A 558,214-nucleotide genomic window follows, 5' to 3' on the forward strand; every position below is an offset into this window, starting at 1 on the left:
ACAAGAACAGGGCTGGGCAGAGCGGGACCCTTCTCTCCTTGATGGACGCAGGTCTGTACTGTTGCAATGTGAATCCGAGGCTGTATCTCACACCCCGCGGTAGCGCTTGGTGTGTGAGGGGCTGCTAGAGAAAGGGAGCCAGTAGCACGCACACTCACACGCTCAAATTCAGACACACACTCACACCTGCACACACTCACTCTCGCACACACACTAACACCCAAACACACACACACACTCACACACACACGTCCACACACTCACACCCACCCACTCACACACACACACACATGCCCACCCACTCACACACACACACACACATGCCCACCCACTCACACACACACTCACCTCTGGGTTGGGATCTGACACTTGCCCGTCCGCTCAGGTGTGGATGGCTGGTCCCTAACGCAGCAGTGTTGGGAGGGAGGCCTTCGGGAGGTGACTGGGTCCCCATGGATTCGTCACCTAGTGGCCGCTGGGAGCCCTGCAGACTGTAGGGAGGGCCTGGGGAGGAGGCAGGCTGCTGGGCAGGGCTTGGAAGCCCAGGGCTCGTCCCGCCCTTCCTTTGCTCTGCTTCCTGGCCACCTGAGCTGGCCACTCTGCTCCGCCACCTGCTCCCTGCCATGGTGTGTTGCCCTCCAGACACTAAAAGCAACTGAGCCACAGCATGGCCTGAGCCTCCAGAGCCCAGCCAATTCGCCTCTGTCACGGCTGGGCCACGGGACCACACGATTCTGGGCATTCTCCACGGGCAGGCCAGAGGCCCAGGAGGGCAGCACCCAGGGAGCTGACCGGAAGCTTCGGGCTGAGAACAGAGACTGGTGTCACGGCCCAGCCTTTGGCAAGCATCCCTCCAGCTTGGCCCCCTCTTCTCTTGAGGACCCTGTCACCTGCGGATGCCACCCTCACTGGGAGGCCGCTGCTTTACGTGGCCCACTGACCCAGGCCTGCCTCACAGACACACCCAGGATGATGTCTCTCCAGCGTCCAGGCACCCGATGGCCAGTCCACTGCACAGGGAATCGTCACTGAAAGCTCAGTCCTTGTCCCCATGCCAATCCAATATGAGGGCATGGTTTTGAGGAAAAGGAAAAAGAAGATTTATTGCTTTGCTAGCAAAGGAGAAGCACAGGGGACCCCTGTCCCAGAGGCTGTGATTCTACCCATCAGCAGGAACAGGGGGCTTTTAAAGAGGGGACTCAAAGGCCACATTCCCCATGTCCTCTGGGGTCCAGTTACAATTCACTTGTTAATTTGGGAGATGGTCATTTCTGAGATCTGGTGCCATCCCCAAAGTCTGGATGACTTGATTCCTGTGGTGGGTGTGTGCCCCAGGCCCCGTCACCCTGCCTAGGATGGTCACAAAGGTGACCCTGTGTCCCCTGAGATCAGGGAGGGGGGAGTTTGGGGAGGAGCAAGGGGAGAGGAGAGAAAGAAATGTGTCCTTATTAAAATAAGTCACATGGGGCTGGGGATGTGGCTCAAGCGGTAGCGTGCTCGCCTGGCATGCGTGCGGCCCGGGTTCGATCCTCAGCACCACATACAAACAAAGATGTTGTGTCCGCCGAGAACTAAAATAAATAAATAAATATTTTTTAAAAAATAAAATAAAATAAAAATAAGTCACAGTGGCAGAGCAGCAAGGGCTGTGTTCAAAATCATAAAGTCACCCGTCACCAAGTCTCCATTTCAGAGATGGCAGGGAACAAGCTGAACACCCCAGGCGACCAGAGACGGATTCAGGGGCCACCTTCCCTGGACACCTGGCCAGCCTCTTCAGCGGCTGGCTGTCACTCACAACACCTCAAGGGCCTGGCCACCAGACAGACACACGGCTGGCCTGGGGACCAGCATCCACAGCCCAGCTGGCTTCCTGGGAGTCTTCACGAAGCCCCGTTTTATTGCTTGTTGCAGGTCACCAGCTCCGGCTGCATCCAGCTTTGCTTTAGATCCAGTGGACATCTTCACAACGGAAAATGTTAAGCCACTGACTAAGTAGTTTATAAAACAGCACCTCCTGTCACCAAAATGATGTCACCTTCCATGGTGTAATCAGCATCTCCCGAGATACGCGCCCATGAGGCCGCTGCACCCCACCCTCCAGCGACCCCCTAAGAAGGGAAAACTGAGCCACAGCAAACCCGAGGAGCGTGGGCTCGGGTGCCCGGCTGGAAATGATGGCCGTGGAGGACGCAATGTTTTTGTTCATTTTTGCTTGCTGGTTTCTATTTCCTAATTCTCTTCACCTACATGTCCTATTTCTGAAATTAAATTAATTTTATTTGTTTATTTATTTATTTATTTTTGGTACTGGGGATTGAACCCAGGGCCCTCTACCATGGAGCCACACCCCCAGCCCTTTTTATTTTTTGAGACAAGGTCTTGCTAAATTGCTGAGGCTGGCCTCCAACTTGTGATCCTCCTGCCTCAGCCTCCTGAGTTGCTGGGATTACGGGCGTGTGCCACCACACCTGGTCTGTTTCTGTGATTTTAAATATGTATTTTAAGGGCTGGGAGGTGACTCAGAGGGAGAACCTTGTGTAGCACAGGGGAAGCTCTGGGTTCAATGCCCACTAAGGCACAACTAATAGTAATCCTGATAACAAGGGTAAGTCCCCAGAGGGTGCTTCCTCTCACCCCTAGCTCTGAGTCAGGCGTGGTCCGTGGTGGCCCCAGGCGCTCTCCCCTGTCACCCTCCTTCCCTCAGCGCCTTCCAAGACATCCATGAGGTTGGAAGTGGGGCCAGGAAGGTGGCTGGGATCGCTGGATGGCATAGGGCGCCAGGGCAGGTGGCCCAGGTGGGGCACTGGGGGGCGGGGGGGTGTTTGCCGGGCCCCGGAGCCTGCCCTTGTCCCCCTCCTGACCTCTGGGTCAGCTCCCTGCCCTGCCTGAGTCGGCCCCAGGCAGGATCTGGGGTTGATGACCACCCGGGCCCCAGCATGTGGGTGTGCAGGTGGCTCAGGGGAAAGGGGGCGTTTAACAAGGGACAAGGGAACGACTTGGAGAATGTCGGGCCACAGCATAGGCCTGGAAAGAAAGCTGGGGACATGGGGTCACAAGACAGGGGCCTCGGCACCCCACGCTCACCCCACGCTCACCCCAGAGGACTGGGGTTCAGGTCCCATTCTGCCACCCTCATGGGGCTTGTGGCCAGTGGCCGGTGGCGGGCAGGGCAGGGCCTCTCAGGCTGCCACTCCTCGCTCTGCTCAGCCACAAAACAGTGAGCTGGTGGCTGAGCTCCCTGACGAGGACCCTCTGTCCTGGATGACGCGGGGACAGGAGCTGGGGGACAGTTCTGAGGACCGAGGGAGAGTCTAGGCTTCCCCCAGGCACTGGCCTCTGCAGTTCCCAAGTGGGCAAGAAGTTTCCAGCCATTTGTTTCAATTCTGTCTGACCCACATGGCACCAGAATCCAAGGCTCAATTCTTGATCAGATCTTTGATTTAATCAGCAATAATCTCACCTCGGATAAACCTCATTGGCTACGATACTGTCACTGCACAAAGTTGAGATCTTTGATTAAAAAAAATTAAGGACATTATTGGGGTAACTGGAGAAATTTGAATATGGACTGCAGAGTCGATGATATTACTGCATTCAAATTAAAGAGGGCTCACACCTGTAATCCCAGCAACTGGGGAGGCTGAGGCCAGAGGATCACAAGTTGGAGGACAGCCTCAGCAATATAGCAAGACCTTGTCTTAAAATAAAAGATAAAAATGGCTGGGGGTGTGGCTCAGTAGTTAAGCATCCCTGGGTTCAATCCCAGATACCAAAACAAAACAAAAGAACTTCATGTTTGAAGAACTAGCCCCACAGCCGGCAGGCACACGGGACCCCAGGATTCCACTGGCAGAATCTGACCCCTGCGCTCATCTTGGTCCTGGAGTCCTTGCAACACTTGTCCAGTGAGTGGAGAAAACAAAGCCCTGTGCCCCCCTCCCTCTAGCAGTTCATTTTACAGGGTCTCAAACACCTAAGCACTTTTTTTTTTAAGTATAGATATTTTTAGTTGTCAATGGACCTTTATTTATTATTCACCTGTACGTGGTGCTGAGGACGGACTCTGCCACTGAGCCGCAACCCCGGCCCTTCAGCACTTTTCTTGCCCCTGGATATCTGGGTAAAGGTTAACCCCTTGTGGCTTGAAGCTTTGTTCACTGTGCTGCTAGTTTGGAATCTTATCCTTGCTCCCTGGAGTTGCTTACATTGGGCATTAGGGGGCTGTTTCCATAATTTAACAAAGGCCTACCATGTGCCGGGGGCTTCCTGAAGGGAATCTCGTCTAGTCCTTGCAATAGGCACTGGAATAGGCACTGCAATTATCCCTAGTTTGCAGATCAAAAAACAGGTCCAGAGAGGTTAAGACAGTTGCCCAGGGTCAAACAGCTGGCCAGGAACAGAGCCAGGGTGTGAACTTGGGGTTTTCATGCTGCAGGCCAGGTATTTCAGACAAACCATGGGTCACTCCAGCCTCCTGAAGTTGCACACACCCTGGGTTATCCATAGACAGGGGTGGAATAGCATCAGGAGTCAGGATAGGAACTGGAGTCCCCCGATCTCCTCATTGACCTCAGTCTTTCTTTTTCTTTTCTTTTTTTCCGGTCCCGGGCATGGGACCCAGCACCTGTGCACACTAGGCGAGCACCCTCCCACTGAGCTGTCAGTGGTAAAGCCCCAGCATTATTTATTGGTTTTTATTTATTTATGACAGGGTCTTGCTAAATTGCCCAGATTGTCCTCAAACTTGTACTTGGGATCCTCCTACCTCAGCCTCTGGAGTAGCTGGGGTTACAGCCGCGCCCCACTGACATCAATTTGAATGTCTAACAATTGCATCTTGGGGAAACAGATTAATGGTAGTTTATTAACACCTGTGCATGGCATTCCCACTTCAACCGCGGTCCTTCGGTTACCTGACTGCTTTTTTCTACCTCCATCTTCCAAGCACGTTCTGAAATTCTCTGCCTGAGCTTCTCTCTTGCAAAAATTGATTCTTCCCTGTGTCAGGTTGCTGGAGAGACCCGCAGACGCCCTGGAGTCGCCCCACTTCCAACCCTGCCTGCTGGCTCCATCTGGTGGTCAGAGTTGGGAAGCACACGTGCCTCCTTCTGACAAGCTCCAGAGACCCAGGGTTGGAGGGAGATGGATATTTTCTAGTCCTTCTCTCATCGACAAAAATAGCAACACAAGGTACCAGGGGCCAGATTCTCCAAATGTCTTTAAGTTACTCTTCTGGATGCTGTCTTGACCTTTTCATTTAATTATACACTCTTAAAAGTTTAATTATAAACTATTTCATCAAAGATAGGAAATGCTGGGCATGGTGCTCAATACCTGTCATCCCAATCTCCTTGGGAGGCTGAGCAAGGAGGATTGCAAAACTGAGACCAGCCTCAGGAACTTAGACTCTGTTTCAAAATAAAAATAACTGGTGATGGGATGGGTGTAGCTTACTGGCAAAGGACCCCAGGGTTCACCCCAAAATCTCCCCTCCAAAAAGAAAGGAATGACATAACGCCCATTTATTCACCACTCAGATTTAACATTTATGTAAAATGTTACATTTTGTTCTTTGCTTCAGATCTCTGTATCTTTAATTAAACTTTTGTTTTGTTTTGTTTTTTGGTACTAGGATTGAACCCAGGCTGCTTAACCACTGAGCCACATCCCAGCCCTTTCATTTTATTTTTATTTTTTATTTTGAAACAGGGTCTTGCTAAGTTGTTGAGGCTGGCTTTGAACTTGCTATCCTCCTGCCTCAGCCTCCTGAACCACTGGGATTACAGGCGTGTGTTATCAGGCCTGGCTTTTAATGAAACTATATAAAGCCTCAAGACTCATTTGGTCTTGCTCCCCAAAAGCCACCCCCTGCCTAAGGGATCGACACACCAATTCCTTCTCATGTTGTACTTTACAAATGTTATGTATCCGTGGAAATGTGTAGCATAATGTGGTTTTGGTTTGTGAACTCAGAGGCGCTCTACCACTAAGCTATGCCCCCAGACCTTTGTATTTTTGGCACAGGGTCTTGCCAAGTTGAAGAGGCTGGCCTCAAATTTAGGATCCTCCTCAGCCTCCCCAGCCTCCCCAGTAGTATAGATCGCAGGCCTGCGCCCCTGGCCCGCGTGTTCTCAGTATGTGAGTGGAGGGTGTGCTCCTCCGTAACCGCTCTTGCTTTTGCCTTATTCTCATTCCTGAGGGTCACAGACGTGATTCACACAGCTCAAGTGCACCCGATTTTCACTGCCATGTAATATTCTATCACAGGACTGAACAATGGTTTGTTATCCCTAGTGATGGACAGTAACGTTTGATTCCAGTTTTTCATATCATGGACAGTGCTGCGGTGAAGATGTTTGAACATGTTTCCTGGTGCGCGTGAGTGGGTTCTATGGGAGAGGGCCCGCACCCTCCTTGCCGTGTGTGGGTGAGGAAGGGGCTGGGCGGCCAGACTTGTGGGCCCTGCCTCCTCCACAGCCTGCTCCACCGCCCCGTGGGCTCTACTAAGCCTCCACGGTCTACCTGAGCCCTACTGTGTCAAGGCTCTGAGGGGACCTTCGGGGTTTTGCAGGACACGTGCGCCCCCCGCTTCACCAGAGGCCACCATAGTCTCCTATCTCCCCCAGCTCTTCAGACTGCCCCAGGGCCTTTGCTTCTGCGGAAACCTGGGTGACTGCCGTTTCCTGGGTCTCTAGTCAGGACGGGAGAGCCCCTAGCCATTGACCCATTTCACAGATATTTTTGACACTGCTTTTCTGGGGGTTGTAAAGTCCTGTGTCTTTGACCAGGAGGGTGGTCCCTTGCCGGCCTCTGAGGCTGGCTGCAGAACCAACGCGCAGGCCCTTCCCACTCGGGACAAAACATCTCCCTTTCCCAGCTGTCCTTCAAGACCCAGAGGATGCAAAAGAAAAGCCACCTTGGGGCTGGGCTTCGAGGCCCTGGGCTCCATCCTCAGCACCGCATAGAAATGAAGAAATAAGATAAAGGTGTGTGTCCCTCTGCAACCGGAAAACACGTTAAAGGAACGGAGCCTCTCCCTTGGCTCTGGGGAGGCCGGGGCCGGGAGGCGATGGCCGCACGCTGGCCTCTTCACTGCCGGCATCGCCATCTGCAGGGTCCACGGGCGGTTTGCTCTTTGGTTCAATGTGTATCTGCCACTGCCCTTGAGAGGGGGCCCCGAGTGCCGTCGACCCCTTCACGGCGCCGGCCCACGGAGGTGCTGGGAGGACCCGGTCAGGTGAGCGGTGGTGAACAGCTGGGTGCAGAGGCGGGCTGGGGTGTCCAGTGGGTGGCCGTCACCCGCAGGCCTGGGGACCAGGCCGGGAGAGCGGGAGGGAAGATGGTGACTGCACACTGGGCCTTGGCAGGAGGGTCCTCGCACAGGAGGGCACCTGGCCGCAGAAGCCAGTGGCCGAGGTGGGTACCCACGAGGGTCCCCTGGTGGGAACTGCCCTCTAGGCCTTCACAGAGTGACAGTCCGATGGCTGCAGGCATTCCCTGTGTTGCTGCCCCAGCCCAGGCACAGATGACTGGGTCACTGGAGCACCTGACCCAAGCTGGCCAATCAGATCCCTTCCCTGGGACTGTGGCATGGGGGAGGGGGAGGGGCCGAGGGCAGGCCAGTGGTCTTCCCTGGTGTCTGGCTTTGGCTCAAATTTCCAGGCAGAAGCCAATGCCGCTAAGATGGAGAGAAAAATAAGAAAGGGGAGGGACAAAGGTGAGCACCCTGGTCCTGGTTCAAGGTTTCCTTCTCCACACCCCACCACACCCTGTGAGACTCCCCTGGGCGCAGGGCACACACTTATAATCCAGAGACGCAGGACACTGAGACAGGAGGATCACGATTTTGAGGCCAGCCTCAGCATTGTAGACCCTGTCTCAAATTTAAAAATAAAAAGGTCCAGGCGCAGTGGCACGTGCCTGTAATCCCAGCAGTTCAGGAGGCTGAGGCAGGAGGATGGAGGGTTTAAAGCCAGCCTCAGCAACTCAGCAAGACCCTATCTCTAAATAAAATTTTAAAAAGGTCTAAGAAAAGGCGGGGGTGTGGCTCAGTAGTTAAGGTCCCTGGGATCAAAACCCAGTACTCAAATCAAAAGAAAGAAAAAGGACTGGGGATATAGCTCAATGGTAAAGCACCCCCGGAATCAATCCCCAGTTCCACAGCACACCCGCAAAAAAAAAAAAAAAATCCCCTGGATGCAATCCATTAACTGCCTTCTCCAGGCCCAGACTTGGACTTTGGCAGTGAGGGGGACATCAGTTTTGAGCAGCAAATTTCCCTTTCTTGGTTTATGCCACTTAGTAAGGGGGTGGCAAGCCCTGAGCCACTCTCCCTGGGAGGCTAGAGAAAGTGGGTGAGCGCCAGGAGAAGAAACCCGCCTTGGGTGAACCTGTTCTTCAGGGAATTCACAAGTGACAGCTGAGCCTCGACCAAAATATATGCTGCCAAGGTCACACAGCTGGAGTGTGTGGCTGAGCTTCAGCTCAGTCATTCCCCAGCCGGCTCTTGGCCATCCAGCTGTGACCAGCTGGGGCTGGAGGAAGATCGCAGTCAGAGAGCAAAGTGGCATGGGTTAGCCGCAGGGCAGGACGCTCTGTGGAGCCTTCTACAGATGCCATCCTTGAGCTGTGCAGGTGCTCCCTGGGTTACAATGGGCTGCATCCAATGAACCCATGGTAAGCCAAAAACTGTGTAAGTCAAAAACCAGTTACCACCCCTGACCCACCCGACAGCCAGACAGCACCCAGCGGTGGGTTCCTCGTATGACAGAGAGGCTGCCTGGGAGCTGCCATGACAAAGAGTAGTGTGCTTCCCATCGCTGTCCCAGATCAAGACTCAAATTTTGAAGTATGGTTTCTAATGAATGCGTGTTGCTTTTGCACCATTATAAAGTCAAAAAAAAATGTAAGGTGAACTATCATATGTCAGGAACCAAATGTATTTCAACAAAAGGGGCTTCATTAAGAATTCTCGGGCTGGGGATGTGGCTCAAGCGGTAGCGTGCTCGCCTGGCATGCGTGCGGCCCGGGTTCGATCCTCAGCACCACATACAAACAAAGATGTTGTGTCCGCTGAAAACTAAAAAATAAATATTACAATTATTAAAAAAAAAAAACCAACTTTAAAAAAAAAAAAAAAAAAAAAAAGAATTCTCCACAGGGTGGGGTGGTGTGACTTACTTGGGAGGCTGAGAAAGGAGGATCACAAGTTTGAGGTCAGCCTGGGCAACTAAGAGAGATCCTGTGTCAAAACAAAAAAATAAAAAGAGCTGGTGTAGCTCAGTGGTAGAGCACCCCTGAGTTCAATCCCCAGTCCAAAAGAAAAATTCTCCAGGGTGGCAGATCAGTCTCAGGTGGCATGGAGGTCAGTGGAACATGGAGAAAAGGAATTTGGAGGAACTGTGAACGTGACATGGAAACAGAGGTACTATTATCTCCCCACCACAACGCCCACCACACTGGACCCTCCACCCAGACAGGAGCCCCGCTGGGGGCACCACGTCCTTCTTGCTCATGTAGAATCCGGTGCCTGGCACAGGCGGTGGTGGACCACAGGTGGAGAGGTGGATGCTTTTCCAACACCATTAGAACAGATCGCACTGGTTCAAGGAGGAATGTTCTGGAAAACTTGCTTCTGGCCCCAGCTCCTATGACCTCCCAAGACCCCCTGCCTGCACGTGCACACTGCTGCACTCATTCCCCACAGGTCACCTGCTTACTGCCTGTCCTGTGCTCAAGGGACCCTGAGGGCAGCGGGGCAGAGCAGGGAGGCTGAGCGGCCTGGGCAGGCCGAAGTCCAGGCTCTGCAGTTTGCCTCCCGCCCTGCTGGAGGCGCCACAGAGCCAGGGCGGGCCTCACTCAGGCCCAGGGGTCCCTCGGCCCCACCCCTTTCTCCCCTGGACTCCCCTAGCCTGGCTGCACTCACCTTCTCCACCTAGACAGCGGGGGTTGGCGCTGCCCCTGGCAGTGCTGCTTGGACCCCGGAGAGACACGGACTGCCGCCCCGGAACCGGCGCTCAGCTCACTTGTCCAACAACACGATGTGCAACGTTTAAGAACAGTATTTCTTATGTATGGGTGCAATTATCTTTTGGTACCAGGGGTTGAACCCAGGGATGCTTCACCACCGAGCCTCATCCCCAGCCTTTCTTGTTTTTCATTTTGAGACAGAGTCTCACTGACTTGTGTAGGGCCTCCCTAAGTTGCTGAGGCTGGCCTCTAACTCGCAATCCTCTTGCCTCAGCCTTCTGAGCCACTGGGATTACAGACGTGTGCATAGCACCTGGCAAAATCTGGGCTTTTGAGCTTTTCCTAAATCATCGTTTTTTGCGGTCTTTGAAGGTTATACGGTGGTAAGTGCAGGGTGGGATTTGGACTCAGTGAGTCCTCAGCCCTGCAGCTTACCTAAGTCCTTTGGTGTGAACCCTTGAAGTCTCCCAGTCTGGGCCATTTCCATCTGAAGTGGCTAATTTTTAAAAATATTTATTTATTTTTAGGTGTAAATGAACACAACACAATGCCTTTGTTTTTATGTGGTGCTGAGGATCGAACCCGGGCCCCACCGGTGCTAGGCAAGAGCTCTACCGCTGAGCCACAATCCCAGCCCCTGAAGTGGCTAATATGAATTGTCAACTTGATTGAATTAAGAGATGCCCAGGATTAAGAGGCTTATGGGTGGCCAATGAGGGTGTGTCTACAAATGATTGGCATGTGGGATGGCCAACTGAAATTGAGACCCTCCCTAAATGTGTGCAGCACTGTCCAATAGGATGATGGCTTGGATGGAATAAAAGTTGGAAGGACAAAGGGGCAGCAGATGCAAGCTCCATTCTTATTGAGTGGGTTCTTGATTGCTGCTGCCATCGTCTGAGGATATAGGACTCTTGCCTCTTCACTCTTCCAAAGTGGACTCTTGAAGGGAGCTGCCAGGAGTGAGCCCAGGGTGTGTGGGAGTGGCTTCTGCTCTCAGCAGAGAGCAGGTGGACCCCCCCTCTGCTGGGCAGAGGAACAATGCTCTGTGATTGGGGGTCACCCAATGAGACTGGGCTACACCCTGAAACCCAATCCCTTGCCTCATTTGGGTTACACTTTCTCGAATGTCTTTCTCCCCAATAAATAGAGGATTTCCAGGTGGCTCGCTCTCTCTTTCCAACAGACCCTTAAGGTCAAGAGCCGTCCCTGATTCCTGAAGGCAAAGGCATTTCCGGGTGTTGCGTGCTTCTTTTGCTGTTTTCTTAGTTGTTGAGGTAGCCAGATTTGGTGAGCCCAGCACAGGTGGCCAGCTCAGCTAGTTGGCCATAGACTCTGCCAGTGATCCTCCAGAAGCCTGTGGTCTCCACTAGGGTAGCACCGTTGATCCTCTTGTTCTGGGGCTTCAGCCTCTTGGACGGCGCAGCTACTGGTTCTCCCAGCTCTCAGCCTGCGGAGGGCCACTGGGGACTCTCCAGCTTCTGGTCTCGAGAGCCAACCTGATAAATCCCTTTTCATAATTATACTTTCTGCTGATCCAGTTCCTCTAGAGAACCCTGACTGATATACCGTCTATCAGCTAGGGACACCTTTCCCTAAAGTCCCCAAGTCCAAAGCTCTGAGAGATACAGGTGAGGACCAGGGGGCGCTGTCTGTGGTCCTGAAAACTTCAGCCAAACTCAAAACCAAAGTGCAGAGCCCTCCCCTCTGCAGGGGGGGGTGTGTCCGCTTCCGATGGGCGCTGGGCTGGCAGTCCAGCGGGACACTTTTGGATTAACAGTGTGAACGCGGTGGGCAGTGCTGCCGTGACAGGATGAGTAGAGGAAGGATGTGCAGGGGCGAAGCGGGGGAAGCCACCACCCCTCCAGGGACGCCGCCACCAGCCCAGACAGTCTATGGAAACCAAACATACAGCCTCAAAATAGCCGGTGGGGGGCTGGGCTGCGGTCAGTGGTGGAGCGCTTGCCGAGCAAGTGCACAGCCCAGGGTTCCATCTTCAGCTCCACATAAAAAATTAATTAATTAATTAATTAAAGGTTTAAAAAAATAGACAGGGGACCTGTGTTGCTAGGCAAGGGCTCAGCCCTGGGCCTGGCTCTCTGATCTGCCATTTGTCACCTTGCAGAGTTTTGTAAAAATCCCTTGGGGGAGAGACAGTAACTCTGGAAGTTGAACCCTCAGATACAATAGAAAATGTCAAGGCCAAGGTCCAGGGTCAGCGAGGGAGTCCTCCTGGTCAGCAAAGATGGATCTGTGCTGGACAGGACGATGACTCTCCTCAGCTCCCGGGACTTCATGGTGGTGTCAAGAGAAGGAAGAAGTCGTATGCCATGCTCCCAAGGAAGCCCAGGACAACAGAGGTCAGGTTGGCTGTCCCTAAATACTACAAGGCAGATGAGGACTGCGAGGTCAGCCACCTTCATCAGCAGTGCCCTCATGGACGTGGGCTGGAGTTGAGCGGCAGTCCCTTCGGCAGACGTCCCTGTGGCCACCATTGCTGACTTATTGCTCCAAAAGCCAGACGACAGGAAATTGTGTTGACAAAAGACAGGAGATAAAAACAGGGTGACGACGAAAAATAGAACCTGGACCTGAGCACCGTACTGTAAGTTGTCCTGTAAGAGCTTTGGCACCAACGATTTAAGGAAAAGGTAAGATCCCTCAGCCACCTGAGGAACGGCGTCACAGCATTCGATGAAGAAGAAAGACTGCAGGCCTCTCTTCAATTTAGGCACTGCACTGTCCACAGCGGAGAATGTTCTGGGTAAGTCCTGCAGACCTCAAAGTGCTGGACGGCAAGTTCTCATTTGAAGGCAACTTGTGATACTATAGACAGTGCTGATTTTTGTTTGTTTCAACTATGTGTTGTTTTATTGTAAAACGTTTTAAAATTTCTTTTAAAAATGTTTTTAGTTGTAGACGAGCAGAGTCCCCTTGTCTTATGTGTGCCTCACACGTGCTGGGCAAGTGCTCTACTGCTGAGCTACAGCCACAGCCCCCAACTTTAAAAAGAAGAAATGGGGCACAAAATGTGTGAGAGGATTCTGTAGTGGGAGGAGGGGCGGTTGCTGGGGCTCAGGTGTGTCCGGGGGTCACCCGAGAGCTCCTCACAGGGGTTCGAGGCCCCTCCCCCTTGTGGCTTCCCCCCCCCCACTGCAGTGGCAGCCTCAGGTGGGGGAGCAAATGGCAAACCAGGAAACGCCCTGGAGGGAGCCAAACGCCCTGTGTTGTCAGTGAACAGCACAAACCAGGGAGTGGGTAGGCCACCCAGTCACATCAGCCCCTGCCCAGGGCCCGCTGTCCAGGGTCAACCTGACTCAGGTCGGCCATCCAGATCCCCCTCCCCATGAGTGGACCCCAACATATGGTACAGGAAGCTGCCTAACCTGATCCAGCCGTGGGCAGAGCTCTCTCCAAGGCCCCTGAGCTCCTGCCATGGAATCCTGCACACCCCAACCCAGCCCTGCCCCTCTCTGTGTGGTCATGCAGCACATCCACGTGTTTGTGAGTCACCCTGTGTTCTCTAACAAGCCCTGCAGAAGCCCAAGCCAGTCAGGGTCAGCTTCTGTTGCTCGGAAGCAAAAGACCTGGGCAGATGGGGCAACCAGAGCCCGGAGAGTGGAGATGGTGTCCTCCTGCCGCCTTCTCAGACTCAGGGATTTGGAATGAATGACTTTCCCCAGGCTCCATCTTCCAGGAGAGCAGGGTGTCAGGTCCCCCTGTGACCAAACCCATTAGCAAATACCACCCAGACTCCCCTGGGTACCCTGTGGTTACCAAGATGAGCTCCAGGGCCCTGGGGGCGGCGGCCTCTGGCCAGTGCACAGCGGGGAGAGAGGCCCAGACCCTGCTCTACTCTCACCCCATCAGTTCTGGCAGAGGCTCCTGAGGAAATGGGAAAGTTGAAAGCTCTTGAGAGATGCCTGCAGGTCTCGTATCCTCCCCAGAGACTCCTCAAACCTTCTGTGAGGAACTGCCTGGAAAAACCTAGCGTATCCCAAAGGCTCAGGTGACTGGAAGACCAGGCCAGAGGCCGGCTCCTCTTGTGCTGGCTCCATCTTGGTTTATCCACCTCCCAGACACTTGGCAGAGAAAGAGCGGGGTGCAGACAACTGGATGGGGGCATCTGGGGACCTCGAGGACTTGGCACATTCGGAGACCCAGACCTCATGGCTAGACTGGGATTCTGGGCTTCAAGGAGGAGGCCCACAGAGGCTGAGGGTGTCTTTGCATCAGATCCTGTAAGGTGCGTGCTGTCCATGCCGTAGATGTGGACCTTGACCCCGGGCTGCAGCATGCGCCCAGGTTTCTCCCCGTAAAGTTACTCCCTTCTTGCTGCTTGCCACACTGTCCTTCCCTGCAGAAGGCGGGCACTAGGAGCAGCTTGTATTTTGCGGGTAGGATGTCTGGTCAACATCCTGGAGGGCACGGTGTCTGTGTAAATGACTTGGAATTCTTCCGAGAGATAAGGACAGTTCCTCCTAACCATAAAATCTGTAAGAATATATGGCTAAGAACACACTTAGAACCAGTCAGCAAGGGCCACGGTGACCTGGAGTTGCCATGACAGTGGGGACTTGAAAGTCTGATGTCACCCTACTGTCAGCCAAAGAGGTAGACCTAGGAGGGACTCTGGAAATTTCTCTGGGATCACCAATAACACTGGAGTGCAGGAGAGGCACACTGTCACTCTCCTAAGAGGATCCACTTTCTCTCTTGAGAGATCCCTATCGTGAGGTGGCCAACGCTTCCCCAGGGTAATTTTTCCTGCGCAGGAGGGGATAAGCTACCTGAGAAATCAGAGCCTGAAATAATTGAGAGGAAATAAGACAAAATCAGAATTATAGTTTTAAAAGCATAGGGCAGCCGATAGATTCTTCCAGTCCTGGCAGGAGCTGGAGCAGAACAAATAGAAAACGGCTTTGGTGGCTTAATTTAAGGGGGTACATCAAAGGCAGGAATACGGGTTCAGGGGTAGAGTCTTGCTTCACGATGTCTTGCAGTCAACAGGTTGATTGGCATCTTGGCAATCACACCCGTCTCTGAGAGGTGGTATAGCTACAGCAGTCACCCCATCTCCTGAGCCTGTGGGAACTTTTTGAGCAGAGCTGAGCAGGAGTTCACTTGCAGTGGGTGACCTTAATAGTAGGATGGCCACTGTAAGTTCCCAAATACCAGCTCTACTCTCCAATGGCTCCAGTGATGAAAAGGTCCTCACACATAGTCCACTGATGGCTCTCGACATATCTCCTTCCCATTTCCTATCTCTTCAATAAGCTCATTCCTATTACGCTGAGCCACAGGTCTGAAATCTTTCAACAGCCTTCGCACTGGCCTCTGCCATCTGTCTCTGGTGAACCCAGCAGCTAGAAGGATGTATGAGCTGATCATGTGCTCCCTCTGTAAAACCTTCTCTGGCTCCCTGTTACCCCCAAGAACAGAAGCCAAGTTCTTATAGCACTTCCAGTCTCTGTCTAGTTTATTTTTCTCTCTCTCCCCATCCTCCCTCTCTCCTCCCCACCCCCTCAGTGGTTCTTTTTAGTCATATTTGACAGTAGGATCCATTTTCTGCCCATTTCCCTATCTGTATCTCTCACTTGACCACAAGAATCAAGGGGGTCTTCGGGTTGCCTCCATTTCTGGGAGGACCCAGCTCAGTAACACCACCACGTGAAATACTATCAGATACCCTAACTAACCCTCTGCACAGTCTGTCTCTGTGTACAACTCCTCACTTTTTGCTTGGCTAACTCTAGTTTGGGCTTGACTACCTTCTTCAACGCCCCCCTACCACAGTTGGACAACAGTCTCCTCTGCCACAGGGTCCCCTTATTTTGACCTCACTATGGGTCCTTGCCCCTGGCCTGGAAGACCCCAGTCCACAGGTCGGAAGGGCACCACCCACTCTGTCTCCTCCCCTTCTAGTAGATATGGAAAAATGACAAACCCCAAAATAATGAGGCTCGGGAAAAGGGAATGAAATAGCCACACATTGATAGCACTAATCCTTTCCCAGTGACAAGACAGGCCCCAGGGAGGAAGCATCCATTAAGTCTGGAATGACAGTCTCTGGGAAGAGGCCACAGCAGAGATCCTTTCCTAAACAAACCCTTCCAGATACCAACCACTGGCCCCAGGCCCTCCATCCAGTCCAGTGAGATAAATATTTACTGATATTTATAAATATTTACCAGATATTTACTGATGACCCCGACCCCCTCCCATTTCACCCAGTAAAACAGACCTCAAATTCCTGAGTGCCCGAACTGACACATTAATTCACATTCTGACACATTCATTAAGTAAGTCATCTCGTCATAAGCTGTTCATGAGATGCATGTAGGTCATGTGCATGGAAGCCTTATGGATAGAGACATCTGGAGTCTGGGAATGGCCAGTGGACATTTCCTCTGGTTGATTGCCCAGGGACAATGTGAATCTCTTTCCTGCTCTGCCATGGCCCACACATCACCTGAGAGGGGTGACTTGCTGGGATGTCAATCAACCTGTTGATTGCAACACATCAGGAAGCAAGACTCCACCCCTCAAACCTTATCCCTGTCTTTGATGTACCCCCGTAACTAAAGACTGGAGCCATTTTCTCTTTGTCTAGTTCAAAAACCCATGTCGACTAGATCTATCAGGGGCTTCGCTGTCTGTAAATATATTTGAGTGTTTGTGTTTTTTTTCAATACTTATTTTTTTTTTAGTTGAAGTTGGACACCTTTGTTTTATTTATTTTTAAAAAATATTTTTTAGTATATGCTGAGAAACGAACCCAGTGCCTCACACATGCTAGGCAAGTGCTCTACCACTGAGGCACCACCCCAGCCCAAGTGTTTGTTTTATTACTTGTTAATTATTTGAGATATTAAGATTTAGGGTGGCTTGGACTCTTCTGGGCAGAAAAACCTCTCTATGACACACTGGCCTTCTTCCCCCTGGAAAATCTTTCATGACTTAATTAAGCCCAGTCCCCTCCTTTGTTCAGTGGCTCATTTTCTACCAGGAAAGTGGGTCCAGCAGCATCACCCCATTCCTGCCCACCCTGTTCCTGCATGAAACTTCTTTCCTGGATAAAAGGCTGAGATGATCCGTGAAGTTTTGAGTCTGGCCAGGTCCTTTTGTGCTAACAACTTCTGTAACTGGAAGCTGGAGTCCTGGGCCTCCATGGCAATCCAATAACCAAGACAAGATCTTGAGAAAAAGGAAAAAGGTTTATTGCTTTGCTAGCAAAGGTGAAACACAGGGGACTCCAGTCCCAAAGGCTGTGATTCTGCCCATCCCCAGGGGCTTTTATAGAGGTGGCTCAGAGAAAATAAGGGGAGTGGAGATCAGCAAGGAGAAGGCCAGGGAAAAGAAAATCAGGCAGCGGGCTGGGTGGCACTCGCCTGTAATCTCAGAGGCTTTGGAGTTCAAAGCCAGCCTCAGCAAAGGGAGGTGCTCAGCAACTCAGAGAGACCCTGTCTCTAAATAAAACACAAGATAGGGCTGGGGATGGGGCTCCGTGGTCCTGTGACCCTGATACTCAAGCCCTTGTACCCCCCACCAAAAAAAAAAAAAAAGCTGATCAGGGAGGAGATGGGAAAGAAGTTGTTTAGGGAATGGATGATCAGGGAGAAGTTTAGGGAAAAGATGATCAGGGAGGAGAAGTTTAGGGAAAAGATGATCAGGGAGGAGAAGTTTAGGGAAAAGATGATCAGGGAGGAGAAGTTTAGGGAAAAGATCATCAGGTAGAAGTTCAAGGAAAAGATGATCAGGGAGGAGAAGTTTAGGGAAAAGATGGTCAGGGAGGAGAAGTTTAGGGAAAAGATGATCAGGGAGGAGAAGTCTAGGGAAAAGATGATCAGGGAGGAGAAGTTTAGGGAAAAGATGATCAGGGAGGAGAAGTTTAGGGAAGGGGAAAAAGAAAAAAAATAACATGTAAGTTTCAAAGCCACAAGGGACACAGTCAAACCATCAAGGGAACCTGCTGGCATCCCACTGAAGCCAGATTTAAAGATACGTAGATAGTGTAGTTAGGTAAATCGGGTCTAATATCGAGTAAAATCGAAAATGAAGGCCATAATGAAAATGGAGCCCTGGGAAAGCAAAGAAGCACTTGGGAAATTGAAATGTTAATGTTCCCAAGGCCCAGAGCCCATTCTAAAGAAATATTAATGAAACAGCTCCCAGTAAACAGGGAGATGCTAATCAAAAGCAGCCCCAGGCCCTTCCTGACCAGATTACTCCTCAGGCCCATCTGCCCCTCACCTTTTGGGTCTCCCCACCTACATTCTATAACTGCAAGATAACAGGACAAAGGACAGAAATCCGACAGAAAGCTAAATGAAGACCTTAGTATAAAAGAGAGAAGAACTCCCCCTTCCATGGATTCCACCTCTTGGGTCCCCTTCTTCCTCCGGGGCAAGTCTTTTCTGCTGTCCTTAATAAAGCTTCCACTTTCCACTCTAAACCTGCCTCGGGTGCTTCTCTGCTGTTATACTTCAGCACCGGGGAAGCAAGGCCTCGTCACCGGTAAAGAGCGGTAACAGCATAAGGAGGTGCCAGGTGGCACGGCCTGAGTGGGTGCTGCAGGAAGAAGGCCTGCGGTCTGGCCCATCTGGGAAGCGCTCATCCGCGCTCTGGGTGGAGGGGCGACAAGGGGTCGGCGAAGTGGCAGGTGGTAGGACACCGGCCTAGCATGCGCAAGGCCCGGGGCTCCATCCCCAGCACCGGAAAAGGGAAGGGAAAAGAAGAGAAAATGAAAAAGAAAGGAAAACGCGTAAAGGTCGTAAGTAGGGCTCCAGGAAGTCACGCCCCCCGGAACGCACTCCTGCCGCGGACACGGCCGGCGTCGCACCCACCTCCCCGCCCCTCACCAACGTGGCGCCGGAGCGCGGGGCTGCGGGCGGAAGTGACGCGCACGCCGGAAGTGTGCCTGCGGGTGGGCCGGCCGAGCCCAGTGCGGCGGCTGAGGCTCGAGGCTGGTGATGCCACTGGCGGGGCGGCTTGGGGGCGCCGCGGCGCTGTGGTTGCTGCTCTCCGCCCACGTGGTGTCGGCGTTCGAGCCCCTCAGCGTGGGTCTGGCCATCGGGGCCGTGTCGGCCCTCACGGGCTACCTCTCCTACAAGGACCTGTACTGCCGCTTCGCCGAGTGCTGCCGCGACGAGCAGCCGCTCAACGCCTCGGGTACGTGCCGCGGAGGGGCGGGCGATGGCCCTGCTGGAAGCGGCCTGCGACAGCGCGCCGCAGCCCCCGGACCTGCCGCGTCCCCTCACCTGCCGCGGCCCACGGGCCCGCCGCGGCCCCTCACCTGCCGCGGCCCACGGGCCCGGCTCCGAGCGGCGCGCGAGGCGCGGCCGCCCCGGCGCCCCCGCAGCCCTGCAAGCCGCGCCTGCCGCGCCGCGCCGCCTGGAAGCCCGCGGGGATGGCGGAAGAGTAGCCTGCAGCTCGGCCGGGAGGTGGTCCGACCTTGGATGAAAGAGGCCATCTAGCTTCCTGGTCAGACGCGTAGGGTTAAGCAGAACCGCCACCTAATGCACTTCCTCGGAGGTGGCATCACTTGGCTCCAGCCCCTGCGGGTCAGCCTCAGCCTTGGCTCCGGGGTGGGCAGAGTCGCTGCCGGATCGCTCGCTGAGCCTGCCTCTCGCTTTGGTCAGCTGGGAAAGTGCCGCTTCTCTGATGCATTCTTAACGTGTGTTTCTCTCTCTGTCCGGGGCCTGGCTCCCGCAGCCCTCAAGTTGGATTTGGAGCAGAAGCTGTTTGGACAGCATCTGGCCACGGAAGTGATTCTCAAGGCGCTGACTGGCTTCAAGAACAACAAAAACCCCAAGAAACCACTGACCCTGTCCTTGCACGGCTGGGCTGGCACAGGCAAGAATTTTGTCAGTCAAATTGTGGCTGAAAATCTTCACCCAAAAGGCCTGAAGAGCAACTTTGTCCACCTGTTTGTATCAACTCTGCACTTCCCTCATGAGCAGAAGATTAAACTGTACCAGGTAAGAGAACCCACCCTTACCTCCTCGCAGGATGCTCAGAGTGGCCTGGGTGACCTGCCTGGGAACTCTGGCCTCTTCTTGTCTTTGCATCACAACAGCCCCAGAGTTAAGGCTCCTTGTAGTCCAGGGGGTTAGGAAGATCTCCTGTAAATCTTTCCTTAGAAGTCTAGCAGAGTAGATGATGTAATTCCCATTAAAAGATGGAGCCAAGAGAGGCAAGGTGACTTGCTCCTCAAAATATTTGTGGCCTTTGGGCCCCAAAAAGCTTAAACTCAAACCTCTCAGCTCCCATTTTACCTGCTAGCTACCCTCTACAGTGAGTGCACAGTCTCAATGGCTAGCATGGTCCTGGCCTCCTTTAATGCTCCCTGTCCCCCCAGGTGGCCTCAGCTGTACCCCTGCATTTTGCAAGGTAAACTAGAGGATTTTTTTTCCCCCTCTTAAATGGTTTTTATACCTTGTTTCCCCCAACCTTCAAGTCCTTGTCTTGGCTCAAAGAAAGCCTCATGAGTGTTTCTCTGAGAGATTCTTTCCATATTTAAGGTGTTAAATGTTTTCTAAATGAATGTGTCATTATTAAGGTTAGTATTCCTGCTGTTAGGTGCCAACTAAAATGGGAAATAGAAACTTAACTGAACTAGGAAGTGAAAGTATTTTCCACTCAAGCTCTAAGACGGAAGATTGCCAAAAGGAAGAAATAATTTTCTTGTTTTCAAATTGTGTTGTAAATCTCTTGAAACGTGGCAAAATAGATGAAGGGGTATCTGGGGGGCGTTCATGGTCAAGTTCTTTCACGTTTTGGGTTTGAGAACTTGTTGCTGGGGTGTTTTTGTTTCAAGAAAAGCCTCGAGGCTGGGGGTGAGGAGCAGTGGTAGGGCACTTGCCTAGTGTGCCAGGAGCCTTGGGCTTTATCCTTAGCACCACAAGAAAAAAAAAGCCAGCAGCATAGGGACAGACTTTTCATGAAATGTCATCTAGGTCAGTTCTTTGCTTTAGTCTGGGGTCTTGGTCTTAATCTAAGATTAAACAGCCTTAATATAGTACCTTATTCCTCAGTGTATGTGGCAATATTGACTGGAGATTTTGTTCAAATGTGAGGTGAAAACTATGGGGTGGTCAGCAGGAAGGATAAATATTCCTGTCTTCTACCTCTTAGACCCTTAAAAAGTCAAAGCATGACATTTGAGGTAGGAAAAATGTCTTTGCAATTCAGCATTTATCTTTGTGCCCGTTTACACTTTTTTTTTAACATAAATAATTTATTTTTTATTTAAATATTTTTTTAGTTGTAAATGAACATAGTATCTTTTATTTATTTTTTTGTATGTGGTGCCGAGGATCGAACTCAGTGCCTCACACGTGGGAGGCAAGTGCTCAACCGCTGAGCCACAGCCCTGGCCCAATAGTTTGTTTTTTTTAAAAAATATTTATTTTTTAGTTGTAGTTGGACACAGTACCTTTGTGCTGAGATCGATCCCAAGGCCTCACACGTGCTAGGCGAGCGCTCTACTGAGTCACAACCCCAGGCGCCCCCCCTACCTTTTACACTTCTGATGGTTTGAAAAAGGTGACAGAGCCCCAGGAACCCCTTCCTTAGTCCTTTAGAGCAGAGGAACAGGGTGGTGCTTGGGCTCCTTGGGTGTGGCCGTTGAGCCTCTGCCACTCTTTCATGGTCTGTCTAGGAGCAGCTACAGAAGTGGATCCGTGGAAACGTGAGTGCCTGCGCCAGCTCGGTTTTCATATTTGACGAGATGGATAAGTTGCACCCCGGGATCATCGATGCCATCAAGCCTTTCCTTGACTACTACGAGCAGGTGGACGGGGTGTCCTACTGCAAAGCCATCTTCATCTTTCTCAGGTCAGCCAGCAGTGGTTTCTCAGGGACAGTGCTAGAATGAGGTCCTTGTGACCACCTGCATTTTGTTTATCAGGGACAGAAGTGCCAGCCTGGTAAAAGTTACTTTTACTTTTTGGTTACCAATAATCAGCATGGCATAGAATGGGCAGGGATGAATGAGCTGAGGAAATAGTTGCTGATAACAGACAATTTGGAACTGTGTGTTGTCTCGAGGGTTATAAAACCACAGCATGATCCCAGAAAGCTATGAAGACATAGATGGTGTTGGGCAGTGGTGCGTGCCTTTGGTCCTGGCATCTCAGGTGGCTGAGACAGGTGGGTCACAAGTTAAAGGCCAGCTGCAGTAAATCAGCAAGGCTCTAAGCAACTTAGCAAAACTGTCTCAAAATAAAAAAGAAGACTGCATATAATCCCAGGGCTTCCGCTGCTCCCGTCCCTGTCCTTGCTGCCCTCCTGGGAGGCGGAGTCGCCATCCTCTCCATGGTGCCCAGGTTATACTTGGCCCTGCCATAGTGGCCACTGGGCTTCCACAGCTCTTCTGGTGGCCTTCATGGACTGTTTTCCCCTGGTGCCCCAGCCTGGAGCAGTGAGGAGGTCCGCAGGTGGGGAAGCCAGTGTGCAGGGGTGGCCTGTAGGTGGGTGCCCTGGCTGGAGAGGCGATAGGGGACCACTGGGTGGGGCAGTGCATGGGGGAGCGGGGGAGGAGGTGTAGGTGAGCCCATGGATGTGGGTGGGGAGTCTTGTGGGGCCCTTGGCCCAAATAGGGGAGGGGTGTAGTGAGAAGAGCAAGGCACCAGGATCCTAGAGGAGCTTCCTAAATGTGTGGAGGTATTTATTATTAGAATTATGTCCTGAAAATAATTAACCATAAAAATAAAAAATAAGTAAAAGGGCTGGGGATGGCCTGGCTTGGGAGGATAAGCAGGAGGATTATGGATTCAAAGCCAGTGTCAGCAACTTAGTGAGGCTCTGAGCAACTCAGCGAGACCCTGTCTTTAAGTAAAATATTTAAAAAACAGAGCTGGGGATGTGGCTAGGTGCTTAAGTGCCCCTGGGTTAAATCCCCAGTACCAAGAAAAGCGGGGGGGCGGGATGCTGGGGATGTAGGTCAGTGACAAAATGCTTCTAGGTTCAATCCCCATACCAAAATAAATAAATTAATTACTAATAATAGTAATAAAAAGGAAACAAATGGTGCATGCCTATAATCCCAGTGACTCTGCAGGCTGAAGCATGAGGATTGAAAGTTTGAGGTGAGCCTCAGCAACTTTGCAAGACCCCATCTCAAAATAAAATTTAAAAAGGGCTGGGAGTGTAGCTCAGAACATCCCTGGGTTTAATCTTCAATATGCAAAACAAAACAGAAACAAATTTTAAGTTCCTTGAGGGCAGTTTCTTTTGTGTATAGTAGCATTTAGTAAATTTGGTCTAAGAGGAAAGCTTCAGGGATTAGATGTGTAGGTTGGTGGTAGAGTGCTTGCCAAGCATGCATGAGACCCTGAGTTCAACTGCCAGCACCCCAAGAAAGGCTGAAGCTTAGGGCTGGGCAGAGTTCAGTGGCATAGCACGCTTAGCATGCTTGAGGCCTGTATTCCATTCCTAGCACCAGAAAAATAAATAAACCCTGGAGCAGGTTCATTTCCTGATGAAACATAGAAGTCTTGATATGTGATTTGATCTATTCCCTGGCCAACCCAGCAATGCAGGTGGGGACCTCATAACTAAGACAGCTCTGGACTTCTGGAGGGCAGGAAGAAAGAGGGAAGATATCCAGCTGAAGGACCTGGAACCTGTGCTGTCTGTCGGAGTCTTCAACAATAAACACAGTGAGTCCCCAGGGCGAGGAGCCAGCAGGTGCTGTCTGTTCTGCTGAGTCTTTACAGAGCCCCAGAGCCTACTTGCTAGGGGCTCTGCTGCCGTGGGGTTCCCTAGGGCCTTAGCAGGGGTTGCACACCTGACAGACTCTTGCCAGGAGTGAAGACGTGAAGAACATGCTGCAGGCTGAGATCAGGTGTGGAGTTCCACCAGGTGGCAGTGACAGGCAGGAGACAGCTCTGTGTTGTTCTGCAGGTGGCCTGTGGCGCAGTGGACTGATAGACAGAAACCTTATCGACTACTTCGTCCCCTTCCTGCCCTTGGAGTACAGACATGTGAAGATGTGTGTGAGGGCAGAGATGCGGGCCCGTGGTGCTGCTGTGGATGAAGACATCGTCACCAGGGTGGCAGAGGAAATGACGTTTTTCCCCAAAGATGAGAAAATCTATTCAGACAAGGGCTGCAAGACTGTTCAGTCCCGACTAGATTTCCACTGAGTGCTTACCCACACCCGGACCTTGCCCTTCAGAAGCACTTTGAAGACCTCTTCAGGGTTCTGCATATTTGCACCTGTGAACTTGGGATCTAGAAGTTTCTAAGAGTTAACTATTGAAAAGATACTAATCTGTCCTGCGTGCGACATGATGGCAGTTCAGCTGTTCCTTGCAATTGAATGTGAGCTTTTAGAATCCTTCATATGCACAGTTATTAACCTTCACGGAAGTGCCTGCAAACAGCTGTGCGTGAGGTGGAGGGTCATTGGTGACCCACGGCCCGGCCTCTCAAGCCAGTGCTTTGACCAAGGGCCCCAGGGACCCTGCTACAGTTGGGAGCATCAGGTTTTCACATGCCAAAGTCATCTTGCTCTGCTTTTTCTTTGCACAGAGCACATTCACTGGCTGGTAGTATTTTTAGTTAACATCAGTGGCCCTGCAGGTGCAGATGGTGTTGGCGAGGAGGATGTGGCCCTACACACCGGCTACTCTTGTCCTGGGCTGGACTGTCATCCTAAGGGTGAAGGTGCACCCAGGCCCTGTAAGCAGACCAGGATCCAGAGTCCCTCGGGTCTGGCCCTGGCCTTGGAATTCCCACTGTCTGCTTGGTGAGCCTGCCAGCTCCTTATACCATGTCCTCCAGACACGCCACTACCAGGTTTCCCCAGCCCCTTCATGCTACATTTGCCTGTTACACTTCCCCTGTGAGTCTGTGCAGCTCAGCAGGACCGGCGGGTGCTCTGAGCTGTGCTGGCCTGCAGAGCCTGATTGCGGAGGGAGCAAAATGCTTAAGCGCCTCCTTAAACATAAGTGTATTTTGCCGGGCTCCGTGGTGCACGCCTATAATCCCAGCGGTTTGGGAGGCTGAGGCTGGAGGATCACGAGTTCAAAACCAGTCTTGGCAATGGTGAGGCGCTAAGCAATTCAGTGAGACCCTGTCTCTAAATAAAACACAAAATAGGGCTGGGTATGTGGCTCAGTGGTTGAATGCCCCTGAGTTCAATCACTGTACCCACCCCAGAAAAAGATAGGTGTATTTTTAAAACCTGGGAATGACTTAAAATGGAATAATTGCTTATTCTCAGGTACTTTTAAGTAGTATGGGTTTTTTTATTTTTATTTTTTGTGCTAGGGAAGTAGTATGAGTTTTTATTGTTAAGTACAAGGTACGGTATGGTCACAATTGAAGATCAAAGAAGGTCATCTGAGTGGTGGCTGGTCTGGGTGTCATCTGATGCTGACCCCTGCATGGCAGTGCCAGGCTGGATGGCCCTGATCACTGGGAAATAAAGAGTCAGATTCCAGCCAGCAGGATCCTTCTGCCTGACCCACAGCTGTGATATAACTAGACCCGTGATTGAAACACTGGGTAACATTTTTATATGTATGAAATGTGCAAGAATGAAGAGTCTGCAACATGGAAATGCCTTCTGGGGTATCACATTTAGTCTTTAAAAACCACCACAGTGGGAGCTGGGGTCGTGGCTCAGCAGTAGAGTACCCTCTCCTAGCACGTGGGAGGTGCTGGTTTCAATCCTCAGCACCACATAAGAGATAAAATGACAACTAGAAAAATATCTAAAAACACCCCTGTGGGCTGGGGACGTGGCTTGGGTAGAGTGCTGGCCTCGCATGCATGAGGCCCTGAGTTCCCCAGCACCACCCAATAAATGAAGATGCCAAGGTGAGGCTCCTGAGTTTCAGGATGTGTTCTCACATTGGAGCTAAGTTACCTTTCTTTTATAACCTTTTGGGCCTGTGGTCTGGAGGAGACAAGGTTTCCTGTTTACAGTGATGCAATAAATTCCACACATGTGGGCCACCTTTGGACTGTGGTTGCTGATTTGGAAAAGCCCAGCCTCTCATGAGATATGGACAAGAACTTGAATTGACTAGTGAATAGAAAATAATAAAACCTAAATACTATGTTGTGAGATGTCACTTTTTCTTCTTACCTCTAGTTTATGTGGAGGCAAAGTCAGTGCAGAATAAAGGTTTTCAACATCTCAGGTTAGACACACCTTACCCCAGGTGTGGGGGTTGGCAGCCTGCATCTCACAGCCAAGATTTGTCTCAAAGGTGGCTATCCCCTCAGAGTTAGCTCCCTGGGACCCAGGTGGGCTTCACTCTAGAAAATACATCCTCGCGAGGCTGATGCAGGAAGGAAAAGTTGAAGCCCCAGGACCCTAACTCAGGTGAGGAAACTCCTCTGCTGGCTCTTCCCACCCAGAACTAGGACGCAAGGAGAACCTGGTTGTCACTCAGATCTTAACCTTAACCTGGCAGTGATCTGGGGATGTGGCTCAAGCGTGTGGCCCGGGTTCGATCCTCAACACCACCTACAAAGATGTTGGGTCTGCTGAGAACTAAAAAATAAATATTTAAAAAAAAAATTCTCTCAAAAAAAATTGTTAAAAAAAAGTGAGAATTTTTAAATATATATATATATATATTTTAGTTTTTGGCATGCCAGGTGAGCGCGCTACCACTTGAGCCACATCCCCAGCCCTCACACCCCTCTTCATCGCCCTGCCCCCTCCCTCCATTTCTCAGTTGAAGGAGCTCAACTGGCAGGAGACTTATTTCCTTGGTCTGGCCTAAGGCAGTCTGTTCCACCCCAAACTGCTTCATCTACTGAGACTGAACTTTGCAAAATGATGTCAGAGGACCTCTTTTTCCTATTTACAGCCTTACAGGTGCCAGGGCTGCCATCTTCAGAGGGATGATCAGAGCTCATCTGTGACTGCTAGGGACACTTGAACCATGGTAGGGACACCGGGCCACCCTAGAAACAGGCGAGGTGTTGAGCACCTCGGCCCCTCCAGCCATCTTCTAAGCCATCTGGACCCTTCCTGGGGAGCCCTGCCCCTCTGTAGGCATGCGAGCTGCGCGGCACAATATGGCTTGTCTCCTGGAGCCCTGCGCTCCTGCCCGACACCTCAGCTGGACCAGAGCACCACGGCTGGGTGCCAGGAGCTCCGTGAGTCCTGCCCTTGAAGTGTACTGCCCTGGCAGCTTGGTGAGGGTCAGACTGCACTTCCTTTCCACCAGAACCGCCTTGCTACGTCTTTACTCAGCCTACACGCGGGCCTCTGGTGAAGGGTTTTCCTTTATAAACCATACTCAAAAGGCTGTGGGTGTGGCTCAGTGGTGAGCATGTGTGAGCTCCAGTCTCCAGCACACTCGCATGTATCCGCAAACTATGCGAGGCTGGGACATGGCACAGTCAGAGAACCCTCACCTCGGACATGTGAGGCACTACGCTCCGTCCCCAGCACCACCCAGAGAAAAAGAAACCAAAAGTTCAAAATTCTGTTGTAAAATGGTAGCATTTATAGATAACACTATTCTTGGCCTTCTCAGAGGGGCAGCTAAGTTCTCCTAGATGTGGGGAGTTCTCATTCAACATAACTAGTGACCATGAGGGAGTTCTTAAAAAGAATATGGCAAAATCCATCACAACTGAAGAACCAGCAGAGGAAGCGCGGCTCCTTTGGAGACGTAGCGGGGCTGGCAAGTGGGGAGCTGGAGGGTCCTTTTCTTCCCTTTTTTGGGGTGGGGTGGTACTGGGGATCACACCAGCACGATTGTCATGGGTGCTTTGCCACACTGAGCTGCATCCCAGCTCTCCTCCCGTGGCGGGTCTCACTACTGTCCTCACTAAGTCTCCTCTGGCCTCACTCTCCTGCTGAGGCTGGCCTCAGACTTCTGATCCTCCGTCTTCAACCTGGGATGGTGGGTGGGTGTGCCAGGCTCTGGATGTTTCTTTCAAAAGATTCAAGTTCTGACGAGTGCACACAGTATGACCAAGCTCGTCCCCATAGCGCCCACTGTCCCCACCGCTCCCAGCTGAAAGCCCCAGGAGGACATCGGGCTTACCGCGGGCCGGCCTGGGTCCTCTGATGTATTTCTCCTTCTGTCTGCACACTTCCTGGCCCTGACGGGGCTGGTTCTGGTCATCCCGGGATAGCGCTGGTGTCCCCTGTACTGCCATCCCACAGAACAGATGCCAAGGACCATGCTCAGCCTGTTTTCTTAATGTGGTAGACATGACAGTATGTAATGATGAGGATTTGAAAAAAATCACACAAAGCCAAAAACTTAGAATCTGAAAAAAGTTTCTCATAATGTTAAAAACCATCTTAAATAAAGTTATCACATTTTCAGTAAAACTTATTTATCGTTCCTTGAAACAGAAATAAGTGAAATTAAAACATAATTTTTAAAAAATCACAAGCCCTGGAGTGGGTGGGCTGGGAGCTGCAGTTTTCTCCTCTGAAGGCTCCAACACCTCCTGTCCATATCTGGGTTCTGTAAGGTAGGGCACTGTGGCCTTCCACGGAGGGAACAGGCCCAGAATTCCTGCTGCACCCCTGGAAATATCCATTTGATTCCTCTTCCCTGGAAAGGAGCAGGGGCAGACTGAGCGTTGAGTTCCTCTCAAAGCCTGGTGTGGGCCATCAGTCATCGAGGTAATAGTCCAGCTTGGTGTGCACCGTCTTGCAGCCCTTGTCAGAGAAAACGCGCTCCTCCTTGGGGAAAAAGGTCATCTCTTCAGCCACTCTGCTGATGACGTCCTCGTCAACCTCATAGCCGCGGGCCTGCATCTCGACCCTGATGCACATCTTCAGGTGTTTGTATTCCAGGGGCAGGAAGGGGACAAAATAATCAATGAGGTTTCGGTCAATCAGACTGCTGTGCCAGAAACCACCTGGGAAACAGGAAAAGATGCTGTTTGCCACCAGGCACCTGACAGTCCGTCCACCCAGCACACACCCACTGGGGGGTCGCCCGAACACCCACAAGCTGTGACTCTTCTACGACAGCAGGGGCAGGGTGACGATGCAGAGCACCTCCGCCTGGCAATACAAAGTCAGTGTCCCAGGGACCCTGGGACCAGCAGAGGTGGTGCAGGAGCGGGTGAGTCCTGGAAACCTGGACTCTGCTGGAACTTTGGCATCTGGACTAGCAGAGGGCAGAAACTCACTGCCGCTGTAGTGCAGCCCAAGTGTGCAGAGCATCCAGGAGCCCAAAGCCGGACCCCCTCAAGCACCCAAGTGCGAATGTGACACTGCACACCCAGGGGCCCGGCTCTGCCAGGCATTCTCCCAGAGGGTCTCCCTGCCCCTGCCTAGCCCTCCCGGGTCCTGGGACCTTTTTTTTTGAGCCACATCCCAGTCCTTTTTATTTTAAGACAGGGTCTTTCTAAGTTGCTTAGGGTCTAAATTGTTGAGGCTGGCCTCTGACTTGCAATCCTCCTGCCTCAACCTCCTGAGTCCCTGGGATTACAGGTGCACACCACCACACCTGGCTTCGTGGGACTCTTGATCCAGGGGTTACTCCCTCCCACACGACACAGCACCCACTGCTCACCACTGCCCACGATCCTCCACACCCTGCTGCTTGGCTGGTTATTCCTTGTGACTCTGCCCCTAATGCTAGCTCCGCCAAGACTGGAGTATAAATTTTCCATTCCCAACAGTGCCTCGCGCACCACTGGTTCTCAGTAGATCTGCCCGGCTGGCTGGGGAGGAGAATGTGGCCACAGAAAGTAACCACACTAACAAGTGGAATGGCTCACCCAGCAGGTGTGTGCTGGGTCCTGGGGACAGCAGAGCCAGCCAGCCAGCCAGAGACGCTGCTGGCACAGGGGTGAGGAGACACCCGATCAACCAGGAGAGACACACTTTCCCACAGGGCCAAGCCCTAGGCACCATGAAGTGAACCAGGCAGCTGGGGTGGTTGGGCAGGGCCCAGAGAAAAAGGGGACCTCTGAGCATAGCAATGATGACAAGGACCTGGCCACACAGGCCCAGAGGTGTCCAGCAGAACCAGTGATTTAAAAACCACCTACTGGGCCAGGTGCAGTGGTGCACACCTGTAACCCTAGCCCTTCAGGAGGCTGAGGCAGGAGGATTGCAAGTTTGAGGTCAGTTTGGGCAATTTAGAGAGACCTGTCACAAAAAATAAAAAGGGCTGGGGTTGCAGCAAGTGGAGCCCTTGCCTAGCACGAGTGAGCCCTGGGTTCCGGCCCCAGCAGCAACACCCGACAATAATAAAACGTCTACGGGCCGGGCTGGTTCATCCCCCAGCTCCAGAGGAACAAAGGACACGTACTGCTGACTCCCAAAGCTATCTTCCCAACCACATAGCTCCCTGGAGTGTCCCTAGGACGGGCCACGTCTGTTCCACATACCTGCTGGGACACCAACAAGTCATGTGGTCCCCACAAGCCTGCTCCGCCTGCTCCACCCAGTGGCAGGACCCACCCTCCTTCCGCTCAAGCCTCAGACTTCTCTCATGCCCCCAAGCAATCCTTCGGGAAATCTGGCTTTTACCTTCAAACTGTACCCAGAATCTGACTGGGCCTTAGCACCTCCATGGCTACCACACCAGAGAATCTGTTGTCCACAGCAGTCAGGATCCCTTGAGAACCAGGGGCATGTCATCACCTGCCAAAACCCTCCAGGTCCTCTCCTCACTTGGGGTAAGTAGCCAGGCCTCACTACTGTCCTTCCTGCCATGACCCCAGCCCCTGCCTACCTCAGAGACCTGTACCTGCAGACCCAAGGGAATATTGTCCCTTAGCTGTCCACATGGCTCAGTCCTACGGGTCAGCTCAAATACTGCCTGAAACCTCTGGGCTCTCTAAGTATGGCTTGAACTTATCCCAGCAACACAAACCATTTCTTATTTTTTTCCCCCAAGCGGCGGAGGATGTGGGTGTCTGTGTGTGCGTGTTTACTGAGTGAGCACACACGCATGCACACATCCCGCCATCTTTATCATCATCACAGCACAAGGTCTGAGGGCAAGAATGCCTGTCCACTTGCTGCGCAGTGAGCATTCAGCTCTCGCCAAGGCCCGTCCACAGCGGCCGAGCCAGGTCTGCCCAGTGGCCACGCTTGTCCTGCAGCCACTGTGTGGCCTGCCAGTGTGGTCTCAGCACTGCCTTGTCATGACCACCAGAGGCCACAGTTCCCGTGGTGCCCGTTCTCGTCTTCTGGCATGAAAGAGACTTAACATTCTACACAATATTTGTCTTTCCTCAGTAATATTACATTTATATAAGTTCACATAAAATGTCCCATGCTATTCCTGAAATCCCAGTATGAATTTCTTAGCAACCATGTTTCAAACAAGGCTTTCTGGGCCAGGCGTGGTGGCGCATGCCTGTAATCCCAGCAACTTGGGAGGCCAAGGCAGGAGGATGGCGAATTCAAAAGCCAGCCAGGCCCCAAGAAACTCAGTGAGACCCTGTCTCTAATAAAATACCCAAAAGGGTTTGGAGATGTGGCTCAGTGGTTAGGTGCCCCTGGGTTCGATTCCTGGTACCAAAAACAACAAAAAAACTCAAGGCCAAGGCCCTCTGTTTTGTCTCTTCAAGAACCCGAGTAAAGATGTGACCAGGCAAAGGGTACTGCGAAAGTCTTCAGCTAGTGAGTCAGCCCCGGCATGGCCTGAACCCCCTAGGGTTCAAGGTCAAAGGTCTGTGTGACACTGGCAGGACAGGTAGCTGAGCCAGGAGTCAAAAGCTCAGGTTCTAGAAGCAAAGATACATAATGGGCTGTGTTTCACGGTCCTCATCTGCAAATAGGGAAAACAGCCACCTCCTCACCAAGGGGATTGTGAGACTACAGGCGATGTGCAGGTGGGAGCGGGGCCTATGGCTGGACAGGGCGAGGGCCTGCCCTGGCGCCACGTTCTCAGACATAGGACCTGAGTTCTACGCGAGGCTGAGAAAGGAAGGGGCCTCCTGGAGCCCGTCCCCACCAGTCCCCACCAGCCACCAACAGTGGTCTCCTCTTCTTTTCCACTATAGAGAAAATACTTAGCTGAAGAAAACTAATTTTCAAAATTTCAACAATTTCCCTTTGTTGAAAATGGTACTGCTCAAACTTTAGTGTTCATAAAAGTCACCTGGAGTTTGTCACCAGATTCCCCTTAAGAATTCTGACTTGGAAGGGGACTGAGAAGTGTATTTCTACCCAGCTCCTGGGGATGGAGGCACTCATGCTTCCTAACTTAAGGGTGCAGGATTCTGAAGGAGACGGTTGGCGCGGACAGCCCACTTACTGTTCCTGTTGTTGAAGACAGACACAGACAAGGCGTGCTCCATGTCCTTGAGCTTGATTTCCTCCCTCTGCTTCCCTCTTCTCCAGAAATCCAAAGCCACATCTGTGATCCTCTCTGCTCCAGCATTGCTGTAAGACAGCTGCAGTGAGGGGGGACTGGGCTTCCCGAGGCCCACGGGTGCGCGCCCAGCCCTTCAGCCATGTCCCAGCCGGGACCTCACCTGAGGAATATGAAGATGGCCTTCTGGTAGGAGACCTCATCCACCACATCGTAATAGTCCAGGAAAGGCTTGATGGCATCTATGAGGCCAGCGTGCATTTTGTCCATCTCATCAAAGATGAAGATGGACCTTGCACAGGCACTCACGTTGCCTCGGATCCACAGCTGTAACTGGTCCTGGATTGCAAGGGGAAGAGCCAATTCAGAGCCCTCAGCAAGCGCAACGGAAACAACCATTTCTATGCAGTGCTACAAAAGGAACCCAGGGCCTGGGCCTCGTGCATGTTAGGCCTGTGATCAACCACTGAGCCACGCCCTAGCCCTGTGGGACAACTTCCACCACTGAGAACAATGGGTGCATTTTGGGAGGTCTGCACCAAGAACCTGACATGCACTTTCTTCCTCACGATCACCCCAGGGAGGGGGCACCATCATACCTGACTTACAGATGAGGACGTGGAAGCAGGGGGAGCTTAACCCACATGCCCAAGATTATACAGTATGTAGCAGAGCAGGATCTGAACCCAGCCCTGCCTGACTCCAAGCCCCTCACCCCAGTGATGACTCCTGCTGGGAGACCAGGACAACACAATGAGGTACTGGTTCTTGGTCCCCAAACGGCAGTGAGCTACACACACCGTGTAGTGTACTCCAATCTTTCTGGAAGAGAGAACCTAAGTGACCTCTACCCTTACTTGGCAGCATGGCCAGTGCCAGTGCTCCAACTTATAGATGGAAATGTAGTGATCCGGCTCCCTCAGGAGAGGCAGCTGAACCCCAAGGTGCAGCACTTAGAGGACAGCCTGGTGAGGCAGCACATCAGTTTCTGGAACAGTTCCTGAAATAAATCTGCCTCACCATATACCCTGTGAACACATTTGGGTACTTATTTTTGTGTGTGCTGGGAATGGAACCCAGGCTCTAGAGCACGCTAGGCAAGGGCTCTACCACAGAGCCACACCCCAGTCCAGGGTATTCCAGGTAAGGAATAAGATCCCTTGAAGCTTTTTTATCAGAAAGTTAGGCTATGATTCTATAAAATCCACAGATATTTTTTCCCCTCCAGGTGAGGTAGGAAATTGAGCTATTTATTTTCTAAGGAAGACTCTGGAAGTTACACTGTAGGTCTTATTATTATTCCGGGGTTATCCTTGGCTACTGTGACTGTGGTTACAATGTTCCCTGTGTGTATCTAATCTAAGCAGCAATCCTGCCCTGTAAGTCTGAACTAGCTTCCACTTACACAGGAACCTCTGGAGACCTGAAGTGGCTTGAGCTCACTGTGTCACTATTTACACAGGACTCCCTGCTCTGTTGGCCCCATCAGCCAAGGTGTTCTCACTATGCTACGCCAATGTAGACAGTTGATCACAGGCCTAACATGCACGGGGCCCTGGGTTCCTTTTGTAGTACTGCAAAAAAACAGTGTCTGGCAAGACACTATTCAAAGCACCATTTACACAACATGTTACCGTTCCACCCAAAGCCATCAGGACAACACTACTGCATTCTCTTTCAGACAGATAAGAAAATGCAGGCACGGAGAGGTCAACCTGCCCAAAGTCATTTGTTAAGATGGAGGTGCCTCAATCCTAACTATGACAACCAACTCATTCCAACTGGCCTAGAACTTGTCCAGTTTCAATGCTGGAAGTCCAGAATCTCAGGAGCCCTAGGCAGTTGTGTTCAGGTGGTGAGGGCTAAGTATCTGACTGTTCTGCCTACTTTGCAGGTCTGTCACATGGATCCTAAAAGGTAACAGCACTTATTTAAAGCTCAAGTGCCAGGCACCATGCTACATAACTGACAGCTCACTGAATTCTCCCAAGCACCATTATGTAATGAAGACCCTGTTTCTCAGAGAGGTCTGGTGACTTTCCCAAGGCTACACAGCTGGTAGGAGGAAGTGTCAAGATTTGAGTCTAGGGTCACTGCCAGAGCCTGGGTGGTTGGTTATTCAGTGAATTAAACTGTAAAAGCATTTAGCAGCAGGGAAGTTCAAGCAAACTTAGGCATCTCTAGACATGCTTCCCTTTGCACAAAACGAATGACATGTGACAACCTTCAAACTGGATTTAATCATTTCCATTTCTAAAAACCTATGTCCATGCTTACTATCACTGGGCCTAGTTTCAGAAACCACCACAAAGCTTTGATGTGTAATGACCAGGAATTTCAACTCTCTCTAACTTCCACACCTTTCAAAGGGGAACTGACACGTGGTGCCGTGTTCAGGCTCACTTATTACAACAGGGAACCCCCAAAAGATCACAGTAGAGACCCCACACCCAGCTTCATCCAGGAAGGATTCCAAATTTCTGCCCTTGCCTTATACAGGGTGATGTTCGAGGCGTGGGGGAAATGCAGCGTGGCCACAAACAGGTGGACATAGTCACTGTTCAGACCGCCCTCGTAAATATTCTCGGCGATGATCTTGCTGACAAAATTTTTCCCCGTGCCGGTCCACCCGTGCAAGGAGAGCGTGAGAGGTTTCTTGGGCCTCGGGTTGCTCAGGAAACCAGACACAGCGTTTAAAATCACTTTCTTTGCAAGATGCTGTCCAAAGAGTTTCTTATCCAGATCCTTCTGCAGTGCTGGGAAAAAGAAAGCCAGTCGGGGGAGGGCGGAGAGGGCAGGCCCGCGGGCTCCGCCGAGCACCGACCCCGCCGGCTCCTCCCACCCGAGGCCGCGGCCAGGGGCGCCCGGGCAGCGCTCCAGCCTCCCGGCGGGCTCCCCCGGGTCCGGTCCCTAGCCCGCGAGCAGAGTGCGGCCGGCCGCCTCGGCGGTGTCACCTGCAGCCCCCCGCAGCCCCGGCCCCCGCCCGGCGCGCCTACCCTCCCGGCTCAGGCTCCGCTTCTGGCCGCAGCACTCGGCGAAGAGGCAGTAGAGGCGCGGGTAGGAGATGTAGCCGGTCAGCACGCCGGCCAGGGCCAGCCCCAGGCTGATGGGCTCCACCGCCCGCACCACCCACGGCGCCAGGAGCAGCAGGGCCAGCACGGCCCGGCCCAGCTTCATGCCCGGACCCGCGCCGCCCTGCGCGAGCCTGCGCCGACCCTGCACCCGCGCGACCGCCAGCAGCACGCTTCCGCTTCCGCCCCGCGGTGGCCGCCCTCTTTGTTTGGGGCAGTCCCGCCCCTGGAGCGTGAGGCCGCCATCTTTGTTAGGGGCAGCCCCCGACATCGCACCTCCTCTTCTGAAATGTTTTTTGTAGATATCCGCTGATAGTTACGTGGTTTTTGTTTGTTTTTAAGAACAGTTTTAGGTTTACAGAAAAATTGAGAAGGTCAGAGGGTTCCCACATACCATCTCCCCTAGTTTCCATTATTATTTTTTTAAAAAGTTGTGGTAAGAATCGAACCCAGGGCCTCACACATGCTAGGCAAGCGCTCTTCCATTAAGCTACGACCCCAGCCCATCCATTATTAAAATCTTTTTTTTTTTTTGAGAGAGAGAGGTTTTTTTTTTTTAATATTTATTTTTAGTTTTCGGTGGACACATCATCTTTATTTTATTTGTATGTGGTGCTGAGGATTGAACCCGGGCCCGCGCATGCCAGGCGAGCGCGCTACCGCTTGAGCCACATCCCCAGCCCAAAATCTTATATTATTAGAATCTTATATGCTACATTTGTTACAATTAATGAACCACTCGATAGATTAACTAAAGTCTGTAGTTATTCACATTCCCTTACTTTTATTTAATTCTTTCTTGCACACCACATTTAGTTGTAATGTCTCTTCTTAATTGTGACTTCTGCAGAATTAACTTTTTTTTTTTTTTAAGATCTTGCCTTGATAGTTTTGAGAAGTACTGGTCTGGCCTGAATTTTTTTGATTGTTGTTTTGTTGTGGTGGTGATAAGGATGAAACCCAGGTCCTCATGTATTCAAACAAAAAAAAATGAGGCACATGTGGTTCCTGCCTCTGTGACCTTGCATGCTACTAGAGCTGGGTATTCTCCACTTTATAGATGAGAAAACAGATTTAGAGGGAAAGGGATTTGTCCAAGGACACAATTAACCAGGAGCAGGGCTCAGATGTGACCTCGGAGCCAAATTCCTGTAGACTCAGCACCCACCCTACATCAGCTCAGGAGTCAACAGACTGCTCCTTCCCTGTTGTGGTGCCTGTGTCAATGCCTCAGGGAAAATAGCAGCAAGTTTGGGAAGGTACTTGACAGGCTGGGGCATGTCCATGTCTTTTGAATTAAAGGAGAAAAATCTATTTTAGTAATTCAGTTTTACATTTGAGTTACTCCACCCCAGGCTTTGAAAACATTATCTGATGTTAATGTAAAGAAATATAATACAAACAATAAGGTGGGTTTCATTTTCAATTCCATCACTGTTTTAAAAGTGATAAAAAATGCAGTTTTTCTTTTTTAGTGATACAACCTAGGAGCACACCACTGAACTATATCTCTACCCCATTTTATTTTTTTTTTATTTATTTTTTTTTTACTCCAACAATTCTTTTTTATTTTTTTTTTTTACTTTTTGGCGGACACAACATCTTTGTTTGTATGTGGTGCTGAGGATCGAACCCGGGCCGCACGCATGCCAGGCGAGCGCGCTACCGCTTGAGCCACATCCCCAGCCCCCCATTTTATTTTTTTGAAACAGGGTCTATGTGGGAGACCAACCTTACACATGACTGAGTCACACTCCCCGGCTGGATGCTGAGGTGCTCAGTCACAGAAATGTGACAGAGTTTTCCCCACCCTTCTTGGGTTTGAGGGCCAGTGTCTCCTGCATGGGTGTGTCTTGCTACAGCCCCATGGGTGAAGCTATGCTCACTGTTCCTTTGTAATATAACCCCTTGCCCTGTTTAGGATAGAATCTTCCATGGAAGTGCCTTGTGTGTGTCCCCTTCTCTTACTGTGCCCTTGGGTGTGGCCTACCCAGGTGTCAGTCAACCTGCTGACAGTGGACATCATGAAGATACTCAGCCCCCTGAAGGTCTAAGTTGCCCAGGCTGGTCTCAAATCTGCAATCCTCCTGCCTCAGCCTCCATAGTAGCTGGAATTATAGATGTGCACCACTGTCTCAGCTTAATTTTTTTTTTTTTTCATTTAGAGAGAGGGTCTCACTAAGTTGGTTAGTGCCGTGCTAAGCTGCTGAGGCTGGCTTTGAAATTGTAATGGATCCTGCCTCAGTCTCCCAAGTCACTGGAATTACAGGTGTGCGCTACGGCACCCGAATCAATTTTCTTTTTTTTTTTAATATTTTTTTATTTTTTATTTTTAGGTGGACACAATATCTTTATTTTATTTTTACGTGGTGCTGAGAATCGAACCCAGTGTCTCACCATGTTAGGCAAGTACGCTACCACTTGAGCCACATCCCCAGCCCCTCAGTTTTTCTTTTTTAATGAAGAGAAACAGGTAACTTTGTATAAGTCAGAAATACTAATATCTCTGATCCCATCCCATGTTTTCTGCTGTCTGCTGGACCTACTCTAAGCAAAAAAGGATGCAGACTCAAACCCTATTCCAAATGCACAAAAGCAAAAGACCTGATCATGTGTGCTCTTGGAAGCACAGTATGAAGGATGTCATCCTACCAGGAGCAACATAGGGCTGTGCCCTCCGACTCAGAACAGCACTAAGAGAAGTCAGGGGGCTGGGGCGGGGGCTCAGCAGTAGCACACTTGCCTAGATGTGTGAGGCACTGGGTTCGATTCTCAGCACTGCATATAAATAAATGAAATAAAGGTCTGTCAACAACTAAAAAATATATTTAAAGAAAAAAAGAGAAAGTCAACATATTTACAAACAAGATTTAATGATGCTCATAGGAACAGTTTGCCCCCAAATAGGAAAACTACCCAGTTTTGTTTCAAAAAGTCACAAATTCAGTGCTTGAAAGCCAGCAGGAAGCAGCGGCACCAAGCCTGCCCAGCAGGGACAGCCCAGGCCTTCTCAGTACCGCCTGTTCATCTTCTTGAACTTCTCATAGTGGTAGTCATCAGTGGCCTTCTCATTAGCAGGACGTTTGCGGTTAGGAGGGGACCCTGAGGAGAAGAGGAGACAGTCTGCCACACTGGAACCCACCACGAGACCCTGCTGCTCACAGGCCAGGGCCACACCATCTGGTTCCCTGTGGCTAGGCCAGTGCATACAGCACGGGAGGGCCTGGGGTGAGTATGTTTTATTTTTGCTGTCTGAACTTTCCCAGCTTGTCTCTCCTGTACTTGGTCATAGAGTGAATCCTTAGAACAGCCCCAAGTGGTGAGTTCTGTTACCATCCCCATCGTATAAATGAAGACGCTGAGGCTTGGAAAGGGATGGGCCAGAGCATGGATGAGAACCAGGATGCCCTGGCCCAAAGCCAGAGCTCCGCCCTCCCCCGCCCGCCCTGGCCTGCACAGTCCTCCTGGGAACCGGGGCCTCAGCTGTACTCACGCTCAGGCTCTGGCTTCTCCGTGTCACCCACTCGCAATGGCCGGGCTTTGGGCTCCTCTTTGTTTCTCCGGATGGGAGCATTGAGCTCCTCATGATAAACTGGACCACAAGAGAGCAGAGCACACATCAGACAGACTGCGGGGCTCCTGGGCACCTAGCCCAACGTGGGGGACGGCAGGGCTGCTTGCCAGAGCGCTTACATCGGTTGTGTTGCACGTAATTCACAGCCATGTTCGTGGGCACGAAGGATGTCTCACTGTCTTTCTTCTTGTTCTGCTGCTCTGCCAGCAGGCGAGCCTTGGCATCCTCCGTGGAAATTATATTTTTTATTTTTGCACTATGGGGAGAGAGGAATCAGAGCCCACGTTAGATCACAGCCCCTCTGGTATGCAGGTGGAATTCACTGGTGAGGCTGGCAGCCCACCCCTGTGTGGGGAAATGGTCTGTCCTAGGCAGGGCTCTCTACAGTTCACCAAGCGCCTTTACAGTCATGTTTTTGTGGACCATTTGTAGTCATGGGAGATCAGGAGCTGTTCCTCTCTTCTGATCAACAGGAAATCAAGCCTATAGTTCAAAGCCAGCAAGGCCAGGAAAGAGGTGAGAACCCAAGGTCTCCTGTCCACTCTCCCCAGTGGGGGTGTGGGTCATTGTATTTCTTTTGTGATACTCCCCCTCTAAGCAGGTATTTTGTAGTTAAAGTGAAAGGAGGATCATCGGGGAGCCTGGGGGAGCCTTTAACAGCTCCTGCTGGAGAACCCAGCGTAAAAGCCCAAGCTGGGAGCAGGAGGCGAGCAAGCACTTGTGCTCTCAGCGGTCAGGCCCTCAGGTCTCTCCGACCACTCTGACCAAGCCTCCAGAAAACTCCTGCAACAGCCTTCCAGAGAGAATGGAATTTATGCTTGTGGGTTTCCAAGGTCACAAGGAAGAAATGGTCCCCACGACTTTTAACTGGCAAACAGCTCTCCCGAGTGCCCAGGGCAGGGAGAGACAAGATGGGTCTAACACGCACTCGATGCCCAGGTCCACCTCGGGGATGCCACTCAGCATCTGGTTGGAAAGCATCTCCTCGGTCTTCTTTGCAGAGGAGACACGGATGTTTTCAGGAAGTTCATATAGACAGTCCTCTGCGTTCTTTGGCTTGATTTTCTGTTCCTCATGTTCCACAATCCCTTTCCTCTTCTTTAGCTCTGTCTCAATGTACTTCATCCTGAAAAGAGAAACCCACAGGCATCAGAGAGGGCAAGAGCTCATGTTGGACATCTTCTAAATTAGGAGTTCCCAACACTGGCCCACAGATCCATGATGGTCCACGAGGAAATACTCTTCAGTTCCTGGAGAACTGAGAAAAAAATAACTCGTGATTTTTCAAGTTAGAAAATTTCAATTTAAGCTGGGCACAGTGGTGCACACCTGTAATCCCAGTGGCTTGGGAGGCTAAGGCAGGAGGATCGAGAGTTCAAAGCCAGCCTCAGCAACAGTGAGGTGCTTAACAACTCAGTGAGAGCCTGTCTCTAATAAAACACAAAATAGGACTGGGATGGGGCTCAGTGGCCAAGTGCCCCTGAGTTCAATTCCTGGTACCCTCCCCCCAAAAAAGAAAATTTCAACTTAAAGTACCAACCTATATCGTGTCTTACCAATCTAGTGATGTTAAGCTTCTTTGAAGACAAAAAGCACAATATTCTGTGTATGGTTAGGCAAAAAAACATGACATGGTATGTATGATATACAAACTAAAATTAATGCCAACTCTCTGTTGATCCTGAAAGAAAGAGCAGTGAGGCAGAGACTCGAAGTCACCATTCAGTATGGCCAGCTTGTATGATATAAGAATGAAACAAGGACACAACAGAAAGCACAATATGTAGTTATTTTTGTTTTTTACTAACTGGGGAGTGAATCCAGGGGAATTCTACCATTGAGCTACAGCCTCAATCCCACCTTAAATTTTTTTTAAATTTTGAGACAGAATCCCACTAAGTTGCCCAGTCTGGTCTTGAACTGGACATCCTCCAGCCTCAGCCTATTGCTGGGATTAGAGGTGGTATTTGTTTTTTAAAGGATTTAGCAAAAGAATATGGGTAAGTTCATGCTTATTCCTGTAATATTTTGGGGAAATATCACTAGTCAAGGAATCTAAAATCCCAAGAACCACCCTTTAAAGAACTTTTAAAACGTTTTCTTCCTTCCTTCTTTTTAATTTTTTTTAAATATATTTAGTTGTAGATGGACATAATACCTTTATTTTTATGCGGTGCTGAGGATGGAACCCAGTACCTTCCACGTGTAAGGCAAGTGTTCTACCACTGAGCTACAACCCCAGCCCCCTTCCTTTCTTTTTTTCTACCAGGATTGAACCCAGAGGCACTTAATCACTGAGCCACGTTCCCAGCCCTTTTTGCTTTTTTTTTTTTTGAGATAAGGTGAGGCTGGCCACAAACTTAGGATCCTCCCTCCTCAGTCTCCCAAGTCTCTAGGATCACAGGTGCATGCCACCATGCCCAGCTTTTTAAGAGGTTTTCAAAGTTCTCAAGCCTGAGAGGCAGGGGGAGAGAGGTCAACTTTGGTGTCTTCTAGAGAACTCTAGAAATGTCAAATGTGACTAAGTATCATCTTAGACTTGTCTGACTTCAGCCCAGCCCCAGGTGCTCACAGCCAAACAGACTGGCACCTACATGTCTGCATCTTCATCCCTCCGGTTGGTTTCTGCAGAAAATGATGTCCCCAGATGAAGGTCCTCCTCTTCACTGATCCTGAAAGAAAGAGCAGTGAGGCAAAGACTCCAAGTCACCATTCAGTGTGGCCAGCTTGTATGATATAAGAATGAAACAAGGACACAACAGAAAGCACAATATTCTGTTTATGGTTGGGCAAAAAACATGACATGGTATGTATGATATACAAACTAAAATTAATGCCAACTATCTTGTTGGCTTCTGGTGATACCTCTGGGAAATTTATTTTTTAAGCTTTGTTATATTTGAATGTATTATTTTTAGAATGGTTTCGTGTTTGAAAGGTAATGAACAAAGCACTTTTACAAAGGGAGTCTACCTACTTGGCTCTGAGCTAAGTTTTAAAGTTTTGTTTCTTTTGAGTTGGGGGCAGGGGTTGGTGGGGACCAAACCTAGGGCCTGAGCATGCTAGGCAAGTGCCCTTCTTTTGTTTTTAAATAACATGCCCTTTGCAAAGCACAAAGGATACTTCTAGATGTTTCATGAAAAATACCACTGCAGGCCACCCTCCAACCCGTCTCTGAAGGTGCTTGGCCTGAGGCAGAGGCTGGCATGAATCTGCATCTGTCTACCCTCCACTTACTTATCTTTCCCCCTTTCCTTCAGTTTCTTCATGTCCACCATACCACCTGTCTTCATCTGAAAGGGATCATCCTGCAGAGAGCAAGCACAGTTAGAGGGAGCACAACACCAGCATGGCGATCACCACCATCATTATTATTTTTTCTAAAACATCAGGGATTGAACCCAGGGGTGCTTAATCACAGAGCTACATCCCCAAGCCTTTTTATTTTTTGAATAAAGGTCTTGCTAAGTTGCTTAGAGCCTCACTAAGTTGCTGAGGCTGACCCCAAACTTGTGATCCTCCTGCCTCATCCTCCAAGTGGCTGGGATTACAGGCATGCATCACCATGTCCAGCAGTCATCACTGATTTTAAGAACAGTCCCCTACAAAAGAGAAGCCACTGAGAGGACCCCATAACTTACCACTAGTGTGGTCTCTTCTTGTACCTTCTCTCCCACCAGCAGGGCAGCAGCACTGTGCAAAACAAAAGAAGAAATCACAATTCAGCAATAAGGAGGAACAGTCAGAAGTTTGTAGGATGCAACATAAATATAAAGGGCAAGATCTGAGGGATAGACAAGAAAGCCAGGTGCAAAGTCCCACAATTAAATTAAAATGAAATGGCTTACTGTGGATGCTGAGGGCGAGGGGGAAGTAGTACACTTTCCTATAAAACCATTCATCATGTCTTGGCCTGAAAATCTCATTTCTAAGATTTTGTCATCAAGGAAAGTGCAGTAAAAAAAGACAAATGCAAGAGAATATCTGCTTAAGCCATCTTCAATGGTGAAAATTTATAAATGACCTACATAGATTTGTTAATAAATTGCAGCACATAGTTCTGTTGGAATATTATACAGCCATTTTCTGAAAAGTATTCCACAATATGAGTGAATGCCCACAATGTTGTAATGAGTTGAAAAAAGCAAGAGAAAAAGTATGTATATCACATTGCTGAAAATCTTCACAAAAGAGAAAGAGGAAACAGACTGGAAAGAACCTTAAATGTTAACCTTAGTTACTTCTGGATCAGCAACTTATGAGTGCAGAGAGCAAGCATAAACATTATTTATCTATCTTTTGGTGCTGGGGATTGAAGCCAAGGGTTTTTAATCTATAAGCAACATCCCCAATTCTTTATATTTTTTGAGATAGAGCCTCCCTAAGCTGCTGAAGGTTTAACCAAGTTGCTGAGACTGACTTTGAGCTTGTGATCCTCCTGCCTCAACCTCCCCAGTCACTGGAAGGTACTCTTTATTTGGACTATATTTTTTCCAAATTTCCTAACCTCTTAATAATCAATGTGTATTTCACAAAATTAATCGGGTGAATTAAAGTGCAAGTTCATGACCTGTTTCTGTACCTCTGGAGCGTTCCCAGAGACCACTGTTTTCTGGACATGTGGTTAAACGTCTACAAGCAACATTGGTCCCCTCTCCAAGCAGCAGAAGGTGTGTTAATAAGAGCCATTTCTGAAATGTTTGTATGACAACCCAGGCAGGGGCGTGTCTGTCTTTACCACCAGCCAAGCACCCGGCTGTCCCCGTGGTACCCACCTCACCCCATTAGGCCTCTTTCTCAAGTTCTGCACCTCTCGGGTCTCTTCCAGTTTTAGCCTGGAAAAAAAAAAAAGCAATGCCCAAGCTGAGAGATCCTCCGTAGAACCCAGAGCCAACAGGCTGCTTGGAGGGCACCCTGACCCCAAGCAGAGCCGCCGGCACAGTGGTCAAGAGGCGGACCCTGCGCCTTGGACCCCTGGGAGTCAGATCCAGGCATATCCCGGGGCACCACCCCCATCTGTGCGGCCTGGGGCGACGGCCTCATACCCAGGAGCCTCAATTTCTTTGTCCAGAAGGATCAACAGCCCCAGCTCACAGTTAACTCAGTCTAGGAAGCGCCCGGTCAGTGGTCAGTCTCCCGCGCCAGTTTCTCTTTTCTAGGTCGGTGGAAGCCCCGCCCCAAACGCACCGAACCTCCTCCGAATCCTGCTCATCTTCCTCCGACTCAGAGTCGGCCCGGCGCCGGCGAAACATCTTCCCGGTGACCGGCATGGTGGAACCGGCCCCGGGTCCGGCAGCCGCGCCGCCGCGCCGCCTCGCCAAGTTCCGGGCCACTTCCGGCGCGCGGCGTTGCTGTCAGAGCGCCGATCACGCCCCCTGGACGCCCCGCCCCCAACGTGGCGTCGTCCTCTTCCGATTGGGCGGCCGAGGTGGGGGAGGCGGGGCGAGTTCTGCCTGGCCCCACGGCCCGGAGCGGCGCTGCTGAGGGCGTGCTTGACTGACAGGCGGCGGCGCGGTGGCGACGGCAGGTGAGTTCCGGGCCGCCGCCGGCTGCTTCGGAGGCTGGGCCTCTCCGAGCAGGGAAGACCCCCAGTCCCTCTCTGGGCCGTGGGGCCTGGCGCTGCTAGATGCGCGGAACGCCCAGCCAGGTGAGCGGAGCCCGGGATGCCCTGCTCGCCGCCGCCCCTCTCCCCGCCTCCGGCCGGCGCCTGGGGGGCCTCCCGGGCGCCCCGCATCGAGCCCCTGAGGGCCCGTGGCTTCGTCCGGACGGGGCCCGCCCTTGTCTCTTTTTTCTGCCGAGGCCTGACCCAGCGCTGAAAGCTTGCGCGTGGCGTCCTGAGGCGCTGACTTTTATTTTCTCCGCTTTGGGCCCTGACGTGCATTTTTTCCCCTTTAGGGACAAAAGATGACCACTCTCCCACGGTGGTGAATTTCAGTCGCAGCGCCAACTGCCTGGGTAGCAATGGCCTGAGGCCGCCTCTCCCCGAGACGCCTCGCCTCCGCTGACAGCCACTTGGAGGGTTGGAGACCAGGGCGCTCCTCCTCGGGCGCTTGCTGGCCTCCTTCCTACCTGACACAGGCCTTGTCTTCCTCCTACCAGGAGGACAGTAGCTCTGCCCTCCACACCTTCCACCCCGCAGATGCTGTGAGGATAAAGTTTATATGAAAACGGGTGTCAGCAAATGCTTAGGAAATAGAAAAATGCACAAAATGCAAAAAAATGCTCATGGGACTTTAGGAACCCCTTAGTAATAGTTTTTCTCCTCTCCTCTCTATTCTCCTTTGAAAGAAGACCCGATTGTTAGTGCTTACCCCTGGGGCAGGCACTGGCGAAGCCTTACCTCCTTGATTTCTCCCAGCAGCCCTGGGAAGCAGGTTCAGTTGTTTTCCACTTCATGAACGAGGGTGCACAGCCTGAAGGTGGAGCAGGGGTCAGTGCAGGTGTCGGTCTGCTCCAGGGGTTGTGCAGTACCTGGCACAGTTGGCTTCTGTGGGTGTCTGCGGCTGCAGCTGCTGCGGCTCCCATTGGCTGTGGGAGGGGCTGATGGAGCCTCTTTTTTTCTGGAAGATCATTCTAAAGCAGGGCAACATTTCTGGAATTCCTTACTTTTCTCTGGATCAGTCTTCTCTGAGATTGTTGTTCTCTTTCTTGGACTGGGACAAATAAGATTCAGGGCTTCTTGAAACAGCCTTTTGGCTTTAGTCAAAAGCCATACATCAAAACTCTTAAGTCTTGCCCTCTGCATTCTGGTTCAGCCAAACCCAGATGTACATGGCACTCACTGGACACCGTGTCCTTGTCAACAGAAGGAGAGGCTCCTTGGGAATTGCTGCAGGAAGCCAGGAACTCAGGGTCTTCAGCTCTCACACTTTCAGAGGTGGCTCTGTTTGCCTGCTTAGCCGCCCTCCCATCTGGGGTACTGGATACCATTTAGAAGCTGGGGTGTGGCTCAGTAGAAGAGCACTTGCCTAGTATGCATGAGGCCCTGGGTTCCAACCCCAGCACCACAAAAGAGTAATGCCCCAAAGTGGCAGTTGTCCATCTGACAGTGGGTGGCAGGACTGAGGGACTGCAGTCCCTCTGTCTTGTCAGGCAGTTTGAGGAATGAGACTGCTTCTCAGAAGGGGCCTCCAGGAAATTTAGGTTCTCTTATGTTTTAATTTTATTTGGGAGTTTGGTTGTTCAAAAAGCCTGGGTTTTGATTGGTTCACTAGCTTTTTGTAGCAATAGATGAAATCGTGACATGGTTCAGGGAACATGATGTCTGGATGGATTGGGATCCAGTAGAGTGATACAGTTCACAGCTCAGCCATAGTAGGTATTTAACAAATGCTTGTTGGACCAATTTATTTATTCAGGAGATATTTACTGTGGAGCATGCCTGTGAACTCCAGCTACTTGGGAGGCTGAGGCAAAAGAATTTCAAATTCAAGGCCAGTTCAGCAACTTAGCTCCTGTCTTTAAAAAAAAAAAAAATTAAAAAGGACAGGGCCATAGCTCAGTGGTAGAGCACCCATGGGTTCAATTTCCAGTTTGAAGGGAAAAAAAAGTAAAGAAAAAGGGATATTTACTGAGCATTTACTATGTGAGTAGACATTGCTTAAAATACATCAGTGAGCAAAAGAGACAAAGATCCCAATTGTAGTGGAATTTTTTATTCTGATAACTTAGTAAATGAAGTATGTAAGTGTGTTAGGTAATAAATACTTTGGAAAAGAGAAAAAAATGGAATACTGCAAAGAAATGAGCCATGGAGGGGACCAAGTGGCAGATTTAAATTATTGTAATCTGGTTCATGCTCTCGTTGGCAATGTGCCAGGATGCAGTGAACTGAGCTACAGGCCCCAGGTTCAAGTCCCACTTCAGCCGGCTTGTGAGTCTGGAGGAGCCTTCCCTGCTGGGAGTCTGCTTCCTCCTTGGAGAACCTGCTTTGCCATATACTAGCTCTGTGACCTCTGGCATGAGCCTCTGACCTTCAGCTGTTTTGTGGCTTTAGGGTTTTTTTTTTTTTAATTTTATTTTTCAGTTGTAGATGGACACAATACCTTTGTTTTTTATTTCTTTATTTTTATGTGGTGCTGAGAATTGAACCCAGTGCCTCACACATGCTAGGCAAGCTCTCTACCACTGAGCCACATCCCCAGCACCGGCTTAAGGCTTACATTCTAATCTCAGGTTGTATAATGGGCGGTGGAAGAATCAAGCCTTTCTTAGTTTTTCAAGTTGGCAGGATAATACACTAAACCAAACACAGCTGGTTCACATTAGCATGAAAAGAGGGCACTTGGAGAAAATATGCAAGTTGACAACAGATGCTTAAAGACAGAAATATGACAGTTCTCTTTGCTGTGAACAGAAATTAATTTGTATGTAGAAATTTCAGGGAAGCCAATTTTCATTTATTGTTAGGACTGAAACAACCAGAGTCATCTTCTGGGAAGAGGGTGATTTTATTGTCAATGACTGGGCTCCAAACGAGTTTGGACAGCCAGCCAACAGGGATTTTTATGGAGTACAGTCCCATCCTAAGAGGAGGATGCAGGCCAGGCTTGGTGGTCCATGCCTGTCATTCAAGCTACTCTGGAGGCTGAGGCAGGAGGATCACAAATTCAAGGTCAATCTGGGCAATTTAGTGAGACCCTGTCTCAATTTTTTTAAAAAATATAAATAAAATAAAAAAAGAGTTGAGTTTGTAGCTTAGAGGTGGAGTGCCCCTTGGCCAATCTCCAGTGGGGGGTGGGGGCGGGAGAGATGTAGCGGGGCAGCACACCCGGCGGTAGAACGCCTGCCTTGCCTAAGCCCAAAGGATGATGAATGCTTCCTCAGTCCCTTTAAATCTCTAGATGGCTTGGCAGAAGCAGGGTGCAGATCTCACCACCTGAATAAAGAGGATCTCATTTCAAATCCTAGAAGTCAAGATCTTCCTGGCTCTTCGTTTCCATTGCCCATAATTGGGAGTGTAGCTTAGTGACCTCTAGGGTTTGTAGGTCTGAATTTCTGAGTTTCTGCTTACACTAGTGCCCCTACCCCAGTGCTGGAGGCTTCCTGTGAGCTGGGCCCGTAGTTTCCCCTAGCCAGACAACCCCCAGGGACTACCAGCCTGGGATAGCCCCAAACCTGGGTCAATTAGTGACTCTCCTGGAACCCAGAGCAGGGGGCAATGTCGGGCTTTGAGCTGTGCAAAGATACAGTCCTAGACTTGTGGACAATGAGCTGAGCAAAGACGCACTTTGTGACCATGACTCTGGAGAGGTCCTGGGAGACTGTGCTTGGAGCGTAAGTGTTTGGACCTGGGAGGTGGAGACCCCCTTGCCAGGGTGGCCAGGCCTTCAGGACACGGTGGAGTGGTGGTTCAGAGCATGGGCTTCAGGTCACTTTGCCCTGAGTTTGGACCCTGGCTCTGCGGCTCAGTGGCTGAGTGACCTCAGCGGGTTTCCTCGGCCTCTCTCAGCCTGGTGCCTCACTTTGAGTGATGGAGATGGATTCAGCTTGCCTCGCTGCTGCCCCCAGCACGGTGGTGAGGGTCCGCTGAGGTCACTGTGGGACAACTCTGGACCTGGAGCTGTTGGAGTCAGAGCTGGTACTGGGGCCCTCAGGGCAGGGGCAAGGAGGGTCAGGCTGGGCAGAGCAGGAGGCCTGAAGATGTGGGGAGTGGGGTTGGTCGGTGCAGGAGGAGCCGGGGGTTCTGCCTCAGAGTCAGGGTGGTAGACCCTTCAGAAGGAAAGACAGTGTTTGGGGCTAGGAAGGAGAGGCGGGCAGGAGGGAGGGAAAGGGCGCAGGTCCTGAGGGGCCAAGGCTGTCATGGAGAGCTGCGTGGAGAGTGCAGGTGCTGGGACAGGGCTGTGACTGGCCAATGTGGGGACCAGCCTAGGAGGACTGCAGGGGCATCTCCACAGGGCCATCTTCCCCGCTCTGAGGGACTAGCTCCTCTCTGGTAGGCGCAGGTGTAGCCAGAACCTCAGGGAAAATGATGGGCCCTCCCTAGGTGGCCGCTGAGGCCCCGCCCAGCCCTGCCCTGGTGGGAGGGGAAGTGCCTCCCTTTCATCTTGATAGTCTCAGCCAGAGCCCAGAGTGGTGGGCTCTTTGCCAGAGGAACCAGCCCTGCTCGTCCCCCTCACTCTCCTGCCCCAAGAGACGGGGACTAGTGGGTACCAGGGCAAGGTGCAGCCCTACCAGCTGCCCATGGGCCCAGCGGCTCTGAAGGGGGCCTGTACACAAACCCGGTTCTTTCAGCAGCGTGGCTGGCCTCCCCTTTAGCCTTTCTTAAGTGCCTGCTATGTGCACCCATTTATTGGCACTGAGGCACAGGAGGGAGGGCAGTGAAGGTGGCAGCTGCTGGCTCCCAGCCATCACTTCCTTGCTGTGTGATCTGGGCAAGTGAATTGTTCTTCTTCTCTGAGCTGTGCCTCAGCCCCTCCTGAGAGGGCGGTGTTGGGGGAGGCATGATCATCAGTGAGTTGCTGCCCCCCTCCCATGAGACTTGGCCCTGCTCCCACCTCAGTGAGAGGAAGGGAATCTTTTAGACTTTCTTTCTTCCTCTCATTACAGTGCTGGGAATTGAACCCAGGAAGCTCTGCCACATCCCCAGCCCTTTCCATTTTTTATTCTGAGGCAGGGCCTCACTAGGTTGCTGAGTCTGGCCTGAAACTTCCGATCCTCCTGCCTCAGCCTCCTGAATTCCTGCGATTACAGGGCAGTGCTGGCATGCTGGGCTTTTACAAATCTTTACATTTTGAAAAAACAGCAAGCTTACAGAAAGGTTGCAGAAATAATATGTTGAACCCCCATCTTCCCTTTACCTAGATTCACCGACTATTAAATGTTTTAGCCTTATTTAGTATAACCATGTATTTACAGACTTACTGTCATAATTATTATTGCTGATTCACATAAGAATAAGCTGCAGACATCAGGATGCTTCACCCTTCAATTCTTCAGGGAATCATCTGAGCATAAAGTATTCTCTATAACCAGAGAATGATTTTCATCCTCAGCCACTTTTATTATTTTAATTTTATTTTATTTTTGGTACCAGGGATTGAACCCAGAGTCACTTAACCACTGAGCCACATCCCTTAGCCCTTATTTTTTGAGGGGGCCGAGTATTGGGGCTTGAACTCAGGGGCATTTGACCACCGAGACACATTCCCAGCCCTATTTTATTTAGCAACAGGGTCTCACTGTGTTGCCTAGCACCTTGCTGTTGCTGAGGCTGGCTTTGACCTCAGGATCCTCCTGCCTCAGTCTCCTGAGCTGCTGGGATTTCAGGTGTGTGACACCACTCCTGGCCTTTTTTTTTTTAATCAGAGACCTTTGGTTTATTTATGCACCGTGCTGGGGATGGAACCCAGGGCCTTGCGTATGCGAGGCAAGCACTCTCAGACCCATCCTCAGAAACTTAATGTTGATCAGGATTGTAAGCACTTCCCAGAGCTGCCATGACCAAGTACCAGAGCCTGGGTGGCCTAAATAGAGGTTTATTTTCTCACAGTTCTGGAGGCTGGAAGCCCAAGATTAAAGTGTTGATGGGTTTGGTTTCCTCTAAGGCCTCTCTCTGTGGCCTGAAGATGGCCACCATCACACTGTGCTCACCTTGTCTTCCTCTGTGTGCATGCACCCCGGTGCCTCTTTGTAGAAGTTTATCCTTCCTCCATAAAGATACCAGTCTGATTAGATTAGGGCCTACAGTAAAGATCTCATGAGCTGTACCCCCAGCCCTTATTTATTTATTTATTTATTTATATTTTTTGTTTTAATTAGTTACACATGATAGTACAATGATCTTGACATATCATACATTTGAATCAGATGGGATATAATTTCTCATTTTTCTGAATGTACAGGTTGCAGAATCACATTGGTCATGCAGTCACGTATATACATTCAGCAATAATAAAGTCTGTTTTATTCTGCTGTCTTTCCTTTCCCCACTTCCCCTCCTCTCCTCTCCCCTCCCATCACTTCTCTCTACCCAATCCTTTTTTAATTTTAGGCCCTAGGAATTGAACCCAGAGGTACTTTATCACTGAGCTCCATCCTCAGTTATTTTTATTTTTATTTTGGACAGGGTCTTATTAAGTTGCTGAGAGTGGCCTCAAACTTGTGATCCTCCTGCCTCAGCCTCCCAAGTCACTGGGATTAGAAGCAAGTGCCACCATGTGCACATAAAGATCTTATTTTAACTTAATGACCTCTTTAAAGACCTGATCTCCAAATGCTATTGCATTCTGGGGTACTGATGGTTAGAACTTCAGCATATGAGTTTGGATTGGGGGGGGTACCTTTCAGTCTGTAATAAATGCTGTCATCTAATATGTAGTCCATATTCACATTTTCCAATTGTCCCAATACTGTTCTGTTGTTTTGGGTTTTTTTCCAGTTATACGTGACAGTAGAACTTATTTTGGCAGAATATACATACATAAGGTAAAACTTATTCTAGTGGGTCCCACTCCCGTGGTCATGTATGATGTGGAGCTATCCTGTCGTGTACACAGACACAAAGTGAGGAGAGTTATGACCAATTACCTCTAACCCACGAGTGAGGAGAGTTATGACCAATTACCTCTAACCCACATTTGCCCCTTGACCCAGGTCCAGTTTGTCCTGTCTCTGTAGTGTCTTCTGTCTGGAACTGTTTCTCAGCCTTTGAGGAGAACGTGAACTATCCAGGCGCAGGGTGCACAGAGGACTTGGGGTATTTTTGTCAGTTTTGTTTTGCTGTGACCAAAAAACTGACAAGAGCAATTAGAAGAAGAGAAGTTTATTTGGGGCTCCTGGTTTCAGAGATTCCATCTATGGTCAGCTGACTCCATAGCTGTGGGCCCAAGATAAGGCTGAGCATCATGTGGAAAGTTCTGGCAAAGGAAAGCAGCTTAGGACATGACAGGAAGCAGAAAGAGAGCTCTGTTCACCAAGGACAAAATATGCACCCCAAAGGCAGTGTGCCCCAGTGACCTGCTTCCTCCAGCGACTCTACTGCCTATGGTTACTGCTCAGTTGATCCAGAGCCGAGGATTAATCCACTGATCAGGTCACATCTCATAATCTAAGCACTTCACCTCTGAAAATTCCTGCATTGTTTCACATGAGCTTGGGGTGGGGGAACACTCACATCTAACCCATAATGTAGGGATGGAGGTGATGGCCCCTCAGGGCAAGAAAGCTGTCCAAAGGTTGATTCCAGTCCCTGGGGTCACCCTTCCTGGCTTTTTCTTTGATGTCAAAGTGTTGTGGTGAGATTGCAATAGATCACAGAGTCGATCTTGAAGCAGGAGATGGTGGCCCAGGGCAGACTGCAGGTCTGCACTCCTGGACCCCCTCCAGGGTTAGAGCACACCTTGTGTAGTTCAAAAGCACAGGTAAAATATGTCAGTACATTCACCATAAGTGGATGTTGCTAGGATCCAAAACCACCAACAAAAACCGGGAGATCTAAAATCACGAGATGTAAAATCCTCAGCAGAGGGGAAGTGGGTCAAAACGACCCTAGTTGAGTACAATTTAAAGAGTGGTTACTAACATCTAAACAAACATTCTCTGACATTCTGTGCATTCAGGGTACATTGTACAAGTACAGCGTATGAGAATTGCCATTTTGTGTTGCCCAAGATATACTAAGGCAGGCAGCTGTTGGTGGGTCCAGAGGCAGGGCTTTCCCATGGGAGAAGCATTTCTTACTCGACATGGAGAGTCAGGGTAAAATGGAGTCTGTTTGGTCATTGCCCGAATAGCTTGGCCCATAACATAAACATCAGGAGGTGAGCTTGGATCTTAAAAAGTAGCTCCAAGAATCAGAGCTACCACATTGTCAGCCACTGCTCATATCCAACTTGATCAACGTGCAAGTTTTCTTTGCTGGGCTGGTAGGCTTGCGGAGCCCTGAGTGAAGTCTGCTGGAGAGGGCCCATGATTCCATTCCTGCAGTCTCAGAGTCCTGATCTCACACAACCAGCAACACAATCTATAATGGTAAACATCTTCTGAGCATTCCTGCCATGCCGATCAATAGGAAATCTGAGCCACTCTGAGAGTCTGTGTGGTCAGAAGTCATTATGCTAAATGCTTCCTGTGCATTAGCGTACTTCATCTTCTCAGCGATCTAGTTGCTGTCATTGTCCCCATTTTATGGATGAAGAAACTGAGGACTGAGTGATTTCTCTAAAGTCATAAACTTGCATGTGACTGTGGGGTGGTGGATCAGGGCTCACTCTCTGTGTCATCGCCTTCTGGAACACCTGTGATCATGCCTAGGATACTGTGTGAAGCAGCTGATGGTGGCAGGGGGTCAGTAGAAGGTGGCTGCCTAGTGTGTGCCTGTTGGCAGCCTAGGGTGGAATCCAGGGGTCTGTGTCCCTTGAGAGCAGGGCCTGTGTCTGGCCTGTTTGCTCACTGGCCCTGAGGAAGTGCTTGGTCAGTGTTGGCTGGGTACTAAGGCAGAGCAAATGGTAACCTTCAGAGACTGAGACCATAGCCCCTGCAGACATGTGCTACTGGGGTTTCAGACCCACCCGTGGGACATTAAGCACTCAAAGTTTAGTAGACTTTTCTCTTCACATAATATTTTTTTAGTTGTGGATGAACACATCTTTATTTTATTCATCCATTCCCTTACGTGGTGCCGAGGATCAAACCCAGTGCCTCACGCGTGCAAGGCAAGTGCTCAACTACTGAGCTACAGCCCCAGCCCATTCACATAAATTTTTAACCATTAATTTTTTGAAATGTTAGTAAGCTTTAAACTTTTTATTTGGGTGGGGGGACTTTCCATGTTGAGCCCTCATGCACAGCTGGCAGGCACACTTATGGGGTCTCTCTGGAGGGAAGCTTGATGGTCCATCTCCAGTGCTTCAGAACATTTATTTTGACTCTGCAGTTTGTGACCTTTGCCTCAGAGTCTGTGCTTTCTGATCACAAAGCCCAACTTTCTGGACATAAAACTAAAAGAAAATTTTATTCAGCTTTTTACTTGGGGACCCACAGCTGAGTTTGTCTATCCAGATGCCAGAGAACCATCAACGGACCAGGCTGTGAGGCCAGCACGAGGGACAGGCCTGTAGTGTCTGCACTGTGTTCTAGTCCTCCTCTTTATGACCCATGTCACTAAAGACAAAGGAGAACAAGACCATCTCTTGGAGGCTCAATATCGGTAACCAACAGGTGCCCGGCCGTGTCTGTACAAGTCGGGAATTCTGAGAATGAATATTTACAGATGCTTTCTCCTGCCAATCTGAGTTTGGAAAGGAAGGAATGAGGGGGAAAAACTCTTCCTCTTTCTCTCTCTCAGGCACTAGGTAGAGACACAGGAGAGCGACTCATGAGGAATTCTCGCCTTTTCCTGCCAGCTTCTGCCAGTTCCCAGGGTCCTATCCACAGGCTCCAGAACAAGTGGGTTGTGCCGGAAATCCTGGCTGGCTTGGCAAACACTTGTCAGGGAGGAAATATAAGTTCCTTTTTTCGTTTTCTTTGCCGTCCTGGAAATTGAACCCAGGGTGCTCCACCACTGAGCTACACCCCTGTCCTTATTTTATTCTTACACAGGATCTTGCTAAATTAAGCTGCCCAGGTGGGCCTGGAACTTATAATCCTCCTGCCTCAGCCTCCCGAGATGTGGGATTACAGGTGTGCACTACCACACCTGGCAGGATTTATAATTTTTTTCTCAACACTCCCGAATTCATAATAAACAGGTAACGAAAGATTGTCAAGAGAAAAGCAAGCTCATTTATTAACACGGGCAGTGCACATCATGTTGGAGAAAAGCCCTGTGAAAGGCCACTCAGAGCAGGGGCTGAACTCGGCTTATGTAACAGCCTCAACAAGGAACATTCACTTTGAGAGAAGTGACAGGAGAAAGGACAGCAGCCCTGTGCTTTCAGAGGTGGGGACCTGGGCCGGGACCGGCATGGAAGGGACTCAGGCCTGAGGTTGGTTTGCAGACTCCCCCTGTTGCTTGTTGGTCTGAAGAGCTGTGCCCAGTGGTTAGCTTCTGTCCTTCCTGGGCCACGTGGGAGGGGACTGCTTTCCAAACTTATGTCCTGGTTTTAGGCAAGTGGGGAGAGCAGGGAGGCACATGCTGGGGGGCACATCCTGGTTTCCTTCAGCCCTGTGTGAGGAGCTGGCAGGAACCCATACAGGCCTTCTCGGAGATGAGTGTTTCATTTCTCCTAAGAGTGGGATTGCAAGGTCATGAAAGGTGTGTGCTTGACTTTGTAGGAAACTGCCAAACCTTTCCAAAGCTCTTTGTACCATTTTACTTTTCCATCAGAATATATGTGACTTCCATCCCATCTTTAGCAACACTGGATATCGTGTTTCAGAATTCTTAGTTTCATATCTTCTAGGGGATGAGATGTTATCCTCTGGTTTTAACTTGAATTTCTCTGAAACTGGGCTTTTTTTTTTTTTTTTTTAATCTTTTTTAAACAGGGTCTTGCTCATGGCCTAGGCTGACCTCAAACTCCTGGACTCAAGGGATCTTCCTGCCTCAGCCTCCCAAGTAGCTGGGATGACAGGCATGCCCTGTTGCACCTGGCTTACTGGCCATTCTTAACCAAGAACTGTTAATCATTTTCCCATTGTAAAATTGGGCTGTTTAGCTGGGTGTGGTGGCACACACTAGTAATCCCAGCGGCTCAGGAGGCTGAGGCAGGAGGATCAAAAGTTCAAAGCCAGCCTCAGCAAGTTAGGGAGGCCCTAAGGAACTCAGTGAGACCCTGTCTCTAAATAAAATATAAACTGGGGATATGGCTTGGAGGTTAAGCGCCCCTGGGTTCAATCCCTGGTACCAAAAAAAAAAAAAAAAAAATGGAAAATTGGGCTGTTTCATATATGTACAGATTTTTCTTGATGCACAACTGTACACATCTGTGGAGTACAGTGTGATATTTTAACACATGCATAGAGTGTGTGGTAATCAGATCAGAGTCACTGGCATGTCCATTATCTCAAAACTTTCTCATTTCTTTGGGTTATGAACCTTTGGAATCCTCTCTGGTGGCCAGTGTCAGGTAGCATACTGTAGAAGAGCAGAAACGATTCCTCCTGTCCACCTGCACCTCGCACCTTGCCACCCTCCTGCCTCCAGCCCATCCTTCCCAGCCTCTGGTAACCCTGTTCCACTTTCTACTTTTATAGCCTCCACATGTAAGTGAGGACACCTAGTGCTTATATTGGTTTTATTGTTGTTGTTTGGTTTTGGTTTGTGTGGGGGCAGGGGTGGGACCCAGGGCCCGCGCATGCCACGTCCTCAGCCCCAGGGCTTGTGTTTTTATGCCGACTCATTTCACTTAACATAACTGTCTTCTGCTTACATCCGCATTGCCATAAATGACAGGATCTCATTTTCTTTCTTGTGGCTGAGTTACTCCAGTGTGTGTAGTGCACACTTTCTTTATCCGTTCATGTACAGTGGGCACCCAGGCCGGTCCGTGTCTTCGCTACTGTGAACAGCGCTGCAGTAGACACGGGTGCAGGTGTCTCTTTGACATGCTGATTTCTTTGGATATATACCCTGTGGTGGAGTTACTGGATCTTTTGGGGGGTTGATAGCCAGTCATGGTTCTAGACTCTGCTCTGCTCATAGCACTCATGTCTGTGTTTGAGCCAGTGCCATATGGTCCTGATACACAGTCTTGTCAGGCAGTGTGAGTCCCCAACTTTGTTCTTTTGCAGAATTGTTTTGGCTGTTCTAGGACTCTTGTTTCCACGTCCATCTTAACAGTATTGAGCCTGCTAGTCCATGAACGTGGTATCTCTCCGTTTATTCAGATCTGATTTCTTGGTTTGGAGGATTCGATACCACGTGTCTGTAAGGGCTGTGTAGCACAGCAGCGTGTCGTTGTGTTGTGCATACTCAGCTGCCTCTTGCTGTTCATGTAGGTCACATCTGTTGCCCTGTCAATCATTAGCAGTGCCACAAAGTGTGTGTGTTGTCTTCCTGTGCACCTGAGTTTTACCTTAGAATAACCCTGGAGCTAAGTTACCTTCTTGTCGTCTTTGCTGTTTGCCTTGTTTAACTGTTGAGTTGGGTGCAGTTGGATGTGGAGGGCCTGTGCTTCCTGCTTGTTCTCAGGAGGCCCAGCAGCATGGATCCTGGGACTGGTGTCGCAGACAGTAGCAGTGGGCCAGGCTTGTGCTGTAGGGTTTTAAACAGAGAATTTTTTCAAAAGGATTAGAAAAAAAAAAAAAGGAGATTAATGTGAGAGAAGTTGATGTGGCCTGTCAAACCTCAGCTATTCACTGTCTGGTCCTTTGAAAGTTTGCTGAGCCCTGCTTTAGAGCACGCTCTGGCTGGACAGATCTGATCACCAAGTGCTTATTACCTGGGCAATTGACTTGGGATGAGCTGGTTAGTACTTAATTAAGCTCCAGCTCTGTTTTCTCATCTGTGAAAGTATACTGGGGGTTGTTAGAGGGCTTTTTTTTTCCCCCTCTGAACTTGCAGGAACCTAAATCTGATTGCTCCTGTAGGTCCTATCCCCCTCTTCCTGGTTCGGGCATCAGGGTAGTCACCTGGCTCCTGCCCTCCCTGGCCATCCAGCTGAAGAGATGGGGCATGTACCAAAGACACTTAAAAAAAAAAATCACACCCCGCTTGAAATAGCTGAGGACCAGTGACAACCCAGGGCTCCAGGCCTCAATAGAGACAATTAAAAACAAAACAAAACAAAAAACTTGGCTTCCAGTGAGGTTTGGAATTTAGAACCTTGAACCCTGTATTGTCATGTGACTGTTTGAAATGTTACCTTCTAACTGCCTCTCCCTCTTTAAACTGCCCACACCCAGAAAACTGTGATCACAGAGAAGAGGGCCGTGGTGACATGCGGGTGAACCCTGCTGTGCCATAGCCTGGCTTGCTGAAAGGTTGGGGATTGGTTTAAAGCGGCACAAGATCCCCCAAAGGCTCAAAGGATGACCTGAGGGACCCAGTGGCCCGTGTGGAAGTCGCCAGGCCTTCCCGTCCAGAGGGCAGACAGGCTGTGGCAGCCTAGTGGGCAGTGAAGGATCAGCCCTGCGAGGGTCTCCTCTCTGGGGGATCACAGAGGTAATGCGGTGACTAGTGACGGGCCGGCACCCACTCCGGCACTGCCCAGCTTAGTAGCTGTCCCGTGGGTGGGCTGGGGGTGTTCTAGCCTGTGGATGTCCCAGGCATGCCAGGGTGCACTTGCCCCTTCCTAGGATGGAGTCCACATAATCATTATTCTCTGGTTTGTGCTAAGAGTGATTTTAAAATAAGAGAAGTGTGAAATGCCTGGTTGACCCCCTAGGCTCCCTGCAGGAGGTCCCCCTTACTGGCTGTGAGCTGTGGGCAGAGAAGGTGGATACCCATGGCCTCCCCAGCACACCCCTCAGACAGGCACCCAGCGGGCACTGGGTCTCTGTTTTGGTGAAGGAACGGAACTGCGTTTTTGGGTCGTTTTTTCCAAGTCCTCATCTCTTAGAAAAGGTGCTGATAAAATGTGACTGTGTGTGCCTGGGGGGGTGCAGGGGGGTCGGTGAGCTGTTGCCCCCAACCCAGGCACCTGGGAGTGGTGTGTAGCCCCCTGTCTCTGTGGTCTGACTTCTTGGGAGTGAAGGGGAAGTGGAGAGTGGCGATGCCTCCCGGGCGCCTGTCTGCGCGTTTCCTCAGGAGGAGCATCGGGGGCCACCGCAGGGCCCGGGGCTGCAGGGGCTGGTGGCCTGTAGGTGCCTGTGGCGCTCGGCCTAGGGCTGGCTCCCACCATCTAGCTGGGAGTCTGGGCCAGTGGCCCTGGCTGGCCACTGGGAGTGGGCAGCAGCCCCGGGAGGGACCTAGTGTCCACCCTCTCTTCTCCACCCACGTGTTGGGTTACTTGGGCCCCTGTCAGCAGCCACGCAGAGCTGGGGTCAGCCGTAGCTTGCTGATGACTGTGGACCCCCTGGGTGGCTGGAGCACTTACTTATTTTGAAATGTTTTCTTTTGAAATAGACATAGGTTCCTATCAGTTGTGGAAATGCACCTAGAGGTCCCCCGTGGCACCCTGCCTTTGTCATGGCTGCAGGATGACTAGGTGACGCCCACGCAGTCCCGAGCTCACCCAGGTTTCTCCAGCTCTGCAGCCCCGTGGTGTGTGAGTGTGTGTGTGAGGTGTGTGTTCTGCGTGGTATGTTTTTTTTTTCTTTTTGGTATTTATTCTTAAGGTTTTTTTAGATGGACACAACATCTTTATTTTACATTTATGTGGTGCTGAGGATCGAACCCAGTGCCTCGTGTATGGTAGGTGAGCACTCTGCCACTGAGCCACAACCCCAGTCCCCCCGTGGTGTGGTTTTAAGACGCTGCAGGTCTGCCTGTCCACCACAGCCCTCTCCGCACACAGCTGCTTCTTCACTGCCAGGTGCTCCTCAAGCAAAGCATTGGTTTTTTTTTTCTTTTTAAAATTTGTTCTAATTAGTTATACCTGACAGTAGAATGTATTTTAACATATTGTACATATACGGAGTGTAACAATGTAACTTCTCACTCTCTGGTGGTACTTGGTGTAGAGTCACATTGGTCATGTAGTCATTCATGCTCTAGGTTAGTAATGTCCGAGTCACTCTACTGTCTCTCCTATTCCCACCCCCTCTCCCTTCCCTTCATTCCCCTTTGTCCAATCCAAAGTACTTCTATTCTTCCTTAAACACCCCTTCCCCACCCCCTTATTATGAATTAGCATCTGCGTATCAGAAAACATTCTCCTTTGTTTTTTTGAGATTGGCTTATTTTATTTAGCATGATATTCTCCAGTTCCCTCAATTTACCAGAAAATGCCATAACTTCATTCTTCTTTAAGGCTGAGTAATATTCCATTGTATGTATATACTATATTTTCTTTACCCATTCATCTGTTGAAGGGCACTTGGTTGGTTCCACAATTTAGCTATTGTGAATTGAGTTGCTATAAACATTGATGTGACTGCATCACTGTAGTATGAAACATTAATTTTCCAAACCAAAATCTTTTTCTTTTTCTGATTTTAGAGAGAAAGAAATGGTATGCAAAAGAATTGGCCAGGCACAGTGGTACACACTCGCAATCCCAGCTACTTGGGAGGCTGAAGCAGGGGGAGCACAAATTAAAGGCCAGCCTCAGAAACTTAGTGAGACTTTGTCACAAAATAAAGTAAAAAGGAGTATAGCTCAGTGGTAGAGCACCCCTGGGTTCAATCCCCAGACGACAAAAAAAAAAAGGGGGGGGGGATAAAAAAGAAGTTGATCTAAGAAGGAAAGCAGATGGCTGGGAGCTGTGGCACCCACTTGTAATCCCAGCAACCCAGGAGGCTGAGGCATGAGGATCTCAAGTTCAAGGCCAGCCTGGGCAAATTAGCAAAACCCTGTCTTAAAATAAAATAAAAGGACTGGGGTATAGCTCAGTGGAAGAGCACTTCCTGGTGTCTGTGAGGCCCTGGGTCGATCCCCAGTACCACTAAGTAAATAGATAGATCCATAAATTCATAAGCACATAAATGACAAGAGTGTTGGGAGGTACTGACCTCTGCCTTAGTGACTGATTTCACCTTGTCCTTGAGACTTTCACTTAAACAAAGCAGCACAGCTGTCCCCCACTGCTCGAAGCTGCCCTGACACCATCCCCAGCGGTTTGTGAGCACTCTTTACCTGGTTTCCTAGGTGGTGGCTGCCCTGCGCTCTGCTTGTCCTGCTGTTCTCAGGACATTGTCCTCCTGTTCTCTGGACGTTCTCCAGAGGTGGTGCCAGTCACCTGTCTCCCCGGTGTCCTGCTAATAATGCAGCTGTAGGTGAGCTTCTCCCTGGAAGTGAGGCAGGTGGCCTGCAGGCCCTAGGCCTCCCACGGGCTCTTGAGACTACCCAGGCCCAGGCCAGCGTCTCCTCCTTGCTCTTTGGAGATGCAGCCTTTCCCCCGCCGCCGGCCCTCTTGGTGCAGTGGCCTCCAGGACTTGGGTTTGGCTTCCTACTGAGGAAAGCCGCCACAGCTTCCGTCTTCCATGTGTAGCTCCTGAGCACAGGCAGGATGGTCGTGCCTCCTGCCAGGGATTCTGGGCCTCCCGCATGGCACTGGGCAGGCGCTCTGTGGGGGACCTGCATTAGACTCTGTGGTCTCCCTGAGTCCTCCTGGCAGCCGTCTGGGGCAGCTCCATCTTCTCAGACAAGAAGTAAGGCTCAGGCTGAGTGCTTCCCTGGGTCACCAGCTGGTGTGTGGCAGAGCCAGACTCAAAGCCTAAGTCGAGTGCTTCACCTCTAGGCTGCCATTGACCCAGGACTGCCTGTGTCTTCTTGCAGGTGAGCCCAGGAGAGAATGGGGGACCCCAGGGACTTCTGCCCTCACCTGGACTCCATAGGGGAGGTGACCAAAGAGGACTTGCTGCTCAAATCTAAGGTAAAGGGGCAGACCTTATGACCAGGGCCCACGCCCAGGGCTGCTGTGCCTGGTGCACCGTGTCTGAAACAGGCAGCACTGGCTGCCCTGGGCGCTTAGCCTCTGTGCAGATGGGGAGGCTGGCATCTGTAGGGAGTCCCCTTCCAGGGCTGGATCCTAAGGCCATTAATTACAGTCTAGATGGGCCATTAGCTGTTGGGGCTGAGCAAGTGCTGCTGACTCTGCCAGGGACCAGTTTTATTTCGATCCTGCCATGTGGGAGGAGCCCAGGGCCTGGGAGAGCCACACCCAGCCCTCCCTTCTCACTACCTGGGCTCAAGTGGAAGGCACGCCTCTTCTCTGAATGGGAGGATGCATTGTAATTGTCTTTTTATTGGTGAATTAATATATTTTGAAAAATCACGCTGTCACATGGCCAAGAATGAAACAGCAGGAGAAGGTAAATGTCAGAAGCCCCCTCCCTCCGACCCCCTAGGTAACCACCTGCCTTGGTGTTTATTGTACCTTTTCAGTTTTTCGTGCAAATACAAGCAGATGCTCTTCCTCTCCTTTCTGCCCTTTCTTGTATAAGAGAGGGCAGACTGCTCCCTGTTTTGTGTGTAAAGTGCTTCAGTCACAGAACAGCCTGCCCCGGAGCTCGTCAACCTCAGGTTGTAGAGAGGCCCTGTCCTTCTCTGTCTGGAAGCTTGGCCACGCTTCATTGTGGACACAGTGACTGACCCTCTGAGTGCCACTGTGCGTGGCAGAGCTGTGCAGGGTGGATTTCTGGGCACGTGCTGGGCTTTTTCCAGCCCTACCTCACCTCACCAGTGGCCTTTGTCTTGAGCAGGGTCGTGGGCCCTGGTGAGGAAAGTTCTCCAGCATCTGGAGCTGCTTTCAAAGTGAGTCTGCCACCCTCATGGCGTGGACAAGGGCAGAGTGAGGCTCCAGTGCACATTTCCGCGCCCTCTGATACCCGGTTTCTTCCCAAATCGCACCAAGGAAGGAGCAGGCCAACCAAGAAGGGGTTTCCCAGGAGGCAGGTGTCAGGGCAGAAGGCGAAGGGGGTGGGGCCTGGGACCGTCTGGGCTGGGCCTTCCAGAAGTGTGCTAGTGTCCTGGAGCCCCGAGCGGAAGACTGGGCTCGTCTTCGGCACCTCTCTGACCATCCCAAAAGTTATGGAGTAAACCCAGCACTGTTTTAAAATACTCAGGGGCGAGGCTCTGAGCAGGCACTGTGCAGGAGGTGCTGCCAAGAAGTGCTCAGGAGAAGACCTCAGCTGCCAGTGGCTGGGGGTGGAGAGGAGAGCAGCATGACACGGATTTCAGATGAGCACAGACAGATGGGCCCCTGGGAGTGGACAGAGTCAAGCACACCGTTCGCTGCGGGGAGGCCGAGCAGTTCCGGTTCTTGGGGCTCATCCAGTGGACGTGTATCTAAGGACACAGCAGCATTTATCGGACACTTTCATGGAGGAGGACACTGGCGGCCACCTGATGTTCATCAGCAAGAGAATGGGCAAGGAGGGCCTGATGTGTCCAGAGTCAAAACTGCAAAGAATGAGGTGTGGTCTCCACGTACAGACCACAGCAGGGGACAGGGTCATCTCCTGAGAGAGATGTTTTGTGTGATCTTAACTTTCACTAAAAATCACCCCCAAGGGCTGTGCTTACCTGTTTGTATAAGAAGAATGAACAGAGGATGGACTTCTAAAGGTGACAGCATGTGCGTATCATCTGCTATACTTCAGATCTTATGCAGCACATGTGTACGAAAGCGATTGTCACAGCAAGCAGACAAATGACCGAGATGAAAAAACAGACCTGGAGTGTAGGAGTGAATTGTGAAATCAGAACCTCAGGAGAGGTCACAGATTCGCAAAGGTGGGCCGCTGCTCTGGGTCTTCTGGGCAGACTGATCACGGGTTGCCACTGCAGCATCTTCAGTGAGAGGGAGCAGGCCTTGCAGGTCTAGCTTGTTTTCTTCACCTGAACCACTGAGGGTCCTGAATGCAGCCTCCTGTGGAGGCCTGGAGCCTACCTGGCCTTGTCAGGGGACCAGGCTTTCTTGGTAGTAGCTAGGATGACCTACCTCCTGCTCTGGGGCTCAAGCTCCTTGGCTTCACTGTCTAACCTTGCTCTTGCAGGAGCATGAGCCTCTCAGCCCCTATTTTTCGTCCATGAAGAGGGAGCTTGGTGGCATCTGCAGCACAGGCTCGTGGCGATGGTAGGGCAAACCTGGCTCCGCTCCCAGTGTGGCTCTCACTCCCTCTTCTCTCACCTCCACTCCCACAGGGAAGCTGCCAGTCCTGTGGTGTTGCTGGACCCAACCTGTGGGCCTGTCTCCAGGTAAGGGGTCCTTACGGCACTTGGGGCGTGGGTTCAGTCTAGATTTTGAGCTGACAGTGCTTGTCCCTGCTGGGCACTGTCAGAAGCTTGGGCTCCAGGGTCAGCAAGTCCCTGGGCAGGCTGCTCTAGGAGCCCTTAAGAGTGACAAGAGAAAAGAGCAGGTTGGGAAGATGCGGGGCTGAAGGTCCCACCTCCACCCCGGCAGAACTCTCCTGAAGAGTGCGCAGAGGTAGGTGCCTGGGCCGAGCCTGCACAGCCTACCCTTCCCCAGCTGGCAAGTAGGGACTTCTCACCCACAGCTGTGCCCAGAATGGGCTTAGGGTGGACTTGACAAGACAGCTGCCCATGACAGGCTTGGCATGGGCACAGCCCAGACAGCATGCAGGAAAGTCTGGCGGAATTGTATTGTAATCATCGCTTGCCACACAAAGTGGGTCCACCAAACAGAGCAGTTTGTGACGGGGTGGCCAGAACCCTGACAGAGCAGGCTCCTGCTCAGGAGGTGTGAGCCTTCTGGGAAAATAAAAAGTCTGGAATAATCAGTAAGAAATAAGACAAAGCCAAAGATAGATTTGAAAAGTGAATGCTGAGCACGGTGGTGCATGCCTGTAATCCCACTGTTAGGCTGAGGCAGGAGGGTGGTGTGTTCCAAGCCAGCCTCATCAACAGTGAGGCGCTAAGCAACTCAGTGAGACCCTGTCTCTAAATACAAAACAGGGCTGGGGATGTGGCTCAGTGATGGAGTGCCCCTGGTTCCAAAAAACAAAAACAGAGCGCCTGGTGGGAGAGTTTGGAACTGAACAACTGAAAAAGGCCCCTTCTTTATTGAAGGAAAGTCCCTCAAAGGCCTGGATGAGGTTTCAGCCAGAGGAGTCTTGTTTCTGTGCTTGTTTCTCCCTGTAGCAGGGGTCTTGCCTAAACAGGTAGATGGTGTTTGGAAGCCACACCCGTCTCTGGGAGGCCCTTTGGCTCTATCTCCCATCTCCCATATCCAGAGCTGAGCTTGAACTTGAGCAGTGAGCTGGGAGAGGGTGCCCATGAACTGTTGTTCTCAAACCAGTGGATTGTACCTGGGAGTTCCCAAGACCAGCCTTCCCTGCCAAATGGCCCGAATGTCGCTCAGGTCACACATGGCTCATGGCTGGGCCCCAGCAGCAGTTCCTCTGGGTGGTGGGATTGCAAGTGATTTTCATTTTTTTTCTTCATAGCTTTGTAGCATTTTGCAAACTTTCTCTAAGTATATATTATATTTTATAATCATAGATTTTCTAATCATAGTAAAAAAATTACCTACAACTTCTTAAATTCCATGAGTAGAAGCAAAGAGGACAGTGAGCTCTAGGGGTGAGGACACAGGCTTTGCCGACACTCAGGGTTCCAGGGCCGCTCTGGCCTCTTCTGTTGAGGCCTTTCACTTAGTATGACTAGGACTGCAGGACACCATCTGGACACCCAGGGGACAGCAAGAAGGCTGAGACATGGTCCTGCCTTAAGGGAGTCCAAGGTCCTCCAGACAGGCAGATGAGGGAACCTTATGCGGGAAATGGGGCCTTTTGGCCATGACTTTTTGTGCATGTGGTGCTGGGTGTTGAACCAGAGCCTTGTGCATGCGAGGCAAGTGCTCTACCAACTGAGCTCTATCCCCAGCCCTTGGCCATGACTTTATGGTCTCAGCTGAAAGGTCCTTTCCTGGAACATTTCTCTAGCCTGTACATTGCTGACCCCAGATGCCAGTGACACCAGGCCCTCCCAGGGAGGGGCAGGTACCTTGGCCACTGATTGCCAGCTCCGCAGTGGAGATGTCTAAGCTGGGCCTGGGAAATGGGCAGATCTTGGAGAGGCAAGTGCAGGGCTGAAGGCAGCTCCTCAAGGACACGAGGCCCCGCCTTGGGACATGGGATCATCATCAGCCCCCAGCCACCTCCTTGCCATATTTTGGGTTTTGCTACTGGGGATTAAGCCCAGGGGTGCTCCACCACTGAGCTACACCCCCAGCCCTGTTTATTTTTGAGACAGGGTCTCACTAAATTGCCCAGGTCAATCTTGAACTAGTGATGCTCCTGCCTCAGCCTCCCAAGTAGTTAAGATTACAGGTCTGTGCCACCGTGCCTGGCAGGAAGTGGGGTTCTGGTGGAAGGACAGGGTCTGGGCCCCAAGTAGCCCAGCTCCAGTTATGACCCTGCCTGAGCTTCTGCCCTTCACTAAGAGCATCCCCGCCCAGGTGAGCTGCAGCTGGACAGACTGGGCTCCTTCAGGCAGCAGCACCGCAGTTGCTCATGGGGCCTGTTGGGTAGAGGTGGGCCACCCTGCCTCTTAGGGTGCAGTGAGGGGCTTACTGCCTTGACCCCCTCCTCCTGGCTGGTCCCAGTCCACACTTGCCTCCTTCCTCCCAGGTTGCCTGCCCCTATGTTGGCTGCGGAGAGTCCTTTGCTGACCACAGCACCATTCACGCGCAGGTAGGTGTGGTGGCCAGAACGCAGGCTGCGCAGTCAGGCAGCCTGGGTGGAGCCAAGCCAGCCACCTGCCACTCTGCCTGCTCCTGGCCTCCGTGGCTGAGGCTCTGAAGTGGGGACCGTCATAGGGACCCACAAAGAAGCAGGAGAGAGGGAGTACGGGTGAAAGCGCTGGCACACGCCTGACTGGAGGCCGCAAAACCAGAGGGGCCTCTACTTTTTAAATTTTTTTTTTAGTTATAGATGGACACAATACCTTTATTTGTTTGTTTATTTATTTATTTATTTTTACATGGTGCTGAGGATTGAACCCGGGGTCTCACACCTGTGATGCGAGTGCTGCACCACTGAGCCCCAGCCCCAGCCCCAGGGGCCTCTTCTGAGGCCAGAGAGTGAGGCAGCCCTGACTCGGCTTGACACCTGTTAGGCCAGGTCTCCTGGGCCTTATTTTGGATCTCCTTCCAGGCTAAGAAGCACAACCTGACAGTGAACCTGACCACATTCCGGGTCTGGTGCTATGCCTGTGAGCGGGAGGTGTTTCTGGAGCAGCGGCTGGCGGCCCACCCACCTGGCTCCCCGCCCAAGTTCTCAGAGCAGGTGAGACACTGCTGGGGATGGGGGCCCTGTGGCCTGAGCATCCAGGGAGCGTGCTTCGTGGGTTCCAGTCGTTGAGTGCTCCTGGCCAGTGAGCTCTCAGGTGTCCGAGGAACTTGTGTCGACAAATGCTCTTTGAGCGCACTTGTGTGCCCAGGCCGCATGGAGCTTTGAGAATGCAGAGTGACCCTCAGGCGCTTAAAGGCCCTGGGGCAGCTGTGTGTGAGTGCAGGGTGTAGGGTGGGTCCAGGGACCCTCCCAGGCCTTATGGGGGTCACCCATGGCCCCTGGTGTCCCATATCTAAGCATGTCCTGAGGGATCACAAGTAGTCGCTGTAGCATGCTCATCCGTGGGAAACTAGGAGGCTGCCTGGATGATGAGGCAGCCAGAGAATAGTCCCTCCAAGCAGCAAGGCACTGTGCGGCCTCCAGAGTGGCCGGTCGAGCCGCTGTCAGAACAGCCAGTGAGCTGCAGTTGAGGCCCAGGGGAGCCAGGCCACGCCTCCCTGCATCTCCTCCTCGTGTAGACGGTTACATGATAGTGCTTGATGAGCATTTATTGAATACACTTTTTTTTTTTTAAAGAAAGAGTGGGAGAGAGAGAGAGAGAGAGAGAGAGAGAATTTTTTAATATTTATTTTTTAGTTCTCGGCAGACACAACATCTTTGTTTGTATGTGGTGCTGAGGATCGAACCCGGGCCGCACGCATGCCAGGCGAGCGCACTACCGCTTGAGCCACATCCCCAGCCCCTTGAATACACTTTTGAACACAGGAGGTGTTTATGGATCTAAAATAAAGGCTGTAAAACCACATACATACACAGCCAGGCAAAATGGTCCATACCTGGGATCCCAGCTACTTGGGAGGCTGAGGCAGGAGGATGGCAAGTTCAAGGCCAGCCTCAGCAACTTAATTAGACCCTGTCTCAAAATAAAAAGAGCCAGGGGTGCAGCTCAGTGATAGAGCACCCCCATGCTCAATCCCCAGTACCGCAAAACAAAGACAAAAACAAAAACTTCCAATATATGCAGCATCTAGCTTGCAGTGAGTGTTTTGAAGTGAGAAGTTTGAAGTCTGTGTATTATAGTTAATAAGATCCTCTCCTAGAAATGGAATCTCATAGGTTTTCTTTATGTTCTTGTTTTTTTTCCCAGATATATTAGAAATAAAATTATTCATTATTGCAAATAAAAAATACAAGTCAGTGACCCTGTGCTCACATTAGCTGCTGATGCCATCTCTTCCTAGGCTGTTCCTGCTCTGATGGACCAACATGGTCCGTGCTCTGTGCGTGGGGCCGGGGCTGTGGGCTGGTCCTGCCCTCTGGAGGCAGGTAGCCCCCTCCCCAGCCCTTCTCCCTCCCCAGCCCCCTTTTCCTTCTCTCTGGGTCTTGAACACAGGACTCTCCGCCACCCTCTCATCCTCTGAAAGCCGTTCCCATTGCTGTGGCTGACGAAGGAGAGTCTGAGTCAGAGGACGATGACCTGAAACCTCGAGGTAATGGCCCCAGAACAAGGGGAGGTGTGGGGCAGGCTGAGCCCTCGGCTGGGGGCTGGGAGCTCTAGGGTCAGGAGGAGGGACAGCCATACGGGGTGGTAAGTGGCTTCCTTTAGAGGGCCAGTGGGCCCAGCTGAGGTCCTAGAGGCCTGGCGTCCTCCCTCAGCTGTGTGGCCTTGGGCAGGTAGCCCCTCTGCAGTTGGCCTCCTGGTCAGTGTGGGCAGGGCAGCATGGCTTAGGACCCTGTTTACCTCCCGAGTTCAGGACCTTGGAGCCCCAGGAGCAGGAGCACACTGGCTCACTGAAGGCTTTCTGGGGAGCGCACCTTCCACCATCCTGGGGGGCTCTGGGTGGCGGCTCCACCAGGGGAGACCTGGGAGGCCGTTCTGGGCTGGGCACTAACCCACCCCTGGTGTCTGTCCCCAGGCCTCACAGGCATGAAGAACCTCGGGAACTCCTGCTACATGAACGCAGCCCTGCAGGCCTTGTCCAACTGGTAGGTGGTCCTCGTCCCCGTGATGTCCCAGCCATCTGGCAAAGCTGCCACGCTGCACGCGTGTGCCCCAGGACCCAGCGGTCCTTCCTGCGTGCGCACCCTGCAGAGCTGAGGGGTACACATGTGAGCAAGGGTGCTCATCAGGGTTTTCTGTCAGAGACCAGCTGCAGGCCCACCTGGGGCTGGGTCTCGGCTGAGAGGAGAGCACTGGCTTGGTGTGCGCCAGGGCCAGGGTTCCACCCTGGTGCTCTATGGAAAAAAAAAAGCCTCCTGGCACAGGGTATAAATTAGCGCAGTGTAGCCCAGTCTTACAGGAAATGCAGGAAGACAGCGTTCTTGAAGTAGGAGGGGTGCAGACCTGCAAGTGGGAAAGGGGGTTACCAGGCTTTGTGGTAACAGGTGCGGGCCTGTCTGGGGGAAATATTTCCTTTTAAGGATAGGCTTTCCATTCCATTAGGCTGGGGATATCCCTGTGCCTGACACAGTGTTTCCCACTGAGAAGGGATTGGGTGGGTGTCTATAGGCAAAGGAGGAAAGAGCGAACAGGTAAGTGTGTGTAGAAAAATCTGGAAAGAAAAACCCCCAAATATTCAGAGTAGCTGTCCTTGGGTGGCCAGATGGTCAATTTCTATAGTTTGCTTACTGCATTTTCTAATATTTTAAATAATAAGTGTATCCTTTTATGCATAAGGTTACTTTTGAAAGCATGAACCAAAGGACGGTGGGAGGCACCTTCAGGCCTGGGAGGTTCTGCAGGTGGGCAAGCTGGAGGGCTGGCCCACATATTCCATGCAGCTCTTGCTCCTGGCCTCAGGCTCTCCAGCAGAAGCTGCCTCTGACCCAGGAGACAGGGCTACGTCTGTTTCCCAGGGCAACAAGCGCCACGCCTCGTGGCTTCACCACCAGCCATCTGCTGCCCTCCATTTCAGAGGCCAGAAGTCCAGGACCAAGGGGCCTACAGGTCTGGTTTCTTCCAGGTCTCTCCTTGGTAGCAGCTGCAGCTGCTCCAGGTCCTCGAATGGTCTCCCTGTGTGCACACGGGCCTGGCACCTGGCTTTTAAAGTAATCTCAGAGACTTGGGAGGCTGAGGCAGGAGGATCGCAAGGTCAAGGCCAGCCAGGGAAACTTAGCAAGACCCCTGGGTTCAATCTTCAATACTGGGGGAGGGGAAAGGACCCTGTGTCTATTTGCAGTCATGTCTGAGGTTCTAGGAGTTAGGACTTTATATGAATTGGTGGGGGGCTACAGTCTAGCCCTAATGGGGTCCTTCTAATCATCAGCAGGCATTTCTGGGTGTGGGGGCCTCTGTTCCCACACGAGCACTTGGTGCTTCTGCTCTCTGCAGCTCCTCGTAAGTGATCCCTGTTCCCTCTTCCCCTCTGCCCTGGCTCACGCTCCCTTCCCTAGCCCTCCGCTGACCCAGTTCTTCCTGGAGTGTGGCGGCCTGGTGCGCACTGACAAGAAGCCAGCCCTGTGCAAGAGTTACCAGAAGCTGGTCTCTGAGGTCTGGCACAAAAAACGGTGAGAGACTGAGCCCCTGACCTTGGGCAGGTACACAGGGACTGGGTTTCTGTCAGTTGTCTTGATTGGACACATCCTGTGGATTTGGTCCTGAGCCAAGCACTTGCTTTTCAAGACCCCGTGAGATGCTCACAGCAGGTTGCATGCAGCCCTGTTTTACCAGTGGGGACTGAGACTTCTTGCTGTCAGTCACAGGGCTTGGGAAGGACAGAGCTGGGATTGGGGCTGGCGGTGAACCCAGATGGCAGCCACTTCACAGATGACTGTGCCAGCCCCAGGTCTCGGGTGGTGGGTGCTGGCCAGGCACAGGCTTGTGGCTCAGCATGAAATGAATTTAAAGACCAGAAACCTGAGTTGGATCTTTCACCAGGAAAAGTCAAAATTGGGAATGATTTATAATGAGCACTTAGAAATGTGTCAAGTGCAGAAGTGGATTAAGAGCCACCAATACTCCAGTTGTACTCAGGTGTGTGCCCCATGGGCTCTTGTATGTGTATTTTTGCAGAAAACTCAGGAAATCTGACTGTGCTTCTCTCCAGATGGTGCCAGTAGTGGTGCTTCTTTGTTGTACTTTTCTGAAATTCTAGATTTTTCAAGAAGGAATGGGTATTGCTCTTAAAAAAAAAAAATAGATGTTTCACAGTAATAAAGCAGGCTGGGCCCATCCTGGGCGCTTGGGAAATGACACTCTCCAGTTGAGAGCTCCTTGCCCAGTCGAGGCAGCAGCCAGGCCTCTCGGGTTCCTTCCTGACCACCCTGATCATGAGCTGCAGGAGCCCTTGGGTGTCCCTGCACCAGGCCAGGTGTCCCTGCACCAGGCCAGGTGCCCCTGCCCTGAGTCAACATAGATTCACTGGTCACCCGCATCTCAGTGCCAGTAGTGCAAGGCTGGCAACTTGGACTGATGGGTTTGGTCTCCCCACAGACCAAGCTATGTGGTCCCTACCAGCCTGTCCCATGGGATCAAGTTGGTCAACCCGATGTTCCGAGGCTATGCTCAGCAGGTAAGCCACTGAGCTGCCAGGGCACACCCAGTGCCTTGCTGTCAGCCAGAGGGGACCCAGCACAGTGCTGCAGGAGGTCTGAGTGGGTGGGCCCCCGACCAGGCACGTATTACGTAAGCCCTTCCTGCGGGGATGTGGGGCCCCCAGCCCCATTCTGGTGTTTAACCCCACACTACAGGTGGGGAAGCTGAGGCTCAGGGGCCTTGTCACTAGTCCTGGTGCATAGCCAATGCACGGTGGAGGGACTCTGAGCCCAGGTAGCTTGGCTGCAGTGTAGTTGTCCCCAGCCCTGCAGTCACAGTGGCACAAACCACAGTGCAGTGTCACTTTTATTAAAGTAAAGATTTTAATTATATATTTTTTTAATATAGAGAACTCTTTTGAAACTAGCTATCTTTATCTGTTTTATAAAATCATGAAGCCGGGCTGGGGAAGGCTCTGGGTTCAATCCCCAGCACCACAAAAAAAAAAAGAAGAAGAAAGAAAGAAATCACGCGGCCTAGTGCTGGGGAGGGATTATAGCTCATGAGTAGAGTGTGTGCACAAGGACACACACACACACACACCCACCCCACAAGAACAAGACAAAGCAGAGCACAGCCTTGGGTGGACCTCAGCCCCAAGCTGAGCCAATGAATACCAAGGTCCAGGTCCCCAGGGGGTTCCCAGACAGGCCTGTCTGTGTCACCTCTTGTGCCACCTGAGCGTGGGGCCCTGGGGTCCACAGCAGGCATTGGGGTTGCACCCGCTGTCCACCTCTCAGCCAGCCTGCCAGCCCCTTCTAGGCCTGCTGCTGCTCTTTCTCTGCTTACCCCTGGGTGGGCGCGTGCCTGGGGAGCACCGCACTGCCTGACAGCCCCCTTTCTGGGGAGGGATGCATCCACTGCTGTCACCTTGTGTCACAGATCACACAGGTGTGGTGGCAGGGGTGGGATTCAAGCCCAGCTGAGTGCTGGCCCTCAGCCCTGGGTGAGGACACTGTTAGGGGAAGCTTGATGCTGCGTAACCTCCACCTGGCCTCCGGAGAACCTCCCTCTCTGGTCTTGGACATGTGCAGGGACACTCCTGAGTCTGAAGTGCAGTGCAGCTGTGGGCCTCTCTCCATGGCCGAGGGACACTGTCATGCCTCTGCATGAGAATTTGTCAACATTTGTCTAACACAATGTTGTGTTAGAAGGAAGGACCAGAAGGAGACGCAGATGGTGATTAAGGGCTTGTTTTTTCTAAGGACCTTTCAATGAGCCTGACTTGGGGCCCCTGCATGCCCCATGATGCGCACAGACTGGTGGTGGACCCCCAATCCTGCCAGGGGAAAGCATACCCCGGCCTCCATTCCCCGTCAGTAGGGCCAAGAGAACAGGCTGTGTTCTCCAGGCTTGGGGCCGGGGCGTGGCTGGCAGCGTGGCTGGCTTGGTTGGCTCTGCTGTATGACCCTCCCTGCCTTGTGGGGCCAGCACTGGTCAGGGACTTTCAGAGTTGGACTCGGGACCCAGGGCCTCCTCCAGTGCCCTCAGCTCTCCAGGTGGGCCGGGCCCGCCCCTAGTGCCCTTCAGAGCATCCTTGGGAGTGCAGCTCCCTGCTGGCCCAGTGGGCTGCCTTCCAGAGTCCACCTCCCCGGCTCCCACTGCCTGGCGGCCGGGGCACCACTTCTGGGGAGAAGCCACCTGAGCACTGAGCCCATGTCATGCCCGGGTCTGCAAGGCCAAAGGACCCTGACCCCAGGGCCTGCCTTCCAGTGCTGCACTGGCAAGGGAAGGTGCAGGCCTGTGGCCAGATGGTACATCAGGGAGGACCAAAGGAAGGGTGATTGCGTGGCTGGCTGGCCTGCTGGGTGGCGCTGCACCTCCAGGACTCTGCCAAGTCCTCCCCTTCTGTCTCCTGTCCTACACGCCCCTGCTCCCCACCTGCCCACACTGGCCTCTCCTTTAGGGAACAGGTGACTTCAGTGGCGGACACTGTGCTGCAGATGTGGCATGTACGTAGCTGCACACCTGGCTCTGCCTGGCACTGAGTTGTGAGGCCAGGGAGGGTCCCCAGCCTCTGCCCTTCAGTGTCCTTCTCAGGAGAATGGGGATTAGGGCAGACCTGCCCTGGAGGCCACCATGAGGGGCTGAGCAGCCTGTCTGCCCAGGGCCCCCACCAGGACCTCTCAGCAGCGGCTGGCATCCTATGGGCAGGGTAATAGGCACATGCAGTGCCCTCCCACGTGGACGGCCCGTTGACGTGGCCCTGGTTACAGGACACCCAAGAGTTCCTGCGCTGCCTGATGGACCAGCTGCACGAGGAGCTCAAGGAGCCGGCTGTGGCGGCCACGGCGGGGCTCACAGAGGCCCGGGACTCAGACTCAAGTGACACAGATGAGAAACGAGAGGGCGACCGGAGCCCGTCGGAAGACGAGTTCCTGTCCTGCGACTCTAGCAGTGACCGGGGTGAAGGCGACGGGCAGGGGCGCGGCGGGGGTGGCTCGCAGGCCGAGGCGGAGCTGCTGATCCCCGATGAGGCGGGCCGCGCCATCTCCGAGAAGGAGCGCATGAAGGACCGCAAGTTCTCCTGGGGCCAGCAGCGTGCCAATTCGGAGCAGCTGGACGAGGACGCAGACGTGGACACGGCCATGGCTGCCCTTGATGACCAGCCTGCCGAGGCCCAGCCACCGTCACCGCCGTCCATCAGCCCCTGCCGGACCCCAGGTATCAGTGAACTGGGGGCACCCTGGCCACGGGGCCACAGCACCTTTGCCTACAAGCCCGTGTGTGCCAAGCCCAGCATGCAGCAGCCCACCCAGATCCTACTGTGGCTGGACTCAGGTGCGACGCAGCTTCAGCGTCCAGTCACCTGGCCAACAGCCAGAGCCCGTGCTGTCCTTGGTGGGAGACAGAAGGGCAGCTCCATCCCTGTGGCCCGGGGGTGGGGCAGGGTAGGCAGACAGTGGGTTGAGGTTTTCGTCCCATCAGGAGCTGCTGGAAGGTCCTCCTGGCCTGAGGGACCTTGTGTGGCTGCCCCGGCCTGGTATCGTCCCTCCTCTGCCCCCAGAGCCGGACAATGATGCCCACCTACGCAGCTCCTCTCGCCCCTGCAGCCCTGTCCACCACCGCGAGGGCCACGCCAAGCTGTCCGGCAGCCCTCCTCGTGCGAGCCCTGTGAGGATGGGGCCGTCCTACGTGCTCAAGAAAGGTTCGGGGGCAGTAGGGTAGTGAGCTTGGGCAGGGCGTGGGCAGGGTACAGTGGTGGCCGGTTGGCACACTGGCTGCTGGAGGCTGGGCCACGTGCCCCTCACTAGGCACACCCCTGGGATGTGAGCAGGGCAGCCCTGCTTCACAGATGACAAACTGGGTGCCAGAGGTGGGTCACACTCCCCGTCACACGATCCCGCATCCTGGCAAAGGAGGGCCCAGTGTCTGTGCCTTGCCCCATCCTGGCGGCTGGAGGCTGGGCCTAGTCCTGTGCTGTGCCCCCAGCCCAGGCCCTGAGCACGGGCAGCCGGAGGCGGAAGGAGCAGCACTACCGCAGTGTCATCTCCGACATCTTTGATGGCTCCATCCTCAGCCTCGTGCAGTGTCTCACCTGTGACCGGGTGGGTATCCTGAGTGGGGAAGGCTGGGCTGCCTGCAGTTTCCACTTGGTGGGTGGCATGGGGTGGGGTAGCTGGGATGGAGTGGGTGTGGTGGGGCAGGGTGGGGTATGGCGGGGTGTGGTGGGTGGGGTGGGGTGTGGCGTGGTAGGTGTGGCGTGGTGGGGTGTGGTGTGGGTGGGTGTGGTGTGGTGGGTGGGGTGTTGTGGGGTGTGACAGAGTGGGATGGGGTGGGGTGTACTCCCTCCTGGGCCCCCTGCCTTTCTCCTGGGGAGAACCCTGGTTGTGGGCTTTTGGGTCCAGGGCCTGGAGGGGCAGACTTGGTGTATAGGTGCTGCCAGAAGGTGGGTACCAGGCTGACCTTGGACCCCATAGGTGTCTACCACAGTGGAGACTTTCCAGGACCTGTCACTGCCCATTCCTGGCAAGGAGGACCTGGCCAAGCTCCACTCGGCCATCTACCAGAACGCACCCGCTAAACCAGGCGCCTGTGGGGACAGCTACACCACCCAGGGCTGGCTGGCCTTCATCATGGAGTACATCCGGAGGTCCGCCCCTACCTGCCACAGGGCCACCTTCCTGTCTGTCCTGGGTGGGACTCAGATATGCAGCAAAGTAGGAGCCCGCAGCCCCGGGGAGAACCGGGGGGGGGGGGGGGGGCTGGGAGGGTGCAGGAGCTTGCCAGAGAGGGGCAGGCAGGTGGGTTCCCTGGACACCCGGAGGCAGCCTGAGTCAGATGGTTCAATGAAGAAGGGTGGCAGGTGTGACCAAATGGCAACTGAAGGGGAGACAGCAGCCGGGAGCCAGCCTGCCCCAAGGGAAGAGCGACAGGTGGCTTCCCTGCACCCTGCCACACACCAAGTGACTTGCTGTGCAGCAGTGAGGTCCTCTGTGGCCGCCCAGGGGAGGGGCACCAAGACCCTGGCCCCTTCACAGGGAGAGGCGCCATCACTAGCTCGAGGACATGGTGGGGTCGCTCCAGATTTGTGCACCTCCTTGCCAAGCTGGCCCACTGGGCCTGTGGGGCCTCGGGCTTGAGCAGGCCATGCCAAAGCCCCCCGTCCTGTCTGGCCCCACTCTGGTAGCCCTCACCCGCTTTCTGTCTCTGTAGGTTTGTGGTGTCCTGTACTCCAAGCTGGTTTTGGGGGCCTGTGGTCACTCTGGAAGACTGTCTTGCGGCCTTTTTTGCAGCTGATGAGCTGAAGGGTGAGTGGCCTGGCCGGTGGGGGTGGGGGTGGAGGTTGCTGGAGAGGGACACGGTGGACCCCACACACACTGTGGGCCAGGGTGCAGCCCAGCTCATGGGACATGTGCCTGGTTCTGTTCCCAACACCGAGCACGTGAGAGTCCCTGTGGCCACCTCTTGGCTGGGCCTGGCCACGCACCCTAGCCCACCGCTTCGTGGCTCGTGATGTTCATCTGTTTATATTTTTTTACCAGTGTGGAGGCAGTAGTGATATTCTGCTTTAATTTTTCATTTCCTTGATTATTGATGAGTTTAGATCCTTTTTCATTAAATGTATTGACTACTACTTTGAAATTTCCCATTCCTATTCCTCACCTATTTTTCTGTTGGCTGCTTGGGATCTTATTAATCTTTGGTAAAACTCTTTTTCAGTTTTCAATTGTGGAAAAATATAAAAACGCAGAATTTACCACCATAACCTTTTTTTGAGGGGTGGGTACTGGAGATTGAACTCTGGGGCACTCCACCACTGAGCCACATCCCCAGCTCTATTTTATGTTTTATGTAGCGACAGGGTTTCACTGAGCTGCTTAGCACCTTGCTTTTGCTGAGGCTGGCTTTGAACTTGCGATCCTCCTGCCTCAGCCTCCTGCACTGCTAGGATTACAGGCGTGCACCACTGCGCTTGGCTCACCATAACCAATTTTAATGTTATTTTAAACAGGATGTCCACCTCCACAGTATTAAGTGCAGTCACATTACAGAGCAGCCATCCATTTCCATCTGTCTGTGTGTATGTGTGTCGTGCTGGGCTGGAACCCAGGCCTCCTGCTTTGCCATGGGCCCCGCTTGACTCAGAACATTTTCATCTTGCAAAACGGAAACTCTGTGTCCATTGAGCAGCTTGCTGTCCCCCACCCTGCTCCTGCTGGCCAGCATTCTGCCTTCTGATTGGTGAACCTGACTTCTCTAGGCACTTTGTGTAAGTGCAGTTATAGTGCTAGCTTTTCTGTGATTGGTTTGCTGAGCATAGTGTCCCCAGGTTTCCTCCATGGAGCATGCATCAGAATCTCCTTCCTTTTTGTTTTTTTTTTTTTTTTTTTTTGGAAGTGTTGGGGTTGAATCCAGGCCTTGTGTGCCAGGCAAGTGCTCTACCCCTGAGCCACATTCCCAGCCCTTCCTTTTCGGGGCCAAGTGATATTCCTCTCAGTGGCTCTTCCACACTTTATCTATCCATTGGCCCCTCAGTGGACGCTAGGGTTGCTTCTGGGTATAGCTATTGTGAATACTGCTCTGTGAGCAAGGGTGAACAAGTATCTCTTTGAACTCCTCTGCAGTATACCCAGAGGGGGACTGCCAGACCACGTGGCAGTCTTAGTTGCTGCCTTTTGAGGGGCCTCCATTCAGGTTCCTGCAGGGCTGGTGCTGTGCCCAGGGCCCCGCTTTTCTTTGCACCTCGCCAGTGCTGTCCTGGCATTTCCCATTACACTAACCTGTGGGCACGGTGGTGTGCCACTGAGGCTTGGATCTGCCTTCACTGACAGCAGTGAGGTGGGGCGTCCCTTCCTGGGCTCGTCCTCACTGGCGTGTCCTCTGGGGAGAAATGTCTGCTCCGGTCCTGTGTCCACTTCCTAACTAGGCTGCTCTATTGTTGGCTTTAGGGTCCCTCACGTGTTCTAGATGGTGACTGTGCTGCCAGGTGTTTTCCGTCCAGGGTTTGCTTCTCATTTCTGTCTTTGGTTCTTGGGGGTCTTTGATCCTGATGTGGCCCAGTTGTCTGCCGCTGCTCTTGGTGCGGTGCGTGCGCCTGGAGGCGGATCCCGGTACCGGCTGTCAGACTCCAGGTCTGAAGCTTTCCCCGGCCATGTCCTGATAATAAGTCAGTGCAGGAGCCGAAACCTAGCTCTGCGACCCACTCTGAGTCTGTGTGCCCAGGTGTGAGGTGCAGGAGGCCCTGGGAGCATGGAAGATTTGGACACTTTCTGGCTTTAATGTTGCAGTTCCTTCTCATTTTGCCCTTTGGCTTCTAATTTTGGTTTTAGAGATGTCTGTCCCGAGTTTCAGTGTTTCCAGGGAGATTCACTTTTCCCCTGAGCCTCCCTGGGGTGCGGCCTCTCCGCACTCTGGGTTAGGGCTTTCCTCCTCTCCGTTGCCCGCTGCCACCCTACCCTCTGCTCTTGTGTTGCAGGTGACAACATGTACAGCTGCGAGCGGTGTAAGAAGTAAGCCCGGGCCTGGGGCTTCCCCAACTCCCGTTCCCAGTCCTCCCGCCTCTACGCTTCCCTGCCCACCCCAAGGGAGCCCCGTCCTGGCTTCCAGAGTGACTGGGTGGGGGACTGCCTAACGGGGCCCTCTGCTCCCCATGAGACGCTGACTGTCACTCCCTCGTGCCTCCTCCCCAGGCTGCGGAACGGCGTGAAGTACTGTAAAGTCCTCCGGTTGCCCGAGGTGAGCAAGTGGCTGGGGCTTGGCCAGCTCCTCCTCCACACTATGGCGGCACCTGGCTGCTAGCAGTGTCCCACGAGGGCCAGCTCCCTTCTTGCTCAGGAGCTTCTGTGTCCACGCCTGCCCTCTGCCCTCAGATCCTGTGCATCCACCTGAAGCGCTTCCGGCATGAGGTGATGTACTCCTTCAAGATCAGCAGCCACGTCTCCTTCCCCCTGGAGGGCCTCGACCTGCGTCCCTTCCTGGCCAAGGAATGCACGTCCCAGATCACCACCTACGACCTCCTCTCGGTCATCTGCCACCACGGCACGGCAGGCAGTGAGTGGCAGCCCTGCGGCCGGCCCCTCCCCTTGCTGTGCCCGCCTCCTGCAGGCCCTGTGACCTGCTGCTCTCCCTCCAGGTGGACACTACATCGCCTACTGCCAGAATGTGATCAACGGGCAGTGGTACGAGTTTGATGACCAGTACGTCACCGAGGTGCATGAGACGGTGGTGCAGCATGCCGAGGCCTACGTGCTCTTCTACAGGTGGGCGGGACCCATGCCGGGCCTCTGAGCTGGGCCTGTGGTCAGGCGCCCTGGGCCACGGAGGGGACTTGAGTGCCTGCACAGCCCCACCAGGCCCAGGCCTGGCCCAGGCTGCTGCTTACCCTGCCCCTTCCCCCCGCGCCCCAGGAAGAGCAGCGAGGAGGCCGTGCGGGAGCGGCAGCAGGTGGTGTCCCTGGCGGCCATGCGGGAGCCCAGCCTGCTCCGGTTCTACGTGTCCCGAGAATGGCTCAACAAGTTCAACACTTTCGCCGAGCCAGGGCCCATCACCAACCAGACCTTCCTCTGCTCCCATGGAGGTGAGTTGCCCACCCGGGGGACGCCGGCACGGTGGGTGGGCCGAGCCCCAGCCCTACTTCCCTGTGCCTCCCTCCGCAGGCATCCCACCCAACAAGTACCACTACATCGATGACCTGGTGGTCATCCTGCCCCAGAACGTCTGGGAGCACCTCTACAACAGGTGAGGGGCAGGGGAGGGCTGCCGGGGCCCAGCTGGCCTGCAGGGGCAGCGTGCAGCAACCCTGTTCTGTGTTTCTTAGTGCAAAGGACGCCTGGTCTGGGGGTGCAGTCCCTCCCTGCCCTCAGAGGGGACAGGAGACTGGCCCACACAGAGGCAGGTGTGTTCTTCCACCCCACAGAAGCCTGCCTCTGTCTCAGGGGTGTAGGGACTGACAGCAGGGCCAGCTGCCCCAGCCAAGGAGCTCCCAGGGCCACCGCCATCAGGACCAAGAGCAGCAGCTCTCCCACTGCAGCCCAGCCCTGCCCAGGCCCCTCTGCAGCCGGTGGTGGTGTGGTCAGCTGTCCCTGCCCTGCCCCCCATTGGGTCAGCTTGGCCACATCTGTCCGAGGGTCAAAGCCACCTTCCCCCTGCCCAGCTGCCAGTAAGGGGGTCAGAAACTCACAAGGAGATGTGTCCCTTGATCCTGTGGGATCCCTTGGGCCAGGGACACATCTCCTGTGTCCTGCAGCCTCCCTACGATGGTGCCGCAGGGTCCAGTTGGGGCAGCTCCAGGCCCACAGCACCAGCCCAGAGGAAGCAGGGCCAGGCCACCCAGTCTGTGGGCTGCGCTCTGCCGGGCCAGGCCGTTGTCGCCATGCTGCACACAGCTGGCGAGGGGTGTGGCGCCCAGTCGGGTGTGAGGGGAGCCAGGGAGGGCGCGCCCTCTGCCTGTGCTGCCACCGCCCCCTCCTCAGGGCCGCATCTCTCCTTCCGGAGTGTAGGTTCGGGGGTGGCCCTGCCGTGAGCCACCTGTACGTGTGCTCCATCTGTCAGGTGGAGATCGAGGCCCTGGCCAAGCGCAGGCGGATGGAGATCGACACCTTCATCAAGGTGCCACGGGCACGGGTGGCCTGGGGAGCACTGTGGATGTGGCTCACTGTGTTCAGTCCCCAGCACCAAAAAGAGAAAAGCGATACTGTTAGGGGACTGGGCTGTGGCTCAGTGACAGAGCACCTGCTTGGCACACGTGAAGCCTAGATTCCGTCCCCAGCACTGCAAAACACAAGTGCTGTCATGTGACAGAACGGATATGAGCAAAGAGACGCACCTGCTGGGCAGGGAGAGCTGCCTGGACCGGTGCCTCCACGCTGCTGGGCTAGCACTCGGCCTCCAAGCTGCGTCCCAGCCCCAGGGAGCAGTTCTTGAAAAGCGAGGCGCTAAGCAACTCAGTGGGACCTGTCTCTAGATAAAATACAAAATAGGGCTGGGGCGTGGCTCAGCGGCCGATGCCCCTGAGGTCAGTCCTCGGTGCCCCAAAAGGAAAAAAAGCAGGTCTTGAGATTCACCAGTGTAACCAGCAGTCAGTGGCCTGGTGGGGGACGTTCCAGGACGTGCTCATTGAGCTTGTCCAGGAGTCATGGATTCCCACCTCCCGTGTCTGGTGGTGTCACGGACTGGGGTGGAGGTGGGGCAGGGCGTTGGGACACCATCCAGGGAGGGGCAGCTGACCAGCCTTGCCCTCCCCCCTGCAGCTGAACAAGGCCTTCCAGGCTGAGGAGTCTCCGGGCGTCATCTTGTGCATCAGCATGCAGTGGTTCCGGGAGTGGGAGGCCTTCGTCAAGGGGAAGGACAGCGGTGAGTAGAGCCACCTCCACACCTAGCACTGGCCACCTGCAGAGGCTGTGGGAGGCGAGGTGGCTGCCAGTCAGGGAAGGTGCCCAGGGTCTCTGTTGCCCCCTCCAGTGGGGAGCGGAGGACACAGGTGAACTGCCCTCCCCGTCACACTGCCCCCTCCTCTACCGACACCCAGGACTGTGGCCCTTCCTCCTGCAAGGCCAGTCCTGGAAGTCCCTTGGCCCTTGCCAATGCATTGTCTCAGACTCTCAGGAAAGGCTCTGCTGTTGTCTGACCCTTCAGATCTACAGAGGTAGAAACAGACCCTTGACCAGGGGGTTCCCAGGTTCCCACTGTCCCTAGCAAAGAGCAGGAAGGCCAGACCTTGGCCTGGATGTGGATGCCCTTGCCTCCCTCAACCCACCCTTGAACCCCAGACCAGCCATGGGGGCCTGGCAGGGTCAGCAGAATCAGTGGATCCTTGTACTGGGCGTTTGCCCCCTGGGAGAACCAGCACCCATCAGGGCTCAGGAGGGCGGTGTCTTGCTGCCTCACAGCCCGACCCCCCACTGGTGGGGAGAGGGTGCCAGGGACACCAGCAGCTTCTAAATAGCAGCTGATTGCTATTTGGCCCAAAGACTCAGGCGTGGCTGGAGTTAGAACAAGGACGAGGAGGCCCAGCCCTGGCCTGGACACAGACCCTGCTGCCTGCCAGCTTCCACCCTGCACGGTGCTGACCAGGCCTCAGCTTCTGTCTGAGTGAAGTCCCGTCTCATGATTGCTGAAGGTTAAATGCAGTGATGGGACACAGGGAAGGGGATTCGGTGCCAGCTGCCACCAGAGATTAGGACATTGCCCACCCGCCGCTGACTGTTGCCAATGTGCTGGGGTCTGAAACGATTGTGTGTATCCTTGAAGTGCCCTCTGCCAGGTCCCAGGATGTTGGGGGCCCCTGGCTCACACTGCAGTCGAGGATCCTTTTCTACCCCAGCACCTCCCCTGTTAAGTGCTCTAAGGTGGCTGGCTTGGTGGCGCATGCCTGTGATCCCAGCATTTAGGCGGCTGAGGATCGAGAGCAGCCAACTTAGTGGGCAACTTAGTGAGACTCTGGGTGTACTCGGCGGTGGAACCCCAATTCCCAGTACTGGGGGGAAAAACAGATTCCGAGCTGTCTGGAGGCTCAGGCTCGGGGCGGCCTCTGTAGGACACAGGTGTCAGAGCCTCACTGGAGAAGGCTATGTCATCCGCAGGGCCACCCCCACTCCCAGTGCTGAGTCCACACCCTCTCTCCTCCAGAGCCTCCTGGGCCCATTGACAATAGCAGGATCGCACAGGTCAAGGGCAGTGGTCACGTCCAGTTAAAGCAGGGTGAGTCTTCTGGCTCCAGGCCCAGCTAGGCCCCTGTCCCTCCTGACTTCCAGGTGGTTTCCTAGTCTGGGTCCCCCCAGGAGCTCCCTTGCCACCTGTCTCAGAGTTGGGCTGTTCTCCCACCCAAGTGGAGACCACGGGGAGGGTGTGGGTCCCCCAGGCCCCTCCCCCACTCTGCCTCTTCTGCTTCCTGCTGGCTTGTCCCACCCTGTTCTTTTATCAACCCCACTCTGGGACACAAGGGGCTGCAGGCAGAGGTGTGTCCTCTGGGGCCCTTGGTAAAACAGTGTCCTGTGGACAATCCTGCAATTTCAGCTTGATGGCTTTGGGAAACACTGAGGTCATCACCAGCAACGATGGTTTCCCTCAGGCCTTGGGCTTGAGCCCCAGCCCCTGCCCAGGTGTGCCCCTTTGTCCTGCAGGGGCTGACTATGGGCAGATTTCTGAGGAGACCTGGACGTACCTGCACCATCTGTATGGGGGTGGCCCTGAGATTGCCATCCGGCAGAGCGTGGTCCAGCTGCAGGACCCCGAGACCTTGCATGGGGAACAAAAGATCGAAGCCGAGACGCGGGCCGTGTGACTTGGTGGCCAGGCGGCCGGCCCCTCCCCTCTAAAACCCTCCCTGAGTCTCTTGGAGGGGTCCTGCCCTGCTGAGCTGGCTGTTCCCACAGGCCACAAGCCCTCCCCGCGGGGACATGTGCCCACAGAGGCCGCGTGGTGGCCACCAGCTGCGTGTGGTGGTGTCGGTGGCTCATAGCTCTAGTGCTGCCCCTAGGAATACACCCACTCCGCTGTCTCAGTGGCCGAGACTCTGGGTCTTTGTCCTGGCAGTGCCCACGCCAGTCACTGTCATCGTCGTCCCCAAACCTTCCCTCTTGCTAGCTCAGGTCCAGCTTTTCCTTGGAGCCCAGTGCTGCCCCTCAGCCAGAGGCTGGCGCCTGGACAGGGGCAGAGTGGCTGCCGCCTCCCAGCGCCCAAAAGCACAGAGGGAGGAGGCCACAGCGGAGAGTGGAGGAGCCAAGGCTCGGGACCGAGGGGCTTCTGCGTGCCTCCCTGCCGGCCACCTCGCCCTGCACCCGGTTGTCATCAGCGGCCCCTGGAGTCTGGGCCGCTCTGGTGCATCCTGCAGACTGCTTGCTGGCGCTTGGGACCGAGCGGGGAGCTCTCCGCTGGCAGTTGCTGGAGGCGGCCATCCCTCACTGACGTCCTGCCCACCATCGGTGTGGCTCGCCTCTGGTTCAGCCCTCAGCCTCACGAATGCCAAGCTGCCACCAGGGCCTGGATGGTGTCACCGGAATGCCTCACGCAGTGTGTCTGCTGCTGGCACAGCTCCAGGAGGCCTAGAGCGAGCGCCAGCCCTTCCCCAGCCCCGGCCCCAGGCCCCACCAGGGAGGGCGCGGGGCTGCTCACACAGGAAGGTCCCTCTGCGGGCCTGGCAAGGCTGTTCCTCCCTCTGGGGGCATGAAGTCCCCTGGCTGCAATAGCTGGACCAGGTGTACACCCTGTTGGGGTCGGAGCACAGGGAGGGCTCAAAGCAGGGGTCCTGGGACCAAGTCCCTCAACTGTGGCCTGCATGTGCCCAGGGAGCCCTGGCAGTGACCTGGTGGAGCCCAGACTTTACTGCTGGGGCCTGGGTTCACCCGCTCTGTCCCTTCACACCCAGACAGAGCAGCTGCTGCTGGGCCTGTGAAGTCACCAGGCTTTGAAAGCTGCTGCCGCCTGTCGCCACGGGCCCTGTGCCCGCACTGCACCCTCGAGATGTGGAGGCCACTGTGCAGGCCGTCACCTGGCCCATGTCTGTATGGCCAGTGTGTGTTCAGAATGTCATAATAAACAGATGTGCCCCACAGTCACCTCTGCCTTTGCCACAGTCATTTCTGTCCCTTGAGGGAAAGTGAAACTGGCTGCCATATGGAGGGTTGTGGGTCCTCGCAGGCCCCTGGAGCCCAGGTGACTAAAGTGGTGAGTGACCAGGCACAATAGGAGCAGTGCCCATGGCTGCCTGAGGCCTGAGGCTGCAGGAGGTGGCAAGGGGGCACACCACGGGTGAGTGGGTCCAGCGGTGGCCGGGGGCCAGCAGGCGGCTGTGGAGTAGCAGCCAGCGGAAGCTGCCTCTCCACCACCCCGGCCCCAGCTGCAGGCCCTTCCCGAAGCCTGAGGCTCCATCTCCACGACCTCTGGAGTCTGCCCTGGAGTTTGGGTGGGTTGTTTTTACTGTGGAGACTTCCCTGGGGAGAGAAGGGCTTGAGATTTCTATAAATTACTCAAAACATGTGCCCATGGGCTGGGGTGAAGCTTGGGCTAAAGCACGCGTGCGGCAAGCACAGGGCCCTAGGTTCAGTTCCCAGCACCCAACAAACAGAGCTCCCGTGCTCTGCCGGAGGCCTTCCCTGTTGAAGGTGGAGGACAGGAGTGGAAAGGCTGCGGAGGGCTGGTTTATTTCAGTGGGTGGAGACGCTCCTTCTCGTGTGGCAGCGAGGTGAGCCAGACGTGGATAGGTACCAATTTGCCTTAAAACGTTTCCTATATATTTTCCCTGAAATATCCAGCTTTTAAGGGGCTCGGTCAGAGCTGGACATGGAATCTGAACAAGAGCGGAGTCCGTGCTTGTTCACCTCAGCTGGGTGGAGACAGGAAGTGCTCAGTGCCTGGGGAGGCCGGTCCAGGCTTCTTTCCCATGCACTGTCCCCAGAGATGGCTCCTGGAGGCAGCCTGGGAATGACTGCTTTGGTGCCATTTATCTATCTATCTATTTATTTATTTATTTATTGGCACCAGGGACTGAACTCAGGGGCACTCGACCACTGAGCCACAACCCCAGCCCTGTTTTGTATTTTATTTTTTAAATATATTTTTTTTTAGTTTTAGGTGGACACAATATCTTTATTTTATTTTTATGTGGTGCTGAGGATCAAACCCAGGGCCTCATGCATGCCAGGCGAGTGCACTACCACTTGAGCCACATCCCCAGCCCCGTTTTGTATTTTAGCACCTCGCTGTTGCTGAGGCTGGCTTTGAACTCACGATCCTCCTGCCTCAGCCTCTGGAGCTGCTGGAATTACAGGCCTGCACCACCGCGCCTCGCCCTTTATTTTTTTATGTAGAGACAGGGTCTCGCCAAGCTTGAGGCTGAACTTGGAACTTCTTGCCTCAGCCTCCCGTCATCAGTGCCTTTTAAAGGAGCCAGAAGCCAGCCCTGCCAAAGGGCCCTGTGTGTGGGTGTGCAGCTTGTCCACCAGCCTGCGGCTCTGCTCCAAGCCTGCATCAGGGCTTCTGCCATGTGCAGCTTCCCTACTGCTCTTCCTACTGCTGATCTGTTTTATTTATTTATTTATGGTGCCCTGACTGAACTCAGGGACACTCAACCATTGACCACTATCCCCAGTCCTCACTGAGTTGCTCAGCACCTCTCCATTGCTGAGGCTGGCTTTGAACTCTCAACCCTCCTGCCTCAGCCTCCCAAGCTGCTGGGATTACAGGTGTGCACCACTGCGCCCAGCCTCTGTTCTGTTTTAAATTTGGTACAAACATGAATCACCTTGAGAACCTGTCCCACCTTATTTTAACCCTGGGCACCCCGGGATGTAAGTGGGTTTTGGCTCCCTCCTCCCTCCCTCCATTGTTCACAGTCCCAAGGGCCGAGGGTGGGGAAGGGATCAGTGCCTTCAGAGAAAGCTTGAAAAAGCAGAATGCATTTTGGGGGAAGGTACCAGCCCCAGGGACGCGTTAGGGCGCAGCCTCCAGTCTTCCCATTGGTTTGACACCAACATCCAGTCCTGATGAAGGGCGTCTGGAGACAGGGACTGGGACAGGGTTCTGAAGAGTCCGGCCAGGGCTCTGCCCGGGCCAGTCAGAGGGCACTGGTCCTTGAGCACCAGGGCACTGAGCTGTCCTGGGAAGGCCCTCCTAAGCTACTTCCAGAAGCCCAACAGAAAATGAATCCCCGCAGCTTTCATGACCCATTACTGCAGAGGACAAAGACCCGTGGGGCCTTTTAACTTCAGTGTCCTTTTGTGGCCCTGCGGTGTCCCTCACTGATTTCACTCACTATAACCACCTGGGAGGAGAAGTGCTTAAGTCGGGGCCTGAGTGAGCCCTCGATACCCTCTGGAGCCACACAGAGGGGCTGCTCAGTGCCGGTGGCCTTTGCAGGTCTTGTCAGAGGACAGACAGACAGACACCAGCGGTGGGAATGTGAGGTGAAGGGAATGATTCTGCAGGTGCGCCCACCGTGCGGACCCCCACATGCTTTCTTTTCCAAGAAGTAATTTATCCACGGCCCTGCCTGACCTCAGTGGACGGGCTCTGTCACCTTCCTCAGCAAACTATCCGTTATCTGCAGGAGGAATTTAGGTCTGAAATGTCAATAAGAAGAACACAAATTACCCTGAAGGGAGGACTTTTGTGACCCTGTCACAGACCAGATCCCAGATTTCTGGGAGATAAGGATAATTTCCCCTAAGTGTAAAATTGGTAACAGATTCCAGTTAGAACAGGTCCACATGGGCCAAAGTGACCTAGAGTGGTCATGGCAGTGGGGACTTGAAATCTGATGTCATCCTGCTGTCAGTCAAAAGTCAAGAGGTGGACTGGGTGGGACTCTCTGGAAGGGGGCATGCCGTCCCTCTCCTCTCTGAGAGGACCCACCCTCTCCTTGAGAGTGTCCCTTTCCCGTGCCTCCCTCACGCCTGTCACTCTATGTGCTGCGTCCAGACTTTCTAACTTGATGCCAAGAATCGGAGCCGCCTCAGTTTCCCAGAAGTTTCCAGCCCCGTAACAGCCTCAGAAGAAAGGACAGCAGAGGCCAGGGAGGACATGTTCCACCTGGACATTGGCCCCTCGAAGCCAAGCCCCTGCAGTTGTCGACATTAACTGGTTCTGCCCTGAGACCCACATGGTCCACCCTTGGCAGCCGACCTCCTTGTCCCTTGGTGGTCACCATTTCAGAACCAGTCTGTCTGTCTGCCTTCTGCCTCCTCCCTCTCTCCCTCCTCGGCCTGCCTCCCTGCCCACTGGTTCCATCCTGTCTCCTGGTCAGGGATACTCCGGCACTCTGCCTTCTGCTTCCACTAGAGGTCGTCACCGGCCCTGCTGACCTAGGGCTGGGTGTGGCCCAGGCAGGTGGGGGTGACTGAGGTGGCCTTGCGGCTGGTATTTCTAGACCTACCAGAGGAACCTGGTGCACAGGTTCCGGCCCCCCGCCCCAAGCCTCTGAGTCAGGAGTTTCTGGCTGTTGGGAACCACGGCTTCAAGAGGCCCGGATACTGCAGAATACAAATGACCCTGCTGTTTCCAACCCATGTGAGGCAGATCTCCCCACAGGGGCCAGAGGTGCGGCCAAAGCCCAGGCCACTGAAGCAGCTGCTAGCGGCAGAGAGAACAGAGCTGCCCCCGCCCCCGACCACAGCTGTCAGAGCCTCCGAGACACAGCCAGGCCCGAGAGCTGCCCGAAATGTCCTTCCTCAAGCCATCTTTTGCTGACAACCTAGATGGCAGGGTGGCTGCAGACTCCCTGGACCCCCCATCTGCTCGGTCTCACTGGGAAACCTGCATTCCCAATTGCTCGGAGGTTTGGGACCAGCCTTGGAGGCAGGTCCCACTCTGGAAGCTAGTTATGTGCACTGAGGGGAGGAGGCTGAGTGTGGCTCTTATGACCTCCCTCCTGCCCATCAGGGATCAAGTTACTTGGCATTGGCAGGTATGCTCTGGTCACACTTAGTGTAGCTCAGCAGGTGGACACTCTCCCCTGGTGGATAACTGTCTTTTTAAAACAGCCCTAAAAAGTCTCAGGAAACGGGGTGCAGTGGCAAATGCCTGTAATCCCAGTGATTCAGGAAGTGGGGGCAGGAGGATCAAAAGTTGGAGGCCAGCCTCACCAACTTAGTGAGGCCCTCAGCAATCTAGTAAGACTCTCTCTCACAATAAAAAATAAAATAAGGGCTGGGGTTGTAGCTCGGTTGGTAGAACGCTTGCCTAACACATGTGAGGCACTGGATTTGATCCTCAGACCCACATAAAGATAAAATAAATAAAAATATTATGTCATCTACCAGAAAAAAAATATTAAAAAAAATGAGTGTTCCTAGTTTCAATCCCCAGCACCAAAAATAAAGATAAAAAGGAAACAGCCTGTCGTGCTGGCGAACCCCTGTGATTCCAGCAACTAAGGTAGGAGGATTGCAGGTTTGAGGCCAGCCTCTACAACTTAGTGAGACTCTGTCTCAAAATAAAAATGGCTGGGAATGTAGCTCTTTGGGATTGCACCCGTGGGTTCAACTCCCAGATCCCTTCCCCTACAAAAAAAAAAAAAAAACCCAAACCCTTGGGAAACAAGCCTGGGATACAGCCCAGTGGTATAGTACTTGCCCAGCATGCAAGAAGCCTTAGGTTCCATCCCAGTACGGGGATGGGGTGGGGGACTTTAGGAAACAGGTGTGGGCATGAACCAGTCATCTCACCACCCCAACCCAAAGGTAGGGGTGAAACTCTCAAAGCTGTGCACCAGGGCCTCACGCCACAGCCCGCCCATGGGTGCAGGACACTAGGGTCCCCACCCTTCACAGTTTTCCCGAAACAGCTCAGCATGGCCTGCAGCTGTACAGAAACCTGCAATTCCGGCCAGGCCAACAGGAGGACCAGCTTGAGCACTTGTGACAGGGATCAGATCACTGACCCGTGAACTTGCTCTGACTGTCCCACCTCCCCCGCAGCAGGTTCCTGAGTGGCTAGTACAGCTGCCCGCTGAATCTGCCCACAGAACGAAATTCCTACTTCCAGATCCTTGAGTCACGGAGAGGCCCGACTGCCCTCCCGGTGGGGGGGAGGCACCTCCAGCTCAGGTCTCAAACCAGGCCTGAACTTAACTCTTGCCTCTCGGCCCAGGGGGCTGGTGACGGCACCAGAGCTTCTCTGACTGGGTCATCTCTCGGTGCAACAAAGGAGTCCAAGGATGCTACACCAGAAGCTACACTTTATTTAACATTTAGATTAACATAGTTACAAGGTCAATGTGGGCCTTCCAATGGAAGCACTTTATTTGGTTTAATTCCATTTCCAGGGAAAAACAGGCAATTTCAGACCTTAACAGTGGCAAGGGGCGTTTACAACACTGAAATGCCTCCAAGTGTAGAGTAAGTGCACGCATGTGCGTGCACACACACACGCACACGCACACATACACACACACATATACACACGCACACACAAGAAGGTGTAAAGGTGCTTGACATCGGGTTAAAACATAATTGTGGATTTTTTTTTTTTGTACTGAGATTGAACTCAGGGTGCTTTATCTGAGCTCTATCTCCATCCCTTTTTAATTTTAAGACAGGGTCTCACTAAGTTGCAAAGGCTGGCTTCAAACTTGCAATCCTCCTGCCTCAGCCTCCTGATTCAGGTGGCGTGCCCCACCCTGCCTGGCTAGGATCATTTTTTTCTTAATTTCTTTTTATTAGTTGTTCATTGACCTTTATTTTACTCATTTATTTATATGTGGTGCTGAGAATTGAACCCAGTGCCTCCCACATGCTAGAGAAGCGCTCTACCACTGAGCCACAACCCAGCCCCGGGCTTGGATCATTTTTAAAAATAACGTGTGGGGTGTTAAAGCACAGGAGGCGGAGCCAGTAAGAAACATGAAACCACAATTTCTGGAAAAATCCTTGCATTATCGTAACATTTTATGTTGTGTGAACTTTCTGATGACAGATGTTGCGGAAAAGCATCAGCGGCCCCTGTGCTGTGTGGGTCACGCGGTGGCTGAGCCCGAGGCTGAGCAGGACAGACCCAGAGGAAGATCCCTGCATGTTTTCCCACGCCTCCCCCCACCTCGCCCCCGTCCTGCAAAGGAAAAACCTGGGTAAATGACAAGTTCCTCTCTTTCCCTTTGTCTTTAGGTCATTTTCAGAGCAAGTTTGATAAAAACGATCCATTTTTACCTTACCACACTGTATTCTAGCAACGACGGGCAGCAGGTGCCAGGGAGGAGGGCGGAGCACCCACATCTCTCCTCCATGGGAGCTGCTCCAAGGTCTCAGGGATGCTTTCGCAGTGGGATTCCCAGAGTAGACGGTAGGACCTCAGCATCACAGAATCCCAAGCCCGTTGGCACCTACGGCAAGGAGGCAGCCCCGGGGGACGGCATTGGAAAGTGCTCATTCTCCAGTCTTTGGGGGCACGGGTGGTACAGACAGGCCACAGAGCGCACGAGCACATCCTGTACTGGGTCTCGACATTAAAGGAACAAAGAACCACGCTGACACTTCACCCCCTACGTTGCAAGAAACGAATCTACCTCGACCGCGATGTGAAACGGCACGACGCACATGCATTACGGAGGGTCTAAAATCAGATTAAAAAAAATTAGCATCCTTGTGGAATGGTCAGTGGTCAGCCAGACTCGGCAAAGTCCAGGAGTCCCAGAGGTGCCGCCCGCCATGCAACGGCGGGGGTGGGGCTGCTGGGCGAGGGCTGGTCTGCAGCCGGGGCTGGGCCCTGACAGCGCTCACCTGTGGTCAAGCCACCCTCCGGCGCCCCCAGGAGTGGGCCGATTGGGCTGCCCACCCTGAGAGTGGAGGCCATGCTCCAGGTCCCCGGCCCTGGGCTCAGCCTCAGTTTTGGGGAACAGCGAGCCAGGGCTCCTGCTCCCCCTCCACTTGACCCTGACGCTGCTTCCTGGGGCTGCTCTTGCGGGCCTCTCCTTGCTGCGGTCTCCAGTCGCCAGGGGGACGGAGCTGCTGAGGCTGGTCCGCGGTCACCCCTGGTCTGCCCAGGGAGTCATCTCCTGGTTTCCAAGGAACAAATCACCAGCAGACAGGCCTGACTCCGAGGACCTGTCCTTTCCATCCCTGTCCCTGTGGCTCTTGCTAGGCTCCCTTGTCACGAACACCAAGAACTGTGGTGCCCCAGGTGAGCCCCGTGTACCAACCACACAGGACACTAGAGCGCGGCCCTTGCCCTCGGCGGGAGACGCGGCAGGACTTGTTCCGCACCAAGGAAGAGGAGAAGCTGTGCTGCTAAGGCCTGAGTGGCCACAGGTTAGGTGACCACGGTTTCCCCCCTGAGATCCGAAAGGGGAGGGAGGAAACAGGTCCAAGGGCAAGTGCAGTGGCTGCCAATGGCCGGCAGAGCTCATGGACAAGGGCAGAAGCGGCGGCCACAGGGTCCCCAAAGGACCACGAGAGGCACCAGGTCTTTGGTGATGAATGCACTCAAGTCCTACAGTGCTACTTTTGGGATTCATGGGAAGAAGAGGAAGTTTCACTTTGCAATAATGAGCTACCAAAAGGAGAGTCACCCGGCCACCAAGTGCCACGCGTGGTCTGTAGTCATCATGGATAGGAAGATGACCAGGAGGGGTGAACCAGGATGCCCCTTATCTAAGGTGGACATGGGTAGGACGAGCTGGGGTGGGCTTTCAGTGTGGACCTTCCTAGCCTCTGCAGACAGGGCACCAAACTGAAGTGTGTGTGTGTGGCTGGAGTGGGGGACATCCAAGTCCGACCGGAGGGTCCAGGAATTGTGGGCAGGGTCCATGTGGAGCACGAGGTGCCAGCCCACAATCAGGAAGGCACCTCTGGGAGAGGAAGCATCTGCTAATGTAAGACACCAGGGGACGCGTGGGTGACACGTGGTGCTCAGCCCACCCTGCGACTGCCCTGTCCTCCTTGTTCAGATTCTGTTACTCGCCCCAGGAGACCAGTGGCGAAGTTTTCACAAAAAGGCACAGTGTGAAATGACGAGGAGGCCAGGGCACCATGGGTGGACTGGGGCCCTGGACAGAGGGGAGGGGCGAGGTGGGCAGCATGCTGCCACCTTCTGGCCTGGGCACGTGGGGACTGGGGGGATGAGGATGACCCCTGCTGTGCGGTTGGGGACACCTGTCCCCTCCAGGCCACCAGCGTGGGCCTCAGGGCTCGCTGAGCCACAGTAGCATGCTGTAGGAAGGACAGGAGAGGCAGGCAGGGTGGCGGGGACAGGGCAGCAGGTGGGCGGGAGGGCGGCCCCCAGCAGGCCGGGCAGCGGGCAGCAGCGCGGGAGGCCTGCGGAGACAAGCGCCCGGCCACGGGGGGCTCCTGGGAGGCTCGCCGCCGGTTGGTACTGGAACGCCACTTTAGGAATCTACAACACAAAAAGAGAAGAGAAAGCGCGTTAGAGAAGGTCGAGGCGAGAGGCGGGCACTTTGCAGCTCACTGCAAACTGCTCCGCCCTGGGCAGGGCGGGGCGGGGCTTTGGCAGCAATTGGTTATCAAGAGCGTCCTAGATAAGGAACTTTCACGGTTTTATCTCCAATCTTCAGCCAGTTTTACTTTGGGGTTAAGAGAAGCCCAAACCAGATCAAGGCCGCCCCCCCCCACACACCCGTCCTCCTCCAGCGGGCAGGGCCAGCCTTGGCTTCCAGGGGCCGCTCCCCAGCCCCCAGAAAGCATCCTTCCCTGGATGGTGCCAGGAAGTGAGTCTATCAGATGGAAACTCTAGGTTCCTCAGTGAAAAGGAAACCTCGTCAATTAACAGTGAAAGTTCTTCATCACGAGGAGGCAGAGGAGACACAGAATGGGCTCGGGAGCCCTGAGGGACACACAGGCAAGGAGCAGGGCAGATGGCACTGGAAGAGGAGGAGGAGGCAGAATTTTTAAAAAGCATTTGGCTGGAAAATTTCCCATTACTAACAATGAAAGAGTTAAATACTCATTACACAGAATAATTTTCTTGGAAAAAGAGAAAAATCACTTAAAATACACAACACTGAGAAAATATAACGTTTATTAGAGAGGCAGATATGAGGGGTACAACTAGAAGATGCCAGACAGATTCTTTTCTTTTAGGGTAAGAGAAAGAAACAATCATGTTGGCCGTATTCAATGCAACTTACTCAGAACCCAAGAGTCTATAAAAACTCAAGTGCGGAGCAGCCAGCTGGGGACCCAGCTGGGGCAAGAGTCCTGGGGCCTCCCCAGAAGTTATAAAAACAAAAGGTCATTAGGCAGCAGAATAAACGATAAAACAAACAGATAAAAGAGTAAGACATTAAAACAACTCATTCAAGGCATCCTTTTTAGTTTTTAAATTGCAGTATATACAAATAAATTCCTAGGTGGGGAGAATTATGGACATGTTTAACAGAAAGCAATTTTAAAAACACAAAATGCAACCACATAGGAAATCCCAATCCAGTTGACCAATTTACTCTAGTCTAAATATTTTGGCAATTATTAAATAAGCACATCGTAGACACCACACACACACACACACACACACACACACACAGAGAAAAGTGCACTGGTATTATTAAAAAGAAAACAACTGCTTTGAGGTTTGGTATCAGAAAGCAGGGCTGCCCCAAACCACGGGCTGGGGAAGGACATGCCATGGACAGGGGCTGGACGTGTTGACCAGCATTTTTAACCTCTAGGGGCCTCTTTCCAATAAAAGGAGAAGATCATAAACAGCTGAGATTTTGCTGCTTTTATTTAAATGGCACACTGATGGGAAGAAAACCAAGGGTACTTGGGGTGGAAATGAAAACTCTGACTCTTCGGCAATCGTTCCAATGTCTTCCAACATCACGCCCTGACAAAATGGAACCGAAACCACAATCTCCTTCTTGACTTCACCAGTGTGACCTAGGTTGATTTGCAATAAGTACTGAGGCGTAGATTTAGGCATTCAAACTGAACCCCCTCTCGGACCTGCGCTTTGCCTTGCAAGCCAACTGAGTTATTTCCAAATCAAATCTGCACAACTCCAGGGTGGGGGTGGGGGGCCGCGAGTTCACTGAGTGGGATTTCAAGAGGCTAACACTGTCTGGCCCTGCTTTATTCGTTTTCAGTGTTCCTTGCTTTTGCTAGGAGCTCCTGGTCTGGACACAAGCTCAGCATGGGATGGAGGGGCAGAGGTTTCATGCCTAGGGGTCTCCGGGCTACCTGGTCACCTGAATGGAGCTGCTCACCTCGCACTCACACCCACCCCTGGGTTTAAGGCTCTGCTGGTTTTCTCATGGCAGTACCTACAAAGCAGAACCGAAACCATTGCCCCAGAGAGGCCGCAGGGTGAGTGGCTTTATCAATGCTATGCCAGCTAAAGCTATTCGAAAGGAATTTGAACTACAAAGTCAATATATACATTGAAAAAGCCAGGTGAGCAGCCCGGCGTCCAGCCCGGGCCACCGACTGTCCCCGTGGCTACCGGGGCACACTGGGTGAAAGGCACAGGGATCTCTTTACACTGTCTTTGCAACTGCCTGGGACTCTGTCATTACTTCCAAAAAAAAAAAAAAGATGTCTTTAAAAAAAATCAGGTTGTCACTAAGTAAAGATCACTCAATTCCAATTTGGTGGCCATTGTGAAATATAAGTGAAGTTGCTGCTGGAATCTTGGAACACAGCAGCTCCTGCCGGGTCCTGGACCTGCAGCTGCAGGGCAGAGCTTCAGGGCTGGGGGTGCGGCTCAGAGGCAGAGCACCTGCTTAGCATGCAGGAGGCCCCGAGCTCCAGGTTAGAACAACAGCAAAAAAACAGCTCTAAATTGACTTCAGCTTATAAAGTGAGCCCACCCTGCAGAGGCAAGGATCCAACTCCCTCCTTCAAAGTAGAAAGATATAAATAAATAAATTTCAAAGTCAAATCCAAAGAGAACTTTACCCGGATGCTTTCATTCTGACCCATTTACAGCTGGTTCTCGGGGGCCTTTGGGGCGGATTCTCACAGCGGGCACAATTAATCACAGGACTTGGTATGCATGGAACCAACATCACTACCCGCCCTCCCGCCTCCGTGCCAACTTAAAAATGCAAATTCCCGCATGGCCCAGATTCCTTTAAAATGGTGGCAACAGTCAATCATATGAAATGAGCCAGAAATTCTAAAACCATTGCCCTTACATTGAAACTTTGGGTTCTTCCAGATGCCAATGACTTAAACACCCCCCTCCCCACAGTTTCCACTTTGAAAAGGACTGTCTTGAGGTCCCTGTGCAGCAGTGGCTCTATTTCTAGCCCCTCCTGGGCAACGTGAGCTGCTGCTGCAAACCCAGAAACAGAACCTGGCGGGAGCAGGCGAGGCACGGGCATCTCCCGCACTTGAGAAGCTCATCTGGCCAGGACAGCGCTGGCACCTCGGTCAGCTGTCACCGGGGCAGAGCCTGGAGGCCAGATTTCCTTTGTTTTTTGAGGACCATGTAGACATAAAAGCTCAGGAGGACCTGACAGCAATGTAACCACATTCAAGTGAAAATACATGCGCTCGGGCCAATATAAGAACCTCATGACCTCTGTATTAGGGGGGGAAGATTTTATTTATGACTTTCCCCCTGGACAGACTATGACTCAACAAACTAGCATAGTTGCATTTATCAAGTTACAGTGAGGCTCACATCCTCCTGCAACAAGCCAGCCGAGGCCCTCTGGTGCCTCGTGATGTGTGTGGACTTTTTAATTGAGAAATATTAATTAAAAGCTTGAAGGCGACTTTTTTTTTTTTTCTCATTATCTACAGATGCTGCCAAAAGGAGGAATGTATTATCAGGTTTCAAGTGACCCAGATATAAGTTGGCAGTTGGCAGCTTCACACAAAATCTCATCAGCAAGTGAAACTTGATTTTAGCCAAAGCTGAGACAGACAAGGAGACTCGGCGTGCGGGGCCCACGGTCCGCCGTGCCACCCCGCCATGCATCCGGTCCTCTGCGGGGCTGCCTGTAACAGTCACGGTTGTGGGGAGGAACAACTCCAAGTTTTAAAAAAGTTTTAAGTGGTATTAAATATAAGTCTTAGCACCTTTGGCATTTTTGTCCAAATAGACTTCGACGTATGAGGTGGGGACATAGCCCTCTTCGTCCTCGTTCCTCCGGATGCGGGTCCACCCATCGCCCTTGTCTTCCTCTATGACGTACAGGATTTCTCCTTCAATTACGGAAATGGTTCCTTCATTCTGACCTGCAGAGGCAACATAGCAACACTTTAGATTTCTTGTTGAATCCCAACAGAAAGCCAGTGGGACCTTGGCCGTGGAAGGCAGTAGGCGTCAGTTCGAAGGCCATCCCCTTAGACCTCCTGTACACAAGGTCCCTCAAAGCTGACCCCGAATGCTCTCCTCCCACCTAGAGACCTTCTGGGTCTTCCCCCCCCCCCCCCCCCCCCCGTCCATCTCTGCAGGGAGCCCCTTTCTGCTCCTCCCCCTCCTGGTCCTCCCCCTCCGGGCTTTCTCTTGGTGACCGTACCCTGACTCCGACTCCCTTGCCACAGTGTCCTCACGTCTCCTACGCAGGCTTTTTCCTGCGGCTACAGTTCCACCTGTCCTGCCCTCTGCAGCAAGCTCCCTCTGGCTGTGGCCCTGGCCCCCGGGAACCTGCAGCCACTCGGCTCCTGCTCCTCCCTCCCCATCCCGCTGGACACCCCGCGGTCCTGGCGGCAGGGCTGGGGAGTGCCTCTCATTTCCTCTCCTCTTGGTTCCTGAGTCTGAGCAGCCTGTCCACGGCAACCTCTCTGTGTCCACTTGCTAAGATCAATTACAAAAGGCCAGCCACCGAGGTCCAGGCGGTTTTCTGAAAGACCAATAGCTTAGGGACCTGTTGGTAGGGTGACAGGGTGGATTGGAGGCGGCATGGCAAGCAGCAGCGGAAATGGTGAATCTGGTGCTTCTTTCTCATTATGTAAACATGGACTTTTAGCCTGTTAAAGGCTCTGAAAAGTCCTGGCACACCTGCCTGTGCCAGGCATGGTGGCCCAGGCTGAGGCAGGAGGACCATGAGTTCAAAGCCAGCCTCAGCAACTTAGTGAGGCCCTAAGCAATTCAGCAAGATCCTGTCTAAATATAAAAAAATAAATAATAAAAAGGGGCTGGGATAATCCCCGGAGAAAGAGGAGCATTTAGATAGATTTAGATTTTAAAAAACCCACTGTAAAACTCATTTATCTGAGGGCTTCCCAAACATACCGAGCTCAGAGTTTCTTTTCCTAGTGACCCTGTAACATTCTTAGAAACATTACTTTGAAGCTGTACATTAGAAACCCCAGGTGGGTCTGTCAGTCCATTCTGTGCGCTGACTGCCTCCCCTGTTGCCCAGGGCCCGGCGCTGACCACGTCCACACCCTGCCCAAATCCTTCCAACAGGTCCTCAGTGTCTGACAAAATCTAATGCTCCTCTCTCCGGCCATGGCACGGCCACCTTCCCTCTAACACTCCACATCCCACTACCACCCCTCTACCCGGAGCCCCTCTTCCTCTCTCCAGCCCCACTCTGCTCCCCCTGGGAGGGGCTCTCACTCTCCAGGCACTGGGGCCGCCCAGGACCCTCCTTTGACAGGAAACCCCTCTGTTGTGGGGGTCTGCTCTGCTTCCCCAGGGAAGGGGCCACTCCAGCCACCTGCACCCACACCCTCCTGGCCGGACAGTCCAGGACTCTGCAACAGTCCTGATCCCACACCCTCTGCCTCAGCTGTTAGGTGCCAGGGACGACAGTTCGGGTGAGAGAGACCAGGTCTGGGAAGCTCTAGGGAAAGTTCTGGTCCCAGGAAGAGTGGAGCGGCCCTGCCCCAGGGAAGGCAGCAGAGGCCCGGCCGCCCGGTCTACCTTCAAAGGTGTAGAGGGCCTTGCAGGTGCCTATGGCGGGCAGGGGCTCCTCGTCGTCGAACTCGTCGTCGAAGTCGGTGGCCAGCACCTTCACCTCGTTCTCCTGGCTTCGCTCCTCCGTGTAACTGCCATCGGGGCTGCTCAAGAGAGGAAGACCCGCGGCAACTATAGCGACGGCGACCGCGATGGCAGGCAGGGAGGTGCTCCCTGCCCCCACAAAGGGTTCCCACCCTGTAACGCGCCTGCCACGCTGGCATGACAGGACCCTGTGGTGGCAGAGCTCAGCCCCACTGTGGGGGGTTCACAGGGCCCTGGTATCCACATTTCCAGATTCCAGATCCAGGCACACACCCAGCGCCCCGCTCCCGCCAGGCACCGCTCAGATACTGTACCTCTCGCGGTCCTGCGCGCAGCTGTTGGCCGTCGGGGCGCCCTGGCCGTCGTACATCCCGCTCTGCCGCCGCGCCTGCTCGCCTCGCGCGGGGAGCCGGCCTTCCACCTCTGCCAGCCAGGCCTGGGGACGACAGCCAAGACGACTAGGGCCTGAGCTCCCAAGGCGGGACAGCCACGAGGCCCCAGGCCACGGGGTCTGCACGGGCCTGTAGGTGACGGGGACCCCAGGGTGCTGCACCACTGAGCCGCATCCCCAGTCCTTTTTACGTTTTTACTTTGGAATTTGGGATCCTCCTGCCTCAGCCTCCTGAGGATTGCAGGAACAGGACCACAGAGGGGCTCCACCGCTGGCTTTTTATCCAAATTTCAGAGCCACAGAAGGAAGCTCCTCTTCACCCAATTTCCCCCCGTTGTGGCAAAAAGCACACTGGACTAGCTTTACCCTTGGGACCTAAGCAACTGTGTGGCCTTGGATGAGTGACTGACTTCTAATGACCAACATTCAGTTTCCTGGCCCCTGGCCACTGCTGCACCTGGGTTGTCTGCTTCCTACCACCCATTCCTGAAGCAGCCTGAGAAGGGACGTTGGAGTCCACCCAGGGACACAGGAGTGACATGGCCACTCCCTGTGTCTGCTCCAACACCTGCTTTTCCGTACCTCAAATTTCTGGGCCTCTAGTCTCAGCTTCTCTATGTTTTGGCTGACTTCTGTCAGTTTGTGATCCAGACTGGCCGGGTCTCCCATCTGCGGGTTCTTCAGGTAGACGTCTTTCATTTTGGTTATAGCGTCTCTGAAAAAATGAATGAGCAGAACATGGTCCCAGCCGCCCGGGTCCCAGGGGCCACTGTCCCCCAGGCACTTCCTCCCCACTCTTTGAAAACCAAGTGACTGGAGCTGGGGGCCCATGAGACCTGCATGGATTTGAAGGGGCTGCGGGGGCCGCTTTCCTTCTAAGACCTTTCCATGTGAATTCTACTCCCAAGGTCTGTATAATCCAGGTCTGACTTAAAATCCCAGTTGCTTTGGCTGAATAAATAAATCCCCTTTGTCTTCAGTGAAGGAGAAACACCATCCATCCTGCCCCTCCCTCGACCCTAAACAGCAACACAAACAAACAACATCCAAGTATTTCCATGTGGGCGCTCCCTGCGCTGACCACAGCTCGGGCTGGCCCCCTGGTTTCCGTGGGCTGCCCTATGCTGATCTCAGGGAGAAGCACAGCTCGTTGCTTTGCAAATTTGATGAGGAAACATTTCAGCTAGGAGACAGTGCTGCTGCTTGAATCCACAGCTGGTCATGCCAGGCAACAGAGCCTTAAAGTGCACATTCCAAAATTCCACTCCCTTCCCGAAATCCCATTTTGGAAATGGCCCCTAGGAGCCATAGTGAGGCTTCCCAAGAGCAGCCTGCAGGCCTGTTGGGGCTTCTCTAACTACTAACTAACCCTGACCTCAAGGGGCTTCCCCAGCTGCCAGCTTATCATTAAGACAGGAAAGAGAGGAAGAGGGTTGCAGCCACCTGCCTGCTCCCATCAGGCCTGGGCGGTCGGCCTCCCCCACATGGCCATTGTGAACTGTCAGCTCCTCCTGGGTTACTCTCCAGCAGAGCCTGAGGTCCACTTGGACCACCAGCCTCTTGACCTGGCTCTACTTTCTTTTTTCCCAATAGCATGCACCAATGGCCAGTGTAACAGAACTTGCTATGATGACTCCGGTGTTCTGTGTCTTTTCTCACTGGAATAGAAGCTCTCTGAAGAGCTCAATGTTATTCTAGCTTGATGTGTGTCCCCAGTGTCAGGCCCAAAGCAGATGTTCAGTAAAGACCTGTTAAATGAATAAACGTTCAATGTCATCCACCCTTATGAAGCTCTTTGCAAAACCCCTTTCTCAACCTCATGGCTCCCCTTTCACCCACTGCCCTGTTTCTCAGAGTCCTCTGAAGAGTTGTCACAATCCACGATCTTCAGTTCCCCTCCCAGTCCAGTCTCTGCTGATCAAACTCTCCAAAAGCTTATCAAGTTTATAGTTTGGTTTTTTTTTTTTGAGCTGGGATTAAACCCAGGCCCCGCACATGATATGAAATCTCCCTACTGCTGAACTACATGCCCAGTCCCAATTTTATTAACTTTTGTTGTTGCTTTTTGTACTGGGAATTGAACCTAGGGGCATTAAACCACCGAGTTACATCCCCAGAACTCCCCCCTTTTTTTTAATACCTTCATTTTATTTATTTATTTTTATGTGGTGCTGAGGATCGAGCCCAGCGCCTCGCATGTGCTAGGCGAGCACTCTACCGCTGAGCCACAATCCCAGCACCCACTTCCGAGGCCCTAAGGAACTTATTGATTGATACCCTGTCTCAAAATATTATATAAATGCATGGGAATATTGCATGATACCCAATAATATGTGTAATTTTTATGTATCAGTTGAAGAATACATTTTAAAGAGAGTACAGAACAAAAATTCCATTTTGTGTAAAACAGTTAATTATAGGTGTTCCTATTTTTTTATACTGTCACCATGTTTAAAAAGTGACCTGTGTTTAGGAGCTGCTCTACCAGAGATAAAGGAATTTTTTTTTTTTTTTTGGTACCAGAGTTTGAATTCAGGGGCACTTGACCCCTGAGCCACATCCCCAGCTCTATTTGTCTTTTATTTAGAGATAGGGTCTTGCTGGGTTGCTTAGTGTCTCACTGTTGCTGAGGCTGGCTTTGAACTTGTGATCTTCCTGCCTCCGCCTCTGGAGCTGCTGGGGTTTCAGGTGTGTGCCACCGTGCCTGGCAGGAATTATTCTTTAAAATGCACTTTTGTGTGCAATTAGGCTGTTATTCTCTAACCAGGTATGTTTGCATTGTTTGGTTGTATGATTAATTTTCTTCTTCTTTTGCAGTGCTGGGTTTGAACCCAGGAACTCATGAATGCCAGGCTAGTGCTAAACCACTGAGCTACAGCCCAGCCCTCGGCCCATCTCATAGAGCACTAAATCTCAAATCAACAGATGATTCACCTAACTCACTCAGAGGACAGGCAAGGTGGGAGAAGATTAATAAAGCGGTCTTTCAATCAGGATGATTAGCAAACTGCCCCGTGAGGTGTGGCGAGCTTGATTCTGAATGTGGGAAGGGCGAAGTCAGCAGGGCCACGGGTGTGCAAGGCCCGGGGCTCAAGGCCCTGCACGGATACACAGCAAAGAAGGAATGCGCAGGACAGATGGCAAAAACAGATTTTTTTGCGTATACATTAACTTATCATCCCCGAGATCAAACTCATAAAACAGCTCAGCACCCGGGCACCCGGCGGCAGCGGAGCCTCAGGCCAACTCTTTTTAGAACCCAAGAGCAGCTGGCAGCGTGCGGTGGGGCTTCCCGGGAGTTGTTTCCTAGAGACCAGCAAAGGCGACCTGGGAACGAGCAAGGCTGCTTGTCCTCGGATAGGAGGACAGTAGATCTGACCCAAAGCTGGGTGGGGAAGGGAGGGGGAGGGAACCGAGCCTCTTTCTGTTGGTGCCAAATATTCACTTGTGATAAAAGGAGGTGTGTATTTTGTTTCCAAAACCCAGAATAAAATCTGGGTTTTTATTCTTGGAAGAAAGGGAATCTCCGAGGTGAGAGTTAAGCAACAGCAGACTATGACAAAACACAGCCGAACCCGAGCTTCGTCATACATCACATCATCCACTCTACCTTTGATCCATCTCCTTTTGAATTTCTTTATTTAGTTCATCGACTTTCTGTTGGAGCTTTTTCCTTCTTTGTTCAGGGGGGAGGTTGCTGAAGTCCTCGGGGGTGGCGCCCTGCAGAGGCAAACGTGAGTGAGAGGCCAGGAAGCAGAGCGCGTCTGCGCCAGGCCACAGACACCTCGCGCAGGTGTCTGCAGATGGCTCCCCGAAGTAAGCAAAGCCTCCCCACCTCACCCGCTAGGATGCGAGGATCAGTGCATGCAGACTCTCACGACCACCCACGCTCCACGCCGTGGCGGAGGTTTGGGAAAGGGAAAGAGCAACGAGGAGGGAGGGAGGGGGGGGAGAAGGCTCGGACTCCAGCGAGACGGTGAAGAACAGCTGGAGTGGAGGTGGGTGTTCCTCTCTCCTCTGTTTTGGTACCGGGATCGAACCCAGGGGTGCTTAACCACAGAGCCACATCTCCAGCCCTATTTTTTAAAAACATTTTTTGTGTCAATTTTATTGAGGTACAATTAGCATACAGTAAGATTTGCCAGTGTGTGTGTGTGTGTGTGTGTGTGTGTGGTGCTGGGGATGGAACCCAGGGCCTTGTGCATGCGAGGCAAGCACTCTGCCACCTGAGCTCTAACCCCAGCCCTCACAGCCCTATTTTGTGTTTTATTTAGAGACAGGCTCTCACTGAGTTGCTTAGCACTTTGCTTTTGCTGAGGCTGGCTTGGAACTCATGATCCTCCTGCCTCAGCCTCCAGGCTGGGACGACAGGTGTGTCTGTGGCCCTTTTTATTGGTTATTTTGAGACAGGGTATTGCTGAGTTGCTTGCAGTCTCACTGAGTTCTAGGCTGGCTTTGGACTTGTGATCCCCCTACCTCAGCCCTGGATCACAGGTGCGGCCACCCTCCTGCTGGGGGCAGATCCTGGTGGGTCTTCCTGTGGCCCTGCCTGCAGCAGCCCTGCTGAAGTTTCTGTTTCCTTAATGTCACCCAGCGGGGCTCCCACCCACCCACCGCTTCCCAGGATCCTGCTGTTTTCCCCTGGTCCTGTGACACAGGGGGCCTCTGGTGCCTCAGAGAATGGGTGAAAAGGACAAAAGTCCACCCTCCCCTGCCTCCCCCCTGCTGTGCTGTCCTTCTGCTGTCTCTCAGGTCTGGTCACTTTGCTGCCTTAAGGGTGGCCTCAGGGCATTTGGAGGGAGCGCCCCTCGACCCAGCTCCCCGTGCCCTGCCCTTCTCCGCGCGGCCGGCGTGCCCAGCCCGAGCCTACTTGCTAGAAAGCTGCGGCCCGACTGTGGCATCCAGGGGTTTCCCTTAAGGGAGGCTGTTTCCACAAAGAAAGAGAAATGCAGACAGCCGAGGATAAGCCGGGAATCGAGGGAGAGATCGCACTTGAAAACCTCCATTCTTTTAAAATAAGGGGAAGGCTGGCTGGGGCTGGGTGGCAAGAGGGGGCGGATAATGTCATCCCACAATCAGGCTGGGCCGGCCAAGCAGCTTACTGGGGGCTTGTGACTGATTATGACAAAATGGCAGGGGGCCACGCTGCAAAGTGCGTGACTCAGCAAATAGCTGGCCACCAAGGCCCGTGAAGGCCTCGGCTACTGTTCTCAGACTGGCCCGTGACACACTGGGGCTCCCACTGGGGTCTGCGTGAGAAGGTTGGGGGAGGCCGGATTCGCATTCCCAGCACCAAGCCAAGAAGGTTCCAGTGGACGCCCAAAAGGAGGTGAAATGAGAATCATCTTCAACATAAGAATAAAGCTTCTTTCCAGACGCTGTAGCACCACCACTGGAACCCAACTGCTCTCTGCCTTTTCTAGTTCAAGCCCTGGACTAGAGGGAGACGCTGTGCTCAGCTGAACACCCACAGCAGGTCCGGTGTTCTCCAGAACTGAGACTTTCTTTTCTTTCTGTACGAGGGGCTGAACTCAGGGCGCACTACCTCTCAGGTACATCTTCAGACCTTATTATTTTTATTTTGAGACAGGGCCTTGCTAGGTTGCCCAGGCTGGCCTTGAACTTGTGGTCCTCCTGCCTCAGCCTCCTGAGTTGCTGAGATTACAGGCGAGGGCCACCAGGTTGGGTGGATTTTTTTTTTTTTTTAAAGTCAGAATTAACAACAACAACAAAAAATACGCAATGTAAGACACAGTGCTTCGGAAGTTGGGACATCAGGTAAGTGGTCACGTTTCTCCTGTTAACATTTGCTGGGCCGAGGGACGTGCCCCGAGTCCCACAGAACCCTCTGGGTGACGGGAATGTACTATAAGAGCACCAGCCACGCAGCTGGAAGGACCACGGGCCTGGACTGTAAAGTGTGCTTAGGACAGTTGTCGGAGGTACACAGTGTGTGCACAGCCAAAAAGGAATCGGGAGGCCACGCACACTGTACGGATGACTTACAAATAGATCTCCTGAGTGACAAGAAGCCCACAGATTCTTTAGCCAAAGCAGAACGATGAAGTGATACAGGAATGGATTCTTTTCAACTGATAAGACAGCTCATCAAATCGACCACTTAGGTCCCTTTCAATAAACAGTCTGTGCTTCTGTGTTGTTACTTGGGAACCAGTCTCGTAGCTGGGCATGGAGGTGCACACCTGTAATCCTAGTTACCGAGGAGGCTGAGGCAAGAGGATTGCAAGTTGGAGGCAGCCTCAATATCTTAGCAAGACCCTGTCTCAAAATAAAATAAAAATATGGGAGTGTGGTTCAGTGGTTAAGCACCTAACAAAAAACCAGTTCCAGTAACTGTGCCTCAAACAAATGTCAGTTGCCATTGGAGATTCAGCTTCTTCTAAATCCAAAGGAACTCAAGCTTTGTGGAAGTACCTTACAAGGCCACTTCATCCAATTAGCCCTTCAGAGCTTGGGTTCCTTTGAACAATACTCTGACCTACGATTCATTTTGCCATGCAGGAATTTTTATTTCTAACTCTGAGTCAGAAGAGATTTCTCTGCCATCTTTGGAGCAGCCCCGTTGACGGAAGCAGGCGGTACCAGGAAGGACCTGTCCTACCGGGCACACCTAGGGAGGTTGTAAGTGGCTAGAGTTCTGTGTGATGCTGATCTTGTTTCACACACTAGTTGAGCCCCACACTTGCCCCTGGGCCACTCCCTACAGGTGACACAGCCCCGGGTACAGCAGGCTCTGGGCAGTTTGGCAATGCTTACACTTCACAGGTTTCTAGGAAGGGGTGTGGAGCCACAGCTCAGTACCTAGTGAGTAAGAGGATTTCTATTTCAAACAGATTGCCCCCAAAGGACTGCCTTCCCCATCCACAGCAGCAAAGAAACAGAAGAGGGTAGAAGGGAACCCTGCCATCTGGGGAAGGCTCCAGGTCAGTCAACTCAATTTCACCCAAATTCAACCTTCAGACAAACGCGTTTCATTTTTCTTTTTAATAATTCCAATCAAAGGCTCTTGGGATTTTATTTCACAGTCTGAGATATGTTTTTATTTTATGTATTTTATTTTTTTAATTTATTTTTTAGTTATACGTGGACACAATGTCTTTATTTTACTTTATGTGGTGCTGAGGATTGAACCCAGTGCCCCACACATGCCAGGTGAGTGCTCTACCTCTGAGCCACAACCCCAGCCCTGAGACATGTTTCTAATAAATATTTTTTTTTTCTTTGTTTCTGCTAAGACGTTGAGGCTGGCCTCTAACTTGCAATCCTCCTGCCTCAACCTCCCAAGTCGCTGGGATTATAGGTGTGCACCTGCACATTGGGCAAAATATTACTATATTTTTTTTAGGGTTGGGCCAGTTGCCAAACACTGAGTCAGGCTGGAAACACACATGTGTCTACAGACACATACATGGATAAGTTACACATGAAGGTCAGCACCGTAGACTGCCCTGGGCCGGCAGCAGCAGTGCCCCCACTGTGCTGGTCTGATTCCTGGCTAACCGGCCAGTCCCCTGCTGTCCACGACTCGAGGATGTTCTCACCTGTGGCATTTGGCAAGATCGTGTAGCCTTTACCCATCACTGAAGCAGAGTTATGGGTTACGTTGGTTAAGCGTTTCTTTTAATAAATTTAATGATTAGTCTGCCCGTTTACCAGAGCAGAGGAGGAACAGCACAGGACAGGGCTTAGGAGGGTCTCGGCACTGTCCGGAAGGTCATCCCGTGGCCTTCAAGTCAGCTCTGCGCGAGACTCCAGCATGTCCACAGGGCGCCTTCCCTTCTCCAGGCGCCTGGAACCCGAGCAGGCGGGTCGCTGCTGCGAGTCTCTTCGGGTTCCAGTGTCTCTCAGCTGCTTCCTCAGCTTTAGGAGGGGAGCATCTTTCACTTAGTAAATTTGCTTTTGTTCCATAATGGTCCAATAAGTGCCCCCCTCCAATTTTGGACATTCCCATAGAGAGCTCACCACCATGTCACCCTCTTAGGGCCCCAATGACACAGAGAACCAAATCATGGGTTAGGTATTAATTTCCTTAGCAACTGGAAGAGATTAAGACCACCACTATTAGGCCCCGGACCTCATGCCCACAGGTCAAGAGCTCCCAGGAGGAACGGAAGGAGCAGTTAATCTGGGGGATCCGGAGCGAAGGCCCCGCCTCCGCCACGCACCCAACACCTGATTAGATCAGGACATGCACGGGGCGTTGTGCTTACCAGCTTGAGAGAAAGCTTCCCGTGAAAATTGAAGAGGTGACAGGGAAAAAGAGAGAGAGAACAACACATCAGAACAGGAGGCCCGGCCCGTGTCCACATCACACACCACAGATTCACCCGCGGGCCGCGAGGACGACCTGCAGCGGATCTGTGCAAAGGTTCACAAGAGGGTCTGACCCCAGCAAAGCTTCTCCTAGCTGCTGCAGCAACGGCAGAGGCAGAGGCTTAAAGGAGAGTTTCTGCTACAGTCGGCATTGTCCCTCGGCCTGGGTACGGACAGCAAGCTTGTACTTGGGGACATGTAGGATGATGGGGGAAAAAAAACAGCCACAGGGCCAACCCCGCCCCACGGCTCTGCACAGGTCTTATAAAGTCTATTCTTATCACAGGGGACTCGAATGGACGTGAACCTTGGCGTTCTGTAAAGGCGTGAAGGGGAGCTCTGAACTTAGTGAGAGGGAAACAAGGATTAGAAATTGTTCTTTGAAATGACCTGCAGGAGCCAGTCCTTGTGTTCTAGAGAGCACAGGGACAATACCAGAGCCCCAGTTACCACCTCCTGCCAGGGGAGGGGTCTTCTGGCCTCCCAGCGCTGTCCACGTGGACTACGAAGCCTCGGGAGAATTACTGGGAGTTGCCGAGGGGTGCTCCTGACTACGGATCCCTGACGATCATCAGGCCACGGCAATGCAATCCTGCTGTGCCTGGAGACTGGGGAGGGACAGGGATTACTGGGCCCAAAACAGATAAAAGGGTGTCACCAAATTGGAAAAAGAACGTGGTTCTGCATTCAAGGTGCATGGCTGAAAGTGGCCCTTGGAGAGTCCGGTGCATGATATTTCCTCCGTGGCTATCAATCCTCCAAGTTGAGGCAACTGGTAGTAGGACCCCAGAATAATTTGGAGACAAAGTACCAAAGAAGGTGCCCTTTGATTTTAAATGGGTGGTTACTCAGGTTTTTAAGATGCAATCCTTAAGATTGACTGAACGCTGACACTTCTTTGTAAATAGGCAATAACTTTGATGAGCAAGACAACTTTTGAAGGAAAGAATTAAAAGCCTCTCCAGGCACAGGTGACAGGTGACCTCTGTCTGACAGGGACTAGTGACGCTCACCGCCCAAGCCTCCTGGAGCCTTGGCCCAGATCCGCTCACGGTGACCTGAGCTGGTCACACGCAGACAACACTGAGGGTGCACACGGAGACTTTCCAAACAGCTCTCTCCGGAGCCCTAGGGCACACGCGGCTTCCCGACTCTGTCTGGCGGAGCTCACTCAAGGCACGGACACTAGGACTGGACGCGCTAGTCGCCCTCAACTCAGCTGCTCCTGTCACTTTCGTTCTTAAGGGTTCCCAAGACAGACTTCTAACCTCAAAACTGCATCGTCGGAAGATTACTACCTCCTAATAAAAAGAGACGGACAGGATCCAACATGGATCCCTGCAGAAACCGGAAATACCGAGTCCCCAGAGTCGACGGGGAGCGCTGTCGGGACAGGGACCTCCTTTGAAGGATGATCAACTGGTTTTCAGTCTTAATTTGTGAGTCAGCCAATTAGTTCCTCGAAATCAGAGACTGACCGTCAGCTAGGAGAAGGACTTTAAAGGCTTCACCCAGTGCATTGCCAGGCATCTGAACGACTCAGAAGCTGTCCCTTTCAGGCGACCAAGAGCCTCGGAGCCAGAAGCATCAATAACACATGAGGGAACACAGCGCCGGCAGAGCCCATGTGTTATTGGGCAGTCACAGGTACTAACCTCAAGAACAAGGAGGGGGGACGGTGAAAACCGCTCGTGAGCACGAGTATTTAAGGAAAGTCCTTCCGCTAGTGTGTGGCTCACGCTTCATGGGCTTTTTTCGTCCCAGCTTTAGGGCATAAACTCCCGAGGGATCTGTTTGTTAGAGACCCGGCCGTGGGTGATGGAGCCACGGGATGGGCCACCTGCCAGAGCACCGCGTCCACGACCACGCTCTGCGGCTGCGTTTTAATGGGTGAGATTCTGTGGCGAAATCATACCCGGTGACATCTCAGATGGCAGTCACCATCCCTTTAAAGATTTTGCCAGAACTAGAATAAAAAGGGGGGAACCCAACGAGAGGAGCCTGCTGCTTTTCCGAGGAAGCAGCCGTGGAATTCATACGATCAGGCTCTTCCCCGCCCGGCCAGGTCTCCTGACGGGGCATTGCATTTGGTGGTGTAGAAGCATTGCGGGTACCCTCGGGTCCCAGCCGTGGTCCTGTCCGTGGGGTTAGTGGCTGTGCCGTGACTGCGTGACCTGCCGCCACAGTTAAACTTACAACATAGTCCCTAGCCTCAAAGGCATACGTGGGTTTCCCTAGCGTCCTCTTCATGAGTTCTTTGTGTAAACAGAGAGACTGAGCCTGCCAATGACCAGCAAGAAAACAAGATAAAATAAACAAAATTAAAGTAACCACAAGATTGTTCAACCAACAAATGATTGGTATGGCTTTTCAAAATCTTTTGATCATCTTTGATGCTACATTTCCATACAACTAACTCTAAAATATGGGGGGGGGATGTCCATATTTTAGATATAAAAGTCCCTTGCACAGGCCAGGAGAAGAAATCTTCATTTAAGACCAAAAAATTACAATTTGTAGATTATAAACCAAGGATATAGGACTCTCTGGCTTCATTTTTCTTTGACTTACGTGAAGATGAGACAATAGTTAAATGTCTGTGGCATACCAATCTTTGAAGATGCTCAGAAAAACAAAATTTTCTTATATAAACGCCAATGGCTTACAACAACAAAAAAAATTCTATCCTGTTTCATTATTCAGAAACAGAATCGGTTATGCTAAGAAACGTCTGCCCAAGAGCCATTCTCTCTGACAACTGAATCAGCGATTGAGATCTGAACCCAAGGACTGCAAAACGGGAGAAATCAAAAGACATTGGAACCACAGATTTGTTATTCTCCTAGGATACTTTTTCTAATGAAATCATCTTTGGTAGGACAGTCTCAAGTTAAAAGAGGAGAATAAATAAAATGACAGAGACTTCGCCACCTCAGTCCTGAGGCTGTGGGTGTCCTTTGGGGACACTGGGCACCTTCTATGCTGAGATGGCTTTGAAGTCAAATCCATTTCCCAAACTTTAGGTTTACACGTTTTGTCTGAACGTCCTGGTATTTCCTTTTTCTTTTACTTTCTTTCCTTTTTCAGTTTCTTCCTAGAGGAATGAGGGGACAGCAAACATGACCCTAACTAAAAATAATCTGACCAAAATGAGGAAGGAAAACCATTTCTTTACCAGTGCTTCCAGTGTGTATGTGTGTGGTTTGCCCTCAGGAAAGAAAAAAAAAAACTAACAGACACTCGCTGAGCACAGATGTGAAGAATAAGAAATAAAATTCATTTTGCTGATTATGATAAAAAAAAAAGAAAAAGGATTTTCCTTTAAGTCATCAAATAAACCAGTTTCCCGTTCCACTGTTTGGTTGTTAAGTATGCCTTTTCTAGCTACCTTTTTCTTTTACTTAGGAAAAACTGACATCCTTGGGTCTTTCCCTCCACTTACTTAGGGATACCATGACACAGATTCAGAAGCCATCTGTAGAGAGACGCAGGAGGCAGGTACACACGCAGGGGACCATCGAGAGTCCCAAGCCAAGGGCAGATTCTCCAGCTGCAAAGGCAGTGCACTGCGTCTTGGTGAAGGCCTTGGAAGTGCAGCAATGGGTGAGGTGTCACGGACTCAGAGGTTCGTGGCCCAGCTCGCCTCACATGCTGGGAGTGCGGCCACGGGCGGAGAGAGGTCCCAACCAGCCTAAGCAGCCCAGGAGCTACCGATTCCTCAGCCAGCCCCAATAACAGAACTCGACTCTGTCTGTCCGCCATCCACTCCCAGAGCCACACTCACCTTCAACAGTGCCCCTGGACAGCTTCAGGATATCAGATTTCTAGCTCATCATTTGATATGCGGGGGAACCTTAAAGCAATCTAATTCCAAATTCTGTGCACAAAACCTTGAGATTCTCTCATTAAAAGAACTCTACCTATAAAGAATTGTTGTTTTTGTCCCTTATTATAATAGCTAATAGCCTAGTTATCAATCATATATCTGACCATATACACACACATATATACTTATGTATTTTAACTTTCTTTTTACATAGAGTACTTGTGTAGACTCAGAGGAATATGGACTGTGAGGTTAATGGTTAACTACTGTTATTCTCTGACAGGTATCCAGCAGATTGATTCAAAATCTGAGCAGGACACTTGTCATCCCGAAGCAGTTTTTCTCCAGAATCTCTTCCTGTGCCCATGTGACCCTCCAGAGGAAAGGCCAGAACGTTTGCAGGTTTAGTTCAGCACTCTGCTGGGCCTGCCTTTACCTGCAAGGCCTCCCACTTTGGCTCTGGGTGACCTCACTATCAGGCACAGTATGGAAAGAAGTGACCCAACTGTCCATCAACTGGAGGTCCCAGGGGAAGGGGAGAGTGAAATCACGTTTGTCCAATCAAGCCTTCCGTTCCAGCCGAGTTTCAGCTCCCCAGGGACCGGATCAGAAAACCCTAGTGCATTTGTCAGTGCACTAAATATGGATGTATGGATATTTCATTATAAGAGATTTCATTATAAGAGACATTTGGGGAAGCATCGGACTAGACCTACCCTTTGCTTTTATTTGGAGGCCTCCGATTACTTTGATCTTTTTTCATAAGCCAAACGGGAATGTAGGTTGGATTAGCACATCAGGTCCCGGGGCTCAGACACACGAAATCTCAGAATGGCAGACCTGAGCTTTAATAAGAGCCTCTGATGCCTCAACCACATTCTGACCGTGTGGCCGTGGACTCTGTAGGCAGATCCCTGGCTTCAAATCCTGGCTCCACATGTCCCTAATTTCACCTCTTTCTGCCTCGATTTCCTGGACAGCAAAGTAGGCAAATATCATGTCTAGAGGGGTTAAAGGTGAGCGTTCTCAGAGCACCCAGGAACGCCACTGGCAGCCAGGAGAAAAGCAGGTCGAGCGCCCTGACCTGAAATGCTCCCACCAGAGGTGGCTCAGGCTCCACATTTTCCCCCCAGGTTTTGAAATATTGCATATTCTAAGACATAATGAGACATCCTGCAGAGGGGACCCAAGTCTAAAACTGAAATTCATGTGTCTTACGCATACATCTTATACATGTAGCCTGAAGGGACAATATTTCTAGGGTGCTTATGGCTTTTTGGGGTGCTGGGGAAGAAACACAGAGCCTCGAGTGGGCCGGGCAAGTGCCCTCCCCCAGAGCCACCAGCCCCTGCACCTGGGTGGTCAGCTGGGAATCTTCACCCGCAGGGCCACGCGGCCACTCAGATAGCTCCAGAGTTGAAGCACTGGGTGACTGACTCTCGGGTCAGCGATGCCCGACCCGCGCTGTGCTGGCCTTACCCGACTCTCACAACTCACTGACACTGCTAACGAAACCACTGCCGTGACATTTCCCCTTTGACCCCGAGACACAGCTCGAGAGAAGTGGCTCTGTTCCACGTCAGTTCAGGAATTACTAAGCAAATATTTTCTGACTCTACGGCCACTTCCAATTCCTCATCTCACACGTGGTTAGTTTTAGAAACAGAACGGTTCCCTTTTTTGGTGAAATCAAGGTGAAAATGTAACAACTTAGAGACTTTCAAGGGGAAGTGAGGAAAATCCTTTTGAAATGCACTGGACACAGGAAGTGCTGGGGGGCTTTCTCTCTCCCTCTCTGTTCTGTCTCCTCCTTTCCTCCTCTTTCTGTGCTTCTCTCCTTGAACGAGCCCTGATTCTCTCACCTGTTTTCTTCTTTCTGTTTTTGTTGTTACGGGAAAACACAACGAATTCATTCACAAACAGATAAGTCAGGCAGGACACAATGAGCCGACAGTGCGCCAGAGAGACAGGACTCCGGAGCGGAACTTACCCCACGCTTTAGGCTCCTGAAGCAGTGGATTTTGGGTTTGGAGATCATGAACTCGTTGAAGCGATGGGAGAGGGGTTCCTTTTGCTGCTTGGGAGACTGGGGGCCGTTGGGAACAGCAGAGGGTGAGGCAGAGGCGGGGGGAGGAGGGGGAGGCTGATGGGGGGATGTTAAGAGGGACACAAGCTACGTGTGAGAGATGCAGCAGTGACAGAGTAAAACCAGAAAAAGAAGATAAGACACAAAACAAAAATAAACATCAAACAGCATTTGAAATCCAAAGCAAGTCAAACACAAACCATTAAATATTTAGGCCATGGTCCAACAGAAAGCAGGAAGGAATGTCAAATGAAGGACAGGATGGAAGGAAGAGGGTTAGTCCGCGGCGCACAGAGGCGAAGCAGAGGCACCGAGGGGAAGCCTGTGCGCGGCTCGCATGCAAACTACAAATGGTTACTCCAAAACCGGCTTAGGGCGGAAGGGGAGATGTGTCTACACCACCTAAACTAACACAGCTTGATGGGAGAAAATGAAAGGCCTTGATGCCAAGGTCTTTCTAGAATTAAACGTGGAGCCGCTTCCGTCTAAGCTTATGCGGAGGGAAACGCTGTCATGCACCTATGTTACCACACTACGGAAAGAAAATGGAGAATGTTCATGGAGACACATGTTAACGGGGATTCAAAACCCAGTTATTGCCCAGGGCCACAGGTTTAATCAGACGTGCTGCTAATGGTTATAGAGGTGGCGTCCTCACCCCCGCGCAGGTACCCAGCAGCCTCGGAGGGGGCTAGGAGTGAAAGGGCAAATGCACAGGGAGAGGGTCAGTAATCTGTTAGTGTGGGTGACACGGTACAAGTGAGAATGCGTCTGAAATAAGACAGCGGGCCATGGCAGCACTACCACCGACAGCAAGGCGGACCGGATCTAAAGTAGCACTCTAGATTTTTGTTTTTTCATTCTGAAACTACAGATTTAATATTTTAATTTTTTTTTAAACCTAAAGTCCAAATCTCCACACTTTAACAAATTCATTTTGCACTGGGTCCAAACCACCAGTACCTTATTTTTCTTGATGAACGGCCATAGCTTTCCTTTGGATTTGCCGCCAAATTTGAGCTCGGGCTTGCCATCTCCTCTGGAATTCGAGAGGCTGTTGTCGGACACGGTGCGTTTCATGGGCTGCGTGTAGTCCTCAAATTCAATGTCTCCGGGGGGCTCAAAACCCGACTTATAAGCTTCTATTACCAGCTGTGAATCCTGAAATCAAACCACAGACACATCAGCCACGCACAACAGTCCCACCCGGGAACCCCGGCGCCCTCATACGACGGGATCTACAGAAACTGCGCTCCATCTCAGACTTCCTGACACTTCTCCACCCTGGAGGAGCAAACCGGGTTAAAAACTACATTGTGAAAAGCAGGGGAAAAAAAAATAAAGGAAAGAAATAAATCCACGGGCCATGATTATGCAATTCCCTCGATAAACAGAGTAACAGAAAAACCTGGTTCCGGCAGACGCTCTGGAAGCGATTCAGCATGCGCTGGCCAAGGCTGGAAGAGACCGTCTCGTTTCTCAGGTCACTGGGTTCAAAGACACTGATCTAGAGCCTGGTGTTCCCTGGTGTAGATATTCGCCCACTAGAACACGAGCCCTCTTCTGTGACCTCTCTACTGCATTCCCAGCACCCGATGGTCCCAGGGGATCCCGGGGGGCAACAGGTGTTTGCTGAATAAATCAATGAACCGAACGTACACTCCACGGCGTGGAACTGTGGGTTCAGCAACTTCCCAGGGAGCCCAGAGCCAGACGGCGGAGACACAGTGTAAAGAAGTCACAGCCCAAGCGTCTTGAGCACCGTGCTATAGATGGATGGACTGGCAGATAATGACAGGTGGCAACCCAACTCCGTGACCTTCTGATTTTTTAAGGAAAGATAACAAGGGTGAGCTCGGGTTCTTAATGAGATGGGTTCAGCTGGCCATCGCTCTTCTAGCTTATCCTTAAAGTGCAGGTGAGTCGCGCTCCTGACAGACTTCCAACCAGTCACCTGCCTTCTCAGTCCTAAGAGCTGACTGGGCACACTGTCCCCGGACAACAGGCTTCACTGCTTGGCCTCCTGAACAGCAAGAGGTAGCTGTGTGACTAAGTTTGGCCTCTGAGACAGAGGCAGAAGTGCACTGTGTGATCTTAGGAATTCTTCTTAAGGCAGTGGCATGAGCCTGTCTCTGGATTCTGTTTTCTGAAATTTGGATGTGATGGCTGGAGCTCCAGGTGCCATACTGGACCATCAGGTAGAAGGTCACATCATTGTGAGCACAACAGCAAAACTGGGAGCTTTGCATCCTCTGATCCCATCTAAGTAATTATTAAAGTGTTTCCTCCAACTGCAACATCACTTCCTGATAAAGTACCTGTCCCCTAGTCCTGTGCCGGTGCTTCCTACCATTCTTTCCTACTTCATCTCTCCCAAAATGCTTGTCGTGTTTACAGTTCCACACATGTTCTCACTTACAGCAGTGCCTGGCACTTGTTAGAAATAAACAGAAGGCAGTGGCGGGCTTCAGAGCAAAGAGCACAGGCTGGGGGGGTCTAATGGACACATTTTGAAAGGGACCTGGGCAAGACTGTAACCACCTTGGGCTCAGGGTTCTTCTCAGTAGGTCAAGCTGGGGACGACAGGCATGGAATAAGGCAGGGGTTCAGTGACACTCAGTGAACCATGTTATAAAAGCACCACGGAGCCAGGCGCAGTGGTCCACACCCACTATCATCCCAGTGATCGAGGAGGCTGAGGAGGAAGGACCCCGAGTTCGAGGACAGCCTCAGCAACTCGGCAGGACCCGATCTCAATATAAAACATTGGCCTAGGGCTGGGGATGTGGCTCAGTGGCCGAGCACTTATTTAGCATGTGCAAGGCCCTGGGTCCGTCCCAGCATGCACTAAAAACATGTAGACAGGACCCTTGGATTTAGCAACAAGAACATGAGAAATGATTCTTAGTGACGCGGTGGAAAAAGAGGCTCCTATAATGGGGGAAAATTCTAGAATCCAGTGGTGGCTCATCATTTCCCAGATAAAACTAAGCAAGGAACACATCACTCAGACAGACTCTGGCAAAACCTTGGCTGAGGGAAGTCTCCCAGCTCCTAAGAGGAGACCTTAACATCAGGTTCCTTAGATCTTCACCGCTGCCAGATGCCTGTGAGGAGCCAGACCCACAGAGGGCGTCCATGGTGGAAGGCAGTGCTTCCCGGCTCCACTGCGCCCTCACCCTTTGAAAGACCCCCGGACGTTATTCCCTGATGATTACTGAGATGTTCACAGGGTGATCACAGGAAGCCTCATGAAGAGTATTTTTTTTTTAATAGATAAAACCATCAAAGAAAGGTTCAGCTTGGAGGGACAGTCGCATCACATCTGGGGAAACGCCTTGGCACGCGCAGTGGGGGCACCAGTTATTTAGGAGCACCGACAACTTTTCCCTAAGAATTCAGCTGCTGTCGTGGAAGGAGGAGCATCAGACTCACTGTATTAACAAAAGGGAGACGGAGAAACCCTGAATCACGACAAGACAGAGAAGAAACTCCACCCACCGCCGGGGAGCCCTCTCCCACCGACTGACGGGTCCCAGGTCAATGTTCCTAATGAGAGGATCTTGCCTCCCAGGGGAGGCCTAACTATGTCCCTTGTCACAGCTGGGGGACCACCACTGGCATCTGGTGCCAAGTACCCTGACAGCCCCCACAAATGCCACTTACAGATTTTCTCAGCCAAATGACAAGAAAATACTTCGACTTAATGCTGTAATGTCACCACCGTCAATTCACCATGACAATGTGTTTTCTGCAAAAAGGATCAGAGCCCGGTCCATGCCACGGAGGGGCCACCTCGACAGCTCCCCGGGAGGGCTGCTGTGGGAGAGGCCTGGCCACAGAGGAGGTGGCCCTGGCAGATGGAGGGGCCCTGTAGCGGAACCACAGCATGTCACTGTGAACAAGCCCAAAGCCCACTGCTTACGCTCTTCTGGTTGATGGCCTCGGCCGCCTTCACTATCCCGTCCAAGCACTTGCCGATGATGGGGATCACCTGCCGGTCCACCTCGGCGTACGTCTTCATGGACTCCCCGATCCTCACGATCCGCCTTTCCTCCATCTCTTGGATTTTCTGCAACGTCAGAGTGTGTTTTTTTTTAAAAAAAAAAAAAAAAACAAAACCTCGGTCCCTGAGATTCAGGGAAGTTGTTTGGGGCAACACTGTTACCTAAAATAAATCCTCTAGGGGAAAGGCCTGGAGGTCATATGTACTGTGCCTCTATACTAGCCGGCTGTATACACACCTGATAAACTGTTAGGCGGCCAAGTGTGTACTTCGCACAATTCCATTCCATTTCAGCAAGAGCCCGTCGTGGTAGTTAATTATTAACATCATTTGGTAACACACTTCAAACGCCTTCTCCATTTTTTTTTTTTTTTTAGTACTGGGGATTGAACCCAGGGGCACTTGATCACTGAGCCACATCCCCAGCCCTTTGTCATCTAGAGGCAGGGTGTCACTGAGCCGCTTCGGGCCTCACTGAGTTGCTGAGGCTGGCTTTCAACTCGTGATCCTCCTGCCTCAGCCTCCCGAGGCGCTAGGATTACAGGTGGGTGCCACCATGCCTGACACGTCTTCTGCATCTTTGATCCCCTATTTTACTCTAGACCAAGAAAAGCTCAGCCCGTGGCTGTCTCAGTGTAACACAGGCTGGAGTAGAACTAGTGTCCCTTCCTTCTGCCATCCGGGGTTCTCGTGTGCTGTGGGTGTAGATGCCAACAAGCAAGGCTTATGTTTTCCTACATCTAGGTTTGAAGTCATGAAAGATTCCCCAAATGGAAGAGCATGTACATATCTTTTCTGATATGTGTGTGTGTGTGTGTGTGTGTGTGAGAGAGAGAGAGAGAGAGAAAGAGAGAGAGAGAGAGAGAGAGAGAGAGAGAGAGAGAGACATTAGGGCTAAGTGCCTGCTCTGCCAACACCTTCCCACTGAACCACACCCTGCCTTCTCTCCTCACTTTTGATAACCTAAAGTAGCCAAAAGAAAACAATCAAAAGGAAAGAATTGTTACTGATTCAAATCCTACAAGTGTGTGGATGTACGCTGTTTTCTTAAGTTGGCATTTTTTGTAGGTAGAATGGTTCTTATAGTAAAGAACTAAAATGGTCCTTTTAGTTAAGACTGGCACACAAGCACGCGCACTCGCGTGTACACACACACACACACACACACACACCAACTGTAGGCACAAAGGGGGTTGGCCAAGGCAACTCGTTAGTCTTGAGAGTAATATGACATCTCCTTGCCAGGGCCAGTGGTGCATGCCTGTAACCCAAGTGGCTTTGGGGACGTGGAGGGCGAAGGCAGAAGAATCACAAGTTTGAGGTCAGCCTCAGCAACTTAGCAAGGCCTTGAGCAAGCTAGTGAGACCCTGTCTCAAAATAAAATACAAGAAGGGCTGGGAACATGGCTCGGTGGTTAAGCGCCCCTCAGTTCAATTCCTGGCACCAAAACAAATAATTAAAAATAAATTACATCTCGTTCTTATTGCTGGCCAATGCTTGACCTATGATTCTAAAATTGACTCACTGGACATCAAATTACAGAAACACTTAGACCACAAGCCCAGCGGTCCGATTCCAAGGCGACACGTTTGCACCCAGAGCACGCGAGACGCAGGAGGTCCTGAGGCCCCACCTGGAAGATGCTGGGGATGTGGGTGTGGTAGTACTCGTGCTGCTCCTGGTTGAACTTCTGAAGGCTCGACGAGTAGTCTGCCTTGCTGTCCTCTGCCATCTGGTGACGTATCTGAGCTTGCTGCCGCGCCTGAGGGCCAAAATGAGGACACACGTTTATGCATTAAAAAGAAGGAAAAAGACCTTGAACTGCACACCGCAGCCGAAGTCACCCCAAGTGGCTGGATTTCTCAAGTGCTGTTTTTTTTTTTTTTTTTTTTAAATCTTGAACATGAATCTACTTTAGGTGAATTGCATGCACCCCAGTGTCACAGACCCCACTCCGTGGCTCACCGTGGCTCGCAGGTGCAGGTTTGACCAGTGCTCCCTCCCTATGGTCTGCTTTTGGGCCAGTTCTCGTTTTCAGGTCACCCGGGTGACTCCTGTGGGAACCTCGGCTCACGTGTGTGTGTATAGACCTCAAATGTGCATTTGTTTTAAATTTTGGAGGAGGGGAGCAGGAACCCCTACATTAGAGTCTAATTCCCACAGGTTTCATGAACTAAGAAAGCATGGGAACCTCCGAGACTGCGGACCCGAAAATGCTTCACCTGTTTTCAGTGCCTACGTTCAAGAAGCAATAATAACGCACCTTGTTCTGCTTTCTACGGCTTTTCTTGGGTGGGGGTGTGCTAGTTTGTGTTTTATCATTTTAATTCTCCAAAAAAAATTAATAGGACACTTGATAAGTGTGAACCGGGTGCGGTGCCTCATGCCCCTGGTCCCGGCGACGCAGGGCTGAGCAGGTGGGTGGCTGAGCCCAGGAGTTGGAGGTGCCTGGGCAGCACAGGGAGACCCGGGCTCAAGAAACGAACACTCGTTGCTAAAAAGAACCAACAAAAACCAACATATACATCGTCACTCTCTTTCAATCCATATTTTGGTTGATTGCATACTTGTAAAGGAAGGGTAGCCGTTTACAAGTGGCAGAATGGATTCTGGTGTGTGTGATGGGAATGGGACCCGGGACCTCCGGGGCGCCCGGCACTGGCCACCACGGAGCGACACCCCCAGTCCCAGGAGGATTTTAAAGCTCAAACCAGACGGTGTGCCCACCCTAAGGCATCCCCGCACAGGAGCCGTGATACTCCTAACCCCCCTGCGACGCACGCAGCCTTTAGAGGTGATTTGCTAACACCATCCCGTGACACTGACCCAATCCGGGGTCCCCTGGCAGAAGCCCACCCCCTGCCTGAAGGAGCCCGGCTGGGCTGGGCCTGGCGGGGGGCCTGGCGAGCTCTCTCTGGGCCAAACGCAGCAGGAGAGGCTCTGCTCCAGCACGGCTGCTGTCTGCCTGTTTTAATTTTGTTTCACTGAACAAATACAACAGAGGATTCAGACCGAGAGTGAAAGAAAGCACACACAAAGGAGGTTCAGACGTGAACGCACAGAGGAAGCGCTCAAGCCGTCGGCCCCACTTTCTGTGTGACGCAGGCACCACCGGCTCAGGCGCCCTCCCCTGGGGGGACCTGGAGCCCACTTCCACCAGGCAGTCCCCGTCTGCAGACCGCAGAGAGCCAAGGTGGCGATTCACAGTTACTTCCTTTATCTTCTTCCCTCTTCAGACATCACACTTCTTGAATGAAGGTGACAGTGACAATGTTTCCCATCAGTTTCCTTATTATCTGGGGCATTTGGTTGGTGAGGCCAGAGGGCCTCTCACTTTTATCGACTTCTCATTCTTGGCTTGTTCCTACTCTTTGTTGGTGGCCTGTGACTCCCTTCCTGGCCATATGCTGTGGCTTCCGTTCCTACTCGTCTACCAGTAATGGAAGAATCGAGGCCCCAAATGCTCATCTCCACCTACCTCCAAACCCCCACCCGGGTGCGCGGTGGCTCCTCCGTTGAAACAACAGCTTCCCCTCTGTGAATGCCATCTGGCCCTTTACAAAAAGCACTTTTAACTCCTTCAACGACCTTTGGTTTCATCATTTATCATTTTGCTCCGAATATTAAAAAAACAAAACAAAAAAAACAAGGGAATTCCCACCCAGACCTCAAACTTCTAAAACCCTCTCCGGCTCCTTCCACACCTTCCTCAGAAAGCCCCAGAAACTCCACAGGGGAGTCTCCTCCCCTCTTCTGTAAGGAACAGGGCGACTGAGGAGAGAAGCGAGTCCCGCTTAGTTTGGAGAAGTGATTCTCCTTTGTGGAATTTTACAACAGCCCAAGTTCTGGAAGAGACTCAGGATATCATTGTATATGATAGGTATAAGTGTACACAAGCGCACACGCACACGCGCACACACACACACACACACACTTGAGCAGACTGTAGCTCCCTGGTGATAAACCCACTGTGGCTGCCTGGCATATTTTCCTGAGCGCCGACCAGAGGTCCTTGGCACCGTGTGGGTGGGGATGACTCTGCTCTCCTCCTCCTGGCCCCCCACTAGCGGTCAGCTTCCCTGTGTAATTGCTTTGTAAGCTCCTTAGCTCTCAGGAGTTTCTCAGTGCCCTTTACCCAGCCTGCACCCAGCAACCCTGAAACATGACTGGGGACCCCGAGGTGGGAACTGCAGAGGACTCTGGGTAAAGAACAGCAGGTCACACTCCAGCCTGGAGGGTCAGCACAGGAGAAAACACACCTTGGGCACAGCGTCGGCCCACCTTTTATGTGACAAACTCTCTCTGGGACTCTTTCTCCACTGCGAAGGCTGGGACATAAGATTACAAAAGCCCCCGTTTCTACAGACTTGCCTGCTCACTCTCCCTCCAAGCCCGGGGGACTGCTTCAGCAGAGCCCTGATCTGCGCAGAATTCCACAAAGCCACCGAGGAGGAGTGGCCGTCTTGCTCCGCCCCCGCCCCCCCCCCAGCTGCTTTGCATTAACATCCAGCTCTGAGCCTTGGGCCTAGGAATGTGCTTGCTATTTATTGTTCTCCCCAAGCTAAAGAAAATCTATTTTTGTTTAGTAAGCTTTTCTGTTTATTCTACAGTGGAATTTCAAAGTCTCCAAAACTAGTGTTGAGCCACTCAGTCATTATTACAAACATATTTTAGAAATTATTTTTGAGGGCTGGGGCTGTAGCTCAGTGGCAGAGAGTCTGCATGTGGAAGGCACAGGGTTCGATCCTCAGTACCACATAAAAGTAAAATAAAGATATTGTGTCCACCTACAACTAAAAAAGTTTTTTTTTTAAAAAAATCATCTTTGAAAGTACTTTCAAAAATGCATCTGGATTGGGCTGGGGTTGTGGCTCAGGGTTAGAGTCCTCACCTAGCAGGTCTGAGGCCCTGGATTTGATTCTCAGCACTACATAAAAATAAATAAAGGTATGTGTCCATCTACAATCAAAAAATAATTATTTAAAAAAAATTTTTAGATGCATCTGGAGTAACTGTGGAGTCACTTGATTTTACAGACTGCAGCTCCCAAAGTCTGAGGCTAAATGGAGATTACAAGCCTCTCTGTGGCTCACCTCTTTGTAAATTGGTCTAAAAATAGCAACTATTATCTCAAAGAGATACAGTATTTCCATTCTAAACCACAGCATAGGTTATTTCTTTAAGCAAAATTTCCCATTCTAAAAATAAGAAGTGCTGCCTCTTTGAAGACACCAGGACAGCCGTGTACTTGGGGTTGGTGAGTTGGTTCTGCAGTTTTTTTAAAAAAATCTTGGAATTTAGAGATAACATTCTAAAAAGTCCAGAAGGCCTGCAGTTGCCTGTGAGTGTAAGTCACAGACATCTCCGAGTGAGATTCTGACCCCTTCTGATGTCCATCAGGAAGACTGAATTTAAACTTTACACTCTCTTTGACAACCCCCAGGAATCTCCCCAGACACGTCCAGACAGACCTAAGTGTGCACTAGCGGTGCGACGCACTTCTTGGTGATTCTTAACACAGGTGGCATTAAAACTGACTGCCTGAAAGGCCACAGGAGTGACTGCTGAATAGAAACCCCACTGCAGCCCAAGACGCCCCGTCCCAATGAGTTGGTCGTGATCCACTTAGTTAGCTAATTTTAGATTTTTAGTGTGGCCAAAATGTGTAGTTATTTCCTGTTTAATTCAATATGACTCTTTCTTTAGTAATTCAAAATATTAAGGAGAAAAATAACTGCTGTCTCAGTCTCAGGGATCATGAACAGAGAATCGGGGTGCACAAAGAAACCTGCTCACGGGCTGGGGATGTGGCTCAAGCGGTAGCGCGCTTGCCTGGCATGCGTGCGGCCCGGGTTCGATCCTCAGCACCACATACAAACAAAGATGTTGTGTCCATCGAAAACTAAAAAATAAATATTAAAAAAAAAAAAGAAAGAAAAGAAATATTAAAAAAAAAAAAAAAGAAACCTGCTCACTTTCACGTGGGAAACACAGCAGGTCTGCTTACAAAGGTGTGCCCCTGGGCGCTGTTCACAACTGCCCACGGCTTTTGATCTTATAACAAAACGAGCACATATGGACTGGCTCCATTTATATATTGACTGAACGTGTAAATAGTGAGACTGAATACTGAGGGAGGTGGCGGACCCCTGAGATCCCCCAACTTGGGAGGCTGAGGTGGGAGCATCTCTGCACCCAGGAGTTTGAGACCAGCCTGGGCAACAGGCTGTGCCCCCAAACCCTCATGAATACACTAGATTCTCCAGGATTTGTCAATGATTAGGAGTCACACTGATTTTTTTTTTCAAAGAGAGAGAGAGAATTTTAATATTTATTTTTTCTTAGTTTTCACGCGGATACAACATCTTTGTTGGTATGTGGTGCTGAGGATCGAACCCGGGCCGCATGCATGCCAGGGAAGCGCGCTACCGCTTGAGCCACATCCCCAGCCCAGGAGTCACACTGATTTTACCCTAGTCTTTGACCCAGCAGTTCTACTTCTGGGAATTTATCTTACTGAAATGACTTTAAGTGGGCACCAAAGCTACCCACCATCACGAGGTTTATGAGAACTAATGATTTTAAATAATAATCAGAAACCAATGCCAGCAATTTGATTGGTTAAATAATACGATGGGCTAATGTGTAGCCTATTTAAAAATATAAAAGAGGGATGGGGCTGGGGCTTGGTGGTAGAGCGCTTGCCTAGCACATGGGAGGCACTGGGTTCGATCCTCAGCACCACGAAAAGATAAATAAATAACAATCATTCCTGAAAAGAGTGATTAAGGAAGATTTTACTTTGCCAAAAAGATGGGTAAAAGATACAAATTCTAAAGCTAAAGGCCAGAAACAGTCAAAGGACAAGGAAGCCTGGCCTGCCTTTGTGGTTCAGTTAAAAAAAAGAAAAGAAAGAAAGAAAAGAGAAGCTTTGAAAAGCTCATATAGTAGGAGGGATGCTAATAAAGAGAGGAAAGAAAAAGCTCTTTGTTCAGAGCAATGTTGTTGTGTGATAAATGGCATTGTTTAAATTTCCAGCAAACTGTTACATCTAGAATACATTTTCAAGTTCAAAACTAAGAATGCATTTAAAAATTCCTGTTCAGCTAGAGTGCTGGCAGTTTGTGTTGGAGACTTCCAGACCAGGAGCTTGCCAAAACAATGAGTCTGTCTTTGATAAATTATAAGGGCAGCTAAAATACAAAACAGAGAAAAACTTCAAAATAAGTTAACCAAAGAAATGTGCTTAAAATATTCCAGCAATTTCCTGGTTTTTTTTCTTTTTCTTTTTTTTTTTTTAAGTCTTCCAACTTTCTATCCCAGTATTGTAGGATACTTTGGAGCAATCACCGAAATAGGAGAAGAGAGAGAGATAGCAAGTGAGACCAGCATCTCAATCCCCCAGGGGCCATTCACTTGCTAAACAGGGCTAAGAAAAGGCCTCTGTCTCTCTGTACCCTGGTTGCCCAATTTGAAAAGCAGAACTTTCAAGATCTATGTGCTCAAGGTGAGTGGCAATTTTGCTTGCTGCAAAAGCTTAGGCTGACACTCGGTGAGGTTGGCATAGCCCCAAGGTGGGCTCCGGGACCTTGGTGGGGCAGAAATCACTCTCCAAGACCTCACCTGCGCCCCAGTTTCTCCTTCTGATAGGTTTGTAATTGATACCTTTTCCACCTCTCCTTCTCTCCTTAATAACCCCAGACCATAATACTCACAAGGGTTCATAAACACATAGCTCAAGATAACAGGCTGGATATTCTGGCTGAAGCCTCCCCGCCGCTGCCCCCCTGTGATGCTGGGCATTGAACTCGGGGCCTTGTGCCTGCAAGGCAAGCACTCTATCAACAGAGCTATGTCCCCAGCCCATTCTGGCTAAAACTTAATGTCCACATGATCACCATTCTCTGTTGCTGGGGTTAATAAAATTACATATGTAATTATATTAACAATTAAATCATACTTGTAATAATAAAATATGCAATTACATTACTACTTATATGTTACTATAATTATACAGATATAATTCCCAGACATCATGTAAAAGAACAGAAATACTCAAATCACTTTGTAAATGCAGTTCTAGACAAGATATGTTCCTTAGGACAACAAGAAGATTATTTGTGTTATATAACTCAGGGGAAAAATATGAAAATGCCATAATTCTCTTTCTGAAGGTATCTGGTGATAGGTTAGCAGCCATTCACCCTTAGTGTCCAAGTCACAAGTAGATGTTTAATCAAAAACATGTTTAGCCAGGCACAGTGGCGCGTGCCGGTAATCCCAGAGACTCTAGAGGCTGTCGCTGGAGGATCCCAAGTTTGAGGCCAGCCTCAGCCATTTAGTGAGACCCTACCTCAAAAATAAAAAAATAAAAAGCCGGACATGGTGGTGCACACCTATAATACCAATGGCTCAGGAGGCTGAGGCAGGAAGATCACAAGTTCAAAGCCAGCCTCAACAACTTGGTGAAGCCCTAAGCAACTCCGTAAGGCCCTGACTCTAAATAAAATATTTTAAAAAAGGGCTGGGGATGTGGCTCAAAAACATTCAATACTAAAAATCTCACTCGTTTTTTCAGTAATGTACTGTCAATGACACCAGGATGCAGGAGTGCGAGCCTTCTTCTATTTTATCCTCAGTGTATTTTATCTGATTCTCTAAGCTGGACGATGCCTAGCAAAGCTCCTAGTGACCATAAAAACGGCCAGGAAGCTTTTTTGGGTCTCAGGCTCTGGAGTGGAGCGGGGAAGTGTCCTCCTGTGCACAAGGCCTCATGCCTGTGCATGCTACACAGATGGCCCAGCATGTCCATGCCAAGAAATTAGCATATACATGAGTTCCAGGTGGTCTGGCAGAAACAAAATAAAACCTTGCTGAGGGGATACTTCCACAACCCTGAACCTGATGGGACTCCCAGGTAAAATATCATCTCCTGTTGAAGATAGGCTCATACAAAAAAAAAAGAAGAAGAAAAGAAAAGAAAAAGAAAATAATAATGCACAGGGAGTACTGACCCAACAGAGAGAACACGATCACCAGGAGAATCTGAACCAACAGGACAGTTTGAAAGGAATTATAAAACAAGAACATTTAAAAAAAAGAACAAAATAAAAGACCCAAGAGAAACAAGAAAATAAGATATTATAAAGATTGGGCATATCTGAAAACAGTGAAACTTCTAGAAACGAAAAACATAGTTGTTGGAAAAACAATTTGAGACAAGAGTCTCTGTGTTGCCCAGGTCAGCCTCCAACTCCTGGGCTCAAGCGACCCTCCTGCCTTGGCCTTCTTAATAGCTGGGGTTACAGGTGTATATTGCCGTGCCTGGCTCAGCAGTCGAAATGTAAAAACTCAATAGATAACCATCTAATACGGATCTCAGAACGAACAATTTGAGAAAATAAAATTGAGAGTAATTTTGGAGAGTTAAAATATTCTGAAATTTTCCTATACTTATGAGAGGAATACATATTCAAGGAATCCTAAGCAGAGTAAATTAAAAACAAAAAGTCTGTACTTTGAAATGCCACTGCGATGCCACAGAACATCAAAGGCAAATATAAGTGCTTCATAGTAAAAGAACAAAGTCCAATGTCCACAACGGAGTGCCATTAAGTGGACAGCCAACTTCCCAAGAGGGACAACTGACAATGGAAGATAATGAAATCATAATTTTCAAATTATAATTTTATTTAGAGAAAATAATTGTCAGCCTAGAATGTGATACCTAGCTAAACTATCTCATTAGCATAAAAACAAAATAAAGTGAGTTCCCACAAGTAAATACAATTTACCACTCACAATACTTCATGTAAAAAAAAAAAAAAATTAAGACTCTCACTCAAGAAGGAAACTTAACTCACAAAGGAGTAATAATGCCAGAAGTACCCTGGCCCTGCGTTATCACAAGGCTATCTGCCACTGTGTGGACAGATGGTGGACAGTTAACCCCTTGAGAGCCAACCTGGGCCTCCTCATCCAGCTCAGTACTCACTTCTCCTTACTGGACTCTGACCTGAGGCGTGTGCTGATTAATCCGCCAGTTTCCCTGTGTCTAGCTCACTAATGGCTGTCACCCGCCTGGTTCTGCAGGCAAGAGCAGGGCTGGTGGCAGCTCGTGGAGCAGAACCAGCAGTAAAGCCCTGTGGGAAGTGGAAGAGCAATGAACCTGAGGCACAGAAACATTTCTGCCACATGCAGAGGGGCCACGTTAGGGAACGTAATGGAACATTCCATAACCCCGCCCTTGGTATGGATAAAGGGATACGAGAACACGGGGGTGAGCTCACACCTTGGGAAACAGAGGGCCCGGTGCCAGTGTGCTTTCTGAGGGACAGGCGCTTCATCCAGGTCAATCATCCTCCCGTTGGGCTTCGGATACCCTTCACAAGGGCTCCATCTCACCTCTGCAGGTAGACCCACCAGGCCCCGCTGGACCTGCAGGAGGTCCCCGCCGTCCACCTCCCTCGGCCCTGGGAGGACCCCCCTCCGCCAGCTGCCCGCTCTCTGTTCGACCTTCTCCACTTTTACTTGTCCTTCACGTTCAAGGCCCAGTTCCCCCGGGCTTCTTCCACCGTCCTTCATCTACACAGACCGTGTCGGATGAGAATCCACGAGCCACTTTGTGCCACTGGGTGTTTCCTGGGCCTAGGACCAAGCAATTTCATCTATGATGCACTTCTTTTAAAAAAATGATATTTTTTTCCTGCGCTGGAGACTGAGCCCAGGGAAGTGCTCTCCCTCTGAGCTACATCCCAGCCCTTCGTGAAGCTGCTCCGTCAGATAGGGCCTTGCTAAGCTGCCCGGCTTGCCTGGGACTTGCCATCTGCGGGGATGACGGGTGTGTGCGACCGGCTTGGTGATCTTTTTAACTGCGATTGCTCAGATCACATTCACCACCTGATTTGCAGGGGACACGAGATTTTCCCCAGGTGACTCAGTGTTCCCCATCTCTCCATCGCGTCATTGCTTGCTGACTGGGGTCCTCACACAACGTACCTGCTATAATCCTGCTGAAGTTATGCACAGTGCAAACAAAGAAAATTCTTGCTGAAGGCCTAGAATGTCCCAAAATGTACTCAACTGATTACCAGTAGATCAAAGGGGAAAAACAAGGACAGAGAAGCCGGAAGTAGTCCAAGAAGGACCCAAAATACAGATGGTGAGTACATGGTCGACAAGGACCCGCAGCCCAAAAACAGTCCACCCCCTCACACACCTCACGTACCCCGAAACCTCAGGCCTTGGGGTGCGCGGCCATGTTCCTAGATGAGGGACTGGGAAACAGGCTCAGAGATGGGGTCAAGGACCTCAGGTGGCACCATTCATAGGGGGAGAAACCAGGCTCAATCCCACTGCTATGCGATAACTAGGATGGGAATAAGCTGGTGGCCAGCCCAGACCACTTGCTGTCAGAGAAAAGTGAAAGACTTTATCAAATGAGTCACCGTAGAAAGCCTTACACCAGCTGGGGACAGTACGTGAGGGCTCAGAGCTCAAGCCACACACACAGACACACACAGAGACCCACACAGAAACCTCACTCCCAGCCGCGGATGGAGGCTTGAGAATGACTTATGGTCTCCCTCTGCGGCCTTGGTATTTCTGCACACTGACAGACAAGCTTGTCAGCAAGCGAACTTTCGGCGGGGAACAGCCTCTCCACAGATGCGACTGTTCACGGGATAAACAAACAACAGTGTCTCTTCTAGAGGCTCTTGAATTCAACGTTGCTCCACTTACAAAAAAAAATACTGAGAGCAACGATACCCTTTTTTTTTTTTAATATATATATTCTCTTCTTAATTCTAACCACTTTTCACTTGTTGTAAATGAAAAGCACTTTTAACTTTTTAACTTTCAAAGATTAAGCTGCTGTGGTTGCAAAATTTATTTCCTGCGTTCATACGAACCACTTCCTCTTTTGTTTTCTAAATTGTTACAGTGAACAAATCCCTTCAGAGAATTAGTCAGACATTTTATATAAAACAGAAATTTGGGGGAAGCACTAAAGATATTCCCATGTTCAATAAAGACGTCAACCTAGCAGTTACAGCAAGCCAACAACACAAAATTGAAGAGTACAATTCCATATACGTACAAGAACTGAAGTAGACATCTTGCTGGAGACCGTTTCCCCAAATGGTAAAAAAATTTAACACTGTGCTGTTCAGCTGGCTCCCGCTTGAGAAGAACCCGTTCTTCCTGCCTGGGCTTCAGTCCCCGAAGCTGATCCCGAGGGAAGGTAACCTCCTAAGTACTGCACCCATCTGTCCTGAGATGATTATCTGACCGTCAGTAATCCCTCAAACCAGAGGCCATCTTTCTTGCCTCACACTGGCATAGATTCTGCATCCTTTATTTTTCTCTTTAAAAGTATTCGATTAAAAAAAAATGTATTCGATTAAATAATCCATCACACATAAAAAAGTACCTGTACATTTTATTCTGATTATGGGGCTTGGGTGTAACTCCGTGGCCCACTGTGTATCACCCTGTGAGAGACCCTCAGTTCCATCTCCAGCACCAAAACCAAACCCAAACAAAAAGGTCTGAGGTCTTCATTTTTTTATCTTAGAATTCTACCTTTATCCCCCAGGGACTGGGGACTATCATTCTACTTCCCAACAGGGAACCCTACAGAGAATCTAAAAATCTAACCATGGTCAGAACCAAGGACTTGAACAAGTCCTAATATCACACAAAAACAGGATGTCCACTCCCAGGGAAATTGATACACTCGTTTGTGCTCATGGTCAGGGTTTTAATGTAACTTTTAAAACATTTCCTCAAATTCGTTTATATAACAAAAAGTCAAGGTTAAGCCAGGAAAATAAAAAAGTCAACCTCTCACATCGGAGTCTCCTGGCTAGTTAACTCTCAGGATCACGTGAATCCCAGTCGAGAAGCCACATGAACTTTTCGTGGCCAAAACTGGCCATGAATTGCGATACCTGCCATAGAGGAACCACACACTTCAAGTAAAACCGAAGCTACCAGAAAAGGAAGAAATGGACTCGGGAGTTTCAGAAAACACAACTTGAAGTCAACTAACAATTTCTGCAGCTGCCGTCACCACGCACTGGCTGCACTTTCCGTTAGACAATATCCTATTTTGCGTTTAGAAATTATGTAAGAGCAGCAGTCACGAGGCAGGGCAAATCGGAGAAAGGGTCATTCATTGCCCGTCGTGGATGAACCCAGTTTAATGCATGCGTTTAGAAAACACTGTTCTCTCTGTTCGGAAATATTATTTCACATTCCATTCATTTTGATAACCTTTTCCTTTCTCATCCCAACTAGCCAGCTGCGGCACCGTCAGAACACACAGACGAGGGGCTGCCTCTCCTCCCGGCTTGACCGGCACCGCCTCAAGCAGAGTGAAGGACAAACTCTGACCTCAAAGTCCCTGTCACCAGATGCCACTCAGGAGTTGTGCAAGGGGCAAACAGGAAAGTTCCCGCACGGCAAACTAAGCATTAGGGAGGAAATAAGAGGCAAGTTCTTTAAAGGAAAGAATTGTGTGATCATCCCATAAAAATATTAGAAAGCAAAAAAATAAATAAAACATTTAAACACACCCACAGAATTGTGTGATCCTAAGTTGGCATGTCTGCCACCCCCATCCCTTGCCAGCAGACAGCATTACAAGTGAAGGGCTGACCATGACCCAACGCCTGACCACTTAGGAATTCCATCAAGTAAGAATTAGGGTCAGGGATGGAGCTCAGAGGTAGAACGCCTGCCCAGCACATGGGAGGTCCTGGATTCAATCCCAGCACCACACACAAAAGACAATTAGATCAATAAGTCATGATTCATAAGAATTTCATAAAAAAAAAAAAAAAAGAGCCAGGCAGGGTGGCACCTGCCTGTAATTCCAGTGACTCAGAAGGCCAAAACAGGAGGATTGCAAGTTTACAGCCAGCCTTGGCAACCGAGTGAGACCCTGCCTCAAAATAAAAATAAAAAGGGCTGGGGTCTCGGTTCAGTGGTTAAGTGCCCCTGGGTTTGACCCCTGGGGACGGAGGGAGAGTCAGAAGGTCACACTCCAAGGGGTGAGGGTATTTACCTCTAAAAGAGCCTGGCATGGCAAAGAATGCTTTAGCTTACAGTGTTTTAATTGTTTACGGGAGACATATTTGAGTAAGAACAGGCACGGTTTGTTTTTCCATGTTTCTGGTAATCAATCCTTTGACTTGTCAACATCACAAACTGGGTAGCGAGGACTTTCTTTCCCATCTGGTTATCAGGGGTGCGGTGGGGTGGGGGTGAAGAGTCTGTTTTTATCTTCAGGTTCAGCGCCTGGGTCTTGAGCCACAAGATGACCTGTTCCAACACGTATTGGTTCCTTCGCAAACCCAGATTAACTAACTCCAAATTCTCAAGTCCTTTGAAGTCTTCAGACTCAAAACTCTGTCAGCGGCATCGTGGCAAAGGAAAAGGGATTCACTGTTCCCTAAGTTTTTATTGACAATAAAACCCCTAATTTAGGCTTTTTCCCTCCCTTACTGTTCCTCTAAGGAACATGGTATCCTCAGGATACCCAGATATGGACTCGTGCCCAGAGATAAGATCTGGCAAGAGAACACTGCACATCTGGCCACACTGGCACCCAACCCAGAAGGAAAGCAGCCCATGCCATGGGGTGGATGCGGGCTCAGTGGGTGGTTTGGACATAGTGCTTATGACCTGCGGGTCCGCAAGAGGGATGCTCACCTCTTCAGAAAGAGAAGAAAAATCAGCACACACACCCGGATCTGAAATAGCACACACACAGGGCGTACTCTGCACATAAAATCACAGGAGGCAACAGTTCAGCAGTACTGACCACCGTCCCCCAGCGCTGGCCACCATCCTCAGCGCCGCGTGGCTGACTGCAGGAGGAGGAGGACGGCCATGCCCTGCACAATGACAATTCAGTCACTTGTGGAAACCCTAGGAGACATCTGTGTCTGATGCTAAGGCCATCAGAAATCACAGGAACAGGGGATAAGAACCGAAACGCCGCCTCTGTTTGGCCTGACACTGACATAAGCTTCCTAAGCAATGAAGGAAAACACAGATGCGACAGTCACACTGTTGCCCAATTTGGGAAATTACTGTGTTTCAAGACAGAAAGCAAAATCACTTTAAAACGTCAGTGTTTACAGACTGTTCCATCCGCTCCTGTGTGTGCGATGCGGAGACGAACTAAGCTGTGGCCTCCGTGGGGAGGAGGTAAGCGCTACTCGTAAAAATAGCAAAATGATGCTCTCCATGTAGAAAAAACCCACATCTTTGGAAATATTCAAGTAACTGAGGATAGCAACTCCATCTGTCAGTACGCATCAAAAATCCTAAAACTGGGGCTGGGACTGTGGCTCAGCGGTGGAGCACTCGCCTAGCACGTGCGAGGCCCTGGGTCTGATCCTCAGCACCACATAAAAATAAAAAAATAAAGATACTGTGTCCAACTACAACTAAAAAATAAATAAATGTTAAAGATAAAAACCCTAAAACTGCCTTTGGATCCAGCAACGGCACTTGGTTAACTGCCTTGGATCTGACCCGAAAGGCGGGTGGGGGTTGTGGGGAGGACCTGGAAAAAAAACTGTTGGTGCTGAGGATGGCACCCAGGACCTCAGGCTTGCTGAGCATGTGCTCCGCCACCGGGCTCCATCCCAGCCCTGTCCTGGAAATGGCGGGACCACAGAGGGCCAGAACTCCCAGTGTGTGTGGACCCTGCACATTAAGTTGAAACCTGATTGTCAATAAATTGAAATTTTATGTTGAGATGGATATAGTATTGTGAAAATACCAACCCACAGGGTTGGAACAAAAAGCAGAGAATAAAAAATCAAATCAGTAGTTAGGAACTTTCTCACAAAGAAGTATTATTAAACATTTAGGGAATAATTTCATCTTTCCTTTAGTATTTCAGGAAAAAAGAGGGCTGGGGTTGTGGCTCAGCGGTGGAGCACTCGCCTCACATGTGCGAGGCCCTGGGTTCGATCCTCAGCACCACATAAGAACAAATAAATAAAATAAAAGCTTGGTGTCCAACTACAACTAAAAAAAAAAAAATAATAAAAAAAATAAAGAAAGAGCAACCCTCTAAACTCCTAAGAAAAGCAGAGGAGAACAGACAAGAAATGAAAACCATAGACCAATTTCAAGGAAAACGTCTTAAGTGATGTATTTTTTAAAATTCCGCTTATGTATCAAAAATATACATCATAATCTCATTAAGTTGTCCCAGGAATGCTAATTTGGTTCAATGTAATATACCCGATTAATGTAATTTACTACATTAATGAATTAAAGGAAGAAGAAAAATATTTAATGATATTCAGTACCAAATCAAGCTTAAAAAACAAACCTCTTGGTAAAAGAGGGAAAATACTTTAACCCAACAAAGGATTTACCAAAATCATTCTTTATGGGAAAACCTTGGAGCACCCTCTTTCTAGCCAAGGAGACAAGGAAGTCCCCAGGGACTGCTTCCACCAGACCTGGAGGGGCTCCCCAGCAGCACAGGAAGACACACACCCCAAGGCAAGGGGTCAGGACGGGGGAGTAGGGCTGTCTCTGCAGAAAAACCAAAGCAGAATCACAAAGATCACCTCCCCAACTCCAGCTGGAACATTAACCAGGAGTCCTGCATTCTACTGCCCCGTGAACCAGACAGGGACGAAGGGGAGAGGAAGGGAGTTAAGGAAAGTCTGATTGTGTTTCTATAAAGGTGAAAAGGAGACGGAATTACAGACCTACTCACTGGTGGTCCATCTGCACATGGAGAAACTGTGAGGAAGAGCGAGGAAAGGACTTAGCCCAGATTCAGGACAGAGTTTAGCCCTGGGGTGGGGATCAGGAGGAGGGCAATATCCGGGAGGGGCCATCAAAGCAGCAGCAGCCCAGCTGCCTAAGACAGAGCCTGCGCCAGTAGGTGCGGCTTCTGTACTTCTTTTTTGGTATTGGGGATTGAAACCAGGGGCACTCAACCATTAAGCCACATCCTCAGACCTTTTCAAATAGTTTTATTTAGAGATAGGGTCTTGCTACATTACTTAAGGCTTCACTAAACTTTTGAGGCCAGCCTTGAATTTCCAATCCTCCTGCCTTAGCCTCCTGAGTTGTCAGGATTACAGTTGCACAGCCACTATGCCCAGCTTTTAATATTCTTTACATTGTACATATACAGTATTCATTGTGCTTTGTTTTGTGAAGCTGGGAATTGTATTCAGGGCCTTATGATTGACAGGCAAGTGCTTATCCTCACCCCTCTAGATTTTGGGGTTGGAGGCAGGTTTTTGTACCTGGGATTGAACCCAGAGGTGCTTTGCCACTGAGTCACATCCCCAGCCCTATTTTGTATTTTATTTGGAGACAGTAGTTGCTGAGGCTGGCTTTAAACTCATGATCCTCCTGTCTCAGCCTCCAAGCTGCTGGGATCACAGGCATGTGCCACCCACCTGGTTAAACACCATATCTTGAAGCGAGGAATTTGGCAGAATTGGGCAAATTCTAATTCATGCCATTTTTCAACTAAAGTCATTTCCAACTAATCTCGCAAAAGCAAAGGATGTCTACAAAACCACATGGCTTTCCCCACTGGGAAGTAGGGTCCTGCGGGAACGCAGCTGTTCAACAGGCGGATAGTGTCGAGGCTCTGGGAAACAGGGAAAGGGCTTCCAGGGAAGAAAGGCCTTGGGGCAGAGCAGACCGGTGGCGGCTCAGTGCGCAGGGACCTGAGGCGCAGCCTGGCCTCCAGGGAGGGGCAGCAGCCTGTGTGGTGCTTGGAGCAAGCCTGGAAGCAGCCAAGCTCCCCCAGCGGGGAGAAGCACTGTCCGGCCTCCAGAAACCGTCTTTGAAAAGCCATGAGACGGGCTGCTGCCATGGGCAGGGGTCCTGGACCCTGGACAAGCTGCTGGGCTCCTCACCTGGAGGCTCCTCGGGATGGAAAACGCCCGACTCTGAGCCCTTCTGTGGCTCATCAGAAAGGGGCTATGGGGCGGGCACCGGGGGGCGAGGGCAGGCGGGGCCTCACCTTCTCCACGTCGGCCTTGGTCACGTTGATGTCCGCATCCATCTTCTCGAAGTACTGCTGCGCCCGGTCCGCCTCCTTGCAGTCCCGCTCGAACCGCCGCTTGCTCTGCGCCCGGAACACGGAGCCCGTTACCCAGGGTGACACTCTTACCCCCCCCCCAGCCCTCGGCTCTCTGGACTGGTTTCTTGTAGGCCGACGTCTCCAGAAGCCATTTTAAAATCTGCGTTTATTTCCATTAAGTCTGTCTCATCTCTGCTCTTTCCACGACTTCTAGAAAAAAGAAATACTCGAGCACTCTGGCTCCACGTTTAATGGAGGTAATGGCTCCGGAAGCAAGTTAAATGGAATTCCAAGGAGAAATGTCTGTGAAGGCGTCTTTTCAGTGCTTTTGTTTACTTATCTGCTTTTACTCACTGAGCGATTCAAGCCTAAATCAAACTTGAATCAGAAAAAATCCATAAAGAGTTGCTTTCGGGCTGGGGATACAGCCCCCTTGGTGGAGGCCTGCCTCACAGGCACAAGGCCCTGGGTTCAGCCCCCAGCACAAGGGAGGGAGGGAGGAACCGCCTTTGCTGTTTGCTTTCACTTACGGATTCAAGCTGCTTCCAGCAGGTCTCCATGTGCTGCTGCGCTTTCCGGCCATCGTGAAAGTTCTGCAAAGGGGAACACATCGGCATCAGTGCCCCTGGCCTCACGTGGTCACAGAGAAGACACTTTCCTGCACTTAGGTAATACGGACATCTCCACATCTGGGATGGGGCTGGGTGTGACTCAGGGTAGAGCACTGGCCCAGCAACAGGGACGCCTGCAGTGCCACCCCAGCACCCAAAACCAGTCCATGTTGACCGCCTAGGACGGGCCTCCAGGTTGGAAAACCTGGAGAGGAAAAGGAAACAGCCACCGGGCTCCCTCCAACACTCTAGAACCGCCTGATGGAGGGGACAGACGCCACCGTGAGACAGGAGGTCCTCAAGACAGCAGCCACCTGGTCATTTCAGCTGTTCTGAGGTGTGATTCACGTGTCACGGGACGGACCCACTTAAATTGTTTGGGACCACCACAATTGATTTTAGAACATTTTTCATCACCCCAAAAAGTAAAACCGAACCTCTTAGCCGTCACCCTCTACCCCCACCCCCCCGTCGTCCCCAACCCCAGAAAGCCACCATGATAGCTCCTGTCTGTGAATCTGCCAGTTGTGGGTATTTCGTGTGAGCAGGTCACAGAGCCATGAGAACTGTGTGACTGGCTCAGTGTCTCCATCATCTCTAAAGGTTCGTCCATGTTGTCACAGTGTCAGGACCTCAGTCCTCTTTATTGTCAGATGATACCCCGCCGTGGGCCAATGCCACACTTCACTTGTACGTCGGTCAGGGGATGGACATTGGTTTGTTCCCATTTTGGCCACTGAGAAGGCTGCAGCAAACTCTTGTGTAAAAGCTCTATATGGATGAGTGCTTTCATCATCTACATTGACTGATTGATTGATTGACTGATTGATTGATGGATTGGATCTGCAGGGCTGGGGATGAACTCAGGATCTTGCAAATGCTGAGCAAGCCCCTGCCACTGAGCCACACCCCCAGGCCCTTCAGCCAACCCAGCAGAATTTCCTGGGGGTGGGACCAGACCTGTGATAACGAGATGTCCAGGTGACCCCAGGCTTGGGGTCTGGGCTTTAGGAGAGGAAGACCAAAGAAATCGGGTCAGAGGGGAGGGCCAGACGCACAGCACTAGTTTGGTCTAAGAGTGGAATTTCTGCGAGACTCCCCCGTGGACAGTCTAATGTTGTGGGTGAGCGGATCTGAGGGTAGGGAAGGGTTAGAACCAAGGATCCATGTAGAGTCACCAGTGTTGGGTGGCAGGTGCGCAGAGGAGAAGGTAGGTGAAGGAATGACAGGAGCCAAGAGGTCCCCTAAGCACATCCGCAGAGCTCTGAGCTTACCCACACCTACAACTGGGCGGAGCCCCGTGGACGGCTGACCTGGGGAAGGCCTGGGGAAGGCCGCAGGGGAGCCCAGCCGGGGTTGGGAAGAACAGTGCTCCTTTATAGGGACGAACCGGGCTCTCTGGGGAGGTCAGGTTTCCCTGCTCCGTCTCCTCCAGCCCAAGAGGAGCCGTTGGGACTTCATTATTCAGCTCTCACAATGGACCCAGGAATAAAACCGAAAAGCCGAGGAGTCTAAAGCTGGGGATCAAACCCAGCAAGGAAAAGGCTGTGGAAGGATCAAGAAGCAGAGCTCAGGGCAGGGGAGGGTCCTCTGGGCCCCGGAGGAAGCACCCAAAGTGGGGAGGAAAGAGGAAGAAGGTCCCGGGGACGAGCCAGTCGCCAGCAGGGATGAAAGGGTCCCTTGCAGAAGTCACCTGGGGTCAAAGTCAGCCCTTGCAGTGAGGCACCTTCCTGGCCCTGGTCTGGTGGCTTTGTCCCCCTATCGAGAGAACTTGTGGCCCTGGTCCACTTTATGCTCTGAACACAGCCCCTGTGCTCTGCTGCTGTGACTTACTTTTAATAAGGACATCTTTCTTTCTCTTCTTCTCCCCCTGCTCCCCCCCAACCTCCCCCCCTCCCTAATCTCAGGGGACAGAGGGTCACCGTTCTTCCCCATCCTAGACAGAGTTACGACGGGGCCTGGGGCACACACCCACCACAGGAACCAAGTCAGACTTTGGGGACGGCACCAGATCTCAGAAATGGCCATTTCCCAAATCAACCAGGGAATTACAACTCAACTCCACAGCGACCGGAAGGTAGCCTTGAATCACCTCTTCAAAGCCCCTGGTCCCTGCATGGGCGGAACCCCAGCCTCGGGGACAGCAGTCCCTATTTCTCTTTTGCTAGGAAAACAATGAACCTGCTTTTCCCCTTTCTCCAAACCCTGTCCTTGCTATTGGATTGGGGTTAGGACGAGGACTGAGCCTTTGGTAACAAGCTGTCCCCATTCCCAAGCAGGGCCACAGGGTCCTGAGGTTTGCTGACGGGGAACCATCTTTCCCAAAAGGTCTCACTGGAGATTCAAAGACAGGTGCACAAAGAGGAAGGAGCCCGGGGACGCTTCAGAGCTCTGCTTTGTCTCCACGGCAACTCTTATTTTTATTTTTATTTTTTTTTGGTACCAGGGATTGAGCCCAGGGGTGCTGAACCACAAAGCCACATCCCCAGCTGTTTTTTAGATTTTTTTAACTTGGAGACTAAAAATATTACAAAAAAATAAATAAAAATAAAACCCCCAAACAACAACAGAAAAGCCAAACCCCACGGGCCTTCCTGGGCAGCGTGGTCCCTGGACCACGACCCTCCAAGCAGAGCCCACCCTGCAGCGGCCTGCACCCCCAGTCCTCTGTGCCAGCCCCCTCTGCCTCCTCGGGGAAGAGCGATGTGGAGGGCTGCGCTGCAGATGCACTTGGTGTTCACCAACAAACAATGGCAGAGCTGCGCCTCTGGACAGTGGGCAAGTGTTGTCCAAAGGGCGCCTCCAGCTCCACAGAAAGGGGAATTGTCCTGGGGACAAGATAATAAGAGCTTTTGGAGCGGGAGGAATGAAGTCACCAGAGACCCCCTCCTACCAGGGACCAGGGCCCCGCTCCTGTGAGGAGATGGCTTTCATTTCTTCCAAAACATGATGGGACTAAAAAAAAATGCCTGATGATATCGCAGGTGACAGCTACAGTTACTTATTTCCATTTTGACTTTAGCCTCCACAGATAAAATCACCTTTGGAGATTTGTTTGAAAAACTTCCCAGGGGCCAGGGGAAGCCCAGAGAAGGCTCAGCAACAAAATGAAAAAGCACCACAGAGAATCCAAGACACACAGCGCCCAGGAGATGGAGGAGATGAACCACCGGAGGCGGGGCGAGCCGCGGAGTGTCCCCGCTGGGCAGAGAGGGTGACACTGGCTCATCCTGCCCCGTTTATGCAGATCAAGTCACTAGTGGTTGAAAAACCAAACCACAGCACTGAGAGCCTTTAAACAAATAAGTAGAAGAAATAAGAGAACCAGCACCCAAGTGAGCACAGTCAACCAGCACCCAAGTGAGCCCGGTCAACCAGCACCCTGGTGAGGACAGTCAACCAGCACCCAAGTGAGCACGGTCAACCAGCACCCAAGTGAGCACGGTCAACCAGCACCCTGGTGAGGACAGTCAACCAGCACCCAAGTGAGCACGGTCAACCAGCACCCAAGTGAGCACAGTCAACCAGCACCCAAGTGAGCACGGTCAACCAGCACCCTGGTGAGGACAGTCAACCAGCACCCTGGTGAGCACAGTCAACCAGCACCCAAGTGAGCACGGTCAACCAGCACCCTGGTGAGGACAGTCAACCAGCACCCAAGTGAGCACGGTCAACCAGCACCCAAGTGAGCACGGTCAACCAGCACCCAAGTGAGCACGGTCAACCAGCACCCTGGTGAGGACAGTCAACCAGCACCCAAGTGAGCACAGTCAACCAGCACCCAAGTGAGCACAGTCAACCAGCACCCAAGTGAGCCCGGTCAACCAGCACCCTGGTGAGGACAGTCAACCAGCACCCTGGTGAGCACGGTCAACCAGCACCCAAGTGAGCATGGTCAACCAGCACCCTGGTGAAGACAGTCAACCAGCACCCAAGTGAGCACGGTCAACCAGCACCCAAGTGAGCACGGTCAACCAGCACCCTGGTGAGGACAGTCAACCAGCACCCTGGTGAGCACGGTCAACCAGCACCCAAGTGAGCACGGTCAACCAGCACCCAAGTGAGCCCGGTCAAGCAGCTGCGATCCTAACTACAGCTCAGATTCCTCGGATGGAAACAGCCACACAAAGACTTTAACACGGCAAAGAAAGAGGGAGCTTCTAGAAAACAGTCTGTGACAAATACGTTCCCTTCCTCCCAACCCACACGGGGTCCTAACACTGGTGGCTCCCGAGCCTTACTTGGGATTGGCAGGATTCATCTAGCTTTAAATCTAGGTGGTGCAGGGGGATCTATGTGGACCAGTGGGACGATGCCCCAGGGCGAGCACCTCAGTCCTGTCCTGTGAGCTATTCACACCCTGCTTAAATCCTTAACCAGCAGGATGCACCTGCAATCCCTTGCAATCCGTGACTCAGAGGCTGAGGCAGGAGGATCGCCTGTTCGAGGCCAGCCTCAGCAAGTTGGCAAGACCCTGTCTCAAATTATTAAGAAGGGCTGAAGCTGGATCTGAGTGGTAAGCAGTCCTGGGACTCCATCCCCAGTATCCAACAAAACATGAAGCCTGCAATCAGGTCACTCACCCAGCTCCTCCTCAGGTGTAAACTCCCCCTTCCAAACTAACACGGGGAGCCCCTCACCAGTGTGTTCAGGAGCTGGGTGGGGCTCTCAGGACCTGGGCACCAGTGTGCGCCCCGCTGCTGCAGGAGGAGGGAGGCGGTGGGAGCACTGACAGGTCCCTGTGGTGGGAGAGACAGAAGAGGGTGCCCGGACGGCAGGTGTGGAGAGGGGTCACTTACCTACGAGTTTCTCCATCGCAGTACTGGGGACTGAGCCCAGGGCGCTTAGCCACGGGGCCACAGCCTCAGGCCTTTTAATTTTTCATTTAGAGGCCGGGGGTCACCAAAGCACTTAGGGCCTCGAGAAGTTGCTAAGGCTGGCCTCGAACTTGAGATCCGCTTGCCTCAGCCTCCCAGGTGGCTGGGATTCCCTGGCTAGTCCTGTAATTTCGGATTTTATAAAATGAACAGAATTCCAAATATAGATGCAAATGACCACAAAAAGGGGCCAACAACAGCATGTGAATAAGACAACCCAGTCACAGCGTGGCCAAGGAACAGGGTCCTCAGCTAGTAACAGCTGTAACTGAGAAGTGGATGCTAACTGCCCTCTTCCTTGTGCTGGGGACCCCCAGGACTTCAGCCAGGCAAGCGCTCTCCTGCCGCAGACCGGCTGCTTCTTTAACGTCTCCGTCACTTCTTTCATCCCACACTGTCACGCTAGGCCCTGTCCAGGTACTTAGGACACAAGGGTGGACAAGAAAACCCCTGCTCATCGAGCTCCCAGGCCAGGGTGGGTGGGAGAAGAACAAGCCGGCAGGGACCCCCGAGCTGCCAGGTGCTGGGAGCAGGACTTGCTCAGCAACAGGGCATGCGCTGAGCCCGTGCACAGCCCTGGTATGACCCAGTACCAAAGCCAAGAGGAGAGAGGAGAGCAGAGGAAGGTCCTGAGAAGGGAGTAGAAATAGAGAAGGTGACATTCCTGAGGAAGAAGTCAGGAGTGAGCTCTGAAAATATCTGGGGAAAGGCTTTCCAAGGACCAAAAGGCCAGTGCAAAGGCCCTGGGGCAGGAGCACAAGGCCTGGGCAGGAGCTGCCAGGAGGCATGCAGTCAGAGCAGGGGAATTCAGGGAGGGAGGGGGCTTCCCACCCCGTGACTCACTCCACAAAGGGACCTGGTATTTCCTCCTTAGGTAAGTGCCTGGGTCCTGTTTAGGGAGTTGGCTAAAATGCTGAGCTACAAGGATCGGGGAAGGTCAGCCCTGAGAGGCAGCATTGATCACAGCAATAAACAGGAAGGAGGTAGAACTTTCCAAGGTCAGGGGAAGTTCAGGGACCAGGGCAGCAGCCAGGTACTGAGTTCAGATCTGCGGTGCCTGTCATCACTACGTGAGGTATCTGAGCCACGGGACGCTGCTCCCGGCTCCCTCCGCTGCGTAAAATAGAATAGGTTCTTTAATGAACCGCCCGCCAGAGGCTGTCACACCCAGGTCCACTGCAGGGGTTCTCTGTCTCCGCACATGGAGGTTTGGGGCGGTTTGGGGCCCGGAGGTTCCACGGGGAAGGGCTGTCCTGTGTTCAGGACGTCCAGCGGCATCCCGGGCCTCTGCTCTCCAGGTTGAAGCAGCCACACCCCAGCTGCCCTCTCTAGTCAATCAGACACGTCTCCAGACAGCAGCAGCCGCTGCTCCAGCAGGAATAAGTAAGAATTCTCCATGGGCCTTGTCTTTCAAACCAACAGGTGATTTTAAAGGAAGGCCTGAGCATACCCTCAGTCCTGTGCTGCATGTCTATAAACTCAGCTGTCCCAGGGCCTTTGCACTGGCTTTCCCTGTGGAAGGCTGAACCCAGGCAAATCCTACTCGCTGTCATGTCTCCTCTTAAGGCCTTAACTCTCGGCTCTCTGGGACCCCCAGGCTCTCTGGGACCCCCAGTCGTGAGCGCGCTGGGGATTCCCACTGCATGTGTCTCTGCACCTGTCTCCTCGCTTTCTAGCAACTATCACAGTTGCAATTAAGCAATATTCCTGTCATTATTATTTAGTGAGTCCTCCATTCCAGGAGGAGCCAACCTTGTTGGTTGGGGGCCTCCACAGCACTCAGAGAACTACCCTAGACTCCTAGACTCAGATTATATTAAAAAGCACGTGAGTGGCCCGCTGTGGGACTTTATTACTAGTAGGAAGTCACTCTGCACTTTACAAGCACTTGACGTGGACTGACAAGGGCCATGGCATCAAGGGACTCTCAGCTGCAGGGCTGTGGCTCTGGCAGTGCGGCCTCCACACCTGAGGCCTGGCTTCGTCCTCAGCACCACAAAGAAAGGATCCAAAGGCAAAAGCATAACTGTGAGTGTCCTTCAAATGTACATTTCCCCTCAGGTCAACAACAGATCCACAGGAAGGCCGTGGAGGGGCCGGAGGAGCCAAGTCAACACCTGGGGGAAGCAGGCGGCAGCAGAGGACATCTTTCTGGGTTTTGTCCTCCTTATAAACATTTTTAAACATTTTTAGGAGGGCCGGGGATGGAACCAGGAGCACGTAACTGCTGAGCCCATCCCCAGCCTTTTAATATCTCATTTAGAGACAGGGTCTCACTGAGTTGCTTAGGGCCTCGCTCAATTGCTGAGGCTGGCTTTGAACTCGTGATCCTCCTGCCTCAGCCTCCGAGCTGCTGGGATGACAGGCGTGGCCACCGTGCCTAGCCTTGTAAGCATTTTTGTCGCCTGTTAGTCTCTTCTTTTTGAAGCCCTTGTTCTAACACCGTTTACTCCCCATATGACATCACTCCCCCTGAGTGTCGGTGGGTCCAAATACCCTTAATTCCTCAAAGGGCCCACGCTCCTGGCCCTTTGGTGGGCTTCCCGGCGTCTGTGGGGCCTTTGGAACTGCACATGAGACCCAGAGGCATTTTTTAGGAACAGGCGCCACTTCTTGTCTCCCTCTGGTTCTAAGTCCTCTGGGGACATTTTACCGATTTCCTCTCCTGCTTCAGCTCCTGCACGAAGCGCGCCAGGTCCGTGGTGATCTGCGACGTCATGTTCTCCGAGATGACCTCGTGCTGCCCCGCGTAGTCGTTCATCTCGTTCAGGGTGGAAAGAAAGGCCTTGCACGACGTGTACCTAGGGGACAGAGTAGGGCTCGTCACACAGGGCCACTCGGTCTCGCCCTGCTTCACGCCGGGGAGACGGTGATCGGGTTAATGGACGTCGGCCCCCCGGAGGGGCTCAGTGGTTCATTACACATCAGCGGCTCTCGCCAAAAGGGCTCAGAATTAATTAGCGCCAGACGCTCGATCTGTGAGACCCGCTGCCTGTGTGGGGCGAGAGCTGTTGGCCAAGGCTCAGTGTGGACACGGTGCCCAGAAGACTGCACGTACGCGGCTCGGACATGACGGATGCTTAGGTCAGAGTCAGAGGCAGTGCCTTCCGTCTGTCCACAGCTTAGTTGAGCTGGGCCCCGGGGGTGACACCTACGACGCCAGCAGCTCCAGAGGCTCAGACAGAGGGTCACCAGTTCAAGGCCAGCCCCAGCAACTAAGTCAGGCCCCGAGCAACTGAGCAAGGCTCTGTCTCAGATAAAAACGCTGAGGATGTAGCTCAGCACCCTGATTAGGTGTGATCAGGCACCCTGGGTTCAACGCCGAGTCCTGGGGGTGGGGGAGCCTCCATTGGGACTGAGAGGGCCAGGTTTCTCCGAGGCATGACTCGCCTGACAGGAAGTCCTGAGATTACAAACCCAAACCCCAACTCCAGGATGTATGTGGCCCATACTTCCTGCACGTGCTTAGGCTATGCCCCAGAACTTGTCCTCGTTGCTGGAACTGAAACAATCTGGACGAGCTAGTTCTGGCGGCTCAGTGTAAAATAAAGTTAACTAGAAAATGTTCTTATTGTTCTCCCCAATTTAAAAACACACTCAGACAGGAAGATGGAGTCGGCTTGGTCTCAGGGACGTGTGTCCCCTCTGTCCCTCACAGTCACCGCTGCTGTCTAAATGCCGCCAGCCGTCATCAGCTGACATACCTGTATTCCTCCTCCTCCTTCGAGTTCTTCTTAGGTTGGTATTTCTTCGAAAGATTCCTGAAATAAAAATGCAGACACATCACCTATGTAGAAGGGCAATGGAGACATCAGGGCTGAAACATGACACAGGTCAAAGTCTGGGGAAAAAAAAAATCACAGATGTCCACAGATGAAACCTGTCATTTCCACCATTTTCTCAGCACCCGCATCAAGGCTGCCATGAAAGACTCGCTAGAAGCAGCAGATAGATAAGAGCAGGAACTTACCAGCGGCCACCCACCTGGACGGCGCCGCCTGCCTGTGGAACCCAACAGCACGGACCTCACTCGGTGTGCAAGGGCCTGCACCAGGCCACCATCTCCTCATGGTCATCCCAAGTCCAGACTGTGCCCACATGTTTAAATCAAAAACCAAAGTCCAAGCCGTGCGTCCGCCCCCCAAGGCACCAATGGAAAGCCCTGCCAAGACACTCACCTAAACAGCCTCCAGCTGCCTCCGTGGGCACTGAGCAAGGCCAGCCCACGTCCCCCAGCGGGCGGGAAGCCCAGGTGCTTCTGTCTGTCTGTATTCCGTAGCTTAAGCAAACCCACAGAGAGCAGAACCCTCCCTCTAGTTCTGGGGCTGCCTCTCCTGGGCCTGGCTTGGGCTCTCGGAGGGGAGCAAGGGCCCTGGGGGGCCTCCTCCTTTCCCAAGTCTGCTGCTGCTTGGCCTCCGGCTTCGTCTCCCCCGGCCCCTCCTCTCTCAGAGAAGTAACTTTATGATTCCACACTTTTATTTTTTCCATTTTCTCCATATCTACAAATTGGCTGAAAAAAATTGACACATCGACCATTTTGATCCCGGTACATTTTATATTCAAAGTCAATTGAGTATGTGATATTGCAATATGGAGAAAAATTTTCTTCTTTTTTGATACTGGGGATTGAACCTAGGGTCATTCTAACACTGAGGTACATCTCCAGCCCTTTTTATGTTGAGAAAGGGTTTCAGCCCCAGTTGCCCTCAAACTTGTGATCCTCCTGCCTCAGCCTCCTGAGCCACAGGGAATGTAAGTGTGTGCCACCACGCCCAGGTGATATTTTCTTATTTATTTATACATACTGGCACTGAACCCAGGGGTGCTCTGGCTCTGATCCACATCCCTAGCCCTTTTATATTTTGAGACAGTGTCTTGCTGAGGCTGACCTTGAACTTGTAATACTCCAGACTCAGTGTCCAGAGTCCCTGGGATTACAGGTGTCACCACTGTGCCCAGTTTATACTTTATTTTATTTTAATTTTTTTATGGTGCTGGAGATTGAACCCAGGGCCTTGTGTATGCAAGACAAGCACTCTACTAACTGAGCTGTATCCTCAGCCCCCTATACTTTCTTTTAAATGAACCATTCAAGTCCAGGTTTGTTATATTATTGGAGCTCATTGTATATACATGGCAACCAGGGACAAATTATTTTCTAAAATATTTCATATATATATGTATATATACACACACACATATAGCATGGTGTGCATATAGTATTAAATTTAAACATCTTTTAATAGTATAAAAGACATTTAAAGTAAAGCTGAAGAATTTGCTAAACTTCAAATATGAGCTCATAAGATTTATCAAAAGATTATAAAAACTCATTTGATGTTATTATTGTGTCTTTTTTTTTTTAATTCCAGAGTGGGGCACACTGGCACACGCCCGTAATCCCAGGGACTCAGGAGACTGAGGCAGGAGGATTGCAAGTCAAGGCCAGCCTCAGCAATTTAGTGAGACCCTGAGCAACTCAGCGATACCCTGTCTTTAAATAAAAAGGGCTGGGGATGTGGCTCAGAGGTTAGGTGCCCTTGGATTCAATCCCCAGCACACACACACACACACACAAAATAAATAAAATCTTTTTCTTCCATGTAGTAATTTTATAGACTCAACTGAGTCACTTCTAAAGATAAATGATGTTCCACGTCTTCTTCCTCTAGTAGTCGGCCACGTGGTTTGCCTGGGGGGGTGTCCATTTGTCCTCCAGCTACACTTGAAGGCTGGTTGTGCGCGTCCCCTGGGCCACAGCTTCTCCGCTGTTCCTTGGTGACAGGAAGGACATCACCCAGGGCTTGGCGGGTGTCTGGTGGTGCTTTTCCTGTCCCAACAGCGTTGCTTCCTTGGCCCTTGGTGGAAAAACCCAGCGCCAGCACTGTCCTCGCCCATCCCCTGGTGACGGCTTCCTGCCGGCTCTCGGCGGCCCCCGGAGGCAGAGGCGGCTCTGCGCTGGCTCCAGGGAACTTCCTTGTCAGGGCTGACTGCCTTCCTGTCCTGCTGCTGGAGAGCTGCAGGTGACACTTTCCTCAGTGTCCCCTCCTCCAGGTCTCTTCTGACCCTGATTTTGTTGGTTGTGTTCACACCACGGTCACCTTGAGCCTGTCCCTCACCTGACTCGGTGACAACTGCTTTATGTGTGAGTTCCACAGTGGGATGTCGGGGTCCTCGGTCCCCTTTGGGTCTCCCTCCACCGCGTCAGTTCTGACCCGTGGGGGGGCTACGTGCTGTCACCGTCACTGTGCAGAACACTCCCAGGGCCTGGCTCTGCTTATTCTCGGGCTTTCTTCCCGGCTGGCTTTGCGGCCTCCACTCCTTCCTTTCTGTCCCCCTGTTGCGGGCCGAGTGGCCTTGCCATGTGGCCTTGCCATGTCTGACCGGGCCGTGGGCCCCCGTGGGATTCCAGAGTCCCACCTGGACGGACCCTGACAGCCGTAGGAGCCGGCAGGTGGCTCCCTGTGCGTCCCCTGTGAAGCCTACACGGTGACCCCCGATTCCTGAGGTGGGTGAGGAGGTCTAACGAGGCGTGGCTGGTGAGGGTGTCACAGAGGCGCCCCGTTGGTGACGGTGCCTGTGGGTGCCCCGCGCTTCCTCTCCCTGCTCTGGTCTGTGGCTCCTTCCCGAGGTCCCCCCGAGGCCCGAGGGCCCTGTGCTCTGTGTGCTGGGAGCTGGGGACAGGCGGTTAGGGAGGGGTGGACAGGGCCTGGCCCAGCCTCCGGGCCCCCTGTCTCTGGAACCCCTCGGAGGCCCCTTGGTGGTGACCCCATTAGGCAAAGGAGTTTCGGGGCCGTGGACGTCCTAGTTTGGGTGATTCAGGGGCGTTCAGCCTCGACGTGGGGCACGGAGAGGCCGGAGGGTGGACACTGATGTCTGCCTCTGGAGTCTTCCTGCCACCATTTCCTGAGTGTGGCCCTCGGTGGCTTCTGTCTGAACTGATTCAGGACTCGTTTCCCTTCCTGTGGCTGGGGGTGGGGTCGGCGTCCTCTCTGGCTGCCCCAGCACCTCCTGTCCCTCTCCCTGGCTCCCTGCCTGAGCTTGGGGCCATGGATGAGAGCGACTTTCTTCGTTTGCTTGTTTTCCTGCGGCTGAGACTCTCTGGCTTCTCTTTTTCACCTCTTCTTGTTGGGACACACCATCTTCTGATCGGATGTTCTTTTGCCATCTTTTTTTTTTTTTTTAAATATGTTTTTAGATGTTGGAGGACCTTTATTCTATTCATTTATTTACATGTGGTGCTGAGATTCGAACCCAGGGCCTCACACACGCCAGGCACGTGCTCTGCCACTGAGCCCCAGCCCCAGCCCTCTTTTGTCATCTTTATCCAGAAATTTTGTGGTGAGCTTTTAAAAAATAAATAAAAGGGAGAAGAATAAATAAAAGGGAGAAGGAAAAAAACCAGAAACATTCCTGGCCCCACCCGGGACCTTCTGTTTCAGAGGGTCTGGGACAGGGCCCAAGGATCTCATTTTAAAAAGAACCTCGCGGTCTTTGGAATCACCCAGGTCTGCATCCGGTCCCTGGTGAAGAATGTGTGTGCTCCTCTTCCCCATTAATCAGTCCCCTAGACAGAACCTGAGTGCTGGAGCGCCCCAGGCTCCTCGGGCAGACCCCTCTACATTCAAGGATGACTTGGGGGTCTCTTTTTTTATTTACCTGTTTGTTTTTCAAATACTACAAATAAGATGGATCTTTCTTTTCTTTTTTCTTTTATTTCAGTGGCAGAGATAGCCTTGGGAGGGATATTGTTGGATCCAACCAAAGTTCATTTCCAGATCTCTTTAGCTTTTAGGCTTCTGCTGGCATTTCGAGAGCATATTATCATTAGTGCTTTTAAGAAGCATTTGAACGCTACTTGAAATGCAAACACCGTCAAGGTGCTACTCATTTGTGAAAATGGAATGGAACGTCACTCACAGTGGGTCTTTAATACTGTTTAGGGCTTCACTAGAACAAGGGGCTTTAAAGAGTGCACAGTGGTACACGCGTGCCGTCCCAGCAACTCTGGAGGCTGAGGCAGGAGGATCACAAGTTTGAGGCCAACCTCAGCAACTTAACAAGACCTTATCTTAAAAGGAAAAAAAGAAAAATGACTAGGGATGGAGCTCAGTGCTAGAACACCCTTGGGGTAAATTCCTGTACCACTAAAAAAAAAAAAAAAAATAGAGAGAGAGAGACAGACAGACAGACACTGGGGGAGGTTGAGGCAGGAGCATCACTTGAGCCTAGGGATTTGAGATTAACCTGGGCAATGTAACAAGACACTGTCGAAAGGAAAACAAAGTTATGTTAAGACCCTGTCTCAAAATAAAATATAAAAAGGGCTGGGGCTGTAACTCCATGGTACAGCATCCTGGTTCAATCCCCAGTACTGCAAAACAATACATAAATGTAAGTGGATGTTTTCCCCCTCTGATGCAGAAAAAAATTGTTTAATGACAGAGGCCCTCCCCAAAGTCACATTCATTTTTTGACATATTGATATTTCAAGAAAGTATTTGTCAACTAAACTCCAGCGGTGCTGGCCTTTCCGTTCCTTGAACATGTTCCAACCTCAGGGCCTTGGCACCTGCTCTCCCTCCACCTGGAGGAGTGCCCGCCCCTCATGTGCCCGGCTTCCTTTAGTCCTTCAGTTCTGATGCAGTGGCTCCTCCATGTGCCACCCGTCCCCGTCACCCTCCATCACAGCACTGGTTTTACTTATCTGGGGTGACAAATCTTTACATTTAATTCTTCACCCCACCCCCTGGGATTGAACACTGGGAGCTTAACTTAACCACTGAGCCACATCCCCAGCCCTTTAAAACAAACAAACAAACGAACAAACAAAAAAACGTTTACTTTTTAGTTGTAGGTGGGCACAATACCTTTATTTTATTTTTATGTAGTGTCCAGGATCGAGAACCCAGTGCCCCATGCATGCTAGGCTATCGCTGTACCTCTGAGCCCCAGCCTCAGCCTCCCCCGAGTCCTTTTTTAAAATGTTTTTATTTAGAGACAGGGTCTTCCTAAGTTGCTCAGGGCCTCACTAAGCTGCTGAGGCTGGCTTTGACCCAGCAATCCTCCTGCCTTAGCCTCCAGAGTCACTGGGATTGTGGATGAGCTCCACCCGCCCAGCTCCACTGAATCCTTTGAAGGTGACTCCCAGGCGCAGCACTCCTTCCTGAGCATCCCCAGGGACTACAGCTGCTGGTGCCTCCTCAGAGGTTACACCTTTTGTGGTCCAAGCCCCGCTGGCTCCTGGGCCTGATGACCAGGTGGTGACGGGTATCTCCACCCTGTGCCCTGCGGCTTCCCCCTTGGAATGAACATTCACCCTCTCTGTGTCAGGCACTGCGCCACAGAGAGGGCTCACCAGCGACCCCTGCTCCAAGAGCCCTGGGGCTTGCTCCAGGCAGGAGGAAAGCAGGAGCCAGCCAACACAGATGCATGCACTAGATATCCATGGGACCCTGGGGAGGAGTCCAGGGGACGCTGGGGAGGAGTCCGTCAAACTACACAACATTTCAGTTCAAGAGACCTCTGCACAACCTGTGACCACAGTTAGTGACAACAGAGAGTCTACTTGAAAATTACTGAGTGGATCTTAGGGTTCTCACCACACACACAAAGGGGCGAGCTAAGGTCTGTATGAGCCTGATTTAACTTTGACACTGCAACAGACACCAAAACTTCAGGTCGCTCGCCAGACACCCGCAGACTTTTGTCAATTTAAAAATAAACAGCTGGAGGGGCCGGGCTGGGGCTCAGCGGTGGAGCGCTCCTGGCACCTGCAAGGCCCTGGGTTCGATCCTCAGCACCTCATAAAAATAAATAAATAAAAATAAAAGGTACTGTGTCCACTACAACTAACAAACAAACAAATAAATAAATAAATAAATATGAAAAACATAATTAAGAGCTGGGCTGTGGCTCGGGGTGGAGCGCTTGCCTGGCAGGCATGAGGCACTGGGTTCGATTCTCAGTTCGATTCTCATGAAAAAAAAAACAACAACAAAGAAACGTTGGCAGTGTTGGAAAGTAATCACGGACGAACTGAAGTAAGGCAGAGCACGGGGCGGAGGTCGAAGCAGGACTGCCCAGTGACCTGGAGGAGGTGAAGGAGCGGTCACTCAGGGCCTGGGGAAGGTCGCTCAGGTGACATCTTTAGGAAGGGTCAGGCCAGCCCTGGGGCAGGAGCACGCTGCCGCCCAGGAAGCTGGGAGCCTCTGCGAACTGCGCAGAGACCTGGAGGCCGGAGGAGATGGAGGGGGTGGGGCCGCTGCCTGCGGGTTTGTAGGACAGGTCCCTGGAAGGACTTCAGGACAGTCCTGAAGGACTTGACTCTGTGAAACGCGGAGGCTGCTGGAGTCCTGAATGGAGGGAGCTGTGATCCGATGGCTTTGTAGACAACAGGCCGCCAACGGGGTGGGGTCCAGTAGGGCCGCTGGAAGACCCTAGTAACCCAGGCAGGAGGTGATGGCGACCTAGGCCCCGGAGCGGGCAGCGGAGGTGAGAAGTGGTCAGGGTCGCAGGGGCTTCGGATGGCTTGGTGGGCAGTCTGGGAGAGGGGAAGGCGGGAAGATGGCTCTGGGGTTCTCCCCGGGCCAGGAAGGGCGCAGCTGCCCCGAGGGCTGGAGGAAACTGGGCTGCCACAGGCGACAGCAAGTCACTGGGGCGGGAATCCCTTCCGGGCAGCCCCGGGCAGTTATTTTTGGACATCCAAACAGAGGTTGAGAGCAGCTGCTTCTGGAGTTGGGGAGAGAGGTCAGCTAGGAGATACAGATGTGTGAGTCACTGCTCGGCGGGGGCTGGAGCCCAAACAGCTGCGCTCAGCAAGGAGGGACAGGACGCGGCCAGGGTCCCCAGAGGAGCTTCCAGCACAGGAGGGGTCTGGAGAACTCGGGGGAGGGTGCACGCTGCTGTCAAAGCTGCCAAAGGGCCGAGGAGGGGCCATCGAAAGACAGGACTGGGCTGGGGTTTGAAGTCGGTGGAGGGGCCACCCAGGTGCCCGAGGAACCCGCGGCAGAGGGGAGCAAAGAAGGGTGGTGGCGGGGGGTGGGGGTGGGTGCTGAGCCCAGGGAGGCTCTGCTTTTCCTTGACAATGGGGGACGCGCTGGGGAGATTCTGAAGAGAGGAGAGAACTGGTGATGGGCGACAGGGGCGGCCTGAGCGGAGCTCTGGGGTGAGAGGCCGAGATGGGTGCTCAGAGGAGGGCCTGGGACGGGGGTGTCCAGGGGGCTGTGGGAGCTGGCAGGTGGGTGGGGTGGTCAGAGTGAGTCCACGCCTTCTCGGGGGTCGCCTTCGCTGTTTCTGTGAAGTAGGAGGCAGGCGGGAGGCTGGGAAAGGAGGCTGCCAAGCATGGGAAGCCCGTGGGAGGGCGGGAAGTGAGGAGTCCAGCAGGGTCACGGGGCCACAGCAGCCACCAGCCCCACGAGGCTCTTCTCTTACACGGAATCTTTTTGACCAATTTATTCCCCCAAAGCACAGATTTTGATGTCTCCCAGAGATGTGAGGAAACGAACGTTGTTATTTAAATCTTGGGACCAGGGGGCGAAGTGGTACGCGCCTGTGATCCCAGAGTCTCAGGGGACTGAGGCGGGAGGATCACAAGTTCAAAGCCAGCCTCCGCCACTTAGACTCTTGTCTCAAAACATAAAAGGGCTGGGGAGGTGGCTCTGGGGTGGAGCCCCGTCGAGTCCTACACGTTAGTTACTTGATGGGAACAAGACTTGCCATGCAGTAAGACATTCATTACACAGGACCCAGAGATCTACAGAACTCATCTTAGACAAGCCTTCCAAGAACACACAACGGGAAAAGGATAGTCGCATCAACAAACGACATCGGGAAAATGGATATCCACCCACAGAAGCACGAAGCAATGCTTACCTCACACACTACGTACGAAACCCCATTCAAAATGGATCCAAGATATCAGACCTGAAACTAAGTGTACAAGGAGCTCACATGACTCAATAGTAAACGTACAAATAACCCGACTTTAAAATGGGCAAACGTCTTGAACAGACATTGTTTCAAAGACATACAAGTAGCCAACAGTTACGTGAAAAGGTGCACAACATCTCTACCATTAGGGAAACACAGACCACAACCCCGGGGAGGTGAAAGTCAGAAAGTCCAAACAACAATAGGGAGGTTCCTCAAAATATTAAGAATACAGCTACCTTACGATCCAGCAATCCCACCTCTGCATAAACACCCCAGGAAATAAAATCAGTATCTCAAAAAGAAAAACCATTCCATGCATATCTCTTAGATGCTTATTTAAACCACAAGGACCGTAGCGATGAACAACAGGACACATCTCTCATGCAGACACTCTTTGCTTGAAAACTAAATATTTCCAAACCAAAAATCATCTAGATCTTCAACACCTCCATCTACATCTTTAATAAGTCTTTAAACACCATGCATAAGTCAGCTCAACCACACAGTAAAGATTTTACATGCTACTTCAAGTTCAAGATCGATTCCACCAATAAATTTTAAATATTTTATATGAAAACCAATTTATTGGATCATTTCATCATTAAAAATTTAAGTGCTTGGGATTTAGCTCAGTGGTAGAGCGCTTGCTTAGCATGCCTGAAGCCCTGGGTTTCATGCCCAGAACCACACACACACACACACACACACACTCACACATACTCTCTCACACACACACACTCACACACACACACACACAATGTTGAGACTAAAAGCAATAGTTTATTTTTACTGTCTTATGAAAATTGTTAAAATTAAAATTAAAAATTGTTAAAATTAAATTAAAAACTGCTCCTATTGAAATATTACATAACATAAAAGGGAAAGAATATTTAAAGGATTATACATTTACACTATAAGGTGCAAATATAAATTACCGAGACATTCGTTTGCAGTTAACCAAATAACCCTTACCTGAGTTGCTTTGCATAGCTGAGCTCGATCTCAGTTCTTTCCTTTACAAACTTGATGTATTTCTCAAGAACGTCGATTCCCCACTGTGTGTGTTTTTCTAAGTTGTCAAACTGATCCTGTTTAAGAAAGGAGAGAGAGTTCACAGTCTTCCTCTGTGATGGACATAATTTCAACGGACAATCCTCAATAGTGCTTTGCCACACAGGAAGCAGTACTCAGAGTTTCCATGATCCTTCTTGGATGCCTTTTGGTTGGACAGTTTTAAATCAACATTACCAAATTTGGCTTGAAAATTGCCTGGAGTACTGAGCTCTGGCGGATTCATTCATGCTTTAGAAACATGCTTTTTGGATGTCACTGATGCAAAGGGACCTGCCTCTCTCAGATGCCAGACTACTGACAGGTGACACCCACAGGCACAGCCTCTATAGGAACACTTTAACTGGGACATCTGGGTCGTCATTCCAAAAAGCTGATGGAGTTTGGAGCGAGGAAGTGGGAGTTATAAAAGTCTGCTTTCTTCAAAGAAATACAATGTCTCATGGACTTTATTTATGCAGACACACTGTGTGCCAGGAACTGTGCTTGGAACCCAAAGGAAAAGATGTGCTCCACCTTGCAGAGCGCCTGGGGTTCCTGCTCCAGGGACAGGTCTGCCATGTGCAGAGGCATGTGCATGGCTTAGGTGGCTTGTCCCCAGGGTCCCCAGGGAGGGTGAGTGAGGCATAGGGGATGGGTGGTGCTGGGGCAAGATGAGAGACTGCCCAGGGCCAGGCCACCCTAGGCCTCTGCCGCAGACCCGAGGAGCTCAGACTCTCCAGCAGGCCGGAGCAGGACTTCCAAGAGGGTGGCATGACCACCAACAGCCTGTCCTCGCAGTCCAGAGCAGGGGATGCAGGTGCACAAGGAAGGGTTTTGGAGACGCTGAACAAATAGAGTCCACCAGTGTCAGTGAATGACCAGGTGAGGGAGCAGGGGGCACGTGACGGGGAGGGGCCAGGTGACTCCGCTTCTGTTTTCTGCGATTAGATTGGTCCAGACACGGGGGACCTGCATTTCAGGGTGGAATTAAATGAGCTTTGCCGTCTGGAGCAGAGGACTGGCGCGTCTGGGGACAGGGCGGGGGGAGCAGCTCCACTTGGAGCTGAAGGAGAGGCCGGGGAGGTGCGGATCTGAAGCCACAGCCAAGGACCAGAATGCCAGAGAAGGCAGCTCCGCGCAGATCAGCAGAGCCCGGCCCGGGAAGGGGCCAGAGAGGACGGGGAAGAGAGCCAGGGGGGGCATCAGCACGTCACAGGGAAGAGGGCTTCAAGGAAGGCCAAGACGGGAAGTCGGCTGCTTCCCGAGAGGTGAGAGGGGTCTGGCCCAGCCACACACTGGAGGGACACAGGCCCCCAAACACTTCAGGGCTTCGTCACTTGCCTACCGGTCACAAATTAGCCATGACTGTCACACAAAACAGGGAGGGCTCGAATCAATCGATACCCAGCTACTGCGTCACCGCATCCCGCGTGTGTGCGACCCGACGGCACGTTCAACGGCACAGTTCAGGTTGTGCCCCCCAGCGTGGTGTCTTCCCTCCGTCCCTCCCTTTTTCCTCTTTCTCTCTTCCGGGGATTAAACCCAGGGCACTTTACCACCGAGCCGCATCCCCAGCCCTTTTTATTTTTTAATTTGGGACAGGGTCTCACTAAGTTGCTTAGGGCTTGCTAAGTTGTTGAGGCTGGCCTTGAAGTGTGTTTTCAATAAAGTCATCAGTATTCGAGGCCACTCTGCAACCTATGCCACAGGACAGGTCCACATGTGACAGGTGCGCCTCACTGTCGGCCCGGCTTGGTTCCTTTAGGCCACTTTACTGAGGTATGACTGACGTTAAAAAGTTAGTGGTTAGGGCTGGGGATGTGGATCAAGCGGTAGCGTGCTCGCCTGGCATGCGTGAGGCCCGGGTTCGAGCCTCAGCACCACATACAAACAAAGATGTTGTGTCCGCCGTGAACTAAAATAAATAAATATTAAAATTCTCTAAAAAAAAAAAAAGTTAGTGGTGCCCACCTGCAGTCCTAGCACGAAGGAGGGCCATTTGTGCCCAGGAAACCAGCCTGGGCAACAGAGCAAGGTCCTGTCTATTAAAAAAAGGCTGTGTGTGTCTTCTGTGTCCAGCTCAACGCCCTGAGGCATCTGGAGGTGAGCGCATGTGAGACCATCACCACGATCACCGCCAGGGACACCGCACATAGGACCCAGCCCTTTGTGCATTTTAGATATACACTGCAGGGTATTTTGCTTGTTGTTTGCTTTCTGATGGTGCTGGGATGGACCTCAGGGCCTCACACAGGCCAGGCAGGCCCCAGAGATGCCCCCCAGCCCCAGAACAGCCCTCGGCAGCCTGGCGCTGCGCGGCCCTGCAGCATGCTTCCCACCTCCAGCCCTGACCTCAGGCCCACTATTGGGCTTCTGGACTCCAGTTTCCATTCAATGCTGTGCAGAGTGTGAAATGAATAGATTTTCTGTGATTCAAACTGGGGTGGAGAGGAGAGGACAGGAGGCAAAAGCAAAGCCACTGCCTCCCAAACTTGAGACATCTTTTGAAAAGAAATGATTTCCTCGACCCAACTCTGGCCTCGGCCCACAGAACAGCTGGAGGAACATCACCTAGTGACTGGAGGCCTCACCTTACTAAAATGCTTCCCTGATGGGAAATAGTCACCGTAAAATGCCTGAAATGATTGACACGCTGGGCTTGGTGGCGCATGGCTGTAATCCCAGTGACTGGAGGCTGAGGCAGGAGGATCATAAGTTTGAGACCAACCTCAGCAACTTAGCAAGGCCTTGTCTCAAAATAAAAAATAATTAAAAGAGGGGCTGTAGCTTGGTGGTAGAGCACTTGCCTACGTGAGGCCCTGGGTTCGATTCTCAGCACCACATAAAAATGGATGAAATGAAGGTCCATTGACAACTAAAAAATAATAATAATAATAATTAAAAGAAAAAAAAAAAAAGCCAAGCTGGGCGTGGTGACCCACACCTACAATTCCAACAACTCGGAGGCTGACGCAGGAGAACTGCAAGTACCAGGCCAGTCCCGGTAACTTAGCAAGACCCTGTCTCAAAATTTGAAAAAAGGGCTGGGGCTGGGGCTGGGGCTCAGTGGTACAGCATTTGCCTGGCTTGCCTGAGGCCCGGGTTTGATCCCCTGCACCACAAGAAAATCATCATCATCATCATCATAAAAATAGATATAAAAGGGCTGGGGAGATCTAGTCAGTGGTAGAGTCCCCCCTGGGTTCAATCCCCAGGACCCTCCCCACCAGAACAAGGGCGAGGGGACAAAGTTCTCAGTGATTCTTGGTCCTCTGTGATACACTCCACAGCCACCTAGATTCCGTTTCAAGAAACGCTGCTCAGGAAAGATTATTTATTTATGTTATCTCTAAGACAAGCGTTGTTGAGCAAATGACCCGTGTAAACAAGGCCGTGGGTCTCTTTAAACTACTTGAGAGAACAAATACACAAACGGCTCAAGCAATGGCCACAAATCATTCCCAGCCACTGGGAGTGGGGCTTCTCCACAGCGCTCCGCTCGGGCCCTTCCTCCTTGGTGCAGAGCCGCCCTATCTACTTCAGAACCAAGACCCAGGCCTCTGCGCGAGAGTCTGCTCTCAGCCATCGCCCCTCACCTCCAGGGCGATTGTCACAGGGACCGGTGACCCTGCGAAGGCTTGTGAGCGCCTCTGCTCCTGGATGTCCCTCTTGCCCTGGTCACCTCCAGACGCGTTCTCCCTGACTACATACAGGTGTATGGGATACGGCGACAACAAGCTTTGGACGCCCAAGCCCTCAAAGCAAACCCGACAACAACAAAGCCCTCTGCTGTTGGAACTGCGTCCACTCCAAGATGACTGACCGCAGGCCAGCAGTGTTTTCAACCAAGTCATCAGGATTCCAGGCCACTCTGCAAGCTACACCAAAGGACGGGTCCAAATGAGACAGAAGATCTGAATAATAAAAACCCTCAATAGTAAGTGAGGGCCCGCGGCCACCGCCGAGCTCCTGTTATGCTGGATCAGCACAGCTCTGCCGGCGCCACGCCCTGCTGGTACCAACTCAGGGACACGCAGCGTGGACATTTTTACAGCAGCTGAAAGAAAATTCGTAACAGATGAAAAACTAATCAACCCACTTACATTCTTGACCCAAATGTGGGAAACTTCATGGAAAAAAGTTCCAAATCTTTAAAAGACTCCTTGTGAGCAACTAGTACAAACGGGCCTTTAAAAAGTGCTTTTGACACTTTGGGAATGGTGCCCACCCTGTGGCAGCAGCTCAAGAGACCCTGGCTTTTTTCTTTTGGTGCTGGGGATTGAACCCAGGGTGCTCTACTCTACCCCAATGTCCTTTTGACTTTAATTTTCAGACAAGATCTCACTAAGTTCCTGAGGCTGGCTTTGAACCTGCAGTCCTTCTTCCTCAGCCTCCGGAATCGCTGGGATTACAAGTGTGTGTCACCATGCCCCATCTTGGTCTGCCTTCTTAAAAGTCATCGAAGGCTCCGAAGAGCTTTCATTTGAATTATAGTCACTAATATTTATCCTATCAGAAATTAAAGATTTTAAAAATCTGTTAATTCACCTGTATAGTAATAAATCCATCACATGCTAAGTAAATGGTGTAAATTTTATTTTTAATTTTTTAAAAACTATACTTTCAAGCTGGGCAAGGTGGTCCACACCTGTAATCCCAGAGAGGTGGAAGGGGGCTGAGGCAGGAGGATCACACATTCCAGGCCTGCCTTGGCCACTCAGCAAGACCCTCAGCAACTTAGAGAGGCCTTGTCTCAAAATAAAAAGCACCGTGGATGAAGCTCTGTAGAAGAGCACCCTTGGGTTCATCCCCCAGGATAAATATATAAATAAAATACAAAAATTCAAAAAATGAAGAAATGTACTTAAAAACAAAAACAAGCAAACGAACAAAAATAGTGGGAAAGCGACCGTGTTCGTGTTGCGGATCTCTTTATGCCTGGCTCAGTAGGAGGCAGCTGGTCCTCACTGATGCTTCTGCATTAATCTAATGGTTCCTTACTTAGGTTGAAGTATATGGAAACATCCGGCTCCACACAATCAGGTAGTTGGAAAACAGGCGAATTTCAAAGACCCTTTTTAGATAATTGCAGGTTTTCTCTGTTGTTCCACCTGGAAGCCGAGTTGTGGGAGGAGATGGAACCTGAAGGTGCTCTTCCTGCTCCCTCGCAGTCAGGTCCAGCCGCCCACCCTGCACTCTGAGCAGATCTTTACCTGGGATTGCACAACGTTATTGATGGGTCATCTAGGAAATCTATCCCACTGATGCATGCAGATCTCCTAAGTCTCGACATGTTTCATTACAAAATACCAAGAAAAAAAAAATCACATGTGTTTACATCACTGTCTCATCTTTCCTGAGTCTAAACATTTGGAAGCTGTTACACTCACAGTGCAAACACAAAATTTCCCCAAATTCTAATTTATGCTCATTCAGGTGGGCGCTCTGGCATGCATAAAGTACTTTATGCATATTTCCTACCGTCTCACACATATTGTTAGAGATGTATATTCAAGTCTGGGGACAAAATAAAATTAACAATCACTGTTTTATCGATGACTTTTTTTTTGAGATGGGGTCCTTGCAATGTTGCCTAGACTGGCCTTGAACTCTGAGGTTCAAGCCATCCTTCTGCTGCAGACTCCCCGGTAGCTGGGACCACAGTCCCATGGGCCACTCTGCTTGGCTCTATCAAAGGCATTTTAAAATAAAACTGAAAAATGTTACCAGCTCCTGGTGAGGACTGCAGGAGCCACGGTACAATCCAGAGCTGCAGCCTCGAGTCACGCAAAGGCCCACGGTGTCACCCACCTTCGCTCCCGCGCCCTCAGTGCAAGGGTCAACCAAGTGTAAAAGACAGATGGTCACGAAAACAGCTCTGACCCGCGGACTCCCTGAGAGGGCTTCAGGAGCCTCCAGAGGCCCAGTGACCACACTTTGAGAACCACTGCCATATGGCGTACACTCTTAAAACTTCTACTTAAAAGTTGCCCATTTCCAAAGTCTAAGATTAAGCACTCTAATACCTAATGGAACAGAATGCTTAATTTATACACACACACCGTGCCTGCCCACTCTCAACCATTAATCCTAAAATCCTCAGGAGGACTGCAAATGAATGTTTCCAAGTTCCTGGTAACAACCTGATGGTGCCCTTCAAAAACCTCTTTAAAGCCTTCTCTGGACCTCATGCTTGACCTCCAGGTCACCTTGTTCTTCAACTCAAACCAACCAAAGATCTGTGCCAGGAGCGTTCAGCTAGGAGAGGCTGGATAAGCAAAAAAGACCCAGGAAGAAGCAGCAATTGTGTTAACTGCTGGATTCAGATGACTTCAAGTCTGGCTTTAGGTACAGGGCCGGGGTGAAGCTCCTTCACAAACTAAGGATCGAATCGTAGAAGGTGCACATCACACCATTGGTTTAGAATTAGAATTAGAATTCTTATAGAATCATGAAGTTTAATGAAAATGAATTCTGTCTTCACGCCCCATAGGCAGTACTAAAGTTGGTCTCTCTGGGTCAGTAGATGATGAGGACTCTTGATTACTAGGTTTGATTTTTTTTTTCAAATTATGCAAAAGAGTTGACAAGGAAACTGCATTCAGAAAAGTCATATCTTTTTGAGATGTGGAGACCAAGTCATTCACAAGGAAGTTTTTCTTCAAAGTATATGTCAACTTTTTTAGGCAGGAAGAACAGGGTCTGGCTAAGTCACCAGGGCTGGCCTTGAACTTGCAATCCTCCTGCCTCAGCCTCCCAAGTGCCTGGTTTATAGGCGTGCGCCACTGCACCCTGCTCCAGGTCAACTTTGAAAATATCTCTTTCTCAGGGTGTAGCTCAGGGGTAGAGCACTCGCTTACACCCAGGGTGAGGCCCAGGGTTCAATGCACAGCCCCGTAAAAACAAAACAAAACTAATACGGTACTTCCTATAATTGTGAAGTGTACTCAGCCAACATTAATTCAAAATCCCTGGGAGGAGCCAACCTGCAGAGGAGCTCTGAGGCTAAAGTCACCTCTGCATATGCAGCACAGAGTCAAGGACCAGTGACTCCGAGGTCAGTTTCCCCAGAAGCACATCCTCCCCAGCAGCTACTCACTCCCTGAAGGGATTACCCCCTCCACATTTCTGGTTGCACTCTGCCTGTGCTACCTGTACTTCTATTTTAGGATACTCTGATCTCTGATAAATTCACTTTCCCAAGGACTTGAGCACATGGTTCCCCCTTAAATGTCTCTATTTAAATGGGGTCCCTTGGATGACATGACTGGCATTAGCTTCCTCCACCTTTGAGGGGAAAATGGCAGAAGACATAGATTAACAGAAGAGTAACTGTTTAAAAAAAAAATTTAAGTGTTTTTTGCAATTGCTTAGCATGCACAAGGCCCTGGGATGGATCCCCAGCGCTGCAAAGAGGGAAAAAACAAAGGAAGAAAACAGAAGGCTGTCTCTGGCTGCCCAGCGGGGATCCGCGCTCCCCTCCAGTGGCCCACACTCAAGCTAAGGCGACAGATTCTAGCTGGGAAGGGACGGCCACGACGCAGCTCTACGACTGTGGTAAAAAGTTTCGCATTTAGGTTTCTTTGTTACAAGTAGCCACGAGCCAGGTTTCTGCTGTGGAAAGGAAAATAGGAAGGAGTTACTCTGTGTCCCAGCTTCTTTCCGGTGGTGGGAACAGAAGAACAAGACCAGAAACAAACAGAAAGAATGTGTAGAGACAGATGGGCATGGAAGTGAATTTTTGTATTTTTATAACAATAATTATACTGTGGAGAGGGAACAGGAGGCTGGGGTTAGATGCACAGTGAAGGGAGTTTGCAGGGAGGAGCCTGCCCGGAGGAAGGCAGGGGCTGCACCCGGAGACAGAGCCGGGGACCTGAACAGCAGCGCAGGGCTGGATGGGGCGGGGTGCCAGCGGGGAGAGCCGAGGAGCCGCAGTGGGACACTGTGCTTTAAGAAGCAGCAACACACCTGCCGTCTATTTCAGTGTTCTCTGAATACCTCAGTAACCTCCAGTCCCCAACCTGTTCCTCTGGATACAACAAAAACAAACAGCTGTAACCGCTGCACGCTGGCGAAAGAGATAGGAAGGAATACGATTTTTCAGGGCAGGAAGGGGGAGGTCATTTCTTTATCATTATAAATGTAGGGCAGTTTACCACTGAGCCACACTCCCAGCCCTCTTTATTTTTTATTTTGAGACAGTCTTGCTAAGTTGCTGAGGCTGGCCTGTGATCCTCCTGCCTCAGCCTCCTGAGTAACTGGGATTATAGGGTGCATCACCACACCTGGCTTCAAACAAACAAACAAACAAACCCACACAACTTTTTAAAGAGCACTTTCTTTTCTTTTTTCATTAAAAAAAAAAAAAACTATGGGTGGGGGGAGTTTACTGGGGATGGGACCCAGGGCTTCCTGCCTGCGAGGCTCTCTACCAACAAGTCATATCCCTGGCTCCAAACTGATTTCTATTAGGGCAGTTTTTATTAGTCTGTTTAAAAGGTCACTCCTCCAGAAAGACATTGTCAAATGTCTTAAATAGAAGAGGAAACGTATTAAGGACGATGAGGCTATAAAAATTAGTCTCAGAAAGATGAGTCTCAGTTGTTGCTGTCTATGGAGTCTGACAAAAGAAACGGGGCACAGAAAGCAAAATCTTGCTCTTTATAATAATTTAAAGACCTAACTTTCACTGGAACCGATCACAAGAGGGCTTAATCAAGTCGTGACTGTAAGTAAGATGTACATCTGTAACACAAACGTCCAGCACCCCTGGCGACTGGCACGGACCTGGAAGTGGGGTGTATACTTGCTCACTTCCTGGTTCCCATGAGGAGGCTGGACCGCGAGGCCATCCAAACATGACAGTCTCTTTCCTGAGCCAGCCCAGTGCCACCCCCCCTCCACAGCCTGGAGAGCTGAGCACCTGCTGGGCTGGCTGCAGGAGGTTCTCCCCCCCAGCCCCCCCAAACAAGTTCAAGATGATCCCAGGGAGAAAGAGAAGGGGAACCCGTCAAATACGTCAAATACCAGGGAATCAGAAGGCTGGAGGAGAGGCCGGGGCGCAGGGTAAGGTAAGGCCAAGGCCAAGCCAGATTTAAGTCCCGACTTACTTTTAAACTCTATCATATTTCCAGGTGGAGGGAGGAAGGACGACAGAATACTTCAGGGCAAAAAATGTTTAGCCTAGTTGACACCGAGGAAAAGGACTTCCACCAAACGCTCGCCAATGGTGGGGTTCTAAGGTTCTGGCGTCTTGTTTGTCTGTCTGCAGGGCAGGGGCGGGTATGGAGGTGCTCTGCCACAAGCTCTCCCCTGGGCCCTGAGCTTCCAGTTTTGAGTAAGTCAAGCAAGGACAGGTGACAGAAGAGTCTCCATGCCACGGCCCAGTTGGCCATCTCCGCCAAGGACCTAGGATCACACGGGGACGGCTGCCACAGCTAAGGGGTGAGGACTGCTAGGAAGCCATGTGTGTCCCTGTGGTGGGCTGGGGGGCTGCAGAGAGGGAGACTGAAGGGGGCCCAAGACAGCACTTGCAGAAAACGAGGTACCCGTGGGCGTCCCCCCGCTGGCTAAAGCTCTCGGTCAGACGAGCCTGTGCAGGTGGTTCTGGAAGACATCCCTTGGGACAGACACTGCAGACACCCATTGGCCACCCGTCCTCCCTACACAGAGCACCTGTCTGATTACGAGGTCACTTTTCCATCTCTATTGCAGGGAGGACATGGACACGTGACAAAAGCCTGGCTGACCAGAGGCAGGGGATGTTTACTGGGCTAATACTGAGGGTGAGGTTTTCCTCTCTAGTAAGTCTCCCGGGACTTTTGTTTGTTTGTTTATTTTTACATTTTTGTTGATAGTAGGGATTGAACCCAAGGGTGCTCTACCACTGAGCTACATTTTTATAATTTTTTTTACTTTGAGACAGGGCCTGGCTAAGTTGCTGAGGCTGGCCTCCAACTTGTGATCCTCCCACCTCAGCCTCCTGAGTTGCTGGGATTACAGACGTGCACCGCCCTGCCTGGCTAAGCTGCTCTTCTTTACTCGACGTGGCTGCCTGTGCTGCTTGGAATTTCTGAACCGTCCTGCAACCTTGAGGGGGAAGCATCCTCATGGGCTGGGGATGGCAGAGCCGGAGCATGGAAAGCACCCAACTTTTCCATGATGTTATTACTGCACTGTGACACCGACCCAACCCTCTGGCCCCTGGGCTCCCCAAACACGCACGACACCTGGTTGTTCAAGCCACTTTTCAGTGGATCTCGGTTGTGACCCGAACACCTCTGTCTCCACCATTCTTACTGGGCAGTGACCAGGACCCAAGACCCTGGGCAGCAGTCGAGGCTTCAAGGGTTTAAATAAAAGACTTGCTGGACCCCAGCGAGACCGGGGATTAGGAGAAGTTCCTTCCGAGGAAGTGAGTCTATGCAGAGGAGGACGGGAGGTAAAAGCCACCCAGCAACACAGAGGGAAAGGGGGACCGAGGTGGGGGGGGGGCTCAAGCCCAAGAAATGGAGGCGCCCTGTGTCCAGATAAAGGGGAAAAGCAGTGGGAGGGGACAGGTGGGGACAGATGTCTCAAGGTCACAGCCAGGACCCCACAGGACTGTGGAGCAGTGCTTGACAGCCCGGCCACCTGCTTTCCTAAGACTTCTTTGGAACTTAAAAAAATTTTTTTTCTTTTAATTTAAAAAAATACTTTTGAGGGTCAGGGGTGGTGGCTCAGCGGTAGAGCGCTCGCCTAGCACGTGTGAGGCCCTGGGTTCAATCCTCAGCACCACACAAATGTAAAATAAAAATATCGTGTCCACTTAAACCTAAAAAATAAACATTTTTAAGATAAAATAAATAATCATGTCTTAAAAAAATACTTTTGGTGTTGGGGGTGGAAGCCAGGGCCTGTCCCACTGGGCTATGCCCCCAGCCCCAGGCTGTGCTTTAAAATCATTTAGTGAAGTTTAGAGAAATGATCAATGACTCTGGAAAGGGTTGGTTTGTTATCTCTTTGTCTGTGTTCTTGTTGTTTCACAATATGAAACCATGGTCGCGTTGACGGTCATTTTCTCCCCCAGCCCCATAGCCCAGCCCATCAGAAGCCCTGAATCCCATCTTCCCAACACTCCCAAGAAGAGGGTGCAACATAAGGCCTTTGGGCTTGGGCAGAAGCCTCAGTTTTCTCACCTGAAAAATGGGGAAATAGACTTTCTGCCTGTTGCGTTCTTAAAATAAACCAGTGGCCCAGTGTACATACACGTGGGGTCTGGTTATCAAGCGTAATATTATGAACTATGATCTACTCTAGTTCTGCATTCCAAAAATGACCAATGTCTTCCTGTTGAAATTCTCTGAAGGGGAATTAAGATGAGAGAGCAGGCTCTACAGGAAGAAGGAACAAGCAGACACAAAGGCTGGGCTTCAGAATCATTAATCGGGTGAACACTGGGAGGGGAGCCGTGTGACCGTATTAATGCAAGCCCACGGTCCGTCTATTGCAAATAAAAAAAATTCCTGCCAGGTGTGGTGACGCGTGCCTGTAATCCCAGTGACTCAGGAGGCCGAGGCAGCAGGATGGCGAGTTCAAGGCCAGTGTGGGAACCTTAGCAAGACGCCATCTCAGAACAGAACACCAGAGCTCGGGGTGCAGCTCGGGGGGCCAGAACCTGCCTCGCAGGAGCATGGGGGTGGGCGGGTTCCAACCCTGCGAGCAGGAGGGACAGAAAGGCCACCCAAGAGAGAAGAAGGGCAGCGCTGGGGATGGAACCGAGACAGCCCTGAGCATCGGGGCAAGTGATCCACGGCTCCTCAGCCTCTTGGTGGGACCAGGGGCCGGCAGCAGAAGACGGGAGGCCGCCATGCCCGTCCATTCTGTTGGCATCACGTCCCCCAAATGGGAAAAACGGTGCATTTTTTTCCTGAAATTTCACTAGAGCTGAAAAAAGAGGGGCTGGGGCGTGGCTCAGGGAGAGCACTTGCCAGGGAGGCCCCAGTTCCACCCCAGCCCAGGGGGCTGTGATCAGAGGGGAGCCTCGGGAAGGTCTCCAGCCTGGGGGCCTGTGGCTATTTCTGTCCTCGTCCATCCACAGGCACATTTTCGCAGACTGTTTTTAAGGCTCCATAATTATTTCATTGTTGGCTTAGGACGGGCTGATGGGAAGGTCTTCAGGATAAGAGGCACTTAAGGTCACCTGAGCCTCTGCCAACCAGAGATAAAAACAAAGAGAAAACATCTATGAGGGAAACACTTCAACCCATAGGATGATCCATCCCATGAAGTATTGAACTACTACTTTTTCCTTGATTGATGTACTTCCTTTTCTGCCCCATATATATATATATATATATATATATATATATATATATATATATATATAAAACCTAATTCAGAAAATGGGCATTGCTTAGTACCCAAGTATGGATTGATTATTGATTGCAGAAAAGATTTCACACTGGGCCGGGGTGGGGGGCACTTATGTTGTTGTTGGGGGGAGCCCTGGGGATTAACCCAGGGGTGCTCTATCACTGAGCCATATCCCGGCCCTTTTTATATTGTATTTTGAGACAGGGTCTTGTCAAGTTACTGAGGCTGGCCTCGAACCTTAATCCTCCTGCCTCAGCCTCCTGAGTTGGTGTGCACCAAACAAAATGCTCATGGAGGTTAGTCACAATAAGCAACAAGTGCTTTTTCTACTCTATGACCTAAACAACCACCCATCCACTCATCCAACTAAATATTTCACTGAACACCTACTGTGTGCTAGCACTGCTCTAGGAACTGAGGACCCACAGCAAACAGAAGATACAAATTCTGCCTTCTCATGGAGTTGGTGTACTACTCGTAGGTCTTTATTGTACAAAGCTATAAAGAAATCTAAGATGAGTTTAGAATGGATTTGTTCGCTTTTCCATGAGAACAACAGTGTTCTCCCTAAATGTGGACATTTCATAGCCCCTTGATTCCTATAACAACCAGTTATCAAGACTTGTCCCACGAGGCCGGCGGCCCCGGGGCCTCCCCACTGGGTGTCCAGCTCCCCTCCTGCCCAGGTCTTTTCTAGAGAAGGCGGGTCCACCACCGAACACCACCGTCTGCAAAACGGGAAAACTACCCACCAAAAAAGCCACTGCACTAATCTGCAGTGAAAATTGCTCGGTTGAGCATTTCTTTGCTCATTTATAAAATTAACCTTTTTCAGATATGGTCATCAGCCTTTGGAATTTCCTCTCGAAACCAATCTCGCTGTTTTGCATAATCTCTTCATGTTAAGGTAATTAGCTGGGCCACATTTTGAGCAACTGTTCTTCCTAGTTTTGAATTTTTCTGTGTGACTGCTAAGGACTGAATGTTCACATCCTCCCCAAGTTGCAGGTTCAAACCTAACCCCAGCGGGTGGGATCTGGAGTGGGCTTTGGGGAGATGAGTGGGTCAGGAGGGTAGAGCCTCCTGAATGGCATTAGCCCCCCACAGTAAAGGCCCCTGAGCCCCCTTCCCCGGACCAACAAGTGTCCCTCACCAGACACCAAACCTGCCGGAGAAACAAAGGCCCGTTGTTTATAAGCCTTTGGTTCTCTGTATTCTGTGAAAAGATTTAGAAAAGCAACTTTTGACACACAGACAAATCGATGTTTGGTGACCCTAGAGGGCTAGGACTGTGAGGGTCCCTATCTCGTCTTGTCCTTCTCTGTGCGGTCCAGGTGTTCTTCAACAAGCATTTTTTGCAGGGCTGGGGATATAGAGTCCTTGCCCGGCATGCTCGAGGACAAACAAAACAAAAGCAAACCACTTTGTGTGATTATTAATTTAGCACAATATTAACCCAAGTCATGACTTATCACTTTAAAGACACCCAAGGAAATGATATAAAGAAAGGTCTACTGTGTGCCGAGCACAGTGGCCTGTCATCCCAGCTTCTCTGGAGGCTGAGGCAGGAGGATCACGAGTTCGAGGCCAGCCTGGACAATTTATCGGGGCCCTGTCTCAAGATAAATATAAAGAGCTAGGGATATGGCTCAGCGGTAGAGCACCCTTGGGCTCAATCCCCAGTAACCCCCTCAAAAAAACCCAAATCTATTATGGAAATAACATCTACCCTTACTTTACCACCATTTCTGTCTAGACAATAATTCCTGATAAAATAGCACAAATGTTGCCAGTTTATTCAAGTTTGATGTTTTTACTAAAAGGAAAAACGTCTCTATTGTCGTGTCACTGAACATGGAAGGATTCTCTCCCTGGGTACCAACTTCTGGGTACCTAAGAGCCACGTGCTCCTAACATGGCTGCCTCCTTCACCAGGCCTAAGTCGCTGCATCCTGTGGGCCAGGGAAGCTGGCGCTGCCAGGTGTCCTTGGTATACACTTGCTGGATGATGAGCAGGTCGATGGAGCATCTCACTGGTGACTGTGTGGCCCGGGGCCAGTGTCAGTGTGGTTCACATACGTGGTCCACGGTCCGGGCTTGGGGCAGCGTGTGCCAGGGGCCGCGTGTGCCAGGGAGCTGGGTGCAACTCTGAGACAGCAGCCGCCGGCTCTCAGGGAGCTGTTAAAATGCAAGATGGAGAGCGCTCTCCATACAGAAGATGGTGATCTGCTTCCTAATCTTCAGTCACCATGAAGTAGAAGCCGTCCAAGTCCCAGAGCAGAGAAGTCTCCAGAAGATCTCTAGCTCGTGGCTGCCTTCCCTAGCTGCTCATGAGCCTGCAATCCCAGCCCTAGTGGGTTCCTCTCATCACTTATACATGGGCGGCCTCCTCTGCTTCCTGACCGAAAGCTCTTCAGGTTTTAAACATTAACAGAGAGTTCAAAGACAGCTCACCAGGCTCGGCTTTATTTTCCAGTAGTTGTAAATCATTTCTGATTTCATCTTACCTCAATGCTGAAAGCGCCTCTTTCTGCACATGCTGATGTAACCAACACAGGAATACTCTGTTTTAAAAATGAACCCAAACAGGTAAACTAAGAGGACACACTGCTAGTCCCACTGTGGGGCTGGGCGAGCTCTGTAGGTCCTGCAGCTGACACCCTGAAGTCACACTGCCTGTGTCCCAGGCTCACTGTTCCCACCTAACTGGTGGCGGGAAGTCCCTCTGTATTTAGTGCCACTGCTCTGTACACGTGAAGATGGTTCTGGTGCTGGAAGTGTACATTTGTGGTAGAGCACGTGTTTAGGATGCATGAGATAGACCCTGGGTTTGAGGTCCAGCAATTCGGGGAATAAAAGATAAAACTGGCAAGTTATGTGTTATCTATATTTTACCACAGTTTTTAAAAAGGAAAGAAGAAGACGGGTGTGACGGTGTGTGCCTGTAATCTCAGCTACTCAGGAGGCTGAGGCAGGAGGATCAAAAGTTCAAGGCCAGCCCTCAGCCACTTGGGGGGCTCTCATCTAAAAATTTAAAAATAAAACAGGCTGGGGATGTGGCTCAGTGGTAGAGAGTTTGCTTAGTGCCTGAGGCTCTGGGTTCAATCCCCAGCATCAAACACACACGCCCAAAGTAAGAGTATTAGGAGAGACCAGGAAGATGGCCCGACCACACAAGGCCATTGAAAGGAACGTGGAGCACACAGGAAGCCACCTGAAATGCTCTGCGACACTAAATCTGCACTGGTTTGTTGACTTGGCCCGCAGCCCGGCCCTCCTGAGTTCCACTTGGTCTTAAGGGCTGAAGACTATGAACCACATTTCCAGACTCTTCTAATTAAGGCTCTGCTGGGTTTTGCAAGAGAGATGGGCTCTCATGGGAGATATGGAAAGCAAAAATAAGGTAATGGAAAAAAAAAAAAAACCAACAGTACCAAATGCTAGAGTTGTTTAGGACATAAAATGCGTTCATACATGTGAAGTGCTTAGAACTGGCGGCGAGGGGCTGGGCGTGGAGCTCGGTGGCACAGCACCTGCCCGGCAGGCACAGGGCCCTGGTTCCAGCCCCCGCCCCGGGAAAAATCAAAACTAGACGCCTGGCACCAAGTCGGTAGTCACAGTATTGCCGACATAGTAAACCTCGTGGCATCATCAAAACACAGGCCGATGATTCACACCCACCAGGGCCACAAACAGTGAGACGTCTCCACAGGAGCCTCGGCTCACGGCTGGAGCCAGTAGGAATGCCACAGTGGTCACGGCTGGAGCCTGAGTCGAGGAACTAATTCCCCACGTCCAGGGATTTTTGACAGGACCACAGAAACCTCCAATCGAGAAGAAAGTGCCCATGTTTCAGGAGTTCCTCAGCATTGTGCAAGTGCAAGGCATTCTGCTGGCCCCACAGAGGCTGCAACTCAGATGATCTCCTTGCTCCATGGAAGTGCTGACAGCGTTCGGAAGGCTTGTTAATGGTCTAATTCGAATATATCTTATTTTGCTCTCGATATGAATCTGGGTCAGTCTTTTTCCTATTTCACAAATACAAGGCAAGATTTGGCAGTTGATGCAGTGGTGCATACCTGTAATTCCAGCTACTCGGGAGGCTGAGGCAGGAGGATCACAAGTTAGAGGCCAGCTTCAATGACTTAGCAAGTCTCAAAATAAAACATAAGAAGGGTCGGGAGTATAGCTTAGTGGTGGAGCATCCCTGGGTTCAATCCCCAGCACAGTGGGAAAACAGATTTGGTGAGATCGTTTGAAACAATGTCCCCCGGGCTCCCATTCTCTTAACTGTAGACTACCCAATTCATGGCAGATCATAACAGCTACCCCTTCTAGAGGCTCTGCTCCCAGTACCCTGTGAGGCAGACACGGTTAATATCCCCTTATTTGTGAGGGTAAAATGAGACATAGAAAGGCCAAGGACTCACCGGGTGTCACATAGCTATTAACTGAAAAAGAGGTGAGACTTGAACCCAGAGCTCCAGGCCTTCATCTTTAGACTGTCTGACCAGAGGGCCCTGCTCCTGGCTTCCTCTGTTGTTGCCCACGTTGTACTAAGTTCTCAACAACCAGGTACCTTTCTGCCTCCATAACCCGCCCACGGCAGGGTCAGAACTGTGTCCAGTTTTGGACACCAGGCCCCCGGGCAAGATGCAAGGGGCAGAACTGGAACATGAGAACAGCTTGTCCTGAAGTCCACCGTCTCAGCCTCCGTGGCACAGAAGCACGGCCGGAGAGCGCGTGCAGAAGGAGCTGCTAGCAGGGAAGGCTCATCGGGTTGGCTTTGTTTTGTTGGGTGGATGGTGGTGGTATTTTTTGGTGGTCACCAAAGAAGAAAACCTACTACTAATCATTACAGGTTGAACAGGTGTGATGCGTTTGGAATTCTAATATGGAGAGGAGGGACCCAACCCTAAGGACAGGAGTCTCATTACCAGATGCCGTCAAGTCTCATGTAAAACTTGAAATGTAAAATGTCTCGCATCTACGGTAGTCGTTAACTTACAAAATATCGAAAGGAAATTATTATATTTTTCCACGTCCTCTATGAAGTGCAAATTTGTGTTATTTCAAACCTATATTTATTCCAGGTAAAGGAAACAAATTCCAACAATAGAAGAGGGTCCCTTATAATCATCACAGTAAATGGTACTATTAACAGCAATCAAAACAATTGTAAAACTCAAGTTTTGCTTCAAGAAAGATTTAGGCTGGGGCTGTGGTTCAGCGGTAGAGCGCTTGGCTGGCACATGTGAGGCGCTGGGTTTGATCCTTAGCACCACATAAAAATAAATAAATAAAATACAGGTATTATGCACAACTACAACTAAAAATATTTAGTAAAAAAAAAAATTGAATCAGATAGCTAATAACTTTGTTCTCAGAAATCCAAAGCACCTCCAACATAAAATTCTGCTTGAAAATGTTTACTTATTACTAAAATAAGTAGAAATATAGTCCAACCAAGTGAGTAGACTACAGCTTCTTTATTGTAATATGTTATTATGAAATTATTGATTTATTTTTGTGTAATGGAGATTTAACCCAGGGCCTTGGACATGCTAGGCAAGTGCTCTACTACTTTTTTCTTGGGACAGGGTCTCACTAAATTGCCCAGGCTGGCCTAGAACTTGTGATCCTCCTGCCTCAGTCTTCCAAGTTATTGAAATTTACAGGCGTGGGCCACCAAGCACAGCTGAAATGAATTTTTTCATGTTTCTGAAAATATAACTTTGCTTTATCTTCTTCTAAAAAATATTCACCAGGGGCTGGGGATGTGGCTCAAGCGGTAGCGTGCTCGCCTGGCATGCGTGCGGCCCAGGTTCGATCCTCAGCACCACATACAAACAAAGATGTTGTGTCCGCCGAAAACTAAGAAAAAAAAATATTAAAAAAAATTCTCTCTCTCTCTAAAAAAAAAAAAATAAGAAATATTCACCATAGTGATGTGCACCTGTAGTCACAGCTACAGTCGCAGCTCTGTAGGCTGAGGCAGGGGGATTGCAAGTTCTAGGCCAAGGCCTGTCTGGGAAACTTAGTTTCTAAATCAAATTCGAGGCCAGCCTCAGCAACTTAGTGAGGCGGCCCTGGCTCAACAAAATAATAAAATAAAAATAAATAAAAAATTTAAAAGGGTTGGGGATATAGCTCAGTGGTAAAGCCCCCCTGGGTTCAGTCCCAGCATGAAAAATAAAAAGCCTATCGACAGTTATTTGATTCTACAGTAGCTAACCTTGCAACTCATACAAGGATATCCAAGATCTTTATGCTTAAAGGCCTTATTCACTTCACTGACTTATTTTTAAATTTTAATAATAGACTTCATTTTTTAAAAGTAGTTTTAGGCTCACAGACAATGCAAGCAGAAAGTGCAGAGTCCCCACGTTGCCCATCAGCTGGGGCCACCATTCATTCACATCTTGAGTGGGGGGTGGCGCAGGGGCAACTGACAATCCAGGACTCATACGTGGTCATGAACTCAGGGCCACAGGTCACATCAGGGTTCACTTGTGTTGCTCAGGTCTGAATTTGGCCAAATGGATGATATAACTTACCCATGGTTTTAGTGTCATACAGAAGTATTTTATTGCCCTAAAAATGCCCTGTGCACCCACCCCCCCCCGCCCCTGCCCAGCCGCAACGGCCAGTCTCTTTCCTGTCCCTGTTGTGTCCACTCTTCAGGATGCTGTGGAGCTGGACTCACTCACCAGGCCAGCCTGGCTCTCTACCTCGCAGCGGCACGGACACTTCTTCCCGCCCTCCAGAGCCCGAAGCCCCTCCACCCTGGTGCTGGACAATACTGCGTAAGTGAACCGCCCGGTGGTGAGGCCATTTGCCTTCCCAAAGGCTTCTTGTTTCCGAGTGGCGGCAATTATGATAAAGTCGCTACAAACATCCTCGTAGGAGGTCTTCACAGATATTTCACTTTTAAAAAACAAATCCTGGTCTGGGGATTTAGCTCAGGGGTGGGGCACTTGCCTAGCATGCCCAAGACCCTGGGTTTGATTCCCAATCCTGCCCAAAATCATGAATATCTAATGTGTGGCGAGTCCTAGGCTTGCCGTGTGATTTTCTTTTTGCAGGCAGGATCCGTAAAGATAGGGAAACTAGCAGAACAATGCTCTCTTCTCCAGGGAAGCCTTGCCTCCGTCACCTCCCCTGTACATTGTCACATCATATTATGTACTCTTGTGGCATTGATTAGGATATATCTCCATATTTACCTGGTGGTTTTTTGACTCAAGTCTGTCTTCACAATCAGACTGTGTTGGAGCTGCCGGGGACACTACAAAAGCCCCAGTCTGCTTGAAATGCAGCGGGCACAGCCCACAAGTCCACCCTGCGACTCACCACTTAGGAAACAATAATGCAGCTGAGCCAAATCTTTCCAAAAGAATTTCTACAAACTCTGGGGGTGGGGGTGGGGGGGGACTGACTCCTGATATTTTGAAGTGGGGACTTTATTTCAAGCAAACAAAAATCATCTTTTACTCTTTAGAAATAGTCAAGAAATAAGCAAATGAGTTGATCAAATCATTATATTTTCCCCCAGAATAAAAGCTGACATAAACCAGCCAAGTTGACTTTCTGGATTAAACTAGCATCGATGGCACTGATTTCATAAAAAGCATTGATGGAGGGCTGGGGACATAGCTCAGTTGGTAGGGTGCTTGCCTTGGCTGCACAAGGCCCTAGGCTCAATCCCCAGCACCACACACACACACACACCCACAAAGTGTGGATTTAATAGTGACCTTGGATAAAAGCTACACCCACGGAGTGGCTCAAGAAGACATTTCAGAAGATCAATTTTGTAATTTGCTCTGACATTTTACAAATCAGTAACTTAAGTTGCAAGACACAGCACCATGACTGTCCCTCTGGAGCCCCAACCGGCCCAGTTCCCAGTCGGTGATCATTAACCGGGAGACCTGAGCAACACGCCTCTGCTCTGGTCGGCGCAGGGAGGGCCCGCGGAGCGCAGGAACCTCGAGACTGCCCAGCACAATGCCGTCCACCTACGCAGACGCTGGGCCTCGCTAGATTTAAAACAAAACCAAAGGCCACAGGGTGGAGACCAAGTGCTCCATCTCCCTTGGAGGCTATCCTGCTGACTGCCTTTTGGGCAACAGAGCGATGTTTTAATCACATTTCTCAGTTCGAATACTAAGAGGGAAATTACGGGCCGCTCATTTTCATCTCAACCATGCCCACAGCCCGCCCCTCCCACGCGGCCAGTCCTCTGGGGTTGCCTGCTAACTCTTCTCCTGTTGGGCATTTTTCCTTTTTGGTTCACTAAGTCTTGCCTATTTGAGAAGAGCAAGACTGCAACTTGAAAATTATTTCTGCAACAACTAAACTAAAAGGCCTTAGGAACAGCAGAGTTTCCAGTCGGTGGAGAAGGCACTGCTGGCCCCTCAGCAGGGAGCCATCCCTTCCAGCCTGAAGGTCCTTGGACTGGCTCTCAATGCCCAGCCGAGCCCAACTCTCAAGGACTTTGAAAAGCTGCCATTTCTTCAAGTGTCGGGCAGCTCAGAATAGGGCTCAGGCTGGCCCTGGGGGCTGTGGGTCAGTGCCACACCCTGTGACCGCCACTGATTCAATCACTATCACTCAGGTACACAGAGATCCCACCCTTGCAGAGAACAACCAAACCAAACCAAGAGAAAACAAAACCACAGGTGCTGAGGCTTAGCCCGTGGAAGGCCCAGGGTTTGATCCCCAGCACTGGGAAAACAGAAAAGCAAGTGTCTCCCAAATAATGTCAAGCGGCTGGTTATCTTCTCAAAGTCCTTCTGATAAAGGCAACTAGTCATTCAGAACAGGTGGGTTTTATGTAATGAAATTTGCTATACAATTTCTAGAAATCTCATTCCCATTAAACTTAAGGACGACTGGCAAGCTGTTTCCTATGTGTCCCCCTCCCCCCCACCTGGGTCAGGGCCTTGCATTTACATGTTAGTGGAAGTGAATCACAACACAGGCAAACTGAAAGGCGTTTATAGCCAATCTAACCACCTGGGTTTACGGTTGTCTTGAGCCACAAGGTGTGATTACAGTAAGGTATAAAAATGTCACCTTGGCACACGTCGTAAACACCACCTTCTGCTACCTTAGCTCAGGTCTCCTCGTGTAAGGAGAAGACAAAACGCCTCTAAGTGCTAGTTTTGGTGGCTAGCTTGACAATTGATGGGGTGGCAATTCATTTTCAGGGAGAACAATTCCTAATGAATCCTTTGAGTTCTGTCCAGTGCCACAAGTAGCCCCTAATGCCCTCAGACTGGCTTGGCAGCAGGAGCACTCAGATGGCCCTCACAGAAACTTCCAGAAACACAACACAGCCATCCTCTCAGGCCGCGGGAGAAATTTTAAAGAACTTTTCTGAAGATTAAAGATCGACTGTTTTATGAAGAGATAACAAAGATGCGCAGCACTGATCTATTTTTTTTTTTTTTTGAGAAGGACTCAAATAACATAAAATTAACCATTTAAAAGAGAAGAGTTTGAGGCATTCAGTTCCTTCAGTGTTGCGTGCCCAGGACCTCTGTCTACCTCTAAACACCTCATCAACGCAAAGTTACATCTGTGTCACTAAGCACCCTACAGGCTTCATGAGGGCTGCGAACCAGGCAAGGACCCACCCTCCCGGCCCTCGCCTTTGGCCAATACCAACTTGATTTCTGTCTCTCTTACTTTACTTTATGTAAATACAATCTGTAATGTGTTTGGCTTTCAATTTGTGTAACATTTTTAAGGTTCCTCCAGGTTGCAGTGCAATCAGGGCTTCGTGGCTTCTCTTGGCCTAACACCATCCCACTGTACAGACGGACCACGTTTCCTTCATCCACTGAGCTGTCCCTGGATGCTTGGGTTTTCCCATTTCTTGGCAGTTTTTTTTGTTTTTGGTACTGGGGATTAAACCCAAGGGCACCTAACCACTGAGCCACATCCCTGTCCCTTTTTATATTTTATTTAGAGACAGAATCTCGCTGAGTTTCTTAGAGCCTCACTAAGTTGCTGAGGCTGGCTTTGAACTCACAATCCTCCTGCCTCGGCCTCCCAAACTGCAGGATTACAGGGTGCGCCACTGTGCCTGGCCTGACTTTTGGCTTTGGTGAACGAACCTATACAAGTTATTTGTTTGAACCTGGTTTTCAGTCCTTCGGGGTTTCTACCTCCCAGCCGCAGGGCAGGATCAGATGGTGTGATGCTGTCTAGCCTCTGGGGAGCTGCCGTGGGTTTTGCCAGCGGCTGAGCCATTCTGCATTCCCACCAGCAACGACTGGGGGTCCGCCTCCTCCCCCTGCACCCCCGACACATGTTGTTTCCCTACGTTTTTGTGATCAGAGCCACAGGGCTATGCGCCAGTGGTAACGTTCAGCGTCTTTTCATGTTTGCTAGCCGTCTGTGTCTCTTCTTCGGAGGCCCGGACGGTCTTTCATTACTTCACTTCATGACAATAAAGAAAAAGGATCTCAGTCTTTAATACCACTTTTTTTAAAACTGGCTCCCACAGGCACATTTTAAAAATCTATGTTTGCAAGTGGCAGTTGTTAATTAAGAGCCTAAACTATGTGTTGACGAAGGGCAAAAATCAAGGCCATTTCAACCTTGCCAAAAGCCACATTTATCGAGCATCTACTATGTACAAGAAGCTGGTGGCACAGCATCAAACAAACTAAACAGCTGGGTGTGGTGGTGCACACCTGTAATCCCAGTGACTGGGGAGGCTGCAGCAGGAGGACTGCAAGTTCAAGGCCAGCTTCAGCAATTGAGGGAGACCCTGCCTCAAAATAAAAAGTAAAAAGGGCTTGGGATGTAGCTCCCTTGTTGGGTTCAGTCCAACAAAAACAACAAAAAGACACCATGCTTCAATAAGGGTCCTTGCCTGGTTCTCAGCCCCTGCACTCCGTGGTAGGTGTCTCTCTTTCTTCACTTGTGCCTCCTGAGTGCCTGACCCTGGTCCTCAGACGGACCACAAGTCAAGGCGGCTCAGCACACAGTATGTAAATGGGACTTTTCTCTCCTCTCCAGCTGCTCTGGTCTCCGCCAAGGGGAGAGTCAGGATACAGAGGATATTTGGTTTTTGTTGGTTGGTTGTTTTTTTTCCCCAGTACCAGGAATTGAACCCACAGAGGGCTTGACTACTGAGCTCTATCCCTAGCCCTTTTTATTTTTTGATTCAGGTCTCACTAAGCTGATGGCAGCTGAGGCTGGTCTCGAACTTGCAATTCCCCTGCCTCAGCCTTCTGCATCTCTGGGGTTACAGGCATGCACCCCTGTTGGGCTCAGGTGATCCTCCGGGGGAGCTGGGACTTACAATACATAGAATTTTTTTTCTGGGTGGGGGGTAACCAGAGATTGAACTCAGGGGCACTTGACCTCTGAGTCATATCCCCAGCCCTATTCTTTCTGTAATTTATTTAGAGACAGGGTCTCATTAGTTGCTTAGCACCTCATTTTTGCCAAGGCTGACTTTGAACTCAAGATCCTCCTGCCTCAGCCTCCCAACTGCTAGGATAATACCTATCATCTTTAGTTCAGCTTACATCTGCAATAGCTTAACAGCCAGCCCCCTCACGACAAGCATGTGAGCTAGGTGGGGTTCATTCATCAAACAAACATTTATTTTTAAATAGACAGCTCTTTTTATAGACTAGCACGCACTGTGAGACCCAGAGCACAGCTAATGAGGACGCCCTTGCCTGCTTGTCCAGCTGACACGTTCTCAATCTTCCTTTGATAATCAAAGAGAATTCATGGGTCTGCGTGGAATGACCGGGAAGTCTTCATCCCACCCCACGGCTTCAAACATCTCTCTAGGGTTTTGTCTAATGACTGTTCATTCCACTTTCTTGAACAATTTTTTCATCCAAGGAAATCCAGAAGGTGAGGAAAGGAGGCCCGTCCTGCTTCCCTCTCCACCAGGAACCGGGGGGCTTTTTTGGTACTGAGGATTGAACACGGGGGCACTCGCACACTGAGCCACATCCCAGCCCTGCTTTGTATTTTATTTAGAGACGGGGTCTCACTGAGCTGCTCAGGGTCTCACTGAGTTGCTTAGGGACTCACTGAGTTGCTGAGGCTGGCTTTGAACTTGATCCTCCCGCCTCAGCCTCTAAAGCCTCTGAGCTAGAGTACTTTTATCGAACGGAGTACCTGCCTGCGGTATTATTTACCTACTTTACTTACTTGCCAAACTACCAAAGTGACAAAATGAATTGAAGAGTAAACCTTTCAAGTTTCTCAGCCAAAAAAGTTTTTGATCAGCAAAACACTCCTTGGTATTTTTGCCTATAGAGTCACACCCAGGACATTCAATCTAGTGGAGAGCCTGAGGACTCAAGCAGTGGCCCTAATGATTCTATTTATGTGCCACTTTTAAACCACTGAACCCTTTACAAGCCTCCTATTAACATTATTAACATTTCTGTGAGCTAGTGTGGGAACTATACATAAAATTCTACATGGAGATTCTAGCTTTAGAACTAGTTACTGGGCTATAATCGACACTGACGCATTCTCCTATGAACCAGTCCTCATGGGATGAAGCAGAAACAGGACTCAGATAACCTAAGAACACAGTTGAAGGGACTCAGTGTTCTTCCTGTGGCCTGGTTTGTACCCAATTCCTTGATCTCTTCTATTATACCAGAAACAAGGAAGTGCTCATTGAGTTTCTTTCTTTCTTTCTTTTTCTGTACTGGGAATTGAGCCCAAGGGCTCTTTCCCACTGAGCTACATCTTCAGTCCTTCTTATTTTGATAAAGACAACTCACTAAGTTGCTGAGGCTGGCCTTGAATTTGGGATCCTCCTGCCTCAGCCTCCTGAGCCTCTGGGATTATAAGCGCTACAGGCGCATACCCTGCGCCCACAGCCTCTAATTCGTCTTAATGTCTTCATGTCAGAACATCTTACTTTCCTACTCTGTCATCTTCAGAGAAAATAAGATTGAAATTTCTTAAATGTTTCTCAACTTTTCAATTCCATATTCTAGGGGATTTCTTCAAAGAGAAAATGATCTCATTTTATCTTTAAACTGGAATAAAGAGACACATAGTCGCCCTGTCCTTTAATACATGAGGGGGTTCAGGGGTGCAGGTCTATGGTGGAGTATGTGCTTAGCCTACACACACACACACACACACACACACACACAATAAGAGCTGGGGGTATAGCTCCAATGTAAAGTCCCACTGAATTTAATCCCAAGTGTCCCTCCCAAAAGGGGGGGGTACTCTTACTACCATCTATTACAACATCCAAGGATACTGTTCCAATTACTATTATTGTACAATAAATCACCCCCAAAACTTAGTGGGAAAGAACCATTTTATTGTGGGTCAGGAATTTGGATAGGAACACATGGCTTGGGCCGTAGCTGGGACTCTGGCTGGTGGCTGGTGACAACTGCTGTTTGCCTGTCAACAGGAACCTCTGCAACTGGCTTCTCCTGGGGTCTCTCCAGCAGGGCCAACTGGACTTCTTAACAACATGGCGCTGGGTTGGAAAAGTAGACACCCCGGAAGAACGGGGCAAGAGTGTGTGGTATGTTCTAGTTCTGCCTCAGAAACCACATGGTAGCGCTTCACCAGTCTCACTGGTCAAGACCGTCACAGAGGAGTGTCAAAGTCACGTTGTGAATGGCATGAGGATGGGGGTATGGCGGACACCTTGCAGAACAGAAGGACGCGTAGTGAAGGAGAGTCCCCCCAATCTGATTCATTGGTGACCTGGCAGTACCCGTTTTAGACCGTCTCTGAGAAGATAGGAGGAAAATTACACAATATGTGTTACGACAGGAAGTCTTAGCCAACAAGGTGCGGATTGATGAGTTCTGAGCTTCTCTATGCATCTCCATAGGTCAGAATAAGCATATGGGCAGTTTTCAATGGAGCAGTCTATTCTATGAGACTGTCTGTAAAAACCTATTAAAGTGAACCATGGGTGGCATTAACTCTGATGGCTACCAAAGACTGGTTGCCCGCCAGCGGCCATTGATTGCTGCTTTGCGCATTTCTGACCGGGAAGAATAATTTTACCTTTAAGCACCTGGAAGCCTCAAGTTCCGCTGTTATGCTCTTATAAGAGGATTTGCAAAATCAACCCTACAGTCTACCCCCAAAACAAGTTTCACACAATGGTTCTTAGTAAGGTGAACACTTCAGCAACCAGAGGGCACGGCCACCGTCAGGAGGGCAATGACAGGTGTCCTGAAGTCCAGAGTTAAACAACGGTGCTCGGAGGACTCTAGCTATGCCAAGAGCTTGGAATTTTACCCTCTAAATTCTAGCTTTCAGATTATCCATATTTATGTCTTCAGCCTAGGTCTCCTCCCTAAACTCCAGATGCGCATATTTAAGCGTCTGCTGGATAACCAGATCTGCACACGTCCGCTACGCCCTGGGTTTCCTGCCCCTTTACCGCAGGTCCCCACGCTGGTACCCAGGAGTATCTGATACGCGCTGCCCTTTTTCTTGGCTCAGAATGATGCCTACCACGTAGTAGGTGGTCAGCAATACTATTTGATTTAAGAAATGATGACTTATTAGAACCAAGTGAACCACAAAGCCAGAAGGAAGGGGGGCCTGAAAACGGCGTGGAAGCGGCTGGCTGAGGAGAGAAGCAGCCCCAGGATGCTGCTAGATGTTGAATTCATTGTAAAGAATAAAATAAGCAGGCAGCTGTGGAGGTGCACATCTGTAATCCCAGTGGCTCAGGAGGACTGCAAGTTCAAAGCCAGCCTCAGCACTTAGACTCTGAGCAATTTAGTGAGACCTACCCTGTCTCAAAACAAAACATAAAAAGGGCTGGGGATGTGGCTCAGTGGTTAAGCGTCCCAGATTCAATCCCAGTATTAAAAAAGAAAAAAAGGCAAAGATTAAGGATGCATGAGAAACCAAATGGCACTACCTAATCCATATCAGAACCGCAGGGGAGCTTCTCAAAGTGTAGATTCTTGAAAACATGTAAATAGATCATAAAATGACTGATTCTCAGTCTTGCCAATTTGGAAAGTGATGAGATAAATACCCAACATCCAATCTTGGTGCCATCTTTGAGATGCAATTTTGAACAGAGATTAAAATAAAAAAGATCTACACATAACTAATTATGGTGCCCTCTGCCTAAAGAACAGAATGGGTTAAAACAACCATCCACACAGTATCAGTAAAAGGCTCCACTCCAGCCTTAATGTAGATCCATCCCTCCAGAGGAGACAAGTGCCTCCGGCTCCCAGAGCTTGCTGTCACCAGCCATTATCTTCACCCAGTTCTATTCTGATTTTATGCTCTCCAAGAACCGAGGTGCAGAACTTAGCTTGCCACAGAGATCAGCCTCTGGGAAGAGAATGTTCATATCAACAAATACGAATATCCAGGCTCCTTAGTACCCCTCACTGGACGTTGAAGTTTTGCTTTCTGGGGCTGGGGATGAGACCCTGGATTTGATCACCAGTGCTCCCTACCACCTGACCCCAGTGCATTTAGGTTTGTTCATCAGTCTTGAGAGTTTGGTTATGTGAGTCACTTCCAGGCATGCTACATTCCAACCACAAAATCTTGTTGAGCTGAGGTTCAAAAGCTGACAGCCTTCTCCAGACTACGCCAGCGAAGGAGAAACTGGGGAGGAAGAAGCGATGGAGGTTTGAGTTTTATGTTCAGCTGGTAAAAAAACCAAAAAAATACCTGAAAAAGGAATGAGACTGAAATACTGGCCCAGCGGAGCCTGCCTTCCCCAGGCCGAGGGTCTCTCGCGGGCTGTCAAGGTAAAGCCACGTCCTTCCGTGGTTCTCGGCCAGTCTGCATTCCCAGGCTCCCGCCACATGCCCTGCTCACCCGAGAGCTCATGGCCTCCCACACCCAGGGGCCTCCGGATCGCGGCTGGACCACCCCTCTGCCTGGACGCCCACTGGCCTCTCACCTCCACCTGACCTTCAGAACTGGGCTTGGTGCTGCTCCTTGCAGCTGGGCTTCGCTCCTGGGCACACAATTCCACAGCTACCCTCCACTGTCCCCACCATGCGGCACTGTGGCTTCTGTCTGTCTCAGCATCTACAGGCTACAAACTACCCCAGGGAAGAACCTGGTCTTGGCAAGACATGGCGGCCTGCAGCTGGGTCCCAGCTACTTGGGAGGCTGGGGTGGAAGGACTGCTTGAGTCCAGAAGTTCAAGGCCAGCTGGGCAGCACAGAAAGATTCTAAAAAAAAAAATAGGAACCATATGTTGGTACTTAGTAGATGCTCAAAAAACACACAGGAAGGGGTAAAATAAGTCCCAAGCAGATTGATTGTTTTTCTGTCTTATCAGGAAGTTATTTTCATTATTCATTTGTTTTATTTATTTATTTTTTTTGGTACTGGGGATTGAACCCAGGGGCGCTCTACCACTGAGCTATACCCCCGCCCCCGCCCATACAGATAAATCTGCATGCACATCTACACTCATGAAATCCAAATGCCTTTAACACTGTCAAAGGCTCCACCAGGAATTTCCATGTGTATCTTCAAATATAAATATTTTAAAATGTCTTAGCTATCTTTGCTAAGAAAAAAATCAATCCCAAACTAAGTTGACACATAGTATTATCTCACGTGGCAAATATCCAGCTTTTTGAGGGGAGAAATAATGTGACTTCAGTAGGACTTTTTTAAAAAAGTGGTAAAAATAGCCAAAAAGAACTATGACCCTTAGGGACAGATTGAAATATGATCTCTTCAGTAAACTCAGGTATACAGCAAAACTCAGTATTTTAGTGTTTAGGAGTCTGTTTTGTGATTTTTTTTTTTTAAAGGAAAAGATAGTTATACAGTTGGTGTGGCCTCTTGAATCCATATTACTTTTCAAAGCAATGATTTCTAGGCACTTTCCTGATATCAGGCCATTTTTTTTTTAATCTTTATACTGGGACTGAACCCAGAGGTGCTTAACCACTGAGCCACATCCTCAGCCCATTTTTGTATTTTATTTAGAGACAGGGTCTCTAAGGTGCTGAGGCTGCCCTCAAACTAGTGATCCTCCTGCTTTAGCCTCCCAAGTAGCTAAGAGTACAGGCTTTCGCCACCACATCTGGCTTCAGGTTATTTCAATTTAAATAGAATTTTAGAAACAACGCTTTTTATGAAAATCAAGAGGCTAGGACGTAGGGGCTGGCGCTCAGGGGTACAGCTCCTGCCTGGCATGTGTGGGGCCTGGGTTCGGTTCTCAGCACCGCATCGAAATAAATAATAAGGTCCATGGACAATAAAAAAAAAAAGGGCGAGGACGTGAACCACTCACTTTTCGGGACATCTGTCCCCACGGATGTGTTCCCAGGAGCTGGGTTTCTCCTCCACCCTCCCGTCATTATGGTAAGAGCATTTACTCATCACCTCTCAGCCAAGAATCAAAGAGCACTTTCCAGACAAGCCCACACCATCGCGCCTCCTTGTGAAGAGAAAGGCAAGCACCGTCCTCACAGGGAAGGGGAGGGACAGAGATGCAAGGACTTGCCCAACGCTAACAACCTTAGATGAGGCCAGCGGGGCGCCCAGCCCGAGCTCTGGAGCTGAGCAGGTGGCCCAGGGCCTGCACCCTTCTCCCCAGTGCGACATCCAGGAATCGGCTCTCGATTTGGCTGCACAAATAGGAGGGGAAGAGCTTCCTCCAAGGCGCCAAGTTTCCTTTTGCTGTAGATATGAGAGAAAATGTTTAGTTTCTTATTCCTCGAGAACCAAAACTTTGTTTTCTGGTTTTGCTTTGTTTTAGTCCAGGGGACTGAATCTGGGGCCGAACACACAGCAAAGTCCCCAGCCCCACCCCCTTTTTTGAAGCAGGGGCTCACTAAGTTGCCAGGGCTGGCCTTGAACTTGTGATCCTCCTGCCTCAGCCTCCCCAGTCACTGGCATTACAGGCCTGTGCCACCACACCCAGGAAGAAGCAGCAAAACTGAGAGTCCTGCCTGTGACATATGGAGTACCCCAAAGAGGCCAATACCTAGATTCCTCCTTGCTCTTTCTCCATTCAATTAAAATTCCTTGAACGGGCCTGCGGGGTGTAGCTCATGATAGAGCACTTGCCTAGCAGGAGTGAGGCTCTGAGTTCGACTCCCAGCACTGCAAAATACGTAAAGAAATAAATTCTTTCACCAAGGCACGCTTGTAAGACACAAAGTCGGAAGTTTGATACTAATCATTAGGATCCAGACAAACTAATCTCTGAGGGTGTACCTCAGTGGTAGAGCACTTGCTTAGCATGCAGGAGCCCCGGGCTTACCTCCAGCACCAGAACCCCAAACTCTGGGTTTGAAAGAAGGAGAGGATCACTTAGCACCAGCAGACAGCCTGCTGGTGTTAAACTTCATTCATGACTGTTGCTGCGAGGTCCGCAGCCACAGCAGTGTGAGTCACGGCTTGTCAATATGAGAGGCCCCAAGAGTTTCACAAAGCAAAACCTCACAGGAGTGAGGGGTGGGATGGGGAACTGTGAGCTACGGATACAGAAGGTGCAGTTTTTAAAACTATTATCAACTTACTTTGTGTTGAAAAAAGAATAAAACCAAACAAAAACAAAAACTAAAGAAACAAGTTATGATAAAACTCTAGAAGTAGCCCTCACTGTCCGGGTGACCCTGGTAAGTGACTTCCCTCTGAGACTCATCCATAAGATGGAGACAAAAGGCAAATTCACCAGGTGCTTTTTAGGTTATGGAGGCTGTACTGAAATCCCCTAACCAAGGTGCTTTGGGCACTTGACAAATGTCAGTTCTCTTCTATGTTCATGTTTGTTTTTTTTTCTCTCTATGTTCATGTTTTAAAAGATGGGCGGGGAGGGGATTTGAGTCCTTTGTATGGTTTTTCACAAAAGCAAGGAAGCAGAACATGACCACGCGTAGCACCAGAGACTGAGGACTCCAAAAGCACACGTGGACACAAGACAATGAATGGCAAAACGTCATCATCCGTGAAGCTGGGTCACGGGGACATGGGGGCTCGTAACATTGTTTTCTCTAAATTTGTTTGAAAATGTCTACGTGAAAAAGTTCAGACAATAGTCAGGCACAAAGGTGCAGGCCTGAAATCTCAGACACTTGGGAGGCTGAGGCGGAGGATCCCAAGCCAGTCTCAGCAAGTTAGCAAGATCAATAGAAAAGTACCCCTAGTGACCAAAACAAACAAACAATAATGATAACTTTTAAAGTTATGCACTTAAGAAAAGTGTTTGGAGGGACTGGGATTGTGGCTCAGTGGTGGAGCACTTGCCTAGCACGTGTGAGGCACTGGGTTTGATCCCAGCACCACATATAAAAAATAAATACATAAAATAAAGGTATAAATAGATAGACAGTGTTTGGAGGGGTGCTGGGCCCTAGCTCAGTGGCTGTGTTTGCCTGGCATGTGTAAGGTCCATCCCTAGCACCACAAAAAAGGAAATAAATAAATAAATAAATAAAAAGATAGAGAAGGGAATCTATAGCCTGAAAGACCTTGGGTTGAATCCGGGTTTCTACTCTGTGAACTTGGATGAGTTCTTTTCCATCTGAGCCTCAGCGGCTCCATCATGAGAGGGTTTCCAGTGGTGGGGCTGATGCGCAGAGCACTGGCTGCCCAGCTGCCAGGCGTGTCCCCTGAGGCTGGCCTCATCTTCTGAGCTGAGGTCATGTTTTCTACAGCACCCCAGCCTACGCCTGAGCAAGATGGTAGCCAAGGTCCCACTCTTCATGGAGCGAACCCCGGCTAACAAAGGAGCTAGGTGGGGGAAAGGAGTCGGACCATTTCTGCAGGAAGAGCGACTCCTTGATTAGGTAATCTCTGCTCTGGAGCGCACGGGGCCTGGTGTTCTGATCTGCTGCTTTCCTCCCTTTTCCTGTCACAGGGCTACTCCCCAACCTCCTGCACCCACACCGTCACTGCACCAAGGACTTGAGCAGCAGGAGTGGCTGCGCCGCAAGCTCTCAACCAACTCAAGGATGAGAGCACTTACCAGCAGGGCTTCCGTGATCGGCATACAGGTGAAATGGTACCAGATGGCCAGAGTTTAGGCATGTATAAGCTGTTTCCAGTTTTAGAAAACACAGACTACAAAAGTACAAATGGAATCTGTAGCTGCTGAAATGGATACAAGGAAACTGTAGAAGCTAGTTTAAGAATTGTGAACTAATTACTATGAAAAATCAGATTCTGAGCTGGGCACCCTTGCACACGTCTATAATCCCATCAGTTTGAGAGGCTGAGGCAGGAGGATCAAAAGTTTAAAGCGAGCCTCAAGAATTTCAAGGCCCTAAGCAAAACAGTGAGACCCTGTCTCTAAATAAAATGTAATAAAGGGCTAGGGATGTGGTTCAGTGGTAAAGAATCCCTGGGTTCAATCCACGGTAGCAAAAAAAAAAAAAATCCTGAGCAAAAATCTAATTCTGGCTGGGAGCGATGGCCCACATCTATAATCCCACTAACCGGGAGGGTCAGGCAGGAGGTTTGCAAGTTCAAAGCCAACCTGAACAACTTAATGAGAACCTGTATCAAAATGAAAAAAACAAAATAAAGAGGACTGGGGATGTAGCTCAGTGATCAAATGCCCATGAGTTTGATCCCCAGTACCAAACCAAACCAAAGACTAATTCTGAGTATTAGAATGGCATGTCCTAATTAAAAAAAAAAAAAAGAAAAAAGAAAAAGAAAAAGGGAACACCATATATTTCATGTAATGTTATAGTCTAAATGTGAACAGACTTAGGCTTTTGCAATAAGGAAATGAAGTCCCATCTATATTTCTTTTCTTGTTGGTTGGTTAGTATCAACAATGGAAGTTATGTAAATTTAACACAAAATCTTACAAATAGGATGAGGCTTATGAAATAAAAGTTGGTTCTGGGGCTGGGCACGGTGGCACACGCCTATAATCCCAACAGCTTGGGAGGCTGAGACAGGAGGATCCTGAGTTCAAAGCCAACCTCAGGAAAAGCAAGGCACTAAGCAACTCAATGAAACCCTGTCTCTAAATAAAATACAAAACAGGGCTGGGGGTGTGGCTCATTGGCCAAGTGCCCCTGAGCTCAATCCCGGTACCCCCCCAAAAAAGTTGGTTCTGGGCTGGGGCTGTAGGCTCAGTGGCAGAGTGGTTGCCTAGCATATGTGAGACACTGGGTTTGATCCTTAGCATCACATAAAAATAAATAAAATTCAGTCAATTCTGTCCATCTACAACTACAAAAAAAAAAAAATTTAAAGTTGGTTCTCATTGGAAGACCCAAAACAAACAAACAAACAAACAAGCTTATAGTCCCAGGTCCTGGAAAGGCTGAGGTGGGAGGGTCCTTGAGTCCAAGACAGCTGGGTCACACTTGAAAACAACAACAATTGTTAGTGGTATTGCATTTTTAAAACCTCATATATCTCCAAATTGCTCTCTAATATAATGTGCATATTTGGCTTCTTGTGATTTAAAAAAATTTTAAACTTGACACCCCGTGAGGCTCTAGCTAGTAAGAGTACACGTTGCTAAAACAGGAGACAAATATTTCCTCATAAACACGAATTCCAGGAGACTTCACACCCACATTCTGAAATCTAATTAGATTCATTTCCCAGGGCACTCATTTATTCTTGGTAGCATGCAATTTTTAAGTGTCAAAATAAAACCTTATTTTTAAATGTGGGTGGTGTTGATGCAGGAGCATGAGTAATCCTTGCAGGAAGCAATATCGGCCGAAGAGGGGAAGCAGGAGATCCTGGACAGTCCTTCCAGAAACACGAGTGGCAGAGCGGTCACACGGTAGGGGAGGACCCTTACAAACTCCTTGGGGGACTCGAAGGAGTTTTACCTACCAAATGCGGCACAGGCTTTGTGCAGGATCCTGTCTACCGCAGGAGGAAAAAGCAACAGGCTGATGTGAACAGGAGCCTTGGACCCACCAAGCCGCCCCAGTTTTGTTGCCTTTCAATTACCATCTGCTCACAGGAAAGTCGGGGTGCAAGCGTGTTGGAGTGAAGATGACAGAATTAATCTCATTCATCCTCTCTTCCTAGGAACTCTGTCCTGCCCCCATAGTTGGGGAAGCGCTACCTCGCCTGGCAGCCTTGCTATGTTCTTCCCAAACAGGAATCTTTGAAGGGCAAAGAAGAAAGAGCAGGAAAGCTGTGCACGGTTGTTAAGGCTCCGATTTAGCCATCAAGGGAGCAAGGAGAAGTCATTATTCTCAAAACCTCAAACTGTTAATAATTACTTCAAGATTAAAAAAGATTAAGTATTACCTTGTTTAAAATTTTAACACATTTTAAATTTCCTATATAAATACACCTATACTTATCAGGCATGAGTAGCATGAATGACAGTGGAGTAGTAACTTTTCAACCTGACTTTAAAAGTCAGAGCCTCTGGGGTGTTGCTGGAGGGGGGGGGGGGGAGCATCCGCCTAGCACGCAAGGCCTCCAGATACACAGCAGAAGACAAAGGGTACCTAGACGGTTTGCCTGTACGTATGGGTGGGGGCTGGAGGAAATGAGATGTCTCTGTACCTCCCACTCAACTCTGCTGTGAACCTAAAGCTGCTCTAAAAAGAGACTATTTCTTTAAAAAGGTACCTAGAGCTATGTAAAAGTTGCCAAGTATAATTTTGAAAATGCAGGAAGGTGTTATAATGACCTTCTTACGATTTTTTAAAAAGTAAATGTTAAAACAAAAGGGAAAAAAAAGAACTCGATCATTCATTTAGTAAATATTTATTGAACTCCTATATGGAGTCAGGCATCATTCCCAGGACAGTAGGTAGATGATTCTTACACTGTTGCCTATTCAAAGTGCATCCTGCAACCCATGTCAATAGAGTCAGCATAGGTGGACGTACATTATGTGTCTGACATTACCTTAAAAACACAGGTCAGAAAGGATTCACATAGAATATACTGAGGTGCTTCTCACTAGCTGACCAACATGTATTGCTCGGGACTCCCTGTTCTCTTTCTTGTATGCTGGCTGCTTCGTTTCTCATTAGCACCTGAGCAAAAAGAAATAAGGATGGTGCAGAGGACACCAGGTGACAGCAAAACCAGGTCTGTCAATGAACAATCTGGGAACTGCAAACCTGCAATGGTGACAGAGCTAAAATTTCCAATGGATTTATTCATATGTCACACTAATGAGCCAGCTAACAAAAAGTTGGACCCACACTTGAATAACCTGTCACTGCCTTCCAATAAATAGGTACAAAAAACCCACTCCAAGACTCTTGCTTTGCCATCTCTCCAATGACCAGTCACAATTTCAAAAAGGTGGTAGACAAGTCTACCCTGTTGATATTACCTTTTAAACAAAGTGTTAAGTAAATGCCTTTTGGCTTCTTCTTCTTCTACTTTTTTTTTTTTTTTTTTTTAAATTGGTGGTTCTGGAAGTTGAACCCAGGGCCTTGCACAAGCACTACACCACTAAGCTGCATCCCCAGGCCTTTTTTGGTTAATCTTACATAGAAACTTAAATGTCAGCATTCTCCTGGCATGCATGAGGCCTGGGGTCAATCCCCAGCACTGTAAAAAAAAAAAAAGAAAGAAAAAAAAAGAAACATAAGGGCTGGGGATAGAGCTCAGCTGGTAGAGTGCTCGCCTCACGTGCACAAGGCCCTGGGTTCAATCTTCAGCACCAGAAAGAAAGAAGCCATAAATGTTTATTTTGATTCTGATGTTGCAGCCTAGAGGTAAAACCTATTTATCTGCTTTCATAGAAATAAGTAGAGATCACTCAATGTATATATTGTGACAACAGACTCGAACAGGGGCCTTGTACAGTAGCTGTTCAATAAACTTTTTTAAAAAATCAAAGGTGAATTTATGAAAAGTTTATGAGTTTTTTTTTTTTTCCTTTTGTATCAGGGATGGAACCCAGAGGCATGTAAACACTGAGTCACATTCCTGGCCACCCCCCTTTTATTTTTTTAATTATTTTTTATTCTGAGACAGGGTCTCACTAAGTCTGCCTCAGTCTTCCAAGGCATGCACCACTGCACCCGGCCAGAGATAATTTTATTCAAACCTAATTTCTTTCTCCTTTCTTTTCTTTTTTAAATTCCATTTTATTAGTTTACTTTTTAATGTGGTGCTGAGGATTGAACCCAGTGCCTCACACATGCTAGGCAATCGCTCTACCACTGAGCCACAACTCCAGCCCCAAACCTAATTTCTTTAAAATAGCCATTTAACTTTGTTATAACATTCTGATACAAACAGAACAAAAGCCACCCGCCCCTACAAAAAAAAAAAAAAAAAAAAAAAAAAATTGAAAGCCCAATGTGAGGCTGGAGATGTAGCTAGATGGTGCAGCACTCGCCCAGCATGCGCAGGGCCCAGGTCCAGTCCCCAGGACCACACCAAAACAAAACAAAAGCCCAACTTAAACATAAATTAATCCAATAAAATTATCACAAATTACAGGTTTTGAGTTCATTTTTATAGTTGCACGATAACTTCCTGACAATGACAATTTCTCAAAACTTTCCTAGAATATGATTCATTTTTATAAAATATTCAAGGAACAAGAGAAAGGTTTAACTACCTCTAGAAGCAGGATGTGGCTTAAAAGCAGGTCTTTAGTGTGAAATGCATTTTTTTTTTTTTTTAATTCCTGTGGGCTGGGGATCAAACCCAGGCCCTTGCAAATACCAGGCCAGCACTCTACCACGGGGCTACCTCCCCAGCCCTGAAACCTGCAGTTTTAAAATGCAGGACGTGGACTTCACTAAAGTCCTACAATGTGTGCAAAGTCTGATTGCATTTGTGAAGGTCCATGCAAGCTGCAACCACCTGTTACAAATAACTGAGGGCCACCCAAACCATAGGCGGTCTCTCCATCTAGAAGCATGACTCTGCCAAGTGAGGCTTTAGGGCCCCGTCATTATCTCATTACACATGTGCATGATCCCAAGCCACCATTTAAGGAAAACCTTCAATCACTGCTTTCCTCTGGGCTGCCCAGGCACCGCACATCTCAACCTCTGACCACCAGGAATGGGGCCTGTTCTTCAGCTCCAGCTGCTCTCATGTTTAATCCCAACAACCACTAATAGGTTAAGGCAGCTGAAGATGGGCATTTGGCTGCCCTGTGTGTCTTTGCATTTCAAATTAAAACTAAAAATGTGGCCTTTTTCAGTCCTGCAGTACTGTGCTCTTTCCCTCACCTCCACTGAACAGTAAGCGGCTCACGGCAGAGCTCCCCAGGCAGGAATGCCTTGGAAAACAACCCCTCGGCCCCTATTTGTACTTACAGACCTGCTGACTGGCTCACTCTTCCTCTTCAAGTTACCAAGTGAAAAAAATGTTCCAATACTTCACAATTTCTACCTTAAAATGTTTTTCAATTATTCTCATGTAGAAATTTCACGCATACACAGTAGAAGGAATACGAGCAGGGGCTCTTCTGCAGCCATCATCCAATTACAATAACTACCTTCAGGACCAATTTTGTTTCAATATCCTCCACCCACTACCACTGCAAATTCTGAGGCAAGCGCAAGATTTTGTATCATTCATATACATTTCAGTACCTCATTATTTATTTATAATACCTTTAAACAAAATTAATTTTTAAAATTATTTATTTTTTAATGAGGATGGAACCCAGTACCTCACATGTGTGAGGCAAGAGCTCCACCACTGAGCCCCCATTTGCTTTTTACTGATGTATCATAACTGTACCTCAGTGTGGGATTCATCGTGCCATACACCACACACACATAACCTGGTCAATATCATGCCCAGTACCTTCCCCCACCCATTTATTCTCAGTGACTCCTGTCCTTGTCGTCCTTCCCTTCCCTCCATTCTCAAAAGAAATATCTACAGAATGATGCAGGCAGTGGGAGCTATTTTATCATTTCTTCCCCCAGCCACCCACCCCTTGATTGAGATACCTGCTGTGACATTTCACCGACTTCACTATGGAATGCTTACCTCCATGTCTGTCCCTATTTCACTCAGAAACATATTGTATTTTTCCCTCCATAAATTGAACACTGGGGAAAAGAAATTATATCCTCTTGATGAGGATTATTTCTGATATGTTCCCCCATCCTCAAATAACCTAAAAAAATAAAAGGGGAGCAGGGCCCAGAGGCGGCTGCCTGTAATCCCAGCAACTGTGAAGGCTGAGGCAGGAGGCTCTCAAGTGTTAGGCTGACCTCAGTAATTCAGTGAGCCTCTGTCTTAAAATAAAAAATAAAAGGGTTGGAGATGTAGCTTAGTGGTAAAGCACCCCAGGATTCAATCCCCAATACAAAAGGGGGAAAAAAGTCAAAGTAAGTAGAAGAGGCACTGAAGAGGAAAGAAACACAGACCTAAAGGAGTGGATCTCTGCCTAATTGGGTGCAAATATGTTAAACCGTTAATTTATTTTCAAAATGAATATTTGTAAACATCAGCTAAAATTTTGTCATGAATCCCTTTAGACAGAGGATGTTTATAAAATGAATTATCTTAATTTAAGGGAGCTTTTGCCCTCAGGATTTTAGTATTACTAACAGTAGCTGCTTTGGAGCCTAAGAAATGGTTATGTAAAAACAATTAAAGCCCATTTTTTTTTTCTTTCAGGGAGGATGCGCTCTGTTTCTGTAATTGCTCTAACCTTGTTTTATTTTGACATGAGATTTCTTGGCCTCATCCCAGACAGCAACCACCACCCCACACTTTCTCCTCCACACCCTTCACAAATGGAATTCCAAAAGGTAGGAAGCAGGCACTTCTGCTTCATCCTGGAGTTCATCCTGGGCCACAGCGTTCTTGAGCACAGTTCAGGGCAACAATCGAGATTTCCGCGGCTCTTGCCCCTGACCACTGCACTGCCGTCTCTGACCCAGTGATCTCCCCAAGAGCCTGGGGAGGGCAGGGAAACAATCTGGGTCCCAAACAGCCTCTCCCCGCGGGTATGGCCTGTGAACTGCCTTGGGTCGCCTGGAGGCTCTCGGTGCGGCGACAGCTTCTAGGCACCAAGCCGCTTGTTTACCCCGGGCTAAGGGCACCGGCCCAGGCAGCCCTCACTGCCGACCTTGCCCACTTGAAACTGTTTCCTCTGGGCAGCAGATAAAGAACGGCTTACCCTGCGAATGCTCTTTCCTGAAATGGATAACGAAAGCCTTCTAACTCCTACTACTTTCCTCCTCCAGGCCAAACGCCGCAGCCCCCTCAAATTCAGGATCCGAGTTGCCCCAAAGAACAAGTGCGCCCCGAACGGCGCGGGTCCCAAGTCCCCGCTTCCAGAGGGAAGACCTCACTTCTCGTCCTTGACACCCCAAAACCCAAGGCGGGGACCGGAGCCCGCCGCGGCCGCCCCGCCCCCGGGGGAGCGCCGGCTCCGGGGCAGGGGGAAGGCAGCCCAGGACCCAGCCGCGGGCGCCGGCACGCGTTACGCAGCCCAGCAGAGCCCAGGGCCTCCGCGCCCCGGGCCACGGCGGTCCGGGCATCGCCCCGGGGACGAAGGCTCCTCCCCACACGCCCGCCGGCCTCGGGGCGCCGGGGAGAGGGAGGCCGGCCCGCGCCCCCTCCCGGGCCGCAGAGCACCGGGACCCGCGCCTTCCTCCCGGGCGGCAGCGCGACCCGGCCCCCTTCTCCTTCTCGGGCCGATCGGACCCAACCCGCGTCCGCGGCTCAGACCGGCGGGGACCACAGCTCCCCTCGCCTCCAGAAGGCGGACTGGCGGCACCTCCTGCTCGGCCCAGGCCAGCGGGGCCACCGGGACCCGCGCCTCCCCCCCAGGCCGCGGGGAAACGCAGCCCGCGCGCGCACCGACCCGGCCGCCGGCGGCCCTGCCCCTCACTCACCCAGAGCTCAGTGCCCCAGCTCATGGTGCAGGGGGCGGGAAGGGGCGCCCCGCGCGGCGGGCGCGGCTCTCCGGTCCCCCTCCCGGCGATCGCCTCGCCCCTCGAGATCCCCGCGACCGCGGAAAGACGGAGTCCGTGCGGCCGCCGCCCGCTCGGGATCGCGGCTCCGAGCCCTGGGTCCCCTCGACAGCTTCTCCTCTCTGTCGCGCCACAGCAAAATGGCCCGAGGAAGCGGCAGCCGCGACCGCCGCAGCGCCCGCCAGCCCCACACCGGGAGAGCGAGGGGAGGGGACGCGCCGAGGGAGGGGACACGCGGAGGGAGGGGACCCGCGGAGGGAGGGGACGCGCGGAGGGAGGGGACGCGCGGAGGGAGGGGCGGGCGGGGCCGCGCCGGGGGCGGGGCCGGCCTGACAGCTCGCGCACGCGCGGCCGCCTAGCCCCCGGCCCGGCCCACCCTCTCGCCGGCTCCCTGCACAGGGGCGGGTCGCCCAGGGGTACGGAAGGACGCGCTGGGAGGCGCCAGTGCCCGCCGGCCCTGAAACCCGGAGGACTGTGTCAGTCTCCCCTTTACTTATGGGCAGCCGCGCTGTGCGCTCTCAGGACCGTCGCTCGCCTTTGAACCTCGCCGGTCCCTGTTATTACCCAGGCTCTGGCGAGGCTGGTGTTCCTCCACCGCCGGGGCTGCTCGGGGCTGCAGAACAATACTTTCCCCGCAGCCGTTCGCGCCGACCTGCTTCTCTGCACGCTCTTCCCACCGCGCAGCCTCCGCGGAGGCCCGAGGAGCCTGGCAGAGCTGCGCGGTGGGATGGGGGCCTGGGACCGTGATGTCCGGCACTGTAGCTAGGGGCGTCCAGGCAGACAGCGACTAAGCAGCTCCGAAGGACTCAGGGGCTACAGCCTGATTTCACATCTCTGAGAACAGTGATTTTTTATGTTTCGCCAAGACCCTCAGACTTGAAATCACCTTCCCAAATGGGCAGAGCAAAAGCGCTGCTGGGACCACAGAGAACTTACCTGGTTCAAATCCAGGGGCCACACATAAGCGCTGGGTGGTCTCGGACGATGCCTCCATCTGTAGACGCTTAGAGCCCTTCTGGCAACTGCAAGCGCTTATGTATCAGTGTCACCCTGTGGTGGTGTGGATCCAGGCGATGGGAACTTGGCCTAGAGTTGGTAAACCGAGAACGCACTTTATCTGGGTTACCCGCTCCCTTTCTTTCTATATGTTCTCAAGGTCCACACAAATATCTTTTCAACCTATGGGGGATTTTTGGAGTTATTTCCTCAGAACCATTAGGCCCCTTCCTCATAACTTTTCTTTTTCAGTTAATGCTACTACTGGATCCTTTCCTGAGTAAACATGGACGCCCTAAATCGGCCCCTATTTAAAAACTATTTCACAAGGATTCATTTTTCCAATCCCACCCTCCACTCAACCTGCTTATCATTCTCTTGCATGACAGGGTGGAGTTGCAAACCCCTTGCAGATAAACCTCCAAATCTACTTCCTTTGTTGAACAGTTACATTTAAACTGTCAAGGTTCTGGTCTGCCTTTTTCCAGTTACAAGCACCCACCTCCCTTCCTTCCCACCTCCCATTTCTGTCTGTTTAAATATTTTGCTCTCACAGTTACCAGGTCTCAGTACTCCTTATTCCGGAGACTGCTAGAAGTTTAACAATCAGAATGGCCAGCCACTTCCCTGCCAAGACAGATTAATAGCCTGGGTGTGCTGGAGGGGCTGGAAATGTAAACAGCCCTGCAGTTTAGTCTAACAGCTGGAAATGGTCAATGAAATGCAGGTTATCTACCAAGACCCTGCCACAGAATCACCACGATTTCCCTTCCTTCCAAGCCTTGCTCAAACACAATGATCTAATCTAGAGTTCTTGGATAGTTCTCAAAAATAGTGACCACTTGCAAAAATAGGTTAATCAGAAGGTAAAGCAATCTGCTGCTTTAAAGAGAAAGAGGAGGAGGAAAGGATGGCCCATGGGGGGGAGGGGGAGAGAGGAAGATGCACCACATGAAGATGAAACTTTTTAAGATGAGTAAGCAGGAAACTGTTAGTTGTAAAGACACATTTAAAGCCACAGCAGAACTGAGTTAATTATACCACTCTGCAAATATCTTTAAGTTGATTAAGTTTTGGTGGTAAATAGAAAATGTTTGAAAGAGAATTTTCAAAAAATAAAGGAGAAAGTCAACATTAATCTTGAAGTGAAGAAAACAACAGGGTCCAGGATAAAAGGAAATAAGTCAGCAGGAAAAAAGAATAAGTACTGCATAGTATTTTTTTAGGAAGGACTAAACACATTCTGTCTCCCTTAGAGTAAGAGGGAGTGGTCACAAGACAGGGTTTTTCACTATTGAAACCACTGTGACCTTACCTACCTAGGAATCAACTTTCTCCAGGGGTATTCAAAACCCTGTCTATATAAATGCTGGAATGACCAAAGGGGTTAGTCTGGGTTATAAACACCTGTTTCACCTCTCAGTTATATTTAGGGAACATTGACTAACATGTCTTTACAAAGTTAGGATCTAAGTGGGTGACTTCATATATTGCCAATGAATAATCTGATCGTGTGGGAAATAGGAGCACTGACAGAACTGAGACCCTATACAGATTTCTGTGTAGTTAGAAGCAAAGGATTGACTAGATGTGGTGGCACATGCCTGTAATCCCAGTGACCCAGGAGGCTGAGGCAGGAGTATTAAATGTTAAGGGCCAGTCTTAGCAATTTAGTAAGGCCCTGAGCAACTTAGTGAGACCCTGTCTCAAAATAAATAACAAAAAGGACTGGAGATGTAGCTCAGTGGGAAAGCAGCCTTGGGTTCAATCCTCAGTACAAGGAAAAAAAAAAAAAGCAAGCAATTATATTAGGGTTTGTTTTTTATTTTATTTATTTTTGCAATTCTATCCCTGCTTGCAATTAATAACCATCTAATTCTCAGGCTTTGATGAACATATAGATAGCTACAGACAGACATAAGATTTTAAAGTAATAGGATTTTCATAATTGTTAAAAGGGGACCCTGATGTCCTACTACTTATTAGATATGAGGCCTTTCGCAAATTACTTAGATTCTCTGAGCTTTGATTTTTCTCATTCATAAAACAGGGACCTCATAGGTTAGAATGAAATGCAGGAGCTAGGGGCGAGCGTGTGCCCTGGTACTGTGCAAACTGTAGAGAGCTGTGCTGCTTTCGCCCTCAACCTCTGCCTCTTCAAATGGCAACAATGCTACTTACTTCAAAGGTTATTGTAAAGATTCAAAAAAAATATATGTGTGAAATGCTTAGTAGGCAAGCCCATGAGTAGGACTCCCTTTCCTCTGCTTTCAGTTTTACTGTTATACCAAGGAAAGCAGTTCTTGAACATTTCTGCTGCAGCAAGACCCCCATGACCTGCAACTAACTAATGGCCCATGGTAAAGGACTGCTCTGAATGAAATTCTCAGCATTAAAAAAAAAAAAGCTCCTGGGCTGGGGCTCTGGCTCAGTGGTAGAGTGCCTGCCTCGCATGTGTGAGGCCCTGGGTTCGACTCCTCAGCACACATAAAAATAGATAAATAAAGATATTATGTCCATCTACAAATATATACACACACACACACACATTTTTTTTTAAAGCTCCCATCATTATTAGCTTAAAATCTCCATTTCTTTAAGACTCAAAGCTACAGATGTGCCTCGATTTATGATAGGGTTACATCCCAATAAGCCCATTTTAAGTCAAAACTCTTGCAAGTCAGAAATATACTTAACACTTCAATAAACCCATCACAACACTAAAAATTTCCACCATAGCCTGCTGGGACCATCTGTACTAAGAAACCAAGAAAGCAGTGGAGTCAGAGAAGCTGGAGTAGGGTAAAACTAGGAACTTAGTGGTGCATACAATTTAAAAACTATAACTAATTTTTATACCTGATCATTTACTTCCCCCTGAAGGTCTGTAAAGACATACATAAAATCAGAAAAAAAAAAAAAAAACAAAAAACTAGCTGTCCTATGGCTGAGCAAGGTGCATGCTGTGCCACCAGGTGGAGGAGAAGCGGTTTCCAAGTTCATCTCCAACCCACAGGGTTCAAGGTATGTTGGGGCCCTTGAACTGACATCCTGCCCTTCAGGAACTGGCTTTTCCAGGATTGCTTTCTGCAAAAAGATGCCCTCAAGGGCTTCTCCCACCATGCCCAAGAAATGCCTGAAAACCTTAGTTGCAATCCTGGAAGACACAGTATTTCAAGTAAAAGAAAAAAAAAATGATATTTGTTTTCAAAATATATTGCCAGGCCCCAATTTACCTGTAGATCCTCATACTGTGTTTATAGAGGTTTGGGGTCTGAAATACTCATTTTTGTTTGATTATTATTATTTTTTAAATCAGGGATTGAACCCAGGGGCACTTAATCATTGAGCTAGAATTCCCAGTCCTTTTTAATTTTGAGACAGGGTCTCACTATGTTGCTCAGATCCTCACTAAGTTGCTAAGGCTGGCCCCGAACTTGCAATCCTCCTGTCTCAACCTACCCAGTCGCTGGGATTGCAGGTATGTGTGCCACCACCCAGTTGCAATACCATCTCTTCTGATAAGAAAAACAAATGGCAATTTTACCTTATTACACTCAGAGAATATTAACCTATGAGTTACTTAAAATGGAAATCTCCAAACTGATGCCCAATACTATCAATAGCACACTATTCAAACTACACATTCTGTCACTAATAACAACCTTTAGTTGATCCCGCAGACTTAGAGAAAACAGAAAAAGAAAAGAACTGAACTAAGAGAGTAAGGCTCAAAGTCAAGTTCGGGAGATCAGCCTATCCTGCCCCTGTAGGCTTCAGAACCTTCAAGTTTAATGTCCCTTTGAAAATGTTGCCAGGGAAAATCAGACATAACCCGTTCTGCTACTCCACATGTCTGTTTCCAGTTACAGTATATGATTATGCAAATCATTTTCTTAAAACTCTTAAGTTACATACTTAAATATAATTGCCAAAGTAGCAGTTTTCTCAGAATTTAAAAAGTAACTGCCCCCAAAATATTCCACATTGTCTTTGTAACCAGTTTTCAAAGACTTTGTAACCAAAGACTATTAACTAAGTTTCTATTTCTTATTCCTCTTGATTCCAGAATAATAATTGGGACAATACAGCTCTCAAATATGTGAAGGAAGATATTCATCACAAACTCCTGGGAGATACCACCAGAGTGACCCTAAAGAGGTCCCCAGGAGGCGCATGTTTATAATCCCAACAGCTCAGGAAGCTGAGGCAGGAGAACTGCAAATTCAAGGTCAGCCTCAGCAACTCAGCAAGGACCTGAGCAACTTTTTGAGACCCTGTCTCAAAATAAAAAAATAAAAAGGGCTGGGGATGTGGCTCGGTGTTTGAGCACCCCTGGGTTCAATCTCTGGTATTTAAAAAAAAAAAAAAATCCAAGTATAAAAAAGTAAGGAATTGCCTGGCACAGTGGTTCAGAGGATATGAAATTCAAGGCCATCCTGGACAACTTAGCAAGATCCAGTCTCAATAATAATAATATAAAAATATAAAATAAAAAGCATGGATTCATAATCCAATTTTAAGCCCTTGTAAAACCATTTTCTGGAAACTGAAAGACTAAAAGATAATATTTTCTACTTTGAAACTATTTTAATGTTTCATCACTATTGTATTATTGAAAGGAACTAGAACTCTACCTGCTCATTTCCTGTTTTTAGTATTACATTCAAATTTAAAACTAGAAATTCTAAAAAATGGCTCCTAATTAGATTATTTATTTATTTTGTGGCACTTGGGATTTAACCCAAGATGCGCTACTTTTAAACTAGATGTCCAGCTCTGTTTTATTTTGAGAGGGCGTCACTTAGTTGCCAACACAGGCCTTTAACTTGCCATCCTCTTACACCAGTCTCTCAAAGTCACTGGTATTACAAGTGTGTGCCACTGTGTCAGGAGGTGCCTAACTTTAAAAGTATGGCGGCCTGAGGCTCAGTGATAGGGTTTTTGTTTATTTATTTGGTACCAGAAATTAAACCCAGCAGCACTGGCACTTAACCACTGATTCACATCCCCAGACATTTTTTATATTTTATTTGGAAACAGGGTCCTGCTGAGTTGCTGAGGTTGGCTTTTGAGCTCTTGATCCTCCTGTCCCAGCCTCCCAAGATGTTGGGATTATAGCCATGTGCCACTGCCTCTGGCCAATGGTAGAGCTCCTGCCTAGGAGGCTCAAATCTCAGAATACAGAAAAATAACTACACTTAGAAATCACCTTTGCCTTTAAGGGTAGTTTCAAACAGAAGTGAGAATCACCTGACTTTAATGTCTTCTTGCTACCTAGAAGAAATGTCACTTATTTTACACTCTTATTGTGTTCTTTTATATTGCTGATTTTTAAATATTTTGGTGCTGGGACTTGAACCCAAGACCTGTCACATGCTAAGCATGTGCTGTACCACTGGGCTACACTCCCAGCAGCTGCTTTTAAAAATGCTTTTTGAAAGCTTCTTTAGCATTACATTTCATAACATACCGGAGTCAGACTCTGGGCTTTCCCTTTTTTAAAAAGTAAAATTCTGAGAAAGCAACGTGTGATAAAGTACAAGAAACCCAGAGCCAATTCTAAAGCAGCTGAGATTCCAATCCTGTTTTGTTGTTTTTTTTTTTTTGTCTTGTTGGTAGAGGTGGTAGTTGGGGGTTTTTGTTTGTTTTGGGGTGGGGGGTGGGTTACTGAAAATTGAACCCCAAGGCATTTAACCACTGAGCCGTTACAACCCCAGCCTTTTTTACTTTGAGGCAGGGTCTTACTAAATTGCTGAGGCCTCAAACTTAAGACCCTCCTTCCTCAGCCTCCCTAGTTATGGAATTACAAGTGTGTACCACTGAGCCCATCTCCAGCTTCTTAAAAATCACTCAACTCATTGTCTGATCTTTCTTGCTTTTTCCCCCCAGGACTGAGGACTGAACTCAGGGGAATGCACATGCTAGGCAAGCCTTCTGCCACTTAACTAAATCCCTAGCCCCTGGTTGTCTGATCATGAGCAAGTCATTTAAGTTTCCTGGAATTGTTTTCACATCTATTAAATAAGGTAGATGGATCTTCATCTACCTTAGCTAAGGACCCTTCCAGCCTACTATAGTATGCAAACACCTTTCTTTACAACAATGCAGGACAGAGATTATGTGCTAGGCTTTGTACACAGGGCCTGGAGGAAGAGTTCCAGTTGGGTCATTCATAAATGAGTAGAGTCCCTGAACAGATTAATCAACCCATCCAAGCCCCATCAGAAAACACAAGGGAATTAAAATATATACCTAATCCAAGTGTGGTGGCACATGCTTGTAATCCCAGTAACTTGGAGGCTGAGGCAACAGGATCACAAGTTCAAAACTTGTCTCAGCAGCTAGGTGAGGCCTTAATTAAGCATCTTAGCAAAACCCTGTCTCAAAATTAAAAAGGGTGATTAAGTGCCCCTTGGTTTAGTCTCCAGTATCAAAACAAACCCAAACCAAACCTTTATAAGGTTTTTGTGATGCTAAGTAAGATAATGTGTGGAGTCATAAATATTATAATTCTAGAGTTTCTTATTCTCATTCTGTTCACACATTACTGACATTCAAAATAGATGGCCAAAGATCAGAGGTTGGGGGAGAAAGGGAATATATACATTATATTATTATTACTTTTTTTTTTGTACCAGGGATTTAACCCAGGGGCACTTAACCACCAAGCCACAGCTTTTTTTTTAAAATATGTTTTATTAGAGAAAGGGTCTTGCTGAGTTGCTTAGGGCCTAAGTTGATGAGGCTGGGTTTGAACTCTCCATCCTCCTGTTTCAGCTCCCAACTCACTGGGATTATAGGAGTGAGCCACTGTACCCAGCAAGAAAGGGAATTCTCTGCCCACTAGCAATCATTGCCTTTCCTATGGTGACCAACCAAGACATTTTAGGATAAACTGCAATCTTCTTGGCTCCAGCTCAGCTTCCCACTTTTGTCTTTGCAAAGAGTGTGACAGGACTCTTCCTACTGGTGTTTGAGTTAAGGGAAAAATTCAGATTCAGGACCAAGATGGCACAAAACTAGCCTGATGAGATGGCCCACACCTGTGATCCCAGCAACTCTGGAGCCTGAGGCAGGAGGATGGCAAGTGCAAGGCCAGCTGGGAATTTGGGAAGATCCTGTCCCACAACAAACTTTTTGCTGGGGTTGTAGCTCAGTGGTAGAGCGCTTGCCTTGCATGCATGAGGCATTGGGTTCGATCTTCGGCACCACATAAAAAAAATAAATAAATAAAGATTTTTAAAAAAGCTTTTTCTTTAAAGGGCTAAGGTACAGCTTAGTGGTAGAGTGCTTATCTAGCATGCATGAGCCCCAGTACCTCAAAAAACAAACAAAAAAAAACGCTAGTACACTGGTAGTCACTTGTTATTGGGATTCTTGGTGGTTTATTTTTTCCTCTTCTACTTAAATGGTTACACACACACACACACAAAGCATATATAACTTGTGTGGCAAGCTAAAAACAAGACTCTAAAAACTAAACAAACCTGGCTACTCAGGAGGCAAAGCTAACAAGCATGTTCTTCTATAACTCCTTGATAAAGAAAGAAAGGTGAGTGAAGGGGTCTACTGCCCAGCCCTTCCATTAAGGAGGTCCTGATAAGTTCCAATGACCAGGACGGTGTCCAAACAGAATAAGAGAAAAAAACGGAGACTCCTCTGGTGGGTTGAAATGGCCAAAAGAAATTCAACACAGGGCTGGTTTCTTTTTTGTTTTTGTTTCTTTGTGTAGGGACTGGGAATGGAACTCAGGGCCTGGGGCACACTTGGCAAGGGCTCTACCACTGAAGTATGCTCCCAGCCCCAATTCTTTTTTTTCCCCCACATTTTTTTATTGGTGCATTATAATTGTACATAACGATGGGATTTGTTGTTACACACTAGACATGCACACAATATAGCAAGATAATTTGGCCAACATCCCTCCCCAGCACTTCCCCGCTCCCTGCCCTCCTCCCACACGCTGGGCCCTTTCCACTACTGACCCATGGCCCTCTGATTTTCTGGAGATCGCTGCCCCGCCCCCGACCTTTCTTTCCCCCTTTCCTCTGCAGCTTCCACATAAGAGAAAACAAACGACTCGACCTTCTGGGTTTGGCTTATTTTGCTAAACACAATGATGTCTACTTCCATCCATTTTTCTGTAAATGATATAATTTCGTTCTTCTTTATGGCTGAATGCAACTCCGCTGTGTGGACACCACGTTTTCTCGACCCCTTCATCTCCGACGGACGCCGCGGCAGGTTCGGCTGCAGTGCGCGCTCCCGGCCCCGGTTCTCAGAGCTTCCAGTGATCCCCGGCTCCAGCGGGAACAAAGGCTGCATTTCTAGAGCCCAGGTTGGCGCGCCTGTGGAGCGGGGCGAGGAAAACACCTACCTCCCGTCTCACCAGCTCGTCCCAGGGAGTGAGCTGCTGCAGGGGTCCCAGCACGCCCCCCTGCTGCACCCAATTCTGCAGAGATTCCGTGGGAAGGGCCCGAAAGGCACCCAAGGGACCCAGCCACTCAGGGCTTCCCCACGCTCCCCACCCCGGACGCCGGTGCAGTCAAGAGCCGCCGCCTCCCCGCCCGGGCCGCTTCGGAGCCCCGCGAGGCGGCGGTCGCCCCCGGAGGCCGCCGTCGCCATGGCAACAACCGCGGCGTCCCCGGCGGCCTGGCCTCCGTCGGCTGACCACAAGGTCCGCGCCGGGGAGGCTGTTGGGTGACCCGGCGGGCGGCCCTTGGGCGAGACAACTCCCGGGCCCGTGGGATTCCCGCCGCCGAGCCCCTCCCCGGGCCCTTCCGGTGGCCGTCGCCCTTTGACCCCGGAAGTGGGCGGGAGAGGAAACAGCTGGTGATGCTGGAACCAACATGGCCGCCCCTCGGCCCCTTGGCCCCTCGGGCTCCCGCCGTCTTCGGCTGGCCGCGGGCCTCCGGCTGCTCCCGGTCCTGGGGCTGCTGCAGCTGCTGGCCGGGCACGGCCTGGGCCGCGTCCACCACCTGGCACTCAAAGTAAGGGCGGGCCGGGAGGGCCGGGGCCACTCCCGGGCCGGGCAGCTCGGGCCCGCGGCCTCTGAGCGCGGGGCACCGGCTCCGGCCCGGCCCCGGGAGGGCGGGGGGCTGCGGGCCGTCGGGCCGGCGGGCTTCGCAGCGTCGGTGGGGCCGGGCCGCTCCGCCGCGCCCGCCGGGTCCCGGCTCTGTCCTCGCAGCTGGCCGGCCGCTCTCCTCACCCGCTTTACCTCGTCCCTGCTCCGCCGGCTCCGCCTCCGCGCCCCGGTGCCTGCTGGCCGGAGCCGCGCGGAACCAGCCCCGGTGTACCGGTTAGGTTCGGGGCGCGCACGGCGCCGAGCGACCGCAGCGAGCTTCTCCGGAGGAATGTCACTCCTCGTTCGAACTACTTACTCAGGAATCCTCCAAGTAGGGGGCCTGGCGCCTCTTCCCAGCTCCCGTCAGCCAGCTTCATGAGGGGCCTGGGCTCTGGCCTTGGAAGGCACCGGTGAAAGTCCTCCAAGGCGGACACGCAACGACCCGGTGGTTCCACAGGTTAATTAATACACCTGGGGAATAGGAAAGAGCATCGTTATGACCCGAAGCCAGTGTACAGAAGTTTGTAGGTTGCACCAAGTTCGTCTTGTAACCGTGACGCTGTATTTTGGGAATGCAGGCAGTTTAAAGAATCCAGATTTCAGATTTGAAAGCTTGGCCAGATCCATAAAAATTGCCGTGAATAAAATGGTTTTTAACCTCAGAAGGATGGTGGATCTTAGTTCCCTTTGAGAATCTGCTGAGAGCGGAGAAGTGCACGTTGAAATCTGGGCAAAACTTTGGTGGGCTGTCTGAGGCTTCATAATCCTGTCCCAGGTTTCCCACTCCAGGTTCAGAACACCCTGTCTTTAAAATTCTCTCTTAGTGGACGATATCTGGTCTTAGATGAAGTAGTGTCGTTGAGTTCATACAGTTTATAAGTTGGAGGCAAAACTAGCAGTAGGACACACTGGGACCTCACCTTCTAGCTCCCAGTCCAGTGCTCTTCTTTCTACATCTCTGGATTTAAAACACCAGGTGCCTGGCCTCATTGTTATAGGAAAGTATTCCTGTAAATCGGTAGAAGCAAACTGAATTGGCTTAATTCTGGTGATTGATTTATCCCTGTAATGCTAAATTATTTAATGGTTTTATCTTTGTAACATGTTTCAAAAATAGTATTGTGCTCATTCTGTAATCAGTACTGGAATTTTGAATTTTCTCGTAAACATTCTAATTTCTTGTCCAAGGAAATGAAAATCACCTGAAGAGAACTTTTTGGAAGAGTATTAGATTGTCTTGTTTTGCTTGAAATTGAAATAGGAATCCCACTGGGACCTGGACTGACAAGAATAGCCTGAAGAGGTTACTGAATATCAGGAATATGCATTGATCTTTACAAACAAACAAACAAAAAAACCTTCTTATCACGGAGAATCTCAAGTACTCCAGCATGGGCAGAGTTGTGTAATCAGCTTCCATGTACCTGTCACCCAGCCTCAATAACCATCAACCAGTGGCTAATGCAGATATTCCTTCCCTTTGCAGTACTGCATAGAGCCCAGGGATGCTCTGCCACTGAGCTACACCTCCAAGCCTTTTTAATTTTTGTAGTGAGACCAGGTCTCATTAAGTTGCCCAGGCTAGCCTCAAACTGCTATCCTCCTCTCCCAGCCTCCTTAGTTGCTAGGATTGTAGGCATGTGCCACCATCGTCATTGTTGTGCAGCCCCCCCCATGTGTATTTCCCTGTTCCCATTTTGTTTTTAATTAAAAAGGAATCTTTTCTTTTGTAATTCAGTCTTTATTTTCCAACATTCTTCTGGTTTTCTCAGTCTGCTGACATTCCTTCTCTTAAGACTTTTCTGTATTTCTTACTTTTGAAAACAACTTTATTATACTTATGCGTCAGGGGAGATACCATGATTATGAAAGTGGTTCTCTCAGGGGAGGCTCATCCACTGGACTCTGGGTGTTCTGACCCCTACGATTTCCCCAAGTGTGGGAAATTGATTATATGATTTGTCATATTCAGGGACTGCATTCATGCTCTCCCTGTTAAATAAATAATCAACTTTATTGAGGTGTAACTTAGATACTATAAAAGTCACCTATTTTAAGTGTATAATTCAGTGATTGTTATTAAATTTACCAACTTGTCCAGCTGTCAACCACTGTCCAGCCCCAGACCTCTCCAGAAGATCCCTGGTGCTGCCAGGTGTGGTGGTGCACACCTGTAATCCCAGTGGCTTTGGAGGCTGAGAAGAATTTCAAGTTCAAAGCAACTTTAAGGCGCTAAGCAACTTAGTGAGATCTTGTCTCCAAATAAAATATAGGTCGAGTGCCCCTGAGTTCAATACCCAGTACCAAAAAAAAAAAAAAGACGATCCCTTGTGCTGGTTAGCAGTTGATTCCCATTCTCACGTTGGCAGCTCCAGGCAACCACTAATCTTCTTTGTAGCTCTCTATATAATTTGCCTTTTCTGGGTATTTCATAAAAATGGAATCACAGTAAGTGGTCTTTTCTTCTGGACTTCTTACTTAGATGTTTGAGGTTCATCCATGGTGTACCATAATTTGTTTCTGTTTATTGAATGTGATTCCTTTGTACAGGTAAATCACCTGTTGCTTAGCCACTTGCCAATTGATGGCATCTGGGTTGTTTCCACTTTTTGGCGGTTATGATTAATGCTGCTACAAACACTCATGCAAATCTTCAGGGGCTGTATATTTTCATTTCTCTTAGATGATACCCTGCAGTGGAGTAGAATTGTTGGGTCATAGGATAGATTTATGCTTTTTGAGCAACGGCCAAACTGTTTCCTAAAGCTAGTAGTAGGACACACTGCTAGCCAGTTTAGCACTGTTTCTACATTTCTAGAGTTAAAACACCAGGTGCTTGGTATCACTGGTAAATATTAAGCTAGTCTATCAGTTTGCTTCTACCAGCGATTTTATGAGGGTCCCCTTTCTCTACATTGTTGGAAGCATTTGTCATTGTCTTCCCATATTATTTTAGAGCAAGGCAAAGGGATCGTATTATTTCATCTGTAAATATTTCAGGTGTACCTATAAAAATAAGGGCTCTTTTAAAAACAGCTACAAAGCTATTACACAACAACAAGAAGAAATAATCCTTAATATCATCAATGTCAAATCAGGTTCAAATTTCCATTGGTCATAAATGGCTTAATTTTTTTTAAACCAGGATCTAAATAGCATTTATTGTGATAGGTTAATTTGTCTTTTAATACTTTTAAATAAAAGATTTCACTTCTTCTGGCCCCCAATACTAGATTTTGCTGATTGTTTTCTTGTAGTATGGTTTAGCACAGTGGTTGCTGGTGTGTGTGTGTGTGTGTGTGTGTGTGTGTGTGTGTGATGCTAGGGATTGAGCTCATGGCTCCCTGTATACTAGGAACGGGCATGTACCTGGTGGTATAGTTTAACACGTCCACCTCTCCTTTGTATTTTTGTAAGTTGGTAACTGGATCCAGAGGCTAGGATGTTCAAATTTGATGCTTTTGCACGCCTGCTTCCTCGGTTGTGTTGTGTTCTTCCACTGGGAGACAGAGTGTCTTTTTGCAGTGTGGCTCTTCTGGATGCCCAGTGCTTACATCTCTTTGTTCATCATGTGAACCTTTTTTTGGTACTGGGGATTGAGTCCAGGGGTACTGTACCAATGAGCTATATTTCCAGCCCTTTTTATTTTTTATTTTGAGACAAGGTCTTAAAGTTGCTCAGCTGCCCTTGAACTTGTGATCCTCCTGCCTCAGTCTCCTGAGTTGCTGGGATTACAGGTATATGCCATTGTGCCTGGCTTGAATGAAGTTTTTATATTGTGTTTAAAAATACAAAATAACAGAGCCAGACGTGGTGGCATATGCCCAATCCCAGTAGCTCAGGAGGCTAAGGCAGAAGGATTGTGAGTTCAAAACCAGCCTTAGCAACTTAGCGAAGCCCTAAGCAACTCAGCAAAACCCTGTTTCTAAATAAAATATATAAAATGGGCTGGGGATGTGGCTCAGTGGTTTAGCACCTCTGGGTTCAATTCTCAGTACCAAAAATTAACAATAACCATGCATGATGGCAGGCATATGTAGTCCCAGCTACTTGGGAGACTGAGGCAGGAGGACCACTTGAATCCAAGGGTTCATGGCTAGCCAGGGCAATATACTGATATCCTGCCTCAAAGGGAAAAAAGTATGAATTTGGGCTGGTGGTAGAGGGCTTGTCTGACCTGCATAGGCCTGTGATTGACGCCCAGCATTGCAAAAAGAAAAAATTCTTGTCCGTAGCTCTTTACTAGTATTTTTCAAATGAGTTGTGATCCATTAAATGATTATGAGATCATCTTATGATCACAACTCACTTACAAAAGGAAAAGGAGGTGCTGGAATATGTAGCTCGGTGGTAGAGCATATGCTTAGCTTGTGAAGGCCCTGGGTTCAACCCTCAGCACCCGTTAAAAATAGTATAAAAATACAAAATATTTAATAATTTTATAACTAGTAAGTGTAGATTTTGAGAGCTACTGTACATGAGACAGTAGCTAGGGAGTGTCTTGCTGCAGGTGCAATGGTTCAGCCTGTAATCTCCGCTATTTGGGAGGGTGAGGCGAGAAAATTTTGTATGTTTGAGGCCAGCCTGGGCAATTTGTCAAGACTCCATCTCAAAAAATTTTAAAAAGGGGACGTGGGGTTGTGACTCAGGTAGCACGCTGTGGGAGAGATTACATTGGTAGATGTTGGTGCCACCACCCAATAGACTGAAATGGAAGATGAGGCATTAATGTGACTTAAGGGTTGGGAGGGGAACAAGAGCATGATATATATTTATCTCTCCCCACCCACTATTCACATTCCTGGGGAAGGATTAAGTTGGAGGATATGATTATCCAAGGCATATTTTGCAGGATGTGAAGGTCCCTGTATAATCACCCATTAACAACTGATTATTCCTTTCCTTACAGGAGACCAACAGCATGAGGCTCTGTGGTCAGGCTTCAGCATTCCACCTTTTAATTAATTGCTGGGCAACAGATTTCCATTTTGTTTGAACTTGGATAATGCAAATTTATGGGTCCTTTTCATTTTTTCTACCTACCTTTATGCACCTATGTGTGGTAATCTATAGCACTTTGAAGATTATTTTAATACCAATACTTAGTCATACTTGAGTTAGACTCCTGACCACAGTATGTCTTCAAATGATCTTTTCTACAGATGTTACAGACTCTTAAGTACAAATCTCTATTAAGTGTCTGTTCTCTGGCAGGTATATAAACATGGAACATACCTTTTTCAGTGACTGCTGTTGGGTGACATGTATGCCAGTTTGTTTCCTGAGAATATTAGTGTAATCAAATATTTGATTGCTGGGGATTCTTAACAGTTCTTCCATCTGTGTGTTGTGACCCATGCCCATTACCCAGGTACTCAGGAGGCTGAGGCAGGAGCCTCAGCCTCACAAATTCAAGGCCAGCCTGGGCAACTTAGTGAGACCCTATCTCAAAATAAGGAAAAAAAAGGACCAAGGGTGCAGCTCAGTGGTAGAACACTTGCCTGGCATGTGCAGGGCCCTGGGTTCCATCCCCAGCACCAGAGAGAAAAAGAAAAGAAAAACACACACACGCAGGCCCTCAGCTGCGCTCTTCAGCCTCACCACCGTTCGCACTTGCTGTGTCTTTGTAGACTTTCCCGCACACCCTTAATGATCTTTATATACACATCCCTCACATGTAAGCCTTTCTTTTTCCCTTTTTGGCATAATCATGCTTTATAAAATAAGTAAGTAAGTTATATGAGGAGCTCTTCAGTGATTCCTAAGCCAAAGCATGGCCCTACTGGCCTGTTGCAGTCCCTAACCTGCAGGCCAGGTTCCACTTCAGGGCGATACTTTCTGGTGCTACCTGAGTCCCATGCTGCTCTCAGTCTCCGCCCAGAGACACGTCTCAGTGAAGCTTCCTGGGACTGCCCTAGTTGAGTGGCAGTGTCCTAGGCCCCTTCACTGCTTTATTTCTCTGCAGCACTAGTCACTGACTTATGTGCCATGCCTCTTCCCTGCTCCTTCGTTACCTGCCTGTCCCTGGGGTTCAGGCTTAGCCACACAGGGATTTTTGTTCATTTTTTTACTGCCCCATTCTTAAAATCAGAGCTGTGCCTGTAGGTGCTCAGCAAATGCTTGTTGGATTAGTTACTGTATTTTTCATTTATTATCCTTTGTATGTTTAAGAAATGTTAGTACATGTGGGCCTACTTCCTTCTTTTTAACCCTCCATTGTAAGGGGGACTGATGATTGGGTTGTGGATGGAAGTTTATACCCCATGCTTAGTGCTTGGTTTAGCTGTTATAAATAGCTGCTGTGAATATCCTTTAACATGTATCTTTATCCATTAGCATTGGTATTTCTGGGTGGAATAAAACAGTCCTTAGATATGGGTGCTGTGACCCAGGCCTATAAACCCAGGTACTCAGGAGGCTGAGGCGGGAGCATAACAAATTCAAGGCCAGCCTGAGTGTTGGATTACTCTTTGGGGGGGTGGGCAGCACCAGGGATTGAACGCAGAGCCTTGTGCATGCTAAGCAGGCACCTTACCACTTTGCTACATCCCCAGCCCTGAGTTTAATTCCCACTACTGAAAAAAGAAAAAATATACTTCACACTGTATATTGTGTGTATGTATTCTGAAATCCTAATAAATCATTTGTGGTGGCAGTAATAAAGTTGCATGCAAAAAAAAAAAAAAAAAACACAGGAAGCTAGACACGGTGGCATACACCACGGCAAAGCACCCCTGGGCTCAATCCCCAATACAAAACAAAAAGCGGTGGGGGGGGGGGAGGTTGTGGCTCAGTGGTAGAGTGCTTGTCTAGCACGCATGAGGCACTGGGTTCAATCCCTGGCACCACATAAAAATAAAAAAAATAAAAATAAAGGTATTGTGTCCATCTATAACTCAAAAACTTTTGAAAAATTAAAAAAAATACAGAAAGAAGAGGAGAGGAAAAATTGCATGCATAATGAAGGCCTAAATCTGCACTATTTCTTTATTTGGTACTAGGGATGGAACCCGGCTGACACATGCTAGGCAAGCAACCTGCCTTTGAGCCACATCCCAGTACTATATTTTATGTTCTTTTTGCAATCTTGACTTCTCATGGATGAGCAGCTTTAATAACTTGATAAGCAGCTTGCTATAATTAAGAATAGTTTATGAGCCGAGTATGGTGGCATACGCCTGTGATCCCAGCGACTCAGGAGGCTGAAGCAGGAGGATCGTGAGTTCAAAGCCAGCTTCAACAAATTATCAAGGCCCTGAGCATCTCGGCAATGACCCTGTCTCTGAATAAAATATAAAAAGGGCTGGGCATGTGGCTCAGAGGGGGACTTAACAACAACAGATAGTTTATGATACTGTTATTTTTAAAGCCCTTATCACAGATACACACAGAAATATTGATAGATGAGGTGATAGGATATATGAGGTTTGTATTTCAGTAGTTAAGCATTTGGGGGTGGGGAAGAGTGTGAGGAACAGAATTGACTGTGAGTTGGTGTTTCAACTTCTGTATAATGAAAAAAGTTCAAAGCAAAACAAAAGACATACTGTTTATTTGGTTATAAAAAGTATGTGGTGGTTAAAATCACAAGTTTTTAGTTTAAATTGAACTAGAATACTGCTTTTGCCACCTAGTAGCCTTGTGATTTTAAGCAGGTTTTACTTCTCTGAGCCTCTGTTTCCTCATCTGTAAAATGAGCATAAGAAGCTGCCCTGCAGAGTTTAGGAGGATTGTATGTGATGGGCAGGGCTTGTGAGCGCAGTCCCAGGTGCAGCGTGAGGTGCTGGCAGTCCTGATCTTGGGGAAGCACAGACTGCCTGGTGCCTCAGTGCTAATGGAAGTGACAGGTGGATGTTGAGATGTGACTCAGTAGTCCCATGGCACTTTGACAAGTCCTTGTTTGTGCTTTCTCTTGCTTTGGTTCATGCATTCAGGGAACTGACACTGCTGCCACTTGCAGGAGGGTATCTGATGTCTGTGTTTTGCTGTATTTCTGGCTTGACCCAGGACCTGGCACATGCTAGGCAAGTGCTGTGCCACCGAGCTCCACCCCAGCGCTCTAGGAGAGCATTTGGAAGGAGAGGTGGGAGGATCCTGCCTCCCCTGATGCTGCCCGAGTGACCGCACACAGGTTCTAGAGTGCCCAGCTGCTGGCCTCCCTATAGGGAAAGGAAAGATTTCCCTGTTCCTAGTGGCTGTTGGAGATTCCTAGATGAATATTCCTAGGGACCGAGTATTTTTCACCTCTTGGTCCTGTGCCCTTGTGGTATTCTATAAGTCTTTGTTTATTTACATTGAGTTGAATCAAATATAGTTGGTTGAAGGGATGTTTTCTGTTATTTCTGTGTTGCTGGGGATGACACCCAGGGCCTTGAGCATGCCAGGCAGGTACCCCACCTTGATCCACACCCTGCCTAAATGAGTGATGGAATGTGTACCCTTCCTGATCACTTCTGTCTCGAGGCTTCTTGGTGTTTGGGTTGTCTGGTAAGTTCACAGTTTACAAGATCCTTTCCATTCCTACTTTATTGGATGTGATGGCATGATGACTTAACATGGAGGTGATAGATTATACAAAGATCATGCAGATATTATTAGTAATGATAATACTTTCTGTAAAAATAGCATTTGAGGGCTGGGGTTGTGGCTCAGTGGTAGAGCGTGCCCCTAGGTGCTGGGTTCGATCCTCAGCACCACATAAAAATAAATAAATAAAATAAAGGTATTGTGTCCAACTACAACTAAAAAAATTTTTAAAAATAGATAAATAAAAATAGCATTTGATGTTTTTCCAATTATAATTCACATGAACATTGTTAGAGATTTTGAAAATATAGAAAAGTATAAAGAAAAATTATTACCCATGATTCCACTGGCCCCAACCATTTCATAGTTCAGTAGTGAATTTCTTTCACGTTTTTTATAAATAAATAAATGCTTATCTTTTTGTTTATAGTTTAGATTTTTTTTTTTTTTGTAGTGGGGATTAAACCCAGGGTGCTCTATATGGAGCTGTATTCCCACTCCTTTTATTTTATCATTTTGGGATGGAGTTTTACTAAGTTGCCCAGGCTGGCCTTGAATAGCCTCCTGAGTAGCTGTGACTACGTCTGGCTTCTGTTCTTTGCATTTAATGATACTGTCTCAATGTCTTTCCCATGTTGGGAGACAGTAGTTTGAAAATAACTTGCATATCATACCTGTGTTGAAATCTTCGCCTTACCTCTTCCATAATTTGCATTGTCTTGGGTGTCGTTTCTCCTCCAAGTGAGTGTTATCCAGATCACAGGGTACTGTTAGTCCTGTGGGTTGAGTGAGGGCCAGAATATAGGTCGAGCCCTTGGCCGTAATCCAGCTCTTGGAAAGTGCAGAAACTAGGAGTAGTGATGCCATGATGATTGTGTGAAATATGAATCAAAAAATATGTTTTTTAATGGCATTGTGTCCTCAAATGATAAAATAAGAATAAGAAACAAGAAGAAATGAATGTACTATTTATGTGGACAAAAACTTGCTGTAACTGCTGAAATATTTTCTCAAAAACAACTAGAAAGCATGCATTCTGGAGACTCAAATGGGTGTAAAAGTCCTTACCAGGCTTCTGTTCTACTGCAGAGCATCTGTATGCTGGATAAGTTAGAAAGCATGGTTCTAAAATTTAAATTTGAGCATAGTGTACATGCTATAAATTACTCATTTTAAGTGGGCAGCACAGTGCATTTTCATGGTGTAAACACACCCTGCTCAGCCCGCAGGGAACAGTTACCAGGGACCTCCAGAAGCTCCTTAAACCTGCCTCCCCCAGTGGCTAGAAAGTTCTGTTCTCTGGGGAGTGACCCTGTCACACCTCCCAAGCCTGCATTTGCAGTTGTCCTGTGGATGAGGCTTGTCCACCCAGTGTCATGCCTGCAGTCCATCTCTTGCTTCTCCTCGTCTCTGCAGCTCAGCTCCGCTGGGGATTCTGCCACAGAATCAGGCCCTGATGTACTCAGGCGGTCCACATATTAAGTTGAATTAATTTCTTTCCTGTGCTTGTAGGATGGTAGTAGACCTGTACTGTCCTTGGAAAAGTTGAGAAAATAGTCACTCCGATTATTTTTTGTAGGGCTTAATTCTCTCAAAATCCTGAGAAAGGCCATGAGATAGCTTTTCTGGTTTCTTCCATTTAGCAGTTCTGAATTGCTGACTTGTGTCATCTTGCCTGGCTTTTCTCATTCTTGGTGAGAATACAGGTTTACTTCTAGCTACTCCATCCCACTGGGAAGTCAAAGTCCTGCAAACATACTTTAAATGCAAAGCTGAGCTCCTAAGAAAATAAGGGGAATTCAGGGGCCTTTGAAACCCAGCAGGTTAAGACAGGGAAGCTGGGGCTGCAGCACACATTGCAGAAACCTGGACCCCAGAGCCTTGAATTCTGAAACTGGCTGAGAGCAAATGGGCCGAAGCCTTAGACCTGAACAGGGAGGGGAACAGGACCTATGTCCGTCTGCTCCTTAACCCAGAAGCCAAGACTCTCAAAAGCAACGACTACTGGGCTCGGGAATTTAGCCTTCTCAGGGCAGTGAAGTGTGGGGGGTACTCTGGGGACGGTGGGGGGTGCAGTTGGTTTCTGCTGAAGAGCTAGCCTACGGCCTTTCTTCACAGGCCTCTGGTGTTTGAGTGGGACTGCCTGTGCCACCTAGGAGATGCCCAGTCTGGAAATGAGTAATGACTACTTATGCAGACAAGCTGAAGACGTACTGAGGGTGTTGCACCCTGGGCAAATGATCCTCAGTGATTTTACAAAACAGAAAGTGTCTTGGTGGAGCCCAGCTGTAGGAGTATTTTTAATACCGTTGTCTGCTGTCTTTGGGGTGTACTGGTTTGGTTGAGGCTGCAGTCATAACAGTGAGGCAGAGTCAGGCAGGGACAGACACCGACTGTGTGGCGCCATTTCAGCAGAGCTTAGGGTTTTCCCTGAACCCAGAGATTGCTGTGACCACTTGACTTGTACCTGGGATTCCTTTTGCAGAAGGCTTTGTTCCCAAAAAAATCATCAGATTCGGTATCATTTTTAGTTACAAATGCACTTTAAAAAAAAAAAAACTGATTTAGATTTGGTTAGAAAATTAACACGTAGCTGCCACTCTCCATCCTGCAGTGGGAGGAGCGAGGTGGCGGAGCTGTAGGTAAACGAGCATATTCTTGGAGTAGCCTTTGCCACTCCTGTCCTCCCTCTCCCTGGCACATTTTGAGTGCCCGCTGGATGCCAGGCTTTGTACTATTGAGGAACTGGAGCATGCCTAAAATGTGATTCTTCCTGCCTTGGGCTTCCTATTCCCCCTGACCACAGAATCTGTCCCAGAACCGAAACAAGTGCACTGGGGTGAACTGGAGCCGCTGTGTGCATCCCTCTGCAAAACTCCGCACCTCCTAAAGTTCTCAGAAGTCATCTTCAGCTTTTGAAGACAGATAACTTACCTCAGCATATGTGTGTCAGTGAGCATATGGTGGGAGCATGGCTGCCTAGCAGGAAACTAGGTGCCATAGGTTTTCAAGCAAATGAATAGATTAAATCATCGTTTCCCTGTTAGTAATTCCATCCCCACAAATCTCTTTAGGATGATGTGAGACATAAAGTTCACCTGAACACCTTTGGGTTCTTCAAGGATGGGTACATGGTGGTCAACGTCAGTAGCCTCTCCGTGCATGAGCCTGAAGGAGCCATGGACAAGGATGCAGCTGTGAGTACCCTGTTGGCCTGGGTGAGGGTTCCCCCGCCATCCCATGCTTATACGCAGGACACCAGAACAGGGAGAGAATCAAGCTGATGAGTCCAATGTGCATGTTAGGCATCAGTTAGTTTGACTTTTCTGTTTTTGGTACTGAGAGTTGAGCCTAGGAGGGCTCTACCACTGAGTTACAATGCCTTAGCCTTTATTTTGAGAGTCTTGCTAAGTTGCTTAGAGATTTGATAAGTTGCTGAGCCTGGCTTTGAACTGACGATCCTCCTGCCTCAGCCTCTTGAGCTGCGGGATTAGAGGCCTGCACTATTGCATCTGGCAAGTTTACTTTCAATACTTAAGTTGTGGTTCTTGAATAAATGTAGCGATTGGTGATTTGAGTCATGCAGCCCTCGCCTTGTTACAAAGTGAATAGTAAGAAAATGCTGAGGAACCCAGGCCTAAAGTGCCTCCCTCTCTGTTCTGTTGAGTAAGAAAGGTGGGGCGTTGTAGATGTTTGCTTCTCTTCTTACCCCCACCCCCATCTCCCCTCAGATCGGATTCAGCTTGGACCGTACAAAGAATGATGGCTTTTCTTCCTACCTGGTGAGTACTAAGTGGCAACCTGATCACTGTCTCCACTGGAGCCCGGGACAGTGAGGGGGAGCAGGCCCCCCAGCCATGTTTCCTACAGGGGTGGCTGGTCTGGCTCTTGGGCATTTCTGAAGTCCCCAGCAGGTTCACTATTTGGATGCAGGCTGAGCTGCTTGTTGGCCTTATTTTTTAAAACTCTCTGTTCTTCCTCTTGGGAATGAACTGGATATACACAGTTGATTCTTCTTTCTCAGGATGAAGATGTAAACTATTGCATTTTAAGGAAACAGTCTGTCTCTGTCACCCTTCTAATCCTAGACTTCTCCAGAAGTGAGTAAGTAATTCTCATGTTCTTCATTCACCCCTGGATGCAGTCAGGCTGTTTGGGAGCACACTGCCATTTGCTGGGTGTCTGCCATGTGCCAAGTAGTGTACAAGAGGAGGGAGGCGGACACTCCCCCAGCAGTGTGTGGATTAGTGGGGGAGACAGAGGGCAGCAGGCAGAAGAGAGCAGGGTGGGGTGGAAGGGAAGAGAAAGTCAGGAGGGAAGAAGGGGAGGGGAGGCCTTTGGTGAGTAGCCTCCTACCTACCGGTGAGAAAAGGGAGTGCATTCCCGGTAGAAGGAGCCGGCTGTGTCATGGTGGCGTGGCAGGAGATAGCGGGGTGCGTCTGTTAGCTGAGCTTGGTATTGATGGAGAGTAAGTTGGAGGGGAACCTGGAAAGAAACAGGGACTGGGTCCAGGGCCTGGCTCTGCCACTCACTGGCTGAGTGACTCCGGGTTCAGTGTCCTGCTGATTTCATAGTAATGGTTTCTGCCCACCAAGATTGTTGGTGAGTGGCAAGATGTGGCAGGGGGGTAGAACACCTGCTCAGCACACGGGAACCCTGGGTTCCCCAGCACTGCAAAAAACCAAAACCAAGCAAAGACCAAGAAAGATTGTTGGTGAGGATTTCTGGCCATTTAGTCTTTTTAAAACTTTTGCACTTGGGTGAAGCAGGGGACTTTGTGTTGTCAGGTTCAGTCCGTTTCTACCAGCCACTTCATACGTTTGCTGTGTATGATTTTGAGGGAGACTTCAGAGGAGTCAGGGTGAGGTAGTGTGTTCAGGATTTCTGTCACAGCAGATCACAGCAGCCCCCAGAGGGTGGACTTGCAGTGGACAGGGCTGCTGTGCCGTGAACCACCATGGACGCTGGGCAGCGAGCACTCCCTGTGGCAAGCTCTGTTTCTTTTTGTTTTCTAAGTATTTTTAGTTGTAGATGGACACAATACCTTTTTTTATTCTTATTTATTTTCATGTGGTTCTGGGAGTGGAATCCAGTGCCTCACACATGCCAGATGAGAGCTCTACCACTGAGCCCCAGTCTTGGCCCGGGCTCTGTTTTCATTTAAGAAAATCGAATCTGGCTATCTCTTGTGCTAACTAGGGTGAGTTTGGCAGCCAGCAGCAAGACTTGACTTAGCCTGGCTTAGATAGTGAGGATAGTGATCGTCTTGCCTGCCTGGAAGTCCAGAGGAGCGGCTGGTGGGAGCAGGCCACCGTGGCTTGCTGATGGCACTGATGCTCCTACTTTCCATCTCTGCTCCGCCCTCCTCAGCATCCGCTTCTTCCTCACCAGATGGCTCTGCTTCCTTATTCCTGTCCAGCCAAGGGGAAAAGAGACAGAATGCTTCTCCCCCAGCCAGCTCTAGGGCGCTTGCATGTGCCAGTTTAGGTCATGTGTTCACTCAGGCATGGAAATTGTCACCAGCCCCTCTGAGGGAGCCTTGGACTAAACAAAATTGGGTCTCTTAAGAAGAGAGAAGGTAAGCCAGGCCTGATGGCACATGTGCTTAATCCCTGTGACTTGGGAGGCTGAGGCAGAAGGATCCCAAGTCCAAGGCCAGCCTGGGCAACTTAGTAAGACCCTGTGTCAAAATTAAATTTAGAAAGGGCTGGGGATGTAGCTCAGTGTAGAGTGCCTGTGGGTTCAATCCCCAGGACAGCAAAAAAAAAAAGGTTTCGAAAGGGATATTAGACAGGCAATTAATAGTACACTTAGCCCTCTGAGGCTTCCCTTGGGTATCAATTTGCTGAGCATAGTAATGATACTTAGCGGGAGATAGCTATTGCAGAATCATGTGGCTGCTAAGAATTCTGGCTTTAGAAAGGGACCACTGGGTTCCTCACCTGGCTGCTTCCTGGCTTTGTGCTCTTGGGCAGGTTCTTGAACCTTTCTGAGCCTCGGTTCCAGCCTCTGTAAACTGTGGGTAGTAGGACCTTCATGGTAGGACGTTGCCGGGAGTCTCATGTCTGCGCGGGTGTGTGCTTGTCAGGGGGACTGTTGTGTGGCACTGAATAAATGGCTGGGAACACTTCTTTGAACTTTCCCCCTCTGTCTTGTTTGGATATAGAGTAAAAATCAAGTCTCCACCAGAAGCTGGTACCCAGTTACCAAAGATCATCTTCAGCAAGGATGAGAAAGTCCCTGGCCAGAGTCAGGAGCCTGGTGTCGCTGCCGTCCCAGCTGGCAACCGCACTCAGCAGGCACTAGGTGAGCTGGGCAGAGGGCCCGCTGGGGGAGCGGGGTTTCTGAGTGAAAGCAAGCATGAGGCACAACAGCTAGGACAACAGCCTTTTTTTTTTTTTTTTAAATTTTTTAGTTATAGTTGGACACAATATCTTTATTTAATTAATTAATTTATTTGTAGGTGGTACTGAGGATTGAACCCAGGGCCTCGCACGCCCTAGGCAGGGGCTCTACCACTGAACCAAAGCCCAGCCCTAGGACAACAGTCTTAGAACGGTTTTATTTTGGAGGTTATACAAAAACATGACCACCAAGAAAAATGTGAAAAATACAGAGAAAATGGGAAAAGCCATTGTGTCTTCTTACTCCCAGGGTTAGAATCTTAGTAACTTCTGTTTCCTTAATAAGCTTGTTTCCTAAGTCTAGAGCCTCTGTCTTAAAGTTCATAGTCATGTTCATAATTTTCCACGTGTGCCTCTTTGCTTAACTTTAATATATTCCATTAGTCAGGTTCTGTTATTTGCCCACCCCTTCCCCAAGAAGGGACACTTCCACTTCATGCACACTGTTGCCAGTATTGCTGCACTGGAGGGCTACTTCTTTTGTTTGTACTGGGAATTGAACCCAGGGCTGCTCTACCATGGAGCTACATCCTCAGCCCTTTTCATTTTTTTATTTTGAGACAGAAGCTCACTAAATACTGAGATGATTAAGGCAGGAGGATTACAAGTTGAAGGCCAGCCTTAGCAACTTAGGGAAATGCTGTCTCAAAATAAAAACAAAAGGGCTGGGGATGTGGCTTAGTGGTAAAGTGCCCCAGGGTTCAATCTTTGATACCAAAAAAAAAAAAAAAAGACATGCAAGTATCACATTTGTATCAGTGCACTATCTCCTTCTGATATAGGTTCCTCAGAACTGTTCTCTGGGCAGAAAATGCCCTGTTGTTCTTGTTATTCTGAAACTCTCCCTTACCCTGAGCTGTCTTCCCCAGGAAGAGGATCTTAGGTGGAAAAGTGGCACAGACACCACTGTGTTCTGTGAGGAAGCTGCTGGCAACTGTGACACTCCTTGCTATGAGGGGAAAATTAAAATATGTGCAGTACAGGCTGGGGGTGAGGCTCAGCGGCAGAGAGCCCACCCCACAGCACAAGATCCTGGAGTTGTGTCCCTAGCACTGCCAAAAAAGCATACATCACACTAATAATTATTTATGATTAATTTTTCCATGTGTGTAAGTAGATATAATATATGATTTTTGAAAACAATTATTATTTTCAAACATAATTATGTAGAAAATAAGGAAAATTATTCCTGTTTCATTGCTGGGCAATAGCATGCACTAGCTTATTCAGAAAAGAGTTCCCTACAGCTGGGTGTGGTGGCACACACTTGTAGTCCAAGCTACTCCGGAGGATGAGGCAGGAGGATTGCAAGTTTGAGGCCAGCCTTGGCAATTTAGCAAGATCCTGTCTCAAAAGAAAATAAAGAGGGCTAGAGTTGTGGCTCAATGGTAGCGCACCCACCTTGCACGTGTGAGGCCCTGGATTCTACCCTCAGCACCACATATAAATAAATAAATCAAATAAAGGTATGTGTCCATCTACAACTAAAAAATATTAAAAAGAAGGAGGAGGAGGAGGAGGGAGGAGGAGGAAGAAGAAGAAGAATAAGAAGAGAAAGAGGGCAGGGGATATAGTTCAGTGATAAAATGCCCCCCCCCCCAGTGCAGTTCCTAGTACCAAAGACACAACAAAGATGTGAATTCTCCTGTTATCATTTATTTGATAACAGTTGTAGCACACCTTAATTTTTTGCTTCTGCTGCTCAAAAAAAATTGTCTTTTGTGACTTGAGAAGATGGCAGTCTGCAGGGTTTCTTTGTCTTACCTGTGAGCTTAATTCAGAGGAATGTTGTTTTTGTTGGTTTTTTTTCCCCCCCTGTATCTGGGATTGAACCCAGAGGTACTGAATTCCTGAGCCACTCAACCACTGAGACACATCCCCAGCCCTTTTTTGTTATTTTATTTATTTATTTAATTATTTATTTTGTAGTTGTAGATGGACAGAATGCCTTAATTTGTTTATTTTTACATGGTGCTAAGGATCGCACCCAGTGCCTCACACATGCTAGGCCAGCGCTCTGCCACTGAGCCACGGCCTCAGCCCCCACTTTGTTATTTTGAGACTGGGTCTCACTGAGTTGCATAGGGCCTGGCCAGGTTGCTGAAGCTGGCTCTGAACTTGCAATCCTCCTGCCTCAGCTTCCCTAGCCACTGGGATTAGGTGTGTGTCACCACACCCAGCCAGGAATGTTTCTAGTTTTTGATATTAGAGAATCTGGAGCCTCATAAAATTATACTATCTTTTTATATGTATGTATATATGTGTGTATGTGTGTGTGTGTGTGTTTATATGAGAGCTGGATCATGCAGTAATATTTTTAAAATGTTTGTGTTTCTAGATGGTGGAAAGTCTAAAAGAAGTACAGTGGATTCAAAGGTAAGAACTAATCACCTACTTGTGCTTAGCTTTTTTTTTTTTTTTAAATTAGTGCCTTATATTTGTACATCATGGTGGAATTTGTTGTTATGTATTCATATCTGCACACGATATAATTTGGCCAATATCACTCCCCAGTATTTTCTCTCTTCTTCCCCACTTCCCCATCGGGTTCCTTTCCTGTACTCTACTGATTTTTTTTTTTTTTAAGTTATAGGTGGACACAATATTTTATTTTAATGTGGTGCTGAGGAGTGAATCCAGTGCCTCATGCATGCTAGGCAAGTGCTGTACCTCTGAGACCCAGCCCAGCCCTGATCTTTTGTTTTTAAGTTCCCCCGGCCTACCTTTCTTTAACTTTTCCTTCTGTAGTTTTCACATACAAGAGAAAATATGCTGTCCTTGACTTTCTGATTTGGCTTATTTGGCTTAACATAATATTCTCAGGTTCCATTCATTTACATGCACAATTGCCGCATTCCTGGTGACAGAAACACTCAGGGTCACTCCAGGGGAACTGGGCTGCGTGAAATAACCCCACACAAGAGACAAGAGATACCTTTTTCTTTGGGGGTTCTGTGACGGCTCCTCTGACCTTAAGGGTCTACAGAAAGAGAGCGAGGAGCACGTGCTGACCCTTTAGAAGCCATTCAAATGAGGCAAGGGGTCAGGTGTCCGGGGGCTGAGTCTTATCTTCATGATGTCTACTGTTAGCAGGCTGGTTGACATCTAGGAAGGCCACACCCAAAGGCAGATCAAGAGAAGGGGACACGCAAAGGGCGTTTCCATGGAACATTCTATCCCAAACAGGGCAAAGGGGTAATATCACAAAGGAACAGGTGAGCTTAGCTCACCCCTGGGGCTGCAGGAAGGCGCGCCTACGCTTGAAGACACATTCTGCTACTTTGAGGATTAGGGCAGCTGTCTAGGGCCTCTGCGAAAGTGACCAGATCACTACGAAAGTGACCGACAGAGCTCTACGGATCCCAGGAAGGATAATGCTGGTCACTCAGTGCGACGCCCCCCCCCCCCCAAATGACACTATGTCATTTTTCTTTATGGCTAAATAAAACTCCATTGTGTGTATATACCACATTTTCTTTATCTATTCTTCTGTTGATGGACACCTAAGCTACTTCCATACTTTGGCTGTTGTGAATTGTGCTGCTATAAACATGGTGTGCATGTGTTGCTACAGTGTGATGTGTGCTCAGCTTTCTGAGTGTGTGTGTAATGTGTATGTGTTTATGCATATGAATTTGTGCATACACACAAATGTGTGTGCACGCATCTAAACTATGAGGAGTTGTCTTCTCTTTGGGGATGTGGGGTTGACATACTGCAATAGTTTCAAAGTGAAATTGAGTGCTGGGTTGCACAGCACTTACTGCTAGAGGGTCTAGGTTGGGGAACAGAGCCAGCTGGAGAGCCCGCTGGGAGGAGGAATCTCCAGGACTGAGCTTGGAGTTTGTTTAGGGAAGAGGGAGAGGGGTGAAGAGAAGGGGCACTGACAAAGACCGGGCAATGGGAATGTGCCTGGCAAGAGCTCGGCGCTGGCCTACTTAAAGTGAAGGGCCAGGTAGCATGCGATCAGACAGCAGCCCAGATAGCAGCCGTATTCACAGACAACAGGAGGTTTTGAGATTTTTATCAGGAAATATTGTGAAGAAAGTATTAAAGATCCTCATTCTGAAGGTAATGTGCAGGGTGTGTTGGAGAGGGAGAGAGTGACATCAGAGGGACCAGCAGGTGGCTGTTGTGATGACACCAGGCCTCCAGGCTTGGGGTGTGAAGCAAGAAGTCTGTCTAGGAGGCCAGTTAGTGGAAGGGGAGGGGAAAGGTTTTTTTGTTTTTGTTTTAGAGGGTTTTTTGAGAGAAATGGATGGTAGAAATAGCAGAAGTGGAAAAATAGAGAAAGTTTTGGTTTAAATATCTTGATATTTCAATGACAGGACATTGAAGTAGCAGTGTTTTGATTGGTTTTGATAGCTTTGTTGAGTTATATTGACCCACAGTAAATTGGACATACTTAAAGTGGCAATTTGGTAAGTTTGACTTGACAATCAAAATGGAACATATCCGTCACCTCAGAAGTTTCTCCTGCCCCTTTGAAATCCTCCTGTCCCTAAGCAACCACTGATCTGTCACATTGTAAATTAGATTTCTAGTACTTTGTATAAGTTATGATGCAGCATGTGCTTGTTTTTCCTCTTTTCCTGGGCATAGCACTTTGAGCTTATCCATGTCACTGCCTCTGTCTTCAGTTGGGTCCCTGCTTGCTTATACCAGTTTCTTGTGCACATGCAGGGTTGAGGCCTGGATGGAGTCTGCCTGACGGTCAGGCTGTGCCTGGGCCTGCGCCCTTGGTCTTGCTGAAGCTTTCTGATGTGTTGTATTGTGTGGCACTGGGGATGGAACCCAGGGCCTTTGCTTGCTCCTGCTGAGGCTTTGGGAGGAGCACCCCAGCAGGGAGTGCACAGCAGAAGAGAGCTGGGGAAAGGAGGCCCCTGCAAAAGGGGATCACACACAGCTCCAAAGGATAGCGGAGCTTTCTCTGTAGAGAGCTCCTGAGGGTCAACAATTTTAAGGCTTAAGAAGGATTTTTAAAATCAGTTTTAATTTTAATTAGCATACTTATTCTGCCAGTATCATTCTAAACAGATTGTTTTTCTTTCTAGGCAACAGGAGAGAAATCCTTTTCTATTCATAACAATGCTGGGGCAGTTTCATTTCAGGTACGTCTTCCTTTAGGAATGTTTCCCCAAACTTATCTCTACCATGTAAAAGGGTGAATTTTTCAAAGCATTTTGAATTTAGTAATAATAATTTAGGCTGTGTGGTAGTTACTTTACAGTAGCTTTCTGTGTGACGAAGCTGCAAGATGGGAAGCTGGGTGGTACACGTACACCTGTATTCAGGAGGTGGAGTAAGGAAGATTGCAAATTCGAGAACAGCCTCAGCAACTTAGCAAGACCCTGTCTCAAAATTTTAAACAATGGCTGAGGGTGTAGCTCAGTGGTAGAGCACCCCTGGGTCAAATCCCCAGTACTAGAAAGAAAGAAAAAAAAAAAAACCTGCAAGATGGATAATGTCACCACCTGCTTACCAAATCTTAAGTTTCTGAGAATGAATAACTTTGTAAATGTCCAGTGTTAGCAATAAGGCTTAGATTCCACCCCAATTCTGCCTGGCTATCCTATGACCCCTCTGCCTCTCCAGCCCCAGGTGCCTCCCTCCAGAGCATGTTAGTGCATAGAATTCTGCACCTGAGAGGACCATTGGTGACAATGGAGGGTGGTGATGTTGTTCTAGGAGAGGCCAGAGGCCTTGGGTGGCCCCTTGACTGGCACAGTGTTAAATGCATGTGAATGCTTTCATGGCAGTGGCATGGCATTCATACAAGGATAGGTGACGTTGGACAACTCACTTTCTGAACCTCACTACCTCATTGTCTAAAAATGAAAAATGAAACTGGGCACAGAGACGTATGCCTGTAATCCCAGTGACTCGGGAGGCTGAAGCAGGATTGCAAACCAAGACCAGCCTTGGCAACTTAGTGAGGTCCTAAGCAACTGAAGGAGACCCTGTCTCAGAATAAAAAAGACTTGTTAAGTGTCCCTGGATTCAATCCTCAGTACCAAAATAGAAAAATAAAAAATGGGGCTGGTATTGTGGCTCAGTGGTAGGGCGCTGCCTAGCATGCATGAGGCACTGGGTTCATTCCTCAGCACTACATTAAAAAAAACTAAATAAAATAAAGGTGTTGTGTCCATTTACAACAAAAAATATTAAAAAAAAAAAAAGATGAGATCTGTCTCATAGGGTTTTTAGGAGTATAATTTTTTTTAGATTACATGTACAAATAATGGCGAGGTGCAGTGGCACATGCCTATAATCCCAGCAACTAGGGAGGCTGAGGCAGGAGGATTCCAAGTTCAAGGTCAGTCTCAGCAATTTAGCAAATCCCTAAGCAACTTAGTGAGATTTTGTCTCAAAATAAACAAAGAAGGACTGGGGATGTATCTCAGTGGTAGTGCACCCCTGGGTTCAATCCCTGGTAACAGAAAACAAAAACTCAAAGTACAAATAATGTTTTATAATTAACTCGTTGGAATCACGGCATCTTTTCTAACCAGTTTTTATTAATTGAGGACCAATTTGCTTATAGTGAACTGCCCAGGTCTTTAGTGTATGGGTCTATTCCTTGTGACGATGGGTGACCATGGAACCCACTTTGTTTTACCATCTCAGAGCGTCCCAACCCCACGCTGCTGTTCTTATTCTTTCACAGTGAAAGAATAAGATCTTACGTTCTTGAAGCTCAGTAGCTGTCCTTTTCATCACCATCGGCGTGAGTAGCTGCGAGTCTCCAGAGGTGCAGACTGTGCCTTTGCTCGGACTCCTCCAGCAGCTTCCCTTCTGACTCAGAGGAAACGCCCGGCCCTTCCACCGGCCTCCAAGGCCCGGGTGACATGGCCCCTGTTGTCTCCCTGACCTCAGCTTCTCTTCGATTCCTTGCTCACTCCACTCCCCTCACGTGGGCCACCTTGCTCCTTCTGCAGGCCTCTGCTGTGCTCTTGCTGTGGCGTGCCTCTCGGAATCCCTCAGGTCTTTGTCAGTTGGCACCTTCCCAGCAAGGCTTTCCCTGAGCATCCTCTTTTTTTTTTTGGGGGGGGGGGGTGTTGCTTTTTTCCTTTTTTTTCTTTCTTAAGTGAGTGAGGCCATGGAAAATATAGCGCACCCCTGAACCAAAGTGCACCCCCCGGCCAAAAAGAATACAAGATGGAAAAATGCATGCACAAAGACACCACGTGTATTACATGCCTTGGTTCAAGAAGAAGGTACTAAAAACCCTGCAAGGGAGAAGCCTATAAAAAGAAAGGGCCATTTTACAGAAGAGGAATCCGAGGCCCAAGGAGGCAGGTGGCTTGCCTAAGGGGGGGATTCAGATCCCAGCTTGTTTCACTCCAGGGCTCACCTGTGTGTTTACCCCCTCTGCTTCACTGCATCCTTGAGAAAATACAAAAGCTGCCCCTTTCTCCCCCAATCTTGCACTTTAAAATGCGCATTAATGAGCGGAGGTCTGGGCTATGTACAGGGCTGCATGTACTCCTAGGAGGCCCGGGTAGGAAGTGACAAGTCCAGCTGGGCAGCTGAGCAAGAACCACCTCTGAGCCCTCTCCTCACCCCTATTTTATTTATCTTGAGACAGGCTCTCACTAAGCTGAGGCTGGCCTCAAACTTGTGATCCTCCTGCCTTGGCCTTCTGAGTTGCTGGGATTCCAGGAGTGTGCCACTGCACCAGTCCTCTGTTATAAAAAACATTTTTTTTTGTCCTAAAGAGCAAAACAATATGTTGGCTTGAAAACTAGGTAACTGGCCAGGTGCAGTGGTACATGCCGGTAACCCTAGCTGTTGGGGAGGCCAGCACAGGAGGACTGCAAGTTCAAGGCCAGCCTCATTAATTTAGTGAGTCTGTCTCAAAAACAAAAAGGGCTGGGGATGTAGCTCAGTAGTTCAGTGCTCCTGGGTTCCATCCTCAGTAGCAGGAGAAAAGAAAACTAGGTAAGTGCATGAGTGCATGTTAGATTGCCTTTGCAGACTTCTGCACAAATCCAACACTGATGGTCAGATGTGTGACGAGGCAGGTGTGGAAGTGTGGTGTGCACTTAGGTGGTGGGGGCGAGGTGTCTACTGCTTAGGCCCACCTGTCATTCTGTGCTTGGACATTGCTGTAAGTACTGGGAGGAGACTATAGAGTAAGAAAACATCAGTTTACACTCTGCTGTGGGAGAGTTTAAGTGGTCTCTTTTCTTCTGTCTGTAATATTCATAAGTAATGTCTAAGACTTAAAAAGCTAAAGATTTGAGTTCTCTTAATTTTTTTCTTCTTTATTTTCAGTTTTTTTTTAACATCAGCACTGATGACCAGGAAGGCCTTTACAGTCTTTATTTTCACAAGTGCCCTGGCAAAGAACATCGGCCTAATGACAAGTTTTCATTCAGCCTTGATGTGAGTACCCTGTGGAGACTGTTCCTCAGGGATTTTGATTGTGTAAAATTAAAGACATATATTTCTGTATTTTTTTGTTTGTTTGTTTTTCTATGTGTGGTGTTGGGCGTTGAACCCAGGATCTATGTATACCTAAGCATGTGCTCTGCCACTGAACTACATACATCTCCAGCCCCTAAGAGTAGATTTTGAAATCACTTCATTAAGAAAAAAAAATGTGGCCAAATTAGCATCCCTGGCAGTGTGCAGGATACTTCAGCAGAGAATTCCTAAGTAAGAAAAGAAAAAGCCTGTGCATTACGACTGTGGGCATTGCCAGGCGTGGTGGCGGAGACTCCAGGGGTAGAGGCAGGAGGATTGCACACTCAAGGCCAGCCTCAGCAACTTAGTGAGACACTGTCTTGACATAAGAACAGGCTGCTGTGTAGCTCTCTGTTAAAGCACCCTGAGTTCAATCCCTAGTGCCAGAGTGAAAAAAGAAAAAGAACGTGGTTGATGTTCTGCTGTTCTTCACTCTCCTGAGCTTCAGTGAAGCAGCTGAGGTTCCAAATTGCTGAGTAAGAGGTGATCTGTTGCTGAAAAGTAACTTAATTTCATGTCGGTTTCAGATTGAGATCACAGAGAAGAATCCTGACAGCTATCTCTCAGCAGGAGAAATCCCTCTCCCCAAATTGTACATTTCTATGGCCTTTTTCTTCTTCCTTTCTGGAACCATCTGGATTCACATCCTTCGAAAACGACGGTAAACTATTACTTCCTTGAGCCCTTCACCTTAGAGTATGTTGAGATTTGTGTGATTTACCGTAAGCAGGATCCTGCACCTGGGAGGATCCAGCGCTGGCAGCCTTGTTCTCTGAAGGGCGTCTTACCTGAAGCACTCGGGGGCAGCAGAAGCCCTCCAGTGTGGGAGACCTTGTGTGCCTCAGTGTTTACAATAATCATTTTTGGTTTAAAAAGTGAATCCAAAAGTTTCAATAATATCCAAGTACAGTAAAATGCATAATCAGAGTGATTCCGTAGCAGAGACCCTGTTGCTCAGGCCTCAAGAATGAGCGCCTTGGTCCCTTGCAGGGTGGTTCATCCTCGAGGAGGCTGGTGATGAGGCTCATTTGCCCAGGTGAGAGCACAGAGGTCCTGTCCAGCACTGCAGTCAGCAGCTCAGCACCTGGCCGATCCTTGTGTGTTGACCCCCAGATGCTTGTCACTGGAGAAAGCCTCTTCAAGCCCATTTGTCCAGCTCTGGGTCTTTGTTCAAAATCCCAAAGCTTCGGCTTCCTGCCTTGGCTCTTGCATGAATTCTCTGTCTCCCATGAAAGCTGAGAATAAAATACTATGTTTAGAATAAACTATTATATTAAAAGGACCACTCACTCACTGATGCTTGTGAGTATGGTATTACAACATAGATCAGTTGAAATTAAAAACAAATTATCTCCAAATACCTCTTTTTCTGGAGCCCTGAGGCAGAAATTGAGACCTCTCTCCCCTGGTGGCTTGACTGCCTTCTAATAGACATGCTGGGAGTCTGGGATACTGGTTCTGGGGAGGCAGTTGCTGGTCCTGTGTGTTGTAATATCCTGTACATCCTCTGGATGGAAAGAGTTTGCTCACTTGTGAAGGTCCTGCAGATCATGTTTTGACTAGATTAAGCACAGCCATTACAAAGAAAGAATCCTACAGATGCAGGCCATAAAGGCTTTTTTTTTTTTTTTTTTTTTTTAAGGAAAGTTTTTCTTTTGCCTTTGTTAGACAAGTAGGAACTGCAGTCAGAAGTGTGCACTTAAGGCTGGGGTTGTAGCTCAGTGGTAGAGCGCTTGCCTCTCATGCGTGAGGCCCTGGGTTCAATATTCAGCACCAGATAAAAATAAATAAATAAAAATAAAAATTTTGTGTCCATCTACAACTTAAAAAAAAAAAAAAAGTGTGGCCTTAACTGTGGCTTCCTGTCTGCTTGCTTTTTTGCTTTCAGCCCCTTTTCAGCCACAGAACTGGGACAGTGATAAGTGCTCTGATTCTTCTAAGTGTCCCAGCTCTTGGGCTTGTTGTGTGATTCCCTTCAAACTGAGGGGGCTTTGCACATCAGAATGCTATACAGGTGTGAGGTGTTACAGAATGGCATTCTAGCCAGGTATTTTGATGGCATTTTAGTTTCCCCATACTTAGCAAGGACAATAATCATTGTCACTGGTTCACGATAGGAAATGGTGGTAGCAGTTCTAAGCCTGTGGCCAAATGGGGCTGACCTATTTTGTTGGAGTATTGTAGGCACATAGAAAGGCACATGTCTCCAGGAGTTGAATGCCAGCCCTGTTGGGTGGAGTTTGAGTGGTGTGAAGGCTTGTGACTCGAGGCTGCCGGGTGCCTTGGAGAGGCTCGAAGCCCTCAGAGCCCACCTGAAAGAACAAGAGATCTTTGCCACATGAATGCATTGAGGTCCAAAGAGGGGACATGAGTGGCCTGGCCAGCATCACCTGACGGAGCTGGGCATGGCCTAGGTCTGCCTGCTGCTGCCTGTCAGGCTACTTTCCAATCTGAGCTGTGGAGCAGGGAATGCACAGGTGTAGCCACCAGGTGCCTGCTGTATGCACGTGGCTAGGCACTCGATGTTTAGTTCAGCTCCTCCTCCAACAGCTTGTTTAGCTGGGTGTCCCCCCATTTTCAGAGGAGGTTACTGAGGCACAGAGAGATTAAGATCAAACCAAGGAAGAACCAGTATTTGAGTCCAGGTCGCTGTGGCCTAGGAACCTATGCTCTTTCTGTCACACTGCCACCGCAGCAACTGTGGCCTACAAGTCAGGCTTGCCAGGAGGGCTGGTTTGCACTCGGGGTGGATCCCATTGCTGTTCCAACTGTGGCAGACAGCTCTGACCGCGACTTCCCTTTTTGGCCTTTGGGTAGGTGGGCACGGGACAGGAAGTGCTGTGAGTCAGCCCGGAGCCAGGTGTGCACCAGGTCAGCACATTCTCACTCCCACTTTGCACAAGCTGCTCTCCTGCCGGATCACTCCCTTTACTTCCTGTCTCTCCCACTCCTTCCCAACCAGGAATAGCCACCCAAATGTGTGAAGGCAGTTTGGATACTTATATATTTTTGCAAGTAAGTAATATTGTTGGTACTGCATATATTTTAAATTTATAGAACCTAGCCTGGTGTGGTGGCCACGCCTATAATCCCAGCAACTCAGAGGCCCAGGCAGAAGGATCACAAGTTCAAGGCCAGTTTCAGCAACTTGGCGAGGTCCTCTCTAAAAATAAAAAGTCCTGGGGGTGTGCCAATTCCGTGGAACTACATGAGTAGAGCACCCCCAGGATTCAACCCCCAGTAACACAAAACAGTAAAAATAAACTGTGTGCAGTGGTGCACGCCTGTAATCCCAGCGGCTTGGGAGGCTGAGGCAGGAGGATCACAAGTTCAAGGCCAGCCCCAGCAACATGAGACCCTGTCTTAAAATAAAATGTGCTGGAGATGTGACTCAGTGGTTAAGCACCCCGGGTTTAATCCCTAGTACCAGAAAATAAATAAATATGAATTTGTGGAAACCGTCCTCTCTGCATACAGTCTGGGTGTCGCTCTTTCACACTGTCCCTTAGTTCTGCGCAGCCACCTCACTGCGTGTGCCTGACGGGTTGATTTCTAGCCCTCCACAGCACTCCATGGCCTCCGTCCCCACATGTGACTGTGCCATTCCTTGGCAGTGCATGTACGACCAGGTCGCCCTGTCCCTCCTACCCCAGATGGTGCTGTCATGCGCCTCCCTCCAGCCTCCTCAGATCCCCTAAGGGGCTGGTGCTCTGAGAAACAGTCCCAGGGGGAGGGTGGGAGGTCTGTGCTCCTACAGGTCCATAAAGTGCTTCCAGCTGCCTGCTTGTGGCCCCCGTGTGTGCTTTCACCGATGGTGCCAGGGCTTCCTGTTGGCCCACACACTCACCAACACACACATCTTAATTTTTGCCAATTTCATGGGTGTAAACTGGAACCTCGTTTTGTTTTGCGTTCCTTTGAATATTGATGATGTGGATTTTCATTTCAGGGATATCTTCACCTCTGGTGCCTGCCTATGTTTTTTTGTTTTTTTTTTTCTTGTCTTTTTCTGGTTGCTTTGCACGAGTCTCTTGCATGTTCTGGACATTAATCCCTTGTCTGTCTTATACATTATAATTTTTTTCTCCCAATAGTTCAATTTGTCTATGGTATTTGTTGTTGAATGAAAGTCTTTTGGGTTTTTATTTGTTTTTTATATACTAGGGATTTGACACCGGGGCACTTTTACCACTAAGCTACATCCCCAGCCCTTCTTAAATTTTGAGACAGGGTCTCACCAAGTTGTTGAGGGGCTCACTAAATTGGTAAGGCTGGTCTTAACTTGTGATCTTCTTGTCTCAGCCTCCCAAGTGGCAGAATCGTAGGAGTGCGCTCCTGCGCCTGGGAAATCTTTGGTTTTAATGGAGTCAAAGCTACTGCCATTAGTCTTTTGGGCAGTGCCTGTTGGATCTTAAGAAGTTCCTTTCTACTTCAAGATCATGAAATTTTAGGTTTAGAATTGAAATGCGTCAGGAATCCTTTGGTGTAAATGTGGAGTGGAGACCAGGTTTATTTTTTCCCACCTGTAGGTTCTAGCTCATGTTTCCCATGGTTCCCCTGCAATAGTCTGTCTTTTTTCACCAATGCAGTGTCATTTACCCTGTGGCAAGCTTCCACACACACACGTGTCTTCACGTGGGCTCTCTGGTCTGTCCCATCGGTCCATTTGTCTGAATAACAGGTAAACTGTGCCTATTCCACACTTTCTAATGCTGTTCCTTTGCAGAATGTCTCAGTCTCTGAGTGTGCATTTCTCCTGTGGCTCTTCCTTAAGTTTTTCTTATTTTTTCATTTTTAGTTTTTTGGTTCTGGGGATTGAACCCAGGGACATTTTAACACCAAGCTGCATCCCTAGCCGTTTTTATTATTATTTATTTTGAGACAGTATCTTATTGAGTTGCTGAGGGTCTCCCTAAGTTGCCCAGGCTGGCCTGGAACATGCTATCCTCCTGCCTCAGCATCCTGAGTTGCTTTGATTATAGGCATGGCCACCATGCCTGGCCCAAGTCACTCTTTCTATTAACAGAGTTTTCGGTCTTTCTCCATTATGGTCTTGTGTGTCCTATTAGGTTAACTCCTGGAGGGAGGTGGGAATGGGAGGAGGAATTTAATATCTGGTCATTTACCCACAGGCCTGAGGGTAGAGACAGGGGTGTGGGCCTGTCCTGTCCCCTCCTCCCCTGTCCCCTCCCCTGTCCCCTCCCCTGTCCCAGCCTTCTTGTGTGCTGGGCCGCAGCCTTCACCTACAGCTGCACCTGATCTTTCTGATTCCCCAGGGTTTCATGCTGTTTTTGAAGATCCGTCCACCTCATTCTCACCTGTGTGGCCTTCCCAGGGTGGTTTCCAGGGAACACTGGCAGGCTGGGCTAGATTTCCATCTTGGCAGGTCTGGGAACCCACCAACCTGACTTTGCTGCTTACCTCCCAGTTCTACTCACTGCGTTAATGTATGTTAGAGGTGACTGTAGGACTCTATCTGAGGCTTTTTCTCTGGCAGAAACTTCTTGTTTTTGAACCAACTGGTGATTGAAACCAGGAGCACTCTACCATTGAGCTCCCTAGTCTTTTTTTTTTTTTTTCCCATTTTGAGACAGGGTCTCATTGGGTTGCCTAGGCTGACCTTGGACTTGCAAACCTCCTGCCTTAGCCTCCCAGGTAGTTGGTACGTGTGCCATCATGTCTAGCTCAAAAACGGGTGTATGCCCGCCACCCAGATTATTTGCTTATAAATGTCTCTGATGCTTCGGCTGTCCTTGGGGAGAATGGGATCTTCTTTTAATTCTTTTCTTTTATTTTTACAGGAATGATGTATTTAAAATTCACTGGTTGATGGCAGCCCTTCCTTTCACCAAGTCGCTTTCCTTGGTGTTCCACGCAGTATGTACAAGCAGCTGGGATCATTTAGGAAACGGTGTACATGCCTGTGTGAGCAGGAAGGATGAGTCAGAGGAAAGGGATAGCTAGATGGCGGGAAAGAATATGTTTTCCCTCAAGCTGCCTTTTGCTCGGGGAACTGGCTGGGGAGATGATCCCAGCCTCCACGGCTAGGCCAGGTCGGGTCAGCTCCTGATACTGCCACCACCAGCGGTCTCCTAGATGTCCTGCTTTAGTACCTCTTTGGGCGTTTCTTGAGGTGCGGGTGCCTCCACTTCCTCTGTTTTTCCCAATCTCCCTCATGGGCTTTCTGCATTTGAAGTTCACTGTTAGCAGACTTGCTGGCGGGACCCTTGATGCTTTTAAGATTGAGGAATAAGAACCAGGCCTCAGCTGTGAGTATGGAGAACAGGTGCAGATTGAAATGACTTTGCCTGTGAGGGGAGATCTCGGTCCCTGTAGTGTGTGGCCTGTGTGCTCAAACCCCACCTGGCCCATTCGCCTGTTTGAGAGTATCCTCACAGGGAAGAGCAGACATGTCCAGTGACATTGTCAAGAAATAATAGTTATTTAGGTAATTTCTCATTTGGATCTAAATTTAAAAATTCTCTCTGGAGCCACAGAGATAATGAATGACATTGTCCATGTTGGACAAAGCTGCTCTCGACTTTGTGATTTGTATAAGAGACACTTTGGGCACGCTGTCATTTTAGTTAAGATGTGTTTGGGGCCTCAGCTCTCTCTAAATTTGGGATTTTTTTTTAAAGGATAGTTGAAGCCAGTTGATTGAATGACATTAATTTTTTAAAATAATTTTATTAGTTGTTGATAGACCTTTATTTCATTTTTATTTATTTTTGTGTGGTGCTGAGGATCCAACCCAGTGCCTCCCACGTTAGGCAAGAGCTCTACCACTGAGCCACAACCCTAGCCCTACATTAATGTTTTTTACTCATTGGCTGACCTATTTCCTTATGTAAGCAGCAGGGCGTGAAAGAGAAAGTTCTCAGCTGGCATTGGGACCTTGGAGGCTGTTAAGAAGGGAATAGGCAGCCATTTGCTAGTGTGAATTTTTTGCCTCCCAAGGGTCCTGGGCAGGATGTTAGTGTCATTGAAGCCTAGTGTCACATTTCTAAAGCTCCCTGGTGTTTGTTAACATGTACGTGCTTGCGGTGAGCGGACAGGGAGGGCTTGGTCAGTGGGCTGTGGTTATTGTTCGCCGTGCACTCAGGCCCGAGGCGGCTCAGCCTTTCTAAGATGTGCTTGTTGGTTTCAGATCGACTACCACTACATCTCCTCCCAGGGATTCCCGATTGAGGGCTGGGCTGTTGTATACTACATAACTCATCTGTAAGTATGCGACCCACGGAAAAGTGGTGTGCGGGAAGTTGTGGGGCTGATGTGGCTCAGTGGTAGAGCACTTGCCTAGTGGTGTGAAGCCCTGGATAGTCCTCAGACCACAAAATAAAAATGGAAGGAGGAGAAATTGGGAGAGCCGTGATAGGTGGCGGCTGTCCAAACTGACCAGCCGTGCCCCGTGGCAGCCTGCCTGGCCCCCTCTGCAGCTGGTGCCTCGGAGGTCACCGTGCAGACCAGGGACTGGGCTTGCTCTATTCCCTCCTCCTGCAGCCTCAGCTCTCTCCACCTGAGAGGAGTGCTGCTCACACACAGAGCTCTTCACAATTGGGCTCTTGGTCTTACAAGAAGCGTGTGCAGCTGTGGAATGAGCTGCCAGTCTCACTGCTGGGTTAGAATCTGAAGAGACCTTCTGCGTCCTCCACCTGCTTTCTCTTCCAGGTTGAAGGGCGCGCTCCTGTTCATCACCATTGCGCTCATCGGCACCGGCTGGGCTTTCATTAAGCACATCCTCTCCGATAAAGACAAGAAGATTTTCATGATTGTCATCCCACTCCAGGTAGAGCAACCCCAGGCCTGCTCGTCATTTCTTCTCTTGGCCCTTGGCAGGATTCAGCTACAGACCCTGCTCACCCAGAGACCCCAGGTTGGGCCTTTGGGGATTGAAGATGGGCATCCCATCCTGACCCTGAACCATCTGGACTTCTCATCCTCGCACTAGGAGAAGCCAGACACTCTGTAGACCAGCAGGGATGCCTAGCCTTTGGTAGAGAGCTGCAGAAAAGTGCGGGGGAGACACTGCCTTCCCTTCTGCCCCTGATTGCCACTAATAAAATTGTCTTCTTAGTGAGGAAGCCCAGATACACAGTGATTTTTACCAACCAGGTATTTCAGAATGTGAATGATACCCATTGAGTTACATGGACACCAGGGACAGACTTTATTAAACCTTTTCTATATTTGGAGACGGGGCTGGGGAACGGGCTGCTTCCAGGGTGAGGGACCTTGTCTTGTCTGCACTTAGCGGTCATATTGGAGGTAGGTAACGGACAGGAGCAGTCGTGGGTGCTGTAACAGAGAGTTTGATGATGGTGCTCTCTGGCTGGGTTCGTGATTTGGAGCACCAGTGCAAATGTGGCAGGTGGAGAAGGCGGGCGGCTCCCTGGGCACCAGCCCATCCACTCTGGTAACTGGCTGCTTGGGGGAATTTGCTGTGCCGCTACCCTCATTCAGCCATGAACATAGATCAGCGCCCAGGGAACAGTACAGATCAGTCACTGGTGTCCAGGAGCAGTCACTCACAGTGGTGTGCCCTAGAAGGGCTTTCTATCAGGGAGGACTTGCCTAGCCGTTGCAGGAAAGCAGTGTGCCGAGGCAAGGGAGTGGCCACAGACACGTGATGCCGCTGTGTGGTGAACCTAGGGTACCAACGAACATGCAGGTCTCTTGGTGGTCAAGTTACATGGCCATTCTGTGGCCAGATCAAGTTCTATAGCTTACCACTCTCAGAGCTTATAGATGACAGGCCTAGGCCCTCCTCCCACTTTGCTAGCTGGCTGCCTGGATCCCTTGCCCTCAGACAGACTCAAACCGCCCCCAAGGTTGACCCCCCCACTCCCGCCTGAACTGGGGTGTGACAGGGCATAGACTTTCCTGCTTCCCCTGTTCCCTTGGAAGAGAACCACACAAGGTTACATGGAACATGTCTTTGAGGAAATGTAGGCATTGAAAAATTAAATATGAGGAAGTTTGGAGTGCTTAGACATGGGATTGGTCTGAGAGGACCTTGAACATAAGCCTAAAAAGTTAAAACTGCTTCCTTTCAGCCACAGCTACTGGTGGAAAGCTTGCTTGCTTTTCTTTTCCTTCTGCTGGGGCTGAATCCAGGGCCTTGCACTTGCTTGGCAAGTGCTTCCCCACTGAGCCGCACCCCAGCCCCAGCTGAAAGTTTCTGAGTAAGGATTAAGTGGTGCATAGCACAAAATTGTGTTTTGAGAACATTGTTGACACATTGTTCAGCACAGACACCTCTCAGGAGCATCCTGTCTCCTGTAAACCCTGGGAGTTAAGGACAGTGGAGTCACCATCAGAGGAGAAACTCTTGTGTTCCCATTGTCATTGTACAGTCACTGTAAAAAACTTCAGGAGAAACAAGTAGGGAAGAACGCAGGAGCCAGGGCCAGTGGGGAAACTGAGGTTTCAAATTCAGCTTTGCGTTTGTACTAAATGAAGTTTGGCTTCTGTGCCAGCTTCATTCATAAGTCCTATACCTAGAAAGGAGCCACACTTCGAGGCCTCCCAGATCACAGCACCGCAGCTTCTGTGTTCCTTATGATCCTCTGGAGAACCAGCCATCTTCACAGCAAGCCAGGCAGGTGTTTGGACTTCTCATGGGACGTGTAGTTGTAATGTCATCTCTGCATCTGTACCTACTGGTGTCTGTGAAAGAACGTGTCCTGAGATGTCAGTTTCCTTAATGGTCAGTCGTATTGGAGCTGGAAGACTGAAAAGCTGAAAGACTCGTAGCACACCAAGAGCCTAGTTATAGACCAGACCCACGGCAAAGGCGTGACTTTGCAAATAGAGGCCAGACGTGCATGTGGGCGAAGGCCTGAACTAGAGTCGTTCAGGACCAGTGTGGCTACTCGGTTGCTGGGCTGAAATCTGCTATTCTTACCTCTGTGGTCTCTGATCAAACAAACCTATTATCAGGTACTTAGAAGAGTTATTGTCACTGGGGAGTGTAGGTTTTCTGATTAAATGGGGCATTAAGTGCCATCCATTCAGCACCTGAGTGACCGATGAGGCCTGGGTACCCAAAAAGCAAAGTAAAGTGTCCTAATTATACATTGCTACATAACAAGTCATCCCAAAATAAAGTGCCTTTAAGCCACAGTAACAGTCATTCTGTCTCAATTTCTGTGGGTCAGGAATTTAGGAGAGGCTTAACTGGTAGGTCTGCCTCAGAGTCTCGTGGTTGTGGTCAGTGACTGGGACTGGGGGTGTCTAGAAGTCTTTCCATCTTCTTCCTGAGCTGGGAAGACTTGAGGGGGTAGAAACAGCAGGGCCCCTTGGGGTCTCCTGTCTGCATGGTCTAGCATGGCCGTTTCCGCAGACTTCTTCCCAGCAGGCTCGGGCCGTAAAGGTCTGGAGGGAGAGCCAGTGGGAGCTGTGTCTGCCCTGGCAGTCACATGAGTCCCATCCGCTTCACTCCATTGGTCAGAACCATCACCAGCCTGACCTGGTCCAAGGGAGGGCATAGGACCTGCGCTTCTTACCTGCAGAGTGGCAGAGTTCTGGAAGAGCTTAGGAAGTAGTGCAGCAGCCGCAGGTGGAGGCTCTGCGTTCCCCACCAGCCCTGCTCTGGGGCCTCAGTGGCTTCTTGTGTCCCGTAGGTCCTGGCAAACGTGGCCTACATCATCATAGAGTCCACAGAGGAGGGCACGACCGAGTATGGCTTGTGGAAGGACTCTCTGTTCCTGGTGGACCTGCTATGCTGTGGCGCCATCCTCTTCCCAGTGGTGTGGTGAGTGACCCCAGGAGGAGCTACCCGCACCCGGGGCTGGTTGTCAACCCAGTAGCTGAACTGGCTGATCTTAAATTGGTCGGAACCACCCAGGGCCTCTGGGCTTTTTAGTACAGCTTTGTGGGCTAGACTGCCCACAGAGTGTCCAGGCAGGACCTGTGTCTTTTTCTTTTCTTTTTAGTTGTAGATGGGTATGATACTTTTTACTTATGTATTGTTTTACGTGGTGCTGAGGATTGAACCCAGCAAGACACATTTGCTAGTCAACAGCTCTACCACCGAGCCCAGCCCCAGCCCCAGCCCCAGCCCCGAGTCTTTATCAAGTAGCCCAGGTACTTCTGATGGAGCTGGCCTGGCAGCGTGGGCTGGGGCAGAGCACAGTTCTAGACTGGAGTCTGGGAGGGAGAACTTGGTGGCAACGGGAAACAGCAGGCTGACTTCAGCGGACAGGGAGTTGAATTCCCATAAATAACCCTTTCCTGCCAGGTCGGTGGAGAATGAGGAAGTTCATGAACGCTAGTTAGTGGGCTGTCAGCACATGCACAGTTCTGACAACTTGAGAACCGTGTGCTGCACTCCTGCAGGTGCATGTATTGCATTTTGAGTACGCATAAAGAAGTGCGTGAAGGGAAAGACTATCCGTGTTAAATCACATTCAAAGTGATGGAGATTCTTGGTCTAGTAAGGGTCCAGTGGAGGAGGGAAGAGGGCGGAACAAAACACCTCGCCCCGCCCCTCGTGATCTAGCTCCGTGGCTATTTGAGTGCAGTAAATTCTTCTGAAATCCAGGTTAAGGAAAGCAAAATGCTTCTTACTGAAGTGTCCTCTGCAGAACACTAGTTATTTTCTGGGATCTTGGGGTTTGTAGATTGCTTGGAGCACAGTGAAGCTAGTCCTCATTCCAGCTGGGAGAGCCACACAGCCTGTGTGCACATCCAAGCTCAGCAGACAGCTGCCAGCAGAGCAGGGGACCAGAGCTCCTGCATCCCCCTCCTCCGCATGCTGCCCAGGGGAGGAGTCGGGCCGTAACTGCGCTCAGGCAAGATCCTGCTCTGTACATGCCATTGCCAGGCAGTAATGCCAGGGACCCAGACCAGCATAGATCTACCTGCCACTGGTCAATTACAGTACTAATGAACAGATCCAAATGGCAAGACCACTTCAGCTAAATATCCCTAAAAATACTGTGAATGAAAAAAATAAGGTCTAGAAAAGTAATTTAAGAAATAACATGAATAATTCTTTAGAGTACTCAATTCAGCCAGCACTGGGCCGGTTCCAGCCTTACGCTGGTTAGTCTCCGCGGCAGCCCGCTCAGACCTCACAGAGGCAAGCTCTTGAGGCTTTAGGAAAAGTGGCTTACTCACCACAAGAGGAAGTGGCAGTGCCCGAGGGAGCCTGGGTCTGCCAGACCCTGCCCTCTTCCCTTACCCACCCCACCGCCTGCTGCGCGCAGCCTTGCTCTAGTGGCAGCGCTGTGCGTGGGACTCCGATTGCAGCTTCTTTAGTGACATGTCCCCTGCCTGAGTGGTGGTGGCAGTCATTAGTTACTGGCATAGCACAGCAAAAAAAGACTCCCTGGGGCAGCAGTTTTCCACAGATTAATAAATCTCCACTTAATGAGTTTGCATAAACCATATGTTCACAGCGCCTGGACCCAGACGTAGATGGTGGCCAGCAGCTTTCTAGGGTCAGTTCTCTCACGGTGGCAGGAGACCTTAGCGAGGCTCTGTTGTTATCATAGTCAGGTTGGGGTGACTGTGGGACTGAGGTAGGTAGAGACCAGGAGAGTTCTCTTCACTGAGGCCCTGCCAGACTCACTGCCCCTGTCTCCACCAGCAGAGGGCATCCTGCCTCGCAGGCCTGAGCGCCATAACTGGGGAGGTGCGGGTTAGCATAGGAAGAGTGCTCTGAAGTCACTAGTCCACACTTTCAGTCTGTAATAGGGAAATTCAAGGCCCCAAGCAGCTTGAGCAGGAAATAAAGAAGAATGCAAATTTGCCAGCTAACCTTTTTTCTCCAAATGTTTATTTTTAGGTCAATCAGACATTTACAAGAAGCCTCAGCCACAGATGGAAAAGGCAAGTCCCCTCGTGCTCCTGCACATTGCCCACTTCCCTCTGAACCCCACACTGGGCACTCTTTGGGGTGGGTAGGGGGCCTGGGGACCAGGTTTGCAGGAGCATTCAGTGGATGCATGGTGGAGAAGCATGTGTTGAGTGTCACAGAGACCAGTTGTATACAGAGGCTTGGGGGAGGTTGCTGCATATTGGGATTTCGTTTCTACTTGTGATTGTGATTTTTACCCTCTCAAACTGAATCAGTGCTAGGCATGGTGGTGCAAGCCTGTAATCCCAGTGGCTCGGGAGGCTAAGGCAGGAGGATTGTGAGTTCAAAGCCAGCTTCAGCAACGGGGCAAGTGGGAGTTAAGCAACTCAGTGGGACCCTGAGTTCAATCCCTGGTACCACCCCCCCAAAACAAAAAAAATCAGTGGTGACAAACACCTGAAATCCTGGTGACTCAGGAGGCTGAGGCAAGAGGATCACAAATTGGAGGCAACTTAGTGAGACCCTGTCTTAAAAAAATAGAAAGGTCTAGGGATGTAGCTCAGTAATAGAGCACCTATGGACTAAGTATTCAGTACCAAGAAACACTCTCTCTCTCTCTCTCTGACTTAGAACCATTTGTGTCCTGGAAGGGCCAGCTAATGTTGCCTGTGAGAATAGGAGTGCTATGGAGTGGAATTGGCTGTGTTTAGAGTGGTCTTTTCTGCTGACCTAACATATTTTCAAAATGGTTGTGTTGGTATTAATTTTAAATAAAACTCTGAGTCCAAAAAGAACCTTTAAAACTAGCTGATATTTTAAATGGTTATCCCATTATAACCCATCTGCATCTCCTTGATTTTCCAATCATGCCTCTTGTATCAGAAAAGGAGCCATAAAGAAAATATGTGTTTCAGTGTTTCTGGGCTGGCTTAACTAGTGCCCAGGACTAGGATCCAGTGGCACAGTAGGCCCTCGGATCTCAAAGGTTGCAGTAGCCCTCAGGGGATGTGCAAAGTCTTACCAGTGCCGGTAGTAGTGTGCTTCAAGGCAGAATATTCATTATCAGTAGTAAAAAGAAACAAGTTTTTGTTTAAAAATAAAATATTGTTGCCAACCTTTTATTCTGATTACAAAAGTAATGTGGGGACTGCGGCTGTGGCTCAGTGGTAGAGTACCTACCTTGCATGAGTGAAGCACTGAGTTCGAACCTCAGCACCACATAAAAATAAATAAAAAAATAACACTAGAGATAAACAAAAAAAAGTAATGTGGATTCATTTGAGAAAACATAATGGCCACGAGTCTCATTTCACAGGCTTTAGAGTACAGTTATTATCACATTCTTTCTTTTAAATGGAGTTAAACCTGAACTAGTGTGGTGGCCACGCCTGTAATCCCAGTAACTCAGGAGGCTGAGGCAGGAGGATTGCAAGTTCCAGGCCAGCCTCAGCAATGTAGTGAGACCTTGTCTCACAATAAAAAATAAAAAGGCTGAGGATCTGATTCAGTGGTAAGGCACCCCTGGCTTCAACCCCAGTACGAAAAAAAAAAATTGCACGAAAGCCGATTTAGTGATTTCCCACCACTCTGGGTTCTCTGGGTTCTTATTTAGGGCATGGTATTAAGGAGGCTCTTCCGGTTTGTGACCAGAAGAGTGACTGTAGAGATTCCCTCTGCTCGGGCCTTGGTGCTTTTGTTTCTGGGCAGCCTCATACCCAGGATCATGCCAGGCTCGGACCCATGGTTGCTCCGAGGCCTGCTCCCGACCCCCACAACCTCAGCCAGCGTTTGTCTTCTTTCTAGTCCTCTCTTCTTCCAAAGCACTGGGTTCCCTTTTCCTGCACTGGAATGCTCTCTGTGACAGATACTTTTTTTTTAAGGTACTGGGGAAGCTGAGGCAATCCTCCTACCTTAGCCGCCCGATTGAACTCAGGGTTACTCAGCCTCTGAGCCACATCCCCAGTTCCATTTTGTATTTTATTTAGAGACAGGGTCTCACTGAGTTGCTTAGCACCTCGCTTTTGCTGAGGCTGGCTTTGAATTCACAATCCTCCTTCCTCAGCCTCCTGAGGCGCTGGTATTATAGGCATGTGCCACTGCTCCCTGCTGTGACAGGTTCTTTTCAACAGCTCGGAGCTGGGACATTGTGTGCAGTAGCCTTGCTGGTCGCCTTCCCTGGAGCTGCGTTAGAGAGCCCTCTCTCTGCGTTCATGCAGTGGAGTAAAGGAAGCGCAAAAAATAAAGTGGAGATTAGAATCTTAATAGAGTGCCTTGCCACAAGCATGAAAACCCACCTTTTGGCAATAGTAATTCTTTGGGGATATTTTGTCCTTTTTTTCTCCCATCTACGCATGCTGTATTAAAAAAAAAAAAAAAAACCTTTGTTTTGTCATGTAATCAATAGGGTCCTCCCCCTTACTGTAATATATTAACACAAAATATTTTAACGAGCAGACATCATACCACACATGGAAGACTGAGACAGGAGGTTCTCAAGTTGGAGGCCAGCCTCAGCAACTTAACAAGACCCTGTCTCAAAATAAAAAAATGGAAAGGGATGGGGATGTGGCTTAGGAGTGGAGCACCCCTGGGTTCAATTCCCTGTGCCCAAAAAAAAGAACCTTTCTTCTATCCTTGTATACTTTGGTGTTTCTGAATTAGTTTTCCCCACCACTGGGCCAGAAACACTTGGCCGTCCTAAGGGCAGTGTTTCTCTTTCTCAGTGGTAGGTTTTGGCTCTTTTCCTCCTGGGCTTCATCCTGTGCCCTTGGGACATTCCTCGGGTCCTTCCTCACCAATGCCCTTCTCCTTTCTCTGTTGTTCTGAGATCTGCTGCCTCAGTGCCTTCTTCACCTTGCTTTTGAGGGTCTAGGGGTGACTTGCTGCCTGGCAGTCTCTGCGACCCCTGACTTCACCTGAAGTTGGCCCTCAGCTGAGCACTTGGTGAAAGGCTCAGCCTGGGGTAGACTGCACAGCCACTGAGGCCCCGGGTGGGTCAGTGTTGTCCCCCAGCCTATGTGGTAAACCCTGCTTTTGTGCTGCTGGGAGCACACAAGGCAATTTCTCACTTTTCCACCAGGTGGCAGCATGGGCCTCTTCAGCAAAGAGCAGGGTAAAAGCAGGCGCTGGCACCCACCGGCCCATTCTGTCCAGAACACCCAGTCCTCCTCAGCAGGGACCACCACAAACTTTTGACGGAGGGACCGAGTAGAGTAGAGTGGGGTGTCTGTGGACTGTGAGTGTTGCTCAGTGGGTGAACATTTGCCTAGTGTGTGGGTCTGGCTTCCCTCCCTGGCACAAAAAAATGAGAAGGTTGGATTGTCAGCGGGTAGTTTTTTTTTTTTTTGTTTTTGTTTTCTTATGTGTCAGAGATTGAACCCTGGGGTGTTTCAACTTCTGAGCCACATCCCCAGCCCTTTTTATTTTTAGACAGGGTCTCACTAAGTTGCTTAGGGCCTCACTAGTCTCAAACTTGAGATCCTCCTGCCTCAGCCTCCAGAGTCACTGGGATTACAGGCGTGCACCACTGCACCTAGCCAGACTGTCTTCTTTATTTCCCCCAAATAAAGTGGGGGGAGGGTACCGGGGACTGGACTCAGAGGCACTCGGCCACTGAGCTACATCCTCAGTCCTGTTTTGTATTTTATTTAGAGATAGGGTCTCACTGAGTTGCTTAGCGCTTCCCTGTTGCTGAGGCTGGCTATGAACTTGTGATCCTCCTGCCTCAGCCTCTGGAGCTGCTGGAATTACAAGCGTGCGCCACCGCATCCGGCCCAGTTGTCTTCTTGGTGGATGCTTTTGAGCCAGTCCACTCCATCCTTTGAAAAATGGTCATCTAGTGAAACTCCCAGAGGCTAGGCAGCCACATTCCCTTAGTGAAGTCTCCCCTGTGGAGAGGACTGAGGAACAGCGCTCTGCTAGCTAGCCCCCCTCAGTGGTGACTGCAGTGTGGTCACGCCCTGAAGGGCCGCATGGGAAGGCAGGACAAGCACATGGCCAGCTGCTGTTCCTTATGTGATCCACCTTGTGTGCCCCTCACCTGTCCTGAGATCTGCCGGTCCTGGAGGACAGGCCTGTGGGGCCTCAGGCGGTGACATTGTCGGAGCTGGAAGCAGGGCAGCCACAGGGACCTGACCTTTTGGTGCCTCTTCCTTGGCTGTCATTCCACTGGTCATTTCATGGCCTTGCTGGGACTCGGACTTTAGGTTCTCCTTAGTAGCCAAAGTGCAGTCCAGGCCAGGCAGAGTGCGGCTTGTAGTTGTTTGGCATTTGGGCTGAACACAGCTTCCAGAGAGCCTTGGGTTTTGTTCACTTCTTTGTCTCTGGATTCCTTTTAACGGCATCTGAGGGAGTGTAAAGGAAGACATGAAGGAGGAAGCTGCCTCTGTCCTCAGCCCTTTGTCCCTTCTACCACATGCTGCTTCCTGGGTCCTCTGTCATTGAGATTCCCTGCGCTGCAGGGGCCTCTGAGCTTAGGGAGTCCTGCTCGGTCACGCCCACCTGGTCCCCTGTGCTCCTGCCAGGATCCATCCACTGTCTCTTCTTGAACTTGCAGGCTCCTCTCCCCGGGTGGCTTCCTCTTAGGGTCGGCCTGGGCTCGGACAACATAAATAAGATGGCAGCCTCTACTCTGGTCATCCTTCTTTTGGCCTTGCGTTTCTGTGGGCAAGCCAGACTTACCTTTTATGTGGCTTCAGAAGCCTTTACACGGCGGTGATTGGCCAGCTGTGGCATTCTGGAGGCAGGGTCTGGATCTGAGCTGCTGTGGGTTCTGCAAGGAGCCTTGGCCATAAGAGGAACCTGTGAGGACAGCAGCTCCCCGGGGATCCTCAGGACCCCACTGTTCCCACAAGGATCCCTCCTTAGCATTTTGACTGTTGGCGTTTGCACTGCTGGTACTAAAGCAATGCTGGGCTGTGGCACCAAGCTGCACTAGCAGCCTGTGTTCTTCACTGCCACCTATTCGCAGGGACAAAAAGCTCTCAAGCCACTTAAGAATGGCCTTGATGAGCCAGGCACAGTGGCACACAGTTACGGTTCCTCTGGTTCCTCTGGGGCAGAGGCTCGCAGAGGATCACAGGCTCAAAGTCAGCCCCAGCAGACCCTGTCTCAAAACAACAGGAGGGGCTGGGATGCAGCCTAGGGGTAAAGCCCCCTGGGTTCAATCCCAGTACTGGGGGGCGGGGGGGGATGCTGTGATGCTTCTGTACAGATTGTAAATGTCATATCTCAACCTTGATATCAATATTGATGTTCTGTGGGCAGAGCAGGATGTGCACAGAGGCTGTGCCATGTGGCCTGGGGCTGCTGTGGGTGCCCACCCATGGCCGCTTTTCTCTTGGCTGTTTGTATCTGAAGGAATGACTGGCTGCTCTGGCTACTCAGACTTATAGGCTCTCTGCAGACAGTTTCTTAACAAGGAATGAAGTGACCATGTCACTCCCAGGTTGAACAACTAGCACTATGTATCGCCAATGATATGATCTGTGCTTCCGACTAAAAAGTCGTATGTAGGAGAACTCTCACCTGCCGCTCGGCTTCACAGTCGCGGTTCTGTGGGCATGTTAACAGTGTGATCTTTGAAACTATTTTATATGGACCTTTCTGTATTCAAGAGTCCTGCTGACTCCTGAGAGTGTTTTCCACCCACCTGGCACATAAAGTTTTGTAGTCAGGGGCAGGTGAGCAGGCGCAGTTGGGGGACCATGGGGAGGTCCCCTGGGTTCAGTGCAGCTTCCCCACCCCATGAACTCTGCTGTGTGTTTTGGTTTTTGTTTTGAGACAGGGTCTTGCTAAGCTGGCCTTGAGTTTTCATGTAGAGTCAGGCAGTATGGATCTTCCGCTTACCTGCACGTGATTATAGTCCTGCTACCGGGAAGGCTGGGACAGGAGGATCAGAGGACCGCTTGAGCCCACAGCTGGACCAGCCCGGCAGCATCCTGAGACCTGTCTCCAACAAACATACAAAACCCGCTCACCTCCTCCCATGTACGCTGTGTTTCTTTCTTCCACTTCAACCACAGCAGGCTCGCACAGCAGGTTAAATGCAGAGCAACAATGGGCGTCCAGTTACATTTATTAAGCCAGATACTGCAGAGGTTTACAGATACGGAAAACAATTCTTTTCTTTAATTTTTTTTTCCTGGAAAAGATTTTGTTTTATTTAAACAAGAAAGTGTTAATTATGTTAACATGCAATATCAAGAAACAGGGGACTCTTGGGGGAATACAAGGGAGGTGCCCAGGCCTCACCGTGGTAGGCAAGTCCTCTGCCACTGAACTGCACCCCAGCCTGAAGTATTTTTGAAATGTTTGCTTTACTTTCCAATGTGGTAAATATCGATAGATATGACCCACATAAAAACTCTTTGGGGTCCTCATTCATGTTTAAAAGTAAGGGGTTCCCGAGACCAAACGCCGTAGAGAAGTGGCGTTAGAGATGAGGCTTCTCAAGTCCTTGTTGGTCACGGCCAGCAGAAGCCCGGCTGGGTCTTTTCCTCATTTACCTGTTGAGTTTATTTCCAACTCCCTCTGCTGAATGCTTTTGGTTATTTGAGTTGTCCTTCACCTCAGGGCACCTCATGCCAAAGAACTGTTGTTGTTGTTGTTTGTTTGTTTGTTTTTGTTTTTTTTGGCAGGGTTGTGGGGGTGTTGCTGGGGATTGAACTCAGGGGCACTTAACCACTGAACCACTTCCCCAGCCCTTTTTTGTATTTTATTTAGAGATGGGGTCTCACTGAGTTGCTTAGTGCCTCACTTTTTGCTGAGGCTGGCTCTGAACTTGTCATCTTCCTGCCTCTGGGATTACAGGCATGCACCACTGTGCCCAGCAGAACTGGGTTTTATTTGGTATATTCATGTAAACAAACCTAATGGACAATGTGCTGGAGCTGGTGGGGCAGGCCCACCTGTGGTCCCCAGGTTTGATGTCCCCGAGGCTGAGGCAGCTGGGCTGGAGGTGTAGCTCAGTGTTGAAGTGTTCCGGGGGAGGGGGAGGCCCCAAAACCACAGAGCCTGCTGGTGAGAGAAATGGTGATTGTGTATGGAGGCGACTCATGTTTATGGGTTTAATTCTTGCTTTCCTTAGACAGTATTCTTTTCCCTTTTTGAGTAATCTGTTTGCAGACTTGGGGCAAGACCTCCCTGTGTCCTCGAGCCCTCGACCCCAGGGTTAATTCATAACCCCTGTGGCATGAGTTGAAATCCCCTGATGTTAGCTCTTTCCAGTCTGGCTGGGAGCCCTGGTCCCCTCCTCTGCCTTCTCTACACTTCCCTGAAATCCACCTCAGAGCCTTGTGTTCTCGTGTGTGTGTGTGTGTTTTCTGTTCCTTTTTTTTTTATCCTGGTAAAATAAGTGTGACATACACTTGAACTATTTCAAGTGTCCAGTTCTGTGGCATTGAGTGCATTTACCTTATTGTGCAGCCACCACCATGACCCATCTCAGAAGTTCCCTTCCCCACTGAGCCCTGCAGGCAGAGCCCACTGCCTCCTCTGCAGCCGTGGTCACTGTTCTGCTTCACTGTCCATGGGTCTGGCTGTGTTAGGGTCTAGGGACCACAGATCAAGGACACCAGTGTCTACCTCTTGTGTGTGTATGGTGCTGGGTACTGAACCCGCAGGCGCTCTGTCCCTGGGCTGCATCCCCAGCCCTTTTTATTGAGACAGGGTCTTGCTGAGTTGCCCAGGTGTCCTTGAACTTGCGATCCTCCTGCCTCAGCCTTCTGAGTTCCTGGGATCACAGATATGTGCCACCACGCCCTGCAGGTTCTCTTTTTAAGGCTGGAAGATGCTCTGTCACGTTATACCGCGCATAGTCGTTTCCTCCATGTGTCAGTGTCACCTGGCAGCTTCTACCTTGTGGTCATTGTGAATGAGGCTGCTCTGAACTTGGGTGTACAGATGCCTGTGTAAGTCCCTGCTTTGCCTTCTCTTGGGTGTGCACCCCGCAGTAGAACTGCTGAGTTGTGTGATAATCCTGCATTCAGTGTTTTGAGGACTGCTACACTGTGTCCCACGGTGGCCAAATCATTGTGTTTTCCCAGCAGCATTGTTCACAGATTCTGATTTCTCTACGTCCTTACCTACACTTAATATTTTCTGGTTTGGTTTTTCCACATGTGCTGCAGATTGCACCCAAGGCCTCATGCATGTTCAGCACACCCTCCACCAGTGGGCCACACCCTGGCCCTAGTGGGTACCCCCATGTTCAGAGTTTTACATTTTTTAAATTAAGTTTGATTTTTTCATTTATTTTTGGTGCTAGGGACAGAACCCAAGGCCATGTGCATGCAAAGCACCACTGAGCTGTACCCCCAGACCCTCATGTTTTAAAATTTTTAGAACATGTTGTTATTTATTTATTTATTTATTTATTTATTTATTGGTACTGGGGATTGATTGAAGCCAGGGCCCCATGGACCTGAGGCAAGTGCTTTCCCACTGAGCTGCATTCCCAGCCCTTTTTATTTTTTGAGACAGGGTCTCATCAAATTGTCTAGGCTGGTCTGAAACTTGGGATCCTGGATTGTAGGGGTGGGTCTGGCCTGTTCTGTTGTTTGTAGCAGCTTCCTAACGAGTGTGAAGTCGTGTTTCCTAGTGACTCACTGTGTTCAGCATCCTCTCAAGTGCTTGTTGGCTATTCATTCATCTTCTTTGGAAGAATGTGAATTTGGGTCCTTTGTCCATTTTGATTGGATCATGCCATGGTTTGGATACGGTTTGTCCCCTGAAGGTTCATGGACCCGGAAGCCTGGTCCCAGTGTGGTGATGCTGAGGAGGGAGGACTTGAGGTGGGGCTCACAGGAGGCAGGTGGCTCTGTAGGAGGAGCATGCTCTCTCCCGGAATGAGTGTTCTCGCACAGAAGCCCAGCAGCACTGGTACCAGGCTCCGGGGTCTGTAGGATCGTGAGCCAGGTCAGCCTCTTTCCATCATGAGGAGCCCATGTCGGGGCAACCCAGAGGAATGGAGGCTGCTGGTTTGTCTTTGTTGTTGCTAAGGCTCTCGGTTCGCTCGGCTCGCTGCAGTATAGGCGTGGAGCGTGTGCCGGCTGCCTGTTCCCTCTGTGCATGTGTAACACAGTGTGAACGCATGGTAACTTGCCCTTTAGAAAACACCTAGCGCTAAAAGATCTGCCCTTGTCTGCTTGTGGCAGAGTAAGTTCAGTGGTGGATGTTGCCAGAACAAGCCACTGACTGCTTTTGGAAAATTATGACTTTGTCATCTAAGTTGGGTTTTTTTGTTTTGTTTTGTTTTGAGTATCTGAGATTGAACCCAAGGGTGCTTAACCACTGAGCCACATCCCCAGCTCTTTTTTGTATTTTATTTAGAGACAGGGTCTCATTAAGTTGCTTAGGGTCTCACTAAGTTGGTTAAGCTGGCATTAAACTCATGACCCTCCTGCCTCAGTGTCCTGAACCGCTGGGGTTACAGGCATGCATCACTGCTCCCGGCTCATCTAAGTTTTTGCTAAGTAAGAATATAATCTTTTTTTGAGAGAGGAAAAAGCAGAGATTCTGTCTTCTAACTTATCAGGATATAATGATATTCCAGACAAACTTTGGCCCAGGGGCCCATCTCATTCCACCTGTCCTGAAGTCTCAGTCCAGTGCTGTCATGCCAATTTGTGTATACATCACCACAGCTGCTTTTGTGCTACAGGGCAGAACTGAGTAGTTATGACAGAGGTCATCTGGCCCATAAGGCCAAACATTCGCTGTCTCAACTGTGATAGAAGGAGGTTGCCATCCCTTGCCATTGTGGACAGTAAGAGGCACCATGTTTAAAACCATACTTAAAGCCAGGCAGGTGCTGGTGGTGAACACCTGTGATTCCCGCTGCTCAGGAGGCTGAGGCAGGAGGATCACAAGTTCCAGGCCAGCCTCAGGAACTTAATGAGATCCTGTCTCAAAATTAGAAATAGAAAGAGCTAGGGATATAGCTCAGGCCCCCTGGGTTCAATCCCCAGTACCAAAAGTTGAAACTATATTTAATGAAGTGATCGTGACTGCTGCCTCTTTACCCTGTGCTTGGGCACTTTGAAATCTGTAAAGCACAAATGTGATAAGAACTGTGTTCTTCAGGACTTTGTCTGCTCTAGTATTTTACCAGCTTGCTTCTCTGAGGTGACTCTGCACTTTTCTTTAATTAGCAAGGTGGCTTTGGATATGGACCCCCTCAGCTGTGAGCAGGCTCTGGGCGTCCCTAGGGAGGTTGGTAAGCACACCCGTCCCTGCCTCCTTTGGCTCCTCCCTCACTATAGCGCCAGGCCTGGCCAGCCTTGTCTTTGGCTCTCCAGGCAGGACCTGAGGTAGCCCAGAGTGCCCGGGCCATTGGTGGTGAGTGAGGACTGTTGTCAGGGTACGGCCCGAGGCTCCAGCTCAGAAGCCTCCAGGAGGAGGTGGTTAGGAGACGGGCCTTGCTGGCGCCGTGTGCTGTGTGTGCACCCCTCCCGTGCAGAACGGTCCTAGCGCAGGGAGCCTGCCCAGAACCTTTGGGGCAGCATTTTGTGATGGAGAAGAGCAGAGGCAGAAGAAACGAGAGGAGGAAATCGTCCCCCGTCCTTTCTCTTGTCCCTGGGTAGCTGGAGAATGGAGCCGTCGGCTGGGCCATCCAGAAGCCTGAAGTTGTCCCCAGGCCACCCGCTGGGGACAGAGGCAGGGAGCACCTGGAATATTACTGTGTCTTTTGAGCAAGAGGTGAAGTGGCCTCAGAGGACACAGGGGTGTGGCTGGCCTGCCCCTAAGCGGGTGCTTCCCAGGAGCCTATGATGAAGGCATTTCACGGGGGCCCTGTGGGGCCGCAGGCTGCAGGTGTGACTTCACACACGTGTTTACCCAGGCCCCACTTCCATCTTGCTCTCTAAGGACTGTGTCCACCACTGGTAGCCTAGAGGGAGAGGGGACATTTTATTTTATGAGACAATTTAATAGGTGCTTTTTAATTTCTTCTAATCTCCACAAACCTCTTTTCACTACTTTGCCTCAACACATCACCTAACATTCCTGTAGTGTCACCAGCTCAACCCCAGCTTCTGGCCAACATTATCACATAACTAGTCGACCAGCGGTGCCACCTGCGCTAGGTAAGCCACAGCCAAAATGGCCTAGAGTCTCCTATAGCGCTGCCGAGAAGAATCCTTGTTAGGGACATCTGACCTGTCCTCAGCAGGGCTCTCCTGCCTCTGCCACCTGAGTGCCCATTGGAGCCCCGTGGTGGGTGCCTTCGGTGCCTTCTCCGGCCTGCCTGGCCTGGCTCATGCACCTGGGATCCTCACGTGCCTTGGGTTTCCGTGGGTCTTGAGGCCCCAGCAAGGTAGCTGTTATTAAGATGGCTACTGCAGCCCTGCGGGAGGCTCAGGCGCTCTGCCCTCCTGGGCTCCCCTGGCCTGTGTCAGCACCAGAAGCCTGACCTGCCCGCTCAGCTCGCTGCCCATTGTGCCTGTGCAGGGGGGAGCTGGGGCCTATGTGGAGGCCGCCCGAGGCTCAGCTCCCCTGCAGGCTGGGTGTGGTGTGGGACTGATGGATCCAGACACCAGACTGCATGCCCACGCTGGCCGAGGAGCTGGCCAGCAATCCGACCCGCCCTGCCTGCCGTCCCTCTGCTGCGCTGTGGACATTGGTAGAGGCAAAGGGCAGGTGAGCAAGGGCTGAAGCTGACGATGGGTGTCCTACCTGCCGTCAGATGGGCTGGAGCTCACTTCCTTTCCTTGAAGTGGGCCTTGCTATATTGCCCAAGCAGGGCTTTAATCCTGGGCTCAGTTGTCCTCACGAGCAGGTGGGTCTGCTGGTGTGCCTGGGAGCCCACTCTCCGCCAGTTTTGCTTCTTTGATGCTTTTTAATTTATTTACATATGTATTTGCCCTGGAGATTGAACCCAGGGGTGCTTATCCACCACATTCCCATGCCACACCCCCACCCCTGCTTTTTTTGAAACAGGGTCTCGCTAAATTGTTTAGGGGCCTCACTGAGTTGCTGGGGCTGGCTTTGAACTCGTGATCTTCCTGCCTCAGCCTCCTGTATCGCTAGGATTGCAGGCGTGGCCACCATGCCTGGCGTTGATGTCTAATTTTACTCAGAATGAGAGGTGCAGCCCTGTCAGCTTGATGGCTATTGGTGTATCTGGACCATTGCTTTAAGGTATGTTAGAAATGTGTTTTGAGGGCCAGGGTTGTGGCTCAGTGGTAGAGTGCTTGCCTTGCATCTCTGGTACCTCACAAAAATAAACAAATAAAGAAATGTGTGAGATCACTTCTCACCTGCCCCAGTAGTTTCAGGAGCAAAGGGTCTTGTGTTCTGTGGAGTGGTTCCTGTCTTGTTGCAGCCTTTCCCAGACTTGGTCCAGGTGCTGCCTTTGAGATGCAGTGGTGGGTCTTCTCTTCGTGGAGGAGTGCTTTCAGGCTGTGTGGTCTTGTGTCCATGTGGGGCTGTGTCTTCTGGTGACTGAGCGGCTGTGTCGCCAGCTTTCAGGCCAGGCGTGGCCTCACATGGCATAGCTTCTCCAGCCCCCAGCAGGGTTCTCTTCAGCCCGAGCTTAGGCAGATCTGAGCTGCTGCGACCAAAGAGTCCCAGTGGCTCCAGTGCCATCCTGACTTTGCCATTATCCATGTTTTTATGATTTTTGGTTTGACTCACAGTTCCCTCTGAAGCACAGCAGGAAAGAAGTGGGGAAAGGGAGGAGGGATAGGTGGGATTTCTTTCTTTCTTCCTAGGGATTGAACCTAGGGGTGCTCTACCACTGTGCCGCCCCCGCCCTTTGTGTTTTTATTTTGGGACAGGGCCTCTGCGTTGCTGAGGCTGCCCAGAGCTTGCAGCCCCCCTTCTCAGCTTCCTGAGTTGCTGGAATCTCCGACGTGTGCCCCTGGGCCTGGGGGGAGCGGTTAAGCCTTGGGGCTTTCTTTACATCCAGGCAAGGATTGTCTGGCAAGTTTTCCACCCATTCAGAGGCTGTTGTGGGCCTTGCCTTTTGTGTGGTCCATAAATCGCTGGGTGTTAAGGCCTCAGAGCAGACTGCTGGCAGCTCCTGGGCGTGGCAGGCATCTTGACTGGCTGCAGACCCCCGAAGCCAGCATGGTCTCTGACTGTGAAGTGCAGTGTTAAGAGCTTGGTCCTTGGAGGGGGTGCACTCAGGTTTGGATACTGGCTTCTCCAGGTGGACCGTGTGACTTCAATAATGTACTAACCTTTGCCAGGCTGGCTGCCCTCTCATAGAGGCTATTGTGAGATGATGCTCAGATACCCACTGGGCACGTGGCTTGTGGTGATTGCTAGTAAATGGCCACCACCAGTGCTGCTGTTTCTGCCATCATCACAGTTCCAGGGCCTCCCAGGGAAGCCAGCTGGGGGGAGGGGCAATCTGCCTAGTTACCCTGTGACGAAAGAGGAAAGGCGACAGTCTAGGTGGGGGCAGCACCTCCCGCGGGTGCTGTGTGGGCTCCTTTGCTGCTGGGTTGGGGAGGGTTGAGCCAGGGCGGTGGCCCTGCCTGCTGCAGCAGGCACTTGTTCTGCTCCCGTCGGCAGGAAGCTTGGGAATCATGGCCATTTTCCTGAGAGCTAGAGGAAGTGGGGTCTGCAGGCCTCAGGCCCTGGAGAGGCTCCCGGAGCTGCTCCCTGCTCTGCCTGCAGGGGTTTCCAGGTCTGCACAGCCCCCCCCTCCACCACTCTAAGAATGGGGGCAAGCAGAGCAGCTGTATCAAAAACCAGCCCCCGGAGCTGGAGACACAGCTCGGTTGGTAGAGCTGTTGCCTCACATGCACAAGGTCCTAGGTTCAATCCCCAGCACCACATGCACACGTACGAAACTGGCAAATCTTACTGTATGTTAATTGTACCTCAATAAAATTGACACAAAAATTGTTGTAAATGAATATACATTAAAAAAATAAAAAAGAGGGCTGGGGATGTGGCTCAAGCGGTAGCGCACTTGCCTGGCATGCGCGGGCGCTGGGTTCGATCCTCAGCACCACATACAAATAAAATAAAGATGTTGTGTCCACCGAAAATTTAAAAATAAATATTAAAAAAAAAAAAACCCAAGCCCCCCCAGGGGACTGCTCATGGTGAGCCATTGCCATGAAGAAGTGCTGACCCGCTGAGTACATCCTCCTCCAAACAAGGGCCTGGAGAAGGCGGTGCGGCCCGGGGGCAGGCATGCGGAGTTACACCCGGTGCCAGGGTGTAGGTCTCCTGGCTCCATCTGGGACGCGTTTCCTCTCCCCGTGCTCATTCTTTGACCATATTTGCTGCTCCTCAGTGGCAGGGTCAGAAATAGCCAGCCAGCCTCGGGAGCCTTCACCCAAGGGAGCCCAGCTCCCCTGAGGCCTGCACAGCAGCCAGCTGTCAACCTCCTTGGCTCCAGGAAGGTCTTTGGGAGAAAAGCAAAGGGAGGGTTGGGGTTCCAGCCTGAGGCCTGCTGCTTGGTTGCTCTTTGCACAGTGCTGGTGAGGCTTCGCCCTGAGCTGACCGCCCTGCTCAGCCTCCTGACTCACCAGGTGGCAGCCCAGGGACACAGTATTTGCCACTGTTGGTGCTGGGTTAATCCATATAATCCTAACAGGTTCTAATACTGTAAAGTCGGGTTCGGGTAGCTTACTGTGAGCCATTGGCTTTTCATGTACTGTCTTGGTATTTGTCCAAAACATTTAGGGGTAGGTGTTGGTATTCTGGCCTAAGAGATGAAGCAACAGAGGCTCAGAGAGGTTAGGTGACTTACCTGAGATCATAACAGCCAGCAAGCAATAGAGTTGGAGTCTGCACTCCAGGTGCTTAGATTCACAGAGCTTGTGCTTCGGACCACTCTTCTGTCCTGTTTCTTAGCACCTCGCAGAGGCAAGGATGGAGCTCAGCGGTAGAGTGCCTGCTGAGCATGCCCCAGGCCCTGGGCTCCGTCCCCAGCACAGGGGGAAAAGCTTCACTGCTTGGACCTTGACTAGGACACCAGTGGGGGCCTTGGAAGCCTGGTCCCTGCCAGCAGCAGTCCTAGCAAACGTCTTGCAGGTGACTGGAAATGACATCAACACGACTCGTGGGTTTTGGGAAACCTTGGGACTGTGTATGTGGCTGCGTGTCTTAGAGGTGATACTCCTTGGCTCCAGGGCCCGGCTGTCAGCCCTCGTGCATCCTGCGTGGCATGGTGTCTGCTGTGGTGACGCTCTTCTCTGGCACGTGGAGTTGAGGGTGCCGGCTCACTCCTGCAGCTGATTGGACCTGCCTACCTTCAGGGTCTGCTCAGCTTGGAGAGTGTGATGTGGTGGCACACGATGCCCGGGAGAGGCCAGCCAGCGTGGCGCCCTCTGCTCTCGTCCCCCCAGCCCCCACCTCCCACCCATGGAGACCTGCAGGGCCTGCTCCCCCATCAGCCCCTGCTTCCTTCCCTGTGGCCCCGCCTCTGGCATTCTTCTTCCTGGAGGGCCGAAGGGTTGTCCGCTGCGCTGCCTGCACCTTGACTGCTCCACACCCAAAGAGACCCCCGCCTGTCACAGGCGCTGCCACAGACTCCAGGTCTCACGGGGTCAGTCTCTTCCTCCTGGCTTCCTCCGTCCTTTCTCATGACAGTTCTGAACTGTGATGTAATGTGGCGCCGCATGGCTAAAAACTCTGGGCCCTCTGGACCCACAGGGAGGACGGCCCAGCTTGGTGTTGGGCTTTGCTCCTTGCCCTGAGTTTCCTGGCCTCCCCAAGGTCCAGCCACGCTGAGCTGCCCTCCCTTCCCGAGCTCCCTGCAGGCTGGGAGTCCTCCCTCCATCCTGCTCATCCCTGCCCCCACTTGACACTGGGACGCCTCTGACTGATGGTTCTCGGGGAAGCCAGCAGCAGTGTCCTGCCAGGACTCACTCAGCGGCAGCACTCAGAAGAGATGGAAAGCGCGTGTGTGACTTAAACGATCTAATGGTTGATGCTGGGTTTTTCAGTCAGCCCTAGGGAGAGGACTCAGTGTTCGTGTTCAAGAAGTACCAGCCTGTGCAGGGGCTCGGCTCCCTCCCTCCGGCAGGGGCTCGCTGGGCAGAGTGGTGTGGGCACAGTGGAGCCGTGAGCTCCTAGAGATGGTGAAGTCTGTGGCATCCTGTCCTCTGGGAAGCCTTTTACAACCCTGGCCTGTTCCCAACCCTGTGTCCAGCTCAGGCTTTAGTGTCCCTCTCCCAGGGGCACGCCTAGTGTCCCAGGGTCTAGCTCAATCAGGGCTCAAAAGAAAAGGCTGACAACTACAAGAAGTCAGACCCCATGTATATGTGACATGTCAGGATACATTCTACTGTCATGTATAACTAAGAGAACAAATAAATTTAGAAAAGAAAAGGATGAGAGGCAGAGAGATTTCATTTTTAAAAAATAACATGACAGTGGGGCTGGGCATGTGGCTCTGTGGTAGAACTCCTGCCTCCTGTGCACAGGGCCCTGGGTTCCATCCCATCACCACAAAAAATACATAAAGTAGCAAAACACCAGAGAGGTGGCAGGATAAGCAAGTGTTTGGTGATCTGCCAGCTGTGATCCCCTTCCTCAGAGGCCACCTGTGTGCAGAGGCCACTGCAGCTCTGTATGTGAGGGTCCTATCCTCTCAGCTGTGGGAGGAGTCCCCTGGGAAGACTTGCCCTGCCAGCCCTTTTTGGTTTCTGGGAGGAGGCTCCTGTGGATAATCACCTTGACGATAACTTGGCATTCCCAGAATTTCTTTTGGAATCCTAAACTTGATTGTCCCCCACTAATCATGAGCCAGAGGAGAGAGGAAGAGGAAATTTGAACCTTTGCCACCCACAGTCTCATTCTTAAACTGAATCAGTAATTGAATGTTATTAAGCAGAATTAATTTGCCTCCTGCGGGAGGTTTATGATGAATGAAAGGATTGCTAATCGGGGAGGGAGCCAGGCTACCCTCTGTGGTCATCAATATTTCATAGCCACCAGCAGTGTCAGGAAGTCCTGGCTCGCTGACCTTGAACGCTCTAGAAGGCAGGAGATAGCCAAGGAGGTTGTACTTAAAGGGCTTATTATTACAGGGCGCTTAACGGAAACTGAAGCAAAATTTGCCAAGTGCATCTGAGGGTTAATGGAATTTGCACCCTTGGCTGGTGGAAGGCTCCCCAGCAGTCACTCTGGGGTCAACCCAGTGGGTCCTAGTGGAGAGAGCATCTCCCTGGGTACAGTGGCAGAGCTGAGGGGGTTCGCGCTGGCCCTCAGGTGGGCGTCTGTGATTTCCTTGGTGCCCCTGTGCAGTACGCAGCTGCCCCTCAGAGCAGCTGCAGCTGGGTGGCCTGTGAGAGCAGCTTCACCAGGCCCTGGGGTGGACGGAGCCTCCCATCTGCCTCCTTGCCAGAAGTGAGGTGTGTCTCAACCCCTCTTGACTGAGGGGGTGCATGAACGGGACACGGGTCCCAAGAATGGTGTGCCCCTAGAGTCCCAGCTGCTCAGGGGCTGGCTCAGCTGGTAGGGTCTTGCCTCAGAATGAATGAACTATCAAGCGCGCAGACGGGGAAGAAGCGAAGCTAATGAGCTCTTCATGTTGTTCTTGTCCCTAGCTGCCATTAACTTAGCAAAGCTGAAGCTTTTCAGACATTACTACGTCTTGGTGAGTAAAAAAAAAAAAAAAAAAAAGACCCTGAGTCTCTCAGTTAGATGAGTTCAGGGGGCAGAGCCAATGCGGGAAGCGGGATGGACGCCCAGGAGGGGCAGCCCTGGATCTGCTCGGATTGCCTCACAACAGACTGTACCTCCCGAAACGGAAAGTAAATATCCGGGTTACTACTTCTTACATTTAACTTTCAGTAGTTAAATAATACATTGATATAAAATATAAATGCCAGGATTCTAGAAACCCAGCACAGCCCTGTGGAGCCTGCTGACCCTGTCCAGGGCTGCTGCCACGGTGAGGTGGTGGCTCTCCACAGCAATCCTGGTGTGTGCCCCGCAAGCCGCTCCCTGGGGTGTTGCTGTTCATTAAGAAAACGAGGGCTGCACCCTGTGCCCTTCTGCAGGCTTTATGTTTTCCCATAAGATTTAGAGAACCTCCCTCTCTCTCCCAAAGTTTTCTGCAGGAAACTAGTTTCATGTTATGCTAATGGTGATATTTCCCTTAAGAACAGAGATGGAGGCGGTTTTTGTAAAACTTAAGAATGGGGACAGTGACGGGTGTGCAGAGAGATCCCTGTAAGCTAAGCACAGCCACCAAGTCAGAACCACTGTGAGTTCTTAGGGTCGTGGTTTCTTGGTGTCCATAAGGTGCAGGTCTGCTGGAGTTCGCCCCGTGGCTCCTAAAAGAAAGTTGCCAAGTCTTTTGTCATGGTTTTGGCCTCCACTGTCACTGGAAGATTCTTGTATATGGGCGAACATTAGCGATTTCATTAGAGAAGCAGGGGCAGGTGACTTTTTGCAAGGGCCTTGTCCTCCACTAGAAGAGGCACAGGAGTCACCATAGAGCCTCTCCTGACACAGGAGGTGGCCATGAGCAGTGATTCTCAATGGCCAGGCAAGGGTACTGGGCCTGTGTGCCCGAAACCCTAGCATGCCTGGCCTGCCTGCAAGCCTGGCCACCATGAACCTGGTCCCATGAGCAGCCTGGGCAGCAACTGAGCCCTCGTTACTGCAGTGAAGTGGAGGCCTCCCCATGAGGACAGGATGTGGGTACGTCCTGACTGTGGCCCTGGACCTTTACAGCAGTGCAGGCAGAGAGGCCAGGAGTCAGCCTCTCCCTGTGGGCTGTAGTTGGCTGCTACTACTGATGATTATCTCTCCAAGCCTGGGAATAAAAAGGCTGCCCCTGGGAGATTGAAATGAGGTTTGGAGAGGTGAGGAGGGTCTAAGAGCAGATGTACCCAAGTGTGCTGTCCTCCCTTGGTGGCTGTGGTCATCGTCTTGGCCACCTAGAGACAGTGAGGAGTTCCTTCCCAGTGTAACCAGCAGAGTGGCCATTTCTCTCTGCTGCACTTATGAGTTAACACTCCAAGTCACGCAAGTCTTTGGGTAGTTCTGTTGAGTTTGTGAAAGCAGTTTATTAGAAGAAAGTGGTTATCAACTTCTCTGTTGATTTTGTGTTTTGTTTCCTTCCTCTTCATACAGATTGTGTGTTACATATACTTCACCAGGATCATTGCATTTCTCCTTAAACTTGCTGTTCCATTCCAGTGGAAGTGGCTCTACCAGGTATACTGCTCTCGGGACGGTGCAGAGTTCATGTCTGAGGATAAAGTCCAGGGATGTAACTTAAGGTTGTTTCTTATTCACATGGGAATGGCCCCTAAGACCTGCCATCTCTTCCAGCGACAGTTAAGATTACCTGTTTGGGACCTGTGACCCTAGCAGTTTGGGAGGCTGAGGCAGTAGAATTGCAAGTTCACAGTCTGCCTCAGCAACTTAGTGAGACTCTGTCTCAAAAAAAAAAAAAAAAAAAAGAAAACAATGGACTGGGGGACTTGGGTTGTGGCTCAGTGGCTGAGTGTCTGCCTTACACATGAGGCACTGGATTCAATCCTCAGGACCGCATAAAAATAAATAAACAAAATAAAGGTATTTGTTTATCTACAAATATATATATATAATTTTTTTTAAAAGGGCCTGAGGATGTGGCTCAGTGGTTAAGCGCCCTTGGGTTCAATCCCTAGAACCAAAAAAAAGAAGATGATGATTATCTATTTGGAGTTACCTTTATCAGGGTCCCCCCTTCCCCCCTGTAAGAGTTCTGTTTCTATTCTTCACACTTGAATAATCCTACTCTTTTTAAAAAAATTATTATCTATTTGCTCTGGAGAGCTGCTAGATTACATGAGAAATCTGGCATAATTGCATTATTGATTTTAGTTTTCAATTTTAAAACTCTTTAGAGAAAAGCTTCAGGCAGAGTCAGTATTGCCCTTTGTAATTAAAGCTTGGATGGGATGGGGTCTTTCCTAGTTATCAGGCCTAGAACAGTTTAGAATCCAGCCCTCCCTCCTTCTTTGCCCTAATATTATTATTATTTGAATCATCCAATATCTTTGTAAATCCTAGGACCGTTTTTGTTGTTGTTTTGTGGTGCTGGGGATTGAACCCAGGGCCTTGTGCATTTGAGGCTAGCACTCTACCAACTGAGCTATGACCGACCCCAGCCCTAGAACTGTTTAACTGCCAGACAAGTAGATGGTTTAGCTATCCTTTTTTCTTGAAGAATTCACTTGGTACATTAGGCACCAGTGTTGGAAAATTTGGGTATAAATTGAACTTTTAAGAGGTACTAGTGAGCCGGGCATGGGGATGCATATCTGTCATCCTAGTGGCTCTGGAGGCTGTGGCAGGAGGATCACAACTTAGTGAGGCCCTAAGCAACTTGGCAAGAGCCTGTCTCAACATAAAAAATAAAAAGATGTGGGGATGTGGTTAAGCAACCTGGTTTCAATCCATGGTACAAAAAAAAAAGGTACCAGTGAAGCCAGATGTGGTGTCACACGCCTGTAATCCCAGCAGCTTGGGAGGCTGAGTGAGGTAGGAAGATCACAAGTTCCAGGCCAGCCCCAGCAATTTAGACCCTGTTTCCAAAATCAGAAAGGATTCGGGGTGTACCTCAGTGGTAGAGTACCCCTGGGTTCAATTCCCAGTCCCCCCCATGCCCCCCCCCAAAAAAAAAAATACCAGTGAAGGAGTTGGGAACGGAGCTCAGTGGAGTAGAGGGCTGGTCTAGTGTGCCCAAGGCATGAGGCCCTGGTCCTAGGGGCAGACTGCTCCTGGCTTAGGCTTCAGATCTAGGGAGTGCTCGGGGGCCATGAACGTGGCCTTGAACGGTGGCCCTGAGTGAGCAGTTAGCAAGGAGTGAACTGTGCGGATATGTGGGTCGTGTTGAAGGATAGTGTTGCTGATCCCTTTATTTTGGGGTGGTTTTTAAATCTGCAGCTCCTGGATGAAATGGCCACATTGGTGTTCTTCGTTCTGACGGGGTATAAGTTCCGTCCGGCTTCAGATAACCCCTACCTACAGCTGTCTCAGGAGGAAGACGACTTGGAAATGGAATCTGTGTAAGCCACCCCCCTTCCTCGATCTCCTCGGCCCTGCCCCCTGTGCCTACCTGAAAGTGGCACCATGGAGGGCCTGCTGCTCTCGGCATCCTGCTGCTCCAGAGGTGCCCTCCACCTTCAGCAGAAGGCCGTGATCGTGCATGTCCAGGCGCTCTTACTGGTTTGAAGCGCAGTGTCTGCCAGCCATTGCTAGTCTGTCGGGGGGAGAGGAAGTTGGCAGCTGTCAAGCCCCACTGCGGCAGCTTCCTGTAACTCAATGGCCAGGGCAGAAACATCGACAGCAGCTTATTTTTGAAAGTGTCATTTGAGAGTCTGCTGCTGATCCTCCATGTCCTCTGTATCAGATGCCCAAGTGGCTGTTCACAGCTGGCACAGCGACTTTGATCTGGTCTGAGCACTGTTTGGGGCTTTTCTGAGTCACAGGGTAAGGGACTTAGGGGCTTTGTTTCTAGGAGAGGGCGATCATTTTCTAGAAGGGTGACAGTGATTAAGCCTATTTGCTTGTGAGCTCTGAGTGTGCTCAGCCAGCTCAGTGGTCGTGTTTCACTGTGAGCTTCAGGCTGAGGCGTTGTCCCAGCGCCACCCGCCTCTTGCCTTTTTATAATTCAAAGGTCGAGATTCAGCCCATGCTGGGCTCTGCTTGGCTGCCAGGCAGTGTGGGCCAGCTCTTTGTGCTGGCTGCTCTGCTGGGATAATAAATGAAGGCAGTGCCCAGATGGACCCCTTCCGGCATCTCCCTGTGCAGAGGAAGAAATAGATGCCTTTTTATAGGCAGGAGAAGGGAGCAGGAGGACCAGCAGCTGGGCCTTTCCAGAAGTAGCAGGTCTGAGCTGGGACTGTCGGCCCAGGTGCCACTTGTGCAGGTCAGCTGCAGGCAGCAGCCTCGTTGGCTCACTGGGAGCAGGGGCTGAGGATTTAGTCCCTCTGGAGGCCTTGATCTTGGCCACAGATGTTTGGCAGTGGTCCTCCAGGATTGACAACTAGAAGCTGAAGGGCTTCCTCTACAGAATTGAACTCCAAAACCACATGGCCAGAGTTCCTATTCCCCACATCCTTTCCCTTAGCCATTGTGTGTGGAAGTGAGGATGTATTTGTCTCGGGGCAAAAAGTTTTTAAAGTTTTGTTTTGAAGTTGATTTTTCCCTAATGTTTCGGAGTTGATTTCTCCATCCCTGTTGATGGTAGGGGTAGGCATCTTAGCAAGCCGGTGGGTATGCCTGTTAAAGTCGAGAGGGGGCCAGGCACAGGGCGCACTCCTGTAATCCAGCTACTCCTGAAGAGGCAGGAGGATGGCAAGTTTGAGGCCAGACCCTGACTCAGAATAAAATATAAAAAGGGCTGGGATGTGGCTCCGTGGTTAAGCTCCCCTGGGTCAATCTCTGTCCTCCCCCCTAAAAAACAAGGAAGGTTGGGAAGGGAAGGAGAAGATGCACTGACCCCCAGACTCTGGGGAGCTGGAATGTCTTTATCCTGGCAAGGTCTGGGGAAGGTTGGGATGCTGGGTCAGGGAGAACCCTGTGGTGGCCTAGTTTACACTCTTGTGTTTGGATCATGCTGAGTGTTTTTCGGGGCTTTGGGAGCCAGACCTTGAGAGTGAAGTGAGCTGCACGGCGGTGGCAGAGGGGCTGCATGTGGAGCAGCTGCAGGAAGTCAGGCCGGGAGGGTGTAACTTGGAGTGGGTGTTTCCGGGGAGCGCTGGCTCGGTTCAGCCAGCGGCGTGAAACGGAAGGAGTTCAGGAGCTAACCCTGGCAGAGCACCTTTCACTCGGCCAGGAGATTGGCTTGGAAAGTTCTAGGATTTCTGTTTAGCTAAGAATGCTGCTGTAGGGGGGTATAGTTCAGTGGCAGAGCACTTGCCTTGCACGTACGAGGCCCTGGGTTCCATCCCGAGCACTGCACAAAAGGGAGAGAAGGCTCCGTTGAGAAAGTTCTGTGGACATCTTAGATTGACAGAGCAGAAGTGGCCTGACACGGATGCCTCACCACCGGCCGCCATGCCCACCACAGGTGAGCGTGTGGGCTCATTATGGCTTCTCAGGGATGACATGGCACCAGGGCTATCATCTCTTCTGCTTGGAAGTGCTGTACCTGGATGGCATCTCTTAAATCTTCTAGAAATAGCACAAGCCAGAGGCAAGGAGAGCCCTGGCCTCGATACTCCAGAGCCATTGGCTGTCTGTAAAGCATCAGCCACACCGGTGGGTATTTGCTGTTGAACCTCTTTATGGGAAGAAGTATTCCGGTTTCCCACACACATGCCCCAGAAAAGGTGCACAGCTTCCTAGCAGGTCTCATTCCGTGGGGCGTGCAAGCCTCACCCAGCCACTCTCCGCCACTCTCCAGTGTGTCTGCACCTGCTGTCCTGCCTTTGAGGCCGGGCTGTGGCTGTGGAGACAGCCCATGTGGGAAGTGGGTCTTGCCAGGTGGGTCCTAGGCCTGAGCCTGCTCCCCCGGGGCAGAGCTTCAGGGTCACTGTGTCTGCTTTCTGAGGCCCATGCTTGCCCACAGTCCTGCATCTTTGCAGCCCTTGACCCCATCAGGCCTCTACTTTTCTCAGAAGGAGGGTGAGGAGGAGAGTGCAGCCCTCCTGTGGCTCTTACATCTTTTTGGGCCTACCAATTTTAGTCGCAGAATTTATTGTCAAAAAAGTCCAGTGAATTAAATTGTATTAGATGAAATTTTAATGATCAGACTTGGCAGCCCTTTGCATGTACTAGGGTGGCGGGTGCTTCGTGATCGCCTGCAAGAGGGCCCTCATGGTTTCTGTTCTCTCCCTTTCTCAGAGTGACGACATCAGGGGTGATGGAAAACATGAAGAAAGTCAAGAAGGTGACCAACGGCGCTGCAGAGCCCCCGGGTGAGTGGGAAGGCACCGCGTGAGCGCCACCCGGGAGGACGGCGCTGTCAGAGAACACTGCAGCTTACCCGTCGTCCTCTTGGTGAGCAAGAGCAGCTCCGACAGCCCACCGCAGAGCCTGGGGCAGGGTGAAGTGCCATGGACACCTACTTTGTACTCTTTGAGGGAAACTGGATCTGCAGCTGGTGCCAGGCAGCTGGGACTGTCCTCAGGGGGGAGGGAGGTCGGAGTGAGGAGGAGGAGAGGAGCCTGCCTGTCACTGAAACATTCCTAATGGCCCACAGGCCCACACAGTGGTGGCCCTGAGCGCTACAGTGGCTGGCCTCTGCGGCTGTCTGCTGCCTTCACAGCACTCCATGCTGCTCTGGGGAATGGCCACAGGTCTCCAAAGATGTCCAAAAGGGACCGGGAGGGTGTCCTTACATCTTTGGGAGGTGAGAATGCATCGGAACCATCCTAGGAGGTGAGGCCAAGCCCCACTGGTGCCCAGCAGCTGCCCAGGTCCTAGCCCAAGTGGCGCCTTGACCTCTGCTCCAGACCCTGGCAGTGACCGGCACTGAGGGCACAGGAGGCCTGTTGCCTGTGTGCCATTCTGTCACTGTCAGGGTCCCAGCCCCAGGACACAACCCCGCTGGAGGGACATGGGCTTCCTGAGGGCAGGATGGAACTGTCTTTAAGCTCAGAAGTGTCCCCGGGTCTCCCTGGGGCCCCTCCTGCGCAGAGCAACAGCCCTCCTGTCTTCTTCCCCTCTTGAGGCTTTAACTTTTTTTTATTTTTAAAATATGATCAGAATTTAGAAGAAAACAGGGACAAATTTTCCTTAAGAACAGCTGGGGCAGAAATTGTGCATTTCAGCGAGTGCCTCGTGGCACGTCCTCCTTGTTACAGCCTCGCTGTGGGCCAGCAGGGCTTCCAGGTGGTTCAGCACAGTCACCCCGGGCTCCAGGAGCCTCGGTGGAGGCAGCGCATCAGCTGACCAGCCGCAGGTGGCAGGGTCCCTCCCTGCTCAGAGAGTCTCTCCAAGCTGCAGGGTGTAGGAGGAGCCCTGGTGGCTCTTGGGAGGAGTAGAGTGACTGGAGAGGAGTCCTTCAAATGGTGGGACACACTCAGGCGGTCCCTTGTGATGGAGGGCTTCGCAGTGACCAAATACGCCCCATCAGGAAAGCTTTGTGATGCTTGGTGGCCTAGCTGGGTAGGGTCACTTCCAGAAGCTCCAGCCAGACCCTGCCTCGACTTGTGGGAGAGCTGCCTGCAAGGGACAGGTCTTCCTGGCTCGGAAGGGCCAGTCAGGAACCATGGGGCCTGTGGCTCCCTCGCTGTTAGTTTTGGGAGCCTGAAAAGTGCTCAGAAAATGGTGATCCTCTCTGTCCCTGCCACTTGGGCTCCGGGGAAGCAGCAACCTTCCTGCGCACTTTCCTTAGCCGTCCACACCCTCCGGCCCGCTGGCTGTTGCCGAGGAGGCACGGGCCTCTGCTCAGCAGTGGCACTGCTCCCTCAGGCAGGTGTGTAGGGGAGTGTGAGTATCTTCCTGTCCTCAAGAGAAGGAAAAACAGGCCGTGAGGATTTACTTGGGGACCTTTCCTTTTTCCTCTTTCTCCCCAAGTTAATTGGGGCTGTGGGCCAGGAGCGGAGTTGGAGGGAGGAAGGGAGTAGTTCAACACTTGGTTTTCCTGTGCATAAACATGATACCAGCGCTGCAGGCATGTGTCTCCTTCTGTGACCGCTGAAACTCCCGTCTGTACCTCTCCCGGGGGACACATCTGCCGTTCCCCCAGCAGCAGATGTGAATGAGGCCCAGCCGCCTTCGCAGGAACAGAAGGTGTGCCGAGACCTCTCCGCTAGGAGGGTCTAGTGCTGCCGTCCTCTGGCTTTTTAAGGCCAGGAAGCAAGTGGGGTGGCAGAGGGAGGGCTTGTGGACCCGAGTCTCAGGGTTAGACTGAGCTGCTGCGGTCTGGCAGGCTGACCCTCCTGGAGCAAACCTGTGCACATGACACCAGGTGGGTCCCAGGTGCAGGTGGCCATGGGTGGTTTCCTGCCCGTGTTCTGCACAGCCACTGAAGGCTTGAAGTCAGTCTGGCGATGAAGAACCAACCCCTAGCCCAGGACTGGCAAAGCAGGCTCGGCCCAGACCGGAAACACCATCGACGCTCTCCATCTCGGTCTGTAATTCACTGTCTCTTTCTCCACCACTTAATAGCAGGCCCCAGGGTCCATCTCTGCCCTTGAACAAAGAGGACTGATCAGGATCCAAAGCTGGGGAGTTGCCCCCGCTGACAAGCCACCTCCTGCAGCCTGACCTTCCTGGCCCACCAGGCTCACCGTAGTGTTTGCACAGGAAGCCCTTGCAGTATTCAGGCACTGGGCAGAGAAGATGGGGTGCCCATGGCAGAGCCGTAGGTATTTATAGCTCTGCCTGACGCTCCCCCGCCCTGCTTCTGCCTACGCAAAATGTCCGTGATTCCTCTGAGATCTGCTGTGGGCTAGAAGTGCTGCTGGCTGCGAAATTTAATAAAGTGTGTATTTTGCTAGAAATTTATTTCTTGGACAACAACAGCAATCATTGATCTCTTAATCCTGGCCAAGGATCCGATCATCCTATTTCTTGATCCCTCGGTGCTTTAAAATTTGAGTGGCACTGCATTTGGTGATATTCAGCATGACTCTGGCAAACTGGCAGCTCACTCTCCTGTAATGAGCAGTTTGCTCCAGTCTGAAAGATGCTTTAGCAGACCCGTGGCCTGAGTCGGTGGCTTTTCTTTGTCCTTTTTTCTCCAAGAACCCACTTTAGAGTAAAACCACCTAGATTCTTTCTCTCTACCACATGTCCAGCCAGCCAAGGCAACGCTGCCTCTGTGCCCCGCCCCTCCCCCCACACACACACCCAGACTGCTGTGGCAAGATCACCACTCCCGCATGATGATCTCATCAGGATCTCTCTCTGCTCTGCAGCCTGCCTCCTCCTCGCCCCTCTGCTGTGCCTGCTGGCTCCCTGCGGGCGGGCGCGCTGGGAGGACTGTGAGGGCCTTGGTGCATTGCAGCATTTTCTCCAAGCTGCTCTGTGCAGAGTGTGTTTCCCAAGCTAAGGAGAATTTTATGGAGAAGGTTACACTGTACATCATAGCCTGGACCATGTGTGATGGTCTTCCCCACGAGCCCATCCCTGTAGGCAGTGTGGAAGATGACCGTTGAGCTGGGTGCAGTGGCCACGCCTGTAATCCCAGCAGCTCTGAAGGCTGATGCAGGAGGCAGCCTCAGCAATTTAGGCCTTCAGTAATTCAGTGAACCTGCCTCAAAATAAAAAAAAAAGAAGGGCTGGGAATGTGGCTCAGTAAGAAAGCGCCCCTGGGTTCAGTCCCCAGTCAAAAGATGACCGTTGCAAATGGCTGTCTGGCCATCTCCCCCACCCTGAAGCTCTTTGTTCAAGGGAGGCTTTTAGAGCCTTGGAGAACCTGGTAAGGTCCCAGGCCCAGCTCTGTTCACCCAGGAGAACCGCCAGTGAGTCACACGGCCAGGCTGCTGCCCAGCGGCTGCTCTAGCCCTGCTCCTGAGCCCCACGCCTCGCCCGGCTTGCCCCCGTCCCCGTCTCACAGCAGGTCAGCTGCTTTTCTTGTCCTTTTAGGATTCAGGACTTTGACTTATAGCTCTCAATTTACCAACAAGACATTTGTTTAGAACATATTAACTGTTCTGAAAGATTTGCTCTTTACTCTGGTTTTCCCTGGGGTGTTCTGGCAGGGAGTCCTGAAGACAGCCACCTGAGTCGATGCTGACACTTGTCACCACCTGGAACGTGGTTATTGGTTGGCAAACTGCCCTGGCTCCACTCCCCTGGGGCCACTTCTGTGGCCTGGTGATGCATGTGTGCCCCCCTCTAGGGGTGTGCTTGAGAAGTAGATCCTGCTTTTAGATGGCTCGCTGCCCAGGGAAGGACAGGCACACCCCCTGAGGTCCTGTGTGAAGAATACTCTGGGAGGGGACAAGCCAGGGAGCAAGGATGTGATTGCATTGCATGGGTGACCAGGTGGGGTCCTGACAGGACCGAGTCTGGATGATCCAGGAAAGGAGGGAGAGACGGGGAGGTACCTTGAGGCCTGGTTGAGGCTGCGTGGGGGAGGCAGGGCGGGCCTGCTGGGCAGCTAGGGCGCTGCTGCTCTCACAGATGGGAAATCCTGTCCACAGAGGGCCTCGGCCCCGTAAGGAGCTTCTGCAGGTCGTGCATGGCGTTCGCCTAGTCACATGACCTCAAAAGAAGCTGGGCACAGTGGCTAACGTGCTAACACAAACTGTTAATCCAGAACCAAATTTCATTTGATAAAGGGCTTGCAGGTCTGTAAACGCTATGTGCTTTCTGGATCAGTGGATAGAGGAGTTTTCTGGACTTTTCTAGCGCTAATGTCAATGAAGAGCCTCCATGTGCGCTTGTTGCAGGGGTGGGATGAGGTCAGGGGATTGTGGAGGACATCTCTCGCTGTGATGCAACCATGTCCAATAAAGATCCTATGCCGGAAGTGGGTGTTTGTACCTGAGGGAGCCTGGCTCCTGGATGCCCTCTCTCCACCTCCCTCGCATCACTTTTCTTTGTGATTTTGTTCATTAGAGTAGAGCTGCTTCCCACCTGCCCCGCCTGCTCAGAGAGCTCTCAGACCAGACTCGGCCTGGGTCCTGCCCACGTGGGGTCCTGGTGCCTTCTGAATTGGGACTGGGCACCGCTGCCACTTGCGGGGAGGTGGCAGTGGAGACTCGAGGCAATGCAGACTGAACTGTGCCTCCTCCTGGCACCAGTCACCAAAGAGCTCTGCCAGTTGTGCCCCATCAGGATCAGGAAGTCCGGGACTTTAGAGGGAGCATTTGTGAAAGCCATTCAGTGCCAACGCCTTATCTCCCCTGGAGTAGATGTTTTAAATTGAGGGATGGTTTTTCATGCAGTGAAATTCATTTTTAAAGAAACAGTTTGAGTTGACAACTGTGTGCAGCAGCCCAGCCTCTCTGGAACATTCACACCAGTCCGTGAGGTTCCCAGGCGCCCTCCAGCCAGAGCCGCCGCACCTGCTCTGATGCTTGCACCGCGGTGAGCGTGCCTGTCGCGAGCTTCCCGGCGAAGAGTCGCAAGCGCAGCCTCCTTGGTTCTGGCTTCTTTCACGAAGCATATTGATTTTGTGATTCATCCATCCAAAGCTCTGCCTAGAAAACTACAGAATCCAGAGCCGGAAGAAGGTTCTGCTGCCGCCCGCCACCCCCCAGCCAACAGGTGTCAGATCAAGCTGAGAACCTGGGCCTCATAGGACTGGAGAGTGTCCAGTGCCTGGCGGTCAGGCCTGGGACAGGGCTGTTGGCTGCTGCTGCTGTATTTGTGGCAGTGTTAGGACGTTCCTTAGTTCACACTACCTTAGAAATCCAGATGGAAAGGACCTTAGGCTGCGTGTCAGTTGGCCAGCACACTACCAAGAGTGGCCTCTCAGCCACAGCTCCTGCCCCTGACCCCCAGTGGCCTTGGATTCCCAAAGGTGTCTGAACAGAAGCCTGAGGAGCAGGCTGGGTGTCAGATCCCGGGGTTCTCCAACCTCAGCAAGCATGTGGACCCCAGGTTCTGGCTCTAGGCTCCTGGGAGGAGTGTGCATTGCTAACCTGCTCCTGGCGATGCTGACAAGGGCCACACTTGGACAGCATTGCTCACTGGGTCCCTTAAATCCAGCGCCCCTCTTCAGCTGGCCCAGGGATTAACGTGCACCCGAAAGCACTCGCCTCGCCTAGAGCTCCTACTGACCCCAGCAGCAGCTCCACCTGCCTGGGGGGGTTGCAGGTGGCTGAGTGGGAGGTGGCAGTGGGGAGCTTGGCAGGGCCTGGCCGTCCACTCCCCCAAGCCTAAGTGAGAGCCCTTGCTCTGCCCCCCGCCACCTGGAGTTCCCAGCTGGACATGCTGCCCTGCAGGCGGCCTGAAGGCCCACTCGGAGCCACAGGGCCCAGTGCCTCCCCTGGGCTCCGTGTTGGAGGACTCGCCCTGTGCGTCTGACCAGAGCTTCGTTCTTGCTCATGTCCTGGGCAGAGCCACCTGGCACAGAGAGCACTCATCTAATGAGCACCCTACGTGCCTGTCCCTCAGGCTGGACCTCCTCCAGCAGGACCCGTCTGAGGTGGGTGGCCCCTCAGAACATCCTCTCTGTCCCCTCGGGTCTGCTGAGCTGTCCGTCACACGGCCATCGACGGCGCAGACACACCAGCCAGGGACTGTGGAGGGAGGAGAGGAGACAGACTCCCTGATGTCGTCCTCTCCCCTGTGTCCTGTGTCCTGTGTCCTTCCCAGCAATGTGGGTTCCTGGGACCCTCACCCTGGGAGACTCCCGTCCCCTTCTCCAACACCAGTGGTGGTCTTAGCGCTGTTGTGAGTCCCCTGGGGCTTATTCAGCTGCCCCCTGGGCTGCTTTAAAGGCACATTAACGTTCAAACCCTCTCCAGTCCTGGTAAATAGGATCCGGGCCAAACACCAGGCCCTGTCCTTGATGGGCCCTTTCCCCACCCCCACCCCAGTCCTGCGGGTCCAGTCCACCCACTTCTCTCTCCCCACTGCTACTGACCAAGCCAGCAGGTGGCTTGATCCCAGTCTTGCCCTTCTAGCCTATTGGCCAGGGTGACTTCAAAAATGCCTGCCCACTGCATTAGGCAAAGATTTACAAATGAGCAGGAGGACGGTAGCCACTGCAGACATCGAGTGCATTTCCATACACTCGGCAATGGACAGTCGGAACGAAGCTAGAAGGGCTGGGGCTGCGGTCGAGGCCCAGTGGTGGAGCGCTTGCCTAGCGCCCGCGGTGAGGATCTTAGGTTTGACCTTCAGCACCACATAAAGGAAATAAGTGAAGGTACTGTCCACCTTCAACCAAAAGAATTAAGAAGGAAAACTAGAAAGGGCTGGATGGGGCTGGGGTAGAGTGCCCCCAGGGGCGGGGGTGGGTTCAACAGAAGAGAAGAACTTAAACCCTGAGAACTGTCAACACATTGGAAAAAAGAAGGCCTAAGTAAATGAAATGACGTTCCCTATATGTGGGTCGATACGGGGTCAAGTTGATCTACCAAGTCAGTGTAGTCTTCATTGAGCTCATGTCTGGCTTCTTTGCCCAGATTCACAAGCTGATCCTCAAATTGATCTGTAAGTCGGGGAATCCAGAGTGACCTACACACTGTTGAAAAGTAATAAAGGTGGCGCATGCCTATAATCCCAGCGGCTTGGGAGGCTGAGGCAGGAGGATTGCGAGTTCAAAGCCAGCCTCAGCAACAGTGGGGCGCTAAGCAATTCAATGATATTCTGTCTCACAACAGGGCTGGGGATGTGGCTCAGTGGTCAAGTGCCCCTGAGTTAATCCCCAGCACCACCCCCAAATAGTAACAAAGGTGACCAACTCCTCAATTTTAAAACTTACCACAAAGCTAACGAAATCAAGAAAAGCCAAGTGCTGTGTTGCACATCTTCACCCCAGCAACTCCGGAGGCAGAGGCAGGAGGATTGCCAGTTCAAGGCCAGCCTCAGCAACCTAGTGAGAACCTGTCTCAAAAAATAAGGGTTGGAGATGTGACTCAGTGGTAAAGCTCACTCCCCAGGAAGGAAGGGTATCGGCATAAGTTTAGACATAGGTCAATTTAAGTGGTCAAATGATCTCTTAGAAGAAAACTGGTAAGGGGCTGGGATGTGGCTCAGTGGCCGAGCCTTTACCTCACACATACCAGGCCCTGGGTTCGATCCTCAGCACCACATAAAAATAGATAAATAAAACAAAGGCCTTGTGTCAACTACAACTAAAAAAAGAATTTAAAAAGAAGAAGAAGAAGAAGAAGAAAACAGGTAAGTCTTCACATCTTTCTTAGACACCAAAGCACAAGCCACAAAAGGCAACAACAAAAAAGACTGGACTTGGTCAAAATGAAGACATGTGCTGTGGAGGACATCAGCAAGAGTGGGCAGATGGCCAGGTCAGTGGTGTCCTGTAGTCCCAGCCACCTTGGAGGCTGAGGCTGAGCCTGGGAGTTTGAGGCAACTTGGACAACAGAGACCCCAGTTCCTAACTTTTTTTTTAAAGTGAAAAGACAGCTCAAGTATTTGCAAATAGTTTATGGTATGGAATGAGGGTCTCATTTCCAGAATATGTAAAAACTCTTAGTATTCAATAATAAAAAGGAACCCAATTTATGTGCAGACGGTCTGGACAGGCCTGTGTTCGGCATGACCCCTCCAGGTGCGTCCTGGTGCAACACGTGTGGGATCCCTTCCTTCTGAAGGTTGGGTCCTACTCGGGTGCGTCATGGACCACATTTTATTCCCTAGTCATCTGGCGATGGTCATTTCACTGCTACTATGAGCACCTGTGTACAAATATCTGTTGGGTCCCCGCTGTCCCCTCTTGTGTGTGCCTACCTGGGGGCGGGACTGCTGGTGGGGTGATCGCCACGGCAGCACCCTCTCCATTCCCACCAACAAGGCATCTAAGTTCCAGCTCCACCTCCGGCCAACACTGGCTGGTTGTAGAATTCGTTTTAATTTGTTTTAGTGACAGCCTTCCAGATGAGTATAAAGTGGTATCGCTTTGTGACTTGTGGTCTTTTGGGGTTTTTTTTAGAACAAAATGTGTATATTTCTATTGGAACCCCTGACACAGAAGGTACTGGGTTGCGGATGGATCCTATGAATGGCAGATAATAAACAGGGATTTTATTTGACATAAACAAAAACGCTTACACAGCTTTCACTTGGAAACAAACTCTTGCTTGACTATATTACTGAGCAAAGACAGAGCTGAAGCAAACGCCTTTCTTGTTTGCCACATATTTATGTATTTGGAGACAGGAAGACACTACTTGGTTTTATTTTTTGTTTGTTTGTTTGTTTTGGTACCAGGGATTGAACCCAGGGGGTGTTTAACCAGTGAACCACATCCCCAGCCCCTTTTATTTTATTTTTTAAATTTTGAGACAGGGTCTCACTAAGTTGCTTAGAGTGTCACTAAGTTGCTGAGGCTGGCCTGGAACTTGTAATCCTCTTGCCTCAGCCTCCTGAGCCACTGGCATTACAGGCATATGCCACTGTGCCCAGCTTGAATTTTTGTAAATTTTAAATGGGTATATGAATTGTATCTTGCTGAAAGTGTCCAAATAAATAAGACACACCATGACCTGAGCTCAGAGGTGGCTATGGGAACACAGCCCAGCCCTGGGAGGGGAGCTCAAGGAGACCGTGAGGAAGCCCCGTCTATCCCAGGGTAGGGGATGCAGTGACTTGAGGGGATAGGTGGGGGGAGGTGTTCAGGCAGGGAACAGCGGGTGCTAAGGCCACTGGAGAGTGCCAGGGGACAGCCTTGGCCAGCACTCGGGCCTTAACCCCTTCTCTATTCCACACTGGACCTTGGATTGCTTAGGCTTGTTCTTTGGGTGGGACTGACCCGCTCCTTGCTCTGGGTTTTGACCTCCAGTGATTTAAGCTGATCACACATCCCTGTCTCCTCACCCTTCTAACTGACGGATGGAAGAATAGACCAGTGACCCCGTCCAGGCCAATCGGAGCCAGTGAGACCTAAGCCTGGATCCCACTTGGCAGGGTGGAGGACGGGGAGGAGATGAGTCACCTTCTGCAAGCTGTGACCCGAAGGTGGGGAGTCCTGCCGCAGGACCTTCCTGAGAGTGGCCTTGACAGAGAAGACAGCCAAAAAGGGACAGGACACTGTGACACCTCAGCCTTGCGGGCCCTGGATCAAGCCTTGCCTGAGGCAGATGCTGCTGGGCTCCAATTCCCTATGCTTGAGCCACTGGGGCCAGGTTTTCTGTTACTGTCAAGTGCTTTTGCTTTTCCTTCAAGTGCCGCAAACAGGACCGGACCGCTGTGACTGAGGAAGGCAGGAGGCCCCAGGGAGCCCAGGGGCCCCCCATCCCCCCCCTCCATGGTACAGCAGACATGTCCCGTCCACAGCCCACTCTGGGCTTCGGAAGCAGCAGATCTTCCAGCCCGGAGCCTGGGAAGGAGCGGATTTCGTTCCTGAGGGAAGCTGGCTTGCCCTAGTGGACTCGCCGGTCCTCTGCCGCCTGGCTGGGAGTTGCCGGTCTCTACCTTGACGCTGTTCCGGCCACATAAACCCATCAGCGGTGGCCGCATTGATTTTTAATCATGTTTTCCTCTCGTGATGAGTCTCTCTGGGCCTGAGGGACACTCTTAGCACCACACACCCAGAGCTGCCTGCGCAGGGGCCATGCAGGCAGGATTATTAACAAGCCTGTCCCCCCCTCCCGGGGCCTGCGAAGCCCTGTCCAGCAGCAGGTAGCGCAGCCTGGGGCCGAAGCCCCACGGGCCACCAGCGGACTGTCCGGGGCAGGTTGCTGTTAAGTTGCCCGCTGGCCACCGCCCGGACTGGGGTGAGGACCTCACACACCCGGCTCTCAGGGTGGTTAGTCCATTCTGTCCCCTGAAGGCGCCCAGAGGTGCTCTGTCCCCCAGGGGCTGCTGTGTGGCCTAGCCCCAGTGGAAGTGGACTTCACGGCGCTGGGGAAGGGGCCCGAGGCAGGTGCGGCAGGTTCTGTGCTGCTGAGGGCAGGGCCTCCTGCTCACCGTCTGGCTGGAGTACCCAGGGCAGAGCTGGGCTTCCCGGACACTCACCCCACCCCCAGGGCCCCTCCCCATGGCCAAAAGCCCCTCCTCGTACTGAACGCAGGATTCCAGCACGTGCATGGGGCTCGCACACACTCGGTCCACCGCAGCCAGCTCCCCCCAAGCCCAAGAGGCCTGAGGACCAAGAGCCAGAGCCACTAGGATGGGCAGGAGCTGGGGGAGAGGCCGACCTCTGTGGGCATGCCACAGCTGCCCTCACCCATTCCCCGCCCCTGGCTTGACAGCCAGTTCTGGGCAACAATGGTTGCGTATTGCCAGTGACCATGGGTGTTGCTGGTGACCACGGGTCCTGCTGGTGTTTCTGAGCGAGGAAGCACAGGGTGGGGTGGGGGCTGCCGCTCCACTCTCCCTCCTTCCCTCCCTCCCTCACTGTGTCTAAGGGGTGGGGGACCTGAGGAGGTCCCCCTGGGTGCCTTTCGGATGCCATTCACATGCAGAAGCTGCTGCAGGCTCCCCCTGCTTGAGTTTGTGAGGATTCCCGGGTCCCTGCAGCCCCAGCCGGCTCCTGAGAGAGCTTCTGCTTTGTCCTAACTTAACACTCCGCCTCTTTCTGGGCCCTGGCACCCATCGTCAGCGTGGGCTTCCTGGTCAGCACAGGTGGGGCCGTTAGCCCCAGCAGGACAACAGCACGCTGAGGAGGGTTGGAACTCATCATCGGGACGAGGTCCCTAAAGACGAGCTGCTGTTGACCAGGATGCACTTGTTGTCGGACCCCTGAAGGGAGCAGTCGGTTTCCACCAGTGAATCCTCAGAACCTTGGCCAGTGAGGTCCCCAGGCCTCCCAGAGCTGCTTGGAGGAGGAGGCTGGAGGGGGCGCTCACTCGCCCTGCAGCCGGCACAGCTGTCGTGTGGCAGCCCCAGGCTGGGGACCGCTGCCCACCTTGGTGCTGGAGTACCCTGAACTGGACAGAGCCTCATGAACGTGGGCCTCAGCAGAGCCCTCCTGTCTGTCCCTGGATTCTGGGAATGTTTCCTACCCTGTAGGGAGCCCACTGGGGTGGGCGAGGGGACAGAGAAGCCTGGCTTGAATCCCCTGTGGACAGTCAGCTGTGTGACCTGGGTCCAAGTGCCTCAACCTCTCTGGGCCTTGCCACCTAATTCACAGGGGCCTGCAAAGGTTCAGGAAGCAGATCCAGGGGAAGCCCTTGACACACAGCCTGCAGAAAGTGGGGTCTGCCGTTGTCACTGCTGGACTCACTGTTTACCAAGGTGACACAAGTTCCATTCTGAATGTAAGAGAAGCCGAAGGGCTTCAGAGAAAGCAGCGTCCTCCCTCTGTCCAGCTCCGGTGTCCTCTGCACCCCAACATGCCGTCGTTACAGGCGTCTGCTGGGAGGGACGTGGAGGCCCCCGCACAGACAGGGAAACCGAGGCCCACAGAGAAGCAGAGTCCAATCTGCACCAGGAGTTGGTGGCCGCTGACGGTGGCCTGGCGTTGTTGGACTCCATGTGTGGCTGCCCCAAGAAGAGACTGATGGCCTTAATGTCGTGGTCAGACATTAAAGTGTGTGTGTGGGGGGGGGCGGAGTCAATGTCCGGCATTCATCCTGGTCTGAGCTGCTCTGGGTGGGCCACTGAGCCGCCAGCAGGTCACACTGCACCCCCCCCACCCCGGGGCCCTGTTGGCTCAGGGGGAACTAGTGTGTGGGGGACTGAGACCCAGGAGAGCTGGGCCAGGCCAGTGCCCACCTGTGGCTCTCCTGGACATCTGTCTCCCTTGGATCTGCCCAGAGGAGTCCACTTCCAGTCCCTGGCTTGGGAGGAGGGACGGGCCCGTCCCAGGTGCAGCCGGATGGTGGATGGAGGTTGGGATGCCCGCCAGCCGCTTTCCCGAGCGACGAGGTCCCAGCCTGGTGGCCACTGCGGGGCAAACACCTGGCCCACGTGGGCCAGTCGGACCTCCCTCCAGGTTTGGCTTTGTGAGTCCCCAGCAGCGTGGAGGGCGGGGGAGGCCAAGCACATGAGGCCAGCAGGGCAGAGATCCAGAGCGGGGTCCGGGAGGCTTGCCCCCCGCCACCCATGCCCATCCCAACCAATGATCAGTCCCCATTCTTCAGGAAAGCACCCAATTTGCTTTAAGGGACACTCCCCCTTCCCAACTGGGAAGCCGTGGTGGCACCAGCTAGCCGACCCCTGCCCAACCCGTCTGTCCCGGGAATGAAGGGTGCAGAGGGCGCGGACTGCAGACTCTCCCTGGATCTTGGACTCCTGGCCCTGCCCCTCCTCCTCTGCCGTCCAGCTGCTGGCTCTTCACAGTCCCTTAGAACCTGCCACCAGCTGCCTTTGATCCCTATGGCTGAGACCCTGGAGCCCTCGTGACTGGAGAAGGGCACCCAGTGGCTGGCCTCACCGGCGGTGTCCCATGGGTTTTGTGGGCCTTGACACAGGCTTCTCCTGCCACCGGAGGAGTGGCCCTCCCAGAGGGTGGCTGAGCCAGGTGGACTTATGAATGAGACACAGGACGTGTTTGAGAAATAGGGGCCACGCCCATCTGGCCTGGGAACAAATGCCTCCTGCTCTGCCCTCCAGGACTTTTTTCCTTTATCAAGAATAATTATTGCCAGGGGCACCATGTGCCTATGATCTCAGCGACCCAGGAGGCTGAGGCAGGAGGATCAGGTCCACCTGGGCAACTTAGTGAAACACTGTCTCAAAATAAAAACTACAAAGGGCTGGGGGGAGGCTCCGGGGTAAAGCTGGTGCTTGGCATTTGTGAGTCCCTGGGCCCAATTCCCAGCACATGCCCATGCACTCGTAGAGTGAAAAAAAACCTTGACTTATTTGTCAGGAATAATAACAGCCAATCTTCACTGAACAGGGCTAAATATTCTAGATACATCACATGTGCGTGGTGTGCTGGGAATGGAACCCAGGGGGGCTCTAATACTGAGCTTCACCTCCAGCCCTTTTCATTTTAATGTTGAGGCAGGGTCTCCCTGAGTTGCTGAGGCTGGCCTCCAACTTGCCATACTCCTGCCTCAGCCTCCTGAGTGACTGGGTTACGCAGCTACATGTATCCTTTTATTCCCCAAACGCCCCAGGTCAGAGGCAGTGTGTTTTATTTATCATCCCCACTTTTCAGATGAGGAAGCTGAGGCTTACGGCTTTAGGTAACTTGTCCAAGTCCACACAAACAGGAAGCGGAGCCCAGTCCCAGGGCCTGTGCTCACCCCTGTTTTACCTTGCTTCTATCCACAGGAGGAAGCCACTGGCCACTTGCACAGGACTCTAAAACACCAGGACCAGCCAGAGGGCACGGCGAGCATATGACCATGATGGGCAGTGGGACGTGAGGGGCGGCCCTCTCCTGTCCTCCTTGAGCCCTTGAATGGGAAGTACTTTCCCCGGGGGGTGCGCACCTGCTACTCAGCTGCTACTGGGGGGGGACTGCAGTGTTCCTGGGGGACACGGAGGCCTGGAGTCCAGGCTGAGTCCCCCTCCCTGGTGACCAGGAGCTGCAGCGTCATGGTCCCCCGCACTCTCCAGCTGGGCCCGGGCCCCCTTGATGGCCGTCCAGCCCTGACGTTGGACGTGCAGGCGGCTGCCCTTGTGAGGCATTCCTGTAGACCTGGCCGCCCCTCAGGGTGGATTCCTGGAAGCAGAATTGCTGAGTCAGCCGTGGCCGCAGCTCACTCTTGGGCTCCTCCTTGGCAAGGTTGGTTGTGAAGATTTTTTTTCTGTTTTTGCCAGTTGGTCTGCTTCTCTCTCTCTCTCTCTCTCTCTCCCCCTCCCCCCCTCTCCCCCTCCCTCTCTCTCCCTGTGGATGGTATTTTTATTTACACACCACGTATCTAGGCACAGATCCCTAACTCTCACACAGTTAATGGGTCTGCTTCTCTCTGATGACTTGTGAGGACCCTCTCATCCAGGGCCTGGCCCCCTAAGGTCCTCCTTTGTATCACCAGTTAGACCCTCTCCCCAGATCTCTATCGAGGGGCTCATCTTTTTCTTCTTTGCTAAGAAAACTCTGATACTGTTTCCCCCTCAGCGCTGGGGACGGACCAGGGCCTCCCGCATCTGGGACTAGAACTCTGCCCTGCTGCACCCCAGCCCTCGAGGTACCAACTCCCCGTCATGTGCTCGAGCGAAGCATTTAAAAAGACGAATCGACACATACTAATTGTACATATTTATGAGGTGCAGTGGGATGATTTTATCCATGTATAAAATGTACAGTGATCAAATTTGGGCGTTACATTTCTAACTCCTTACATTTATCATTTCTTTGCAGGAGAGCCTAGGATTGTCTTGCTTCTAATTCTTTGTAAGTTATGTAACAAATTGTTATAAACCGTGGACCTCCTGCTGGGCTGAAGATGTAATTCTTCCCATCTAACATTTTTTTTTTCTTTTGATGGTACTGGAGATGGAAACCAGGGCCTTGTGCATGGTAGGCAAGTGCTCTACTGCTGAGCCATATCCCAGTCCTTTTAATTTTATTTTAAGACAAGGTCTTGATAAATTGCTGAGGCTGACTGGAACTTTCAATCCTCCTGCCTCAGCTTCCCAAGTGGCTGAGATTACAGGAGTGGGCCACGGTGGTACCCAGTGAGATCTCATTCTTTTCATGGCTGACTAATATTCCACTGTGTGGATGTACCACATTTCATCCCTTCATCCACGGATGAACACCTAGGGTTGATTCCATACCCTGGCTACTTGTGAACAGTGCAGCAATAAACACAGCATAAAGTATGGGTTTTTATAAACTCTTCCCTCATACTATCAGATTTATTATTCCCATATGATCTGGGAAGTAATTTGCCAAAAGCCACATAGTGATGAGGGACAGAAAGGACACGGACTAAGCCTGGGCCTGAGCATCATGCTCTATGCTGAGGGTTCATGGGAGCCCCCTCCGTCTCTACTGGGCCAAATCACAGCCACCCTCATCCCAGCTGCTAACGAGCCAGGTGCCCTCTGTTTCACCCTGTCCCCCTAATCTCAGAGCAGCAAGGACTTGTGCAGCACCCCTATGTCACATAAGTCATATGGGCTGGGGGCTGGAGGTCACCTGGGAGATCCAGCACAGCCCCGCAGAGGAGGAGCTCCCTGCTGGACGTTCACCAGGGGGGCTGGGGACCACCTTCTCCCTCTTTGCCAATCAGGTGTTCCCCTCCTCCTTCACACTGGGTGGAGGGGACTTTTACCCTAGTTGTTCCTCTGGGGACGGCTGCGGTGGCCAGCTAGTTGCTAGTTCTGACCTAACCGTCTGGAGGCCTGGGCAGTCTGGCCAGGGAGCCAAGCACTCAGGGGGTCGGGAAGGCACCCTCCTCCGCGGCCTGCAGATGAGCAAACGACCGACTGGACAGAAGGTCTCCCTTCCTCAAAAGCATGGAATTGGGGAGAAGAGTCTGTGCAGAGCGCGGGCGAGGGCCTGGGGGCAGGGTTGGTAGGTGCTCAGCAAACACGAAAACTGCTGAATCGTTCACTTGAAAATGATGAGTTTGATCATGAGAATTACATCTCAATAAAGAGCGAGAAAAATGCAGACGCAAGGATAAAATTAAAGCAATGTAATGTCACTCTTACTAATGAGAGCGAGGACATTTTGGGGCACAGCCTCCCGGCTGCTTCCTACAGGGCTGTATTTATTTGATTAATCTATGCACACTGGTTTATAACCTTTTTTTTTTTAATGTGAAACTCAACATCCTCACTTGGGTATCTTGGAGACATCTCAGATCTAATATCTGAGCTCACAACTCTCCTCCAGAAACCTCCAGGAGGCCCCCACTTCAGGTGTACAGCCGTGCCTTGGGGGTCCTGGCAGCCACCAGCCCTTGACCCCCAGCAGGGAGCTGCCCTTGACCTCTGCCACCCCAGATACAGCCCCAGCCGTTCCCCTGCCTCCTCACAATCTGGTCCATGGCTGTTCAAACTCCCAGACTCCTCCAGGGCCTCCTCGCCCACCAAACTCCAGGCAGAAGGGACTGGAGCCTGTGTTCCCAGGAGGGGCAGGTGTTGGGGACGGTGATCTGAGCCCTCCGTCCTGGATGGCTCCGGCTGAGGCATCTTCAGTGACTGGGCAGGAACCTTTGGGCAGAAAACCCGGCCAGGACAGGGGGCGTGTCTGCTGGGAAGGCCCAGCACCTTTGGCAGGCGGTCCCCACCCAGGGGGCCTGAGACACCCTTGCCTGGCCCGCCCCTCAGCTTCTCCCTCTTCCTAAGCCATGTCCTCCCGCCCTCCCATCACTCCTAGGATGCCCCACCGTCCTGCTGGTCCCCCCACTTGCCACAGACGCCCCTGCATCACCCGGCCCGACCTCCTTGGGCTGCGTGGCTCTCTGTGGTCTCATCCAGACTCTGCAGGAAGCCACCCCTGCCCCGCTCTCCGGAGTCCTGCGTCCCCAGCGCATCTCTGCTTGTATGTCCACTGCACATTTCACCCCTCACTGGTCCAGGAACGGACTCCTGCTCTCCTCCCCAAAGGCCCACTGCCCACTGTGGCAAACAGAAACCCCATGCTTCCGGTTGCTGGGGTCAAAACACTGACCGCCCTCCCTCTCCGGCCTCCGGCCTCCCTTGGCCTGTTGGCAGTGCCACTACCCAGAGGACACCCCAGCCTGGTGGGCCCTCTTCATGCCTCCCCTGCCTAACCTGCCCTGCCCCACCCCCGCTGGCTGCGGCTGCTGTCCCCTCTGGCAGGTCCCCTCTGGCAGGTCCCCTCTGGCAGGTCTGCAACAGGGAGGGCCCCAGCTAGATGCAGTCAGACCCAGTCTCCCTTGTCACCCAGCTTTGCCTTGCTGTGTGCTGTGGCCTGAGGGTCCCCCAAGGCCTCACGAGTTGCAATTCCTCCCCACTGTCAGGTGGAAGCTTCATCTGACTAAAGGTTTAGAGGGGAGCTTTGGGGAGGTGATTAAGATGAGGTGAGGTCACCAGGTGGAGTCCAGGTGACTCTGGTCAATCACACACACACACACACACACACACACACCCCTCTTTCCACCTGACACCCTGCAACTGCCTGGGGCTCTGGCAGCAAGGCCAGTGCCCGATACACCCCTGGACTATGCACCTCCAAAACCTGGAGCCAAAATAAACTTTTTTTTTTTTGCCCAGAAGCGGCAGGTGGCCCACCCAGGGTGGCAGGACCACTTCCCCCATGGCTTGCTCCTCCCCTTCTTCAGGTCACTGTTCAAATATCCCTTCTCAGTGAGGCCCCCTTTCCATTAAAAACCTCATGGCTCAGTGGGGCGTGGTGGCACCCGCCTATGATCACAGTGACACCGAGGCCAAGGCAAGAGGATCACAAGTCCCAGGCCAACCTGGGCAACTTGGTGAGGCCTTCTCAAAATAAGAAATAGAAAGGGCTGTGGGGGGCTGGGGATGTGGCTCAAGCAGTAGTGCGCTCGCCTGGCATGCGTGCAACCCGGGTTCGATCCTCAGCACCACATACAAACAAAGATGTTGTGTCCGCCGAGAATTAAAAAATAAACACTAAAATTATCTCTCTCTCTAAAAAAAAAAGAAAGGGCTGTGGGTCTGGCTCAAGGGTAGCGCAGCTCTGGGGTCAGCCCCAGTATTGAAGAACAAGAACTCTCATTCCCTTCTTCTCGTTGGGTCACTCTGGGAGGCCGTGTATTTCACTCGTGCCATCTTTCTTATTGCTCGTGGGGCACGTTATATTTCACCTTCACAGGTTGTTTGTTTATTGCTCACGTCCCCCTCCCCTCACCAGAGTGTGAGCTCCACATGGCGGGGTTTGTCTACATCCCCAGGGGCCTGGCACACAGGAGGTGCTCACTAAAGTACCCAATCTGCAAAGCCCCCCAAGCCCCCGACTCCTCCGGCAGCTGTTTCCATGTGTGTCCCCCAGAGCCGTCTCCATTCCTTGCAAGGTGTTTGGGGTTGCTGTGGACAGTCATGGAGGGGACCCAGTGCCCAGCACAGTGTCTGGCACATAGACAATGACCAACAACTACGCCTGGGATGAGACCTGGGTTTCTAGAGGATTTCAGTTGCTTCTCTGTGACTCATTCCAGCCACCTGCTGGTCCTCCCGCCTCCTTGCAGGCAAAAGCTCAGGCCTGGCTGTGAGCTGAGCCCTCACCATGGGTCTCTCTCTGGTGTCCACTCTGAATTGGTCCTCACAGTTGGGACATCCTGCTCTCAAGTCTACAGTGGGTCCTCCCAGCTGTGAGCCTAGATCCAGCTTTTGGGGGCCCATGCTCTCCCCACTTCCTCCACAGAATGGGCCCTCAAGCCAGCGAGTACTTCCTCCAGGCGTTAGCCTGAGCGAGGCCTTCCCGGGAGAGCTGAGCGTCTGGAAGTAGGAAAGGCAGCTGGACTGAAGGGCCCTGCTCAGGGTTCCTCTGGGTGGCCTGGACATCCGGAGGTCCCCACACTGGAAAGGTGGGGAGGAAAGAGCCTGCCTGTTTATGGTCATCCCTGCTGGCCCAGGTGGAGGGCGGCCCCATCTTCCCGCGCCCTCTGCCCCAGCCCAGGCTTCTGGCACCCCTCAGTCCTTCCCTCATTCACTGAGGTTGGAGGGAGGCCCTCTGGGGCCTGGAGATAGGGCTCCTGCAGGGACCTGTTCTCTAGTGGAGGGGCCGGCAACCCCTCAGCAGGAAACAGGTCAAGTGTGTGGCTGACGCCAACATAAAGCTGGGAAGGAGGATGGGAAAGGTCTGCACATGTGTTGACACTTAGGATGGGAAGGCCCTGCTGGACTCTCTCCTGGACCCCCACCCTGATCCACTGGCCCCTGTGCATCCAACTCTGGAGCTGGGGCCACTTACCTCAGCCTCACTTGCCCTGCCCAGGAGGGGTCCGTCCACACTGGCCAGAGAACCAGGGGAGGCAGGTCTCACCCTGTCAGCCCTGCTGAGATCCCTTCATGGGCGCTGGGGACAGAGGCCAGCTCCTTGGGTAGAGGGGCATTCCAGGCGCCCTTCACTGTGGCCTCAGGCCACTCCAGCACAGGGAAGCGGCCCCTCCTCTGGGGTTCGGCCTCCCACCCACCTAGGTTGACTGAACCCCGACTTCCCCAGCCCCTCTCTCCCGGGGGGTTGGAGGTCACCTTCCCCCGGGCGCAGGTAGCTGTCCCCCACTCCTCCCGTACTGCCTGCACTGCAGGGCCGGGCCTGCGAGGGATGGAACCGCGCCGGTCCTGTTGGCCACCGCGTCCCCAGCGCCCGACAAATCCGTGTCGAATGAATGAGTCTCGCCGGGCAGGGACCTGGCCTCACTAGCGTCAGACCTTCCGGGTCCTCCCCGCCGCTCGGCCACGGAGGGGGCCCCTTGGCAGAGCGGGTGGCGGGGCGCCCGTCCAGGACGCGGGGAGCAGAGGGGGCCGGCCGGGGCCGGGCGGCTGCGGGGGGGAGGTGGCGCCGGCGCTGAGTGGCGGCTCCGGGCCCACCCCTGGCGCGCCGGTGCGGGCGGGAGGCGGGAGGCGGGGAGCGCAGGGCGGCGGCGAGCGGCGGCGCAGCAGCGAGCATGTGCCGCGGAGCCCAGTAACCAGGGACGACCGCGGCTCCCGAGCGCCCGCCGCGGCGCCCAGCCCAGCGCAGCCCCGCGCCGCGGCGCCCGCACCGCCCGGACCTGCCCAGCGGCCGCCCCGCTCCCCGGGCCCCGCGCCGCGCCGCGCAGCGCGCCCCAGCCCCGCGCCCGGGCCGCGCGGGCACGGCGCAGACAAAGGCGCGGCCCCGGCCCGGCCCGGCCCGGCCCGCCGGCCCCCCGCGCGCCCCGCCCCGGCCCGCCCCGGCCCGCGCCGGCCCGGCCGCTCCTGCTGGGCGCCCCGACCGGTCCGGCCCGGGGGGCGGGGGCCGCGGCCGCCGAGGATGGGGAAATCCAACAGCAAGTTGAAGCCTGAAGTTGTGGAGGAGCTGACCAGGAAAACCTACTGTGAGTGCGCGCGCCAGGACCCCCGCGCGCCCCTCCCCCGCGCCCCCCGCGCCCCCCGCGCCCCCGGCCTCCCGCGGCCCACCCCGCTCGCGCCCAGACCTCACGGGTCGCTCTCCGCCCCGCCTCCGCCCCGGGCCCCTCGGAAGCCCGGGCCGCGCCCCTGCCCCACACCTGGCCCCATTGTTCTGGCCCCCGCCCCCAGCCCTGGCAGTGTGCGGCCTGTCAGCGTGCGCGGGCTGCCCGCAGGCCGGGAGGGAACCCCGGCCCACCCGCGGCCCCTTCCCCGCAGAGCTGTCCGAAGAGGCAGGGGCACTGCAAGGGCAGGGGGCGGTGGTCCCGGGAGGGGGCGCCCGGGTGCAGCGTGGCTCGGGCTGCGCGGAGCCGACTGGCAGGAGCGCGGCGGGTGGGTGATTCATGCATCACGATGCTGCTGCTGCTGCTGCTGCGAGGTTGGCCTGTCGCCCCCTCCCTGGCCCTGATCGTGTGTGGGGGGTGGCGAGACTTGGCAAGCGCTCATGGCAGTGACGGGGGAGAGGGGCGGGGGAAGGGTCCCTGGCACCCTGTTGGTTGCCGCATTTAGTCTGAATTCTCGGGTCCCATCTTACCTCCCTTCTTGTCTCCTTCACACCGGAAATGAGTTTATACAACTGTAGCTGATTCCGAGGGTTTGATCCTTTAACTGTTTGAGCAGCCCCAAAAGGAAGGTATGTCCCCTGTGGACGTCAGTGGATCAGTGCCTGTATCTCTTTCCACCTGCCCAACTTCACACTCTCCCCTGCTCTCCAGTTTCTCCATACCAGGTTTCCCCTTCCTGCAGCCTCTGGGAGGGAGCCCAGCTCGCCAGAGGTTAATTGCACTGCTTCCTGATCACCCTGTCTTTTCTGGGGATGAGAAGGGGGATCTTCCCTGGAAGGGCCTATGCCTGATTGTTGGTCTTAGAAGCGGGCAGTGGCCTGCGGATTGGGCTGTAACTCAGCAGATGTACCTGGGCAGCTCCATGGGCTGCACCACCCCTGGAGGCAGCAGATTGACTGCCAAGAGCGTGTGTAGACTTCAAGGCTTCAAGGTTGGGAGGAAGCTCTGGTGCATTGCACAGCCTCTCCCCCTCCCCCCACTCCATCAGTCTTCTGGGCACGTTTGCAGGTCTGGCCAAGCCCCTGCTTCAGCCCCATGCCCCTCGCCCCCATGTGCTTGGAACAAAGGGGACTTTCCCGAAAGTGCTGGTACTGGCTCTTCTCCAGGGGAATTGTGGGGTGGGCGGTCATATCCAGTACCCGCTCCTCAGAGGGCTGAAGCTCCTGGCCCAGGGGCCACTCTCTCTCTTTCCAAGGCAGACGTTGTTTTGTGAGGTTGCTGTACCCTCCTCGAAGCTCAGTCCTCGGCAGGCAGGCTGCAGGTAGGACCTCCTGCGCCCTGTCCCTGGGAGGCAGAGGGCACCATGGCTTCTCCAGGAATAGCGGTATCTTCTGCACCAGGCCGTCTCCAACAGGGTGGGGCAGGGAGCTGAGTGAAGCTGGGGGTCCTACTGATTGAGCACACTGTGCATGACATGTGGGTAGCACAGCGACTTGACAGTGGCCTATGTGTGGGTCCTATTGCTGTCACCACCTACAGATGAGGAAACCGAGGCTCAGAGAGGTGAAGGGGCATGCCCAAGGCGCCACAGCTATTTCCAGGCCCTTCTGGGACTTGCACTCAGTCTGCTGCTCCAGCGCTGTGCCCAGGGAGAGACCTTGGGGCCCACGCCAGGAGCTCCCCTGTGCTCCCTGTTAGGTTCCTGCCCTGAGCCCGTGAGCGTAGATGCAGGGAGGGAGGGTCCACCCTCTCTCTCTGGGGCTGATCTGTCATCTTTGGGAGAAGTTGGGTCAACAAAGCTTTGTTAGGAGCTGGCACACTGGTGCTGGGCTGGGCTATTTTTAAAGGTCTTTGGAGACCTGGACAGTTTTGGTGAGGGAGAGAGCCTGGGTACGTTTCCTCTGTGGGAGCCCTTATTAGGGGTGGGGAAGTGCTGGTGGGCTCACTGCCTTCTCCCTGACCCTTTGTTGATGCCAGGTCCCTCAGGGCAGGCCCCCAGCCATGTGGCTGACAGCTGTCTCCTCCTCTGTGTTGCCACTTAGTAGGTCCACAGATAATTGTTGAATGGAAAGTCTTTGGGCAGGACAAGCAGAGGAAGCCTGCAGCCTGTCAGGCCCCCCCATGGGCTTCCCCCTGATGCTGGTGGAGCTGTCTGCTCTTTGTTCTAGGGGATTCTGGGTGTGGGGTCAAGAGAAGACCTAAGGGGGAAGAACTTGCAAATGTCCCTGTCTCCAGGAGAGCTTGTGAAGCCTCAAGGTGCCTGGGCCGCCCTTCTAGGTTTCTGAGTCCTTAGTTCTGGCAGAGCGTGTGTGGCCCTCAGAGGGCCATGGGAGGAAGTTTGGACTTTTCCCAAGATGGGTGGGGAGCTCTGGAAGGGAGGTGAAATGGGCCCAGGAATTTGCATCCTGATGAGTGCCATGCAGACCTTGGTGGGGGATCCCTGGCTGAAGAACCACCGTTCTGACGTGTGCTGGGGTTCTCGGCTCCTGTGCACAGATGGCTACAAGGCCAAGTGGGCCCGGGAGCTTCAGGTGTTCACATCTGTGCCAACGCTGGGTGCCCTCGCTGGTGGCCATTCTCCTTCCTGTGGCCTGTGGAAGAGCAAGCGGAGGCTGGAGGGCTCCCGCTGGGTGCCTCTCTAGATAGGTCTGGATCCAGCCTGGCAAATCCCTCTGTCTTTCAGGCTTAGCATCTTAGCAGGTTTTTTTTTCTTCCTTTGCAGATAAGATTATTTAAATCAGTGCCTGGCAAACCGCCCCCGACCTTCCTGGGATAGTTCCTGCCCAGGAGGGGCAGGTTAGAGGATGGGGAGGAGCCCCCTCAGCCCGTCTCACCCAGGACTTAGGGAGCAGTGGTCAGCATTGCCAGACTTCTTTGAGGTCTGGCCCAACCTCTTGCAGCCTGTTGTATCCCTGGGTACCCAGGCGGTGGACAGGCCAGCCCCCTTGCTTCAATGACCCTAATCTGCAAAATAGGTACCTGACTCCGAGGGGTGTGAGAAGTTGATGAGATGATAGACGGACAGCTTTGGCCTGCTGTAGGGCAGGTGGTAAGTGGTCAGCAACAGTGAGCGGTCATTATTGATTTTGTTGTTTTCATATACAGTTCAGCTTCATCTTGAACTGGTCTTTAATAAATGTCATTTCTGCACAGAAGAATCTTCCTATGGCTCAGGCCTTAGTGCCTGGCAGAGAAGGCATAGGAAGGTGGGATTGGGGTCAGGGGCCAGATGTCTGGCCCTTTCCTTGGGCATAGAGTCTCTCCTCTGGAAAAGGGCTTCTTGGGAGGCCTTGTAGCTGGGTGGTGTCTGGGTACTGGAAGGATTTTGCATGGCACCTGGTTCTGAGGGGACCCTTCCAGGCTCCTCTGGCAGCCACTGGTCCCCTGAGGCACGGGTCTCCAGCAGGAGGGGCACAGAGGGTCAGGAGCCATCCTTCCTGTGCAGAGACTGGTGAGGCTGGCCATGCGGGGGCTGGCAGGGCCACCGAGCCCGGCCTCCTTCTGTAGCCTGGTCCTGTTCTTTCTGCCACCATAGGCCTCTCCTGTCCCACCTGCCACCGGAGGGTCCTCCCCTCTGCTGTGTGAGGTGCCAGTTCTTTCCCTGGGCAAGGCTACCTTGGGTGGACCCAGCTTCCTCTGCTCCTGAGGCTGGGGTTGAACCCTCCTGGAGTGAGGTGTGGGCCATGGGGACACTGCTCGTGAGTGGCAGAGCGTGCGTGGCCCCCAGATGGCCATGGGAGGGAGTTTGGACTTTTCCCAAGATGGGTGGGGAGCTCTGGAAGGGAGGTGAAATGGGTTGGAAAAGATCAATCTTGGCCACAGTTCAAAGATTGGATGGGCAGATAGTAGCTGAGACCTGAGGGGGTCACAGCAATGGACTGGGTGCCACAGGGGATGATACAAAGGACAGATTCCAGGTGCACTTAGGAGGAAGGCTCAGGAGGACACGGTGCGCGTTTTCCGTTGCTATCTAAATATGTCATTATCTACTTGGTTTCCAAGTTTTAAAATCAGTTGGGAATGTTTGTCCACATCATTAACTGTTCTTGTAAAGCATGATTTTTAAAATGGTGCACCATGTGAATGCAACAGATTTTATTTAATCCCCTGTCACTGAACAGCTAGATTGCTTCCACCCCACCCCAAATATCAATAGTGTTGTGATGGACATTCTGTACTGAATCTCTACATATGTCTCTCCTTACAGATCAATAGCCAAGAATGGGATTGTAGAGTTAAAGACTAGGAATATTTTTAAAGGCTTTTGATAAAAAATTGCTAAGTTGCTCTCCAGAAAGGATGTTCTGATTGACATTTTCAGCAGAAGTGGATGGGAGAGTGCCACTTTCCAACATTCTTGCCAGCACTGGGTATTATTGTTTTTCCTAATTATTGACAATTTTATGGGGAAGACAAGAGGAAGTGCACTGTCCAGTTGATTTCCTGGACTGTGGACATAGAATCCTGGAGTCTTTGAGCTGGAAGAGACTTGGGGTCATTGTGGTCCAATGTCCTTGTTTTACAAATGGGCAAATAGAGGACCAAGAGGTGTATCATCTCCCCTGTGGTCACAAACAAGCAGTGGCAGGAATCTAGGACCCTTGACCGTCAGGGTACCTCCCACTGTGCCATGGCTGGGGTCCAGAAGGACCCATCTTGTCCTAAATATCTCTAGAGCTTGGTAAAGAAAACTCTGTGTCTGTTAAAAGGGGTACCTCCTTAGTGCCGCCAGCAGATGAAGCAGTCTGCACCTCCTGTGTGAGGTCTGTTTCCTGGGGCAGAGAACATTCTAAATGAGCATGCAGTTCGCAGGTCGCTTGGAATTGGGGTCAGATCGTGGCTGAGGGCAGGACTGAAGAGGACTGAGGGCTTCAAGGTCGACTCTGCCACTTTCTGGCTGTGTGATGTGGAAGTCTCTTACTGCTCTGAGCTCCAGGTGCCTCAGGTGTGAGACGGGTGGATGGCAGTGCCTTCCCACGGGAGCAGGGCCTGGCACATAGCAGGAGCTCACTAAACACTGTGCTGGCTCCCCCAGGGGACAGGAGTCCTTGGCCACCTGCTGGGCAGTCACAGGGCCAGCTGTCCCAGGCCCTCTGCTCAACCGGGGTGAGTGTTCATGAATGGCCTCTGCATCTGGACCATCTGTGTTGACAGCTTGATCCTTGTGCCGCGGCCCCTGGCTTGAGGAGCTGAGGTGGGGTGTGGTGGAGAGCAGGCTCCCCAGTGCTGGGCTTAGGACCCTTGAGCACACGGGCTGGGACGGGGCAGCCTGCCTGGGCTTCGGTCCCAGAGCCACTGTGGCCAGGACAGTGACTTTGGAGTCACTCATCCCTTCTGGGACTCGGTGTTTTTTTTCTGTACGACTTTCTGATTGCCAGATGGTGAGACTCCATGGGGAAGCTACCGCAGGGCCCTGGTGCCTGATGACCTGGGCCATCTCAGCCTGAGGCACGATTCGTGGCTTCAGAGGCCTCAGGGTTCTCACCTGTAAGTGGGGGCCCAGAGTGTCCTTCCAGCATAAGGTGGTGAGAGTAGACGTTGGACTTGGTGGCCCCCTTGGGCTGGCCCCTGGCTCATCACAGTGATGGAGACTCCGTAAGTGACACGTGATCAGAGGCCGTGCTGCCGTGGGGTTGGTGCTCAGCGTGGCCTGTGTGACCGGGCCCCGTGTCCTGTTCATGGGCTTTTGTCCTTGACTGTCCCCCGAAGCCCAGTGTGGTCCCTGATTTATAGATGAGCACAGGGAGGCTCAGGGGGGACAGGAATGGCCCGTGGCCACTCTGGTGAGTGGCGTGGCCAGGTTTGAGCCCTGCCTGGACCCCTGGGCCCTGGAGCAGGACCGTGTTCCACTGGGAGGTGCCAAGAAGCCTCGAGGAGGTGTGCGGGTGCGTGTGAGCCCGGGTGGGTGCCCATGTGGGTGTCGCAGGCAAGGTGGGCGCTGTGGGTCACGTGTGCAAGCTCTGACTCACGTGTGCACGCGCCGAGTGTGAGTGATGGGGTCGTGGCCTGTGTCAGGAGTGGGTGAGCAGCACGTCCATGCACGCGTGTGCCAGTGTGTGGAGCCGCACCACTTGGGTTGTAAGTGCAGGTTGCCGGGGGCGAGGCGACACGGCTGCTCCTGCCCTGGCCACTGTGGCGCTGGGAGCCCAGCTGCCCGCGGGCGTGGCCATCGTGGGAGGACCTACGGTAGTTTACCCAGGTGTACTTGTGCTGAGAGTGCCGAGGCGGGTGTCTCCCCGGGGCTGGGCGTGGGGACTCCTGTGCCACTGTCTGGGGGCCAGGAGGAAACCCGGGATGGCTCAGGCTGTGGCAAGGCCTTCCCGCGTCAGTAGCCATCTGGGGCTCAGGCTTAGACCTTGGCAGTGCCCACCTCCTGTGGCCTCTGTGGGCTTCCTGCTGAAGGCAGTGAGTGTCCCGTCGCTGGAGGCATCCAAGGGTCAGATGCTGGTGAGGGGCCTTGTGTTCCCAGGATGGGTGTGAGGTTGGACAGTGGACACCTTTTCTGTGGTGCTGGGGATGGAACCCAGGGTGCTCTACTGCCGAGCCACATCCCAGCCTTTTTGATGTTTTGAGACGGAGACTCACTCAGTTGCTCAGGCTGGCCTGGAGCTTGGGGTCCCCCTGCTCTTCCTCCTGTATAGCTGGGGCCGCAGGTGTGCGCCACTGGACCTGTCCGTGTGGGTAGTGAGCCCAGGGCCCTGCTGGTGCGAGATGTCCTGTCTCCGTGGGGACGCTGGGGGTGGCTTCTTGGGCCCCTCTGGGAGGGAGCAGAGCTGAGGCTGGTGGAAGCCATCTAGGGGGCTTGGGGAGCTCCAGGCAGCACTGTCGAGAGCAGGCTGGGGACACTTGTTCTCTGTCCCCTGCTCTCCCTGCCCCCCTCCTCCGCCCTCTCAGCTCAGGACTCACAGGGCCTCCCCGTCTGAGCTCAGGAGCAGTGACCCCCTCCCCATGGTGTAGGTTCCGTCCTGCTCCTCGCAGGACACCTGCAGGCCTGGGCTGGGGTGGGATGTGGCCTGAGAGGGCTGCCACTGGCCCTGCCCAACTTGGCGCAGCCTCGGTGCTTCAAGAAGTGTCTGTCGGACACAGGAAGAGACCGAGTCTTCACAGGCACCGTGTGGACTCAGACGACCAGGCCCCTGGAGGGCTGGGCCCTGTTGCGGCTTTTGGGGGGCTGTGCAGGCCCAGCCTAGAGCTGTCCATGGGGCAGGTCTGTGCACATCGGCTCCATGTGAAGAGCTTCCCTGTGGGTCACCTGGGTTTGCCACCTTCTCCCTGCCTGTGGGGGACTCCCCAGTGCTGACCAGTCCCCCCAGGGGGGTAGTCAGGGAGCTGTGCCTTCAGCTGCCCCACTCAGGACCTTGGGCTCTCCAGCTGTCCCTCTGTGGGAGGGAGGGCACACTTCTCAGCGCCCCCGGGTGCTCCCTGTCGGGGACCCAGTGGGCTGTCCAGGGCAGGCGCAGGGTAGCTGCTGGGTCAGGCCCTTCTGAGCACCAGGAGGCTGGTGGGGCGTCCAGGCCCTGCGTTCTGGGCTTGCCGGAGGGGGAGGGGACCGCGGGAGGAATGTGGCTTTGAGGAATGTTTAACCCAAAGCAGAAATAGCTCACTGCTTTTTTTTTCCCGGGCGCCACCGCTCAGGGTGCCATTCTCTCCCTGTAGCCTAGGGGCCGTGTCCACCCTGCTCCTCCACAGCTCTGGCCTTCTGGGGACAAAAAGTGGCTTAAACAAAACAAAACAAAACTGAGAAACACCCTTGGGAACCAGAAAGAGCTCTGCGTTTGGGGCAGCCAGGCTCAAGGCCCTCCATCTTGCTTCCCAGGCCCGTGACCACTTCCCGTCTGAACTCTGCTCTTTCTCTGTGCATCTGGGTGGAGGGACGTCGCCCCGACATGCTTGGCTGGCTGGCTGGCGTCAGAGCTCGGGGACCTGCGGGGCTGGGTTCAAATCCAGCCCTTCTGCTGGTGAACGCGGCCCCCTCACCAGGGCCCTCCCCGGGAAGCCTGGGCTCCGTCTGTAAAATGGGCTCGTGGGGCTGCTCCTTGCAGGACCGGGTGGACGAGCGTGAGGATGTTGGTGAAGAGACGGAGCCCCGGCCTTCGAGTCCCTCCGTCGGCCTCTCGTGGCTTCTCAGATCCAGTGGGAGACAGTGCCTCTGGCGAGCGGGTGTCCCTGCTGGCGGGTGAGCCCGGGCTGTGCTTTGGGGCAGCCGGGGGGCAGCTGAACGTCTGGGCCATCTGTGAGCCTCCTCCGGCTGGCCCTGGGACCCCCCACCCCCACACAGCTGGCACCAAAGCCCACGGGATATTTCTGTGGAATTGTCCGTGGGTCCAGCTGTCCTCCTGGGACCTGGTGGTGACAACCTGTTTAAGGCTTCCACTTAGCCAAAGCACGTGAGGATGGAGCCCGGGTCTGCGTGGTCCACTCTCTCTCCTAGGAGAGCCCCGAGTTTATTTGTCAGAATGAATCAAACCACAGACGCGTAACTGAGCAAGCTGTGGACGGACGCAGCTTCTCCCCCACCTCAGGTCCCACTTTCTGCCCTGTCCAGCCCCTCCCCCTCCCGGGCTGGCCGGGATCTTCCCCATGTCTGGGGGGTCCAGGGCTTCAGGAGGCCAGGCCGCGGGTGGCCCCCAGGCCCCCTCCACCTCCTGGGGTCCCAGCCACCAGCCAGGCCCCTCCTTCCAGCCTATCTTGCACCTGCCTCTTTGTAGGAACCAAAGATCCCTGTTCAAAGGCAGGAGAGGGGCTATTTTTGGCACCGTGGGGGGAACAGCAAACGCTTTCCTTCTGTTCAAAAATATATGGTGTGTGCTGGCGAGCGAGGCGCTCGGAGCAGAGCGCTCAAAGCCCTGCTCGCCCGGCTCCTGTCCCTCGGACGAGGCCCAGCCTCCCCTGTGGCTCTGCAGCCCACGGCCACCCGGCACCTATTGTCTCCACACTGCCTGGGATGTGGCCAGTGCCAGCCGAGTGGACATGATCTTAATCAAGGCCAGCAGCAGCCATCAGGATGGGCGAGGAGCCTGCTCAGGTGGTGCCCTGGCCCCTGTTTCCTGGTCTGGCTCAGCCGAGCCGGGGCGGATGCATGTCGGGGAAGGGCTGGGGGTCCTGGGTCCTGAGGGAGGTGAGTCTGGCCATGGGGTCCACGGGCTGCCTCGGCACCCCTCTCTCCCTGACAGAAACTGGCCGTGAGCCGCTGCCTCTGGCCCTGCCTGTGATGCTGGGGCACAGGGCAGGCGGACGGCTGGATTTCTGGACCTCCTGGCACCCACAGTGGCTGGGGACGCAGATGTGAGGCAGAATGAAAAGGCTTCACAGGATGTCATGAGCATCCGCCTGGTCTGAGGTGCATCTGGAGGACTTCCTGGAGGCAGTGGCAGTGTCTCGGCTGAGCACGAGGTGGGGGTGCCGGAACTACTGAGCTCATTCCTGTTTGCCTGGAATTTAACGGGGCGCCCTGGATCTGTGTGGGTTCGCCTTGGCAGCCCTTCCTGAGGGTGAGGAGGCCTCCGGGAGGCACTCACAGGTTGGGGGTGGTTCGTGTGGGGACAGCAGGTACCGCGTCCCCATGTCCTGAGGCATCAAGTATGGCACTCTGAGGACTGGATGGGTGGATATGGTGTGATGGCGGGGAGGCAGGGGCTGGCCCAGTCGGAGGAGAGCTGCTGACCAGAAGCAGAGTGGCTGCGCCTGGCCCCATGGGCCCTGGGCCTGGGGCCTTGTGTGGGCGGCAGTTTCCTGGTGTGCACTGCAGGGGGGCGTGGCTCCTGCTGGGAGGGGCCTGCTGAGCAGGGCAGGGGTCCGCGGAGCTGAGGGGCAGGTGCACTTGGTACTGGAAGGACCAGCAGGTGTCAAGGTCAACATGGTCAAGGTCACAGTCCTGCTTTGGTGACTCCAGCCAGGTGATGGCTGTATCCCGTCCTCTTGGGCCCCACCCTCCTGTGGAGCCAGCTCCGGGTCCTCCTGCTCCGTGACAAGCACTGAGATGAGTCACTCCTGTTGTGCCTCCTCCATGAGGGCAGGTCACAGGCACCTCCGCCCTGGGCTCGCCTGGCAGAGGCCTGAAGCTGCGCCCAGCACCCCCTGCTGGTTGGGGCTGCCTGGATCCCAGCCTCTTGGCCAGACGCCCTGGAATTCCTGCCCTAGAACCTTCCGGGTCGCTCCTGGAGCTGATTGTCTAGTGCAGCTCAGGGACAGAATCCCGGTGCCTGCAGTATCCGGAGCATCCTGGGCAGAGGGGACAGAGGGGGACGTTCCCCTCCAGACCCCTCCCCCGCTGTAGGCGTCCCTGTCTGTCCGGCTGGCTCTCTCCCTGTGTGCCCCTGTCCTGGCTCTCTCCCTGTCTGTCCGGCTGGCTCTCTCCCTGGGTGGGGGCTCTGCGCCCTTCCCCGGGGCTCTCTGCTCAGTCTGGGGACTCTCCCTGCCCTCTCCCTACTCCTGCTTGGAGGTTTCCTCACTCTCTTGTAGTGACATCAGGGACTGGGACTGCTCTGGCTTCTGCCCCAGCTGTGACGGAGACCAGCCTAGCATCTCTGGCCTGCTCCCAGGGCTGGACTGAAGGGGGAGGGTGGAGGCTGGAGGCTGGAGGGTGGAGGATGGGCAGTGGAGGCTGGGCGATGGGGGAGGCAGTGCCACAGGTGGGGTGGGCAGGAGGGCAGCAGCCTGGTCATGGCTTCCTATGGTGCCCACCCATCCTGGGTGCCCACATTATTGGCCTGGGTCCTCCTGCCTTTCCGTTGGTGGCCATGACACCTTTATTAATGATAGCAGCAGTTGTTAACGTTTGGGGACACTTGCTGTGTTCTGCCTGGATGGCACCATGTCTCTGGATCAGCAAGATGTGGTGTCCCACGGTGCCTTGAGCCTCACTGTGTTCTGTGTGGTCTGAGTTGGGGACCCTGCGGTCCCTCTTAAAGATCTCTCCCTTCCTCTCTGGGGCGGCTCTCACACCCCTTCCCAGGGAGCCCACCCTGACCCTCTGGCTAGGCTCCAGGAATCTAGAGGAAAGGCCCCCCCACTGCCGTCCCCAGGTCTCCAGGGCCTTAAGGAGGCAGATGGGTCCCCCACTTCAGGACCACGCCCAGGACTCTCTTGGAAGATTCTGAGTGGTGATCCGGAGGCTCTACCCAGGCAGACCTGGGGCTCCGTCTTGTTTGAGGAGAGGAAGGAAGAGGGCCGCAGGTGGGGCGGTGGGCAGGTCATTGACTAGCAGGGGTCACTTTGGGTTTTGGAAAATAAAAGTAGCCACGTCTGCTTTTCAACTTACCCAGCCAACTCGGCCTGAGCGTTCTACAGGAGCACACGCTGAGCACCTACTGCATGCCAGTCGCTGCTCTGAAGAGCTGCCCCTCTGGGTGCCCAAATCCCGCCCCTGGGAGCTGCGCTACGACAGAGACACATAAAGGAACTTTGTGTTTAGACTTGGGTCCCCTCCCCGGGACATCTTATCATTCATATGCAAATATTCTAACATTAAAAAAAATCAGAAGCCCAAACCCTTCTGATCTGAGGTGAGGCTCGGCCTGCGCAGGACTCAGGCGGGAGGGGGAGGACTCAACTCCCAGGACGTGTTTGGGGGTGTCTTATACCCCCACGTCTCTAGCCACACGGACCTGGCTCTGGTCCCAGGGCCAATGCAGATGCAGTTTGGCCCATGGACAGGTGGCTTTCCATCTGGGACCCTCAGTTTCCTTATCTGGCCAGTGGAGGTAATCAGGGTCCTGGCCGCACATCAGGTGGACATTGAGTGAGATCTGGGTCCAGGCTGGGCATGCAGTGAGCACCGCAGGGCAACCTCTTGTCATTATTCCTGGAGACCACAAGGCAAAGCACCTCTTCCTGCAATTTTACATGAAAAAAATTGGGGGGGGGGATTTTTTAAACTTACATAGAATTTAAAATCAATATGTATCATAACTTCATTCTTAGAGTAAAACACCCACAAATGATGGGGCAGATGCAAAATCTGCAGAAATAATTGAGCCAGAACACAAGATTTGAACTAAACCTTGCTTCCCATGGTTGCTTGAACTGGGGGTGCCACCAGCCATCTCCCCTTGAGGGCTCTGTGAGGGACATCTTTAGGACTCCCTGCACCACAAGGTCCTCTGCAGGGACAAAGCACATTCACCGACTTGTGAGCTCTTTGGAATGGAGACTTTGATCTTCATCCCTTTGTCAGATGAGAACATTGGGGTTCAGTCCCCAGGATTCAAACAAGCATTCTCTCCCCCTCCCCCCCTCCTCGGTGCTGAGGTTTGAAGCCAGGGCCTCACACATCGGGCGGGTGCTCTACATTGAGCCACGTCCCCTTAAGCCTTGTTTTCGAGGCATCTAAGCAGGGAGCAGGCCGAGGTGCGGCCTGGCTGTCCGGGAAGGGGTGCTTGGATGGGCAGGTGCTGGGTGCTTCCTGCCGGACTGTGCACTCAGGGTGCTCAGCCAGTGCTTGCCAGGGTCTGGGGGGCTTGGCGTGTCCCTCCTTGGGCACAGTCAGCTCTGGGTCCGATGGAGCTGGCCCCATTTCTCTCCACCACTGCTGTTCATGTCGTCTGGGTTGAGCCAAAAGTCCCCTTGGGATCCAGGTGTCTCCGAGTAGCCTCTCACACCTGAGCTCTCTGAAGGACCCGCCTCCTTTCTCTGGGGTTAGCAGGAAGTGACCTATGGTGGCATGTGCTAGCCCTCGGTGGCGTCTCCCACGTGGAAGGCAGTGAGCCCCTGGCATCTTACGCTAATGCCCTGCCCAGCCCCGTGCGGCTGCAGCCACCTCTCCGTGCCCGGCACTGGCCGTGTGCTGGTCGCTCTTGCTACCTGCGTCCTGTGGCCCTTACTGCAGGAGAGGAGAGCATGGCTCAGAGGGCCAGAGCACCGTCCTGCAGCCACCAGGTGGACAAGGCCCTTGGTGAGGGAGGGTGCATCCTCTGGGGACCTCAGGCATCCCTCAGCTCAGGGATGGAGAACAGGTCCCAAGAGCCAGGGAGAAAAGCTGGCCCAGCCGTGGCCAGGGACCACCCCGACTCACCAGGTCTTATGGTCCAGAGGACCTCTGTCCCCCAGACACTCTAATGAGTGTCCCCAGGAGGGCTCAGCCATGTCCTGCAGATCCCGGCTGCAGCTCCCAGCATGGAGGCCGGGTGCTAGGAGGGAGGGGAGGAGGCAGTGCTGGGGGTGGGCAGGAGCAGGGCCAGGGCTGATCGGAGCCGGCCACCTGGTTACCACAGGGGCGCAGCAGCCCCCCCCAGACTCCTGAACTTGCGAGGCGCCGACGGGATCCTGCAGCGGAGGCCAGTGCAGTGGCTCCTGGGTGTGGGCAGCAGGTGGCGTCCCTGGGTTCCCAGCAGGCGGGCAAGCAGCACCAAGGCTGGGTGTGAGGCGCCGTAGGCCGCCTGTCCTTCCTGTTGACTGCTGTGTGCCCAGTGCTGGGCGCCCAGCTGGCGCAGCGACCGCGGGTGGAAACAGCTCACGCCAAGGAGGCTGGGCCGCTGCCACCCTGCAGGGAGCGGGGAGGCCGGAGTGAGGCTGAGGGGAGCGCTCCTCCTGCGTCAGGGCCCGGGCCTGTGGCTTGCCCAGGGCACCCGGGGCTCTCCACTGGGTATCTGTGGGGAGCAGGGGGAGGCTGGGTGGGGTGTCGTCCTGGCAGAGCATCCAGCAACACCCGACCTCAGGACTGTGCTGCCTGCTGCCTGCCCGGCACCCCCGCCCGTGTCCCCGCGTGTGTCACCTGGGAGAGCACTCCCGAGGGCTCCACGTGGAGCTGAGGCTGCCCGTGCCTGGGCCTCCTGGTGGCCCACCTTCCTCTCTTCCTGCCACCCTCTGCTGTTCCCAGGACACGGGGCTGTCAGGGCTTTGTCCCCACTGGTGGGAAGGAGCCTGGCCCGTTTCCGTCCTGCACAGGTCACCTTGTGGAGGGGACCAGATCTCTGCTGCGCCTTCCTGGGGCGGGAAGGGTCAGATGGAGGGGACGGGGGATGGAGGTGGGGGGCTGGGCAGGGGCAGGGGCAGGCTGGGTGGGAGGGCTGGGAGGGGAGCAGGCCAGCCGGCCAGGCCTTCTGGAGCCGGGGCGGAGGGCGTTTTTGTGGCTGTGCAGGACTGCTGGGTGGGGCAGGAGAGGGCCTTCTTGGGATGGGGCCCTGGAGGAGGAGGTGGGGGAGACCGCAGGCCAGTGGAGCCAGAGGCCCCTGGGCTGGATGAGAGGCCTGGCCAGAGAGGAGCCTGGAGTGACAGGGCAGGGTGCTGCTCTGTCCCCAGAGAGTGTGAGGAGGGGACCCAGTGGAACCCTGGGGAAGCCCAGGCGTCCCCGAGGGAGCAGTCAGTAGGCAAAGGTGTCAGGGTGGAAGGCACCTCTGGGGTCAGTAAGAGGGTCGCTGGTGGCAGCCCAAGTGTCCCTGCCGTCCCCTCTTGGGTCACTCAGCCCGAGGATCCCTTGCTGAGGGGTTTTCCTTCGGCTCCTGGGGGGATGGGATGGGGCGGCAGGAGACGTTCAGGGCAGCTCTGTGTCTGGAGATTGCCACTGGGCGGGGCTGGCCGCCGGAGGGGTGGCCGGAGCGGCTGGAACGGCCGGAGGTCTGCCATCTGCCCTCCGTCCCTCCTGCCGCAGCCGCGCCCCTGCGGGGTCCCCAGCCCCTGCTCTCTGTTCCCACCGGCTGTCTGTGGGAGCTGAGCTTCATCCGGGATCGGGGGATTTTGCTTCAGGGAAATGAGACTCAGACTCGATGTCTGTCCTGGCTCCTGGGACGGGCAGACAGGAGCTGCGTGGAAGGGAGCAGGAGCCCAGGAGCTTCGGGAGCTGCCCGGGGGAGGAGGCCCTGGGCACTGCAGCCTCGCCGCAGCCTGGCATCAGATAGCCTGCCGGCCAGGCTGGTGGACAGCAGAGGCTGGGCCTCCCCTTCCCCTCCGCAGCCCTGTTCTCAGCGGGGCCAGTGGAAGCGGGTGGAGTGGACACCTCGCCCCCCTCCCGGCTGGGGCTGCAGCACCCTCCCACCTCTCGAGAGCCCCTCCCCGTGGCTGTGCCTTGGGAGTTCATGCCCCGTCCTCGAGGGGAGGACTCCGGCTCCCGAGGACTGCCTGCACCCAGCCTCCGTCCTGGCTTTGCAGGAGCCCGGGCTGCAGGCAGGCCTGGGGGCAGGAGCGTGCTGAGAAACACAGCCCCTGAGGCCAAAGCCAGATGCTGGTGCAGGTCCACAGGGGGTGAGAGGCCAGCTCTGGCCCGGCGCAGGGCTGAGGGCAGCAGGCGTCAGCAGGGCTCACGTGTGTCCCTGTGCAGCGTGCTGGGCCGGGCTGGGCAGAGCCAGGAGAAGCACCTGGACCTCTGGGGCTGAGCGTCCAGCTGGGGAGAGACAAGGTGCTTCTACAGGGTCCCCGCCAGGGCTGTACCCCAAGTACACGCTCCTCCTGTCAGAGACAGCAGGTCGAGGCTGCGTGTCCCCTTTTGCAGTGAGCAGACCAGGCTCAGAGGCCAAGGCCACAAGGACCAGGAGGGCAGGATCCCTGGCCAGGGCCATTCCATTCACTGTGGCCCTTTATCCTCTTGGCCTGGTCCTGCCTTGGTCAGACCTCTGCCCCCTGTTGTGACACTTATGTGGCACATAAGATCCCCTGTGGAGGGGGCCCCCGGGGCCTGGCCAGTCAAGAGGCTTGCTAGGAAAGGATGTCTCTGCTGGGCTGGGGACGATGGAGAGGGGTTCCCTGGCATCAGAGGGGAGGAGGGAACAGGAGCTGGGGCAGGGGCCACTGGGTTGGGTGTGGGCAGGGGACCCAGGGGGCTGGCATTCCTGTCCAACCAACCCTGAGCCCTGAGCCTTGGGCTTGGACCCAAGGAGGGAAGGGGGTGTGAGGTCGAGGCTCTGGGGAGAGGGGAGGGGCCCAGGCTTGGGGCTGCTGCCCGGAAGGTCACTGTGGTGCCTGGACAGAGGGGGGAGGTCACTGTGGTGCCTGGGCAGAGGGGGGAGGTCACTGTGGTGCCTGGGCAGAGGGGGGAGGTTACTGTGGTGCCTGGGCAGAGGCCAAGGCCCAGGGAAGCTGGACCCCATGAGGCTTCCCTCCCCCTGTGCCCGTGGGGTCATAGCTGCGAGGGCAGGACCAGCCCTTGTGGGTTGTGTGGGGGTGCATGGGTTGACAAACATTTTCCCCCAACTTTTTCTTTTGAAATATTATGCAGCAAATCCCTGTGCGCCGGATCCCAGGCTTCGTGGCTTTCACCTCCTTGGTAAATTAGCAGAAGCTGCGGACACCCCGTCCTAAACACCGAGGGGCCCAGCAAGAGAAAGGACACTCTCCCACGTAGCCTCCCTGCCCTGTCCCCCCCAAAATGGTCAACAGGGCCCCGGCTGAGCCTCCTGCAGCCCGCCCGGCCTCCCCACCTCCACCAGCCTCCATTCCTTCCGGGTCCCAGGCCCCACCGGGCATCGGCAGGGCCCCCTGGTTGCCTCCTTGGCTTGGTCTTTTCTGGAACATTCCTCTGGCCCACGTGGCCTTTCATGGCAGTGGCTGATTGAAGGGTCCTGGCCAGTTGCCCTGTTGAATGTCCCACATTCTGGCTTTGTCATCTGTCCTCAGGATTAGACTCAGGTAAACCGTTTTGGCAGAAGAACTCAGTGGAGGACACGTCCTTCCAGCACACGGAGGACGGACGGCCCAGGGTGGCCGGCCACTCTGCTCTTTTCAGCAGTGACATCTTCACTGTGTATTAGAGAATAAATGGCCCAAGTCGCTGGTGATTTTAGAGATATGATTGCTTAGGCAGAAGCGAGATCAAGCAATTGAGTAAAAACTAAGAGGGATGATTTCCAGAAAAATCTGGAGAGGATCCACACTGGGGGACAGGGAGGGATCTTTTGTTTTTGGTGCCAGGGATTGAACTCAGGGGTACTCAACCACATCCCCAGCCCCCTTTGTTTAGAGAAAGGGTCTCACGAGTTGCTTAGGGCCTTGCTAAGTTGCTGAGGCTGGCTTTGAACCCTCAATCCTCCTGCCTCAGCCTCCGTGGGATTACATGTGAGCACCCAGCCATTTAAGAGGAATCTCAAAGGGGGTGTCGGAATGGCGGGGACTGCGGACCACCTTGTGGCAGGGCCTTGGCCATGTTTCTTACGTCCCCTTGGGGTGGGGTGGTGGCTGGTGGGCAGAGGCCTGGGTTGGATGCAGGCCTGCTTGGCCTCTGCAGGGCTGGGGTGGGTGGCTACGCCCCAGAGAGGTCCCTATCTGTTGCCCTCCAAGGTCCTCCAAGGCCCCAGACGTGAAGCTGCTGGGATTGCTGGCCGTGGCATGGGGCCAGGGGACACTGGAAGCCTCAACTGTCTCCTGAAGGCTAATTAGTTGCTCAAAGTGTGCATAGGGCGCATCTCCCCGGCCAGCTCATGTCCCCGGGGCTTGGCCACCTGCTGATCACCCAGTGTTCTGTGTGGGGGACAGTCCAAGGGGGTGCAGCCAGCCGCTGGGTGGCTTGATGGGTGAGGAAGAGCAGGGGAGGCTGGAGGGACAGTGGCCCTGGGGGAAAGGCTGCCAGAGACTTCTGAGGTTGGTGGGACTTCTGAGCTGGGGGATCCCGGGGAGTAGCTCTCTGGCCCTATGAGGCCCACCTGGGGTCCGCAGTGGACCTGCCATTCAGGCCCTTGCTTAGGTCACACGGGGTCCGGCAGCTCCTTGGCTGACTCGGGGTGGGGTTGGGGACCATACTGGCCATTCATTCTGGGCCTGGAAGCATCATCCTGGCCTGCCTGTCCTGGCAGGTGACTCAGGTGCCCTCTGACAGGCAGGCTGACCCCCAGAACTCTGTCTCCTCCCGGGGGAGATGGGTCCCACCTCGCTGTGGGATTCTGGTGCTTTCTAATCCAACCTTCCCAACGTGCCCACGTGCAGATGAGAAAACCGAGCTTCAGACGGGAGGCAGTTTCCCCAGGGTCGCACAGCTGGTGAGTTCTGGGCTTGGTTTGGACGTGGGTTCACTGGCCGGGCTCCAGAGCTGGTGGCCCTGAGCTCTTGGCTGTGTAGTAGTGGGCCACCTGTGTCCCCAGATTCCTGCAGGGGGTAGGTCTAGGGCAGCCTGTCCTGGGTAAGACCAGGGACACCTTCCCTCTCTACCCCCAGGCCTAACCCCTCACCCTGTACCTCTGCCAGAATTTTCTCAGGGAAGTTGCATTCTTCATGCCAGGTCTGGGCTTCCAGGAGAGCGGCATCTCCATCATGGCCTGGCGCGCACTCGCTCTCTCGCGCTCTCTCTCTTTGGTACCAGGGATTGAACACAGGGGCACTCCGCCGCTGAGCCACATCCCCAGCCCTATTTTGCATTTTATTTGGAGACAGGGTCTCACTGAGGTGCTTAGTGTCTCGCCATTGCTGAGGCTGGCTTTGAACTTGTGATCTTCCTGCCTCAGCCTCCCGAGCCACTGAGATTACAGGCCTGCGCCACCGCGGTGGCCCCGGGGCGGTTCTCATCCCAGGGTCTGATCTGGGCTCAGGAGCGGATGGGAGGCTCTCAGTGCACACTGGGGTCTGATGCGGGTTCTGAGTCCCACACCTGAGTTTGGACCCTCTTCCTGGCCTTGTGGGCCTCCGTGTCCCCACTTGGAGCTGGGGAAGGCCAGTGCTATCTTCCCTTAGGCTGGGGCAGGGCCGCCCTGGGCGCAGGCCTGGTCACAGTAGGCGCTTGGTGTTTGGTGGCTGTCTGAGCAGTTTTCGTGAAGTGACCTCCCCCGGCCTGTGTGGGCAGGGACAGCTCCGGGCCCGCCTGGCTCCACCTGTGCGCCTTCTGTGCACCTGCTCACTCCTTCTCTGCCTGCCGCCCGTGAGCTCATTGGAGCTCTCCGCCCCACACCTGGGGACCCAGGCACTTCTGCACCTGATAGGATGGGGTCCTGGGCCAGCGCCGTGTGGCAGGTACCGCTGCCATCGTGCCTGCAAATGAGGAAACCGAGGCACAGGGTGCTCGGGAGCTCTCCCATGTCACATGGGCAAGGAGAGGGGCTTGAGGTGCTTGTTCAGTGACTTGAGAGAGAACCTGGGTTTGGTTCCAGCTTGACAGGTTCAGTACTTTTCAGAAAACCCCTTGTTTGGCTGTTTCATGGTCAGTACAGTGACCATTCGGGCTGGCTCCAGGGTCAGCGGTTTCTGTGGCTCCTTCCAGCTTTGGATTCATGCAGTGACCACATCTTGCCAGTGGAAGAACCCGGACTGTCCACCAAGGGCCTGGGGGGTGGCAGGGAGGGAGCTGGCCCTCCTGCTGAGAGTGGCCCCCCACCTGGCCAGGTCCCCACAGGCAGGCAGGGCAGCCAGGTTGGACAGCCACCCTCCCTGATTGTCCCTGGGGACGGAGAGATGGGAAAGAATGTGCTTGAACATTGGCTTCCTGGAGAAGTGACCGCGGCGTCCCCGGGTATTTCTGGGGCTCACAGCAGCAGCACAGTGAGCATTGGGAGGAGGGGCCAGCGCTGTCCCCTGCCCAGTACTCGTCACCTCTTCTTGTTCAGAGCAGGTCGATGCCCTGAGCGGACAGGGAGGCTGCGGGTGGGGTGGACAGAAGGGTGGCCCCAGTGAGCACCTGCGTGTGCGGGGTCACCTGAGCTAACGGCCACTTTTCTGTTTTCTCTTGCAGTCACCGAGAAGGAAGTGCAGCAGTGGTGAGTAGCCGTTTACCCAAACTCAGGGGTGGGGACGGGGGCTTTGTGCTGATGGGGACAGAGTCCCGGTGCCCAGGACAGCATGCAGGGGCCTCGGAGCATGCCCATCCACACACCAGCCCTGTCCCTGGCTCTGTGCGGTCTCAGCTAACTGGTTTGGGTGGGGTGCTGGCAGTTAGGGCCTGGGGCACCCCCAGGCCCACTAGACCCTAGGGAGGGGTTAGGATGACAAGGCCGGGCCCAGCTTTGTCATTAAATGCTGTGTGGCCTTGACAGGTCTCTTCCCTCCTAGGGGCTCAGGTGAGTCTGCTCACAATGGCTGGGTGTCGGTCGGGCATGGCGGGTAGATTTCCTTTGGGCGCCAGCTCTGGTCAGCCCGCGGTGGCTTGCCTAGAGTGTGTGTTAAGACGGATTCTGAGGTCGGATTCTGAGGTCGCTTGTCCTGGAGCAAATGGAAGGTTTTGCAGGGAGGGGTCAGTGAGGTCTGTAATGGTGTAGGGTGCCTGGCCTGGGTGATGCTGTCGGTCACTGTGCGATAGGGGGAGGACGGGGCTCCCACTATAAGATGAGCCCTGATGGGGGAACAGCTTGGAGGGAGGCCTCCCGGGCTCCTCCCGGGCCACCTCTGACACCCCCATGCCCAAGTTCACACTGTAGAAGGTGCAGAGCCATGTCCTGCGGGCTCTGCTGACCTCCGCAGGGGACCCTGGCCAGGTGGGCAGTGATGGGAGGCTGAGCTGGCCGAGCCAGCAGCGGGAGGAGAGTGAGCAGCCACCCAGCTCTATCCCAGGACTGACCTCGTTTCCCACTTCCCGACTTCCCCAGGTGGGCGTTCCAGAACATTCCTGCTTCTAGGTCTCTATCCCTGGGTGCTCCCTTCCTGGGCTCCTCCTCCAAGGTGCAGCCTAGGACCCTCCTCCAGGAAGCCCCCCTGGACTCCCCTCTGGACACGCTCTTGCCTTCCCGCCGGCGGTCAGAGGGGCCGGGGCAGCCAGACCCTAGGAGGCCAGACACTGAGTGTGGTTATGTGCCGAGTGGCCCCGTGGGGTCCAGCCTGCTGGCTGCCCAGGCGCGTGCCACCCTGCCCTCTGCCAGCCTGACCTGGTGACGTTCCTTGCGTCCCCTCGCTCTGTCCCTGCCGCTCCCCCGCGTGGGCCCCCTCCTGGCTCCAGCTCCCCCTTAGCCTCCTTCCCGCACCCTCCCTGGCCTCTAGCTGGGTTGGGGTCTCTCTGACCCCCACTGACCCATGCTTCTCTGTGATGGCCTGTGACAGTGGTTAAATGTTTCTGCCCCTGTCTGCGTCCCCCAGCTCAAGGCTGGTCACCTTCGCCTGTCCTTCACTGTGTCCCCAGGGCCTGGCCACAGTGGATGCTCAGCCTCCGAAGGCACCCCCCTCGATGCTTTGGGAGCACATTCCCGAGTGTGACGTGGCCTGTCACCTCCACGTGGCAGACAAGGAAAGGGAGGCTCACAGGGAGTCCCTCGCCCGCGCCTGGGGGGTGGCAGGGCTGCCATGACAGTAGGCAGCAGGACCCCAGGACCTGGCTCTGGCCCCGCTGAGGGAGGGAGGCTGCACAGGTCTCCTGAACCACGGGCGGCCCCCATCCTCTGGGGGCCGGGCGGGGGGCCGGGTTAGGGTCCTGGGTGGCCATTAGGAGACAGCCGTGATGTGGCCCTCCGGTGGGAGAAGGGTTCCTAGACCTTCCTTCCAGGGCAAGAAGAGGGCAAGGCCTGTCCTTGAGAGACGGGCACTTCCTCAGCACCCGTGGGTGACAGGGGGCACTCAAGGCAGCCCCACTTGTTTCCCCTCGAAGTCCCCTGGAGGAGAAGGTCCCATCTGCATCTTGGGGATGAGGACACTGAGGGCCCCCTGAGCTCCCAGGTGCTCCCCTGGCCGCCCAGGAGAGGCACGTGGCCAGGGTGGGGGCTCGGAGCCGGGCAGCTGGCCGCACTCTGACTTGCCCACACCTGGGCTAAGCTTCCTGGGGCCTCAGTGTCCCCGTCGGAAGGCGGGAGTGGGAGTCGGGCTTGGCGGACGGCGTCAAGAGCAGATGCTCTACTTCGTGGGGGACGTTGGGAGGGCGCCTGGCGAGCGCGTCCCCGTGGTGTGCTGAGCAGCGCCTCCACTGCTGCCCCCATCTTAGCAGCGCTGGGGGGACCCCTCCTCACCGTGTTGATGGGGAGCCGAGGCCCAGGTGGGCCAGGGGAGGTCGCTCCCATTCACTCGCCAAGCGTTGGTGGAGCAGAGCTGCCCAGGGCCTGTCCCAGACGCAGGGTGACACAGACCAAGCCCCAACCCTGGGCAGACACATCAGCACAAAGCAGCAGCATCTCAGCCTGAGCAGGGTGACAGGCCGGGGTCGGGGCCTGAGGGCAGGGTCCAGGCAGGCGCTGCCGGCTGCCGGCTGCCAGCATTCGGGCCACTACCTGGGGGAGCACATGGCCGTGAGGCAGGGTCAGGGGACCAGCAGGGAGGCCAAGGAGGCTGGCTTGTGCCTGCACACCTGCTCCTCACTGTGTGACACCTTCCCTAGCAAGCTCTAAAGAAAGAAAGTTCCAGAAAGTTCCGTGGACGTCAAATAAGTAGGCTTCGCTTCACTTTGGTGGAGCCTCCAGGGTAGAGATAGCTGAACCAGCCCTTTCCTGCCCTCCTAGGCCAGCCCTCCCCCTCCTGTTTCTAGAAAGGCCACCTCTAGAAATAGAAAAAGGGGAGACCAGGATGGTTAAACAGGGGCACTCAGGCCTCACCCTCCCCTCCTGTGCCCGTGGCTGGCATTGATAATGGATCCCAGATCCCAGTGTTCTGGATCAGTCTCCTCGGTGCTCTGTGCAGCTGATGGAATTGTCGTTGCTACACAGAAGGGACCGGTTCATCTCCCTGGACTGGCCTAAGGCCTGCTTGTTCACCTGACTTGTAACCAGGCCTGCTGGGTAAAGGCTGGCTCCTGGGCCCACACGCCCTGTTCTTTGCACAGAAGGCACATGGAAATGTCCCTGCATCCCCAGCGCCCAGGCGTGTCAGAGGACCCTTTCACAGCCGGGGAATCCTCCCGTAGGAGAAACTGGTGTTCCTGAGCCCAGCTGGCCGGGCCACCAGGAGTGTAGGCCAGGGCACGGGTGGAGCGCGCCGGGGGAGAGCAGAGCTGCAGGCAGGTGGTGGCCTGCTTCCCTCTCCCCTGCCTTGCTGGCCTCCCCTCCTGCCCCTTCCGACCCCGTGACCCTGTGACCTGCGGCTCCTCCTGAACTGAATCCCCACCCGTCTGCCTCCTCAAGAACAGGTCTGGTCTGCCCCGCTCCTTCTGTCCCGCCCTGGTCCCGGCCACTGGTCTGCAGTGGGGCTGCCGTTGCCCCTTCATGGGCTCCTGTGGCCCCTTCTCCACGCACACAGGGAGAGCTTTGGGTGGGTGGCTGGCTGGCTCTCTTGCTCGAAGCCCCTTTGGGACCTCCCACTGCACCTGGCACCGGCCTGGGCTCCCGCCAGGCCTCAGGGCTCACGTGCTCTCTGGCCTCGCCCTCTCCCGGCTCACCAGCATGGCCGCCCTTGCTGTCCCTCACCCTGGTCAAGTCCCCCAGCCTCAGGACCTCCTTCCTTGCTCTTCCGGCCGCTGTTCCTTTCCTCTGCATGGCTCATTCGTCACCTCTGCAGAGTTGGCCTGTCTTGTTCCCTGCTGACTTTAGGGCTGCTATTCAGGGCTGTGGTGTGATCTCGTCACCTGACCCTGTGTGCAGCCAGTGCAGACGCAGCCTAGATTTGAACTCAGGCCCTGGGGCTAGTCAGGCCCCAGGTCCCAGAAGAGCGATGCCAGGCCAGGCCAGGTGGGCATCCTCCCCTGGCTCCAGCCCCTGGGGACCCCCGTGGCCTCGGCCCTGCCGGCCCTGGGCACCAGCATGGGGACATGGCCCCTGGGTGCCCGGACCCCTGGCTTCCCGCCCTCTGGTCCCCACTCCCGAGAGCCCTGCTCTGCACCCTGAGAGATCAGGAGCCACAGTGGGCTGTGGAGTAAGAGGCAGCAGCAGGCCCCAGGCCCCGGAAGGTGACATGGACATCATTGTCACCTGGGAAGCCACAAGAATGCCCTCATGACAGCAGGGCACACCCAGTTCCATGGAGGACAACTGCAGGAGGCAAAGGGAGCCGGGAGCGAGGAAGGCGGGGGCTGGGCCGGCGTTGGTGGCCGCGTTGGTGGCTGGATCACGGATGCTTTTTTCCTTCTTCTGTTTTCCAAGTTATCTTGTTTTATTATTTTTACAAAAAACAAATATCCCATCATGTTGTAACAAAAACAGAGGGTGAAGCAGGAGGGATCCTGCAGCCGCCCGCAGAGCCAGCTGGACCGTCCCACGCACCCCGGGGGAGGGGGCAGCTCCCCCAACGTCCCCGCGCTCCCCCGTGGCAGCACTGTGCTGGGTTTAGTGCCTCGTGGCGAGTCCCAGGAGTGGTGTGTTACAGAGGCTGGGGCTCGGAGGGCAGAGACCCGGCCCAGTCACAGCTCTGTGTGTCCTTCCTCCTCATGGCCTGGGCTGAGGGCTCGGGGCTGCAGGCTTTGGCTCTAGGAAGCCCACAGACCTGAAGTCCTGGAGGGAGGGCCGGGAGGAGGGTCCTCCTTACCCGAGCGCTTGGGACCCCTCCTGGAGCTCCGTCCGAGGGGAGGCTTTTGAAAAGGTGACGGGGAAGGATCTGGGAGGCCACAGCCCTGGTTGTGATGGTTATTTATCTCTCTGGCCCCCAGAGAGTCCAGCCCCGTCCTTGCACAAGGTGGGGTGAGAAGAGGCCTCTGGGCACCTGCTGCAGGCGATCATGGGGTGGCCAGGGGCCGGTGCCCAGCATCCGGGGCACTGACCTGAACCAGGAGGTTGGGTATTAGGAAGGGCCTCTGGGGTGTGCAGGCTCCTGCTGCCCTGGCCCCTCTGGTGCTGTGGAGAGGTCGGGCCCCCCTTTGTGGGGGCAGTTGGGCTCCCCACTGTCCAGGCTCCCGCAGGCCCTCAAGGCAGGTACTGGCTTGGTCCCCACCTCACAGACCGGGTCACTGAGGCTCAGAGAGAAAGTTGCCTGCCCAGGGTCGCACAAGGTCAAGGGCGAGCCAGGACGGAGCGGTTTGCTTCAGAGGTCAGAGCTGTTCTTCAGTTAAAAAAATATAAAGAAACTCCTCTCTGACGCCTCAGAGTCCTTCAGGCTGATGCAGCCTGTGAAACGGGCAGCACAGGAATGAGCTGCTGTGACAGTGACAGTGACGATGAGGAAGAGGCCCCTCGGCACTCCCGGCCCTGGCGCGGTGGAACCCAGGGTCTTCCACCCTCGGGTGCCCGAGACTCGGGGGCTGAGCCTGGAGATCCCAGCTGACATCCTGACCCGTGCCATGTCCGTCATCCCTGCCCCTCTGCTGGGCTGACCTGCGCCAGTGATGTGAGGACTCCCGTCCCTCCCCCTGGGGTCCAGAGTCCAGCCCGAGGTGTGAGGAAGGCAGACCCCTGGGGCCTTGTCCCCACGGGGGACTCTGGCTGCAGAGGAGCCCACAGGCCGTGGCAGACCTGGCCTCTCTCTCCCATCCCCGCTCCATCTGGAGGCTGGCCCCCTGCAGCCACCCCACTGGCCAGCCGGGGACTGGACTCCACACCAACCCGGAACCTGCCGCAGGCCAGCTCCCCAGAGGGTCGGGGGTGAACCGAAATGGCGCCTGCCTCGGGGTGCAGGCGGAGCTCCGGCCTTCAGGGCACAGTTACACCACAGGCGGAGCGGAGGAAGGGGTGGGCCGGGCAGAAGTCCCGGGACCCTGAGCCCGGAGGACACCCAGTCTGTAAGGCGGCCATCACTGACCCCTTCCCCTGGGGCTTGTTGGGATCATGTGTCAAAATCCTGCCTGAACCGGAGCCTGGCAGGAGCTGCGACTCCTAGTGCGGACTGTGTGACCCGCGGGCACTTCTGCGGCAGATCCCTGCCAGCTGGGGGTCCCCCAGTCCAGTGGCTGTAAACCCAGTGACGCTGCCCCAGGGTGTGTTTGGCAAGGTCTGGGGACAGGGTGGCAGTCACTGGAGGACAGCGTCAGGCGCCTACGGTGGGAACCCTGCCCAGGGCTGACCAGTCACTTCCCCACAGGGCCGCCGGGTTGTGGGGAAGGGGTTTGTGCAGGGTCCCTCCCACAACACGGCAGGTGAGGGCCGGGCCCGGGCACCCGGCAGACGGCTGGCGGCTCCACCGGAGAGGGAGGAGGCTGGGACCTGCCGGGACCTGACCTGGGGCGCGTGGGGCTGGTTCAGTCACGTCCCAGCCATCCTGGGACAGGTTCCTGGGCTTGGTCCCCAGTCCCGGGGTGCCCACTGTGGGGAGGGGCTGTACCCCAGGTTAGACCTGCAGGAAGTCTGGCTTCAGAGCCTGGCCATCTGAGGCGAATCCCAGGCCCTGGGGCAACCAGGGTGGCCGGGAAGCTCAGTCTCCCCGGCTCTGCTGCAGCCGAGGCAGATACCTCCTCCACCTTCGGAGGACGAACAATGGGTTACATAATATTTGGGTAGCAGCTGCTTTCCCCTTGCATTTCCCCGGGGGCCGTACAGCCTGGCTTGCAAGTGGGGGGGGGTGCCATGAGGTGGGGAGGCTGGGAGGCAGGAGCCCTGAGTCTGAGCCCTGGTTCTGCTGCTAACTTGCTGTGTGACCTTGGGCCAGTCTCTCCCCCTCTCTGGGCCCCCAGAGCCGCATCAACACCCAGAAGTAGTCTTCTAACCATCCTCACAGGGCTCTTAGATTCTGGCTAGGGTTTCTTGAGGATCCGTTCCACTGGGCTCAGGACAGAGCAGCAGGACACCTAACTCTGGCCCTCTCTTCCCCTGTATTCATCTGTTCAGCTTACCAGGCAGACACTTGCTGGGCCCGTGTCACGCACCAGGCTATGAGTGGAGCATTGGGGTGCCCCCGTGTCAGGGACGGGGCATTGAACTGGAGGCCATCGCCTGGAGGCAGATGTGATGGAGTGTGGTCCAGCGGGCTGGTGCTGGACCAGGGGAGCAGGGGACCCTGCGGCCTCAGTGGGCCCACTTCCTGCAGGACGCATCTCCTGGCACCTGGGGAGTGGCGGGGGTCCAGGGAGTTATCATGAGGCTTTGTGCCCAGGGACCTCCTGGCAGGACCTGGGCAGTGTGGAGCCTGTCCCAGCAGGAGAGAGACGGGGCATCAGAGCCCCCGAGAGGTTCACGGATGAGGGGTGACCAGGAGGTGGGGGGCCGCCTCGTCCCCCGCCAAGCAGGGGGACAGCAAGGAGCTTGGTCAGCCGTCCGCTGGCCTGGCAGGAATCTCGCCCAGGGCAGGGCCTGCTGAAGAGGGCGCAGGTCAAGGCTGCGTGGGGGAGGGGCTCGGAGAGGCCGGCGGTCAGGGTGGCCAGGGCAAGCTGGAGCCGTGGGCTGGCCACCCTCTGTGGGCACTGCCTCTTGGGGATGGGCTTTGGGGACCCCTGCTCATGGGGTGGGCCCTGTGGAGCCTCTGTAGGTGTGACAGACAGGCTTTGGAGGCTCCCACCGGGATCGTGCCCACAACTGGCCCCTGCAGCTGCCCCCGGCCCTGCCCAGCCCGCTGAGCCGTGGCAGGGGGCCGCCTCTGGGCTCCTTCCATTGCATCTTGCTGTTTTGAATGACCTTTGGGGATCGAGTTAGAAGGGCAGGAAGAACAGAGGGATGCCAGACGGAGAGGCCGTCTCTGATGGGTCATTAGGTCCTGCACCAAGCACGTCCCTCCCCTGCCCAGGGACCCCTCCTGGCTTGGGGACCTGGGGTGGTGGCCTCTTGCTTGTAAACTGTCTGCCTCCTATCCCCGGAAGGAAGCTGGGAGAGAGCACCAAGGGAGGGAGCTGGGGGCCAGTCTGTCCCTCCTGTGACCGGAAGGGCTCAAAGCCACGCTTTGGTATCAGTGTCACGGACTCTGCCCTGCTGTGCTTCCTGGGGGGTTGGCTGTGAGCACCAGGCTCAGAGCAGCCCCGGGGCTGGCAGGGACGAGACGCGGGGCTTCCAGGTGGGCCTGGACATCACATTGAATTGAGGCTGCGTCAGAGGCTGACGGGCAGCGGGGGACAGGAGAAGCAGCGCCAGGCTGACAGCTGGACTTGGGCTGTGAGGCCGGGGCTGACTTATCTGAGCTCAGTGCCTTCATCTGTCCAGTGGGATCACTGGACCTACAGCCGTGAGCCGCGGGGTTTGCATGAGGAACAGTCTTCAGGGCTCAGCACGGAGCCTCGCACTGGGCTGCTGTCATGGGCGGTGACAGAGGCCCATGGTGACCGTGCCTAGACTTGCCATCCTGAGGGCCTGAGGGGGAGGGCAGGGAGAGGCCCAGAGGCTCAGCCCACGGGGAGCCTCATGGTGTGCGGCCACTGCTGGGACAGCCCCGTGCCTGCTCCAGTCCAGCTCCCAGAAGGAGGTGCCCCACGCCCTCCACCTGCCCTGGCCCCAGCAGGCATGCCTGGAACAAGGGTCCCGCCCCCCTGGACACCTGACCGCCATTCTCAGGCCTCAGAACCCCAGGCTCCCACCGCCAGGTGCCCGGCTGTCCTCCCAGGCCCTGGGTGTCCAGCGTCGATCCTGGCCCCTTAGAGGCTGGTCAGCAGGGAGGGGACCCTGGCTTTTCCTTAGGCCTCCTCCATCCCGGGCGCCCCACACAGCGTCACAGGAGGCTCACACTGCTCCCAGGATCCTCTGCTTCGCGGGTGGCGGGCAAGTGGAGCCTCACACAGGTCTCGGTGGGACCGCGGGTCAGCCATCTGGTTCCTCTGAGCACTGGCCCTTGTCAGAAGTCACCGTCCATCCCCCTCAGCTCCAGTCTAGGCCGTGGGGACTCACAGATGGCAGACCGGGTGGAGGTCAGAGCTGGTGCCGACCGCGTCCCTCTGACTTCCTGCGGTGGGAGGACTTGTCCTCAGACGGCACGTGTCCCACCTGGGGGTGCTGAACGACCCGGGAGCCAATTCATAAATCAGTTTAACACAAGACACATTTAAGTTCTTAGACTGCAGGTCACACTGGTGGCTTTTCTCCCTGCGGTGCTGGGGATCAGGCAGGGATGTTTTTATTTTTTATTTTATTTTTTTAAATAGTTTTTAGTGTTGGCAGACCTTTATTTTATTCATTTATTTATATGCGGTGCTGAGAATTGAACCCAGTGCTTCACACATGTGAGACAAGCACTCTACCACTAAGCCACAACCCCAGCCCCAAGCAGGGATGTTTTTAAAGGTGGGCCCTGGGGGTCCAAGTACCTCTTCACCTGATTCCAACAAGATGGGCGTGAGCCTCAGAGAGGTCAGACATCTGTCCCTGGTTGCACAGCAGAGACCTACACTGGGGCTTGGACTGCCACACCACATCCTAGTGGCCTGGTTGTCTGAGGGGGGGGTCCCATGCTGGGCACTGGGACAAGCCAGGGTCCCCTGGGGCTGCCCCAGGGCCTACTCACTCAACTTCCTGGGAGAAGAGGCTGGGGAGGGCTGTGCATGGGGAGCTGGCTGCCCACCCCATATGGTGGCCCTGTGGTATAGGAGGGGAAGGGGGACGAGGGGATGGCAGGAGGCCCTTTATGCAGAAGTGCCATTCCTGGGGGCTTATGGGCGACTCTCCTCATAGCCCTGTGTGGGGGGCCGTGGCCAGGGCTCTGCGTGCAGTTCTCTGTTGTTCTTGTGCTGACTCTTTTCTGCCTTGTGTGGATAAGGCTCAGAGAGGTGAGGTCGCCTGTCCAAGGCTACACAGCTTGTGGGAGGCAGAGGTGGGAGTGAGCTGAGGAGTCAGGTCTGTGCTCCTCTGACCCTGGGGCACCGTCTCAGGCACCGGCCTTCCTGTGTCCTGGGCAGGAGCTGGTGTGGGTGGGTGAAGCTGGTGTCCCTTTTGCCCTCTCCCGCCGCGCTGCTGTCCAGGTATAAGGGCTTCATCAAGGACTGCCCCAGCGGGCAGCTGGACGCGGCAGGCTTCCAGAAGATCTACAAGCAGTTCTTCCCGTTCGGAGACCCCACCAAGTTCGCCACGTTTGTGTTCAACGTCTTTGATGAGAACAAGGTGAGCTGGGTATCGCTGGCGGCCAGGTGCCCCCTCCCTGGGCAGCCGGCTCTGCTCCTCCCACACCAGACCCCCCCCACTGTCCCTGCAAAGGGTCCCTTTCCAAGAAGGGACACACGCTCACTCATGCATGGACTTGCAAACATAGGCGAATATGAATATGTGCACACGCATGTGCACACCCTCATGCCCACACGCATGCACGGATGTGTATGCACACGTGTGTACACACGTAGATGCACATGAATGCAGGGTCTGTGCTCACAGCAGGGTGTCTGGGGCATCTGGTCCCCCGGATGCTCCCTGGTGATGCTGCTGCCACGGCACCACCCTCCAAGGTCCGGGTGCTGACTGAGGCCACCCCTTCTCCCCTCAGGATGGGCGGATTGAGTTCTCCGAGTTTATCCAGGCGCTGTCGGTGACCTCCAGGGGGACACTGGACGAGAAGCTACGGTGTAAGTCCCATGCGTCCTGCCCCCAGGATAGAGGGAGGCAGCCCCTGGCCCTCGCCACATGGGGGCGCCAGACACCACGGTAGTGACCCAGATGGTGGCCGGGCCGGAGCTGCCAGGGCAGCGGGCCCTGGGCAGGTGGGCCTCATATGGCCACTGAGCTGGGCCAGGCCGTCTGCGCTGGGCTGAGGGAGCGGCACTGACACCTGCCCTTCTGGGCCAGAGGAGGGTTCCTGGAGGTGACCAGGCAGGAGGAATGGACGAGGGCCCGTGGGACGGGGCTGGCAAGAGCACAGGTGACATCCAGGAAAGCATGGGCCTGGGACAGCCGGCAGTGTGGGGCGGGGTCCAGGGACTCCCTTGGCCGTGGTTCTGCCTGCGGATTTCACTCATTCACTTATTCATCCATCACTCAACGAGTGCAGACCCAAGGCCACACGTCAGAATCCACCAGGCCGGACAGACAGGTCCCTGCTCTCAGGGCCGTCAGTCTAGAGTCCAGGAACCCCTCCTACTGAGGCCCGGAGAGGGGGACAGGCCGCACGCCCTTAGATGGGCCACCGTGCAGTGCAGCAAAGGGACTCAGGACTCGCGCACTGGGTCCCGCGGTCCCCATCAGCGCCGGGAGCACCCCTTTTTAGACATAGAAAAGAATTTCATTCACGCAAAAGCCCCCTTCCCTGCCTGCCTATTTGCTAACGCTGACCACTGGGGGGGCAGACACCCAGAGGAGGGGGGGATGGGACGGGGGGCACCATGAGACACCCCGGGCCAGGTACAGGACTGCGCTCCTCACACACCGCTCCAGCCCCAGCCGCAGCCCGCGCTGGCCGTCCACCTGTTTTAACTCATTTCACCCCGAGCTGCAGGGGTGCGTCCTGGTGTCGGCAGTGGGCCCATGAGTGCCGGCCGTCCCCCCGGGCTCCGTGTCGAGGAGGGGCGTGGAGCAGCGGCCTGGCCGGGGTCACAGTGGGCGGTTGGTTGCAGGGGCCTTCAAGCTCTACGACCTGGACAACGATGGCTACATCACCAGGAACGAGATGCTGGACATCGTGGACGCCATCTACCAGATGGTGGTGAGGGGCCGCTGGGGAGGGCGGCCGGAGGGCACTGAGGCTGGGCCTGGCCCCGGGGCAGCCCGCTGGCTGGGCTGCTGGGGCCATCTTTGCGGGGGTGGGGGAGGCGGCCAGATGGCAGAAGGCGGGATGAGGATGGGAGGCCGAGACAGGGGCAGACCTCAGCTGGACGCAGCCCAGAGCCCAGGCCCACCCCGCCGTGTCCTGTGGCAGGGGAACACGGTGGAGCTGCCCGAGGAGGAGAACACCCCTGAGAAGAGGGTGGACCGCATCTTTGCCATGATGGACAAGGTGAGGCTGGTCCTCCGCAGGGAGAGCGGGGCGGGCCTGTGGGCGGCAGTGGGGACACTGAGCCCCTGGGGGCTGGTCAGACAGGTGGTCGGCCTGGCGCCCTGCCCTCTGTGAGCAGCCACTATGTCCTGACTTTCAGGCAAGTGAGCTCAACGAGTCTGCTTCATAGCCAGGTCCTTGACCGCTACTTATTTTTTGCCCCGGGGCCCCTGGCATTCTGGAGAAATCCATGGACCCCTCAGAACAACAGCTTCAAGTGCATAAAGTCCACAGGACAGAAAGGGAGGGAGCTGGTAGTGTGGGAACACAGTGTCCCAGGAGGGCCTGTGACTGTGTTGAGGGAGCTCGCTATCAACACATCAAATGGTAAAGGGTGGCGGCAGCCCTGGGCTGGGGTGCAGCTCGGGGCTGGGTGCAGCTCGGGCTGGGGTGCCTGCCTAGCCGTGCAGGGCCCAGGGGTCCATCCTCAGCCCCTCAAAGGAAGAAATGTGGCATCTGACGACCCCCGTGGTCTCCGAGCTGTGACAGTGGCAGCCATGACGTGTGGGGGGGCAGGCTGCAGGCAGAGTCCCAGGCCCTGCTGGTTCTGGTGGGGGTGCTCCAGCTTTGTCACTCAGGGGCAGCCGCCTTTCCTCCAGAGGTCCGAGAAGGAGGACTGACCTTCCCACCTGCCCACGGCCTGCCCAGTCCCCCCGGCCCAGGGGAGGCGCCGTCCGTTCTGTCTGCCTGGGGACCCGAGCAGGCTGGTGTGTGCCATGCATGCTTTCTACCTCCGAGCTGCTCCTCAGCCCTCCACACTGGTTTTTATTAACTAAAATAACTTTGATTTAAATGGAAATTTGAAATCATGGTCGTGAGGAAGCCCAGTCGGGGCCTCCAGTAGAGGAACCCCAGGCACCGGACCCCGGGGCTCCCTGATGTCTCTTGCCAAGGCTCTCCTCCCCTGTCTCACCTCCCCTGTTTGGGGAAACTGTGCAGCCCCTGGAGGCAGCCTGCTGGGGTGTCTACCTGACGTCCCCAGCACCAGCTGTGGGACCCTGGGTAGGCGACCCTGGGTCAGTGTTCTCATGGTCAAAGGTTAGCATGGCACCGTCCCCTTAGGTAGGCCAGACACAGCGTGAGCAGGTGTGCAGCGGTGTCCTGGGCTCCTTGAGCCATGCTCCAGGGGAAGGGGCTCCAGCCCAAGGAGAATCCAGGTTCCTTTGTGTCTCACTGAGCTCCTGGGCCCTCTCGCCTCCTGTGAGCCAGTGTCAATGTGTGATTAAGCGCATTTCCAAAAGTAGCCCCAGAGCAACACGTGGGCCCTGCCCTCGCGACTGGCACATTTGTGTATAAATGACACAAAGCACAGGGCCGGAAGGGGCCTCCAGTTCACCAGGCACAGGGGCTGTCCCCACGTCTCCCGCCCCCTCCCCAGAGGAGGAAACAGGCCCCGGGGGTGGGTCACAGCCCCAGGTCACGAGCCAGTGAGGGTCGGGGTCTGTTGGAGGGTGACTCCCACCCTGGCCACCTGTGTCCCTCTCCACTTCCGAGGGTCTCCTTGGCTAGTTCCCCGGGCCGGTGGGCGGGTCCGGGGCCGGTGGGCAGGTCCGGGGCTGGGCGGGCTGTGCCCACCCTGGCCACCTGTGTCCCTCACAGAACGCGGACGGGAAGCTGACGCTGCAGGAGTTCCAGGAAGGGTCCAAGGCCGACCCGTCCATCGTGCAGGCGCTGTCCCTCTACGACGGGCTGGTATAGTGCTGCGGGGCCCGCGCTGGGGTGAGTGGGGCCTCGGGTCGGGCGGGCAGGGGGACAACCCGCCTGGCGTGGCCGGGGCTCAGTGTTCCGGCTCCCAGGTGCTTGGTGTCGGGCAGTGTGGGAAGTTCTGGCGGAGGGAGCTGGGAGGGCAGGGCCCCGAGAACCCCGGCCCCTCTGTTTTTGTTTTATTTTGTTTATTTTTGCACCCTGGATTGAACGGAGGGGTGCTGTACCCCCGAGCCCCAGCCCTTTTTATTTTTTATTTTGAGAAGGGTCTCCCCAAGTTTCCCAGGCTGGCCTTGAACTTGCGATCCTCCTGCCTCAGCCTCCCGAGTCATTTTTATATTGCCACACTTAGTGGTTTGCCTGAAAATATGTGTTCCTGCTCGCAGACACCTTGGAAGTCCAGGCCCGCCCAGGAGGTCTCACGCCCCCCCTGAGCGGGACAGATCAGCTCCTGGGCAGGCCTCAGCTCCTGGCTGTCCTGCCCAGTGGCTCAGATGCGTTCACCTTTAATTAATTAATTAATTAATTTTTATGTGGTGCTGAGGATCCAACCCAGTGCCTCACACGGGCCAGGCAAGCGCTCTGCCACTGAGCACCAGCCCCAGCCCTGCTTTGGGTCTTTTTTAGATAGACTTTAGTGGCAGATGCATGTGGGAAGTCTCCTTCAGCCCTCGTTTGTATTTTATTAGAGACAGGGTCTCGCTAAGTTGCTGAGGCTGGCTTTGAACTCCTGCCTCCGCCTCCTGAGCCGCTGCGATTACAGGCAGGCACCCCGCGCCCGGCCCTTCTTTATGATTTTTGCAAGGAGGTGTTTACTGGAAATAATCATCAATGCTAATGAATTTTATAATTTTTTTCCTACATCTCCTGTTAATGTGAAGAAATCACACAGATGAGCCTCTGGATGGGAGGCCACTTTGCCCTCTTAGAACAGACTCCGCCGAGCTGGGGCTGCCCTTTTGTGCATTAACAGATCTGATCTGTTGGTGTTTGGGTCAGGAGGCCTCCTCCATTCTGAAGCTTCTGTTATTATTGCTGTACACAAAAAATCCTTTTTTAATTAAAGAGACACTGGAAAATGTGCTTAAAGAAAACCTCAATTAAAAATTTATTCTAGGGGCTGGGGATGTGGCTCAAGCGGTAGCGCGCTCGCCTGGCATGTGTGCGGCCCGGGTTCGATCCTCAGCACCACATACAAACAAAGATGTTGTGTCTGCCAAAAAAATAAATAAATAAATATTAAAAAAAAAAAAAAAAAAAAAATTTATTCTAAAGAGCCCTCCTGTGTGACGGAGATGTGATCATGGGGAACATTTTAGTGTCCAGAGTCATTTAAACAGAATCAGCTACAAAACGGAATACTCCTAACTCACATAGGAAGATATAATTAAAATCAATTTGTACTGTGATTTCTTTTTTAGAAACGCTGAGCAAGGTGGCTCAGGCTGATAACCCAGCTACTTGGGAGGCTGAGGCAGGAGGATAGCAAGTTTGAGGCCAGCCTCACCAATTTTTTTTTTTTTAAATTAATAATATGCCTGACTTGATGACAGTTACATTTCTTTTTTTTTTTTTTAATTTTTTATTGTGGGTTGTCAGCCTCACCAATTTAGTGAGACCCTGTCTCAAAATAAAAAATTAAAAAAGGGTTTGGGATGCGGCTCAGTGGTGAGACACCCTGGGCTCAGGTCTTAGTGCCGTGAGAAAAACAAACTGTGCCGTGGGCCCTACAGCGAGCTCTGGCCCTGGTCTAGCTTTCCACAGCTGCTTCTGCAAATCGCCAGGTCATGCTGTTTTCATGACAAAGCCTTCAGAGTGACAAGGTCCCACATGACACCACCCACCTGTTTCCAGCTCTGCCCAGTGTCACCCCCTCCCGAGGCTCTGCTGGCCGCCTGCTCTACACTTACATGCAGTCCGCATTCTGTGGTGTCCGTGACTTCTCTCTGTGCCCGGCTCCTGGTCTGTCACTGTTCCTAGGCAAATCAGCTTCGTGGAAGTCACTGGCTTATTCAGGAACAGAAACACGCTTATTTTCTGCATCATTCAATACTGTTGAGATCATCTTATTTTATTTTTTGTGCTTCTGGGGACAGAACCCAGGGCCTCACACCTGCGGGACACATGCTGTACCCTGGGCTGCGTCTCCAGCCTGAGAACGTCGGCTTTTAAACATGTTTTTTATTTTAACTGACAATATGGCACGTGCCTGTGGGTACGCCGTGACCTTTCCGTCTGTGTCCCAGCCTGCCGTGATCAGGTCAGGGCAAAATCGGCCCATTGTCCCCTGGAGCCTCCGTCATTTCTTTGTGTTGGGGACAGTCACAGTCCCCCTGACCAGCTGCTTTTAGATATATAATGAGTTCACTGAGTTCTCCTGCTGTGCTCTGGAACCTTAGAAATGGTTCCTCCCACCCAGCTGCACCCACCCCAGCCATCTCCTCTTCATCCCCCTCCTGACACCTTCCCAGCCTCTATGCTCCCTCTCTGCTTCTGTGAGATCGACTTTTAAAATCCTCTGTGGGGCTGGGGATGTGACCCCAGGGCCTTGCACAGGCCAGGCAAGTGCTCACCACTGAACCACACCCCCAGCTTAGGAGATCAACCCTTCAGCTTCCACACAGGGGCAAGACCAGGTGGGGTTTGTTTCCTGTTCCTGACTTCCCTCCCTTACATAACATCCTGCCCTGCATCCACGATGCTGCAAATGACAGAGCCTCTTGGTTTGTGGCTGAACACGATTCCACTGTGTCCATGCACCTCACCTTGGTGGACTCCAGGTCCTGGCCACCATGCATAGTGTGCCCTAGTAAATTCAGGAGCACAGGGGTCTCTTCCGGATGCCAATTTTCTTTCCTTTGGATGCACACCCAGTGGTGGGATTGCAGGATCATGTGGCAATTCTGGTTCTGGTTTTTTTCTTTTTTTTAGTTGTAATATCTTTAATTAATTAATTATTTTTATGTGGTGCTGAGGATTGAATCCCAGGCCTCACATGTGCTAGGGAGGTGCTTTACCATTGAGCCGTAACCCCAGCCCTCTGATTTTTTTGTTGTTGTTGATTTGTTTTTGTTTTTTTAAGGAGAGCCCACCATTGTCGCAGCTGCTTAGTATTCCATTTGATGACTGGGCCAGACTTTGATTAGTTGTGTGGCACAGGACACTTGGGTTGTTGGAAATTCTGGGGAGGGGTTATTTTTTTATTGTTATTATGGGAATAGTCTTACAAACTGGTAGAGAGAATAATATGATTCTATGTTCCCATCACCCAAATTGGAATCACCAGTTCACAGTCGATCTTGTACGGTATCTCCCTGCTCTCGCCGTCCACCTGCCCAACACTGGATTATTTTGGAGCAAATTCAAGACTTCATATGTAAATATTCTAAGTGTTCTAAAGTGTATTTGTAAAAGTCAAAGATTCTTTAAAAAATCCATATTCTTTTTCTTTTTTGGTACCAGGGATTGAACCCAGGGATCCTTAACCCCTGAGTCACAGCCCCAGCCCTTGTATTTCTTATTTTTAAAACGGGGTCTCTGTAAGTTGCTTAGGGCCTCGTTAAGTTGCCGAGGCTGACTTTCAGACTCGTGATCCTCCTGCCTCAGCCTCACGAGCGGCTGGGATGACAGGTGCACCCTGGAGGCCCACGTGTGGCCCATGTCCTTTTACATCTTCTAATCTCCAGTTGCTATTCTAGCTTCCTGTTATCTCATGGATGTTTTCCTCTTACTTTGCTTACTGAAATCAGAGTCTGGAGCGTGTGCACATGGCAGTTGGTGGAGCGGACTCTTGAGTTGACCCCACTGGGTTCTCTGTTCCCTGTTCCTTCTTGCTGCTGTAGGTAGACGCCTGGTGTAGCCTTTCCCACCATCCGGAGCGTGCTGCCGCCCCTCATGGTGCTGTTGGTGGTGCCACTGCTCCTGCCCTTCCTCTGAGTGGGCAGGCTGGCTTGGGAGCCAGTGTGGCCCATTGCTGGTGCGAGCCGTGCGGGGCGGTGGTGTGCACGTCCCCAGGAGGCGGGCCAGGGATGCCACGGTGCCTTGTTCTATGCTCAGTGGTGCAGAGGGCAGGCTCCCTGCTGGCTTCCTCCTTCACTGCCAGCTGGATTAATCCTACCCAGGGCGACTTCCCCTCACTCCACCCGCTTGCCCGGGACTGGATTTTGATAGGAGAGATGGGGGTGCCTGCTTCTTTCTCTTTATTGATCACTTTTCAGAATGAGCTTCGTTCTCTGACATCCTCTGGGGGTGGCCAGTGAGGTCCTATGAGAACACACGGCCGTGAGCTTGTGGATTTGGTGCGTTGGATGAGCTTCGTGCTGTGGTTTATTCCACCAGCTGACACAGTGAACCCACTGTTGGGCACTCTGGGACGTGAGCCACCTCCCAGTCGAAGCCTCTTGAGCTGCTCTGAGCTGTGGCGGGAAGAGTAGGCAGGTCGCAAAGCTGCAGGCCACGGAGGCAGAGACATGCCCTTCAGAGGCCGAACCTCCAGGGCTTGCAGGCAGCCAGAGGCCAGTGAGTGGACACAGACTCTCCCCTGGACTCCTGCTCTGTCCCTTCCCCCTCCCATGAGCTTCGGTGTCCCCCCTTCCTTTATACCTGGCCACAGTGGCTTCCCTGCACGAGTCAGGAAGTGGGTTCCCCGTGGGCCAGCCGCCCACAGCTGTCCATCAGGTGGAGCAGGGACGTGGGGTTCGGCACGTCTGCAGATCCGGCCCCAGAGAAGGTGGTGGATGACACAGACCGTCACAGACTTACCATACGCCATGCGACATGTACCATGAGAATCACCACGGACTGAACTCAGGGTGCTCAACCACTGAGCCACATCCCCAGGCCTTTTTTGTATTTTATTAGAGACAGGGTCTCACTGAGTTGCTTAGGGCCTCGCTAAGTCTCTGAGGCTGGCTCTGGACTCTCGATCCTCCTGCCTCAGCCTCCCGAGCCCCGGGATGAAGGTGAGATCTGGGGGCGTTTAGCACATTCGCCACATTCTGCAGTTGCCTCCTCTAGCTGGGCCTGAGATTCCCATCACTGCATTCCCCATAGGCACCTTGTCCCCACCCCCCTCCCCTGCCCCCAAGTCCCCGGGACACACAGGCTGCTCTCTGTCCCTTTGGATTTACCTGTTCTGTATGTTTCATGTAAAAGGAGTCATGTGACACGTGGGTGTGGCCTGATTTCTTTTGCTCAGCGTGTTTTCAGGGTTTGTCCACATGGCAGCGGGGCCCGTGCTTCCGTCCTCCTCGTGGCCGCACGGGGTCCCTTGTGTGGCTCCGCCCCGTGTCACTCATCCCACATCTGTTGGTGGACACAGCGCTGGCTCTCTGGGAAGCCCTGGCTCTCCGGGTGTCTGCTGGGTCGGCTGCTGGCCCTCACACACTCTTCCCATGGTGGCCAGGCCTCTGCCTCCCCCAGCACTCCCCCTCGCTCCCTGCTCCTGGTGGGTGTGGGTTTTGACTTGCATCTTCCTAGTGACGGTGCTGCCGAGTGGCGGTCCCTGCCTTGGCCACCAGGCTGCTCTGCCCATGGGTGCCTCCTGATCGGCCACTGAGCTGAGCCCTAGGCTGCCCCTTCTCCCTTTTCTCTTTGCTCTGACAGACGTCGGTGGTGAGCTTCTCGAGCTTCTTACTTATTTACAGGGACCCACCTGAAGAGCCCAGTGGGTGTGTCAGAGGGCACCAGAGTGCCACCTGCCCTCCGCTGAGCCTCTGCCACCGGTAACCCGCCTCTCCTCCTGTGTCTTCCAGATGCCTGGGGACCAGTCTCCTCCTTCAGGGCCGCGAGGCCACCAGCCCGACTCCTCCCCGTGCCCCCCACCTTCCTCTGCGCCCGAGCAGCCACCCTTGAACTTGAGGCCCCGGCTCTCCTTGCCCCCTACCTGCGCCCACCTGCCGAAGCCACCGGCTCCAATCGCCAACAACCTCTGCTTGTCCAAAAAAACAAAAAATGACAAAACGGATCGGAAGCCTCTAGCCCTCTGCAAGACCAAGGACTCGCTGCGGGCGGCAGCCTCGGGCTCCCCCTGTCTCCTGCGCCTGAGCTGCTTTTTTTTATTTCAAAGGGACATTTTAAAAGGAAAAAAAAACCCACTACCTTCTGTTCTAGAAGATACTGACCGCTGGGGAGAAGGCCTGGGCTCAGGGAACTCGGCCTCCGCCTGGTCCCTCCGCGGCAGGTGGCCGGGGCTGGCGGCTGCCTGCTTCACGTCCTCGTCCTGTCCTTTAGCAGCAAGAGCCCGTGTGGCCGGGATGGCTCCTCGGATGACGACTATTTTCTGTGATGACAGTATTGTGCTTTTCGTGGGGAAAGTGAGATTTTTTCTTAATATTCATATATAACTGATATCCTTTATTTATTGGTCGTAACTGTTGCTGCTGCCTCGGGTCCCAAGTCCCAGGGACGCGGGGCCTCCGTTCACACATGCCGCCCTCACCCGCCTGCCCGCTCGCCGGGAGCCTGGTGGCCTGCAGCGGCCCAGAAGCCAAAAAACCGTTTTCTTTTTTTAGATCCTGTGCTTGGTGTTGGGAGCAGGGGACGGTGGAAATTCATCAGCAGCTCCTGAACGGTTGTTCCTTCAGCCCTGAGGTTCCTGCTGGTCCCCGAGCCCTGCGCCTCTCCACCCCTCCTCCGCCCTCTGGGTCCTTAGCGATTTTTTGAGGACAAACAGGGGACATTTTTTGGCTTTCCAACCCTATCTGTGTGTGTGTGTATGTGTGTTGGCAGCAGCAGGAAAATGGAGAGCCTCGTCCCAAGAGTGGGATCCCACCAGGAGAGGGGCCGGGCACAGAGGCCGAGAGCGGACCAGCAGGGTCTCCCCCATTCTGCTGTCCCACCTCCTTCTCCAGGAGACCACGTGGCATTCTTCCCTGACCTGCTCTTTTCTCAGATGCTGGGTACGGGGGCCCAGGCTACCCTCGAGACAGCCCCGCTCCCCGGCACGTGTCCTCACCAAGGGGGGGGCTCTGGAAAGAGCAGCCTCCAGGCTGGGGAGAGCCCGGCCCAGGTGTGGGGGGTGAGGTTCCTGCTTCTGCTCTGCCTCCTGGAGAGGGGCAGGGCTGGCCCTGGTTCTGCTCTGAATTGCCCTTGGTTTCCACCTGGCTCCCAGGAGGCTGGAGTCTCCCCGCGATGAACCTCAGAAGGCAGCCTCCAGCCAGAGGACGATGCCCACTCCTGCTAGGCCCACGTGTCTTTTCCTGCTGGCTCCATGCTCATCCACCTTCAGAGATCCCCCTCTTGCATGGGAAGACCCTTGGGCTGCACTCTGGCCCACCCTCAGACCCCCACAGGACAGGGCAGTGGTCAGCCTTCAGAGGCCACTTTGAAGGCTGGCCTCCTGGAGGCCTGTGGGTCAACTTCCTGTTTGGCCACTGGGCCTAACCACCAATCTCGGCAGTGCCTGGCTCTGGCTGGGGACCCTTGGACAGGGGTGGGTTTGGGGACTTGGGAGGAGAGGGTGGGCCTGAGGCCTTTCCTGGGTAGTTTCTTCTCCTGCCTCTGCCGGAGACTCGACTGGCCTTTGATGGGGGACTGATGGAATTGTGTGTCCTCTCCTGGAGACACAGGGGCCAAGTGACTTGTGGCCGAGGATTGTCCGGGGCCAGCCCAGGGCCCCTCCCATAGGCGTCCACTGAGCCTCTGGGTACCTGGTCTTGCTCCCATTATCTTGATCTTCTGGTTGGGAGCCACGGGTGTGGCTTTTGGTCCTGGTGGGCAGTTCTTAGGGTCACAGCCCCGTGTTCCCGTGGGCCCAGGCCTTGGCCACACCTTTGTCTCATGCCCTGAGAGCCCTCAGCTGACAGAAGAGCCACCCTCCTTCCTGGCAGGGTATGGGACGCTGGCCATTTTTGCTCTAGGTTGCCAACAGGAACTGACTTTTGTCCCTTCCGGTCACCAGGTCTCTAGCTGTGGAGGTACCCTCTGAATCCTAGGCCCAGTCCCCAGGGCCTCTCCCAGTGACAGTTCCCACCTGAGGCCCCTCCCCACCCGCTGCTGCTCTCTTTGGGTACAGCCCAGAGGCCACGCCCTGGTCCCTCCGTGAGCCTCCCTGCAGGGGCCAGAGGCAAGCACCAGCCTTTTTCTCCATGTCTGCTCCCCACTTTGTGTTGACGGGGACTTAGAGAAAGTCACGATTTCCCAATATTTAACCAGGTGACGTTTAAAATAACATCAAGGCAAACGTGTGTGTCATCTGTGTGTTGACATTTCTTCCCTGAAAGGCTCTGCAGTTGGACAGCTGATTTCTTAGACAGGAGCACCTGGGCTTCAGGGGCACTGTCTCTTTTCTGGGGGAGAGGGTGCAGGATGCTTAGGGACCCCTGGTGTCTCTATTAGAGAAAGTCCTCCCAACCCCCTGCTGCAAAGTCCAAAGCCACCACCTTCCTCCAGTGTCAGCATTTACGGGCTCCAGGACGAGTGGGAGCGCCCCCTCGTGGTGGTGGGCAGCAAAGGCGTCTGGGGGCTCCGACCTGCCCAACAGGTGGGGAGCCAAGGCTGGAGGCAGGGAGGCTAGGAGGGGGCTGTGACTGCAGAGGCCCTGGGTCCCCAGGCCCATGTTTTTGGCAGCATGCCCCCCAGATGCCCCTCTGCTAGGTCATCTCTGGGGCTAGCAAGTTAAGACACTGATGGGAAGCTTTGCCCTCCTTTATTTATTTATTTTTTTTAATATCTGCAGAATAAACCCAATGGTTGATTTCTGAATGAATAAAAGGCTTTTGTTGAATAAACAGCTGGTCCCATCTTCTGCCTTGGCATCTTGGCCTTAGGCCCAGGCTCTGTCTGCCCCCAGCCCTGGGACAGACCAGGGCCCCCCTCCCAGCCAGAAGTCCCCATTTTCCCTTGGTCTTCGAAGTGGCCCTGGGAAGGGTCATCTTACTCCCAGCCTCGGTCACCAGCTTCCTCCGGGACTCTGGGCCAGTCACCTCCGCTCTCTGGGTCTCAGTTCCTCCGCCGCTCATGTGGGAGCTCAGCTGCCTCACAGGGACACTGCGAGGAGTGACCATGGGCGAGCCCCCTGCAGGAGCCCAGGCCAGTGTCCCAGGGCTGTGGGTTGTGCCCCCACCTGAAGCCTGCGCCTCTGAAAGTGATGTGGGTGACTTGCAAAGACCAGAACAAGACGGGCGACGCTTCCTGGCCGTGGCTGTCTGTGCCCCCGCTTGCCTGCCCAGCTCTGCGGGGTCTCGTGGGGGTGCTGTCTGTCTGTCTCTGGGAGAGGGAAGGGAGGCCCCTGTCTGGTGTGCGGCCTGGGTGAGGCCAGGCAGCCTCCCGTGCTCCCCGCTGTGTGTCGTCTGTGTCCTGCCAATTAAACACGCTTCCTGACCTGTCCTGGCCTCCTGTGGGCGCCTGGTGCTTTGTCTGTCTGTTTTCCGTTCCGCTTCCCCTTCCGTCCTCCTCCGGGGACACCCTTGCTCTTGCTTTGGGGACACCTTCCTTTCCTCAAGAGAAACCCCGTGCAAAGCGAGGGCCTTGGGCAGGTGATTAAACGGGCAGCTTCCGAGCTGCTGGAGGCCAGCGGGCAGTGGACCGAGCCGGCCACCTACCACAGGCAGCGTCTCCTTCCTGCCCTTGAGAGGACCCTGCTGTTAAGTGTTTGCACACCGTTGGCCTAGAGCAGGGGTCCTCAGGGTCATCGTGTCCGAACCCCCCAGGCTGGTGCAAGGCCGGGGTGCTGGCCCTCCCTCCCCCGGAGTCTCTGCAGAGCCCTGTCTGGGCGGGGACCTGGGGGCTGCACTCCTAATACATTCCCAGGCTGGGCTGGCACTTGGTGTGGGGACTTGGCCAACGATGGCACTGTAGGACATCCCGCTGGCCCTCAGAGGAGTCGGCCTCCACTGGACTCAGCTACTCCTTCAGTCACTTGGGTGAGACTTGGGAACCTGAGCTAGGCCAGGTGCTGAGAGCCTGGGGGTGGACTGCTGACCGCACAGGGCCGCAGTGGTAGATGGAAGCCCCGCGGGACCCTAAGACATGCGGTCCTCAGCTGGACCCTGGGATCTTGGAGGGGGCCTCCTTTTGGCCTCTGGTCAGATAACCTAGTGTTTACTCAGGGCATGGGCCTGCCAGGTTGGGAGAGAGGGCTCTGCGGATGCAACAGGCCTGACTTTGAAATAGGACCTTGGGGAAGAATAAAAGGCAACATGGAGTTGAGAGAGTCCTGTCGGGTAGAAGGCTACTGCTCTTGGCCAGAGGCTCTTAGAGACCCGGAGACCAGAGCAAGAGGAGAGGCCTGCATTGAGATGAGCCACTGCCTGGGACCAGGCCACCTTCCAGCAGAGCCACAGAGGTGGGGGGACACACGGAGGTGGGGTCTCCTGCGGCCTGGGCCCCAGCACTGTGCCTCGCTGTGCTGAAGAGCCAGACTTCTCCAAGTAGACCCCATGCCAGCCGGGTTCCTCTCCTTGGCATCCGTTGGGCGTGTGTTCTCAGGGACAGGCTTTCTGTCCCCCACGCCCTGCCACTTGGTTGGATGTTGCAAGGAAAGTCGGTTTAGATCACATTTTGCCAAATGTCCAAGTGTTCACCCACACACCTGTGCCTGCCCGCCAAGGAGGGGCCTTGTCCCACACAGTGTTCAGCGTTCAGGGACTGTCCCCAGGGGGAAGCTGGAGGTCATCTGCAAGTCCACACAACACCACTGGTATTTTCTCTGGAAACACCAGGATGTGGCTCAAAGGGCCATTCTGAGGGTAGCTGGGTGAAGTTTCCAGTGTATGGTGAACTCACAGTGGGGGCTGCCCATTACTGGAGGTAGCTCGGGACCTACCTGTGCAGGCAGCCTTGGAAGGATCCAGGGTGACCACAGTTCAGATCTCCTGGATCTGAGGGCTCGTGGCAGGTCATGGCCCCTCGCTGTGCTCTGGGTCAGGCTTTAGCTAACTTGCTCCTGGCCCAGCCCACCCTGGGCAGCTTGCTGTGGGTCGAGGTCCAGCAGGGGCACAAACCCAGGCTCCTCGCCCTGCTGGCCCCTGCCTTCCAAGGATGGCTCAGGTGGCTGCCATGCCCTGGATGCAGTAGCATCAGGGAGTCCTCCAGGATGGTCCCCTGTCTCTTTACCAGGGGTTGTCCATCTTGCCCCCAGGTGCAAACTCACATCTGCCTGTTAGAAAGTATCTCCCTGGATCCATCCAGTCCCCTCCACTTCCTGCCCAGGAAATGCCCTCCAGCTTCCTGGTCTGGAGCACCTGGTCAGGAAAGCAGCATGGGGAGGGCTTTGAAGGCTGTCTGACTGTGAGCAAAGTGAGCCCATGTAGGTATGGCAGAGCCCCTACTTTTTCCCTGCCTCTCTTTTTAGGAGGACACAAATCTTGTGGAACAGAGGACTACATTTCCCAGCCTCCCTTTGGGGCTGGGCGTGGCCATGTGACACAGTTCTGACCAATGGGGTGAGAGCAATGAGTGTAGCCCCCCCTCCCTCATCCCCTTCCTACTGACTGACCTGGGGACTCCAAAACAAATCTTCCTAGACTGGGTCCCCAACTCCACAGAGCCACCACACCAGCCCTGGACCATTTACACTGGGACTATGACAAGGAAGAGAAGCTGGCGTCTATCTTGATCATGCGCCCCAGGTCTCTTTGTCAACAGCCCAATTTATATTCTGCCTGATAGACCGCGTGATCCTCTGGGTCACTTTCAGTGACCTTATGCCACCTGCAAATGTTTGCCCCTGAGGTCTCAGTGTTTGCTAAAGTGAGTTAATAAAAACTGTGGTGCAATGTGCTCTGGCACTGCTCCCCACTCCCCCTTCCTCTGCCCTCCAAGCCTCCAGGGACAGAGGGTCCAGCCAGAGGATTCCTGGGGGCGACATTCCAGTTGGCGACATGCCACCTGGAGACCCACGGTAAGACCAGCGGTCTTTTGCTGAAGGACTTGGGATCCAGAGGCTGTGGGTTGGCTGGGAGCCCAGGAGGCCTGGGCCAGCTGGGTGAAGCCGCAGGGAGGGCGCTGGGCAGGCTGTCTTCACATTGGGCTCAGGAAGGACTTTGCCAGGGCCCTCGAGACCTGGGGACCAGACCTCATGTTCTGTTTAATTTCTTGCCTCAGAAACTGTGCTGTTTACCCAGAGACCCCAAATTAGCCACCCATGCAAGCAGATCTTAGAGGTTAAGACAACATGGAGGGGGTAAAACAGCTTTTTTTTTTTTCCCTTAGAGAATCAGGAAGAAAGTGGGGTACAGTTACTTTGGTACCATGGTCGGATGTCAGGAGCAGGTCCTAGCTTAACCCTGGGCGGCTGGTTGCCCAGAGGCCAGGGGAAGTCTTTGATATTGTCAAGGACCCACCTTAATCTCCAGGATTCTGAAGCCCTGGATGATGTGTTGGGCGTCAGGGGGCCTGTTGGCCTAGGCAGAGTGGGTGTGTGCATCATGGAGGGCCAGAGCTGGGACCTGGGTGAAGGCACCGTGGGCCAGCCTGGGAGGAGGGAGAGACGGAGGGAGGCCCTGTGCACTGGAAGGGAATCATCGTCAGGGAAAATCTCAGGCCTACCCTCGGATTCCAATCCACCTCAAAGCCCCTGCACTCATCAATTAACACAAGACAGAGTCATCGAGAGATTTCCAGGCACAAGCCAAAGCTAACTAGAGTCCTGCTCTGGCTTCCCCAGGCGTGAATGAGAGCCTGGGAGGCAGGCGTGGGGCAGGTGCGATGCCAGGCCCTGGTCACAGCCTTTTGTGCAGGGCAGCCTGGTTCACACAGAGAAAGGTCATGAGCACCAGCCACACAAGGGCGATGCCAACTGGAGACCCACCGTAAGACCAGGGGCTGTTCATGCCACCTCAGCATGAGGGCTTCCAGAGGGCTTCCTGCAGGAGGAGAAGCATTATCTGCTCTTGAGGGATTTCAGGATCCAGATGGGCAAAGAGGAGAAGGAAGGGCATCTCAGGCAGCCAACGGCAGGGGCAGAGGGGCAGAGGCAGGAAAAATGCAGGTGGGGGAAGAGAGATGGAGATGGAGCCAAGGGCAGACACCCATGGCACTGAGACGTCAGGTTTCCCTAGAGGGTGAATCCACACAGAAAGACACGAGGTAGCATCTGGGGATGGCCCTGGCCCTGGCACGCTGAGTACATGCCCTAAGTGCTTCTGTTCTGGGCTTCCTGGAAAGCCCAGCAGTGTGGCTCTTCTCTGTGACTCTGCCCATTTTAACAGCAAAGAACAATGGCAATGTGCCTGACAATGACAATAGCTGACACCAGACACTCGCTGCAGGTAAGATTCCCTTGCATTATCACAATTAAGGCTTTCAGCAGCGCCCCCTTGAGACAAGTGTCAGTATTACGCCTCACACTTTGCAGATGAGGCTGCCTAGGCAGAGAGGGAGGGAGGGGCTTGTAGAGTCTCTCTGCAGTCTGCTCAGAGGCAGGGGTTCCAAGGAGGCTGCTTCTGCTAAGTCCAAGTCTGGGCAGCAGCAGGCTGTATTGGTCTCTCCCGATGTCTGTGTGGGGGGAGGCTAGGTCTTTGGGGGAGGTCCCTCCAGGGGGGGCCCTGTGTCTGGAGGGAGCACAGAGATAGAGGTGGGGTGAGGTGGGGTGCTAGGGCAGGGGCAGGAAAAATGCAGGTGGGGGAAGAGAGGAATGCAGATGGACACTGGGACTGGACACTGGGGGCACTGAATCCCAAAGATGCCTGAGACTTGGAGTCCCATTCCCAGCTGGGCAGCCACTCAGGTGTGGACAGTGGGTAAGGAGCCTGGGCAGGAATGGGGTGGCAACCCTGCACAGGTAAGGTCCCAGGGCCCCTCCTGGGCTCACCTAGAGCAGCAAATGGGATTGGTCCGAGGACTCGCCTTCCACTGGGAGCCACAGCCCTTGTTCAGAGTGCAGAGGCAGCTGTTGGGGTTGCTCCCGGCACTTACAGCTGGCTCTCAGCCCCTCCTCACCCATAGCCCTGGCACCACTGCACCTGAGTGCTGTCCTCTTATGCCCAGTGAGGGAGCTGCTGTGACTACCCTAATTTTCAGATGAGAAAACAGTCCCAGAGAGGTTCAGTGACTTGTCTGGGGTCACACAGCTAACAAATGTCAGAGGCAGGATTTGAGGCCAAGTCTGCTGGACACAAAGCCATGATGTCCTCTGTGACTCATCACCTTTGGCCTGATGTCCTCCTTCTTGGGTCGCCCTAAAACTGGCACTTCCCAGACTCTGGAATTTTCCACAAGGCCATGGACTGCACCCTCGTGGGAGGAAATGCAGGATTGATACAGAGGCCCTCAGCTGGGCCCACGGCTCCCTCAAACCTGTCACCCCTTGTGGCACCAGGGCATCGGTGTCCTTTGCTGACTTCCAGTCTCTCCCACCCCTGGCTTGTTCAAGAAGCACAGGAAGGAGAAGAACCAGCCCCTCTCTTGTGAGACTCACGATACCCATGAGGACTCGGCCCATCCTCACCCTCCTGGCCAGCCCAGAGACAGGGCAGGGCAGGCAGGGCGGGGTTTCTCCCGCGAGGAGGAATCTGCTGGACTTCCAGGAGCCTGGGAGGCTGCAGTGGCAAGGCAGGCTGAGGCCTGGGAAAGCCCTGGGCGCTCCTGACCAGCTTCTAGGCATCTCTGAGCTGCCTCGGCTGGACCATTTGACTGCCAACTAAATTTGGGGGACTCTACGGGGCCATTTGTCCTTTCTCCCAAAGGTTCTCATCTTCCAGCTTAACTGGTGGTTAAGGTTCCTTCTCTGGCTCCAGTCCTGGCTCCGTCCCGGTCAGCTGTGGGCTCTGGGGCAGTACTGCATATGAACCAGTCTGAGCCTGTCTCATCGGTGCAGTGGGGGTAATAGAGGGACATTTCTCATGGGGCTGTTGGTGAGCCTCAGTGAAATAATGTCTGAGGCCTTTCAAACGCAAAGTAGTGCAAAGCATCCTTGCCCAATACTCTCCATCCCAGAGTCGCTGTCCCTTCATTTGGTCCTACTCTGGTCCATCACATGGCTCTTGGCTCTTTCCTGCCATTTGGCCGCTGGTGAGAAGGGCCACAGTCTGTGCTGAATGTCCTGGTCCAAGTCCACAACCGTAGAGGAGAAAATCCCCTGGACCGGGAGCTCATCCTGAGCCAGCAGGGAGCAGAGGGAGGATCCCTGTGTCGCAGCTGCCCCTGCACCTGCCGGGGGCCTTCTCTGGAGCACCCTCAATACTTGAAGTCCTCAGGGTGCAAAAACGATACTTTGTGCAAATACCAGGGTGAAAGCTCTTGCCTCAGGCGGGCGCAGTCCAGGGAGTTAGGGGGCTTGGTCCTCACAAGGAAGCTACTGGGTGCCTCTTGCGGGGGGGTGTTTAGAACTGATCTTGCCTCTCCCTCCCTCCAGCCTCCTTTCCTGCAGCCAAGAGGACACAGACAGCAAGCAGAGAAGCGACCCCCAGGGCCCTGCTGTGTGCTGTCTTGTTACCAAGGAGCCTGGAAATTCCCCGACCAGAACGGCACAGCGTGGGCGGAGCTTTGTTCAGGGCCAGCAGAAATGGAAAAGTTAGGAGAGGAGTTAGGAGACGTAGGGTGGAAAGATGATGTTCCGCGTGCAGGGAAATGGAATGACTTGTAACTCATTTCTTTACAAGTAAGAGCCGCTTACTTGGGAGGACACTCAGCTCCTTCCACAGCCCCTGTCCCTGATGTCCATCAGGCCAGCATGACACCAGCACCTCGTGCTGGTCTCAGCATTAACAAGACTAGGCTCCATCCCAGATGATCCTCAAGCAGGTGACTCTGAGCAGTGGAGTCTGGCCTTTAATCTTGTGTGTGCATGTTGACAATTGAAAGAAAGAGAAGGTATTTTACACAGTACTGCAACGAGTGTCATCAGATAGCAAAGACCAAACCACCATGTCATTTCCGATGGCATGGGCTCTAACCATTTAGTTCAGGAGGAAAGATGGAGTATTCCCAGGAAGCTTGAGTGCACGTCCCGGCACTACAATCAGGTGCTGTGCAAATTCTGGTAAACTAAGCTGGCCCTGCGCAACAAGCTTCCTCCTATTGCGAATCTCTCATTCTCTCTCTCTCTCTCTCTCTCTCTCTCACAGGTAAAAGTCACATAACATAAAGATAGCCATTGACCTAAAGCACACAAACAGGGACATTTAGTACATCTACGTGATGCCGAGCCACTGTCCTAAAGAGACACCTGTTTGCATTGGAGCACTCAGCTCCCACCCTCTGTTCTCTGGCAACACTAGGAAACTTGCTGAGTCTGGATTGACCTGCTCTGGTCATTTCCAAGCACGGAATCTGCAGCAGGTGGCCATTTGTGCCTGATGTGTTGGCGATTCCTCCATGTTGCACTGGCCAGGGCTTCCTCCTCCTTATATGTTTAAAATGGGGGTGACCCATGTAGATCTGTGGGAGGGAAGGACACTCCTCTCCATGGGAGTGTGGCTAAGGACAGATGCTTCGAGTGGGTCCTGTCTGACCCTAGCAGCCTGGGGTGGGGTGGGGGCAGAGGGGAGGGAGGCCACCCTCCCTGCCTGTGTGCTGAGGAAGAACCCCCAGAAGACTCGCCTCTGCAGGGACAGCGCACTCTGCGAGGCAGGGCACACGATAGGACCTGCCTCCTGGGGTCAGCCTGGAGCTAACCAGGAGGATGCATGGGAAGCCCTTGGCCCATGGAAACACTCAACGAAAGACACCACACCCTTTCTGCCCTTCCTGCTTGAGGTCGGCTTCAGGAAGCCCACTTAGTCCAGGGGGTCTCTTGGCAGACTCTTAGGGACCGTTGCCTGCAGGGCCCAGGGATACTCTTGGACTACAGGTTGACATTTCCTGTCCTGGGATTACGCTGGGTGGTCACTGCCCAGGTTTGCTCCCAGTCCTGTCTTAATTTCAGATCCCCCCAGAAGCAGGACTTGGGTCAAAGAGTCAAGGACAAGGGCTGATTTTGGAGGTTATCTTGGGGGACTGACAGCAACAACCTAGGAGACGGGTAGTGTCAATCGGCTTTCTGTTGCTGTGACAGAATTCCCAAGATGACCAAGAGCCATTGAATATTAACATAACGCACATGCTGCTATTTAAAGGAGAAAGATAAATACAGATTTGGAAGGGAGAGAAGAACTGAGTGAGGCAGAGGGGAGGAGGTAGGGCACAGCCTGTGACAGCAGAGGCCTTGGGGAGCCTCGTTGAAAAGAGACTTCTGGGAAGCCGAGTGGCGTGGCGTGAGGTGCAATTCCTCCTTTGCTAATATTTCCAGAGTCTTCAGTAAAGACCGACCCGTCTCTCTGATCCTGTAGGTCAGACTTTGTTTCTTTTGGTGAGTATCCTCACTGAGCAAGGCCCACAGGTCAGGCAGGGGCCAGGCTGTCATGTCCAAATGCATTCATGTGAGGGATGGCCCACAGGAGCCTGGGTGTGGTGGAGGACTTTTCTCATTCCGGGCCAGGAAGGTGCTCCTCACGCCAGGAGGGGCTTGGCCAGAATATTACAAGTTGAAATTCAAGAAACTCCAATGATTAAATGTACTATATTTAAAGTGGACCACTTCCTCTAAGTGCAGGTCACCAACTCCCTCAGCAAGCAGAGTTTTCTGGCTACATAAAAAAATAATATTTTTTTTCCCCTTGATCAAGTTCAGAGAGCTGAGAGGAGCCACTTGGGGTGGAGCCTTACTCACAGCTCTTTGGAAAGAAAGGGGAAAATAACCCATCCCAAATCCTCAACTGCCCCTCTCCTTTGGCTGAGCTGTAAAAGGGAAGGAGCTCTTAGTAGGAGTGACCGTAGCTTTCTCACTCTGCAATTGTTGAGGGCTTGCTGGATGCCAGACCATTTCACTGACTGATGCCATCTGCCTCCTGGCTGAGGTGCTTCGGTGCTCAGCTCAGGGATTTTGTTCTGTTTCACCGTCAATCAGCTGCCATCTGAAGAGAAGGCAGGATCACGTGTCCATCCCTGAATAAAGCACATTTCCCCACTTCATGATATAGGACTTGTGTTACAAACTGCATGTTGCGAGGAGGCAAAATTGCGACATATGCAGCTAAAGGGAGAAATAAGGAATGTTCACGCGCTTTTGTCCCTTTCAATGCTTTATTCACTCAAATCACTCAATACAGTTTCACTCCATAGGTTCTTAATCAAGAAAATGACGATCCTTAATGCTGGGCACTGCAATAGACATAATCAATTCACAGCAAACAAGTCTAGATTAATTAATTCACAGCATACAATTCTAGATTAATTCTAAGCACTGCAAACACACTTAATCATGATAGGCTAATGACAGACATTCCCTCTGTATGCTAAGTTCAAAAGTCTCAAGCCATAGGCTTTATGTCCAGCAGATGCACACTCACTTAAACCATGGTGCCCAGGTTCGGAACCAAGGCAGGCTTTTCCTGGCGTGGAGTGGATGACTGAGTGAGGAGAGGGTCGTAGGGAGAAGTTGTGGCCCTCACTAAAGTTCAGACGGGGGGGGGGGGGATGTGGCTCAAGCGGTAGTGCACTCGCCTGGCATGCGTGCGGCCCAGGTTCGATCCTCAGCACCACATACAAACAAAGATGTTGTGTCCACCGAAAACTAGAAAATAAATATTAAAAATAAAAAAAAAATAAAGTTCAGACAGGCGGTAGAGTGTGAGAGAGTGAGGATCACGCAGAGGCTCAGGAAAGGATGACCGTGATGGGATGTCAGGTCCTCATCAGGCTCTCCAGCTCGAGTGCATCTTTGTTTTGGCTGGCGGAATCCCTCTTCATCAGCTCTATTACTTATACAATTTGGGGGCTTTTTGACCCTTCTTACCATCCTTATCAGCTACCACGGGATTTCTCCATGACATCATTTACCCTGGGGGCCAAACATCTGGTCTGGTGGTCTCCACCCTGATCTTCTCCCTTTCCCTCTTATCAGGCGAGGACAGCCTGCCAGGGGCTTCACTCTGTTTATCAGGGCGAGGGGAAGTAACTTGTTTGAGGCCACACTGGAGGGCTCTGTGGGTGTGCCTGGGGAGACTGCAGGTTTCAAACTGGAGTCTTTAAAATGGAGTTGCTTAGGCTCAGGCCTAAGGCCATCCTCACACTGCAGAAATCCAACCAGGACAAGCCACACAAGGAAAGGCGACTCAACAATTCACAGGGTCACCGCACAAAGTATGAGGGCACAGCGACTCCAAGGATATCACATTCTCTCTTCCTCTTTCTGCTTCTCATCTCTTCAGGTTTCCCTCTCCCAGAATGCACATCAGCTCCTTCCTGGGGTGGGGACCATGGCCGCTAACAGGGACCCTTCATAGCCTTTGAGTCCTATGCTCCCAGCGGTAAGAGAGACTCTGCCCCTGAGAAATATCCCAGGGAAAGATGTTGATTGGCTGCGTGTGTATCTCGTGACCAGCTCTAGACCAATCGCGCTGCAGCTAGTGAGATGGCGCGACCTGATGGTTCTCCTGGGTCACGTGCAGAGCGGGTTCCAGAATACCTGTGGGAATCCATCCTTTGAAGTTTTGCTGATTTAAGCAGCACTAGCGGGCGCCTGCCCGGGAGCTGCAGAATCATACTCAGGTGGTGCTACCCAGACCGAAGCAAGCCCAGAGGCCATCGCAGCCCTCCTCTGATGGCTAGAGGCGTTGGCTCATTCTGTTGTCCCTGCCCTGCCAGGAACTGGACTTTCTGTCTAGCTTTTCTGTGTCTCTGGCCCCAGAACCAGAGGCGAGAATGAATGTAATTGATGGGTGCACTCGAGTGTCAGTTGCAAAAGAGGATGGGGAGGCGGGCAACGGCATCGGAGCTCCAGAGGCAGGTTCTGCTTTCCACTGAGCCTCACAAGGAGCGGTCCCACTGATTTTCAGTTGAGCCACACTCACAGCCAATGTACCCCACAAGGTCTATGATGTCCCTTGTGCAACAGCAAGGAACCGCTTGTTCTTGAGGATTTCATCCCTGCGGCGGAGGCTGGTTTCTACTAAATGTCAGTTGAGAGGTAATCAGATTTCCTTTGGTAACTGAGTCCATCCCATAAATCTTGGCCCTTGGCAAGCAGCTCCTCTTTAGGCATGGAAGGTCATGGCCTGATGTCTGGGCCGGGAAGTGCCATTTTTCTTCTTCAGATTTTCCAAATGCGGATTCTTGGGAAGCAGTCCCAGCATCATCAATCCAAACATCTTTAATCTGGTTCCTTTTGCAATTCTCTGCTTTAATCAAAGGGCAGCGGTCACCGCTCAGTGGTTAGGAGGGATCTGTTTCTTTGATTGACATCATCTTGGTGACACTGAATTCTCCGGTGGAGACTTCCTGAGGATGAATTGAATTGTCAGGTAATTAAAGCGACTAGCAGTGAGGGGTCTGGAGCAGTCAGAGTTCTGGCTGGGGTACAGAATCCAGCGCCCCACTGCAGGGGCTGGACTCCACATCAGTTGAAGGCAGAGGGAGTCCCAGCTGGCCTCTCCAAGTCTCTTGGTGGGTTGAAATCCCCCTCACTCTGGTTTTCCATCTGCCTTCCCCAAGCAGCCACAACCTACCCTTTAAAAAAACATTGTGGTGAAATACACAAAACTCACAAAGTTCACTTTTTAAATTATTTTAAAGTGTACAATTTACAGTATTTAGTACATTTACGAGATTGTGCAACTGTCATCACCGAAACCATTAATCTATTTTCTGCCCCTCTGGATTTACCTATTTGGAGATGTTCAGATTCTATTTATACGATTCTGCGAACAGAATCAGACAACATGTGGCCTCTGTCTGTCCTGCTTTCCCTCAGCATAATTTTTTGTTTCCTTCAGTACTGGGGATTGAACCTAGGGGCGCTCTATCCACAGCCCTTTTTATTTTTTATTTTGACACAGGCTGTTGCTAAGTTGCTGAGGCTGGCCGTGAACTTTCCATCCTCCTGCCTCAGCCTCCTGAGTATCTGGTATCACAGGCATGTGTCGCGTTCCACCACTAAAACACTCAGGGTCACTCCAGGTGAGCTGGACTGCATGAAATAATCACACAAGAGACAGAGATACCTTTTTCTTTGGCTCCTGTGATGGCTCCTCTGATCTTAGGGGTCTGGGGAAAGAGAGAAAGCACGTGCTGAATCCTTTTACTGGGAAAAAGCCACCCAAATGAGGCAAGGGGTCAGGTTTCGGGGGGCTGAGTCTAGCTTCATGATGTCCACTGTCAGCAGGTGACTGACATCTAGGGAGGCCCACCCAAAGGCAGAGCAAGAGAAGGGGACACACAAAGCGCGTTTCATCCATTCCAAATAGGGCAAAGGGGTAGGATTACAAAAGAACAGGTGAGTGTAGCTCAACCTCAGGGTGTGCCTACTCAGAAGACTGGCCTTGCTATCTGAACAGTGGGTGGGTGGGTGGGGGGGACTGAGTCCCAAGTATTGGCACTACCGCACCAGACTGCAGTGATCTTTCAGATCCCCGTGGTGCGTCAGGACAGGAAGGCATGGCGACTCAATGTGGCTCCCCACAGGCATGCATCACTGCATCTGGCCGCATGATGTTATCAAGATTCATCCTCATTGTAGCACGGATCAGTGCTTTGTTTCTGTTATCGCTGATTAATAATCAGTTGTATGGATAATACCATCTTTTGTTTCTCCATTTGTTCCTTGATGGACATTTGGGGTGTTTCCACTTTTTGGCTATTGTGCGCAGTTCTGCTGTGAACATTGCAAACAAGTTTTTGTTTCAACACCTGTTTTTAATTCTTGGGGTGTCTATCTAGGAGTGGAATCTCTGGGTATTCAGTAATTCCATGTTTAACTTTCTGAATTTTCCCTGTGGCTGCCCCACAGCCCCACCCTTCTCGACCTGGGTCTTGGAGTGATTTTTCTTGGCTCTGTGCTTCCCTTCCATCCCTTGGAGACAGGCTCTCGGAATCTTCTGCTTGACTAGAGCTCATCTGCTGAATGGTCCAAGCTAATGTGCTAGGGCTGTTTGGGCTGAGCCAAGTGCAGTGCCACAGGGGCTTCTCGAGTGGACCCCCACTTTGCTGTTAACACAGAGGAAGTGGTGCTCATGGTGAGCATTTAGGTCAGGTGTGGACCCTGGCGGTGATGGGAGGAATTCTGATTTGGTGGCAGGCCAGGCCTTTTAGATTTGCTGGCTTTAATGGCCTTGTCTCCAACACGGGGATGGTCCAGTTCTGATCACATTCTTCATACACCTGGGAAACTTATTCAAATATTGGGAGAATATAAATTAAGGGAAATTATTAAAGGAATTAGGATACTGCTTATTTATTTGGCTCGTGAGTGTATAAAATAATGAATGAAAATGAAAGGGTTTGGGCTTTTCTGGTTGTATTCACCCATCTGTATGACACTTATTTATTAAGCCACTTATTCTACTATGTGCCAGATGCTGGGCTTGGGGGTTTGAGTGAAATGAGTCAGATGTGGCCTCTCCTTCAGGGACACGCTTGTGAGTCACTTTCTTGCAGTAGACAATCCCAGGATGACTTAGAACCTGCCCCAGGGAGTTAAAGTACTAAAAAGTCTAGGTTTTGGAAATCTACTAAATTTCAGAAGAAGGTCAGTGTTGAGGGTTTGTTCTTATTTCCTGAATAGAAATTGTTAAGTAAAACTGGACCCCATAGGAGGGAAAGTGAAGAACAGGCGTATCTCAGTGAGAATGCTTTTGGCTGCAAGTAGCAGAGAACACGATGCAATGAGCTTAACTCTGAAGGAAAATCTATTAGCCACATAACAAGAAGCCATGTGGAGGGCAGCTCTGAGGCTTCTTCCTCTTTACGGTGTCTCTGGGCCCTCAGCGTCTTCAGGGTTTCAAGATGGCAGCCCAATTCCTTGGGACCTTTGCAGACATCACGTCATCGTGTGGAAGATCATGGGCTCCAATTTCTTTTTTCCTTGTGTCTTTTTCCTAGAAGCTTCCTAATTCAGCTTTATGTTTGAGCCTGTGAATCATCTGGTTTTAATATTTGTGCATGGCGTGAGGCAGGGATTCAGGTTCACTGTTTTCCTCTATAGTTGCAGTTGTTGAAAAAGACCCCCCTTCCCTGCTGACCATTGACCACACATGTGTGGACTCATTGCTACACTCTTGATTGCATCTTACTGACTCCTTGCCTGTACCACACCCTCTTAACCACTGTCGATTTAGGTGAAGACTTCAAATCAGGCAGAGGAAGCCTTCCAACTTTGTTCTGGAGATAAGCCGGCACTTACTCTTTCAGTTCCTGTTGGCCAAAAAAAAAAAAAAGTCCATTCCCTGCCCTATGATGGGCAAGAGGGCCAGAACCACAGGGTGACCTTGGAGACAGGAAAGAGTTTTCAAGTCGCATGAAGAAGCGTAGACACCTGAGAAGGCTGAGGGGGTTGGGATGAAGCCAAGCCTTCCACGAAGAAGCAGGAAAAGGGCAGGAGGCCACCAGTGTCCACAAAAATAGACAAGAGAGTTCAGTGGGACGTTCAACTATGAGCAGAGGGAAAGGAAGCAGACAGAAGAAAAGGGCAGCAGTGAGCTCAGCATACTGTGCATCTCTGTGCCAGCCACAGTGACACAGGTGACATCATGGCCACAGTCAGGCTGTCACCACGTAGCCTGAACAGTGAGCCAGGATCCCTGCCAACGAGGTGGGCTCCTTCTCCCCTGATGACAGCCATGGGCTCAGCGGCACGCAAGCTCCATCCAGGGGACACAGGCCAGGCTGGCGGCCGGGAGCGAGTCGAGGGTTGGCTGTGGTTTAGCTTTTCGTGTTTGTTCTTGAAAACATGGGGATGGGCCATGGTTCCTGTGTCTCTTGAGCTGCTCAAGTATTTCTTGGGATGGCCTCAAACTGTTCCTTATGGGACATGTGACTTGGAGGCTGGTCCCATCGGGGAACTGCATTCCGCAGTAAATCCTTCAAGTGCCTGGCTGCTGGGAGCCCTCTGCGGCCCTGAGGATCCCCACCCCCGATGCCCAGCCTGTCCTCAGTGGCTGGGTTGTTTGTCAGTTGCTCCCACCTCCTGCTGGTCCTGTCTCCACTTAGTTCCTCAGTTCCTCCTGGGGGGCGGGGGCAAGGCTTCCATTCGGCTTAGCTTCTCAGTAAAGGGAGGGGTCGGAGGCCTCCCTGCTTCGTTCTCACGCCTGTTTCTGACTCTTCTTTTTGTCCAGGCATTTTGGTGACATGGCATGGTGTCTCCACAGCATTTTAAAGGTGCAGAATGTTTGAAACTTGAGTCGGGCCAGCAGAGCTGCTGGAGAGGACAGTGCTGTCTGAGGAAGGCACCGCGTTCCATGTCAGTCTGCACTCTGCTTGGGGGGGTCCTGTATAAATCATGGCCCCACGTTTCTGTGGCTGTGTGGAATGGGGGGTGGCTCACAGGCTTTTCAGGAAGGCAGGGGTGGGTCCAGGTCCAGCCCAGATGCAGAATCCACTTCTCTGAGCCTCAGTTTCCCCGTCCATTACAAGAAGAAAAAATGTTGGCGTACGGATCTAGTGCTGGCGGGGAGGGCCTTGGCACATGCTGTCCACTGAGGGGTTTTTACTCATTTAGCAGAAATAGAGCAGACACCTCAGGAGGAAGGCTGGCTGGGACGAGGGTGGTGCAGACGTCAGACTCACTGGGCATCTGACATGGCGTAGACCAAGATGGCTCAGGGATTAGGATATGGCAGGCATAAAGAAAGGCCCCTGGTAGGGAGCAGTGATTCCTCAACTGGCCCTGACCGTCCCGGGGTCTGATCCCGCCGCTTGCCTGGCCTTGGCTTCCCATGCAGATGCAGGGGACAGGGCCAGGTCCCCCAGGCAGGGAACACCAGTGGACAAGCAGCATGTCAGGGAACAGACAACTCCACTGGGACTGCTCCTTCTGGAAACAGAGGAAACGTGGATTGTCTTGAGTTCAAAAATGCAGGCTCCCAGGGGCCTGGAGAGGTCAAGGTGAGGGCTGGAATTTGGTGAGGGTGGGTGTTTTCCCTGGCTGCTGGGCCCCTGTTGTGTACAGCTCTGGTCCCATGACCATAGATACATTCTTGGGAAGCCCTGAGCACCCAAACCCCCCTGCTTGGGGCAGCACCCCAGCCACCCTGGGCAGGCAGCGGACCAGGACAGATAGCACTTTCTGATGCAGCCACAGCAGGGGGATGGCGGGTGCCTGCCTAAGGCCATGGGAAGATGGGCTCAGACCTTCTCTGGCATCCTTCCTGGGGCTCCAAGGGACCCTGGAGGTGGGGCCACGGTGGCAGGGCAATGAGAACCCTTGAAGGCTCTATGGGGTGTACCCCCTGAACATATGCTGCTGTGACCTGTCTCAATGTAACTGAGATGAGGACACTGACATCCTTCAAGCGCTCTTCTGAGCCTTTAGGGAAACCCTGAGAGGGTCTGCAAGGCATTGAAGGTCCTATGTGACCTGCCTCTGACCTCTCCCCTGCTGTTCCCCTCCAATTCCCCTGGGCTACCTGCTGGCAGGTCCCTCATGTCTCCCGCCCTGGCATATGCTGTTCCCACTCCTCCAGTGCCCTCCCCTCTTGCTCTTGAAGACTGCTCAGGCTCACTCTGTGGCCTCCTCTGACCCCTAGGCTCAGGCCCTCCTTCCTGTGGGCTCCCAGGGCTCTGGGAGTCCCTCTACTAGCACTTACCTCATTGACTTAGAATTATTTGTTTATAGTTCTTCTCCCCAGGGTGGGAAGCCTGTCTCCTCCACATCTTTACAGTGCTCCCTGTCCCATCCCCGTCCCAACAGTGCCTTGCGGAGTGAGGGACACACACTTCAGGTGCAGCAAACGTTTGTGGCGTGAATAACCAAAGGACCACTTTGTCCCCAAAGGTCCCCTGCACTGGGTCTGAATGTTACCACTTGGTTCCTGGCTCCTGTCTTTTTTTTTTTCCTTCCCACAGCTGGGGCCTCTCTTCTCTCTCCAACAGCTGGCCCAGCCCTGCCCAGACTCTGGGGGCAATTGCAGCCTTAGCCCAGGGAGATTTAAAGAGCCAGTGTTCACAAGTGCAGGTGGCCCACTTCCCACTGAGCTGGGTTGTGAGTTTCACTCCCTTGCTGGATCTGGGGACCTGGCTTCTGCCATATCCCATCAGATACATAGCTCCACAGGAGACCCACCTGAGTCCCTGAGGATGTGTGGTGCCTGACCCCCCACCCCCCACCCCAGCCCCAAAGCCTTGGCCAAGTCCCAGCTGCCCGGTTTCTGACACCCCCTCTCCCATGCAGGTGGCAAACCTTCATGGGCGTGGGGTCTTCCCTGCCACAGAGCTCACTGGGGGTGGAAGGGGCAGACCTCCAGACAGGGCCCTGCCTGCCCAGCCTGGTGGCAGCTAGGAGGAGGGCTCAGAGAGCAGGCTGTGGGTTGCAGTCCACCTCAGAGGTGGGGCAAGCCCTGCTGAGGGGAAAAGGGGAGGAGGCGGCTTTCCTCCTGGCTGAGTGCTGCACCTGCAGGGACCTGGAAAAAACCCTTAGGGTGCAGTGAGCTTGGAGGAAACGACCTGAAAATGCACAGCAGGTCGGGTTCCGGGCTTAGGGCTGTTGGCTACAATAGTTATAACGGTAGTAAGTGGGGACTCTGTGCGCCCGCGGAGGAGGGAGAGGTGGGGGAAGAGAGAAATAGAGCGTGTTTTATGGGGGTTGGGGAGGTTGCTGGGTGGAGAAAGTCGCAAAGGCGAGGACCAGCTTTGGCCACGTCTGGGGGATGACAGAGATCGCTTGCCCCCTCCCCTTTCCTCCCCCGCAGCGGGGCCCGCGTGGGCGTGCAGACGGCGGGAGGCGCAGGTGTCCGCAGCTTCCCGCGCACCCCAGTCCCTGGCTGCCTTGGCCTGGGCCCCACTTCCCTTCTGCTAAGCCCCGCGTCCTCCTCTAACCTCGGGTCTGGACTGGCGAGCAGCGGGGCTGGGAAAGTTTGAGTCACGGTGGGGGGAGCGGAGGAGGCGGGGCCGTGACCCTGAACGGGGTGGGCTCTGGGGCCCGCCTCCGGCTCCCAGCAGGGGGACCCCGCCGCTCGCCCCTGTCCCGCGAGCACCCAGAGCGAGGCGCTGCGCGGCAGCCGCGCTTTGGGCGGCCTCTGGCTCACCAGGGTGACCGCGCTCGCTGCGACCTGTCACCGCAGTGGCGAACCAGTCGGTCGCGCCCAGCATGATGCCCCGGGCACCACTCCTGCAGCTGTTGGTGGCAGTCTCCGCCGCCGCAGCGGTGACTGGAGCGCCCGGGACGGTGCTGCCCCCCACCACGGGGGACGCCACTCTGGCCTTCGTCTTCGATGTCACTGGCTCCATGTGGGACGACCTGATGCAGGTGATCGATGGCGCCTCCCGCATTTTGGAGCGGACCCTGAGCAGCCGCAGCCAGGCCATCGCCAACTACGTGCTGGTGCCCTTCCACGACCCAGGTAGCGCCCCGCGTCCCCCGACTGCGCCCAGAGGCGCGCGCTCGCCTGCTTCCCCTCCAGCCTCTGCGCCCTGGGCGCAAGTGACGTGCGCAGCGGCGGAGCGGGGGCGCCGTCTGGGCACGTTCGCGCTTCGGGGACCCTGGGCACCAGGGGCAGGCCTCGAAGCGTCCCTTCCCTCCACCGGGAACCTTCTCTACCCACTTCTCCCGCCCTCCTGGGTTAGGGCTGTCATGGTGGCGGTAGAGAGCCGGGCCCAGCGCACAACACCTCGCAAGCGACTTCACTTTCCTGAGCCTCACTTTCCCCAGTTACGAAAGAATCAGCGAAGACTTGCTGAGATGCTGGACTGAGTGCCACTTCTGTTATTTCTTAGAATTCGCTTCAGCTTGGGCTTTGGGGATCACAACAGTTGTCAGAGGCAGGCCTAGGGGCGAAATGGGGTGCAGAGGAGCTCACGGTGCTGAGACACTGCCTTTCCTGCGCTTCCCTTAGGAATATTCCCGAGGAGTACCCAGCTCTGCTGGTCCTCACTGCGGGGTTCCCGCACCATAGCTCCCCCAGCCCCGCAGGCCACCCCTGATGCCCACAGCCCCCTTCCTTTCAGCTCAGCGTTAGGGGCACCCCTTGAAAGGGCTCCTGAGAGGTCCCAAAGTTCCTTGAGCAGCTGGGTACTGCGGGCTCCCAGCCTTGCAAAGCCAGACACTTTTCCTCCCAACATTTTTGTTTTTTTAGTGGGGGGAAAATTTTTTTAAAAAATCCCTTCTGACAGAGTAGGGAGAAAACAGTACATTGACCCTGTCTGCCCACCATCTAGGTCCTACTGTTTATGTCTGCTCTGTTTGCTCTATAGCTTAGCTTTCCATCCATCCACCTCTTACCCAGGGAACAGCTTTAGAGAAAGAGGGAAAGGGGTGGGGAGTGCAGATTCCTGGCAGAATTCCCCTGAGGAGTGTGGTCGTGGTGAGGACTACACAATGACCAGGGCTGTAAACCGCTTTAGAAGAGTTTGCATTTATGAATCACAGCGCCTCACAGGAACTCGAAAACTTTTCCCTGCAGTCTTCAGGCTGAGTCTGCTGTCCAGGGGCTTGGAGGGCCACTGCCCTCAGAGCTCTGGGCCTCATGGGGCTCTAGAAAGAAATTCTGGGAACCTGGAAAGGAGGCTTCCACCTGGGACCAGGGGCATGGAGGGGGCTTGTGAGGAGGACGGGTGTGGATGTGTCCTGGCTCCAGCTGGAGCTCGGGTCACCCTGTCTGTCCAGCTCTCTCACCTGCTTGGAAGACGGTGCTTGGGTTTCCAGAGACCTCACTCTACAGGACCTTGGAGATCATCTGACCCACCCTTTACCTCACAGTTCGAGAGCTTGAGGCTTGGACACCAATGAGACTTCCCCAAGGCCACCTGCCAGGGTGACGCCCTCCTGATTCATAGCCCCTGTTTGTTATGCAGGGCAGGACCACAGCCGCTGGGAGCTGTAGGAGCCTTGGGCCTGGGCTCCTGAGGGCTGTCCTCGCTGCTCCTCTCTGGCCATCAGCTTCAGGGGCCCCTTCCACCCTGTCCCCGGGCTCTCCTCTGTGCTGAGCGGGTATACAGCTCTCCAGCCTCCTCCAGGCTCAGCCTGTCACTCTGTCCTCAGTGAAGCAAAACACAGGTCCTCCTTCCAGTCCCCTGATTAGGGTGTCCCGAGAGACACACACAGGTCCCCCTGTGGAGGGGGACCTCGCCATCATCTGACCCTGGAGTGTGGGTGGAGCCCTGTGAGGCTCCCCGTGGAAGTGGGCAGCCTGTGGGGACCGGCTAGGTAGAGTGGAAGGTGTCAGGTTCTGGTTCAGGCACCAGCTCCTGGCCCAGGTGGGTCCGCAGGGACCAAGGAGAGGCTTCCTGAAGGAAGCCACACTGCAGGGTGGCTTGAGGAACAGGAAAGAAGGTTAATGGTTTTTGACTGTAGATGCTGGGTGCTGGGGACACAGTTAGGGCAGAGGACGTCCTGGGGTGTGTGGAGCTGCTGGGTAGGGGCAGGAAGTCTGAGTGGAGAGGCAGGTGTGCGTGGGAGGAGGAGGAGCCCAGGACTGGATCAGCCTTGCCTGGCTGAGGGTTTGGAGACCTTGCATTTCCTTCTATGGGCTTGGAGCTTCGGCAGGGGCTGGCGCTGGGGATCAGGGCTGGCTGTGTCTTTGATTCAGCAGACAGAACTCCTTTCGGTGGGAGAAAGCTTGAGAAGTAGGGCTTTTAGCCAACTGGCTCCCAGATCTGCATGCTGGCAGCCCTGGAGGGGTGTCAGGGAGAATAGCAGTGGTCTTAGACTGCACGGGCTTGTGGAAGAGGACTCGTGCTTTGGAAATGGTCTAAATAAGTTTTTAAATGCAAAAAAATGGCATGCTCCCAGAGTAGAAAAGGTGGAAACTTGTTAATTGTTCCTTTTGATTGGAAATTTGTATTGTTTTCAGGTTTTCTCTAGTTAAATGTGATAAAAAGCACTCCTGGGTCAAGATCTTGGCGTCTTTGGTCTTTCTGTAGGATTAAGTGGGATTCCCAGGCCATTTTAACACAATGAGAGATGGGCGGCTGGTCCAGCTGTTTTCCAGAATGTTCACCAGAAGTGACTGAGGAGGCCTCTCCCAGTTCAGCTGGCGACACTGGGAGTTAGAATAAGACCTTTGTTTTCCGAGGTGGGCGCCATGGTGCAGGCCTGTGGTCCCAGTGCCTCCGGACCTTGAGGCAGGAGGATTGCAAGTTTGAGGCTCAGCAATTTAGCAAGACCCTGTCTCAAAATAAAAAGGGCTGGAGATGTGGCTCAGTGGTAAAGCACCCTGGGTTCAATCCCCAGAGAAAAACAGAACAAAAAACACGGTTTTCCTAATCCCAAAGATGGAGAATGTTCCAGTTTTAATTACTCACAAGGCTCAACAATTCATGAGGGTTTTTGTGTGTGACTTTCTTCTCTTGTAAATCGCTGGTTTCTTTGCTGGTATCTCCACGGGGAACCTGGGTGGTTTTCTCGGTGACAGGAGGACCTGACGTTGATGACGTTAAGTGTTTGGTTGTATGTTGGTGTTTTCCCTGGCCTTTGTCTTCCAGTATTATTGATGTTCTGAGGCTTTAAATGTTATGAAATCTATTGATTTTTTTCTTTTGTGATTAGTTTACATGGATGCTTTAGCAAGGTTGGTTTTTACTTTTTGATTACAAAATCAGATGTTCTAGATTTTTGTGTTATTTTTCTTGGCATTTAATCCTTTCACAGTGAATTAAAAAATAATAATTGGTGCAAGTTGCGACTAGGAAACGAATGTAGTTCTACGGCAGGATAATTGATTATTTGGAGGCATCTGATCAGATAACTTTTGCTCTATCATTTAAACCTTACCCAAGTTGCTTTATCTATTAGGAATCAATCTGGGCTATCTGGTCTGTTCTGTTTTATGATCATTCTTGTGCCAGGAGCCCATTGTATTAATTATTAGTCTTTATAATATGTACAAATAGAGTGAATTCTGCCTCATGTTATCTTTTCTTTAAAAAAATTTAATAAGCTTTTTATTTTAGAAAAGTTTTAGATTTGTGGCATTATTGTGAGGATAACACAGGAATCACCCAAAACCCAGTTTCCCTGTTATGAACATCTTACATCACTGTGGTCCATCTACACAGCGAGTCAGCCACTATGGTTGTTTTCTTTTTTTAAATTTTTTTTTCTTTTCATTTTTTGGTTCTTTTTGGTTATACATGGCAGTAGAGTGTATTTGACATATCAACATACATGGAGCCTAACTTGCCCTCTTGTGGTTGTCCATGATGTGGAGTTACGATGGTCATGTGTTCCTGTACAAACATGGGAAAGTGATGTCCTGTGCATTCCACTGTCTCTCCTATTCCCATTCCTCCTCCCTACCCTTCATTCCCTTTGGTCTAATCCAGTGACCTTCTGTTCTTCCCCTTGCCCCCCTTGTTGTGGGTTGGCATCCACATGTCAGAGAGAAGATTCAGCCTTTAGTTTTTTTGGAACTGGCTTATTTCACTTAGCATGAAAATCTCCAATTCCATCCATTTACCAGCAAATGCCATGATTTCATTCTTCTTTATGGCTGAGTAATATTCCACTGTGTATATGTACCACATTTTCTTTATCCATTCATCTGTTGAAGGACACCTGGCTTGGTTCCAAAGCTTACCTGTTGTGAATTGAGCTGCTATAAACACTGATGTGGCCATTGATATGCTTTTTTCTAACTAAAGTTCATACTTCACTCAGGGTTCTTGAGTTTCTCTTCGGTGCCCCTTTTCTGCCCCAGGACTTCACACTGCGGTTAGTTGTCCTTTCTCCTTGGGCTTCTCTGGGAGGTTGGTTTCCACTGATCTTGACTGTTTTGAGGAGGGTTGGTCAGGTATCTTGTCCCTCGGTTGGGATTTGTCTTATGATTTTTTCAAGTTGGATGTGTGTTTTGGGGTATAAGGCCCAAGAGACACAGTGCCACTGTCACGATCTCTATCCAGAGCACCCTCTGCTTGCACGTGGTCACCTGCTGCAGGGGGCACTGTTAGGTTTCTCCGCCGTGATGTCTTCCTTCTCTCTCTGAAGTAGAGACACTGCAGCCCACATGGGGTGGGGGGGGAGGTCTGCCCCGCGTCCTGGAGGCTACAGTGGCTGCATCAGTTATTTGGAATTCTTCTGCCAGTGAGAGCCCTCTGTTCTGTGGGCACAGTGGTGCATGCCTGTAATCCCAGTAACTCGGGAGGCTGAGGCAGGAGGATTGCAAGTTCTAGGCCAGCCTCAGCAACTTAGTGAGACCTTGTCTCAAAATAAAAAATAAGAAGGGCTGGGATGTGGCTCAGTGGTAAAGCACCAATGGGTTCAATCCCCTCTACCACCTCCCCTGCAAAGACAGTTCTCTTTTCTTCCTTATTTACTTATTTAATCACGTATTTACTTCAACATGGAATCAGAGACACTTCTTATTTTACACTTCAGTTCATAATCCAGGACTGCTTTATTTTCTGGCTCAAATTCTCCAAGTTTTGGAGCACATTCAGTGGCCTTCATATCCCTTGGACGAGTTCCCGTTGGTGTCGCTGTGGCATTTAAAAGGACGTAGATATTTACATTTGAGTTCTGAGCACCTCCTGTGATTGCAGGGTGCTGGGCTCATCTCCCCAGGGAGGCTGCCTCCTGCTGTGCATTAGCAGCCACACTCCAGGGCAGAGTGTGTTGCTGCCACTGGGGTGTCACTGCCTCTCCCTCAGCGAGCAGGGCGAGGTCTGTGTTGTGCCCAGAGCCTGTGCATTCAGCTGTATCTCATCCGTGTTTGCAGGCGCAGCCACGTGAACTATGTGATGCTGACCCTGCATTCCACCCTGTGGCCCACTCTAGCTCATCACCTCGTGGGCCGGCCCAGCCCCTTCCCACACATATATTGAGGTCCTCCTGCCTCAGCCACCCCAGTAGCTATGATTACCAGAGAGGGCGTGGGGTACACGGAGGTACAAGTGAAGCAAGAGTAGCAGGGATATATATATATATATACCTTTATCTTATTTATTTATTTTTTACGTGGTACTGAGGATTGAACCCAGCACCTTGCGCGTGCTAGGTGAGCCACAAAATAGGACTTTTTTTTTTTTTTAAGATGTTGATAGACCTTTATTTTATTTATTTATAAGTGGTGAGCCAAGCGTGTGTGGCTTCTCTGTGGCCTCCTATTCCAGTGGCCACAGCCGGCTTCCACCCCCTCCCTGTGTCCACCCCTTGACCGCTCAGTGCTGGCCTGCCCAGATCTGGCTGCAGGATGGTCACTCCATGGCCCACGGGGAACAGCCTTCCTACGAGAGCCCAGTTCTTTTGTCCTTGGCCTCCAGACACCACTCATTTTCAAAGTCACGCGGACTTCCTGGTCTTTAGCCCGTTCCTTTTCTTGTGGCGCTGGGTGGACGCTGGCCCGGCCCTGCCTCGCTGCTCCACACCGTGCTCTCTGCCCTCTTTTTGTTCACCTTCTTCATTCTCAGAATCTTCTCGAGCATCTGTTCTTTCAGATGAAACACAGAAAACCTCTGTCAATTTCCAAAAAAAAAAAAAAAAAAAAATCCAGTTGTGATTTTGCTTGGGATCGTGTTCAATCTCGACTTTGGGGAGAAAAGTTCTGTCTTTTTTTAAAAACTCACCTGTTCCTCCGAAGGCTGCGTCTCCTCTGTTCCCATAGTTATTTCTTTTTTTTTTTTTTTTTTTTTTTTAAAAGAGAGAGTGAGAATTTTTAAATATTTATTTTTTTTTGGCGGGCACAACATCTTTTGTTTGTATGTGGTGCTGAGGATCGAACCCGGGTCGCACGCATGCCAGGAGAGCACGCTACCGCTTGAGCCACATCCCCAGCCCCTAGTTATTTCCTCTAGAAAAGATTCGTAGTTTTTTTTTCCTTCTAAGTTCCACCCATTTCTTTTTCTTTTAAAGATCAGTTCTAAACATTTTGGCTTTTGTTACTATATTAAGGATATTTTTCCATTACTTTTTTTTTTTTTTTTTGCAAATGAGCATTGGTATCATGTTGGAGAGCAATTCCTTTTTGTATATTTTTTTCAATTTTTTACTAATCTTTTGGGTCATGAGTCGGATCAAGGCTAACAGCCGCAGCCTGTCCAAATTATAATGTTGTCTCCTCCAATCAAATGTCCCCTTTATCTTAAATATCTGTATCACTCCCCAGAGAGAACTTCCAGAACAATGCTAATACTGTGGCAGCTGCAGGCAATCTTGTCTTGTTCCGGTTTCACACTGTGGTCTGATGTTGGCTTTTGGTGTGAGGCTTTGGCCATTGGTGAAGGATGATGCTTTCATTCTGTCACCAAAACACAAAATGCCACCAAAGTCAAAAAAAAAAAAAAAAGAAAAAAGAAAAGAAAAAGAAAAAAGAAAGAAAAGCCAAACACCCACCTGGACAAGGGCTGAGTTTCAGTGAGTGACTTTCTGGCTTTTGCTGAGAAGTTCCTAGGTCCTTTCTCCTGTTGACCTGTTACTGTGATTTCTTAATGTGAAGCTGTTCTGTATTCCTCGCCCAGCCCTGCCTGGTCACTCTGGACTTCTCTTTAATACGCAGCTGGCCTCCAGTGCCAGCTCTTTGCGTCGGACTTCTGTGTCTGACTTCAGTTATCAGATAGGACTGGTCCGTGGTGCTCTTTGTGTTCTTTGTCAAGTATTGGCCTCAGGCTTACCTCTTGTAGTCAATAATCTCTTTTTTGATTCTCCAGAGTCGGGGCTAGGGCTGCAGCACACTGAGAGAGCACGTGCTTAGCATGCTTGAGGCCCTGGGTTCCGTCCCTAGCACCCCAAAACAAAAAAAAATTACAAAATTATACTTGTTTAAAAAATATCTGATAAAACAACTCAGAAGAGATACTAACACATTTTTTTAAAAAAATATTTTGGTGTCCTTCTAGGCTGTGTGTGTGTGTGTTCACTTGTATACATTCATATACTTAATTTTCAAAATTATCGTGCATAGAGCTGGGCATCCTGGTGAATGCCTGTAATATCAGCAGCTTGGGAGGCTGAGGCAGGAGGATCACAAGTTCAAAGCCAGCCTCAGCAATTTAGTAAGGCCCTAAGCAACTTAGGGATACCCTGTCTCAAAATAAAAAAAAAAAAATGAAAAGGGCTGGGGATGTGGCTCAGTGGTTAAGCGCCCCTGGGTTCAATCCCTGGTACTAAAAATAAAAAAAATGATACTGCAGCATCGCCCCTCCCACGTGCTGTGTTATATCAGGAAATGTGCTGGCTCCCCGTCCTCAATAATGATGACATAACTGCTTCAGGAGGAATTATCTTAATTTATCCCACCGGCCTTCTCCAGCGTAAAATAGGCTGCTTTAGTTTCTTTACAGTAAGCACACACATTTGCAAGCGGATCCACAGGATGGATCCCCTAAATGAGACAGCTCAGTGTGAGCACGTGAGCAATTTCAGTTTTGATCATGACTGCCAGATTGGCCTCCAAAACCCCTGTGTGGGTTTGCCCTCCTGTGGATGAGCCACGAGGCCGAGGTGCACCTGAGTTTCTGCCAGCATGAGGAGGTCACTCTCTTTCCAGAGTGCTAACAAGACTTCATGCTAATTTGATAGGTGAGAAATGGTGTTCTGTTTTAATTTGCATGTGTCTGTTGGCCAGTGTAGAACCCTCTAGAGCTTCTCCCTGCATACCTTTGGGTTTCCAGGTGCCGCCATCTTTCTAAAGGGAAGAGGTGGCTTTGGTTGGCCAGGAATGAGGACACAGGTGTTCAGCCCCCAGACCTGCCTGTGCCTGCACCCTGCGCTCCGTTACTGCTATTTTAAAAGGCAACATTGCAGATAGAAACAAAGTAAGTAGAAGAGTGTAGGGAATTGCCAGGCACTTGTCATGAAGCATCTTCAAAAATGTAACATACAAGTACATATTAAAAAGTCCTGTTTTACTGGGCTGGGGCGGGGGCTCAGTGGCATCACACTTGCCTGGCATGTGTGAGGCACTGGGTTCGATTCCCAGCACCACATATAAATAAATAAAATAAAGGTCTATCAACAACTTAAAAAAAAAAAGTCCTATTTTGTGGCCCACCAAACTAGCACATGCAAGGTGCTGGGTTCAATCCTCAGTACCACATAAAAAAATAAATAAAATGAAGTATATATACATTCCTGCTATTCTTGCTTCACCTGCACCTCCCTATACCCCACGCCCTCACTGGTAATCATTCCTAGATTTTGAGACGGGGTCTCACAAAGGTGCTGAGGCTGGCCTCAGTATTGAGGTCCTCCTGCCTCAGCCACCCCAGTAGCTAGGATCACAGGTGTGCAGCACCGTACCTGGCTTATCATTTCTGTGTTTTATTTGTGAAATGCACAAATCTTCTCTGTATACTTGTGACAAATGACACCCATGGAAACCACACCCCCACCACTACGTGGAGCATTTCCGTCCCCTCAGCTGGTTCCTGTGCCCCTTGGCGCTCTCCAGCCTGCAGGCTGCCTCTGTCTTTGCTTTCCTCTTACTGCCCCAGAGCTTCCTAGAACTGGCTCTGTGTCACAGCAGGTGCTGTCTGTCTTCTCTCACGCACACAGGATGGGGATCCATCCCACTGGGACCTGTGTTGGTCATTTCTTCTGTCGCACTGTTGAGTGGAACCTGATCATAGTGGTCCCTCTTATCTGCAGCTCACTTTCCATAGTTTTAGATACCAATAGCTGGCCAAGATCCAAAAATATTAAATGGAAAATTCCAGAAATAAACAATGCATAGGTTTTTGAATTTTTTTCTACAGTGGTGCTAGGAATCAAACCCAGGGCCTCACACATACTAGGCAAGTACCCTACCATTGAGCTATGCCCCAGCCCATAATTCATGCATTTTTAAAAATATATTTTTAGTTGTTGATAGAACTTTATTTTATTTATTCATATGTGGTGCTGAGAATCGATCCCAGTGCCTCACACATGCCAGGCAAGGGCGCTACCGCTGAGCCCCAGCCCCAGCCCAATTCATGCATTTTAAACTGCACACTATCCCAAGTTGTGTGATGAGATCTTATACTGTCCCAACCTGACCAAAGTGACTCATCTCTTTGTCCAATGTATCCAAGCAGTATATGCTACCTCCCTGTCAGTCCCCCAGTAGCTGTCTCTGTTATTGATCCACCTGGTTTTTGCCCAAGGCCAACTGTTATGCTATCATAGAGCTTATGTTTAAATGACTCTTATTTTACTGGATAATGGCAGCAAAGCACAAGAGTAGCGATGCTGGCAATTTTATCATATTGTTACAGTTGTTCTATTTTATTATTAGTTATTATTAATCTCTAATTATTGCACTTAATTTATATATTAAATTTTATCATAGGTATGTACATACAGGAAAAAGTCATATGAAGGGGTTGCTACTGCCTGGTTTCAGGGATCTACTGGGGTCCTGGAATGTATTTCTCATGGGTAAAGGGGAACACTGTACATGAATGCACCAGTTTGTCTATTCCCTGGTTGATGGACATTTGGCTTGCTTCTAGCTTGGCTCTGTTACAAACACAACCACCGTGAACATTCGAGTACCATCCTTCCTGTGGATATGTGTTTTCATTTCTCTTGGGTAATACCTGGGGCTGGAATGGCCAGATCATGTGGTGGATGTGTGGATGACTTTTTAGAAGCTTCCGTTGTCTTCCACAGGGGCTGGACCGTCTTGTGCTCCCAAGCATTGGATGGGTGTTCCTGTTGCCCCCATCCTGCCAAATCCTCCTGTAGCCAACCTGTGTACTTTTCCTCACTGCTGCCCTTGAGCAAGTGTTGGGAGCTGCCACTTGGAACCGAGCGCCCTCAGCCCTGAGCCACGAGTGTGGGGGTGTGGCAAGCCAGCCCCAGCTGTGTGTGAACCAGGGGCGCTGAGCGCACAGGGTGGGCTGGACCCACGCTGCCTCTCTGTTTGGGCCGGTGACATAAGTGCCTTTTCGCTGGCTCTGCCCGTGATCCCACACAGCACATGAGATGGGTGTGGCCTCCCTAGATGTCCGTCAATCTGCTGACAGGGGACATCCTGAAGCTAGACTCAACCAGCTGAAGCCTGACCCCTGGCCTCATTGAATGGCTTCTCCCCCACAAGAGGGCTCAGGGCGGCTCCTCGCTCTTTCTTGCCTGCCTGGCCCCCTGTGGGAGCTGCGGCTGAGGAGCCGTCACTCCCACCAAAGAAAAGGTACTTTCTGTGTCTGTGTCTTGGATGACCCTGACGGGTTCAGTCGTGTGATGTGAACAAGCCACACAGAGTTGGGGTTTCTGGAAGGCTCCATTCTCATTGATGGGCCCATGTTGGGTGCTTGCTTTGGGTTCCGGAAAGGGAAAGGGTCATTGTTTGCTTCTCCCTCTCTGTCTTCCCAGAATCCCTTTTCCACTGGGAGTGGGAGTGGGCTGGATGGCAGAGTGGGCATTCTTAGGGAAGTCTTGGTCACAAAGGCTGGGGACTGCTGTTGGGAGCAGGGACTGGGCTTGCCCTCTACCCTCCTCTGCGCCTCCCTGAGCTCTGGGTCCCCCTTTCTTCCCCACAGATATTGGCCCGGTGACCCTCACAGCAGACCCAGTGGTGTTTCAGAAGGAGCTGAGAGAACTCTACGTGCAGGTGGGCTGCCCCTCCCCCCGTCCCTGTCCCCTGCCCAGCCTGCTGACCTTTGTCACCTCAGTGCCCAGAGGCCCAGGTCTTAGCCCCTCCAAGCAGCCAAGAGAGCAGCTCTCCCCCTGCCCCACTGCCATGACCCCCTCAGCTCTGCCGGAGGCTCCCAGCCCACCTTGGAGGCCCTGGGGAGCTGACTTTTGGGTTCTTCCCTCATTCAGTGAACCAAGTACCTCCCAGAGCCCCTGTGCCCAGCACATAGTAGGTGCTTATTCTTTAATGAGTGAGTCTGCAGGATAGAAAGAGGCGGCTCATGGGGGTCCCCAGTTAAGGGCATGTGTGGTGGCTGAGGGCCATTGTGAGGCAGGTCCGTTCCAACCCCCAACCCGGCTGCAGCCTGCGTCATATGCCCCACGGCCACCTGGGCTCCTCTGCCACCCCAGACCGGTGGTTCAGCATCTGTTCTTGGTCCCACCCACTGAGACCAGCTGCCTGAGGGCAGGGGCCCCATTTTCCTCCCCTGCCAGGCCTCCTGCAGGGCCTCCCAGGGTGCAGAACAGGCCGCTCACACTGGGACTCAGTAACTCACCATGGGGTGAAAGACCCAATTGGAAAGAAGCATTTGCTGAGAAGTCACCAGGCAAAGTCCTGCAGCTGTGGGGGCTGTGGACTGGTGAGGGGGCGGCCGCACGGAAGAGAGCCGTGGGCGCTGGGCGGGAGGCAGGAGGGTGCACCTCGGTGGGCTGAACCCGGGGACCGAACCCAGGGACCGAACCCGGCAGGTTGTAGGCCGATGGACGGGGGAGGTGGTCCTCTTCCGCCCCTCCTGCCCTGGTCTGAGCAGCTGTCTATGGTTCCCCTGGGCTGTCTGCTAGATGTCCCATCCCTGTCCCCACTTGTAGCACTCATCACGTGGTAATGAGACACACGTGTGGGCTTGGTGGCCCACTGTCTGCCGCCCACACGTCCCCTGGGTGGCCGTCACCGTCGCAGGGTGGATGAGCCAAGCTGCTTCCCTAAGCTTGCCATGGGCTGGTGCCATGTGGTGTCTCTGGCACCAGGGCACCTCCCCGTGGCTCTGGAGAGGTCTCGGGTGGGTCCTTCTGGAGGAGGTGGGCAGTAGCCGCTGACAAGCCCCCGCCTGCAGGGAGGTGGCGACTGCCCAGAGATGAGCGTGGGGGCCATCAAGGCCGCCGTGGAGGTCGCCAACCCCGGCTCCTTCATCTACGTCTTCTCGGATGCCCGCGCCAAGGACCACCACAAGAAGGAGGAGCTGCTGCAGCTCCTGCAGCTGAAGCAGTCACAGGTGACCCTCCTGCCTGGGACACCGCAGGGTCCCCCTGGCTGCAGCCTCCAGGGGCACTCCAGCAAGGTCACCTCCGAGCCTCCTTTGACATGGGCTTCATCCCATGTATGAGGCGTCCACTGTGCTCCTGGCCCCGTGTGAGCACTGGCCCTGCACCAGCTCCTGACCCCGTGAGAACCCGGGGACTGAGCCTGGCAGGTTTCGGGCCAGTGGCCCCGGGAGGTGGTCCCTCCTCCTCGTCGTGCTGAGATGGGCACGCTCACGATCCCCCTCAGAGCCGGGGAGGGCCCTGCCACTTACCCTGCAGCAGGTGGCCGGGGGTCCTGAGCCAGGCATGTGCCTGTGGTCTTCCAGGTGGTCTTCGTGCTAACGGGGGACTGTGGTGACCGCACGCATCCTGGCTACCTGGCCTACGAGGAGATCGCCTCCACCAGCTCTGGGCAGGTGTTCCACCTGGACAAGCAGCAAGTGGCAGAGGTGAGGCCTGCTGTCAGGGTCAGGAGGACACTGCCCATCCCTGTGCCCTGCGTGGCTCTGCCTGCTGGGGGACTAGCAGTTGTAGCCCAGCAGAGCCATCACCCGAGAGGGGCCTGGAGGCTCTGCATTCAGGGCAGGTGACGTCATTTCAATGACACCCCCCCCCCCCCCGCCCAAGGCAGGTCCTTTGGGTTCACAGGCAAAATCTTTGCAGGTAGAGAGGCTGAGGCTTTCAGAAGCACAGGGGTGGGTGCAACCGCGGGGCCACCAGCAGGTGGACCCGTGAAACTTGGCAGAAGTGCTGTTTGGGGCTCCTCCTGAGCTCCCCAGAGCCTGGGAAGCCGAGGTGGGTGGGGAGAACGGGAGCCACCAGGTCTAGGCTGTGTGGTTGGGAACATGCCCAGTCCTGTGGCCTGAGTGCCACCCTCTGGATTCCCTCGGAGCCCGGCACTCGCCAGGTCCTGCCCCTCCTCTCTGGCACCATCGCAGGCTGTTCAGAGGCTGCTGTCCCTCCAGCCCACTCCCATTGTCCAATAGCAGGGCTGAGCTGGTGAGCACTGGCTAACAGCCTTCTCTCTGCCAAGAACAGGCTGCCCATTTCCACGGTGTAAATCCTCCAGCTTTGGCTGCGTTGGAGCTGCTCTTACAAAGTCACCAAAACAGAGTTGGGGTTCGCTGAGCCTGATACTTGGCTTTCTTGGGCTTGTGTGAGCTGGCTCCTGTAAGCCCCTGGACCCCTCTAAAGCAGTTCTGCCTATAGGTCCCTGCCTGTTGTCTGCTGGCATGTCCACCTTAGGGGACCCTCTGCCTTTCTCACCTCACTGCCTGTATTCTCCCCTTGCCCCCACTCAGCACCTTGGTGGCCTTGACTGGCTCTTCACTGTCCCTGGTCTTCCTACCCCAGGGCTTTTGCTCATGCTGCATGTTCTTCCAGCTCCTCCCCAGTTATACCCTCTCAGGGGGCCCTTCTGGATTTCCTGTCGAGATTCAGTCTCCTTTCTACAGTGTCCCAGCTCCCTGTGCTTCTGTATGTGATTGTCATTTTATGCTCGTGTGATAATTTAATGTCACTAGGCTGTGAGCTCCTGAGGGCTGGCCACGTGTGTCCTGTTTGCTACAGAATCTCCAGTACTTTGCATGGCCACCAGCGCGGAGCAGGTGCTGGCGAAGTGGCTGTGGAATGGGCTCATGGGGTCCCTGCGGCCCTGGGAAGGAGAAGGTGTGAGAGGCAGAGCCCCAGGCTGGGGGTGGACGGGCCAGCCCTGCCGTCCCTCAGGGAGAGGCTTCGGGAGTTGTGTATTTAGGAACTGCGGAGAGTGTCTCCAGGGCCGTGTTTAGGTTAGCGTGCCTGAGCTCCCTGCTGACAGATGGCGTTTATGGTTCTCGGTGACACGTCAGCCTTCCCTGGCATGGAGCCCCAGGCACAGGCAGAGGCGGAATGGAGGGACCGCTCCATCCCTGCTTCTAAGGGGACCTTTCAGGGCCACCCCCTGGGACTGGGTTCCTGCTGGTGCAAACGGGATACAGGGAGCCTGGCAGGCCGCTGGAGGGCGGCTGGCCCAGGTGTCCTCTTGGGCAGGCAGGGGCCCAGGGAGTCACTGCTTCTGGGCTGTGGTACCTGGCCTTCTGCCCTGGGAGTCTGGCGGGCAGCAGGTGTCCGACTCGGTGGGACTGCTGATGGCCAGGGCTGGGCTCCCGGATAGGGAGCTCTGTTCCTTAGCCTCATGCCTGGCACGTGGCTTCTTCCAGGTGCTCCCAGACACTGGGCAAGCTGGGAAAGCAGCTGGGCAGCCAGGGCTGTGGTCACCCCCAGGAGGGGCCAACGGTGCTTTCCCTGGGGACAGCGGGGCTCCAGATGGGAGGAGCCTCCCCAGAGGTTGCAGAAGCCCGAACCCTGTGTGTGTCATTGGCCCTTCGACCTTTCCAAAGTGCGTCCCGTGTGGTGGGAGTGTCGTGTTCTGCACACTCTCGCTCTCCTCTCGCCTGCTGCATGCCGGTGCAGCTTCAGCAGATGCACGGGGGTGGGGGGGAGGCACTTGGCCTCCCAGTCGTGGAGTCGGCCAGGAGCCCCTGGGCAATTCTAGGGTGTCTAAAGGTAGCTGGAGGTCTCCCCTCACCAGGGGTTTGGCCCTGTGACCACCCTTGTGTGGACAGGGCACTGTGTTGGAGGCGGACAGCATGGTCCCTGGGCCTGTCTTGAAGGTGTGTATTTTCCATCAAGAACTCTCCTGCCCCAGTGAGTCCTCCCGGGCTCTCTAGAGCACACAGCTCAGGGTACTGTCTGTCACTGGCCTGTGTGACATGGAGGGGCCAGGGGGAGGAGAAGGGGCAGAAGAGCTGCTTGTTCCCCACCCACCTGCAGCCTGCCCTGGCCTGGGAATCCCTCCTGTCTTCTCCCAGGAGGACACTGGGCCTCTCGTCTCACAGCACTCCCCAAGGCCCCGCCCCAGATCTCAGGGTGGGCCCTGGGGCTAGGCCCTTCCCTTGCCCAGTGGTAGCACATGCAAATCACAAATTGCCCAGGTTCTGGGGATCAGCTAGGGAGGAGGTGACCTGCCTTCTAAGACAGGAAGGGTGAGTGTGGGTGGGGAGATTCTGACCAGGTGGTTCTGATTATTGGATCTGGAGGGACCCAGAGAGCTGACCTCATCCTGGGGGGTGGGGCGGGGAATGCTTGAGGGCCTGGCCTGGCCAGGATGCCTGGCTTGGGGCTCTGCCACCTACCTACAGGAAGCTTGAGCAGGCTCCATGGCTGTGGCCTCCCTGGGTGCTCAATGGGGCTGACAGCGTGGTGGAAGGGCAGAAGGGAACTGCCTGGGACCCCCCCATCAGGAGGCCAGGCACCAGGAGGCCCGTGGGAAGCTTTAGCAATGGCCAAACAACCCCATGCCTCTAAGACGCCCCCAGTTTATCACGTTCTCTCTAGAAAAGGTTCCCAGGAAGACAGCACCCGTCTGGCAAAGGGCACAGCCCGTCAACCAGGGCTCTCTGCCCTTCTCCAGGCCCAGTCTCCTCACGCGGGCCCACGACCTCAGTCTTCTGCCTGCGGCTCCCAGGCCCGCTCGGCCTCCCGGTTCCCTGTGCATTTCCTCCGCCGCCCTGGCTGTCAAGGTCCTGGGAGGGCCTCTGGGGATGATTTATCTGCCACGAAGTGCCGAGCGGCAGCCATCTGGCCGGAGCAGCAGAGCCAGATCTTTGTGTTCCTTCCCATTAGCAACTAGGAGACGAGCCGCAGGCAGCGCAGGCCCTCGGCCCCCAGCCCCGCTAACATCTGGAAGCCATTGCTCTGCCAAGTAAACACTGTGTTGCTTAATGAAAGCTGCACTCCCCGACTCCTGCTCTGGATCCCCAGGGGCGTGATGGGGTCCAGGAGGTCTCGCTCCCAGGCCGGGCCCTGCAGGGGATCTGGCCTTGCTGTGGGCAAGGGGGTCTGGGTCTGACTCCCCAACTCCCAAGTGGCCACTTGTGTGCAGGTGGGCTGCCCATGATGGGGTCACTGGGTGGCAACCCTATGTCCCAGCCTTCTCTGTGGCTCAGTAGCCCAAACTGCATCTTCCTTCCACCAGCGCATCCTAGAAGGAGCTTGTAAGAGCCTTGCAACACGGTAGCCCTGGGCTGTCTGGGTAATTGCCGCCACCTTGTCCAGTAGCTCTGCTCAGTCAGGGTTCCCTCCTGAGGATGGACAGTGGTCACAGGAGTGCCTCCATGCTGTTGGGGAGTGACTCTGCCCCCCTTCAGCTGGGAACCCTGCTGCTCCTCCTAACAGTCACTGCCCCATGGACGAAGAGCCTCATCCCCCTCCTCGGCCAAGACAGGTGGGACTTTTTCAAGAGACACATTACTTAGAAAGCTGGGCAGACATAGAAGAATGAAGTAGCTCTAAGTATAAAAACAGATGAGTTTTCAGAACACTGAATTCTTATGCTGTCATAACTGAAATCTTGCCACATATGTTTTAGCTCAGTCTGAACAGAACATACTCATTTTCTAAATCTCCGGCAATTCTTTCAATTCCTTTCTTTTCCCCTTCCCCTCCACGAAAGATCACGTGGTAGGTGGGGCTGAAGCACTGATTCAGAGCCAGCCTGGCTGATAGGTCGCACGCTTGAGACCACTGTCTGATCCCGTACCTGGGGCAGACATTGCTAATCTACAACAGAACTTTTCATGACTGAGACTGAATGTGGCTCCCCAACATTTTTTTGAACAGCATCCAGAAGCCACTCGAGTTGACTGGAATTGGTAGGTGACAGTGTACCTCTGTGCCTGCTCAGGTATTGGTTCAAGTCATGTGAACTATTAACTTAAAAAGAATTTTTATTTTGAAAATTACTATGAAAAATTCATACCTATCACGAGATCCAACCTTCGTTAACATTCTTTCTCAACATGCTTTATCTCTATACTTTTTGTGCTCACAAATAATTTATCTCATATTGTTTTTCAGTTTTGGGGATCAAACTTAGGGCCTTGCACATGATCTGCAAATGCTCCACCACTGGGTCACCTCCCTACTCCTAGCATAGATTTTTTTTTTGTACTGGGGATTGAACTCAGGAGCACTCCACCACTGAGCCACATCCCCAGGCCCCTAGCATAGATTTCTAAAGAAAAAGAATCATCCACCATAGCCTATTATCAAATAAAATTAATACTACTTTCTGAGCATCATCAGGTTCCTGGACTGCGCTTGAATTGATCTAATTTCCTCAGGATTTTTTTTTTTTAATAGCAGTTTTGGTTGGGACAGGATTTAATCAAGTGCTGTCCATTTTATTCCATCGTTATGTCTGTGAAGCCCCCTTAAATCTGGAGCCATCTAATGAACCAAGTTGCTGAGGGGCGTTGGTTCTGGACTCATCTGACTGTGTCCTATGGTGTCACTGACCTTTCCTTTGTCCCTCCCTTATTTCCTGCCTCAGCTGGGCCGGTCTGAGGCCCTCGTTGGATGAAGGCTGACATTCTTGGCAGGAACGCTTTGTGGTTGGTGCTGTGTGTACTTTGGTGACATCACATCAAGAGACAAATCGTGTCTGTCTTGCTCTTGCTGATGAGAAGCTTGATTATGGGTTAAGGTGTCGAAAGCTGGGTGCTGGGTGTCGCAAGGCCCCGTTTTCCCCCATGACTCCTGCGGCCTGGGGGAGGCCTGGCTCCCAGCAGCCCTCGCCTGTGGATCCCTGCCCGGATGCTCTTACACAGGTTTCCAGAGCCACAGTTTTCCTAATTCCTTCGTCCCTTCCCCATTATTAAGTGGACGTCCTCCCAAGAGGAACCTGCATTCCTCAGAAGGGGTGATCTGGCTACTCTGAAGCACACATCCCCATTGAAAAGGCAGGAATCACTTGCAGTGATTTTAGGAAGTCACTTGCTGTGGTGGCAAGGACAGTTTTACTGTTTCCATTTTGCTTTCTCTTTTCCCAGTACCTTTGGGGCACACGGATTATATAATTCAGTATGTTTCAGTTATTCTTTTTTGGGCTCAAGTTGTCCCAAATTTAGCCAGTGGGCTGCCTGCAAGCTGGTTCGCGTGTCCTTTTCTGTGCTATTCTGTGTCCCCATTTGTTTTTGAGAACTTCTTTGCTTTATGGAGTGACCAATTCTTGCAGGCTTACCTTGCCAGTTACCTGCCCCAGACCTGGAATTAGCCATTCTCCAAGGAACCCCAGTGGGCAGCGGCACCTAGAAGCCCCAAACTGGCCCTACTTGTGATCATTGAAATTGGGATCTGGGGACCACGCTGCCTGTCTGTCGTCTGAGTTTATACTGTTTCTAATTCAAGTTTCACACTGCAGAGTTTGTTAGCTTCTTTGATTATATGCTTGTAGCTGTCTTATATTTGGCTATAAAATAAATTCCCGATTGGAACATTTTAGCACCTTCACTTTGTTTGCTTTATCCTACGAGATACAGAGTTTCAAAATCACGATGCTGATAATTCTGCCAACTTGAAACCACCAGATACACCTTTGCAGATCTTTTGTCCTCAGCCGTCTTTGCTGAGGAAGCTGGCTGACGGGCTGGGGGTCGGGGTGGGGGCTTCTGAAGACACCTGGGCTCTTCTCTCTGTGGTGCTGGTGCCCGGCAGGGAGCTCTCCAGTGCATTTGGTGGCTTTTCCTTCAGCTTCAGGGTGCCCACAGGAAACTTCTGGAGGTAATCGGCCTGGAAAGAGGTGATTGGCTCACTCTTGAGAGGTCTTTCTTCTTTCCTGATTTCCTTGCTGGACTCCGGGAAACCTGACTATCGCAAAGGAGGAGGTGTGAGCTGGGGAGGGAAGAGGACTGGGATGTCTGGAAGGTGACCCTGAGTTGAACCTGATGGCCCATTCAGGAGGCAGGAGTCCTACCAGACTCAGACACAGGCCACAGGTGCTTCCTGAGCACCCTCTGTGTCACCTAGTGGGCTAGAAGCTCGGATCCCCCCGTTACAGCAGAAGGCCTCTGCCCCTGTGGATCTCCCGGATCAAGAGTGAAGAGAGCATTGGCTAAGAGTTTCCTGCTGCTGTAGCAAAGCACCTGTGACCAGCCGGTTTATGAAGACTAGAAGTTGATCTGGCTCCTGGTCCTGGAGGCTGGCATGTCTGAGAGCCTGGTGCCACAGCATCTGCTCGGCATCTGGCGAGGGCTTCCTGCTGCTTCGTGACATGGTGGACGGCATCGCGTGGAGGGCCACACAGCCTGCCAGCTGGAGTCTGCCTTCCTCTTCCTCTAAAGCCACTAAAGCTGTCATGGGGCTCCACCTTTGTGACCTCATCTAATCCAAATTACCCACAAAGCCCCCTCCCAAACACCATGAGCACACCGATTCAGGGACCAAGTTTCCAACTCATGAGCTTCTGGGGGACACATGGAACCGCAGCCAGCATGGGGCCAACAACTGTGAGTGACTGGGGTGCAGATGGATTCGAGGAGACGGAATCCGTTTGGAATTGGAGAGGCTGCCTCAAGCCAAGAGAGGAAGAATCCTGGGCGTGGGTCAGCAGGGAGGGCGGCAGCTAGGGGACTGGCACGAGTGGGTGGCGCTGCCTGTGGGTCCAGCACAGCAGGCCTGGGGAGAGCCGGGTTCAGCCACCTTGCATCAGGTGGCCGGGCTGCAGGGCATGGGCCTTGGGGGCCATGTCAGGATTTAGAGAGACTAAATGGTTTTGTGTTGGGTGAAGTTCATCTTAGGCTATTTGAAGTGCTATTAACGTGGGTCTGCGCACACACAGGGGGATGTTCCCCAAGAGTACCCATGTGGCTTGGGATCGTAGGCAGAGGCTTATCTGATTTTCAATGCAACTGGCCCAGAAAACATGCAAGATTCTAGAATGAATAAGCAATCACTGCACCCAGGTGTCTGTGTGGCGTCGCCCGCTCACTCCTGTTTCCGTGGGTGTGGGAGAGACTGAGGCTTTCCAGCAGAGCCTCTGGGTCTTACCTGAGGACCCGGATTACTGGGGGAGCACGGCCTGAGTTCCATCATGGACGACCTGGATCAGGCAGATTCCAGGTCTCCAGTGTTCATCCGGGTGCAGGAGAACTTTCCTGGGAGAACTTTCTGGAGGAGGTGTTGGGTGCCGAAGAAGCTACTGTCTTCCCTGCTGAGGGTCAGCTCCTGCCCCCCACCCCCGCTGAGCCCTCTGGTCCCACTCAGGTGTCACCATTCAGAGCCCACGGAAGCCAGGAGGGCAACAGGGCAGGAACCCGGCCTTCTAGAGGACAATGGGGAATGGGCGGCTCTACGGTTTGGCTCTACGGTTTGGATGGAAAGTGTCCCCCAAAAGCTCATGTGTGAGACAATGCAAGAAGGCCTGGGGGAGAAATGATTGGGCCACAGCCTTAACCGAATCAGGAATTAATCCTAACTGGATGAACTGAGTGGTGACTGAAGGCAAGTGGGGTGTGGCTGGAGGACGGGGTTCATAGGGGGCATGTCTTTGGGGTATGTATTTTGTATCTGGAGAGTGGAGACTCCCTCTCGGCTTCCTGGCCACCATGGGAGCTGCTTCCCTCTGCCACACTCTTCCGCCATGATGTTCAGCCTCACCTTGAGCCCCGAGCAATGGAGCTGGCCTTCTATGGACTGAGACCTCTGAAACCCTGAGCCCTCAAATAAACGTTTCCTCCTCTGCAGCTGTCCTGGCCAGGTCCCTAGGCACAGCAGTGAGATTGCTGCCTAGCAGTGGACTTGAGCCCCTGGGCGGCTTGTATGGTGGGGGGGGGGGCGGGGGGGGTCAGATTCTGCCCACAGCTGCAGCCAGTTAGGGAACTGCCTCAGGTGGGCCGGATTCAAGGGTGCCTGTGGCATCCGTTTCCACCTGTCCCTCCCAGGTGCTGAAGTGGGTGGAGTCGGCCATCCAGACCTCCAAGGTGCACCTGCTGTCCACAGACCACGAGGAGGAGGGCGAGCACACGTGGAGGATCCCATTTGACCCCAGCCTGAAGGAGGTCACCGTCTCACTGAGCGGGCCTGGGCCTGAGATCGAAGTCCGGGACCCGCTGGGTATGCTCTGCCCTTTGGACCTCAGTCCTAGCTGAGCTGGAAACCTAGGCTGTGACAGAGTGGGGTCCAGAAGTGGGGATGGGTGCCGAGTGGATCAGAGAGGGTGCCCCTGGTGCCAGGGAAGGAAGAGGCTGATGGCACCTGAAGGTGGACATTGGGGTTAGTTCCTGGGAAGGCGGAGGCTGGTTCTGGTGGACTGTGGGTTCCTGGAGACAGGGTGGAGTGCGGACTGAGCACTGGGGGCTTCCACAGGGAGGATCCTGCAGAAGGACGAGGGCCTGCACGTCCTCCTCAGCATTCCTGACTCGGCCAAGGTCGTGGCCTTCAAGCCTGAGCACCCTGGGCTCTGGTCCATCAAGGTAGGGCTGAGGCTGCAGGGGGGTGGCGACCAACTTCCCTGAGCCCAACCACCTCCCTCCTGCCTCCCGGGGAGCCTGGGGCGTGGGCAGGGACTTGGTCTATCAGGAGGAGGGGCACCCTGCTTTGCACTGATGACAGGAAGTGGAACGGTTTGGCAGGAATTTGGGAACGCTCAGAAGGGCTTGGGGAAACAACTTCAGAGTTGGGGGGATGGGTGAGCTGGCTCTGGGCTCAGAACTTTGTCCTCTGAAGAATGTGTGAAAGAGGCAGGGGGAGTTTGGGGGGAGGCTGGGGGACAGGGCTGCAGGGCACCTACTGTTATCTGCCAGGTGTTGTAAGCCAGGGTCTAGGGTGAGCTCCACAGAGCAGCCTGGGATGGAGCAGCTGCTGCCTTGGAAGGGTGTGAGCTCCTGCTGATTGAACAGGCATTTATTGAGCACCTACTTGGTGCCAGGCATTATGGTAGGTGCTGGGTGAAGGGTGGCTCTGTCCGCCTGCCTTTCCACTCCGAGCACCTTTGAGCCCAGAGCTCTAACGCTGATGGGGAAGGGGGCAGACAGGGCTGGCCCATGTTGGAGAGAGCTGAAGGGCGGAGCCGCTTCTGGAAAGAGGTTGGGTGTGAGCTGGGGCTTCTTCCCCTTCCCCTGGGAGTGGAGAGTTGCCACGTGTGTGCAAAGGCAGGAGAGCCACAGCTGGCACAGGGCCCGGCCAGGTGAAGTTGGTGGCCTCCTGGCTGGTGCTGGGGTGCTGGGTCAGACACCTGGTGACATGGGCCGGGACCTGTGCTAGGTCTATAGCAGTGGCCGCCATTCTGTGAGAATCACGGGCATCAGCAACATCAACTTCCGAGCCGGCTTCTCCACCCAGCCCTCCCTGGATCTCAACCACACCATCGAGTGGCCCTTGCAAGGTACGGTGTCCCCCCTGTCGGCAGGCGCTCACTCGGGAAGTGGTGGAGGCTGGCGGCAGGCTGCCCACGCGTGACCATAGGATGGGCCCTGCAGTGGGGGAAGCTGGGACCACAGGGATAGACACTGGGCTCCGCGCCAGCTCCTCTCCACCAGCCCCAGCCCAGGTGACATAGTGACATTTTCCTTAAGAACATCCTCCCAGCCCCCAGAGGCTCCAGGAGACTCATTTTTCCGTTTACTACTGAGTGTCCCTTTTACTCTTCTTTCTTTCTGCCAAAACTGGTCTGTCGAGAGTCCCACGGCCTCAGCATCGGAGAACTGCTTCCGAGATGAAGGAATGAAGGTCCTGGGGACCTGTGGATGCCTCTGAGGCTGGTGGAGGCTGCACTAGCTGGGAGTGGGGGACATTGAAGTTGGGGGCTTGTTTTCCTGAATGGAAGCCACCCGCCAGGGTCTGAGGATGTGTGAGGCCTCCACAGGCATGCCCGGAGGGGCCTGGGCAGGCGGGGCTTCTGCCCAGGCGGTCCTGAGCTCTGTGCCAGAAAGTACCATCTGGAGGCGGGTCGGGGTCCCAACTTACAGTCTGGGAAGCATCAACCCTTGCCGTGGGTCATTCAGAGGGTGCTGCTGGGATTAGCTCAGAAGGGGAGGGCCCTGGACCACGTCAGAGCACTCTGGACCAGTAAGGAGGGACCCAAGTGGCACGTGCCAGTCCTGCCAGCAGTCCCACCTTCAGAGAGAAAGGGAGCTGGGAGCTCCCTGTCTGCTCTGCCGGAACCAGAGCAGGGAGCACAGGCTCAGTGCGGCCCTCCTCAAAAGCCAGAAGAGGAGAGAAATTCCAAGGGTAGGGCGTTAGTGGGGACTGACAGTGACCTGTTCCTAGGGCCAGTTCCTAGTGGGAGGTGAAGGAAGCTGCCCGGGGCCCTCTTGGATGCCAGACATGTTTGGGAAGATGAGAAACAGCAGGGCAGGCGCAAGCCGAACAGTCATCAGCACTTGGGCCCAGAGCAGGGGACACTGGGGCGTGGGGTAGGGTGACACCTGGATCTCGGGGAGCAGGCGCTGCACTCCGGTGGCCGGTGGTTGGGAGGGCAGTGAGGTCAGCACCGGCGTGCTTCACTTTCCAAAGCAGTCAGGGCTTCTGGGTTCAAAAATGCCCTTTCAAAAAAGGTGGGCGTTCCAGGGACCACACCTCCAGGGCTGCCCTTGAGGATCTCTGAAGAGAAAATGTTGGTATCTGTGGGAAAGGGAGGCATCTGACGGAAGCTCCCAGATCAGCTAAGGAAATCATGAAACTCACATCCAGCTCCGTGTCCTGGGCTGACAGAGGGGAAAGCACCTCATTTCCGTCCAGATAGAAAAGCCAAGCGGAGCTGAGGCTACTTCCTGACGCTTGACGGTCAGCACCAGAGGTCACGGGCTGGGCGAGAGGCACGTCCCTCCCCAGTCCTGCCCCAGCCCCACCAGGTCTGCGTCTGCAGGGGGCAGGGGGACAAGGGTTGGAGGGACAGCCGTGTTTCAGGACCACGGACAGCACCAAGGTCCCCTTTCTCCCTGACCCACCCCCAGCAGGAGCTGGCCAGGGGTAGGTGGTGAAGTGAGGGAGCAGGCGCAGGGGGCCGAGCAGGCTGGGCGGACCCCAACCCAGGAGGACTGTGGAGACCAACCCAGACGCGGGCATCGTGTTCCTCCCCCTCCCCCTGCAGGGGTGCCCATCTCCCTGGTGATCAACTCTACGGGCCTGCAGCCGCCTGGCCGCCTGGACTCCGTGGAGCTCGCGCACCACTCAGGGCGGCCCCTCCTGACTCTGCCGGCGCGGCCCCTCTCCAACGGCTCCGCCCAGCAGCTGTGGGGCGGGCCGCCCTTCCACGCGCCCCAGGAGCGCTTCTATCTCAAAGTGAAGGGCAAGGACCACGAAGGAAATGCCCTGCTCCGAGTCTCTGGCGCTTCCTACAGTGGGGTGGCCCCAGGTGAGTGGTGGGCTCTCTGGACCCCCAGCTCCCCGGCTACTCAGAGCCCCATTTCTTCCTGGATGCCACCCTACCTGGGCCACAGTAGGAAACCTTTGCTCAGTACACTACTGTGGACAGCTGTCCCCTGCAAGGCATTAGCTTAAATACTGAGATGCTCCTACGCAGCCCTCGGCTCAAAGGTTTAAAACAAAGACATCTGTCCACCTGTCCACTCGTCCATCCATGCATATCCATCCACCCTTCCTTCAACCCACCTACTCATCCATCCATCCACCCACCCCTCCACAATCATCCACCCACCCCTCCACACATCCATCCACCCACCCCTCCATACACCCATCTACCCACCCACCCACCCATCCATTCACCTACCTACCTGTCCACCAATCTACCCACCCACCCACCTACCTGTCCACCAATCTGCCCACCCAGCCACCCACCCAGCTATCCACCTTCATTTGCAGAGTCCACTGTGCATCAGCCATGGTACTGGGCGCCGTGGGCACCGCCTGGCAGGGCAGATGTGGGTGCGGGCTCTTCTATAATCACAGTCACTGTCTGATCAGCAGCACGGGGACATTACTTCTCGTCACCATTTCCAGGACTTGCCACGGGCTTGTCCTGGGCCACACACCTGCCCTGTGCTGGCTCACTGCTCACAGAGGTTCTGAGACGTGCCCGAGACCCCCACAGAGGAGTGCTGGGATGTGGATGGACCACCTCTGTGAGCTCTGGGTGTCCCCGTCTGCAGATGAGTAGGCGGCCCAGGCTCCACAGGCTCGCCAGGGCAGCACTCAGGTGCTCAGGGGCCACCCTCGGGGCGTGGGCCTGTGCACGGCTCTCCTCCTGTGGCAGCTGCTGTTCCCCTCCTGTCACTGCAGGAGTGGGGCGTCTGTCATCTGGGCTTTGGCCTGCTGGGTTGACCCCACAGAGGCTGTGGGCTGGCTCCCTGTGTCTCTGAGGTGTATCACCCAGGTGGGGGGCTCCCCAAGGGCAGCAAGGGCTTCAACTTCCTGAGCTGCCCCTGTCCTGGGGCGGGATGGGGATCACTGGCCACTGGGCCCTCTCTGGCCTCGTTGTCTTCCTCGTGCCACTGTCCTACCCTGGAGGTGCCTGGGGGAGCTCGCAGGGCGGGCGGCAATGACATCCACACACGTCTTTGTGGGGATCCCCTCAAGGAACAGTTCCTCTGTCCTCTCCAAAAGGGGTGCGGGCAGGGAGGACGTCCTCCTGAGCTGCCCACGGTGCCCCTGGTGGAGAGATCTTGAGGACCTGGGTGGGCACCTGGGGGCCTCCTCTTGTAGCCTCCACTGCTTGCTGTGCTTCCCGGGCCTCTTCCCTTGGTCTTTGGAGGCTTTAGGAGAATCTTCTGGAAGGACTTTCGGCAGGACTTTGCCCTGCTCCTTTAGCTGGACCAGGGTCTGGACTTGGCTCTGGGCGTTGGTCTCCATCTCAGCCTGGGTGGGAGGGGTGGGGTGGGCTGGTGTTTCCTTCCTCCTGCTCCAGGTCTGGGGGGTCGGAAGTGCCCTTCGCCTGGGCAGCTCTGGGTTGGTGATGCGGGGTGGACCTGGAGCCCCTGGGCCCTGTGGGCGCCTGGAAGAGGGAGCGGGGCTGGCTGCAGAGCTCCGCAGGCGGGGAGCACGGCTGCTGCACACCCTGAGGCTGCGGCTGCCGGCTGCCGGCCCAACAGCCCTGTCCCCTGGGACGCGGCAGGAAGCCTGGAGCATGATGTCACCACCACCCCTCACCCGCTCACGCTCCGAGGAGGTCTGGTGCATTGCCTCACCCTCGGAGCATCCTGTGGCTCCTCTCCCTTCTGGTGGGGCCGGGAGGGGCCGGGAGGCTGGAGCACCCTGGGCTGCGGGAGGGGAGCGCGCAGACTCGCTGCTGAAGGAATTCCAAGAGCTGAGGCAAGCGCATGTGTCACCACAAGACCAGGGTCAGGGAGGGGGGCAGTGGTGTCTGGTGGGGGCCCCAAGGGGCTCATTGCAAGCTGTGAGACTTATTGAAGTCTTGTTTTATCTAAAAAATGCGTGTGAATTTTGAATTCGCAGCCATGGTCCAACTGTACTTATTTTAAAATGAAAAAAAAAACAAAGTTTCTCCAACAAATACGGGCAGGCTGACCCTCCAGGCAGAGGCACCGGGGCAGGACCCTCCCACGCCCCCGGGGAGCCCCATGCAGCCTGGCGGCCTCGTGCCAGAGGGCAAACTGGTCCTGTGCCCTGTCCTGTGCCCTGCGGCCTTGAGTTGGGGAGCCTTCTCAGATACCAGATGCCCCTCCGGCGGTCATCGAGGTGCTTGGGGGCCCCGTGTGGAAGCAGCACCCTGTGGTCAGTGCCACGGTGACCCACCTTTGCAGAGGTGGAAACACACTGCAGGGGACACGCTGCCCCTGGGGAGCACTGATTCTTGGAGCCCAGGGCTGAGCCCCCACTGGCCTTCCCCTTCTGGGGCCTCCCTGTGGGTCTCCGTGGCTGGGGTGCAGAGGACAGGCTTTCAGGGCTGCCAGAGATCTCTGAGCCCTGGTCCTCACCCTCAGGTGCCCCCCTGGTCAGCATGCCACCCCGGATCCATGGCTACCTGCACCAGCCCCTGCTGGTCTCCTGCTCTGTGTACAGCTCCCTGCCCTTCCGGCTTCAGCTGCAGCGTGATGGAGCCAGGCTGGGCGAGGAGAGGCACTTCCAGTGAGTGACACCTGGCTGACTGTCCCCTGCCACAGGACTCCTGTGCAGCTCTAGAGAGATCTCAGGGGGGTGGGTGGCAGGAGAGGGACCTTGTTCTTGGTCATATTATCTTCCTGGGTACCCCCCTGAGAACTTCCGGCACCCCCTGAGGTAGGGGAGGGGTACGCCTGAGGCTCCCCTACTTCTAAGCTGCCACCCCAACATTGGTAGCTTTCCTTAGCTCCTGGAAAACTTGACCCACAGGGGGGCCCAGCTATGGGAGTCAGGTGTCCCCGACCCCCTCCTTGTGAATGGGAGCCTAGAATTCAGAGAGGGGAGTGCCTTTCTCAGAGTCACACAGCATATTGAGAAATTCGCATGCTCTTGGTTGCCTGCCTCTTATTCTTTCTGAGGATTTGGGGTCTGTCCTCTAAGCAGGGTCAGGGGCCTCAGGCTGGGCAAGGTTGGGGGCCTGGCTGAGGTCAGCGTGATGGTGAGGTCTGTTCTCGGCAGGGAGTCGGGAAACAGCAGCTGGGAGATCCCCCGGGCCTCCAAGGCGGAGGAAGGCAGCTACGAGTGCACAGCGGTCAGCAGGGCTGGCACCGGGCGGGCCAAGGCCCAGGTCATTGTCACAGGTCTGTCCTCGCCCTACCCCACGCCCTCCCCTCTCTCCCGACCTTCCCTCTGAGATTCCTCCCGGCAGGTCTCCATTCATGGGTGGCTCACTGACCGCCAGCAGACAGGGTCTGTCCCTCCCCCGTGGTGTGGTGACTGTCGGCCACCTGCCTGCCGCCTGCCCTCAGGCCTCTCCCCGGGCCCTGGCGTGGGGTCTCCGTGGGAGGAAGGTCAGACACTCCAGCTCGGGTCACCGTCCTGCCCACCTCCGTCCCACCCTGACCTCTTGGTTTGTCATTTGGGCTTGGCCAGCCCCAGGCCCTCTCGGGGGCCACTGTCCGTCTTGCAGTCCCCATCCTTGAGTGCCCCAGGCCCTGCCAGAACAGCACCATCGAGCTGCGGATGATCAGAAATGCCACAAACCCTCTCAGAATAAAATTGACTTTATTTTTAAAAATTGCAGTCTCGGCTCTGCAGGGAAGAAACCAGACTGCGGGGCTCTGCATCCAGGTCTTAAGGAGAGCTGGGTGTGCCCCGCTGGGGCTGGGGCAGGGCTGGGGTGGAGCACCTGGAATCCCCAAGGCGCAGCATCCTCACCTGTTTACTTTCCAACCTTGTTCTGTGTTTGCATCTTAACGTAGATGCCTTCCAACCCAGGTCTTCTTCTACTTTTGGTGGTGGAGATGAGACCCAGGGGTGCTCTACCCTGAGCTCCTTCCTCAGCCCTTATTTGGGGCAGGGTCTTGCAAAGTTGCTTAGGGCCTCATTAGATTGCTGAGGCTGGCCTTGAACTTGGGATCCTCCTGCCTCAGCCTCCTGATTTGGTGGGATGACAGGCGTGGCCACCGTGCCCAGCAACGATCCCACTTACCACTTCACGGTACAGCAGGGGTGTTTCAGTACAGGAAAGTACAACAGTGCAGCTGCTGTGCCGGTCACTCAGACTCGACCCTCGCTAACTCCGATTCGGCTGCGTTTGCTTTTTTTGTTGAGATATTTTAAACCAAATGATAAGCACCCGGACACTTCCATCCCCTAACAACAGTGGATGGTCCTGTGTGACAAAGTTTCCAGGTCACACCTGGCAGTAATGCCATTCAGCTGTTGTCCACAGTCAACTGTCCTCACTTGTTCCCAGAGTGCCATCGCCCATTGGTTTCTAGGACGTCATTTCTCATGGCCACAGAGCATGCGTGTGCTTGGCGTGTGCTTGGCGTGTGGCTGTTGGGGTGCAGCCCTTGGCTGGTCGTCAGGCCCCGGTGCCTGTGCTGCGAAGTCTCTGGTCTTGTCCCAGTGCCCTTTGCTCCGGGTGGTCCACGTTTGTGGCAGGGGTCTCATTCCTGGGAGCAGCCCTGCTGTGGGGCGGGTGGTCCCAGCGGCTCTCCAGGCCTTGTTCCCTGGGTGGAGTCCCCGCCTCAGCCTGCGTCCTTCCTGTGCTCCTGTTGCTGCAGATCCCCCACCGCAGCTGGTCCCTGGCCCCAACGTGACTGTGTCCCCCGGAGAGACCGCCGTCCTATCATGCCAAGTCCTGGACAAAGCCCCCTACAATCTGACGTGGGTCCGGGACTGGCGGGTCCTGCCAGCCTCAAGGGACCGAGTGACCCAGCTGGCCGACCTGTCCCTGGAGGTCAGCAGCATCATCCCCAGTGACGCTGGACGGTACCAGTGTGTAGCCAGCAACGCCAATGGGGTCACCAGGGCATCCACCTGGCTCCTGGTGCGAGGTGAGGCTCCTCCTGCTGCTGTTCTCCCAAGGTCGGCCCTCCGTGCCGCCTGGCGTCCACCCTAACAGCCCGTCTTTCCACCCCTCTGCCCACACAGCGTCTCTGGTGGGCAGCAGCAGCTTTCCAATGTGTTCTGAACCTTTAGGGAAAGAAGATTCTGTAGCCGCCTAGCCAAAGCCTAGTGCTTCTTGCTGTTGGGAAGTTCCTTCTAACATCTAACCTAAACGTCTGCTGCTATAGACCCAGCCAGTTTCTCTGTGTCTTTTCCTTTTCCCACGGCCTCCTTCTGCCCCAATGTCCTGGAGCCTGTGGAAGCGCAGAGACCAGCTCTGAACGGCACAGAGGGGGCAGCGGAAGGAGCACCATTTGGGTTTTTGCGGCCTGGGTGTGGCCTGTGTATCCCCAGGACTTAGCAGACCCTCTTCCCGGGTGCTGTTTCTCCAGGCATAAGAATGGACTATTTGACAAGCATTTCCTGTGCCCCTGACCCTGCATGGAGCCTGGAGCGTGTTGAGCAGGGTTCAGAGGCCCTGTCTCAGCCCTGCGGGGACAGCTCTGTCACGCCTGCCGCGGGCGCGGGGGGCTGTGTTGGCCTTTCCAGGGGAGCCTCTGGGGGCGCCTGCGCCTCACAGTCTGTCTGCTGAGACTCCTGAGCGCCAGAAGGAACCTGGGGCCATCCTAGGGCAGGCCTCGGGGTCCAGCTGGAGGTCACTGGAGCGAGACCGTCCCCAGCCCTGGCCGCTGCCTGACCTCTCCCGAAGCCTCCCGGGGCACACGGATCAGGCACCCTCCGCAGGCAGGGGGTTTCCAGCTGGGCATCAGGGCCTGTGGCTGGACGGCCACCTGGCCTCCCCCATCCCCCGGCAGCCACCAGGGATCCGGGCCCTTGGCCTTTGCTTCCTCCGTCTCACTTCCATCTGCGGCTGGGGAGGGTGGGGCTGGGCACCAGGGACAGCCCTGTCGGCTTGCGCCATCTGTCGCTCCGGGCCACAGAGGCCCCACAGGTCAGCATCGACACCAGGTCCCAGCACTTCTCCCAGAGCGAGGAGGTGAAGATCAGCTGCTCGGCCTCGGGGTACCCCACACCCCACATCTCCTGGAGCCGAGAGGGCCTTGCCCTGCAAGGGGACGGCAGGTGAGGGGCCCGGGACACAGAGCCTGGCAGCAGGGGCACAAGGACCCCCTGGGCCTTGATCTGAAGGTGGGGAGTGGCGTTGCCCTTCCTTCCTCCTGGGACCAGCTAAGACGTGGGGACACCACCACTTTGTTGACGTATCAGTGCCACAGTGTGGTTAGGAGTTCAGGCTCCAGAGGCCAGCTCTGCCCTTCAGGCTGTGTGACCTTGACCAATTTGCTGTCCCTCTCTGAGCCTCATGAATTAAAAAAGAGAATGTATGTAAAGTGCTTGGCCCTCAGCTTGGCCCGGAGAAGGTCGCCAGTGCAGAATGGCAGTCACCAGCAGGGCTGATTTGTTATTAACGATGTGGAGTTGCTCCTTATGTGACCAGCATGTTTTCATGGCTTGACTCCAGAATCCAAGTGGACACCCAGGGGACCCTGATCATTCGGGGGTTAGCCCCTGAGGATGCTGGGAATTACAGCTGCCAGGCTACCAACGAGGTTGGCAGAGACGAGGAGACGGTCACCCTCTACTACACAGGTACTTGGGCCACTGCTGTCTGCAGGAGGGACCCTGCCTCCCTCCTGTCCCCACCTTTATTGAGCCTCTGTGATGTGGCAGGCCCTGGGGTCCAGCTGTGTGCCAAGCCGCTTGTCTAGAGGAACCTACGTTCTGGCGGGAGGCTCAGGGGAAGTGCCACTGGGCAAATAGGGCGCTTCCGAGGACAGAGGTGCCTGAGCAGGCGGGGTGTGGGGTGGGGCGGGAGGGAGCCCCGGGTGGGGGAGGTCTTGCCCTGGGCCCTGTGCGGTTGGTCCCACCCTGTCGTCTGCCCATGCAGAGCCACCATCCATCTCCGCCGTCAACGCCGTGGTGCTCGCAGCCGTGGGGGACGAAGCTGTGCTGGAGTGCAAGGCGTCTGGGGTCCCCCCACCCCGAGTCATCTGGTATCGAGGTGTGTGGGGTGGGGAGTGGCCCTGGGGGGTGGGGTGTCCCAGCGGGGGTCCGGGAGAGCCAGCTGTCTCCAGCAGTCCCCACCGCTGTGTCCACGGTGCTGGCCCAGGACTGGGGAGCCCCTGGGTCGGACCCAGATTTGGATTCTGGCTCCCTGGATGACCTTGGGCAAGTGGCTGGGCCTCTCTGAGGCTCGGCTTCCTTATCTGGGAAGCGGGGAGCCGCTGTGGTCAGCTGTGAGTCTCAGATGGGCCCCTAGGTTGCAAGGTCAGGCAGCGGGCTGTGCTCGTGCCCCGAGCAGTGGTGACGGTCGCGTGATGGTCTAAGGAACAGGACAGATAGTTGCTCTGGGCTCCAGGGGAGCCGGGGGTGGGGGCTTCATGGCACCCCATGCCCAGCAGGGACTTGCTAGACAGGGTACTGCACTGAGCTCCTTCTCAATGTCAGCCAGAGTCCCCATCAGGCCTGGCTGGGCAGGGAGGGGAGCTGGTGTCAACGGGGCCGAGCTGCAGTTGGGGAAGAGGGACAGTTTCTGAAGTTGGGCAGAGTGAGGGCCACACAGCAGCATGGACGTGCACCATGCCACCGACCCGGACACCCAACAGGGCTAAGACGGCCCAGTTCAGGCCACGGGTGTCCTACACACTGGGACCCAGAGTTGAACAGAAGAGGGTGTCAGTCTCAGGGAGATCATTGGGCCACAGGCCCTGGGGGACACGGGTGGCTCAGGAGGCCTTCCTGGGGGGACCTCAGAGAAGCAGGCATGGAAGGACATGGTCACCTAAGGGCTCCCTGGGACCCTCCAAGAGCAGGTCTCAACCTTAGTGGGGACCCAGGCCCAGGGAAGGGAGGCCCCCGCGTGGAGCCCTTGGGTGACAGGCCTGCCTTGTTGGGGACTGGCTGAGCCCAGGCCTGGTCAACAGAGGGGCGCAGGGAAGGTCCGAGACCCCGCAGGCCTGGGCCCCGGGATCTGAAGCCCCCTCCCGGCCTGTGGAGATGCCAGGGTCAGGGAGCGGCCCAGCCCCAGACCCCGGGCCCTGCTGACGCCCTCCATCTTGGTCCAGGGGGTCTGGAGATGATTCTGGCCCCGGAGGCCTCCAGCTCCGGGAGGCTGCGGATCCCCGCGGCTCGGGAGAGGGACGCTGGCGTCTACACCTGCCGGGCCGTGAACGAGCTGGGCGGCGCCTCTGCGGAGATCCAGCTGGAGGTTGGACGTGAGTGCGCCTGCCCTCTGCCCCGCCCTGTCCCCCTCCAGATGGCCTTCTCCAGAGGCACCCTGTGACATGGCTCCTGGAGGGCAAGTGAGTCTGGGAGAAGAGGGACACGGAGGGTCAGAGAAAGCCCAAGAGGAAGCCACAGTCCTGTGGCCTGCCAGCCTTGAGCGTGCAAGCATCATGTCCACCGTGTCCTGTGGTCACTCAGGCCGACCCTGGGCAAGAGACCCACGAGGGCGTGAGCAGCAGGAGGCTGGGGTCTCTGGGCCGTCCTGGGGGCTGCCCAGACCCAGGGCCTTGGACTTCCTGTCTGCACCCTGGGCTGGCGGGCGGCCTCCAGCTGCATTGGGCGGCCCCCGAACAGCACAGGGTGGGTGAGTGGGGGCCGCGAGCCCCCTGTGGACGGAGAGTCTGCATTCCTCCGTGGATGGTGGGTGGCCTTGGCTGTGGTCCCCGTGGTGGCTGAGTTCCCGGCCTGGTTCTGGGCGCTGGGACTCGACAGGCAGCCGTGGGCACAGCTCCTGGGCACACTGAGTTGAGACAGGTGGCCGCGAGGACCAGCCGCAGCCATGGCAGAAGAGACGGGTGGGAGTTCTCGGGGCGCAGAGAGGGGCTGTGCTTATCTGGGCCGGGCGGGTGGGCACCAAGGGTCCCAGGAGGGCCAGGCCCTGGCTGGAGGAGCCCAGTCTGGAGGTCTGCCCAGGAGGCAGGGCTGGGCATGTCCGTGGCCTCCTTCCTTTGTCATTCATTCCAACCCGAGGTCGGCAGGTGCCTGTGTGCTGGGCCCTGTCGTGTGGGGACACAGTGGCAGGTGAGACACAGCCCTGCCTTGATGTTGGTCAGGGGCCCAGGCAGGCAGCCAGGCTGGACGATGTAGGGGGCCATGGAAACCCCGAGACTGGAGCTGACCCCGCAGGGGGGCTGGGAGGGCTTCCCGGAGGAGGGGATGTCGGAGCTGAAACTGGAAGCCACCAGATAGGTGAGGAGAGGAGAAGCGTCCCAGGAAAAGGGGACAACGGGGGACAAACCACCTGCACAGGGAGCAGGCAGGGAGCGGTCCTCCAGGGAGCTGCCTCGGAGTCTGGGCATCGTCCTGGAGGGGAAGCTCAGGGTGGAGAGTGATGTGCCGGGCCTCCCCTGTGGTGTGTCTGGGCCCAGGGGCTGCCGTGGAGCCCTGGGAGCCACCACTGCCCGGTGTCTGCCAGCTCTGCGCCATTTCTGGTGCCCGCTTGGCTCATCCTCACCGCCCTTGGTGTTGGGCTCCTGTCTCCCCTTCACAGAGAGGGTGAGTGGGTTGGCCAGGTCACAGGCTGGTAATGGCAGAGCTGAGATGCCGGGCCCTTGACCTTGGTCCCATGCTGTCCTGCAGGTGAGCTTGGACAGCCCTCTGCTCTCTGGCCCCTCATTGGCAGATGCCCCTGAGGTGTGCAAGTGAGAGATGAGGGGGGCCTGCGACATGGGGGGCTCTGAGCAAGCCACCGTCCCTGTATGGACTGGAAGGTGCAGGTGACGGTGCCCGGGAGGCTGGGCGTGGCACTGCTGTGGGCAGCTGGCCCTGGCTCCACATCTGTTCTTCTCAGCAGAACCTTGTTTCTTTGGGCGCCAGGTCCGCGCCTGCCTGGTCCTGCCCTTTGCTGTCTTCTGTTGGCCCTGGAGCCGCTCCCTGGGTTGGAGGAAGGAGGCGCTGGCGCCCAGGGAGGGCTTCTGGGAGAAGAGGTGGCCCTGCAGCTGTGCCCCGGGCTGGGCCAGCCTGGCAGCAGTGGTGGGAAGTCAGATCCCCTCCTCTCCCGGGGCAGCTGGGGTCTGGCTTTCCTGCCAGGCAGGGAGCAGGGGGCCCTGGGCCCACTTCCTGCTGTCCAGCTGGGAACGGGCGTCCTGATGGCGTTTGGGGTGCAGGAGGGAGGCAGCCCCCTGTCCCTGACAGCAGGTGCCTGCTGTGGGGCAGCCTGCAAGGACTCCTGGGGATTGAACTCGGCACTCCACCACTGCGCCCCATCCCCAGCCCTATTTTGTATTTTTAATTTAGAGACAGGGTGCATAGCGCCTCGCTGTGAGGTTGGCCTTGAACTTTCGATCCTCCTGCCTCAAGCTCCCCAGCCACTGGGATTACAGGCGTGGGCCACCACGTCCAGCTGCAAAGAACTTTTTGTTTTTGCAACGCTGGGGACAGAACTGGGGTCTCGTGCATGCTGGGCCAGCACCCCACCACTGAGCCATCATCTTCTGGGCCTGGCATCTGCCAGTGGTACCACGCCTGTCCCAGCTGTCATGGACTGAACCACAGTTAGCCTTGCCTCTAGTGCCAGGCCAGGGGGGTGGAGGGCCTCCCCATGGCACGGTGACCCCATCCTCAAGTCAGGTCCTGGACAAGTTACCTTTCCCCTCAAGTCCCCTGTCTTCTTGTTTTGGTCTCTGCTTCTTGCCCTGACCTGGAGCCTTCCTGTGGGCGATCAGGGCCAGGGGCACTTCCCCCAGCCCCAGGCCAGCCTGAGGGCAGGGAGAAGAGAGCTGGGCCCTGTGGCGCTGTGGTCCCCGGGCACCTCTCTAGCAGGCAGCAGGTGCAGAGTCCCGAGTGCCCTTAAGTTTAAAGGCCCCCGACGACGTTCCAATTGTAACTTTTTAAAAAATCAGAATTTAAAATGAGGAATGGTGAATAAAGATGAGCCGGGAGTGGGTGTGGTTCTGTGCCAGCGTAGTTAGAAAACGGTCCCCAATCCTCCTTTTGAAGGAAGACACCCTGAAAGTCACCCCAGGCAGCCTCCAGGCCCCCTTGCAGGGCCTCCGGGGGATGAGTCCTCGGGAGGGCGGGGCGCGAGTCTCTGTGGGGCACCCTCCCCTCCTCAGTGCCAGGTGCCCATGACCGTGCCCTCCGAGTGCCGGCCTGAGGCTGGGCCTCCCCAGGTCCACGTGTCCAGCTGCAAGGTCCTGGGGCCTGACGTGCCTCCCTCATCCTGGCCAATCCACGTCAGGCTGGGCTCTCTGGAGCTGGCTCTGTCCCCACGGTCCTGCCCCAGGCTCCGAGCCAGGCCTGCAGGGGTGCTTGTCAGTGACCGAGCCCTGGGACCTCAGGCACGGGAACCAGGGTGAAAATAGTCACCTCTTTCCAGAGGGGAAACAGCCCAGAGTGGCCAAGGGCTCTGTCCAGGGTGCCCGGGGCAGAGGCAGATGGGGGCTCTGACCAGGCCTTGGCCTTCAGGCCAGTGTCACTTGCTCCCGAAGGAGGGGATGAGGTGGCAGAGGGTTTCCATCTCTGTCACCTCAGTATGGTCCTTAGCATCCTGGGGACTTTTCTCTCTGGAAAATCCCAGGGAAGGGAGCCGAGGGGGACTGCTGGCCTGGTGTGTGCACTGCCTGGCTCTGCAGAGGCCTCCCTTCCCTCCGAGCCTCTACCGCAGCCAGGCACTCCTGGGGCAGCCTCCCCGCCTCCTCCTCCCACCTTCCCTCCCTTCCCTTGGGCTCTGCCAGGCCCGAAGGAATGGTGCTGCCTGTTGCTGGTCAGGCCTCTGGGTCCCCAGGGCTGGCTGGTAGGAGTCGGGTGGGAGCCCGCCGCAGTGACCCGCAGCCCCCAGAACCTGTCACGGGCCTGGACTTGCCCTGCCTCCCTAAGGCCCTGCTACTGCAGCAGAGCCCCACAGACGGGAGCGTAACCAGGGACACTGTGTCTCCTGGCTCTGGAGGCTTCGAGTGGCTTCGGGCTGGTTCTGCGGGGCCTGTCCTGGGGCAGCTGGCCGCCTGTTCACCGTGTCCTCACGTGGTCTTTCCTTGGTGCAGAGAGAGGAAACGAGGTCTCTGGGGTGTCTTCTTTTAAGGGTGCCGACCTCCTATGGGGTTCCCACCCTCATGGCCTCACCTAACCCTGATTCCTCCCAGAGGCCCCACCTCCAGGGCCATCACTCTGGGGGAGGAGCTTCAAAAGGTGAGCTTCGGGCCAGGTGTGGTGGCTCCCACCTGTGATCCCAGGAACTCAGGAGGCTGAGGCAGGAGGATGGCAACTCTGAGGCCAGTCTCAGCCATTTACCAAGACCCTGTCTCCAAATAAAAAACAAAAAAGATTCAGGGGTGCAGGTTCTGGGCTCGATCCCCAGTGCCCAAAACAACTTGGGGTTCAGCCCAGAGCAGATGAGGGTTGACTCACTCAGCCCAAGTTCTCAGTTCTGTGAATATTGCAGAGAATTTTATGCAGGTGCATTAGCATGGTGGGGAATCATAATCCAGAGCTCAGGTATCCTTTGTGTAAGTTTCCGTGTATGTGGAAACAGAAGACATGACTCTTCTTCCTGGGTATCCACAGGGCACCGCTGTTGCTCAGGTGACGTTCATGTAGCCCAGCCTCATCTGCATGACAGGGCTCAGTGGGCTAGCGGGTGGGCTCCCACTTGAGGCCCGGGAAGTCCCTCCTGCTGCCGCGGTGGGAATGGGTGCGAGGGGGAGGGGGAGCAGCCAGGGGCTAAAGTGGAAGTGAACAGGACCAGGACGAGGCAGAAGGCATCACTGCTAACAGGTAGACAGGGAGCAGGACTGGGACAGGCCGAGGACTGTCCAGGGGCAGCTCGACTTGGCCTCAGGGGCTCAGCGAGAGGTCTGGCTTGGTGGCGTGGCAAAGCCACACCCAGGGCCAGGGCCCTGTAGAAACGGTGACCCAGGAGACGGGGCTGGCCTGCGCCAGGCCCCAGGGTGCGGGTGGGTCTGGCTGCGCCTCTTCCTCCTTCGGGAATTTCCCTGGTGTTTGGAGGTCCTGGGCACCTGCCTCGTCCCCGAGGGCAGAGGGGGATTCGATGGACGGGGAAGTGGAGACTTCCCTGGCGCTGGACTCGACTGCTAATGAAGGCAGGGACCTCCTGGTGGGTGGGTCTAGGACCTCAGCAGGCAACGCCCCGGCCGCTGGGGAGGGCTGGACCTTGGGCTTGGACCAGCTCCCCACCTGTGAAGGACAGAAGGGACTGCGTCTCTTTTCTCCCTTCCTGGTTGATGGAAGGTGACGCTGCGGTGTTTGGTCCTGTGACTATCCATCGGGCCGTTTGCTCGTTGGCCTGGGCAGTGCTGCTGAGGCCTGTTGTCTGGTGCCCAGGGCCCCTCTCACCTCCAGTGTCCCACTTTGGACCCAGAGACGATGCCATGTTTTCTATAATAAATAGGTTTTGATTTTGTAGCATTTTACAAGTTCAGCAAATGGGGAGACACTTAGGGGAGGGTATAAGAGACCTCTGGTCCCCCGGAAGGCAGCTAGTTGGGGTGCCATAGAGCAGATAGGGCCATGGAAATGCCAGAGATGGACATGATTGCTGGCCTTGTCCTCCCCTGCACAGGACAGCCAGCTATGCACACCGGGGGTGCATGCAGGAGCCCCCCGAGGAGCCTCGTGGGCCCAGGCGGAGGCCGGGTAGAGAGGGGAGTCTGGGAGGCAGGAGGGCTCACACCAGCCCCTGCCTTGGCCACATCTCAGTCAGACTCGGCCACACACGTGTCCCTGTGGCTGGAGTGGGGCTTGGTGGTGTCCTTCTGGGGAGGAGCCCCAGTCAGGAGCAGGTATGTTGCTGTGGTAAAGCACGCCCGGTGGCCACCGTCCACAGGAGTCTGCCTCTGCCTTGTCCTGATAGCTCACTAGAGGTGGGCCCCACCAGGCTCAGGCTGGCCACGGAGCCTGGACAGGAACCAGATTCCAGGTTCACAGGCGGCTAGAAGAGGGCGCACCAGCAAAGAGAGATGGTGGGTGACAATCCCTGGGGTCCTGGCCCACGGGACCCCCTGCAGATGCCCCACCTCCCTACAGATGCGCCTCGGGTGACAGAGCTACCTCAGGAAGTTACCGTGGAGCTGGGCAGGAGCGCCTTCCTGACGTGCCGGGCCACGGGCCGCCCACCCCCAACGGTCACCTGGCGTCGTGGAGATGGCCAGCCCCTGGGGCCCAGGAGGGGCAGCAAGAATGGCCAGTGGGATTCAGGAGTGCTGTTCTTTGAAAGTAAGAGATTAGGCTGGGTCAGGGTGGGCTGGGTGGCTGGGGACAGTACCTGACCCCATCACTGAGCCCAGAGAGCAGATGGAGTGACCCCAGCTACGTCATTCCACTGCCCTGAACCTGGGCATGACATGGTAATGACAAAACCCACCTGCAGACCAGGCCTGCCTACGGGGTTGCCGTGTGGGTAACCGTATACGGGGATGGGCTCAGGCCCGGTGCGTGCTGAGCGCCGTGCAGGCCTGAGCTGTCCCCTTTGCCCCTCACGCTGCGGCTGTGGCTGAGCACCCGCACAGCCCCACTGGCCCTCGGTTTGCAGCGTCTCCCTGGCTGCTCCCCGCCACACCAGGCACAGGTGCCGAGTCACCCCATTCTACAGGCGAGCAGGCCAAGGCCCTCCCAAGGTCTAGCAAGGCCTTGTCCCTCTCCTCTCCGGCATGCTAGCCCTCCCCTGAACCTCTGCAGGGCCAGCTTGGTCAGGGGCTCTCTGGGTCCAGGGCTGGAGCCCTCGGGGGCCCTGGCAGTCAGGCCTCTTTCCTGACCTCAGGCGCGGCCCCTGAAGACCAGGCCCCATATGTGTGCGAAGCTTGGAATGTCTTTGGGAAGGTCCAGGCCGAGACGCGGCTCTCCGTCACTGGGCATGGTTCGCTGGTGGATCTGAGGGCTGTGGGAGGTGGGGGGCAGGCACTCCCTGGGGTCCCAGCCAGTCCCGGCCACCATGCCCTCCAGGACAGCTGTGCTCACAGCCAGGCTTCCAAGAGGAGCGGCTGTGTCCCTGCTTCCTGGGCAGTGTCCTGGGGGACCTTTGACCTTCCAGGAGCCCCATCCTGATGCTCTTACCAGTTCCCTGGGGAAGGGGCTGGGTCAGGGCCTCTGTCCCCGGTGACTGCCGACACCGTCTCCTCTCCCCACAGCCCCCCCACAGATCGCCAGCAGTGCCTCCACCGTCCGGGTCCTGGAGGGGCAGCCTGTGTCCTTGCCCTGCATCACCCTGGCCGGGAGGCCCCTCCCCGAGAGGCGCTGGCTCAAGGCGGGCCTGCCTGTGAGTGCTGGGCCCTTCGGGGGCCCCGGGGCAGTGGCACCCAGAGACAGAGGGGACTGTCACATCCGTGCTTCTGTCTCTGTCTTGAAAAGTCCTCTTCCCTTCTCCCTCTTTCCTGCCCCACTCCAGAGCCTCCCCGCCAGGTCCCCAGACTGGGATGTCCTTAGAAGCCCCTTGGGGAGTTTGCAAAGGTCCTGGTATTAGACCTCACTCTCAGCGATCACATCAGGTCTCTGGGATGGGAACCCAACCGTTGTGAACCACAGTTGGTTTAGGAAAATAACTCCCCGGGTGTTTCCGGTGCACAGTGGGAGAGCAGCGTGTGCAGGGATGGTCCTCTATTAACTGTGAGCTTCTTGAGGCCAAGAATACGGCTAATTTGTCTCTCTGCCCCAGTGGCCATGGCCCCGTGGGCACCGGGTGGCATCCACCCATCCATCCATAGACACCTCTGAGTCCCCAGCAGGTGTGGCTTCTGTGCCGTGCAGTGGTGGTTGTCTTGGGTGGCCAGGGCGTGGCGTGGGGACCAGCCATGCATGGCTGAGGCCACGAGTAGAACCAGCAGGCACCCAGGAAGGCAGAGGACTTGGGTCTCCCCAGGGCCAGGTCGGGGAAGGAGCCAGGGGCAGAGCCTCCGTTTGCTCCGTGGGACACAGACTGGAATCGCCTGCTCAGCTGCCAGGCAAGGGGCAGAAGGCCTTGAGTCACCCAGCCTGGAAGGGCCTGGCACCTGGGTGGCCTTGGGCGTCCTTTGGAACACAAGTGTAAAGTGGGCATCTGGGCTCGGGACAGGGGCAGCCAGAGTGGGTGCAGGTCTGCTGGAAAGGTCTACCGGGCTGTGACTGGATGCCTTTCAGAGGTGGCCCAGGCTGACACTAGACCAGCACCTCCACCTGCCCTGGTCTGATGGGTCAGCTGGGGGAACCGGGGCTGCCCCCTCTGCATGTCTGCGTGGCTCTGTCCTCTGCCCACCGTCGGCCATCCCCTTTTCTGTGGCCGTGGAAAGGCTACCCCTGCATGGCAGGTGGCACCCTGGCCTTATCACTGAGGCTCTGCCCCACCCGCATTCCCCGCAGTGACCTCCCCGGTCCCAGCTTGGTCCAGGTGCCCAGCTGGCCAAGTGGGGGGTGGGCTCAGGCCCCCTAGGTCGCAGAGTGTGGGAGGTGCAGACTCCCTGGAGAGGTGGGGGCTGGGCATCATGGTGCCCCCTGCCGGCCTTCAACCTTCTCTGGACCCTGGCCTCTCGGTCCAGCCTGCGCCCTTCAGGCCTGAGGGTCTGCGCAGAGGGGGCCCTGGCCAAGCTGGTGCCCCCTCACCCCCCAGCTCCCCCCGGGCAGCCGGCACTCTGTCCGAGCGGACGGCAGCCTCCACCTTGACCGGGCACTGAGAAAGGACGCGGGCAGGTACAGCTGTGTGCTCACCAACCTGGCCGGCTCACAGCACCGCGACGTGGAGCTGCTCGTCCAGGGTGAGTCTGATATATCTGTCTTATGTGTACCTCCCCCCATCTTGTCAAGTACAGTATTTCAAACCCAAACCGCCATCACAGTCCTTCAGCATCCTGCCACCCACATGTTTCCTTAGCGGTGTGGTGTCAATGTTTTTGTGTCAATAAATATTCAGAGGTGACGATTCAAAGACCATGTGTCCCCAGTTGGACCCCCCCCACCCGTGTGTCCAGGTCTCACCTGTGTGAACACCTGAGACGTGACCAGTTCTTCCCTGAGGATTGACTCACTGATGTGGGTCAGGCCTCGGGCTGCGGCGATGGCACCTTTTAGAGCTTTAGTGTTTCCATGGCGCCTGCTACTGCCTGTCACCCAATCAGGCGCCACTGCTTTTGTTTGTTTGGTACCAGGGATTGAACTCGGGGGCACTCGGCCACTGAGCCACATCCCAGCCCTATTTTGTATTTTATTTAGGGACAGGGTCTCGCTGAGTTGCTTAGTGTCTTTTTTTTTTCTTTTTAATTTTCACCTTTTAGTTACACGTGGACACATGTTTGTTTTGTTTATTTGTATGTGGAGCTGAGGGTGGAACCCAGGGCCTCACTCGTGCTAGGCAAACGCTCTGCCCCTGAGCCACAGCCCAACCCCTGCCTCCCTTCTTCTTGACGTAAGAGGGGGCTGCGTTGGCTACACTTTGTCATTTACCAAGTGTGTCAACTCTTCATTTCATTTATTTCACTGAGCCCTGGAGGGATGAGAGGGAGGAGGTGCTGTCCCCAGGGCAGAGGGGAGAGCCACAGTTCGGAAGGGGCTGGTCCTGGGTGTCCGTCCAGTTCACATCTCCCCCAGAGCTGGCCACGTGGCACGAGCCACGCGTGTTTCCACCCGCACGGCCCAGCACGCCCGTGGGCTGGCGGGAAGGGGTTCCGTCTCTCCATGAGACCTGCTTCCATTCCACAAGGCCTTATGGACTGGCGGGCTCTGGCGCCTGGGGAATCTGGAAGGCCACGTCCCCTCAGAGGAGCTTCGAGCAAGCTTCAGACCTGGCTCCAGCTTTCCCTCCACACCTTCCACGCGGCCACCTCCCCTGCCCTCCCTAGAGACCATTAGGACCGTTGTCTCTCGAGCTTGTAGACTTTCTGATGTCCAGAATGGATCTTGCTCCTGGGTTTAAATTCACTTTGTTCTGGGGACACCGCTTTCCGCCACTTCCCATCTGTCCATCCCCAAAGGAATGGACCGGGCGTTGGGGTTAATTTCGTGTTTTGCTGACCAGGGACGATGGGCCTGAAGATCAGTGGTTTATCCAAAGTCCCAGAGCAGGGGAGTGTCACAGCTGCCTGGGGGTGAATTTGACGATGGCCAGGCCACCGTGGCTGCAGACGTCAGACTTTTTATTCTCCTGTTGAACTTTTAAAAAATTGTAAAATACGCATTGCACAAAACCTTCCGTTTTAGCTGATTTTAGGTGTTCAATTCGGTGACATTAAGCACAGTGACATGTTCTGCAGCCTGCCGCACCCTCCCCTTAGGACCTTCTCATCTTCCTGAACTGACCGCCCCCTGCACCCTGGCCGCCCCCAGCCCTTCTTCTCCGCAAGTCTGCGCAGCCTGGGCTCCAGCCGCATCGCAGGCGCGGACCCTGGCACCCGGCTCTCTGCCAGCACAATGTCCCAGCGCTGTTCTGTGGATGGGAAGTCCCGCGGGTTTAGAGCAGTTTTATAGAAAGATGGAGCACAGGATGGAGCCTCCCCACTCCCCTGCCCCTCACGCACGGCCGCCCGTCCTGACGTCCCCAGGGTGGCCCTTGTTACTACTGAAGAAGCCACACACATACCCCCCTCCCCGCCAGGGAGCACAAGGACATGTTGCTCCTGTGGGGTCCCACAGAGAAGTGTCAAGTCCCATCCCCGGCCACCTTTGTCCCCCGCTCCTGGCCACCACCCCTCTTTCTGTCGTCTGTCGAGCCCTGCCTGTTCCAGAACCCCAGGGCGGAGGTGGTCTCTGGCCCTGGTTGAGGCTGGAGGAGGTGCCCTTACGCGGCGATGCGCCGTGTCTTGCTTAACTGCTCATCACTGATGACGTCCGGGCTGCTGCCACCTCTTGGCTCTTGGGCAGATGCTGCTGTGAGCGTGGGTTGGTGAAATTGGTTTGTTTGTTTAAGTGCCACCTAGGATCCGTCCCTCTGCCACCCACCACGTCACCAACGAAGGGGTCCCGGCTTCCCTCCCCTGCCTCGCCTCTGGAGTCCCCACCCCCACCGTCTCCTGGACCAAGGTAGGGGCCTCTCCCTGTGAGGGCGCTGGGGGCCGGCCACACCTGCTGGAGAGCGGGGTGTGGGCTCTGCTGACGTCCCTGTCGCTCCGCACTAGGAAGCCCGTGCCCTGAGCTCCGGGGGTCCCCGCTACAACGTGAGCAAGGACGGCACCCTGGTCATCACCCAGCCGTCCCCCCAGGATGCAGGGGCCTACGTGTGCACTGCCACCAATGCCGTGGGCTTCTCCAGCCAGGAGATGCGCCTCTCTGTCAACAGTGAGGATGGCGGCCCCGGTGGGAGGGCTCAGTGGGCGTGGGCGTCATGGGGGACAGTGGTCCACTCAGCCTGTGGTGACCGAGTGGGGAGCTGTCACCGTCAGAGGCTCAGGAAAGACACAGGTCTCTGCCCCGACCTTGTGCTGGCAGCCCCCTGGCCCGCCTCTCTCCTCTCCTCTCTGCCTCAGACCCTCCCATCCCTCTCCATTCTGCCGCGGTCCACCCTGCCCCTGGGCCTTTGCACAGGCAGCTCCTTCTGGCTGAATGCCCTTTCCCATCTTTGCTATTGCATCCTTTTGGAGACAATATTTTATCCTGGGAAAAAAAAAAAAAACAACTCCTAAATGGAGTGGGCAGTTTGCTCTGTAACAATGCAGGGGCTGACAGGAGGAGGCCAGGGGGTCTACACGCCCACCTGTCTGCTTCTTGCAGCACATCTGCCTACTTCAGTGTGAGCGCTGGACTAGGAATGGGCACAGGGATGGAGGGGCACTGTGTAGTCTGATGCCAAGGGACCGTCAGCAGAACCCCAGAGAGGCCACGTGTGCGGTCTCAGAGGTCCCCGACGGGGCTGCAGAACCCAGAGGGAGAGTCTGCGTCCTCTGGTCATTGATCCCCGGAATCATCGCATGACCAGTGGGGAGGTGGAGAGACGAGGGGAGGGACCCTGCAGGAATGTCCCGGGGAAGGGGTGGCAGGACGGAGAGGAGCCAGAGGAGGCCTGGACCTTGGGCAGGAGGGACCAGGCCAGGTTGCCAACGAGGAGGAGCTTCCAGAGGGCGGAGGAGGGGAGGGCTGAGCCAGGCCCTCGGCCCGAGACCCCAGACCTGACTCTAACAAGCCTCGTCCACTTCTGTACCTCTGCCTCCCGGGGAGCCATCCCTCTCCTAGGGACAGCACTCTCCTGGGGACACCTCTCCTCGGGGATATACCTCTCCTGGGGACACCACTCTCCTGGGGGACATCTATCTCCTGGGGACACCCCTCCCTGGGGGCCATCCTGCTGTCCTGCTCAAGGCTCTGCTGGTGTCCCCCAACAGCCAAGCCCAAGATCAAGGTGAATGGGTCCCGTGATGCAGATGTGCCTCTGAGAGTCACAGCAAAGGCCGGCGAAGAGGTGACCCTGGACTGTGAGGCCCAGGGCTCCCCACCCCCACTGGTCACCTGGACAAAGGACTCCCGCCCTCTGCTGTCCGTCACCGACAGGTACCCAATCCTCCTGGTCTTGGGTCAGGAGGGGTGGAACCTGGGGTTGGAGGGAAACTGGCGCCAGGGTGGCCGGTGGCCCAGCAGGTGTGAGAGCCCTGGACACTGCAGGTGTGCTCTGCAGAAGCACTTAGACTGCGCCCATGGTCCCCGAGCCTCTGAGGGGCCAGGCAACCATGGTGAGCCACCCTGAAAGAACATGCCTCGACGTGGTCACTGGCCATGTGGACGGCACTTCCCACCCTGCCCGGCAGCCCCCGCGGCCCCAGCAGCTGAACTGTTCTAGACACTGAGGGCCACCAGGGTGGGGGAGCTGCTCAGGGTCGCCCAGCTGAGCAAGAGCAAAGCTGGCTCGCACAGCGTGTCCTGACCACGGCTCATGCCATCTCCCAGGTGTCCGGGGGGTTGGCTGTGACTCCGGTGCTGCTTGGGGGTCCTGGGAGGCGCAGTGAGGGAAGGGCTGGGCTTGGGGTCCAGCGCGGCCCAGCTGTGTGGAGTGTGGAGGCTGTTGGCTCCCGCTAGTAAGTGGCCCCCAGAGTCCTGGAGCCTTGGAGCTGGCAGTGGGAGAGGGGCTGTGGCGCAGGCAGGTGACGTCGGCCCTGGCAAGGTCTTTGAGCTGTCCCAGACCGAGGGCCCTGCGGTGGCCTCACGTCTTCCCTCCCACGTTTGTCTGCATCTCGGGACACGTGTTGGGTGAGCGCTGCCAAACCTGCAGCGTGTCCCCCTCGGCACAGCCGGGGCCAGGGAAGGGACCTGGGCTGTGGCTGAGGTGGGCCACTGCGGCTCCCCGGCCTGGGCTGGGGGCCTCCCGGGAGCCTGCGCGTCCCCAAGAGTGTCTGGCCCCTGCTCCTGGCTGGGCGCTGGCCAGTGGCCTGCAGTGCGGCCCCGTCGGCCCCTCACCTCCTCTGTGGCTCGTGGCACGGTTGCTCTGAGGTCTCTGGCCAGCCGGGAGCTTGTCTAAAGGGCAGGACACGCCCGGGGCGCAGGAGGGAGAGGCGCAGGCGCTGGCCTTGGGGACGGCTGTGGCCCCTCGGGCTGCCTGGGACTGCAGGGACTGCAGAGGGTCCTGCACTTCCTCCTCCTGCCCTGGGAGGTGACGACGGTGGTGCCCAGCGTGTGGCAGCTGGGCACTGTGCCTCCTGTTCCTGCCCCTGCTGCTGCTGGCCGTGAACCAAGGCCGTTCGTTGGTAGCTTTCAGGGAACCGTCACCTTACTGTCCCCTTTAATTCTCACCCACTGTGGGACAGGGCGGCGTCATCAGGAAATCAACCACACGGTACATCTACCCACGGGTTCCTCTCCCCACTGTGTGGTCGCCACCACCCGGAGGGCATTTCCACCACCCTCCAGAGCGGTCATGCCCACAGCCAGCCCCGCCCCCTGGCCACTGCCCATCTTGCTGATCTTCTTTCTGTCTTTGGATTGACATTCTGGACATTTCTCATCACTGGTTTCTTTTCCATCTTCCCGTCCTCTGGGTTCTTCCTGGTCTGACTCTGGAATTAGATGTGGTCTTCTCCTTTGCCCAGCACAATGCCCTCGAAGTTCATGGGCATAGCATGGGTCAGATCACTGCCCACTTTTCATGGCTGAATAGCATTCCACTGACCATCTTTTGTTCACTCACCATGTGATGGACATGGGGGTTGATTATGAGCTGATTATGAGCGGCCTCTGCCACCTCCTGGGCAGGCTGGGGTCCTCGGGGTTCTTTGGTCCCCCCACCCCGTCACCACCCGGCTCCCCTTAGCACCAGGGAGCTCCAGCCGTGGAGGGGACTGTGGGACCTCGTGGACTCGCCATGCAGTGCAGGGGAGGGGCCTTGCGGTCTGTGCGGCCCTCGTCCTCTCTTCTCTGCATGCACTCCCAACCTCCTTCTCCTCCTGGGAGCCCCAAGGCTGGGCCTCCAGGCCTCTATTCTGAAGGCTGAGGACTCATTTCCGGGAGCCCTAGGGTCCATCTGCTGAAGGACCCACCCTCCTCCCTCGAGAGGTGCCCTCTCCAGGCTCCCTGGGGACCCCGCCTGCCCCTCCGCTGGGCCTTGGGCTCCTTCCGCCTGGTGAGCTGCCTCAGGGCCACAGCTGCCCCGTCCTGGGGCTCTGCTGGCCCGAGGCCCCGGCCCTGGTGCAGTGAGGAGCCCGACCATGCGGGCAGGGACGAGAGCCAACGTGCTGGGCCCCCGAGGCCACCTCCTTCCCCGTGGCCGGGGCCGTCCCCTCTGCCAGCTGGCGTGGGTGGGTGGTGGCGGCCGGCCCGGCCCCGGCTGGCTGGTTCGAGGCCGCTCTGTCGGGCCGGTTGTCACGGCCAGTGCTCAGGGTCACAAACGGCTGCTGGAGCACCTTCACCCAGAGGCTCCCCTCGTCCCCGGGCCGTCCCTTGGACCATCCTGACAGCACACGGCTGAGTCCAGGGGGGATGGCCCCTGGGCGCTTCTCGTCCCGCGGGTCTAGGTCCACGGTGTCCCCTGAGCAACGCCGCGTGCCCAGGACTGTGCTGAGACCGACAGAGCCCGGGGCCGGGGCCCCTCCGGGCATCCCGCAGCTTGCTCGAGGGCTGGGCCCGCCCTGGCCCCTCCCTGGGCCTCGGTCTTCCCATCGGAGACCCGAGAGCTCGTGGGTGGGCAGTGGTGGCCAGAGAACACCCTGGGCCAGCTCCGGGTGCCGGGTGGGGCGTGTCGCTAGGCGACTGTGTTTGTTTGTGGTTCTGATGTGGAGCCGGGACAGCTGTGAGCTCTCGGGGCAGCGGGCCAGGGTCCCACACTGGGCCAGGCCCGAGTCCGGGAAGGGGAGGGCGTGGGGTGGGCTGCCCGGGCTCCTTGTTGCTGCGGGCTTCCCACGGCCGTACCCACCGTCGTGGCTCACTCCCGAGGGGATCCAGGAAGCACGCCCACCTGTCCTTCTCCTGGATGGCCACTGCCCGCTCACCACGGACATGAAGTGAGGATGCAGCTGGGGTCCTGGTGGTCCAGGAGAAAACCTGCTTGCTCCCCATAAGCCAACAGCCAGGCGTGGACCGCCCAGGGGCCTGTGTGGGTCTGCCATGCTGGCGGCTGGCTGGCGGCTCTGAAGTCTTATTAACCTACTGTGGCCCGCGGCTGTCTTTCTGGGGACATTTAAGTTATCGTAACACCAGGGCCAACCTTTGTGTTTTGGGGGGGGTGGGCACTGGAGGTTGAACCCAGGGACACTTGACCACTGAGCCCCATCCCCAACCCTATTCTGTATTTTATTTGGGGACAGGGTCTCACTGAGTTGCTTAGGGCCTCAGTTTGCTGAGGCTGGCTATGAACTCGCCATCCTCCTGCCTCAGCCTCCTGAGCCGCTGGACTGCAGGTGTGGCCACTGTGCCTGGCAGGGCCAACCATTTGATTGCTATGGTGGGTAGGCACACAGTGGCAGGGCCGGGGGGGGGGGCCGTGTCCGACCAGCCAAGTGTTGTGGATGCAGAGTGGCGTCCCCAGGCCTCATCCCCAGGCCTCAGCCTTCTCTTCAGAGGGGCCGAGGGTGTGGACTCCCCGCCTCGCAGGTCTGGCTGTTGGGCGTTCCAAGTGAGGAAGTGCTCAGGAGGCGCTTGGCCGCGCAGGGGTGACACCCACGTCCCCGCAGCCCCTGCCCCGAGGCCCCTCCTCCTTCCAACTCCCCACCCAACTTCCCTGCAGGGCGAGCTGGGGGGACCAGGGCGAGCTGGGGGGACCAGGGAGAGCTGGGGTGCCCCAGGCCCCCAGCATCCCGTCTACCCAGCCCTGGACAGAGGCAACGCTTCGCTTTCTCTGAGTCTCAGAGCTTGGGCAGGGGTCCGGGCAGGGGTGAAAAGGCAGCAGGTGGTGTCCCCCTGGAGCCCCCAGCAGCCAGGTCCCATGTTGTCGCAGATCGGTGCTGAGGGCTGTGACGTCTGGGAGCTCAGGCAGCCTGGGGGCCGTGGGACAGCCCTGGCCGCCTGGGGCATCACAGCGGCCTTCCTGGAGGAGGTGGTGTCTAGGTGTGGAAAGATGGGCAGGGTCCAGGGGGGCCCCAGGCTGAAAGAACAGGGGCCAGGAGAGCAGGGGGCCTGCTGCAGGGAGGACAGCTGAGGCCCAGCGAGGGACGGGGTGCCGGGGAGGTGGGATGCAGCTGTCCCGGGGCTGTCCGGAGCCGCAGAAGGGTTTAACGCAGGACAGTGACGTGGGCACTGGGCCCTTCTCCTCTCAGGCCAGCCCACCATCTGTGAGTGGAGTGGACCCCGTCTCCGTTTCTCGTGGTGATAGAGCAGGCAGCATTTCTAGACGCTGCCCCGGGCGGTGCTCATGAACGGGGGAGGTGACACTTTCACTGCCGAGACTCTTCTCTTTCAGAAGTTTCTCTGATGCTTTTGCCCAGAATGTCCTTCTTCCTGTCCTTCAGGGAGGGAGGGAGCCGGGAGTTCTGTGGCCCCTATTGCTGGCCGCCCTTGGAGGCAGCCTCTGAGATCCTGGAGTCGTCTTCTCCAGTGTGAACAGACTGGGTTCAGAGACGCTGACCTGTCCTGCCTGAGGCTGCACAGCACTTTGTCTACAGCACCATGGGACACCATGGGACCTTGGGTCCACTTGCAGCCCAGACCTCTTTCCCTGTCCCACGCTGTCCCTGTTGCCAGCCGCAGTGTTGTAGGGAGTCTGGGAACCTGAACCCTGCCCCAGTGTCATTGAGTATGTGTGTTTCAGCCTGGAGCTGACCATCCCTTGCTTGGGGGGTGCTGATACGTCCACATTGTCCACCTTAAGGAGCCTGGAGATGAGGAAGGCCAAGCTGGGGGCGGATCCGAAAAGGAAGTGCCCCCAGGCCTTGCTGGGGACAAGTGCCTTGTGCCTGGCCCCTCCTCCTCCCTGCTCAGCGCTGCCCAGCTGAGAGCAAGCTGGGACGCCCGGGTCAGGCTGGCAGCAGGGCCGTCTGTGGGCACGTAACTGTCCCCGACACCATGGGCTGTGTGCACCATGTCACTCTGCGCCTGCCACCACCTGTGATCCAGGTGAAGGGTGGAGTCCTTGGCCCAGGGTCCCCTGTGAGGCCAGCACAGGTGGTTCCCAAGGTGCCCACTGGCTGCTTGAGCCCCGCCCCTTCTGCTTGGCCACACTCTGAGGGGCGGGGCAGGGCGGGGGCACTTCTTCACTGTCCTCAGATGCGCTCCCAGGGGCAGCCAGGGCATTGCTGAAACTCCAGCCCCACTGGACTCAGGCTTCCGAATCTGCCCAGGAGGGTCTGGTGAGGACCCCCGTCCTGCAAGGCATGAGTGACCAACTCCCCAGCTGGCTCCTGTGAGAGCTGAGGGGCAGGAGCCTGTGGCCAGGAGTCCTACTCCCATACAGATGACACACACAGTATGCAGGCAGCCCTGTTAGTGAAGGGAAGGGCCAAGAAAATGAGGGAGGGAGGGAGGAGCTGGCTATCTAAAGGTCTACGCCAACCACAGCAAATTAATACATTCTGGTATGAACAAGCAAGGGAATATTATACAGCAGTGGAAAGGGATGGGTTTGATCTACACGCTGTAGACAGTGCCACTTATATAAGTTGTAAACATGCAGAACAGCAGTGTGCGTTATTTGCGGGTGAGCGGTCATCACCAGGACAGCAGCTGGCCTTTGCTGTTCCAGGTGCTGTGCTGTGAATTAGGCCATTCGGTTCTTTCCGCAGTCCTAGGATTACATGACTGTGGGCTCTGTTATCCAAAGTGGGGCAACTAAAGCCCAGGAAGGGAAAGTGACAGGCCCTGCCCTGCCATGCATGGCCAGCCCAGCTCCTGGGCCAGGAAGACCATTGCCCAGAGTCACCTGCAGTGTCCACGGTGCCCACTGGCTGCAGGGAGGGTGGACGCCCTGCTTCACAGCAGAGAGACAGGAGCAGAGCGGCAGCCCGGGCTGAGCAGGTGCCTGTGGACATGGTAACCCGAGCCCTGGGATGCGCTCACAGTGTCCCTTATGATCCTGGGCTGCCTGGGCGGGAGATGGGACTCCAGGGACCCCAGGGGTCTATGGGAACCTGGAAGGCCCATTTTGCAGAAGAGGAAACTTAAAGCTCAGCAGAAAGGGCTGGAGCCCAGGCCTTCCGCCTCCAGAGCCCAGCTGGAAACCTCTCGTGCGCTCACAGATGAAGGCTGGCCCTGGGAGTCCCCACCCCCATGTTGGCCACTAGCTTTGGGGGCTGGCCGGGGCCCCTGACTGCAGCTGCCCCCTCTGTTTTACGGGGCAGGGTCTACCCAGAGCCAGCACATGTGGGCTGGTGACATCATGTCTGTAGGGGCCCCCTGGGGTCCAGCCCAGCTGCAGGAGCCTGGCTGGGGGTCCTGGATCCTGTGGGATGGAGGTGACTTAGCAAGATGACGGGTGGACTGCACAGCGTCTCCCTGGGGCCCAGCACAGCTCTGATCATGAGACGGCCAAAGGCACAGGATTCAAGGCCCAGCAGACCCTGGTGCCAGGACACAGGGGGTCTGAGAGCCGAGGGGGTGGCTGGCCCTGCTCGCCGGGAGGTGACCTAGGGCAGGTTAGCTCAGTAGAGAGGGGGCATTGCCGTGGCCAGCAGGCGTGGGGGTGGACAGCGCAGGCCCTGCTGTGCCCCAGCCCCACCCTTAGGCTCCGTTCCACAGACGCAGGCGTGGGGGCCACAGAGGTGGAGTGGCCCTCCTGAGGACCCAGCCAGGAAGGGTGCAGACTGGACTTCAGTCCAGTGCCAGCAGGGCCTGGCCTGGGCTCGGCAGCAGAGAGGGGAAGGTGGAGGGCAGGGCTGCCCCTCAGTCCTGGAGGGCCTCCTGGGGGAGGCAGCCCGTGGTCTGAGCTGGGTCTTGAAGCCTTCCCTGTGGGGCCTTCCGGGGCTCACCAGCCCCCTCTCTGATGCAGGCACAGCCTCCTCCCATCCGGCTCCCTGCGCCTGGCCCAGGCCCAGGAGGGTGACAGTGGCCTCTACGAGTGCTCGGCCAGTAACCCCGCGGGGTCCGCCTCCCATCGCTACGTCCTTGGGGTACAAGGTAGGGCCTGGGTCTCTCCCTCCCACCTGCCTTCTGACCCCAGGCCCCGCCCTCCCACCGTGCCCCCACCCAGCCCCTCGGTGCCCCTCCCAAGCCCTGAGGGGCCCTGTCACCTCTTCCTGTCTTCTCACCCCTCTCTCCTCCTCCCTGCGGCCTGGAGGGGCTCTGCCCAGGCTCCCAAGGGCAGGGCAGGACCAGCGGGGGGGCTGGAGTGGGGGCCAGGGCCATGAAGGTGGACTGAGGGCATCTCTGGCCCCGGTGCAGCCCAGACGCCCTTCCTGCTGGGAGTGTCTAAGCCCCTGAGGCCCCTCCTTCTGCAGGATTCCTCCCACGTCTGTGACAAGCCACCTCGAGGTGCCCCTGAGGGGGACCCCGTCCTCCTCCCCCTCTGACTGGGGCTCCTCTGGCTTCCAGCCCAGCTGGGGGGGGGCTAGGAGTGGCTGTGGGGGTCCCAGCAGTGGTCATCTGAAAGAGGCCAGTTGGTGCTGTCACAGAGCAGAGAGGCGGGAGCTTGTCCTCTCCAAGAGCCCGAGGAGCCACCTAGGACGGGACCACCTGGGGCCATGGGCAGGATGGCTCTACATTTTCAAATGATTAGGAAAAGACAAACAAGCAAAGAAAGAGATGATATCCCACGACATTTGACAAGTGTGTGGCCTTCACACCTCAGCGTCCTGGAAGCCCACACTGTCGGAACAGGCCGACCTTCACCCGAGTAGTGGCCACTGGAGTGGTGGGGGCCGACCCTGTGGCCTGATCCCCCCGTAGACGCCAGCCTGCCCCTCTAACCGAACCCCGCTTCACAGGCGGGAGTGCGAGGTGGGGGTGGGCGTGGGCCTCTGCTCTTCAGCACTAGGCCCTCCTGGGCAGCGAGGCCCATGGGTGGCCCACCTCTGACCCCTTCTCAGAAACTGGACAGGGATAGGTGCTCCCTTGCTCCCCTGGGGGCCCAAGACGTTCATCCAGGACCTGGCGCAGGGGCCTGGGCTCTGAGAGTTCTCCTGGGCCTGCTGTGTCTGAGGGCCCGAGAAGCCACCTGGACTCCTGGTCACTCAGACCCAGGGGGAGGGGCGCCACCTCCGTCTCTTCAGCTGACCCTGACCAGGTTTCCACATTTGCAAAATGGGCATGGCCCTGCCCGCCCGGCAAGACAAGCCGGGGGCGCCACAGCACTCAGCCACTGCTGGCTCCCCCACCCCACCCCACCCCCACCCCCACCGCTGCTGTCCCACCACCTCCGCTGCAGCCTGGGTGGGTGGCAGGACACGGGACCCCTCACCTGGGTACCTCCACCTGGACACCCCCTGTGGCCCTGCAGTCCCCCCTCAGGTGCAGCCGGGCCCTCGGGTCCTGAAGGTGCTGGCGGGAGAAGCCCTGGATCTGAACTGCGTGGCCGAGGGCGACCCGGAGCCCCGGCTGAGCTGGTCCAAGGACGGGGTGGCCCTGCAGGGTGGGGGGCCTGCGGGCTCCGTGCACTTCTCGGCCATTGAGCCCTCGGACGCCGGGATGTACCACTGCGAGGCCTCCAGCAGTGCTGGGGAGGACGTCTGGGAGCTGGAGCTTAGGGTGCTGGGTGAGCGTCCCCCCAACCCCAAAACGTCCCTCTTCCCATCTCCCCAGCGCAGCTAGACCCCAGTGCTCACCTCTGCTCTGGGTTTGGGACCTGCCTGTCCCCTCCTTCCTAGGACCTCTGGGTCCCACAACTGGGGGCAGTCCACCTATGTTGGGGAGCCTTGGGCACTGACCAGTAGGTCCTCGGAGTCACCCTGAGGCTCCCTGCACCCCCTGCGCCCTGCGATCCTGCACACCTGGGTGTGGAGGTGCTGTGGGGCAGCGGTCAGGGCTCTTGCCAACTGGACAGCATAGGCCAGACCTCTCACCTCAGAGTGGGCCCAGTGGTATACAGGGCCAGTGAGAGAAGGTGACAAAGCTCCCGGCACGTGGAAAGTTCTAGACCTGTGGTGCTGGCAGCTTCACTGGAGGAATCTGCTCTACGCCTGGAGGGCCATTTCCAGGAGGGACCTGGAAGGGCAGACCCTGTCAGACCCCTAGTGTTGGAGGGCGCAAGCCCAGCCTCGCGAGCCCGTGGGGTAGTGACCTGGTGCCTGCCCACAGGGTCACTCTGTGCGAGGCCCCAGCTGGTCTCGCTGGGAGGTTGAGGGCCAGGCTGGAAGGGTGCCTTCCCCTCTGGCCCTGGGTCTCTGAGGGTGGTGCCAAGCTTTGGACGCCAGGTATGAGTGCAGCCATGTCACCTCCCACCAGAGCCTCCACACTGGGTTGCCGATGAGACCAGTGGCCTGCTGGAGCGAGTGGCTGGAGAGAACGCCAGCCTGCCGTGCCCAGCCAGAGGTAAGGCCAGTCCTGGGTGGGGCGGGGAGGCTGGGGTGGGCTGGCTGGGTGCCTGTGCCCGGGGCACACCACAGGTAGCACCTGTCAACTCTGTAGGATGATGTTAGCATCTGCCCCTTGGCATTAGTTCATTGTCCTGGTCCAGAGAGGGTGAGCAAGTGTGGTCCTGAGGTCACACAGCCAGGACACGACTCACGGTGTGGCCGCTGGACCCTGGCTCTGCCTGCTCCCTAAGCCCTGTCCCCTCTGTACCCAGGGAATGACAGTTGGGGCTGAGGGGAGCCCACAGGTCCTGTGGATTCGTCTTGGTGACTTGGGAACTCACGTCCCAGCTTTCTCACGAGGATGAATTCCCACGGCCTGGGGCCAGCAGCGTATCGAGGCCCAGACAGCAGCCCCTGTGGCCAGCTGCCCATGCCAAGCCTGCTCCGCCTGCTGGGCCTCCCAGGGCAGCTCTGTCTCCTTTCAGAGCCTCAGTCCCTCATCTGCACAGTGGGGTGTTTCGGTCCTTCTCATGGGGCCCTGGGAGGTCTCAGGGGGCACCTGAGCTCTAGGTGTCTGCACTGGACCTGGCATTTAGAAGGGGAATGTGCGGGGTGCTTGGTGTCCCCGCCAGGTGGCCGCTCTGCTCCCTGGGCCCTGCCTGCCCACGTTGCTCCTTTGTCTTTGAGAGAGTGTCCCTGGCCCTCCCCAGGGCCAGCTGTCCACTGTGGGGCCCCTGCTCTCTGGCTGTCGGCAGCCCGGGGCAGCTCAGAGCAGCCCGCAGGAGCCTGGGGAGCAGCCTGTTCTCAGCTGCTGCCTGGAGCAGGACGCGGCAGAGGCGGGCAGGAGGGCTTGGCTACCTGGGTGTGGCAGACACCTTGGCGAGGCAGACACCTGGGGGCTCCTGGGCACAGCCCTCCTGAGGGGCCCTGCCAGCCTTGACCATGGCGCCACCTTGTGCTGGGCCTGGCAACAGCGAGCAGCCGGTCAGGAAAGGGGAGGGCGTTGGCACCCCTGGGCGCCCCACGTGGTAGGCTGCTGTCCTCCCCCACGTTTGTCTCTGGGTTGTGGGGTCCGTCTGCTGGGCCAGGCTTCACCTGGTCTTCCCCTCTCCAGCTGCCTCCGACTGCCGCCTCCAGTGGGCACCTGTGGTGGACAGTGCCCGGCTCTGGCTCAGCCACCCTGGGCCTTGAGGGCCAAGGGGGAGAGCACTGTGCCCAGCGCCCAGCACGTGCCAGCACTGCCTCCCCCCAGGGGGGCGGGAGGGCCGCGACCCCGGCCCCCTTGTTGGCAACTGGGTTCTCCTCTGCGGTGGGGAGCTGGTGTCCAGCGCTGGACTCTTCATTGGGCACAGGGCCGTCCTGCTCTGGTGCCCGTGAGCTCTGTGCGTTAAAAAGTCCAGGGCTGCAGGCCTGGGGCCCCCGCAGGCCGAGCTCTGAGGGTCAGGTCCTCAGGGGCGGGACAGGGAGTCTCTGGGAGAAGCCGCAGGCACTGAGAGGGACGTGTGTGCACCAGCGGTACGTGGTGTCTGTGGTCTGTGGCGTTACCTGCCTGGGTCCCCACACTGGCCATGGGACGGACACCCCAGCCTGCACCCTGGGTGGAGGGCTCCAGGAGAAAACTGGCACAGAGATCAGGTGGCTGGTCCAGGGACACATGGAGGGATGCGCCTGGACACAGGTCCTGGGCCCTTGTCCTGCACGTCCAGCAGGAAATCCCCAGCATGTGTGGGCAGTGGGCAGTCAGTGTGGGCTGGAGTGGGGCAGGGGACCTCCTGAAAGAAGGCGCTTAGGATACCTTCCGTGGCCCACGTCCCCTGACCCCATGCTCCCCCCTCCCTCCATGGCCCCTTTGTCCCTGGGGAAGGACGAGGGAGCATCTACCCAGGGCGCCCAGCTGCCAGGGGAGTGACTGACACAGGATGGGGTGTCCTTAGTGGCCATGGGTATTGGCAGTTCTCATCTCCAGGACCAGCAGTGGTGGCAGAGCGCGTGGCCGTCGGGCTGTGGGTGCTGGCCTGCTGGGGAGGGCCCTCCACCCACCTGGGCACTGAGGGGGCCCAGGGTGTGCGCTGCTGGGCCCGCTGGGCAGCGCCATCTTGGAGGTGTGCCCTGCTCATCAGCGCCCACTTGAGGACCTGCTCCGCGGCAGGCCCTGCCCCGTGCTAAGTGACAGTGACACTCACTGTGGCAAAGACAGTCATTAGCCCACATGCAAGTCTGAGATGGTGATGGTGGTGCTGGGCACGTGGCCAGCAAGTGGCCAGCCCCAGGCTCAGCCTCGGAGGGGAGAGCAGGAGGGACAGAGCTGTCCCCTCCCACTGCCCTGTTTCTCATGCCCTGACTAGTTGGTATGAGGCCTGCCAGCAGGCTGTGCATTGATTTGGCACTTACTGTGTGCCAGGCACTGTGCTAACGGCTGGGGGTGCAGCACAGAGACACTGCCCTGTGTGGGGCAGGTCACAGGACGAGGACCTCAACAGCATGTGCCTCTGTAGCAAGTTAGCCCATGATGGGCTAAAGGGCTGGGCAGGGTGGTCAGAGGGTGTGGGTGACGTCCTCCATGAGGTGGCCGGGCACGGCCTCCCTGGGAAGGAAGCAGAGAACAGGCCCGTGTCCCACACCCGTGGGCCCTGGGAGCCTGGAGGCCGGCGGGTAGCCCTGGGCGGGTAGGGCTGTGGGCACCTGCGGCTCTGACCTGCCCCTCTCACCTGGGACCACCTGCCAGAGGGCCAGCGACGTGAGCACCGGGGGCGGCGGGGGTGGGTACGTCCATGCTGACCTCGGCACGCCCTGCCAGGGACGCCCCAGCCGCAGGTCACGTGGCGGAAGGGCCCATCCGCAGAGCCCCTGCCGGGCCGGCCAGGTGTGGCAGTGCTGGAGGAAGGGTCCCTGTTCCTGTCCTCGGTCTCGCCCTCGGACAGTGGGGAGTACGAGTGCCAAGCCACAAACGAGGCGGGCTCCGCGTCCAGGAGATCCAGGCTGGTGGTCTACGGTAAGAGGGACGCCAGGGCAGGGGCCAGGTGACATAGCAGTAGGGTCCCAGCAACAGGCTTGTACCCACCTGGCAGAGGCCACAGGTCCCTGGCACTGAGGGGCAGGACTAGAGGGCAGGGCACCCGCTTTCCCAGAGACACCCGAGACAGCGGAGGAGGGCACCCAGGCTTCTCTGGGTGGCCCCACGGGCACATCCATGTTGAAGTGAGTGTGACGGCCCACAGCCCATCCTGCAGCACAGCTGTTAGAACTGCCCCCAGGCCCCTGTCCCTGTCACCAGCAGGGAGAGCCCCCACTCCTGTGCCCAGGGTGCTGGGTAGCAGGGCACCGTGAGGCTGGGCTGGGGCTCCCCCGGCTAACCAGCCGAACATGAGCCTCAGGTCAGTCTCACTCACCTGTGGCCACCTGTGCGTCCCCATGACCAGCCCTGCTCTCACCATGTGATGACTTGCTTAGGAAATGTGCTACAAAGACACCCCAGGCCTCTCCTCTGAGATTCCGACTCGGGGAGGGAGGAGTGGGGACCAGGTCGGGGTGGATCAGATGCATGGGGCTCCCACACCTTGTAGCAGGCTGAGCGTCCCGGGGCCCAAACAGGACTATGCAGTCCCCAGGCAAGGCTGCAGCAGGCTTCTGCTGGGGCAGATGGTGACAGGCAGACCTCTGGGACCCCAGTGACGGCCTGAATGATAGGCCCCGGGGATCTTGGGGAGGGGAGGGAGTCCGGGCTTCCTGTCCAGGCCACAAGGATGGGCTGGGACATCCCGTGGCTCAAGGAGCTGGGGACAGCCCTCTCCTTCTTGCTTCCCAAGTGCCCCCCAGCATCCGAGAGGATGGGCACAAGGCTAACGTGTCGGGCATGGCCGGGCAGGCTCTGACGCTGAAGTGTGACGCGAATGGCTTTCCAGTCCCTGAGATCACGTGGCTCAAGGATGGGCAGCTGGTGGGTGTCCCCTGGGATGGGTGAGTGGCAGAGGGATTGGTGTGGGGGAGAGGTGACAGGGGTCTTTGGGGATGCAGCAGGGTTTGGGGCAGTGGGGCCCTGCGGTCCTGTGAAGAAGCCTAGAGGAGCACCTAGTGGGAGTGCCCGGCGCTGCCCAGGCCTCAGTCTCAATGCTGCTGTCCACCTGCTGCCTCTGGTCTCTCCCCCAGGTCTCTGAGACAGACAGCCACCACCTCCTGGACAGGGCCCGGTCCCTCCACTTCTCCAGGGTCCAGGAGGGTGATTCTGGGCTCTACACCTGCAGGGCGGAGAACCAGGCGGGGACCGCCCAGAGGGACTTCCATCTCCTTGTGCTCGGTGAGTGAGGCCCGGGCCTGCGACCCCGGAGCCTGTGCCTGCGGCACGCAGGAGCACGAAGGGCCCACCGTGGACCCAGCCCTGTCCTCCTGGAGCCAGCAGCAAGGGACCCACTGGACGGTCACTTGGGAAACCGAGTGAAGAGTTACAAAGAGCAGCGCCCAGGCCCACGGCAGGGCTCCCTCCTGGGAGAGGCCCCGGGTCTGCAGGGCTGCTGGGGTTTGAGCTGTCCCCCACCTCTCGCCCCCAGTCCCTCCTTCTGTGCTGGGAGCCGGAGCTGCCCAGGAGGTGCTGGGCCTGGCCGGTGCAGACGTGGAGCTGGAGTGTCGGACCTCAGGGGTCCCCAGGCCCCAGATGGAGTGGACCAAGGACGGGCAGTGAGTGGCCCTTGACAGATACATGGGGGTGTCCAGGCTGGGGTTGGTGGAGGGGGGATCGGGGTAGGCTGGACTCTCAGGGGGAGCCTGACAGGACAGCTGTGCCCCCAGGCAGAGGGCAGCACAGGGACCACCTGCCTGGGGGAGGTGCCCAGCAGACCCTGCACTGGCCTCAGTGAGGGATTCTCACTCCATCAACACTCTTACATTTTTTTTAAACTCACTTTATTCATTTTAAGGTAAAATCCACATAGTGTACAGTTCAGTGGCATTTGGTGTGTCCACAGCATTGAGCAACATGGCCACCACCTACCCCAAGGCATTTCACCACCCCAGAGGGAAACCCGGTGCCCACAGGTGGCCACCTCCCCGTCCCTTCCCTCTGCTCGGCAGCCACAGTCTGCCTGGTCTTTGCAGATCAGCCTGTTTCCACCGTTCCCACGAGTGGACGGGACTCGTGGCCTCTTTCAGCTTCTTCCTGTCTGCACGTCTGTGTCTTCAGATGTTGGTGGGCTTCATTTTATTCATTTACTTATATGCTGTGCTGAGATTCGAACCCGGGGCCTCGCACATGCCAGGCAGCGCTCTGCCACGGAGCCACGCCCCAGCCCACCAGCGTGTTTTTGAGGTCCACCCTCGTTGCCGCGAGTGTCAGAATTCCCTTTCTTTGGGCGGCCTGTATCCCCTGTGCCCATGGAGCCGTGCTCTGTGTCCCGTGACGGGCGTTCTGCCGGCTTCTGCCCTCTGGTGGCCTCCAGGCAGCCTGCCCCTGACGGACGGCTTTCCCCGACACCTTTCCAGCCCTGTCCTTCCTGGAGACCCTCACACCCAGCTCCAGGAGGACGGTCAGGTCCTCAGGATCGCCAGCAGTCACCTGGGGGACGAGGGCCGGTACCAGTGCGTGGCCTTCAGCCCAGCAGGCCAGCAGGCCAAGGACTTCCAGCTCAGAGTCCACTGTGAGCCCCAGCCCCTTCCGGGACCGAGAGGGAGGATGGGGCCGGAGTGGGGCCTGGAGGGCGAGTTCCCGGTGCGAGAAGCGCTTCCCCAAATCCTCCGCTTCACTTCTGCCACCTGGGACGGTTCCAGGACCCTGGGAATGGTCCCGTGACTTTTGTTAAAATCGGTCATTTGACACCGAGACACACTTACCCAAAGGGTACTTACCAGCTGTTAATGGAAGGAGGCAGAGACGAGTCCAGCCGAGGGGCAGAGCCCCCAGCCTGCTCTGCTCCCTCTGCTGAAAACAGGAGTAGAGTAGAAAGTGCTAGAAGGTTGGGGTCATGGGCCAGACAGAGCCTTTTCTTGCAGCTTGGTCTGGAATCTGGGTTGTCTCAGGCCACACCCTCTGTTCCCCCAACCATCCTGGGTGCCAGGGTGGGGGACCTGCCCAGCAGAAGCCCTGATCTAGTCCAGCCCTCGTTTCCCCTCAGATGGGAAGACTGAGGCCCAGAGAGGGGACGGGACCTACCCCGGGGTCATGCAGTGAGTTAGAGGCCAAGTGGGGTCCCAAGCCCAAACCTGAGGCCCCCTTCTCTACCTGCATCTCCTGGGTTGACTGGGCTTGTGTCCCACACGGGCATGACCCTGAGCTGTCCCCACACCCCACTCCCTGTCCCCCACGGTAGGAGCCCGTGACAGGTGCTTGTGGCCCACGGCAGTGCTCATGCTGCTCTGTGGCGGACACCAGCCCCTGGGGCAGGGGACACAGCTTGTGACCATCCCTCTTCCCGTGCCTGTCCTTCCCAGCACCCCCCACCATCTGGGGCTCTAACGAGACAGGCGAGGTGGCCGTCATGGAGGGCCACCCAGTGCGGTTCCTGTGTGAGGCCCGAGGAGTGCCCACGCCTGATATCACCTGGTTCAAGGATGGGGCCCTGCTGGCCCCCAGCACTGAGGTGGTCTACAGTAGGGGCGGCCGGCAGCTGCAGCTGGCGAGGGCCCAGGACTCGGACGCTGGCGTCTATACCTGCAAGGCCAGGAACCCCGTGGGGGCTGCAGAGAAGGCCACCAGGCTGGAGGTCTATGGTGAGGGACGAGCGGGGCCCGCTGGGGCGAGGGGGGAGGACTCTGACTGAGCAGGCCTGCTGCCTCCAGAGGCCAGTGAGGGCACTGCTTGAGTGGCCAGAGGCAAACAGGGTAATGGGACCAGAAAGTCACCCGGAGCGGGTTCAGCTCTGTGCCCCCTTGTGCAGGGCAGGGCCTGTCTGGAATCCGGGCCTCCCTCGAGGCTTAGCGCTTTTCTCTAAATTCCCCCATGGCCATGAACCACTGCGAGGCGAGTGCTGTGCCCACGGCGTGCTGTGGGTGCACGCAGGGCTCTCGAAGGCCTCGGGCACTGGCATCACCATGTGGGGGCGAGCCCAGCGAGGTCTTGCCCTGGGTCCCTCCTCGGGAGGGTCTGACTGCAGTTGTCACGCTGGTGACCTCAGCATGGGCCAACCCTGAGGGCTGGGCTCTGGGGACACGCAGAGCTGGGAGGACTGGTGCGGAAGGGCCTCCGTGAGGTGTGCAGGGCAACGTGCCGTTACTGGGGTCCTCCTGGCCTCTCACAGGAGGCAGCCCAGGACTCTGGCCTGGTGGGTGCCAGCCCCAGGGGCCCTGAGGGGAGGAGGGCTGAGTGGGTCCATGGCAGCTCTGAGCACGGGCCCAGCCCTCAGCCCAGGGCTTGCTCTGAAGCGGGGTGAACATGTCGTGTGGGTGCTCACCACAGCACCTTGGGAACCACACAGGCCGAGACCTTGACTCCCAGTGCACCACGGCCCAGGCCCTGGCGTGGCCCGGTCAGCTCAGTAACTTGGAGCACACCCCAGAGGGCGAGGGCCAGTGGGGGCCTCCGTCTTGGCCACTCAGGTTCTCAGCACGGCTCAAATCCCAGCCCCCAGGCCACTGCTGGCCGAGTCAAGAGCCGCTGCTCTCAGGTTTACCCACTCTGCCGCTCCTGCCAGGGAGGAGGGACTTCAGGAGCAGTGGCCCTGGGACCCGTCACTGTCGCCGACCTGCCACGTGTGGCCCTTGGAGACCTGTAGGCCAGCCTGTGTCCACTCAGGACGAGCTCACAGGGTGGCTGGCAGTGGGGACGGAGGGAAGACGGGAGCAGTGCCCTGGAGGAGCCCGCAGGGCCGAGGGGGCGACCTCCCCACAAGGGTCTTGAGAGGTTCCAGGAGGAGGGGAGTCTACTCAAGGCTCCAGGTAGCGTGGCCGGGGAGGCCGGGAGCCGTCTCCGCAGCCCTGAGCAGCCCTTCTTCCCTAGTCCCACCCTCCATCGAGGGCGCTGGCGGAGGGCCCTATGCGGTGCAGACCGTGGCAGGGAGGCTGGTGGCGCTGGAGTGTGTGGCCAGAGGCCGGCCACCGCCCACACTGTCCTGGTACCACGAGGGGCTGCCTGTGGTGGAGAGCAACGGGACGAGGCTGCAGGCAGGTGGCAGTGCTCTGAGGCTGGAGAGCCTGGGGGAGGCGTCCGGAGGCCTGTACAGCTGCGTGGCCAGCAGCCCGGCCGGGGAGGCGGTGCTGCAGTACGCCGTGGAGGTGCAGGGTGAGCCCCGGCCATGGACCCCTCCCACCACCGTGAGCTTGACCCAGCAGCCCCCGGGGTGGGGGGTCAGAGACGTCTCCAGTGCCTTGCACGACAGATGAGGACACTGAGACCGGGCTGGGGTCAGCAGGGACAGCAGGGTTGAGCCCTGAGATCCACAGTCTCTGCCCTTGCCCAGAACCCCGGGGCCAGGTGACCCAGGGCCGATAGCACCATAAATTAAAAACAGACAGAAATCTTCCTAAGACGGAAGCTGGGCGTGGGCTCTGGTTCCGGTCAGCAGCTCTCGCCTCCCAGGCGGACCTTCCCTGCTCTGCCCCTGTGCCCGCCTGTGCGGTGCCAGAGAGAAGGGAGGAGGCACGCAGGACTCCTAGTGGGGAGGGGACACAGCCTTGGGGCCATTTACGGGGACATCAGGGTGAGGTGTGGCTGGGGCCTTGGGAGGGACTGCACCAGGGTCCACTCAGCTCTGACCACCCGATGGCCTGTCCTGCTCACAGTTCCCCCACAGCTCCTGGTGGCCGAAGGCCTGGGCCAGGTGACCGCCCTGGTGGGACAGCCCTTGGACCTTCTCTGCCAGGCCTCAGGCTCCCCGATGCCTACCATCCAGTGCGTATGGCCATAAGGCCGGGCTGGGAGGGCAGAGAGCACGTTCCAGGCTTGGGGGGGAAGGAGCTGCGTCCTGTTCCCAGGAGAATGTCCCCTCCCTGCCCACCTAGGTGGCTGCAGAACGGCCGCCCAGCTGAGGAGCTGGCTGGGGTTCAGGTGGCCCTGCAGGGGTCCACACTGCATGTCAGTCATGTGGAGCTGGGCCACGCGGGTCTCTTCGCCTGCCAGGCCACCAACGAGGCGGGCACCGCGGGTGCGGAGGTGGAGGTGTCTGTGCATGGTGAGCTGGTGCCCGGGCTCTGGGGCAGTGGGAGCTGGGAAGGACATGGGGCTGGTTTCCTCTGGAGGGCATTTCTGGACTGGACTTCCCATTCCCCAAAGAAGTGGGCATGAGAGGCTGGCCTCCATCACTCATCACTCTTGTCACCTCTCCAGTGCAGTCACTGCTTCCCTCCCAGCTCCTGTTTCTGTCCCTCCCTCCACCCATCCGTGGTCCCTAGCCTGCCCACATTCAGTCCTCTACGTAACGTGGCACCCTCTCACTCTGCCTGGCTCCTCCCTGTCCGTCAGAGCTGTCCTGAAACCCCCTCCTCTAGGAAGGATCTGGCACTGCCCAGCCTCTTCGGGCCACAGCCCACCACCCAATGGGATAGGGTGGCTTGTATGGGGCTGAGGCCACCTTTCTCTGCTGCATCTGGAGGACTAGGACAGTTCTGGGCACAGAGTGGCTGCTCAATGTGCATATGGACATATGGACACTTGGATGGATGATGGATGGATGGATGGGTAGATGAATGGGTGGGTAGAATGGATGGTTGAGGGGATGGATGGATGGATGGGTAGATGAATGGGTGGGTAGAATGGATGGTTGATGGATGGATGGATGGATGGATGGATGGATGGATGGATGGATGGCCAGGCAGGTAGGTGGGTAGGAAGATGGATGGATGGATGGGAGGGTCAGTGGGTGGATGGTCGATTGGATGGATGGAGTAGGGAGATGAGTGGTTGGATGGATGGATGGATGGAAGGTGGTTGGGTGATGGGGATGAGTTGGTTGGGGTATGGATGATGGGTAGATGGACAAGAGAACTTTTAAAGGGAAAGGAACTCCTTCTCCTAGCCAGGTGCTGTAGGTGGGAAGCTAGAAACCAGTCCTTGGCCCAGTCTGGCAAGGCTCCCTCACCCCCAGGCATCAAGGGGATTTCTGGGTGCCCACTGCACCCTTCCTGAGCCTGACCCTGGCCCTCCTGTCTGCTTCTACCCAGAACTGCCATCGGTCAGCATCCTGGGGGGTGAGAACGTCACGGCTCTTTTCCTGAAGCCCGTGGCCCTCCAGTGTGTAGGGGCTGGAGTGCCTCCCCCAAGCCTCCGCTGGTGGAAGGATGGGGTGGCCCTGGCCACCTCAGGGGGGAGCCTGCAGGTATGTGGACAGCTAGGCACAGGTGGACAGGCCACTCTCAGAGGCCTCAGAGACCCTAAGCAGGGTCTTGGCACCTGAGGGTGGGATGGGCACTGAACTCTCTCAGCCTGGGGACACTCCGTGGACACTGGGGTGCTGGGGCTGGGTGCTGACCTACCCGGGAGCTTCAGTTGTCAGAGGGCCGGGGAAGGACACGGTGCTCAGAGACCAAGGAACCCCTGCAATCTGAGCTCTTGGCCCGTAACTCCCTCCCAGCGCTTTCCTGCCCCGCGGGTCACCAGCAGCCTGGCCTCTCACCATGTCCGGCCCTTGCTCTGACAGTCCCCCATCCTGGACTCCGCCTTCCCCCACACACAACCTCACTGCTCTCTCTTGCCCCTCCTCCTGCAGATCGAGAAGGTGGACCTGAGGGATGAAGGCGTGTACAGCTGTACGGCCACCAACCTGGCTGGGGAGAGCCAGGGGGACGTGGCCCTAAAGGTTTTGGGTGAGGAAGTGGCCTGGGATGGCAGGTGATCCCTTGAGGGCCCCTGGGGCCAGCGTATGGCTGGGAAGGGAGGAGTGACAGCATCAGCCACGGCTCCGCGGCCCTGCGGGGGTTCTGGGGGGTTTTCAGAGGCGGGCCCTGCCCCTGCACAGTCCACTTTGCTTGTTGAATCATTTTGGGGTTCACTTGTGGTCTTGCAAGTGTGGGCAAACCCCTGCCCTGGCCACATGGATGCCTTCTCCTGATGTGCTGGCCCCAGTCCTGCCTGGCAGGTGCTGGGGCGTTCTGTGTAACGGCAGCAAAGACCGTAGGCCACGGCTTTGTTCTTGGGCTTGGTTCCAGGAGTGGGGTCCCCTGTGCAGGGCACGAGCTCTGTAGAGCCCTTGACCAGGACTCTTGGGGAAGACGGGAGTGGGATGGGGTTCCTGGGCCAGAGCTGCCCACTGCCCACACCACCAGGCTGGCTCTCCCATCCCCCAGTGCCCCCCAGCATCGAGCCAGGCCCAGTCAACAAGGCTGTGCTGGAAAATGCCTCAGTGACCTTGGAGTGCCTGGCTTCGGGAGTGCCCCCTCCCGGTAAGACCCCTCTCCCCTTGGCCGGAAGTCCCCTCCAGCAGGGCCCAGTTCCCACCTAATGAGGCCAGCAAACGCCCCGGCACTGCTGAGCTGTGGACGCTGTGGGGGAACAGCAGGTCCCTGCCCGCTCCCCTTGCCCTCCCCAACAGCTGCTCACCCATCGTGCCAGGGCGTCCCCGGGGCCTGGAGGGCTGAGCTGGGTCTGCAGCAACCTGCGAGCTTCTGCTCAGAGTTGGCGACCTCACGGGGCTGGCCCGGGGCGGGGCGAGGACCAGGGACTCCAGTTCCTTTCTGTCTGGGTCTCTGGACCAGTGGTTGTGGAAGGGGCTGGGTGCTGGGGTGAGCTGTGGGTGTTGGGCACTCAGACTGGGATAGGTGGTCAGGAGCCCAGGAGGGAGACCACCCTCCTGTCTCCATCTGACCTGGGTGCCCTTGCTTTTCCTGGGTCAGGTGACCCTGGGAGGATTTGCCCCCTCCCATGGGTGAGTTCTGGGTGGACCCTGGCAGGAGGTACGGAAGCTGAAGAAGCATGTGGGTTACCCCGACTGCTAAGGTCACTGGGGCTGCCCATATTTTCTCCAAAGTTCTCCCTGGTGAGGGCTCGCATCTCTCATCTCTGTCCCAGATGTCTCCTGGTTCAAGGGCCGCCAGCCTCTCTCTTCTCGGACGGGGGTGACAGTGTCAGCTGATGGGAGGGCCCTCCTCATCGAGCGGGCTCGACTTTCTGATGCTGGGAGCTACCGCTGTGTGGCATCCAATGTGGCAGGCAGCACGGAGCTACAGCTTGGCCTGCGGGTCAATGGTGAGCCGCCTGGGGGCTGACTACAGGGGCCCTTCCCCCAAATAACCTGTTCCTTCCAGAGTAACAATGCTGCCCATTCCTCCACTTGTTTTTCTTCTCGCTGACCCATCTACCCATCCATCTGCTCATCTACCTGTCAATGCATCCATCAACCCATCCATCCACTATCCATCCACCGTCGACCATCTATCCATCCACCACCCGTTCATCCATTCATCTACCATCCACCCATCCATCAATCCACCATACCCACCCACTCATCCATCCATCTACTAATTTATCCATCTATCCATTCATTCATTCATCTGCTTATCCAATCATCCATCATCCATCCATCCACCATTCCTTCATCCACCCTCCCATTCCTCCATCCACCCACCATGCATCCATCCATCCACTATCCATCCATCTATCTACCATCTATCCATCTATCCACCATCCATCCACCATCCGTCTACCCATCTGTCCATCCACCAATCCACCCATCTATTCATCCTCCCATCCATCCATCCATGTGTCTACCATCCATCTACCCATCCACCATCCGTACACCTTTCCACAATCTACCCACACATCCATCCGTCTCTCCATCTATTCACCCATCCACTCGTCCACCCACCCCCTGCCCATCAATCCAATCATTCATTCTTCTGTCTGTTCATCTTGTATCTAGCCACAGTCTTGAGAATGCTCTGAGAAAAACCTGGCCCTGGCCCTGTAGCCCTGAATAAGGAGCCAGCAGCGTTCACCTACCATAGCAAGCAGTGATTAGGTTGTTGCCCAGAGCGTGACTCTGTGAGAACTGCTACAAGAGCTGATAGATGTGAAGTGCTACTGAGGGCTTCCCTGGGGCACCGGGAAGCGTCATTGACAGCTAGGGGCCTTCCCTGGTAGCTCTCCAAAGCTCAAGGCTGCAGACTGGGGATCCAAGAGACTGAAAGGGGGGTGGGCGCCTGTAGCTTACAGAACCAGAGAGGGCCGGGGGCCATCTGGAGGCTGGTGCTCCCGGGCTTCACAGGCTGTGGGAGAGGCTGGGCTTCATCCTGGAGCTGGGCAGGGCCCTGGGGCCCTGGACATCATGACTCATGCCTCAGGATAGAATGGAATCGCCTGGCCACCTTTTGTCCCCCACCCATCCCCGTGGTCAGTGACTTCCTGCTGACCTGAGGCCCAGGTTCACACACGGCTCCCTTGCTGGTCCACCTTGGGCAAGCGGCGCCCCCTCTGAGCCTCTTTGTCATGGCGGAAGCATCTGGTGTTGCCAGTTTGAGTGACCTGTGCTTTTGTTTGTGGCTGTGCACTCCTGGAGGGGCAGCCCAGGCTCTGCCACCTGCAGTGAGGCTCAGCCTGTGTCCCCTGCCACCCCTGTCCTGCAGTGCCTCCCCAAGTCACACTGCCGCCCAGTCTGCCGGGCCCAGTGCTGCTCGGTGCCCCCGTCCGCCTGACCTGTAATGCCACTGGTGCCCCCAGCCCCACGCTGATGTGGCTGAAGGATGGAAACCCTGTGTCCACTGCGGGGACCCCTGGCCTCCAGGTCAGTAGGGCCAGGTGGCCCCAGATCACTGTCCTGGTCCCTGGGAACTTAGGGCGAGGGAGAACCATGGGACTGGCCCCATATCAAGGGCTTTTGCTAGCCACGTGAGGCCACTGTAGTGGACAGCCTGGCCCTAAAGGGTTCTTCAGGACTGACAGAACTGTCCACCAGCCAGCACGGGCTCGAGGTTGGGGTGCAGCTCCCGGCTTCCCTCCGTCGTGGGGGCCTTGGGGGTCGGATGGGGCTGTCGGGGTAGGTAAGAGCAGCACAGGTGCTGATGTGGCCTTCCCTCGGGGGACACAGGTCTTTCCCGGGGGCCGGGTCCTCACCGTGGCCAGTGCCCGGACCTCTGACTCTGGCAGCTACTCCTGTGTGGCTGTGAGCGCCGTGGGAGAAGACCGCAGGGACGTCGTCCTGCAAGTCCACAGTGAGTCTCAGGCGAGGAGGGTCGCGTGGTCCAGGCCACGGTGGAGCGGGGGCGTCCAAAGCGGGGCATGGTGGCTGGAAGGGGGACACCGCCTAACACTGTGGCCGCCTTCAGGTGGCAGTCGGACCCAGGACCTGTCCTGAAGTGTAAGTGGGACAGGCCGGTGGGCAGGCCAGTGGCTCTGCATAACCTGTTCATGTTCAGGAAAGTTGTGGGAGGAGCCTGAAACAGAGGAGGGGCAGCACCGAGCTAGGGTCCTGGCCTTCCCACTGTCCGTGGTCCAGTGGAGGTGCTGCCCCTTCCGGAAGGGCAGTGCAGGGTGCTGGTTAGCACCTGGGGTTCAAGTCTACCTCTGTGACCTCGGGCTGGTCACTCTGCTTCTGGGAGCCTCCATCTCTTCATCTTCATCAGGGGAAGAAGAGCCCCGCCCTGAGCTCCTTGTGAGACCCACTGAGCCCACAGTGACAGTGGCTGCTGCTCCTCGGTTTCCTCAGATGGGGTCTTAGGGGGACGGGGACATGCAGGGCCTGGGGCGGGGGAGCCCTTCCACCCTAGCACAGTCTCCGTACTGGAGTCAAGATCACGGGTGCCTGGGCTCGTGCCCATGCCCCTCACCTGTGTCACTGTGTCTAACCTCCCTGTGGCCTGGTGAGATGGGGACTTCTTTATCCCCGTCTTCCACTGAGTTGTGTGCAGGGCCTCCCGCGGCGGGCAAGTCGGAGACGCAGCCATCTGGCTCGGGCTTCAGGCCCCAGCCCCGCGTCTCCCGGCTGAGCTCCACTGCTTACTTTGATCTGGGGAGGAAAGGGTGGTTCTGGGATTTGCTTTATAAGTTTCCTGAAATATAACTATTGAGTTTTGATGAACGTAGAGATCAGTCTAGATTCACGAAGAGTCATAAGAAAGGAAGCCGAGGCCTGAGCTCCCATCCCCCATCCCCCATGGCGGTGACCTCCCAATGCTCCAGGCCGGCGTGCGGCCTCCTCTTGAAGCAGGGCTGGGAGGCAGTGGAGCTGGGACAGCCCCATCCTGACGGCTGTGGCTCCCTGCTGGACCCTCACAGGCCTGAGAAAGCCCCTGTCCCCTCCTCCCGCAGTGCCCCCGAGCATCCTGGGGGAAGAGCTGAACGTGTCCGTTGTGGCCCACGAGTCGGTGGCCCTGGAGTGCCAGAGCCACGCCGTGCCCCCTCCTGTGCTGAGCTGGCGGAAGGACGGGAGGCCCCTGCACCTGCGGCCCGGGGTCCGCCTCTCCGCAGACAAGGCCTTGCTGCAGGTGTGCCGCTGCCCAGTGGACGGCCGGGCCTCTCCCTAGTGCGCAGCTGCTCCGGGCAGGGCTTGTGGTGCCCAGCCGGCCACGAGCATCCCTGCTGCTCACTGTGACCAGACGACCCCCACGGGGCCCTCCTGGCACTCAGGGCCCCTGGCCCAGCTCAGCAGCACTGCGCCCACCCCTGGACACCTTGGGACGTGGGTCACTCCCAGCCCTGAGCTCTGCCTCCCTTTATTCTTCAAGGCCACGACCCCTTCGCCCTGCGGGGACCCCTGAGGGCAGCCCCCCTTCACCCTCCACCCTCTCTGAGTTGGATTCTCCAGAGCCTGAGCCCACCATGGGCCCTGTCAGCCCACCCCACAGGCTCTGCCTTCCAGAAGCTTCCTCCTGTCGTGGGTGGGGAGGCGCCTGGTGGGAGTCGGGGCTCAGGGAGGTCATGTGCCGTGTGTCTGAGGTCACATGGGCTGTGTGGTGGCGACCCCGTCCCTGAGCTCCCCCTCTGACCCCCGTGTCCATGCTGGTCCAGGTGGACAGAGCCGAGCCGTGGGACGCGGGCCACTACACCTGTGAGGCTCTGAACCGGGCCGGCCGCTCGGAGAAGCACTTCAACCTGAACGTCTGGGGTGAGGGTCTGCAGGTGCCCCCCGCCCGCCAGGGCTGGCACGGGGCCCAGGGAGGAGGGTCACCTGCTCTTTCCTCTGCACCTTCCTGGCCGCCTCCGGTGCCACCCAGCTCACCCCTCTGTGCTCTGCCTAGTGGCTCCAGAGTTCCCCTCCAGCAAGCCCCGCACCCTGACCGTCAACGAGGGCCACCCCGCCAGGCTGTCCTGCGAGTGCCAGGGCATCCCCCACCCCAAGATCTCCTGGAGAAAGGACGGTAGGATGGCCGCCCTGCCCCCCCCCAGCCTGGCGGGGGGGGGGGGTCACAGCCCTGGGAGGGGTCCTGGCCGTGGAGGTGCCGTTTCCCCAGCCGTCAGCTCCATCCCCCAGAGTGACAGCTGCCTTCTGCTGGGAACCCTCCCTGCCACCCTCCTGGGGCAGGGCCTCCCTGAGGGGTCACTCCTGTCACCTGCCTTAGTCCTGTTCTGGTCCTCCGTGAGCCTGTGGGCTCTGTGGGGCTCTGTCTTGGCCGTTGCTGAATCCCACCTCGGTGCCTGGTGCAGTAAATCTTGGAGTTATTATATGTGCGGGCCCCTGTTGGAGGCCTGGGGGTGCGGCCGCCTCACAGTGAGGCAGTCAGAGGACACACCTAAAGTGAGTAAGTGACCCCCTGGCCTAGCTGGGGAGTAGAGACAGGTACGGCCAGGGAGGGGAAGGTGTACAGGTGGGATTTGCAGCTTTAGGTCAGATGGCCAGAGACGTCTGACCAAGCAGACTTGAAGGCGAGGGAGGAACTGAGGATATGGCAGGGAGAGGTATTCCAGACAGAGGTAATGGTCAGTGCAAAGGTCCTGGGGCAGGAGTGAGCCCGCATGCTTGCAGAGCAACGTAGGGGCCAGTGGGGCTGGAGCAGAGTCGGCAAGGGGGATAGTAGCAGGACCTGGTCACTAAAGTGACAGGGACCGAGCTTGAGGGTTTCTTAGGATCCTGGGTTTTGCTTTTGAGACGGGCCACCGCACAGCTCCGAGCAGTCCCCGTTCTGACTGCAGCTCTGGCAGGGCCACCCTACCAGCCACGCTGGAAACAGGCCCTGGAGCCAGGCGGGCACTGCCAGTGGGGAGGCTGTGCCAGGCTCCAGGCTTGAGGTTCCGCCACCTGCACTCGGGGACCTGGGAGGGAGCTAGAGGAGACAGTCTGGGGTAGAGGTGGTGCTGTGGACTTCCTGCCCTGCTGGACGGGCAGTGCAGAGGGGAGGACTCGGGGATGACGCTCAGGTTTGGGCCTCGCGGGGGACAGTGGAGCTGCCTTCGCCATGGAGGCTCCCAGGCAGTTGGTGGGGAGCCCCTGGGGCTGGGGGAGTGGATCCTGAGGCAGCTGCCGGGTGCCAGCGAGATGTCCAGTGTCTGGCGCTCGAGGGCAGGTTCTGGTGGGGGTCAGCCTGGGAGCCGCTGAGGTCACAGCAGGGACGGAGCAGGTGGGAACGGTTCCCAGCCGGGACTGCGCCTCTGCTTGCTGCCGGGGGACCTGGCCCCTCCCTCCTCGGGCAGGTCCCTCATTCACAGTTTACCTGGACCCGCTGAGGGCAGGCCCCGGGGCCCCTCAGTGACCCCAGGGGGGCGTGAGGCAGGGCCACCGTTCTGAGGGCCAGGCCAGGTGGGAGTCCCGTGGGATGCCGCAGGCTCCGGGGAGGGGGAGGGGTGTCACCAGGTGGATGCTTGAGGGTGAGCCGGAGCCGGGACAGTGGTGGGAGGGCACGCTCTGGGGACGGGGTCCCACAAGTGCCCTGGACCAGGCTCCTCTCCCTGCCTGCAGGTCGCCCCCTGCCCGGGGAGGGGCCTGGCCTGGGGCAGGCGTTGGCAGTGGGGAGGCTGCTGTACCTGGGGCCGGCCCTGCAGGCCCAGGCGGGGACCTACACCTGTGAGTGCCGCAACCCCGCGGGGAGCAGCAGCCAGGACCAGCAGCTGGAGGTGCTCGGTGAGCTGCGCCGGCGGCGGGCAGGGGCGGGGGGGGGGCCGGGGTGGACACCGGGCGGGCGGCCCAGCGGCCAGCACCTGCTCACCGCACAGCGTGCAGTGAGGGGCCCCAGGCCTGGAAAGTCACCCAAGGCTGCTCCGCAGCTGGGGAGAAACCCGGCCCTGGAGTGGTCCCAGGCCTGGCCAGTCCACGGCTGTCCAAGCCCTAGGAAGCCCCGGGCATCTGAGGAAGGAAGCCCCGGGCATCTGAGGAAGGAAGCCCACAGACCCTAAAGGGCTGTGCTGTGCCCTTGTTCCCGGGGTAAACCTGCCAGGGTCCCCAGGGCGGGAGAGCTGGCAGCAGATATTTCCTCACCTTGTAGTCGAGATGGAAAGGGCCCAGAGAGGTGAGCTTAGCGGGCCAAGGCCACACAGCCGGGAGTACAGGAGAGAACTCAGGCCCTCGTGTCCCAGGTCAGGGCAGGAGCTGGGCACCCCGACCCGGCCGCTCTCCTCCATGTGCCTCCTCCCCCCCAGTGCCCCCGCACATCACCGGCCCCCGGGAGCCCCACACGCTGGTCCCCGTGGTCCAAGGCGGGGAGGCCAGCCTGGAGTGCAATGCCACGGGGAACCCCCCGCCCACGGTGACCTGGGAGAGGGACGGCCAGCCCCTGGGAGCTGAGCCTGGCCTACAGCTGCAGAACCAGGGCCACCGCCTGCACGTGGAGCGGGCCCGGGCGGCCCAGGCGGGACACTACAGCTGCGTGGCTGAGAACGTGGCGGGGAGGGCCGAGAGGAGGCTCACGCTCTCGGTGCTGGGTGAGGACCGGCAGCCGCGGAGGAGGGTGGGCGGGCGGACAGCGGGGACAGTCCTCCTCCCCGCAGCCCGTGGCCCTGGGCTGGGGCGTCCCCAGCTGGTCCCCGTGGCCAGGCGGGGGGCTGCTGCAGCAGCTCATTCACCCTGTCATTTTCCGAGCTCCTGCTGTATACACTCAGGGTGGAGCCGGGAGGGGTGGGCAGGGGTGGCTTAGGGAGGACTCCCTCTGGCCATGCCCCCTGGCAGCCCCGGGATGCCAGGTATCCCCAGTTCCCCGGTTCCCCGGGTTCCCCTGGCCAGGAGAGGGGGCTTCCTTTGCCAACAGACCCCTCCAGGCCGCAGTCTGCCGCCTCAGCCCAAGGGGTGGGTTCGGGAAGCCGGCTCAGCTGTGCGAGGCCCCAGACCAGCAGCTCTGCGCCTTCCGGGCGCTGGACGGGGTTCTGTGCCGGCTCCTTGGGCCCTTGGACGCCCTCTGCAGGGCTGGGGAAGCTGCCCAGAGCCCAGCCAGGCCACCACCAGCTCGCTTGGGTGGCAGTGGCTCAGACCCTGTCCCCTGCCCCTCCTCGCACCCTCAAGGGGGGCTGAGGGCTGCAGAGGCTCAGAGAGGGTGGGGGGGCGCGCCCGGCCCCGCCTGTGTCCTGAACCCGGCCCCCCTCTGGCCCAGTGCCCCCAGAGCTTGTGGGAGACTCGGACCTGCTGACCAACGTCACCACTGCCTTGCATGGCCCCTTGACGCTGCTCTGTGAAGCCACCGGGGTCCCGCCCCCAGCCGTCCGCTGGTTCCAAGAGGAGGAGCCCATCGACCCTGGGGAGGACACCTACCTTTTGGCAGGTGAGGCACCAGCCAGAATTGTGACCTTGTCACCCTTGTCTCGGCCTCCACTCACTGCAGGCCCATGACCTCCAGCCCTGAGGTCAGGTGTGGTGCTCCAGGGAAAAGCGCCAATAGGTTTGGAAAAGGCTTCCTGGGGGCTGGGCTGTGGCTCAGGGTACAGCGCTCGCCTGGCACACGTGAGGCCCTGGGTTCGATCCTCAGCCACATAAAATACAATAAAGATGTCGTGTCCGCCTAAAACTAAATACTAAAAAACAAAAGGCCTCCTGTTCTGCTCCCCTCCCCTCCCAGAGACTCCAGGGTCACATTTGCCTAGTAAAGGCTCTGATATGTCCTGCAGCGAGGAAGCATGTCATGTCTCACGATGACACAGAACGTCCTGCAGGCAGTGAGAACGCTGTGGCAACGCTGATACTCGGCCTCCTCACAGATAGGCTCGTGAGGGCTCTAACTGGTGTACAAATGGAGGTTCTGAGGCCCACGAGGAGGCAGGGTCCCACCTAGGTCTCTCAGGGACTTCAGGACCTGTCCATGTGGGATCGCAGTGCCTCCCCTGGGCGTGGCTGCTGGCATTTGGTGGCGGATGCCAGATACACTGTGCAGATAGGAACTGCACCTGGGCCCAGCGGGAAGGAGCGTGGCCATCCGTTAGTGATGTCTGCCCAGGTGCAGGAGCAGGGCGGGTGCCCAGGACACCAGGACACATGCCATCACTGTGGTTCCCTAGGAGAAGGTCTCTGTGCTGACAGAATAAAATGGGGTCTGAAGTTTCCGTGCCTTCGGCCCCAGCCCAGAGCCAGTGTTGACCAGGCGAGGGAGCCCTCTTGCAGGACAGGGTGCTTGAGCCTGCTCTGGAGCATGTCTGATATCCAGGCGGCTCCATGCCGGCTTCCCTCCCTGGCTGGGGCACGGACTCCGAGCCCGAGCGAGCGAGGCCGAGGCGTGGGCTCTCATCACAGTGCCTGCGTGGCCCCTGGGGCGGGCAGGAGGCAGCGCAGAGCCCTGCCAAGCCTCAGCCTCCCTCCCCAGGTGGCTGGATGCTGAAGAGGACGCAGGCACAGGAACGGGACCGAGGCCTCTACTCCTGCCTGGCGAACAATGAGGCTGGGGAGGCGCGGAGGAACTTCAGCGTGGAGGTGCTGGGTACGCGGCAGCCCTACCCTGCTTCCTGGGGCTCCCGGGGCAGGCAGGGGGAGGGAGAGGCCGCGCCTTGCTTTCCTGGTCTCTGTTCGGAGCTGGGGTGCAGCGCTTAGCAGAGCACCTGCCTTGCAGGCTGGAGGCCCTGGGCTCCCCCCCAACCTGCAAAACAGATCAAAGCCTCCTTCTGAGGCTGCCACAGCACATCCCAGCAACGAACCCCAAGTGGAAGGGGGCGTGTGTTCTCCACCCTGCCCTCGCTGCCTTCTCTGGTCAGGGCCTGTGACAGAGGCTCTGGGACGTGCTTCAGGCAGCAGCAATGTGTATCAGACTCCCTTCCCAGATGTGAGGGGATAGGGAAACTAGAGGAGAGCCCTGGGCTCTGCATAGTAAAGATTCTGATAAGTCCTGCAGCAAGGAGCCTTCTCTTGGCAGTAACCGGTTTGGCAATGCTGGCGCCAGCGCTTTCTCTGAATACTCGGCCTCCTCACAGACTGATCTGTGATGGTTCTCACTGGTGAACAAATGGAGATTCTGAGGCCCAAGAGGCCAGTCAGGACCCACTGGGCCCAGACTCAGTGACCTGTCCATCATTCCATGCAGCCCGGGTGGGACTGCAAATTCCCAGCCATGGCCCTGGGGTCTCGGCCTCCACTTCTGAGCTTCTGCAGCCGGAGTGGGCCAGCCCTGTCTGTAGCTCGCTGTCTCCCTGCTCCTGCCAGTTCCTCCCAGCATTGAGAATGAGGACCTGGAGGAGGTGGTCAGGGTCACCGAGGGACAGACAGCCCAGCTGACGTGCAATGCCACGGGTAAGGCTGTGCCATGTGCTAGGCCAGGATGCGGGGTGGGCCTTGGAAGGGAGGGTCCTGGATGGAACCGCCACCCCGCCCTGCTGCCCTCACTTGGCCTCTCTGCACCTTGGCCCCTGTGCCTCGCCCCTGCCCCTCTGCACTCACTGACTCTGCCCTATGTGCCCCCACCCCGTACCTGACTACTGGTCTCAGCCTCCAGGACCCTCCATGGGAGTCTACGGCTGGCCCTGTGCACCCAGAAGAATGCCTCCTTAGGCCCCCACAGAGCCAGGGCCTCTCTGCCTCAGCAGCCACCACAGGAGACCATAGTGGCCTTGTGACATTTGAGCTCCTTAGGGACCCCACTCCTTGTCACCGTGGTTTCCCCAGTGCCTGGAAGAGTAGGCTCCCATTAGTGCCTATGGACTCAGGGACGGATGGGTGGGTGGGTAGGCAGGTAGGTGGGTGGGTGGGTGGGCAGGGAGCAGGTCAGTGGATGGAGGGGTGGATGAAGGGAGGAATGCAGGAATAACTTGCCCTTCCAACTGGCCCAACTGTACCAGGCCATCCCTCCCACTCCTGGGTAGGAAAAGGGAGCCAGTCCCGGAGGAAGGGCTCCCGCCAGGCCTGGTGTCCGCTGGTTTCCTGCTGCTTCTTGGCCTGTAGACCTGGACGAGAATTGTGTCCCTTGCCCTATCCGGAAGCATCCTCTGACCCCTGAGGCCACCCTGGTCAGATCTTGCTGAATGGTCCCGATCTCTGCCCTGCACGCAGGCCACCCCCCACCCAAGGTCACGTGGTTCAAAGACGGGCGGCCGCTGGCTGGTGGAGACGATGCAGCCCTCCTGCAGATCCCGCAGGCCAGCTTGTCCAGTGCCGGTCACTACTCTTGCGTGGCAGCCAACAGCATTGGGGAGAAGACCAAGCACGTCCAGCTTAGTGTCCTGGGTGAGCTCGGAGGCCCCTGGCCAGGGGGTGGTGGAGGGAGCTACACAGTGACAGTGGGGTGAATAGACACTGGCCATGAGCCATGCGCTCGGCTCAGTCCTTACAACCACGCTGGAGGGGAGAGGTGTCGTCCCACGTCCCAGATGAAGCTCTGGGCTCAGGCCAGGGTCCGGCCGGTGAGCTCACAGCCAGGCATCTGTCCCCCGAGGGCAGTGAGCACCTGTTGTCTTGTTAGGCTGGAGGGGAGAATCAACCAAGAGTCAGGCCTTGGCTCCCTTGAAAAATCTGCTTCCGGGTGGAAGGAAGAGCCCCTGGGGCTCAAGGAGGGAATTTCTCAGCCCTGCAGGGGCGCTCCCTCGCCCTCTCCCTGGCTCTGGGAGGGGCACAGACTGAGAAGGTGGGGTTCACTTAGTAGGCACTCTAGGGGCGCGGTCAGTGCACGGTGAGGGATGTGGTTACCGACCTGTCCTGCTTCCCGCCCTGAATGATCCCGCCACCAAGACTCCTGCCCTGCCCGCCCCTGCCCGCCAAGGGCCCGCCAAAGTCACTCCTCCCGTGGCCTGGCTCTGCCAAGGCTGCGTAGCAAGCCCAGAACCTCGGGGGGATGAGCAGCAGCCATTTTACCCCCCAAATGAGCCACCTCAGGTGTTGGCAGATTGGCTCGGCTATCACTTGTGCACTGTGTGCTTACATGAGGGGCGCTCCGGGGGACCCAGGCAGAAATGATCCCCTTCCCTGGTGGCTGCTCACTGCTGGAGAGTCTGGTGCTGGACGCCAGGCCTGAACTGGACACCAGGCACTCCAGTGTGGCTCCTCTGAGTCTCATTGTCCTGTTGGTATAGCGCAAATGACAGTGTCACCAAAGCCGAGAACCAGGATTCGAGGCCGTCCCGGTCCTCGGGGCCATGGCTGGGGATCTGTGCTCATGGGTCCCTTCCCACCCCCAGTGGCTCCCAGCATCCTGGGAGTGACGGAGGACAGTGCAGATGAAGAGGTGACCGTGATTATCAACAACCCCATTTCCCTGATCTGCGAGGCGCTGGCCTTCCCTTCCCCTAACATCACCTGGATGAAGGACGGGGTCCCTTTTGAGGCCTCCAAGAACATCCAGCTGCTTCCAGGTACCACCCCCTGGGAGCAGGGAGTGAGGGGACAGGTGACGGCTCACGAGGCTGGGTCAGAGGAAGGAGCCGTTGTGAGGTGTGGCTGCCGGGTGACCCTGGCCGCTGTCCCCTGAGCAGGTACCCAAGGGCTGCAGATCTTGGATGCCCAGAAGGAGGACGCCGGTCAGTACACCTGTGTGGTTACCAACGAACTCGGGGAGGCCATGAAGAACTACCACGTGGAGGTCCTCAGTGAGTCTGGGACGCGGGGACACTGGCTAGGCAGCCAGAAGGCTGCCCACGAACCCAGGGCCCTGCCTGACACCCAGGGCACCTTCCTCTGATGGGCACCAGGCTGCTGTGGGGACCCGTGCTTCCCCACTGTGGCACTGAGGACCCAGGAGGAGTGGGTAGGACCTGGGCCATGGGCACTCCTGGCCTCCCCCGGCCACTTCTGCTGTGAGTGTAACCAGAGGCCCTGCAGTTCAGACCTTCCAGAAGGACATCCGAAGCTGCCCCAGGAGTCCCCTGCCTTAGACCTCCCTGTCCCGTAGCCATGGCAGGTGGCCCATGAGTGGGTCGACCTCAGGGTCCCTCTCCCTGCCCCCCAAAGAGCAGCACCCAAGGCCTGCTTCAGGGGCTGCCCCGGGACCAGGCTGAGCGGGGTGTCCCCCCCAGGGCCACTCACTCCCTGCACCCTGGCTTTTCAGTTCCCCCTTCCATCTCCAAAGACGACCCCCTGGGGGCGGTCAGCGTGAAGGAGGTGAAGGCCAAGGTGAACAGCACGCTCACCCTGGAGTGCCAGTGCTGGGCCGCGCCCCCACCCTCCATCAGCTGGTACAAGGACGGGCAGGTGAGTGGCCGGGCCGGGCGGGCCCTCACCGGGGGTCCCACTGGCTCTGCTTGGAATCTTCCAGAAAAGAGCCCAGAAAACAGAGGGCCCCCGAGCTGGCCCGGGCACATGGACCCTGTCTATTTTGGTATAGACGCAGTTCCCGGTGGGTGGGGATGTCTCAGGAGCAGCGACCCTACTCCTCTTGCCCATTTCTTTCTTTTCCAATTTTTATTAATGTGGATCTGGTTTCACCAAGTTGCAGGGTGTCCCCATCCGTCTGTGAGGTGTTTTATTAAGATGTAAGCACCCTTGTCTGGGTGCTGTCTGCCCCCATCTCCCATCTCTGTAACCCCTTTGTCCCCGCAGCCCGTGGCCCCCGGGCAGCGCCTCCGTGTCCTAGGGGAGGGGCGGCTGCTCCAGATCCAGCCCACTCAGGTCTCCGACTCCGGCCGATACCTGTGCGTGGCCACCAACGTGGCTGGGGAGGATGACCAGGACTTCAACGTGCTCATCCAGGGTGAGCGTGGCCCGCGGGGCAGGGGTAGGTGGTGGCCAGCAGGGTGAGGGACCTGTTGTTCCCCAGTGCGACCCCTGGGGCAGCTGTCAGCATGGAGCACCAGCCCTTGGCAAGGGAGCCCACCAGGCACCGCCCCCATCCCAACAACCCCAGGCAGCAGCGCGCCACCCCGGCCCGCCACCGCTGGGCACGAGGCCCTGAGCCCAGGGCTCCGGCCCGGCACAGAACTAAGGAGAGCTGGATTGGATCTGGTGAACCCAAGCCTGGCCCAACCCCTGCAGATGCCCCTCACTTTATTAGGAAGCCCGGGGATCTGGTTCCAACGTCCAGGTTGAGAGTGAGCCTAGGGCCGCGAGTCGGCAACGCGGGAGCTGCTCACGGGCACTCACGGCCCTCGTGTTCTTTCCGCTTTTGTGAATGATGTTTTCCTTTGGGAAAAAAGTAAAGAGGAAGGGATGTAGGGAAGGAGAGAAGCGGGCAGGGAGACAGGGAGGTGGGGAGGCTGGGAGGCAGGGAGGCCGGGAGGCAGGGAGACTCAGGCAGGAAACTAGGGAGGCTGGTGGGCCCGTGGGGCTGCTGATGGGCCAGGTTTTGCTGGATGCTCGGGCAGTGGCCTGGCAGGAGGAACAACCCTGTTTCATTGCTGGCCCCCGGGCCCCACACCCTGGCTCCGTTGTCAACAGGCTGCATGACCTGGGCTGGCTGTGCCCTCCAAGCCTTAGTCTCATCCTTTGCCAAATGAAGGTGACAAAACAGCTGACATTGGGCCCATTCTGGTCCTGAAATCTGATGGTCTGGGCCTCTGTGGCGGTTAAATGCTGGCTGAAGTTTAGCATCGGCTTCCTGCCCTAGACGGTACTTCTGCGTCCCCAGGGGTCTTCAAGCCCCTCAGACACGAGCTCCTTAGGCCCCAGCACTACCCAGCGCCCAGCACAGAGTAGCTGCTCAATAGCACCAGCCAAGGAGGGAGTGCATTTAACAAAGACCTTGACCCAAGGCGATTCTGTGTCTCTGCGGCTGGCGGGACTCTCCGGGCAGAGGTGCAGTCCCCCTGCCGTGTTTCCCAACGGCTTTGTCTCCCCACCCAGTGCCCCCCATGTTCCAGAAGGTAGGAGAGGCTGATGCACCCTTCGAGATCCTGTCCCGCGAGGAGGAGGCCCTGGGTGGGGTGACGGAATACCGGGAGGTTGTGGAGAGCAACCCAGCCTACCTGTACTGCGACACCAATGCCATCCCGCCCCCCGAGCTCACCTGGTACAGGGAGGACCAGCCCCTCTCGGCCACGGATGGCGTCGCTGTGCTACAAGGTAGGCAGGCCTCTGAGAGAAGCTTGGGGCTCTCCTGTGAGCCACCTGCTGTGTGACCTGGAATGAGGTGTGTGGCCACTCGGGACGCTGGCTGCAGCTTGTAGCAGGCTGGCAGGGTCAGCCCTGGTCACTGTCTGCCGCAGGTTTTAGCGCAGAGCTTGCCACTCTGGGCCGTGCCCGCCTCTGGCCTCAGGATCCCGAATGACCTGGAGTGATCAGCAGAAGTGGCACCTCCCTCTTCTGTGGTCCTTTACCTAAGGTCTCAGCTGGGCTCAGCCCACAACCTCGAGGAGGCTCTTGCTGGGTCACGACTCATGAGGATTACTTTTTCTTTTTACCACCTCAAATATACGTTTATTTAAGGTTATTTAATTTTCAAATGAACTTTTTTATTTTGTGATCACTTTTCTGGATGACTTTGAATTAAAAGTCCCAGGGGATGGAACTGAGACCTATGGCTCCCTTGGACAGTCATCCGGCTCCCCTGGGTGGGCCAGGAGCCAGCTGGTACCCGAGGGGCAGGGCCCTGTGGTCCATGGCAGGGGAGACTGGACGATTTCCCAGCTTAGCATGTGTGCTGTGTCCTGCTGGGTCTGGGCAGCAGTGGGCTGCTGGGCGCATGGTCAGTCGCATGGCTGACCATGAGCAAGCCACACGAGGTTTGTACTTTGGCCCTTCAAAAGGAAGGAGGACTCCCTAGGCTCTGGGAGAGGCCATGCTTAGTCAAAGTCCCTGGTTCCTATTTGAAATCCCTGTAACAATCCCCTAACCTGCTACTGGCCTCTGACCTGGACACCAGCTCCAAATCCTAGTGCTCAGTGGGCTCAGTCACATTCTCGTCCCTAATGCAGATCCTGGCCACAGGTCAATCCCAACTGACAACTGAACCCAGGCCCAGCCACTGACCCTGCCTCTGGCCATTGACCTCCAACCCCAGCACTGACCTCTGACCCTGGCCACTGACCCTAATCCTCAGCATGTCATGGTGGTGGTCATAAGACAATGACCTGAATTCTGATCCTGACCTCAAACTCAACTGACTTCAACCCGGGAGCTGCCTGTCATTCCGGGCTCTGTCCCCTGGCACTCAATGGAGAGTGCTGGCTCTTGGTCACTCCAACTTGCTGCAGACCCAGCGTCTGCCCGCCTTGCCTCCCGGGCATCTCCTGGGCCATTAACCTGCTGCCCGTCCCCTGCCGTCCTCGGGAGGGGTCAGCTCCACACAGCCACAGACCTGAGCCTGGAGCGGCTGCTTTCTTGCTGGCCGCCGCTGGGAGCCTGTCTTCCTGTCTAAGGTGGACGGCGCAGCCCCACAGCGCCAGCGCCCTGGGTCCCGGCTCCCAGCAAGCCGTGAGCTGCCCTCGGACCTGATTCTCTCCATTGCACAGATGAGGCGGGAGTGGGAACTGTCCTCGGCCCCCTCCAGAGGAGAGAGCAGCTTCCTCGCTCTCGGGTGGGGCTCGCGGCCAGCCCAGGCCTCTGCCCTGTGTCCCTGCAGGAGGCCGGATCCTGCAGATCCCCCTGGTGCGGGCTGAGGATGCCGGGAGGTACTCGTGCAAGGCCTCCAACGAGGTGGGCGAGGACTGGCTGCACTACGAGCTGCTGGTGCTGAGTGAGTGCAGGGGTGGGGGGCTGCAGGCTGGGGCTCCCTCTGCAGGGCCAGGTCGCCCGAGTTCCCAGTGGGGCCTGAGCCAGCAGAACCGCTCACCCTCGGAGCTGTGGCCTCCTGGGAGGGCTTGGTGAGCAGGCACAGGAGCCCCAGGCACTGCCCTCAGCCCCAGGCCCACCCCAGCCCAGGAGCCTAGCCGCTCCTCACCCTCTCTCCCCCACCCAGCCCCACCTGTGATCTTGGGTGACACGGAGGAGCTGGTGGAGGAGGTGACCGTCAACGCCAGCAGCAGCGTCAGCCTCCAGTGCCCGGCCCTGGGCAACCCCCCGCCCACCCTCTCGTGGCTCCAGAACGGGCTGCCTTTTTCCCCAAGTCCACGGCTGCAGGTCCTAGAGGATGGACACGTGTTGCAGGTGGATACAGGACCCCCCCCCCCCGGGTTAAAGGTGTCACCTAGGATCCTAGGCTCCAGGGGGCACTCTCAGCCTCCAGTGTCCAGACAGGTGCAGCCCCCCCATAGCCGCCCACATCCAGTTTGCTACAGAGAAGGGCCCAACACCAACCTTGTGCCACAGAAAGAGTGTCACACAAAGCCCCAGATGGAGGGGCGTCACAGGGGTCCTCCTGGTCTCCATGGGCCACCTGCTGCTGCTATGGGGCAGCAAGGACAGGGCCTCACAGCAGCTTGAGGGCGGGGCGGGGAGGTCAAGGGGCCTGCCTCCAGCTCCCACCAGAGCCACCTGCCTGTGGCACCTGCAGGTGTCTACGGCAGAGGTGGCCGACGCTGCCAGCTACATGTGTGTGGCCCAGAACCAGGCAGGCTCTGCAGAGAAGCTCTTCACCCTCAGGGTCCAAGGTGAGCGGCTGCACCGGTGGCCCTGCCAGTGCTTTGTCCCTCCCGCGGGGCCTCTGGGACCTGCTCTCAGAGTTCAGGGATCCCAGCCTGACACCAGCTATGTCCTGAGCAGGGAGCGTTTGGGGCCATCCCTAGATGGTCCTGAGCAGCTGTCAGGCAGCTGGGGGACGGCTCTTCCCCGGGCTGACAGCACCAGTTCTTTAGGTTTATCTTTAGTTACAGGTGGACACAAGATCTTTATTGTAGGATCCAACCCAGTGCCTCACACAGGGTAGGCGAGGTTCTACCTCTGAGCCACAACCCCAGCCCCCTTACAGCACTATTTTTGAGCACCTACTGTATACCTGGCCTAGAGCTGAGTGTTCTCCTGGGTCCAGGCCTTCAGCTGAGTGGGGCTGAGCCTGGCTTTCACCCGTGGAAACACCTGGAGAGGCAGGCGGTGAGGGCGTGGGGCTTCCTGATGAGTCTGCATTCTTCAGTCTACATTCTCCCAGCTCAGATGCAGGGACAGCTGTGGCCTCAGGAGCGAAGCGGGCAGTGCTGAGCACTCAAGGTCACGGACCCAAGGCTGAACAGGAATTTTGTCTCTGCCACTGACAGCTGTGTGGGCTTGGAAGAGTGTCTGTCCCTCTCTGATCTCCAAGCCTCAGTGTGCTCATGTGGACAGTAGCTAGGACCCACAGAGGTTCTGCACAGAGCTGCAGGAAACCCCAGGAGCTTGATAGAGCTCGGTGTGTCACCTGCTGGCCCTCTGCCCCCGTCCCTGTGCATTCTGATGTCTGTCTTTTATCCCGGTGGCCATGGGGACAGTCCCACCACGAATCACAAGCCAGAACTCGGAGCAGGTCACCACCATCCTCAACAGCAGCGTCTCTCTCCCCTGTGAAGTCCACGCACACCCGAGCCCCGAGGTCACGTGGTACAAGGACGGCCAGGCCCTCTCCCTGGGGGAGGATGCTTTCCTCCTGCCTGGTGGGTAAACTGAGGCTTGGGCCCAGCTCTGGGCTGTGGCGGCTGCTGTTCCAACCCAGGGCAGGGCTGTGCAGCCGGGAGGGGTCGGGGTTGGGGGACAGTCCCTGGGGGCTGGCGCCAGGACTGACTCCTCTGCAGGCACCCACACGCTGCGGCTGGCGCGGGTCCAGCAGTCGGACTCTGGGACGTACCTGTGTGAAGCCCTCAACGCCGCTGGTCGCGACCAGAGAGCAGTGCAGCTGAGCGTGCTGGGTAGGCACTGCCCCGCGCAGCCTCTCCTGTGCTCCATCAACCCCGGCAGCAGTGCAGCAGAGGGCAGCTGGCACTATCTGCAGCTGGGCCCCCCGTCCTGAAGGGCGAGGACCCAGGTGGCACGGTCTAGCATGGAGGTTAAGACCAAAGCCTTGGGAGTTGGATGCACTGGGGTTTGAATCTCAGCTGCGTGTTCAGTTGCTCTGTGACCTTGGGCAAATTGCTCCCTCTCTCTGAGCCCCAGAGTTCTCATCTGTAAAGTGACCGTTTTATGATGCACACAGCACTTAACCCAGCACGGGGCTCGTGGTGGGCTTCCGTGATGGTCAAGGTGGGAGGCCCTTCTCTGGTCTCAAGAGATTCTTGGCCTGGGGCTTGTTAGGCTCCTTATCTTTAGAATCCTCCTGGGGAAAGTTGGCCCAAGGTGTCACAAGCCAGGACTCACTGGAAGGTTCTCTGTAGCTCTGTAGCTCCTTCATTTGCCTGTGCCCACCTGCTATGTGCAGGCAGGGGGCTTCTGCATTCCTCAGCCAGAGAGACGGGGGGGGGGGGGCTGGCTGGGACCCCTTGGAGGTCTCTGCCCCAACTGGGGGCTGCTCTTACAGGAAAGAGCCCAGGAGGGCTGTTCCTGTCTCCTCCCACCCCATCCCGGAGGCTGAGGCCCAGAGAGGGCAAGAGGCTCTCTCTGGCCATCCAGCAGGTCCGAGGGTGCTGCTCTGGGTTCTCTTCCTAGCTCCCCTGGGTCTGCACCAGCCACCAGGGTGGAGTCACTGTATGTCCCTCATGGGCCTCCAGAGGCCACTCACCCATGGTTGGGCCAGGGAGGACTTGGGGAAGACCACAGAGCCTCACTGGGCTGTCTTCTATCTTCAGTTCCCCCAACCTTTAGGCGGGCTCCCAACAGCCCCCAGGAGACAGTCCTGGTGCAGGTTGGGGACAAGGCTGTCCTAAGCTGTGAGACAGACTCGCTTCCAGAACCGGCTGTGACCTGGTACAAGGACCGGCAGCCCCTGGCCCTGGCACAGCGGACCCAGGTTCTGCAGAGTGGACAGAGGCTGGAGATCCTGGCCTCGCAGGTGAGAGCCATGAGCATACACCTCCAGCTCGGGAGGCCTGGGGGAGGGCGGTCGTGGCAGGGTGTGGGGCTCCCGCCTCCTAGACCTGCGCAGCCCAGACTGAGTGACAGTCTCCAGGGGAGACCTGGGAGGGGCCCCGGGCTCCGAGGTCAGACCCCAGCCCTGGCTCTGCCCGGCTCCGGGATGCCCTTGAGCAGGTCCGTTCCCTGCCACCTGGCTTGGTTTCCCAGGACCAAGAGTTTTTCCAAGTCCTCCTGGCTGGCCGTCTGAGGCTGCAGGAGTCTGTCCCAGGGCCCTTCCCTTCTGGTGTGGTCAGACACCCTCGAGGGTCTGCCGTGGACTGTCGGCCCTTCCTCTGGAAACGCACCCTGGGCTCCTCCTGCCAGCTCCAGCTGCACAGGGAGGTGGGCCTGGGCCCTGCGCCTCCCTGGGCCTCCTGAAGCTCTTGGGAAAGGCCAGAGGCCCCCATGTCCTCTGGCTGCCCAAGCAGGACTGGCTGTTTGGGGGGTCCCTGCTCTGGAGGTCTCTGAATCCTGGATGTTGTGGGGGCGCCCAGGCACCTCCCCCGCTGCAGGGCATCAGGTGCCTTTCCCGCCTCAGGTGTCGGACAAGGGCGTGTACAGCTGCCAAGTCAGGAATGCGGCGGGGGAGGCCACGCGCACCTTCATCCTCACCGTCCAGGGTAAGCTGCCAGCCTGGCCAGCAGGGCCAGGAGCCCCCGGAGCCCCAGGCCGCCAAGGATGAGGTTGACGATGGCTGGAAGGAGGTGGCATGGCCAGGTGCCACAGACTAGGCCTCGCAGGATCCAAAGAGGACCCCAGGGACCTGCTCTGTGGGGCTTAATGGAGGGACCGTGTCCCTCAGGTTTACCTTTGGTGAAGGGTCTAAGGGCCAGCGCCTGCTGCTGGGAGGTGGACGCACCTGACCTGCTATGAGGAGCTGGCCACCTGGCACCGGGGTGGGAGGCCTGGGCATGGCACCTCATGTCCCCCCAGCCCTGGGGCAGAACATAGAGGGCATTTGACAGGATGTGTTCTCAAGCTGAGGTGAAGGGACCTGTCCAAGCTGTCCGGGGAGCGGGGCCAGGTTCCTCGGGGTCAGCTGTGTCAGGGTGTAGACAGACCTAGCTGTGGGACGGAAGAACCCCACATTACGGGGACTAAAGGAGAACGAAGTCTGCCTCCCGTACAAACCCTGGGGGGTGTCTGTGCGGGGGCCACCTGGGGGACAGTGTCTGTGCGGGGACCACTCGGCTCCTCTGTCCTTTGGGCCTCCAGGTTCCTTCCCCCTTGTTAGTCCAGCCTCTCTTAGGGTACTGTCCCTGTTCACGTGGCTGATGTGGGGACACTGCATCCCGTCCTGCCTGCAGGAGGCAGGGAAGAGGGCCGGGGTGTGTGCTGGGCATCTGTCCCCCACAGGCACAGGAGGCTGGGAGGGCAGCTGTCCTCACTCACCAGCGCTCAGCTAGAGCTCTGCTGCAGCCCAGGAGGCGCAGGCTGTGGGATGGGGACACAGCTATCTGCCTCAGATGGCAAACAGCAGCCTCAGCCAGGCCAGCAGCCAGTGCATCCCATCCTGAGCCACACCGAATGTGACAATGGCTTACACCCGGGTGCTGCTCCAGGCCCACAGCCCCTCCTGACCTGCCTCAGTGGGCAGGGACGGCACGGGCTCCGTGTGGGAGGGCAAGGTGACTGTGTTCCACTGGTAACGCCTTCTTGGGTGCACAGCTTCATCCTGGCTGAGCAGGAGCTTGCTGGGATTGATTAGTGATGCCTGTCCTGGCACAGGTTCAGAGCTGTGGTGCGGGAGCCGTGCATTCACCACCCTGGGGCTGAGTGCACGCTGCCTGCGCGCTGCTTTTTCCATGGTTTGAAATAACCAGCAGCTGCTTCTTGATCCATGTGTGACTAAAACCACCCCTCCCCACGCCGTGCAGAGTGAGCCTGTTTGGGGGGTCCCTGCTCTGGAGGTTTCTGAGCTCCTAACCGTAGGGGAGGGGGCTCCAGGCCTCCGATCTGTCCGGAGGACGGACACGAGGAAGAGCCTCAGGGCTCTGGTATTCTGGCTTCGTTCCTGCAGTGCCCCCAACGTTTGAGAACCCCGAGACAGAGACAGTGAGCCAGACGGCGGGGAGCCCGCTGGTCCTAGCCTGTGATGTGTCAGGGGTCCCCGCGCCCACTGTTACGTGGCTGAAAGACAGAATGCCCGTGGGTGAGTGGACTGCCCCTCCTGAATTCCGCTGCAAAGCAGGGACGACGAAGCCACCGGGAAGTTGGTGGTCACGGATGTTCTTACTTGTCCAAGTCAAGGCTGGCAGTGTGCGGAGGCCCCTCCCCTGGTGTCTTTCCTATCAATGGTCCCGGCCCCAAACGCCCAGAACTCACCTGTTGGGGGCTTGGAGGGTCGCCGGCATGGGGGCCTCAGTCAGCCCCCGCCAGACAGGGACGTGCTCTGCCTAGTGCAGGCTGAGGCCCGGGGGAGGCTGCCAGGGGCTCCCAGGCTCCAGGTCAGGCACAGGACGTTGGCGGGGCATTCTGTGCTAAAACCAGCTGGACAGTCGAGAACAAGGTCCGGTGGACCACAGGGCGGGCAGCCAGAGAGGCTTCAGGGCAGGGGTGTGGAAGGGCGTCTGGGGAGGAGGAAGGAGAATGCGCTCCCAGCTAGTGAGCAGAGCCCCGGGGGGCGAGGTACCCACGTGGGGTCAGTGAGTGGCTGCTTCACCTGCTCAGAAGCCTGGACAGGTGTGGGAGTGGGGTGAGAGCTGGGCCTGCAGCAGTTCCTGGACACTGGGTCCCGTGGAGAGAGATGTCCCTGTGCAAGGACGTGGGGGTTGACAGGAACCGCGGTCAGGAGCTGAGGCAGGTTGAGACGTGTGAAGAGCAGCCCTGCCCCGGGGCCTTCCCCCCCACGGGCTCACGAGCTCGCGGGGCACTCACGGCCCTCTCTGCCCTGCAGAAAGCAACATGGAGCGCGGTGTGGTCTCTCGGGGAGGCCGCCTCCAGCTGAGCGGCCTGCAGCCGGCCCAGGCTGGCACCTACACCTGTGTGGCGGAGAACGCCCTGGCCGAGGCTCGCAAGGACTTCGTGGTGGCCGTGCTGGGTAGGCTGCGCCCACCACCCCTCTCCAACACCCCCACGGTAGCCCTGCCGCGGCCCCGGGCCTCACGCTGCCCCTGTCACAGTGGCCCCCCGGATAAGGAGCTCGGGCACCGCGCAGGAGCACAGCGTGTTGGAGGAGCAGGAGGTGCGGCTGGACTGCGAGGCCGAGGGGCAGCCGCCTCCCGACGTGGCCTGGCTGAAGGACGGCAGCCCGCTGGGCCAGGGCGCAGGCTCCCACCTCCGGTAAGGCCCATGTGCCCTCCCCAGGAGGCAGGGCCTCCGGCCCACGGGCGCCTGTCCTCGGCAATCCCTCCCCGCCTCCCTGCGGCAGGTTCTACCTGGACGGCGGCTCCTTGGTGCTGAAGGGCCTCAGGGCCTCGGACTCGGGCGCCTACACCTGCGTGGCCCACAACCCGGCTGGGGAGGACGCCAGGCTGCACACCGTGAACGTGCTGGGTAGGAGCAAGGCAGGAGCAGGCCCCGGGGTCCCAGGCCACAGCAGCCCGGCCAACATGGGGCCCCCATGGGGGCAGCTGGAGGGCGACAGGAGGGCCCGGTAGGGAGACCTGGGTTCAAGACTGGGTGACATCCACTCTGACCTTCCTGGGCCTCCTGGCCTCACCCTCCAGCCCAGGGTGCAGCCAAGTCTGGGGATAAAGGGAGACGAGAGAGGGCTGGGGCCAGGCCATGCCCCACAGTGGCTCACCCTTCGTGGGGGTGCAGAAGGCTCTGGGAACCCCCAACACAGTGGTTGCTGATGGCAGAAGGTCTGGGCAGGCCCCTGGGTGCCCTGGGAGCCCCTTTCCCCAGGCCCCCATCACCGTCTTTCCTCTGCCTCCCCCAGTTCCTCCCACCATTGATCAGGGAGCAGGCAGCGCAGGGACCCTGGTGAGCAGGCCGGGGGAGACAGTGACCATGGCGTGCCCTGTCCGGGGCTCTCCGCCCATCCACGTGAGCTGGCTCAAGGACGGCCTGCCCCTCCCGCTCTCCCAGCGCACCCTCCTCCACAGCTCTGGCCGCACCCTCAGGTAGGGGACAGGCTTCAGCCACTGGCCAGCCAGCTGCAGGCCCCAGACGCGCAAGTAGCTTGGTTTAAAATGCTTCTGCTCGGGTCCTAGAATAAAAATAGTAGCAACAGACAGATTTGATAGTGAGGAGAGAGAGGGGACCCGCCCCCAGATGGAGCTCTGGAAAGGAAGGGTCCTCTGCCCTCAGCGCTCGGACAGCTTGCTGGGGGTGGCACAGAGTGGGCAGAAGCACCGCGTCTTGCCTGACTCAGCCTGGCCAGGTGGAGAAAATCAGGGAGGGCTTTCTGGAAGAAGGTGCCTGGGCCAATTCATGCATCCAGTGACCCTGTGAAGTGCTTACTGTTCCATGCAGAGTTCCAGGCCCTGACAGAGCAGTGAGCACGACACAGCCCATGTCCCTGCATGTCACGGGCCAGGCAGGTACAGAACATCAGCATACAGAAGGACGTGTCACCAGCGGTGTGTGCTCTGGGGAGGCATAGACAGGGCAAGCTCTGGGGGTGGGGGCAGGGGCAGGGGCCGAGGAGGGTGCTATTTTAGGGTGGTCAGGGACAGGTGCTCAGGATGGGTGACGAGGTGCAGGCAGAGGGACAGCAGGTCCAAGAGCACCTGGGTGCTCAGGAGCACGGGGCGCAAATACCTGTTCACATCAACCCTTTGTCGCTTGGGTCTTTCGGGTCCTTCTCGCTGCAGCATGGACAGCAGGCCGGGGCCCCAGGGCAGATCTGGGAAGGCAGACGGTCACTGCAGCCCCCCAGGGTCAGAGCCGTGGTGTGGGGAGGGCAGCGGCCACGGGCAGGTCGCAGGCGTGTTTGGAGAGTGGCTGGTGGAGTTCCGCGTTCCGGAAGAGAACGCGTGGCTGTACTCCTCGCCGGGCTGGGTCTGACCTGGGGTGTTCAGTCCCCTGGGAGGCTGAGTCCTGTTTTCTGAGCGGGCGCTGTGGGGAGCAGGCTGCAGTGCCTGGGGATGTCAGCCTAAGTGACAGCAGAGGAGATGCTCAGGAGGTGACGAGGCCTGTCTGTGAACACCTGTTGCGTGGCAGCGTCCTGGAAGAGGCTAAAGCGGGGGACTTTCAAGGAGAATGAGGGCTGCCTGCGAGGCTTCCAAACAGGATCCGCGGCCACAAGGGCACTCGGCTGCCCCAGTGCCCGCCGGCCTGTTGGACAGCTGGTCTTGCCCAAGTGTGTTCTGGGCGCAGTGGTGCTCCTGGTGAAGCATCTTGTGACAGTCACTGTCGGGCGGTGGCGAGTGAGAGCCCTCCTTCATGACCCACCTTCCTTGGCTTGTTTCTGTGGGTGGCCTTGACCAAAGTGACTCCACTTTGATCCTGATGACCAGGCAGCTGAGGGCTCCTCAGAGGTCCAGGGTGATGCCGGCAGTGCTGCTCTCCCATCTGGAGTTCAGGGAGATAGACGTTTGGGGACTGTCAGAGCAGGGTGACACTGGACGCTGGGGCTGGCTCAACCGGCCCAGAGCGAGTGGGCTGCACCCACTGCTTGGGTTAGGACGCCCCCAAGGACCCAGGGAAGGGGTGCAGCCGGGGAGAAGATCCAGGGGCGCAGGCAGGAAGACGGGTTCAGGAGGGACACCCACTGCACGACAGGAGCCAGGCCCGAGCTGGTGGTCGGCTTGGTCACCAGGGCCATCTCTGCGCTGTGACAAGAGCGGCTTGGGAGGGGAGGTCGGGCAAAAGGGGCTCGTGGGAGAGGAGGGGCAGAAGGTGGAGCAGTGGGCGGGGACAGCCCAGGCAGGTCCCCAGCACTGCCAGGGTTGGGCACACGGCTCCCTGGCCACAGGCAGGGTGGGCCAGAGGGGACGGGGCAGAGCAAGGGCAGGGCGCAGGTTTATCCGGGGACCAGGAAAGGGGTCTTCACAGAAGCTGGGCACTGAGAGACAGGCTGGCACGGGGAGGGGCGTCTGGATTGAGCGCCCTCCCCGCCTCTCTCCCACCTGCCCGCCGCCCCACCTGGGGAGCCTGGGGTCAGGATTTCTCAGGTGCACCTGGAAGATTCCGGCACCTTCACTTGCGTGGCCGTGAGCCCGGCAGGAGTGGCCGACAGGAACTTCACCCTGCAGGTGCTCGGTACGCACCAGGGTGGGCACACGGGTCCCTTGACCTTGGTGAGTGAGGATCAAGGCCCTCGAGCCCTGCCCAGGGTTGGCCTCAGGGCTTCGAGGCTGAGCAAGACTTGTCCACAGCCTTGGATTCTGCTCACTCGTCTGTCTCACAAGCAGTGGTCAGACATCCAGCTGTTCCAGGGCCCTGCCAGGCACTAGTGTCCGGCGGGGTGCAAAGGGGCCAGCCCAGCTCCACCAGGGGATGGGGAGGCTGCTGGGGGACCGCAGGGGAGGGCAGCTTGCCCTGCCTCTGGGACTCAGGGGTGCTCCCTGGTGGGTGAAGCCGGGTATTGGAGGTGAGAGCAATGCCCAGGAGGCGGGCATGGGGTCATTAGGGAGGGTTTGTGTAAAGGTCCGGGGCGAGGGCTGCCTATTGTGGAATAAAATGGTTCCTGCCCTTTCCCCCTCCACAGAGCCCCCCTTCCTGGAGCCGGTGGAGTTCCAGAATGATGTCGTGGTGGCCCGCGGCTCCTCCGTGGTCCTCCCGTGTGAGGCCCGGGGCAGCCCCCCGCCCCTCGTGTCGTGGGTGAAGGATGGGCAGCCTTTCCTGCCGCAGAGCCTGGAGCAGGGGCCTGGCCTGCAGCTGTGGACGGTGGGGGATGGCGACTCAGGGACCTACTCCTGCGTGGCCGTGAGCGAGGCCGGCGAGGCGCGGAGACATTTCCAGCTGACCGTGATGGGTGGGTCATCGGTCCTCCAGGGCTCTCTGGCCGGAGGGAGAAGGGACTCTGGGGATGCCGGCACAGGCGGTGGGAGCAGGCTCAGAGGGCTTGGTTCTGCGTGGGCATCTTGCTGGCCCCACTGGCAGGGGCTCGGTGGCCGGGATATCTGGTTCTCCGGGCTGTGTCCCACTGTCTTGTCCACCAAACTTTGGCAACAGAAGCGAGAACAGAAGCCACCAAAATCTGGGGGCTGAGCCCTCCCTAAATTTTGATGTTGGGCTATATTGGAAAAATGTGTGGCAATTGTGTCCCCTGCACTGTGTCCTCGTTGGTTCTAAAGTACAACTAGCTGCCCAGGAAGGTGGCCCCATGGCTCCTGATGTTTCCAGGCCCCCCAGCCCCCCACTCACGTGCCTCTGGCCCCCTCTGCTCTCAGCACTGGATGGTGCAGGGGCAGAGGACCCCCAGCCTGCAGCACGGCTGACCCAGCCTGGGGTGTTGTAGATCCCCCCTACATTGAAGACTCCGGCCAGCCTGCAGAGCTGTCGCTAGCCCCGGGAGCCCCCCTGGAACTCCTGTGTGACGCCCAAGGCATGCCCCCACCCAACGTCACCTGGCACAAGGACGAACGGGCCCTGGAGAACCACAGCTCAGCCGGGCAGGCGCTCCGGGTGGAGGCCGTGCAGGTGCCGGTCCCTGCCCGCTGTGGGATGAGGCTGGGAGCTGGGAGGAGGGGGTCTGCAGCTTCCCCAGTTCAGTGGTCAGATGCCAAGGGAAGGCTGCATTGTCCTTTGCGTGGGGTTTGAGGGGGTGGAGACGACCCACTGGGCCCTCGGTGCTCCCAGCCCTGCAGAACTCAGACTGAAGGAGATACCAGATAACTCCTCATCCAGGCCAGAGGGGGGCTGGTGCAGTCGGGGGGCTTCCTGGGAGAAGCAGCCTGTTCCATCCTCAGAGTGGGAGTGAGGTGGAGAAGAAATCCGGAGGGGAGCGGGAGGCTGGGAGGCGGGACAGCAGCCTCTGCAGACTGGAGCCCAGATCTGGCCCTTTGCTGAGTAGAAACAGGCCAGCTTGGCAGCGGGCAGTGGGGGCCAGCGGCAGCTGCTCATCCTGCTGTGTCCACAGGTCAGTGATGCTGGGCTGTACACCTGCCTGGCTGAGAACCCTGCAGGAAAAGTGGAGAAGAGTTTCCGGGTCAGGGTTCAAGGTAGGGGGCTTAGGGGTGGAGGCAGGATGGGGTCTGCCGCGGAGGGCCCACCTCTCACTTCCTCTTGCACCCCCAGCCCCTCCAAATGTCATTGGGCCCCGCGGGCCCCGCTCTGTGATTGGCCTGGCCCCTGGCCAGCTGGTCCTGGAGTGCTCTGTGGAGGCAGAGCCCATGCCCAAGATCGAGTGGCACCGAGATGGCGTCCTGCTGCAGGTGAGTGCCAAGCCGGAAACCCAGCCCCCAAACCAATGAATTCCGTTCCCACCACGGAGGCCCGCTCCGCGCACATCTCCACTGTGGTTCTTGTTGTCATCCCCCTTTCGTGGACGGGGCTTCTGAGGCACACACCTTGCTCTTCCATGGTCCCTCCAGGTGTACTTAGTGGCTGTGTGACCTAAGGCCAGTAACTGAGGCTCTCTGTGCTCACCCTCACATGGGGCCTGTTTGCAGTTGTGGACTAAGGTGGCATGTCATCTAGTGGGAGCTCCGGGGACAGTGTACTCCCCAAAGGTGCCCAGTGCCTCAGAGGACCTCAGCTGGGCAGTGAGTCAGGGCCTGCAGCCAGGATGGGGCAGGGGCCACTGTCCAGCCTCGTGGGTCCTCCCTGGCTGGTGCCAAGAGCTGGCCTGGCCCCGCCCGTGCTGACGAGGCCTCCCCACCTTGGTGGGGCTCTGCAGGCAGACGCCCACACGCAGTTCCCCGAGGAGGGCAGGTTCCTCCAGCTCCAGGCCCTGAGCACAGCAGACGGCGGGGACTACAGCTGCACTGCTCACAACGACGCAGGCAGCACCAGTGTGGCCTTCCTTGTGGAGATCCACAGTGAGTGTGCCCCGCCCCCCGCCCACCCCGTAGAGCCACCGCGGGTTCCCAGCCACTCCCTCTGTGCCCTCCCCAGCTGTGCCCACCATCCAGCCCGGACCATCTGTGGTGAACACCTCTGTGAACCAGACCGCCCTGCTGCCCTGCCAGGCCCATGGCACGCCCCCGCCCGCCGTGAGCTGGCGGAAGGATGGGGCGCCACTGGATCCTGGGAACTCCAGGTGGGACATGGAAGGCCAGTCATGGCCCCAGTTGTCCAGCTTTCAGGGCAGAGAAAGCCATTGGCCCAGCCTGAGGGAGGTGTCTATCCCTGGTCCAATCACCTGTGGCGGGGGGAGGGATTATGCAGAACAGCCTTGGCCCTTAGGGAGGGTCACCCCACAGTCCTGGTGCCCTGCCCAGAAAGAGTAGCAGCCTCTGAGTCCTGAGTCCGATGGGTCTGCTGGGAAAGCTGGGGCAGGCAGGGTCTTGTTGGAGATAATCAGGGATGTAGCCCCTCTCAATGCCACACTTGTTTGAGGGTCTCCATCGCAAACCCTCCCTGGGCTCCAGGTTGGAAGTTCTGCCCGAGGGTTCTCTGAGGATCCAGCCAGTCCTCACCCAGGATGCTGGCCACTACCTCTGCCTAGCCTCCAACTCCGCGGGCTCTGACCGGCAAGGCCGTGACCTCCAGGTCTTGGGTAGGTGCACTAGGGAGGGCCTGCTCCCTGCCTTCCACATCCGGTCCTTGTGGGGTTTCTGATCCTGCGTTCCCCCGGCTGTCCTGCAGCCCCAGGCCCTTCCCCCTGTGTCCATCGGCAGGCTCCTGCCCTCCAACGCCTTGCTTCTCGCCGCCTCCCGGCCCCCAAGTCTCCCAACATAGTCTCCCATGTTCTCAACCTTTAGTAAAAAGTTGTGAGCGTGCACCTGTGAGGGCTGCGTGTTTATATTGACACACATGTCACACACTGCTCTGGTGAGCCATGAAGCATGCCCCAGAGGTCGAATCACTGAACTAGGTGTTGCAATTAAAGTTCTCTTCCTAACCCAACACATCACCTTGGCGACTACTCTAGATGGCCCTGGCCTGGGGCTGGGGCTGATGGGGAGTCGCTCAAGGAGAGGGGCCAGGCATGAGGAGAAGCCCATCCCCAGCTGGTGGAGTCTGGAGGGGGTCCCCCTGCCATCTCTCCTGCTGCCCCTGGGAGGCGGGATGAAGGTGGTAATGAGCACCCCAAACCCGGGCTTGGCCTCTGGAACAGCCTCAGGCAGCCCCAGACCTGCATCCCACGCCTGCCTCTCCCCAGAGCCTCCAGTCATTGCCCCTGGCCCCTCCAATGTGACCCTGACTGCCCACAGCCCGGCCTCACTACCCTGTGAGGCCAGCGGCTCCCCCAAGCCTCTGGTGGTCTGGTGGAAGGATGGACAGAAGCTGGACTTCCGCCTGCAGCAGGGCGCCTACCGGTAAGGATGCAGGTGGACCTGGGCCTTCCCGAGCCACAGGCAGTGGGGAGGGTGTGCCCATCTCACACAGCAGGGCCATTCAGCAGCCAGGCAATGTGTGCTCGGGTCTTCCTGAGCCAGGACCAGACCCCAGGGGCCCAGGAGGGTCCTTATACTCAGGCAGACAGAGTTGCCTGACATGGGGCAAGGGGTTTGGGCCCTACAGCCAAGTGTGTATCAAAACCAAACATGAGGCAGCTGGGAGTATGGCCCAGCATGCCTGAGGCCCCGGGTCAATCCCAGCACGGCCCAAGCAAGCACACCAAGAATAAGACCTGCGGCTGGAGTGGGAGCTGGTCACTCAGTGACCATCGGAGTGTCACAGGAGTCACTTTGCCAATTGATTCACCAACTCTGTGTCCTGTTAGACACGGGGACACTGTGGAGTTCATGCCTGAAATGAGCTCAACACACCTTCAGCCTCCCGATGGGGACTTGGGTGTGTCATCACAGAAGTCATTTAGATGTTCCCGTAGCACATGCAGGGCTGCAGAGAAACACAGGGTGGGGTGAAGATCTCCCCCAAGCCTGCAGCTAAAACCTCCTCTTCTAGAAGGCGCTTCTGAGTCACACTGGGGGCAGGTGCAGGAGGGGGAACGGTCGTGAGGCTCCCACTTGCAGACTGCCAGGCAGGTCAGCCAGGCTGGCCCCACTACAGCCCCGGGCCCTTCCCCGTGTGTCCCCGGCAGGCTCCTGCCCTCCAACGCCCTGCTCCTCGCCGCCCCCGGCCCCCAAGACTCAGCCCAGTTTGAGTGTGTGGTGAGCAACGAGCTGGGCGAGGCCCGAAGGCCCTACCGGGTGACTGTGCAGGGTGAGTCGGGTGCAGGTGGGCGGGGACGCCTCGGGCGCTGTCCCTGCACACGGAGACTCCCAGCCCTTCTGGGTGCAGAGGGCCCTCTCCAGGAAGCTCTCCTGGGCCCTGCTCTCCACCCTGGCCCAACCCCGGCTTCGCACAGCTCCTGGCCAGAGGAGCTTGCAGGGCGGCCCCTGCCCTACCCGATGTGGCACCCCAGTGTGTCCTTGTCATCACCCTGGTTGGAGTCCCTCTTTCCACGGCTGCCCACTGCCCTCACCTGGGCCCACGTGTCCTGTGGTCCGGCCCAGCCGAGCCTCCAGGTTCAGCTCACCCACCACCCGCCCCCCTCTGCAGTCCACTTGCGCTGCTCGGTTCTTTGTCCCTTTTCTTGGGACCTTTGCACACGCGATACCCTCTACCCAGCCAGCACCTGCTCTTCCTTCAGATCTCAGGTTTAACGCCGTGTCCTGGAGGCCATCTCTGGCCTCTTGCAGTCTGGCCCAGTGAACCCTGCCAAGCCCCCTCTCCTACAGCCCCCGAGTTCCCGGCCAGCTCTCTGCAGAAGGCTCTTCAAGACCCTCCCATGCCCCGGGGTATTTCCCCAGGGAGCAGATGTGCCTCTGCCCACATCCAGTGCCTGGCCTTCATCAGCAATGTCACGTCTACAGTTATCATCCCCTGCCCTGGCGGCTGTGTGTCCCCACGTGCTCGGCAGGGCCTCAAACCTCTCCTTGGGTTCCAGTGCCACCCACCATCGCAGATGACCGGACGGACTTCACGGCAGCCAGGATGGCACCTGTGATCCTCACGTGCCACAGCGCAGGCATGCCGGCCCCAGTCGTGTCCTGGAGCAAGGCAGGGTCCCAGCTGGGGGCGAGGGGGAGCGGCTACCGCGTCCTGCCTTCAGGTGAGTGAGGGCCAGCAGGAGAAGGAGCCCAGGTGGTGCAACAGGGTGGAGAGCGCGTCCAGCTCCCCGTCCCCAGCCTCACCCCGCCAGCCTCAGTCCCTGCCCTGCGCTAGGGAGAGCCCCTCTGTGGTGCCCCGAGGCTCCTGGGCAGGTCGGTGCTGTCCATGACAGTGGCCCAGAGCTCCTTACGGCCAGTTGTAGCCCATGAGGGGCGTTGCCTTTCTTAGGAAGTTGTGCTCTTGATCTTGAGGTATTAAAAGTTCCTTTTGATGAAATCAAGCTGGTGGTAGGACAGTAGGTGGTGACGTCTTAGATGTCTTTGTCAACATAACAAGTGAGCCACTTTATGGGGACTCCCCCATAACTTGATTTATTGGTAGGTTAGTGAAATCCTACGGTCTGGGGCCTCTGGCTAGAAGGGTGCTCTTCAAGCTGTTGGAAACAACAGAACCCTCCCCTCCCACTAGTGGGTGCTCCAAGCCAGCAGTGAAAATCAAGCAGCTGGGGCGAGCCCACGGGGTAGTCCAGAGGCCAGCGGGCCTTGCTCCCCTTGCCTGCCCAGCAGGCCCTCAGGGGCCCCCAGTGGACACTTTAGAGGCCTCTTTGCTCACCAGCTGGGGTGCAGCCTGCATTCTGAGAAGGTTAAAACAGTGCTTGCTGGGGACCCCGGGCTAAGGGGGGATGTGGGGAGGACAGGGGAGGCAGCAATCCTGGGAGGCCTCCTGGAGGAGGTGGGGTCTTAGCAGAGCAAGGTGAGAATAGCAGTGGAACCCTGGGCCAGAGACTCCGGGAGGGCCGTGAGTTTCCAGAGACCATCTGGTTGATTTTTCACTGTGCACGTGGGGAAACAGGCCCAGAGGGTGGAGGGACTTGCTCGCAGTGGCGCCCCAGGCAGGGACAGAGGCAGGCCTAGAACCCAGGTCCCATGCCTCTCATCCCCGTGCTGTTAACAAGGGGGCAGGGGTTGCAGTTGGGCCGGGCACCTCTGTCCCCAATCCCTTCATCCTCCGGGCACCGTTTCCACCCGCAGGTGCCCTGGAGATCGGGCAGGCCCTCCCCATCCATGCCGGCCGCTACACCTGTACTGCCCGCAACTCTGCCGGCATGGCGCGCAAACACGTGGTCCTTGCTGTGCACGGTAAGGGTCCCGGGACAGGGGGTGGGTGGACAGCTGGCGGCAGTGGGCGGGGGTGAAGGGGGGCCCTCGGTCCCGGACGCCTGGTCCTGCCCCTGATCTGAGTCCCTCGCCGGAGTCTTCAGGAAAGTGGAGCCGGCGCCCGGCGCCTATGCGCTCTTGCTGCAAAGATTTTGTGAAACCCACTCCCTTTATCAGCCTCTCTCCCTGGTCCTGAGAGGCTCCCTGCTGGTGGGGCTGGTGTTAGCAGTGTCCCCAGGAACCTCTGTCCCCTGTGCCTCTTCAGCGTCCCCTGTGGTGAAGCCGCTGCCCAGCGAGGTTCGGGTCGTGGCAGGGGAGGAGGCGTTGCTGCCCTGTGAGGCCTCAGGGGTCCCCCGGCCGAGTGTCACCTGGCAGAAGGAGGGGCTCAGCCTCCCCACAGGTGAGTCCCACAGCAGCAAGGGGAGGAAGACGTCCTCTCCAGGCCCCAGGACACCCCTGCCCTGACCAGCCCTGCCAAGAGGTCCCACAAAGCCCCCCCGGCCCAGAGGCACGTCCCGACCCCCTGCTCTGGTGTCGCTCCTGCCCTCCTTTCTCCTGGCACCGCAGCCTGAGAGCCACCTGGGAGCTCAGTGCTGAGCCGGGGGTCAGGAAAGGCCGGCTCAGCTGGCTCCGTGCCAGGCCTCCTTGCCCATCTGCCACCTTGGGCCCCCCATTGATACCTGTCAGCGACACTCAAGCTGCCTCCTCAGGGCCCCCCTATTCCAGCCACTGGCCCTCATTTCCTCCCGTCACATCCAGGTGTGAGGACCCAGGTCCTACCCGGGGGACAGCTGCAGATTATCCACGCCCGTCCCGAGGATGCTGGGAACTACTTCTGCCTCGCCCAGAACGGGGTGGGCAGCGCCATGGGGAAGACGCGGCTGGTGGTGCAAGGTGGGCCTGGGGTGTCCCCGGCAGCCAAAGGCCTGGGGGCTGCTGCGAGCTCCTGCCCCTGCCCGGCTCTGGGCCCAGACAGGGCACACCCACCCCAGCACGGCCTGTGGCTCTAGGGGGGCTCAGGGACACATCTCTGTTGTACCGCATGGCTTCAGACGTAAACTCCTGCCCTGGCAGAGACTGGCGCTGGGCCAAGGAGGCTAAGTGTGGGCGTCACGCTCTAGTCCCAGGCCTGCTCTCGGGGCGTCCTGGTGGCCGTCCCTTGGGCAGCCTAGCGCGTTGGGACCCAACTTTTCGGTGAGCGCAGAAGATGCTCTGGCTCCAGGCCTCCTCCCAGCCCCTTTGTCTGGCCTGCTTCTCTCCCTGGTGACCTGCCGCGTGGCTGTTGGTCACCACATGAGCCTAAGGCCACGTGCCCCAGCCCCAGCCTGGCTCCCCCTGCCCAGGCCTCACGTGGGCCTCACGATGACTGTTCTGCTTTTGATCCTGGAGCTGCCCTCCTCAGGGTCTGTGCCCAAGGGAAGCTGCTTCGCCTCTGGGCCGGAGCTCCGGGTCACCGCATGTGTGCAGCAGGCCCCCGGCATGGCTTCCCACACTCAGGGCCCCACTCGTCCAGGCCACGGGCCATGACCTCTAAATGACCTCAAAATGGGAAGTTGGTGGGGCAGCTGATAGGGAGTGCTGAGGGCCCTGCCAAAGGCCAAGGCTCCGACCCATTCCCAAGTGGACCTCCCTCTCCCCACAGTCCCCCCCGTGATCGAGAACAGCCTCCCGGACCTGTCTGCCCCTGAGGGCTCCCATGCCCTCCTGCCCTGCGTGGCCAGGGGCAGCCCTGAGCCCGACATCACCTGGGAGAAGGATGGCCAGCCCGTGTCTGCAGCCGGGGGCAGGGTCAGCGTCCAGCCTTCTGGGGAGCTGCTGGTGAAGAACTCGGAGGTGAGGGCCCCGGCCAAGGAGCAGGAGGGGAATGATGTCACCATCCAGGAGCCGCAGGCTCCTGCTGAGCCCCCGTGTGCCACGCTCTCACAGAGCCCCGCGCAGCTCTTACCCCAGGAAATGGAGGAGACCTGTGCTACCACCCACTGATGACAAAACTTAATCGTCCCAAGATACATCGTGGCTAAGAGGCACAATCAGTACTGACCCTACCTTCGTCACCAGCTCCGGGGGCAGGGGGATTGGCAGGGCCTTGGTGTAGACCATTCGCGTGGTCAGTGGGGGGCTGAGCCAGGCTGTGGGTGGGACCCCCACGGCCTCCTCATCAGCACTCAGCACATTCTGTAATTGCAAATGGGCTGGGGGGCTGCATGGGGTGCCGGCTACCAGGCCAAGGGAGCTAGGCATGCAGTGGAGGTGCCCCACCCTGTTCAGCGCTCCCCAGAACGCCTCCCCTCAGAGCCTCTGGGCCCTCTCCGCAAAGGCACCAAAAGTAGGGCCTGCCCCGGGGTCTTTCAAGTATGGATGAGGTGCAGCAGGTCTGGCTCTGAACATAGAGGCCAGCAGTTAGTAGGTGCTCAGTAAACGGGAGCGGTTGGTTCCTGTCGTTTGTGTCTTGTGGCAGGATTGGATGGCAAAGCAGCACAGCCCTATGAAAGCTGTAGTGGGTTCAGGGCGCAGTGGTGGGGACCTCCGGTAGCTAGCTGTGTGATCGTTGGCAGGTCACTCCACTTCTCTGGGCTGGATGTTCCTTGGGAACATGCAGGGGATGGGTCCACAGGGGCACGGTGCCAGGGGACAGATTTCAGGCTGGCACCTCTCTTGCCCACAGGGCCAGGACGCCGGCACTTACACTTGTACAGCAGAGAACGCCGTGGGCCGGGCCCGCCGCCGAGTGCACCTCACCATCCTGGCGCTGCCTGTCTTCACCACCCTGCCTGGGGACCGCAGCCTGCGCCTCGGGGACAGGCTGTGGCTTCGCTGTGCGGCCCGTGGCAGCCCAACCCCCCGCCTTGGCTGGACCATCAATGACCGGCCCGTCACAGGTCTGTGTGGGGGTGGTAGGACAGTGGCAGGGTGTGGGGATGGGCTGGAGACCTGCCTACTGGACAGGAAGTTGTCTGAGAGCCCGTGGCTTCCGGATCTGGTTTCCAGGGACACAGGGCAGACCTGCGTGTCTGCATGGGACAGGCCATGTATCCGAGCTGGCAGGAAGCCCCGGGGAGACTCAAACCAGAGGGCTCGGGCCAGCAAGGGCCTGCTTCCAGCCAGGGCTGCTGCTCCCATGGCGGGACCCTCAGGGTGTTGGGGGATCTGTCCTCCCACCTGGGATCCAGGTGACCTTCAGTGAGGTGAATTGCTGAGTTGCTGAGCCCCCTCCAGCGCGATGCCCCCCCCAGGTCAGGTCTGTGACACACCTTGGCACAGTGGTGGTTTGCCAGGCCCTGCCCTTTCTGGGGGCAGAACTTGGTGGGCCGCCCTCCCAGCTGCTTCATCTGGGAAAGGGGAGGACCAGGAGCCCGGGGCCAGGCTGACAGGATGCAGGAGCCGCGCTTGGCGCCGGGCCTTGTCCAGAGCGAATGCCTCAGGGGTGGTGACGCCTGTCCTGTCCCTGGTGTGCAGCCAGTGTGGGGCCACAGACAGGAAGACAGCACCCGCTGGGACCCCTCTGTAGGGAAATGGCGGTGCTCTGTGGCCACATGGTGATGGCCCCCCGAGGCCTGGCCCTAGCTGCTCGGGTGCAGCTCTCTCTGGGGTGCGCAGGCTCTTTCACCACAGCCTCCGGGCCCTGCGACTCCCACGTCCAGGGTGGAGGGACACTCCTTTCCATTGCTGTGTCCTTATTAAGCGCCTGCTGGGTACCCAGGCCTGGGTGGAATCTCAGGGAGAAAGGCTCCCACACTGGGCCACCTCTTTCTCTACCACAGATGGGGTGTCTGAGCAGGACGGGGGCAGCACCCTGCAGCGGGCGGCCGTCACCAAAGAGGACAGCGGGACCTACGTCTGCTGGGCTGAGAACAGAGTGGGCCGCGTGCAGGCGGTCAGCTTCGTCCACGTGAAGGGTAGGGCCAGCCCGCGGCTGTCTCGAGGCCTCTGTGCACCCCAGCCTGTGGCTTTCCCAAGAGGCCAGGCCCTGTCCTCCCAGTGGCTGTGTTTTCACACTCAGCGATGGGCCTACCTGCATGTGGACAGCACCAGGGACGGAGGAGGGCACAGGGGCCAGGGCAGCCTGGTGGAGAAGTGCCCGAGGCGCGTAGCCTGCCACCTGTCCTCTTTAGCCTTGCTCCACTAGGGGCAGCCCAGGGACCTTGTCACCTCTTTGCTCAACTTCAGGAGGCACCAGGGCACCCCTGCAGGTTTTAGAGTAGGTTCCGTGTCAGGGACCAGGATGGAAGGCCGCAGAGTGCCCAGCACTTGCTGTGCTCCCTCCCCTCCGCCCCTCGTGGTGCTGGGGATGGAACCTGGGGCCTGGTGCTGGGAGGCACGCCCTCCGCCCACTGCCCACACCCGCTCTCTTGGCTTTGCTGTGCGCCTTCCTGTTTTCCTGTAGCTCTGGTTCGCCAAAGTGCCTGGCGGGTCCTCCACGGCTGGCACACTCGGCCTGTGCTGTGTCCCTGCCTGTGCCTGTCTCAGGCATCACTAGTCCACCACAATCCCCACTGAGCTTCAAATTCTTCTCAGCACAGTTCCTGGTGGCCCTGGCATGGCTATGTGATGTGACCCAGGACAGGGAAGCTGTTTGCCCTCCCAACCCGTTGACTATACAGAGCCGGGGCCATCAGGAGCCCTGGAGCCCCTGGAGGCAGGGCTGGCAGGCCTGTGGGGTGGGTTTATGGGAGGTTGACCCTCAGGGAGCCTCCCTCCTGACCACTCACGAGATGTCACCCCCTGCAGAGGCTCCGGTCCTACAAGGAGAGGCCTTCTCCTACCTGGTGGAGCCTGTAGGGGGCAGCATCCGGCTGGATTGTGTGGTCCATGGAGACCCAGCACCAGACATCCGCTGGACCAAAGATGGCCTTCCGCTGCCCCGCAGCCGTGCCCGCCACTGGCTGCAGAACGGCTCGCTGACCATCCGAAGGACCGAGGCAAGGCGGGGCCGGCACTTGGCAAGGCCAGCAGGGACACCCCTGTGCTTGTACCGAGAGGGTGCTGCAGGCTGGTGGCCCTCTGCAGGCTTGTTCCCCAGGGGTCCTCCCTCTGCCCAGGGGGCTTCTCCCCAGTGGAAGTTCTGTGCTCCAGTCCCCCACCCTCTCCCGAGCCTGACCCCCCGGGTTAGTGGTGAGAACTCAGGCTGACACCTGCCAGGTATGTGGGACGGGCTGTGGCTGAGGCCCCAGATACTCGTATTAACAACACGATGGGCAGAGCAGGCAGGTAATAGTGTCCCCATTTACAGATAAAGACACGAAGCTCAGAGAGGCCCACAGCCAGGAAGTGATTGAGGCGGGACTCTGCCCCAGGTCCCCTGAGTCCTTGCCCACTGTCTCCAAAGGCTTGAACACAGGGGCAGCCCCCGCTCGCCTTCTACCCTGTGCTCCAAGTCCAGGGATTTGCTAAAACCCACAAATCTCAAGTTCTTGTTCGGGTTTTGGACCTGCCCACTGGGAGCTGTCTCTGTGTCCCCATTGTGATGGGCCAGGGACCCCAGCAGCAGTAGCAGTGGCCCCTGTGCCCGGGGAACCCACCAGGACCCTTCCTTTCACCTCAGGGCCTGTAACAGCCCAAGTGGTCTCTCCCCCAGTTTAGAGATGGGGAAACTGAGGCGCCAGGGACAGGGAATGTCCCGGGGATCGGGTGCCACAGGTGAGCCGCAAGGCTGGGGTTTGGTCACAGATCCGACTGGCCTTCAAACCTACACTCTTTGCTTTGTGCCACCCTGTCCCTGGGCGTCCTGGGTGTCGTCCTCTGGTGTGGACAGGGCCACAGGCTGCCCTCCTCTGGTGGCAAGGCCACTCTTCCTGCATCACAGGTGTGTGGTCAGGGTATCCTGAGAGTCAGATCTCCCCGGCCACCTAGGTGGGGGGCAGCTGCCAGCCCTCCGCCCTCTGGAAGACACACAGTACACACTGGCCAGGAATGCAGGGGGAATCCTGGGTCACAAACATCCAGCTCGGTGTTTCCCAGTCACCTTCCCCCGGGAACCCTCTTCTTCAAAGGTTCCGACACCGCACAGTGGAGCATAGTGCTGCGGTGTAGACGGCTTGGAGAGGCAGGTCTAGGTGTGCTTTCTCCTGCAGATGGGGCCCCTGCCCTTGGTCACCGCCCGCCATGGTGGACCCTCTGAACAACCCTCAACAAGTGCCTCAGGGCCTTTTTCATGCCCTGGTGGCCCTGTCCGATTTCTCTAAGCACCTTTCTGGTCAGAGGGGTCACGGCCCAGTTGTCCCTCTGTGCCCAGCTGCTCCTCGTCCCTCCTGAGCATGGCTGTCCCTCCTTGCCACCTGCAGCCAGACGACGCGGGACAGTACCAGTGCCTGGCTGAAAACGAGATGGGCACCGTGAAGAAAGTGGTGACCCTTGTGCTTCAGGGTGAGTCTCCAGGTCCCTGTCCCTGCCCCTGGCCCTTCTCCCAGCAGATGGGGACATGGGACGTGGGTGCTCAGGGGTAGCTGGGGCTGGGGAACACAGGTGAAGTCCTGGGAGTGTCTCCCCAGCGCAGGGGGAGACGCCCTGTCCACTAGTGAGTCCCCAGGGACCCAACGCCAGGCCTGGGGCAGCCCGTGTCCACACTGAGCTGGAAGCACAGTTCCCACGTTTGCCAAGTGCCTAGAGCTACAAGGTGCACGTGAGCCTGAAAAGGACCCGTGAAGGGGTGCCTCTGGGGGTTTGTGGGAAATGTCTTACTGAAGACAGACATATTTGTGGAGCCGAGTGCACCCTGGGACCCCAGTGTCCCTTCAGTGAGTCTCGTTGGTGAGCCCCCTGCCGTGTCAGCTTCCGGGCACTACCCTCGAGTCACCGCCTCCACCTGCTCACCACCGTCCTGAGCTTCACCTGTTTTATTTTAAGAACCTCCGGCTTTACCAAGGTACAATTGACATACAGAAAGTCCACCCATTCCTCCCCGGGGAATAAAAAGCCTTAAAAAGGGAAATTGGACCCACCTACCTATGAGGGTGAACCTCGGAGACACTATGTTGTGACATAAGCCGGTCACAAAAAGAAAACACTACAGGATTCTACTCCCATGAGTCCCTAGAGCAGCCGGGTTCAGACAGAAGGTAGAAGGGTGCTGGTGTTTGATGGGTACAGGATTTCCCTCTAAAGATGAAAAATTCTCAGGACAGTTTTGCAACAATGTAACGCATTCAACCTACTTTCGAAGGTTAAGATGGTAACTTTTATGTTTTTTTGTTGATTTTTTAAATTTTGTGTTTGTTTGGGTTTGGTACCAGGGATTGAACCCATGGGTGCTCTACCACTGAGCCACATCCCCAGCCCTTTTTATTTTTTATTTTGAGATAGGGTCTTGCCAAGTTGCTAAGGCTGGCCTTAAACTCACCATCCTCCTGTCCCAACCTCCAGAGTGGCTGGGATTACAGGCGTGGCCACCTCCCTGGCTTGTCTTTGTCTTAATGGTACTTTTGAAAAACATAAGTGTTAAAATTTGATGAAGTTCAGATTAATGGATTTCATATTTTGGGGATCATATATTTTGCCTAACCTAAGGTTCTATTTTCTTCTATAATTTTCATAGTCTCTTCTCACACCTTAGCTCTGTGATCCATTTCATGTGTTTTTATGTCAGCTCAGGGTCTAAACTCCTTTCTTTTTTTCCTACATATGGAATCCAACTGATGCAGGTCTTTAATTCCTCTGAGTGATACTTTATAGTTTTTGGTGTATTTCTTTTGTTAAATAGATTACTAAGTATTTTATTATTTTAGATTTTGGGGGGCAGGTACTGAGAACCCAGGGGGCTGCTCTACCACTGAATTACATCCCCAGCCCTTTTTTTTTTTTTTTTTTAAACTTTGAGACAGGGTCTCACTAAGTTGCTGAGGTCGGCCTTGGATTTGTAATTCTCCTGCCTCAGGAGATGTAGGATGGATGGAGTTATTTCTTAGTTTGATTTTTTGATTTTCCACTGCTGATATCTGGGAACACGGTTGATTTTCTGTCTTGCTTTGGCACCTGCCACCTGGCTTGGTCCTTGGTTCTAGTCAAGTTTTGGTCTGCTCCTGGGACTTCCTGCCTGTGTCTCCTGCGTGTCCTTCATGGCTAGCGACACGGCCTTTGATTCTCTGCGGTGTCTCATCTCGTTGCTCGGCCCCTTGGTACAGTGTGAGCGAGGGGCAGAATGGACGTCCTCCCGCTCTCGTTCGGGGTGGAGTGTGTGCAGCTGGGCGAGCCCCTTTTCCGTCCAGCATGGGGAGTGTCCCAGTGCAGGGTTCCTGGTTCCAGACGGGATGGACAGCCCGTGTCCCCCTGCTCAGGATGGCCCGGAGCCTTCACACAGAAGACAGCGCCAGGAGTGAGTCAAGGAAAGGAAGCAGGACCCCTGATCTGGGGCCTGAGGAGCTAGGTGGTGGCAGGTTCCTCGTGTCCCCTGGGCTGAGCTGAGAACACCACAGGCTCCGACTGGAAGTAAACCAGTAAATAAGGCCCCTCAGAAGCCCGTCCTCTCCTGCCAGAGGACTAGGGAAAGAAGCTTCCAGACAACACCGTACAGAAGTGCGTCCCCCCACGCACGCCAAGCAGGCCCTCCATGTCCGTGCTCGGCTGGAGGGAGGCCCCGCTGCCCACACTGGGCCCCGGGTGTCAGCCTGCGGGAGACAGAGCCCTCTTCACTCACCACGGGGAAGCCCCCGGTCAGGGGAGGCAGGGGGAGTGCTGAGAGGTGCCGTCCCCTCCCCAGGAGGCCTGGTGCTGTGCCCCAGCTGCCCAGCAAGCCGGGCACCCTCCCCGTTCCCTGGAGGGTAGGCAGTGAGGGCGGAGGGGCCCTGGCAGGATGGAGACAGCAGGCCAGACCCCACCAGCTCCAAGCTGGCCCCATGGAAATCCCTGGTTAAACCAGCACCAGGAAAATCTCAGCTGAATGAGAAAGACAGCCGGACTCCGAGGAGCGGCCCGGGCAGGACTTCAAAGTCGGGGTCGTAAGAACCCAGAGCAACTGTGGAAACGCTGGAAACACCTGGAGAAGGGGTCCCGGGGTCCTGGGTCTCCCAGCTCACATGGCTCCAGCTCCTCCTGCCGTCTCAGGCAGCTTCTCTGGCCCCGCACCAGGGCCGCCTGCCTGCTCCTCTCCTGCCACAGTAGCTGCTTCCACCCTGGCCGCGCTCCTCACCCCTGGAGAGGCAAAAGCTCCTGCTTGTGCAGTGACGACCACTGGTGGGACACAGTCCCAGGCAGGAAGGCCGCGGAGCTTCGGCTGCTCTTAGCAAAGTCCTGGAAGCTCTGGATAGGAAAATGAGTCCCGATTGGGGTGACTGCTGAGTTCTAGAGCCCTGTGGTCCCTGGGGCAGTTTCGTCAAGGTTTACGTGGCTTGGGGGGGAGCAGGCTTGCCAATGATCATTCAGCCCTGGCTGGAGGCCCGGCTCTTGCTTGTGCTTGACATTTTACTTGAATGAAATTGGAGGCTGGGGAGTAGCTCAGTGGGAGGAGCTTCCTAGGATATACCAGGTCCAGGCAGATGCCAGCACCCCGGAGCGGACCAGAAGGGGGGTGGGAATGAGCAGGAGCCGCATCTCAAGCGCTGAGTGACAGCCTTCTCCTGAGCGGAGCACCTGGCGCTCTTCCTGTGGTTCCCGTGGAGTGGCTTGACTGTTCTCATCGCCGTGTGCTTCCCGCTGTGGGGCAGGCCACAGTTAGACGTTCCCTTTCAGATGAGAGAACTGAGGGTCGGGCAGTGACCTGGGGAGAGAGACAGAGCCCAGGTTCTGCCTCCCATGGAGAGTGTCATTTAACACTGGAACAATCTAAGTGTCCTGTGTGAGGGTCAGTTTAGCAAGTCACAGTACGTCAAGACAGTGGACCACGTAGAGTGAAATGAACATTCAGTGGCACAGGGAGGTATGGGGTCCATCGTGGAGTAAAACGTAGAAGCAGGCACGTTGTAATCATGTAGTTGTGCGTCACGTGGACACGTCCTGAGAAGTGGGTGGTCAGGAGTCTTGCTGTCATGGGAACGTTGCTGGCATACTTCCCCAGACAGAGGCAGCTCCGACACCCCAGGCAGTGTCATCTTATGGGACCAAATGACACACGCAGCCCATCCTTGAGCAAAATGTCACTAGTGTCACTAGGCAGCATGTGACCGTATTTTCCATAAGGGAGCCATGTCTAGAAGGAAACACGCAGGCGTGGTACCTGAGTCACAGATGGCGGGTGACGGTTATTCTTTTCCTTCCTGCCTTTCCTGTGTCCTAATGTGTCTAAGTGAATGTGTTTAAGAAACAATTAAAGTTCCTAAAAGCCACCTGGGCCTCCCACAGGTGCCCCAGTGTTCCAGGTGGAGCCCCAGGACGTGACAGTGAGATCCGGGGAGGACGTGGTGCTGCGGTGCCAGGCCACCGGGGAGCCCATGCCCACCATCAAGTGGCTGCAGGCAGGTCGACCTTTGCGGACCGGCCGGCGGCTGCGGACCCTGCCGGATGGGAGCCTGTGGCTGGAGCGCGCGGAGGCTGCGGACGCCGGAGCCTATGAGTGTGTCGCCCACAACCTCCTGGGCTCTGCCACAGCCCGGGCGTTCCTGGCAGTGAGAGGTACGGGGTGTCCCTGCCCAGACCTCTGTGGACAGAGACGTGGTCCCTGCACAGCGGGGTTTGTGCCAGGGTGCCCACTCCTCCCTGCCTAGTCACAGCCTCCGACTGAACCAGTGGGGAGCACCTGGGGGTCTCCTGCCTTGTGGGTTCCCCTGCCCATTTCCATCCAGGGAAACCGAGTCACTCAGAGGAGCCGAGTGTTTGCCACTGGTTTTAGTCAGCTTGTCCACTGCTGTGACTCAAAGACCAACCAGAACAATGGTAGAGGGGGAAAGTTTATTTGGGGTTCATGGAGTCAGAGGTCTCAGTCCATAGATAGCCAGCTCCGTTCCTAAGGGCTGGAGTAGGGCAGAACGTCACGGCAGAAGAGAGTGGCGGAGGGGAGCAGCTCACATGACCAGGAATCAGAGACCAAGCTCAGCTCCCCAAATATATATACCCCAAAGCACGCCCCCAAGGACCAGCCCGTCCAGCCACACGTGCCCACCTCAGTCACCACCCGTTAATCCCATCGGGGGCCCGTTCACTGATTGGGTTAAGACTGTCACAACCTGATCATTTCTCCTCTGAACCTTCTGGCATCGTCTCACGGGAGTCTTGGGGGACACCTGACCTCCAACCATGACACCACTCATCTTGGACAGGGCACCTGGGCTGTTCCTCGTCATTTGGTGTGGACATGGGTCATCTGGGCAGTCCACAACCCCCTGAAGTAGGCAGAGTGAATCAACAGTGTCCATGTTGCCCTTGGGGGTGGCTGTGGGTGACTATTAGTGCTGGTCCCCAGCTCCTGACACTGCCTGTCGTACTAGGAGGTCAGAAAGGACGGAGCTTAGCCGTGTCACTAAGTCCTGCCACCTTGGAGTCCCCAGCTCCCCTCTTCCTAGGGCCACACCGAGCCTTAAAACTGAGAAAAGAGCTGTCCTGAGAGACTGCACAACAATGGTCAGACCTGTACCAGGTCACGGTTGTTCTGAATGGTCTGTGCCTGGACACTACAGAGGAGTGTTTCTGACTTTGTGTCTCCTCCTCCTCCCGCGGCAGACGCTACCGATCTATCGCCCACGCAGTATCCGAATCTCCCCACAGACCCCTTCTCCAGGCAGCACCTTTCCACTAATTGATATTTTGCCACTTGGAAGCCACTGCCAACCTAGTTAGGACCCCTCTGGCCTCTGATGCCCTCACCACCTCTGAGCAGGGGCAGGGGGCCAAAAGATGCAGCTCTGAATGGTCAAGGCTCTCTGATGCCCAGTCAGGGATGCTGTCTTGGGGGTGGCTTTGGGTCTGCAGGAGCCTCCCTCTACCTCAGAGCTTGGTCCCAGCTCTCCCCCCCACCCACCTGGGCACCTGGCCCCCTGCTGGCTCCAAGTACAAACTGGGAGTTACAGCCACAAGCACTTCCTGCCTGGCAGATCTGGGGGCTGGAAGTCCAAGGTCAGGTGTAGGCAGGGCCTATTCCTTCCAAGGGCTGGGAGCGAGAATCTGCCCTGGGCCGTGCCCCAGGGTTTAGGGGTCTGCTAGCCACTCTGCCTAGTAAAAGCCTCACCTGTGTCTGTTTTCATTGTCACCTGGCAAGTCCCTGTGCGTCTGGCTCTAATCTCCCCTTTTTATAAGGACACCATCTATGGGATTAGGGCACACCCCATGACCTCTGTAAAGACCCAGGCTCTAGAGAAGGTCACATTCTGAGGTCCTGAGGGTCAGGGCTTCTACGTGAGGATGGGGGTGGCGATCCAACCCATGACGGGCTCCTTATGTTTTCAATAGAAATCACTACTTTTCCTTTATGTATGCTAATTGCAGAAAGGCCAGGTAATACAGAAACCTAAGAAGGGGTAAAAGTAATTATCTCATGATTCAATTTCCAAAAATAGCCTAGGGGATGCCCTGGGGTGTATTCATCCACGTTTTTTTTTTTTCTCTGAATGTGAAGACACTCTTTCTTTTGATGGAGGAGGTTGGGTTCACGGGTGGTCTCTACAACCTGCCCTTTTCTTACTCTGTCTTAGGTGACAAGGCCACATCTGGCCAGGCCCCCAGCACTGCCTGGGGGTGTTTTCATGTTAACTTCAGGTGGTTTTGTAGATATGCACAGTTCCTTTCTCCAGTGTCCCCTCCTGGAACCGTGCCTTGGTGCGCTCAGTTTCTGCAGGACACGTTCCTTTGGGGGCTCTGCCTTCTGGGGAGTCTCAAGTTTTCAGGGCCCCTGACTGTCAGCCTGTCGCTGTCCCTGCTTGCTTCATTGCCCTTCCCTGTCAGCCAGAGGGTCCCAGCCCTGGCCTCGTGGGGGACGAGAGGCCACTGAGACCCCAGGTCTGAGAAAGTCAATGGTGGCTTGCCACTCCTGGGCTCTGAGCTCCTGTCCCTTTCAAGGCCCCCGGGTCACACTCCAGCCTTCTCACAGCAGCTCCTGGCTCCTTCAAAGTCCCCTCATTAAAAGGCCAGGGTAGGTTTGTGGCCTCCTGCTGTTCTGCCTCCACCGCAGACAGCAGGTATTATGTTGGTGAGAAACCCCCCCAGACGGCGGGCACTGAGCCTCCCCCAGCCCCACAGAGGCTGCAGGAAGCGGCCCCCTTTCCTGGAATCCAGCTCAGCCAGCCCTGAGTCACCCACTTAGGGTCCTGGCCGGAGAGTGCTTTATGTTATTTTTTGACAGATCATGGGCAATGTGTTGTTCGAGTCCCCCTGGGAGCTGGTGAGTGCGGAGGCAGGCTGACTCCTGCCTCTCACCCGCCGGAAGGCCACATGCCCAAGGAGACAGCTGGCCCCTAGTCGGAGGACACTCCCGGCACTGGCAGCTCTCATCTGATTAGTGCTGAGGGCTCTGCTCATTAGGAAACCAGCCACCGCAGGCAGGCCAGCTGCAGGACCAGGGTCACAGATGGGAAGGGGGGGGTCTTCAGGTGACGGCACTGAGCCCTGGCCTGCTGCCCTGCCCCCAGCTCCCGCTATCACGGGTCCTGGTGGTTTAGAGACCAGGGTCTCTTGCATGTCTCTAGGCCAACATCCTCATGTTCAGATAACTTGGTGTGGCTTGGGGGCCTCACTGGCCCGGTTTCAGCCCAGCTAGAGACCCTCCTCACACTTCACTTCTCCTTTAGAGCCACGATCCCCTGTGTTGAGTCCATTACCCCCTTAGCTCTGTGTCCTTGGGCAAGTTACTTCACCTCTCCGAGCCTCAATTTACTCCCTCATGAACTGGGTCTGAAGCAGTCCCTGTGTGTACAGGGGCATGGGAGGGGAGGGTCTCACTCCTGCTCTTTTTCTTCACAGAGGACCCCCAGGGGAGCCGGGGCAGCATGGTTGGGGTGATCAATGGCCAGGAATTCGGTGTGGCTGCTCTCAACACCAGTGTACAGCAGGAGGCGCGTTCCGGGGTCACCACCATCCAGAGCAGCATCAGCCACGTCCCGGCAAATGTGGGTAAGTAGAAGCCGGAGTGGCGCTGCCTCTAGGCCCACCGTTCCAGCCTGCCAGGGACCCTGTGGCTCATGCAGGACAAGGAGGAAGGCAGGCCCCAGGCTCGATCAGGCCCCGATTCCCAGAGGAGAGCTGGCTGCCCACTAGCAGAGCCAAGCCCCAGGGTAGGAGCGTCCTCTCTGGCCCTCAGCCCCCACTGCCCAGAACACCCGCCCTGACCCCAGAGACCTGAGGCCAGGGATGTGGCTGCAGAGCTCAGGGAGAGGCCCGAGCTGCCTGCTCTGCGGGGCCTCCACTGTCAAGTCCGAGGCTGACAGAAAGTGAAGGGTGACAGAAATGACTGAGGGAGCAGGCTGGCAGGGACGGGACGAAGGCAGGGAATGTGAGAGTCACATCAGCTAGAAAACCCAGAGGACCAAGGGGTGTCCCCCGGCACCCAGATCCCTAAAACAGTGTGTCCCAAGCAGAGGAACAGACCTGGTCCCAAGGGACCTCGCCATCTTGTCCCCCCACCCTGCCATCTTGTCCCCCCACCCCGCCCTGCCTCCGAGCCTCCTCTGGGGTCAAGGCAAGGAAAGGGCGGTGCTGATGGCACCTGTGCTAGCCGTGGGAGCAGCGTGGGCAGGGGGCTTTGGCCAGGGTCACTCAGAGCTGGCTGTTGGAGTGAACAAAGCAAGATGTGTCCAGCTGTGGCTGCTTATTCCAGCTGCAGGAGCCCCGAGGAAACCTTGGTCCCAGGCCAAGTGGGCCAGGCTCTGCCGAGGAGACAGGCACAGAGAGGTTGAAAGGTTCAGCTCATGCACAGGAACCCAACTTCCTCCTGTTGACCTCCCAGAGCGCCACTGTCCCTGACCCCGAGCAAACTGGGTGCAGGTGGTGTCCCTGGCCCAGCGTGCAGCTTCACCCTGCCCCAAGAGGGCCAGGCATCATGTGAAGGTCCGAGACTCCAGGTCCAGGGCGATTTTTGCCTCTTTTTTCAAAGTCAGTGGTCTGGAACGATCCTTCCTCTCCTGGGCTCCTCTGGAAAGCGTCTGCAAGTTTGGAAACTTGGTTGATGTTTAACTCAGCCCAGCAAACATGTCATGGCAGCCTGTCGAGCTCGGGTTCAGGTGACCCTCATCTGTGAATGCTGGACTGAGTTGAACGTTGATCTACATACGTTTCTTTCTATAAACTATTTCATTAGTTTTTAAAACTACTTCATGAAACATGTTTTCTCTTGCTGTTTCCCAGGTTCTGGTTAAATACCTGGAGAGGGACAGGGAGAGAAAGGACTGAGCTCTCCTGGGGACAGTGGGGGGCCAGGGGACGGGGTGTAGAGCAGGAGATGGCCACCCTGAGGGCCCAGCCCTAACCTGGCTCTGCACCCTGCCCTGTCCAGGGCCTCTGATGCGGGTGCTGGTGGTCACCATTGCCCCCATCTACTGGGCCTTGGCTGGAGAGAGCGGCGAGGCCCTGAACGGCCACTCCCTGACCGGTGGCAGCTTCCGGCAAGAATCTCACGTGGAGTTTGCTACAGGTGAGCAGGGCCTCCTCAGGGGGCAGGCGGGGGCTGAAGCCAACCCAGGACTCCTGAGGTGACTCTGGGTGGGGTGGGGTGCACTGCAGGGGAGCTGCTCACAATGACCCAGGTGGCTCGGGGCCTGGATCCGAACGGACTCCTGCTCCTCGATGTGGTGGTCGATGGCATTGTGCCCGACAGCTTGGCTGACGCAGATCTTCAGATGCAGGTGGGGCCGGGTCCTGGGATGGGGTGAGAGAATGGCGTGTGGCGCTCCCCATCATGGCCAGGCACAGGCCCCTTCCCCCGACACCTCAGCAGCCAGGGCTGGATGGGGGCCTGCCTTGGGCTTGGGTAGGACAGCAGGTCATAGTGAGCGTCTGCTGTGTTTCTCGGGGACAGAGTATTCTCCCCATTCCATAAACAAGGCCACCCAAGGGCCCCGGCTGCCTGGCTGTGGAGGGAGACCAGAGGCTGGCCAGGCTCTTGCCCCACCCCAGCCCCTGAGTTTCAGCTCCAGGCTGCTGGGCGTGGGGACCCAGGCCTCCTCTCCCCCTCCAGGACTTCCAGGAGCACTATGTGCAGACAGGGCCCGGCCAGCTCTTCGTGGGCTCCACACAGCGCTTCCTCCAGGACAGCCTCCCCGCGCTCCTGCGCTGCAACCACACCATCCACTACGACGCAGCGCGGGGGCCCCAGCCCCAGCTGGTGCAGCACCTGCAGGCCTCCGCTATCAGCTCAGCCTTTGACCCCGAGGCGGAGGCCCTGCACTTCCAGCTGACCACAGCCCTGCAAACGGGTGAGGCCCCCCACCCCCACCCCCCAGCTAAGACCCGCCAGAGGCACCTGGTCACTGTACTCTGACCACTGCCAGAGATAAGGCTCCACCTGACCCGTCCCTCCCCCACCAACAGGGACAGGGCTCTTCAGGCCAAACCCCCAGAGTGGAGGCCCAGCCCCCCAGGCTGACATTCAAGCGTCAAGCCACATTCTCCTCCCTCTTCTCCCAAGGGTGCCCGTCCCACAGGCCCGCTAGTGAGCGGGGCTAGGAGCCACTGTTGGAACCCCGAGACCCGCAGGAGACCCCCTATAGTCTCAACCAAGGGATGCCAGAGATTCCTGTGCTATCACTAGAGGCCCCAAAAGGGACTGTGGGAAGAGGGCATTGCTGAGGCTAGGCAGACCCGGCCCAGATCCGCTCTGCACCCCTGCCTGGCTCTGGGTCTCCCCAGCCTTGTTCCCATCTGCGCCGTGGGCAGTGGGCCTGGCTTGGCCCGCCTCCCAGCTGCAGCTCGAGGGGCTGGCTGCACCCCCTCCCCAGCCCCTTCTCACAGGCAGCCAGATCTCCACCCATCTCCAGGCCCAGCACCCCACCCTGCCTTCGTCCTGCCTCCCTGGGGAGCCCCGCAGACCCCCGCACGCCCCTGCACAGAGCTGCTGAACGGCTTCGCCCTGAGCTCCTGCTTCCTACTTTTCTTTGATGGTTTCTCCTGGGTCTCCTGACTCACTGCCCGGCCCCACAGGCAGCCCCTGGGCACACGTACAGGATAGGGCACGTCCCACAGCCACAGCCTGGGACAGGCCTGGACGCGAGGCAAGGAAGGAGCTGTCTGGCTTAGGACAGGGCTGGTCGCCAGCTAGGGGGCCCTGGCTCCCAGCCCCAGGAGGGACCTGGGAGCCAGGGCCATGGCCCAGGCAGCTGGGAATGGGCACCCTCATATCCTTAGGGTTCATCCCTTTGTCTTACAGAGGAGGATGAAGTTGGCTGCCCCGAGGGCTTTGAGCTGGACACCCAGGGAGAGTTTTGTGTGGGTGAGCAACATCCCCCGCCCCCCGGCATGGCCAGAGCAGGCCTTTTCTCCTGGGATGCACCATCTCTCTGGGCCAGCTGGCCGGAGGGCCCGTGAGCACAGACCAGCAGCTCTCTCCCCACCAGACAGGGACGAGTGCCTGGGCGGCCCCTGCTCCCACTCCTGCCTCAACGCACCTGGCCGCTTCTCCTGCGCCTGCCCGTCAGGCTTCACCCTGGCCTGGGATGACAGGACCTGCAGAGGTGAGTGGGCCCTGGGGAGGGTGCTTCTCAGACCTGGCCCCGGTGTGCAGGAGGGCCCTAACCAGGGGCACCTACCCCAGGGATGGCCTGCTCCTGAGTGCCTGATGCCAGCCTGAGGTCTCCAGCGTCCTGCCCCACCAGGTCCCTCTGAGGACAGCATGTGGTCTTGGGTGTCAGGGTGATGGGGACCCCCAGAGGCACACAGGCAGCCACCACGTGCTCATGGCCCAGACACAGGCTCGGCCGCTGTCCCCACATCAGTTCTGATCCATTGGCGTGGCCAAGGGGGCTGACACCAGTGGCCCGTTTACCCATCACCTGACAAAGCTGCAGAGCGACAGTCTGACCCTGAATGTCCCGATGCTGACCACAGTCTGTACCCTCCACTTCCACCAGTGGGGCCCGGTGCTGCCAGGTCTCAGCCAGGCTCCAACCAGGTGCCCCAGAGGGCCCTGTGCGCAGCCCTGTGTCAGCTGCTGCCGGCCAGGGCCACTAGAACTCTGTATCTGTGGGGATGACGGAAAGAGGTGGCAGGAGGGCTGGGGGCCGTCATGCCAGGGGCTCTTGGGCCTGGGAGGAAGCCCATGTGGGTGGGCTGGGCCAGGGCCCTGGCGGCAGGGAGGGCGGGGAGGGTGGGCATGTGCTCCTGCAGCTGTCTGCCTGGCCTGCCCGCAGACGTGGACGAGTGTGCGTGGGATGCCTACCTCTGCCCAGAGGGTCAGCGCTGCGTGAACCTGCTCGGGTCCTACCACTGCCTCCCCGACTGTGGGCCGGGCTTCCGGGTGGCTGCTGATGGAGCCAGCTGTGAAGGTGAGGGGGCACTGGGTGGAGCCTGGTAATGTCCCCAAGAACCCAGAGACTGCCAGGGTGCACTGATGAGGGGCTGCATGTCTCTGGGATGCTGGGCTTCAGGGCGCCAGGAAGGAGTGCATGAGGCCGGGAGAAAGCGTGAGAGGTCCCGGGACTGAGTCCTGGCCCAGCCCTGCTCCTGGCAGCTCAGTGTCCTTTGTCAAGTGTCTCATCCGTTCTGGGCCTTGGGTCCCTCACCTGTTGAATGAGGGGGTCCAGCAGGGAGGGCAAACACACTACCTCTGCTGCCCCTCCCTATCCCCCCGTGGACCATGTCCTGCTAGGGACAGCCCCTGCATCCCCAACACGGCTTCCCCAGCAGCCACTATGGATAAGTGGCAACTGACCTTAGGGTTCAAACCTAGGTGCTACCCCTGAGGGGTGACCTCTAGGATCCTTCCTGCTCTAGCATTCTATGGTTTCATGACTGGGGTCCCCCTGGCTCGTTGGAGACCAGCCAGCCAGTGGAGGCAAACATGGCGGCTCTGCCCTGTGGCCTAGAGAGCTGGGCTGTTTGGGGCTCTTCTGCCTGCTGCTGCCTCCCGCCCTCCTCTCCAGTCCTTTAGTTCTTCCACACAGCAGGCTCCTAAGCTCCTCATGTGCTTGTCCAGCCATCTTTACAGATGAGGAAACTGAGGCTCATCGGGACTGGACAGGGCAGAGCTCACAGCGCCAGGGCTCCGCCTCCAAAGCCCACCTTTTAAGGCCCTTCCTTCCTCCAGACCCGGAGCCCTGCTGACCTCCAACGTGGGACCCGTGGGGGGTGGGGCAGGTGCTGGCATTCAGCCTGTTGACACGGCTTTGGAGAAGCGAACTGGGGAGACCCAGGTGTGGGGGGATGTGATCCTAGGGGAGGGGCTCTGGGCTAAGCCCCTCCCGACCACACCCCGCCCCAGATGTGGACGAATGCCTGGAGCAGCTGGACGGATGTCACCACAGCCAGCTCTGTGAGAACAGCCCAGGCGGGCACCGCTGCAGCTGCCCCCGGGGGTACCGGACGCAGGGCCCCGGCCTTCCCTGCCTAGGTATGAGGAAGCCCACCCACTCTGGGCCTTGCTGGGCACGGTGGGTGTTGGTGGTGTGGTGCTCGGAGTTCTGGACCGTGCTTGGCCCCACCCAACCCTGCAGGCCAGCGTCCCTGGCAGAGGGGGGACCTGAGAGGCTTAGCGGGTAGAATGGACCCGAGAGACACCAAGAGCTGTGGGCTGGGCAAGCTGGACCTGGGGTGGTGCTCAGAGCTGGGGAGGGGGAGGCTCCGGGCTGCGGACCCTGGAGTCAGGGTGATGCATGAGCAGCTTGGAGGCGGGAGCCCTGAGCTGCCCTCTTGGCCTTGAACTCGGAGCATGCAGCCTCTGCCTGACCTCCATCTGCAGATGTCAACGAGTGTCTGCGGCTGCCCAGGCCCTGCCCCTACCAGTGCCACAACCTCCAGGGCAGCTTTCGCTGCCTGTGCCCTCCGGGCCACACCCTCCTCCGCAATGGCAAGGGCTGCACCCTACTGGAGCAGAGTGCACACAATGTGACCACCATCAGCCACCCGGGCCCCTCTGCGCCCTGGCTGCGGCCCCAGGTGTCCGTCCCTGGCCGCCCCTTCCATACCTGGGCCTCCCTCCACCCGGGGCCGGGAGCCCTGAGCAGCGTGGACCGGGCCTGGTGCCCGCCTGGCTTCATCAGGCAGAACGGCGTCTGCACGGGTGAGGCTGGGCCCCAAGTGCCCCACAAGGACACGCCCCTGTTGCCCTGGGCTCCTGGGCTGGTCGTGGGGCACCACCCTGTGTGGAAACCCAGGACTCACTGTGAGCAGGCGGGCAGGCAGGCAGCGGACAGAGGGCTGCTTCTGGGGCCAGGCACAGGTGTCTCAGGCAGGGCTGCTGGGCGAGGGGCCTCCTAGGCTGTGTCCTCGGGAGGCCAGCTAGAGAAGCCTGCTGGTACCAGGGCAGAGCAGCCAGGGACGAGGTCCCAGGAGTGAAGGGGGAATGCTCCAGGCAGACATGAAGGCCCCAAGGGGTCTGGGAGTTCTGGACCGTGGGCACAGAGGTGGGCAAGGGTCACCCCTGGACCTTGGGGCTGGCACTGGACAGCAGAGAGGGGCAAGGCAGAGGCAGCCTCCTGGGGCACCCAGCCTGGACACAGGGTTGGTAGTGGGGGTGACACCCCTGCCTTGGTGGGGACAGGGCGAGGTCCCCACTACCAACAATCAGAGATTTCTCCAGTCCCTAAAGCCGGCTGGGGCAGAGTGGGGAGTGGGCGCCTCGGGCAGGAACTCTCCTGACTTGCCCAGAGCCGGCAGGCAGGTGTGGTGACCTGGCCTCTGACTCAGCTCCCCCTGTCCCCCTCCCCGCCCGCCCCATCCCACCACCTGCCTGACCAGACCTGGACGAGTGTCGGGTGAGGACCCTGTGTCAGCACGCCTGCCGCAACACCCAGGGCAGTTACCGCTGCCTCTGCCCCGTGGGCTACCGCCTCCTCCCCAGCGGCAAGAACTGTCAGGGTGAGCAGGGTGGCTGTAACCCCCATCCTCTCCAGCCCTGTGAGATGGGGCGGGGAGGCGAGCTCCAGGGGAACACGCCAGGCCCCCACAGCCAGGTGCAACCGCCACTTCACCCAAGAGCCTCAAGAGACCACGCGGGCAGGATCTGAAGCCTATAGGGCCAATCTCAGCTCTGCTGTGTGTCCCTGGGCAACTCTCTTTACCTCTCTGAGCCTCTACCCCCTGGTGAACTGGGGCTCACACAACACCCCTTAGATAGCTGGGGTGAAACCTGAAGAGCTGAGACACAGCGCCAATGGGCGGCCGTCCTCTACTCCCAAGTCACCCTGATGCACCCAAGCAGGAGTGGGTCCTGCTGTTTCCCCTACCCCAGAGGGTGGGAAACCTACCTGCCCTGTCCCCCTCCACACAAGGACAGTGAATGTCCTCTGGAAGGGTGGGGCATCCACTGAGGGAGACAAGGGTTGGGGTGGTCTCCGGTGCCCTGGGTGGAGGGTGACGCCAGCACAGCCCCTCTCCCCCAGACTCTCCATGGCCCCATCATGCACTGGGAAGTCCGGTCCCTGGGGACATGGGAGGTGCTGGGCTCTGGGCTGGGCTGTCTATGGACAGGCAAGGGGTGCCCTCCCGGCTGGTCCCGCTTCCCGCCTTCTCTGTTCTGGCCTTCCACCCTTCTCTCACTCCATCTTTCCATCCCCCACTTCACCTCCCCACCCAGACATCAACGAGTGTGAGGAAGGCGGCATCGAGTGTGGGCCTGGCCAGATGTGCTTCAACACCCGAGGCAGCTACCAGTGTGTGGACACGCCCTGTCCCGCCACCTACCGGCAGGGCCCCAGCCCCGGGTAAGGGCTGGGTTGTCTGGGGTGGAAGGGACAGGGCACGTCATCTGCCAGGATCTGAGCAGCTTCCACATGGGCTCCTGTGTGGCTGGACCACGCCACCCAGGAAAGTCGCCCAGGGCCAGTGGAAGCTACCCTGTCAGAACCCTGGGCAGACGGTGCGCCCACGGGCACAGCCAGCCAGGGCACAGCTCGCCTTGATGCTGCATTCCCTGCCCTCCTCACGTGGCAGGCCCACTTGCAGGGAGCTCAGGGCAGAGAGGCCGGAGGTGGGAAGAGGAACTCGCCAAACACAAGCTCCAGGCCCCCAAATGCACAATGAGCCAGAGACACACCCCAGACCCCGGGTGGCAGACACTGAACACACCACACTTCCCTCACCACTCCGGGGCCACAGACACTCATGAAGTGGCACAGAGACATGAGGACCTTGGGGTCAGGAGCTGCTGCAACCAGAAAGGTTTCCTGGGGTGGGTGACTTGCCCTGGGCCTTACAAATGTGGAAGTGGAGGCTGGTCGGGAAGTGGATGTCCGGCAAGGTGGGACCCGGTGTATCTGAGCTGCAAACCCAGGTGTGACTCAGCTCAGGGCACTTCCGCTCCCACAGAGCACAGCAGTTTTGTCGCTGCCTCCTTCGGGCAGCGCTGCCTGGGGCTTGGTCCCCGAAGGACTCCTCCTCCTTGGTCCCCGAAGGGCATGGCTCTGGCCCCTTTGGGCCTCCGTTTGATGGTCTCTAAAATGGGCTAATAGGGACACTTCTAGGGAAGGTATTTGAGGCGCGGGGAGACGGGCAGCTTGGGCAGAGCAACGGGGGCTGGGGGTGAAGTTCGGCCGCTCGGAGGGCAGCCTGGAGTCAGTCTGTCTGTCTGCGGCCCGCAGGACTTGCTTCCGCCGCTGCTCGCTGGACTGCAGCGCCGGCGGCCCCTCCACGTTGCAGTACCGGCTGCTGCCGCTGCCCCTGGGCGTGCGCGCCCACCACGACGTGGCGCGCCTGGCCGCCTTCTCCGAGGCCGGCGTCCCCGCCAACCGCACGGAGCTCAGCGTGCTGGAGCCCGACCCGCGCAGCCCGTTTGCGCTGCGCGCGTTGCGCTCGGGACACGGCGCCGTCTACACCCGCCGCGCGCTCACCCGCGCGGGCCTCTACCGGCTCACCGTGCGCGCCGCGGCGCCGCGCCACCAGAGCGTGTTCGTCCTGCTCATCGCTGTGTCGCCCTATCCCTACTGAAGGGGAGAAGGTCATCGGCTCCAGCTCGGTGGCTGGTGTGACCCCCAGTGGGGAGGAGCCGGGCCACCCCACCACCCGGGCCAAGCTGCGGGAGGGACAGGGTGGCCCCGGTCCGTGACACCTGCTGTGGCAAGTGGAACGTCCTCTTCTCCCGCCCCGTGCGTCAGCGGAACTTTCGGTAAACACGGCCCTGCGAACAGCCTTGACCCCTGGACAGCGAGCTGCCCTTAGGTAGCACAGCCACAGGCTGGGGCGGGGGAGGGGGCGTGAAGCCTCCCGGAACACCGGGAGGGGCCTGTCCCCATCCACGCCCCACACTGTCATCCTGAACCCAGTGTGTGTAATATGAAAGCAAGTGTTTCTAACCCACCTGGTTTCTTTGTCCAGTTATTTTACTTTGGTGGAGGGGCTCTGGTCCTTTCCGTTTTGGTGGAGCACTGGAGTAGGAGTCCCGGGGACCCAGCGCCTTGCAGAAGCGTGGCCTCTGCCTCCTCTCTGGCCTCATTTCTTAGGAGATATGAATATTGCAGTAAGACTCCCCTTTCCCTAGGGCTGGGAGAAGAATTAATGACAACACATAGTAGCAAAAGAAAATTATTTTAAAAATTATTTAAATAGCAAAATTGCATTTACAACGTGATTTTTAAAAATATAATTTGTCTCCCAATATCTTCAGGGGGTTTGTTCCAAGACCCTGGTGGATTCCGAAATCCACCGCAAAATATTCACATATAATTATGCACATCTTCCTATATGCTTTGGATCCTCTCCGGATCACCTAAGACAAGCCAATGATTTGCAAATAGCTGCTACACTGTATTGTTTAGGGAATAATGGCAGGGGGGAAAGAAGAAGATAACCTGTACATCTTCAGTACAGACACAATCCCAGCTGGATTGTCTCGCAGCCGTGTAAGATTTTAGCGGCCCCAGGCAGTTCAGGAGAACAAGGATGGTGGACCTGAGACAGATTGAAATAGTCAAGCAAATTAACATATTTATCTTACATGCTCTTTTTCCTTGGGTGGCTAGAGCACCTCACATCTACTCTATTAACAGAAACTCTTAATACTGTTCCTAACTCCAGCCTTCACCTGGTAGCTTTCTGGCCTCATCCACAACACTGGCAGCCTGTGTAAGCCTTTGACTTACATCTCCCTGATTCCTCCCCACCCCCGCCCCTGAGCCATTTGTTCTCCATTTCTATTTAATTTGTCAAAAAAAAAAAAAAAAAGCTTGCCAGGTGCAGTGGCACATGCCTGTAATCCTGGCTCCGGAGGCTGAGGCAGGAGGATTGAAAGTTCAAAGCCAGCCTCAGCAAAAGCAAGGCCCTAAGCAACTTAGTGAGACCCTGTCTCTAAATAAAATACAAAAAATAGGTCTGGGGATGGGGCTCAGTGGTTGAACCAAAAAAACAAACAAACAAATTCCACAGATAAATGAGATCATTATTTAATTATTAAAATTATTGTAATGAACGGATTAAATTCATTCAGTCATTCACAAGATTCATTGGCTCCTGGCAGTGGCATCAGATCCTAGCACCCTGACTTCATGTTCTGGTGGCAAAGGAAGACATGAAGAGTGAGTGTACCTCTGACCTGGGGAGGGGGGTCCCAGGGAGGAAAGCAAAGTTGGGAGGGTGGGTAGATGTTAGGGGGCAGTTTTCGATGGGCTGGTGGTGTCATGGGGAGCCTCCTCAGAAAACACTCCAAGCCCAAATTCAAACAAAAGCAAGCTTTATTTACCTGGCCAGGGACTGTCCCCCACCCGTAGAGACTCTCTGTGGGAGAACAGCAGTTTCCTGGCCTGTGTCTTGGGAATTTAGGATGAAAGCCATAACTCAGGGGCTTTCTCAGTGTCAGGCAAGCAAGCGAGTGACAGAGGCTAATAAAGCAGTTAGCTTACAACTTAGTAAACCAGGTCCCAGCAAGTGTTAGACACCCGTATCCCGAGTTTCAGCTGAGCGGGCGATCATCTATTTCAAAGGCATGTAGACCCATAAATGTACTCAAACCCAGGGCATGGCGCACTCTGGGGGTACAGAGTGCAGGAAAACAATTTTTATAAGAAGACAGCTTTCGTTTCTGTTTCTCAGAAACAGCTCCTGTGACAGTTTTTACAGAAGGCAGCAAAATGGAGTCCCCGGCCTGCCTGTGACAGTTCGTGCTTTATCATCGTCTTATTTCACTTATCAAAACTTTACATCTCTATTTTTTTTACTGATCTATAACCTACAACTTACACTCTGACTGCTTTTATTGATTAGTTTACACCACGACAGGTGGCATTTGCGGAGAGACCTGATGACGGTGAAGGAGGGAACCCTGCGCACAGGACGTTCTGGACAGAGGGAACAGCGGGTGCAGGGCCCTGCGTGAGAGGGGCAGCTGCGGAGCAAGGGGGGCAGGGGCAGGGAGAGATGGGTCAGAAAGGCGGCTGGCAAGGCGGGAGCAAAGGATCCCCCGGGTCTCCCACGCGCTGGGGCAGGGTCTGAGTCAGGGAAGACCCAGGGCTGCTGCTCCCCCCGCCCCCTGTCCTTGCTCTTCCTCCTGGGCTGGGCGCAGCCCCTGCCTAGGTGACTTCCCGCTGTCTCTTGCCGAGGTTTGGGAGAGGTGTGTCTCCCCCTACCTCAGCATGACACAGCCACCTCTGATCACCTCTCTGGCGACAGGAAAGCCGGCTATTTCTACTTTACAGCTGGAGGAGGGGAGGCTCCGGGAGGGGACGAACCCCAGGTCACTTGAGGAAAGGTGACTGGTTAATGGTCAGACTGGGACCCCAGACTCCTGCCTTGGAGCCCCTGCAGGGTCCTCCCCAGGGCGCTTCTACTTTCAAAGCTGGTTTCCCTTAAGCCAGGTGCCTGCATCTTCCTCGAGGCCAGGTGGTCAACCGGTTGGGCCTTTTGGGATATCCATCTCTGGCCACGGCTGGCCTGTACTTTGGGGCACAAAAGCAGCCACACACACAGTGGGTGACGTCCGCCCATCCGTAGAACTTTCTTGGAATGAATGCTCACGATTCAAGTATTTTCACGTGTCGTGAAGTTTTCTTTTTTCTTTTATTTTTTATTCGTATTCATTATTATTATTACTACTATTATTTTAATCTGATTTTGATTTTTTGCACTTACAACATGAAAGTTGTTCTTTTTTTTTTTTTTAATATTTTTTAGTTGTTGATGGACCTTTATTGATTTGTATGTGGTGCTGAGGATTGAACCCAGTGCCTCACACATACTAGGCAAGTGCTCTTACCACTGAGTCACAACCCCAGCACCGAAAGTTGTTCTTAGTTTGCCCCAAGCTGTACCGCTGTCTCTGACCCTGCTGGGATTCCGGGCTGGGTGGAGCAGAGGCGGGGAGGGGGAGGGGGAGGGGTTCCCAGGCCCCCAACCCTCTTTGTCTGGAGCCGGCTGTGAGGACCTCCCTTGGGCCCCTCTTTGTGCAGCCCTGGGGGCTGCTGGGCCTCCCCCAGCCCTGCTGCCTGCTGGGCTGTTATTTCATGGAGCCAGGAAGTTTGAGCCCAAGAGAAGCCAGGGCCCACAGCTCTCATGCTGGCTGATCCCCAGGGTCACCCAGGCCCTTCCTGATTGTAAACTAATGTTTGTTAAGTCCCTGCTCTGTGTCTTATAAGCTTGAGTTCATCTTACCCTTCCAAGACCCCAAAAGCAAGACACAGGGTCCCCATTTCACAGATGAGGGAATGGGGACTCAGAGGAGGTGGCCACCTGTCTGAGCTCACACAGCCTCAGCCAGGCCATCTGAGTGCAGGCTCTGACCTTTTGACTTCCCTGCCTCAAGTCTCCAGGGAAGGAGGGGAAGGAGGAGCGGGAGAACCTGGGCAGGAGGAGAGGAAGCTCCTGCGGAGTGGAAAGGCCAGTGCCGTCAGCCAGGCCCTCCTTCACCCCGTGTCCCCCCTTCCGTCTGAGGCTGTGCAACAGGCTGGTGAAAGGGGGGACTCGCCCAGTACCATGCAGCAAGCCTGTGGCAGACCAGGTGGAACCCAGGCCCAGACCCAGGCCGCCTCCACCTCCCGGCCCCCCACCCACCCACGGGGATGGTCACCTGGTGGGAGCGCCGCCCGCCTGGGGAGCAGCAGCCAGAGCCAGACGGGTGTTTTCCACATCTGTTTTTCCAGTGTGAACTGTCATTGGCCAAGGCCCTGTCCAGGCACCCTGCCCCCTGGTGCCGCCTGATAGCAGAGGCACCATCAGGGATTTGGAAAACAACCACGGGTCACTCATTAAACTCCCGCTGTGGCTCTTCCAAGAATCCCACGACTGGACTCTGTGTTCCTCCTGGTGGGGACTGGAACCTGAGGTCCAGCCTGGAGGTCATTCTCTGTTTCTGGGGCCATTGCCCAGGTGTGGGCATTCATGAAGTGACTTCTGGTCCAACCTAGAGATGACTGCAGGGTGACATCTTCAAGTCTCTACACAGTCAGGCCCCTCCGTGCAGAGCCCTGGGGTGGCGGGGGACAGAGGCAGAAGACAGGAAAGAGGCCTCTCTGTGGTCACGTGCACAGGCTGCAAGCAGGTGTGCAGCTTGCTGGGGACTCAGTTCTATGCCATCCATTCAGCTTGCCCTTGGCAGCTCAAACAAGTGGTCATAGGAGTCAGAGCCTGTTGCCAAAAGCTTGGTCCTTGTCCCCAATTCCAATCCAATAATAAGAACAGAACACAATTTTTGAGAAAAGGGAAAAGGAAGGTTTATTGCTTCCCTAGCAAAGGAGAAGCACAGGCTGTCCCAGAGGCTGTGATTCTGCACTCAGCAGGAACAGGGAGCTTTTCAAGAGATGACATTCTCTGTTGGAGTTGTAATTCATTGTTGATTTGGGAGATGGTCACTTCTGAGACCTTCTGCCACCCCAAAGTCTGCATGACTTCATTCCTCTGGTGGGTGTGTGCTCAAGGACAGATAACTCTGCCTAGGATGGGAGGAAGAAAGGTCATCCTGTTTCCCCTGAGATTAGGAGAGATGGGGAGAGATTAGGGGGAGAAGGGGGAGAGGAAGAGACAGAAACATGTCCATTTAAAAAGTAAGTGGCAGTGGCAGAGCAGCAAGGGCTGTATTCAAGGCATAAAGTGGACCACGGTTACAAGTCCAGCCTGGGAAAAGCCACCCTGGGTGCAGTGTACAGCAGGCCTTGGAGGGTGAGCCAGGCACAGGCAGAAGTCAGGTGAGGGGTGTCCGCAGGGCACAGGTGGAGTGATAGTGGTCTGGGCCAAGACAGCAGAAGTGGGGGTGGGAGACAGGCCGGAGCCTCGGTTCCCTCCTGTTGCTGGAGATGTCAGGCCTCTGCCATGTGCCAACAGGACAACAAATGACAAGGACTGGCCTGGCAAGGAGGGGGAAGGGATCAGAGAGGCATCTCTAAGGAACAGCACATGCCAAGACCATTCAGAAGGAAAGAGCCTGACATGGCAGCAACCACAAGCAAGCCACCACGGCTGGTGAGGACCCAGGAGCGGAGGTCAGCCTCTGGTTTTGATCCTAAGAGTGATGGGGACCATCAAAGTCTTTTTTTTTTTTTTTTCAAATAATCATTTCATTTGTTAATATTTCAGTGCATGTCTCTAAAGCTTTACGATTGAAAAAAAACTACAATATCATTAGTATTACATCTAAAACAATCAATAGTTGCAGGGTCTATGAGGTGCAGTCCTTCAAGAGATGAATGGATAAAGAACATGTGGTATATATATTCAATGGACTATTACTCAGCTTTCAAGAAGAATGAAATTATGGCATGTGCCGGTAAATGGATGGAGTTGGAGAATATCATGTTAAGTGAAATGAGTCAATCCGAACAACCAAGGCTGAACGTTTTCTTTAATATGTGGGTGCCAATTCACAATAAGGGGTGGGGGCACTAGGGAAGAATAGAGTTACCTTAGATTAGGTAGAGGGGAGTGAAGGGGGTGGGGAGGGGATAGAGTAGAATGAGACAGACCGTATTACCTTATATACATATATGACTGCATGACCAATGTGTTTCTAACATGTACAATCAGAAAAATGAGAATTATACCCTATCTAGGTATGATATATCAAAGTGTATAAATATTATCTACTGTCATGTATAACTAATTAAAACAAATTTAAAATTTTTAAATATTTTATTAGTTGCTGATGGACCTTTGTTGTATTTCTTTATATGTGGTGCTGAAAATCGAACCCAGGGCCTCACACATGTGAGGCAAGCTCTCTGTCATTGAGCCAAAACCCCAGTCCCAAAAATAAAAAAAATAAATAAATAAAAATTTAAAAAAATTAAATCCATAGTAATTCCTTGATGTCATCAAATATCCCATCAGTATTCAAACTTACAATTACTCAGAAAGATATTTCTTTTGCTCTTAAAAAATATAGGATCCAAATGAAATCTATCCATGGTGATTGTTTATATCTCTTTTAGCTGAAACCCCCCCCTCCTTTTTTCCTTAAAATTTTAAAAATCCAGCTGGGCATGGTGGCATACACCCATAATTTTAGCCCCAAGGGAGGCTGAGGCAGGAAAATCACAAGTTTGATGCCAATCTTGGAAAATTAGCAAGACTCTGATTCAAAATAAAAAATAAAAAGGGGCTGTGGCTGTGGCTCAGTGGTAGAGCGCTTACCTAGCATGTGTGAGGCACCAGATTCAAGTCTCAGAACCACATATAAATAAATTAATAAATAAAATAAAGGTTCATTGACAATTTAAAAAGTATTTTTTTAAAAAGGGCTAGAGAAGTACCTCAGTGGTAAGGCACCCCTGAGTTCAATCCCTAGTAGCACAAAAATTAAAATAAAATCAACTTTATTGAGATATAATTATTCTAGGTATGCAAGATTGGTTCAATACCTGAAAACCAATGTAATTCATCACATTTACAAAATAAAAGAGAAAATTGCAAAACCATTTCAATAAATATAGAAAAAGTGACAAAATTCAGCACTACTCATGATAAAACTTCCCAAAAAATTGGAATAAAAAAAAATCTATGAAAGAACTACAACTAGCAATGTACTCAACCATGAAAGACTGAATGAATGTTTTTCTCTAGATCATGAACAAGGATAGCTACTCTCATTCTATTCAACAATAAGGCAAGAAAAAAAGGCACAAAGCTAATAAAGGAAAAGTAAAACCACATTATTATCTACATAGAAAATTCTAAGTTATTTATAAAAAACTACAATTGATAAGTGAATTTAGCAAGGTTGCAAAATTCAAGGCCAATATACAAAAAATAATTGTATATTCTAACAACAAACAATTAGAAAATTAAAATATTATTTGCAATATCATCAAAAAGTTAAAATACTCAGAAGTAAATTTGATGAAAGGTAAGTAAGACCTATAACTGAAAACCATAAAACATTGTTCAGACAACTGAGCTAACATGGGTCTTTTAGAATCTCCATTTAAACTGAGGTCTTTTATACCACCCATCAAAGATGCCCCAACATGCCAGGCCCTTTTCTTCTTTGAATGGAAGACTTGGACCTTTTCCTGAGAACAGGCCTCCACCTGGCAAGTTGTCCAACAAAATATTCATTCCAGAGTTGGGTGCTGGGTCAACCATACCTGCAAACCACAAAAACCCTCTCTCCTCTAACATGAGAGGCGGGATTGTTCATGCCACTATCAGAGACCCCAGGCCTTTCCCAGGAGAGTTACATGTTGTTTCCCACGTGGAGGATGTCCACTCCACCCTGATCTATTTGGAACCTCATCAACTGAAGCAACCTGAGGAGTTCTGCTGATTTACATGTTCAAAAGAGTCTTACCTGGGATTCCACATCAAAGGACCAGGTTTCTACCACTCAAGTGTATGAACTTCATCACTGTATTAGAGAATTACCTCTAAAACTAAAACTAAACTCACTAAAAACTAAGTTAAACTAAACTGAACTCTCCACAAATAAAGGCTGTCTCAAGATGTAGCCCTATAGGTTGGACTGATTTTCATGAGCAACACAATTGTGCATGCATATAAAAATGCTTATTTTTAATAAACAGTTTTGGATTTCTTAATGCTGAAGAAATGTAATAAGTTATAAATAAATACAGATATACCATGTTCATGGATCGAAAACTCAATGTTGTTAATTTGCCTACTTTCTCCCAAGATGATCTATAGATGTAATGAAATTTTCAAAGTCCTCACAGGCATTTATTTATTTATTTATTTATTTATTTATTGTAGATGGACACAATACCTTTGTTTATTTATTTTTATGTGGTGCTGAGACTTGAACCCAGTGCCTCACACATGCTAGGCAAGCGCTCTGCCACTGAGCTACAGCCCCAGCCCCCCACAGGCTTTTTATATAAGCTGACAAGCTGTTTCTACTATTAATATAGAAGTGCAAAGGACACAGAATGGTCAAAACAGGTAAACAACAGGTCAAAATTGGAGGAGATGTCCTTCAAGACTTACTATAATCATACATTAAGCAAGATGACATGGTATTGACATAAAGGTAGGTAAGTAAATCAATGGTACAGAATCAAGGAGTACAGAAGCAGACCCAATTAATTTTCAACACAAGTAGCCACTTAATTCAATGGGGAAAATCCTCAGTCAACTCCAGAACAACCCGAAATTGATATGGGGAAAAAGATGAATCATCAAAGAGTTTTAAGGATACATATAACCTGTTCTGATTTGAGTTTTTAAGAACTCTCTAGCTATTTGGTGGAGTAAAGGTTGGAGGGCCTTGGGGTAAGCAGGGAAACCAGCCAGGAGATTTGAGTAAGACCCTCTAATGGTCTGAGTAATAGAAGATGGCAGAGCACTGTGGAAGAGATGGAGGTGAAGAGAAAGGGGGCAGCCTGGATATACTTAGTAGATTTGGATATTCAGGTCCCAGTACCTCAGTTTCTCTACCCATCCATGCCTAGGTCCTGCTGTTTTTAGAGATATTACCCAAGATCACTTGGCTAGAAGGTATAACCTTGAGGAGCTCTGACCTAGGTGTGGGAAGGGGGTAAGATGAAAGTCAAAGGTTATGGTGGGGAGCTGGGCACGGTGGCACACACCTGTAATCCCAGTGGCTGGGGAGGCTGAGACAGGAGGATCACGGCTCAAAGCCAGCCTCAGCAATGGCAAAGCACTAAGCAACTCAGTGAGACCCTATCTCTAAATAAAATACAAAATAGGGCTGGGATGTGGCTCAGTGACCAAGTGCCCCTGAGCTCAATCCCTGGTACCACAAAAAAAAAAAAAAGCTATGGTGGCTCAGGTCCAGTGGGGGATCCCCTTTGACCATACCCCACCCCAAACCCAGGAACTTCTCTGCAGGATGAGATCTGGGGCAGGGTTAAATGTCCACCTAGCAGATGGCGGGGTGCTCATCCAGGAGCTGGCCAGTCTACCTGAACTAGACCTCTGCCTCTGGGAAACTGTCTACTCTGTGTATAAGGCCTCTGGTGGCAGTTTGGGCTCCTGTGTTCTCAGAAGAGAATAATCCTACTGCCCCTCATGTCACCAGTGCCTGTGTATCAGGAAGGGACCATCCACTGGACGGGAGCCATTTCTGTACCAGAGAGTAAAAGGTCCTTGTGGCCATGGGACTGGGACCTCAACCCCTTCATCAGTTCAGCTCAAACCTGAGCTAAAGAGGAGGGTTTGGGCCAGGGCTTCAGGGACTGGCTTCTAGTTCTGCTATGCCACTGACTTGCTGTGTGGCCTCAGGAAACACACATCCTCGCTGTGTTTCGGGTTCCTGTCTGTATCATGGGGTAATAGATTTGGGGGTATCCTTGAAGATGGGACCTCACCCTCCCCTGGCAGGCTGTGAGGGGGAAACAGGCTGCAGTTGGAAATGGCTGTCGTGAGGCCACGGGGCTGCGGCCACTGCTGCTGCGTTCTTTCCTCGCGTGCTTTCTGCTGGTGTGGAAGGCCCAGGGTTTGGTGAGGTCCAGGGGCAGCTGTCACACAACTTTCCTGACAGGAGGGTTCTCAAGCCACCCCAGGGAGCCCAGTCTCATATGGCTCACTAGGCCCCCTAGTCATCAAGGGCCTCGACCTGGGTTTGGATACCCCAAGGCTAGGGCATTCACAAGGGTCCTGAAGCTGTGGTTTTGTTTGAGTTGGTTGGAGACCCTTCCCTCCTAGAAGGACTCTCAGTTACTGCTCCTGACAGGGCTGGAGTGAGGCAGCAGTGGGCAGAGGGGACAGGCACTGACTGGCAGGACCAACAGCCCCACCAAGAGCCTGGTGGCGACTCAGGGTGGTAGGCGGTGAGGTGCAGGGCTCCCACTTGCCCAGGAGTCAGAGCTACTTGATTTCAGGTACTTCTCCACTTGGGGCCAGTCCCAGCTGCGAGCAATGGCCTTGGCCAGGCCCCTGGGACCTGGTGTTTTCCTGGGGTGTGGCCCAGTGCTTGCCGCCAGGAGCTGCAGACCATGCCCATCACAACTCCAGGTCATTTACAAGGCCAAGGATTCACCTCTGTGACCCCAACCTTCCCTGCTGTCCAGTGGGTCAGTGGTCGGCAGGTCTTTTATTCACCATTTACTGGGTGCCCGGGGGAATTTGGCCAGGCGCCAGGCTCTGGGGAGACATCCAGAAGCAGTCATCCTGGGCTGAGGGATGCAACCCAAGCCATCCAGGGCCAGTTCCACCCCGTTCTCTCCTCTGCACCTGGACTCGGGCTCAGGGGCCAGTGTGGGGGGAAGGGAGGTGCTTTCAGGGCCGCAGAAGGCGCCTGAGGCCCGGCGGCACCGGCGGCACCGGGTCAAGACAGCTCCAAGTTCTGTGCTTAAGCAACCTTTATTCCCGCTCTCGCCTCCAGGCACTCTGAACGCTCCCCAAGTGCCAGGCGGCGAGTCTCCAGCAAGAAGGCCGCGATCACCCTGCCGGTTACGCAGGTTCCAGCCACCGCCGCCTTCGTAGGCGCCACCAGCTCGCAAACCGGGCCGGAGACCCGCGCCGCGCGCGCCCACGCCCGTGCGCCCCCGGGAGGCTGCGCTGGCGCGGGGCCCGGGGCGGAGGGCGGGCGGCGGGGAGGAAAGGGGCGGGGCAAGCAGGAGGAAGAGGCCGGGACCCGCCCACCCGCCAGTGGCCTCAAATTCTTAGAGGCTCCCGGCGGGGGCCCGGCCTGGGGGCGGGGCCTCTCGCGCGCGTGCCCCCACGTGTCCCAGGTCCCCAGCCCTGCCCCCGGCCCCGTGCTTATAACCCGGGATGCGCGCCTCTCCCGGCCCTGCTCCGCCGCCTGCCACCGCCGCCTGGATCCCGGTGAGTACCCCCTGGCCCCTCCGCTTCCCGCTCTCTGCTCTAGGTCACCCCCTCCCCGATCCCAGTCCGAGCGCGCAGACTCCCGAAACGCCTCGCACCCGGGGCTTCGGCCGGGCACGAGGGAAGGAGGCCCACACCGGGGTTTCTGTTGCTCACACGCTGGCGCCCAAATTTTGGTTCCTGGGGTCTGGGGCGCCAGTTGGGGACACAAGTCTCGGATCTGGGAAGTAGGACAGATGATGTGTCCCCTGTGCTAGCCGAGGTTCTTTCTGGATTTTTCCCTCTTGGATCTGGCTTCCTCTGTACCGTGAAGCCCCCAAATGGAGACTTTGGGAGTCCCGAGGGTATGGGGCTCCCAATCCCGCTCCGACTCACCATCTGTCCCCACCTGTTTTTCTTGGCATAAAACTAGAGTTCCAGCCCCAGCGCTGCAGCCCTGCCCTCTGGGTCTTGGGCGTCTCACTTTTCCCTGAGCCTCAGTTTACCCTGGGCAGATGGACACAGGACCCTGACTACCTGCTCAGGGACGTGGGTGTGACTGGGTTCCTTTACCTGCAGAGGGCACAGTCGCTGCTGTCCTTGGGGGATCCTCCCAACCCCATTTCCTGCTGGCCCTGGGCTGGGCTCTATGGGAGGGGCCCCTCCACAGGAAATGTCCGCCCTCTGGGTTGTTGCCTTTGGCCCCTGGGCGGCTGGCTGCACCCTCCAGGGAAGCAGGGTTCATTGTGAAATGAAGGAAAATCCTCTTCCATCCTGCCAGGGCTCATTCTGAGGGGGCCAGTGAAATGGAGCTGTCTGCTCCTGAGCAGCTAGACCTTGCTGCAGGTGTCAGGGCAGGAACAGACCTGTCCTTTCCCCAAGGACAGACCAAGAGGTCCTGGGCTTTGATCCCAGGCCAGTGACCCCAGGCACATCACCAGGCCAATGACCGGAGAGGGGAGACAGGCCTTGGGTCATTCCCCAGCTCCAGTGCTTGTTTGTCTGTGTGTTGGAGCTGCTCGCGCCAGGCTGGGACTCATTCACAGACAGCAGGAGGCTGGTAAGGGCTCTGGAGACTGCGGAGGACAGTTCCTGGGTCCTTGCATCGCTCACTGTGTCTGGGAGTGCAGATGCAAAACTGGGAAGGAGACCCGTCCCTATGCCCCTGGTATGGGTGTGACAAGGGAAGAAGACAGTAGAGTCTGAAATGATCACAGAGGGACAAGGGACAGGAACTTTGGCACTGGGTAGTAAATGGCATCCTCTTCATTCCAACCCCCCTTCAGTCTCCCTCCACATTCCATCCAGGGCAGGGAGCCTGGGGTGGGATGTGGCTTGTCCCTGAAGGAGCCACCTGCACACTACATGAGAAGTAATTCTTCTGCTCTGTGCAAGCAGACCCAGTGAGCGGGTGGTGAATCCTGTCCCCTGAGCTCCTGTACAGGGCCAGGCACAGGGTAAGGGCAGAAGAGACTCCCACCCTCTGCAGTCTCAGCCCTACTAAGTAAGTACTCACATGCACCCCCACCATCTGCATGTCTGTCCTGGGCTTGTGAAATCAGGTGCCCCAGGAGACTTGGGGTGGAGCCAGGTCCAGACCCACCTGCTGAGCCAGCACTTTCCCATGACCCATCTCGTCTTCACCCCGGGTCCTGGGAGACTGGCCAGGACAGCCAGATGCCTTCGTTGAGCACCAAATACAAGGGCCCTGAAATGAGTGGCTTGCCTGTGGTCACCCATGTGGAAAGAGGCACCTCACTGGAATTCAGGGTCTGTGGCTTTGATTTCTGCTTGAGTAAAGTTGATCTTCCAGGCCCTGGCTCCCTCCCTCCTGCAGGGTAGGCCCTTCCCTAGACATGGAATAGGCCAGGCACCCACAGGCACTTGGCTATTCCTAAATAAATGAACGAATGAATGAATCAGTGTGCTCTTTCCTCCAAGTGTTCCCAGGAGAGGGTTCAAACATCTCTTACCCGGCTCCAATGTACCTACTTAGTCTCCTAGCTGCTCCTTTGGGGGATTTTCACCCAAAACTTTCCTGAAATAACCCAAGCCTGTCAAGTGAAAGTTTAGGTTGGACCTGTAGGAGGGCAGTGCGCCTCCTTCCTGTCAGTGTGCAGAGTTGCAGCCCAGTTCTGTCTGACACGGATGATAACACCCTGCAGGAGCGGAAATCCTTGAACAAAGAAGCCCCAAAGTAGGAGATAATCTGCTGGCCCAGGTGGAATCCAGGTTGTTGTTGTTTTTTTTAAACAATTCTAACAAACCAAATTCAGCTGAACTGGGATGTTAGCTGCAGTGGTAGTCCTGAGCTATAGGGTGCAGGGCATACAGAAAAATAACAGGTAGAACAGGGGTGAGTCCTCGGAGCCTTTGCTGTGTGGAGTGGGGGAGGGACCTAAGGTCTCCTAGGGGACAGGGAGCAGCATCAGGCAGAGTGCAGTAGGAAGCCAGCAGTCTGCAGTCAGCCTGGGCTTGACGTCACTAGCCTATGACCGGGGCCTGTTGTTCCTTAGGCCTGGAAATGACGTGCATGTGACTGAACACAGCCTCTTGTCACTCCAGCTCTGACATTTTAGAGCCCTGTGAGTTTTCCTCTGTGCTGAGAAAGTGCCTAGGCTGGCCTGGCACGTGTTCCCTGGGCACTAACTAGCCAGGTGGCTCTGGCTGGGGCCACAGAGAATGCCCTCTGCCTTGCCAATGAGACCAGGCTGGCAGGCAGCTTGACACGAGCTCACTCCTCCACCCCAGGCTTCTGCTGGCAGAGGCTGTCTGCGCTGGCCTTGGAGCGGATGGCCTCGGGCAGGGCCTGGGATCTGGAAAAACCTGCCCTGGGCCCTTCAAGAGCTGGGGGAGCCTGACTTCAGAGAGGATCTACAAGGTGCCTCCCCAGGAAGGAAGCAGTGTCCTGGGGTGTCTGAACCCAAGGGGCTTTAGGTTGCTGTGCAGATGGGGAAACTGAGGCCTAGAGAGTGGGGGACTCCCCTGAGGTCAGCTGTGGCAGTGGTATGGAGTGCTCAGTGGACGCGTGGTGCCCAGCCCCAGGCTTCTCTCCAGCATCTCTAAATCCTTACCGCTGCCCTGTTTTGCAGATGAGCAGCCTTGCTGACAGGGCTTCAGTGGCTGGAACCAGTTGTGGAGGCCGTAGCCTCAGCTCTGCCTGCAGAGCCCATGTGCTCTGTGGGCTCCATCTACCGTTCCTTTCTAACCTGTCTTCCCTGCCCCCAGACCCAGGCCTCAGCTTCTGCCTCAGGCTGCAGCCTCCTCACAGCCTGGGACCTTGGTGGCTGAGCGGGGAGGGTGTGTTACCAGGTGTCTTACTGCATGGCTTTCCCAGTCTGCCTGCCCAGCCAGTCTCTGAGCGCATGCCGGCCTGAACATGGCATGCACAGACGTGCACATGTGCACACAAGTAAACACATCCTTGCACAAACCCAAACACGTGCACACACACATGCACTCCCAGGTACCCACCTCCAGGTGCACAGGTATGCCCGCACACATGTCCCTTCTTAGGTATGTAATTCTGGGTGCTCACAGGTACCCACACATGTGCATGGTCAGGAACATGCTTCCAGGCACACGCAGTCCCTCACGTGGCTCTACCCAGGCTGAGGCTTGTGCCCACATGGCCAGGCAGGCCTAAGGAACCCTTGTCTCTGAGAGGACCCCAGCCCTCCTTTTTTGCAGGGAGGCTGAACTGCAGAGAGCACAACCAGCAGGGCTTCTGACTCTTGCCACAAGCACCTGAGGGGTGGCCCGGCCCTCACAGAATTCATGGTTGGGGGGCAATGGAACTCAGTACGTCACATGCTCTGATGGCAGGAGAAGCACACCGGACCCACGAGGCAGAGCAGGGACAGTGCCGGGGGTGGTCTGTCTCTGCGGGCTGCCCTCTCCTGCTCCCAGGTCCTGGCTTGGCTCCAGGTACCTTTGGGAAGGGGCAGAGTACAGATGTCTCCGAAAGCTGGGTGAATCTGGAGCCAGCCTCCGTTCTCCCTGGCTCTAGCCCACCCTGGCCTCCCAGATGTCAGCCCCCGGGCTCCCAACCACACCTGGCCTGACGTTTCCCTCCCAGAGGGGGCAGCCTTGCCCGGAGCCCAGCTGACGTGTTTCCGTCCTGGCTCCGCCCTTACCAGCCAGGCGAGCCCTGGGCAAGTTCCTGAACCCAAGTTCAGTTTCCTTGTCTCTAAAATGGGGATAGCTCCAAAAGGGAGGGCTCTGTGTGAGATGGCCGTTTATCACCTGGACTATGGTGACAGTTTCACCAGAGTGTGCGCCTGCTGGGACCTGATGAGCCGGAGGCTTTAAATGTGCAGTTGATTGTGTGCTCATCATAGAGCGCTTTTAAAATAGGTGTGGGACATTAACACCCATAATCCCCCCGCCACCCACACCCCGGCCCCAGAACAAGAGCTAGAGGGCGGGAGGGGGAAATGTCCCTGAAAGCCTCCTGGGGCAGGAGGCTGGAGCTGGACAGTGGCTCTGAGGCTCTGGGCCTCCCCCAAGTCTCCCTCTTGAGCCTCTCCCAGGGGCCCAGCCACTGTTGCAGGTCCGGGACTTCGCGTCACCCGGGCTGCCCTGCCAGGAAGCTGAGCAGCTTTTGCTTCCGCAGGGCGGTTCAGTCTGCGAAGACAGATTCCGGACACCAGGAACCCACACCTCCAGTCCCAGGTACCCCCACCTCGGTCCTTCCCGCCTCCCTCTCCCTCCTTCCCTCCATCTTGCACGGCCGGTTGCCTGGCTGTGGTTGCCATGGGCACCGGCTGCTGGCTCCAGGGTCAGGGCCTGCTGAGCTGCTCAGGTCTGGGGCATCTGGCCCAGCTGGCGGGGGGACAGGGCCTAGCAGGTAGTCGAATGCCTAGTGGAGGTAAGAGTGGGGGCCAAGATCAGAGCCACCACCCTGTCCCCACCACCCTGTTCCATGGAGAATCTCCCCTTCTAAGCCCAGGGGCAGTGGGCCTGCGAGACCTGGGCTGACTGGTGGTGGCCTGTGGGAGGTGTTGGGGACTGCATGGTCGCATACTCAGGCTCTGTGCCCACCCTGCAGCTCAAGGCTGGGTGACCTGGGAGAGCTACTTCACCTCTGCACTTCCAGGCACCAGAGCCACTGGCACGGAAAGCAGCAGCATTCGGGGAGCCTCCCGGGCCCTGTGTGGCTGCAGGGGACGTCCGTGACCTTTTCCAGTAGTGTCTACTAAGGACCCCAGCTGGCTCTGCCCTTGGTTAAACTCCAGTGCAAACGCTCAGACCCAGGCAAATGCCCCGTAATGCAGGAGGCTGGGGCCTGGGTCTAATCTGGCCCTGCGGCCTGCCAGCCTAGCCACCTGGGGCAGTTGAGCTGCCTCTCTGACCCTCAGTTTTCTTTTCAACTCCCTTCAGGGTCACATGACAAGTGCCAGGGCAGTCAGGGGTCGGGAGAGCCATAATGAAGCCTGGGGGCTCAGGGAGGGCCTGTGGCCAAGGACACAGGTGACCACGGTGCCTCTGTGCAGCTGGGGAGTGTGCTAGCTGCAGATGGGCAGCTCTGTCAACTGTGGCTCCCGGGGACCACGCCTGGGTCACAGAGGAGTCCTGCCTCTGCCGCTCTCCTTCCCTCTCCCACCTGCGCCCTGGGTGTGGGTCTCTGAGCCCGCGCTACTGAGCATGTGCAGAGTTGAGCTCATGACAGTGCCTCAGGGTCTCTCAGGGGTACTCCCCCCTCAGAGGAACTTGCATTTGAAACAACAAAACCACAAAATGCCTAAAATCCCGAGGAATGAAGGGAAAGGCCCCCGCAGCACCTCCCTGACAGCCCAGGTTCTGCAGCCAGACATTGCTCTGTGACCTTGAACTGTTAGTTCTGTGATCTTGACCCTGACCTCTCCAAGGCCTACTGTCTGTCTCCCCAGTAGGGACGATGACACCTACTTCACAGGTCACTGTGGGGGTCCAGGGCAATCCACAGGAGACCCCCAGGGCCCTCTTTGCTTTGGCAAGGGGCAGCTGTGCTTAGGCACCTGCCAGGCCCTGCTCCCACAACCAACTGACCCGGCATCCAGAGGGCTCAGCCTCGAGGCCTGCCAGCAGCTGGGGTTGGCGGGAGAGACGCCTCCCCAGTGTGGCTGTGCAGATGTGCCAGGGTCAGGGTCCCTGGGGCGGGGGTGGAGGCAGGAGGGTGAACATTCTGTTCCCACCGCGGTGGCAGCATGTCCAGGGGATAAGGCTGCCCAAGGCCGAGGTCAGGCTGGGCCTGCAGCTCACCAGGGCCAGGAGGGAGCTGTGGCGGGTGGCGGGCTCCCGAGTGCTCATGCTGCTCCTCCACTCCCCCAGACATGTCCGGGAAAGGCTCCGTGGTCCTGGCCTACAGTGGCGGCCTGGACACCTCTTGCATCCTTGTGTGGCTGAAGGAGCAAGGCTATGACGTCATCGCCTACCTGGTGAGGAGCACCCTGTCTGTCTTCCTGCGCCTGCGTCCCTGTCCCAGCCAAGCTGCCCCCTACCTCTCTGCTCAGGGAGGCTCCCTGTCTGCCGCCCTCCTGGTCCAAGCCTGCCTCCCCCTGGCCAAGCCGGTGTCAGAACTGGGGAAACAGCCTCTCCACAGGCAGAGGGGCCGTGGGTTTGGATGTGGGACATGGTCCTCCCCTCCCCAGAGTCACCACCAGCCTCCAATAATCACATTGTAGAATCCAGAGTGGGAGGGGCCTGGGGGTTCCTTGTGGAGAATTCTACCAGTCCGACTTAGTACAGCCTAAGAAACACCAAAGCAGAGCTTGTTCACAGATCTGAGAAGTCCAGGGGATGGTGACTTCAGGTAAGGCTGGATCCAGGTGACTATCCAGATGTGTCTCCAACTTCACCTGTCTTCATTTCTGGCCTCTTCATGGGGAAAGTCAGACTTCCAACAGGAACCATCATAGCCTGGCTTTCCCAGAGAGTGACGGGCCCCAAGGGGCTTCTCATGGGTCCAGAGGTTGCCACCACACATTAGTCACTATGGCTGTGTCTGGGGGACTAGGCCAGGGCCACAGGGAGTACAAAATGGGATTGACTCCCCTCCATCCCTGTGGAAAGGGTCCCCCCAGGAAAGAAGGTTCTGTTCCCAGAGAGTGGGGCTGGGCTGTGTGTGGCCAGGAGTGGCCTGTGCCCAGCTGTGAGCCCGATCTGTCCTTCCTGACTCAGGTGGGAGGAGGGAGGAGGGCAGCGCTGTGCTTGCAGCCAACTGGTGAGTGACAGCCAGTGCTGAGTGGAGCCGGGAGCCCGGGGCGTGTTCCTCTGGCAGAGGCAGCAGGGGGATTTGAAAGCTCAGTGGCCCCAGGCCAGCACCTGCAGCTGGGCTCTGGGAAGATTCCAGAATGCAGAGAGCGGGGTTCAGGCAGGATCTGGGCAGCAGGCCCAAGGCCAGCCAGGGTCTAGCAGCGGGAAGCAGGGGTCAGGCTGGAATGAGCTCAGGAGTCACAGCCTGGTGTGGGGGGAACTGGGCCCGCGGCTCCGGCCAGGCAGCTAGCACTGCCCGGGGAGCGACGGCTGAGGGCCCGGGTGGGCTCAGGGGGAGCCCTAGACTCCCTGTGCCCAGGGCAGCTCAGCCAGCCTGGGACCTAGGCAGTGACTGCTTGGCACACCCACGGCCCAGCTCCAAGCACCCAGCCGCCTGCCCCTCCTCCTGTGTGCCCTTGGCTGTCAGCGGAACCCCCCCCCCAGGGCCACTGGGTGTGGATAGTGCCTGTCCAGCTCAGCAGGGCCTGCCCCCCGCCCCCCGGCTCACCTCTCTGCCTCTGCTCCCAGGCCAACATCGGCCAGAAGGAAGACTTTGAGGAGGCCAGGAAGAAGGCGCTGAAGCTCGGGGCCAAGAAGGTATGGGGAGGCGGGGCCGAGGCCGGCGGGGCATGACGGGAGGGCCAGCGTGGGTCGCCTGCCCAGGACTCCTGGCCCCTGCGTCCCTCCCTGTGTGCCCTCTGGTCTCCAGGAGTGTGAGGCCCAGCTCTGCTCAGGTCCCCAGCCACTCACCCTCCTACCAACTTCCTGTCCAGCCATCTCTTCCCGTCCGTCCGTCTGCCCATGTCTGCTTGGTTTCTCTGTCCACCCACCCACCTGCCCACGTGTCCTCTCTCCGCCTCTTGTCCTTGGTGCCCGCTCCATTCTTACCAATTTGCAATGTTTTCTTCTCTTTTCTTGCATGGAGCACTGGGGTTCACCCACCTTGTTCTCGCATCATCCCTGTGAACATCCCCACAGTGAAAAGGCAAATGGCAGATTACTATCATCATAGGAAGCATGTCCACTCGGTCTCCCTGAAGGGGTCTTGGGGCCCCAGGTGTGCCTTCTCAGCCCGGCACTGTTCCCAGGGATCTGGCCATGCTGTGCCTTGTGGGATTTTTTAGTGACATTTCTGGTCTTTACATTCAGAAAACTCCCCTAACCTGGCAACTGTGATGACCAGAAATATCTCCAGATGTGGCCAAGTGTCCCTGGGGAACAGCCACCCCTTTGTTTATAGATCTTAAGTGGCACTAAGTTCCACCTCAGGGAGGATTTAGGAGCGACGTCCAGTTTTAGCTAGGGGGTGTGGGATCGGCTAGCAGTGTCTGCCTTGGGTGCAGGAGGAGAGTTTGTTGGATCCGTTGGTGATGTCTGCTGTGCTGTGGGGCTGGGGGAAGGGTCGGGGACAGCGTGTCACAGATATCAGCCGCTGGCGTGGCCCATCTGTGCTCCGGTTGGGCCGGACCTGGCCGAGGCCCCTCTCATGGCCCCTGTCCCTCAGGTGTTCATTGAGGACGTCAGCAGGGAGTTCGTGGAGGAGTTCATCTGGCCTGCCGTCCAGTCCAGCGCGCTGTACGAGGACCGCTACCTCCTGGGCACGTCGCTGGCCAGGCCCTGCATAGCCCGCAAGCAGGTGGAGATCGCCCAGTGGGAGGGAGCCAAGTACGTGTCCCACGGTGCCACAGGCAAGGTGAGGCCAGGACCCGGGAGGGCGGGGCGAGGGAAGAGGGACCGAGGCCTGCCACAGCGACGCGGGCAGCCAGGGTGACGGTTGTCCAGTCTGTGCCCGGGTCAGCATGGTGCGCAGTGCAGTCCGGCTTTGTTAGGCCCCGTGAGGGCGGTTCTCTTGTGCAGAGGGAGGAGCCACATCATCCCCGCCCCACCCCACCCCGGTGTGGCAGACTTGACGCAGGCCTGGCTGAAGTTGCAGTGTCCTCACCATGGGGCATGGTGAAGGGACAGGGACCCCGAGTGGGCAGAAACAAGAGTTCCCCCAGCCGGTGGCCGAGACACGGAAACTGCTGCCTGGCAGCTCTGGAGGCTGAGGTCCAAGGTCCGGGGTCAGCAGGGCCTGCGCCTCTGCAGGTGCTGGGGAAGGGTCTGTCTGCCCGCCCAGCTCCTGGCCTCGCTCCTTGGCTGGAGAAGTGTCATTGCCCCCCTCACTGTCACAGTCATCACGGGGCCTCCCCTCAGCACATGCCTCATTCCTCCTTTAATAAGGACACCGACCTCATTGCATTAGGGCCACCCCAATGACCTCCTCACAGATTGGTCACGTTCTGAGGTCCTGGGGTCAGGACTACCCTGGTCTCTAGGGAGGCCTGACTCCCGCCCTCACATGCGCACCTCCTCTGCCCTCGAGGCCCCAGGCAGCCTGCGGAGGACTCTGCGTCTAAGGCTGTCCCCAGAGCCACGATCCCCAGCAGTGTGGGCAAGGGTCAGGGGACAGACTCTTGAGACGCAAGCTCTCCCAGGCAGTGGGCACTGAGGCCTGGCACTGGCTGCTTCACAGTCCACAGGCGCTGATTCTCCCAGTGACGGGGAAGCAGGCCACAGCTCTCTGAGCTGCAGGGACACAGGCAGCTAAGGTCACAGGTCACGGTGGGGGAGACAGGACCTGAGCGCGGCCTTGCAAAGAGCCGCCCACCAGGATGGCACTGGCCGTCTTTGAAAGCTCAGGTGCACCTTCTTTCTCTGTTGTGCCGGGCGTCTGTAAAGGGCTGGGTGCCTGTGAGCACGGGCGCAGGGAACCCCGTGGGCCCATGTCCTAGCAAGGGAGAGGAGAGTGGACACGTGGTGAGGCGGCTGGGGGGACCGTGCTACAAAGCTTGGCCCTGAAGGTGAGTGCAAACCAGGGTATGGGAACAGTGTGCCAAGCGGAGGGACAAGAGGCTCTGACCCGCGGTCTGTCTGGAATCAAGCAGCAGGGTCAGGGTTGAGCAGAGGCCATGCTAGGGGGTGGCTGTGTCCTGAGTGGACTGGGTCGTGTGGAATGTCACACAGGCTTCATGGGGGTGGCCGGCAGTTCCCCAGAGGGATGCTGGGACGTGCTGGGCTGAATGGTGGGCAGCAGAGACTGAGAAGCGTTCCTGGCACACGCACCCGCAGCCCTGGTGTTGGGGTGATAAGATGCTGGAAAACCAGCTGAGGACGGGTGGGCAGCCCTGGGCTGTCTGGGCACGGACGTGTGCCTCTGCTGTGAGGCTGTGTGGCAGAGGGTGCAGGGGAGACCCGAGGTTGGACTGGGGCTCAGGGCCTGCACAGCCAGGTTCAATCAAGTCCAGGCCCCACGGCTCCCACAGTGTCCGACAGACCCCCACGAGTCTCTGCTTCCTCGTCTGTCAAATGAAGACGAAAATAGAGCCCAGCCTGTGGGGTGCTGAGGAGCAGCGGTAGGTGATTCCCAGGAGCCTGCAGTGTGGGTCTGGGCGCCCAGAATGCAGTGCAGGAGATGTCCTGATCCCAGGTAGCAGCCTGAGCTAGGCAAAGGAAGCCACTGAACCAATGTCATTGCAGCATCTCACCTGCCCAGGTGAACCCATCAGGCAGCGGGTGCCCCATCCAGGGAGGATTCCAGCTGAGACCAGGGGATTGGGATTTTGGAAGGGGTCCTGCCCAGAGGAGGTCTCTCTGGTGGCACTGCCAGAATTCAGTTGAGCGACATCCATGTTAGTAGAGCAAGTGGGTGGGTGCACGGGTTGGGGGTGGGTCAGACTCTGACTTGAGCAGCTCCAGGGTGGAAGCCCAGATCCCCCCACTCCAGACGCTCCCACTAGCAGCTGGGAGCAGCTGCCCACATCTCTGTGTGCGGTGCCCCCATGTGACCACCAGAGGGCGCCAGAGCCCGGGGTTTGGGGAAGTTGCTGGCGGCTGCAGAGGCCAGAGCCACCCAGTGTTCTGTTCCCCACTGAGGTCCAGCGGGGCTTGGTTCTGAAGAACGCCCTCTGCCCATGTTCTGTGGCTGCTTGGGAAGTGGGGGTGACCCTGCAGTTCACACTCAGGGACCACAGGAGGGATGGTCAAACCTGAAACGTCCCTGGGGGTTTCCAAGACTAGCTGTGGACAGGCCATCAGGACCACCCTCTCTTGTCTGGGGGGTGACAGCAAGGTATCCTCCCATGCCTCAGTGTCCCCTTCTGTGTGGTACCTGGGAAGCCCCCGACAGCCCCTGAAGACGGTTTCTGGGAACCGGGGTGCCGTGGGGATCACTGGGAAGCTGAGGATGGGGCCTCATGCACGGGCACAACTCCTGCTTGGATGGTGGGCACCAGTGACCCCGCGTCAGGAGGCAGGTGTCCCAAAAGGGTGGTCACGTGAAGCCAACCAGAGGCCATGTGCAGGGCCTTGCGTGGTAGCCTGCAGGGCAACCCCAAGGCCTGTCCCGGGCCCGCGGCCAGCTCCACTCCTGGAGCAACCGCAGCTGCCCATGCTGTGCTCCTCACCTGGGGGGTGCAGGGAACCAGGACCCTGGGGCAGGCCTCGAGGCGCTTATTCACCCCGCAGGGGGATCCACCTCTGCTCCACACACTAGGGATGTGGAGTCAGAGGCCCTGGGGGACTTAGGGACAGGCATGCTAGTCCTGGTGCCGGGCAGCAGGACTTGGGTGAAGTGACAGGAAAGGGCATTCCTGCTGCGGGGCTGCCCGCGGAGCCTGCAGGCCAGAGGCAGCTCCCTCCCAGGGCCAGGCCACACCCAGTGGAGAGTGGCGCCCTTTTCCTGCCCTTCTGTGCCCTGCATTGAGCCAGCCGGATCCCCCTCCCAGAGAGCAGCGCAGAAGCCCTGTGGACCCTGACTCCCTGCAGTTTGGGAAGAAGGGCCTGGAAACATGAGCCTAAGACTCTGGTGGGGGGGCAACTTCATATATGGCACCATCTGTGGGGCTGTCCCAGGGGCAGATGGGGACCCCGCACCCTCGGTCCCAGTGGGCACTGTGCTGTGGTACACGAGACCTGTACCCCCTTCTCCTGCTGCCAGGAGCTGCCCTGGGGCTGGGGGTCCTGGGGCTGGGGAGGGCCCTGAGTGGGGCCCCGGGCTCTTGCTGGGACAGGCTTTGAACAAGGAAGCCTGTTTGGATTCTTAGAGGTTCTCTGGCTCCCCAACAGATGGGTGTCCCCTGGTGGCATCTGGGTCGGCAGACACCACTCAGCCGGGCCGGCTGGGGAGGTACAAGCCGTCTTTGTGTTGGGGAAACATGAAGCCGTGGAGAGAAAATAGCTGGTACAAGCAGCATCCGCTGTGTGCTTTACAAATTGAAAACGAATCTGCTTTGTACTGGAGCAGGGCTGGCCGTAGGCCCTGGGCAAGTGTTCCCACTCCCCAGTGTCCCTGCCCAGAACCGACCTCAAGGGCAGCTGGAAGGATTCAGTGGACTCACGCTCACATCTGTTGCTGAGTGTGAATTATGAGGGTGGGTGTTTGCTGTGTGGCTCTGGGTAGTCAGACTTACCTCTCTGAACTCCCCGCTCCTCGTCCATAAAATGGGGTTTAAATTCCCACTGGCCCCAAGTGGCTGCCTGTGTGGCAGGGCATAGTAGGTGCTCACTAGAGACGGGTGGAGGGTAGGGGGCCTGCTGGAGGCTCCAGCTTAAGTCCTGGGGGCAGCAGAGGGGAGCAACACAGCTCCACAGCCGAGAGGGGCTGGAACCTGGATTTCCGCGTCCCCTGATGAGGCTCTGGAAAATGACCTGTTATTCCCGCTGCTGCCTGGCTGCGCCGTGCGGTTTTCACAGTAGGCACAAGGTCCCTCTGTCATTTCCACGGTGCTCGAGTCTCCTCGCCACTGAGCCCGCGCTGGAGCAGGCGGGCGGGTGGCAGCTTCCCTGGGCTCCCTGCAGCGCGCCCGCACCCAGCCCTGCCCCCTCCTCCTCGTCCTGGTCAGGAGCCTGGTGGCCCGGGAGCGAGCAGAGTGACTCTGCACTGGACAGCAGAAGGGCAGGCCGGCCACCTACAAGCTGTGCTCCCTGGGCTCCTGTCCGTGCAGAGAGGCGCTAAGCAGGGAAGGCCCTCCCTGTCGCCTGGCCCCTCCTCACTGACCAGCCACTGTACAGTTGGAAACAGGCCCGGGGAGGTGACAGGATTCCCCCCTTTATGGGTGAGGAGGAATTAGCACCAGGACAGGGTCAGGCAGCTGCCTGGAGAGGACCCCGGCCCTCAGGGCTTCTCACACCTGGAGTCTGGTCCAGGCCTCTGTCCCCAAGGGTCCAGATATCCCTGTCCACTGCTGCATGCACACCCCTCCCCCCTCCGTGCCCCCAGAATCCCACACCCTGCACATACCCTCGTCTTGTGACCCCATACCCGTGGCTACGTGTGCACATGTTCTACGCGCCAGACTGCAGCATGCAGCTCTGCACCCCGACAAGTGCACACCTGCGCCCCTCGCACGCTCACCCTGCACACAGGCCACGTCGCTCAGCCTGGCCCCGCGTTGCCTCCTGCTCCTCCGCGCTCCCTCCACGCCCAGCTCCCACCCAGAAGCTGCTGGTGGAGTCCTGGTCCCACCCTGGGCAGGGGCTGCTTTGCAGCTGGTGTCTTTAAAGTGGGCCAGGGCGACCACCCTTGGGAGGCTGCAGGTGGGGAGGTGGGCGTGAGCTCAGGAACAGAGTTCTTTGCCAGCACGGTCCCTGGCCCCACCCCTCCCCTGGCCCCAGACCTTGTCCTGTGTGTCCTGACCAGCCTGTGTTCTGAACTGCAGGGCAATGACCAGGTCCGTTTTGAGCTCACCTGCTACTCACTGGCGCCCCAGATTAAGGTAAGCCCTTGCCGTCCTCCTGGGGCAAGTGCCGGGGCTCAGGGACCATCGGGAACATCCACTGGGAGGACAGTCCTCAGAGGCCACGCTCTCCCTTGTCTCATTCCTCCTGGAGGCGGTGCCCAGGTGGGCCCTGCAGCCAGTGTCCTTGGGTCCCCAGAGGCAGGCCAGAATGACTGGGACGTGGCCCTCCCAGCCCTGAGAAGGGCCACCTGGCTACACCCTGTTCCTCCCTGGCTGCCGGGGCTGACCCTGGCATCTTGGACCTGTTCCTGGGATACAGAACCCCAGGATCTTGGGGAATGAACCCCCTCTGTCTGTGGACTGTCCCCTCCCCCTCCAGCCTGGGCCTCTGTCTGTCCTTCCATCCATCCATCCAGTCCTTCACTCACGCACGTTCATTCCTTCAGTGTTTACTGAGCGCCTGCTGGGTACCAGCTCAGCCGGGCTCCAGGTGAGCCGTGCAGGGGCAGCGCTCCCGGGCCTGCAGCCAGAGCGGTGGCAGTGCTTGGATGTGGCCCTGCGGATCATTTCCAGATCCCCTAGTGGCCACATTAAAACACGGGAACATCATCTTATTTATCAAACCCCACGGACCCAGCCAGGCGTCGATGCCCACAGAGCCATAGGAGACGTCTGTGCTTCCTTCATGGGGCTGGGCTGTCAGTGGGGACGGCCATCTACCAGCATTCACCAGAGCCCTGTCCTGGACAGGGAGCCTCCACCTGAGCTCCTTTCCTGTCCCTTTGGCTGGAGCCTCAGCAGCTTGCCCCTCCCTGCCCCCAGGGGTATAGGAGCTTCCCCTTCCTCCTGGGGCAGCTGTCTGGGCCCTGCGTGGCCTGGAGGTGAGCCATGGTGAGCCCTAGTGAGTAATTCTGACACCACATGCCAGGCCACAGTCGCCCTTGGTCAGTGGCTACCTGTTGGCCTTCTGCAGCGAGGAGGCTGCCGAGGCCCGGGCCTCTGCTTCTCTGCTTCGCGCAGCAGCTTGGGGTCAGGGGCCAGGACGCCCAGTTTCTGGGTCTTTGTCCGCAGAGGCCAAGCCCAGGGTCTGCGGTGGGGCTGGGGGACCCTGAGGGCCTGGGTGCATTCTCAGCAGGGAGCCTGGTCCAGGTCCTGCTGCCACCCCACCCAGCGGCCACACCAGCCCTGCTCAGAAGCCACGCCCAGCTCCCCCTCTACCTGATGGCCCCACTACACCTGAGTTCAGAGAGAGGCTAGGGCCTGGTCAGTGGGCGCGGCCTCTCCTGGGGACCTGTCCCTGCCTCCCTCAGGCCAGAGCTCCCCAGGTGGAATGAGAGTGGCCCCTCCCTCAGGCCTGGGCTCCTTCCCCACTCAGAGCAGTGGGTGGCAGCAACGTATTTCACCTCTGGGACCCCCAGTCACCCAGGATCATTGAACCTTGAAGCCCATCTGGTTTCGATCCTCAGGTCTCAGCTAGGGGGACTGAGCCCATGGGGGCCGAGAGCAGGCACCCCAGTGTGGCAGCCTCTGCCCTCCCCTGCCCATCCCCACGGAGACCCCCGGTGGCCATCAGAGCCACGGGCCCTTCCCAGAAGTGCCAGCTCTTCTGCCAAGGACTAGGAGGAGTCAGCCTTGCCCTGCCCAGGCCTGACATCTTGCCCCTGTCCCTTGTCCAGGTCATCGCTCCCTGGAGGATGCCCGAGTTCTACAATCGCTTCAAGGGCCGCAATGACCTGATGGACTACGCCAAGGTAAGAGCTGGGCCTCCACCGTCGCCCTGGCCACCGCCCACTGCCCTCTCCATGCATCCTGCAGGGCTCCTGTGGGCCAGTGGCACAAAGCCAACACTGATCCCACATGGCGGGAGATTGAACCCCTGATCCTGTTGCACCCCCAGTGGCACTTGCCCCCTGGGTCAGACCCACAGAGGTGTGGTCATCTGCAGTGCCCACTCCCTGGGCTGGGCATCTCTCAGGGGTGTGCCACCCGGCCAGAGGGTGCTGGCTGTCTCCTTCCCATTCCCAGGAGACCCGAATCCTGCTTGCCACCTCTGCAGGTGTGTGTCTCTGTGGGGGTCCTTCTGGGGACAACTGGGAGGGGGTCTGAGCCAGAGGCTGCTCTGTGCACCTCAATTACCTGACGGCTAATTGTCCCCAGTGCTTCCCAGGAACAGGTAGGCGCTCGAGGAGAGTGCTAGACAAAGACCTGTGTGGCGCCGGCCCTTTTTGAAGTACAAGTTGCAATAAAACATATTAGAAGTTTTGCATCAAGATCCTTAGCCGCTCCCCGGGGTGGCTTTCTTTTTAGCGACTCAATGGCAGCACTTGACAAACAGCCTCAATCAATCAGACGGGGAAAGCAACTCGGTGCACACACCAGAAAATTGCTCAGGTTTTTAAATAGCAGTCGCCAGGGCTGGCTGTGCGCTCTCGCTGCCGCCGAGGTGCCTCGTGGCAGGGGATGCGGCGGGAACGCAGCCCTGCCCCTGCCGCCAGCATCCCATTAAGACCTGGAGCGCTGGGAGGAAAGACCTCCTCCACCATCTGTTGTTTTATTATTAAGAGGGGAGTTTACAAGACCAAACCCATATGTTGCCAAACAAATCGTCAAATAGCAGCGCTATTAAGAGAGCGGAGGTTGGCGAGGCGTCCCCTCCCCCCCTCGTCTCCTTGATGATATAGAATATGAAGCGTGTCTCGTCTTTAAGAATAATGAATTGCAGCCCCCACCCGTCATGGTGGCCATGCTCAGACCTGCAGTCTCAGTGGAAGGGAGGGGCAGAGCTGACCCACACAGTGCCCTCTGTTCCCGCAAGTCCCCGCACAAAACTGGCTCCTGGGTTTTCCAGCAAAAATGGACTTCAGGAGCATCGCGGTCCCTCCTGCCCAGATTTTGGGAAGAAGGCCCTTGGTTTAGCTTCCCTCCCAAAAAACCTCGCGAACAGGAGAAGTGGGCCCCGGAAAGACGAGCGTGCCCCCTCAGCTGCCCACCCTCTTTCTGGGAGCTGGGTTTCAGAAGAGAGCTGTGGGCAGTCTGAGCACACTCTACAAGGGCCGCAGAGCCACCCAGGAAATGACCAGAATAGCTGAGCAGCCACCGGGCTTTGTCCAAAATCCCGAGCCAGGCAGAATCCGAGACAGATGAGACAAAAATCAATGGGGCTTTGGAAATCTTTGCTTTCGAGACCTGTAAGTAGCCAAGGCCAAAGGGCTCTCTGAGTCTCGGAAAAACACGGATTTCTTTCACGTCCCGTCTTCCCCAGGCCCATCACCCAAGGGGGAGATGCTCAGAGCCTCGCATCCTCGTCACTGTTACTAGACTTCATAGGAACAGTCCTAGCCAGACTCCAGGGAAAACCACCCCATACTGAAGACGGTTTGTTTTCCATTCTCTATTGCCACCAGAGATTTGGGGAGCCAGGGCCTCAGGACAGACAGGGGCTGGGAAACACGTCTCCCAGGTCTTGGGATGTCACCCTGTGGGCCTGCCTGCTCTCCCTCCTCCTTTCCTCCCCTCTTGCTCTCCTCTCCTCACCCTTGATGGAGGCTCAGTAGGGAAGAGAGGGCATGGGTTCCCACAGCCTCCCCCAGACGAAGACCCCAGGAACCTGGGTGACCGATTTTCTTAGCCCCAGCCACCAGCCATAAGTCTGGAAAACAAGGCCCACCAGGCCACCAGCATGTCCCTGTGGTGTAGTCACAGGGTCCTGGACCCTGCGCCTGGCAGCTGCACGGGGAAAAGTCCCAGGCGAGTGTCCACCTCCGACTCTGGACACTAGGAGACATGTGCCCCCCAACACGGAGCAGCCTGGAAACGCGGTGTTCTTGTGGCCCATGTAGCTTAAATCAAGAGGCACAAGCCCTAGGGGAGGCATGAGCTGTTTGTTCTTGTTTTTTAAGTGATTCTCTTGCTAAAGCTACAAAACTAAACCCTGTTGGTGTGTTCGATTTGGGTGCCATGTTTGAAGTAGAGATGAAGGAACGCAGCAGCCACCTGGGGGAGGGTTCCAGAATCTGTTGTGGGCAGAGCCCCATCAGCAGAGAGGTGGCCCTGGCTGCTGCTGGTGGGGGCCAAGACTACTGGGGCAAGGTGCTCGGGGGCTGGGAGGCGGAGCGTCGGGTCTCACTGGCTTCAAGGGGCCCCTGGCCTGCCCTCTGCCTGGTAGGCCTCGGGAGGGGAGAACGCGCCGAGAGTCCTGTACTGGGGGGACCTGAGTGCCCATGCAGGTTCCGGTCAGGTGTCAGCCGGGGGGCACGGTCAGTAAGGCACCAGCCCTGTCCTTTCCCCAAATGTTAAGTAAGGCCCAGGGAAAGGGCTTCCTTTAACCATGGAGGACCACTGGGAAGCAAACCCTGACCAGAGCCAAGTCTCATGGAAAAGCAAGGCCTCCAGCCGGGGCTGTCCCCTTGCAGGCTCCACGATGACATACGTGGCAATTGCCCTGGGCTTGGGGCGGGTGTGGTTCCCAGCAGGTCTTGTACTTCAGGGCCACGAGCTGACGCTGTCCTGGGTCCCTCCTGTGGAAGGGTCCATACTGAGCAGTGTGGACTCTGGGACAGATGCCTGGGTTCACACCCTGGCTCTGCAGGGGCTCTGTGGGGGTCAGTGAGCCAGTGCTGGGACCCTCAGCACAGTGCCTGGCACCAGGTTCTCCAGGGGCCCTTGGAGGATGGACTCAGAGTCTTCTGGAAGGAAGCTCCAAGATCAGCATCCCAAGCCCTTGGTCTTTGGCAGGTCTAGCAGCGGGCCTCGCTCCTCCTGCAGGGCGGCCCCAAGTGGTCCAGAGCCTGACCCTCAGGTCCCCTTCCAGCCACCTCACGTCTGCCCCATGTTGTCTCTAACCTGCAGCAACATGGAATTCCCATTCCGGTTACCCCCAAGAACCCCTGGAGCATGGACGAGAACCTCATGCACATCAGGTAAGACGGGCCTAGCCCACACCTGGGGTCCTGCCTCCCGGAGCGGACACCCAGTCACCCACTCCCGCTGCTGCTTCTACTGTGGTTCTGCTCTGTGTCAGTGGGGACCTGGCCTTGGGGACCTGGCCTGGCCTGGGGCAGTAGGGAGGACTTCTTTGAGGAAGTGGCAGTTAAAACCTTGAGGATGAACGGGGCTCAGCTGGCACCGGGAACAGTATTGAAGGCAGAGGGATGGCATGGGAAGGTCCCCAGCCAGAGGCCCCGTGTGTGGAGCCTGGGCCTGCACCCCAGAATCCGAGGGCACTGTCCCGGCTCTTCCTTGCGGCTCTTGGCTCTCACAGCCAACGGGGGTGGGCGGGGTGTTCCAGGCAGGGTGGGCAGCCAGTGTTTTGGCAGACAGGAAACGGCAGACCAGACTGGTGGGCACACAACGGGCGGTGGTGTGTGCCTGTCGTGGCCGTGTCCCTTCCCGACTCACCCCGTCTCCCCTCTCTCCCCACAGCTACGAGGCTGGAATCCTGGAGAACCCCAAGGTAATCTCCGTTCCTTTGCGCCGGCCACCTTTGGTGGTGGCTCTGATGTATTTGTAGCCTAATTTGAAATTTCACGGGGGGGGGGGGGGGGGGGGGGGGCAGGCCTGGAGCAGAGCCTGTGTCCCTGACCCTCCCACCGACCCCCCTCCCCATGCTCTTTCTATGAATAGGGAAGGAAGTATTTCAGAGCCGCCCGGGGAGAGGGGACTGTGAGACAATAAAGGCGTCATTAGGCAGATGAGACGCTTGTGGGAGGACCCAGCCTGTGCCCACGCCTCGCCCATGGCGTGTGGGACGGAGTGGCAGGACCCATTTGTCTGCGTCTGTCCCACGCTCGCCCTGGCCTCCCTGATCCTGTCCCCGACCTCCAGGCTGGCCAGGCTGGGCCCTCAGCCGGGTTTGAAGTTTAGGGTTTCTCTCCTCCGGGGTTTCTTTGTGTCTCCCCTGCCCACCATGGGAGGTGGGGGAGGCAGGGCAAAGTCTATCATGAGAAGAGAAAAATCTCTTTGTCCCCAAGGGAATGTGTCCCTGGCCCAGCCCCACCCTGGGCGGCAGCTCTGGGGGTGGGTGGGCCCCCGGCTGACATCAGGGAGGACGTGTGTTGGGGGCGGGGGTAGTGCTGGGGCAGCTGGGCCTCGGGGATCCAAAAAAGCCATCTGGAGGGGAGAGGCCGGGGTGGCTTGGCTGAGAACCCCGAGGGCTGGAGCTCTGCCCGGGGTGCAGGGCCGGCTCCCCAGGCCTGGCGTCTCTGACTGCCCCAACATGTGCCAACCTGACATCCCCCAGCCGTCAAGGGCTCCGTCACTGTGGCCACCAGGTGACGTGTGCCCCTGCCCGCTGGCACCTGGCCCGCTTGGGCATTCATTTTCTCACCTTGATTTCCTTGGCTGAGGGCTGGGAGCACCTCACCTCACAGGAGGGACACTGGGGGGCAGGGCAGTGATGGCACCTTGGGAGCCAGTCGCTCGAAAAAAGGGCAGGGCTGGTGCCTTGGTCTTAGGTCCCCCTCCCCACCCGCTCTCCCCGCTTGGTCCACGCTGTCACTCAGGAGAGCCGGTACCCTGTCCCCTGGGGACTGATGGGCACTGCAGGGCTGCTGCCTGCTGGCCACAGGTTCTTCCAGTTCACGCTCTGTTGACCCCCCGACACTCGGGCAGCCACCTCTAATTAGCCAGTCAGTCGGCACCAGGGGGGTCCGGGGGGGCTGGGCCCTGCAGAGCTGCTTCCAGGCAGGGTGTCCTGCCAGCCACGGGCATGCTGGGAAGTCACTCCCACCCTCTCCAAGCAGCCTGTGGCCATCTCCCCAAGACTAGACCAACACAGGATTGGGGTGCAGGGCTGAGGCAGGAGGGAATCACCCCTCAGGCATTTGGGGGCCTGAGACTTGGTACAGATCGCCTTGTGACTATGGGCAGGCTCTGTCCCCTCTCAGGCCTTTTAACAATGGCCTTGGATGGATAAGTAAGTGTTCCCAAGTCTTGATCAAGGATGCTGCCACCCAGTCAATTCTTGGGTTCCCAGAGTTAGTAAAACTGAGCACAAACCCAGCTCTGCTTCTTAATTGCTGTGCAGTCTCAAGCAAGCTACCTGACTTCTCTGAGCCTGCCGATTCTTGTGCACAAAACGGGAAATCATAGCACCTCCACTGGCACAGGCCAGGCCTCAATCTTGGGGGTTGGAGGGTCCTACCCTCCCCCTTAGGCCACCAAGCTGCTCTCAGAAACTCTTCTCATCAAGCAGGAAAAGCTGGGCTGGGCTGGGCTGGGCTGGGTGAGAGTCTACAGAGAGGGCATGCAGTCGTCATGGGCCCTGCAGAGGTGCCCAAGGCCCACCCACCCTAGCAGGGGGTCAGCGCCATGCTGAGTTGACCTGGCCACAGGGGACCCCAGAGTTCCATGCAGGTGCCTAACCTCCAGGACCCAGCCTTGCTCTGCAGCCCCCCATCCCCCCCCCAGTCCCCCGGGGAGGAGCTCTGGGAGAGAAGCTTAGGGGAACCAGTGCCCCTCCCCCTCTCCAAAAAAAGCCCGGAGACCTGCAGAAGGGAGGGTTTGAAGGCAGATGGCTGAGCCATTTTCTGCCTCCATGAGGGCTGATTGAAGGGCAATGAGGCAGCTAATGCGAAGAAAGATAGAAATTTACTTGCTTTAACTTCATACGGCCCACAGTGAAAGAGTTCATTCAGCCGCCGGCCCGCCATATCTGATGGATGAATAAACCATTTGCAGCATCGATCATGCCTCTACATCATGGCTTAGTTCATGGGCCATTTGCTTCCAATTTCTCCTTCCCGGGCTCTGCTTCATGCTTTCTTTCGCCCTCTCCCCCGCCCCCAGCGACTCTCTCTCCCTCTCTTCTTCTTCACTCTCTTCCCTCCCCCTGCACCCCCCCAAGATGACATTGGAAGTGAGCCCTCCCGCTGGGATGGATAAATAGATGGCATTGATACTCCGCAACAAACTATTTGTCATTTGAACTGGGCTTTTAGGAGGGGGAGTAAAAAAGAAGGCAGGCGCCCGAGCCACCTCGGAATGCAAAGCAAATGTCATTTTATTTCTATTTAGTTATTTTATTTAATCAGAGCTGTCAGGTGCCCGCCCAGCAGCTGCCTGCAACTTCCGCTGTAGAGGGACCATCCTCCTCCTCCTTATCCGGGCCTCGAGGTCTTCCTGTCTTCCTGTGGCTCCTTCCAAATACAAACACTGTTGTCCTCCACTTCTAAGGAGTGGCTGGAGAAAGTGACAAGGGCCCAGCTGAAAACTGTGGTCACAGTCAGGCACCTGGGTGGGGGCCCTGGGGCTTGGGAGTCCCTGGCAGGTGGGGAAGGGGCTGTGGGCCTGGGAGCCTGGCCAGTCTCTGACACCAGGCTCAGGTGCTGGCTCTCTCCCTATGGTCCTCACACTGCTTCCCAGGCCACCTCGGCAGCTGGGACAGAGCACGGGATGCTGGGAAGAGCCCTGGGCTGGCTTGAGAGGTGTGATTTGGATCAGCCACTTCTCTGGGCCTTAGTTTTCCTTCTGGTCTAGGGAGGTAAGGAGGGGGGTCCTTACCCCCCCCCCCGCCTCCCTGAGTCTGTCTTTAAGGTGGGTTCTGGGTTCTTGTTTTCTAATGCACAGATGAAGGGGCACAGGCCCAAGGTCAGGCAGTGGTGAGTGGGGCGGGGTTCCTTGTGTCTGAGCTCAGGAACAGCTGGAAGGACCACATCTGCCCGGCACTAGAGGCTTCCTGGACAGACACTGTATGTCCACTGCTGAAACAGGAAGCCAGGGAAACTGGGACTGGTGGACCCAGCGTAGAGCCAGTGGGAAGGGGGCCGGGGCACCCCGTGGGCTGGGGCCTGTCCTAGAAGGACTCTTACAGGCAGGAGGCTCAGTGCCTGTCACCCTCTGTCCCTTCCCTTGCAGACCCGTTACCATCTGCACTGGGCCTTGCATATTGTTCTCTGGTATGTTTTCGAGTCCAGTAAGAATCGGTCTATGCACTTAAATTATGGGGGGTGTCATCCCCCCATTTTACAGATGAGGGAACTGAGGCAGAAGGAAGTAAGGCAGCTTGCTCAAGGCCCTGCAGCCTGAGGTCTTGCCTCTAGCTTGGAGTATTTTCCACCACTCTAAACGCCAACAATCAGGTGTTCCCAGCCTCCAGCTGGACACGGTCCATCCATTCCTCCAGAACTCACTGCTGCAACTCGGCGCTGGCCCACAGGCTCTGTGGCTTGGCCTGTAGATGAGGCGGTGGGGTCTGGCTTTCTTACCAGACAGGGCTGCTGAGAAGCAAAGGCGACGGTGAATGGGCACCAGGTTTTGAAAGGCACAGATGTAAGGGACCCTGTTGGCGGGACATCAGCAGGTGTGCAGAGCAGCTGGGCACAGGAGGAACTTGAGCAGGCAGGTCCCATGGGTCCCTGTCCCGACCACGGCAAGTGCCCAAACCGCAGCCGGGTGGAGCTGGGGCCCCCAGAGGCTGCCGGGAATCAGAGTCCCGGGCAGCAAGAATCCCTCCTCCTCTGCGGCAAGACGAGGCCCACTTTCCAACGCGCCCGAGAACAAATATACATAAAGGTTGATGTGTTTTCAAATGGTTTTTGCTTTGCTCTTCTCTTTTCTCCCTGTGAGTATTAACCTCGGGGACCCCGGGGACGGCGCGGCCCGCCAGAGCACCTGCTGGGGTCACGCGCAGTCATTAGCTTTGCGGTCATCGCGGAATAAACCCCAATTCCCGGCGCCTGCGAGAGCGTGCGTGCGGCTCCTGGGAAGCCCGCGGAACGCGGCCGCTCCTGCAAAGTCGCACTTTTTCCTGCCTGACTTGTTTCTCTCCTGCTATTCTACCTCCAGCTGTGGGGGCGTCGAAGAAAAAGATGAGATCAAGTTGAGGGGAAAAATTGTCTGATTTCTTGAGCCCTTTGTTTCCCAGGCCCCTGGCAGCGGGGCCAGCTCTGGGCTGGGGGCTGGGAAGCCTGCTGGACCCGCCGGGATGGCGGGGAAGTGCCTGCCAGAGGTCTCCTGTCCTGGAGAGGGGCGTGGGTGCAGGAGGTAGGGTGCAGCTTTCCTGCCTGGGGGCTCTGCACTCTCCACCCTCCAACCTCTTTCTGTTTTGTCAGAACCAAGCGCCTCCAGGACTCTACACAAAGACCCAGGACCCAGCAAAAACCCCCAATACCCCTGACGTCCTTGAGATAGAATTCAAGAAAGGTATGTCGCCCACCGCACTGCACCCCTGGGACCTGAAGGGGGCTGATGCTCAGGGCTCTGGCTCCCTCTGCTCCCTGCTTGGGTCCTAAGTCTTCTCACCTCTTCTGAGTTCCTGGAAGCCAGAATTCAGGCAGGGGCTTCAAGGTCCCAACAGTTTCCATCCCCAGACAGTGTGATCCATGCACACCTCGCGGCTTGGGAGGGGAAATCCAAATTTCCAGCCTCTGAGCAGCCACCTGCCAGATACTCTGGGACTTTGGGAAAGTCACTTGACTTTCCTGGGTCTCAGTTTCCCCACCTGTGACCTGGGGATACAAGGTGCCTGCTGTTTTCCTGGTGTGGCAGGAGGTCCGTATGGGAAATGACCCGCAGCAGAGCTGGCTGGCAAGGGCAGGTGCTCGATGAATGGCAGATCCGATACAGCTGGACTCAAGGGCTCCTCTGCTCCACTTCTTAAGCCTTGGCCAGTCCTAAATTAGCTGCCCAGCTCTGGCCACCCCCCAGCCCCAGGCACAGATGGAGCTGGGGTGGGGGGATCCTGGTCTCCCGTCACCCCGCTGCTGTCAGATAAATAGTTGCCGGCCTGGTTTGCATGCCCAGCCTTGAGCTGACACAGTGTTCATCGCTTGCTGTAAAGGAGGGAGGAGGAGGCAAGGCATGTCTGGTGACAGGAGGAGCAGGACCCAGTTCAGAGCGAGGGTGCCAGGGTCTGAGGAGAGGACCTTTCCAGTAGGCTGCAGAGATCAGGAAAGCTTCCTGGAGGAGGTGGTGCTGAACAGGAGCAAGAGGAACCAAGAGGAGTTTGAGGCCATCCCAAGCCCAAGGGGACTAGCCCATCCATCCACACACATCTGCCAGGAGGGGACAGAGACCAGAGAGAGGGGCTCCAAACCTCAGCCTTTCCCCAGGGCACCTCAGAGATAGGACAGGGTGAGAGAAGCAGTCACATAGCAGTCACACGGGCACCCCCGGGCCTCAGGTGTAATCCCCTGTAGCACGAGCCATAGAGGAGATGCTCACAGGTGCTGAGCGGACGCTGTAAGGTCTCCATACTGTTAGTACTCAGTGAGTCTCTTCCGGGCCTTTCCCAAGAGCCCAGCCAAGTCAGTGGGCAACTCCATCACTGTTCAAACCCTTGAATTCCATGCCCCAAAGACGGGGCTGCTGAGACCCAGGTGGACCCCTGGGCAGCTGGAGTCCTGGGTCCTTTTGTGCCTGCTCCCCAGCCCAGGCCTGGCCCGCAGGCACAGGGTCATCCCTGAGAAGATGGGTGGGGCACCAGGCAGCACATCCTGCCCTCCTGTGTGGGAACCCCAAGAGCCCAGGAGAGGTAAACAGAAGGTGGCTGATGGTCCCTGGCACCAGGCTCTGGCAGCCCTACCTGGAGGAACAGGGCAACCCTATGGGCTAAGCTGGGGAAGAAACATGATCCATTATGAGGATTTGGGGACAGTCTGGGAGGAAAAAAAAAAAGAGAGGGAGGAACCCTCCCCTGCCTGGTCCCCAGTCACTCTCTAGTTAATTTATTTGAAGTTTTAATCTAATTATTAACTATTTTAAACGCTAAGAGGCTTTCTGCAGCAGCCGCACCAACAATGTCCCCTCTTCTCCCGGGCAGGCCCCATCCACGGCCCCAGTGAAGGCCATAATAGGACCCGGGAGGGAGAGAAAGGCAGCGGGGAGAGGCGGGGGGTGGCGAGAGGGGCTTAAGGTTCATTATTGGGCAGACTTACATTTAATAGCAATTTACAACCAAGTTATAAAACCCCTGGAAATGGGGGTTAAGAATGGCGAGGCTGACAGCGGCTTGAGCGAAGCCCCTCCAAGCCGCGGCTGGCTAATAAAGACTCCAAAGCCGCTATTGAGCCCTGATTGGCACCCGATGGCTCGCTACATGGTAATGAGCCGGGCAGATGGGTGGGGGATTAGCGCCAACTTTGAACAGCTTTCCTTTGTCACTGTTACAGCTCTCTTGTTAGCCCTCTAATACATTTATTGCTCATTTCACACCGCTCGGGAAGGTGCCCCTTGCTATTCAAAGTCAACCCCGAACCCACCCACCGCCCCCACCTCGCCGCCCCCCTTGACGCGGCCCTTCCTGGCCGAGCCACAACCGCCTCCCTCCTGCCACACTGGACCCCACTTCTCAGAATTCATGGGCGTCCCCGACACCCCGCCTGCCAGAACGGGCACCGGCTCGCCCCCATCAATCAGACGGCTGTGTGTGGGTCTGGGGTGTCGGGCTGGGGCGCAGGGGTCCGCCTGACAGACGTGGCAGGGGCCGAGTGTGTGCGCGTGCGCGCGCCCAGCCGCACCTCCGCCAGGCGGCCCCGGGCAACTGGTGGGACAGAAGGTGCTCCCTGTGTAAGACAATGGTGGAGCGTGAAATTCAATTAGTTCAGGGCCTGGTTCCAATTTCACAGTCCCTAAATGCAAAAGGGGCACAGAGAATGGGAGGGGGGCTGCGAGCGTTTTTATTGCATTTTCCCTTTCATTCTGGGGGGCTCTCTCGCCCCTTCTCTCCCCCCAGCGGGCCTCAACCTGCACAGGGCTTTGAAGGAGTCATTTGGACTCTATATCTGTCACATGCATTTAAGGCGTTGCAAGGACAGGGAGAGGGCGGGGTGGCGGGCGCAGGCTCCTCTACAGAGCTCCAGTCCCAGAGGCCCACTGCCCTCTCCTCCTGCCCCCAGGGGTCCCTGTGAAGGTGACCAATGTCAAGGATGGCACCACTCACCAGACCTCCTTGGAGCTCTTCATGTACCTGAATGAAGTCGCGTGAGTGCCCACAGCCTGCCCAGCCACCCGGGAACCATCCTCTTGGGCAGGCACTAACGGTCCCAGCTGGGGTTCAGGGGCTGAGGAGGACAGGCATAGTCTCCTGGACACGGTGATGGGTTTGCCAGGAGAGCCCTTGCAGTCCCCGTTTAAACCCTTTAGCCTACAAAGATGGCAACCCAGGGGTCTGTGGCCTCCTGGGGTTGGTCGGGCGTGGGCTTCCAGCCCTCCGCTGGATCAGGGAAGATGAGCGTGGGGAGGCGTGGGGCCAGGAAAGACAGCCGAAGAACAGATTGAACCCAGTCACCCAGGCAGTCTCTTCTCCCCGGGCCTCAGTTTACTCAACCAGTGGGCACTTGGACCAGGTCCCTGGCTCGGATGTCCTCTTGAGTCCTGGAGCCTGAGATGGAGGCTAATGTACCACACAGGCTCTGGGGTGGGTGCAGCCAACCTTGTGCCCTCTGTGTCAGCCCCAGCCCAGCCCTGTGGGTGGCATCTGACCCAAGCCTTGCATCAGTGTCTGAATCCAAATGACCTCTCCTCCCCACAGGGGCAAGCACGGCGTGGGCCGCATCGACATTGTGGAGAACCGCTTCATTGGAATGAAGTCCCGAGGTGAGTGGGCCCAGCTCTCCTGCAGTGTGCCACTGCAGCCAGCCCCCAGAGACCCCAGGACGCCCAGAAAATTTCTCTCCAGCAAAGTAGGATGATGGCCTCTGCCACTGGCTTCTCAGAGTGTTATGAGAGGACCTGCCCAAGATTGGGGAGGGCCCTGAGGGCCTGGGAGAGGCTCAGAGGGGCCGGGGCCAGGCCCTGAGGTCACCCTCTCTTGTGTCAGGGGCGGGTCGGCCAGGTTTGGAGGCAGACCGTGCAGGGCCGATTTTGTGGTCATTAAAGCTGTGTCGTGTGGCTCTCCAGGCAGGCAGGGTGGGAATCCTGCCAGGGGTGGGCGCTGTGAGCCAGCCCAAGCCTGAGGGCCTGTCCCCGCCTCACCCCTGGTGTGGGGAGAACCCAGGGATGACAGGCATCTACTCGGACTGGAATGGCTGCCACTTTGGTTGCACCTGGCAGGGCCCCGGGGGGAGGGCCAGTGCCCAGCAGGTGCCACTGTCTTGTCTGAGGAACCACGGTCTGATTCCTTTTGTCACTTGCCATTTCACTGACCTCACCCTCCTCTCCAGGACTCAGTCTCCCCTCCTGCCCAACCAGGGGGTCCCAGGCAGAGCCCCAGGGGCAGCCGGGTGTGGAGCAGCTTTCCTTCTGAGGGGCCGTTGGGGGAGAGGACGGGGTCTCAGCAAGCGAGAACCCCGGAACTGGGCGCCGGGACCTGTAGCAGCCGGTGGTGTTGGGCGGGTGTTCACGTCACCTTGCGCAGCGTCGACTTGCAAAGCTCCTGCAGCTGATCAAGTCCAGGCCAAGGGAGCCAGGGCCCTTTCTCCTGCAGGACGTTTTCACCAACTTCCTAAAATCCCAAGGGCCCAGGCCAGATTTTAGCCGTTAGCCTGGGTGCTGGTCTGGGAGGCCAGGTGTCCCGGGCTCTGGACCCAGGTTTGCCCAGCCTGACTCAGTGACCTTGGACTTCTCTCTGGGCCTCAGTTTCCCCAGGTGTAATGTAGTCATCCCGAGGCTGGGACCAGAGTCGTCCTGGCTCCAGCCTGTTTCAATTGGAGCCTCGGTGCCTCTCCCTCCTCCTCCTCCTCCCTCAGCCGTTGTCCATGAGAAACCACTCAATGGAAGCGCTCGGGAAGGCCTTGTGGAGAACAATGTCACTAATTAGCTGCTCCCTTTTATCCTGCTCACCTTTGTCTCTTCACCTATTTAACATCTGATTAAATGTCCCTTTGTCTCCACCTGCCCTTGGGAGCAGGCACAATGGGCGTCCTCCAGAGGCAGCTGGCAGGACCTTGGGGACCAGAGGCCAACACCTCACTTTCCAGATGGGGAAACCCAGGGCAGCAGGGGAGAGGGCTTGCTCCCAGCCCAGGGCAGCAGGACCAGGCAGGCATGGGGAGGAAGGCCAGGAGAAACAGGATAGGGGAACAGGCTCAAGGGAGGTGCTCCGCAGGTGAGGCCAGTCCTCGGGGGATGCCGGGTGGGCACAAAGGCAGCCTAGGCCCTCTGGGTGTGGTCAGTGGGCTCTGGCGTGTCCACTACTCTGCCCATTGCCTTGCCCATGGTAGGCATCACTAATCGATCGTGGCACGCTTCTGCTGACTCCAGATGTGGCTTAGTGGTGTTGGCAGGCACTATGAATTGATCAGGATTGTTACAATTGAGAAATGGCATCCTGCTGGGTGTGGGGGGGGGCAGAACTGTACTGAAGGCCTGGGTAGTACTATCCTAGGAGGACCTCCCGGAGGGGGTGGTAGTAGAACAGACTTCAGTGGGTCGAATGAGAGGGTGGAGCAGGAGTACTCCAGGTGGTGGGTGGGGGCTAGTGGGGGCTGAACCCCTGCAGAGCTGGGGAGGCACATGGAAGATCCAGTATTGAGAGTCAAGGTTTGTTTTTTGTTTCTTCTTCTTGTTTTGGTACCTGGTATTGAACCCAGGGGGGCTTAACGCTGAGCCACATCCCCAGCTCTTTTTTTTTATTTTGAGACTGGGTCTTGTTAAATTACCTAGATCCTTGCTAAATTGCTGAGGCTGGTCTCAAATTAGAGATCCTCCTGCCTCAGCCTCCCCAGCAGCTGAGATTATAGGCATGCGTCACTGCACACATCAAGTCAAGCTGTGCCCCAGATTTGAGTCCTGATCTTGGCCCCATTACCATTGGGAAGCAACGGAGCGCCCGGAGCCTTGACTCCTCCACCTGTGAAGTGGATTGGGGTTGGGTCTGGGTGTAGACTGGAGCCTCATCCCCCAGAAAGGCAGAGTTGTGACATCAACAGCTTGTACCAGCCTCCTTAGTTCTTCACCACTTGAGGAGGAAAACGTCTCGAGCTATCCTCACTCGGCACAGGTACTGTGTGCACCTATGGGGGACTGTCCCTAAAAGAACTGAATTTAGTCTGACAAGCACACCATCCTGGGGAAGGAAATCAGGATTCCAATTCCAAGACGCTGCTGGATGACCTTAGGCAAGTTGCTGTCTCTCTCTGAGACTTCCACCTAGAGGAGGATCTGTCATTTCCCTCACAAGTTCTAACTTGATGGTTTTCCTCTCACTTGATGATTTCGGGGAGAGGCCTGTTTTTATTTCTCCACTCCAGATATTTCTCTGTGAGAAAGCAGGGACAGGGACAATGAGTGAGGGGTCGTGGATCCCCGTGATGAGGTATTTATTAAGTGGACAGAAACGGGAGATGCTGATAATCACCAATTATATTGAGGGCATGGCCGGACGATGCCATTGTCCGTATCTCAGTGTACAAGGGGGAACGTCATTTGTATTGATTTTACAAAGCTCGTAATTGAAATTCGTTAAGGGCTTGTTTTTTCAGGGAGGAGGGGGAGCTGGGGAGTTGGTCAGTGCCAGGACCCGGGCCTGGGGTGGTGTGGTCAGGAGGTGCTAGGGGCCATGGGGTCAGGGCCAGAGGGCTGGGAATCTGCAGACGGAGTGGCTCCCCTGTATTGTGGCTGTTCACATCGCCATTATCACATTATCTTTTTAACTCTGGAGGGGGGCTAATTAAGTGAAGTAAATGAAATCAGTGGGGAGGAGAGGGGGAGGCGGGCAGGGGGGAAGCCGGGAAGGAGCCGGCGTGTCCTTCGGCTCACCTTCCCCCTCCTCTCTGGCCCAGACCCCTCCAGCCAGCTCTGGGCTGCCCACCCGCCTCCCTCCCTCCCTCTCCTCTCCCCGCTCTGTGGGCCCCACTTCTCTTGGTCTCCCCTCTTCCGGTGGTCCCTCTAGTCTGCTTCCTGTGCTCATCTCCCGGGACATTTCCCTCTTCCTCCCCCCATCTCACTTCCTCCTCGCCCCTCCACTTTCTGGTCAGGAAGGAAGCAGGGCTGCCCCCCTGTCCAGCCCTCCCAGAGGCTCTGCTCAGCTGGAACATTCCAGACGCAGAGTGTAGGTGACCTGTGAAACAGAGGGGTTCTCGTCCCAGATGCCTGCGGTGGCCATCCTCAGAGATCCACCCTGTTTCCAGGACAGGCGCCAGGAGCACAGAGGGTGGCTGGGCACCACCCCGACTGGCCTCCCGTCACCATGGCAACCGCCTCCAGCCTCGGCCCTGGTACCAAGAGGGGAGCCCTTGGGCTCCGGCCAACCTCCTTCCCCTGGCCTTTCCAAATCCCTTCCTCTGGAGCCTCTGGCCCAGGTGCCTAACACCCACCCACCCCCCGCTGGCTTGGCAGGTCCACTCAATTCTTCCCAGTCCTCAGCGAGGGCTAACCTGGCAACCTGGGGCTGATGAGAAGGATTTAAGCCGCAGCAGCTGTGTGGTCCCACCTTCCTCCTTGTCCACTCTCCCCGCCTGCCACCCCCGGCTCCTCATCCTCCTTCCTCGCCTCCCCCACCTTCTTGGCAGTAATTACGGTGTGATTGAAGCTGCTCCGCAGAGCGGTGCTGACACCTCTGTCTTCCCTGTAAACACGGGGAGATGAAAATAGACACTTGGAGCCGCTGTGCGTGTCACTCCGAAGATGTCTGTTGTCTGCTCTGCGGCGACGCGAGGCTCAGCTGTCACGTCCTCCTTCCTTTTGCACAGTGGTTTGTATGCCGACTGTCAAAAGCCAGAATCCATAGTCTTTTAGCATCAGGTTTCTGTCACCAATTTTTTTTAAGTCATTTTTTTTTCCCAGTAGAAACACACAGAAATCATCTGTGCCCCCCACCCCTGCCGAGAGGGGAGAGAGCTTTAAAATGCACACACGCGCGCGCACACGTGCACACACCACCAGCAGCCTAAAAACCAGTTTTTTGATCAGCCACGATTAACTTTAACACCGCATAAGGAAAGGAACAGGAACCTCATCAGGCCGGCAGGTCATGGCTGTGGCCCTTCCTGGAGCTGCCTCAGAGGCCCCCAGCCACGGCTGTTCTGGGGGAGCAGGAGGAGGTGGCTCTGCGGGCCCCTCTGCCCCCTGGGCACTGTTTGTTCCTGGGGCTGCTGGCCTTGTTTTCCTGGGGACACCTGTTGTGGGCCAGTGGCTAGGGGACCTTAGGCAAGTCAAAGTTCTCGCTGTGTCCGCCCCTCTCTGGCCTGTGGGGAAGTAATGCCTTGGGGTTGGCCCTTCGAATTCCTCTGGAAAAACCCCATGGGTGTGCCTGGCCTGCAGGGACCGCTGTCTCCGCTTACCTTCAGGCAGGTCTCAGAGGAAATGCCGCAGAAACTTGGCGACCTGTGTTCTCCAGGCAGGTTGCCCACCTGGGGCTCAGAGGACTCGTAAGGGGCCAAGTTCCCCAGCAAAGCCAAGCAGGCCCTCTGTAAAGGAGGGGGTTGTAAGATGCGGTTCCAGCCCCAGCTCTGCAAATACGGCTCGGCCTTACAGTTGTCACAGTCAGGAGAGAGGCCCAGGGCGGCTGCCTGGTCCCTGGGAGCTGCAACTGCAGAAGCTCCTGCTACTGGCCTGCCCAGGACAGTGCTGCCACCACTACCTGTGACTGGTGCAAGGGCGGGTTTGGCAAGTTTCTAGTTTTTTTCAAAATGTACCAAAAAAAAAAAAAAGAAAAGAAAAGAAAAAGGAAATCATTAGGAGACCTGACTCCGACCCAGGAAGTACTGAGTTGCTGCTCTGCCAGGATGAGAGGTGCCAGCTTCGTCGCATCTTGGTGGCTCCTGGGAAATGACTCTGTTCTTGGTGGTGAAGGTTTAGGGTAATTGAAAAGTTGGCCTTGAGCCTCGTCAGCATTTCTGCTGTTTGGGGACAGGTGTTCCCAGCCTCCTGCGCTCAGCTCCTGTAAACACACTGCTGGACTATTAGGTGGTGGATTTGGTGGCTTATGTGGAACCATCCTGTCCTCCAAAGAGTGACCCCGGCTTCTGTGCTGAGTTCCGGTGTCTCCTGTTCTCAGGCCGCTGCAGTGGCCCTTCTGTACCACTCCTTCTGTCTCTCCCTCCATCAGGCTTCCTGCCCCTCTCTAATTTGCAGAAGCTGACACTGAAACCTGTTTGAACGTATTTACAAGAGTGACGATGTGTCCCGAGGGAGTTGAGGGCTTGAGCCTCCTGCATAAAGGGGGATGTTAGCAGGGCCATTTTCCATCCACAGGTCACAAGAAGAAGGACAGTGGAGATTGCACAAGAGCTGCAGTCTCTACAGTGAGTGGGGGGCGGGCACATGATGACCAGATCCACGCCCCGTCTCTGTGTGGGGTTTGACCCACGGCTCACCCGAGACCTCGGACCTGGGTGTTTCCTTCATGCTCGGGACTAGATCACCTGCTGAGGGCCATGAGAGGCAACCTGGAACCAAGACGGGAGGCTAAGATGCCACCCCTGTCCCCCTCTGGTTGGCTTGGACGAGTTACTGCCCTCCTGGGGCAATTCTCAGAGGAGGAAGCTTCTAGTTTGTGACATGAGAAGCTCATTGATAGCCTTCCCCATGCCCCGTTTGGATTTCAAAGTCAAGAACATTCTCCCTGCTGGTTTAGTTTGGTTTTGTAAAAAGGGGAGGGGCTTAACTATAATCGAATATGATAACAAAACATACCATTTAACTATTCCTGAGCATAGGGTACAATTCAGTGGCATTCAGTACATTCAGATGGTCAAGCAGCCGCCACCACCGTCCACTGGCAGGACCTGTCACCTTGCAAAGCTGAAACTCTGTCCCCATTAGACACTAAGTCCCCTGCTTGTCCTGCAGCTCAGCAGCTGCTTTCTGTCTCTCTATGTGTGGCTGCTCTGGGGTCCTTTGGAGTCCAGTGGGGTCTGTCCTTGGCGTGTAACTGGCTGACTGCACTCAGCGCCAGTCCTGGGTCATCCCTGAAAGTCCTTCCTTGGGAAGGTGGAGCCGAGTTCCATGGTGTGGCTGGACTACAGTGTTGTCCTCTGGCCAAGGGCGTTGGGCGGCCTCCTGTCTGGGGCCCTGTGCATGTGCCCCTGTGGGTGTGCGAATCCTAGTGTGCAGAGGTGACAGGTACATTTTCAGGGTGACTGACATCCTGCCTCTAGTGTTGTTATGTGGTCAGAGGAAGGAAACTTTCAGGGTGGAATGTATGGGGAGGGGGCTACTGTCCCTCCCATCAGAACAGTGGACACAGGACAGAGGCCACACTGCCTGTCCAAGAAAGGGCCTGGGCCAGCCAAGCTTGGACGACCATCCTGCCTCTCACAGTCTCTGTCCTCAAGCGTAGCAGGATGGACCTAGTCCAGCTCAGGGGCAGGCACTTCTGCGTCACTTTGGAGACCATCTGGCCCAAGCAGGTTGACAGGGGGAAGACTTGAGCAAGGGTCATGCCCTTGACCCTCTGGGTTTGGGCCTCCAGGGTCATTTGGCCCACAGGGCAGCAGATAGCACTGGGCCAGGGACTCGGGGACTCCTAGCTCTACCTTGGGCAAATCCCTTCTCCTCGAGGGCTCAGTTTCCGCATCTGTACAGTGGGGCCAGCCCAGATGCTCACTTGGGCCCCAGGCCACTGATGGAGGACGCATGCATGTACACACGGGTGCATGTATGTGCGTGCGCGCACCGCCGTCCCCCTCCCTGGTGGAAGGAAGGAAGGGATATTTGGGGCCCTGGGCTCCACCGTAGTTGGTTTAATTACAGGTTTTCAGCGCAGGCCGGTGGGCATGCATTGGGAAGGGGGGGAACTGCTCCGAAACCCTGTCATTTTCCAACGTCTGCGGGCCTCTTCAAAGGGGGGCATCTAGACATTTTCTCCACAAGCCGCAGAGTGGACTGTCGTGGCCCCAGCATGAGCATAATGACAGGCGCATTTTGCAGCAAGCTGGGAGTGAATGGGTCCGACCGGCTTGTCTCCTGTCAGATGAGTCATTATTATTATTTTTTTTTTTGTCATTTGCTGACAGTTTGGGTTTCATGTGTTTCTCTCTTTTTTCTCCTTTTCCCCCTGCCTGGAAAAATGGCTAGGTATCTACGAGACCCCAGCAGGGACCATCCTTTACCACGCTCATTTAGATATCGAGGCCTTCACCATGGATCGCGAGGTGCGCAAAATCAAACAGGGCCTGGGCCTGAAATTCGCGGAGCTGGTATATACTGGTGCGTGACTCTCCCTCCGTCCCCCAGCCCCACCCCCACCCCAGGCGCTGGGGGGGAGAAAGGGGCAGGCTGAGGCGGTCTGGAGGCCAGGGAGGAGGCAGGGAGAAGGGAGGGCAATGCCTCCCCCTGGGATCGGTAAGAGCAAGGTCAGGGAAGTGTCCCGTCTCATTCCCAAGGAGCCAGCCTGCAGCAAGATGTGCCAGGTGCTGGGTGCCGTGGGGGACACAGGCCATCCCGTGGGTCCTCATGTTGCCCAGGAGACCTATAGCTCATTTTATTATAGATAAGAAGACAGAAGCCCAGAGAAGGAGTTTGTTCCAAATGACCTAGCCAGAAGTGGCCCAGCAGGGTCTGACCCTGAGTCAGACTGTCCCCAGGCAGAACCTGGAGCCATTCTGGTTACTGCCTGAGGGAGCCGCTGGACCAGGAATCCAGTCTGGACTCAGCATGGAACCCAGGGTCTCCCCATGCTGAGCGGGCACTCCACCCTGAGCCACATCGCGGCCCTTTCTGTTTTATTTTGAGATAGGGCCTCCCTAAGTCGCCAGGTGGGCCTTGAGTCTGTGGTCCTTCTGCCTCAGTTCCCAAGTTTCTGGGATTTATAGGTGTGCGCTACTGCCCCCAGCAGGAGCCAGATCTTGACCGTGAAACCACTGCGGTGGCCACAGGCCCAGGCATAGTCCCTGAGTGGAGGAGTCAGCGGGTGACATTGGCACCCACCTTCCAGGCCAGCAGACCCAGCCCCACGCCTTGCCCATGAGCTGGAATCAGGCCTGCTGACGCCCATGTTGTACATCAGGGATCCCCCCGAATCCAGCCATCACCTGTTCTTGTTCAGCCCGTGAGCTAAGAATAGTTTTTATGTTTTTGTTTTTTTTTTAATATTTATTTTTAGGTGTAGATGAACACAACACAATGCCTTTATTTTTTTATGTGGTGCTGAGGATCGAACCTGGGTCCCGCCCATGCTAGGCAAGCGCTCTACCGCTGAGCCACCATCCCGCCCCTGGTTTTTATGTTTTTATTTTATTTATTTATTTATTTTTGGTCCTAGGGATAGGGATTGAACCCATGGGTGCTTTACCAGTGACCTACATCCCCAAACCCTTTTTAAGTGCATTTTTATTTTGAGATAGGGTCACACTCAGTTGTCTAGGGCCTCTGTAAGTTGCTGAGTCTGGCCTCAAACTTGTGACCCTCCTGCTTCAGGCCCCTGAGCTGCTGCGATTAGAGGTGTGTGCCCCCAAACCTGGCTTACATTTTTAAATAGTTGGGAAGCTATTTTATGACTTGTGAAAATTCGACAAACTTCATATTTCAGTGTCCATAAATAATTCTAATGGGACAGCCATACTCTGGGTGTCCATGTGGCCTGTACCTGCTGTCTAGTGTTTTGATGCTTAACCACTGAGCCACATCCCCAGCCCTATTTTGCATTTTATTTAGAGACAGGGTCTCACTGAGCTATTGCTGAGGCTGGCTTTGAACTTGCCATCCTCCCACCTCGGCCTCCCAAGCTGCTGGGGTTATAGGCAAGCATCACCATGCCCAGCTGTCCAGTAGTTTTGAGAAACCAAAGGACCCACAGAGCCTAAAGCATTGGCCTTCTGGCCACACACAGAAGATGTTTTCTGACCCCCAGTTTGGAATAGTCACATGTCTCTGATTTGGGGAATCGTTTCTAACAGCCCTGTGAGCTGTTGGGGGACAGGCTGCTGCCTGAGGGCGACCTTGACATCTTGATGATGCCCGTCACTCCCTGAGCTAAGCACTGCTCCCCTCTCCTCCTGCCCTTCCAAGATCCACCATAGCTCCTCCCAGAGTCTCAGGGGGCGGGACCATCGGCTGGAGTCACTTCTCACTGCATTGTTGCAGACAGCTTTGAAGCTGAGACCCCCTTGCCAGGTACAGGTGTTTAAATGCCATTGTTTCCTGCGGGCTCGGGAGCACCACAGGATTTCAGTGCTGCAAGGTAGATTTTGGTTACAAAGTGGGAGCATCATTAAGACGTGGCGGGGTGCAGCAGAGGAGCGGGCACCTGGCCCTGCTGCTCAGGGGGTGTCCGTAGAAGCCAAGCGGCCCCTTGCCCAGTGCAGCTCTGGCGTTGCTTCCCCTGCTCCCCCGCTGCCAGGCCCTGGACTGGGAACCAAGGGCCACTGTCTGACCATAACTGAGGCTCAGGCAAAGACAGTCATCGAAGGTCATGACTGCTCTGTGTGGTGGCCTTGAACTCAGCACAGGCTGGCCTCAGATACCGAGTTCTTGGTCACTCCAGTGGATCCCAGGGGAACTCTTATCAAGGAGTGGTCTGGGTGCCACAGCAAGGACAGGGGAGCCCTGGGTGTCTGGGGCACAGGTTGGCCCCGGGCTGCGGGCACCATGCCTCTGCGCCACACTGCCTGGGTTAGGAGCCCTCTAAATCCCAAAATGAGCTACAGCCATTAGGAGATTCAAAAGCAAACAAAACCACGGAGTGGAGGAGAGGGGTTCTGGCTGGCATGGACTTTGCCCAGGTCCTGCGATGTCCCGGCCCCACGGGCCTCCCAGCCAGCCTCCAGCAGCCACCATCCCCTCACAGCCCCAAGGGGGCCGTTTATGTGATTTCTCCCAAGGGGCGCATAGAGCTGTAGACCCGGGCTTGGCCCCAGCACCCCACTTTCCCTCCCTGTGCCTTGGCTTCTCATCACCCCGTCTCTCTCGCTCCTGGGGAGGGCTGAGCACATGGACCCTGTCCAGCCTCTGATCAGGGCAGGAGTGGAGAAGCCAAATGAACGCCTGGCCTGGATTCTGAGTGTGGAGGCCGGAGACAGGGTCAGGCCTCTGGCTGGTTTATGGCCTTCCTCCCTGAGCCTCCGTTTCTCCTCCTGCCAACTGCAGGGTGCCAGGCGGGGGGCAGCCGGCTCTCTTCCCAGTCCTGTATGGTTCCTCTGCGGAGCCACCACTCTGCCACAGCACCTAGCTTCCCTGGTGCCCGGTGGCCTCAGGGCACGGGGCGGGGGGGAGACTGAGGCACAGGAGCAGGGGGAGGCCCTTCACGTGCCCAGCCCCTCCCCTCCATGCCCCGACTTCTGTGACCACCACCTCCCTGCCTCTGCCTGGCCATGTCTGGGCAGCTCCCTCTCCCCCTCCCCTGTCCCAGATGTCCTGGTCTCCCTGCAGGACCTCAGTTGCAGTTCCCTGGAAGAGACCAAGGGAGGAGCAGGTCACTTGGGGGGCGTAGCTCACCTCCTCTCCCCTCTCCTCAGTTTCTTCAGCAGTGAAATGGGTACAATGCACAACTCCACGGAGTCCTGCCTGTGTAGAGGGCTGGGCTGGGCCTCAAGGGCACCAGGAGGGGAGCCTCTGCAGCTGGGCCCCAGGCCCCACCCACAGCACAGGCGGGTCTCCCCCATGAAGCTTGGGCCAGTGTCACATCCTCATCCCAGGCCAGGTCCACTGGGAAAAGAAACCTGAGCCAAAGACCCCCCCCACCCCCCAGGTGGAGGCAGGAGATAAAGCTCAGGCCAGTTGCTCCCACCGATCTCTACCGCACTATCTCTAGCTCCATCTCCACCTGCCTTCCGGCCTGGGAACTTCATGGGCTAATTATCCCAAATAAAATAGACAGAGGGAAAAGGACACTGTCCCCTCCCATGGGGGTCCAGTGGTATGCTGGGAAAGCCCTGGGCTAGACTTAAGAATGCTCCGTCAGACCTGGGTTCCTTCGTGGTCTTGCTGTGTGGCTTTGGACAGGCCCTTTGCATCTCTGGTCCTCTGCCTCACTGTGCACAGGAAGTGCTGGCAGAGGTCATGGTGCTCAAACCGCAGATCAAAGCTCCCAGTGCCCTGGGCGCTCTCACTGAGTCTGCACCGCCTGGAGAGCAGTCAGTCCCTCAGTATGTCAAGGAGGAAAACAAGTCACGGGGGCCTTGAGTCACCTGTCAAGGCTGGGATGGGACCTCAACTGCCAGGACACTGCAGAGTGAGGACCCCACCTCTTCCCCCACACCTCTGCAAGTCACAGGACCCCACCCAGAGGCCTGCCCCTTTCCCACGGAGAGCTGAGCCGCTGCAGGTGCCCCCAGGCCCTGCTCCAACAATAGCGAGGTCCCTGGGCTGACCCAGCCCCTTATCAGGGCAGGGATCTGGCCATCTGGCCTGCAGCTGCCCCCAGGTGGGCTCACCTTCCCAGCTCTGTTTCCCAGAAACCCTACTCCCGGGGCTGTCCCTCCCCCAGCCCTGGCCCTGGCCACCTGCACCCTCCTTGGTCCTAGCCTTCCTCAGCAGAGTCGGGAGGTGGCTTGTGGCTGCCATAGGTCTGAGCTGGCCACCAAGGCCAGGACAAATGAGACTGAGCACCTGGAGCTCACGGGGGCATGGCTCAGGCCTCTGACTGTCCAGCCGTGGAGGGGAAAGCTGCTGGCTCAGGGCAGAGGCAGAGCCCAGCCCCCACTGGCACCATGCATGCCTGTGGCCCCTCCTGAACCCCGCTTGCTCGGCCGCAGTGCAGGCTGCTCATGTGGAGGCCCAGAGCTGGTCCAGGTGAAGGACTCGGCGTGGGCCTCTGTTTTCCTAGTGAAAATGCTAGATGCTGACACCAGCGGCTATAGAGGGTGGTTCAGTGACTCCAGGGGCCCGCCCAGCCAGGCCCAGCTCTTCCCAGAAGCAGCCCTGGCCCCCCACTCACAGGTGGGGAAGTGGGGCAAGGAGGCGAAGGCCATGCACATCCTTGGTCGGTCTGACCTGAACACCACCCAGCTGCCTGTCCTGGGCACCTGTGCTGCTTAGCCCCAGGGGCATGGGCCCGAGACAAGTGTCCCTTGCCTGGCCATGACACTGCCTAAGTGTCTGTGGCCACTGTCCTCTTGACCCTGAGGAAGGGACTACATCTCAGGGATAAGAAATTCCCCTCCTCACCCATACGCCCTTTGCAAGGTCACAGACGGGTGGGGAGCATGTTCCTCTCCGGCCATTTACAAATCACGTCCTTCCTGTAGCCCCGTCCTCCCGGGCCCTGGCTGAGGCAGGCAGCAGGGACCGTCCCTAGTGTCCTCGTGTTTTCCTCCCTGCAGGTTTCTGGCACAGCCCTGAGTGTGAATTTGTGCGCCACTGCATCGCCAAGTCCCAGGAGCGGGTGGAAGGGAAAGTGCAGGTGTCCGTCTTCAAGGGCCAGGTGTACATCCTCGGCCGGGAGTCCCCACTGTCTCTCTACAACGAGGAGCTGGTGAGGTAGGTGCCCCCTCTCCGCCTCCTGTCCAGTGTCACATCTAATGGCTTCCTCAGTAAATGTGTGCCGGAGCACATGTCAGATGCGTGCCCAGAGCAGGTGAGGTGTCGTGGAGGACCACTACCTGGGTACCAACCTAACCATCCCCGGAATGTGGAATGAGAAAGATGGCAATGGATTGGGAGGCAGGACAGGGTGCCATGGCTGGTCTAAAACTAGGGTTGTGGAGATGCTGCCTCGATTGGAACCGCAGGAGTGAACCTGAGGGGGCAGACCAGGGAGAGAGCTATGCAGACCTCCTGAGCCTGGCTGGGCACCATGGCGCTCGCCTGCCATCCCAGCGACTCTGGAGGCTGAGGTAGGAGGATCACAAGTTCAAAGCCAGCCTCAGCCACTTAGCGAGGCCCTAAGCAACTCAATGAGACCCTATCTCTAATATAAAAAGGGCTTGAATGTGGTTAAGTGCCCCTGGGGTCAATCCCTGATGCACAAAAAAAAAACTCAGACAGATTTGACAAGGTTAGGAGGTGGCTCTGAAAGTCCTTGGATGTGGAGGGAGGTGGGAGGCCCAGGCGTCCTGATTTGGGGGGCCATGAGCAGCATGGGGGTAGCGATCGCAGAGTCCAGGGGATGTCCCTGAAGGCTCATGCATGTTGGCTTAGATGCCTTGAGCGCAGGTCTTCTGAGGCAGCCCGCAGAACCAGCTGGTCGGCCGAGGACACGTGGGTCTCACAAGGGGGGAAGCTGGGCTGAAGCCTGGGAGCGAGGCAGGCATGCTGGGCCCGGCCGCCCAGAGGAGGGAGCCAACCACAGAGCCTCGAGGAGCTTCCCCGCCAAGACCAGGCGGTGCAGGGAGCTGGGGGGCCAGGGAGAGCGAGTCTTATCCACTCCTGGGTTTGCAACAGCCTGGGGGCTCTGCCTTCCCTGGGGAGCCAGGTCTCCTTCGGAGGTCACCTGGACAAACCAGGGTGGGGAGCAACCCCTGAGGGACAGGCAGCCCCACCTGGCATGGGCCCCAACCCCGGCCCAGCTCAGGCCCAGGCCAGCTCTTCCCTCCCGGGGGCCGGTTGGGAATTAAGGTACGAGTTTTGTTTAGCAGTCAATATTATTTTTTTCTTTCCCTTCTCTTTGCCATGTTGAGTTGCCCCCCCCCCTTCAATCTTTCTAAACACTTTATAAGCCATAAATATAACCGAATCAGTTTAGATCAGTCGGGGTAAATGTCAAATTATCTTCTCTCTTTCTCTCTCTGGCTCTTTCTTCCCTCCCCCTCCCAATCAGCAGCCTCTAATAATCTGTCCAACCCTTCATTAAGCCTTACAGTCTCACTGAGGGAGATTAAATGAATAAAGTAAAAAGGGAAAGGGGGAAAAAAAGAGAAAAAAGCAGAAGCATTTATTCTCACTGTGTCTCCGACCATTTCCCTTTTCTTTTTGATTTCTACATCGCTGCCTTGAAAGCCCCTGAGTGACAGCCTCACGGGGACCAGCGAGGAAGCCGCAAGAGGTAGCAGAACTGGAAATGCCGCGGCACAGTGGGTAGAAAGTAACGTAATTATAGAGCAGGTCAGAGCCACTCGAATGAGCAAAAATAAAAGCACAGAGGTTTTCTGCAGACCGTCAGGGGAGGCGAAAAAAATCATTGTAAACTCTTTTTCTACCTCCCCCCACAACAAACCCCAAACCACAATTTTAAAAAGAGGTTTTTCTTTCCCCAGAAACACCTCTTGAAACTCTTGGTGGCCTCGTGGGACAAGTCTGTTCCCAGTGGGCTCCTCTTTGCAGGGATTGTTGGAGCCATCTAGAAGGGCCCCACCTTGAATGGGGTTGGGAGAATTTGGAGATTTTGTGATTGTTTGGTGCCAGGGATCCAACCCAGGGGTGCTTTGCCACTGAGCCACATCCCCAGACCTTTTGATTTTTTTGTTTTGAGACAGAGTCCTGCTAAGTTGCTGAGGTTGGCCTCAAACTTGCCATCCTCCTGCCTCAGCCTCCCAAGCTGGTGGGATTACAGGTGTGCACCACTGCACCTGGCAAGAATTTGTTTGGACTTGGGAGGGGCGGTAGTCAAGGACAGTGCACCTTGTGGACAGGGAGGGGAAGGACTCTGCAACCCATCTTTCCCAGGCTGAGTCCTGGGTCCTTGCAAAGTGGGGGATATGAGGACAGGGGTGAGGCTGGCTATCCAAAGCCTGTTCTGTGGTTTGGTGGAGGGGGGTGTTTAGACATTCCTGTCCCCTCACACCACCCCAAGCAAGGTCTGCTAAAGCAATTTGAGGAGCCTGGTGGTCTGGTTTGGCCCAGCCTTTCCTTAGTGAGGGGTGTATGGAAGCCCAGCAGCTGCTCCCCTGCAGGAATGGGGCCCTGGAGATGGGGGGTGGGGTTAAGGGAGGAGCAGCATGGGGTGGCTTCTGGAGCATTCCCTGTCCTGGCTGCAGGGCCTGGGGAGGCAGGGCCCAAGCCCTGCACAACATGCAGGGTCTGGCAGGGCAGAGCAGAGTTTGCTCCAGTGGAAAGTCCACAGTCCACCAAGAGCCACAGCTTCAGAACTGCAGAAAGTGGCAGATTCCCTCCCTCTCCCCAAAGAGGGCTCCTGAGGGGACAGGCCACCTCCTTGTCAACAAGAACCTTGAGACTGAGGTCATCCTGAGGTTGGAGTTCTGCAAACATGAAAACAAGTTACTGATTCCGAGTGGGACATGTTGGGGACCCCTTGCTCTCAGAAGCTCAGGGTGGCCTGGTAGAGTCGGCCTGAGACCGTGCCCGAGTGCAGTTACTAACCAGGCGCTGGGCAATGGGTCGCCTGGGCCCGTGTCCGTGGTGGACGCCCAGCCTGGGCGAGGCAGTGTGCTCGACAAGTCCCAGCCATGGTGCCCTGTAGAGCCGGCTGTGTCACTGAGAACGGCCACCATCAGCCGCATTCGCAGCACAGACTGCAGCCCCAGGAGCCTGTGTGAGGCTTCCCCACGGTGGCAGCAGAGCCAGCCTTCGAACCCAGCCTGGCAGACTTGAAGGACTGCGTGGGGGTGGGGTCGGGGGAGAAGGCTGGAAGAGGAAGGCTGTCTGGTCTGGAGGGTGGCGCCTGCAGAGGGGGTCCTGCAGCCTGTGACCGGCACTGTTCAGGTGGTGGGCGCCCAGGTTCCAGGGTGGGTTAGGGGGACTGGCTTGGGGACAAGCAAGGGAAACGGTGACTTTACTGAGATGCTGGTGCTGTAGCTGTTGGCATCCTTGCAGCTTGAGAGGGACCATCGGGCTGCTCCAGTCTGTGCCCCTTCGGGCCACTGAATGTCCTCAACTTTTCCTGGACCCTCTCTGAGCCGCCCACCGCCCTGGGGGCAGAGCTGGCTCGGAGGCCTCCTTGGTTTGCAGATGGCGCGCTCTGGCTTAGAGGAGGATTCCATGGGGTCGGTTCTGACTGGTCCCCTCCCGAGACCTGGCAGCCCCCTGCCTGTCACTGTGTACCGGGAAGAGGCTGCTGGGAGCCCTGTGGGACCTTGTGGCCCGTGCCAGCCCAGAATAGGGCTCCTGGAATCCCGTGAAAAGCCACAGTGCGGGAGCCGGGGGGGACCCACAGAGGTCTGGGTGTTGACAGGGTGGAGCTCCCCAGCCCCAGCCGTCCTCTGATTGGGGACAAGGCCCCGTGGGCTGACAGGCGTCCACCTTCCTTGCAGCATGAACGTGCAGGGTGATTATGAGCCCCTGGATGCCACCGGCTTCATCAACATCAACTCCCTCAGGTGAGAAGCTGTGGGCCCTGCTGGGTCCTCAGAGTCCCCAGATGTGGAGGGAGGTGGGGAACAGGCTCTGATGGGACCTTGACTCCCCTGATGGCTGCCCTGCCCTGGACAAACCTACCTTCTTGTCCATGTGCCCACAGTAGCCCCCACGCCTGCTCTGCACCCAGCTACTCCCATCCTCAGTGGGGCCGAAGGCATGTGTGACAGCCAACAGCTGCAGCAGAGCCTGGCGTCCCGGTTCCTGGCTCCTGTCCTGTCCTGTGCCTCTGACACTCACTCTAGCCCCTCCAACCCCAGGACTCCTCTGTGAGCTCTCCTGGGCAGGGTGGACAAGGAAATGGCTTAGCAGTACAAAGTAGCCATTATGTCACCACCCTGGGCTGAAGGTCTAGTGGGAGACCCCCCTAGTCACATGGCTCTCCACCACTCGGGAGATTTATGTTGTCTGAAGTCCCTCAGACCCAGGTTCAAGTCCTGGCTTTGCAGTAGGGTCTCAGACCCCTTCCCAACCTCTTCGAGTCACAGTGAGGGTGTTAAACGCACCTGCTCACAGGTGCAGGGAAGGCTCCATATGAGCTCAGGGGAATCAAGCACATGGCAACCCTGGCACACAGGAAGAGCCCAGTGCCCAGCAGCAGGTGCCCCCAGCCCAAGGCCAGTGTCCTCAAGGGCATACAGGGTCATTCATTACCAGCAGCTACTGCAGACTAAGCCCCCACCCCCAGGCTCAGTCCTAGGTGCCTCACTTAATCCTTACCCAAATTTGCAATTCCCTGGAAACAGTCTCAGAGTGGTTAAGTAACTTGTCCTGGGTCACCCAGCTAGGAAGTAGAAGGCCTGCCCATCCAGCTTTGGGGTCAGGAAGAAGGTTAGAGCAATGTACCCTGGGACAGAGCCACCCTTCTCCCCCAGAGTCAGTCTCTCTTCCCTGGAGCCACCTCAGACACTGACTCCAGCAGGACCTCCCTGCAGTCAGTCACCTCCCCCTCCCCCACCCTCTAGGCCCTCCTGTGTATTGGATGACTCTGTGAACCCTTTTAAATGGCCCAGCACACACCGGGATTTCATAATGGCCTCTTCCTTTCTCCCATTGCCAGTTAAACGCTTTGTCTTCAACAATGACAAACATGTTTTCCCCCTAAGATAAATTAATTACCTTACCCTGATTGGAGGGCAGGAGGGGCCAGGATGGGAGAGTGGAGAGAAGAAAAAGACAACTTCTCAAACATCTTAACACACAGCTGCCCCCACGGGGTCCTGCCTGGACTAATTGAGCTGAGTGCCCTGTTGTTACTGTTGATTTACATTTTTCTTTGTTTTGAATCTGGTTTACAGGCTGAAGGAATATAACCGGCTCCAGAGCAAGGTCACCGCCAAATAGAGCCAAATAGGCCTGCTGACAGCGAGGAGCAGGGCCTCCTCACTCTGCCCTTGCCCAAGTACAGGCGCTAATTGTTGTGATCATTTGTAATTGTGACTTGTTCTCCCGGCCTGGCAGCCTCGAAGGGTTGCCCTGGGCCCGGGCTTTGTTCCCTGGTCCCTTGTAGCCTGCAAAAGTGGCCATTGAAGAGAAGGGTGGGGGTGGCTGCAGGGGGGAGCTGTGAAATGACAATTAAAAAAAAGATATATTAGTCTTTTGTTTCTTTATTTCTACCGAGGGGTGTGTGTGTGTGTGTGTGTGTGTGTAAAATCGTGCTTTCCTTACCCAACCTGTGTGTTTTCTGATTCAAGTGCTGCGTGGGGCCTCCGTGTGCCAGAGAGCGTGTTTACCTGGCAGAACGGACCCCTCTCTCCTCCAGCAAAAACTCCAGAAGTCCCAGTGCAAGGCAGACCCCAACCCAACAGCCTGGGAACTTGTCTCCAACAGTGACCCTGTGGCATGTGCCAGGGAAGCCATGGAGAGGTTCAAAGACCTGCTTGGGAGCATGATGGGCACATAGCCATTTCCTAGGGTGCGCCTTTGCCCGAGACCCACAGGGAACCCCTGATATGGCATCCCCGACTGACCGTATCCCACTTTCACCCCTCAGCAAAGTGGCTTATGATTGGCCTAGAGCAGCCTAAAATATGCAGTGAGAAGCTGGGCAGAGAGAAGGAAGGAACTGGCACAGAACATAGTGGGCGCGCTGCGGGACGGTCCGCACGGTTCCCTGTGCAGCCAGTCCTGGGGCCTGTGCCATGACCCCGCCCCCTTGGCCACATCTGATTCGGCTGTGGCTGGACACCTGACCTGGGCTGGGCCAATCAGAACCTCACTTCAGGATCCGGCCTCAGTGTTAATGGGTCCGGGTCGGGCGAGCTGGACAGCTGGAGACTCCGGGGAGCTCTGACTGCCAGAGAAGCACCTAGAAGAAGGGGGCTTGGTATGTCAACCTCCCCAGCCATGGTCTCCTCCCCTTAAGTAAAAAAGATCAGGTCATGCCCTACCAGGTGCCCTGGACCCTCCCGAAACTATGCAAGACTCCGTCCCAACCCGGCACCCTGACATCCAAATCATCACAAAAAGCTCGGTGGGGACTGTCCAAAGGGTAATGAACCAGTTAAGGGGAAATTGTGACAAAAACAGGGGAGACCATAGCAAACCCACACAGGGGCTAGGAGAGTGACACAAACACAGGGGACTTGATTTCCTTGAAGTCAACTCTGAGCACCACGCCTCCCTCTCCTGGAGCTCCGTGCAGCTCCTATGCTGCAGTCAAGACAGGCTTGAGAGGGACTCCCAATAAAACTGGAGGGCAGGAGGGGCCTGCCGTCCCCCTCCTCCCTGGGAGGACCACTGTCTCCCTTGAGACTGTCCCCTCTTCCCCTTTCCTATCCCTTCTGATGAACTCACGCCTGTTACTCTGGTCTGACCACAAGAATCAAAGTTTGAAGGGGGCTTTGTCACTGCTTTGGTCTCACAGAAGGCCTCTGCTTTGCCACAGCCCACGGCCAGCAACCTAGTCCCGCGGATAGGTTCCTAGAAAAGCAGAGGGAGAAGGAGGGGAGAGGGAAGGCAGGGGAGAGGGAAGGCAGGGGAGAGGGGCAGGGGTTCGTTCGGGTGTCAAAGGAAAGCCAGGAACCAGGAGAGGGAGCGAGGAGTGAAGGAGGAGCTGGACAGAGACCACACAGAGTTCATTTGTCAGAGCCCACAAATAAAGGCCATCTCTCCATCGATGCGGGTTCGGGACTTTTATGGGGCAGGCTCAGGAGTCAGAGCCAGGCGGGTCCTAATGCAGGCTGTTAAGGGTGGGGTTGGTGTGAGGGAGTGGTGAGGCCTTCTCAGAAATGCGGCTGCCACTTAAGATGGCCGTCCAGATGCTAAGCAAGGAGCTTACAAGGTCCATCCTGGAACTTCATGGAACCTGGTGACTGATGGACCCAGCCTAATTCCCTCTGAAGAGTGGAGCCATCTCCTCACAAAGTCATGAAAAGTTGATTTCTGTTTTACTATAAATTACCGCGATTTCTAAACTTGCTTGGAATGCCTGGCTTTCCCTGACCAGGTAGCAACCCTCTCTGAAACCTCAGCGGCGCCTCATAAATTCTGGTGTGGGATCTAAATTACCCTACCTTGAAGTGTTGAACCATTTACATCATTACCTACTCTCTACCTTTGTATTATGTTTGTCAAATCCTGTTATCTGTAAGGTCTCAAGACACCCCCCGCCGCTACTTTTCAGCTTTTTGTGCGATAAAACTGTGCTCCTAGAGAGCTGGGGGACTGTCCTCTAACCCAAGGATTTCAGGAGAGACAGTCCTGGCCGAATTACAGGCTTGCTTTAATTTGATTTAAAATTGGAGTTGGTGATCTTTTCTTTGCGTCATGGTTTAACGGTGACATTTCTTTTTTTTTTTTTTTAACATTTTTTTTTAATTTTAGTTTTCGGCGGACACAACATCTTTTTTTTTTTTTTGGTATGTGGTGCTGAGGATCGAACCCGGGCCGCATGCATGCCAGGCGAGCGCGCTACCGCTTGAGCCACATCCCCAGCCCACGGTGACATTTCTTGACCTAGGTTCTCTGAGGCTTAGTGGAAGAGTTTTTGCCTCTTGCAACCAAACACTAAGGGGACACTCTCAAGGGAGAAGGTGGGTCCTGTCAGAAAGGAGAGGGATGGCATGCCCTTTCTGCCCTCCAGTTCTATTGGGGGTCCCAGGGAAGTTTCTGCCCAAATCCACCTTTTGACCTTTGCCTGACATTCTTACTGGGGAGATTTGAGCACTGCCTGCTCTGTGCCTGGCCTGGTCCTGGACTTGGAACCTGACCCCTGGGACCTCCACGTCATTCATCCTAAGAAGTTTTGCCGGGTTTTTGTTGTTGTTTGTTTGTTTTGTTTTGCCCCCTTCTGTTCTTTGTGGTACTGAGGCATGGAACCCAGGGGTGCTCTACCACTGAGCCACATCCACAGCTCTCTTCACTTGACTTTGTGACAGGGTCTCACTGAGCTTCCACCATGGTGGGAGCAGATTTCGGCCTCAGCTTCTTGTCTGGGATGAGGAGGAGTGCAGCAGAGTAGGGTGTATTCAGGTGAGAAGAGATAGACCTCCCACAGGGTGATCGAGGACCAGACAGGCGTTACCACTCAAGCCTACATGGCTAGGGGCTTATATAGCCACTGGGAAGGGGCAGTGGTCAACATCTGTGCTAATCAGGTCTTGAAAAGTACCAACACCGCTGTTCAAAATCTACACTAATGGGTATTGGGAAAGTGTTGAAGCTCTCAGTCAGTCCTTGAGTCTGTGGCCTTCAGCAAGGTCTGTCACCCCTCCTCATTCCCATCCCCTGGGACACAGGACTTGGCTGGAATGTTTGGAATGTCCCCCCAGAAACCTCTTGGAGTGGCCTTTATATTTAAAAAGCCTTGATTGGAGTCCATTACTTAACCTATCTTATTTACTGGCCCTAAATTTGGTAATCCTCCTGCCTCGGCCTTCTGACTCCCTGAGATTACAGGTGTGCACCACTTAGTCCAGCCAAGGTTTGCTTTTTAAAACTTGTTTTCTATGATTGTAAATGCCCATGGTAATAATGAATGGCTCCAGGAATATTAAAAAAAATTCATGCTGATACTTTGCTATACACTTTATTCCCATATTGTCAATGAATTTCAAAACAACATATGGGATTGACACCTTTGTCTTGGTTTTGCAGAGAAAGCACTTCTATGCAGAGAAATTGATTTGCCCAAGGCCACTCAGCTAACAGGTGACAGAACCAAGTACCAAACTCAGACCTTCAACCATGATGAAAAGCTGAATCTTAAAAAAAAAAAAAAAAATAGAAGAAAGAAAGGAAGAAAAAAGAAAGAAACCTCATAGAAAAATGTACCTGCTGCAGTCTGGCTGGGCACAATTCAGGAGCCACTTGTCAAAAGAAACGAACTTTATTTTTAGAACACACACACACACCGCACCACACAGCTCCTCAGGAAAAACCCTCAGAGCCCAACTGCCACCACCAGCTTCCCACAAGCCTCTCAACCTCCCCCACTCCTCCTGCTCTTGAGGCCCATTGGCTGGGTCGTGTGGGCGGAGCCAAAAAAAAGTCCCCCAATGAGCAGCTCTGTGGTCTGAAAGGGGAAGGAAACAACCCAATGAGCATCACTGCAGAGGAGCCAATCAGTTGGCAGCTAGAAGTTTGCTGGGGCCCCTTTGGCTGTGGCTCTCAACATGTACCCATTGTCTCACTACCTGGTTAGAGACACCAAACTCTGGGATGGGGTTGTGGCTCAGCGTTGGAGCGCTTGCCTAGCATGTGCAAGGCCCTGGGTTCCATCCTCAGCACCACATAAAAATAAATAAATAAAATCAAGGTATTGCATCCAACTACAACTAAAAAAAAAAAGAAAAAAGAAACACCAAACGGTGCTTATACTTGGTATATTTCTTTTCTGTCACATTTTTATATGCTCATAATATTTTTGCAGCATTATTTAGATAAAGTGTAAATAAATAAATAAACACACACACACACACGTGTGTGTGTGTGTGTGTGTGTGTGTGTGCCGGAGACTGAGCCCAGCATCTCATGCATGGCAAACACACAGTCTACCACTGAGTTCCACCCTCAGTGCAGGAGGTGGTCCATGCAGTTCCAATATTTTACATTTTATACTATATAAATGTATACTTTATATTTACACTTTAAATTGTGTGTACTTCATATATTTATACTTTAATATATACACTTTGCATCCTGCTTTTAAATTTTTGACATTTATCATAAACACTTTTCTACACCATTATGAGACTGACATGCTACCTACTGTGCTGAGACACCTTTTTCTACACCATGAATAACTCTCCGTAGGGCTGGGGTTGTAGCTCAGTGGTACAGCGCTTACCTAGCATGTGAGAAACAATGGGTTTGATTCTTAGCACCATATACAAATAGATAAAATAAAGGTCCATCAACATCAACAACTACAAAAAAATTTAAAAACTGTCCATAAACATTTTCAACAACTATATAATATTCCATCACATGGACATTATCTGACTACTTAACTTTTCTGCAATTATAGATTAGGTTTCTCCATATTCTAAATTACTTTTTCTGTGTTTTGTTGGATTTAATTGAAAATTTTTAGAACTTGGCTTTTTAGGTATACTTCTTATTGCTTTCTTAGTGGCTTCTCTTGAATTTACCATATAAAACCTTAATATACCTCAGGCTACCTTCAATTAATATTATGCCACTGAAACTGTAATCTAAGACCCTGCAACAGTGCAACCTCAGAACTTTTCACTTTGTGCTTTTGGCTGTCATACATATTACTTCTGCAAAACTCTGTGGGCTGGGTGTAGCTCACTGCATGTTTAGTATGTACTCGGCATCAAAACAAACAAACCTATAATACATTGCTATTATTTTTTGCTTTAGGCAGTCAAATCTTTTTAAAAAGTTGAAACAAGAACAGAATGCTTTATATCTATTCATGTCTTTCCATTTCTGGTGCTCTGCATTCCATTGTGTAAATCAGTTTCCGACTATATAATTTTCTTTCCACTGAAGCACTTTTAAAAATACTTCTTCTAATGCATGTCTTTTGTAGAATTAAATCCTTGATACATTTAGAGTTCATTTTGTGTTGGGGTGTTTAAGGGTCAAGCTTTATTTTTAATATATTGATGTTTAGCTCTTCCAGTACAATTTGCTTAAAAGTCTATCTTTTCCCTATCAAATTACCTCTGCATCTTTGTCAGTTGGTCAGTCATGGTAGCACACACCTGAAATTCCAGTGACTCAGGAGGCTGAGGCAGGAGGATCATAAGTTTTAGGCCAGCCTCAGCAACAAAGGCCTTGAGCAACTTAGTGAGATCCTGCCTCAAATAAAAAGAATGAGGGATGTAGCTCAATGACAAAGCATCCCTAGATTCAATCCCCAGTCCCCCCTGAAAAAAAAATTGATCATTTGAGTTAGGGATGTTTCATTGATCTATTTATTCATGTCTATCTTTACACCCCAAACAGTAACTTGATTACTGTAGCTTTATTGTAAGTTTTGAAATTAGGTAGCATAAGTCTTCCAAACTTATTCCTCTTTTTCAAGATTTTTTAAAATTATTATTCTGGGTCCTTTGCCTTTCTATATAATTATATTAAGAATGGATTATTGATTACTTTTAAACCTTGCTAGAATTCTTATTAGAATTGCATTAAAAATCACAGATCAATTCCAGGAGAATTGCTATTTAAATATCAAAGTTTCCAATCCATGAACATGGTATAGCTCATCATTTATTTAGGTTTTATTTAATTTCCCTTTGCAATATTTTATAATTTTCAAAGTGTAAGTCAGATGTTTTTTGTTAAATTTTTTGACTAATTATTTTACTTTTATGCTAGCTGGCTAAATGGAGTTAAAATGTTTTTCTAGTTGTTTATTGGTGGTGCATAGAAATTCAATTGATTTTTGTATAAATGACCTCCTTGTATGCTGCAATAGTGCTGAATTTGCTCAACATTTCTAGTATCTACTTTGTAGATTCCTTTGGGTTTTCTAAATATTTGACCATGTAATCTGCAAATAAGAGCAATTTTGCTTCTTTTTGGATCTTTAGTTCTTCTATTTCTTTTTCTTGCCTTATGTACTATCTTGGACTACCAGTAATATGTTCTAAAGAGGTAATGAGAATGAGTATTTTAGTGTATTTCTGATCTTAGGTAGAAAATATTGAGCCTTTCACCATTGAGTTTGATGCTAGCTACATCAGGCTGGTCAAAGAAATTCCCGTCTATCTCTGGTTTGTTGAGAGTTTGTTGTTAATGATATTGTTGCAGCCACTCTTACCATAATCAGAAACCAAATACATCACGAGAGAATGGAAGATTCATATCCCACAGGGACATAGACACAAAATTCTTGAACAAAATTTTAGTTTGTGGTACTGAGAGCCAAATCCAAGGTCTCATACATGTACTCTACCACTGAGCTACACCCCTAGGTCTTTATTATTGTTGTTGTTACTATAACTATTACCATTATGATTTTGAGATAGTGCCTCACTACTTTGCCAAGGTTGTCCTTAAGTTTGTAATCCTCCTGACTCAGCCTCCCAGGTACCTGGGATAATAGGCATATACCATCACACCTGGCTTGATGCTATTGGGTTTTTTTGTTTGTTTGTTTTTTGGGTGGTTTTTTTTTTTTTGTAATATTTATTCTTAAGTTTAGGTGGACACACATATCTTTATTTTACATTTGTGTGGTGCTGAGGATCAAACCCAGTGCTTCATGCATGCTAGGTGAGCACTCTACCACTGAGCCACAACCCCAGCCCAATGCTATTGTTTTAATATCACAATTCAGTGTTGAATTTTGTCAGATGCTTTTTCAACATTCTTTGAAACAATCACATGGGTTTTCTCCTGTATTCTGTTAATGTGATAAATTACATTTATTGCATCTTGAATATGAAACCAAATTTGCATTTCCAGGATAAACACCATTCAGTTATGATATATTATCTTTTTGCAGATATTGTTGGACTTAATTTGCTAAAATTTTGTTAAATAATTTTCCATCTATGTTCGTGTGGGATATGGATCTTCATGGATCTTTGTGATTTGTCTAGTTTTTGTGTTATGGTAAAAGTGGCCTCAAATAAATGCATCTAGAAGCATCTTCCCATCTCCTTTGTTTTCTGAAAGAGCTTGGGTAGGGTTGGAATTATCTTTCATAAATACTTGATATAGTTCATTAGTGAAGTTTTCTTTGTGGGATGCTTTTAGAACATAAAATCAGGCTGGGGTTGTAGCTTAGTGGCAGAGCACTTGCCTGCCATGTGTGAGGCACTAGGTTCGATCCTCAGCACCACATATAAATAAATTAATAAATTAAATAAAGGTCCATCGACAATTTTGAAAATATTTTTAAAGAATATAAAATCAGTTTCTTTCATTTACATAACGTATTTCAAATTGTCTACTTCCTCTTGTCAACTTTGAGTAATTTATTTCTTTTGAGGAATTCATCCATTTCATCTAAGTTGTAAATTTTATTGGAGTTCTTCATAATTTCCCTTATTATCCTTTTTATGTCTGCAGGATTGATTGTGATATCTCTCTTCATTACTCACTGTGGTAATTTGTGTCCTCTCTTTCATACTTGATCAGTGTAGTTAAAACTTACCTTTCACCAGGCACAATGGTGCATGCTTGTAATCCCAGCAGCTCAGGAGGCTGAGGCAGGAGGATCACAAGTCCAAAGCCAGCCTCAGCAAAAGTGAGATGCTAAGCAACTCAGTGAGACCCTGTCTCTGAATAAAATACAGAATAGGGCTGGGGATGGGGCTCAGTGGTCAAGACCCTCTGAGTTCAATCCCCAGTACCCAGAATTAAAAAAAAGAAAGAAAGAAAAAAGAAAAAGAAAAAAAAAACTTTCCTTTCCATTTTTTCTTTATATGTAATGACTTTTCTCTCTCTCTCTCTCTCTCTCTCTCTCTCTCTCTCTCTCTCTCTCTCTCGTGCTAGGAATTGAAGCTAAGGCACCCTACTGCTAAGCCCTTTTTAAATTTTTATTTGAGACAGGGTCTCATGAAGTAGCCCAGGTTGGCCTTAAACTTGCAATCCTCCTCCTCAGCCTTCCAAGTGTCTGGGATTACAGGCATGTGCCACTGGCCACCTGGCATAGTTGACATATGTTTATTCTACTTGTGGTTCATTGACCTTTGACCCATGGACTTAAAAAAAATCCAATTGAAACATTTTTTGCAGTGTTTTTCTTCAGACTCCTTTGCCTCCCCCTTTCTGGAGACCTAATTATAAGCACCCTAGACCACTTGAATTGCCTTGTAGGTCCCTGAAGCGGAATTCTTCAGGCTTCCTGGTCCTCCTCTTCCTCCATCTGCATTTAGTCTACTTCTCTCTGAGCTTCATTCTGTACGATATCTGCTGATATGTCTTCAAGTCTACTGATCTTTTCTTTGACTGTTTTTTCTCCTGGCAATGCGTCACATTTTCTACTCTATATATTTTGTGATTTTTCTTTCTTTCTTTCTTTCTTTTTTGGTACTGGGGATTAAACCCAGGGGCACTCAACCACTGAGCCACATCCCCAGACTTTTTTTGTATTTTTAGAGACAGGGTCTCACTGAGTTGATTAGGAACTCCTAACTTGCTGAGGCTGGCTTTGAACTTGCAATCCTCCTGCCTCAGTCTCCGAAGCCACTGGGATTATGGGCATGCGCTACCACACCCAGTTATTTTGTGATTTTTTTTAAACTGGATGCTTGGCATTGTAAATTTTGCATTACTGAGTACTAAATTTTCTCATATCCCCTTAATAAGTATTAGACTTCTTTTGGAAACCTGTTCAACTATTTGGAGATTAGTTTGATCTTTTCAAGATTTCCTCTGAACCTGTTCAGGGCAGGTCTGGTCTTTATTCTAAATCAACTTCTCAGGTGTGTTCTTTCTGGGGTTCCCACCAATGACTCTGGCATTCAGTGAGGTCTCTCCACTCTAGCTTGAGGGAATTCAAATGTTCTTAGTCCTGTTTGAGATTTCCAGTAATTTTTTTTCCCTTTGTGTCTTGGTGTATTTTCTGTTGCTATAACAGAATACCCAGACTGGGCGATTTATAAAGGAAAGGCATTTATTTGGGCTCCAGGTTCTGGAAGTCCAAGAACATGGCACTACGTCTGGAGAGGGTTGCATGCTGCTTTAACTCACGGCAAAACAACTGTGGAGAGGGACAGCTGTACTTTGTAACAACCTCCTCTTGCAGAAACGAACCCAGCCTGGAGAGAGCACGCTCTCACTCCCTCAGGAAAGGTGTATTAAGGACCTGATCACCTCTTGAAGTCCCACCATGACAACACCACTATGGCAATCACATTTCCACATGGGTTTTAGAAGGGACAAATATATTCAAACCCTAGCTCCTTGACGGTTGTCCTTGATGGACTCATGGCCAGTAGCCTTCTCACCAGAGACCAACTGCAGATACCTGGGCTCCTGGGTCCCCCGAGCCCCGCCCCCTCAGCCCCGCCCCGAGCCCCGCCCACAGCTGCCCCTCTGCAGGATCACTGCCCTCTGCCGCCCTTCCCCTTCTTAGTTTGGAAATGTCCTCTGGGCAGAACGCAGGTGATGGCAGGCCTCCCTTTGTCCTTTCCCTTCTCTCAGGACTCACAATCCTGTACTTGCCATTGTTGAGTGTCTAAAAATAGCCATTCCCTGGGTTTCCGCCAATTTTCTCTTGTTTTCAGTGGGAGTGTATTTTTGGGCCATCTCACTCCCTCGTGGGCAGAAGTAGAAGGTGATACTTTTCACTATAACAGTAATCGAATCCGACACCTTTGGCCATCCTGGCTGAGGTCACTCAGTCTCTCATTAACATAGTCGCATACTTCCTCGCCCTGGCTGAGCAGACCCCGACCACAATTAGCTCCCGTCTCAGCGTAAAGCCCAAAGTTCTTACTGCAGCCAGACCAAACACCAGACTGCACGTGTGACCACCTGGGACCTCCAGACCCAGTCCAGCCGTGGTGGCAGCAGCTGTACAAACGTCCCTATACGGGGCCAGCAGAAGGACCTCCCAGACTGCTCTCCTACAAACTCAAGAGAAAGAATGAATGCACCAAGCTCTGGGACGTTCCCTGTGCCACAACAGGCAGCTGAACTCTTACTCGGCCTACAAGCCCCACATGATCTGGCTCCGGGCTTCCCCCTTCTCCCCTCCCTTCACTTCCCTCTCGCTCGGCTGCAGCCTTGTCCCACAATCAGCCAAGTCCTGCCTGGAATATCTTCCCCAGATGCCACAAGACTCATTCTGACTAATGACCCTGCTCTTCTCTCCTCCACAGCACCTATCACCATTGATTTGCTCTGTGTACCTAGTAATTTTTAGCAGGTGCTAGGCACTGTCGAATGTCTCTTCCATCAGACAGGACGCTCCATGTGAGCAGAGACTACGTCTGTCTTGTTCGCGCTGTGTCCCAGGAGCTGAGATCCTAACAGGTGCTCGGGAAATATCTGTTGAAGGAGTGGATCTCTCTGCAGCCTTCACTGGCTCAGAGGGTATTTCCCAATCCTAATTGTAACTCCTGTCAGGTTCTCGCCTTGGGGAGAACCAAGACAAGACCATCCTTTACCCAAGAGCCAGGCTGATCAAGAGGCCGTTAAAGGAGGATTCCAAAGATAAGACTGCTTCCTGCGGTGCTCTGCGCTTGAAGAGAATAGCGATGCGGGTGTCATCGAAGCCCGAAGGGCAGGCAGCGCCGGGAGCAGTGGAGTTCACGGAGGCCAGGAAGAGACTGCATACCCTGAGAGCAGACCCGAGAGAGAGTGTCCCGGACGGAAGGGCAACGGCTTCCCTGAGGAATGGAGACAAAGACCAACAGGGCTCTGTCCAGAGGGGCAGAGGGCGCTGAGCGTCTGGGCCTCCAGCCAGGCTGGGGGCTTTATTCTAGGAGTTTTAGGAAAGTTGCAAGAAAGGAAGAGACAACATTTGGTTTGTGTTTTGAAAAGACCCCTGTGACACTGTGCGGTGGGGCTGGGCGGACAGCGAGAGGACATGGAAGGTCAGGGGCTGTGGGAGGACAGTGGCCGGAACCCGAGTGGCAGCAGAAGGTCACCTTAGGGCACATGGGGGAACCGGGACACCCAGGCCACTGTTGGACCAGGACAGGTCAGCATACGCTGAGTCTCAAGGGGAGAAACTTGAGCAGGGCAGCTGCTCCCTGGGGAGCCAGGGCCACCTCAGCCACCCATGACACTTGCATCTGCCCCATCTGTGTCCTCCTGGCCCTGCTCTGGAAGCCTCCAAGGGCACTTGACCATCCGTATTTAGCAGCTACCCAAAGTGTCAAACCCAGCCTCTTCCCCAGGGGGAGAGTGAGAAGGTACCGACCCTTCAGGCTGAAAAGGCTGGCGCTGTCCCCATTCTGGGAAGAGACACATTTGCGATACATTTTTACTTTTGTGTTTCATGATCCTTCATCCAGGTTTGTAACACATGTTGGAATCATTACGCACTAATCGTCATTATTAGGAAGAATTTTGTTTCACTGAAAATGAGACAATATTCAGTGGAATTAGGAGCACATGGGTTTGCAAGGATGTGACCTGGTAGTTGGTGACGTTCAACCAGATATGGTAGGTTCAGGTGACAATATGAGTGAAGGGACATCAAAGCTTCAATTGTCAACTGTAAAGAAAGTGACTTGGGGGCTGGGAGTGTAGCTCATTGTAGTGCTTGCCTTAAATTCTCAGGGCCCTGGGCTCCATCCCCAGCACTGCCAAAAATAAAAATAGTAATGATTGCTTGGGCTGACTCCTGAGGGTTGAGGGTTGAGGGTTGATCTGGTCTTGGCTGGAAGGATGCTGAACTGCTTCAGGGGATGGGCACCCTTGCTGAAGAACAGCCCCCATGTGCTCACCAGGGCTCCCAGAACAGAGGAATGCAGAAGTCATGAGGCTCCCCCACCCCTGTGAAGGGAGCTGGAGCCACGGAGCTCTTGTGACGGGCAGGACTTTTCCTCCTGTCTCAGTCCATTCCGTGTGGCTATAACAGAAAACCTGAGACTGACTTATAAAGCAAAGAGGTATCATTAGCACACTATTATGGTGACTGGAAATCAATAGGATGGCACCAGCTTCAATGAGGGCCTCCTGGCTATGTCACAACATGGGGGATAGCATTATCTGGTGGCAGAGAGAGGGGTCACCTGGTGAGCGAGAAAGCAAGAGAATGTGTTTTTTGTTTGTTTGTTTGGGTGGGTGGGTGGTGAGGATTGAACCCAGGGCCTTATCACAAGGCAAGCACTCTACCAACTGAGCTATGTCCCCAGCCCAAGAAAGCAAGAGAATGGGGAGGAGCCGACTGGCTTTCTTGTGCCCATCCCGTCTCCTTCACAAGGGTGCTCACCACCACCATCACCCGCCTCCCATGAGGCCCCACCTCTTCAAGGACCTACCCCTGTCAATGGGTCACACTGGGACCAAGCTCGTAGCACGTGGGCTTTGGGCCACACATTCCACCATAAGCAAACATAGCGCCTCCTCTGATGTCTCATTTGAGCCTCCAGGACAGGGCAGGGTGGGCAGGGTGGGCAGGGTTGTAGTTCTGGGCTTGGGAGCCAGACCTGGGCCTGCAGGCTGACTGGCTGGGCAGGGGAGCCTGGGCTCAGCCACTGACCACCTGTTTCCTCAGAAATCGGGCCGTCCATACAGGCTGAGCTGTATTGGAAGGCAGTGCTATAAACACCAGGCACCCGGGGCACGGTCAGCAGGCAGCCTGGTCAGCAGGCAGCCCGGGCTGCTTCTTAAAGCAAGAGGCAGAGATCCCTGAACTCCATGAGGATGCAGCCAGCCAAGTCCAGATTGTGGGAACTCTCCAGAACAAACACCTGGTGCCTTAACAAATGAAGAGTGGCTGGGGCTGGGGCTCAGGGGCAGAGCGCTCGCCTGGCATGCGGGAGGCACTGGGTTTGATCCTCAGCACCACCTAAAAATAAAATAAAGACATTGTGTCCACCTAAAGCTAAAAAAAAGATGAAGAGCATGGAAGAGGAGCAGGTGGGAGCCTGTCCACTAAAGGGAACCACAGAGACAGGTCAGCCAAGCAGCGTGCGGGCTTCCTGGGACCCTGACCCAGATAAACGGCAAAAACAAAGAACCAAAGTGGCTTTTGCAAGATTCTAGAGACGTGAGCGCAGCCTGTGAAGGGATTCAAGGGGTGTCCCCACTTGTGTCTTTAAGGAAAGTTCCTACCCTTCCGAGCTTCGTACTGAGAGATGCCATCAGAGGTCGTGCCTGGGGACCACCTTGGAGGGGAAGCAGTGGCACTTGTGGAGTGAGTGTTCGCTGGGATCGCCTGTTTGGGGTATTTTCAAAATTCTCTTTTCAATGAAAGGGCTTGGTGTCGTTTGTTCTGGTTTTTGGATGGATGTCCCATTATGTGGTCCAGCTCCCAGGCTCAAGTGACCTTCCTACCTAAGCCGCCCCACAGGGGGCCCCCCTGCACCCAGCTCAAGAAAAGAGTTTTTTGGTTTTGTTTTTTAAGAACAGTGAGGTGCAGAGAAGTAAAGCAACAGCTGGAGTCACACGGGAAGGCGGGCTGCGCCTTCCCCCGGGACCCAGGGCACAAAGACGTATCCCTGTCACCGGCCAGACCCCTCCTTCCAGCCCTCCTGCCTCCTTGAAAAGCCAAGACCTTCCTGGGCACAGATGGGACAGGGCAATTGGTGACACGGCACAACCTATGTAGATTCCCACACATGCGCTCGTACAGTAGAGAGCAGAACTCTGGGCGGACTGCCCGTCGGGGCTGTACCTATCATTCACCGGGTAACCTCCACCCTGTGCCCCTGGTGCCCTGGGACACTGTGCTTGAGACTCCTGAGCAAGAGAGGCCCAGGGCTTATCTGATGAGCGCTCTGGGCACAGGCTCCTCCCCACCCTGTGAGGCTCTGGGTGGTGAGAGGGCGGGTGGACTGGCAGGGGCCAGATGCCACCCTCCCTGTGAACCAGCCAGCTGCCAGGGCCCAGGACAGCCCCTTTGCAGGTTCAGAGCTCCACTGAAGTTAGGAGCTGCCAGCCGCCCAGGGTGCCTGGGGAAGCGGCCCAAGACCCCAGGGGACGTGGGCGCTGTTGAGATGGTGTCACCTCTGGGCCACGCAGCTTCCACTGACTGCCCAGTGCTGGTGTAACGCTGCTTTAATCTGTGGAGGCCACCCCACAGTGGCCCACCTGGTGGGGCCGCTGGGCACTCCTCCTGGCTCCTGAAGCTCTCGCGAGTGGCTGTGATAAGGCCAGAGGGCCTTGGCCGCTGGAACCGTGAGCCGCAGGCCGCCAGCTGGGCCCAGAGCTGATCTGCACGCCTCTCAGGCTGGGGAAAGGGCTCTCCTGGGGTCAGCGCAATCAATATCTCATCTGCAGCTCTCCTAGCGGAAGTGATGGCTATTGGAACATGGTAATGGGTGTTGTCTAGTGGAAGAGACTAATCTTCCCAGCTGTGGAGGGCTCCGCAGGTGGCCACAGTCAGCAGGCTCGGCTCAGTGGCTCACTGCTGTCACTGCTGCCACCAGGGCGTTCCAGGCACTTTTAAAGCCACAGTGGCCTCTCCGCATGCTGGGGTCCAACCCCGCTCTCCTGGTACTAAGCCTCAGGTGATCCTGACCCAGTCCCTCCAAGCACGGATGGGGAGACGGAGGCCAGTGATTTGCCCAAGGCCTCACGGTCAGCTAGGTGAGGCCCAGGAAGCTCTGCACACTCCCCGGCCAGGGACACAGACTGTGACCTGCAAACCCACAGCTTTGGGCCAAACTCGCCCCTCAGGTATGTCGGGGTTGGTACGAGCTGGGTCCATGCTGTTGAGAAGAGTACAGTTGGGAGCCATCAGGGTTGGCCACAGGCACCACACTTTTCGACGTTGCACACCGGCCAGCTTCACTCCGTCCACCCCCGTCAACCCCGATGACACCAGGCCCCCAAATCAAGGGCTTTATGAGCTCCTCTTCCTCAGAGCCCTGCAGAAACCCAGCGGTGAGGACCGACCCCATGGTGGTGGGATCCCAAGACACCTGATACCCAAGCAGCCTGGCCCCTGGGAAGTTGCTGAACTGGCTTCTACAAACTGGCCGTGGGACTGTGGCAGGTCCCTTGCCCTTTCTAGGCCTTGGTTTGGCTAAATGTAAAGCAAAGGGCTTGAGTGCAAAGACCCCTTAAGTAGACAGGCGTCCTCTCTGAAGCCCCCTCCTGATTTCTCCTCCAGGGGGTCCCAGAGGCTCCTGCTGATGAGGCCCAGAGGGCTCTGCAGGGACAGGCCCCAGGATTCCAGACACGGTTTCAGGACACTAGCTGGGGTTCTGGGCCAGCTCGGACCGGCCAAGAGGAAAGGACTCGGGCTGATGTCCTCTGTGGCTTGTGAAACGGCAGGCGGCCTTGGCGTGGCAGATTCCTGAGTCTGGGGACCGGAAACCCACCTGTCTACCCAGCTGCCCGGGTGACTCTGATGTCTGTGGTGGTTCAGAACCGCAGGCCCAGAGAAGGGGAGGCTGACGTCATTGGCAGGAGCCTGAGAGCGGGGCTTCGAGGTGCTCCTAGGATGGGGGGGTGCCTGTAACGGGAACCCACCATGCAGACGGGGCCAAAGCACCCCCTCTCACCTGGAAGCCCCCTGGGGCGGATGGCCAGAGCTGCCGCACCCTTGAGGGCTCCTGCAGTGTGGGGACAATCAGCGATGAGCTCCTCCTTAGAACTCAGGCAGAGCTCCTTGGTCCTCTCACGGGACTCAGTCTCCCCGTCTTTAAACCAGGCCCGAGTATAGTGCTTATCTTAGAGGGTTGTCGTGAGGAATGGATGATGTCCACGAAGAGCTTAAATCAGGATGGACACCCGGCAACTGTCCCACCAGCCTCTCCCCACCCTGACCCTGGGGTGGGGAAGGCACCAATTGTGACTGATCATGACCTTAGTGCCCCCACCCAGGGACCTAGCCGGCCACTCAGTCAAGATGCCATGAAGCTGCTGTGAATTGGGGCTTCTCCATCTGGACCAGGCTGACCAGACTGCTGAGGCTGGAGAAGCTGCCACACGGACTCTCCCAGTGTGGCTGTGTGTCCCTGGTGCCTCATTTGCTTAAGTCCATGTCACCTACTGGCAGGCCCTGCTCGGCCAGCACTAGTGTTCACGCTCCTCCCTGGGCCTCGCCACCCTGCCCAGCCCTTCATGAAGACAGAGGCCCGTCCTCAGCGGCCCAGGGCAGCCCCAGGGGGACTGTGGTGTGTGTGTGCCAAGGCAGAAGGAAGGGCTGGGGTGTCCTTACTCAGGGTTCAAGTGGCCCAAGGGCGACACACTCCAGCCAGAGGCTGGAGTTGATGAGTCCCTGGGGAGGTTTGGGACTAACGCTCAGCGCCCAGGGCTCCTTCCACTGGCTGTGTGATTCAGGAAGGGACTCAGTGCCACCAACTGGGGTAGAGAGTCATGGGCATTCAAGACTCACCTGTGCCCGCCTCCTATGTACTCTGCCCTGTCCGTGGAGCTGGGGGGACGGGGGTGGAGGAGCAAGTTTAGGTGTTGGGATGATGGGGGCTCCTGGCATTTGGAGAGATTTGGGAGGCGCCAAGGGGGGGTGCAGGGACAGCCTGTGGAAAGTTGAGGGACAGGTGTTCCAGGCAGCAGGAACGGCACCCTCAGACGCTGGAGGCTTAGGAGACAGTGAGGCCCAGGAGACAAGCAGGACACAGCCAGTGGGTTACTCTAAGGGTGTCAGGAGGCCGTGGTGCTGCGCATGGTTCAGAAAAGCCAGGGCAGGCAGTGGCCAGTCTCTCCCACCCTCAAATCCCAGGAGTCCCGCTCGGTGCGATCCCAGGCCCCCAGCCCCACCCTCCTGCCCTCCTGTGCCCGGGCCTCGCTGAGGCTCAGGCCTCACTCCTGGAGCAGCTGGCCCCATGCACCCTGGTGAGCCCCTGAGGGGAAGGTTCTCCCCAAGGAGTGGTGTCCCTGCTCCCACGGAGCCCTCCCAACAAGACGGCTTTGTCTGGTATCCGCGAGGACCCCAGCGCTCCCCCTAGGCTCCTGGCAGCCTGTGTGCGGCTCTGAAAGGAGGCTTTATCTGCGTCCCAGGCCAGATTGCTGGGAAGCCGATGGCCAATGGTCGGCTCCTGGGGCCAGGCAGAGCCCAGCCCTGGCTTCTGGGCTGCAGACACAGACAGGCCAGGACAAAGGGGCGCCCTCGGGGAGCAGCCAGACCAGGACCCACGGAGGAGGAAGACAACAGGACCACACAGCCCCCCACCCCCTCCCCACCCCCTCCCCACCCCCACAGTCTTGTCACTCAATCGCAGGGGTCAGTGACAGAGCCCTTTGTGCAGCCCTGCCCCGTGGGAGAGAGGAGGCAGGTAAGGCCCGGCTGCGGGTAAGAGGATCTCCTGCGCCGCTCCTGGTCTCTGGCCCTGGGAAGCACTGTGCAGGGACGGTCTGTCAGGAGGGAGCCTTCCCAATGAAAGGGAGCCTTGGGGAAGAGTTCTGCCCTGGCCTGTGTTGGGGACACTAGAGAGAAAGAGAAGCAGAGGAGGAAATGGCCCAGGGGCTGATATTGGGCAGCTCCTCTTTCCTGGGTGCATGGGAAGGGGCACCTCCCGGCCAGCCCTGCTTGGCCCTGGCTAAGGTGGATAGTGGCAAGAGAGACATCCTCAAAGCACCCTGTGGTCATCTCTGAAGTCCAGGCCAACCTTCTGCAGCAGAGTGGCAGTCCCCTTTCCCAGGCCCAGAGGTAAAACCACCTGCCCAAAGCCACCCAGCTGGTGAAAGTCAGAGCCTGGGGTCAAGCCGAGGACACCTGAGGCCACAGCTCGGGCCCTGAGTGCCGGGCCTCCTGCTCAGAACCACTGTCCAAAAGCCTCTTGCCAGCTTTATCCTGGCTTTGGACATCCAGGATGTAAGAATTCAGAGGGAACAGTAGTTATTATCTGTCACCCGCAAGGGACCTGCTCACCACCGGTACCAACTTACTATTTTTCCTTTAAGGGACTCTGTTTTCTTTGTTGAAAAATGAATTGGTCACCATTGCTGAACTGTGCAGTTTAAAATAGCCGAAAGGGTAGATTTCATGTTTATTTCACCACAATTTAAGAATAGTCCTCCGTTCACACTTTAAAGAAGAAAGTGAATCTATTAGCATTAAAGACACGCTGAACAAATTGACCCCGGCCCAAGTCCCTGACTCAATGAGAAGAGGCAGGAGAGAGTGAAAAAGCTAGCTTTATCATAACAGGGTCCCAGGTAAATCCCACCACACTGGGCTCCAAGGTTAATCCTGTCATCTTTCAGGCTCCCAACTGTGCCTGTTGAGTTTAGGAAACACCAATCACTGTGCAAATGGAGAGACTGAGGCCCAGAGAGTGGAGAGGGCACAGCCCTTGCCCAGGGAGTCATGGCAAAGCCCCACTGGAACCTGGGCCACCAGCTTCAGGATGTCTCTCCCCTGAGGGCCTATGCCGGTTCCAGCGGGAGAGTGAACAGAGGGACTCCCTCACGACCTGCCATAACCCAGGAAGGGGGCAAAAGCCAAGGAGAACGCGACCAGAGCCTCCCACACGCCCACTGGCTGGGTGGGCACCTGTGCCCTGGCAGGAGAAGCCTGGGACCAGGACAGCCCAGGCATTGGGAAGGAGGAGGGTTCTGCAGCCTGGTCAGAAGGACACGGGGTGAAGGATGCCTGGGCTCACGCCTCGCCAAGGTGCCTCTCCGCCAGACCTCAAGTGCTCGAGGGGCGCCCAGGGAGGCGGGAGTGAGGGAAGATGCGGGGCCACGTCCACACAGCAAGTTGGAGGCAGTCGGCCTGGAACCCAGGTCTGTCAACTCCAGGGCCTGCGGATAATGGCCTGGGAGCCATGTTGGGATGCAAGCTCAAGTCCTGTCCAAGTCCTGTCACTGCTGACCACCCCCCACCCCACCCCCCGGCCCCAGTCCAAAGGCGACAAGAGCTTTCCTGAACCCAAACATTCAAACTATGCCACCCCTCCTCCCGCTGACCGGAGCTGACCTCCAGTGGCTCCTTAAAGTGTGACACTGGTTTCTGGCCACTTCTGGGGCCTCGTCCCCACCTGTCTCGACCCCCATTAGATTTTGCCACCCAGCTAGACTAACCCATTTAAAGTCTCTCCAAGCTCCGCCACCTGCAAGCTGGGACACCTAGGCCAAGTCTGCGCCCAGGCTCCTGAGTCCGCCTCAGCAAGGACAGGCATGTGGGGAGGGGCTGGTGCAAACCGTAAAGTGCAGTGCCGCGTCACGGACCCACCCACTGGAGGATGCCGGGCACCCAGCCGCCTGGCCCCGATCTCTTGCTTCCCTGGCATTGCCTTCGTTGCCTCTCCAGCCCCTATCCTTACTGTCCCCACCATCCCCAGGGAAGGAAGACCCACCCCCAGATTTACTAGGGCATGTTAAGGACGGTTGAAGCCATCTCCGAGGTCAGAAGGTCACGGCAGTTTCCCATCGATCTATTTGTCCCTCCCTGGGCTGGAGCCCTTTGCCCCCACCAGCCCCCAGAGCCGTATCAAACTTCAGCCGCTCCTCCCCAGCCCCGAGGAGCCAAAACACAGGGCAGGGCTTTAAAGCCCAGCCACCGGCGGGTTGCCAGCTGGGCTGTGGACCCCTGACCTCCAGAGGGGAGGTAATGCATCTCCCTAGTTTAGCTGGGTCCATGATGCGGTGGAAAACAGTCCCCTGTGGGCCAGTCAGGGCAGCAGAACAGACACCCCTCCACCAAAGTCCCCCCCGACAGCCACTGAGCTGGGGTCTGAGCACACGGGGCCTCGGGACGTCTCCAGGCTCATCCACTATTTCACCAAAATGTCTTGAAAGGGGGAAAACTGAGGCTGGTGGGTTCCTCCAGGTCACAGAGCCAGTTCACGGAGTCTGGCTTCACCACAGGGCGCCCCCTGCCTCCCACCCCCGGCTCAGTACTTCTGCCCTCTGTGGGCCAAGTTGGCAGCATTGTGGTGGCAGGGTATGGCTGGCACCTTGGGAAGCCAGCCCGTCCCTCCAAGGCCTGTCACCATGGGCCAACGTGCCACCAGCAGAGCTTTTGAGTCTGAATGAAGCAGAAAACAGTTCTTCAAGGCTGCCTCCTGGCTCAGTAACGTCACTCGGCTGGGCAGGGACAGGGGCACCATGTTGCCCCACTTCCCCAGAAGGAGCAGCGTCCACCTGGGATGACGGTTGGCTGGAGCAAACGGCCATGAGTCTACATCTTCTTTGGCCCTCTTGTGACTGCCTCCCCCAGCCTGGGCCGGCAGTAGCAGCAGGTGGCTGGACAGCCTCCTGGCCCCAAGCAGGTCCACAGACCATTAGCCACCAGGAAACTTCCTAGAGAGAAGTATCTGGGTTCCTTTGCCAGACCCACTGATCACAGACTGCTCTTTTTTTTGGTTTAGGTTTTGTTTTTTGTTTTTTTCCAATACTAGGGGATTGAACCCAGGGGTGTTCTTTCTGTTTTGAGACAAGTTCTGCCTAAATTGCCCAGACTGGCCTTGAACTTGTAACGCTCCTGCCTGAGCCTCAGGAGTAGCTGGGATGACATGCACACACCACTGCACCCAGCACAGTCTGGTTTTTAAAAGAACAAAACACATTAAGGTTTGAGAAGTGCTGGTGTACCCGAACTCCCAGACTTAGAAGAGGAGGGCCAGGCATGTGTGCGTGTCTCCCCCCAAAGAAAGAGTCAACAATGAACAAAGAAGGAAGGGGAGGGTGACGATACCCTGCCTGTGTCCAAATAACCTCAGAATAGGACATGGCAGCCCACTTAAAGAAAACCAATAGCTGGGCACAGCGGCCACGCCTGTCATCCCAGCAACTCAGGAGGCAGAGGCAGGAGGATCACAAGTTCAAAGCCAGCCTCAGCAAATTAGCAAGACTCTAAGTAAGTTAGTGAGGCCCTGTCTCAATATAAAAAATAGAAAGGGCTGGGGATGTGACGCAGTGCTTAAGTGCCCCTGGGCTCAATCCTCAGTGCCAAAAAAGAAAAGAAAAGAAAATCGATCCCACATGAAAGAAGCAGAATAAGAAGGTCCAGGCTCCGGAGGGAGGCTGTCCCCTGCAGAGGTCAGGGTACCTGCTCATAGGGTACCTGCTGGGGCTGCATACCCACAGCTCACCTGGACCACCAGGAAGGGCCTGGGGCTCTGAGCTCTGCCTCCTCTGTGGGGGGTCGGGGAGGAGGTGGCTGCCATCCCCCCAGCTCACTGAGGGCTCAAACTCTGGTCTGTGTCTGTCTTGGAACTAACTTCAGGCAAATCCCTTAATTCTGCAGAACCTCAGTTTCCTCACTGTGGACCAGGAGCACATTCGTCCCCCCCCCATGGAGTGGCCGAGGCCTGGAAAGGGCTTGAGAAGCGCCTTCTGTTTCTGTGAGTCAGGGAGAGCCCGGCTCCCCAGCCTCAGGGCCCTGCTCTGGACTCTGTGACCCTGCAGGGTACACATCCCTTCTGTGACTTCCACCCGAAACCACCTGGTGGCTTTAGGCTCTGATGTGGGCACGAGAACCCACAAGGCTTGGGAAGCAGCCGTGCCACCCAGGGAACTTAGGCTGGGTGACATCGTCACGGGCCTACGGGTTTGCTGGCACCACGCCAGGCAGCCTGGTTGACCGAACCCCTCCCTTTCTCTCCCCTCGGCTGGCTCCACCCCTGCTGCCTGCGTAGGCAGCCTGGACAACTTCTTGGTGGTTTGGCTCCTGCCACCCCGAGCCTCCGAGTTGCACCCCTCTCCCAAGGGCTCCGGGATGGCTGCTCTCAGGTCACTTCCCCCACCCTCATTCTTGCCCACCAGAGCCCAGCACACGATACCCCTGCTCCCCACTGCCCACGCTGCACTGAGCAGAGACGTGCCAGGCTGCGAGCCCAGGGCGAGGGGTGAGCAGAACAGACAGCTCTTGGGCCCTGGGATGCGTGGCCTGCAGACCTGCTGCCCCCCAGCCCCATGGGGACCTTGAGCACCTGACTCATGGCCAATCCCAGTGGAGATGGGCTGTAAGTGCTTAACAGTCACTGGACTCAAAGACTTGGGCCTCTAGACTCAGATCATGTGTTACAACAATATGGGGCAGATGTGCTGCATCAAACAAGACTTAGAAATGCCATCCGTTCGCCTATTTTATTTTTTTAATGTGAGTACTAGAAATTTTGTGATGGGCTGGGGATGTGGCTCAAGCGGTAGCGCAATCGCCTGCCATGCGTGCGGCCCGGGTTCGATCCTCAGCACCACATACAAATGAAGATGTTGTGTCTGCTGAAATTTAAAAAATAAATATTAAAAAAAAATTTTAAAAAAAGGATCTTTAAAAAAAAAAAGAAAGAAATTTTGTGATTACAAACTTGGCCCATCTTATGTTTCTATTGCACAACCTGCTCTAGAGGATGAGACGGAAAACAAACTAAGGCACAAAATCAACAGCCAAGAGCAAATAAAATGACCAGGAGATGACACCTCATGAGAAGCCCTGAGCAGCAGGGGGGGCAGTACTGGCAGGGAGGGGAGAGGGCTCCTCACACCGTGTAGACATAGGGGTTGAGCTTCAACCTAGGAGACACCAGCTAGAAAGTGGTGAGGAATGAGCTTCCAGACAGGGGAATGGCCAGTGCAAAGGCCCTGCGGTGGAACCTGTCTTGGCCAGTTGGGGGAGCTACAAGGCTGGTCAGGACAGGAGAAATAACAAGGCAAAGCTAAGAGCAGACAAGGGGAAGGAGCAAGAATAAGAGACTAATCTTGTGTGGCAGGCAGTAATCTGTTTATTTTGCAACTTTTCTGTGGATCAAGTTATCCAACGTTTAAAAATCTATTTAAAACAAAAATAAAGCTGCTAGCAAGTATCTGCTGCTGTCTGTGGCCCACAACCAATCCTCCTGCTCAGGCTCCATGAAACTGAACAAAATCGTGAGGCAGGGGTTTGGTGGCAGCAGACGGTGAATGCACCGAGAGAGGAAACTTGGGCCCTCAAGCCCCAAGATTACTAGCTTGCTGCTTGGGGACCCTTCCCAGCTACAGATCAGGGCCAGTGGTCCAAGCCGCACGCAACCCTCCCAGGGAGTTGGGAGGCAGCAGAGGCCGAGTAGGGCTGGAGGAGGGGAGGCTGCACAGGGCTGGGATCCCAAGCCAGCGGGTCTCTGAACGCGACTGGGCTGCGTGCCCAGGACAAGACTCCGAGGGGCCCGAGAGCAGCCCTGCGGGCGGACGTGGAGAGGGGCAGGGAGAGGAGGGACAGGAGGAGGAGGAGGGGCGGACCCCGCAGGGCCTGCGAGGGGCACTGGAGGGGGCAGGTGTGTCCTGTCCCCAGGTGATAAAGGACCCCGCTGCTGCCGCCGGATAGAGGAGCCCAGCAGCCCAGGACGGGCGCCCGAGACACCAGGAGGTCGCGACGGGCCTGGCCTGGCGGAGTGCGCAGGACCCAGGGGCCGGGTCGCGGTGGGCGCGCTGGGTGGCAGGAGGCGGGCAGGACGGAGCGCGCCCCGGGGCTCAGGGCCTGCGGCTCTGCCAAGGCGACTTTTCCTTCCAGCGAACACTCCGTGTCCGGCCCAAGCGCAGAGGGACAGGCTCTTGCGCCCAGCGGGCGGGCGGGCGCTGTCCACCGCGAACCCTGCGCGGGAAGCGGGAAGCGCGGCTCCCTGGCCCCGCCCGGCCAGCCCCGCCCCGCCCCGCGGCCCTTGCTGGACAGGTCCGCACGTTCCGCCAGGAGCCAGCCCAGCCTCACGTGGCCTCCCTGGGTGTCTTGCCCTGGCTTCTGCCCGTCGGGGCTCCTGGTCTCTCTTGTGACCCAGGCTCCCCCACTGGAGCCTGGAGCCCCACGAGGCTCGCTGTCCCTAGGGCTTCTTGCCACCCGCCTCCCCCGCAGCCTGGCCCAGGGATCGCGTCCTGGCGGGCCTGGCTCAGGCTCTAGTCCTGTCAGGGCATGCCCACCGTTCTCATTATTGATCATGTCTGGAACCTTTTTATTCATTGTCTGCTCCCCGCTGCCCTGTGAGCCTCCCGTTCATCTCGGTGTCCCCAGCAGAACTCCTGGCCCACAAAATTCGTGCTCAAAAGATCCTTATTTAAATCAAGTGATATATAAATCATATAGAGATGAGTGAAATTTTAAAAGTGTCACATGGGAGCGAACATACAAAATAGGCTTTAAAAAGTAGGTAAAACTTAGGGATCCTCCTGAGGCAGGAAGATTGCAAGTTCAAGGCAGCCTGGACCAGTAACCGGGCCCTAAATAAGACATTAAAAAAATGGATTGGGGATGTGGCTTAGTGGTACAGCACCCCTGGGTTTAATCCTCAGCAAAGCAAAGACGGAATAACGGAGGTATCCAGGGAGACGGTGCACCAAGAATCGAGGACAGTACATGTCAGCTTCAGGACCTTAGAACAATAGCACAACAAAATAATATGTTTTTTACTATATAAAAATAGCTTTAAAAATAAAATAAAAGTTTGTTTGGATGGGTGGATGGGTGACGGGTGGATGGATGGATAGATGGATGGGTGATGGGTGGATGGATGGATGGGTGATGGGTGGATGGATGCATGGATGGAGAGGTGGATAGGTGGGTGGTTGGAGAAGTGGAGGGATGAATGGATGGACAGGTGGGTGAGGGGGGTGGAGGGACAGACAGATGGGCAGATGAGCAACAGTTTAAATAAAACCCCCTCCTCTTAAAGAAGCAGAAACAGCCCTGGAGAGAAAGGGGACAAAAAAAGATTTGAGGATTTGAGGTGAAAGGAGAGCTGCTCACCCCCCTCGTCCCCATGGCCCCTCTGTCTCCGCCTGTCTGCCACACTCCTCCCAGGACAACTGCCCGAGGGTCCCTCCCAGGCAGCTTCTCTCCTGCCCACTATCTGTGCCAAACCTACAGCAGGAGCCCTGCGCATGGACGGTGAGAGACCGCCCTTTGTCCAAGCCTCTGCCCAGGTGTGGCCCCCCTCCCCTCTCCTCGGCCAGTCTCTCTGTGACTTTTGTCCTTGGATCATCTGCGTGAGCAGAAGGGGTTTCATTCTCTGGTTACCGGGCAGCCATTAGCAGGAGGCGGCGCTGCCCTCTCAGCGCACAATCGCTGGCTATCCCGTCATTCTGCTTCATCTGAGGACTGGCTGCCGCAGGCCTCTCCTGGGGAGCAGGGCAGGCCCCATCTGTCGGACCGTTTGCTCCAGCGTCTCTGGCCATTGTGCCTCCACTCATAGGACAGGCCACTCATAGGCGGGATGGCGGTACAGCCAGGGCGCGGAGGGAGAGCGCGTGTCCGCCTGCCTGCGCTCTGCCTCTTGTCTCTTTATCCTCCTCCAGGGCTGAGCGGAAGTTGCCTGAAAGAGCGACGGCAGATGTGAGCAGAGCAGGCCGGTAAAACCTAATGCACTCGGCCCCCTTTGTCTGCCGCCTCTCCACCCCACACTTCCCACTCAGAAAGCCACTTAAAACACATCAGCAGCAACTCCACAAAACAGCCACTTGTTGGCTAATTGTGCTAAGCAGCTGCTGCAGGGTGGGGGCGGGGTGGGGAGGGTAGCTCCAGCTCAGCCCTGTCACGGTTCTGGAAGAAGCTGCTCTGCTCACCCCACCAGAGCCAGCTCCCGGGAAGGGTGCCCAACCCCAGCCGGGCATCACCTCTCTCCGCCCTCACACGGACAAAGAGGCAGCTGCACTCCCTGGGTGAGGGACAGAGACAAACCGGGCCTGGAGCCAGGAGGACAGGAACCCCCCACACACATGGACCCCCTGCAAGGCTCGCTGGCCAATCTCCAGGTGCCTCAGTTTCCCTGTGTGTCCCATGAACAATTGGACTGCGGCTTCTAAGGTCTCTTCCAGTTCCCAAAGCTGCCTGGTATTGAGCATTCGGAGCTTATGACCAACCTGGGTTCAAATCCTGGCCCTGCTGCAGACTGGCCATGTGACTTGAAGCCTCAACCTCTGAGCATTAGTCTCCTCTTCAGGGAAAACGGGGTAATAGCAGCCCCTGCCCCGTCGTAACTGAGGGAATTCACTGAGAGGGTGTCCCTGGGACTCTTGGAGCAGCTGGGCACAGGCCTTCCCTACTCTGGAGAGCCCACAGGCTGCTGGGGTCCCATGAGCAGGATTCCTTGGCCCAGTCTTGGGACGAGTGTGGGGTTAGCTGAGGCCTCAAAGGTAAGAACCTAGGGCCTGGGCAGAAGCTGAAGCCTGATCATGGGGTGGGGGGGGTGCAAGAGTGGAGTAGGCCACGCCCCACGGAAGGGCTACGGTGGAGGACCTGAAAGCAGAGCCCAGAGGGAGGCAGGAGCAGGGCCAGGTGGGAAGGCCCTGCAGGCCTGGTGAGAAGCTCAGCTTTGTCCTGCGGGCAGTAGGGAGCCAGGGAGGGCAGCAGAGCACCTTGCTAGGTTTCTAGGTGTCAGAGACCCCTCCTTGGCAGAGTTCAAGAGCAGAAGCGGGCGTTCTCCCTCCCCCGCTCCGACAGCGAGGCCGAGAGGGTACAGCCCGCGTTCCCCGCTGCTCCTCGCTGGCCTCCCTGGCCCCACAGCCCCACTGGTATAACTGCTGCCCAGCCTGGAGAGGTAGGGGTTAACCTCCACAGCCTCAAAGAAATCAGAGGATTACAGGTTTGCCTTGGCTTGTTCCTTCTGTCACACACCCTGCTATCTCTGGGCTCAACTGTCACCGCCACACACTGTATCAGGACTCCATTAGTCAGACCCTGGTGGCAGCTCACAGCTGTCAGGCTGTCGGTCCTGAGGGCGGCAAGTCCTCCCCCCCCTGCAACTGCACCTGAGGATGGCTCTGTCCTCTGGTCAGTGTCGCAGAGGGCAGAGCTGCCCTTCCATCAGAGCCACCAGCAGAGTGGCCCGTGTGGGCTCAGGGGTCTGCAGCCCCCCCATTCGGCTTCCTGCTCTTGGACTTCAGATGTGAGGCAGAACCCAAGATCCTCGCTGCCTCATCTACACTGAGGACATGGGGAGGCTTCAACAGGGCGCCAGGCTCATGAGTGCTCAGCTGCTGGAGTTTCAAGCCGGCTCCCCTCACCCCTCCTTTCCACCCCGTGTGTGTGTGTGTGTGTGTGTGTGTGTGTGTGTGTGGTTTTTACGGTCCCATGTTCCGGGTTTCCTCCGGGCCTTGTCTTTGGAAGTTCAAAGTCAAGGTGAATTGCTCATTGAGAAAAGCGCTCTTCCTGGGATCCTGGTGTAATCACTGCCCACTTTATTTTTGCTTCCGATGCCTCTTCTGTTTTTTCTCTGTAAACTTTAACTGTCCTTTGTGTGTGTGATTGTTTTTTAAAAAAGATCTTGCAAATGAAAATAACTTAATTGCCTTTTCTGATTTTCAGAGTAACACATGCTTATCATGAAAAACATTCTGACAAGAAAATAAAGGTAGGAAAAAGAGAGTTTTTAGTAGCCTCAAGAGGTTTTCAGCAGAGCTGGAAGAAGGAGGTCCCTTCTTTATAAAACAGGGGTGCTCTCCGGGTGCTGCCAGCCCAGGGGTTCCCTTCCTTCCCCCACCCCACATTCCAGCTCAGGTCCCTGGTCCCCGCGGAGTTCCCTACACTCCTGCAGCCCTGAGCAATCTTCCTTTCTGCGGATTTCAAGTCTTTTCATTTCAACAAACATTTATTGAGCACCTACTTTGGGCCAAGACAGAGAACTCAGTCATGTGGCCACATTCCCCCTGCTGGTATTTCATTATTTTCTTGTTTTACTGTGTCTTGCCTAGACTTCTCCCCAGCCTGAAATGTGGGGTCCCTCAGGGCAGGTGCCCAGCTTCAATCTCTGGGAGCCCCATCCCCTGCACCTGTGTTCCCCAGAGGCACCTCCTAGCCCCTGCAGGAAGAGTAGCTGTTCCAGGTGTGTGTGATGGACACCATGCCAAGCCCTTTGCACGCATGACGTCCTTTGATCCTCCGTCACCCACGGGAGGTGGGTGTTGCTCTTGGCCCCAACTTGCAGTTGAGGACACTGAGCGCAGACTAGCTTTCCGGAGACACCTCGACAAGCGAGCCACCCAGGAGCCAGGTTTAGACCAAAACCTGGGCTTCTCCGTGGTCTCGCCCCTTTACACAAATTAGTGAAGGGACAGGGCAGAGATAAATACTCTCGGGAAGGTGTGCCCGGGATAGAAAGGACAGTGCCACCATCTGGGGACCTGGGAAGGTTCCCTGAGAAGATGAAGCTTGATCAAAGTTTGAAAGATGCGTAGGAGCTATTCCAGTGGAAGGAGGGACCGATGGCCGTGCAGGCACCTTAGGCCATTCAGAGTGGCCGGCACAGAGGGGCGGGGCTGGGAGGAGGGAGGAGCAGGTGGTCAGCTGGCCGCACCACTGGGCCTCTCCTACACTCTGCCCAGGTATTCGGGCGCGAGCTTCAGGTTCCTGGGAGGCACCTGGCCACCGGGAGGAAGGTGGACTGGGGGAGGAGGCGGCTCAGGCCGTGAGCCAGCCCCACCTGGGCTCAGCCAGGGCTGCACTCCCATTGGCTTTTCCTACAGTTTGGGAGGTTTCACCTCAGCTTCTGCAGCAAGCATGTTTGGAGCTGCCCAGCAGGCGGGGAAGTTGGGAGGCAGGAGAGGCAGGATGGAGTTTTATGATTCATTTGTTCTTCAAAAGCTTCAGCTCAGCCCCACCCTCCAGCCTCCCCACTCTGGGCCCCAGGGAGGGTGTGTTCAGCTGCGCCTGCTGGGGATCTGGGTCAGGGTCCTCGGGTCCTAGTCCCAGCTCCCCAAGACTTGCAGGGTGGCATTGCACGAGCCTCCCTGTCTCTGGGTCTTAGGATCCTGGCTCTCGGCCTTAGACTTGATCTGCACCTGTGGCCACAGACCATTCATAATCTTGCCCCCAGCCAGTTTTCTCAGGGCGACCCTAGCAGCCCACACCACACCAGCCACCTCCCTCCATTGAATCTCCATGCACCTGAGGCCCCTGTAGGTGGTCAGCTGTGGGCACCCACATCTCCAGGGTGGCCAGGAAGCACTTCTAAGGAGGGGAAGATTCTGGGTTGTGCTGGAAGGAAGGGGCAGAGCAGGTGTTGGCCTGCATGTGCACGGCATCAGGTCCAGTCTGTTTCTGCCTGGTTCCCACTTTGGACTCTCTCCTGACTCCTTGGGAAGGGCTGCAGGGACCCCCGAAGTGAGAACCCCCAATGGATGGAGCTTCTGCTCCCAATCCAGCCCACTGTGGGTCTTGTGGCATTTCCTAGAGATGCTTGGGTGGGGGTCCCAGAGAGGCCACCAGGCCCCTCCCTCATCTGTTCCTCTCCAGCCCAAGGGCCTCCGCCCCCTCCCTCTGTTCCACAGGGCACCTCCTGCTGCCCCGACCGACTTTACTGCCATCTCCAGCACTGCATGCTGGGTTCTGCCTCTGCCCCTCGGAGTGTCACTGCTGTGACCTCAGCCAGCCTCAGCACAGAAAGAACGTGCAGTGTGGCAGGTGTGAGCCTTTGCCGGGCCACTTGGAGGCTGCCGTGTTACCTCCCAACCCTGGCGCTGGGCTGAGCTGAGCAGTAACCACACGGGGTAGCAGGTGGGGCAGCGTCCCCTCGCCCAAGGGGCGGCTCTGCTCCTCAGCCTGCGTTCTTTCTGGAATATTCTCTCTGCACAGGGAGGTCATTGATCTTGCCGGGGTTATTTCATTATGTTAAGAGAAAAGAATTCTTCAAACACTTTTTCATTTGGGTAGAGGATCCCAGGTGTGGCGAGTTTATATAACATCAGGACTTCCAGTTAGGCAGGCCCCGTGTGCACCTGTCGCGAGAAGTGCTCCCTTCGCTTCTGGTTGAGAAGAGGGGGCCAGGAGAGAAGCTGCTGAGATTTTTCTTTAGTTTGCTCATTTAGCAAATTGAGCACCAGCTTGGAGCATGGTTTTGAAAAGGAGAGTAGAGAAGCCAGACACTGTGTGAAATGCCTGTCATGCTAGAGTCTCTGGAGGCCGAGGCAGCAAGATCACAAGTTCAAGGCCAACCTCAGCAACTTAGAGTGACCCTTTCTCAAAATAAAAACAAAGGGCTGGGGACGTGCCCCAGTGGTATAGTACCCCTGGGCTCAATCCTGGGTACCAAAAAAGAAGGGGAAGGGGAAGGAGGAGGAGGAGGAGGAGGAGCAGCAGCAGCGGTCCCCAGCAGCCCAAGAGAAAGGGCGTTCCTGGAGGGGGGAACAGCATGGCCTGGGCTGGGAGGCGAGAGCTGGACCTGGGCCTGAAAGAGTCAGTGTGGCTGACGGGAGGCGTCCAGTGGGGAGGGAGGGACTTGAGGGAGAAGGAGAGAAAGGAGGCAGACGATGAAGGTGAGGGTCAGGTTTTGCAAGACCCTTGGGGCAAGTTCCGGAGGTTGGAGGCCTCTGAGGAGGTTAGGAAAGGAAGTGGCCAGGCCCACACCCACTTAGAGAAACTCTGGGAGAAGCATGACTACTCATTTTATTTGATTATTTGTACTGGAGATTGAACCCGGGGCCACTCTAGCCCTGACCTACATCCCAGCCCTTTATGTATCTCTTATTCCGAGGCAGGATCTCACTTAGTCACTTATGGCCTTGCGAAGTTGCTGAGGCTGGCCTTGGACTTGGGATCCTTCTGCCTCCCCCTCCTGAGCTGCTGAGATTACAGGGGTGCCTCCCTGCACCTGGCCTGGAGAAGCACTATTGATTCTCAGTTGGAGTTTGGGAACTGCCATCTGAAGGGCCTGAGTTCGAGTCCCCGTTCTGCTGGTAACTGAGTGACCTTCAGCGAGTTGCCCAAACTCTCTGAGCCCCAGACTCTCCAGCTGTAAGATGGGACAATCCCAGTCTCTACTGCTGAGAGATGCAGAAGGAATTAAGAACTTCTGGGCATTCATCCTGCCCACCTCTCCTGCTCTCAGGTGAAGGCACTGAGACTCAGGGGTCCATCAATTGCTCAAGGTCACCCAGCAGGAGAGCCCTGAACCTGGGATCCGCACCCAGGCCCTTTGACTCTGAAACCTTGGAACCACCATAGCTCATTCTGTGTGCCCTGCCCTTGTCACACTCCCTTGATGTCCTTACACTGCGTGTGGCAAAGGCGGTGGCAGGGGCAGATGCAGCCGGGATGGCGGGGACGTAGCAGGTGACGGTTTCTGGAAAGGGCTGGTCCCAGGGCCTTTGGGACTATCTAGAGTCACCTACAGGGCACCTCAGACCTGCCCTGCAGATCCCATGGAGAGGCGGGTGAGGGCCCAGGAGAGGCAGAGTCACCAGGAACTGGATCCAGACGGGCAGGCTGACGTCCTGGGCAGTCACGGTGGATTAAGTACAAGGACACTTCCGCCTCTGCCTCATGGCACATGCCTCTCCACGGCCTCCAGTCCCCTGCAGCAGGTGCAGCCAGTACCACCAGGGTCACCCTTCCCTGCTGCGGTTGGGGAGTTTGAATCACACCCCGACTCTGTGCGGGGCTGGGAGCCTGGCCTGCTGGAGCGGGGACTGGGACGGCCGCTCAAGGAGGTGACGGTTCAGGGGTCCCCAAGGACCCGGTCTGGTAGAGAGAGGAGAGGGAGCAGGCCAGGCGCACCCACTGCAGCAAGCCCCAAGGCAGGAGAGGAAATCCAGTGAAGCCCGAGCTGCAGGGCCTCTGGACCAGGGCGGAGGACGAGAGGCCTGGGGGGTGTTGGTGTTCCCAGCAAGGAGGGCCAAGGCAGGGGAGGGCGGGGAGGGCGCTGCGGCACCACCAGGGGCAGAGGGGTGAGCACAGCCTGCTGAGGCCGGGATGTGGCCTGAGGAGGCCGAGCCCGCAGGTGAGGGAAAGGAGCCCCTTCCCCACGGGCCCACGCCGCCAGGGTCCAGGGCCCAACCCAGACAACATTCCTTGGGGTCCCAGAGCCCTTCTGGAGCCTGCCACAGGCTGCGGCTGGCCCTGTCCCCTGGCAGAGCGGGCAAGCGAGAGAGCAGCCGCCGCCAGCCCAGGCTCCCTGGAGTGCCAATTCTGAAAATGACAAACAGCCCCGATAGGAAGGTTGGAAAATGGGCACCTCCGCGCCTCCCCGAGTCTATTGCAGGGTTTGGAAATAGCCGAGATGAGCGGAGAGCACGGGAGGGGGTGCCCGCTGGGCAGAGGGAGGCCGGGGGAGCCCCGAGGCTGCTGGTGCGGAAGCCGGAGGACAGGGCCAGGTGTGAGGAGGGCAGGGGAGAGGCCCCCGGGGAAGAGAGGAGAGAGCCAGGGCAGGGCCATGTGTGGAGGACGGGAAGGACAAATGCCAAAGTGGACACACACACAAAGACCGATCGTGGTGAGTGACCCGAGAGTGCGGCGGGTGAGAGAGGGACGTGGGCTGAAGGGGCCATTCCCAGCACACACCTGGCCCTCACCCCATCCGATCACCCCCTTCTCAGTTCACCCCATCACCACCGAGAGAGAGGGGGGAGAGAGAGAGAGAGAGAGAGAGGAAAACAAAATATCTACGGTTGTCGAGACAAGAGGAGAAAAATAGAGGCAAACATCCGTAATTTTCTCTGTGGGGCTTTGCGGTAATTGAGCCATTTGGATAAAAATAAAGGCGGCGGGCCCCTTAGGTAAGAAGAGCTTTTGCAATCTAAGAAGCTTGAATTATGCGTCTTGTGTCACTTGAAATCCCCCGGCCTCCCCCTTCCGCTGGAGACCCAAACCACTTTCCCTTTTCTTATTATTTTTTTAAGTACCCTGTCAAATGTCGTCTGTAGAGCAGAGAATTTCAGCTGTCACAACTAATTTCAATTTTTCCGTGTGCTTTTCCCCCCTTGGCGTTCCAGGGGAGGGACCTGGCTGAGCCCCTTCCCCTCCCGCTCAGCCCGCCGCTCTTTTTATTTCTCATTATTGTTATTATTTCAAAACCAGATTTACATCATACATTTGTTTGGGGGAGTGTTTAAGGACTGCAGTTCGCTCCTGGGGAAGGCGGGGTCTGGTCTGGTGGCTTCCTGTTCCCTCCCCGCTGCACCCCCACCTGCATGTCCTGACCCCCCAAGGCCCTCGGACCCCACCTCTCTCTTCCTGGCCCTGAGCTGCCAGCTCTGCGGACCCTCCACCAGGAAGATCCAGACAGAACCCCAGGTTCTAATAGAGCCCTGGGCACTCAGCCGTCCCCCTGGTGAGACAAGTCTCCTGGCGGTGGGGGCCCGAGGGACAAGTGTCCAGGTGTGCCCGCTCCCTCCTCCCCCCACCTTTCCCTCCTGCTGTTGTCTCCCAGAGTTCTGAGTTGAGAACTTAACCCCAACTTAACCAGGGTGTTTGAAGGCAGGGCCTCTGGGAGGTTGTCAGGGTGGGCCCACGTGGCCTCGGTGGCCGCCTGCTTGCTCTCCCACTGGGGGACGCCCCACCACGTTGGGAGGCAGCGAGAGGCCCAGGCCCAGGGCTGCACATGCTCATGCACTTCCGGCCTGCAGACCGCCAGCCACACCAACTCTTCCTCACAGATTGCCGGGTCCGGGGTGCTTCACCAGAGCAGCAGAGGGAGACTGAGAGGCCCCTCTTTCTCCCTCCTCAGTCCTCGCCTTCACCCAGGGTGCGCTGAGGCAGGGTGGCCTCCCAGGGGCTGGCCCGCCCCAGTGCTGACATGCAGGTGGGCGGGTGCAGGCCTGGCCCTCCAGGGACGGGGACCTGTGCACCCGGGAACAAAGCCCAGGTGAGTGGGTGCAGAGGGCGTAGTGCGCAGGGATGTGGGGCGCGGGGCGCGGAGGAGGGAGCACACCAACAGCCCAGCTGCTGGAGGTCTGAATGTGTCCCCTTCAGAACCCAGGAGATCCAGCGTGACAGTAGGCGCAAATGGGGCTTGTAAGAGATGGCCGGGCCAGGGGGGCTGCCCCCTCAGGATGAGACCAGGGGCCTCTATAAAGGGGCTCAAGGCAGGGAGTGGGACTCATTTTTGTCCTCTGCCCTGTGCCACACAGGATCCGTGAAGAAGATGCTGAACAGACAAGTGGCTTGATCTTGGATTTCTCAGTCTCCAGAACTGTGAGAAGGAAGTTTCTATTGCTTATCAGTCCCCCGTTCTGGGATATTTTGTTATAGCAGCACAAATGTACCAAGGCAAGCCCTTCCCCAAGAAGTGGTGCCTGACCTGATCTTTGACTGCCTATTAGACAATTCAGGGAAGGGATTCCAGGCAGAGCTTGGTGATGTGGGCTGAGTTGTACCCCCCAAATTCATATGTCAAAGTTCTAAGCCCCAGTGCCTTGGATTGTGACTGTCATAGCCCAATTTCTGTTGCAATAACTGAATACTATAGACTGGGTAATTTATAAAGACAAGAGGTTTATTTTGGCTCAAAGTTGTGGAGGCCCAAGAGCATGGCACCAGCATCCCCTGGGCTTCTGGGTAGGACCTTGTTGGGCCTCAAATCATGGCAGGAAGCAGAGGAGCAAGTGGGTAAGTGCAGAAGAGAGGACAAGTGCTTAGGAGTGAGGGGAGGTGTCATACTGGTTTTATGTTGACCCACTTTCCTGACCATTAACCCACTTTCCGGATCTACAGGGACCTCTTTGTGGGGGGAGCTGTGACTTTTTTGGGGGTGGGGAGTCCTGGGGATGCCTAATCATGTCTCAAATGCCCCACCAACTCTCAACACCAGTCTCAGGATCAAATTCCAACGTGAGCTTTGGTGGGGACAGACCAGATCCAAACCAGAGGGGTGGCCTTCTTTGGAAACGGGGTCATTACAGACACCATGATGAGGTCCTTTTGGAGTAGGAGGGGACCCTCATCAGATATGTCCTTACAAAAAGAGGAAAGTTGGACTCGGATATTGAGGCAGAAGGCCATTAGCAGGGGATGGAGGGGTGTTTCCAAGGGTCCAGGGAGGCCAAGGATGGCCGGAGGCACCAGGAGGTAGGGGCAGGCCGGGTGGATTCCCCCTGGTGCCTTCCCAGGAAGCCAGCCCTGGGAGGCCTCATCTCCGGGTTGACGGGGAGTCTCTGGTGTGTGAGCCCCGCTCACCCTGTCCAGGGGCCTCGCAGACGTCCCGGGATGTGTGTGACTCAGGGAGCGGGCGCCTGGGTTCCCCGCTGAACTGGGGCGTCCTCTGCCGGAGCGGGGCGCGGGCAGGACGCCGAGGACCTGGAGCCGGAGGGCGGCCGGCTGGGAGGGCTTCCGGGTTCACACCTTGTTACAGGGGGCGCTGGAGGGGCAGCGCTCTCCTCCACCCTGC

At 54.7% G+C, this 558,214-nt stretch overlaps 9 protein-coding genes, 4 long non-coding RNA genes, 1 other non-coding gene and 1 pseudogene across 43 annotated transcripts; 8 read left to right on the forward strand and 7 right to left on the reverse strand.

Annotated features, from left to right (window-relative positions):
- Positions 1–3,336: 3,336 nt before the first annotated feature.
- On the reverse strand, positions 3,337–3,508 carry LOC124097554 (U4 spliceosomal RNA; annotated as a pseudogene).
- Positions 3,509–18,889: 15,381 nt separating this feature from the next.
- On the forward strand, positions 18,890–26,045 carry Tor1b (torsin family 1 member B). Its single transcript, XM_046451887.2, has 5 exons — positions 18,890–19,143; positions 19,687–19,952; positions 21,635–21,810; positions 23,509–23,636; positions 23,881–26,045. Exons 1-5 carry the CDS (start codon positions 18,945–18,947, stop codon positions 24,120–24,122), a joined length of 1,011 nt encoding a protein of 336 aa, XP_046307843.1. The 5' UTR covers positions 18,890–18,944; the 3' UTR covers positions 24,123–26,045.
- Positions 26,046–28,220: 2,175 nt separating this feature from the next.
- On the reverse strand, positions 28,221–35,488 carry Tor1a (torsin family 1 member A). Of its 2 annotated transcripts, none has more exons than XM_046451890.2 (5): positions 35,249–35,488; positions 34,743–35,008; positions 32,416–32,591; positions 32,196–32,323; positions 28,221–28,744 (listed from the first exon to the last, which is right to left on the reverse strand). In XM_046451890.2, the coding sequence occupies exons 1-5, from the start codon at positions 35,427–35,429 to the stop codon at positions 28,707–28,709; spliced, it is 789 nt and encodes a 262-aa protein (XP_046307846.1). In that variant the 5' UTR covers positions 35,430–35,488; the 3' UTR covers positions 28,221–28,706. The 2 variants fall into 2 exon arrangements, with proteins under 2 accessions (XP_046307846.1, XP_046307845.1); XM_046451889.2 differs by having other exon boundaries at positions 28,221–28,830; positions 35,249–35,485.
- A 2,689-nt stretch (positions 35,489–38,177) lies between these two features.
- Positions 38,178–44,243, reverse strand: CUNH9orf78 (chromosome unknown C9orf78 homolog). Its single transcript, XM_046451899.2, has 9 exons — positions 44,085–44,243; positions 43,673–43,732; positions 42,539–42,590; positions 42,135–42,205; positions 41,492–41,569; positions 39,826–40,023; positions 39,017–39,153; positions 38,817–38,915; positions 38,178–38,425 (listed from the first exon to the last, which is right to left on the reverse strand). The coding sequence occupies exons 1-9, from the start codon at positions 44,165–44,167 to the stop codon at positions 38,334–38,336; spliced, it is 870 nt and encodes a 289-aa protein (XP_046307855.1). The 5' UTR covers positions 44,168–44,243; the 3' UTR covers positions 38,178–38,333.
- Positions 44,244–44,348: 105 nt separating this feature from the next.
- Usp20 (ubiquitin specific peptidase 20) lies at positions 44,349–84,170 on the forward strand. Of its 7 annotated transcripts, none has more exons than XM_046451892.2 (25): positions 44,435–44,544; positions 60,529–60,656; positions 61,159–61,255; positions 63,529–63,582; positions 65,976–66,038; positions 66,501–66,632; positions 68,032–68,128; positions 68,555–68,624; positions 70,032–70,145; positions 71,071–71,149; positions 73,389–73,836; positions 74,180–74,320; positions 74,605–74,720; positions 75,093–75,265; positions 75,829–75,923; positions 78,092–78,125; positions 78,306–78,351; positions 78,486–78,666; positions 78,749–78,875; positions 79,023–79,192; positions 79,272–79,353; positions 80,115–80,223; positions 80,865–80,967; positions 82,243–82,314; positions 82,737–84,170. In XM_046451892.2, exons 3-25 carry the CDS (start codon positions 61,175–61,177, stop codon positions 82,895–82,897), a joined length of 2,748 nt encoding a protein of 915 aa, XP_046307848.1. In that variant the 5' UTR covers positions 44,435–44,544; positions 60,529–60,656; positions 61,159–61,174; the 3' UTR covers positions 82,898–84,170. The 7 variants fall into 7 exon arrangements, with proteins under 7 accessions (XP_046307849.1, XP_046307847.1, XP_046307852.1 ...); XM_046451894.2 differs by lacking the exon at positions 44,435–44,544 and adding an exon at positions 57,698–57,942; XM_046451893.2 differs by lacking the exons at positions 44,435–44,544; positions 60,529–60,656 and adding an exon at positions 44,349–44,424.
- Positions 84,171–89,267: 5,097 nt separating this feature from the next.
- Fnbp1 (formin binding protein 1) lies at positions 89,268–194,447 on the reverse strand. Of its 15 annotated transcripts, XM_046451304.2 has the most exons (17): positions 193,302–193,561; positions 153,085–153,200; positions 143,883–143,939; positions 142,832–142,979; positions 135,221–135,283; positions 134,631–134,735; positions 118,236–118,364; positions 116,522–116,668; positions 113,560–113,757; positions 112,501–112,683; positions 106,582–106,596; positions 101,961–102,070; positions 98,933–99,065; positions 98,274–98,395; positions 97,882–98,021; positions 96,087–96,245; positions 89,268–92,436 (listed from the first exon to the last, which is right to left on the reverse strand). In XM_046451304.2, exons 1-17 carry the CDS (start codon positions 193,323–193,325, stop codon positions 92,429–92,431), a joined length of 1,857 nt encoding a protein of 618 aa, XP_046307260.1. In that variant the 5' UTR covers positions 193,326–193,561; the 3' UTR covers positions 89,268–92,428. The 15 variants fall into 15 exon arrangements, with proteins under 15 accessions (XP_046307260.1, XP_058437825.1, XP_046307263.1 ...); XM_058581842.1 differs by lacking the exons at positions 89,268–92,436; positions 193,302–193,561 and adding an exon at positions 194,316–194,447 and having other exon boundaries at positions 93,062–96,245; XM_046451307.2 differs by lacking the exon at positions 89,268–92,436 and having other exon boundaries at positions 93,062–96,245; positions 112,501–112,596.
- On the forward strand, positions 162,405–163,637 carry LOC124097134 (uncharacterized). Its single transcript, XR_006853138.2, has 3 exons — positions 162,405–162,612; positions 162,883–162,953; positions 163,094–163,637. It is a non-coding gene; the product is annotated as an uncharacterized LOC124097134 (long non-coding RNA).
- On the reverse strand, positions 173,050–189,471 carry LOC131424450 (uncharacterized). The gene is made up of 2 exons (XR_009227468.1): positions 183,034–189,471; positions 173,050–181,727 (listed from the first exon to the last, which is right to left on the reverse strand). It is a non-coding gene; the product is annotated as an uncharacterized LOC131424450 (long non-coding RNA).
- Positions 194,448–201,736: 7,289 nt separating the features above from the next.
- On the reverse strand, positions 201,737–203,946 carry LOC124097133 (uncharacterized). Its single transcript, XR_009227467.1, has 2 exons — positions 203,759–203,946; positions 201,737–202,726 (listed from the first exon to the last, which is right to left on the reverse strand). It is a non-coding gene; the product is annotated as an uncharacterized LOC124097133 (long non-coding RNA).
- Gpr107 (G protein-coupled receptor 107) lies at positions 203,192–267,985 on the forward strand. 2 transcript variants are annotated; one of them, XM_058581843.1, is made up of 18 exons: positions 203,192–203,368; positions 215,043–215,165; positions 215,700–215,750; positions 215,993–216,072; positions 218,135–218,274; positions 220,711–220,748; positions 223,427–223,483; positions 226,650–226,760; positions 227,369–227,502; positions 232,643–232,718; positions 233,992–234,065; positions 234,513–234,630; positions 237,467–237,597; positions 239,635–239,678; positions 257,160–257,209; positions 258,697–258,780; positions 260,500–260,621; positions 262,566–263,340. In XM_058581843.1, the coding sequence occupies exons 1-18, from the start codon at positions 203,228–203,230 to the stop codon at positions 262,834–262,836; spliced, it is 1,845 nt and encodes a 614-aa protein (XP_058437826.1). In that variant the 5' UTR covers positions 203,192–203,227; the 3' UTR covers positions 262,837–263,340. The 2 variants fall into 2 exon arrangements, with proteins under 2 accessions (XP_058437826.1, XP_046307270.1); XM_046451314.2 differs by lacking the exon at positions 262,566–263,340 and adding an exon at positions 263,404–267,985 and having other exon boundaries at positions 203,195–203,368.
- On the forward strand, positions 205,277–205,438 carry LOC124097522 (U1 spliceosomal RNA). Its single transcript, XR_006853260.1, has one exon. It is a non-coding gene; the product is annotated as a U1 spliceosomal RNA (small nuclear RNA).
- Positions 267,986–283,826: 15,841 nt separating the features above from the next.
- Ncs1 (neuronal calcium sensor 1) lies at positions 283,827–325,957 on the forward strand. Of its 3 annotated transcripts, none has more exons than XM_046451886.2 (8): positions 283,827–283,964; positions 303,619–303,643; positions 313,528–313,666; positions 314,043–314,121; positions 315,106–315,194; positions 315,408–315,485; positions 317,124–317,243; positions 322,982–325,957. In XM_046451886.2, the coding sequence occupies exons 1-7, from the start codon at positions 283,901–283,903 to the stop codon at positions 317,220–317,222; spliced, it is 573 nt and encodes a 190-aa protein (XP_046307842.1). In that variant the 5' UTR covers positions 283,827–283,900; the 3' UTR covers positions 317,223–317,243; positions 322,982–325,957. The 3 variants fall into 3 exon arrangements, with proteins under 3 accessions (XP_046307842.1, XP_046307840.1, XP_058437828.1); XM_046451884.2 differs by lacking the exon at positions 283,827–283,964 and adding an exon at positions 292,009–292,215; XM_058581845.1 differs by lacking the exon at positions 283,827–283,964 and adding an exon at positions 292,835–293,064.
- A 2,363-nt stretch (positions 325,958–328,320) lies between these two features.
- On the forward strand, positions 328,321–466,389 carry Hmcn2 (hemicentin 2). 5 transcript variants are annotated; one of them, XM_046451453.2, is made up of 99 exons: positions 328,321–329,070; positions 330,380–330,439; positions 355,530–355,600; positions 356,739–356,897; positions 357,252–357,374; positions 365,685–365,856; positions 366,109–366,215; positions 367,006–367,126; positions 368,834–369,097; positions 371,643–371,787; positions 372,280–372,401; positions 373,833–374,105; positions 375,099–375,240; positions 375,638–375,765; positions 376,064–376,177; positions 377,241–377,390; positions 383,161–383,349; positions 383,894–383,989; positions 384,261–384,388; positions 385,712–385,856; positions 388,001–388,113; positions 388,209–388,368; positions 389,409–389,574; positions 396,425–396,552; positions 397,871–398,125; positions 398,815–398,901; positions 401,683–401,877; positions 402,692–402,822; positions 403,032–403,179; positions 403,430–403,556; positions 404,358–404,512; positions 405,303–405,581; positions 406,807–407,088; positions 407,589–407,697; positions 407,808–407,977; positions 408,966–409,120; positions 409,511–409,607; positions 410,088–410,183; positions 410,809–410,985; positions 412,362–412,519; positions 412,823–412,946; positions 414,043–414,218; positions 414,742–414,838; positions 414,972–415,091; positions 416,627–416,788; positions 417,304–417,585; positions 418,248–418,415; positions 419,448–419,561; positions 420,278–420,364; positions 421,121–421,294; positions 422,242–422,415; positions 422,536–422,649; positions 423,108–423,250; positions 423,599–423,749; positions 424,838–425,056; positions 426,555–426,668; positions 426,891–427,078; positions 427,425–427,521; positions 428,332–428,493; positions 428,632–428,745; positions 429,619–429,821; positions 430,422–430,503; positions 431,904–432,035; positions 432,780–432,923; positions 433,006–433,165; positions 433,254–433,378; positions 433,767–433,950; positions 435,936–436,033; positions 436,482–436,748; positions 437,235–437,416; positions 437,856–437,937; positions 438,014–438,150; positions 438,615–438,756; positions 438,833–438,977; positions 439,309–439,436; positions 440,043–440,199; positions 440,928–441,049; positions 441,777–441,941; positions 442,972–443,079; positions 443,363–443,497; positions 443,857–443,991; positions 444,740–444,930; positions 445,763–445,976; positions 446,859–446,993; positions 447,826–448,016; positions 449,379–449,460; positions 453,367–453,636; positions 456,913–457,062; positions 458,441–458,578; positions 458,668–458,789; positions 459,122–459,359; positions 460,310–460,372; positions 460,497–460,613; positions 461,289–461,423; positions 462,359–462,487; positions 462,836–463,156; positions 463,834–463,953; positions 464,672–464,798; positions 465,675–466,389. In XM_046451453.2, the coding sequence occupies exons 4-99, from the start codon at positions 356,760–356,762 to the stop codon at positions 466,018–466,020; spliced, it is 14,847 nt and encodes a 4,948-aa protein (XP_046307409.1). In that variant the 5' UTR covers positions 328,321–329,070; positions 330,380–330,439; positions 355,530–355,600; positions 356,739–356,759; the 3' UTR covers positions 466,021–466,389. The 5 variants fall into 5 exon arrangements, with proteins under 5 accessions (XP_046307409.1, XP_046307407.1, XP_058437827.1 ...); XM_046451451.2 differs by lacking the exons at positions 328,321–329,070; positions 330,380–330,439 and adding an exon at positions 344,104–344,479; XM_058581844.1 differs by lacking the exons at positions 328,321–329,070; positions 330,380–330,439 and adding an exon at positions 355,045–355,180.
- On the reverse strand, positions 453,894–458,534 carry LOC124097187 (uncharacterized). The gene is made up of 2 exons (XR_009227469.1): positions 458,415–458,534; positions 453,894–458,307 (listed from the first exon to the last, which is right to left on the reverse strand). It is a non-coding gene; the product is annotated as an uncharacterized LOC124097187 (long non-coding RNA).
- A 10,767-nt stretch (positions 466,390–477,156) lies between the features above and the next one.
- Positions 477,157–522,786, forward strand: Ass1 (argininosuccinate synthase 1). Of its 2 annotated transcripts, none has more exons than XM_046451293.2 (16): positions 477,157–477,252; positions 481,847–481,905; positions 483,544–483,650; positions 484,996–485,064; positions 485,972–486,160; positions 491,166–491,222; positions 492,863–492,937; positions 496,035–496,105; positions 496,608–496,638; positions 501,236–501,326; positions 504,020–504,104; positions 504,655–504,719; positions 512,082–512,213; positions 517,265–517,421; positions 521,090–521,155; positions 522,491–522,786. In XM_046451293.2, the coding sequence occupies exons 3-16, from the start codon at positions 483,546–483,548 to the stop codon at positions 522,534–522,536; spliced, it is 1,239 nt and encodes a 412-aa protein (XP_046307249.1). In that variant the 5' UTR covers positions 477,157–477,252; positions 481,847–481,905; positions 483,544–483,545; the 3' UTR covers positions 522,537–522,786. The 2 variants fall into 2 exon arrangements, with proteins under 2 accessions (XP_046307249.1, XP_058437829.1); XM_058581846.1 differs by lacking the exon at positions 477,157–477,252 and adding an exon at positions 478,666–478,735.
- Positions 522,787–558,214: the final 35,428 nt, after the last annotated feature.

The sequence above is a fragment of the Marmota monax genome, unplaced genomic scaffold (assembly GCF_021218885.2).
Source record: "Marmota monax isolate L192 unplaced genomic scaffold, Marmota_monax_Labrador192_F-V1.1 WCK01_AAM20220418_F8-fsc00020, whole genome shotgun sequence".
NCBI lineage: Eukaryota > Metazoa > Chordata > Mammalia > Rodentia > Sciuridae > Marmota > Marmota monax.

Excerpts from the sequence above, each read along its gene's own strand:
- Tor1b (XM_046451887.2), top strand. The coding sequence starts at position 18,945 with ATGCCACTGGCGGGGCGGCTTGGGGGCGCCGCGGCGCTGTGGTTGCTG. Across the intron at positions 19,144-19,686 it reads GCAGCCGCTCAACGCCTCGG|CCCTCAAGTTGGATTTGGAG; the intron begins GTACGTGCCGCG and ends TGGCTCCCGCAG. Across the intron at positions 19,953-21,634 it reads AGAAGATTAAACTGTACCAG|GAGCAGCTACAGAAGTGGAT; the intron begins GTAAGAGAACCC and ends TGGTCTGTCTAG.
- Tor1a (XM_046451889.2), bottom strand. The coding sequence starts at position 35,429 with ATGAAGCTGGGCCGGGCCGTGCTGGCCCTGCTGCTCCTGGCGCCGTGG. Across the intron at positions 32,324-32,415 it reads GCCATCTTCATATTCCTCAG|CAATGCTGGAGCAGAGAGGA; the intron begins GTGAGGTCCCGG and ends GCTGTCTTACAG. Across the intron at positions 28,831-32,195 it reads TGTCTTCAACAACAGGAACA|GTGGTTTCTGGCACAGCAGT; the intron begins GTAAGTGGGCTG and ends CCTGTTTCCCAG.
- CUNH9orf78 (XM_046451899.2), bottom strand. The coding sequence starts at position 44,167 with ATGCCGGTCACCGGGAAGATGTTTCGCCGGCGCCGGGCCGACTCTGAG. Across the intron at positions 42,591-43,672 it reads AAGAGGCCTAATGGGGTGAG|TGCTGCTGCCCTGCTGGTGG; the intron begins GTGGGTACCACG and ends TGTTTTGCACAG. Across the intron at positions 40,024-41,491 it reads AGGGATGAAGATGCAGACAT|GATGAAGTACATTGAGACAG; the intron begins GTAGGTGCCAGT and ends TTCTCTTTTCAG.
- Usp20 (XM_046451893.2), top strand. The coding sequence starts at position 61,175 with ATGGGGGACCCCAGGGACTTCTGCCCTCACCTGGACTCCATAGGGGAG. Across the intron at positions 71,150-73,388 it reads TCCGAGGCTATGCTCAGCAG|GACACCCAAGAGTTCCTGCG; the intron begins GTAAGCCACTGA and ends CCCTGGTTACAG. Across the intron at positions 82,315-82,736 it reads TCACGTCCAGTTAAAGCAGG|GGGCTGACTATGGGCAGATT; the intron begins GTGAGTCTTCTG and ends TTTGTCCTGCAG.
- Fnbp1 (XM_046451302.2), bottom strand. The coding sequence starts at position 193,325 with ATGAGCTGGGGCACTGAGCTCTGG. Across the intron at positions 142,980-143,882 it reads AAGGAGGAGGAGGAATACAG|GTACACGTCGTGCAAGGCCT; the intron begins GTATGTCAGCTG and ends TCTGTCCCCTAG. Across the intron at positions 134,736-135,220 it reads GCTGGAAGCAGCTTGAATCC|AGCAAGCGGCGGTTCGAGCG; the intron begins GTAAGTGAAAGC and ends TTCCGGGCGCAG.
- Gpr107 (XM_058581843.1), top strand. The coding sequence starts at position 203,228 with ATGGCCGCCCCTCGGCCCCTTGGCCCCTCGGGCTCCCGCCGTCTTCGG. Across the intron at positions 234,066-234,512 it reads GTATACTACATAACTCATCT|GTTGAAGGGCGCGCTCCTGT; the intron begins GTAAGTATGCGA and ends TTTCTCTTCCAG. Across the intron at positions 257,210-258,696 it reads TCAGACATTACTACGTCTTG|ATTGTGTGTTACATATACTT; the intron begins GTGAGTAAAAAA and ends CTCTTCATACAG.
- Ncs1 (XM_046451884.2), top strand. The coding sequence starts at position 292,104 with ATGTTGGTGAAGAGACGGAGCCCCGGCCTTCGAGTCCCTCCGTCGGCC. Across the intron at positions 292,216-303,618 it reads GCGGGTGTCCCTGCTGGCGG|TCACCGAGAAGGAAGTGCAG; the intron begins GTGAGCCCGGGC and ends TTTCTCTTGCAG. Across the intron at positions 315,486-317,123 it reads TCTTTGCCATGATGGACAAG|AACGCGGACGGGAAGCTGAC; the intron begins GTGAGGCTGGTC and ends TGTCCCTCACAG.
- Hmcn2 (XM_046451451.2), top strand. The coding sequence starts at position 344,227 with ATGATGCCCCGGGCACCACTCCTGCAGCTGTTGGTGGCAGTCTCCGCC. Across the intron at positions 414,839-414,971 it reads CTTCAACCTGAACGTCTGGG|TGGCTCCAGAGTTCCCCTCC; the intron begins GTGAGGGTCTGC and ends TGCTCTGCCTAG. Across the intron at positions 461,424-462,358 it reads TGATGGAGCCAGCTGTGAAG|ATGTGGACGAATGCCTGGAG; the intron begins GTGAGGGGGCAC and ends ACCCCGCCCCAG.
- Ass1 (XM_046451293.2), top strand. The coding sequence starts at position 483,546 with ATGTCCGGGAAAGGCTCCGTGGTCCTGGCCTACAGTGGCGGCCTGGAC. Across the intron at positions 483,651-484,995 it reads ATGACGTCATCGCCTACCTG|GCCAACATCGGCCAGAAGGA; the intron begins GTGAGGAGCACC and ends CTCTGCTCCCAG. Across the intron at positions 496,106-496,607 it reads GAGAACCTCATGCACATCAG|CTACGAGGCTGGAATCCTGG; the intron begins GTAAGACGGGCC and ends CTCTCCCCACAG.